The sequence below is a fragment of the Homo sapiens genome, chromosome 5 (assembly GCF_000001405.40).
Source record: "Homo sapiens chromosome 5, GRCh38.p14 Primary Assembly".
Classification (NCBI taxonomy): Eukaryota; Metazoa; Chordata; class Mammalia; order Primates; family Hominidae; genus Homo; species Homo sapiens.
Window position 1 is genome coordinate 38,201,598 of NC_000005.10, and position 487,452 is coordinate 38,689,049.

Below are 487,452 nucleotides of genomic sequence, written 5' to 3' on the forward strand. Positions count from 1 at the left end.
CTGCCCATCAGGGGTGCTCCAGTGCTGCGGTTCCAAGACAGTGCTCTGTGGTTCCAGGAGTGTCCCCAGTGGCAGCCCCTCTTTGGCAGTCCCAAATAGCTGGGTGGCATTCCTGGAAGTGCCACGGAATGAGCTCCTGGCTGTGGATGGAACCACCTTATCTTTGTTTCTGCATTTGTAGGGATGGGAATATCTTCCTTCAGATACTCATCTCTGGGTTAGGCAACCCAGAGCCCTTCAGGTTTTGCTTTCTTTGCCCAGTCATTGTTTTTGTAACTAATTCCTGGAATTAAATCCTTCATGTTAGAAGTATTTAGCTTGTTTTCTTGATTGAATCCTGAACAATGCATGACCCTTTCCTTTAAAGCACATCCCTAATGCCTTTTCCTCCATGAAGTCTTATCCGAGCTCCCATCTAGAGGTAATCTATTAACTATTTACAATTATTTGACATTTTTAGAGTTTTTTGGCATTTGTAACTCCATTTTGTATGAAATTCACTTATTTTGTCCTGCCCAACTTCCATTACATTATGAACACATTGAAAGCAGTCACTGCATCTTCATAATGGTTGTGTTTTCTTCAGCAACTAGCTCAGTCCCAAAAACTCAGTTGATATTCTCAGCACATGTGGGTTGATTTGAATTGACGTTTCAAATGGAAACCCACAGTCTTAACAATGTCTTCAGCTTTCAAAAATTCTGTTTGTTTTCTATGCTGTAATAGATTAAATCAGAAGTAAAACAAAAATAACTGTGGGTGAATTGCAGAAAATGTTTTATTCAATGATTTCCCAAAGAGCAATGAAAATATTTGCACATCCTATTTCCCACACTCACTCATTCATCCACTTAAAATGATGCTTTCCAATTTAATAAAGCATTTTCACAAACATTATCTTATTTAAACCTCACATTGAGAATGTAAAATAGAAATGAATGCCCTCACTTCACACAGTCTTAAATGGCAGAGCTGGGTTCCTACCCCAGACCTTCTAACTCAAAAGTCCAGCACTCACCTTACCTTTTGCTTGAAGCTGGGGTTCTGGTCAGCCAAGAATTATAATTCACTAATTCTTTTCTCACTGCTAATAAATGCCATTAGACATGCAGACTTCCCTGTTTTGTACAAAAGTCCAAAATCACAGATTATCTCTGATTCCTTTTTCATATGAAATAAAGGGGAAAATGACCATTTTATTCCCTTGGCTTAGAGAATATGGGCAGTCATGTTTTCAATTTCACAGTTCATTGCACGTACATTTATTAGATTAGTGCTGGTTTAGAAACGCACCATGGAACCTCCCAATAACTTGGCAGTCACTTTTTGATGGCTTCTCGGAATTGTACTGTCTTTTTCTCCCAAGACTCTGACCAAGGTTTAGTGACTCAAAACTGAAACGCTGCAGGCATAAATTGAATCCAGCCCCAGCAAGGCTCAAGTTATTACTTTTCTCCACCTGATTATTATTCTGGTTTTCACTGGTGTCAGTTCTTGTCTCAGGGGCTGATGTTGTAGAAGCAGATGTCCTTTCCAGGCTAGGAGACTAACAGCGACATGTGTGCCCTGGTTTAGAGGGGAGCCTTATTCTATCACTCTTCTGCATTGGACCCCAAACACCTGAAAATATAGCCCCAGCAAGCTCATCTTACATTTGGGTAGAAAAAAGAATTGTTCCATGGCCAGCTATACGAGGTGTTATTTGAAGGGTACTGGAAAGGTCCAGGCATAAATGTCATTCCCTGCACCATACCACTTACCTTGCACTGCAGTTGATGTCTAAATTCCACCAGCAATAAGTTATTTTTTTCATTTCCATTTGGTTTTTAAATCACATATTCCTGAGTTTAACACAATTGATTTGCTTATCTAATTTTATCTGATCTAATTTTCTGATCAGTTTTGGCTCCAGAACTTTAACCACTCTTAACCACTCCCTTATTTTGTTTCTTTAATGTTGGGCAAAATACTTACAATACTGGTTGGTGCATAATAAATCCTTAACCATTGGTAGTTTTACTGTTGTTATTGTTATTTAATTTGTTTTACTAGCCTAATGAGTTAATAATAATGGCTAATATTTCTTGAACACATGTTATGCTAAAGATTGTTCTAGGCCCTTAGTTTGTTAGTTATTTAATTATTGCAACCATCCCATGAAGTAGGTACTATTTTCTGCCTCATTTTAAGGATGAGGAAATGGAATCAGAGAGGTAAAGCAACTTTCCCAACATCAAAGAGCTACACAGTGATAACACCAATATTCAACAGTGATCACCAATAGTGGAGAAATTGAAGGGAGAGGAGGAAGGAGGATTCCAACAAAACCAGCCACCTACCCTAGTGATGACTGAAAGATAAGACTGATCTCAAAAACATCTAACTGAATTTGTCTAGACAAAATAAAGAATTTAAAGACTTGTACCATTGAGGAATAGCATGGGCTCTCTTTCTTCTAGGAACTTTCAGAGTTGGGTACATGGGTACATAGTATCTGGAAGGTACTGAACTTAGTTTGCCTAGGGGCAGAAGATACATTACAAATAAGATGCTCACCCTTTTTTTGTTCATATCAGATTTATATGGTAGGTGATCCCCGTAGGGTGTGCTCAGGTTTGTTTGTGCATGACTCCCAGCCTTGACCTGTTTGTCTCTCCTTCGCTCCTTCACTCGGGGAAGCATATTGAAAATTAAAAGAATGAAAGTGATGTCTCTGGGCCACACAACTTTGATGAGCATTATTCTAGTGCCATGAATGGGCTATCTCCAAGGGAAAACCCATGGAGAGGGCTTTGAGGCAATCTGTTACCCTGACCTTCCCATGCCCTTACAGGATGTCTGTGGGTACAGTCATGCCTAGGGTTTCAGAGCTGGAGACTTCTTGACAGAAAAATAGGAGTGAGTAAAAGGACAGAGGTAGGATAGGCAAACCAAGATCTTGCAAACAAGGTTCAGACATGATAGAGAAAAAGATGGTCATGCCATCTAGCCAGCTCTCTGTAAACCCATGGAAAGCTCCCAGACTCACCTGCAGAAGGAAGTCCAGCCCAACCATGGGTCTGGGACACTGGGTTGGGGGTGTACTGAACCTGGATTGGCAACTAGGAGAGCAAGGCAGCTGGTGGGACAGCATCATTCCCTAACTCTCTTGTGACTGCCCTGGCCCCTCTTTCTCCTGCTTTCTGCTTTCCCTCTTCTCCCATCCTACCGTTCCTATTCTCATCACCTTTCATCTCAGTAGTCACTTTTCAGTATCACCAGTGTTGGCAGTGGGGAAGCAGTGAGTAGGAGCCCATACTCCTCATGTTATAACCTGCCAAGTCCCAACATAACATCCCAAGGTGGGCAATTATAACTGTTTGAAGTGTACTGCAACACGAAATACAAGAGGTCTTCAAAAAGTTCATGGAAAAATTTAAAATTATGCATGGATTTAATTTTTTTTTTGCACCAAAATAAGCTTCCAGTAACTTGTCATAACATGTCTAAAGGGGATCTAGTTTGAGGTACTAAGAAGCATAAGACACCAATTTGAAAAGACTCTCTATCAGAGCCACATGATTCCTGCTAAAATAAAGCAAGAAGAAACATTACACTTGTGCTGGAACTTGGGTGAAAGAATAATGAAATAACTGATACTGTGTGAAAAGTTTGTGGGAATAATTCCCCAAAGAAACTAGCAGTTCACAAGTGGATAACTTGCTGTAAGAAGGGACAAGATGATATTGAAGATGAAGCCCACAGCACCAGACCATTCACATCAATTCACAAGGAAAAAATTCATTGTGTTTATGCTCTAATTGAAGAGGACTGGCAGTGTTGACAACACAAACAATAGCCAACACCATGGACATGTCAGTTGGTTCAGCTTACACAAGTCTGTCTAAAAAATTAAAGTTGAGCTAACTTTCCACTTGATTGGTGTCAAAACCACATACCCAGATCAGATCAGCTGCAGACAAGAGCAGAGCTTTTAATGTAAAGCTTAAGTGAGTGGCATCAAGGTCCCGAAGCATTTCTTTGAAGAATTGTAACAGGAGATGAAACACAGCTTCAGCAGTATGGTCCTGAAGACAAAGCACAATCAAAGCAGTGGATTCCAACAGGTGGAAGGGGTCCAGTCAAAGAAAAAGCATCAAAGAGCAAAGATCATGCCAACAGATTTTGGGGATGCTCAAGGTAGTTTGCTTGTTGACTTTCTGGAGGGCCAAAGAGAAGTAACATCTGCCTATTATAAGAGTGTTTTGATCCCAGCACTTTGGGAGGCCGAGGTGGGCAGATCAGGAGGTCAGGAAATCATCTGGCCAACATGATGAAACCCTGTCTCTACTAGAATACAAAAAATTAGTCTGGCATGGTGGCGCATGCCTGTAGTCCCAGCTACTCGGGATGCTGAGGCAGGGGAATCACTTGAACCTAGGAGGTGAAGGTTGCAGTGAGCCGAGATTGTGCCACTGCATTCCAGCCTGGTGACAGAGCAAGACTTTGTCTAAAAAAAAAAAAGGTGTTTTGAGAAAGTAGTTAGCCAAAGCTTTAGCGGAAAAATACCTATGAAAACTTCACCAGAGAGTCCTTCTCCACGATGACAATGCTCCTGCTCTCCCCTCTTGTCAATAAGGGCAACTTTGCAAGAGTTTCAATGGGAAATCCTTAGGCATCCACCTTGCATTTCTGATTTACCTCCTTCTAACTTCTTTCTGTTTCCTAGTCCTGAAAAACCTTTAAAGGCCACCTACTTTTCTTGAGTTTTTAACATAAAAAAAAATTGCATTGATATGGTTAAGTCCCAAGGACTCTCAGTCCCAAGGACTCTTGGGGATGGACTAAATGGCTGGTATCATTGCTTACAAAAGTGTCTTGACCTTGATGGAGCTTATGTTGGGAAATAAAGCTTATCTTTTTAATTTTTATCTTTTCATCCCATTTTCTACAAACTTTTTGAAGAACCCTCATATAGAAGTACATGAAATCAGCTACATAAATTGTGAAATACAGTTTAGAAATTTAGTTTTTATGTTATATATGCATCTTGTTTGCCTAACAGATATGTGTATGGGTGATGTACATGTGTGTGCTTGTGTGTGTCCATGGAGTGGAGAGAAGTCTCTACCCACCATCATTCTCCCCATTCCAACTCCCTGGATTTTCCATGAGAACTCTCGGCCTCTTTCCCTTTCTGCCATGGCTTCCTTTACCCTTTTCTTATTTTCCCTCCCAGTAGCATCCACCCTCTTCCCCATCTCCTCTCTCTTCTTTTTCCCCTAGATTTCTTCCTTTTCCTCATACTCTCACTTTTCTGCTCCTCTTTGTCTCATTCGTCTTTTACAGCTACTGTATGATGGAAAATAAAAATGACAAACCAAAACTCTGAGTAACAATTAATCTCTCCCTTCTAACATTTTTTGTCAGAGATTTAGAACATGCATGCAAAATTTTTCTCTTCTTACAAGGCTTGTGAATTTTTTGTTGGAAATGGTGACATGCCATCACAAAGCTTTGATAAGCAGAAGCTATTAACTGAGTCCTCAATTATCTACAACTTTTGTGGTGCTCTATTTTTAGGAGGAAGTTAAATGACAAGAGAGCAAGCATAATGAGTTTTGAAAGGATACCCCCGAATAGTAAGCTATTGCCATAAAAATGCTCTATGACGAATAACCTCAAAACTCAGTCGCATAAATAAACTTTTTTTTTTCCCACACAGTGGCAGGTCAGCCAAGGGGTGGCTGATCCAGGCTGGACTGGGCTGGACTCTAAGCTGCTGGTTGATTCCAGGTCTGTCCCATGAGTCTATCTCCCCTCATCCTTGGATTAGTAGGATTCTAGGAGCATCTTCTTCTCATAGAGAGGATAAAAGTTGAACCCTGCAGGTGCAATTCAGGCCTTTGATTGCATCACACCTTCTAACATTTCACTGGGCAAAGCAAGTCACATGGCCAAGCCCAAAGTCAAAGAGTGGAGTACACTTTGCTTCCAGCAGGAGAAACTGCAAAGTTACCTAACAAAGGATGTGACTATGGGGCAGGATGAAGCATTGGGATCATTAAATTTAAATTGCCACATCCCCAGTCCTGGGACAGGAACTGCTGCATTTAAAGCCACTAATAGCCAGCACCCTTGGATAAAACCTTCACTTTAATAAACTGATGGTATAAGGGTCCCTTTCTTGAGGCTGAGACAGTGAGGTAGAAAGGAAAGCAGGCATGGGAGTGGCTCATGGTAATGGGGCACCAAGATAATACTCTTTACTTCTCACAGGGGAGCACTTCCCAGGGCATGATCTGTCTCTTTTCATAACCTTGAGGCTGCCGCTTGTCTACTTTGAGCCTCTTTCCCACCTGTAGAAGGAACACATTGGAAATGGACTGTAGGACCTCAGAAGATTTCTTTCAGACTTTGAAGGGGTTTAAGATGTTGACATACACACCATAGAACATTATTATTAATACCTCCCTTGGCCTCCTTTCCCACCTGTAGAAGGGGCGCACTGGAAATGGACTGACTGTAGGACCTCAGAAGATTTCTTTCAGACTTTGAAGGGGTTTAAGATGTTGACATACACACCATAGAACATTATTATTAATACCTCCCTTGGCCCTTCCTCCCAAAATTGTATTCACCTAGCAAGACCTGACAGGAGCATTCATGGCTCAGACCACTTGCAAAGTTCATGTAACACAAGCAAGAAGTAAATCTTTGTGTGGTGTATGCCACTGAAGTATTGGGGTGACTTGTTACTGCGCATAGCCTAGTGAAAGCCGACTTACATAACTTTCCTTTTAGCTTATCAGACTAACGCATACAATGAAGACGACCTTGTAATTAAGGTTCCACTGTCTCAAGTAGAAAGACCTATATTTGACATCTAGATCTGACACTGGATTTATTACCTTGGATAAATCACTTGACTTCTAGATCTTATTTTCCTTGTTTTAAAAAGGAAATAATAAAATATTATGTTTTTTCTAATAATTGTTATTTTTCTACTACAACCATTAATAATCATTGCTACCACTTTTTCTCCCTTCCTTTTGAGCTCGTATCAGTCACTGGGGCTAAGCATCTTCCACGGGTGGGATATTCACCACAATTTCATGAGGTAGTTTAATTACTCCCATTTTACGGATTTAGTACTCAAGATCTTGCAACATCAAGCAATCTGCCCATGGCCACACAGCAGACAAGAGTAGACATACAATGTTGGCTAAAGCAAAGTGTGTTGAATTTAGCAAGGGTCTCAACTATACAATTTAGATATGTAATATTTTTATTGTTCTTAATTACAGTACCTAACACAACATCATGCATAGGTGAGAACCTTTGATTGTTTCTGGATTTTAAAAATTTTTGTTGCTTCTTGCCACAAGATGGCACCCAAAGCCAACAAGCTCTAACAAGCTACTGGGTCCTGCCCTGAGTCAGTTCCCAGCACGGCTTTGTCAGATAGGTTTGCAAACAGGCCTCACACCTTGCTCAGACCAGGGGGCCCAACCTGGCAGAATTTATCAGTGTCTATTTGGGTTCCAAACATCTGGACACCTCAGCCAACACTGGAAACACATTTGGAATCTTTCCCCATATATTTCACATTTTTCCAAATCAAATAACTTTACCTTGGAAACTTCCACCAAATCTTCTTCTTTTTAGAAATTCCAGAGGTCCTCTTCCAGAAATGATATATCTGCCCACCTCTGGCCTAGTTGTATTATTATAAATGTTGCCATTTAATGCAATAAAATAGATATTTAATGTAACTAAAGCTTTTGAGCTTACTGTTACATTAAAAATCCCACTATACTACCCAACTATGGCCCATGGGACTGTATTGTAGGCCAAACCTGGGAGCTTATTAGAAACACAGAATTTTAGGATCTGCTCCTGGCCCACCGGATCAAAATCCGCACTTAAATAAGATTCCACTGGTGGTTCATATCACATTAGAGTTTGAGAAGATACACAAGAGCCACTGGCCCACAGGTGATTTTCCTATAAATTAAAAAAAGTGCTTCCTGGATTTACATCAATGAAGTATCTAAAATAATCAATTCTATAGAATCAGAGAATGGAATGGTGGGGCTGTGGGAGAGGGGAGAGGGGGACAACTGGTGTAGGTTTCAGTCAAGCAAGATGAACATGCTCTAAAGATCTGCTGCATGATATTGTACCTGTAATCAACACTCATGCATGATATGCTTACATGTTTATTAACAGGATGTATCTCACGTTAAGTGTTCCCATCACAATTTTTTTAAAGTCCTTTCCTATGGACAGATGCTGCCACAAACTGGTGAGCACAGCAGGATTTCAGGTCATATTGTGCATATCCTCTCCCTCTTTCTCCCTCTCCCTCCTTCTCCCTTTCTCTTTCCCTCCCACCTTCCATTTCCCCCTCTCTCTATGGTATATATACCCACAGATTCACCATCATATACACATATATTTGTTTAATTAAAACACAACAGCTTATCTTGCAAATACGTCTGCAAAAATCACTGTTTAATATTCAGCTACTTGGGATATTTGTGTCACATCCATTAGTCCTGGTAATCAAAAATTTGTTATTCTCTGAATCCTGGGATAAACATACACCCACTCACAAACTCACACTGCAAAAAGCGTAAAAAGAATTGATTATGTATGCATATCTCTCTGACTACATTCACACCAACCCAATACAACTTGCATATGTCTTTAAATGTTTTAGGATCTTTTTAAAATGTAATAACAAAATATTCTTGATGATTTTTGCTTTAATTCTCATCTTGTTCTCCCTAAGCCTTTTCTGTCTGATGCCCAGTGTCTGAGGAATTAAGTTAAATCCTTCTGGAAAGCCCTGAGCTGGGCCAAGCTTCCCCTTCCATTATTCCCAGGGACAGTGACGTCCTTGGTTTCAGGTGCTGCCAACAGAGCTATGTGTCACCCAAAAGAAGAAGGATTACAAAATGGCAAAAAGAGGATCTTGCAGGAGCACAGAGCAGGAGGCAGAGATGTAGAAAGAGAGGAGGAAAGGGGGAGGAGTGAGAAAGGAGTAGGAAGGTGGAAAAGTGAAGAATCAGTGAGCAAAAGAAAAAAGAGCACTGATGGCACAGAATAATAATTATTATTATAGTAAATGATACGAATAATGTTTCTCAACTCATGCAGAATTAGATCCAAAGTCCCTGCCAAGGCACATCCCTGTCCTCTTCAGATTCTTTTCAACTCTCCACTTTATCTTCCTCAGGAATCACTTCCTCCACCCTGCGCTGCTGGGACCACACCCGCCTCACCCCAGGATCTGCCTGCAGGCTCTGGCCTCAGGGACTTTGCACGTGTGCTGCAACATGCTTCCCCACACCTGCATAACTGTCTTCCTCCCTTCGTGAAGTCTTCAGCTCAAAATCTCTTCCCTGACCCACCCTACATAAAACTTCCTAAACTCATCTCCCCTAGCCAACCTTTAACCCTGCATGATTTTCCTTTTCAGCCCTTATCACCTCCTGATAGCTTACATGTCTATTTGTTTCTTTGTCTGACTTGCTGGATCAGTATATCAGTTCCAGGAGAGCAGGAGCTTTGTTCTGTTTGCAATTGAACCTCCAGCACCTAGGACAGTGGCTGACGCTCAGTGAGGGGAAATCACCATTCATGGAGGTGACTGGGGGGCTTACCAGGTGCCGGGCACTCCTCTAAGTGCATTGCATGTATCAGCTTGTTCAATCTTCACCATCACCCTACAAGGTGGGCTTTTGACTCTAGAGGAAACCGGGGCACACTAAGGTTTCTTTGTTTCCCTTCTTCTTAGACTTTCCCTTAAGTAGTGTTTCCCCACTGGAGGATGCTCGAGAACAGAGGCTGGCAAACAGCTCGCTGGCCAAATCCATTCTGCTGTGTGTTTTTGTAAAGAACGTTGTAGTGGAACACAGTTGTGCCTATTTGTTTAGATATTATCTGTAGCTGTTTTTGTGCTGCAACGGCATAGTTGATTAGTCGTGACAGAAACCATATGGTCTGCAAAGCCAAAAATATTTACTGTCTGATCCTTTACAGAAAGAGTTTGCTGAACACTGCTCTAGAAGATAACCCAACATGAAAACAAAGCAAAACGTTTGTGGCCCTATATTGAAGGCAGTGGTTTGACTATGTCTTTTCACAATCCAATGGGTTTGATTATGTCTTTCCTATGCATTGGGATGAGTTGAGAGAAAAATACTCCCATCTTGGATTCAATAAATGTGTGTTCTCATCTTCACTGTGTTCCTAATTAGCTGTGTGTTCTTAGGTAATCATTTCATACCCCTCGATGTCTTTTCCCACTTATCACAATAATAATTCTGTAGTAATAGCAATAATTATAATAGTAATAGTAATAATGACTCTTGTTAAATGCCAGGTTTTGCTCTTGGCATTTTACTGTGAAATAATAGTGTGTGGTACTCTAAATTCACAAACCTGCTGGATTGTGAAAAGACATAGTCAAACCACCACCTTCACTATAGGACCACAAGAGTTTTGCTTTGTTTTCATGTTGGGTTATCTTCTAGATACTCTAAATTATAATTACTTGGGCTTTTCATAAATATTCTGATTCTGTTCTTACAGGCATGTGGTTGAATTTTGTGTCCAAATCCACTTGTAGGTAAATGTGGCCATGGGGCTTGCTTTGGGGAATAAAGTTTTAGAGGAAGTGATACATGTAACTTCTGACCAAACTTTAATGGCCAGGATGCACACATCCCCCATTCTCTTTACTCATCTTTCCTTCCACTATGGCAACCAGAAATGTTCCAGAAAGTGGGAGCTCTGTCAGCTGGGTCTCAGAGTATGAGCAATGCAGAGCAGAACTCCCAATTGAAACCTCATGGTGCATAAACATTAAACATACCTTTTTTAAAAAGCCAGTAAGATTTGGGGCTATTTGTTACTGAAGCACCAGCTAGCCTATCCTGACTAATAAGATATCCACTGAGATTCTGGTACTGTTCAAATTCTAGAGTTTTAAGAATACAAAGACCTCTTCTTCCTCAAAGGTGGGAACCTATTTGTTTTTGTCATGGGAAGATGTTACCCCATGATGTGCAGAGGAAGAAGTGATAGGTGACCCTGTTAGTCATATCTAGCATATTTAATTAGGATACAGAGGAGAGGTGAGGAGATGGACAAGGCTTTTTTTGAGTGAAGACAGTAACAATCCAGTTTAACCTGTTGTTATTTCAGTTATAGTTTTAGGCAATCTTATTCCCAAATATCTGCACTTGTGGCTATTTTAACATTTCATCCCTGCTGATTCCTTTGGGTTAAGGTTCTAATGGATCTTATTTAAATGTCTATGAATGCACTTGCATGCAGGTGTATGATTTTAGGAAGGGTAGTACATTAAGTTATTAGTAATCATAAATAAAAACCAATGCATCAGGTATTATTTATTGGAAGGTAAATGAATAGGGCCTAAGAAAGATACATTTTGGAAAGGAAAAGTCTCATAGACCGAGATTTCCTGGAAGTGAAGAACCCAAAACAGCTGGGGTTCAAGGTTCCAGGGGTTATTTAAAGACATGAGCAAATACCTTTCAAAAGAAGACATACGTGTGGCCAAAAAGCATATGAAAAAAAGTTCAACGTCACTGATCATTACAGAAATGGAAATCAAAACCACAATGAGATACCATCTCACACCAGTTTTCAGAATGGCTGTTATTAAAAAGTCAAAAAATAACCCAGCAATCTCATTACTGGGTGTATACCCAAAGTAATATAAATCATTCTGTTATAAAGACACATGCACACAAATGTTCACTGCAGCACTATTCACAAAAACAAATACACGGAATCAACCCAAATGCCCATCAATGATAGACTGGATAAAGAAAATATGGTACATACATACCATGGACTACTATGCAGCCATAAAAATGAATGAGATAATGTCCTTTGCAGGGACATGGATTTAGCTGAAGGCCATGATTCTTAGCAAACTAATGCAAGAACAGAAAACCAGATACTGCATGTTCTGTCTTATAAGTGGGAGCTAAATAATGAGAATACATGGATACATAAAGGGGAAAAACACACACTGAGGCCTATCAGCGCGTGTAGGGTGGGAAGGGGGAGGAGGATGAGGAAAAGTAGCTAATGGATACTAGGCTTAATACCTAGGTGATGAAATAATTGGTACAACAAACCTGTGTGACACACGTTTACCTGTGTAACAAACCTACACATCCTGCACATGTACCCCTGAACCGGAAATAAAAGTTTAAAAAAAAATAAAGACAAGGTGCCTAGGGTCAAGGGAGGACTGATAGAGAAAAGAGAATGAGGAGGGAGCAGAAAGAAATGTTAATCACTTTAACACAACTTTAAATGTCAGTCATACCTAGGATTGGTGTGAGTTTTTAGTTTAAAAAACTAAAAGAAAGAGGTTGGGCATATCATCATTTTTTGTCCAGTCAATAGTAAAAAAATCAACTTGGCACAAATAAAGGGGCAATAGGAATTATTTTAATAATAAGCATGAGGAGTACATAAGCCATGTACTTTTATCCCTTTGCATTTTTCATCAGAATACTTTCAGACTGCATGCTTCAATTTAAGTGCAGGACATCTGATGTGTAACATGGTCCTCTGGCTCAGATTGACACTTTCACTACATGTAGGCATTGGCTGGAATTATTTTGCAAGTTGGAGATTATTTCACATCGTTCCAGAATGGGCAATTAGGGTCTGTTTTAAGATGAGCTGTGGGTCAAGCTAAGGTATGAGTGGCCTTTTGCATGACCAGCAAAGACAAAGCTGAGTGTCAGCCACCACGGAAGAGGGTCTGCATCTGAGCAGGAAATGTGGCACGTGACTGTGTGAGGTGTGGCCCCTGCTACCAACAGCAACAGCAAGCCTGAGTGAGCACTCTGCCAGGCCCACGCAATCCTTCTCTGAGAATGCTGGCCACCAGGCTGCCATGTTGCCCAGCTCCTAAGGTACCATCCACTCCTGTTGTGACTGCGAGGGCTTTCCTCATATAAATACAGCATGAATGTGCTTCTGGGAGTTGTAAAAAGTGGTGGCCTTCTTGGTCCCTAAACTTTTGTGAGCATGTCACCTCTGATGCCATGGAGATTGACTAAGTTTTACAAGGCATGGGCCAAGTTTCCAAAGCTAAATCGTCTGAGGTCAAGCCGGGGGATGTGGGGACTCCCAAGAAGCTAATGGGTGACAGGAGATGGAGTATGGCTTTGAGCTCATGTCGTGTATTGGAGCCAAAGAAGGCTCTGGTGCTAGAATAGGATAAGGAGTTTTGAAAAGTGTCAGAACCCCTTGCTTTGTTGGGCAGAGCCAGATGAGAAGCGGTCCTCCTGGGACAAGCCTCAAGAGTCAGGACGGTATATTTCCAGGTGCCCAAAGGAATGGGACACACCGTTTACACATCACAGGAGTTTAGAGGAGAGAAGGTTAGGTGGGCTAAGTGATGTCATTTCTCCCAGTGTGCTTTTCTTTATTTTCTTTGACTTTGAGCATATATTTATTTTACAATCACTGTCTTAGACAGTTCAGAATGCTATAACAAATTGTCATAGACTACTGGGTGAGTTAAACAATAGAAACTTATTTCTCACAGTTCTAGAGGTTGGAATTCCAAAAGCAGGACACCAGCCTGATTGGGTTCTTTGTGAAGGCCATGTTCTTGTTGCCTCTCCAGAGGCTGGAGAGCAGGGATAGAAAAAGAATCCTCTCCTGACCCTTCTTACAAGGACACAAATCCCATTCATGACGGCTCCACTCTCATGACCTAATTACCTCTGAAAGGACCCAGCTCCCGAGACCATCACATTGGGTGGTTAGGATTTTTATATGAATTTTGGGAGGACACAAATATTCAGTTGATAATAATAAAAGAAAATAATATCTGTTTCTTTTTTAGCAAACTTAGCTCAAGCATGTTGATAAAAGAGGTGGCAACTCTATAAATACACACCATGAATTTACTATTTATTATCTACATTAAGTCACAATAATGACAATAAATTACATACATACAATTATGTTATAATTATAATTTAAAATAATTTATTTACACAAATTATTCATGATCCTAAGGATTCGTGAGTATCAGCAACAGCATAAACTTGGTCATCTCTCTCTGGACGGATGTCTAAGGACAGAGGACATTTCCAGCATCCAGACCATCAAGACATGTGAGCTTCTTGTGCCCAAAATTTTGGCATGTCATCTTAACACCTGTGCTTGGTTTATCTAATTCCTTAGTAATTATTAACTGTATTGAAAATTCTCATATCCAGTACACCTCTGGTTTGAGGCAAGGTTTTTATTACAGAAATTCATTTCCCTGACCCACCAGTATTACTTTGATGTGTTCTGGTTTGAGAGTTAGAAACCTAAATGCTATCCGTGTTTCTAAGCTTAAAATTTTTGGAACAGCCACTATATCCATTTGAAAATGTGGACATTCAAATTAATCGGTTTTTGCCTCAGTTGTTTGAACTCAAAATACATTCAATAGCAAAGAGAAGTCACATCACATCTGAAGCCCTAGGCAGGTGGGATTTTTAGCCCACATTATTCTCTAGTGGGAGGAGGATTTCTTTATACCAATATGCGTATGAAAAATGTGAAAAAAATTCACATTTTCTATCTTTTCTTCCTTGTATGTTTCTCAACATCCTTTCTCCCCTGTTTCTATGATTCTTTAATTGTATTACTTACAGAAGCTCTGTAAAGGGCTTAGAGGCATGGTTTATAGGAAAGATGTCATGTAAGATGATGGTGTCGTGTACACAGCTGTACTATGTCAATGTGAAGCATTTTGGGGCATGAGGAACACAGAATTCTCAGCAGCAAATGAAAATGAAATGAACAAAACATTTTTCAATTCATTGGAAAGTGATTTCCTGTAGTACCCATGAGTTCAGAAAACACATTTAGTTTCCTCTACGAGATGAATCAGAAATGCAAAAATAAATATTAGGTCTAAAATGGTAGTAACTTCTAAACTTGGACCTAAAAGAAAACTTGAATTCATTAAACTTATTTATAGGTGAGAATATTGATACCTAGATAAATTAAAAGGCTTGCGGAAGATCTCCCAGGCAGCAGAAGAGCCCATCTTAGAACCCTGGTACCTTATCTCCCAGTGAAGTGTCCGTTTCTGTAGGCCTCGGGTGTTCATTCTTTTAACTTACCCGGGCCACATTGGAAGAAGAATTGTCTTGGGCCACATATAAAATACGCTAACACGAATGATAGCCGATGAGCTTTAAAAAAAAATTGCACTCTCATAATGTTTTAAGAAAGTTTCTCAATTTGTGTTGGGCTGCATTCAAAGCCGTCCTGGGTCACATGCAGCCTGTGGGATGGACAAGCTTGCTGTAGACTATATTGTCTTGCTCTTTCTCCAGCAAAGGGTTGACTTTATATGACCTCTGTCTTCCAGTCAGATGTGCTTCATTATAGCATCAGAATTTGGGTGCCATCTGGACACAAACCTTAACAGTCTTCCTCCCAATCACTATACATGATATAAGGAGCACTGGAAAAAGAAGCACAATTCTGCTGGCTAAACCCCCTTGAAAAAAAAAATGAGCAACAATTATGACAAAATTAAGACACTGGATTTTAAAAAGCACTGATATGAAAGCTTTGATTCATGCTCATGAGCAGTTCTAAGCAAATTTTTCATTCCCAATTCTACCTCTTCAGAAACTGAAATGTTCACCAGTTGGAGTTCATTTCAAAGTGAAAATTCCAATTCAGTGAAGTTGAGATGAAGATCTGAGTTGACTCTTGTTTTATGATGACCGAAGTTTCTTATCCTTGCCAACTTTTCCTTTTTTCTTTTTTGTATATTAATGATGCCTCTTTTTCTTCCTCTAAGTTTTAGCTCCATAAAACACCATATTTAACTGTTCTACTTGCCACAGTCTAAACAATTCTCCAATCAAATAGTTCTGCCTAGCACAATACCTCCTCTCAGAAAGCCAAAAACATAGATATGGAGCGAACAAAGTGCAACTGTGTTAAAGTTGTTTAATAGCCCGCCAGTGAGCAGCCCACCAATAAGGGGGGCACAGGAGAGGGGGTGGGGATGGAGGGGAAAGCATAGACATCCAAATCAAAAGCACAAATTTTGTCTTCAGAAACAAAGTTAAAGGATACCTTTTTTAAAAGGATCCTTGGGATAAGAATGCAAAGTGTGACCTAATAATATAGACTCCAGCGTCAGCACTTCTCAGGGAGAGAAAGCTGTCTTATCCGGAAAAGTTAGATAGATGGATGGCTGTTGCCACGGGGGTTTTTAGCTGCCCACAGAGAAGCTCTCTGAGAGTCACTGTGACATTTTGGGGTGCCCATTAGACAGATAAGGACATCTCACCAGTCCAGTGAGATCAAAGGAGTCCCATTGGTGTGGCCAGAGAGTCTTAACATCCTTGAAATGGTTGCTCATCTTCAAGTTGCTCCTTATTCTTTAGTGGTCAGGAAAAACAAAGGAATTTTGGTTGGGGGCAGGGGAATATGGAGGCGTCTGGAAAAAAGGGACTGAAGCTAAGGAAGAGAGTTTAACAATAAGCCATTGATGATGAAGAATGTCAGAGATGAGGCAGAGAAGATATTAACGGAAATCATGGATGGATTTGAGGCAAAGCAGAATGGGATCAGATCAAGGGGACCCAATAGAAACAGCGTTCTGGCTTTTCATCTTTAGGCTTCTATGGGAATGTGTGCACCCCGACGGTTGCACGTGCAAATCAGCTTAATGTCACAGAAAGAGATGTGTTCCCTTTTCTATTGAGTTATATGAAGCACTAGATGGAGGGATGTTTTGAAGTAAAACTACGACTTTTCATTTGGTAAGATTCATTTATCGAAAATGACAATGACATAGCCTGTAATACATTGCTGAATAGTGTGTCAAGGGTAAAAATGGAAGTCTTGGAGATTTAATTAGTTGTTTCTAAATTATGCTCTTATTTGGAGGGAAATTTAGACCTTCATTTTTCATTCATTGTTAGAGTATCTTTCTACTGTATTTGATGAGCTCTGTCCAGGTGACATGCAGATATTTGTGACCCTTCTGCTGGTTTCATATTTCTCATCCAGACCTAACTTTACAAACCAGAGTTAGTTTCATTGTCCCTTTGGGTAATTTTCAAATATTGGAGTACATAGGTATGCAGTGAAAGCCTGTTAATTTATGTACTCTTAAACCCTTCTCCCAGAGATTCTGATTAAGAATATGTGGGATTCAGGAACCTGCATTTGTGACCAATGCTCTAGGTGATTCTGACTCTGATGTAGTTGGCCCACCAGAGGCACTTTGAGAAAGGCTGTCTTGCCTCATCCCCTTGCAGTCTCTGTTTACTACTGCTTATCCTGCACTCCCTTTAATTCCCATTGACAGACAGGACTCTTCAGGGTCCAAAAAGGGAAAACCTAAGTGCTTCAAACTTTCTCAGAGTCCATGCCATATGCCAACAGCACCCAACAACATGCCCAATGATTCCAACTCCAACTCTTCCATTCTTTGGAATCAATTTCTAATTCCATCTGCTCTAGAATGTCTTCCTGATCAGGCAAAGTGAGAGAGAGCTTGGCAATAGCTTTTCTTTAGGCAAATCACAATCACCTCTTTAGCCCTTTGCTCCATCAACTACAAAACTAGACAGATGGACAAGATCAATGGTTCTCAGATCTGTTGGGGAAGCAGAGTACCTACAAGTCTTTGTGAAATGCTGTAGAATATAGAACCATTTACTGACTTCTAGGATATGAATCAGAATCAATTTTACTAAAATAAAGCTTTGGACCTGGCGTGGTGGCTCACACCTGTAATCCCAGCACTTTGGGAGGCCGAGGCAGGTGAATCACGAGATCAGGAGTTTGAGACAAGCCTGATCTCAATACGGTGAAACCCCGTCTCTACTAAAAATACAAACATTAGCCGGCGTGGTTGCACAACTATAATCCCAGCTACTTGGGAGGCTGAGGCAGGAGAATTGCTTGAACCCGGAGGTGGAGGTTGCAGTGAGGTGAGATGGCACCACTGCACTCCAGCCTAGGTGACAGAGGGACACTCCATGTCAAAAAAAAAAAAAGAGAAAATTTGGCCATGCAATATAAAATCACAGCCATGACTATCTGAATGGCAGATTGTCTTTCTCAAAGATGGCATACCCACCTGTATATCCTATCTCACATCTCCATCTTATAATGTGACTGACATTCCTTTTACTGAGAGGTGGGCTTTATATTCCCACTCCTGTAATCTCAACAGGAGCTTGTAACTGCCCTGATCCACAGAGTATAGTGAAAATGATCATTTGTGACCTCCAAGGCTAGGTCACAAAAAGAATACAGCTTCCATCTCTCCCACCAGCACTGCCTGCTTCTCCTATGGGAAGTTACTGGAGACATTTTAGAGAAAAGGCATGACATTATTTGTTTTTAAAAAATAACTTTGACAGGTTAGTGAAGAATGCCTTGTATAGACAAACATGGGATCTGGGAGGCCTGCAGGAGTTATTTTAGGAAAGAAATTGTAAAGATTTTGACAAAAGTATTATAGTAATATTAGATATAAATATAAGTGGATAGACTTGGAATATGCCTTAAAGTAAGAGTTGACAGGATTTGCCAGTGGATTTGTTGTGGGAGGAGGTGGTGAGAAAGAGGATTCTCTTAGCTTTTTGACTTGATCACCTGGTTGGAAAACAGAATCATTTACTGAGGTCGTTATGGTAAAGGAAGGAGTAACTTTGGATTGGGAAAATAGTTCTGTTTTGAGATCCTACTCATCGTCCAAGCAGATACATCAAATCCAAGGAAAAGTGCACAAGTCTACAGTAGAGGAGATAGGTCAAGGCTAGACATGTATATATAGCATCATCAGCATATTGGTGCTATTTAAAGCCAGGGACTGGATGAGATCAAGGAGAGAATTGGAGTTAGGAAAGAGAAGTGGGTAGAGGCAAAGCCCTGGACAATCCCTGCTTGGAGAATTGGTAGAGAAGGTGTAAAGGAGTAAAAGTAAAGGATTAAAGCAGAAGGAATATATTTTCCTTACCAATTGCCAGGGTCTTGGCTGACGCTCCTATAACAAAAGATAGATTAACAAGAGAAAAGCATAATAAATTTATTTAACCCAAGTTTTACATGACACAAGAGCCTGGAGTAATGAAGACCCCCAAACCCAGGGAAAACTCTATTTTTATGCTTAGATTTGATGAAGAATGGACCACCCTGTAGAAGTATGATTGGACAAAAAGGGTCTGATTTAGTGGGAACAAACTGAGGAAGAACCTAGCAAGGCTTATCTGTTCAGATGGATCTGTGGCTTCCAGGTATAGGGCAGGATGCCTTATGCCCTATTTTTAGGTACGATAGGTCATGGAATTCCTTCATGGCCAGCTGTTACACAGAAAAGCAGAGAGTGACCTTTCTGCTTTTGCTGTTTTCTCAATTTCCAAGGTGCCACATTTTGGGGTTGAGTGCTCTGAACTCCAACACCAGCAAAGGAGGCCAAGAAAGACATCGTTGATGTCACAGAACCAGGAGAGCTGGCATGTTTATATGCTGATAAGAATAAATGAATATAGAGAAGCAAGGCTGCAGAGGAAAGAAAGAACCACAGAAACACAGTCCTTAAGAAGGTGAGGGAGGAGAGAGTCAGAGTGGAAATGGAGGGCTGATCTTTCAGAGGACGGAAGACCATCTGTGTAACCAGAGGAGAGACAAACCATACGTGTGTAGAGGCTGCAGTTGGTAGACCTGACGTGGGAAGATGAGAGAGTTTGGATGAGTCCTTTGCTCTAAACCCACTTGTGTGTCCTTATGTCCTTATGGAAAACCTGTTTATCAACTCAGCTGGTCCTTGGAGAGTTCCATTTGGCAACAATTGAAGGTGTGTCTGGATTGCAGAGTTAAGGAACTCAGAGCTAAGACTGTCACTGGGTAAATGGCAAGATAGATAATGTTTATCTTTAAAAATGCCCCCTCCCCCACTCTTTTACCTCCTCATCTCTTTGTTCAATGTTCTCAATGTCCTTTGGTAATTCAAGTCAAAAAAGAAATAATTAGAAAGTCTTCTCAATACCAAGCTGTGAGGACAAAGTGTCACCCTTCCCAGCATTGTTTGCCTTTTTAAAGAGAGTTCTGGGAAAAGAGAAGACAGTTCCTAATGCAAGTCCCCAGTGGAAGAAATTCAGGCTTGAGGAAGATTTGGAGGGAGTGGCTTTCCAACTTCCAATCCCGTAGGGACAAGAAGAAATGGATAAATTCCTCGACACATACACCCTCCCACGACTAAACCAGGAAGAAGTTTGAATCTCTGAATAGACCAATAACAGGCTCTGAAATTGAGGGAATAATTAACAGCTTACCAGCCAAAAAAAGTCCAGGACCAGATGGATTCACAGCTGAATTCTACCAGAGGTACAAGGAGGAGCTGGTACCATTTCTTCTGAAACTATTCCAATCAATAGAAAAAAAGGGAATCCTCCCTAACTCATTTTATGAGGCCAGCATTATCCTAATACCAAAGCCTGGCAGAGACACAACAAAAAAAGAGAATTTTAGGCCAATATCCCTGACGAACATTGATGCAAAAATCCTCAATAACATACTGGCAAAACAAATCCAGCAGCACATCAAAAAGCTTATCCACCATGATTAAGTGGGCTTCATCCCTGGGATGCAAGGTTGGTTCAACATATGCAAATCAATAAACGTAATCCAGCATATAAACAGAACCAAAGACAAAAACCACATGATTATCTCAGTAGATGCAGAAAAGGCCTTTGACAAAATTCAACAACGCTTCACGCTAAAAACTCTCAATAAATTGGGTATTGATGGGACATATCTCAAAATAATAAGAGCTATTTATGACAAACCCACAGCCAATATCATACTGAATGGGCAAAAACTGGAAGCATTCCCTTTGAAAACTGCCACAAGACAGGGATGCCCTCTCTCACCACTCCTATTCAATATAGTGTTGGAAGTTCTGTCCAGGGCAATCAGGCAGGAGAAGGAAATTAAGGGTATTCAATTAGGAAAAGAGGAAGTCAAATTGTCCCTGTTTGCAGACGACATGATTGTATATCTAGAAAACCCCATCGTCTCAGCCCAAAATCTCCTTAAGCTGATAGGCAACTTCAGCAAAGTCTTAGGATACAAAATCAATGTGCAAAAATCACAAGCATTCTTATACACCAATAACAGACAAACAGAGAGCCAAATCATGAATGAACTCCCATTCACAATTGCTTCAAAGAGAATAAAATACCTAGGAATCCAACTTACAAGGGATGTGAAGGACCTCTTCAAGGAGAACTACAAACCACTGCTCAATGAAATAAAAGAGGATACAAACAAATGGAAGAACATTCCATGCTCATGGGTAGGAAGAATCAATATCATGAAAATGGCCATACTGCCCAAGGTAATTTATAGATTCAATGCCATCCCCATCAAGCTACCAATGACTTTCTTCACAGAATTGGAAAAACTACTTTAAAGTTCATATGGAACCAAAAAAGAGCCTGCATTATCAAGTCAACCCTAAGCCAAAAGAACAAAGCTGGAGGCATCACGCTACCTGACTTCAAACTATAGTACAAGGCTACAGTAACCAAAACAGCATGGTACTGGTACCAAAACAGATATATAGACCAGTGGAACAGAACAGAGCCCTCAGAAATAATGCCGCATATCTACGGCAAAGATCTATCTGATCTTTGACAAACCTGACAAAAACAAGAAATGGTGGGCTGGGCACAGTGGGTCACGCCTGTAATCCCAGCATTCTGGGAGGCCAAGGCAGGCGGATCATGAGGTCAGGAGATCGAGACCATCCTGGCTAACACAGTGAAACCCCATCTCTACTAAAAATAAAGAAAATTAGCCAGATGTGGTGGCAGGCACCTGTAGTCCCAGCTACTCAGGAGGCTGAGGCAGGAGAATGGCGTGAACCCGGAGGCGGAGATTGCAGTGAGCCAAGATCACGCCACTGCACTCCAGCCTGGACAACAGAGCGAGACTCCACCTCAAAAAAAAAAAAAAAAAAGAAATGGGGAAAGGATTCCCTATTTAATAAATGGTGCTGGGAAAACTGGCTAGCCATATGTAGAAAGCTAAATCTGGATCCCTTCCTTACACCTTATACAAAAATTAATTCAAGATGGATTAAAGACTTACATGTTAGACCTAAAACCATAAAAACCCTAGAAGAAAACCTAGGCAATACCATTCAGGACATAGGCATGGGCAAGGACTTCATGTATGAAACACCAAAAGCAATGGCAACAAAAGCCAAAATTGACAAATGGGATCTAATTAAACTAAAGAGCTTCTGCACAGCAAAAGAAACTACCATCAGAGTGAACAGGCAACCTACAGAATGGGAGAAAATTTTTGCCAACTACTCATCTGACAAAAGGCTAATATCCAGAATCTACAAAGAACTCAAAACAAATTTACAAGAAAAAAACAAACAACCCCATCAAAAAGTGGGCAAAGCATATGAACAAACACTTCTCAAAAGAAGACATTTATGCAGCCAAAAGACACGTGAAAAAATGCTCATGATCACTGGCCATCAGAGACATGCAAATCAAAACCACAATGAGATATCATCTCACACCAGTTAGAATGGTGATCATTAAAAAGTCAGGAAACAACAGGTGCTGGAGAGGATGTGGAGAAATAGGAACACTTTTACACTGTTGGTGGGACTGTAAACAAATTCAACCATTGTGGAAGTCAGTGTGGTGATTCCTCAAGGATCTAGAACTAGAAATACCATTTGACCCAGCAATCCCGTTACTGGGTATATACCCAAAGGATTATAAAACATGCTGCTATAAAGACACATGCACACGTATGTTTATTGTGGCACTATTCACAATAGCAAAGATTTGGAACCAACCCAAATGTCCAACAATGATAGACTGGATTAAGAAAATGTGGCACATATACACCATGGAATACTATGCAGTCATAAAAAATGATGAGTTCATGGCCTTTGTAGGGACATGGATGAAGCTGGAAACCATCATTGTCAGCAAACTATCACAAGGACAAAAAACCAAACACCACATGTTCTCACTCATAGGTGGGAATTGAACAATGAGAACACTTAGACACAGGATGGGGAACATCACACACCGGGGCCTGTTGTGGGGTGGGGGGGAGGAGGGAGGGATAGCATTAAGAGATATACCTAATGTTAAATGAAGAGTTAATGGGTGCAGCACACCAACATGGCACATGTATACATATGTAACTAACCTGCACGTTGTGCACAAGTACCCTACAACTTAAAGTATAATAAAAAAATAATCAAAGACTTACAGGATTAAGAAACAAAACATCAACCAATCTACTGTATACAAAACTGATTGCTATGCACAGATGCCTTCTGTTTTATCTTTCAAGGATTTAACTTTGACATTCTGTGACCCATCATGAAAGAGGAGAAGGAGAAAGGAGGAGGGAGAAGGAAGAAAGGGAGGACAGGAAATGTTAGCATAGTTGATTGACTCTAGCTAGCTATGTCATAATACATCTCTAAGAGTCAATTTATATATTTAGTGGTAACTCTGGTGGGAGTATTCAAACATTGTAATTATAATGTATTCTAGATCAGAATGGACTTGATATAAAGGTTGGTTTGGTTGTCTCCACTAGTCATTGCACTTGTCTTGATTAATAAGGTATACAATTCCACATAAAGCGTTTATGTGTGTTGTATCAGAGGCAAAGTAAAAAAATATAACTTGCCTATTTTATAATAGGGAGAAAAGCAGAATAATTCTAACAATAACAATAATAATGATGACAATAATAGTAGCTCTCATATTGAGGACCTACTACATGCTTTGTACACTGTTAGGTAATTAATATTATCCCATTTATGTATTTATTTTGAGACGGAGTTTCACTCTTGTCGCCCAGGCTGGAGTGCAAGAGTGTGATCTCGGCTCACTGTAACCTCTGCCTCCCAGGTTCAAGCAATTCTCCTGACTCAGCCTTCCGAGTAGCTGAGACTACAAGTGTGCGCTGCTACACTCAGCTACTTTTATATTTGGTCAGGCTGGTCTCAAACTCCTGACCTCAGGTGATCCACCCACCTCGGCCTCCCAAAGTGCTAGGTTTATAGGCATGAGCCACCATGCCCAGCCTATATTATCTCATTTAATTATTCTCATTTCACTTGTAGATATTTTTTTAAAAGTCCATGATTTCATAAAATAAGTACTCATAAAGACTGGTCAGAAATAATGTGGCCCTCCAAACTTGCAAAGGCCAAAGGACAGTGATGTTTAACAGCAGTGTTGGTCAAGTGCAAAGTATGTGTGTTCACCGTGTTGATTTCTGCAACAACTGTCCCTTCTCCACTCAAGCCAAATGAAACAACATACTTACCCTCTGCATTTGCGCTTTTTTTTTTTTTTAAGCCAGGGTCTTGATCTGTTGTCTAAGCTAGAGTTCAGTGGGTGAGCCATGATCAAACTTCTGGGCAGCCTCAAACTTCTGGGCTCAAGTGATTTTCCTGCTTCAGCCTCACAGGTAGCTGGGACTACCACCATGCCTGGTTAATTTGTTTTTTCATTATTTGTAGAGACGGGGTCTTACTATGTTGCCCAAGCTGGTCTCAAGCTCCTGGCCTCAAGTGAACCTCCGGCTTTAGCCTTCCAAAGCTCTGGGATTATAGACGTGAGTCATCGCCCCGGCCTTGCCTTTTTGTCTCAGTTCTGAATCTTTGAATTTTTCCCAGACTCTTCACTGATGGTGAATGCTATGGACTGGAAATAGTGTGTAGGTCAAACTACCTTTACGGCAGAGCGTGCTCACCCAACATAAACCTGCAGCTGGCCTCTTACTATTAACCAGCAACCAACACTGAAGAATATTTTATTTTAGCATCTTTGATGCACAGAAGCCAATAGCATCTGAGCCACAAAACCTGAGTTTGGATCTCACTTTTGTTATTTATTAGTTGTGTAGCTTTGTGCAAGTTCCTTAGCCTCTCTGATGCTCAATTTCCTTATTAGTAAATTAGGGGAATTCTGACGTTCTTGTGAGAATCAAATCAGAGAATGTACATGAGCACCATACTTTATAATTGAAAGAGACAATGAATTTGCTGGGTTTTAGTACCTTTCTGATTTGGAAGGAGGAGACAGAGAAAGGGATGGAGGGAGAAGGAGGGAGAAGCGATGGAGAAAGAAAAGTGTTTTGAAGACTGGGAAATGTTTTGCACATATGAGAAATGTTTGATTACTAGTTATAATGATGAATCAGTTTCAATTAAAATAATCACAATAAATAGCTAACCGTTTTTCTCTTCCCTCACTCCCAATAATTTCCAATATCTGCCCCACCAACACTTGTGTAAGGAAGTAAGATTACAGATTACAGTATCACCTTCCCGGGGTAAATCTTAATGAGGAGGAAAAAGAAAACAACATGGAGTTTTGGGATGATTCAAAAACTGAACAGCCAGCCTCTGAATAACTGAGAGCTGGCTCCTTCTGCAGTGTTAGCGAGCTGGCTGGTGGAGAGTACACACGGGCATGATGCACCCAACACCCTCACCCAGCGCCAAACACAGGCACGGGTACTTGACCATGACTTCTTAAAATCTAAGTTCCACCAGGTCCAGAACAGTCTGCTCTGCATTTGGTGCAGTATACTCCGGGTATGCTCATTGTGTATGCTTCATACATGTTTAAAATATAGGTCTGCCACGCTTTCTAATGACTAAAGGGAAAGTGAGGCTACTTGTCTGCAAACAACACTTAGTTGATGCAGAATTAAGGAAATATTTCTACTAGAATTTCTGAAAAAGTGTCCGTGGGATGATATTTAGGCTATGAGTTTAGAAACAAGCAATAATATAATTAATAAGTGAAATATATTTGCGTTTTGCTGGGGTTTGTTTTGCCACTTTGAATTCTGAATAAACTGGTGTTTGAACTCCCAGAAGAACCAGTAAAAATAAATAAATAAATAACAGAGCTTTCATTTGTGTATTGTTCTGGATGCTACTGCAATGGAATAAATAATGCTATCAATCAATGCTTGTGATATAAAGGCTGTGATTTCTTTTACTCTCCAGCAGGAACCACACGCCTGAGGGCTCATTAGTACAGGGCAGATGCCGATACCATTTGAGAAGAATGTGGCATGGAGAATTAAATGCTTTCTGAGAATGAATGAGATCAGCAGCCATCACATACATTTACAGCTTGGCCTTTCTCTTCAGTCTGCAAATGGATTGAGGTGGTTTTCCCAGAGGCCACTCTGTCACCTTCATCACACAGGAGGTGAGAACTCGGCCCTCAGCCAGGCATCAATGTAGGAGTGGGCACCTTGAATTGCTTCAAATATTGGTGTGAGGCTGCAGGCTGAAGATTCCTGTGAACTCAGCCCACATCCATTGCTGGGCTCTGTCACCCCATTGCACCTGGCTAATTCTTTTCTTTTATAATTTGTCAGGTTATGGGGGTGCATCACCTTTGGAAATAGCAAAATGAATGTTTGGATCGATTTGCTGAAGTCTGTCTTCAGGCACGCATGAGTGCAGGGGGGACAGTGGGGGGATAAGGATGGGGCAGGACACAGGGTCTGGCTGTTTGAAATGGAGCCAGTGTGCTTGCTGTAGAAGGACGTCTCTGTTGTTTTGATTCAGAGTTAATTGGGGGCTGAAATCCTAATGCCCAGAGCAGATGCCTGTTCCTAGGGTCATGACCCTGCTTTATCCACATATATTCCTGAGAGCAGAATCATGCTGTCTCCATGAATTAGCCTAGAGGGAATTGCTAAACATTCAGAATGTAAAAGACTCAATGACCAAAAGCACACATGTTCCCTCACTGTGAGAACATGAAGGGAAAGCCTTCAGGTTTCATCTTCGAAACAGCTCAACACCCTGGCCCACTCTGCCCAGTGACCCATCATGTGTTATTTCTTTTAGGTCATCAGGTTCTGCCAAAGTGCAGGGCAGGACAGGAGAATCAAAGGAAGACTCAGCAGCAGTGGGGGTGAGGATGGGACTGGGGAAGGCGAGTTAAGAACAGCCCAGAATGAGTAGTGCAAGGCTGAACCTTTCTCCTGGGGCTCAGAATTTTAAAAATGGTCTCTTGGTATTGAAATGACTGCATTGAGGGTGAATTCTTCTTTTTTATCCCCCTAAAGTTCATTCATGTAAAATTATTTCCCTACAATCAAAGTGTCTAGAAAAGAGGCTTGTTGTTGTTAGAGGAATGTTTCCTCTCTGAATGTTCAGTAAGCACCATTTCACTACTCTCTTCAGCCATGAAGTCTTCTAGGTTAGAGACTGTGTAATTGTTCACCAAACCATTTCCCATTTTCTCCTGGACACACACTAGACTGCACTTCCCATCTTCCTTTGCAGGGAGGTACAACCATAAAACTGAGTTCTGGTCAATGGAATGTGGGCAGGAACAATGTTCACCACCACTGCCACCACCACGATCGCCACCAGACCTGGCCCATAAAACCTCCTTTGCAGTCCTCCGGATTCCTTTGTTGCTGGCTGGGAGCAGAGGAGCCAGGGGATAATGTGGGAGGGAGCTGAGGGAAGGTCGAACCTGAGTCCCAGATCTGTGGATAGAATTCAGGGATCTAAGACTTTGAATGGGGAAAAAAAATGCATCTTTCGGCTGGGCACAGTGGCTCACGCCTGTAATCCCAGCACTTTGGGAGGCCAAGGCAGGCAGATCACGAGGTCAGGAGATCGAGACCATCTTGGCTAACACGGTGAAACCCCGTCTCTACTAAAAATACAAAAAATTAGCCAGGCGTGGTGGCGGGCGCCTGTAGTCCCAGCTACTGGGGAGGTTGAGGCAGGAGAATCACTTGAATCAGGGAGGCGGAGCTTACAGTGAGCCGAGATTGGGCCACTGCACTCCAGCCTGGGCAAAAGAGTGAGACTGTGTCTCAAAAAAAAAAAAAAAAAAAAATGCATCTTTCCCTGGTAAACTGAAATCTAGTATATTTTTTTCTATTACAAATGAAAGCAACAAACCACAGAAAAATTAATAGTACCTGTCACCTATAGACTTTGGCACCAATAGAAATAACAGGTACTTTCATATCATATTACAGTTATTGATAAGATCACAATATGCTGTGTGATCATCACTACTGGGACACTGTGGTTATTACTTACACTTGCCTCTGGATCTTATTCTAATAAGGAAGCACCTATATCACAATTTCTTAAATATTTAGATAACAATATTTGAATATTATTGGTTTTGTAGTGCCAAGTAATTCATGTTATACATTTAAATATACTATTCTGAGGGAGGTCCTTAAGCTTCATCAGGCTGTTAAATAGGTCCATAGTACAAAAAAGTTTGACTCCGTGTCTTGGATATGGTGGGGCCACAAGACAGAGGAATCCTGGATCCTTGAATGACTGCTTAGAGCAGGCTCCTTTCCCTCCCTTTCCCACTCTCCCACCAATCTGCGTTAAACTCAGACATGAGTGAGAAATAACCAGACATTTGCAACGGCTTATTCCAGCAGTTAGTCTATGACTGACACAATCCTAGAGGAAGAGGAGTAGGGAAGAAGTTAACATTCTGAATGTTGATGTGAGCATTTTGAAACTCAGTTTTCTAGCTCTAACTTTCACACATTTGGCTGCTGGGCCTTCACCTTTGTGTCCTCAGTGATGAGTCCTTTATGGTTCAGCAGAATGAAAGCAACTTATTCTCCAACAGCCTTATATCAAGCACTCTTACAGCTGCATCAAAGTTCAGCTTGAGAAGGGACACACAATCGAGCTGGTGTGGTTCAAGGACAGGATTTTAATTGCTCATAAAACTGGCATGCAGTAGTATCTGACTATGTACACCACAGTTGCATAAAAAGACAGCTAACCAGCTCTGCCAGAGCATACTAAAGAGCACTCTAGCGTTTTCCATTTAAAATTAATGTTTCTTTCAATGCAGAAGCCATGACATCTAAAACATGCAAATTTATTTTTACAATTGACTTTAACACTAAAAAGACATTTGGTAATTAAATGAGTTAGGAGAGTGTGATTAGCAATGGCTGAGCATGTGCCTCTTGTTATAAGTTTAGAGGGAAATTGCTTTTTCATTCCTTTTCTTTTCCTGATTTAACAGAACATTTTCCCATAGTTCTATTTTAATGAGCTCCTAATGATGTTCTAAGTATTCCCTTTTACATTGTTATAGAGCAATGGGTTTATAAACCTAATTAGGTTTGATGATTATAAAAATTCAAATCAATATCACATCTATAACATGCAATTTATTTTTAACTTCAGTCTATCTGTTGGTAGCTAATGCATTGATATTGTTTAACTTTTAGCTTTTTACTTAGGTGTATGGGCAAACAAAATACTGTAAGTAGCACTCTTAGGTTCCCGACACTTAAATTTCAAGGAATCATCTAACACTTAAAATTGGCTTTGTTCTTGAGCAGCCTAAATATCTTAAGAGCATCTTATCATTCAATTTTCTAAATAATTTTTTGTATAATTAGATAATACAATGCATATACTATCCAAACAAAATAAAAGAACATCCAATAAAAAAGCAAGTCCCCTTTCTCCCTTGACTTCTAGAAACCTAGTTTTCTTCTCTGGAATCTACCACTGTTAACAATTTATTTTATATCTTCTCAAAGTATTCTGTGTATATATAAATAAACATGTATATATTTCAAGTTTCCATACAAATATATTAAACTATAAATATTCTCTAGAACTCTTCTTTTTAAACTTAACAATAACTTCTATAAGATCTTTCCATACACATATATAAAGAACTTCCTCCCTTTTCCATATAGTATTCCAGTTTATGGATGTGCCATGCGCTGTATTTAGGTTGTTTCCAACCTCTTGCCGTAACAGTGTTTTAATGAGTAGCTTTGCCCAATAATGTCATTTTGCACATATGAGCATGCATATCTATTATCAAATACCAATGAGCACAGGATATAAGCATTTTTAATGTGATAGATATCATAAATGATTATTATTATATAATAAATTCTTTGCAACAACTGATGTTGGACTCCTCCACTAGGGAGGAATTCTCCCAAAGAATTCCAGTGACGCAAGGTCCCAGCGATTTGTTTGGCCTCCCTGGTCCTGCAGAAGGGCTAAGTAAATAAAATAGCCTAGACCTAAAGATGCTGAACAGAAACAAATTTGTAAGACACCGAAGCGTTTGGGCTTGGGGTAGGGAGGTGAGAGAGGAGTGAGAGAGGTTGGGCGGGGTGAGAAAACAACAATTGAGAATTAAGACCAGCCAGGCTGAAGATGCCAGGAAATGCACACGTAAGAGAAGGGGGGTGGTACCTGGAAAAGTTCATTGTGCAACTGTGGCAAGAGACAGAGAGAGAGAACATGGGACCTGGAATTAGAAAACCTGCGTTCTAATTCTGCCTCCATCACTTAACTACAGCTGTGTGATCTTGGATGAATTAGGATAGCAATACTTACTTTGCAAGGTTGTCATAAGGAATAAAGAGACAATGCACGTGAAAATGCCAGGTAACCCAAGTGAACTTGACGAATGTTAGTGGAATCTAAATAAATGTAACTTTCAACATGTGTAAGTACAAAGGAATCCTAAATACTGAAAGTTCACCAGAACATCAACTCCATAAGAGCCAGGGCTATGTTTAGCTGCTTTACTGCTATATCCCCTGTGCAAAGAGTTGACATTGAATAGATGTCCCATGAATATCTATGAAAAGAGTGAAGTTTGGACCAACTCTGCAAAACTGGAGAAGGAAATGAAAATGCAAGGAGAAAGGCTGGTTAAGGATGGAGATAGAGCTTTGGGAATTCTGTGCTTCTAATGATCATCTTAATCATTATGAGGAAAACCTAATCATGTATCTTATTAAAATGTGTTGATTGGATAAACATGTGAATGAATAAACTCTTTAAGGTGCTTTCCAAAATTATTTCATGAAGTGAGTAAGCTCCCCAAACCCTAGAGGAGGAAAGGGAAAGGGTATTTGTATTTGAAATATTTGTATTACAGTGATTTGAACTGTTGACAAAGTTGTTCTGTATTTTATTTTTCTATAGCTTTAAACATTTTTTGACTCATGTTTTGGTTGGAATAAAGCATTCTGGTTGCCTATTATTGGCTACATGATTCTAAAGTCTGCTGTATTAATGTTGCTTCTGTCTCCATATGGAAATGTATAGATAAGAAGATAAGTCCTCAAGCTTTCTCAGTGATCAGGCAGAGATGAGGGAATTAAATGAGAGAAGTTAGGTCAGATGATCTTGAAGGTCCTTTTCTGCCCTAAAATTGTAGAATTTCATGAATAAAAGCACAATGGGAAGAGCAGGGGTTAATTAAAAAAACAAACAAACCTGGATCCTTATGAGAGAGAAGCCACATTACGTGTAGAAGATTATAACAAACGCCTCACATTTATAGAGTGTTTACAAAGGGGCAGGCTCTACATAACTGTTTCACTTAATCCTTACAATCCCTGTAAAAGAATTGTTGGAAATTTTGTCTGGTATCAAGCAGCTGGAAAGGAGGCGATCTTTCTAAGCACATACCATAGTTTAAAGCAGCAAAGTTGCCAACAATAACTGGCTTTGTAAAAATAATTGCTGCCCCAAATCAAAGAACTGTCTTCCACTGAGTTGAAAGGGCTATTAATCTGGGGGTGGTCTTCCAGGCACAGAAACATGCAGAGATAATGTCATCTTTGACTCGGAAGGACAGAGTTCTGTGTGACATGGAAGCCTGAGTGGTTATGACTTCATGGGACAGGGCTTCTTTGCTTGGCTTTTTCCCCTATCTAGAATGAGTTATATCCTCAATTGGTGACAATCTTTCTCTTTTTTTTTTCTACTTCTATTGTGAGCTGGCCTAAGCAATTTAGCAGCACAGAGTTCCTAGGTTCCCTTTATTAATATTGGATATACACCAATAGTCAGTGGTAGGTGAGGAACATAGCTCTCCAAGCCCATGACCACACTACAGGCAATAAAAACAAGATGCAGAAAAACTCTGCAACCACACATTTATTGACAAGAAAGCATAAAAGTATACAACTCAATAGCTCCAGGTATTTGCCCTTTTAGATGATCTGATCACTCCCTGTTTGAATGGCACATTTGGGGCACATGCAATAATATCCTAGAGGCAGGGTTCAGCTAGGCTTATGGTTGCCAACAGGTAAGCAGAATTATCCAAACCAGCGGTAGAGTACTATTTTGGAAACCATGTGATATGGTTTGGCTATGTCCCCACCCAAATCTCATCTTGAATTATAGTACCTATAGTCCCCACGTGTCATGGGAGGGACCTGGTGGGAGGTAGTTTAATCATGGGGCGGTTACTCTTATGCTGCTCATGCTGTTCTCATGATAGTGAATGAGTTCTTACAAGATCTGATGGTTTTGTAAGAGGCTTCCCCCTTCACTCTGTTCTCATTCTTCTCACTCCTGCTTCCATGTGAAGGACATGTTTGCTTCCCCTTCTGCCATGATTGTAAGTTTCCTGGGGCCTCCCCAGCCATGCAGAACTATAAGTCAATTAAACCTCTTTCATTTATAAGTTACCTAGCTTCAGATATTTCTTCATAGCAAGATGAAAACAAATTAATACGGTAAACTGGTACTGGGTAGTGGGAAGCTGCTGTAAAAATATCCAAAAATGTGGAAGCGACTTTGGAACTGAGTAACAGACAGAAGTTGGAAAGTTAGGAGGACTCAGAAGAAGGCAGGAAGATGTGCGAAAGTTTGGAACTTCCTAGAGACTTGTGGAATGGTTTGACCAAAATGCTGATAGTGATATGGACAATGAAGTCCAGGCTGAGGTGGTCTCAGATGGAGATGAGGAACTTGTTGGGAACTGGAATAAAGGTGACTTTTGTTATGCTTTAGCAAAGAGACTGGTCGCATTTTGCCCCTGCCCTAGATATCTGTGAAACTTTGAACTTGAAAGAGATGATTTAGGGTAATTGGTGGAAGAAATTTCTAAGCAGCAAAGCATTCAAGATATGACTTGGGTGCTGTTGAAACAATCAGTTTTATGTATTCACAAAGATATGGTCTGAAATTGGAACTTATGTTTAAAAGGGAAGCAGAGCATGAAAGTTTGGAAAATTTGCAGCCTGACAATGCAATAGAAAAGAAAAACCCAATTTTCTGGGGAGAAATTCAAGCCCGCTGCAGAAATTTGCAGAAGTAACAAGGAGCCAAATATTAATCACCAAGACAATGGGGAAAATGTCTCCATGACATGTCAGAAGTCTTCATGGTAGCCCGTCCCATCACAAGCCTAGAGGCCTAGGAGGAATAAATGGTTTCCTGGGCTGGGCCCAGTGCCTTACTGCTTTGTGCAGTCTCAGAACTTGGTGCCCTGTGTCCCAACCGTGGCTAAAAGGGGCCAAAAAACAGCTCAGCTGTTGCTTCAGAGGGTGCAAGCCCCAAGCCTTTGAAGCTTACACCTGGTATTGGGCCCGCTGGTGCACAGAAATCAAGAATTGTGGTTAGGGAACCTCCTCCTAGATTTCAGAGGATGTATGGAAATGCCTGGATGTCCAGGCAGAAGTTTGCTGCAGGGGTAGAGCCCTCATGGAGAACTTCTGCTAGTGTACTGCAGGAGGGAAATGTGGGGTTGAAGCCCCCAGACAGAGTCCCCACTGGGGCACTGCCTAGTGGAGCTGTGAGAAGAGGTCCACCATCCTCCAGACTCCAGAATACTAGATCCACCAACGGCTTGCACTGTGAATCTGGAAAAGCCTTGGGCACTCAACGTCAGCCTATGAAAGCAGCCAGGAGGGTGGCTGTACCCTGCAAAGCCACAGGGGTGGAGCTTCCCAAGGCTGTGGGAGCTCACCTCTTGCATCAGTGTGACCTGGATCTGAGACATGGAATCAAAGGAGATTATTTTGGAGCTTTAAGATTTAATTGCTGCCTTGTTGGATTTTGGACTTGCATGGGGTCTGTAGCCCCTTTGTTTTGGCCTATTTCTCTCATTTGGAATATGTGTATTTACCAAACGCTTGTACTCCCATTCTATCTAGGAAGTAACTAACTTGCTTTTGATTTTACAGGCTCATAGGTGGAAGGGACTTGTCTTGTCTCAGATGAGACTTTGGACTTGGACTTTTGAATTAATGCTGGAATGAGTTAAGACTTTGGGGGAGTGTTAGAAGGGTATGATTATGTTTTGAAATGTGAGGTCATAAGATTTTGGAGAGGCCTAGGGGGGAATGATATTGTTTGGCTGTGCCCCACCCAAATCTCATCTTGAATTGTAGTTCCTATAGTCCCCACGTGTCATTGGAGAGACCTGGTTGGAGGTAATTTAATCATGGAGGCAGTTACCCTCATGCTGCTCACGCTGTTCTTGTGATAGTGAATGAGTTCTCATGACATCTGACGGTTTTACAAGGAGATTCCCCCTTCATTCTGCTCTCATTCTTCTCACTCCTGCCACCGTGTGAAGAAGGACATGTGTGTTTCCCCTTCCACCATGATTGTAAATTTCCTGAGGCCTCCCCAGCCATGTGGAACTGTAAGTCAATTAAACATCTTTCCTTTATAAATTACCCAGCCTTGGGTATTTCTTCATAGCAGTGTGAAAATGAAATAATACATCAACCTTGGGAACTATCTTCATGTGTGAAGAGATTTATATTCTTAAACCCTATTCATTCAAGGACAGACAGGGTTTCTAGGCTACTCTAGGCCAAGGAGTCGCAAACTATGGTGCATGGGCTAAATGTAGCCTGTGTCTGTTTTTGTAAATAAAGTTTTATTGGAACACAGCCATGCCAGTTTATTTACATATATCTATGACTGATTTTATACTACAATGACAGAGTGAGTGGTCATGATAGAAACCTTAAGGCTCACAAAGCCAGAAATACTATCTGGTCCTTTATGGAAAGAGTTTGCCAACTGCTGCACTAGCCAATCCACATATATTAAGCACTATTATTTACACCAATGAAAACCCATTTCTAGCATTCATTATGCTAATTAGAAAAACCTGTAGTGTGGATCATAAAGATAGCCAAAGTGCTTACAGTAGTTACCTCTGCAGTGTTGTCTTCTGATTAAATGCCAGATGACATCCCTGGAATGCACATGTCCTATTAGGACAGTAATAGCCTTAGAGTATTATTAAAACTAACACACATTTGTAGAATATTGTTTATTTTAATTTTTTTTTTTTGAGACAGGGTTTCTCTCTGTCACCCAAGCTGGGGTGCAATGGCACAATCACATCTCACTAACCTAGAACTCCTGGGCTCAAGTGTTCCTCTCATCTCAGCCTCCCAAGTAGCTAGCACTACAGGCATGCACCACCAGGCCAAAGTGATTTTTTTTTAAAGAGACAGAGTCTCACTCTGTTGCTCAGGCCAGTCTTGAACCCCTGACTTCAAGCAATCCTCCCACCTCGGCATCCCAAAGTGCTGGGATTACAGGTGTGAGCCACTGCACCTGGACAATTTTGAATATTTTTAAGAGTCAATTGTAGGCATCATAACATTTCCCTTTATTGCTTCTCACAACCCATTTTCCTTCATGATTAGGGTTAAACTTTTGGGCACGCTCATATCAGTAACAATATCAAACCCAGAGTTTGAAGAGTATAACATCCAATTAGATCTCAATGCAATAGCTAAGATAGAGCAAGTTTATTAGTATCCTTATTTTGCAAGATAGAAAAAGCTAATGCTTGAAAGTATCCCTAATCTTCAAGTTGCAGAACTGGTGAGTGATAGAGTGAGACTTGAATCTGAAGCTTTTCATTTTCTGAGTACTAGAGTCTTTCCTCTACACGGTAGTAACTTCCCAGTAACAATGACTCATTGATCAGGGTTTTTTTTTTTTTTTTTTTTTTTTTTGACAAAGCTTAGCAGAGTTTAACTTCCATCAACAGAAATAATTCTCTTTTCAGAAAAAAAATAGCCTTCTTATAGCCTTCTTGACAATTTTGCAAAGGAACTTTATCTCCTTTCTTTACATTTTTTATTCTTAAAGTTGAAGAGTCACCACTAAGTAGTGAAATTGATTACTAGAGGTGGGAGAAATTTCCCAGAGGAATAAAAACAATGAAGGTAAGTGCTTAAAAATGGGTCTGTTTCATCAATTACAGAATAAAAGGAGTGTCTGAAGGATCAGCAGACTTAGATGTGTCTAGCTTGTACAGAGCGTTACAGGCTCTAGTGCTGGTCATAGAATCAATCATACATGTTAGAACAGGAAGCGGGTCATTATTAAGTCAACAAGTTCACTCCACTTGACCTTTGCAATGCTGGGTTGTTCTCTCTGCTATGTCTCTTTCAATATGAATAGTTCATTTATTGTGGATTGGCCAGGGATTATTGGAGCTGTGTGGTGTTTCTAGTCCCTTCTCAACCACTTTCCCCAGTGACTCAGATCCTCAGCTTTCCACAATCTATTCCTCCTCATCCTTTGGCATTATCTTGGCCAGATTTTAGCCCATAATTGTGGCTGATACATTTTGCTTCTTCCATCTTCAGGTTCTGACTTGGAGATAGAAGAGACCTTCCTCCAAGATGGTCCCTTCATATGCCATAGGCTCCAGTGGGCCTCTGAGGAAGAAGGAAAAAGGGAAGATACTATATTCATGAGAAAGAACGTTAGGATATGAGCCTGAGAAGGAAGTTAGGGGTCATCTCTGCAGATCCCAGAGTGATTGTTTATCAGTGAATTAGATCACAGGTCATAACCATGCAGATTCTAATAGCGATGGAGTCCTCTATTGGAGACTTTAAAAATTTTTAAACAATCTTAAAGCAACAACTCAACAGCATAAAGAGACAACTTAAAATGAGTTCAAGTGTGAGTCAACTGGTAGATGTTACAACGCTGTCATGTTAGAAGAACTCCCACTGCGTGTCTTGAGAAGACCTGAGTCTGTTAAAGGTAGCTACTCATTTCTGAACATCGGGAAATGTTCCATGTGATTCTTCTAGTTGACATTTTATGATGCATGAAAATAACATTATCAATGTTGGGAGAAAAACAAGACTTTCGAGAGCTTGAGTTTAAAATTAAATATTTATGATCTAGCCTTAGTAGAAAAGAGAAAAGATCAATGAGCTCTTGAATGCAATTTTGGGGGAGAAAACTTATTCCTCTTTTAAAGATAATTTACTTTTCTTTTCACAGAATATAACTTTAGGGTTCTATAGTGAGTCATTTAGGATGGGTTAGATTATCCTGTGGTAACACACAACCTCAAAATCTCAGAGGCTTAAAACAACCAGTCTATTTGTTATCTACATTACATATCCATTGTGAGTGTTGTCCTCACTCTGGGATCCAGGATTATAGAGTTTCCACTCTCTGGAACATTGTTGATCCCTGTGGCAGAGAACGAGAGTTTTGAAACAGCTTGAAGTAGCAACTGATGGCTCCAGCTCCAAAGTAACATTTGTTCACAACTCATTTGGCCAGCACAGGTCACATGCCCCTACTCAATCACAAGGGGCTAGGAAATGTAATCCTACCAAGTGCCTGGAAAGCAGAGAGCTGGGAATATTTGGAAAATAGTGCTGAAGACTTCCATATGTCATTACATTTGAAAGGACAAAATTATTCTGGTGTGTGTTCAAAATCAGGCATGTCCCATGCTGCCTATAATGTTGGTAAGTTGACTTTTTTAGAGTGAATAATCAAAATAGCAAAAGCCTCTACCCATCGGTTCTGTGCATTGGAGAGTGACCTTTGGAATCTCCTGGGAAGCTTAAAAAACACCGATGCCTGGGTCCCACTCTAGGGATTGTAATTTAATTAGTCTGAGGTGCAGTTTAGACATCATAATTTTTTTCAAGCTCCCTAAAGTGATGCTAGTGCACAACCAGAGCAGAAAGTCACTGGTCTATTCTAAGGGTCCGGGTTTTAGGGTGATTTTCTTTCTTTTTTTTTTTAAATTTTATTTATTTATTTATTTATTTATTTATTTATTTATTTTTTTGAGAAGAAGCTTTACTCTGTTGCCCAGGCTAGAGTGCAGTGGCCCAATCTCGGCTCACTGCCACCTCCATCTCCCAGGTTCAAGAGATTCTCCTGCCTCAGCCTCCAGATCTGCTGGTATTAAAGGCACCCACCACCACGCCCGGCTAATTTTTGTATTTTTAGTAGAGACAAGGTTTCACCATGTTAGCCAGGCTGGTCTCAAACTCCTGACCTCAAGTGATGCTCCCGCTTTGGTCTCCCAAAGTGCTGGGATTACAAGGCGTGAGCCACAGCGCCCAGACTTTAGGGTGATTTTCAGCTCCAACAACATCTCTCTATCTGCGTGGTCTTCAACAAATCAATTTACCTCTCTGGGCCTCAGTTTTATCATCTGTAAAATTAGGGGTGGGATATATTTTTTTCCACCAATCCTTCCAGCCTTAAAAATCTCTCAAAGGCCACTGACTCCTATTTAGAAAATATTTCAGAGCTCAGGTTAATGTGTAAGTGCAGCCAAGTGACTTTGTAAGTTAATCTGCTCAAACTCTTGTAAAGGCAATAATTGGAAAGAGCCTTTACCAAGTAAGTAGTTGTCTCTTTTCCCTAAACTGGGAAGCAGGCCGGACTTGGGGGAAAAGTCACAAAAAAGATAGTGACAAAGAAAGATAAAAAGTTAACTTGATCTCTTGGTTCTATGTGAACTTCCTAGCCTAAAATGAAAAAGATGTATTACTTAAGGCCATTCAGATAAAAATAAATTTTGAAAAGCCACTTCCCTCAATTCTTGCTGAAAATGAAAAAGTTAAAGGTTTCACAATTTCTTCACCATGTAATCCTATCTCAGTGCTGTCAGTGTCTTAATAGTGTATTGATTGGCTCACACTCCTGCTATCTTTAAAGAAGCATTATTGCTCTGTTGGGCCAAACATGAAAAACTATGTTTAAAGACATTTTTAAGGTTTTTTGATTTTCCAAAAGCTTCTTGGGGCCTTATCGAGTTTCTCTGGCAGCTAGAATTAACTCTACAATGCTCTTTCTCTATTTCTGAGACAGTGAATTCATCTGAAGCCAGCAAGTTATCAATGACTCACAAGACAGGGAAGATAAGGGGGCTCTCAAGATAAATTAATGTGGTAATTAGTTACCTGGACACCTGTAAGTTTAGATTAGTGAGAGCATTTTTGCTGCCATTGCATTGGAAATTCATGATAATTTTCAATAGTCATTTAAATATGTGAGGCTGACTCCGGTGTCAAGGAGTAGGGAGTAAGAAGGAAAGAAGATAGATTGCAAAAATTAAAACTTTTATTACAAAAAATAGCATTATACTGTTGTTCAATTATCGAAATGCCTGGCAAGCTGAAATATGACCAAAATCTTCATTTATAGCCCCACTGTATGGTATTTATTTGATATCTATAATTGTTTTCTCAATTATTATAAAAAAGCATCAGAATAACTTTTATTGAATGCTTAGAAAAATATCTGATGATCATACACTAAAATGTTATGACTTTGAGTGATGGTTTGTGCTTGGGTCTTTTATCTCCCTTTTTGGATTTTTTGTGTGTTTCACCAGTTTTCTCTACTGAACATGTATTCTTTTGGACCCAGATTTCATTCCTCACTGTGCTCTTGGGAAAATTACTTAACCATCCTGAGCCTCATTCTGCCATCTCAAAGTGAAGATAATAATAGTATCTACCTCAAAGGGTCATGGTAACTGTTAGATTAAATCACCCGAAATGGCTGATATTTGACTGCCTTTTGACCTATAAAGATGTTAATATGAAACGGCTCAACATAATATTAAGTAAGTATTTAACATTGCATCTGACAAATCCTAAGCACTCAGGAAATATTAGCTATAGAAGTACATTAAGGAAATAGAGAACTAGTTCAGAAATGGAGAAGATATCATATGCAGTTTTTAAAGTCAGATTTATTGAAGATAAGTTACATTTAGTATATAGTTCTATAAATTTTGACAAACACATACAACTGGGTAACCACAGTCAAACTACAGAATGATTCAATCCCCCCACCAAAATCTACTGCACCCCCTTGTAGTCAGCTCCTCCCCTCCCCTCCCCTCTATCAACCACTGATCTTTTCTCTGTCCCTATAGTATTGCCTTTAACAACGATTTTTCCACCTTACTTTAATTATCCAGATGTGTTCATTTACCTTTTTCCTGTGTGGAAAGGCACCTACTCCTACAGAGGCGGAAGAGAAACCCCATCCCTCTGGTCAACCACTAATTCAGTTACTTCCCAGAAAGCATGGTTTAATTAGCACTGGGGAATGAAGGATGCTGGGCTCCAGGGTGCGTAGCAAGCAGGGGAAAACATTTGCTGAGTGTTTATTTTATTCAGAGTTCACAACTCCACGTGAATGGAGGTGAGAGTGTGATCAGGTCGACCTTTTGGGCTACTTTACCCATTATCAAACAAGGTTTTAGACTCTATGATTTTGCTGTTGTTTAAAACATACACACCTGGCCGGGCACGGTGGCTCAGGCCTGTAATCCCAGCACTTAGAGATACAAAGGCGGGCAGATTGCCTAAACTCAGGAGTTTGAGACCAGCCTGGGCAACATAGTGAAACCCCATCTCTACTAAAATTAGAAAAAATTAGCTGGGTGTGGTTGAGCGCACCTGTAATCCCAGCTACTCCGGAGGCTGAGGCATGAGAATTGCTTGAACCCAGGAGGCAGAGGTTGCAGTGAGCAGAGATTGCACCACTGCACTCCAGCCTGGGGGACAGAGCGAGACTCTGTCTCAAAACAAACAAACAAATAAACAAACAAACAAAAAACATACACACCTGCTTGTCAGAGGGCTCATTAGCTAAAGATCAATTTAAATTCCAGATCTCCAAATAGCATTTAACAAAGATCTGTTCTTGGTCCAGCTCTCCTTTTAGAAAAATGCCCAACCTATGCATGTAGGCAAAGACCTCCTTTCTTGGAGGCCAGGCATGCCTAGCAGGATCTTGTTCGTGTTTCATGCTCTTTGATTTACATGTTTCCTGCCTCTTGTCACCTTTTCATCATGGTATTACTTTGCATGAATATAATTTGCTACAACATCCAAATGACTGATCTTTATAATCTTGAAATCCAAATGTCTCTCCCTGTTACAAGCCTTCAGTTCTGCATTGTTTACAGGATGAAATCTGCACTCCTTTGCCTTTCAAATAAGCCCTTTATCAAATAAGCCCTTTATCTGATCCCATCTAGATTTGCACAATTCAGATAATAAGTTTGGTTTATTTGATGCAAATTGAAACCAGTACCCACCAAGTAGAGAACCTGGAAGATTTACAAACATAGGTCACTTATTAGCCATAAAACAAATTTCAACAAATCTCAAAGTGTTGGTATCACAGACAGAGGCTGTTTCACACAGTGGAAAAGTTCATAGACTTAGGAACCCACTTGCCTTTCTTTGGCTCCCGACCACTCCTGGTAGCACCTCTGTAACCTTGGTCCGTTTCCTTAACTTCTCTGTGTCTCTGTTTCCTCTTTTGTGACGCTCAAAGGCTTTGGTGAGGAAAACTGTCCTTCCTCCATCATAACACACTCTCCCAGGCTTCTCCGCCTTTGCACTTGCTGTTTCTGCAACTGGACATGCCTTCTCCATGCTGAGTTCATCTGGAAACTCCCATCATTCTTGGAGTTTCAGAATCAAATCCCTGACTTCCTTAGGTAGCCTCTGGGCTCCCTAGGCCTTTTTGAACAGCCAGGAAATCCATTTAGTAGATTTATTATATGAAAGTTGCTCGGATCTCTGTCCCCTGAAGTAGAAATAGCATCTAATACTTAATGAGTAGTGAGTGCTTATTGCAAGCAAGGCACCGTTCTACACTTTTTCATATATCAATTCATTTATCTCTAGAACAACTCTGTGAGCTGGCTGCTATTATTTTCCCTACTTTACAAATGAGGAGACTGAGGCACAGAAAGCTGTGTAATTTGCCTAAATTCACCCAGCTAGGGAGTGGTTAAGATGGAATTCAAACCTAAGAAATCTAGCTCCAGCATCCACATTTTTAATCATTATGCTGTATCAAGAGTATGATTAACTAAGTGAAAGCTATAGGTCAATGCCTGTCAATCTAATTGTGCATAGGAATCACCTGGGGACCCTGTGAAAATGCAGATTCTGACTCGGTATATCTGAGGTAGCACTAAGATTCTGCCTTTTTAACAGACTCCCAGACAATGCTACTGGTCCACGGACCACACTTTCAGAAGCAAGGCCCTAGACCAGTGGTTCAAAGCTTTGTTTTCTTTTGTCTCAAGACCTTTTTACATTCTTAAATATTATTGAGGATGGCAAAAAGCTTTTGCATACATATGTTATATCTGCCAATATTTACCATAATAAAAATTAAAACTAAGAAATTTTAAATTATTTAAAATAGTTAACTAAGCCCATTACATGTTAATGTAAAAAGGATAGTTCTTCAGTTAATCCTTTGTGTATAGCATGACGTGGAGTCTCTGGAAAACTCCACAGTATAATCATGAGAGAATTTGAGCCAAAAAGGTAGATGACATCTTATTATTATTATAAGAAAACTGTAACCATACAGAGCCCCTGAAAAGGTCTTAGAGGGGCCACCAACTGTCCCCAGACCATACTTTGAGAACCACTGCTTTAGATTACTCAAGAATCCTAGAGTATTGTGAAAGTTGTAGCATTCATTGTGGAATTAAGCTTTAGTGCTTTGTAAAATGTCTGACTTGCAAAATTCTATAAGAATATTCTAACTCTAGATTCTGTCTCTTTTTCTAGTTGCGAGTTACACCCTCATCTTCATCTTATTTATTTATTTTTTATTTATTTATTTATTTATTTTGGACACAGAGTTCTGCTCTTGTTGCCCAGGCTGGAGTGCAATGACGCGATCTCAGCTCACCGCAACCTCCGCCTCCTGAGTTCAAGCGATTCTCCTGCCTCCAAGCGATTATCCTGCCTCAGCCTCCCGAGTAGCTGGGATTACAGGCATACACCACCATGCCCGGCTAATTTTTTGTATTTTTACAAACGGGGTTTCTCCATGTTGGTCAGGCTGGTCTCAAACTCCCGACCTCAGGTGATCCGCCTGCCTTGGCCTCCCAAAGTGCTGGGATTACAGGCATGAGCCACCGTGCCCGGCCTCATCTTCATCTGATAGTGGTGCATAACAATGGGCTCAGCGGAGTTAAGAGTCTCTTCTGAAAACCAACAGCCCAAAATTGTTACCCCACCCCCAGACAGAATATTTGATATAGAAGATCATTAAAAGGAAAAACACATATTTTATCAAGACCCTAAAAGATTTTTAAAATTGCTTTAGAATAAATCATCCCAATGTAACACATTGACTTCAAGCTACTATGATTTTCCTTTGTATGCATTTACTACATTTATGTTTAAAGTTTTTGTCCAAATATGGTTCCGCAATTTAAAATATATAAAATGTAGAGAGTTTGAAATCATTTGATATGTTTAAATATCACACACTCCCTTCTCTTTCCTACCTTTTTAGACCTTACTCTTATGACTGGATTTCTAAGCTTACACCAACTCTACGCAGGAGCACATTTGAATAGGCTCATTGGTTCCTTGATCTGAACTTCCCTTTGAGCTCTGAATTGTTTCCTTAAAACATCTGCTTCTCTGTTAGGTGTGCATCAATCTGAGTCCTCAACTGTACGTAGGGAGTTATACTCCTTGCCAAACTTGTTTATTGTCTTGTCAGGGCTCGACAGATATCATACTGCAAATTCAAGCCTCCAGGTTCCCTCTCTGGAAACCTGTGTCCCCAAGCCTGATGCTTTCAATTCAGAGAATCATAGAACCTCAGGATTGGAAAGGATCTTTGAGGTCCTCTAGACCCTTGCCACTCAAATGCGGGCTTCAGATCAGCAGCACGGGCATCATCGGGGAGCTTGCTAGCAATGCAGAATCTCAGGAGCACCCCGACTGCTGAATCAGAATCTGCGTTTTAACAAGATCACAAGAGATGAGTGTATACATGAAAGTTGCAGAAGGGCTGCTCCAGACCAGCCTCCCACCTGAGGCAGAAGTCTTGTCTGCAGCATCCTCCTCCCAGCTACCCAAAAGTGCTCATCAACCTTCACCTTCCAGCTTCAGGACATCACTCTAGATGTCCTTTCATTCTAGAACAATGGTTCCCAACTTTGATTGCACATTAAAATCACTTGGGGAGATTTGAAAAATCCCAGCGCTGAGGCCTCATCCCTGACTGATATAACCGGAATCTCTGCAGATGGAACTAAGGCATTGGTATTTTATGAAGTTCCCCCAAGTGATTCGAATGTGCAGCCAAGCTTTGAACTACTGATCCAGAGCCATTCATTTGCATCTTAGGCTATCTACTTTTTTCCTTGCTTTGATTTCCTGTGAAAATGCAAATATCCCCTCAGAAAGGCAAAACTGTTATCTCCCATTTATACTTTTCTTGGAAATAGGGTTTATTTTTTTATCAGCATAAATAATTTATTGCTAACTCTCTAATATCCTATACTAGAGGCTTGGCAATTGACACAGTATTCTGGGATGGGAAAGCCAGAAGTTAGGAAATGAGATGAGAGGGGAGGATGTGAAGACAGTTGCTAAGGGGCAGACTTCATGCCTTCTGGTGACCAGTTATTGGTCAATCAAGCTACCTTGGGCAAGAAGGAACTGGGCCAGGCCAAGAACTCGAAGCTCTCCTGTGGCCAACCCACTGCAGGTTTCCAGCACATTCTCTTGCTTCCTTATTCATGGTGCTGTGGGGTGAGGGAAGTGTGGGGAGGTAAGACACTCTACAGCTGCTGCGGTTGTGGGCTCTGTCAGCTGAGTGTGGGGTCCCCAGTCTAGTCCTTGGCCTGATAGATCTAAAAGAAATTTTGTTAATGTTATGATCTTGCCGGCCACAAAACTACTGGCTGTTTTCCTAAACTCAATAATACTCTTGAGTAATAAGCCCTTTCGTTTGTGACATTACTGCTTAACAAACTGAAATCTGGATTTTTTGCAAGATTTAAAAGAGTATAATTTTGTGAACACATTATTAGCTTTTAAATTAGCTAGCTTTATTTAGGTAGTGCTGCATTAGAATAATTGTTGTTTGGGAATATATGCATAATGTTAACAAGTAATTCTGAAGAGACTAAACACATAATCAGCCAAAAATTTAGGGAGAAGGAGAAAGTATTATTTTAAAAGGAAAATTAATAGTACATAGTTATATATTAATGTGCTCTTAATAAAAATATAACACAAAATAAATCCCTAATAATACATAAATTTGGAAGCTTTAACATTTTAGATTCTAATGAGTATCATTCACATATTAAAATTTAGAAAATGTATAGCTTGGGACTGGGTGCGGTGGCTCACTATAATCCCAGCACTTTGGGAGGCTGAGGCGGGCGGATCCCGAGGTCAGGAGTTTGAGACCAGCCTGGCCAATATGGTGAAACCCCATCTCTACTAAATATGCAAAAATTAGCCGGGCGTGGTGACACACACCTGTAGTCCCAGCTACTCGGGAGGCTGAGGCAGAAGAATCACTTGAACCTGGGAGGCAGAGGTTGCAGTGAACCGAGATCACGCCACTGTACTCCAGCCTGGGCAACAGAGCAAGACTCCATCTCAAAAAAAAAAAAAGAAAAAAGAAAAGAAAAAAAGAAAATGTATACCTTACAAACTCTCCCTCATACATATTTATTTTTGCAAACTAAATAATTTTTCAAAATAAATAAATCTAATTAATTTAGATTTTGAGGATAAAATCCTATCACATCTTCTGCCTCCCATTTCCTGTTAGCTAACCTTCAAATCTGGATAAACACATTCGATTGTTGTTTAAGAATGAATCAGATACATGCGACAGATTTATAGACGCTTTAGGGATTTGAAAAGTTGACTATCAGTTCTTTAAATTACCCAACATGTAATTTTTAGAGATAATGTGCTATTAAACTTTACTCTTTAGACTAAGCAAGTATTGTAGACAGAAGGAATTGTGTTTTGGGTGCCTGAAGAGCTGAAAAGAGGCTCAGAATATTTATTTTCTTTTTCTTTTATGTAAACATTAACTTTCTGATTGTAGTAAGAACACATGTGATCTTAACAGAGTTTTAAATGTACAGCACAGTATTGTCATTTATAGACACAACATTGCACAGCAGATCTCTAGAACGTATTTATCTTGCTTAACTGAAGCTTTATACTCATTGATGAGCAACTCTCTATTTCCTCTTCCCCTCATCCCCTGGCAACCACCATTCCATTCTCTGCTTCTAAGAGTTGGCTATTTTAGATACCTCATATAAGAGGAATTATGCAGTATTTGTCCTGCTGTGATTGGTTTATTTCATTTAGCAGAACGTCCTCCAGGTTTAGCCATGTCTCACAGACTGCAGGATTCCCTTCTAAGGCTGAATTATTAATAATATTCCAGTGTATGTACATATATACCACATTTTCCTTATCCATTCATTTGCTGAGGGATGTTTAGGCTGCTTCCACCTCCTGGCTATTGTGAGCAGCGCTGCCATGAACATGGGTGTGCTCATAGAGTATTTCTGCTCTCCATCGCTGAACCCGCAGCTTGGCTTCCCGAGAAAATGTGAGAAGATGAAGAGCATTTTAAGAGGGCTTTTTTTCTAAGTATGATCGTTTTCTTTCAATAATATAATATTTGTCTTTTTAATTAAATCTCAATTTTGGTACATATATTCTACTTTTTTTTACCAGCTTATATTTTCATTTCAATAATGCTTTATCTTTCTATTTGAAGATATAGAAATTGAAATTAAAACTAACATTTTAGCTTAAGGGTCTATTCTACTCTCAAGTCAAAAACACTTGGAAAATTGCCCTGTAGTGATTACTTTCCTAAAATTTTAAAAAAATTATTTTAAAATCCCAATCATTTCCCAAATGAATCTTTTATACAAAATCAGATTTCTTAAAGAAGGGCACACCTAGAAGGAGCCACCAGTTTGGACTGGCAGCTTTGCTTATCTACTTGACTTGTCATTAAAATGCTAAACAGTTAAAATTTGAGACCAATCTATCAAACTGGTGAGCTAATTCTGTGAACTTTCTGGAATATAGGCGACAATGTTCTTCCTGCTATCCACATCTTCCATTTTTGTTCCTTTCTCCACTTCGAATCTGTTTTCTTTTTTCATTTTTTAATGGGAGATCTGGATTTTATTATTACTCAAATCAGCCTCCTCAAGCATTTGGGGATCAGAGTTTTTAGGGATAATTTGGTGGGTGGAGGGCCAGTGAGTCGGGAGAGCTGCTAATCTTTTTCTTGACTTCAGGGACAGTTCCTTGTCCTCATTTCCCTCCATATAGTCCTATACTGCTTGGGAAAGCCCAGGTGTGCACAAGCATACTAGCATGGGTGCACACATACATGTACATACACAGGGGTACACATACATATACCAATACTTTCATTTGCATTAGAAATGAAAGTCATTATTTTTCCACTGTCTGCTTTTTACCCTGAAGAAAGTAGATAGCTTGAATTGTGTTGTTGTTGTTTTTTTTTCAATGAAACCCCATGATTATGAAAGAGCGTAGGACCAGAGAATGATTAAAGCCATACTTCTCTTCATCAAACAAATACTTACAGGCTTGCCTACTACATACAGGCCAACATTTCCACAGTCTGAGTTTTCTTCATGGGTTCATCTGGACTCAGCGATCATGTTAGTGTATTCCTTCAACTCTGACATCAGAGTTTTAATGTTAATAGCATTTCTCAAGGATAAGTAGTTGGGACCTGGGCACAACTGAGAAGGATGTGTCTGGAGCTGCCATGCCCAAACACAGACACAAGGATGTCTGGGCTGAGAAGGATCCTGTGCTCTACCAGTTAAGCCCAGGAAACTCATGTCAGATAGGCAATGTGACTCATCTAAAGACATATAACAAGTAATAAACAAAGATTAGAAACAGGGAACATGAAAAACAGGCATACTGGATAAATTAAGAGGCACTAAAGCTAAAGGAAAATACGAATGGGCTAGCTGTTCCCAGGAGCAGCCAGGACTTAATGGTGACTCCTACCAGTTGTGGGTGTATCCTGTGTGCATTTTCCTTTCCTTAGATGGCTCGGCTGTGATTCCTATCCCAGAGAATCCCCTTCTGGTAGTTCATTATCTTTTGGGGGAGATCATTCATTGTTCCAAAATACAATCCTTGATTTTCCATTATTTCCAGTTCCTGTACAAAGTGTCTGGATCAAAGCTTCATCTTTGGCCTTAAGTCTCATGTGCCATCCAAGTAATAATCTACTAGTGCTTCTGGAGTTTAACTCTGGAGAGGACTTAGCTTGTCTCTGTGATAGATGTGACTGATGGAATGATAAAGCCAAACCACATTCAGTGACGCTCAAGGGTGTGGCATGAGCAGTCCCTTGGATTATCCTATCTGATGGGCACACCCTTTAAAGTAGATGTTACGTTTCATTGCAGGGGGGAGGAAATCAAAGCTGTTTCCTCCTTCTTAACTGTTGATCTTTGTTCATATTGTCAATTAATTTTAAAATAGGAATCTAAGCCATTCCCTCCTACTTTTTTGGATAAGGAATTTCCTTTGAAATTATTCTGTTCTTATTTCCTGGCACGAGCACTGCCATCCTGACATGCCACCCACCTTCTCCTCTGGCTTGAACCCTTCTCTCTCACACCCTTCCTTCCCTGGGACTGGGTACCAACCTAACCATAGCTAGCTAACCATAACATAGCTAACCCTAACTCAGCTACTTGTCACCTTCTTGACACCTTCTACTTGGCGACACTCACTGATCAGACTGTACTTACAAATCCTTCCATCCCCTTTGTCCTACTTCCCTCTTTAAGAAAAACGCATGGACATACATACGGGAACAGACACTGGGAACTAATAGAAGGGGCGGGGAGGCAGGAGGGTGTGGGCTGAAAAACTACCTATTGGGTACTATGTTCAGTACTGGGGTAATCATCCATACCTCAGCCGTACCTCAAACCTTAGCATCACACAAAGTACCCATTTAACAAACCGGCACACGTACCCCCGAATCTAAAATAAAAGCTGAATTTCTTTTTAAAGAAAAACACATAAAAATATCAAACTCAGACTGAAAAACTGGCCTTTTGCTTCTTTTTACAGGTTTTTTCTTGGCATCAGAAAATCTGCATTTGTTTGTACCATTGCAGAAGAAGCCAGAAACGAAGCCAGCATTTCTCTGCTTCCTACGCTCACCTCCCCACAGGAGTCTTCCCTTCCCTCCCTTCTCATGCCTGCCATTTCCGCTCTCTGGATGGACTAAATAGGGCTGGCTTGGAAACCGTGAGTCAGCTTCCTACAACCATCTCAGAGGCAAGGCATTGCTTTTGTCCTGCCATCTTTGTGTGTGTGTGTGTGTTGTGTGTTGTGTGTGTGTTGTGTGTGTGTGTTGTGTGTGTGTATTAAATGCTGCATTTTATTTTGTTTTGTTTTCATTTTCCTTTTTTGGCTAGAGACTTGCTTTCCAACCTCAAAGTTTTTCCTGATAAAAAAATTTATAAGACTCTTTTGTGTTTAACAAGTGACATCTGCCTGTCCTGGGAAAAGGAAAGCAGCTCTGTCATGAGAGTGGAGATCGTGAGCCCTGGGACAGACTGAGGCGGCATTTTATCTGACATCTTCAATTCCCAGAGGAGAAGAATAAGGGATAGAGTGGTTGATGGAATTGCTAAAGTCCCACGGACAATAGTGACAGAGATGGAACGAGAGTGCAGATCTCCTGACCTCTACTCTGTGGAGATCTCCTTGCTGCCATGTCATTTCACAAACTAGCCCTGAGTTTGAAATTGTGTGTGAGTCTCCAAAGAGATGCCTGTTAGTATGGTACGCAGTTGCATTTGGCCACTTTGGGGCTCTCTCGTTTTGTTGTGTCCTGTGTGGTTCATGGTTAGGTGGAGGTCACAGGACCCTGGAGGATCCCTGACATCTTCAAGACATGCACACGACAGGGGGTCTCCCTGTATTTTCAGGAAGACGATGGCTTCTCCATATTCCTGAAAATACAGGGAGAGACCCTGGCGTGTGCATGTCTATTTTTCTTGCTCATCCAATCTGGCAGCTCTAGACAGAACCATATAACTTGTGAGGTCTGCTTTTCATGCCCACCTCCCCCTTGGGAGTGCCAGTTTCCAGCTCTTCATCCTCTCTTTCTCCTAAGGTGTTCAGGATCTATATCTTGTCTCTTGGTTTCTCAGATTCCATCTTTCTTCCTGTCCCACCAAGCACTCCACCTAGACTGCCCTATATTCTTTTAAAATTAATTCATATTTTCTTTTGAACCCAAATAGACTTTCCTATGATTAAAAACATAAGCAGTGAAAAATAACACAATGCTAATTTTCCCCCATTCACCTCAGACACTCCAGCGCTCTTCCCACACTCATTAACACATTTGCACTGCCTAAATTTGCTGGATTCACTTTTCTCCTTGTAGCACATGAAGCTCTAAGCCCTTTTTTTTTTTTTATTTTTGAGATAGAGTTTTGCTCTATTGACTAGGCTGGAGTGCATTGGCATGATTTTGGCTTGCTGCAACCTCTGTCTCCCAGATTCAGGTGATTCTCCTGCCTCAGGCTCCCAAATAGCTGGGACTACAGGCACCTGCCACCATGCCCGACTAATTTTTATATTTTTAGTAGCGATGGAGTTTCAACATGTTGGCCAGGCTGGTCTCGAATTCCTGACCTCAAGTGATCTGCCCGCTGGGCCTCCCAAAGTGCTGGGATTACAGGCGTAAGTCACCCACTGCATCCAGCCAAAGCCCACTTTTTTTTTTAAACAGATGTAGAGTGATTTATTGCATTCCACAATTTATTTTACCAGTCTCTTCTCCAATGATGGCTACCTTTATTGCTTTCAGGGGTTTGCTATTACTAACAATCTATATCCTAGATTCTGAAAATTTTTCCTTCCCAAATTACTATTAAACTCATGTATTATTCTACTTGCTGTAGACCCTGGAGCTGCTGTCCTAAGTGACAGCTAAATGAGCTAATAAATGAGTCCCCACTGTGTTAACAGGCACAGTATTCATGAGCCCTTCCTTCCCCTTCAGGAAACATATGTCTATTTTAAGAGGGACCACCTGGATAAAAGTTCTTAAAACATTTCTCCCCCATGATTTTTGGAATAGAAGGGCTATAAGTCATAAATGAGTCATAGTTTTAACCCATGGGAGTATTTCAAACGACAGAAATTTCATGAAGATATTTGTAAAATACTTCATTAAGTGTGATATTTGGGGGCAGATTGGCTTTGTTGTAAACACATAGAGCTTCATCCAAAACACATAATGCAGGGTGGCAATCTAGAGGGCTTATCCCAGGTGAGATGTGTAGTCCTAGCTTTAGCCCTGAGCCTCAGCTTGGCTGACGCTGGCAGAGAAGATACAGCACAGAAGCCACATCCTGCAAACCACATCTCCTCCCTGTGGAGATGCAGCTGCCCATATCAAAATCAGGAGGGAGCATCAAGTTAAAAAGGCTGTGAGCACTACCTCGCATCATACATAAAAATCTATTGCAGATCTAAATGTAGAAGGTAAGCAATAAAGCTTTTCAAAGAAAAAATGGAATAATGTCTTTGTGACCTGGGGCAAGTTGCTAGCCATAAATGAAAAAAATCGATCAATCATACTACATTAAAACTAGGGTTTCTGTTCATTAAAAGTCGTCAGGAGAGTTAAAAGCCAAGACAGAGTGAAGAAAATATTACCAATATATTCAACTACAACAGAAAAACTCCTCTAAATTGTATCCTGAATATATGAAGAATTTCCACAAATCAATGAGAAATAAGTAGAAAACCCAATAGAAAAATGGGCAAAAGACATGAATAGGCACTTCACAAAATAGGATATACAACAACCAATAAAGAAGTGAAAAGGTGCTTGACTTGTTTTCAAGGAAACACAAGTTAAAACCACAATGTGGTATTATTAACATGCAACAAAATGGCTAAAATGAAAAGGACAAACAACATCAAGTGTTGGTATGATTTTTGAATGACTAGAACTCTCATATACTTTGATGGGAGTGTATATGAATATAGCCACTTTGGAAAACTGTTTGACAATACCTTCCAAACCTAAACATATGCCTATCATATAACCTCATAATTCTGCTCACAGGTATACACAGCAGATACACATACATATGTCTGCCACAGACACATACAAGAATGATCACAGCAACATCTTCGGTTGTAGTTCCAAACTAGAAACAACCCAAATGTCTATCAGGAGTAAAATGGATAAACAAATTATGATACATTTCTATAATGGAATACTACACAGCAATGAACATGAATAACCACACAACTTGGATGAATTTTTTCAAACATAATGTTGAGTAAAAGAGGAATAAGTGATTACATTACTGCATGATTCCATCTATATAAAGTTCAAAACCAGGCCAAAATAATCTAGGTGCTAGAAATCAGGAAAATGGTTACCTATTTGGTTGTAGGGTAGGTTACAGTTAGTGGGAAGAATGAAAGGCTTTTGGGGTGCTGGTATTGTTTTATTTCTTGATCTGGGGGTTTATTACACGTTTGCTTTGTCAGTGCAGTCCATTGATTACATACTTAATTATAATCAAGTATAAGCAAGGAGGACATAATGCATAGCAGATGGCTATGCATTATACAGTATCTTATTATATATGTTATCATTTGTAATACAGGGTCTTTGTCACTCAACCCAATAGCACATTATTTGCACTCTTATTTAGGGCTTCCTTTGTTCTGCTTTATGGAACAATTGACAGTGCAACTGTCTTCGTCTCCCAACAAATTTGTAGTCTTCTTGAGTGCAAAAAATATTGTTGCATTTTCTCTAATATATTATTTCTGTTCTTAGCACAGAGACTTACACATAATGGGATTCAGTCTCAATGTTTGTTTTACATTGGTGTAGGGAGAGTGTTTACTTATTTTTACTGATCTACTTTTATTTGTGTGTTTTAATTAAAGGTAAATGGGAGGTTAGAATTCTCATCCCTCATCCTTCTTCAAAAATACACACTTCTAGAGAGGAAGCATGAAGAGGGCTTTGTGGGGGTGCTGGTCATATCCTATTCCTTGATCTGGGCAGTAGTTAATAAAGTTATACAAGTGTGCTCACTTTGCTATAATTCATCAATTGGTACACTTACTATTTGATACTTTTGTATGTTGCATCTTGATTAAAATGTAACATATAAATATATGTATATTTATATTTCTAGTTTGATAAGACACTACGTTGGTGAGAGTTCACGGAATTAGTTAGGCACATATACTGCTTATTGGGGAGTAAAATAGTACAACCTCCTTGGGAGGAAATGTAGCCAAATTATCAAAATTGAAAAGGCATTTACTGTTTGACCGAGCATGGTTAGTCTAGAAATGAACCCTACAGTCTACTATAACATGTGCAACTTATTACATATTCAGTGTCATTCATGCCTGCTGTTTATAATAATTGGAAACAACAGAAGAAAGAACAAATAAATTACATATCACATGTAGAATATTATTCAGCAGTTAGTAAGAAGGAGGCAGATCTGTATCTGCTGATTTGGAAGGATCATCAGGTTAAGAAGTACGTAGAAGATGCTCTTGGTTGCGTTAAATATATGTGTATATAATTAGCTTGTCCATTCATAGACCATCTCTAGAAGGATATCCAAGAAACTGGTGATGGTAGAAGGAAGAAAAGGAAACTTATTTTTCACTATACACTCTGCCTGATCTGCATTTCAAATTTTACATGTAGATATAACCAATTTAGAAAAATAAATCAAAAGATGATTCTTGGCTGCTGCCTCTTTGTCACTCTCATTTAGAGTCTTAATAAACATTCTATAATTGATAAGTTTGCCTTTACTTTCTTCTACCAGCCTCCAAATCTATTCCATGCAGCAAAGGTCAGATTCCTCTTCCATGATAATGAGCAAAGTAGGCAGGTCACTCTTCTGCTGGTGACCTTATTAATTGAGTTTAGACCTCCAGTGAATTTGAACAGATTTTTTTTTTTTTAATGAAACATTCAAAGCCTCTTGGCCCCTCTTTAGTTCCCCTCCTCTCAGAAAGCAGGAAGAGAGTGAAAGGCAAGTGTTCTATTTGTCTTTAGTCAGATTTACAAATGCCATAGTTGGTTTTCAAACTGGAAGGAGAGGGAATCTTCCAGTTCCCTTGGAGGATGCGATTTGAACTGCAAAGGAAGGGAATAAGTTTAATGTAACATGTGCTCTAGATTTGAAGCAGATTTTGTGAAATAAGGTCTTATCTCAATGGCCTGATGATCCAGAGTGTTTGCAGGCCCTCAGAGGTAAAAATACAACAGTATAATCTAATGTTGTTTTTCCCCAAGGAAAAAACAAGAGGGGTCTCTGAAGAAACCAAGCCTATTTCCCAAATCGCCTATGGTCATCTGCAAAAAAATGGAAGGGAGGCCCAGGGCCAGGGATGCCGAGGTGGTGTGGGCACATGAGGAGGACATTGGCAAGAAGGCTGCCCAGGCTTGCGAAATTTGCAGTGGACAATTTGCACAGGGTCTGTTAAAAGGCACATGCAGAGTAAAGGTAGCTTAGATTAGATGATGCTGTTTTATCAGCTATTAAAGAGAAAGCAAAACCTGGAATTTACTGATTGTTTCGTCCAGCCCATTCATTTTTACCAAGGCACACTATACGCAGAGCCTAGGATTAAACACCCACATCTCCCGATCCTCTCAGTCCACTGCTGTGTTTACTTTCCACATTGTTCTCTCAAAAGCCTGAAAGCTGGAATCAGACCCCTTGGATTCAAGCGCTGCATGGGAGCTGCATGACCTTGGGCAAGTTTCTTAACCTTCCCATGCTTCAGGTTCCTCACCTGTAAAAGGCGAGAATAGTAATGACAGTATCTTCCTGGTATGGTTGTTATTGGGATTAAAATGCACTTCAAAGAAGGTCTGGTACATAGGAGACCTTAAATAAATGGTAGCCATAATATCAACGATTATTATTACTTCCAGTTTCAGCATCACAGAGAATCATTTTTAAGTAGGAAAGCCTGCATGGGAGGCATCTGCATTGCAACACTCGCTTGGTTCTGGGTGCCACATTAAGTCCGAGATAAGAAATCACTTTCGCATAAAGAAAGGCCTCTAACAACTTCTCAGCTGGCGCTGGAGGAGCTCTCTCACACAGGTGGAGTTCAAAGGGAGGTGGCACGACCCGACACCAATGCTGAAAGCAGACTCCTGCGTGGAGTGGAGGCATGGCCTAGATGACCTTTAAAATGCTAAAAAGTCTATGATTTTGAGACCTTTGAGACTAGCAGCCTTGGGGGCAGTCACTTTGCTTAGCTTAGTGGCCGGCTTTATGGTCACCTTGGACGTGAAGAGCATAGTTCTGTCTGAACTTTGCTCCAGTTCTATGTAAGAGGACAAGCTCTGGTGTCACAGCTAAAACTTCCAAATACTCAAGTTGGAGGGGACTTTGAATTTATTTGTGAACAGACAATTGCACACTTGAAAATGCCAACACATAAGGGAACACACTCAGCTTTGCTAACTAACAAGATTGAGCTCATTACAAACTCTCCAGCCAGGGGATATTTCATTCTTAAAAGAGGAGTAGAAATCCTGTGTGTGTGTGTTTGGGGGGCTGGGGAGGGGAGAAGAATATATCAGTCAACATTGTTTCCTCCCGCGCTCCCAAACATAGGCTAACTGTGAAGAGCCAGGACGCCCACCGAGTCCTGGCAGCGTTGCAAGGTGGGGAGGGGGCGGGCGCGGTCCTGTCGCTAGTGACTGCAGATTTCCTCTGCGGGGCACTTCCTACGGCCTTTGATCTTTCCCCAGGAACTGCCGAGGGCCGCGTTTGCCTCTAAGTTTATTCCCTCTTGGTTTATTTATTGTATCTGCTTTCTCTTCTCGCTGGTTTGGAGGTCAGAACGCCAGTATGCAACGGGACTTGTGTCCCAGGCAGGGTCTCCCCTCTCCAGGCACTACCGCGAAATCTGGCAAAAGGTACATTTTACTGAGTCCTAGGGCAGCAAATTCAGCGGCGGAGAAAGAGTCTTTCTCCATTCAGGAGACAACCCAGGAAGCCCGATCCCGGGATCAGAGGCCAGGACCCCGCCCCGGCCCCCTGCCCCAGGCCCAGCTGGGCGCCGCCCAGGGGCTTTTCTCGGTCCGCCTGGGGGCTCGAGCTCGCGTCCCTCCCTAAGACGCCAGGCTTAACTTGGAGTTTCATCTCCTCCCCAGGAGGGTCTCAAGTTGCCTTCCTCTGCCGGGAAGGGCCCCCACTCCCCCGCTCCAGGCCCTAATCTCCACCCGGCGTCCCAGTCTGAGCGGCCTGGCCTCAGCTCTCCATCTGCGAGCCTTAAATCCCATTTATCTTCTTAGCGCCTCAGACCCGGACGGTCCCGCCTCTCTTCCTCTCACCCCCACCCCACTTGCAAATCACAGACCCCCGTCTACCCCTCGCATCCCCCAAGTGCGCTGGACCAACTACAGCAACCTTTGAGGTGTTAGAAAAAGTCGCCTAGAGGGGCGCGGCAGGAGGAGGGCCCAGGTGGGGTGGAGGGGGGGCGCCCCAAGATTTCAGGGTGAGGACCGCGGAGGGTCCTGGACCCGCAGTCGCCTAACTCCTGCCCTGCGTCTCCAGTGCTTGAAGTCGGTCCCTCCCAGGTCCCCAATCTAGGTCACCAGCGGGGAAGGGCTGCGCTGGGGGTCGCTAGAGAGGGTGAGGGGCGGGCTGTCTGCTTCCGAGGTGGGCGAGGAGTGAAGGTTTCAGGGCCTGTCCCTCTCACTTCCACTCGATTGTAATTTCATCCCCGGGCCGGTCGAGCCTCCCTCCCTCCCGCGGCCAGCCCTTCCCTCCCAGTCGGCCTCCTTCGTCGCCCCCGCCCCCGCGAAAAGCCCTGCAGCTTGCAGCCGGCTTCACTCGCGCACGCCGACCTCCCGGCTGCAGTCCTACCTCTTGGAACTACCCGTGTTTCCGGGCCCAGCCCTCGCAGCCCCCCACCTCCTCGCCCCGGCCCGGGGATCCGTTGGGGCCGCGTCCCCCACGCGCCCCCGGAGACGCCCTTTCCGTGTGCGCCCGGGACTTGGTGAAACTTTGCAGGCGCCGGCTGCGAAATGGATTTAATCCGAGGCGTCTTGCTCCGGCTCCTGCTCCTGGCTTCCAGCCTCGGACCCGGCGCGGTGTCGCTCCGAGCGGCCATCCGAAAACCAGGTAATGCGCTCCTCCGCCCAGAGCCACCACGCCCCGAGCGCCCCTGCTGGGCTCCGGGGCGAGGACACAGAGCGGGCAGCGCACCGCCTCCCTCTCCCCGACCAACGTCTGCTTAACTCGCTTCAGCTCTGCCAGGAGCTGAGAAAAGACGCAAACCTCGCCCTCCCCCGAGCCCGGGCGGCGCTAGGGATATTTATTTATTAAAAGAATGATCAATTTTCCAGACATAGTAGATAGAGGTGGTGGTCCCCGTGTTTGACCGCAGAGAGCTGACAGTTGGGACAGCGATCGTGCTGTCTCAATTACAGAGGATGGCAACCATGCAGAGGAGTCAAACCAGCCCCTCCTGCGTCTCCAAACATTTTACTCAATTCATATTGTCCAGAGCCCAGCCATTTCCTGTTAAGTGTCTGAAGGGTTGCCTGGAGCCCCCTCTGCCCATCTCGGGTCCTGCCCACGCGTTGTGCAGGGATGTGGACTCTGCTCTTAGCATCCTCTTCCACTCTGGGGCCATTTGTTCAGAAGGAAGCACCCAGTGGGTTAATTTTACCGTGTTTTGAACTCCTGTCTTTGCTTTGGCATTTAAACAAAGAAATGTACGTTGTAACCTGTTATAAGGGACTGGGAATTGGGGGAGAACTTGAAACCATAATAACGTGTGTTTCCTCTAGCTGCATATAGGTAAAAAGTCTTCGTTTATTTTGGTCTACTTTGATTTGGCCTATGCTGTGAGATTATTCAAAGTAGAACATTCTGAACAATGAAGTTCTAAACATTGTTTCCCAAATAACGATTTTTATTACTTTTTGCTGGGACCATATTTAGAATTCTGAAAAATCTGTTTTGTCTTAACTTACTTTGTAAGGGAGGTTGTCTTATGGGATTAATTATATCTTATGAACAATGGAAAACAATATTACTTTTATTTGAATGCAGTCTGCAAAACCTCACAGAAAGTGCAGTTTGTCTTCACAAACGTTTCTGTAAGAAAGAGGCAAAGCTAGGAAAATTTATCAGAGGGCAGAGAAAATCGTCTTAGCGGGATCCCATGTGAATGCTTAAATATTTTCGCATTGAAACTCTCTATCTGGAAATATGACTTGTTGCATTTCGGCTCTGGAAGCGTCCTCAGTCTTTGCACTGTGTCTCTTATTACCAGCACTTGTTACCTGCCTTGAAATCTAAGGTCATTATCATAATCTACACCATATTTAAATTATGAGCCACTCCATTTATGAGCTCTTCAATTCATTTTGGAGATAATAGCTTCAGTCCAAGGTAATATCACATTAAATTGTTTCTCTTCCTGCACGCACACATACATATACCTTCAAGGATTTCAGTGAAGGGCTTCTTTCTAACTTTCCTCCTTAAGATAACCACATCACGATCAATTGCATTTTGCAGATTTATTCACATGAAATCATCTATTAATTGTCACAATTTTTAAACAAAGCATAGTTATATCTATAGTTTTAAAGCATGAACAGTGTATGCAATGCTTTTTAAAGGATATATTTTAATCCATTTAAGGGGAATTTTTAAAAAGCATTTTATAAAAACCTGTTGTATAAAACTGCTCATGTGGGTCATCATATTTTCCTTCTTATTTTTTGGAGTTCTTCTCCTAAAAAGATTTTCTACCTGGTTCATTCAGGGTCTCATTCTGATATTCATGCCAGGAATATGCCATGCTGGCCTCTTTGGTTTTATTTGAAGCATAGATAGGGTTTTGATAGTGGAAACACCACCTCTTAAATACTTTGGCATATTAATTACATCAAATTTGAGATAGAAGTGTTTAGACTAGGTTCAACCTAGAAGAGTTTTATTTTTATTACTTTATAATTTTATCCAGACACTAGCTTTCAGGTTGGAAAGCTTCTCAGATTAAAATGACAGCTACTTCATAACTTCAGGGGAAATTTCCCTCCTGGGCTCATTTACATCCCTTGGAAAGACTAGTTTTTGATCCGGAAAATTGGTCCAGATTAAAAAACTGAATGTGCCCTGCTTGGCTCTGATGTGAGCAGCAACTAGCTAATTTATAATCTTCCCCAGACACTAGCAAATCCTGCTAGTATCCATATGGGAGTTTCTTTGTACCTTGTTTCCTCAACAGAAATTGGTACATAGACAGTACTTTGAAGGTATCGTGGCCACGGTGCAGGCATACTGGAGCGGTTCTGTCTTATTTGGATGACCCTCCCTATCTCCTCATACTCCTAAATCTACTTTTGATAAGTATAGCATTGTTGGAGAAGTCTTGGATTCAAAATCAACCTGGAAATTCCCCATCCGCACCTACCTCTGGTGAGAAAAAACTGAGTAGCAGCTTCAAGTCTGAGTCTAGTTTGGGTTCAACACAAGCAACCTTTCTCTTCACCCCAAGATAGCTCATCTTTTGACATTGAACATTAATAAAGAAACCTCTGCATTTGCCAAGACTTACAAGAAATGACAGTTTTCAAATTAAGTGAAATTAAATCATAATAACTAACACTAAGTGCTTGCTACACTGTTCTAAGAACTGGATGCACAGTGATTTATTTAATCAACCCAATAGCCCTGGGAGATGGGGACTATTATTATCACTGTTTTACTGAAGGAGAAATTGTGGCTTAGAGAGGTTAAATATCTCATCCAAGGTCACACAACTAGTAAGCGGTGGAATGGAAATTTAAACTCTGATATTCAGGACCAGAAACTGAGCTCAGAACACTGTGTTTGCAGAGGTGTGTAGCATGTCTTGTAGGGTGTCTTCCTGGAGGCTGAAGAGTGGAGCTCCCGTGGGTCAGATATTGGAGCCTAGGTGGAGGCTGCTGTTTTGTGTGGGGATCCTGCGTTGCTCTTAAACATTTGTAAATGGGATCTGCCCATGCCTGCTAAGACAACAGAGTGCATATGATACTGAAAGAATTTTGGAAGCTACTGTCTACTGGCCTCATTTATAAGAATCACAGGGTGTGGCCTTATGGGGTGATGATGAACCACTTGCTTCTCTTGTTGAACTCCTGGGGATTAAGGCTGGTGAGGGTCAGAGGGCCCACTACAGTACCTGAGGGTAGAAAAAGGGGCCTCTGAAGAATGGGAGGGTTTAGGGCCCTGTCCTTTCCCCAGACCTTCACGGTGTGGACACACCACTCATTGGATAGCCTTCATTCCTTTTCAGACTACAAATTAGAATCATAGGCCTGGAAAGAAGTGAAAAGTCCTCATTTTGCAATGAGGTTGAGGGTGACTCAGTAACTTGCCCCAGTTAACATCAGAAGCTGAACTGGAACTGGCACCTGGACCTCCCACCCTCCTGAGTGGTCTCTAGCCTAGTGCTGGTCCCATCACCTGAGTCTCACCAGAAAGTGCGGGAGGACTGCCGTGCTTCTGTGGTGGGGCAGGAAGAAGGGAGGGGAAATCCAGACAACTGCGGGAACCAGCATGCAACAAGTCACTTAATTCCCGCAGGCATATTGCTAACTCTTGTCCTTATTATCATTTTAAAGTCAGATTTATTGAGGTATAATTTATATGCAATAAATTTCATCAAGTCTACAGTTTGATGAGCCCTAACAAACATACACAGTAATGTAATCACCGCCGGAATAGAAATATATAGAACATTTCCATCATCCTTAAATATTACCTTGTGTCCCTTTGTAGAAAAATGACTCCCTCCCAGCCCCTGGTAATCACTGATCTAACTTCTATCCCTGTAGTTTTGCCTCTTCCAGAATGTCATATTTTGTGTCCACCCTCTGTCGCATAATGCTTTTAAGATCCATCCATGTTTTTGCATATATTGGAAGTTTGTTCCTTTCTTATTGTTGAGTAGTGGTGCGTTGGATGGACCATGGAATTCCAGTTTGTTTAACCATTTGCTAGTTGGTGGACTTTTAAGTTGTTTTCAGTTTTAGGCTATTATGAATAAAGTTCCTAGACACGTGCACGTAGAAGTCTTTGGAAGATATATGTTTCCATTTCTCTTGATAAACAGAAGGAGTGGGATCACTGCATCACATGGCAGGTATATGTTGAGCTGGATAAGAAATCACCAAACTGTTTTCCAAAGTGGCTGTACCATCTTACATTCATACAATGTACGAATGTTCTAGCTGCTCCTAATCCTCTACAACACTTGGTAGAGTTTTTTTTTGGTTTTGTTTTAGTGATTCTATTCTAATAAGCATGTAATAGTATGTCATCACAGTTTTAGTTTGCATTTCTCTAATGACTAATTATATTGAACATTTAAAAAATTTATTTATTTGCCATCTTTTCTTTGGTGAAATCTTTGTTTAAATGTTTGGCTGATTTTTAAAACTTGGGATGTTTGCCGGGCATGGTGGCCCATGCCTGTAATCCCAGCACTTTGGAAGGCCAAGGTGGGCAGATCACTTGAAGCCAGGCGTTTGAGACCAGCCTGGCCAACATGGCAAAACCCCAGCTCTACAAAAAATACAAAAATTAGCCGGGCTTGGTGGCGCGTGCCTGTAGTCTCAGCTACTTGGGAGGCTGAGGCACGAGAATCACTTTACCCTCAGAGAGGGAGGTTACCATGAGCCAAGATCGCACCACTGCACTCCACCCTGGGTGACAGAGGAAGACTCTGTCTCAAAAAAAAGAAACAAAAAACATTGGGATGTTTATTTTCTTATGATTGAATTTTGAGTGTTTTTTGTATGTTCTGGATGCAAGTCCTTTATGAGATCTGTGTTTTGTAAATCTCGGCTTCTAGTATGTGGCTTGTCTTTTTATTTTCTTAATGGTGTCTTTCAAAATGTAGAAGATTTACATTTTGATAAAGTCTAATTTATCATTTTCTTAAATGGCTCGTGCTGTTTTTTTGAAAGCTTAACCCGTGGCTGCAAAGATGTTTCCCTATGTTTTATTGCAGAAGTTTTTTAGGTTTTACATTTAGGTCTATAATTCATTTTGAGTTAATTTTGTATGAGGTGTGAGATATAAGTCAAGGTTTATTTGCTTTTGTATGGATATCTTGGCTTTATTTTCTAAGCACTCTTATGCTTGGTGGTGGGAGGTGGTACATCAGAGGCAAAGGGATCTCCAGCTTGGAAGGCTTGCTGTAGCTCTCAAGCTACAGTGGCTGTGCCATTAAGACCTCCTCATTCCTATGCAGTAGATAGGGTATAGATCGTTTGTCTCTCTACAAGGTTCTGTCAGTGAAGTCAGACTTAGGGCTGACAGCCGTGGCATGTCTGGGAAGGATTCCTGGGGTTAAAGACCGGTGCTCCCAGGCTTAGAGCCTGGGGTTGCTCTTTGTTTATTTAGACAAGTCTCCTGACATTTATTAACTCTCTGGCACTAGGGGGGCTGGAGAACTGCACATGGGTCCTGCCTTTCCTCCTGCCTGTCCAGTTTGCCTGAGGTCCCAGGGTCAGTCGAAGAAGGTCAAGTCAGCGTTCAGAGTTCAAGGTTTTCCCTGGAGTATCTGGGTGTCCATAATCATCCTTAGCACGATGCAGCTCTCTCATCTTTTTCTTTCCACTTTGTCAGTATTTCTCTAGTGGTATAATCAAACTAAAATAAAGATGTAAGGAAAGTCAGGAAGCAAAAACAAAAGGCTGGAAGAGAAGGGTTAGCTTGTGGGCAATACATCTTGTTGGTTGCTGGTAGAGATACATGCACCTCTAGAGGCATTCTGCTGCTGCTAGTGTGAGGCTGAATGGCTAAGGGGCAGTGGCCAGGGATCAGGGGTCATCCTGGTCTACTTCCCCAGTGCCACCTTGATCTACCTGGAATTCACAAGAGACTGGTTAGTTCCTCACTTATAGCTCTCATCCAAGCCCTCTTCCCAAAGCATGGCAATTGGGGGAGATCTCTCATCTGTATGTTCCTTCCTGTCCCCTTTCCAGTCCACTGTACTCCATATCCCAGTGCTGATTCAGGCTGTCTCATTTATCAGGGAAATCTTTAGCTCACAAAAGCCGTGGGGCACTAGAAGCTAGGTGCTAGGGACCTAGCACACTCATCCCCAGCACCCAACTCCTAGCGCCCCACGCAATTCAGGCAGACAGAAATGTTTTCCTCTGATTCTTCACTCCATCACTGTGCTTCCCCTCCTATTGGTTTCAACATCTTATCTAATCTTCATAAGGAAGCACTTCTCTCTTTGACTCCATCTCTCTTTGTTAGTCTCACTCTTTCCATTAATTCTCTGTGAGAGGTAAAGAGACAGAGGAGTCAAGGTCAGGAGTAAGTGTAGTTTAATGTGAGGCAAGACTTGTTTTTCCGAATTCTTTCTCAGGGAAGAGTGGCTTGGCCAGAAAGGAGCTGAGTGGTGCTTTTTGTTCTTCTTACCCAGAGCCGAGGGCTTTAATAACCTTAGCATTCTTTGGGGAATAGTAGTCCATCTGTTTATGGCTTACTACAGCCCAAAAGTGGTCTAGTAATTTTGGCTAGATTTCTGGAAGACTGAGACTCAGCATCCGAGGCTGAGGTGGGACTCCAGCTTGCCCAGGGCTATCCTGTGGCTACCTCGTGTTCTCCTGCCTCACACCCTGGCAGGCCGGACTGTAGTGTTTCCCAGCTGACTGAATGATGTGATGTCTTGATTGCAGCAGAAAATCTTTTGAGTTGCTCAAGGCCCGTGTGCCTTGCCTTTGTTTTTGCATGTCAAGCTGCACATCTTAGAGATGCACCTGCTATTTCAGTTATCGAAAAAGGGAAAAGGTGAGGAGATATGGCAGCCTTTAGAGGAAATCCCCCAAACTCATCTTTGATTTCACTGATTGTGGACCTCGCCTTCGAGGAAGGACCCCAGGGTGTAGCTTCAGCCTCCTGAAATGAGCGGGGGTACTTTTGCTTCCTTGCAGAACCCCTCATGGGTTCTCATGCAGTGGCTTAGATGAGTCAAATAAAATTTCTGCCAGCAGAGGGCGCACATTCCAGAGCTGGCTCTGCGCGGGTCTCCGCCCTCAGCAGTAATTCCTGCACTAAGTGGATCTGAATTTTTAGAGTGCAATCCAGGCACCTGCCTTTTTAAACAAGAACCTCAGATGACTTGATGCACACTTTGAGACATGCCAAAAGAGAGTTTGGACTCTCCCACTGCCTCCCTCTCCCTGGTACCTCGACCCAGGTACTCTGTGTTATGCTGATCTTCACTGCTTCATACCTCCACGCCCAGCTGTGACTGCTGACGACAACATGTTGCTCTGGGCATCTGTATTTAACCAGAACAACCCTGTCCTTAGACTCTAAGCTGACCGGTGAAAGAGGGAAACCTTGCAATGGCGTTAACAAAAAGCCACGCTGTTCTCTATATAACCAACATTTTCCCCCCTTACCTCCCTCACCCCCAATCCCAAGCTTATTCTTTCAGCCTTCAAGGCTGGTTTCTCCTGGTGGAGCAGGAAGGCTTGGGTAAGAGCACATATTTTGATATTCCACACATTGGGGTTCAAGTTCTGACACTTTACAGCTACATGGTGACAGTGGGTCAGTTATATATGCTCCATAATCCTCAGTTTACTGATCTGTAAAAATAGGATAAAGAAAGACCCTACCATAAAATGTTCCAGGGAAGATCCAATACAGTAATGCATGTAGCAGGGCATTAAAAAGGATTAAAGACTGACATGTGAAGGCAATATTTAAGAAATTGGGATTGTTTAATCTGGACAAGGAAGAAAAACCTGAAAGAATTTCTATATTTCCAGGCATCAGAAGTAATAAACATAGACATTTATGATTTTATGTACTTTTATTCTTTTCTATAGGTATTAAGGTATGGTTACATGTGATGTAACTTGTATTGAATTGTAACATTTTTCAGACAAATGAATTAACAAATTAGAAAGACTCCCTGGTCAACCACATGCCTTGATTTTTGGTTTGGAAAATGAGGATGATTTTTGCCTGGTAATTGTCTTGGGGGAAGTTTTGCAGGATGTGGTAGGGCAGCAGCTGTTCCTAAAACAGAATTATCCAAACTGATATGTTACTGGGAGTCAGTGAAAGTCTCCATAAAGCCAGAGAGCTCAGAAATGGTCCAGGTTTTGCTCACTGATAAGTTGATTGGAGTAAATCAGGAATCACTGCTAGGGACATGGAAAAATAGACCGGGCTCACTCAGTCCATTTCCTATTGATGTTTCCTCAGCTGGAAAGAGCCCCCACTTATCCAAAGCAGGCTAGTGCTTTGAAAGAGCTGAAGTGCTACCTAAGGAGAGGATATGATCTAACAATAGTCATAGTAATTATTATTACTTTCACCAACCACACCGAGCAAGGATATACATCCCAGTGCTTTGATCTCATTTCCAGTATCCCCCTTATCTAAAGACACTTGACAATTCTTTCTTGTCTGACTCTGCAAGTCTTGAGCAATTTAAATTTTAACACTTGTGTTTGCTGACAGGGCACCCAAAATCCCAAATCAGATTTAATGCAATGTTAATGCTATTTATTTTTCTTGCTGCAATAAGTTTATATTAGCCATTTAGTGGCTTACATTGTGCAAAACGAGTTGTATCAGCAGGCACTTTTCTGTAACATCTGGGCACTTGGAAACATAATACTTAAATACAACCTGAGTTTAAAGCCTTCCACAGACAGATGGCTAATTTGATTGATCTAATCTTTCAGTTAGGAATAGATCCCATGATCCTTTGCTTGTAATTCTTGAGTGAGCAGATAAATAAAAAAATGGGTGATGGCTGTGAATTAGGCACCTGTTATATTGTCTGTAATTTATTTTTTAAGTACTTCAATATAAACAGTGACTCTACGAATTACTTTAATCTCTACCCTGGGGGAGCTTAGTTAACACTTGAAGTAATCCAGGCTAGAAGGCACCGCTCTGGCATAAGAATTTACAGCTATTTTCATCTCTTGGTGATTGTGCCATGCCAGTGGTTAGATATTTGGAACTTCACCTCTGTCTTAGGCAGGAATCCAGACTGATTAGTGATTATTTGAAGAACTTTACTATGACGTTCCAAGTGGCAGCAAATATACTTAGAATGATGTTATCAGATATTCACGCTAGAGGGTTCATTAATTAGCATAAATGATGTTAGATGCAATGTTTTTATTGGTGAAAATATGTGATTAACTAGAAAGATTATTCATGTCCCTCTATTTTTACGTGGACAAAGAGTAAGAATCCAGCAACTCCAGAAATCAAGCTACTTTCGAGTGGCTGAATACAGCTAGAGCTCCATTCATTTCTGTGTTTCCCTCACACAACAGTAGACTCATTTGCCTGGCCCCACCCGGCAAGATGGTTTGTTGATTTTTCCATTAGAATATTGATGTATCTCTCTCAGCAGATACAAGCAGTTGCTTGTATTAATTAGGGTAATTAGCATTACCTATTGTAATAAATCCAAATCTGGGTGGCTTGACACAAAATTTATTTTTTGGACTTAGTCTAAGTCCAAAGTGGATGTTCCTTTCTAGGAAGCCCACCTCAGCTGTCTTCCTCCAAAGGGTGACTTGAAGACTCAAGTCATTCTGTCTTTAATCCCACCATCTTATAATACCACCATCTTTAAAATGGACCTCCAGGGTGGGAGGTAAAGAAAAAGAAGTCTTGTGAGAGATTTTTCTGTGCCAAATCAGAATATGGTCATGTTGCCCTAACCCAACTATACGGTTTCTGGGAAATGTCGTTCAGTAGTGTGCACAGGAAGAAAAATAACTAGATGTGGTAGATTGTCTCTGATGCAGTGCTTTGGAGTTCCTGAAATGACAAGAGGAAACATCACCAAATTTACAGCAGCAGGTTGTATGATAATTTTCGTGGCTTCTTTCCCATGGATATTTTATACGTGGCAGAATTTGACTTGGAATTTGCTTTTGTTGTAGTGTACAACCTGGTTGAAAAGCAAATAGTTACCATCTACTTTTACTTGCTGGAGGCCACCACAATTTTAAAAAGGAATCTAAAAACTAAACAGTCAAATTGATTTAGGCCAGTTTGCAGTAAGGTTCAAAAATATGTATATGGGTAAGTGCATATGTGCTATATGTTACTATATATATTTCCTACATTTTACAAAAGGTAAAATTAATCCCTTTAAAAAAAGTTGGCCAGGCTCAGTGTCTCACACCTGTAATTGGGAGGCTGAGGTGGTGGGTGGATCGCTTCAGCCCAGGAGTTTGAGACCAGCCTGGGCAACATGGCGAAACCGCATCTCTACTAAAATACAAAAAATTAGCCAGTTGTGGTGATGTGCACACTTACAGTCCCAGCTACTCAGGAGGCTGAGGTGGGAGGATCACCTGAGCTCAGGAAGTTGAGGCTGCAGTGCAACATGATCCTGCCACTGCACTCCAGCCTGGGCGATGGGAGTGAGACCCTGCATCAACAGCAACAACAACAACAACAAAAACAACCAAAAATTCACTACCCAGTGGATTAAATAGAGTGAGTTTCTAAGGCATATCAACTAGAACTCTAGTCCCTCCCACCCCTAGTTTACTAGAAACTCCTTCTGTTTGTGTCCCATAACAAAAAGGACTGACTAGTCATGGTAGAATATTCAGTAAGGGTTGCTTCTTAAATTATAAAAAAATCTTTTTTTTAGACACCACAGCCTTCTTTGATGAAGATGAAGATGCTGTGGGCTGATCTCAACAAAAACAAATTGATACAGTTGGTTGAACCACTTTTCTTTTCTTTTTTTTTTTTTTTTAGACGGAGTCTTGCTCTGTTGCCCAGGCTGGAGTGCAGTGGCGCAATCTCGGCTCACTGCAAGCTCCGCCTCGCAGGTTCACGCCATTCTCCTGCCTCAGCCTCCCGAGTAGCTGGGACTACAGGTGCGCGCCACCATGCCCAGCTAATTTTTTATATTTTTAGTAGAGACGGGGTTTCACTGTGTTAGCCAGGATAGTCTCGATCTCCTGACCTCATGATCCGCCCGCCTCGGCCTCCCAAAGTGCTGGGATTACAGGCCTGAGCCACTGCGCCTGGCCTGAAACACTGCACTTTTCAAAGCACTTCTAAAAATGATCTCATTTGATCTTTGCAATCCTTGCCCTACCAGGAAGTCAGGGCTGATGACTTAACAAAAAGGAAATAGCCAGGACATGAACCTAGGTCATCCAGCCTCTAGCCCTTGTTGCTTCCCATCAACCCAGCGGTGTTTCTGCAGCTAATGGATAAGAGCATGATCATTGCTATGTGCTTGAGTCTAGCTCTGCAGCCAGGAGGGACCTAGTCAAGAAGACACGCTCTTCAACCAGGCTTCACTTAGAAAGACTCCATGCGTGTCATGGGACACTCTGTAGAGTAACCTGGGACAGCTTTCAGTCATGCTCCTCACTGGTTGGTATGTGGGGAAAGTGGCTTATTTTACAAAATACTGGATGACTACAGGTCAGTTTGCAACTGAGAAGCAGCTGTTGCAGCTGGAGGATATCCCCAAAATCTTTTCAGATGTCTTCTATGGAAAACCCTTTTGGGATCTCAAGGACCACCCAGATGACACTCTGAAGCTTTCCATCCCTCCACAATTTAGCCATCCTTTTTAGTAGCAAATGATATTTGTTAGACCTTCAATGTGGCATATTTCAAGGTTTATCATTCCAGTCTCAGGATTTCTGTTAGTTTCTCAAACATCTCTTTGATGTTCTGGGAATTCCCAATTGGTGTAGTTAAATAAACCATTAGTTTGGAAAAAAAAAAACAACAAGCATTCATTTGATAGTTGTTTTTAAGTAATTGACAAGCTTAGCCACAACCTACACCCATAATACACATCCCTTCAGCTTGAAGGAATTGTAGTAAGACTCCAGTCAGACAGACCTGGGTTTGAATTCTAGCTTTAAAATTTATTTATTGCTGTCTGATTCCAGATAGAGTAGTTTCTTTATGCCTTATATATTTCATCTGAAATTTAAGGTTCATAATACCTACTACAAAGGTTTTGTGTGATAAATAAATGAGAAACTATGATGACGGAAGATATACCTGCAAAAGTACCTAAACATTTGGTACATAATGGGCATTCCAATGTTAATGCATATTAATTAGATTCATTGTGGTCTATAGAGTTTATAGAGTGGTAGAGATGTTAACTTTTCTATATTTATTGTAACCCCAAATATTGACAACATTGACATAAATGTATAATTGAGCTTAGGCATCCATGAAAGTGGAAATGAGAACAATTTCATTTCCTTAATTTCATATTATGAATTATTAGAGTTTATTTCCTCAAATGAGGACTTTTGGTGTTTATATTAGTCATAAAGTTATTGATATTGATGAAAGAGTTGGAGTCAGTTTTGAGTTTAATAAAAACACCCAACCTTTGTTTTGGACTTTGTACAAAATCAAGAAGAAAGGATCAGGCCACTATAGTAGTAATAGATTTTTCAGGCATCAGCTGCATGGCTCCCTACCTTGAAAGACATCATTTGCAGTTAGAATATCAAAATTTCTTTAGCTACTTTTTTACTGTGATATTAAGAGAATAAATGTAAAAGATGCTATTTCTATGATGTGTTCTCCGCCTTCATTTTGCTTCAACCGTACTCTCTACCAGAATAGTCTTCCCAAAATGAAGTTCTAATCCTATCACTGTTGCATTTAATATTCTTTTCTGGCTCACTACTGCTTTCCAAACTCTAAAGCTGGGCCTCTGAAATCTGTCACAATATAGCCCCAACTCACTTTCCTGTCTTCACTGAATACATGCCTGTATTCCAGCCAGGATAGATTATTTGCTATTCCATAGACCTCCTCTTCACTTTCCCAATGCTGAATGTTATCCACATGTTGATCTGACCCCTTGGAATATCCTTCCGTTATCTCTACCCAAGGAAACACAAGCTTCAAAGCATGTCCCAGTTACCTCCAGTTCTATGAAGTCTTCGTGTACTCTTCCAGCCAGAAGCCATTCCTCTCTTCTCCCTTTCTACTTTATATTATGTTATCTGTCTACTTGACTCATGTCTTCTGTTAGATTTGTAACTTGTTCAAGAAAAGCACCATGACTTCTCTACTTTTGTATCCCCTGCATTGCCTAATGGATTATCTTACACATGGTTGGCCCTTCACAGCCAGTTATGGAATGGAAAACAATGGCTTCCTTTGGGGCAAATACATTTTCACATTGTGTGATTAATTTGATCCTATTCCAAGCTTCTGAATTCATTTCATACAGAAAAAGTGTCACTTCCATGTGCCAACATTTTTGCACAACATATGCAGACATTTGAAAACCCACATTTCAGTATGATTCAGAGAAGTGAATGCCCCAGGGAGTCACTTTGAAGCAATATATAATTTAAATCCCACCTACATGCTGCCAAAGGCTATTGGAATAGTGGGGTTTTAAGGAGACTCTAATTGAGTCTGTGCTGTGAAATATGTCATGTTCAATACCTAGAGAACAGGTAGAGCTTGAAGTAATGCATGGGGCTGCCTCAGACTTGCTTTATAATGTCTTTGGAGGCTAAGAAGCAAAGGCAATACCATTTACTCATACACTGAAAAGTAGTAGGTGGGGAGGGGTTAAAATAGTCCAGTGTCCAACAATCCTCCTTCCCCCATTTGTCTTTAAAACCAAAGGAAAGAGAGGCTTGTGTGGGAATGGCATCGGAGGTATGATTGAAAAGGTCAAGTTGCGGGAAAAGGATAAAGCTAGACCAGTCTGCCATAATGAGAACTAACTGTGAGATCATAAGTAAAACAGTACTCCAATTCTTCAACATTCTTCTTCAATTTTATTGTACTGACCCTGGCTTGCTTATGAAGATCAATTCTGTATTCCCTTGAAAGCAAAGCAGCCAAAAGCTAGAGTGTTTGCAAAGGATTTTTCATTCTTTGTTTTTTAAGAACCAACATGCCTGATAAAAATGAATACTCCTGGTAAGTCCTATTGAAAGCAACCAGTTGACTGAAACATTCATCAGTTGACTTTTTGAGAGGTGTGTGTATGTGTGTGTGTGTGTGTGTCTGTGTCTGTGTCTGTGTGTAACCTAAAAGTAACCTGCATTATAATAGCAGTTAAAAATGAACTAAATTGTTTTGAAGTGGTGAAGTATTAGTGATACATGTACCAATGTCTGAAATTTACTTTGAAACACATTTAAAAAAATAAGATTTAGAAGAGGAGGATGGTATAAGATGGTGGAATAGGACTCTCCAGCAATCATTCCCCTGCATAAACATCTATTTGAATAACTATCCATGCATGAAAATACTTCACAAGAGCTAGAGAAACCAGGTTAGAGACCACTGTATCTAGTTATAGCATAACAATAAGAAAAGACACATTGAAGAAGGTAGGAAGGATAGTTATACATTACCCATGTCACCCCTTCCCCAGCAATAGGCAGCACAGCATGGAGAGACACACCATACACTTGAGGGAAAGAAAGAGAAATAAGCAAAGGAGTTTGCTTTGCACTCTAATTCTGGGCTCACCACAGTAAAACCCAGCACTGGGAAGTCCTACACAGCCCGATGACAGGCTGATACCCACAGACATAGCCCCTAGACCTATCCCTACACCAGATGGGAACACATAGCCCCTGCAAGATGGACTCAAGTTCTGGCCTGCATCACTGCTGGCCAACTACAGAGGCTTTGGACTCCACATAATCCCTAGTGACAGGAAGGCCTCAGAAGGTGTGACTTTTGGGCATGCCCCAGTGCTGTACTAGCTTCAGTGGCCATGGGCTTTGATTACACATCAGCACTGCAGCAGCCTTAGCAGCCGTGAGATTCTAGCCCGTGCTGTGACAGCTTTAGCAGCCATGGGACTTCAGTTTGGCACTGTGCTGGCTGTGACAGACCTGGGCTTAGAGGGCCCCCACGCACTGCAATGTGTGCAGTAATTGCAGTCTTGGGGACCACACCCTGACAACCTGCCCAAAATCTCTAGATAGGCTTACTATTGAAGGACATTCCTAGACAGAGCTAGACTGTGAACACTGGAATAAGTATCTGCTTCATCAATGTGCAGACATTGACACATGACCAAAATGATCAAGAACAATTTGGGAAACATGACATCATCAGATGAACAAAATAAGGTGCCAGTGACTAGCCCTGAAGAGATGGAGCGCTATGAACTTCCTGACAAAAAATTCAAAGTAGCTGTTTTAAGGAAGTTCAATGAACTTCAATAAAATGCGTAGAAACAGTTAAATGAAATGAAGAAAAGAATAAGTGACCAGAATGATAAATTTAACAGAGAAATATTAAAAAATCAAATATTATAACTGAAAAATACAATGAACAAAATGAAAAATATATCAACAGCAAAGTTTATTAAACAGAAGAAACAATCTGTGAACCTGAAGATATTTGAAAATATACAGCGAGGATTAAAAAGAAAAAATGAAAAAAGAATGAAGAAAGCTTACAGTATTTATGGGATAGCGTCGAAACAGCAAATGTTTGAGTCATTGGCATTCAAGAGGGAGTAGATGAAAAACAAAGGGGTAGAAAGCTTATTTAAAGAAATCATAGCAGAAAACTTTTCAAACCAGGAGAAAGATATAAATATCAAATTATAGGAATGCCAAAGGTCTCTAATCAGATTAAATCCAAATAAGGCTGTCTCAGGACATATTATAATCGAACTGTCAAAGATCAAAGACAAAGAGAGGATCCTGAAAGCAGCAAGAGAAAAGGAGCAAATAACATATAAGGGATTTCCAATATGCCTAACAGCAGACTTCTCAGGAAAACACTTACAGGCCAAGAGAGGGTGGGATGATATACTCAGTTTTGAAGGAGAAAAAACTGCCAACCAAGAATACTGTACCCAGAAAAGCTGTCCTTCAGAAATGAAGGATAGATAAAGACTTTCCCAGACAAACAAAAGCTGAGGAAATTTATCACCACCAGACCTGTCTTACAAGAAATGCTAAAGGGAGTTCCTCAGGCTGAAAGAAAAGGGTGCCAATGAGTAATAAAAAAAATCTGAAAGTATAAAACTGAATGGTAAAAGTAAGTACACAGTCAAATTCAGAACACTCTAATACTGTAAGGTGGTGTATAAATCACTTACATCCTTAGTATTAAGGTTAAAAGACCAACTGTTTAATGATAACTACAATCATTTGTTAAGGGATATGAAACATAAAAATGTAAATTGTGACATCAAACATTCAAAATGTGGAGGGGTAGTGAAGTTAAAGTGTAGAGATTTTTTTTTCCAATCAAAGTTAAGTTGTTATTAGCTTAAAATAATCTGTTATAACTATAAGATGTTTTCTGTAAGACTCGTGGTAACCACAGAGCAAAACCTATAATATACACACTAAAAACAAAAGGAAAGGAATCAAAAATACTACCAGGGAAAACTACTTAACCAGAAAGAAATATGGTAAGAAAAGATGGAAAGATCTCCTAGAAAACAATTTTAAAATGGTGGTAATAAGTGTGTACCTATCAATAATTACTTTGAATATAAATTGATCAAATTCTCCAATTAAAAGACATAAAGTGGCTTGAAAAACAAGACCCATCTATGCACTGCTTATAAGAGGCTCACTTCACCTGTAAAGACACATATAGGCTGAAAGTGAATGGATGCAAAAAGATATTCTGTGCAAATGGAAACCAAAAGAGAACAGTAGTAACTATGCTTATATCAGATAAAATAGACTTTAAGTCAAAAACTATAAAAAGAGACAAAAAAGGTCGGTATATAATGATAAAGGAGTCAGTTCAGCAAGCGGATATAACAGTTGTAAATATATGTATACCCAACATCAGAGTACATAAATATAGAAAGCAAATATTAATAGAACTGAAGGGAGAGATAGATTGCAATACAGCAATGTGAATAGTAAGGGACTTCAATATCCCACTTTCATCAATGGGCAGACAGAAAATCAGCAAAGAAACACTGGATTTAAACTGCATTCCAGAACAACTGAACCTAACAAACACATATAGAACATTCTATCTAACAGTTGCAGAATACACAATTTTCTTAACTGCACATGGAACATTCTTCAGGATACATTATATATTAGGCCACAAAACAAGTCTTAACAAATTTAAGGAGATTGAAATTATGTTAAGTATCTTTTCAGACCACAATGGCATAAAACTAGACATAAATAACAGGAGGAACATTGGGAAAATCGCAAATACATGGAAATTAAACAACTTGCTCCTGAACCACCAATGGGTCAATGAAAAAATTAAAAGATAATTTATTAGTCCATTTTCTTGCTGCTGATAAAGACATACCTGAGACTGGGAAGCAAAAGATTTAATGGACTTACAGTTCCACATGGCTGGGGAAGCCTCATAATCATGGGGGAAGGCAAGGAGGAGCAAGTCATGTATTATATGGATGGCGGCAGTCAAAAAGAGCTTGTGCAGGGAAACTCCACTTTTTAAAACCATCAGATCTTATGAGACTTACTCACTATCACGAGAACAACACGGGAAGGACCTGTCCCCATGATTCAATTATCTCCCACTGGGCCCCTCCCACAACACATGGGAATTATGGGAGCAACAAGATGAGATTTGGGTAGGGATGCAGGGCCAAACCAATCAGATAAATTGAACTATTTCTTGAGAAAAATGAAAATAGAATTACAACATATCAAAGCCTATATGATAAAGCAAAAGCAGTTCTAATAGGGAATATTTTAGCAATAAATGCCTAATAAAAAAGGAAGAAAGATATCAATTAAATAATCTAAAATTGTACCTCAAGAAACTAGAAGAACAAGAAAATAAACTAAACTCAAAATTAGTGGAAGAGAATAATAAAGACTAGATCAGAAATAAATGAAATATAAACCAGGAAAACAATAAAAAGATCAACAAAACAAAGAGTTGGTTTTTTTAAAAAAGATAAATAGAATTGACAAACTTTTAGCTAGACTAGAAAAAAAAGAGAAGAGTAAATAAATAAAAATCAGGATGAAAAAGGATGTATTACCGTGATACCACAGAAACACAAAGATCACAAGAGACTCCTATAAATAATTATACACCAACAAATTGGACAATCTAGAAAAAATGGATAAATGGCCACATACAACCTATCAAGACTAAATTATGAAGAAATAGAAAATCTGAACATACCAATAATGAGTAAGGAGATTGAGTCAGTAATCAAAAGTCTCCCATCAAAGAAAAGCACAGAACCTGATGGTGTCACTAGTGAATTCTACCATACATTTAAAGAAGAACTAATACCTATTTTTCTCAAACTCCTCTAAAAGAATTTAAGAGGAGGGAATACTTCCAAACTCATTCTACAAGGCTAGCAGTACCCTGATACCAAAAATCAGATAAGGATATAACAAGAAAGAAAACTACAGGCCAATATCCCCAGCAAACTTGAATACAGAAATATTCAGCAAAAAATTAACAAACCAAATTCAACAGTGTATTAAAAAATCATTCACCGTGATCATGTAGGATTCATCCCTGGGATGCAAGCATGGTTCAACATATACAAATCAATAAATGTGATACCTCACATTAACAGAATGAAGGACAAATACTGTATGATCATCTCAACAAATGCAGAAAAGGCATTTGATGAAATTCAACATTCCTTCACCATAAAAAGTCTCAACAAATTAGGCATAGATGGAATGTACCTCAACATAATAAAGTCTGTATATGACAAACCCACAGCCAATACACTGAACAAGGAAAAGTTGAAAGCTTTTTTTCTAAGATCTGGAATGAGATAAGGATGTCCATTTTCCCTACTCTTATTAAACATTGTACTAGAAGTTCTAGCCAGAGAAATTAGGCAAGATAAAGAAATAAAAAGCTCTAAATGGGAAAGAAGAAGTGAAACTGTCCCTCTTTGCAGATGACATGATCTTATGTATAGAGAAGACCGTAGATGCCACTAAAAAACTGTTAGAACTGATAAAAATCAGTAAAGTTGCAGGATACAAAATTAACATGCAAAATCAGTAGCATTTCTAGCAAACTGTCTGAAAAAGTCAAAAAAAATCTTGTGTATAATAGATACAAAAATTGAAATACTGAGGAATACATTTAAGCAAAGAGGTGACAGATCTCTACACTGAAAAACTATAAAATATTTACGAAAGAAATTGAAGAAGACACAAATAAATGGAAAGATATCCAATATGCACAGATTAGAAGAAAGAATATTGTTAAAATGTCCATAATACCCAAAGCAATCTACAGATTCATTGCAATCCCTATCAATATACCAATGACATTCTTCACAGAAATAGAAAAAAAAAATCCTAAAATTTGTATGGAACCACAAAAGGCCCCAAATAACCAAAGCAATCTTGAACAAAAAGAACAAAGCTGGAGGCATCATGCTACCTGACTTCAAAATACACTAAAAAGCTATAGTAATGAAAACAGCATGGTAGTAGCATAAAAACAGACACATAGACCAGTGGAACAGAATAGAGAGTCCAAAAGTAAATCCACACATTTATAGCCAGCTGATTTTTGACACAAGTGGTAAGAACACTCATTAGGGAAAGGATAGTGTATTCAGTAAATATGCCAGGAAAAAAAACTGGACATCCACATGCAGAAGAATGAAATTAAACCCTTATCTCTTATGATATACAAAAATCAACTCAAACTGGATTAAAGACTTAAATCTAAGACCCAAAACTATTAAATTACCAGAAGAAAACATAGGCAAAGAGCTCTATAACATTGATCTGGTCAATGATTTTTTTTTTTTTTTCTGAGACAAGTCTTGCTCTGTCACTCAGGCTGGAGTGCAGTGGCACGAATTCAGCTCACTGCAACCTCCGCCTCCTGGGTTCAAGCAATTCTCCTGCCTCAGCCTCCCGAGTAGCTGGGATTACAGGTGCATACCACCACACCTGGCTAATTTTTGTACTTTTAGTAGAGATGGGGTTTCACCATGTTGGCTAGGCTGGTCTTGAACTCCTGACCTAAAATGATCCACCTGGCTTGGCCTCCCAAAGTGCTAGGATTACAGGCATGAGCCACCGTGCCTGGCCTCTGGTCAATGATTTTTTTTTTTTGATGTAATTTTTGGGATAAAGCACAGCCAACAAAAGGAAAAAGACAAATGGGATCCATCAAACTAAAAGTTTCTGCACATCAAAGGGAACAAACATTCAACAGAGTGAACAGACAAAATACAGAATGGGAGAAAATATTTGCAAACTATATATCTGATAAGGGGCTAATATCCAAAATATATAAGGAACTAAAACAATTCAATAGTGAGAAAACAAATAACACAATTAAAAAGTAGGCAAAAGATCTGAATAGACATTTCTCAAAAGAAGACATACAAATGGCCAACAGGAATATGAAAAAATGCTCAATAATATCACTAATCATCAGAGAAACGCAAATCAAAATTACAATGAGATATCATCTTACCCCAGCTAGAATGGCTGTTATCAAAAAGGCAAAAGATAACAAGTGTTTGTGAGGATGTGGAGAAAAGGGAATTTTTATTTACTATTGGTGGGAATGTAAATTAGTATAGCCATTATGGAAAGCAGTATGGAGCTTTATCTAAAAATTAATAGAACTACCATATGAACCAGCAATCCCACTAGTGGGCATATATCAAAAGGAAATGAAATCAGTACCTTGAAGAGATATCTGCACTCCCATGTTTATTACAGCACTAGTCTCACTAGCCAAGATATGGCATCAACCTAAGAGTTCATCAACAGATGAACAGATAAAGAAAATGTGGCGCATATCCACAATGATATATTATTCACCATAATAAAAAGAAGGAAGTCATATCATTTGCAACAACATGGATGAACCTGGAAGGCATTATGTTAAGTGAAATAAGCCTGGCACAGAAAAACAAATACCACATGGTCTCACTCATATGTGGAGTCTAAAAAAGTTGATCTCATAGCACTAGAGATTAGAATGGTGGTAACCAGAGGCTGGGTGGTTAGTGGGGAAGGGAGTTAGGGTAATGCTGGCTAAAGGATACGTAACTACAATTAGATAGGAATAAGCTCAAGAGATCTATTGTACAGCATGCTGAGTATAGTTAATGATGATATATTGTATTATTGAAAAATGCTAAGAGTAGATGTTAAGTGGGCCTAACATAGTGATAACTATGTGAGGTAATGCATTTGTTAACTAGCTAGATTTAACCGTTCCACAATGTATATATACTTTAAAACATTATGTTGTGCATAATAAATACACACAATTTGATCTTTCAACTAACAAAAATTTTAAAGAAGCTAAAAAAACAAGGTATACTGATGATGAAGAGAGGGACAGATTGTTGGATAGATATATAATAAAGCCAGTATAGATTTTGCTAGTTGGTGCATATACACATAGTCACTCAAAAATTCTTTTACTTTTCTGTATGCTTGAATATTTTTATAATAAAGTGATGATGGAAAAATATGAACTACCAACAAAAGAAACTACCAGTTTGAAAACATAAATGACTACAAATCTTTACCCATAGTGAGTTTCCGGCATGTTCTGCCGTGCACTCACGTACTGGTGGGTTTGCTACGATTGTCCTGCTCTTCACTCCACAGTTACTGTCAGCTCTTCTCTGCCCTGCTCAGTGTTCTATGGGGCCTGACCTCACTAGCTGTATCACCTACTCCTTTGCCCCCTGGCTTCTTTGGGTTTAGCCAATGGGAGGCACCTAAAGGAGATCAAATGAGAGCAGGGGAGAGAATTTGTTTCTTTTCCCCACTTCCCCCCGATTCCTCTCTCCTTTAGTACAGCTTCACTGGCCACAGCTGTGTCTCTCTACAACTACATACAGCCCCTGGCCCACCATGGCTTCCAACTCTGGCTGGCTCCGTGACACCACTCTCCAGTTGCACTCTTGGCCCTGGGTAGTAACAATGTCTTATTGGTTCTGGTCTCTGGGTGCATCAGTGTCCCTAGTTGTTCCTTAAAGCTGCTCACACCTCTGTAAGTAGTTTTCTAATTGAAATCTTTCTTTGATTAGGTAAATTCCTCTTCCTGCTGGGATCCTAATTGATACCTTTGGTACTACTGCTTTGTAATACATGCCTATTTATATGTTCCTCCTTAGGCATAAGCATAAGGTTTTGATTTGTGTTTAGTTTGCATTCAGAACTCTCTGAGAATTAGGTCTGATCTAGCTGAAGGATGCCTGCTGTAAATTCATGCAGTAACTATAGTGTAAGAGAAACCATGATCTTTGAGGATGAGCTACCCCTGGGCCCAAATCTGACCACTTGGATAAGGGGATGTTAAGACTGACATAGGGATAGCTGTGTGGTGTTGAGAAATGATTGCAGTGGTTTCCAGGACTCAATAGAAGTTCTATGAATAAGTTCTAGAGATCCCTTATACAGCCTTGTGCCTAGAGTCAACAACATTGTATTTTACACTTAATCTGTTAAGAGGGCAGATCTTCTTAGGTTCTTTTACCACAAATATTTTTAAAAACAGTCCTGTTACACATATTATGCTAAGTTTTGATTAAAGTATGAACTAAATAAAGAGATAAGCTAAGCACCATATCTAGTGTTGCCAGATAAAATAGAGGATGCCCAGCTGAATTTGAATTTCAGATAAACAACAAATAATTTTATAAAAAAAAATCATTGGATCAAACAAATAATTTTTAATGTAGAGCTATCCAAAATATTGCATGGGACATATTTATACGAAAAAAGAAATCATTGTTTATCTGAAGTTCAAATTTAACTGGACATTCTGTGTTTCTGTTTGCTAAATCTGAGAACTCTAATCATATAATAATTATAGTAATGTGTCATATTATGTTTTCTCAGTCTCAATGCCTCTTGTACCTGATGGTAATAGCCATATGTCTTTTGTGGAAGTGGCACGGGGAAATTGAGTATGACATTTGGAAGGGGACTGATAGGTATTTGAATCTGGACTCTATCTTTACTAGCTAGGTGAAATGGGGCCAGAAAATTAACCTTCCACATGATTTACCACCTTCTCCCAATAAAATGGGTTTACTACACAAGACTTGCAGATTCTGTAAGATTGGCCAACAATAAATTGACTGTGCTTGATACACTGTAGCTGCTAAAGAAGATAAAGTTATTTTATTGTTCTACTTATTCTAATAAAAATAATTTAACTGGAAAAATAATTCTAAGAATCTAAAGGTTTCTGGACACAAATGAAATAAAGGGAAGATAATTCTTCATCTCTTGAGAGTCATCATGAACCCAAACTAACCTCATATTACTTTAGTGAGTTTTACCTAAAGGGAAAGATCACTGTAAGCTTAGATTCTTTCCCACTTCTGTTTAGGTTTAGCTTTTTGCTGATATTTATGGTCTCAATATGTTTTAGACTCTTCTGATTTCTTGGCTGTATCTTATACTTCCTATTTTACTGATTAGTAGAGTTGAAAATGATTATTAGTCAAACTAAAAATTTAGAATTAATTAGGTCACCTCCATTGTCTTAGTTTGGATTTCCCAGAAACAGAACTTAAGACAAAGATTTGAATGAAAATAGTTTATTTGAAAGGTGCAAACAAAACAAATAAGGGGAGGGGAAGTGAGACAAGGAGTCAATGAAGGTTTCTTATCAAGCAATTTACATGTGGATGATTAGAACCTAAACTCATGGGAGAAACTCTAGAACATGGTATAGAACAAGCAGCTCAGTTATCCCACCTGAGGGGTGAAGCTTGGGTATCGTTATCAATGCTATCAGTCACTGTGGGGAGGGCTGTGGGAAGGTAGGTGTTAATTCCCTGGCACTTCAAGGCTTATAGGCAGAACAGTTTCTGTGTCTTCTGAGAAAACCCTCAGGCAAAAAGTTGCAGATCCTGGTAGCTGGAAATGGTGAGGCCCCAGAGGTTATGGCAAGCACCCACATTTGGCCATACCCATAATTGCTAACTTTATTTAGAAACTTAAGACTGAATGCCATTTACCATTTTGATAGACAACTGTTCCTTCCTCATACTAGGTTTATACACTGTATATATCATGGGAAGAAGGCAAAATATATTAGGAAACTCCAAATCCTGAATCCCAGTTCTCATTCCCAACCTGCATTGAGTTTTTTGTTTGTTTGCTTGTTTGTTTTTTTCTGAGACAAGGTCTTCTTCTGTCACCCAGGCTGGAGTTCAGTGGTGCAATCAGGGCTCACTGCAGCCTTGGCCTCTCAGACTCAAGTGATCCTCCCACCTCAGCCCCCAGCCCCCTGAATAGCTGGGACTACAGGCATGTGCCACCACACCAGGCTAATTGTTTTTGAATTTTTAGTAGAGACGAGGTCTCATTGTATTGCTCAGAGCTCAAGTGATCTGCCCACCTAGGCCTCCCAAAGTGCTGGGATTATAAGTGTTAGCCACCATGCCTGGCCTGGGATTTTCAGTGGGGAAGAAAAAAATTTACATCACAGTACAGTCTACAGTCTTTTGATTGAATGACCCGTTCTCCAATTGCAGATATTCTGGAAGGGCTTGGGATTTGGATCCAAGAACCACCTCCAACAATTACTGGAGGGGGAGGGGGGAAAAGCTTTATTCATTTGTGCTGAGAAGAAGACCGGTAGGAATTACAGTCTTCATTGCTTATGATTATACCCTGTTGTTATAATTTGCTTCTAGATCATTCATTGTTATAATGGGGAAGAATCCACGTTTACATATAAAGGCATGCATTGTGCCTTTACATAATAATAATGATAATTAACATTTATATAGTGCCTGCTATGTGCCAGGCACTGGTAGTAACAGCATAGCCTCCTAAGGCTGGCAGGGTACAATCTTAGAATTTTAGCATTAGAAGGGACTTTGGGGCTAACTGTCCAACCCTGCCTGGTCTAGGGCAGACAAGTCACTTGTCTGAGGTCATGCAGCTAGTTAGTGGTAGAATCAGGATGAGGACCCAAGTCTTCTGACCCCTGGTCTACAGCTGTCTCTGCTAGATCCACCACCTCTCTGACTCCATGGGATAGGCAGAAGAAACACGTATGTAGTGGAGTTTCTGTTTTCATTAAGTAGTTCTTGCCTTTTGAATTTAGTCTTTGCTTCTACATTTAGAGGCAATGAACCCTCAGCCCAGGTTTGTAAGACGGTTCCATGCCTGGAGAAAGGAATGACCTGTGGAGAGGTTGTTCCTGCTCTCTAGTCACAGCCAAACCTACCTTCTCAGCTCTTCATTAGCTCCAAACTACAGGGTCTGTGGGAGGCACCAGCTTGTAAGCCACAGACACCTGCAGGTAGAAAGGCAGGGGTGTCAGCGTAGATGTGAAGACAGTGCATTTGTACAGTGTCAAAACTCCCGTCTGGAATGATCTTCTCAGCCGACTCCAAAGTGAGGCACTACTGAAGGGGAGATAGAGGAGAAATTTGTGTCATAGGACAGTGTCAGTGGCTTAGTTAATCACTTGGCTTGCCTCTCATTGTTGGGGATAACCTTGAGGAATTAATCTACTGTGGCAAGGTTCCAGAACACTTTTTTAAAACACAGTTACAGTCATACCTCATAATAGAGCTCTGCCTTGTATAGAATGGATTCTTTAGAGCCAGGGTTAACAAACTTTTTTTTGTAACAGGTCAGACAATACATATTTTGTTCACTTTTATTTCTATTTACGGGGTCTTTCTTGCAACTACTCAGCTCCACCATTGTAGAGCAAAAGCAGCCACAGGCTATATGTGAATAAATGTGCATGATTGCTTTTCAATAAAACTTTATTTATGGATACAAGGTGAGGGCCAAATGTGGTCCATGGGCTGTGGTTTGCTGAACCTGCTTTAGAGTGCTGGAAACCCAAGCCTTCAGATAGGGAGCTCCAGCAGGCCTGCTGCTTTCTTTTGTTTGCCTGCTCTATGGTCTCCTCATTCATCACTGACATTGTGAACATTCTCTTTTCCTGCTGAAATTCTCTTGTTTCCTGGCAAATAGCTTGATTCAATTCTCAAGCACCAGCAAAGACTGGGTTGTTGTAATGGTTGAAATGTATGCTGCCACTAGAGAAAGTGCAGTGGAGTTAGCTTCAGTAGTTGCTGGAGTCACTCTAATTGTAAATAATCTTGAGAAGATAAAGACATCACCAAATAAACTCTCCATTTTGATGTAGATAATAGGCAATAATAACTATGTATATTCAAAATACATAAACAGAAAGCTTTATAGACCTGATCCATACCCCATTCTGCTCATATTTTAAAGTAGTGACAATAGCTCTGTTATAAAGAAAAAACAAGACTCAATTGTTATCAAGAGCAACTATTTTCATATAATTACAGTAGAAACTCTCTTGTCGAGTCCAATTTGGATTTGTTAGTTGATTGTAGAAGTTAAGGGGATGATATTCACGTAGATTTTATTATATATTTTTTCACTTCAAAATAGCAATGGGAACTTTTTTAAAAAAATGAGAGCCCACCAATTGGAGTTCTTGGTAATCCTTCAAGCACAAACTGCAGCCCCAGTGCATGATCAAAGTGCAGAATGCTTCTAGATTTCCCCATCTTTTAGAGTTGCAGCAATTGTTTTTCAGAATGACCTTTATGGAGTTATTCTAAAGCAATCACCTTAGTTTTTACAGAAACTTTTTCTTGTTGTACTTGTATTTCATTCATCTACAAAATAAAAAATCATGTGATCAAAACAGTGACCAGGACTGTCACAACGGCCTCATTGTAACTGTGCACTCTACACACACTCCACATTAGCAGGGAGGGTGGAAGTGGGTGGGGGAGGTGATGCACCAGGGCCATACAGAGAGTGCATCCCCAGCCAGCCCAAGCTACCTTCAGGGTCAGTGTCGTATGTTTGACAGAGGGAATGGAGGCCATTGGTCTACTCAGGAAGTAACTTAGTGTATTAGTCCATTCTCACACTGCTATAAAGAACTGCCAGAGACTAAGTAATTTATAAAGAAAAGAGTTTTAATTGACTCACAGTTCTGCATGGCTGGGGAGGCCTCAGGAAACACAATCATGGCAGAAGGCGAAGCAGGCACCTGCTTCACAAGGCAGCAGGAGAGAGAAGAGAAAGTGAAGGGGGAAGAGCCCCTTATAAAATCATCAGTTCTCTTGGGGACTCACTCATTATCACCAGAACAGCATTGGGGCACCTGCCCCCATGATTCAATCACCTCCGTCCCACAACTTGTGGGAATTACAATTCGAGATGAGATCTGGATGTGGACACAGAGCCAAACCATATCACTTAGGTAGACTTTCTTTTGCTCACCATGATTTAGTTCCAACTGATGAAATTCTTTCCAGCGAATGACCCTCCAGTCATCGCTAAAGCCTGAATCTTCTGTAATGACACACATATGTAAAAATTAGAGTGATCAGTAAACTCAGCATTTCAAAAAAAAAAAGTAAATATTTGCATAGCTTAATTATATGCCAGCTGCATTTCAAGCACTTAGAAACAAGAACACTTTTACTCCTCTTAACATCCGTTTGAAGTAGGTATTCCACATGATCATCTTGCAGTGCTCAAGTTTCTTGACTGAGCCAGAAAGAGGTTAAGTAACAGTCAGGGTTAGAACCAAGGCAGGCTGGGCTGGAGTCTTTTTCTTGGCCGCATCTCATTTCTGCTTTTCCAGGCTGAAGTTGCTCTACAGAAGGAGGGTTGGAGACATGACCCAAGTGAATACTCTGACACACAAATCTTTTACATCTTATAGTCGATTCCAATGAGCACACATGATAGGTTCTCAGCAAAATGTATCAGGAGGTATCAGCCTAGGGGAAGTAAGATGTGAGCACACCTTCCCAAATTATCCAGCTCCTCAAGGAAAAAAATGCTTGACTTAGTGGTCATGGTGGACTTCCTGCCAGGAATGAGGTTTTGTCAGGGCATGGAAAGCCCTAGGTAGGAGTTTACCAAGCCTATGTCATCCTTAGCCATGTCACTTTGAAACTCCAGTAAATTTACCTTTTGTAGATATATTGCCATTATGAAGCTATATCTCTGGATTGAATATCTGAGTTTGGGATACTTTGCCATCGGCACCATCTTGCTATAGTTTACACAGATTATAAAATAGTGAGTAGACATCACTCCTGAATAGCGACTTTGCGTCTATGAGATGGTGACCAATGTGTGAATATACGCAGGCAGTCATGTCCAATCTAAACAGACTGAGAGGGGATTGAACACAGCAGGCCTGGCCAGAGCCTACCACAGGGCCCTGACAAAATAAAGTACTTGACTGATATATTAAATGGTATTCATCAACTTCAGACAAGAGGGCCTATGAGGGCAATGATAGAAACACAGGAAATTGACAGATTATGATAACAATAGCTTTGTATTTGTATGGCACTTTGGTTTACAAAATTCTTGTCTCCCAAGATCACTGTTGCTAACAATGTGATTAGTTCTAGGTAATAGATCTTGAAGCCAGGTAGATGTACTTTACAATCCTACCTCCTAGATTTGTGACCTTGGTCAGTTTCCATAATCTTCCTGAGCTTCAGTTTTTTTCTTTCATGTGTAAAATGGGGATAAATCATTTACCTTTTGGGGTTTTATGGTTTATGGCATATAATGCTACTATGAGTTAAGGCGTATATGTGCCTAGCACAGAGCCTAGTTGGCAGTAGGTTCAATGCAGCCCTCCTTTTTTTTTCGTTTGTTTTTGAGATGAGGTCTCACTCTGTTGCCCAACCTGGAGGGCAGTGGCACAATCTTGGCTCACTGCAACCTCTGCCTCCTGGACTCAAGCAGTCCTTCTGCCTCAGCCTCCTGAGTAGCTGGGACCACAGGTGTGCACCACCATGCCTAGCCAAGTTTTGTATTTTTTGTACAGATTGGGCTTCGCCATGTTTCTCAGGCTGGTCTCAAACTCCTGGCCTCTAGTGATCTGCCCACCTCGGCCTCCCAAAGTGCTGGGATTACAGGTGTGAGCCACTGCTCCTGGCCAAGACAAGCATATTTCTATTTAATGACTGGTAAGGCAGAGGCATCATCTAGTTGGAATGAACTCCCAACCAGTCAGAAGGAAATTGATCCATGTTCTAAGCTGAGATGTGGAAATGAGTATCTTTTATGCCCTAAGTGGGGCAATGACAAATCAACGTGATTTTGCTAATCAGTCATTAATGTTTACATATCTGTGTATTCATTTAGCAATTGTTTATTTAATTACCATATGCCAGGTATTGTGCTAACTTCTGGGAACACAGTGAGTGAGAAATATAATAATTTCTCTGAAACCCATTAACGCTTTGGAAAATTCCAAAGATATAATGATTCCTGTTGGAAATAGAAATTACTTAGTTTGTAATTTAACTATATTAGATTTAAATCATCTGATTACAGATTACAGAACTAATTATAAAGCTGAAAGGTACATTATGAACTGCTTTTTCAGTGTAATTTCTTAATATAGATTTTTATTAATGTAGTTTTATATAAATGAAAATTCACTGCACAGGTTAGATGGTCTGCAGATTTAAAAAAACTGTTAAAGATAAAAGGGCTTTAATATGTGGTAAGGCTGTTTTATTGTATTATCCAATTTTCATGACATCTTCTAGGACTTTCAATATAATTAGTAAAATAGCTGTAACTTTTGGGGTTATGAAAGAAAGGTGGTCAGTTTCAAAACTGGAAAATGGAAAAAACATATTGCCAGGAAAGATAGGGTCTCCACTGTGATATAATCTATTATGCATATTATTATTCTAGCCATCTGATCAAATAGAAGGCCCTCCTTTCACAATTGTACTTTAACTAGAAAAACTAAATGATTTCATAAAACTTTATAATAGCCAAGAGTTTGACTGAATAGTTCACATTTAAGATTTGAGAGTGGAGTTTTGAGCTCCTAACGCTTTGGTTCATGAGCTGAGAAAATATAGGTCTCTTACCAATTATTGGAGAGAAGTGGTATTGTTCAGTTACATAATGAAGCTTAGGACAGACTAAATGCTAATTTTCTTGTGGTAAAAGACTCTCAGACTATAAGAAAGGAGATAACAAATATTTGTTTTTTCTTTAACAAGTTACATATTTCAGTTGTCTAGACAATATTAAATTAACCAAATTGTTGAGCAACTGCTTCTCTGGCTCTGTAGACCAGACATGTGTTGTTTCTTCAATATTGGGGTGGTTTTGAGTGGTAGGGAAAGCACTGTGTTATAAGGTAGAAGCAAGCCCCAAGTAGAAGCTACCCCACCCTCATGTCCTATAATTGGGTCTGTGATCACCACATGCTTTTATGAGGGTAACCTTAGAGAAACCCTCTGTGGCTCATCTCCTTATTAATCCAATTCCTGCCCTTATGGGGGAGTGGGAATAGGAAGTCTTCCTTTGGTGGTACAAAGCAGAACCTCTTTAAACTCAGGTCTCATAGCAAACCAGCCTCCCTGACACCCCTCTTCCTCTACTCTTGCCTCTTTCTTTTATGATATCATCTTCCTTTCAGTTTGCTAAGCTTGTATCCTGGAGTCATCTTTAATTCCTTTCCTCTCCTTCTCTACCTGCTAATTCTTCTTCCTTGGCAATTACTCTTTCTTTCCCCGCCCCCACATTTCAGTTTCCAGGTCTTATTTCAGATTCTTTTTACTTGAAACCTGTAATAGGCTCCTAACTAGCTTACTTTCAGTGTTTCTGATTCATACCCATCTGTATTAGTCGGAGTAAGCTAGATAATGCTGCAGCAACAAGCAGCCACAAACCTCAATGGCTTGAAACAAATGTGGTTCATGCTACACTGCCATGGTAGATTATAAGAGACTGATCTCTGAAGCATCTTTACTGAGTGACCCAAGCTCCACTACTTAGAATTTTGTCAGTTTCTGATAGAGGAGGAAAGTGGACAGAAGGATCTCACACTGACAAATGTTCTGTTCAAGAAATGACACTAACTTCCACTCACAACCATTGGCCAGAACGAGTCACATGGCAGAAACATGTAAACCTCTCATGGGCTTGGAACGCATGGAGAAATGGATATCGGATATCCTACACTGAAGGCAAGAATTCTATAATGAAGACTAGGGATATACAAGGAAGGCCAGGGTCCTGCATTCAAGACTAAGTTTCTCCAAAGAAGGCCAAGGTCCTCTAAGGAAGGCCACGGTAGTCTCCTCAAAGCACTCCATTACTTAAAGTCTTTTGGCAGTTCCCACTATCAAACAGCCCAGAATGTAAGGATCTCTAACATTTAATGAATAGCCAATATTTGTGAAGCACTTACTCTGTCAGGCACTTTGCTAGGTTCTTTATACCCATTATCTTAGCTCACAACAGTTATTCAGGTGGACATTATTACCCACATTTGACAGATGAGCAAACTGAGCATTAAAGAGTGTCTTAGTTTGGATTTTTCCAAAATCAGACCACAGAGATGAAGACTTGGGTGCCAGGAAGCCCAAGGAAGGGTCGGGGTAGAGGGTCAGTAATGTGATGAGTGAGTCACCACTGTGAGCAGCTGGGGCTCAGCACAGCTGCAGACCCTCTGAGAGCCTGTAGAACAGCGCTCCGCACTGTGGGCTAAGGAGCTGGACTAGTTTTCCACCGATTCCTATCCCTCCTTGGTTGAGACTTGTTCTTGAGATGTTAACTCCCCAGCAAGTCCACCTGCCCTGCCACAGTAGCCAAGCACAAGCTGTCAGCCAGGATATACCCATAAGCAGAGGCGAGGAAGCTTCAGTTTTCTGGAACTGTGCCGATAACCCCGACAGGATATGAGCATTGACAGCACATGTTACAGAACAGTGCAGTGAGCAAGATTTAAACCCAGTCTTGTTCCAAAACCCACTATCTGTTCACCCTGACCTCTTACTACTTGCTACTACTGGAGATAGCTCTGTGCTCTAACCAAAAAAAAAATGGATTACTGACCTCTCTCCAAACCATCTTGTCCTTTTCCTTCTCAATCCCTTTTTTCATGCCGTTTCTTCTTCCACTTGGAGTTCCCTTTGCCTCTGGCCTCCAATTCAAATTCCGTCTGTGCTCTGCCCAGCTCAGTTGCTTTCTCCATGAATGAAGCCCTTTTTGCCCTCTGGGATGCTGCCTCTCTCCTTTAAAACCCTACAGGGGTCGGCCGGGCGCGGTGGCTCACGCCTGTAATCCCAGCACTTTGGGAGGCCGAGGAGGGCAGATCACGAGGTCAGGAGATCAAGACCATGCTGGCTAACGCGGTGAAACCCGTCTCTACTAAAAATACTTAAAAAATTAGCCGGGCGTGGTGGCGGCAGTCGCCTGTAATCCCAGCTACTCGGGGAGGCTGAGGCAGGAGAATGGCGTGAACCCGGGAGGCGGAGCTTGCAGTGAGCCGAGATAGCGCCACTGCACTTCAGCCTGACAGAGCGAGACTCCGTCTCCAAAAAAAACAAAACAAAACCCTGCAGGGGTCAGTTATGCTCCTGCCACACTCACTCTGTGGTGTCTCGCATAGCAGGGATACACTTAGAGATCTTTTTCTGGATTAGACTGTAGACTCCTTGGGGGCATGGACTGTATTTTATTAAGTTGCTTCAAATATTTGGTGGAATAAGGCAGGTAAATATGACTGTAAATGTGCACACAATATCCATATGCATATTCATTTCATTTTCGGCCCATGTTGGCTGACCTTCCCAAAGGTCACACTGAAGTCTGGATTTGGGGAGGAGAAGGTTTTCTGTTTCTCTGCTTCCTGCACCACTACCAGCTTCTCTACTCACCCAACCTCTGGCATCTGTGTGGCCACTTGCAGTTTCCACTCCTGAGTAGGAACAGAAGAGGGAGCTGACTCATGAGGGCAGGGTGGTTTCCAGCAATTTGCAGCAGGTTCCTCTCCACGTGTCTCCACGTGTCTTATCTGGAAATGTGTACCTGTCATTATTCCCATTAGAAATAGAAGTGGAATGAAAATGGTTTGCTCAATTCTGATGACATGACAAAGAGAATGCAATTAACCTTAAGGAAAATTGCCCAGAAACCTGACACTCTCAGCCATATGCCAAGGATTGCTAATGATTAGGAGGTGACAAAAACCTTTGGCTTTGTTTGGTTCAGGGCTAGAAAAAGGAAGCAACTCTTCAGGGCTGTCACCTGGTATTCAGAGTTGCACTTTTCATAGTCTAAGAAAAATGGCATGGACCGAAGAGGGAAATTCCACCTGGCTCTTCCTCGCTTACATGTTTCTGAAGAATGGCTTTTAGATTTCTATTGCACTGCAGAGCTCTGCGTCAAGAAGTAACAGCACAATCAATGGCCCCAGCCTCGTCCATGGAGTCACTTTCTGGGTTTTGCAACCTGTGAAGTTTTCTAACATGGTAACCCCAACCCCTGCTTGTTAATATTGACCTTCAGTTTGAAATGCTGAGCCCAAGACAGAAACTTCTGGCCACAGATGGTGATTCACTCTAACCAAAGATAAGTGGCCTTTCTCATTTTCCCCCCAGATGTGCAGAAACAGAATATTCCTAATCAAATCCTTAACAATGTCTTATCACATTACTTGCTTCAATAATTTCCTGCACAGCAAATTTATAAGTTAATTATACAGTAGACAAAAAAAAGCATTTTCTTTTATCTGTGTTAAATGAGTTGCCTTCTGATTTCATTGTCCACTCCTTTGTTCTTACATGGCTAAGAGTTTGTTTGAGGAATGGCTTTGTCGTGTTTCATGTGTTTGTCACTGCTGCTTAAATGAAAAGTTTAAAAGGAAAACATTGAAAAAGTTGGCTGCCCAGTGGCGGTCTCTTGCAAGTACAGGTAACCTAAAAGTTTGCTTTCATCTTCCAGGTTTTGAAATCATCCCATTTGTTAATCACATGTGTTCCCCAGTTCGCTGCTGAATGCTAACTGAACACCCAGGTCTTGAGTTGATATTATTCCTGTATCAAAATTGCACAACTATTCCAGGTATACTAAAGGGATAGTACCCACCTGTACACATAGAGGCAATTTAAGTATACTATGCAAAAGTATGTGTTCCTATCATGAAAATTTTGTATAAATAGCTGTAAGAAGATTGATCAGGGCTGGGGGTTGGGTGGCATGTGTGATTAATCAAGGAGAACTTTCTGGAGGAGTTAAATTTTGTGGCAATGTTGGAAGGAAAAGACAGCATAAAGAGCCATGTGAACAACTATAATTATTACACTAGATGAGGTAAGTCAGAGTTTCTATGGGGAACCATTAATCATCACAAAAAATTTCCTGCTCTGTCTATTTTCTTCCCCATGGAACATAAAACAGAGTTATCCTGGTGAAAAGCAGCTTCACTGGAAATGTCTTTTCCTGTTTTCTGTTTGTTTGTTTTTAGGTTGCAGCTTTTATTTCTGCCATTGAGACTCTGACTCCATATGTTTTTCATTTCCACTTGGAGGAGTTTGAAATGCTATTGCCTGAGAACTCTAGTCTAATAAGGGTTTTTACTTTTAACCTTTTAATTCATCTGGTGCTTCAAACTATGAAGACCCTTGACTTTCTAATCTGGGCAGTATAGCAGTTGTTTTTGTATGAAAGAACATAGGATTTGAATCAGAAAACATGGGCTTGAGTTCCAGTTCCTATGCCAGTCTCAGCTGTGTCATCAAGATGGAATCTTCAACCTTTCTGAACTTTGGTTTTCTTGTTTGTAAAGTAAATTAAATAAGGATAACAATACTTATTGCCCACAGAATTACAGTGAGGATTAAATTTAGTCATGTGCATTGTATAAATTTTAAGTGGCTTTAAAACAATGATCAATGCTATTATTGTACTGGCACAGTATGGAGACTTGGCTGACAAGAATTCCTCCTTTAAGGACTTCTTCCATTCCTGAAATACTTTAATCATAAACAGTTATCCACACACACAAAATGTGAAAACATATTTTTTCCTTAGCTGTTTTCCTTTACTAGTTCCCCAAAGTATATGGTTCTTCAAGATACAAATGGTGGAGTTGCAGGTTTTATAGGGTTATATATAGGGTTATATATTGCATTATATAAAAATTATGTAATAAATCAACATTACTCTTGAAAATCTTTATTATGATTATTCATATAGCGTATGTGATTTGGTGTCTACACATATGACTTTCATGTTGGGAGCCTGGGAGCCATTTGTAGGAAAAATATGTCCCTTTAAACACCAAAATCTCACTCAGGATTTGAATGTCACACTGGCAGATGCACATAGGAATTAAGACCTATTAAGGAACAGTAAATTCAGGACTCCTGGCTCATACTCACTCCAGGTGCTCACTCATTAAGCACCCTCTATATTACTGTTTCTTTCTTTTTAAAATTACTCTACTAACCAGCTATTGCTTTATGGAAAACCACACCAAAACTCAATGATTTGTAAGAGTTATCATCTATTCTCACTCATGTCTCTGCAGATTGGTGGGGGTCAGGCTGATCTAGGCTGGACTCAACAAGGCAGTGGTGTTTCAAGCTGCAGGTTCTCATGGGCTTGGACTCCTTGTTATAGGTTAAACTCCGGTCTATTCCACATATGTCTATTCTGGGACCCAGGCCAAGGGGGCATCAGTTTCTCATGGCAATGACAGAGGCAAAAGAGGGAAGCCCAAGTGTGCAAGAACACTTCAAGCATCAAACCTGCTAACATCTCATTGGTCAAATCAGGTAATATCTCTAAATTTAAACATAAGGAGTGGGGACATATATATACCTTGCTTACTATGAAGCCAAAGCAAATAATATGGCCATCCCCAGTGTGAAAGAGGCTGAGAAGTATGCTCCTTCCATTTTGGGGCAGGAGATTAAATACTTTTTATCAGTAATCTAACCTACCCCTATAGCCAAGTGCATATAGTTGAGTTTCTATAAGTAAATACACAGGTGTTGTATAATTTTATAGTATAAGCATAGAAGGTCCAATACCCCTCTCCAATGCTGAAATGACATTGCAGATGATGGTCACAGGGTGATGCTCCCATACATCATCATTTTCATTGTTAAAAAAAAAATTAGAAAGGCTATAGGTTTTACAGGTTTACCTTGGTTCTAGCTATAAATTTACCATTCATCTCCCTTTCCAGAAAGTATATAATAATTTGAATCCAAATGATATTAATTAAGGTTTAACTTAAAATCTACCTTGATTTATTTTAAAAAGCAACTCATTCTTTTTTTTGGTGGAGGGGACAATGTTTTGCTCTTGTTGCCCAGGCTGGAGTGCAATGGCGCAGTCTCGGCTCACCACAACCTCTGCCTCCTGGGTTCAAGCGATTCTCCTGCCTCAGCCTCCCGAGTAGCTGGGATTACAGGCATACATGCCACGAGTCCTAGCTAATTTTGTATTTTTAGTGAAGACGGGGTTTCTCCATGTTGGTCAGGCTGGTCTCGAACTCCTGACCTCAGGTGATCTACCCACCTTGGCCTCCCAACGTGCTGGGAATACAGGCATGAGTCACTGCGCCTGGCCGCAACTCATTCTTAAACTTTGGTACTTTTGGTACAATTAGTAATAACATGCTTGTAATGAAGCTCATGCTGATGGCAACACATCATGGCTAAGAAGCACAGCTAGATCCTGCTAACCGCTGTATCTGAACAACTGACTATAATACAAAGTTTATTGAATATTGCAGTGACCAGGGCTTTTTAATTCACTTTTTATTAGTTTGACTTGGAAAGGAAAGCATATTTGCAGTAGTAGTCAAGACAGAGAGAGGTCGTTTGAATAAATGGATGTTTTTACATAATATATTTAAAAAAGTTTTTAAAAATATGGCTTGTGAATAAAGTTTAGATTGAAAAACTGCTGAACAGGGAATGACCAAACAGAACACCCCTTTTCCTTGCTTCAGATGTAGGTTAGAAGACTCTCATTATTTCATTATTTTACTACATGGGAAAGTCTAGAATATAATTGATTAAAAATAGAAGTCTGACTTACTTTTAAAATTTTAAACTAGAATGGATAGGTAGACCTTGATGTGAAATTTACCCCTTTTAACTTCCCCTATCCTCAAAATGTAATAACAATAAAGTAAGATTATGGTTATTAGGCAACTAGTAAAACCTGTCTTCCTTCCACACTTGTGGTAGGAAAAAATGCTTGTGTAAAGCAGAATGTATTTCATGTTTAAGCAAACCTCCTTTTTCAATTGATAGTGGGTTAAAAGACCTTAACTCTATATTGTGAAGGCAAATATCACAGTGTAAGTAGTACAATTTGCAATTCTGAAATGTGGGGGAGTACTTGTTATATAGTTAGGATTAGTGCTATTTAAATTGCAAAACACAATCAGAGACAAACCTCAAAATAATTGTGAAGCACTTTGGTGGTTGGGTGGGGGACGGGTTGCCATGTCTGTTGATTCCTGGTTACACCCAACTGTGCTGGCTAGGAAATGTTTTAGAAATGTTGCGGATGCTCAACATGGGGATTTGGGGTGGGGGTAAGAAATGATGTACAGGAAAAAGAAAAAGAAAAGGAAAATAGGGTCCATAGGGTATTGATGGGTTCAGGTTAGGAAGAAGAGTTGTCTCCATCTTTGTGGGAGGAGCCAAGGCGGAAAGAAAGTCTTCTGACTTTTATTGCTGTTAGCTATTCTAAACCAAGCTAAAGAGTTGTTTTATAGCAGGTAAGCATTAATCTGATGATGATGATGGTGATGATGATAGAATCAACTTACTGAATATGCAGCCCCGTAAGTTGAATAGTCTGGATTCTCACAGAAGCCAGTTTGACTCTGAAGTCCATGCTGTTTCATCTAAATTCAGCTGCTTCACAGTATACTCAGCTGCCTCTCACTTAAAGAGAATGGCATTTTCTTTACAGTAGAATTCCAACTAATAAACATCAAAGGAATAAGGGAAATAGAAAATCACCATTAGGCAAACACTGCAATAATAACTGAGGCAGGCAAGATCTACCAGTGGATGACAACATTAGTGGGCAAAAGTTTGAGAGAAATAGGATAATTCATAATACCACAGTAGTCTGCACCCAAATATATTTATTAATTATAAAATATAATTTTTATAATTATATTTGTAATATATGCATTTTTACATACATATGTATGTAATTTTGTAATTATATATGTAAATATAATTTTCCACTTGCCAGTGGAGTGGGCAGACATCACTTTATTCCAGTGACTAGGATTAACATCACCAGTAATAAGACATATTGACACTGTGTACCCCTTGATATAATTTACTGAGAAGGGCAAGGCACTTCTGTGGTATTCCTGTGCAAAATTTATAACCGCAATCTAATTGTGAAAAAAAATTACAAACCCAAATTGAGGGATATTTTACAAAACAACCGACCAGTACTCTTCAAAAAACAAAAAAATGTGTGAAAGTCATGAACGACAACGAAAAATTTAGGAATTGTTACAGATCGGGGGAGATTAAGAATCATAACAGCTAAATGTAATATGAGATCCTGATTGGATCCTGAAACAGAAAAAGGACATTAGTGGAAAACTGGCAAAATTTGTATGAATGTTAATTTTTTTGGATTTTTACCATTGTATTATGGTTATGTAAGATTTAACATTAGAGGCAGCTGGGTGAAGGATATAAAGGAACTCTATACTATTTTTGCAACTTTTCTGTAAGTATAAACTTATTTCAAAATAAAAAGCTTAAAAAATTAAAGATAATGGTGTAGTTAAATTGAGAGAGGTCAGGGATCTTATTGTATCCTTAGAGAGTCATCTTTGGGCCAAATAAAGGCCATTGTTTTCCGTTATTTACTTATCCAGAAACATAGATATTCCTAGAATTTTAAAAATATCTAATCTCTTGGCAATGAATTTCAAATCACACAATTTTGGTTTAGCATTAAACTGGCAGTTGGATATTTTATTACTTTGGATTCTGCACTGTGGATTTTGGAATTTTTCTAAAGCCTAGGTTATATGAAGACTAAATCACATCTGAAATGGAAAGAAGCTTTTAAGAACGCTAAACTTGCTTGACCCTGAGCCTGTCCTCGGCAGCAATTACCTGGTCTTTAAAGTCACACTTCTCAGGCAAAAAGCTAGCAAGAGTCATTCTTTAGTAAGTGTGATTAGCGCCAAAGGATCATGCTTATTGTCCCTGGGCTCACTATCCAAATTACAGCAGTAGGAGCTGTACCAGTAATTTCTCAGCTCTGAAAACCTCTCACCAAAGATTCAGAGCTATTTCTGGGCACCCACAGGTCCTAAATCATTTTGTAAAGAGAAGTGGCCAAAGAGGAGATGGCTTGCAGCTGGGATCCACTCCCCATTACTGTCGTAAGGACAATGTTGCTCCAGGGCATTTCAGTCAGGATCCAGTGTCCTTGAGCCAAAATTCACACAGCACGTAAAGAACATCCTGGGAAGAGCGGCTTGGAGAAAACTGAAGACTTCAAGGGCTTGTGAAGACTCCGGAAACATCTCCAAGCTTGACAACGTAGATAAGAGGGGATCTGTTGTCTGCTCAGAGCAGGGGGGAGATGGTTTTCTGACATGCTAAGGCTGGGAACATTTACTAGCAATGAGTCTTTCTTTGACGTTTTCTTCTTTCCCGCCTGTACAGCAACTGGCATTGTTAAAGGCTTTGGCTTTAATAGACTATAATTCCAGCTGAATTTGAGCAATGTCAGAGTCATCATTAGAGATAATTTTTAGGTACTGTCTTCCAGGGTTCTCTGATTAGGAAAGATGTAAAACATCTCAGCTCCTTGTACCTTCTCTGCCTCTCCCTAGGGGCATGGTGCTGTACAAATAGCTCCCTCACTCAGTCCTATTGAGCTCACACTTCCACAAGCCCCAATTCGTTGGATCATCTCTGGGCCTTTAAATCATTTGTAGAAACTCCTGTGTTGGGGTTTTGAGATGGTATTAATACTCTATTATACAGCCCTATCTGAATGCCTGTGAACAATAAAGGTAAACCTCCCACTAAATCACCAAAATAAATATCAATACAATATGTAAATATATTGACAAACATTAGCTAAGATTGTGGAATGTTTATTATATATTAAGCATGGTTTTAAGTTTCTTATCTTTTTTATTTTTTTTCTTGAGACAGGGTCTCACTCTATCACCCAGGCTGGAGTGCAGTGGTGTAATCATGGCTCACTGTAGTGTCAACCTCCTGGGCTCAGGTGATCCTCCCACCTCCACCTCCTGGGTTGCTGGGACCACAGGCGCACACCACCATGCCCAGCTAATTTTTGTATTCTTTATAGAGACAGGGTTTTACCATGTTGCCCAGGCTGGTCTCGAACTCCACCTGCCTCAGCCTCCCAAAGTGCCACATTTCTTACCTTGTATTAGCTAACTTAATCCTAAACTGCACATCTTTAAAACAATATTGGATATGGGCACAATGATTTCTTCCTATGTAACAGTTGAGAAAGCTGGGGCACAGAAAGATAAGGAAATGACCCCTGGGAATTATAACTAGTGAGTGGTAGAGGCAGGTTGTGAACCCAGGTTCTGTGGTCCAGAGACTTTTCTCTTGGTCACTACCATGTGCTGCCCCTCGGCTATGGCTTTTATTGTGTAACACACAAGGAAGAATGAGAACAGACAAGACTGTGCCTACTCAGGTGCTCATTACTGTGGAAAAATACAACTTTTTTTGCCTACTTGTTCTCATTTACCTAAAAGTATCCATGTATTATGTGGCTTACATATAGAAGCCACAGCCCAGTGAGAATTTAGAATTCAGGACACTGTGGCAAGACAGTGAGCCAAGGTGAGGCTTGGCTATGGCGTGTGTCATTGTGTGGATGTTTGTTCCCTGCAAATCTCATGTTGAAATGTAATCCCCAATGTCAGAGGTGGGCCCTGGCAGGAGGTGTTTGGGTCATGGGGGCGGATCCCTCTTGAATGGCTTAGCACCATTGCCTTGGTGATGAGTGAGTTCTTGCTCTGAGATTGTTGGATCATCTCTGGGCCTTTAAATCATTAGTAGAAACTCCTGTGTTGGGGTTTTGAGATGGTATTAAATACTCTATCATTTACCAGAGGTCATCTCACTCTGAGTTCATGCAAGATCTGGTTGCTTAAAAGAGCATGACGTCTCCCCCACTCTCTCTTGCTCCTGCCCTCACTAGATAATATGCTGGTTCTTCATTTGCCTTCTGCAATGATTGAAAGCTGCAAATTCTGATAGCCAGCCTCCCAGAAAGGTGTTAGGATTCACTTGACATGTATTTATTGAGCATGTATTATGTGCTGGGCAGTGTTTTTAGGTGTTTGGGATGCCTTAATGAACAAAAACAGACTCTGTTTTCTGCTGCCATAGAACTTATACTCAAGCAGAAAAAATAAACAATCTGAAAATAAATACATCAATGTATATGTGTAGTACTATAGAAAAGTAAGAAGTGTTGCCAAGTAAGGAGGATAAGGAATGCTAGGCAAAGAAAGAGAAGGGTTGCAGTTTTAAATGGAGTGGTCAGATTGGTCTCACTGAGAAGGTTAAACAGTTAAAGGAAGTGAGGTAGTCAGCAATATGAAGAACAACCAGTGAAAAGTCCCGAGGTGGGGGTGTGGCTGGCCTGTTCCAGGAACATAAAGGCCTGGGTGGCTGCACCACCGGGTCAAATCATGCACAGTCCCAAGGGGCACATTTACACTGAGTCAAATGAGGAGCCACTGCTGGTTTTGAGCAGAGGAATAACCCTGTTGTATTCTTCCCTTCTCTTCTCTTCTTCTCTATCTCTCTCTCTTTTTTTTTTTTTTTTGAGATGGAGTCTCACTCTGTTCAGCCCAGGCTGGAGTGCAGTGACGCAATCTCGGCTAACTGCAACCTTCGCCTTCTGGGTTCAAGTGCTTCTCCTGCCTCAGCCTCCTGAGCAGCTGGGACTACAGGCACATGCCACCATGCCCAACTAATTTTTGTACTTTTAGTACAGACGAGCTTTCACCATGTTGGCCAGGCTGGTCTCGAACTACTGATATAAAGTGATCACCCACCTTGGCTTCCCAAAATGCTGGGATTACAGGCATGAGCCATCGCGCCCGGCCATATTTTTCATTTTGAAGTAAAGCTCTGGCTGTTGTGTTGAGAATAAAAATAGAAACAGAGAAATCTGTTAGGAGGTAATTGCAGTAATCCAGGAGAAAGAAGATGGTGGCTTAGTTCAGGGTTGTAGCAAGCAGCAGAGGTGGTGAGAAGTGATTAAATTGGGGCAATACTTTGAAGATAAAACTAACAGAATTTCCTGACCCTGTGGATGAGTTATGCGTAAAAGAGGAAGGAGCAGAGAATAATGCTGAGATTTTTAGCCTGAGCAACTAGAAGGAAGGACTTTATGTCAAGTCAGATGAGAGAGACTGAGTGAAGCAGATTTGGTGGTGGTTGGGAGATCAGGAGTTCTGTCTTGGAGGTGTTGTTACATGGGAGTTGCTTGTTAGACATCCATGTGTCAGGATGGCTGTTGAATATACAAGTCTGGAGTTCAGAGGAGAAACTGTGGTCAGAACAATGGTACTGAAAGCCAAGTGTGTTGAGGTCACCAGGTGCTAAAAATGAAGAAGCCAGAGAGATAAGGAAGAACCCACAAGAGATTCTCAGGGGGAATGAAGTAAAACCAGGAGGAAACCAGGAGAGGGTTTCCCAAGGAAACCTGGAACCCAAGTGAAGACTGTCAGGAGGAGCAAGTGATCACCTTGCAAATGCTGTTGAGAGGTCAAGTACGGTGAGAACAGAGAACTGGCCGTGGGGTTTAAGCAAAGGCAGAGGACACCGGTGCCTTTGAAGAAAGGTATTTTAGCAGCATAGTGAGGGTGAAAACTGACTGAGGGGAGTTTAAAGGAAAATGGGAGGGGAGGAATCGGAGACAGTGGGTATAGATGACTCTTGGTTGCTGGAAAGAGGATAAAAGAAATGGGTGGTAGTTGCCTGGAGAAACAGGGTCAGGAGAATTTTTTGAGATGGGAAAAACAATAGTAGGTTTAAGTGATGTATAGTTCAGGTTCTTTAAATAGCATTATGACATCTTTCTGTGCTAGGGTTAACATAGAAATCCAAAGAATTATGCTTGGGTCATGGAGCTTGAAGGGGGGTAGGGTGGGAATGAGATGAAAATAATAATGGGAAGAAAAAGAGCTACGTTAAGGTTGAAACTTGTTACATTCTGAGAGTTTGGGAAGAGCTGGTTACCAGTCATGTCTAAATCAACCCAAGCATCTTATTGCCAGGCAAGTTTGTTGTCCAGTGCCTGGTATGAAGTTGGCATCAATTTCCAATATCTCCCTCCCCTGACAGCCTCAAAGGTCCTGCTTAATCTTGTGACAGGAGGAGATCAGGCCAGGGGCGGTGGCTCACACCTGTAATCCCAGCACTTTGGGAGGCCAAGGTGGGTGGATCACATGAGGTCAGGAGTTTGAGACCAGCCTGGCCAACGTAGCGAAACCCCGTCTCTACTAAATACAAAATTAGCTGGGCATGGTGACGGGCACCTGTAATCTCAGCCACTCAGGAGGTTGAGGCAGGAGATTCATTTGAACTCAGGAGGTAGAGATTGCAGTGAGCCGAGATAGTGCCATTGCACTCCGGCCTGGGTGACAGAGTGAAAGTCCATCTCAAAAAAAAAAAAAAAAAATCAGTCTCAATCACATGTATAGATTTTGTAACGTAGACTGGTTATTTAAAGTCAGAGTTCCTTGAGGATAATAATGACAAACATGGCGTAGACGTGGGAATCAGACAAGCTTGCATTCACATTTCAGCTGGGCCATCCTCCTGCTCCATGACCTTGGGCAAGTCTCTGAGCCTCCATTTTCTTAACTGCATTATGGGGTCAATAATAATGACTACCTCATAAGATCATTATAAGAATTCAAAGATAGAATAAATGTAAATATAAATTTTGACATGAAACAAATGGTCAGTAAATTAGCAAGAGGAGAAGGGTTTCCTTTCTAAAATATAATTAACTTTATCTCCATTTCTTGGGTTCATTTTCCCCCAACAGTTCAGAAGCACTTCCGCACACAGACTCTTGACATTTCAGACTCTGTTTCTTTAAGAGATTTATTTATAAGTTGTCTGAGAATCAAAAAAAAAAAAAAAAAAGAACATGGAAAACAAGCCTTTTCTCCCTTGTTTAAGTAGCTGTAAAGTAGACCATATAGATTTTTCTAAAGCTTCCCTGACACCTGGTAAGAGACAAACCTTAGTTATCTCAGCTTCTGAGTATTTTTTCCAAACAGGCCATAAGAGTCTGAGTGAGGATTTCATGAGAAACCTCCATCCTCACTACTCCTGGCTATCCTCATGCCTTAACAGCCCAGATTCAATAATGAGCTCATTCTGGATTCTTAGAATACCCGGGTTTAGCAGGTGTCATTTAACTCAGTTTGTGCAGCTGCTTGTGAGGAAAGATAGGGAAGGGTTGCCATTCCCATTTCATAGAGAAGAAAAGCATGTAGTAGTTGTGGAAGAGCAGAAATATACCCATTGTCCTTGGGATTTACCCAGCACACTCTTTAAAGGACTTCATTAAAGAGAAAAACATTCCCCAAATCTGAGTTGTCTCCCCAAGTCTACTATAGTATTCATCACTCTTCAATCAGTGAAAAATTTAGGGGAGAGGCAGCTGAGCAGTCGCCTGAAGAATGCTAAAATATCACAAGGAAGTAAAAATTTCACTGGAAATATAAGATGAAGACAATGGTAATTACAAGAACACCTCTTACAGACAGTAATTTACGACTGGAAGATAAATATTATAAAGATGCTTGGGGATGGAGTGAATGGGGTAAAACCTTCAAGGGGAATTCTTGTTAACAAAGAGTCTATAAAATGCTGTGTAGGGGAGATGAGTCCAGTTATCTATAGGGCTTCTGAGTTTTGCTGAGAGAGCTAGGCAAGTCTGGGGCCAGAGCTGAATTGCTAGGCAATAAAACTGAAGCTGTGGATCACTCACTCTTCTTTGTCTTCCCTAAAGTAGTGAGCAGCCTAGCTTTCTAAATAAGTATTGCTTGTATATGTCAAAAATATTTTTTTGGGTTTCTGCTCAAATGTTGAAGGCAACGAGTGTAGGTTAAACACACAGCTACTGTTGCCCCTACTCAAAGCTCCACTAAAATTACTATAAATGCTTTTTTTCCAAAAAAATGGTAACAGTCACAAAATTTCAAAACGGAAGGTAGATGGAAAAGTGATAAACAACTTAACAGACATAAGAAAACAGAATATAGCCTTGGCATGGTGGCTCATGCCTGTAACCTCAGCACTTTGGGAGGCTGAGGCAGGTGGATCACCTGAGGTCAGCAGTTCAAGACCAGCCTGGCCAATATGGTGAAACCTTGTCTCTACTAAAAAGTAAAAAAAATTAGCCAGGTGTGGCCTGTAATCCCAGCTACTCAGGAGGCGGAGGCAGGAGAATCGCTTGAACCTGGGAGGCGAAGGTTGTAGTGAGCCAAGGTCACGCCATTGCGCTCCAGCCTGGGCAACAAGAACAAAACTCCATTAAAAAAAAAAAAAAGAAAGAAAGAAAACAGAATCTAAAGCTAGCATTAAGGAACACTGAGAACCTTCAGATTTACCCTTTGGAATTCCCATAAATTCTCAGAGTTTGGTACCAAGTACTTCTGGAAGTAGAAGATAAAAGAGAAGATAAAGAAGACTGATTGAAAGTATGATTGAGAAGTGTCAGCATTCCATATCTCTTTCCAATGTCTGCATAGCCAGGCAATCCCCTCCCTCTTCCCAAAAGACTAGTTAAAAGCAAAAGGTCTGTGAACAGGGGGCATCCATCACAATTGGAGATATGGGTACCATACTGAAAAGTATATATACATGGGATGCGGAGACCTCAGTCTTCTTCCCTGCTCAGTTCCCCTATTTAGGTCAGACTTGTTCCTTTAGGTAGGATATTGAAAGATCTTCCCTGGGATGTGACCAGCCTAAGAAGAAAAACATAATGATATTGATATTGAAAACTCTCAAAACAGCTACAGTAAAGTTCACAGTCAAGAATCCCCACTCACACACACAAAGTTTACAATGAGTTTTTTATTCATGAACACTTAAATATGAGCAGATAATCAAGGATTCCTAAGCATCTAAACAGTGCCTCTAACATGAAAGATAAAAGCCAACACCAGAAAGTCGAAATATCTTGGAGGAAATAGAGACCATGAAGAAAAATGTAACAGAAACACACCAAAAAAACAGTATTCACTTAGATCCCTAGACAGATAAAATACTACAACTGTAAACATGAGCAGGATAGTATATAAAAGTAAATGAATAATAACAAAAGGGCAAAAAGAGCCTTGGGATTTTAATAATATGATATCAGAAATGGAAAACTCACTTAAGGATTAAAAGGAAATTTGGAGAAATCTTTTGGAAAGTAGAACAAAAAAATAAAGAGATGGCAAAAAGGAGAGAAAAGAAAATTAGTGCCTCAATTCAGGACATAAACTGTACAAATAACAGGCATTCTACAAAGGAAGAAAAGAGAAAAAACCAAGGAGATATTACCAATAAAATAGTTCAGAGATACAAAAAGATGAAAATAGACCAAAGCCAGGAAATGAAAAGAAAATGCTACAAAATTCCAGAAAGTAAAAACAAAAACAAGAAAAGTCAAGAATCAAAATGGCTTTGGACTTACCATCAATACTGGCAGCAAGAAGATTGCAGGGCAATTACTTCAAAATTCTGAAGGAAAATTATTTCTAACCTAGAATTCCATACCCAGCCAAACTATCAATGAAGGATGATAGAAGACTCTTACTACATTTACCTCCTTTACATCTTTTCTCAGGAAGGTGTTGGAGGATGACTGTCACGAAAACTTGGACAGAACCATGACGCAGGACCAAAGCTGCAGGAAACAGAAGATCCAATCCAGGAGAGGGATATAAGAAGTCCCCAGAATAATAGTGGGAAGGAGATGCTAGAATGACAAATATTTACTAGATAGAAAAGGCAACCAGTCCAACTGGAACAGGTCAGTAGGCTCTGGATGAAACTTATTCCCCAAAATAATGTTGATAAAACATCTGACATGTCTGAATGTCTTGAGAAGAGATTTAAAAGACTGGCAAAAGTACAAATTTTATATTATTCCAGGGAATCCAAACTAGGAAGATTAGAACACTGGAGTGAATTTATTATGTAGGTTCTGCATGTCACCCTCTCGCTGTGACCCCAGAAATGTTCAGAGGACTTGTCCTTCACCAAGGCAGTAGGACAGACATTCATTAGGTGTGTCCTGGCATCCTTAAGGAACTTGGTAGAGGCTTCTTCTGTGTAAGCCAGAATTGAGAGTGTAAATGGCTGCATCAAAGTGGGCTCCCTAAATTCAGTGGGGATGATGGGATACTGGGTTATGTGAGCCAAGAGGTAGCACTTAATCACCAGAGACTGAGTGGGTGACCATGGTTATGATAATTGGCAGTAGAGCCAAGCAGTAATCAGAATGGCCTGACCTACAGAGCTCTTTGGTGTTGGCTAATTCATCATGGTGTCATTATGACTGAAATAGATGAGCAGTCTAATAAATGATTCCTTGATTATAAAAGTGGAAAAGTTCTAGGCCTAATGAATAGAAATCTTACCTGAATTACTGTGATTTTTTTAAAAAGAGAGAGCATCACTTTGAAGGGGCACCAAATTGTTAGCCAACTCACATATCAAGTTCAACATTTGATCACTTGGTAGTATCTCTTCTAAGACAATGGGCCCCAGAAGAAGCATGTGTTTTCCACCAGATGGCTGCGTGGCTAGGCTGAAGTCCTGGTTGCTGGTGGCCTGGCCTGGCCTGGCCTCTGGGCTCACAGGAAAGCTACCGTTCCTCCCCCATGATGGCTATTATAGTTCGATATCTCATGTTCAGGGCCATTTTACTGAATTGCAGTGGCAGCTATTGGTGCTATTCTATGATTTATGTTCTTTTTGCTTTCATGTAACCCTAATTTATTGTATTTATATATACATTGTAGTTACATGCGGAATATACAATTTTCCTCAGACTAGTGAGAAAGATCACTCTTTGTCTATTACATTAGTGATTCCCCAATGTATGATGCCTCCTGTGGGTATCCACACACTTCTGTAGTACCCTCTCCTTGGACAGGGGCAGCCCTGTGATTTGCTTTAATCAATAGGATGCAGAAGATGTGATATTTAGTCAATTTCAGGCCTCAGCCTTACAAAGTCCTAACAGTTTCTGCACATAGGAAATCTAAGTACCCTAAGAGAATTATACTGTGGGGAAGCTCAGTGTAACTACTATATGAAGAGTCCTCACACAGGAGAATCAATAAACCCGGCTGGCAGCAAGAACCAAGAACCAAGGCCCTGGATCGCTAGCCCCGGCTGAGCTTCTAGCCAACTGCACTAGTGCCTAGTCCCCAGTGTGGGTAAGTCATCTTGGAAGTGGATCCTCCAGTCATAGTCAGGCCAACCCACTGATGCTGTGTGGAGCTGAGACAAATTGTTTTCACCAAGCTCAGCCCAAATAGAAGAATTGTGAATAAATAAATAATATCATTATTTTAAGCCATTAAGTTTTGGGGTTGTTTTTCAGTAACAGATAACATATTCCTATTTTTATTTGTCTATCTGTTGCACCTGGTATCTTGATATGGTTTGATTCTGTGTCCCCACCCAAATCTCATCTTGAATTGTAGTTCCCATAATCCCCATATGTCATGGGAGGGACCCAGTGGGAGGGAATTGAATCATGGGGATGGTATCCCTCATGCTGTTCTCATGATAATGAGTGAATTCTCACAAGATCTGATGGTTTTATGGGGGGCTCCCCTTCACTCAGCCCTTTTTCTTCCTGCCACCATGTGAAGAAGGACATGTTTCCTTCACCTTCTGCCATGATTGTAAGTTTCCTGAGGCCTTTCAGGCCTGCGGAACTGTGAGTCAATTAAACCTCTTTCCTTTATAAATTACCCAGTCTCAGGCAGCTCTCTATAGAAGCATGAGAATGGACTAATCCATACCTGGTGTAGCCCTAAATCTCTGCTGAGCTCCACTTTGTCACACAGCTCTGAAAAAATTGCTGCTGTTTTTCCTATTACTCTTTGCATATTATTCTCTTGCCAGTGATCTTTCTCTTTGCATGTCAGTCCAACTAAAGAAATACTGGAAACTGCTTAGACATGCAGGGGACCATATGCCTAAGGATCTACAAATTCACTGGGTAGGATTTTCCAACATTTTTGACCCCAGAGTTACAGTGACCTGTGGCCTTGCTGCCCAGTCCAGCCTGAGGGGTGGGCATGGCTTTCTTGGCTTTGACTGCTGTCTTGATGTTTCTCTGGTATGCTCTGACTCTTGGGTCTCAGTTTGTTTCAGTTTGTTTCCTTTCCAGCTTCTGGGGAAGGCCTGGTTATTCCATCACCATACTGTTGTGTGGGAAAGAATAGTTTCCCAGAAAAATATGTTGTTGGAAAGATGTCCCCTTAGGAATAAACAGACTTCTTCCTCTACGTGCTTTTTAAATAGTCCCTTTCAAAACCTCTCCCCTCTCACAATTGCTAAATAAAAGACAAAAGGGTAGCCTTTACTACACCAAAGTGGCACAGCCACAGAGTTCTTGTTAACATTTTAAAATCAGCCAGGCCTACTCTTGTCCCTTTTGTTACCTCCTTCACAGGGCTGTGGGGCCCTGCCTGCCAATGGGGCCACTTGTCAATGTCCTTATTGCTCTTTCTCTTTTCCCTTGGTGAAGCTCTGACTGGGTGACTTCTGCTCATGAGACCCTCCGCATGCTGAAGGCTGGGATGTACCAAGGGAAAGAAGCTTGGCAACTTGGTGTCATTGGAAGAACACCAATTTTGGAACCAGACAGATCTGGATCAGAAGCCTGGCTTTGGCATTTTTTTTCCTAGCTGCATGACCTTAAGCAAGTTACTTAAACTTTCTTGGGTTTCCTCATCCAAAAACTAGGATATTTAATGCTTACTTTTAGGGTCACCCCAAGGTTTAAAAGTAAATTATGTTAAGAACTCAGAACTAGAATAGATGCTCAAAAAAAAGGTAGCAATAAGGAAGATGAGGATGATGATTGACTCTAGGGAAAGAGATAGAGGTCAGAGAGCTCTTAAATGCTCCTTTCTATCAGGCCCATCTCACCAAGGTAGTCAGACAGAAGAGCACTGTGGGAGAAGAAAGAATCCGGAATGAAGAACCAAGATACGCCCTGGTTTGCATATCACCTACAAGGTTGCTGTGTTGAGTTGAACAGGTTGTGCACTGCATTGCCCAACTGTACAACAATATGTGGGCTCTGACTAGCTAGGAATCTGAAATGTTGTGTTGGTAGCTGTATAGAATTAGGAACACTGGTGTACTAGAGACAGCTCCTACAGACTCACAAGAGCCAATTGTTAAATTTTCAGGGATTTTGCAAACCAGCTGCCAACATAGCCATTATTAAAAATTAAATTATGTTATATGAATTTATCATCAAATGCTCAAAACTCATCACTTACTAATTATTTTACTACATTTTTGTGTTGTCTGTATTCTTGAAGTTATTTACATCTACTATTTGTACCATGGAAGTACATACTACATAATAATGTGCTACTGCACATCTCTTCCCAAAGTCATGTTCATTGATACTACAATGGTAACTTAAAATTGGCCATGGTATGAGTATTTACACCACAGAAATTGGTATGCTCTACAAATTGGGTCTTTCGGAAAAACTTTTACCAGCACACCACTGAGTATAGGCAAGGTTGAGACATGCAAACAGTAATGAAAACATTTCACTCTTCTCTTGCCCACTGCATGTTGATTATATTTAAGCCCATCACTAGCACTAGTAGGGAAAAGAAACTGAGGGAGTGAAAGGCAGTGAGATTTTGCCTCACCCCATTAGCCTGTGGTGTGAATTGCTCTGCCCTCTCTCTCCTTTTCTGTTTTTTGAGCCCAATGTACCCCATACTGAGAAGCCCACAACCATCAGCTGTGTGTACTCATTGTAAGCAAAGGAACACTTGGACAATGTGACCTAAAGCCTTGAGTCAAGAACACTGTGTTTGTACCGTAAAGCATACATGAAGGTTGCAGCTCCCCGTGTGGCTGGTGTCTGAGAATGCTTATATTTCAGCCTAGCACTTGCTTCTTTTGTTTAATTGTCCCTCTCACTCCGGTACAACATCCAAAGGGGACAGCCAGTCCACTTCAGGACAGTAAATTTAGCTCTTTAGGGGACAGGCAAAATCCAACTTGCCTACACCTTAATAAATGACAGTGACCCAATATTGCACAGTAACACCAAATGCCACTGCTAGTGTAATGCCAGACGATGGCATCAGCCATGACAGCGATGGCTCAAGTAGGCCATGATGGGGAATTCCAAGTTGCTAGCACCATTCAGGACCTCAAGGATTGCCGAGTGTTTGAGGAACACACAGAGAAGCATTGACACTAGATGCTATTTCATCCCTAGAGCAACAGTCAAGTCTTATCTTTTAAAGTGGCTAAACAGATTGGGATGACCTTTCACATATGTTTTTCTAGCTGGTAATCCTCCAAATCCCCAAACAGTATAATCTTTCCTCCTCTTCATTTATTTATTGTAAGCCACTGTTTTGCTCTGAGGTTGCTTTCTTCAGATTAGGAAAGTGGTTGAGAGCTGTGGGCTCCAGGGTGAGAGAGTTGGAGTCCAAATCCATGCTCTCTCACTTACTATCTGTACACTTTGTACCAGAGTTTCCTCATCTGTGTACTGGGAATAATATAACAACCTACTACATGAGGTGACTATGAAGATTAAATGAGTTCTACATATGCACTTGTCAGACCCTGTGTGACACAGGGAGGGCTCAAAAACTGTTAAAATTATTCTTTAGCTATTTTCATATGAAGCTATTCTACCCATGCCTTCTGTACAATTTCCTTTCTTCCCTCCTACCTTCTTCATTCTTTTACCTCCTTCTCTAGGAATCTCTCTGATTGAGTGTTATGATTTAACTCCCAAAAAGAAAAAAAAAATCAATTTTTTTCCCTAATGCCTTAACATAAATATTAAGGCCATTATCCATATGTACCCTTGTGGCTTGAATTTGCAGGCGATTTTTGAACATAACACAAGGTGGCAGATGTAGTGATATAGATCTTTCTAAAGATTCTTGTTTCGCAGGCACTTGACCTGACACGCCACTATTTAAGCCAGTTTGGCCAATAAACTCTTTCCTTGTCACAAAGAGTTGTTCACGTGTGAGAACTACTGAAAAATGATCATCTGAGGGTGACACTTTGGCTATGCCACAGAGCCTTGTGATGGGGACAGCCCTAGAGAGATGCAGGGGTCAGCACCTACCCCGTCCTTAATCTCCCACTGCCCTGCGACCCTTCCTCTGCTTGGATCCTTGCCATTCCTTCTCCCACTTGGAACCATGGGTTGGTCGCATTTCCTATACAGCAGCCACCTGTCTATTTTTCAAATGTTTAAAAATTGACAAAGATTATATTTATTTATGGTGTACAACATGGTGTTATGAAATATGCAGCCATTGTGGAATGGCTAATGGAAGTCTATCAACACACATACTTATCATTTATTTGTGGTGAGAACATTTCAAATCTATTCTTTTAGCAGTTTTCAAGTATCCATTATTATTAACTGCAGTCATCATGTTGTACAATAGACCTCTTGAACTTACTCCTCTTGTCTAACTGAAATTTTGTATCCTTTGACCAGCATCTCCCCAGTCCCCCAGCCCCTGCCTGGTAACCGCCATTCTACTCTGTTTCTGTGAGTTCGACTTTTTAAGATCCTATATGTAAGTGAGATCATGCGATCTTTGTCCTTCTGTGCCTGGCTTATTTCACTTAATGTAGTGTTCTTCAGTTTCATCCATGCTGTTGCAAATAACAAGATTTCCTTCTTTTTTAAAAGGCTAAATAGTATCCCATTGTGTGTGTACATTTTCTTTGTTCGTCCATTGATGGACAAACCTGCCTGTTTTTTGCATTTTTTTCGTTTCTTCTGTTTTTGGCAATAATGACAGCAAGAATGGAAATAAAGACATCTATAAAACATTGAAAAGCCCTTACACTTCCCTCCCTACCAAGATATTTAACAAATCACAAACTTGAAGTGAAGTTGGCAATCCTAGAGTTGCTGACAATGAGAAGGGGATGCAAAAAAGGCAAAGAAACAGAAGGAAGGAATGGTTACAGGAGGTCCTTGGACAAACGACAAACTGAGCAATGAGGCTCTATTCCCTTAACCAAGAAAAAGGGAGCAGCAGAGGAAAAAAGAGAGAAGTATGGGACTTATATATATATTGTTTATTTCACAAGGCAATTTAATCCAGTGGTTTGGAAGGGGAGGGGATTCTGGGGTATGAGTCCATTCTTGCTAGCCCTGTAACCATCGTCATTTAATTCTCAAAGCCTGTTTTCTCATTTATAATGCGGTATAATAATAGTTACTTTATTCCCAGGGGTGTTGTGATGATTAAATGCAATAATCTCTGTATGGTGTGGTTACAAGTGCTGGCTTTGGAGCCAATCTGTCTTGGTTCAAATCGTGGTTCCATCACATGCTCACCAGCTGTGTGGTTTTGCAAAAGTTACTCTATCTCTCTGTATCTCAGATTTTTTTTTTTTTTTTGAGACAGAGTCTCGCTCTGTCGCCCAGGCTGGAGTGCAGTGGTGCAATCTCGGCTCACTGCAAGCTCCACCTCCTAGGTTCATGCCATTTTCCTGCCTCAGCCTCCGGAGTAGCTGGGTCTACAGGCGCCTGCCACCTCGCCTGGCTAATTTTTTGTATTTTTAGAGAGACGGGGTTTCACCATGTTAGCCAGGATGGTCTTGATCTGCTGACCTCGTGATCCGCCCGCCTCGGCCTCCCAAAGTCCTGGGATTACAGGCGTGAGCCACCGCGCCTGGCCACCTCAGATTCTTATATGTAAAACAGGGATGATAATAACACCTACAGGATAAATATATGGGATCAGTTAAAATATATCTGGCATCTAAAATGTGTTAGATGTTATTCTTCTGCCTTTGGTTGTAGGTACTTGTCCTGATTTTGTAAAGTGCCCAAAGCTTGGCACCTGACACAGTCAAAACTCAATTATTACTATCAATTATGAAGATGCTTATTTTTCTGTCATAAAAGTAATGCACGATCTTTAGAGAAAAGTTAAAGTATGCGGGCTGGGTGCAGTGGCTCACACCTGTAATCCCAGCACTTTGGGAGGTGGAGGTGGGTGGATCACCTGAGGTCAGCAGTTCAAGACCAGCCTGCCCAACATGGTAAAAACCCCTCTGTAGTAAAAATACAAAAATTAGCTGGGCGTGGTGGTGTGCACCTGTAATCCCAGCTACTCGTGAGTCTGAGGCAGGAGAATTGCTTGAACCCCGGAGGTGGAGGTTGCAGTGAACTGAGATGGTGCCACTGTATGCCAGCCTGGGTGATGGATGGAGCAAGACTCTGTCTCAAAAAAAATAAAATAAAATAAGTAAATAAAATATACAGAAAAGTAGACATAATAATTAATGGTTTTGAGCCAAACACAATTAATCTTTTCTGATTTTTTTATCTCATGATTTTGCTCTGCATAATTTTTTTAGCTCAGACAGATACAAAGGGAGGCTCTACATAATTTTATATTGTACATGCATTCATTTCATAGACTGCCTTGTTTACATGCATCATAACAAAAACGTTTCCATGTGTTATCTTAAATTCTTGGCAAGCATCATTTCAGTAATAGGCCATCAAGTACAAATATGTTATCATAATTTGCTTTAACATCTTACCTGAATTCATGCTGTTTTAAATTTTAAGTATTACAAATATATTGAGATGAACATGCTCGTGCATAAAATATTTTTTCCATATCTGAGATTATCTCATTAGGATACATTGTGAGAAGTATTAATACTAGGGCATATTAGTATATTTTAAAGAGTCATCATACATCGCCTAATTACTTTCTAAAAGAGTTTTACCAAGTAAAATAACTAATCAAAACATATAAAAACACTCCCTTTATAGAACTGGATTCTACCATTTAAAAAAACTTGTCTCGATTTATTAGCAATGGCCCTCAGGGTTGCAATAAGTTGTACTTCTTTAATTACTCATGTAATATTTGAATTACTCATGTAAAATATTTGAATGTTTTTCTGTGTTTTTAAATTTTACCTTTTCTAATAACTTGTCTATGTAAGCGTTTTGTCCATTTTTCTCTATGCACCATAAAATGTTTTTGTCGTATTTTGTATTCGTTCTTTATATGTTAAACGATATTAATCTTTGTCTGTCTGTAGATATTTGTCCCCAGGCTGCATTTTAACTTTGGTTGTTGTTTCGACAGAAAGAAACGTTTTAAAAAAATGTGTTGTATAATGTTTGTTTTGTGTATGATTTATTCTATTAAGAAAAACTTAAAAGTAATTATGCTGGGGTGAATGGGTGTGAATGAGGAGAATCTTCTTGTTTTATGGCTTTACCAATATATACTTTTCTAATTCTTTAATCCATTTGGAGTTAAAGTTATGTTGGTGTGTAGTATGAATTAAGCTAGAAATTGATTTTCTCTTCTAATTTGCTAACCAACTGTCCTAATGTTATCTGTTGAATAATTCATCCATTCCCCATTTATCCAAGATGTCTTTTTTATCATAAATTAAGTTTTTATACATTCCAAGGCTATCTGTTCTGTTCTATTGATCTTCCTGTCCATTCCTATGCCAATACCATGGTGTTTTAATTACAGTTAAAGGGTATTTAAGTCCACTATTTCAAGAGAGGGTCCGGCAGAGCCAGAACCATTATGTGAATGTGAGGATGTGGGCAGTAGACGTATGCAAATGCCTGATAGTTTTGTTCTCCTTGCCTGTCTTTGGACCCTGAACAGATCACAGAGTGATTGCTATGTTGAAAAGAGATCCTCAGGGATGTACATGTGACCCTAGAAGGGCTCCCAGGCATTGGGTCCCCTGGACAGGGCCTAGGTGAGCACTGCCATATTTTTCCTCTCTGACTTAGATTTTTCTGTATTCCATATGAAGCCTTACCGCCCACCCAAAAGACATGGTGTTTCTTCACACCTTGGCAGAATGCTATTGTTAATCCATAGTGGTGACTTGTTGAACTCAGGTGGGACCATATGACTGTCTCTGGTCAATGAAAGGTGAGTGGTAGTCACTTGTGTCACTACTGGGAAGGAGCTTGAACAGTAAGCACATGCTTCACCATGCTCCAGATAGAGGCTATTCCATTAGCATGGGCCCCACAGTGGGGACAGTATGGAGCGGAGCTGCAGCTGAGCTTCGATGACTTTCTAGAATGCATGACAAAAAAATCCTTGTCATAAGCCACAATATTTGGGGGTCATTTGCTATAATAGCCAACCTAGGCTATCCTGACTAATAGCAGGAGGCTAGTCAAAATACTTAACAGTTGGTATAACATGAGCATTGACTAAAATCAACATAGATACCAGCTAGGACACCAAGAAGGTGCATCCAGGATGATTTAGCTTTGCACTTTTTTCAAGTCTTATTATCCTATCTCTTTAAGGTGACTTTGCATATCTCAAATCTCATTTACTAGGTATTGATTTTCTAACTTAGATTTTATAGTCCCTAGTGATTCCAGCCTCTATGGTTCCCCTCTTCTCTACTCCCTGTGACATGATTTGCTTGTGCCAGAAAATAGACAATTCATCACGCTTTATTGTGTCAGTCATGCATATGTTTTCTCCTTATTGATATCATAAGTCCTGATAGGCACCATCCATGTTATGAAACTTCTGTCCCTTCACAAGCTATACCACCATTCATCGCACAATATATAAGTGCATTTTGTGTTTAAAAAGTTTATGTGTGACATGCTGCTGTTATACTTTCTCAATTCATCATAAGATCTTATTGCTCCCAACTGAACAGACCTTATATAGATGTTCTGAAATTAGAAGCTTGAGAGGAAATTGGTGTCCTCCCCAACAAGAGAGAGCACTAAAGAGCCAGTGAGTGAGAGGCTGGTTTCTGACCTGGATTCCTAGCTGTCACCTATGAGGTGTGTGACTGGGGGAAGTTATTTAATCTCTCTCTCGGCTTCAGTTTCCTCATCTGTACAATGGGCTTCTTGTGAAGTTTAAATGAGAATATATGTTTAAAATGCCTAAGCACAGGCCGGGCATGGTGGCTCATGTCTGTAATTTTAGCACTTTGGGAAGCCGAGGCAGGTGGACCACCTGAGGTCAGGAGTTCGAGACCAGCCTGTCCAACATGGTGAAACTCTGTCTCTACTAAAAATACAAAAAATTAGCTGGGTGTGGTGGCAGGCACTGGCAATCCCAGCTACTCAGGAGGTTGAGGCAGGATAATTGCTTGAACCCGGCATGCGGAGGTTGCAATGAGCTCAGATCGCGCCACTGCACCCCAGCCTGGGCAACAGAGCAAGACTCTGTCCCAAAAAAAAAAAAAAAATCCTAAGCACAGAATCTGGTCCTTAAAGCAGTTATTGATATTTTTATTTAATTTTATTACTAGTATAGCCCATGGGGTGCCTCCTGTTCTTTGGTTGGTTGGTTGCTTGGTTTGCTTGGACCCCTATTTCAGGGCTCAGAGCAACCCCAGGCTCTCTCTAGGATTCTGATTGAACATTTTACCTCTTTGGAGTGTGATTCTTCACCAGCTCCAGTCCCCATGACTGTGTCATTTCCATCCTAACCAGATGCAAACATGAAGCTCCATGTGTTACTCCCCAAGGGCCCCAGGCTCTGGAGTGGTCCTGGCTCATGGTCTGTCTGGATTACCTTGGAATAGCTACTTAACTTCTCTGTTTCTCAGATTCCTCACTCCTAAAATAGGACAATAATAGTGCCTGCCTAGTAGAGTTGTTGTGAGGATTGATGAGTTAACATATCCAAAGCTCCAAGAACTGCTACTGACATTAGTGAATACATTTTAGCTATGATGATTCTTCATTCCCCCATTTTTGTGATTTTGGCAATTTTTGTTAAAGATTCTGCATCTCTTCCATACTATGGGCTCAATTCCATGACACTCCACTGCCTTCCAAAGCCCATGTGCTCACAGCATGCCCCTCAGTGCACCCTGAACACCCCTGGGACACGAGTTCCAACTCAGCTGTTTCCACTACTTCTCTTCTGGAGAATAACCTTGCCAGGCCAGTCTGCTCCTCAACCTCAAATCTGAGGAAATAAAATTTCTCAGTTTTCCTGTCACTTTTTTGAGTTCTTACCAAGAAAAAATGATAGCAAGAGACTTGCTGCTTTGGGCCAAGGACAGAATGAGCAGGATGAGTGGTTGATGTGACTTCTGCCAGCAATTACTGCCCCATGTGGTAGTCTGCTTGCTTCCGGCAATGTTCCGGTGTCCATTCTATCACGTGATCCTGGAAGTAATTGGAAACATCTGTTGTGAAGTCAGAGAGACCCACGGTCAAATCCTGACTTCTTGCACACGGATGCAGCAAGATCACTTTCTATGATCTTGAACATGTCAAAAAAATATCTGTTTTCTGTTTCCTCATTTGAAAAATGGATTTACTGATACCTACCTTGCAGAGCTCTTGAAAGAATTAAAAAGAGTAACTTATATAATGTTGCATGCAGCTGAGAAGGCAGAGATCCGCAATTCAGCTGGGTATCATCTTGTTAAGCCATGAGATGTTGAGACCGAAACTGCCCAGGAGGGAGTAGGGCAGGGAAAGGGTGAAGATGGGATGGAGGGTTGGAAGCAGGTTACATCCTCTCACCATGCCTTGTGCCTGGCCTTGGAGTCTATGTCTGCCAGGAAGGGGAATCTTTTTTTCTGTTTTCCAAATTGTGCCCTGTAGGTCTGGGGGCAGCGGACTGTCTTTGTAAAATGCCAAAGAATGCCAAGCTTAGAGATGGTGGCCAATAAATTATAGCTGTTATCATCCCTAGCAAGTTCATATCCCAGAACCATGAGTCTAAGTTTCCAGCTTTTTGGGAAAAGGGATGTGGTTGGTTTGTTTTCCATTTAAAAATGATTATTGATCTCTATTCTTTGAAAGACAGGAAATGTCAACCCTTTTGTACTACATACAAAGTTGTGTGGCTTATTAAATTATTAAACCCCATCTTCTTCTAACCCAATGGCTTTACAGGTAGGACCCACAGGTGAAGACTTGGCAAAATGTTTCAAGCTTCGATCAGGAGAATTGCAGAGGCCAGATTCTGGCCCAGTATGAGGGTAAGGGGGAAGTTGCTTCCTAAGGCAGGTGTAGATTAGACAGCTCCTCACCAGATGTGCTGCCTTATGTGCTGGAGGCCAGTGTTGGCAGGAGGAAACCGGAGAGAAACCTGATCCTGAGAATGAGAGAAAGAAGGAAAGGTGTTCTCACCCATGAGTTAATGCAGTTGTTCAATGGCTGTGAGCGGGCACTTGGGGAAGATACCAGGTTTCTGTTATTGATTTTCAGGACTTGGGACAGTTCTGCTCCCCTCGCCTGGGTAAATGGGCCCTGCCTCATGGAAGAGAGTCTCCTGCTGGGATTGTGGTGATGAAAGAAAGAGGACCCTCATTTTTTTCAGTTGTTTTATTTTGGATTAATTTTAGACTTATTAATTTTAGACTTAAAGGAGAGTTATGGTGATAGTATAGTATACTATAGTATACTATCTAACTATAGTATACTGTACTAACTATAGATAGAATAATATATTATACTATCTGACTATAGTATACTAACTGTAGATAGTATACTATACTAACTATATAGTGTAGTTATATACTATATATATAACTAGATAGCTAGATAGTATAGTATATGCTATATATACTATAGTATACTAGTATAGTATCTAACTAGTTAGCTATATAGTATACTATACTCTCTATACTATCTAGTATACTATACTATAGTAACTCTCCTATAAGTCTAAAATTATTCAAACACCAGAGGCTGGGTACAGTGGCTCATGCCTGTAATCCCTTCCACCTCCCAGGTTCAAGCGATTCACCTGCCTCAGCCTCCCGAGTAGCTGGGATTACAGGCACCCACCATGCCTGGCTAATTTTTGTGTTTTTAGTAAAGACGGCATTTCACCATATTGGCCAGGCTGGCTCGAACTCCTGACCTCAGGTGATCTACCCGCATCGGCCTCCCAAAGTGTCAGGATTACAGGCATGAGCCACCATGCTTGCCCTCTGGTGTTTTAATGTGATTCTCTCTTTCCTCAGGAAAGACCCTCAGCGTGGTCACAATAACTCGAAAAAGCCACTCATCTAGCAGTGAGCCAGAGGAATTCTAGAAAGGGCTGCTTTCTGAGAGAATAAACCATGGTTCCTGAGGTTATCTGAGAGAACTTTCTAGAAGGCTGGTTGGAGATGTTATAGTCCATAGTCCTCACTAGGCGTTCCTATGTGGTCATGCTCCAGGCTCATGAGATGGTGAGAATTCATATTAGGGGTAAATATCACCTTGGCTTTTCCCCAGTTGTTCCTCCACACCTTCTTTGGAAAGGTGACCTTGTTCCAGTGCCCTGTCTCCTTCAGCAGACCCCCAACTCCCAGGGTTCTCTGGAGTGAGACATTCTCTTTAGACCTTCAGACTGGGGATGACTGGAACCTGAGCCTGGTCCCAACCAAGACAGGGGTCTGATGTGGAGAGATGACCCCATGCTTGACCCCCTGATTTCTTTTCCCTAGTGGTCTTTGTACCTAGAAGAGAAAATTCAGGTTGAGAGATGCCAGCACAGGTTGATGGGAGGCTGGATACAGTCACAGCAGTAGGGCTAGAAGGAGGACAGGGATTTATTCAGTCAGCCATTTAGTCAATCAGGCAGCAAATACTTATGGAATGCTTATTCAGGGTCGGAAACTGTTGTAGGTGCCAGGAATAAAGAGCGAACACAAAAGTCCCTGCCCTCATGGAGTTGACATTCTACGGGCTATTGGGGGCAACATGGAGAGTCATATCTGGAACACAGAGAGAGGAGGTGTGAACAACACTCCCGGATTTCAGGAGTATGGGGAATGTGGGAGGAGATGGAGATCTGAATGGGGAAGATGATGGGTTCCATCTGGAATGCTTGGCATTTGGGGTGTTTGTTAGCCATCAAGGCTGAAGTATCCAGTTAGATATGCAGAGCATACTTGAAAAGACACATTTAGCAGGTGCCTGGGAACACTATACAAATGGGTGAGATCACCTGGCAGAAAGGGACTCACAGTGGGGCTCAGGCAGGAGCAGGGGCATGTCAGGGCCACCTCAGGAGCTTCTTTAAACTCCATGAAACAGTGCTCTTGACTCAGACATTTAGAGATTGGAAACACTGCCTAGGGGCATCCTCTCCAATTAGGAATTACTGCCATTGAGGTGTCTCCTAAGAGGCTGTCTATGTTGAAGCAACAAGACTTGGGGGTTACTGTATGGATGGAGAACAGGGCCCAGTTAAAATTGGAAGCCATCATGGCAGCGTAAAATTTGGAAGAACATGCTAGGTGGTAGAAAGCACCTGGCTAGGGACTCAATAAATCGAGGTCTTCATTCCAGTTCCTCCCTAACTACTGTTGCCTCACACAAGACACTAGCTTCTCTGAGTTTTAATTTTCCCATCATTAAAATCTGATATTAGACTACACCACTGGTTCAAGAGGCAGCAGTATCAGCATCTCCTCAGAACTTTTTAGAAATGCAAATTCTTGGGACCTCTTCCTGACTTAGTGAAATTAGAAACAGGGTGGGGTCCAGCAGGCAGTTAGTACAAGTCTTTCAGGTGATTCTGATGCTTCCAAAAGAAGCTTGAGAACCACTGGCTTAGATGAATTTGAAACTCCCTGCTAGCATTAAAGCTTCTACACCATAATCTTGTTCAGATGCTTTTGTCAGGTTTCATAGTCTGTGCTTCTTTGTCCTCCTCCAATTGTTAAATGATTGTAAGTCAGTTTCTCCTTGAGGTGGGAGGATGTGTGTGTTGTGCGTATGCCTGTGTATATGTGTGTCTGCATGTGTGCATATGCTTACGTGTGTGTGTGTATATGTGTGGTGATGGGAGGTTGGTGGGTGGAGATGCATAGCTTTCCTGCTTGCCTTCTTAGATGATGTAAGACAGCGGTCCCCAACCTGGGACCCCTCTGGGAGTTGGGGGTCTGCTAAAGGAGACAGGGCTCTGGAGCAAGGTCACCTTTCCAAACAAGGTGTGGAGGAACCACCGGGGAAAGGCCAAGGTGATATTTACCCCTAATATGAATTCTTACCATCTCATGGGCCTGGAGCATGACCACATAGGAACTCCTAGTAAGGACTGTGGACTATAACATCTGCAACAACCCTTCTAGAAAGTTCCCCGACCTTTTTGACACCAGGGGCTGGTTTCCTGGAAGACAGTTTTTTTCCATGGATGAGGGTGGGAGGTGGGATGATTCCAGCATGTTGCAATTATTATGTACTTTATTTCTATTATTATTACATTGTAATATATAATGAAGTAATTATTTCTTATACAACTTACCATAGTGTAGAATCAGTGGGAGCCCTGAGTTTGTTTTCCTACAACTAGACAGTCCCATCTGGGGGTGATGGGAGAAAGTGACAGATCATCAGGCATTAGATTCTCATAAGGAGTGCACAACCTAGATTCCTTACATGCACAGTTCACAATAGGGTTCGTGCTCCTATGAGAATCTAATGCTGCTGATCTGACAGGAGGCGGAACTCAGGCAGTAATGCTAGTAATGGGGACTGACTGTAAATACAGACGAAGCTTGGCTCACTCACCCACCACTCAACTCCTGCTGTGTGTTGCCCGGTTCCTAAAAGGCCACAGAACAGTACTGATCCATGGCCCCTGTGATGTAAGAAGTGAGCTTGAGTTGGTGACAGAAACAGGTCACACTGTGCAGGCTCCCACACAGAGTAGGTACTTGGAAGTGGTTTTGCGCCTTTACCTTCTCTAACATAACTGCATTGACTGACTCTAGTAGGTTGTCAACTCTTTGGTGCTGCCACTGTCTCCAGCGGCTCTTGATCTGTGGCATCTGTGCTCCCCTGGGATTTCCAACTGAGTCTAAACAGGAACCACTGCTAGAGGCTTTCAGCATGGATTGCTCTCTGCCAGAAGTCAACACTTGGGCCAGAAGAATCCGTCGTGAGATCCATTTACAACCCAGCTGAGCCCAGTTTGTGAAGCAGCGTGACACTCAGAGGTGCAGACCTACCCCTGACACTGGTGCATGGAGCACAAGAGTTCCCATAGAAGCCCACGTACATTTGTCTTAAAAACCTACAAGTCGTTAAATAGGCTAACAAATTATTAGACACAATATTTTCTCTCCTTCTAACCTGACAAATATATAGTACACTTTCATAATGACCAGAAAGAGCAGGTTCAAATTCCAATTTCTCAGACTCCTTGAATATCCACTTCAAGAGGAGGCAACTTCTATTTCTACTTGAAGAGAACTGCCCCGCCGAGCCCTGGTCTGCCCCAGGCCTCACCCTGTCCCTCCCTGAAGGATGTTCATATGCACACGCATGGACACCTGCCCATAACCCTAGCTAGTGCTGTCCACTGCCCGTCCTGGAGCACAGCAACCCGTTGGCCACCCTTTTGCCTGAGGGCCCACATGGCTAGCAGCACAGTTCACCCTCAGAAGGACACGCCCAGGGACAAGGCCACTGAGGACCAGGAAAAGGGCTCGGGACTCTCTGGGCAGGGAATTCCAGGGTCATGAGTACCCAAGGAGTGGATGGAGCACAGGCTTTCCATAGGAATGTCCTTTTGGCTTGGGACTCCACACTCCGCTCATGGGGAGAGGTGTGGCTAGAGGAGGATCCAAACTGGTCCTTCTAAAACAGGGCCCACGTTTGCCTGGGTCTGAGGGAGCACTGCCCTGAGGAGCTGTTCCAAGTGGCTGTCTTTCCTGCTCACTGCTAGTACTCTGCAGATACTTCCCCATGAAGTATTTAGGGAGGAACTCTAATTTATGATCATCTAATCCAGTGCATTGACTAGGACATGAGGAAACCGAAGCACTCCACAAAGGTAGATTACTCCCTGGAATTACACTTGGGAATGATGGATTACTCCCTGGAATTACACTCGGGAATGATGGATTACTCTCTGGAGTGGCAAACTACTCTTTGGAATTGCACTCTGGCATGATGAATTTCAAAGGGAAGCATGATTGTGATGTGTAGGGTAACTGCTCCACAGAGAAAAGCCAGCAGGGATCTGGAAAACTCTTCCTGCTGCTCCTTAGTGACTGGCAACTTCTTTAATCCACAGGTAACTAGAACAAACACTGTTCTGTGTCTTAAACCCACATTTTCACTGCTGCCTTGAGGGCATCACCTTGGAAGTAGCTCCAGTGGCCACTTTTTTTTGGGTTACACATTCATAGTGCTGCTTTAATAATAATAGTTGGAACAAGTTTCAAACAGATGGAAATATGGTTTTTGTTTTCCTATTCGGAATTTTCTGACTATTTTTAGTTAGTCTGGGCATTCTCTATTGCATCAGTGAATGTAACTTGGTTCTTTCTGTGAAAATCAAATAACTAAAAAGCTAGCAATGTATTTCTGTCACAGATGATATTTTTGTTTGCATTTTGAAGTGTTTTTATGAATTGGATTACAAAACTAATTGAATCAGAGATGAATTTCGCTCAGAATTTGAAGTATTTTATGAAATAAAATTTCTATAAGAAATTGACCTAATTATTCAGAAGTTTCTAATGCAACAGCCTAATACAGTTTTGAAAGTCCTCCAGAGAAAAAAGCTCAAGCATACTCTCCCTCATAGCAAAGAAGCACCCTTTTTATTTACTTATCTCTTAAGCAGTATAGCTTCTAGTTTACAGGAACACAGCTTCAGGGCATATTGTATAGATGCATTATTTTAGTTTCAAATGCTATGTTTCTTCAAAACTAGTTTTCTATTATGTACCATATTTTTCCATCATTTGTAACCGTTATTGGTGAAACAAGTGTTATTTTTATATTTAACTGCTTAATATTGCTTGTCTCACACATAAGTGGCCTACTACTTAGATTTTTTTTAATATTGAGGAAGCACTAGCATGTTTCTATGTAACAGATAAGATCCCACAAGACTTCAGAATTATAACCATTATAAAAAAAAAATTTGTTTCATTAAGAGTTTTTTCGGCCAGGCACAGTGGCTCATGTCTGTAATCGTAGCACTTTGGGAGGCCAAGGTGGGCGGATCACTTGAGGTCAGGAGTTTGAGATCAGCCTGGCCAATATGGTGAAACGTCATCTCTAGTAAAAAGTTAAGCTGGCGTGGTGGTGCATGCCTGTAATCCCAGCTATTCTGGAGCCTGAGGCAGGAGAATCACTTGAACCCAGGAGGCGGAGGTTGCAGTGAACTGAGATCGTGCCACTACTCTAGCGTGCATGACAGAATGAAACTCCATCTCAAACAAAAAAAAAAAAAAAAAAAAGCTTTACTTGCCCTAGCCAAAGCTTTCCCTGATGATTCAGACATTGCAGAGATGTGAGGAAAGCCTTGGGTGGTTTCCCTCTTATGTTTCTCTCTGGTGGCTGGAAGAGATTTAGAGAATTACTTTGATCTGCTCATTGCAGTTGGGACTATGTCCTAATGTCTCCACGTCTCTTATGGTGATACCAGACCATGTGCTGTGACTTTGCCTGATGGTTTCTCTGGCCTTTCTGGGTTCACCACCTTTCTGTACCTAAAACTTATCTCTAGCCCATAGGCGGTCCCACTGGAGGCTTACTCCTCCCTTTATCCTGCCCCCCTCCACACATACCCCAATAATACAATGTCTATATAATCAGTATGCTTCCTCTGTAAATACAGCTTCAGATGGGCCTGGACTGGGTCCTGCCCTGCCCTCAAGGACACTTCAAACAAATACACAAATAGAAAAATGCTGTCCTCAAAATGCAAATGTCACTTGAGAAAGCCTCTGGTACTTCCTTCTCTCTGCCATTTATAAGCCCTTCTCCACACAGGTTTTAGAGGTTCCAATCCAATGGCCCCAGCCTTTGTGCTGCACTCAACTGCTTTACAGGAAAAAAAAAAAAGTTTCATTTACAAACACACATTCTCCAAAAGAGGCTGCAGAAGCTGTGGAAAGGGAAACCGTATCTCTTAGGCTCGGGGGAAGGCAGTGGGTTCCACTGCATGCACAGCTCTGAACAGTTAATAGTGCTGCTCCAGGTCCAGGGTTGAGCAGGATTCTGAAGCTTCCCTGAAGAAGAGAGGATGGAGACAGTGTGATCAACTTGACGCTGAGGGTGACTTGCAGGTTTCTGGAAGTCATGGTGGATGGTGATGCCACCTACCAGGGTTACAGGAGGGGCTCGGGTCAAAAAGAAAGATGATGAATTCAGTTCTGTTATGTGGAATTTGAGAGGCCCAGTGTCACCTGGGTCCACCTGGCAGTTGGGTACATAGGCCTGCTCCTCTGAAGGGAAGGGCTGGGCTGGAGAAATGGGTGCGGGAGCCACAGGATATATGTGGCAATGACTGGCAGGGAAGAGGGTATAGTGGGAGCTGAGAACAGGGAATCTGGGCAGAGTCACCAGGAACATCAATGTGAAGGGGAGGGGAGAGGAAGAAATTCTCTACCTGGCTCCTCACTGTCCCATTGACAAGATCCTCATTCAACAGACTCTAGACCTCAGTTTCTTCATCTGTAAAGTGGGAATAATATCTTCCTCCACTACCTCTGGCAAACATGGTATGTTGAAGACACATACTTACTACTGGTCCCTTCAGTCCCCACTAAAATGCTTGTAAATTGGGGAGAAGAGTAGTAACCAGCAGGACAAAGGAAACAGACAAAGATGGCAGCAATAACATTTGAGAAACCGAAATGTGCATGGACAAGTGGCGACAGATTTAGCAACCAAAGAAAGATGATTTCTAGGCCAGGAGTGAGGCAAAGATCAGAAGTAGACTAAGGTTTGAGCATTGCTTTAAGATTTACAAAGGCACCTCCCTCTCTCTGTCCTCTCAAATAGATCTTTCTCTTTTTAAAGAAATACAAAATACTCTTTTTAAATAAATTCAAGTGGTAAAGATACTGGCGCACTATATGGGTAAACCATAATTTATCCATCTCTTTACTGATGAGCAGTTAGGTTATTCCAGGAAAAATAAACATGCAGATAAAAGTACATACTTCATGAGGATAAAATCCAGTAACATCAGAATGGTTGTTATCTCTGGAAGAGAGGAAGGAAGAGGAAAGAGATTCAGTATGAAATTTTAGCTGTATTTTATTTACCTTTATTTTCTTTTAAAAAAATACCTGAAAATTAAAATTATAATAATTATAGAACTACATAAATATTATGTTTACGTATATATTAATATGTTTATTTATATAAATATTACAAATATTTATTTGAGGAAGAGAAAAAACTCTTCCACTCAGTTTGTGGTGACAGGTGAGTGTGTGTGAAGACAGCCTGCTGGGAGCACTGGGCTTCCCACAGCTCCGCTCAGAACCTTCATGAGGGCTAGAGCCCTGGTCTTGGGCCTCTCTCCCCTCTCCCAGACACTGTGAGACCTGGCCCACCTTCCTGTGAGGGCCAGTGGTTGTGCCCCTCTGGCTTCCACTGCTATGATGGGGGCCCAAAGGGACATGATGGTGAGACATCATTCAGAATCAGAACTGTCCTCGAGAATCCAGGACATAGAGAGCAAAACATTTTGAAAAATCCTGTTCTAGCTGATGAGCAGCAACCGAAGTAGAGAGGAGCGAATGGCCGCCTGTTCTGTGCTCTTTATAATCAGGTCCTCCCTGATGGCACTTTGGTCACTGTCCACTGACAATTCCCTGTGTCCTTGTTCACAGCACTAACAACCTCCTTCCTGGGCACCTTCGTTTTACTGTGTCTGTTGATAAGGGTTTTTTTTTTTAAGACGGAGTCTCACTCTGTCACCCAGGCTGGAGTGCAGTGGTGCAATCTCAGCTCACTGCAAGCTCTGCCTCCCAGGTTCATGCCATTCTCCTGCCTCCTGAGTATCTGGGACTACAGGCACCTGCCACCACGCCTGGCGTTTTTTTGTATTTTTTAGTAGAGATGGGGTTTCACCATGTTAGCCAGGATGGTCTCGATCTCCTGACCTCCTGATCTGCCCAACTTGGCCTCCCAAAGTGCTGGGATTACAGGCGTGAGCCACCGCGCCTGGCCCGTAAGGGTATTTTTTTTTTTTTTTGAGACAGAGTTTTGCTCTGTCACCCAGGCTGGCGTTCAATGGCGCAATCTCGGCTCACAGCAACCTCCGCCTCCCAGGTTCAAGCGATTCTCCTGCCTCAGCCTCCCAAGTAGCTGGGATTACAGACATGCGACACCACGCCTGGCTAATTTTGTATTTTTAGTAGAGACGGGGTTTTACCATGTTGGCCAGGCTGGTTTCAAACCCCTGACCTCAGGTGATCCACCCACCTCAGCCTCCCAAACTGTTGGGATTACAGGTGTGAGCCACCGCACCTGGCCAATAAGGGTATTTTACGCGGGTATATTACCTTTTGTTATTGACAGCTAAAAGATCTGCATCATTCATCACAAACTATTTTTAGCCTTACCCTGAAATGCAGAGAAACAGACTGCAAACATGAGACAGCACCATTTGCTCCAACCCAACTGGTGCAAACTTCACGAAGCAGTGTTATTTCGCAGATTTCCTTTAGTAACCAAGGAGTGTGGTTATACCCACACCCACATGTCTTTTGATCTTTGGATGTAAAAATATTTTTGAAAGTGAACTTTTAAAATTGGGAAAACAATATAACATTCTGGAAAGCTTGCCAAATAGAAGAATATGGGAGAAAAATTGTCCTTCATCTCTGCCACCCTAATGTATCAATTAGCTTTCTTCTCTTGCCTTCAAGTTATTTTTCAAATGAACATATTAAATAACTGTAATAATAGTATTGGTGGCAATTGAGTATGCTTTTCTGTTTAATACTACATCATAATTTGCCACAGTGTCATACAAGCCTCTTTTTTTAATAGATTTTTTATTTTGAAATACATTTAGATTTATAGAAGGGTTGGGTAGTCACTAGAGAGAATGCCTATCCACCTTATACCAATTTCTCCTCATGTTAACATCTTACATAACCATGGCACATTTGTCAAATCTAAACAATGAATTAGTGATAGTACTAACTAGTGATAGTACAGTGCTGTCAACTGAACCACAGACTTTATTTAATTTTACTGGTTTTCCCACTACTGTTCTTTTTCTGCTCCAGGGTCCAATTCAAGATACCACAAGTACATATTGTGTTTATTGTGTGTATACCAGTAGATTCAGGTGATACACCATACTTGGCCTAACTACTGCCCTTTCTAAATATTTAGATTGCTTATAGTTTTTCCGTATCACACGTAGTACTGTGAAGAACATCTGCATGTGGGTAGTTGTATTAGTCCGTTCTCGCACTGCTGTAAAGATACACTCGAGATTGGGTAATTTAGAAATAGAGAAGTTTAATTGGCTCATGGTTCTGCAGGCTGTGCAAGAAGCATGGCTGGGGAGGCTCGGGAATTTCAATCATGGCAGAAGGCAAAGGGGAAAGCAGGCAATGTCTTACGTGGCCAGAGCAGGAGGAACACAGGGGGAAGTGCCTTACACTTTTATTAAAGAACCAGATCTTACGAGAACTCGCTCACTATCACGAGAACAACAAGGGAGAAATCCTTCCCCATGATCCAGTCACCTTCCACCAGGCCCTTCCTCCAACACTGGGGATTGCAATTCGACATGCGGGGACACAGATCCAAACCATATTAGTAGCCTTCTCTTCTTTTAAGATTCCTTCCTTATGGCTGCCTATAATCAGATTTCTGGAGGCCCAAGGATAAGAACGGATTTATGGCCCTGGATATCATTGCATATTGCCGCCAAAGTGTCTTCCACAATGTCTGAATACTCATTTATACTGTCACAAGCAATTTTTCGAGAGTAGTGCATTCATGTACCCTTGTCAGTGTTACTCTCGTTTTAATATTTTCGTTAATTTAATAGGTGAAAACATCTCAATTTTTGAAATGTGTATTTCTTCGGTAACTAGCAAATTTGAATATTTCCCCATGTGTGTTTACTAGCTATACTTGTTTTTTTTTTTTTTTTTTTTTGCAAATTGTCTCTTCATATTTTATTTATTAGGGTCTGAATTTTCTTATTAATATGCATAAGTTTTATAATAAAGATATCCTTTGGCCTCTCATTTTGCTGCAATTTTTTACCCCTCCATCTGTTGTTTGAATTTTTTCTTTTGTAATTTTCAAAGAGCATGATGGAAGTTTTATGATGTAGATTCCATTATTTTTTAAAAATTTATATATTTTTAGTCTCTTTTAAGCTTAGAAAGGTTCTTCCTCTAAGTCTGGTTTTAAGATCGGGCACAGTGGCTCATGCCGTAATCCCACACTTTTAGGGTCAAGGCGGGAGGATTGATTGAGCCCAGGATTTTAAGACCAGCCTGGGTAACATAGTGAGACCCTGTTTCTACAATAATAAGGAGAAGTAGTTAGCTAGATGTGGTGGCACGTGACTGTAGTCCCAGCTACTCAGTTGGCTGAGGTGAGAGGATCAACTGAGCCTGGGAGATGGAAGCTGCAGTGAGCTGAGATCACACCACTGCACTCCAGCCTGGGTGACAGAGGGAGACCCTATCTCAAAGATAAATAAATAAATAAATAAATAAATAAATAAATAAATAAATAAATTTTAAAAGTCTGATTTTTAAAATTCAATTATTTTCTATAATTTGAGATCCCATATTTAACTGATGCATCTGGAATATTTTTGTTATTGGGTCCAAGTGTCTGACTGGGCCACCTCTCACTCACCAGCTGCCGGCAACCACACCTCCAACTTCGTGGGTGGTCAAGCTGAGTCACTTCCAGCTGAGTGACTGGCATCCTCCTTCTCTGTGTTGCCCAAGCTAGAATCCTTGGAGTCACCTGATTTCCACTTTTGTTCTGTCTTTCACTACCCCCATCCACCCAGCCATGGAGTCCCAGTAGTTGTATATTCGTGGTTCGTCCCCCAGTTCTTTGGGGAAGAGTATATGCTGCTCTCTCTGCCTGGGACCCTTTTCCCATTCCCACTCTGTCTGCCTCGTTCCTATGGGTCTATTGCACAGAGCCTGGTATGTCCTTGCTATGGGCCACTAAAGTGCTCCAACTTTCCAACCCTAATTATCACACCCAATTGTAATATCCTGCTAATTTGTGTCCCTATGTCTCTCTTCATCATTAACGTAGAGACTGACAGTGCCTGGTATGTATAGGGTGCTCAATATGTTAGGTGTGTGAAAGAGCAAATAAATGAGTGAAAATGCCAATAAAATAGGAGTCATACCTAACCAGGTCCCAGCAGGGTCCGATTTAAATACTTTCCTACAGAATATGAAGGTAAAGGGGATAGCACATTACAATTCACGCTTTTTATGGGTGCCAAGAGGTCATGGATACCTTAGATTGGCTTGTTCACCTTCTGGTGACTGTTTTACCCTCCTTCTAGATGCCATTACTATAATGCAAAGGCTGGAAAAATAAAAACTACATTTTCCAGACTATCTTGTAGCCAATATTCTGGATGTCAATATTCTGGATGTCAATTAGGTCTCACCAATTGGATATACTCTTGAGAGACAGGGAAGGCCGGAGTGAGGTGGAGGCCATTTTCCTGCTGCTATTTCTCCAGCCAAGCAAGGCCATCAAAACATGAGAACTCATCATTCCAGGACCCATCGCCAGTCTTGCGGGTGTCTGGAAGCAGTTGTGGCAGCAGTAATGCCAGTAGTGGGGGTGAAGGCAGAGGCTTCCTGGTTCTGAATCATCACTATAGCATTCTCTCATTCATTCTCTCTCTCCCTGTCTCTCTCTAATAGAGCCATTGGAGACTCCTGAATTAATTTCTTCAGTCTTTCTACCAATTTCCATAACCCCATCTTCCTGTTTAAAATACCTAGAGCGTTTCTATTTTCTGTACTGAACCACTGCAGATACACAAGGGATACAAGAACTGGTTCCCCTGTTAGTGACCCAAGGAGCCTGCCTTGATCACTTGCAATTTTTCCCAGAGCAAAGGAAGCAAGAAATATTCCTAAGACTATGGGTGAGGCTGTGCTTACTGGTTATTTTATGGTTCTACAAGGGACTGATAAATCATTTCCATTATCTTTCTCCCCCACTTTTCAGCCACCTTTAAGACTATGTTAGAATAGGCCTCTTCGCTTAGCAATAAATGTGGCCAGTACTGGATAATTACACAGGGGGAAGCAAACATAAAACTACCTAGAGAAAATATAGGTGAATAATTCAGATCTTTCACAAATTAAGGGTACTTACAGATCAGTGAGAAAAAAACTAAAACCCGATTAAATATGTGCAAAATACTTGAAAATAGGAAGAAAAATAGCCAAAAAAAGATGCTAAAATATTTAACCTATTTTTTATCAAATTTGCCAAGGTTTTAAAAGACTATTTAGAGTTTCAAATTCATAGTAAAATTAAGAGGAAGGTAGAGAGATTTCCCATATACTCCCTGTCCCCATGCATGCATAGACTCCCCCGTCATCAGCATCCCCTATCAGAGTGGTACATTTGTTGGTGAACCTACATTGACACATCATTCTCACCCAAAGGCCATAGTTTACATTAGGGTTCACTTTTTCTGTTGTACATTCTATGGGTTTAAACAAATGTATGACATGTATCTACCATTATGGTATCATATAGAATAGTTTCACTGCCCTAAGAACCCTCTGAACTCTGCCTATTCATCCCTTGCTCTCTCCTAATACCTGGCAACCACTGGTCTTTTTTACTGTTTCCTTTTCCAGAATGTCATAGAGTTAGAATCATACAGTATGTAGCCTCTTCAGATTGGCTTCTTTCACTTAGGAATACCCACTGAAGTTTCCTCGATGTGGAAACTTTGAGGATTGAGACTATGGATGAGGCTGTGCTTACTGGTTATTTTATGGTTCTATTTTATGGGACTGATATATCATTTCCATTATCTCTATTTCCACTTTTCAGCCACCTTTAAGACTATGTTAGAATAGGCCTCTTCACTTAGCCTATTCTAAGGCTAAGTGAAGGAAAAAGGAAAAGCTTCCTTTTCGTGGCTTGATAGCTCATTTCTTTTTAGCACTGAATAATACTCTGTTGTCTGGAAGTACCACAATTTATTTATCCATTCACCTACTATAGAACTTCTTGTTTACTTCCAAGTTTTGGCAATTATGAATAAAGCTGCTGTATATATCCATGTGCAGTTTTTTGTGTGGACGTAAGTTTTTGACTCCTTTGGGTAAATACTAACGAGTGCACATGCCAGTGGTATGATGAGCATGTTTGATTTTGTAAGAAACTGCCAAACTGCCTTCCAAAGGGGCTGTACCATTTTGCATTCCCACCAGTGATGAATGAGAGTCCTGTTGCTCCACATCCTTGCCAAAATTTTGTGTTGTCAGTGCTCTGGATTTTGGCCATTCTAACAGGCATACAGGGATGGTATCTCATTGGTGTTATAATTTGCATTTCCCTGATGACGTATGATGTGGAGCATGTTTTCATATGCTTACTTGCCATTGTGGTATCTTTTTTGGTGAGATGTCTGTTAAGGTCTTGGTCCATCTTTCTTTTTTGGTTTGTTTTCTTTTTTTATTTTTATTTTAGGTTTGGGGGTACATGTGAAGGTTTGTTACATAGGTAAATACATGCCATGGGAGTTTGTTGTACATATTATTACCTGACCCAGGTATTAAGCCCAGTACCCAGAAAAGTTATATTTTTACTCATCTCCCTCCACCCACTCTCCCCCATCAAGTAGACCCCAGTGCCGAGACCAGCTTGGTTGGGGAGACCCTAACCCAGCAGCGCTAGATGAATTAAATACACGCACACAGAAGTATAGCGTGTGGAGTGGGAAATCAGGGGACTCACAGCCTTCAGAGCTGAAAGCCCCAAACAGAGATTTACCCACATATTTACTGACAGCAAGCCAGTGATAAGCATTATTTCTATAGATTATAGATTAACTGAAAGTGTTCCTTATGGGAAACAAAGGGATGGGCCAAAATAAAGGGATGGGTTGGGCTAGTTATCTGCAGCAGGAGCATGTCCTTAAGACACAGATCACTCATGCTATTGTTTGTGGTTCAGGAGTGCCTTTAAGCGGTTTTCCACCCTGGGTGGGCCAGGTGTTCCTTGCCCTCATTCCGGTAAACCCACAACCTTCAGTGTGCGCGTCATAGCCATCATGAACATGTCACAGTGCTACAGAGATTTTGTTTATGGCCGGTTTTGGGGCCAGTTTATGGCCAGATTTGGAGGCCTGTTCCCAACACCCCAGCGTCTGTTGTTTCCTTCTTTGTGTTCATAAGTTCTTATTATTCAGCTCCCACTTATAAGTGAGAACATAGGGTAGTTGGTTTTCTGTTCCTGCATTAGTTTGCTCAGGATGATATCCTCCAGCTCCATTCATGTTCCCACAAAAGACATGATCTCTTTCTTTCTATGGCTGCATAATATTCCATGGTGTATAGGTACCACATTTTCTTTATCCAGTCTGTCATTGATGGGCATTTAGGTTGATTCCACATCTTTGCTATTGCCAACAGTGCTGCAATGAACATTCACATGCATGTGTCTTTATGGTAGAATGCTTTATATTCCTCTGGGTGTATATCCAGTAATGGGATTGCTGGGTCGAATGGTACTTCTGCTTTTAGCTCTTCGAGGAATTGCCATACTGCTTTTCACAATGATTAAGCTAATTTATACTCCCACCAACAGCGTATAAGAGTTCCCTTTTCTCCACAATCTTGAAAGCATCTGTTATTTTTTGACTTTTTAATAATAGCCATTCTGACTGGTGTGAGACGGTATCTCATTATGGTTTTGATTTGCATTTTTCTAATGATCAGTGATGTTGAGCTTTTTTTCATATGCTTGTTGGTCGCATGTGTGTTTTCTTTTGAGATGTGTGTTCGTGTCCTTTGCCCACTTTTTAATAGGGTTGTTTATTTTTCTCTTGTAAATTTGTTTAAGTTCCCTACAAATGCTGGATGTTAGACCTTTGTCAGATGCATAGACTGCAAATATTTTCTCCCACTCTGTAGGTTGTCTGTTTACTCTGTTGATAGTTTCTTTTGCTGTGCAGAAGCTCTTAAGTTTAATGAGATTCCATTTGTCAATTTTTGCTTTTGTTGTGATTGCTTTTGGTGTCTTTGTCATGAAATCTTTTGGTCCACTTTTCACTCATTGTCTGTTTATTTTTATTGTTGAGGGTTTTTTTTTTTTTTTTTTTTTTTTGAGATGGAGTTTTGCTCTTTTCACCTAGGCTGGAATGCAGTGGTGAGATCTCATCTCATTGCAACCTCCGCCTCCTGGGTTCAAGCGATTCTCCTGCTTCAGCCTCCCAAGTAGCTGGGATTACAGACTCCTGCCACCACGCCCAGCTAATTTTTGTATCTTTAGTAGAGATGGGGTTTTGCCATGTTGGCCAGGCTAGTCTCGAACTCCTGACCTCAGGTGATCCACCTGCCTTGACCTCCCAAAGTGCTGGGATTACAGGCGTGAGCCACCATGCCCGGCCTGTTGAGTTTTAAGAGTTCTTTGTTATCTTAGTTTGTTTGGCTGCTATATCAAAATACTATAGATTGGGTGGCTTATAAACAAGAGAAATCTATTTTTCACAGTTCTGGAGGCAGACAAGTCTAAGACCAAGGCACCAACAGATTTGGTGTCTGGTGAAGGCTCACTTTCTGGCCCATAGACAGCTGTCTTCTTGCTGTGTCTTCACATAGCAGAAGGGGAGGGGGAGCTCTCTAGGATATCTTTTGGGGAACTAATCCTGTTCATGAGGGCTCTACCCTCATGACTTAATCACCTCCCAAAGGCCACATCTACAAATATGATTACATTAGGAATTAGAGTTTAACATATGAATTTTGGAAGGACACAAATGTTTTCTCTATAGCATTTGCATATTTTGGATAACAGACCTTTATCAGATATTTCTTTTGCAAATATTTTCTCCTAGTCTGTGGCTTTTTAAACAAATTTTTTCATTCTCTGAGCAAAAATTCTTTAAAAAGTGGTAGTAGTAAGAGCTGGTGGGGCTGTGTTACTTTATACTGTTACTTATACATCTCATGTACACCACTATAAACTTCTAAATTGGTTAATTTTCTAAATGTAAGTTTGATGATATTTATTAGAAATCTTTAAAATATTCATTCCCTTAAATCAACGGTTCTCAACGGGGAGCAGTTTTGCCCCTTGGGGAGCATTTGGTAATGTGTGGACATGTTACTAGTTTTCACGACGGGTTGGGGAGTACTACTGTCATTTAGTGGGTAGAGACCAGGGATGCTGCTCAACATCCTGTAATGCAAAAGGGCAGCCCCCACAAAAACTAGGCAGCCCCAAATGTCAATAGTGTCAAGGTCGAGATACCATCTTGGACACAAGAGCTCTGTTTTAAGAATTTACCCAAATAAATAATTGAATGCACCTAAAGATTTATGCATTTACTCTTTTGGGGAGAGCAATAAGTCATCAGTAGTAAAAATGAAAATGTATGTACTCGATAAATTTTATAGGTATCCATCCTAGAAACACTGGCACATGTGTGCAAAAAGGCACAGATATAGATGTTCTTTTCAGCATTATTTTTACCAGCGATATTTTGATAATAACTGCAATGTCAATCAATGGAGTAATAGTTAATGTACATGCGTGCTCTGAAAAGCAGAGTTTTGGCCATCCAACTTCCCACTACTCTTTTCTATGATCCTATCCTCCTGTGGGGTTCCTTCTTTACTGTGGATGGGCTTGGTGGAAGAACAATTCCCAGAACTCGTCTCATCCTGTGATTTCCCAGTTTAGAAACCAGAAAGGACTGATCCTTCCTCTACTGCCTCTTGGTTGAGCCAAGAGGAAGCCACATGGCCTAAGTCTAGCCAATCAGATGAGACATTAAATCTGGAACAGATTTAATGGCAGAGTCAGAGAGATCATTAAGAATTAAATCTCTGAGTGGTGACAATCGTAGGTGTATATGGGGCAGAGGGGAGCTGACTTTTGACCTCATGGTTCCTGCTGACAGCACTGGGCTTCTATCACTTGATCCACTAGAAAAACTTTGGGTTCTGTTATTAAAAACATTGATGACAAGCCCTAGAAGCAGTCCATTAAATAGATACATTAGATCTCTGTGAGTTGCAAAGTATCCTAACTGATATGCTGGAGAATTACATGCAATAGTTAAAAAGAAATCTCACCAGGACATATTAGTAAGTGGAAAATCAAGTTGCAGAATGTTCATTCACTTAAGGAATGTTTATTGTGCTTTTACCATTACTCGTTTCTGTACTCTGAACAAGATAGACCTGGTCCCTGCCCTCATGGAGCATTACTTAAGATAGCAAAATATTGGGAATAAATTGCCTAGCAATAGCGGGATGACAAATGCTGTTTATTATGGCACATGTGTTATATGGAAAAATTTACAGCCGTTAAAAATAATGATTTTAATGATTGTAAATATGCTATTTGTACTATATATATACTAAGTGAAATAAGACTTAAAATTATTAACATGTATGTATATATACATAATCACTATATATAACAAAACAATTTAAAAATTACATACACATGGCTGGGTGCGGTGGCTCACGCCTGTAATCCCAGCACTTTGGGAGGCCAAGGCGGGCAGGTCACAAGGTCAGGAGATCGAGACCATCTTGGCTAACACAGTGAAACCCCGTCTCTACTAGAAAATACAAAAGATTAGCCGGGCATGGTGGCGAGCTCCTGTAGTCCCAGCTACTCCGGAGGCTGAGGCAGGAGAATGGCGTGAACCCGGGAGGCGGGGCTTGCAGTGAGCCGAGATGGCGCCTCTGTACTCCAGCCTGGGCGACAGAGTGAGACTCCGTACACACACACACACACACACACACACACAGACACACAGACACACACAAAGCTGAGCTTCCCAAATCCAAAAATCTGAAACCCTAAATGCTCCAGAATCCAACTTTTTGAGCACCAATATGACGCTCAAGGGAACTGCCCATTGAAGCATTTTGGATTTGAGATGCTCAACAGCTAAGTATATTGCAAATATTCCAAAATCCAAAAAAATCTGAAATTTCAGATAAGGGATGTCAACTGTATAGAAACACACACACGTACACACACACACAAACACTTTTTTTTAAATTGCATGTGACCAACAAGAGATATACCACAATGCTAACAAGACTCATTTCTGAATGTTAGAATTAGAGATAATTTTTTATGTTTTCTAAATTGTGGCAACCTGTATATATTATTTGATGATTATAAATCTTATCATCTGTAACTATGAAGTTACTTAAGATAGATAGTAAAGCATTTGAAATTTTTAAACTTCATTTTATACATAACTATATTTTTTAAATGTCCCACAATAGGAATATCCTAGCTATATAAGCAAACACATCTATGTAATGTATACATAAAACATATATGCTATTGAGTAAATACAAATGTGCCTGTCATCTTACTTTAATACATTTAAAACTTTTAGAGTCAAGTCAGAAGTGTTTGTGGTCTATGCTACCCTGAATCTCCCTTTGCTGGTCCCTGACCTATTAGAAGTTACCCGAGAGAATAAGGGCAATAGTTGGACTGATTTATCTACTGATGCCAGGTTGGGAAGGGATAGCAAAGTGAGTGAGGTCAGCTGAGATAGGTGTGGTGTATCAGAAATTGACTGCATTTCTGGAATTATCTTTAAGTATGCTTTTCATCTGTTAGATAATGCACTCTTAAATCTTGTGTAAGTATACTCAAGGTGGGATGTGTGGAGCCTCTAACACAATCTCTTTTGTTTGGGGGCAGGCAAGGTAGGGCCTCCTCTTGACATCAAGCTGGGCGCATTGAACTGTACGGCTTTCAGCATCCAGTGGAAAATGCCAAGGCATCCTGGAAGTCCCATCCTTGGGTACACTGTGAGTACACGGGCATGGGAGTTTCCTCGGTGGGTGTGTCGTGTGACTGTATGTCTTTCTCATCCTTGCTTTTTCTAGATATCTGTCCTTCCATATCAATAACTGCCCCATTCTCCCTCCATAAAGCTAGAAGAAATGTCCCGCTTTGGAGGGTATTTGTAAATGCCCTGAATGTCACATCACATCTGCATTACTCACTTAGGATCTATCCAGTCCTTCCTCTGTTCAGCTGTGGGAAAATATAAACTAAAAGGACATGGTTTTTGCTATTCAGTTGCCTATAGTCAAATCTGGAGAATAAAGTAGGAACACGGGAAACAGGAAATCACTGTGGAATGTTGTCAACAAGTACAAAATAATGTAAAGTAAGAAGGTGGGGAGGCAAAATGGAGGAAGCACCAGAGAATGCATTCTTATCTATCAGAGGCTGCAAGTTGGGCTGATATCATTTCACCAAAATGTTTTCTTTGAATAGTGTTTTTAGAAATGAGTCAACTTTGAGAAGTCAAGACATTTCACATAATTGTTTGGAGTTGTGCACTCTCTGGGATATGGGGAGAGCTGGCCACACGGGGTCCACATTCCTCTCCACCTGCTGGAACTGAGCTGCTTATTTTAGCTGAAATGTAAGACCCCGGTACCACCCCAATCCCACCACCTGCTACTGTCTCCATTTCACCAAGGGACAGTAGCCGTTGATCATGGCCCTCATCCTATTGTTTTCTGAAAGTAGAGGAATATATCTCTGGGCTCATGTCTTATCAAAAGTGAGAAAATGAAAGATTACCCAGGAGGCTCATGCATTTTGGGAAAAATAACACGAGCCATGTGCAGACCTCTGCATTTCACTTCATTGATATGTGTCTTCCTCCTGGACTCCTCAGGCTTCTGAGTTTGCAACACCCCCCACCCAACCCAAGTAGGTCTGATGTGTGTTCCCGCAGAACTAGTGCACGTGATGTTAGGCAACGCACCTCAGAGCCTGCTGCCACTGTGAGTGCAATTACAACCTTTGATCTTACACAAGCACGGGCTCTGCTCTCACCAGGGTGTCTGCATCTTTTCAAGGTCTTTTACTCTGAGGTTGGCGCAGATAAATCCCTGCAGGAGCAGTTGCACAGCGTGCCTCTCAGCCGGGACATCCCGACCACGGTGAGTCTTTCCATCCTGGCAGCCCACTCAAAAGCATGTGGGCACTATTCGGGCGGATTGCTGATTTGGTGTGTGTGCTACTGTACATGTAATAATAATAACTAATGCTTGTAATAGTCCTTTAGGATTTCCAAATGTCATTCATGTACATTTCCTCTGAACCATGCCATCTACATCTCTGGAAAACAGGCATCTGACGAAAGAGTCCTGGCGTAAACGCTTCCATCCTGGACTCAACCCCATTTTATCATGCAAGAAAACTGCCACCTTACAGCTGGTTTTTCCCCTTCTTTTCTTCATAAAGTTCAGTTCTGTTTTTTTTAATCCCAATAAAAGCTTTATAAATAAATGTGATACATTTGTATCTTCCCAGCTGCCTGAAGACACAATGCAGAAGAAGAAGATGTAATTTGAAATGTATATTTAAAAGGTCCAAATTGTTTATTTTTTTTTCAAGCCCAGTGCCCCATCCTTCCACTAACCGATTGTTGGGTCCTCATCTATTTTCTTTTCTGTTTCTCATCAAGGTCTCTTGAGTGAATTTTTGGCCTTAGGCATCTTGAATTTTCTTTTCTTTCACTCCCCTCCTCCTTCCTAATTCTGCCACTACTCCAGGCTAGAGCCTTTTGAATTGCTCTACAAGGAGTTAGCACCAGTGCTCATAACACTATTATAATGGTGGTGGTGGTGCTAACTCCTGTTTGATCCGTGCCTTCTGGCAGCAGCACCTGAGAGAAACCTGTTTGTCATCCATGATAAGGAACTATCACTTATTGAGCATCTGTTACCTGGCAGCCACCACCCTCTGTTTTACATTTGCTTTGCCACTTAATCTTCACAACTATCCTATGACCTCATTTTACTGACAAGGATGCTGAGACTCGGAGAGGTGAAGTAACTTTTTTCAAGTCATACATTAGCGAGTAACAGCATCAACTGTAAACTCAGAGCTGACTGACCTCTGAGCCCCTGCCCTTGCTGGTTCTACCAAAGCTCTCATGACTCAGAAGGAATAGATGCACATTTCCAGCTTGCTTTTATTTTGTATGACATGCTTTTAAGCTCAAAATAGACTTTTGCTTCGGCACCCAGCATTGGCCGCAGAAGCTGTCAACCCCAGCCTCTGTAGTTTACTCTCTCAAGAAAGGGTGATGTGTTGGGTTGGAACTTTCAATAAGCTCATTGAACTCACCAAGGAGTCTGATTGTCCCTAGTAGTATCCCCAGCCACCCCAGCCTGGTGTCCTGCAGGGCTCACTGCTTGGCCTGGAACCCAGTCCAGGTATCAAGAGTGATACATGCCTTTGAGTCTAGACAGTGCCTCTGAAATTGATATCCTGCCCATCACAGAACCTGGGCTGAATATTGGCATCTCTCTGAAGGTCACTGCTGTATATACCTAAACAAGGCTGGGAGGGAGACCAGCATTCTGGACTTTTAGGCCTGTTTCTTCCATTTACAGGTTGGGTAATGTTGGTCAGAGTCACTTAACCTGTCTAAACCTCAACTTTTTTTCCTTGAAAGGGGTGTAATAATTATTCTCTTGTGAGGATCAAATAAAAGCCATGTGGATGGTAGTTATCATTCCCAATGATTTATTTGTTAAATATATTCTCTCCATTATCAACATCTAGGCATTAGAGTATGCTATCAAATTCTGCATTTGATCATCTTGCCAATTTTGACAAACTTGCATAGGGGCTACTCTATGCCCAACACAAGACAACACACAGTCCCTGTTTGGAGGCAGCTTTCAGTCTTCTGAAAACCACATCCACACAGATAAAACAATTAGGGAGCAAAGTAAGATCAGATGTCGTTATTAACATGCTGCTTAGTAGACAGGGTTTGAAGAGGGATAGGTAGGTGAGTGTGAGAACAAATGGTCAAGAGGTGAAAGTTGGGACTGAGGACCAAAGCAGGAACTTTCTGCAAAGGCAGACTCAAGGGAGGGACATCCCAGTTGGAATGGTTTGAGCCCAGGGAATGAATGAGCATGAATGTGTCCACACATGCCTCTCTCTCTCTCAATCTCTGTGTGTGTGTGTGTTTGTATGTGTGTGTTTGGGGGGGTGGGGGGTGGGGGGTGGGGAGAGTTGCAGAATAAAGAGAATGAAAAGAGGAAATCAAGACTAGACATAAAGGCAGTGATTCAGCAATGCAATGGGAGGAGTCTGATATAGCAGAATGGGTCCTGGATTCTGATGACTTGTGTTCAGATTTCTGCATTTCAACAAAACAGCTGCTTAACCTTACTAGGTCTCAGTTTCCTCAGTGACATATATCATAGTGTGTCTTTGATTCCCAAACTGTGTGCCAGGGTGCTCCAGGGCTCTGCAGCAGGCTCACATGGGCACAGTAGAATAGTTAACATTTTTTAGGAAAACAGCAACATCTGTGTGAACTACTGTATTAGTCCGTTCTCACGCTGCTAATAAAGGCATACTTGGCACTGGGTAATTTATAAAGAAAAGAGGTTTAAATGACTCACAGTTCTGCATGGCTGGGGAGGCCTCAGGAGACGTACAACCATGGCGGAAGGCACCTCTTCACAGGGCAGCAGGAGAGGGAATGAGTGCTGAGTGAAGGGGGAAGCCCCTTATAAAATCATCAGCTCTTGTGAGAACTCACTCACTATCACGAGAACAGCATGGGATAAACCACTTCCATGATTCAATTACCTCCAGCTGGTCCCACCCTTGACACATGGGGATTATTACAATTCAAGGTGAGATTTGGGTGGAGACATAGAGCCAAACCATATCAACTATTATTACCAAGTTGTTTGGATATAACTACTTAATAAATGGAACAGTTAGACATTTCTTTTGGCATAGAGATGCTATAAATATTACTGACACACTAAGGGTGGAAAGAACAGAGAAAGTTTTAGGAACTCTACTATATCATATCATTCTATAGATAAAGATGTGAGTTATTATATCGTATCATTCTGTAAATGAAGATGTGAGTTATAAGGTAATGATTGTAGAAACTTCAGCACGATACCTGGCAGAGAATGAGAGCTTAGTAAGTGGTTAGTATGATTCGTATTGCAAAGATGTGTGTTTGCTGCCCTTGGCTGTGCATGGCAAAAGGGCAGGTGCTGTACAGATTTATTTTACTCATGCAAGTTTTTTTTTTTTTTTACTCTTCATGTTGCCTCTGTTTTTTCCTCTCTCCAGGGACAACCTGATCATCAGGCAATTTTTGTAAGCATGTTTTAGAAAAGTTAAACCCCTGTCCCAATCCAGGATTCAAGGGATCTCTTTTCATCAAAATGTTGATTCTCCTGCATCTCCCTCTTGCTGATTAAGGCTCAGTGAAGAGTGCCTAGTTCTAGTGTAAGCACAGACAGCTGAATCTACAAGGTGAATTTTTAATCGTTTAGAGGAAGCCACTTTTATCCCTGCATGTACTCCTTCATCTCACATGGCAGAGTAGGGTTAAGGGGAACCTCTCTGAAGGTTGAAGTAATTTAAGCTCTGGTTCAAGAGTAGGTAAAACAGATTGAAAAGGAGAGAAAATATTTAACATGTGAGCACCTCTGTGGAGGTAGCTCCCCCTCCTTTTACCTCCTCTTTTATCAATCCCTTATTTCCCCTAACAATTACAGATTGTGTTTTCAGTAAGATAGGACCGATTACCTTAAAAGGTAGATTTGGTTTTCTGGATTGAATGCTAAACCGGGGAGTGGGTTGACAAATGGTTAATCTGATTTAACTGATAAAATGACCAAAATACCCTGGCTGATAATGTGGAGTTGGGCTGCATTGTTTGATAATCTGCCTTATAGTAGCTTTCAATTTGGCAGCATTTCAAGCCCACCTTATCTTTTTCTTAAAATAATACCCTCCAGATTTCCTCCTGGAAAACAGAATAGTAAAACAAATCAGGGCAATTTGGTAAATTTTTTAGAGTTAGAAATAGAAAAGAATGTTTAGGGTGGTGGTCTTTACACTTTTTGATCATGCATGCCATCAGTTAAAAAATATTTGAACATGCACCAGTATACGAATATTTATGTATTTATAAATTATACATATGCTACGGTACTAATATATTATGTACATTATAAAATCTCACAGAATTTTAAAGGAGGAGATAAAACAGAAATAGAGTTCATGTGTTTTCTTCTGGCATCTCAGTGGATTGTCTTGCTGTCCCCGGCGATGCACCACCACCCTGCTTTAGAGTCCACTGGTTGACCCAGAACTTAGAGAGAGAAAACTTACAGGAATCAGAAGACGTGTTCCTGCTCTCTCATCAGAGCAAGGGTGACCAGGGGCGAAGTCACTGATCTTTTCTGAATTTCTCTTCAACTATAAAATGAAGGGATGGGGCCAGGCACAGTGGCTCAAGCCTGTAATCCCAGCACTTTGGGAGGCTGAGGCGGGTGGATCAACTGAGGTCAGGAGTTCGAGACCAGCCTGGCCAACATAGTGAAACCCCATCTCTACTAAAACTACAAAAAAATTAGCCAGGTTTGGTGGTAGGCGCCTGTAATCCCAGCTACTTGGGAGTCTGAGGCAGGAGAATTGCTTGAACCCTGGAGGCGGAGGTTACAGTGAGCCGAGATCGCGCCATTGCACTCTAGCCTGGGCAACAAGAGTGAAACTCCATCTCAAAAAAAAAAAAAAAAAAAATGAGGGGATGGACTAGCAATGGTTCTCAACTGGGGGTACCTTTGTCCCCTCCTGGGCGTTTTGGTAGACAAGCATCAGGTATGCTAACTTTCCTGCAGTACGCAGGACAGATCCACATAAGGAAGATTTGTCCAGCCTCCAAAGCCAATGCTGCCCCTGTAACAAAACTCTGGAAAATAACTTCCTGTGACCAGGGAATAGAAATCCTTACAACTCCTCCCTCCACCCTGCTCTGCACAGCCGTCCTCAGTGCATTGGAGGAAGGATGCTTGGAAGATAGCACTTTTCTGTTTCTCTGGTGCCTTCCACTGGACAATGCTAGGTGGTCCCAACTGCCACTAAGGCAACTGAGGCCCAGCCTTGACTTGTGCGGTCAACTGTGAGGTTGAATCCAAGTTTACTAGCTATTAATGAAGGTTGTTTTAGAAGAATCATAGACTTTCAGTGTTGAATCTTTGGCCCAGAGAAGCTAAGTGGCATCCCCAAGACCACACAGCTAGGTTAGCAGCAGAACCTGGCTCTCCTGGCTCACAGTCAAGTGCTCTATTCAATTCATGCCTCCTCTCAGCTGTGCTCATCTGAACTAGTGAATAGGACAGCCTCTAGCCTTATTTCTGAAGCCAAATGATCTGTATTTCTAGCAGTAGGAGGAGAAAGAACAGCATCATGTAAGGAGGTAAAGGCAAGGTCTGAAATCAGAGTCAGAGACTTCAGTTCGGAACAATTCAACATGATTTTGTCAATGCAGAGTGAAAAGTATGCAGTAAAGAATAGTCTTGCTGGGCACGGTGGCCCACGCCTGTAATCCCAGCACTTTGGGAGGCTGAGGTGGGCAGATCACCTGAGGTCAGGAGTTTGAGACCAGCCTGGCCAATGTGGTGAAACCCCATCTCTACTAAAAATACAAAAATTAGCCAGGCATGGTGGTGCACGCTTGTAATCCCAGCTACTCAGGAGGCTGAGGCAAGAGAATCACTTGAACCTGGGAGGCAGTTGCAGTGAGCTGGGATCGCATCATTGCACTCCAGCCTGGGCAACAAGAGTGAAACTCTGTTTCAAAAAAAAAAAAAAAAAGAAGAGTCTCATCTTTTCTTGGGCTCTTCTTACATGGTAACCCAGGTTGCTTTTGTATATTGTGTCATGTATTTGATAGATATAAGTCTAACAGGCCAGAAACTCAAATTAACAGTGTTTCTAATGAGATGTGCATTTACATTCCTCCCATGGAACTGTCTGGATGTCACCTTCTGTTGGCTTCACTTGATCAGAGGGCCAGGCTCCTTCCAACCCATTGTTCTGCCAACCCCTTGTGTCCTCCTGCCCATGGTCCAGAATGGCTTAAGCTGCCACATCCACACTCTAGCCAATAGATGAGGAAAAGAGGAAAGGAAACACACTCCTTCCTTTTAAGGGATATCTCAAAAGTTGGCCTCAGCATTCTCACTCACAACCTATTGGACAGAATCTAGCCATAGGACCACACTTGGAAAGGAGGCTGAGAATGTAGTCTTTGAGTGGCCCAACTGAAATATGGGGATTCTATTATGAGAAAGGAGAGAATGGATACTGAGAGACGAGTCATCCAGGTGACAGACTGTGAATGGAGGGAATGGAAAAGGCAGTTGAACATCTGAAAAACCAGGTGCTCATTTCAGAACTAGTTAGTGATGCTGTGTCTACGAGTCAGATAATTAGAACCGTATAAAGTCATGGTGTGTTTCATGAGGGAAATCAGACCAACTGTTGCCCACAAGGGCAGTTACAGAAACTCTCTGAATCCAGTCTCATTGTCTGTAAAATGGAGATAATAGGACTGACCTCTTAGAGTTGTTGTGAAGATTAAAGGAAATGATGGCGTACAGAGATTTTATAAATTCCAAAATGCTATATAAATGAAAACTATAATGATGATACCAATTGTAAGATGAAAGTTTATTGTTCTGGCAATCTGTGAAGAAGGCAAGAGTCCTGAAAGTCGCCTGAGCTTTCTCACCGGGCTCAGTGACCAGCCTTGATTTTCTCTTCTATAGATGTGAATTCACTGCTCGCATAAAGCCACCAGCGGTGTTGAGCAGACAAAGGGGTTTTACATTCCAGAAAGAACCAGGCAAACACCAAGTAGGGGGTATTTTGCAGCAAAGCACTCAGCTTCACCCAAAAAATGGTGGAGGAAGGGCCTAGGGGAGACTGTTGAGGTCACTCTGGCCTCTACTCCAAGAAAGCAATTCCCACGACTCTGTTTCTCACTAACTTGTGTAGAAATGAAGTGCAGGAGAGATAAACATCTTGACTTGTCTTCAGACTTCCACAAGGCAACAAAACAAAGCAAAAGACTGTTTCTCTACTTTGAAAAGAGCATGTTCAGCATCTGCCCTAGTTTGATGCCAGGCTGAAGTGGTGATGGTAAGACCTTTAAGGACAGAAATACAAAGATTTATGCTGTGTGGTATTTTACTACAAATTGCAAGGGTTATCACAAGTTACAATACATTGAGGATTCCATTTGAGAGGAGAGATGTCAGGGGAGGAAGTGAAGGTGAAATCACTGAATTCAACACGTTTCTGTGGCCCTGACCACTCAGCCCCCTTGATTTTTACCATTATGCCACTTTCCGGAGTGTCAGTGCAGGAAAAGAGACAGACGGGAAACAGCCAGCTTCAGGGAAGGTCACCCTCTACCCCTCAGAATGCACCCAAGCTGAAGGTAGCACTAATCTTCCATATCCAGTAAAGAGTTCCAGAATTTTTTGATCTATATATGGAACTACAAATACGATTTTGCTTGGTTTTCAGTGGTAACATTTAAATTTCTAATACGTTAACTTCCATGGTCGTAAAGTAATAATAATCTAGTTTCCAGTGATTATGGTAAATATTGTTTGTTGTTGATTTAAACATTATTTAATATTTTTTGTACATGTACTGGCCAATTAGAACTTGGGCATTGGTGTCAAACGGAGAAAGGCTCAAATCCCTATTTTGCCACTGACTAAATCTTGAGCAAATTGTGAACTTTTCAGGGCTTAGGTTTTCTCCTCTGTAAATGAAAATAAGAGTGATACCTACCTCACGGAACTGAAGGAAGAATTAAATAAAGCTATACATAGCCTTCTTTCCCTTTGTTCATGAAACAGAGGAAACACCCATCACTGGTAATTAATGGTAGCTGTGTTTGGTATTAAGTGATATCTACAATACTGTCTGAATCCATATCACCACCTATACTTCATCCAGCATCATGACTTCCCAGGAGTAAAGGATCCTAAAGCAAAACTGGGAGAGTGCTGTGTTGGTTTGAAAGTGTTTCTGCTTCCTTGAGGAAAGCCTGGAGTGTTAGTCGGGAGAGGAGTGAGAACAGAGGGTTGGATCCACCTGTTGCCTCCAGTCTCTTAACCACCAAACTTGACGTGAAACCTGGAGACAGAAGGTGAAGCTCAGGAGCACAGATGTGAGGAAGTAGAGCTGGAGAGGGGATCTGAAGGCAGGTCCACATGTGCAGCAAAGGCCCCTTGTGAAGCCACATGTAGGGTGGAGTGGAGGTGGGTGGGAGGGAGGGGCAGACTGAAGACCCAGGCAAAGAGTCAAAGGGGCCGTAACTTGGGCACCAAGGTGGAAATGGGATGAGGGAACAGGTCTGAAAGGCATGGTGGGGTGGCTGGAGGGAGGTGGGCAGGAGAGTCAGTCCTGTCCCTGGAGGTGCTAATCCAAGGCCTGGGGCAGGAGTACTGATGCTGTGAGTCAAGATGCAGGGCTCAGTAGTATCGGCTGGCTTCTTGATGAGGTCATCTGTTTACATGAGACATCTTGGCTTGATTTCTTTCTTTAATCATTCATTAGTTCATTTATTCATTCATCAAGAAGCATTGCTTGAGCATTTGCTAGATGTCTGGTAATACTATGCTAAGCTTTGGGATGCCAGGGGAATAAGAACTTGCTTACTGGCTTCAAGTGGGTGGGGACAAGGTGACAAATCAACTGATAATTAAAATACAAGGTGAGCATTGCTCAGATTGGGGTGCACCAAGGACACCAGGGCAGCCTAGAGGAGGGGCACCTAACCAGACTGGGGCGGGGCCAGAGAAATGAGGTAACGTCTCAGCTGATCTGAGTCATGAAGAATGAGTAGGGGTGAGCCAGGCAGGAGTAGGGAGAAGGACATTTCATGTAGAGGGAGCAGCAGGTTCAAAGGCCCAGAGGCATTGAATGGCATAAATTTGAGCCCTGCCAAGTTCTTAAGTATGACTGGAATGTAGAATGTAAGGAGGGGACACGGTACGGGATGATGCTGGAAGGATAAACAGGGGGACAAAAACACGCTCTTCTAAGGGGTTTTAAAGTGTGAAGTACGTGATCAGATTGCATATTTAGAAAGATAAGTAGTATAGCACTGTGGAGTCCAGACTGGAGGTACAGGCAGTGCAGCATTGGTGGCAGGGGAATCAGAGCCCATTGTCATATTTATGAGGACTTGGTCTTCAAGGGCTGTAAGGATGAAATGACAGAAACACATTCAAGTGATATGAAAGAGGTGGAATCTGCTGCATAGGTAACTGATGAGATGGTGGTGAGGGGTGTAGAGTGAACTCATAGAGGAAAGCATCAAGAATTCTGGCCTTGGGTAATGAGAGAGAGAGAGAGAGAGAGAAGGCAAGCAGTGAAGCTATGTTTTGGTTTGGTTTTGGCAGTAGGAGGAGGAATGATTCATTGAGCTTTGGTTATGTTACACTTGGGGTGCTTGGTAGTCACTGGGTAGATGTTCAAGAGGCCCTCACAAATCCATGCCTGGAGACCAGGAGGCAGGCCAGAGCTAGAGGTGCAGAGTCACGAGGTGTCACCCTGAAGGTGGTGCCAGAAGCTAAGGGAGTGGGAGATGAGTTTACCCAAGCAAGACTACGAGGGAGAAGAGAAGATGGTGACAGGGCGAAATCCTGGGAAAGACCAATCCTTAGACGTAGCAGAGAAAGGGGGGTGGATGGAGGGTATTGGAAAGGAGGAACACGAGAAGTAGAAGGTGACCATGGAAGAGCAGAGTCATGATTTTCAACGGAGCCAAGAGATTGAAGAAGCAAGGGTGGACAATGGTATTGAAAGCTGCAGAGAGTCATTAAAGACTGAGATGCACTCACTGGATTCATTACAAAGTTGTTACGGTGCCTTGGTAAGAACATCTCAATAGGTTTGTAGTGAGAGTGGCCAGGTGGGCGTAAGTTCAGGAGTAAATAGGAGGTGAGGCAGCAAAGAGAACTTCAAGGAGGTTGCCTCTAAGGAGAGGAGCTAGGGGTGCAGGTATGGTAGGGAATTACTGTTTTTAAGGTGTGTGAGTCTTGAGCATAGTAAATACAGAAGGATCTGGTAGATACTGGATCTAGGGGGATCAGGACAATGAGAGGAGGGGGAACAGATGGGGCAGTTCAGGGCCTGAGAGATGAGCCAAGCTCTGGAACAGCAGTTCACAAACCTGGCTGCACATTAGAATCACCTGGAGGGCTTTAAACAAATAGACTCCTGGTTCTGTCCCCTGTAGATTCTGATTTAAGTGGTCTGGAGTGGAGTTCGGGCCTCAGTCGTTTAGATCACCGAGTGATTCTAATGTGTAATCAGGGTTTGAGAACTACTGTATTAAGTATTCATTAATTATTTGTTGAATGCTTTAAAAAATTGTAGGGATGCCCTTAATTCTTCTTAGAAACAATGGACGTTCAAACATCTGCAAAAGAGCTTGTGAAGAAAGTATAAGACATGGTCCCTGCTTTCAAGTTGCTTATAATCCCATAAGAGAAATAGTAACAGTTTTTAATAAATACAATGTAAATGTGTTAAAGTAGTGGCACAATTTTCATTAGGGTAAGATCACCAGACCTGCATGGTCAGGGAAGGTGTCAAAGGGAGGGCTTGGCCTTTGGAGTAGTCAGGGAGCCTAGGTAAGCAGAGAAGAGGAAGGTTCCCACATGCCCAAGACAATATCATGACCACTCATTTCCTGAGCACATCTTCCATACTGGCTGCTTTACACACAGTATCTCAAATGTTACAATCATGCAAGATGGTTATATGTCATGCCTGTTTTACAGAGGAAGAAACTGAGGCTTAATGAATTTAATATCAGCGACACAGCTAACAATAAGTGGCAGAATCAGGATTCAAGCCCAGGGCTGGTTGACTACAATGCCAGTGCCCTTTCCACTACAATGGGCTGCTGCTTCCCACCGATCAGACCCAGGCTCCCAATTACTATTTAGTGCTGTAGCTTTGGGGACACACCACTTTTGCCAAAGCTCAAGGTGGAGAAAGCCCTCTTCCGCTGGGGCTTCCTGCTCAGGGCCCTTTGTGCAGGGGAAGTACACACGCACACACACACACACACACACACACACACACACACACTTTTAAGAAAGTCTTCCTGGTGATTCTGATACTGTTTAAAATTTGAGAACTAAAATTTCAGTCCCTACTTTGTAGGTACAAATCAAGACCTCAGTTTCTTCAGCTGGGGCTTCCTGCTCAGGGCCGTTTGTGCAGGGGAAGTACACACACACACACACACACACACACACACACACAGACAGACACACAGACATACTTTTAAGAAAGTCTTCCTGGTAGTTCTAATGCTGTTTAAAATTTGAGAACTAAAATTCCAGTCCCTACTTTCTAGGTACAAATCAAGACCTCAGTGTGCAGCTGCAGCTATTCTCTGAGCATCTGAAATCTGCAAATGGAAAGAAGGAACTGGGGAATTACAGCCTTAGAAAGAATCATTACCTGCCTTCCAGCAACGTAGTACTTTGATCAAAGAGTTCTGATGTTCACAGTAACATTTGCTAGTGTGAATGTATCTAGTTCTAGGACCATGGATAGATTTCAATAAAGGGCCATCCTCCAGTCTTGGAAAATATGTCATGGCTATTTTTTTCTTGGCAAAGTTTAAAACTGGGCCAGTCCTAGACAAAGCAAAACATTCTCTGTGCCAAGCAGTTTCACAGGGGCCTCGAGATATAAACCTCATGGAAATTGTACAATTTGCCCAAACAGATGTACTGATTGTTAGCATCTTTCTTGTTTGGTCATTGACAGGAGGAAGTGATTGGAGATTTGAAACCAGGCACTGAATATCGTGTGAGCATAGCAGCTTACAGCCAGGCTGGCAAAGGGCGGCTGAGCTCTCCTCGGCATGTCACCACTTTGTCCCAAGGTAAAGTAGGTTCAAATTCATTAATAGGTGGCAGGCTGCTATCCATGCATCCTTCATTCAGCAAATATCAATAGGGACTTACTATGTGCCAAGCACTGTGCTAGGCTCTGGGAATTCAGTAGAGAACAAAAGTAAGCACAGCTCCCGCCCTCTCAGAACTTAGTGGGGTGAGTCTAGACATTCCCTCATTAGTGTGTAGTTGCAGAGTGTGATAGATGCTCCAGCACTGTAGGAATGTACAACACAGGGGTAAGGGAAGAATTCCCTGAAGAGATGACAACTAGTGGAGATCCTACAGGTAAGTAGGAATTAAGAAGGTGAGGAAGGGGAGTGGGAGAAGAGATTTATAGGCAAAGAGAATGCAACTAATGTTTATTGAGGTGACACCAAGTGGACAGTAGGCTACAAAGTTGGGTTGATGCTGGTCACTGCTGGCAAGGAGCTTTTTGTGGAAGGAGAAGCCAATGACAAATGAGTGACAGCAGCACTTCTTTTTTTTTTTTTTTTTGAGACAGAGTCTCACTCTGTCACCCAGGCTGGAGTGTAGTGGCGCGACCTTGGCTCACTGCAACCTCCACCTCCTGGGTTCAAGCGATTCTTCTGCCTCAGCCTCCCGAGTAGCTGGAACTATAGTCACATGCCATCACACCTGGCTAATTTTTGCATTTTTAGTAGAGATGGGGTTTCACCATATTGGCCAGGCTGGTCTCGAACTCCTGACCTCGTGATCCACCTGCCTCTGCCTCCCAAAGTACTGGGATTACAGGCGTAAGCCACCGCGCCTGGTGACAGCAGCACTTCTAAGGACTGCACCGGAAGCTGTGGAGCACACAGGAGGGCGCACTTCCTCTGCCCCAGCCTCGGAGGCTTTCAGAAAAGTCCTACCTTTGGCCCGAGTTACAAAAAATGCATAGGATTTTGCTAGGAAGAAAAGACAGGAAAGGTCTCCCAGGCAGATGGAGTAGTGTGAACAAAGGCTGGGAGATGTGTGTGTCTGGAGGTGATCAGAAACAGCGGTCACTTGAAGTGATGGGATCATGGGTGACTCCTGCATCTTTACATAGAAGGGCATTTCCCAAATGACCTACCATTACTATGTATTCTGATTGTCAGGGGCAAAACACACAGAGAAAAGAATGATTGGCAGTGATCCTAAGCATTCAATTTTCCTTGAAGGTAAATATCAGTTCTGACAATGCAAACAGATGGAATGCTATTAGGAGTTGAGAATGTGACAGAAGGTTTTCCAGGGAACTTACCACTGTGTGTCCCAGGATCAGTGGCTGGGACATAATTAATTGGATTTGCAGTCAGGGGTGCAACGGGGAGAAGGGGAGACCAGCTCTCATTGACTCGAACCTCACATGGTGATCAAGTTGTGATTATGTTTTTATATTTGTTTGGTTTGGGTTTTGAGGCTGTTCTGAACAGAGATATTTTGGGTATAGGAAGCACTCGAGCTGTTTATGTATTATATTAAACGTCTCCAATGGCTGAGACCACCAGCCTAGCCCATTAAACCTCTCCAACGGCTGAGACCACCAGCCTAGTCTAGTTGTGTTTGTCATCCCACCTAGATTCCTGCCTGCCTCCTGCAGCTCCCCAGCAGCCACATGTCATTGTGGTTTCGGATTCTGAGGTGGCCCTGTCTTGGAAACCTGGAGCGAGTGAAGGAAGCGCCCCTATTCAGTACTATTCTGTGGAATTCATCAGGTAAGTCTGTATGTCACATTCAAAAGCCAAATGTGTGCTGGGCGCGGTGGCTCACACCTGTAATCCCAGCACTTTGGCAGGCTGAGGCGGGCAGATCACAAGGTCAGGAGTTCGAGACCAGCCTGACCAACATGGTGAAACCCCGTCTCTACTAAAAATACAAAAATTAGCTGGGCGTGATGGCACGTGCCTGTAGTCTCAGCTACTCAGGAGGCTGAGGCAGGAGAAATGCTTGAACCCAGGAGGTGGAGGTTGCAGTGAGCCGAGATCATGCCATTGCACTCCAGCCTGGGTGACAGAGCAAGACTCCATCCCAAAAAAAAAAAAAAAGCCAAATGTGTAGATGTCAGAATTCCAAGCCTGACGTAAGACAATGAGGAGAGTCACCTCCAGGTCTCTACCATATATATATTTAAGAGCGAACAGAGGCTTGGAAGCCCATGTATATACTTAGGCCAGTAATGATCTCCACACATCTTTGTTGGTGGGTCATCTGGTAAACCTATCTGTATCACATACCTCTTCCTCATTTCCCTGGCACAATCAGAGACTATTCTAGGCTCTGAAAACTCCTGAGGTACCATTTCTGATAAGCCTGCCTACATTTCAAGCATGAGCCTTGCCCTCCTGGCTTTGAAATATTATATATGAAAGTAAATATTTGATGATGCTGTTTCTTAGGAGCAGGGGAAAAATCTTTTAACAACAAGGACAACCCATTGTTTCTTTCACGTCCGTATTGCCTTGGGACAAGTGTCTTGGTTTGGCCTCAATGTTTTTCTTTCATCTACCTCTCCATTTCTTATTATTCAGCTTAGCAGAGGGTAGAGAGTGATTGGAAATTCTTTACAGATATTAAAGCATTGATTCTCAATTGAGTGCTGCTATGTAATTTTAAAGAAAGAGAGAAAGGAAAACAAAGGTCAACAAAAAGAATTCCCAATCTAAGATATTTCCTCTGGACTCTAGTTGCTGTTTGATTTTGAATGGAAGCGGTGGCTGGTGAGTGAGTCTGAAAACAATGTTTGTGGAGTTGGGATTCTCCACGTTAAAGGTGATGGGGCTTGTCTGAGGCCTGCTGCTTTCTGCATTCATAAAGAGACTGGTTCGGGACCTCATTCCTAAGGCTCTCTGAAGCTGGGACAAAGGATTCTCCCAAGATTTGATTAGCTCTGCTTCTGTGTCTTGACTTCCTAGCCTATTCCTTGGTAATGGAAAGCAGATATGTGTTTCTTCAGAGGTGAGGTACTGCACAGAATCTCTTTAATGCTTCAGTACAGAGTGTTTCACACAGGACTTGGTAAATTGCAAGTGTCAGAAGTGTGAAAGGAGAAGATGAGGCAGTAATGCATCAGCTCCTGTAACTGAAAAGTCCAGCAGCAAATCTAAATTCAGGGGAGGCTAGATCCGTGTCAATTCAGCAGTCTGACTCCATGCGCCTCTCTGTTTTAGTGGCTTCATTTTAGATGGGCTTTTCCCATAGGGTGGCAAAATGGCCAGCAGGCAGTCAAGACCTACAGTGACCAGCCTAGCTCCCTAGGAAAGAGAGTGGCTTTCTCCATGGACCCAGCAAAATCTCAATATTTATTCTCATTGGCCAAGCTGAAGTCTCTTTCCATCCTTTGCACAAGTCACTGTGACCCGAGTGGGAGAATTCATTGATTGGTCAGGCACTGGTCATATTCCAAGCTCTGGAATTAACAACTGGTTGTTCACTCAAACCTGGTGTATGTGGATTGAGTATTCAAGAGGATTGGACCCTCAAAGGAAAATTGTGGTACAATTACTGGAAAAGAGGGGAACAGAGTCTAAGATTTTTTTTTATAATGCCCACTGCAAAGCCCCAGAACAATGCTTTGCATTGAAGATAATCTACGCCCCTGCCATTGAACAGATTTTGTAGGCAAAACCTGGAATATCCCTAAAAAAAAAAGATTCTAATCCTGGTTCCAATACTGGTAAAATGTGCTACACTGAAAATCCTAAAACTTCAGCTTTCTCATCTGTAAAACTTGGGGCAAAACTTAACATTTATAATTTACTTCCACAGATACATTAGACAACACCAGCAAAGCAAGATGTAATACTTTAAAATTTTGAAAAATGCACACTTCTGGCCAGGCGCGGTGGCTCACGCCTGTAATCCCAGCACTTTGGGAGGTCAAGGCAGGCAGGTCACCTGAGGTCAGGAGTTCGAGACCAGCCTGACCAACATGGTGAAACCCCATCTCTACTAAAAATATAAAAAATTAGCTGGGCATGGTGGCGGGTACCTGTAATCCCACCTACTCAGGAGGCTGAGGCGTGAGAATTGCTTGAACCTGGGAGGCAGAGGTTGCAGTGAGCCGAGATTACACCACTGCACTCTAGCCTGGAGGACAGAGCGAGATTCTGTCTCCCAAAAAAAAATCCCAGTTTTTTATGTTTTTATGGTAGCCTGGCAGATAATCTGTGTAACCCTGAGCAAAGGTAAGCATTATTTACTATTAATTTTTTGTTCAAACACATATTTTAAAATTTTCTCTATATCTATGTAAGGTAGAAATGGCAGTTTCTTAACCTTGTGTGCACACCTGAAAGTAGAAGATGAAAGAGTCACTGGATTCAGACAGAAGAACTGGGAGAGAGTGCTGCCTTCTCTATTGGCAGCCGTGTGGCCCAGTGCAGGTTACTTCCCCTACTGAGCCTTGATGCCTCTCATAGTGTGGGGTCCCCTCAAAAGAGAGCCGGAGATAAGGACTTGGGTGCAAATAGTTTATTTGGAAGTGGGAATGAGAGAGTGGGGAGAATGAGACAGGAAAGGAGGATATATATATAAGGGTGTGTTAGTGAAGTCACTGCTGTAGGCAACCGGGTCTTCACTGGGGTCTTGATTCCATTGAGATCTCTCTGAAACCCACAGAATTCTTCTCACATTGCCCATGAAAAAGACAGGAGACATGGATCCACTGGCTTCTTCCTCCTCTGTCCTTTCAACATTGCTCCTGAGGGTATAACTCCTCCACATTTTATGATGAAGGGGGGAGTCTGGAGAGGTGAGAAGTGACAGGAGCACAGCATGTGTCTGAGGTCACATGCTGGTTGCAAGAGGTGAGTGAGCCCTCCAAGAACTGTCCATGCCACAGCTGCTGCTGAAATCAGGGGACAAGGGGAGGTGAAATGGCCCCAGAGGCATCGGCTACAATCTCCTTGTCTGTAAAACGTGGGCGATGACTTCTTCCAGCCTTATAGTGTATGGTTAGGAGGATCAAGTGATATTCTTGAAAATATGGGAAAGAGAAGAGCTTTGAGTAAGAAAAAGCTGTGTTGATGTTAAAAACCTACAAAAGTATAAGGTATATGTGGGTATTATGTACAAGTACAATTCCAATTAAAATGCGTTTTAACATTTAGAGCTGTCTAATATCTAAGGGGCTCAAGGTCTCAAATTCATATGTATATATTTTGAGGCAGAGTTTCACTCTTGTTGCCCAGGCTGGAGTGCAACAGCATGATCTCAGCTCACTGCAACCTCTGCCTCCCAAGTTCAAGTGATTCTCCTGTCTCAGCCTCCCGAGTAGCTGGGGTTACAGGCACCCACCACGATGCCTGGCTAATTTATGTATTTTTAGTAAGATGGGGTTTCACCGTGTTGGTCAGGCTGGTCTCAAACTCCTGACCTCAAGTGATCCACCTGCCTCAGCCTCCCAAAGTGCTGGGATTACAGGCATGAGCCACTGCGCCTGGCTTCTTATGTATATTTTAAAATTATATGCCATTCCAACCAACTGCTAATATATATTTATCTCTTTACCTTGACAAAATACCTTCACAGTGTCTGGAAGGTTAGTTTCAAATTTAGAATTCTTATAGTCGTTGAATTCCAAATGGAACATGGGAATATGGGAAGGCCCAGTCACTTGTTACATCCCCTGTGCTAGGAATTCTGCCTCTATCTCTTCCAGAATATGTGACTTCAGTCAAGTTATCCTTTCTCAGAACCCCTATTTCCTCTTCTGTAATATCGAGCAAATGCAACCCTCATTGCAGAGCTCTTGCTCATACTCCTCATAAAGTATCTATACACGTAGACACTCAGCGTGTATCTGTTTCCATCCTACAGTACCACCATTTCCCTTTCACAAAAGTAGAAATTGAGACTCCATTGCATAAGTTACTTTGCCAAGATAAAATGACTGGTTGGGGACAGAATAAAATTAGAACCGAATTCTCCTGACTTCCGGCCCGGTGCTCTTTTTATGAATCCCCATGTCCTTTCATGTTTGTGACCCACCTTCAGAGATGGAAGCTTAGACCCAGCCTGCCCAGAGCCCTGCTGGCTGAGGAAATGAGAAACCTCATCTTAGGCTGCTGTTTGATGTATTCCTGAAAGAAAGCCTCCACAGCTTGTTGCAGCATTTAATGTTTGGCTGCAAAATCAATCCATTTGTAAACATCTCAGAGCCTATCCCATTATAGGTGAGTGAATGTATGTTCAGAGAGAGCTTTCCTGGGCTCTAATGCTGAAACTGCAGTTTGTGTGTGCTACGTATGGTCTCAATGTTTATGTCCTCCACAAAACTCATACGTTAAATTCGAACACCCAAGGCGATGGTATTAGGATGAGGTCTTTGGAACGTGGTTAGGTCATGAGGGCAGAGCCCTCAGGAATAAGATTAGTGCCATTATAAAAAAAGCCCAGGAGGTCTCTCACCCCTTTCACCATGTAAGAACACAGTGATAAGATGCCATCTATGAACCAGAAAGGAGACCCTCAGCCTGGGCAACATAAAAAAATTAGCTAGGTGTGATATTGCACACTGTAGTTCCAGCTGCTCAGGTGGCTGAGGCAGGAGGATCACTTGAGCTTGGGAGATCAAGGCTGCAGTGAGCCATGATCATGTCACTACACTCTAGCCTGGGCATCACAGTGAGACCCTGTCTCATAAAGAAAAGAAGGCAGACCCTCACCAGGCAATGGACCCTCACCAGGCAATGGACCCTCATCACACACTGAATCTGCTGGCACTTTGATCTTGGACTTCCTGGCCTCCAGAACTGTGAGCAATCAATTTTTGTTGTTTATAAGTTACCTAGTTTATGGTATTCATTATAACAGCCCAAAGAGACTAAGACAGTAAGAAAGGATGAAAGGCTTTGGGTGGGGGAGGGGGTTGTCTGCAGTTATTTTATTTTCCCCAGAGAGGTCCATTTAATGTTTAATAGTGAATTCCTTTTTCTACTTCCTGTGTACAGAAGCACACGTGACAGGTTTCTGTGTGAGCCAAAAGGTCCTTATTATTATACATCTAAGGGGCAGGACTCTGGCAGGCCAAGGCTAGGAAATTGTAGAAATTGGTTTATCCCCAGAAGTGATCCTCAGATTCAGATATCTTAATGTGAAGTTCTTGTCTACATTCTGTCACTGGAAGGTAAGGTTCCAGTTCTCTCTCTGTCCTCATGGGCACTTCTGCATCATTTACTCTTCTTATTTGCTATTCAATGGAGATAAAGATTTCAAAGGCATTGTTAGGAGATAGTCTAACAAATTTTCTTTTTTTTTTTTTTTTGATATTGAGTCTTGCTCTGTCACCCAGGCTGGAGTGTAGTGGCACGATCTTGGCTCACTGCAACCTCTGCCTCACGGGTTAAGTGAATTTTTTTTTTTTTTTTTTTTTAATATTTAGCTAAGCCAGGAATGGTAGCTCACATTTGAAATCCCAGCTACTCAGGAGGCTGAGGCAGGAAGACCACTTGAGCCCAAGAGTTCTAGGCTACAATGAGCTATAATTGTGCCACTGTATTCCAGCTCAGGCAACAAAGTGAGACCTCTGGTTAAAAAAAGATTAACCTGGCCGGGCGTGGTGGCTCATGCCTGTAATCCCAGCACTTTGGGAGGCCGAGGTGGGTGGATCACGAGGTCAGGAGATCAAGACCAGCCTGGCTAACACGATGAAACCCCGTCTCTACTAAAAAATTCAAAAAAGTTGGCCGGGCGAGGTGGCGGGCACCTGTAGTCCCAGCTACTCGGGAGGCTGAGGCAGAAGAATTGTGTGAACCCGGGAGGCGGAGCTTGCAGTGAGCCCAGATCGCGCCACTGCACTCCAGCCTGGGCGACAGAGCAAGACTCCGTCTCAAAAAAAAAAAAAAAAAAAAAAGATTAACCTGAAAAATTGTGAGACCAGGGTATGCTGACTACTTATTTGCTAGTTTTGATGATATTTCAAGTAGACGTTATGCATAATATGATGATGTCTTGAGTCAGGGGCTTAGGACCAAGCAAATTTTTGTTCTTCATCCAACTTCTATTACCCCCAAAATAGAGGACACCTCTAGTGTGAGCACTCTGAAGGCGCTCTCAGTAACTGCATCAGAGAAGAGCTTGGTCTCAGGACCAGGCAGAATAAAAGCTTTTAGGTGGCAGGAATCTTCATGATCCCCCCCAAAGTTGGTCTGGAGGCTATTTGTTAGCTTTCTTTATAGCCATAGATTTTTATTTTTTAAGCAGTGTAGAAAAGATCTGAAGAGGCAAGTTCTGAGTAAGCCTTCAGGCTGTAACATATTTTGCAGTGTTTTAAACACTTTTACTTGCTTTTTTAAAACACAAAAGCCATGTGTTTGAGGTGAGGGAGAATATTTCTTTTCTAAAGTGACACTAAAAATTTCTTTGGGGGCAGCAATTCTTAGTGTTTATTAAAATAAGAACCAAGCATAAATATAGCTACCTATGTTTTGAAATATCTTGGCTATAAATATCTGAGAAACCTTCCCCCTTCTGCCTAAGAATTTCCCCAGGGTAAGTGCCTTTCTCATAAGCAAATAATATATAGTATGGTGGCAATGAAAACCAAAAGCCTGGAAAAACGTTCCTCATCACTGAAGTTCCAATCGGGGTGCCATGCCTGTCGTATGCTGTCTATCGAGTTGGATAAACATGAAAAATAGTTTTCATTTAACTTACCTAGAGTTTTTCTAAAGGTGTCACCTTATTGGCTAAAACTGCTTCAGAGCTTTGCATTGTCACCTTCTGGAAGGGGCAGGCTAAAGCTCAGCAATGGCTGTTTTTAGTTAAAAGTCCACCATTGGCCGCGCGCAGTGGCTCACGCCTGTAATCCTAGTAATCCCAGTCCCAAAGAGGCAGATAACTTGAGGCCAGGAGTTTGAGACCAGCCTTGCCAACATGGTGAAACCCTATCTCTGCTAAAAATACAAAAATTAGCCGGGTGTGGTGGCACACACCTGTAATCCCAGCTACTTGGGAGGTTGAGGCACAAGAATTACTTGAACCCAGGAGGTGGAGTTTGCAGTGAACCTAGATCATGCCACTGCGCTCCAGTCTGGGCGACAGAGTGAGACTCTCTCAAACACACACACACAAAGTCTACTATTGGCTTATTTTGGGTACATGTGAAAGTTCAGAATATGTCTGTGTATGTTTTAGGGACTCGGGTCAAGAAACGTTCTCTAAATCTCAACGTAAGATATTTATATTAATAAGTGAGAAGGAGCAAAGCTTCCCATCTTCTTCCTTTCTGACTTTTCTGCCTAAATATTCCTCTAGTCCCTGGCAGATGCCTTCCATAATAAGACTTGAAGAATTCATCTTCACACGGGGCTGCTTCTAGGTGGACTGCAGTACCTACATATTGGTTTCATTTGAGACTTTCAAGGTCATGCAACCTGGGTGGGTTTTTTAAAGTATTACTCGCAAATTGATATTTTTGTCAAAAGTCATCTCTCCTTCCATCTCATCATAGACTTCCATATTCTGTAAGTAACAAAGGAACTTAATTAGTTTCCTCACAGGAAGTGACCCTGCAAAGGCTGTTACTGAAATGAAGATCAAGTCTGGGATTCAGAATGGAAGCTGAACAGAGGATGGATTTTCTTTGAACTGTTCTAAGAGATGATGTGATTTGACTCATGGTCAAGGTCAAAAGCTGTGAAGGTTAAAGGCATTTCTCATTCAGAATTGAGGCTTATACCCTGATTCATAGTATCATCTCTTGAGGTTTAAGTGTGTCCAAATGTGGAATCAGGAGAGATGGTTCTGAACCAGCCTCTAAGCCTGGTGAAGTTGCTTGATTCCAGTCCTCAGTTTCTTTCTCTGCAAATTAAGGCATGCTGGATACGTGACATCTAAAATCCTGTGACTCTGCTCGTCTAGTATCAAGACGTAGGGGAGGCAGTATCGATGGATTGCGTAACACACAGGCTCTGGGCTGGACTCCCTAGTGCAAACCTTGTCTCTACCACTTCTAAGCTGTGTGATCTTTGGTGGGTTATTTAACTTCTCTGGCCTCAGACAACAGAATGGGGATAATAATTTACTTGCTTCATGGGGTTATTATGAAATTACATGAGTTGACACACATAAAATGCCTAGAACAGCGCCTAGCCCTTAGTAAGTGCTCAATCAATGCAAACTATTCCTACATGGCTTACTCGATGGGTCTTTTCTGCTTTCCTACATAGCCTGCTTCTTCCTGGCTACAAGTGTGTTTTGAAATTATTTATTTATTTATTTATTTATTTATTTATTTATTTATTTATTTTTGAGATAGAATCTAGTCTTGCTCTGTCACTTAGGCCGGAGTGCAGTGGTGTGATCTTGGCTCACTGCAACCTCCACTTCCCAGGTTCAAGCAATCCTCCTACCTCAGCCTCCCGAGTAGCTAGGATTACAGGCATGTGCCACCACGCCCAGCTAATTTTTTTTTTTTTTTTGTATTTTTAGTAGACACGGGGTTTCACCATGTTAGCCAGGCTGGTCTTGAACTCCTGACCTCAAGTGATCCACCCACCTCAGCCTCCCAAACTGCTGGGATTGTAGGCATGAGCCACCGCACCCTCCCTGGCCACAAGTCTTTATGCTTGCTATCCTGTCAGGACAGCTATTCTACCTCCTTACTTAGCTTACTCTTGTTCATCCTTCAGGACTCCTCTTTAAGTGTCACTTCCTCCAGGAAGCCCTGCCTGACTACGTTCCTCTACTCCCAGATTAGGTTAGCTATACCTCCAACATTTACTTGCAATACTCAGCACACTTGTAGTTAATTACTTCTTCAAGGTCTGTCTTCCTCTTGGAACATGAATGCAACGTCTACCTTGCTCCTTTGTGTGGAATATAGGACATAGCACTGTGAACACACCACATGTCAAATAGGTGCTGGTAAGCATTTGGACACAGGCAGTCATGGGATTGATCTAGAGCAGGGGTGTCCAATTTTTTGGCTTCCCTGGGCCACATTGGAAGAGGAAGAATTGTCTTGGGCCACACGTAAAACACACTAACGATAGCTGATGAACTTAAAAAAAAAAAATCACCTCATAGTGTGTGAAGAAAGTTTACAAATTTATTTTGGGCCACATTCAAAGCTGTCCTAGGCCGCATGTGGCCCTCAAACAGTGAGTTGGACAAGCTTGATCTAGAGGATGCCAGCAACTAGCTGGATCCCTGAGCAAGCTGCTTAGTCCTGCTAAGCCTTACTTTCCTCTGCTGTAAAATACGGATGGTAATAGTGGCTACCTCAGAAGAGTTGCAGAGATGAACAGGTCTGTACAGCACTTAGAAGAATGGCTCATGGAGGATTTTTGATTTTTTTTTTTTTAACTTGAGCCACATGCAAATATATTTTCACACTAGCGGTTACTTATTTTTGAGTAAATAATGTAAAAAGCATTACCCACAAGTAATTCAATGAATCCTTTACCACCAATATCAGAGGCCACAACAGTAACCAACATCTGACCTCACCCACTACAGAAATAAAAACCATACAAAAGCCAACGAGGATCTGCACATATGCATCCCCCGACCCCCGCAATGCCCCACTTCAATCCCAACTGAAAGTTTATTTATTGCTATCGTTTTCTCATCATAAAAGTAATCTCAAGATGTGGTAAAGCTTCAAATAATACCTAAATGGATATGACTAACTTGAAAGTTCCTACTGTGATTTTATTTCATGTGGAATGCAAATTCATGTCTTAGAGCTCGTCATCATAACTAAGTGAACTGCCACCGTTCTTCAGAGCATTTTACTGGAATATATAGCAAAACTTGGACATATGACTGCAATATTTAAGAGTGATGTAGTCTGGTGTTGGCTTGCTAGCCCCCAAAAGTTAGAATTGAAAATATTTAAAGAATTATTCTTAAACAGTTAATTTTGGGAGGAAATGGGAAAAAACAACCCTCCCTAATCTCCCTTTCTTTTCAAAAAAAAGTGTTAGAAGTTTTGCTATTTAAGTATGAGCTTTCATTACCATCAGCAATAGAATTAGATATAAGCAAGAATGAGCTTGCTTGGATGTCAGCTGGGATTTCATATGACAGGCGACAAGTGCTGCTTCACAAAGAATTCTTTTCCTTACCTTTAGTTTTGAAACTGAAAATCTCAGAGCCACCTACTAGACTAGCACCTGGTCCTAGAAATTCCAGAAGCTGTCAAGTCCCTTTGCTCAGGCCCTAATGGAAGGGCTACTCTAAAGGATTTAAAGAAGTCCGACCTGTAGTTCGGCAAATTGATCCCGTAAAGCTTCAATTCCTCCTACCCTAAACATTCCTGATATAATTCCTGCTTAGACTGATGGCAATTGACATACATTGAATTATGAAACAGCTTTGGGAGCCATTTGTAAACTGTAAATGAAGTGTGCTCTCCTATTGCCCCACCTGGGACAAATTGCCAGGTGAGTTTATCATAACACCATTGTATCCATGTGTTTGTCATTTGGTTAGGTTAAACCAATTTGTAAATAAAGAAAGAAGGCTGAAAGCTGAAGGTCAAATACTACATCTTTTTTTTTTCCATCTTTGACTACTGAGTGGTTTTGGACCTTTCTCTGCAATTCATTTAGTGTAGAGCAAATCCTGCATAAAACCAGTATGTAAAATTGACTGATTCGGAGGCTCTTCTGAGCATGAGGTTTCCTCTCACCCCTGTTGTGTTTGCCCTGGGTAATGTATGGGATCACATCTCTTCTCTTAGAGCAGGGTGTTTAACTGGCAGTCCATAGATCCCCAAGGGTTTCCTGGATAGAATTCAGGAAATATAATTCAAGGGGTCCCTGGACTTGGATTGGAAAAAAAATTATATCCCTAGTTTTACCAATGGAAATTTAGCATTTTCTTCAAAAATGAATGTAGACAACAAATCACAATGGTATTAACAATTCTTGTGACCCTGTCAACATTAGAATCACAAGTATTTTCTTATCTGGTTACAATGGTTGCACATATCTCAAAATACCAGTTATGTTTATCACTACTTTGAAATTAGCATAGTTACTGAATCCATTGCTAGGTTTTTTATTTAATGTATTAATAAAGTATATTATTTCATGATTTTTATTATTTTGATGATCCTTTTCAATATAATTGATTTCCTTTGTGAACCTATATATTTGATGCCTTTAAAAACATCATTCCGAGAAGGCGTTCATAGGCTTCATTGGACTGTCAAAGTGGCACAAGCCAAGTTAAACCATGCTGTTGTCTTAGATCAGGGGTTGCTAAACTTTTTCTCACAGGATCAGATAGTAAATATTCTGTGCTTTGCCAGCTGTATGAACTCTGTCTCAACTGCTCAACTCTGCCACTGTGGTAGGAAAGCAGCCATAAACAGTACCTAAATGGGTGAGGTTAAACAGTACCTAAATGGGTGTCGTTGTGTTCCAGTAAAACTTTATTTACTAAGACTGGCAGCTGGCTGAAATTTGCCAACCCTGATTTAAGGCATCATGCTATTTCTAAGTTGAATTCTGAAGATATTTTAATTCAGCTCAATCACCCTTTATTGGATACCTCCTATGAGCATATGTTCATACAAACATGTATGTATGGAGTATCTCATGTGAAAAACATGCAAGAGATTTAGGGATGAATAAATAAGCTGTAGACTCCACCCTTGGACAGTCTACTGGGGAATGCAGATGGACAGAGTTCAGAGGAGTAGTGAGTGTTGTAGGCAGGCATGGCGATCAGGAACCTGGAGAAACATAAGCTTGATCTGACCTAGTTTTGAAGGAAAGAAGGCTTCTTATGGGAGCAAAGAAGGACACATCAGAGATTACCAGGCAAAAGGGGAGGGAGGAAGCAACATGAAAAGCTTAGACTGAGGAAGCCACTTAAGCAGTGGCTTGGAGGCAAGAAGAAAATGTTCCTGGAATTGCTTAGAAAGCCTGGAGCTCTGTGGGGTGAGAGATGGGTCGGTGAGGGTCACACCAAAAAAAGGCCTTATAAAGGTGCCCATCTATATCCTGAAGGGAATAGGGAGCTATGGAAAGTTGTAAGCAGGAAAGAGACTGGTAGCATTCCCGTCTTTGAAAGATCGTGCAGACATCTCAAGGAACACGTAGATGAAGAAGACAAAGTCACCATGCTTAATGAGCTCCCAGCCCAGGAGGAAAGACAGAAGTCTAAAATTATACTGGAAGGTGATCTAATCAGTGTGATAGTAGAATCAGATTCAAGGCATGGGATTGTCTGGAGGAAAGTATTTTTAATTCTGTTTATGAGATGATGTTTAGAAGGAATAATGTGAGAGAAAATACTTAGGGAGGGAGCCATCAAGTAACCCAGCGTCCTCCAGAAAGCATCCCATTGTGGGTTGGTAGGTTTGATGTGGAAAGAAGGAGGCCACAGGTGTCTGTCTGTGCTGTAATTAGGCTTCTGGTCCCCTCCCTCTAAGGCCAGTAGAGTGGCCTCTATGGTCAAGGCTATTCTGGATGTTCTGTTGTATCCCCTAGAGGACAGTTGGCTGCTCCAACAAATTCCACTCTCAAAAGTATTTTCCTAGCAGGATTTAACCAGTTTTAGCCATTTCCTAGTTAACGTCCATGACATGCTTTAGCTTCACTCTTCATCTCAGCTCTGTCTTTCTGGAACAGGAGTTCTCAAACTGAGAGGTGAAATAGAATAGAAAAGAGAATACCACAGGCTCTCACGCATAGTAAAAAGGAGAATCGGTTTGTGAAACTTGTTTCAGGTGTATGTATGTGTGTGTGGTGTTTACTGGGTCACAATGTCCAGTGTATATCTTACCGTGGATCATTCAAAAACACAGCTCTGATATGTGATGAATCCAGAGCATATTTGAGGTTGAACAGGCTTCATTTGCCATGTGTTGGTGTTGAATTCAAGTTCAAGAAACAGATTCCTCTCAGGGGCTAATGACACCTGCTTTATTTTTGAAATTGTAGAATTGGAAATGCCATCTAAGGTATTCTAGGGGGAAAAGTTCAGTGCAGTGTGTTTCAAATTATGGGCCACAGCACTTCAGTGAGTGGCAAGATCAATTTAATGGTCTTTTACCAGCATTTTGTTTTTTAAAAGGAGAAGTAGAAAAGAAAGGAAAAGGAGAGAAAGAAAGGAGAAACATGAATAAGGTAGTAAAGCTAAGTATTTTTTCTTGAAACTTTTTTCAGCTTTGTATTCATATATAATATACATATTTATGTGCATAGGTATATTTACTATGGAAAAATGTTTACTTACTGTGAGTCAAGGTCAGAGATACTGAATTAAGTAGCTCCCACCCTGATCAGGAAGTCACTTGTTACATTATGGTCCCTGATTGAGGACCACCCAGTTTTGCTTTAATATAGTCAACGAGGCCCAGTTCATCCCTTCCAAGGCAGTCAGCTTCATTGTCTGTCATTCCTAATTGACATCAAAAGGTTTTCCTGCCATTGGCTTCTCTGTAAGAAACCACTGGGCCTCTTAGTCCAACATGGAAAACACAGAAGCTTTCCACACCATCTTTATTTGTCTGTCTCTTATGTAAAGACACCACCCTATCCTCACTAAGTTTCCTCCACCTAAGCCAGCAGTACCCACTCTTTGGATCCTGCATCAAGCGGAGATGGGTCTAGAGCAACTTCTGCCCAGTGATCAACATAGAGAACCATGTCTTCCTAGGATATGGATTCTGGGACTTAGACTTTCCTCAGGATTCTAGTTCACAGTGACCTATTCAAATACAGTTCTTGAAATGTGCTATTTTGCGCTGGCTTCCTACTGGTCCTTAGAGGTGCTGTTTCTGCACTGATGCTCAGATGTATTTTATCCCCAGCTTATTAGGTTATAAACTCCCTGAAAATGGAACTGTGCTTACACTTCCGTGGAGCCTCCTGGAATATAACTTTTGTGATGGATGCCTGGTTGATAATCATTCATCATTTGCCAATGGACTAGCCCATGGCAGCCACCTATGGGGTTTGATAGTATCAAGAAAAGTGATTGTTCACTAAGATTGAGATTGGCAATGGGCAAGGTAGTCAAAACACCACAAGAAAGAATTAAAACAGAAAGGTATACCACCCAGTGGTTCTGTGACTTTGGGTAAATTATTTTCCTTCAGTGACCATGTAGGTAGAATGAGAGACTGGATCAGATCAGTGACTCTCAAAGCTTTTGGGATCATTATTTTATCTTTGAGAATCTAATAAAAGTGAAGGACCCTTTACTTAGAAAAATGAAATGTGTTCATGTATAAAATCCTGCATACAATTTCTGAGAGTCCTCAGACACTTGGACCAAATGATCTCTAAGATTTCACCCAGCCCTGATAGCCAGGCTGGATTCTAACAATGCCAATGGTAAGTGGCAAAATGAACCAGTTAGTGAGCCCTGATTAAGTGAATTGATGAATTGGGTTTTGATTACCCACTGCTGGCCGCATTCTCTATTCCCCACCTGAATTCACCTGCCCAGCAACCTTCCAAAGCTGAGCCACTGATCTCCTGAGGTATAGGGTGCCTGGCCCAACCCTATCTCACTACTTGGCAAAATGCTTGCAGTGTATGCCCTGCTGGTGGCTGCCCATGTTTTTGTTGTTGTTGTTGTTTTTGAGACAGGGTCTCATTTTGTCACTAGGCTGGAGTACATTGGTGCAATCATAGCTCGCAGCAGCCTCAACCTCCCAAGCTCAAGCAATCCTCCCACCCCAGACTTTTTTTTTTTTTTTTAAGTTTTTTGCAGAGACAAGGTCTTACTATGTTGCCCAGGCTGGTCTTGAACTACTGGGCTCAAGCAATCCACCCACCTCAGCCTCCTTAGTAGCTGAGATTATAGGCATGCACAACCATGCTGGCTAATTTTTTTTTTATTAAACATAGTGAGACGAGGTCTCACTATGTTGCCCAGGCTGGTCTTGAACCCCTGGGCTCAAGCTATCCTCCCACCTCGGCCTTCCAAAGTGCTGGGATTACAGGCTTGAGCCACCCCACCAGATGGCCAGATGTTCTTCTGTTCCTGTGGGGTGGCAGCCCATTCTCAGTCAACTTCTCACCCTCTGGCCTTTTCATTGTTGAATACATTGCCAAGATAGCGTTGCTATGGTGATCTGACCAACAACTTTGTAGTTAGGATAAAGTGATTTTCTTCAGTCAAAAAAAAGATACAGGTGTTTTGGAGGATGATTTAAGACAATACTTTTGCCTGGTCATCTCTTTCTCAGCCTCACCTTTGTACTTTTGTACCTGAAGAGACTCTAAAAACACTCAAATAAAAAACTCATGACAAAATCAGAGGCAAAATGTTAAAGGTTTTGAACAGGCATTCAATCTGCATGAGCTTGTCTCTCTCACTCTATAGAATAAAAATAAATGCTAATGATTTAATCTCTTGTTTGCTGGAAATAAGAGTTTTTCTTTTCTGCATTAAATGGACAACATGTACAAAATCATCTTTTTGTTTTGCTGTAGTTTTTACATAAAGATTGTTGCAGGTCTTTGCAGGTAGTCCTCGGTAAATAACAGCAGACTGTGAGAATAGATATGGGTTATTTCCTCTATAAATATCACAAGGGAAGCTTAGCAAACGATAGCAGAGAGTTTTATCTAAAGATCACATCTTTTCTGACTTTACTTTTAGGTATCCCCTGTGGTTTTCCTCTGCGAAGTGATTTTGTTCTAATTTGAGTTTGTAAATGTGTTTCCTTCCACTCACCGAGGTTTTCTCTTCGATGATAAAGTTAGTTTACATGAGAATTCCATCTTTGGGAAAAGAATATCAGGAAAGAGAAACCAGCCCTGCTTCCTCCATGGGCATACCCTGTGAACTGTGCTTTTCCAAACACGTTAACACACTACCCCCAGCTTGGTGAGCTTGAGGAAGCATCATTTATTGGGCATAAGGACTCCATCTGGCTTTCAATCATTCCTGCTAATGAAAAACTGGGCGAGCTCACATTAAGGAAATCCGCTGTTCACCCCGGCATCTTCTTTTAGCAAAATGACTCTCTATTTCCTTGCCTGGTAAGTTGCTCCTCAAAGACAAACAGAACTTTTTTGTTTCCTGCCTTCCTCTAAATATCTGTGAGCAGAGGTGTTTAACAACAGAACACCTGAGAGGTGGCCAGGGAGCAAGCAAAGGGATGGGGAATCGTCTGCCGCCCACCGTCACTCCCCCTTTTCATCCAGTATTAAGGGTCTTGTAAATCTAACCTCATCCTACCAATCCAAGTGGGCCTCACCATTTATCAGCTATGTGACCTTGGGCAAGTTACTTACCTGTTCAGTGCCTTAGTTCCCTTCTCTGTCAAAGAAAAAAAAAAGGTGGAGTGTTTAATATTAGTACCTACTGCATAGGGCATTTTTGAGAAGTAAATGAGTTAAGGTATTAGAATGGTGCTTGGTAGATGGAAAGCCCTTGACGTTATTAGCCATTAACACAAAGCCTCTCCTCCCCTTAGGCCATTCACACTGTCTGCAGGCCATGCACAATTATTTCCAACTTTTATCTTGTAGTTCTTATTACCTGGAATGTTCTTTTTTTCTCCCCTCCAGCTAGGATGTCCACATAGAGCAGTGCTATCCAGTAGAAATACAACGCCAGCCTATTTGAAAGTTTACGTTTTCTAAGAGTGGCATTTAAAGGGCAAGAAGAAAGAAATGAAATTAATTTCAATAATATATTTTAACCCACTGTATCCAAAATATACTCGTTTGAACATATAACCCATATAAAAACTATTGAGATATTTCACATTCTTTTTTATTTTTCTTTAAAATCCAGTGTACATTTTACACAATAGCACATCTCAATTCAGACACATTTGAAGTGATGACTGACTACCACATAGGGTAGTGGTACCATATTGGATCATGCAGGTATAGAGTAAGCAGGCAGCTATAAGTTACTAGTTCTGTGAAGAAGTCCCTTGAATAATGTCTGGTACCTGCTGAGTGTTTACAATTTGATGCCAGGTACTAGGCTGGAGATATATATCTTATTTAATCTTTATGGCAGTCCTCTTAGGTAGATCCTTTTATTATTCTCATTTTACAGATGGGAAAACTGAGTCTTAAAGGAATTAAGTAGCAGCTAGTAAGTAGGAGAGTCAGGATTTGAACTCCAGAGCTCATCCTCCCGCCTTCTGTGTATTACCTCCCAGATGGGAGCTCTAAGCAAAGGTCTGCCTTCTCTGAAGGGCCCTCCAAAGGACATGTAAAAATTCAGCACATTGGCGTAGCTGTATAATTAAGACTAAGAATGTCCGTGAACAGATTCTTCTTGGGTTTTCCCATGACAATTCATGCAATTAGTCACCCTATAAAACTTATATTTATTTTGTGAACAGATTGTGAATAGACGGAATCTGTGTTCTTCTGACCTCTGGGGATGGGGACTGCCAAAGGGAGGATTGTTTGTGAACATCTGGAAGGCAGAGTCCTTGAAAGCGAATTCCTATGTGAAGATCTTTTCATCATAGTGAGGGCCTTGCAAGGAAAAACGGATTGTCTTTAAGTAGTGTTTACAACTGACCCTAAAAATAATCTACTTGTTTTTATCGGCAGGGACTTGCAAATGATGACTTGTGATTTCAAATCAGGATTACTTTCAGATAGGAAATGTTAACTTACTTTTACAAGTATTGCTTCCAGAGTTCAAATGCTATTAGTTTACATAGCCAGCTAGCTTCCCTTCCCTCTGGTATTTCTGAACTACTGCTTCTTCTGTTTTTCTAATCAATAAAGGCCAGATTTCGACAAGAAGTGGACCTCAATCCATGAGCGGATCCAGATGGACTCCATGGTTATCAAGGGCCTCGATCCAGATACCAACTACCAGTTTGCCGTGAGGGCAATGAATTCCCATGGCCCCAGCCCCCGCAGCTGGCCCAGTGACATCATCCGGACCCTCTGTGAGTACCAGGGTCCTTCTGAGGGACCAAGGGAGCTGCATATCTGGGCTTGCCTCATGAAGACTCACTTGACCTGGATGCCGTGCAGAAGGACAGCCTGGAAAAGGGCTAACCCCAGGCTTTCCTCCTGTGGTTTTCCCAGCCCTTTGGAAGTTAGAGGCTGTCAACAGGGACACGGGCTGTTTCTATGTCCTGGAGGTCAGCAGAGGATTTATTTTTGCATCATCCTTGGGAAGTTTGAGGTCAGTTTTCTTTCACAGTCACACAACAGACCACATAGCAAAATGATATGCAGCCTTCCCCCTCCTTTTCATATTTTGAGAAAATGAGTTAATCTTAGAACCATAGGAGAAAAAACTAAGGCCCCTGGAGGCTTCAGCGTTCGTGTTCGCCTGAAAATAAAGGATATTCAAACAACATCAACTCCTCTGAATGATGGTCGAGGAGTATCAAAGAAGTTGAGCGCTGACATGGAGCTGGGGCTGTAGCCAATGGTGTATGTTCTCATAGTGCCTAGGAACACTTGGGCCAGTGTTCATCAAATCACCTGGGGGTTTTGTTAAAGTCAGATTCTGTTTTTGGTGTGGGTTTTAACAAAATCCCCCACAATGCCAAGAACCATTCTTGGATTGGCAAAAGCTTAGAACACTTTGTCAAGTCCAGCCCATTTTAGACGTTTTTTGTATTTGGGGAGTGGAGGGTATATTTCTGTAAACTCAGAACCCTGTGTAGCAGGGAGAGTTGAGAATGAAAATGTTGGCACTTTTTTGTTTGAAGATTCTGATCTTTTCAGTATTGCCAATACATTCCTCCGGTAGAGCCCGGCTGCTCCTTTGGGTCCTCTTTACCCAGAAAATGTGCTGTCAGAAAGGAAGCAGCACTGGTAACTGGCTTAACCAGCCAACATGAAGCCCTGTTTTTATTGGTTAGCAGAGCTGAATAATCTCCTCTCCTCACAAAGCACCCACACAGCTGACATCCAAGGCCACTGCTGTGTTCAGGGGTAGAGATTCAGGAGGTTCCCCAAATCTGAGGAATTTTGGCTCCTTTGAAAACAACCTCTACCCTAACCTTGAATGTCGGGTCGCCTTTTGTCAAATTAAATTGTTGGGTTATATAGGGAGGCTATACTCCAAAACACACACATGCGCACACACACATACACACACACACACGCACACACATATGCACATGCTCGTGCACCCTATAAGTACTATTGATCACCCAGGAAAAAAAAATGTTTTCACTCTTCTTCTTTAGAATTTAGAAGCTTAAACTTCCCAGACACATTCCAAAGGCTGACGGCATTCTTCCTAGAAGAAATGTTGATGATTCGATTTAAAGGAAGGCCTTGTTTGATTACTCTTTGGCTGAACTTTATGGAATAGCAGGAGCTAGGGGCCGACAGTACTTTGAAACACTGAGTTCGTCTTTTTGCACTACAAAGTGAGCAGCCACTTGGTGCTGTGTCCCCATCCACCCTCCCCATGGAACTCCTGCTCCCATTTCGTGAGCTGCTCCAGGCTCACCTCTTTCAGTCTGTCCCTTAGCTTTCCCTTCTCCGTAGAGTCAAGAATGTAGAATAAAGATGAGATATAACAAGCACATGCTGATTTAGATGTGCGCATAGAGACTGGAGTCAGGGAAGGATGGGTGGGTTGGGGCACCTCTCATACTGCTCCTTTTTTTTTTTTTCTTGACTCAGAGACTCACTCTGTCACCCAGGTTGGAGTGCAATGGCGCGATCTCGGCTCACTGCAACCTCCGCCTCCCAGGTTCAAGCAATTCTCCTGCCTCGGCCTTCCGAGTAGCTGGTATTGCAGGTGCCCACCACCATGCCTGGCTAATTTTTGTATTTTTAGTAGAGACGGGGTTTCACCACGTTGGCCAGGCTGGTCTCTTTGGCCAGGATGGTCTCGAACTCCTGACCTTGTGATCCACCCTCCTTGGCCTCCCAAAGTGCTGGGATTACAGGCATGAGCCATGACGCCCGGCCTCATACTGCTTCTTTTTTAACGGAAACACTGATCTGGTCTTAGAGTTTCTGATTATAATTTCCCCATTGCTGGATCCTGCTTTTCTGGATTGAGTGGATAAGTTATATGAAAGTGTTTTACAGATCTGTGAGATTTTATTATAATTGGCCTGTTATGTGAAGTAAAATTTTAAAATTTCAAAGTAATTGTGGGTAGGGAAGGTGGACAAAACCATGCTAAGTCAATGAAAATTCTCAGTTATGAAACATTCTTAAATAGACATAATTTTACACTTCTAGGTATACACAGTTACTCAGATCAGAATAACAAAATTTATTAGATGACCTGTTTCATGAATACAAAAGCATGTGCTATAATTAGTATTTCAATCGTGGTTTTTCTCCTTGATCACTTCTGACATTTTGGAAAACCCTTTATTCTAGGATACATTTATATTTTTTATTTTGGTATTGGTTTAGACTATTATTTTGCTTCCAAAACATGATTTTCCCATACATAAAATTACCTAATTATCAAATAGCACTATCTGAATTAAATTAAAACTGTTAAATTTTAATTTAACAAATTAACAAATTACTTCAAATTAATAAATTTCAAATAATACAAAATACTTCAAATTAATACATTTGAAGTATCAGAGCTACCATTGGGAAGATGTACTATGAGCCAGGCAATGTGCTGGGCACTTTACCTACAAAACCCATTTAATCCTCACAGAAACACTGTGCTGGAGGAATAGTGTCCCCTTTTTACAGATTAAAAAAAATGAGTTTTTAAAAGGTAATGTATTTTTGGCAAGGTTGATCATTGTAAAGACAGGATTTGAACGTGGGTTTGGCTGACTGTGAAGCTGCTTCCCTGAGTGAGATGTATGTGGCTTCTAGTGTACCCATCACCCAAATAGTGACCATTGTACCTAAGAAGTAATTTTTCAGCCCCCACCTCCCTCCCAACCTCCCCGCTGCCTTTTGGAGTCCCCATTGTCTCTCATTTCCATCTTTATGTCCCCATGTACCAATTGGTTAGTTCCCACTTGTAAGTGAGAGCATGCAGTATTTGATTTTCTGTTTGTGAGTTATTTCACTTAGGATAATGACCTCCAGTTTCATTCATGTTGCTTAAAAGACGTGGGTTTGTTCTTTGTTATGGCTGCATAATATTCTGTAGTGTATATATACCACATTTTCTTTATTCAGTCAACTTTTGATAGATACTTAGGTTGATTCTGTGACTTTGCTATTGTGAATAGTGCTTCATAAACATGCGAGTGCAGGAGTCTTTTTCATATAATGATTTCTTTTCTTTTGGGTAGATGCCCAGTAGTGGGATTGCTGGCTCAGTGGTAGTTATATTTTTAGTTCTTTGAGAAGTCTCCATAGTGTTTTCCACAGAGGTTGTACTAATTTGCATTCCCATGAACAGCGTATAAGCCTACCCTTTTCTCCACAGTCATGCCGACATCTGGTAGCAAAGTTGGCATCAAATCAAGTAAACATTCATGTAGATGGTGGGAAGTGGGAGGACTGAGGATGGGATAAGCCCAGCGTGTAGAAATACCATACTGGCCTCACAAATTTATTCAGAGTAGGGTTTTTTTGACTAGTCATTCTGATTGGTGTAAGACATCTCATTGTGGTTTTAATTTGCATTTCTCTGATGATTAGTGATGCTGACTATTTTTTCTTGAGTTTTTGGCCACTTGTATATCATTTTTTGAGAAATGTCTGTTCATGCTGTAACCACCCAACAGTTCACCTTACCCGCTGCCTAGACAGAGCCTATTTATCAAGACAGGGGAATTGCAATGGAGAAAGAATCGTTCACACAAAGCCAGCTATGCAGGAGATCAGATTTTATTACTGCTCAATCAGTCTCCCTGAGCATTCGGGGATCAGAATTTTTAAAGATAATTTGTTGGGCAGGGGCTTGGGAAATGTGGAGTGCTGATTGGTCAGGTTGGAGATGGACTCCTAGGGGGTCGAAGTGAGGTTTTCTTGCTGTCTTCTGTTCCTGGATGGGATCACAGAACTGGTTGAGCCAGATTACCGGTCTGGGTGGTGTCAGCCTATCCATCCAGTAAAAGGTCTGCAAAATATCTCAAGCACTGATTTTAGGTATTACAATAGTGATGTTATCCCCAGGAGCAATTTGGGGAGGCTCAGACTCTTAGAGCCAGAGGCTGCATGATTCCTAAACCGTAATTTCTAATCCTGTAGCTAGTTTGTTAGTCCTACAAAGGCTGACTGGTCCCCAGTCAAGAAGGGGATCTTTATGGGAAAAGGCTGTTAGTTTTGTTTCAGAGTCAAACCATAAACTGAATTCCTTCCCAAGGTTAGTTCGGCCTACGCCCAGGAATGAATAAAGACAGCTTAAAGGTTAAAAGCAAGATGGAGTCAGTTAAGTCTGATCTCTTTCACTGTCATAATTTCCTCTGTCATAATTTTTGCAAAGGTGGTTTCATTGTCCTTTGCCCACTTTTTAATGGGGTTGTTTCTTGCTTGAGTTGACTTCCTTGTAGATTCTGGATATTAGTTCTTTTTCAGAGGCGTGATTTGAAAATATTTCTCCCATTTGGTAGATTGTCTGTTTACTCTGTTGTTGTTTTTTTTTTTTTTTTTTGGCTGTGCAGAAACTTTTTAGTTTAAGTCCCATTTGTCTATTTTTGTTCTTGTTGCATTTGCTTTTGGTTTTAAAACTCGTAAGGCATATTGCACATACAGAAATGTGGGTAAAACATATATGTGCACTGAAAGTCAACCCGTATATTTCGGTATAGCCCTAGTATTTTACAGCTGGCAGCCCCTTAGATTAGTTAGACCCAAACCAAGACACAGAAATGTTTTGAACACTACTCTCCACTTGTGAGGTCAGAATTTCCACATGTCGGGCTTACCCCATTCTCGTCCCTCTCACTCCTCTCTGTCTCCATGAATATTGGCTTGATTTAATGCCCACTTTGCTCCTTGAACAGCCACCTTCACAACACAATGTTCAAGGAGATCCTTGAGGCTAAGTGCCCAGTGGGAACCTTGAGATCCCACCAAGGACACAGGCCACTCCCTGGGGTCCTCTGTGGCCTGTTTATCTTAGGGCTAAACTCTTTTGTAAGAAAAGATAACACTTCAGCCCTACTAACTGGGGAAGCTTTCACTTCCCACTGGGCCTATTAATGCCAGACACTATTAGCAACTTAATTGCTTAATGGGGCAATTGGAAGATCTTAGTTGCTCTTGTGCTGGTAGTTAATGAAAGCCAGGCCCAGTGTTTTCATTAACTGGCACTTAGCTGAAGTGAGAAAGGAGGATGGTGTTGGTGGTTCCACTGCAATGTTGAGAAGTTCGTGCAGTGTCCACATCTAATTCCAGCTCCACAACATTATAAGTAGAACAGGAAGAAAAAAAAATGACTTTAGTGTCTAGGTCCTCTAATGAGAGCTAGGATCATTTTGGTGACCTTGAATAATAATGGTGCATCTACATGTACTTCTGTCTTCTCCTGGGAGGCGTTCCACACAAATCAGCACCTGTTTTGTTTCCAAGAGGAAATTCAAAGAAGACCCAAATCATGATCTCTCATTCTTTATCCCCATCCTGCTGTATTTTTTTTTTCCCTGCAAGAAAGAAACACCAGCAGCATTATAGTTTCCTTTTGACCTGGTAAATCAGGCAGTTGGAGTGCAGAACTGGGGGCTTTGTAAAAAATGTATTCACTGCCTCCACTGGCCACCAACTACTGAGCTTGAAGCTTAATGAGTACATTCTTTCATCAAGTAGAATGAAAGCCAGTAAAAAGGACATGAATGGTAAATAATAGAAATGGCAGAAGTAAAAAAGTCACTTGCCTTTCTTCTTTTTTCCAAAAACGGGAATTTAATTAAAAATAAGTTACATGTGTAATCAACTCTAGGGTTATATAACTTCCCCTAGGAATAGAACTTGGTCTTAACCACCAAAACCACTTAATTTCTAGGATACTATCCTCATGATATGAGCAGAGAAAGAACAAATACATTCTTCACTGAAGTGAATTGGTGTCCTTAGATCAGTTCCTAGTAGATGGTACTGTTTCTGTTCCTAGCAAAAGCCGTTTTGCTCTTTTCTGCTTCAGAACTTTAGCACCTGCTGTTTCCTGGGCTTTGAACTCTCTTCCCTCAGATCTTTCTATGATCATGCCACCAGCCTCCTCCCTTTCTCCTTTCAGATCCTAGCTCAAATGTCACTTTCTCAGATAGGCTTCTGGTTTTCTTGAGACAGGGTCTTGGAGTGCAGTGCCATGATCTCAGTTCACTGCAACCTCCACCTCCCGGGCTCAAGTGATCCTCCCACCTCAGCCTCCTGAGTAGCTGGGACTATAGGCACATACCATCACGCCTGACTAATTTTTGTATTTTTTGTAGAGACAAGGTTTCACCATGTTGCCCAGGCTGGTCTCGAATTCTTGGGCTCAAGTGATCTGCCTGCCTTGGCTCCCAAAGTGCTGGGATTACAGTCCTGAGCCACTGTGCTCGACCCCAGGCTTCTGTGGTCTCAGCCTAATGCCCTGCTTTATTTTCTCCATAGCACTTTCACTGCCTGAATCTATATTATGCATCATATTGTCTGTCTGTATCTCCTCTCTAGGATAAGGTCCATATTGGAGCTGGAATAACTTGTTCAACGTTGTGTTCTCTTTTTTTTTTTTGAGACAGAGTCTCGCTCTGTCACCCAGGCTGGAGTGCAGTCGTGCGATCTCAGTTCACTGCAACCTCAGTTCACTGCAACCTCCGCCCCCCAGGTTCAAGCGCTTCTCCTGCCTCAGCCTCCCGAGTAGCTGGGATTACAAGCACCTGCCACCATGCCCTGCTAATTTTTTTATTATGATTTTTAGTAGAGATGAGGTTTCACCATGTTGGCCAGGGTGGTCTGGAGCTCCTGACCTCAGGTGATCCTCCTGCCTCCGCCTCCCAAAGTGCTGGGATTACAGGCGTGAGCCACCACTCCCAGCCATCAAATGTTGTGTTCTCAACACCCTATGCAAGGTCTGCGCTCAATAAGTATTTATTGAGTATGTAAATGAGTGAATGTGACTTAACAAGCTAAGAGTCTGTGACTACTTTGGTGATTGGATAACTCCCTACTGCTACTGTATGGGAACTTCAAAGACAAGATGAAAGGAAACAGTTGTTCTAGAAACCCACATAGGCCAAAAGTGAATTTCCCATTGGCAAGGTTCGCAGGCAAAAGTGAACTCCCAGAATTGCAATGTGGTATAAATAAGGAAAAGGTAAACAAATAGAGTAAAAGAGGGAGGAAGGAAAGAAGGAAGGAAGAGAGCAAACCCAGTGAATTTAAATTCAAGGCTGTAAGGATGAGATTCTAATGCTAAAAAGAGTACAGTTTGCTGATAGCGGGTTGGTGAAAGGAGAGACATTTTCTAACTCTCTTTCAAACCAAGCCCTCATTTTACCCCTGGGTTCTTACTTGATCATTATAATAAGCATTAACATTTCTAGACTACCTTTTCCTCCTTTTCCTAATAAGGCTAATTATGGTCTCAGATCCTCAGGGATTACATAGAGAAGTATGAGAGATGTTTTGTTTTGGTTTGATTTTTGCCATACTGTTCTCTCCATAAACTGTTTTCTTCCACAGTTTCAGAAACATACTCTTCCACTGAGCTGAGACAAACTCCCTCTGGCTCAAATCAGATTTCTACAATAAATCTGATTCCATGCTGTTCCCCAGCACCCTCTCATCTCACCCCTCTTTTCTTCTCTACACCTTCCTGCTTGCTTAGTACAGCTGTCGTTGGTTGTGTAAACCTGTTGTCCCATAAGTGTCTGTGTGTGAGTCTGGCTTTTGCCCAGTTTTGCTCTGAGATTTGGGCCGCTGTGTTTTTCATTGCCCATCTGCCTGGAGACCAGTTACAGCATGCGAGGATCCCGGGGTACATGTTGTCATAGAGCCACAGAATAGATTTCCCTTATCCCTGTTCGCAAGTGAGGACTCTTCTTTGGCGGCAATGCCCCTGAATAGGCTGCAGCAGTGAGCAGAGAGGAAGCAATGGAGACAGAAGGTAGTGGCATGTTCTGGGGATGGCTACAAAGCAATCAGGAAGTGCTCCAAAGTCCCTGTGACTTATTAGCACTCTCTAGCAGCTTCCTTACAGCTGCAGCCTCTTTCAATCCATGCCTATGAAAGTTCTTGCCAACCTTTACACTATTCACTGCCCCCAAGCATCTGTACCTTTGAACAGAGCAGAATCTGGCCGGCAAGTCTGGGTCTGAGGTCCAGGAAAACTGTCCTCTTACTACCTTGCTGTGGGACCTCCTCAGAAAAGACACTTAGTATCTCTGGGTCTCAGCTTCCTCATCTCTAAGATGGGTACAGTAATCCTGAGACAGGTGATATTTTCTACTTCTCAGGGTTATTTTAAGAAAACACAAGTGGAACAGAGGTTAAGGTATCTGACCACTCTTCAAGATGAAGGAGATGTTAATAGATGTTCCCTCCATGCCTAGTTACTAAAGGATGGTGTAGCTGACAGGGGCAGCCACTGGGGGTTCTGTAGCTTTTTCATTAGACTCCAGGCTCTGAGCTCTGTTCTGGGAATGGGAAGACATCAGAATGCCAGAATTCAGAAACAGAAGTACAAGAACAAAAAGTTTCCTCTCTGGGAAGTGGAAGAATGGAGGAAGCCCTCTGAGTGAGGTCCACCGGAATCATTAGGATGGGACTTGGTTGTGTCGGGGAGGGAAGACTTTCCCTTTACCCACAGAGGGGTTAATAACTGAGTGTATGAAATAAACGGACAGCAGGCAGATTAAGAGGAGAAAAGGTACACACATTTTGTATATGCACAGGGGGCATCCAAGGAAAAAAAGTGAATACCCCCAAACCCAGTGGGATCTAGAAGCTTATAGACAGGGGAGGAAGGACGCAGAGAACACAGGAGAGAGTAAATGATGCATGGAACCTCCAAAGAATAGGTGACAGATAGCCCATGACAGTCTGTCTCGGTGTGGCGTTAACCCCCAGTCTCCCCTCCTGAGATAGGAGTTAATCTTCCCTGGTAATGAGATTCCGGGGAGGGGATCCGTTGGCAGTTGCATTCCTTTTGGAGGATCAGTCTTCAGGCAGATAAGAGAAGTTCAGAGAAAGCCCCTCCCTGAATGTGCTGCTCCCCGGGTGCCCTCAGTGTGAAGCAATCAGCCACAGCAAAGCGGCTTGTGTTGGGGGGACATTTCCTGAACTCCTTCAGTTGGCTGCTTAGATTTAAAAGACTGCAGTGATCAGATGTCAGAGAATTAAAACTGCAAGTCACAAGCTCTGATAACAATAAAATTTCATGTCTCTTACCACTTAAGCACATTCTAGACTCAGGCAAAAGGAAAAAAAAAAAAAAGAAGAAAAGCTCTAGAGTTACAGTATCATGCTGCTAGCTTTGTTTGCTTTTAGTCTTCCCAAAAATAACCATTTACTGAGACAATGGTCAGCAAATTTTTCTATAAAGGGCAAGATAGTAAATATTTTAGGATTTTTAGGCCAACTTTGTTGTCATAGCAGGAAAGCAGTCATACAGTAAATAATTATACATGGCTGTATTCCAATAAAACTATTTATGCACACTGAGATTTGAATTTAAGTTTTATGTGTCACAAGAAATTATTATTCTTAAACTTTTTCCCCAGCCCCTAAAAATGTAAAAACCATTGTTACAGCAGGCTGGATTTGGCCCACGGGCCACAGTTTGCTGACCTCTGTACTATACTGTTTGGGCATTTTTCCTTAAATTTTCAAGAAATTTGTCAGGAAATTTGGTAAATCCCCTTTTAGATAGCAATTTTGTCAAGCTTTTAAGGAATCAATTAGCACATACTAATGAACTTGTTCCCTTGATAGAGCTGTCTGTGATTTAATTTTCACATACATGTTCTTAAAGAAGAGACCTGGAGAGCCTGCAATCCAACTGCTTTGGAACAGGTTTGTGCTGGTGACATTGGAGAAAGACAAAAAGCAAACTGAGGAAGAGGTTCCTTTGCTAGGCATTATTCCAGGAGCATGGGAAAGGCCAATGAGTCAGTGAGCTTCATGGATTTGTAAATCTTTAGAACGTGAGATGAAAAAGGGAACAGTAGGAGCGATAAATAATTTGTTTTACTCATAGCCTAGACAAACCTGCATTTTCAGTTTGCATTTGAGCGTGAATATAACTTCAGATGTAATTTTACATTCAGGGTGTCCTCCATGGCAATCGCTCTATTGATTTGCTGATGACTCCATGCATGTAAATCTGAGCAACATTCATTTGCACAACTTTATTGGCTCTACAGGGAATGATTCACTTTGCTGTTTAAATACCTATTAATTGCTCTTCTGAGGCCTTTGTGCATCTTACATTATCATACATTTACTAATAATCAGGACACCAATATTTTACCCCCTCTGGCTAGGTAGAGAAGAGAGACTAAAGCAAATGATAAGGAAATATAAATTTTCAAAGGAAAGGAACTCACGATGCTCTGATTTCAACTGGAGCATCTGCTCAGTCGGTCGGCTGATATTTCATGGCCTCAGAATGTGCAACTATATACTGTTTATTCCACTCAATGGATTTTTAAACATTAATATATTGAGGTGATATCCACATACATATCCACACACAATTATCTTACCCATTTTCACTTTGTTTCCTTTTATTTACTTAATTATCCATTTTGTTCTCTTTCCTTCACATTCATCATAATGTCATGGCTAATCTTTTCTGTTCTTTCCTTTGGAGCATTTCTTGCTTTTATATAGTTCTTCATTGGGATCATTTCTTAGCATCTAAATTCTTGAATCGTTTCAGTTCTTTGATGGGAGTAGGGCCACAGTTGTTGTTCAGCACAAAGAGAGGAGGTCTGTGAAATCAGCTTAACACAGACACATAGGAGGGACGCGGTGCATGCTGGCTGAGTTTGATGGATCTCATCTGATAATGCAACCGAATACGAAACACTTATGTACAAATATAAATGAGAAGCAACTGCAGGAGAAAAGATGACTTTTCTAGGGATCTCAGTAGTCATCAGGCTCCTGGCACGAAATAGAGGCATAAGTACTTGGATGATTTGAAACAAGTTTAATGAGGGGACTGTTTGCAACAGCTTAGTCATGTGCTAATTGGGACCAGTATCCAGATGGAAAGGGAGGGCCATCCAGCAAGAGCTATGACCTTCAGACATGTGTCCCATGATAACCTCATAGGGTAAAATTTAGGGGAACACTCTGACTCTTTTTCCTCTCTCTTCTTTCTTGTTGGTGCTTCCTAATGGGCAGCACACAAGTGGAAGCCAGGCAGGTCAGCTTCCCAGGGCACAGGGCAGGGTGGAGAAGGACAGAGGAATTTAGGAATCAAGTCTGAAAAGGTAATCGCCAAACTGGGTTTTGGTCCAGGATCTGCCACTTGATTCCTAAAATTAGTGAGATTCCTTTTGTCTAAAGATTCGATTCCTCAAGCGTGTTCAGAGAAGAACAAGAAGGTCAGTGTAGCTGGAGAAGGGAGTTCTGGGGCAGAAAAGTCGAAGGAGATGACGTTAGAGAAACCATTGCAGTAATTGCAAAACAGAAATAGTATTTGTGTTATCGCCAAATAGAAAAGAATATTGTGCTCTATAATGCTTATTGTTAGTGAAAAAAATTCAGGCAACATAAAAAATATTAAAAGGTCAAAATGAAAATTATCTCTAAACTCAGCATCTAGGTATAGCCACTATTAATATTTTGGCAGATAATATCTTCCAGAATTTTTTTTAATCCAATGATGAAATCATAGTACATACACTTTTTCTGTACAACAAAATACTTTATACATATATAAATGCAAATGAATGTAGGTATACATCACAAAATTTAATAACAATGTATTCCATTATAAAGGTGTGCCACATTTATTGAACTAATTCCTCATTGATGGACATTTGGATTGCTTCACTGGTGTAAACAAAGCTGGGCCTCTTGATGGTAACCTTACTTGTCTTTTGGTTGTCCAAGTTCATCTTCCCTTCTGGTATCTTTTTGAAGCAGAGTGGGCCAGCACCATTATTTCTCCATTAGTTTCTAGTTGGATAGACTGACATGCACAGCTGATCAGCAAGTGGATGGTATTCTGAACCCAAGTCTCTTATCTGCTATTTCACAAATTTAACCAATAGCCTATGTTGCACTAATCTCTTATTAACACATAATATTCATATATACCTTTTGAGATAAAAATGTTTTTTCAAAAGGAAAAATAAGTCAGCTGCTGTAAGGATCTATCTCTAAATCTGAGCCCCAATTGGAAATTTTTGGTGGTACCAGCTTCTTATTCCCACTGATATGAGGAGCCAAGAGGCCTGTCTTAGAACATAGATTAGTGCTGCTTTTGAACTCTAATCCCAGCATCTACCATATTTTAAAATGTGATTGTGTCTCCATTTTGGCCCAGTGGAATGTATCTCCCATCACTGATGTTGATCACAGGATCCTTAGGGAGTGCAGGGGCATGCCAGCCACAGCTGCTCAGGAGGAAGTATCAACAGTCATCCAGCAGATGGCAGTAGTTCCCACACTTACAGAGCCGGACGAGCCCTTGCGACTCAGTCTGGAGTCACCTGAAGTGGTTGACCTTGAGAGCAGCTCCATTAGATTGCGTCAGATAGAGGGCACCTTCTATGGTTCAAAGTCCCAACCAACATGGGAGAAGGCAACTAATTTTAGATTTTTTTCTGGTGCAACCAAACGTCCACAAACAAAAACAGATATTTCTTCAGCGTTCTTTGGCGTTTATAACATTTTATTTACAATGCTGTGTCAAAATGATGCAAACAACTGGTACATACATTTCTTTCCAAAATAAAATGAAATAAAAAGCTGGCAAATTCAGAAAGAATTACAACAATGAAAATTAGAGGAGTGGGTGATGAGAAAGGCTACAAACAAATTTGTCAGGCCTTTTTTTTTTTTTTTAACATTACCCCTGAAAACTGTTTGGGTGATGTTCAAGAAAGTAAAGAACCTAATTTCTGACTCTACATTGATTATTTTGCTTGTTTAAGCACTTATTCACACAGTTTCCAAAATGTGTATTTGATGTCTGTTTATGCCCAGGTAATTTCTGGATGCTGGGGTTTTAGCAGTAAACAAGATCAATAGTGTCTCCGCCCTCATGAGGTATATCTGTGGGAGAGTCTGTGAAATAAGTCTGTATCACATTATATTACATAAATAATATCATCAGTAATGATAAGTGTCAAGAGGAAAAGTGAAGGGCTAAGAGGGTGTAGAGGATGGTGGGAGCTGCTGCTTGGGATAGGCTATCAGGGAAGGCTTCTCTCAAAGAGAGATTTGAGCAGAATCCCTCCACGTGGAGGGAGTGACAAATGCAGAGGTCCTGGGGTGACAGCCCACAGGACACTGGAAGCTCACAGAAAGAGGCCCACGTGGTGGGAATGTGGTGAGTGAGAAAAATGATAGGAAGTGAGGTCAGAAAGTTTGCCAGGGGTCAGAGCGTGTCAAATCTTATAGGTCCTGATGAAGACTTTGAATCTTATTCAAAGTTAAAGGCCAAGATATTGAAATTTTGAGCAGCAAAATGACATGGCCTGACTTATATTTTAAGCAGGATTGCTGTGGCTGCAGTGGTGGAGCTCACTGGAGAGGAAGGAGAAGGAATAAGGAGGCAATTTTATATTGCTTTAAGGAGAACAGACATGAAAAGAAAAAAGAGGTAGAGTGCCAAATGGAAATCATAGAATTTTGAAACTGGCGAGTCATTGAAGAACCTAGCCAGACTTCCACAATTTTCGGATAAGGAACTGACACCACCAGATTATGTGACTCTCTGAAGGTCTTACAGTCATCTGGGACTCTCTAGCCAGTGATCCTTGCGCTTCCTGTCCTCTTCTCTGTTGCAGAGACCCCACTTACATGCGTGGTTACACCGCTCCATTCTCACCCATATTCTGTTGGTTCCTCTTGAGAGCAGTGTGAGTGTTGCTCCCATGCTCCCAAGTGGGGAGTTTCTACATCAGTTCCCTGAGCTATTTCCTTATATAAGCCAGAAGTACTGGGATGCCTTTGCCTTTCTTAGTGTCTCAGGAACACTTTCTGACCGGGAACACCTGCTGTGTCCTGCTGCATGTCCCAGCCACATGTGGGAAAATCCTGCGGTTAGACTGAAGGCAGTCTGTGCAGTGACAGAGTGGCCCATAGGGACCTGGCTGTAAACCCAACAGAGGTTAAGAAAGTTTGGGGATCTGTATCCCAGGCTCATTCTACTGCACTTGGCTCCCACAGGCTCTTTGCTTCATGTCTGTTACTACTCTATTGTGCCCCCAAATGCTCAAAAGTATTTGGGGGCACAATAGAGTGGTAGATTTCAACTGGGGGTGATTTTGGTCCCCAAAGAATATTTGGCAATGCCTGGAGACATTTTTGGCTGTCACAACTGGGGGGAAAGTGCTACTGGCATTTAGTCAGTAGAGACTAGAGATGTTGCTAAATATGAATACCTTGCAATGCACAGAACAGCCCCCTACAATGGAGAATTATCTAGCTCTAAATGTCAATAGTACTGAAGTTGAGGAACCCTGCTATAGAACAAAATCAAAGTTAAAAACCTAACCCCTGTTCAAAGTAAAGTGGCAATCAGCTGGGAAATTAACTGACATTTAAAAAAACAACTATTTATCAAACTTTTTTGGACTACCACTTATAATAAGTGTATGCAATTTACATTGCAACCTAGTACACACAAACATAAACAGTCATTTCTCTGTATTCATGGAGAATTGATTCAAGGACTGTTTCCCACCCACCCCCCCCCCCCGCCCCCGCCACCGCCAACAAACACCAACATCCAAAGATGCTCAAGTCTCTTATATAAAATAGAGTAGTATTTTCATATAACCTGTGTACACTCTCCTGTATCCTTTAAATATTTATCTCTAGATTACTTATAATACCTAATACAATGCAAATGCTATGTAAATCATTTATATACTGTATTGTTTAGGGAATAATGACAATAAAATAAAGCCTGTACATGTTTAGTATAGACATAACCATCCATATTTTTTTCCAAATATTTTGGATGTGGGTTAGTTGAATCTGCAGCTGCAGAACCCACTGATACTGATGTGGAGGGTCAATTGTATAGAAGTACATGTGCATATGTGCAAATGTGTCACAGACACTCACAGTACTCACCATTGCTAAATGCAGGACTTTGTATTTTCTCATACCCTTCAGTTCCAATTTTTAAAGTGTGGTCATGTCCCATTGAATTATTTTTATAATTCACTAATGGGCTTAAAATCTGTAATACTGAACTAAATACAGTAATGCGTTGCTTAACAACAGGGATACATTCTGAGAAATGCACCATTAGGTGATTTCCTTGTTGTGCGAACATCCTAGAGTTGTACTTAGACAAACCTAGACGGTATAGCCTACAGCACGCCTAGGATCTATGGTATAGCTTATTGCTCCTGGGCTACAAACCTGAACAGAATGTTATAGTACTGAATACCACAAGCAAATGTAAGCAGTGGTAAGTGTTTGTACAATTACACATGGAAAAGGTACAGTCAAACTATGGTATTATAATCTTACGGGCCTACCATTGTACATGGGTTCCATCATTGACCAGAATGTCACTATGTGATGCATGACTATATGTAAGGATACTGAATAAAGTAAGGGTGTATTAGGTATGCAAGTTACCAAAAGGATCAGCCATTCATTTCACAAATACTTTGTTGTTGTTGTTGTTGCCCAGGCTGGAGTGCAATGGCGCCATCTTGGCTCACTGCAACCTCCACCTCCCGAGTTCAAGCAATGTCTCCTGCCTCTCCCAAGTAGCTGGGATTACAGGTGCACACCACCACGCCTGGCTAATTTTGTATTTTTAGTAGAAACAGAGTTTCACCATGTTGGTCAGACTAGTCTCGAACTCCTGACCTCATGTGACCCACCCGCTTTGACCTCACAAAGTGCTGAGATTACAGGCGTGAGCCACTGCGCCCAGCCCACAAATACTTATTTTTTTTATTTTTATTTTTTAAGAAGGAGTCTCGCTCTGTTGCCAGGCTGGAGTGCAGTGGCACAGTCTTGGCTCACTGCAACCTCTGCTTCCTGGGCTCAAGTGATTGTCCTGCCTCAGCCTCCCAAGTAGCTGGGACTACAGGCATGTACCACCACTCCCAGCTAATTTTTGTATTTTTAGTAGAGACGGGGTTTCACCGTGTTGGCCAGGATGGTCTGGATCTCTTGACCTTGTGATCTGCCCGCCTCGGCCTCTCAAAGGTCTGGGATTACAGGAGTGAGCCACTGTGCCCAGCCCGAGTACTTATTTTTGCCAAACCCTTTTTGAAAAGAGCTGAGACAGCCCTTGCCCTCCAGGGGTCATAATCCAGTCCAGTGCATAGACACACATACACAGTTACCCATATGGTGACGCACAGATATCAAGAAAATGCTCTGCAGCACGGAGGAGGGGTAATGCTGGTTTTGTGGGTCAGGGAACTGGGAGGTAGCGTGGCCAAGTTTTCACATCACGGTGACTTTGGGGATCACTGGTAAAAGTTAAGTGGAATTTCTCCAAAGGGGCAGGCGATGAGAAACAAGAGAATTGGGCAGAAGGTTTTCTGGGCTGAGTGTGGAGGGAGGTGTTGGAGAATAGCCACAGATATTGTCCAGACACCAAAAGGCATAGGGGCATAGAGGCAGAAAGTAGAAACCCATCCTGCAGCTCACTGTTGGGCTAATATAAAACCACCTCCACTGGCTTGTTGCTCTCCTGCTCCTCCTTGCTCAGGATAAAGGCCGTATGATGGCCTGACATTCCCAATCTTTCACAATCCACTCCCTGCCAACCCCTTGATTTATTGCTCCTGGCTTCATAGCATGAGCCCTCCATGCCAGCAGATGGTATACCAGCTATCCCAACTGTCTCCAGGAGCCTTTTTGGCTATTCCATCTCCTCATCTTTTCTCTGATCAGTAAGTTCCAGGTAGTTGGTGTTTTCTCAAGGTGTAGGTTTCAAATCACTGCAGAAACTCTTCCATTGGAAAGCAACCCGTGGTGAGCTCACCCACCACACAATTCTGTTTGTTATTCTGACAGTGAATTCTCAGTCTTAGCATTTCATGATTCCCTCTCTGATGGAGAATGACTTTGCGATGCTTCAATGCTTGGAAGCCCTGAGCTGCGCTCCTGGTTCCTCCTCTTTCTTTGTCTTGCTTTAGTCAATATGCCAATACCAATTTGAAAATGAGAACCAGTTACTCTTGCTTGTATTTATTTCGAAAACGTTTCTTGGACACAGATTAATTGTATGACCTAGAGAGAGGCTGTCTTGCTCCTGTCACAGGCTGTCTATGAGGTTTTCTTCTAATGTCGCGAATGGTTATGGGTCAGTGAAGACTCAAGCCAGGCTTCTTTCCCTGATTTAAGACTGACTGTCTTTGCCTGACCTTATATACAAAGTAAGGGAGGTTTTCTTTACTGTGGGACACTGATGGGACCCTCCCCAGCTTAGTTACCACTGATTTTCTCTGCCCACAATGAAGCCTGTCTACCAGAGCCAGGCTTTTGGAATGTGAGTTTACTCAAGAGATTTGAATATATTTTTAAATCATGGATATTCATTTCCAGTCATGTACAAACATGATTTGAGACAGTTCCACCTGACACACCTTTTTAATTAAAAGAAGTATGATAACATAATCAGAAATTAAATAGAGATAGCAGACGTGATTATATCAAGACTAGAGATGAGATAGTTACTTAAGCCCTTGAAGTCACTCAACTTTGAGCTTCCCAGAAATCAAGGTCTTACAGAACTCTTAATGTCCGATCAAAAAATGCAAACCAGGCCAGGTGTGGTGGCTCACACCTGCAATCCCAGCATGCTGGGAGGCCAAGGTGAGAGGATTGCTTGAGCCCGGAAATTCAAGACCAGCCTGGGCAATGTGGTGAAACCCTGTCTGTCTCTACAAAAAACAAAAAGTTAGCTGGTGCCTGTAATCCTACACTTTGGAAGGCCAAGGCAGGTGGATCACTTGAGGTCAGGGGTTTGAGACCAGCCTGGCCAACATGGTGAAAGCCCATCTCTACTAAAAAAATATATATATATGTATATATAAATTAGCCCGGCATGGTGGCACATGCCTGTAATCCCAGCTACTTGGGAGTCTGAGGCAGGAGAATTGCTTGAACCTAGGAGGGAGAGGTTGCAGGGAGCCGAGATTGGGCCACTACCCTCCAGCCTGGGCAACAGAGTGAGACTCTGTCACAAAAAAAAAAAAAAAAAAGTTAGCTGGGCTCAGTGGTGCACACCTGTAGTCCCAGCTACTCAGGAGGATCATTTGAGCCTGGGAGGTCGAGGCTGCCGTGAGCCCTGGTTGTGCCCCTGGACTCCAGTGTGGGTGACAGAGCAAGACCCTGTCTCAAGAAAAAAAAAAAAAAACAAAAAAAAATGCAAATGAGTTTTTCAGTGAAAATAATTTTTTTTCTGGATACATAAGAAGAAATTACCAAATGAATCATTGTATAAAGAATATTGAGTGTTATGATGAATAGTGACTTTCAAAGCAGTTTTATAGTAGATGAGAAAATATTTTTTGCATGGCTAGATTTTTACTGATCCTCATTAAAAATTAAGGGTGTTAATTTGAATTGTAGTTGAGTGAATGGCATTTCTACAGGGATGATCGAACTTGACAGAAGGAAAACCCTTAGAAAATTAGAAGCATTGATGATTTACATGCCCTTTATAATTATTCAGCAACTTCTCATGTATAGTTTAGAGTCCATCACCTAATATACATTCTTCTGTTGAATACCAGAGTTTTTCTTTTAAACCACAGCTCAACGTGATTTTTCTAAAGCATCTTAATTATTTTTAGTTCAGACACTCTCTCTGAAGGTAGTAAAACTTCCTTTTCCTTTCTAATTTGTCTAGACTGTCAGATACAATCTAGATAAATCACCTCTTGGATTTTGTATTTCAGTATCAAGTATTCGTTTATTTGCCTAATTGCTTGTCTATGTAGAAATCACCATGTTGAGTCCTAAAGTTTTTTCTTTATACTATAAAAATTTTGTCAGTTTATATGTAGGGGTAGGTCTCTAAGCTGAAACATTAGTCCTTCCAAACTATTCTCAAGGTTTTGTTATGGCTGTTTTTTGTTTCCCCAGCCTGGATAAGTTTTATTTTTATGTTTTTCATTCATATTTTTGTTTCCATTATTCTGGTAAATATCAAAGAAACACTCATAATCTCTTAGTTTGGATTTTGTTTTCTATATTCACATCCATACACATAATTTTCCCTCCTATTTTTATCTCTTTGACATTTTACTTAGCATTCTGACAGAACTTCTCAAGTTCATCCACTACATCACTGATTCAAGTTTCTACAGTATTCATTTTGTTTCTTATTATTGTAGGTATGGATTTTTATTCTCCTAATAAAATTTAGGCTTTGTTACATTGTTTTGTATTGTGAGTTATTTTAAGTGTGGTGAAAAATATCAGGAACAACTGTATATTCATGACCCAGGTTTATAAAATCTTAATAGGTGCCACATTTTTTTCAGTGGTAGAGAAAAAAATTACAGGTACAGGGGCAGCCCCTGAGTACTTCCCAACACTATTCCCTTCCCGCTTCCTGAGGGGTTCTTGAATCTGGTATTTATGATTCCCCCCATCACTTTTAATTCTTGTACCAACATGCATATATTTATTTGCAAACTTTATGATACTGTTTAGAATGTTTTAGCATTTTTTATAAATGCTATGACATGGCAAGTATCCTTTTGCAAGTAATTTTTCTCTACAATCTTATGTTTTTGACTTTTATGCACGTTGAATTATAACATTCTAGTGGATTCAGTGTTAGTGTTGTATAACATTCTACTATATGAGTATACTGTAGTTGGACATTTAAGTTGCTTCAAATTTTTTTCATTAGAAACCATATTACAATGAACAGTCTTGTGTATGTTTCCTTGTATGTGTGTACAAGAGCTTTCTTCAGCATGTGCTTTGAAGTGCAACTGCTATATTGTAGTGCATGCATATCTTCAGCTCTACTACCTATTATAAAATTCTTCCTCAGTTTCACTGCTATCTTCACTCCTGCTGACAGTATATTCGAAGTTCTTACTCCACATCCTTGTCAACACTTGGTATTATCAGACTTTGAAATACCAATCTGATGAATGTAAAATGATATATCATTATTATTTTGAATTGTACTTCTCCATTTCTAATGAAGTTAAGCATAACTTTATAATCTTATTAGTCATCCTATGAATGGACTGTTTATATGCTTTGTCCATTTTATTGGTATAAATACCCATGTATATCAATTATATATTTAGCATATAATTTTATATATGTAGTAAATATTAAATATATGTTTAAATACTAATCCTTAGCCAATCATGTGTTGCAGGTATCTCCTGTAAGTCTGTGACTTATCTTTCATTTCAGTTATGGTATCCATTAGGAAGAAGTGTTTTAATTCAATGTAATTAAACATCTTAAGTTTTTTCTTTTTGATTTATGCTTTCTGGCTAAAAACAACTTCTTTTTTCCAAGGTCATTAGGCAATATCTTATATTTTATTCTAAAAGTTTAAAAATTTTGCTTTTCATATTTAGGGTGTTAATCCACCTAGAATTCACTTTTATATGGAGAGCCTACTTTAATAATTTTTTTCCCCATATAGATAACCAGTTTCCCCAGCACCAAGTATTAAATGATTCAGCCTTTCCCCTATTAATTCGTAATGACATCTTTCTGGTATATCAGGTCTTCATACATTTCTGGATCTGTTTCTGAGTTCTATATGCTGTCAGTTTCTTTATCCCTACTTTAATACCACAGTGTTTTAATTTCTTTTTTCTTTTCTTTGTGTGTGTGTGTGTGTGTGTGTGTGTGTGTGTGATGGAGTCTCACTCTGTCACCCAGGCTGGAGTACAGTGGCCTGATCTCGGCTCATTGCAACCTCAAACCTCCTGGGTTCAAGTGATTCTCCTGCCTCAGCCTCCCGAGTAGCTGGGATTACAGGCGCCTACTACCACGTCTGGCTGATTTTTATATTTTTAGTAGAGATGGGGTTTCACCATGTTGGCCAGGCTGGTCTCGAACTCGACTTCAAGTGATCCGCCCACCTCGGCCTCCCAAAGTGCTAGGATTACAGGCATGAGCCACTGCGCCCGGCCTTACACAGTGTTTTAATTTCTACCACTTTATGAAGTCATGATATCTGGTAGATGATTTCAGTCCTCATTGTCCTTCACAATGCCTTTTCTTTTTTTTGCAGACACAGTTTTACTCTGCCGCCCAGGCTGGACTGCAGTGGCGCAACCTTGGCTCACTGCAAACTCTACCTCCCAGGTTCAAGTGATTCTTGTCCCTCAGCCTCCCGAGTAGCTGGGATTACAGGCGCCCACCACCACACTCGGCTAATTTTTTTTTCTTTTTTAACTTTTATTTTAGGTTCAGAGGTACATGTGAAGGTTTGTTACACAGATAAACCCATGTCATGGGAATTTGTTGTACAGATTATTCAATCACCCAGGTATGAAGTCCAGTACCCAATAGTTATCTTTTCTGCTCCTCTCCCTATTCCCACCCTCCATCCTCAGGTAGACCCCAGTGTCTATTGTTTTTCTTCTTCGTGTTCATAAGTTCTCATCATTTAGCTTCCACTTATAAGTGAGAACATGAAGTATTTGGTTTTCTGTTTCTACATTAGTTTACTAGGGATAATGGCCTCCAGCTCCATCCACATTTCTGCAAAAGACATGATCTTATTCTTTTTTAGGACTGCATAGTATTCCATGATGTATATGTACCAGATTTTCTTTATCCACTCTGTCATTGATGGGCATTCGGGTTGATTCCATATCTTTGCTATTGTGAACAGTGCTGCAATGAACATCCGCATGTATGTGTCTTTATGGTAGAATGATTTATATTCCTCTGGGTCTATACCCACTAATGGCATTGCTGGGTTGAATGGTAGTTCTACTTTTAGCTCTTTGAGGAATGTCATAAAGATTTCCAGAATGGTTGAACTAATATACACTCCCACCAACAGTGTATGTGTTCCCTTTTCTCCACAACCTCACCAGAATCTATTCTTTTTTTTTGGGGGGGCGGTTCTCACTGGGATTTAATATCATGGTTTAGTGTTCATCATCTTCATTTTTTTAAAAAATTATACTTTAAGTTCTAGGGTACATGTGCACAACGTGCAGGTTTGTTACATATGTATACATGTGCCATGTTGGTGTGCTGCACCCATTAACTCATCATTTACATTAGGTATATCTCTTAGTGCTATCCCTCCCTGCTCCCCCTACCCCACGACAGGCCCCGGTGTGTGATGTTCCCCATCCTGTGTCCAAGTGTTCTCATTATTCAATTCCTGGCTAATTTTTGTATTTTAGTAGAGACCATGTTGGCCAGGCTGGTCTCAAACTCCTGACCTCAAGTGATCTGCCCACCTCAGCCTCCCAATGTGCTGGGATTACAAGCGTGAGCCACCGCACCTGGCCCACAATGCCTTTTCTTTTCTTGATTTTTTGCTTTTCAATAGAAATTTTAGAATCAGTTTTTCAATTCCATGAAAAATTCTGTTGGATTTTAAAAATGAAAATATATTGAATTTTAAAAATGAAAATTAGATTGTATTTATAAACTAATTTTGGAAGAACTGACATCTTTATGATATAGAATCATTGATTTAATCACCACCTTATATCTCATCTAGATTTTCTTCAGAGTCTTTTAGTGTACTTTAGTAATTTTTCTCCATTATGGAGAAAATTCTGAAACTTGAACAGTCTAAAATTCATCAAATCTATTACCCTCCTCTCAAACAATAATAACACAATAGTGATGAGACAGGTTAGTTCCCTCAACCCCTTTCATGGTAGGGAACTGGAGTGGTTCGTTTTACTCAGCCCATCACTGGCCACTCCTCATGGCAGGAAGAGTGCAGGCACCAGAAGTTCTTTATAGCTTTTGTTAGATTTATTCCCTCTAAAGTTCATCACAATCTATTACCCTCCTCTCAAACAATAATAAAACAGTAATGATGAGACAGATTCGTTCCCTTGACCCCCTTCGTGGGCTGGAACTGGAGTGGCTGGTTTCACTCAGCCCACCGCTGGCCAGTCCTTGCGGGAGGAAGAGTTGGGGAACCAGAGCGAACGAATGCTGGCACTGGCTGGTCACTCCTCTCTGGCGGAGCAGGCTCTGTGAGGGGCCCCGCAGCAGCGTCCAAGCATGTTACCACCAATGCTCTTTCAGCTGTGCCATCCAGGGACAGCCAATAGCCAACCAGCTTAGTAGAGGGTCAGGGTGGCGGCCCCGGCCCTCTCGGCACCCGGGTTCTTGTCCGGTGTCCAGGAAGAATCAGGTCACACAAACTGTTTGAAAGGTGATGAATACAGAAGACTTCATTGAGCGGTGGGTGGCTCTCAGCGGAAAGGGAGGCTGGAAAGGAGATGGGAAGGTGATCTTTCCCTGAAGCCCAGCCATCTCCGGCTAGGCCCATCTCCGAAGCCGCACCGTCTGAAGTTAGCCATCTATCTATCCATCTATTTGTAGTCTCCAGCACTCAGTTGCTTCTCTGCTCACCGTTCAGCTGCTTGTATCCTCGCTGCTCAGCCACTCGTGTTGCTCTGCCAGCTGAAGTTTATGGGCACAGGACAGGGGTGAGGCAAGCCAAAAAGGCAACATTTGGTTGGAAAAACGGGGTCAGCTGTTTTCACTTAGGGCTGTGGTTCCAGGCCTAAGGGTACGGTTTAGCCAGGAGCCTAGCCCTTCTGTATCAATAGGGCCTTGGCAGCTTCAGTCCAAATCAATTCCTTCTTGTGTTACGTGTTACTTTTTGGTATTTTTGTTCTATCTTGTTTAGTAACCACATTTTTTTTTTTTAATGAGACGGAGTCCCGCTCTGTCTCCCAGGCTGGAGTGCAGTGGCACGATCTCGGCTCACTGCAAGCTGCGCCTCCCGGGTTCACGCCATTCTCCTGCCTCAGCCTCCCGAGTAGCTGGGACTACAGGCACCCGCCACCACGCCCGGCTAATTTTTTGTATTTTTAGTAGAGACGGGGTTTCACCGTGTTAGCCAGGATGGTCTCGATCTCCTGACCTCGTGATCCACCCGCCTCGGCCTCCCAAAGTGCTGGGATTACAGGCGTGAGCCACCGCGCCGGGCCCACTTTTTTTTTTTTTTTTTTTTAACTCTAATGCTTGTTTAGATTTATTTACAGATTTACCACTTTCTGTGCCCACAACTCTTCGCATCTTACTCTTTCCTTCTTTTTCTTGAAATATACTTTTGAATAAATGTTTAAAGATCTGTTAGTGATAAACTGTCTCAGGCTTTATGATCATGTCTTTGTTTCACTGTTACTGTTGAACAACCATTTAATTGAATATAGGGTTTTTTTAATTTTTATTTTTTTGAGACAGAGTTTTGCTCTTGTTGCCCAGGTGGGAGTGCAGTGGCACGATCTCGGCTCACTACAACCTTCGCCTCCCGGATTCAAGCGATTTTCCTGTCTCAGCCTCCTGAGTAGCTGGGATTACAGGTCTGTGCCACCATGCCCAGCCAATTTTGTATATTTAGTAGAGGCGGGATTTTTCCATGTTGGTCAGGCTGGTCTTGAACTCCCAACCTTAGGCAATCTGCCCGCCTTGGCCTCCCAAAGTGCTGGGATTATAGGTGTGAGCCACCATGCCTAGCCTTTTTTTTTTTTTTTTTTTTTAGAGACTGGGTCTCGGTCTGTCACCCAGGCTGGAGGGCAGTGGTGCAATCATAGATCACTACAGCCTGGAACTCCTGAGCTAATGGGATTCTCCTGCCTCAGCTCCCCCACCAAGTAGCTGGGACTACAAGTGTGAGCTACTGTGCCTGACTAATTAAAAATTTTTTTTTCTGAGAGACAGGGTCTTACCATCTTGCCCAGGCTAGATATAGGATTTTGTCTGGACGATTATTATCTCCTAGCACTTTGTCTTTAAAGAGTGAGAAGAGAGGGTCTAAGTGTCTCTGGTTTGAACAACTTGCCCATCTGAATACCTAAAGGAGAATTGAACCATGGTTGGTACTCAAATGTGAAGCCACTTTAAGGAACAGAGAAGCTACACAGACTCAGGTGCTCACATCTTAGCTTCAGCCCTCTTGCTGTGCAGCTGTAGGCGTGTAAGTCTCCCTCCCCACTGGACTGTGAGCCACCGACAAGCTACATCTGCTCTCTTTGCCATCTCACTCTCCCTGATGTAGCTCCTGATTTCTCAGTGCAAGATGTGAATTGAGCCCCCTTTTTCAGGGAGCCAACTGGAGACCATACTATGTATGTCAATTTTCGGTTAGTTACCCTGTCTCTCCAAATGATTTATCTTTTCATCTTTGCTTTTCTAGCAGATCATCCCCATAAGGACACAAACGTGTGTTCTCTACTCATAGAAAAGCCTCTCCTTATGCTCACAACCCACCACCTACCACTCCATCTCCCTGCTTTCCTTCAAGCTAGAGTTGTTGTGTTCACATTCACTGTACCCACTCTTTAAAAGCCTCCTATTCATTCTTCAACCCATCCCAACCTGCTCCCACCCCCAACTACTCATATGAAAACACCAATGATCCACATTTTTTCTGAACATAATGTTGTCCCATAAACATATCACATGCCATTAAATTTCTTTTCAAAAAGTGTAAATGATAAGGAATGTGATATGTACTGCCAGATTATCCCACAGAAGGAGAGAGAGAGAGAGAGAGAGAACCCACCAAAGTGCAAGCTTCCTTTCAAAAGCCATATCCTTCTGATGCTATGGGTAATAGTTTTCTCCCATTAACAGTCAGTTTACAATTGCTACCAAACTACCAAACTTCCAGTGAAAATGACTGACTAGATACATAGATCGTATCAGATTATAACTGGGGTCTTTCAACTAACATTTATTTTGCATTTACCATGTGCAGAGCACCCTGCAAGATTTGGCTCGTATAGAAAACATTCACTCACTCATTTACTCACTCACTCATCTAACAAATACGTATTGGGTGCCTGCTGTGTACATAGCACTGAATTTTAATGTCAGCCACCATTTCAGATGTTTAGAAATGTTTTAATCACCTGTCTGAATTTTACACTGCGCACCCCACCTCCAGTCCTGAAGTATTGCCACAGAAGGTTGCCAGGAAATTATTATTCATTATTCTCTAAACTTACAGAGGCTCCAAGCCTGAAATTTCTCACACACCATGATGGAAAGATGGCCTTGGGTTTTCCTGCTGTGTTCACAGCCGCTTCTCCCATTATGCTTTGCCTATGTATCTCCTCCATCAGCAGGTGGCAGAGAAGCAGGTGCATAACACCTTGGTCTCTGGCCATCTGCTTGACTTTCCACGGCCCCGTTATCTTTAGAAAGGGAGACTCCGAGAGAGAAAGACACAGTGGCATGTGTTTGGTTGACTGGCTTATGTACTTCAAAAGGCAACACCCCACAGGGGTTATGCACCATTTGCGCTTCTGCTGTGTGGATGTGCATAAAGATAAAGGCATCTGAGAAGCTTTGAGGTGAGGCCTCTGGAAGTCACTGGATGCCTGAGGTGCCATTCTTAAGCTGTGGTCAAATAAGAGTTTCATGAAACGTGCTGAGCATAAAAGAACAACATATCTGCCTATGGCCAGTACTTAGAGCTACTTTTCCCCACCAGTCAAACCACTGCATTCATTAGACTCATTCAGATTTGAAGGGACTGGTTCCAGCAGATTATTTGGGGGAAAGGGAGAGCAAGAGAAGCCATCCACATCTTTGCAGTCCCTGAGTTCCTGTGCTGGCTGGTGTTGAGCAGGCCTTCTTCATGCAGAACCCAGCTACTAGGTAAGTCACCCAGTCGCTCTTGTGACTCACTCACACAGCAAGTACTCAGTTGCAATTTTTTTTAATTAAAATTTTTATCTTTATTTTTATAGAGATGAAGTGTTGCTATGTTGCCCAGGCTGGTCTTGAACTCCAGGGCTCAAGCAATCTTCCCACCTCAACTTCCCAAAGTGCTGGGATCACAGGTGTAAGCTACCACGTCCAGCATCAGATTCAATATTTTCTAAGATAGGGTCTACCTGAGCTGTTTGCTCACCATGTTTCAATTAGGAATGCATTAGCTGCTGCAGCTCCAGCTATCACAAGCACCTTCACTGCCTAAGCAAATGTAGAAAGCTGGGAGGTTCCAACAGGTGTCCACATGCATCTTAGTGACCCAAACTGTCATTTGACTCTCCCTACCCCCACCCCATGAGCAAAGGGGACTTAAAAATCCAGTATTTAGCTTCTGTAATATCTACAGCAGAAGCAGGTGAGAGAGGAGGGAGCTGAGGTTAAAATATCTACCTTATCTTCCAATGTGAAGCACAGATTGTCACATCAAGGACCCTCAGAGATGGCTGGTCGGAATGTGGTCATTATAAGATCAGGCATAGATCCTGGTTCAGTCATTTTTTTGGCCAGGGTAGCAGGACTGACTTTACTTAAAGCGTATAACCCAAGCCAAAGTGACTTAATGCAGAAGAGCCACTGGGAACATCAACTCCAGAGGGGCTCTGGGTGTGGATTGTTTTCCAGGAACACTCTGCAGAATGACATCCTTAAGATCCTGGAAAGGTGTGGCTCCCCTTGGGCCTGAACTTTTGCTGTTAAGAACCTAGATGAATGCTGCTGTCATATATTTTTATTATGGCTAAACTACTCCAAAAGTTCACTGTTTCTATTTTCCATACATTCTGTAAGTTTCTAAAATGTGTCAGGACTGAGTGAGGTTTGGGTGGTACAACAGAAACCAAAATAGATAGTGTTGATTTCCTCAAGGATTTTACAGTCTGGTGGGAGAATTACATTTATGAAATCATCACATAAATAAGCATAAAATTACAAACTCATAATGCCACTAAAGAGGAGAGCTATGAGAACATACCTTGTCTGGGATACAGGGAAGACATCCCTAAGAAAGTGATTTTGCACAGAAATATAAAAGAATTAAAAAGGTAAAGGGATGGGCAGTGAGGGATAAGATTTCTAAGCATAGAGAACAGCATTTGCAAAGGCCTTGAGTCAGAGGAAAGGATGGTTCATCCAAAACATTGAAAGAAGAGCCAGCACAGCTGGAGCACGGTGAGAAGGAATACATTGGTGAGAGATGAGGCTCAAGCTTGCAGGGCCAAGTCACTTAGGATCTTGGGAAGACTTTGAAGGGACTCAAGTCACAGGTCTGACCTGACATTATTCCGTCTAACCAACCAATTCTTGAACATTTGCACTGAAAGAGATGACCCAGTTTCTGTCTGTGGCTTACAGCCTCATGGAGAGAACCATTCTTATTCTGGTGGGTATTAGGGTTTTGAAGAGACACAATTAATAGCACTTTTTTTGGCCCACTTTTGAAATCAATTGAAAAATAAAACAACACAGTCAGCAGAGGAAGATGATAAGGATGAAGATGAAGCAGATGAATCAAATGCCATTCTTATTTCTAAAAAGGCTGGGTCAGAAGACGTAGCTCATTCTAAGAGCCAAAGTGAGCTTGCAAACTCCCTTCTGTCCAGTCCAGACTATGGGAGAGCCCACTTGAGGGAAAGTTTGGGTTTGCACAGGAGTCACACCTACCCAGGCTACTGTTTTCCACTATGCTAGGTGGAGAGGGAAGGTAGGAAGAACTGAATTAATTCATTCCAAATCGAATTCCTCCTCCCTCCCCAGGTTCTTTTTTATTTTTGTTTTCGTTTTTTTTTTTTTTTTTTGAGATGGAGTCTTACTCTGTCACCCAGGCTGGAGTGCAGAGGCACTGTCCCAGCTCACTGCAACCTCCGCCTCCCAGGCTCAAGCGATCCTGCCATCTCAGCCTCCTGAGTAGGTGGGATCACAGACACATGCCACTATGCCTGGCTAATTTTTGTATTTTTGTTAGATATGGGTTTTCGCTATGTTGTGCAAGCTGGTCTCAAATTCCTGAGCTCAAGCGATCCACCCACTTTGGCCTCCCAAAGTGCTAGGGTTACAGGTGTGAGCCACTGCACCCGGCCCCCAAGGTCCTTTGATAGATTAGCTTCCCTCCTTCAGAAATGTGGACCTACTGCTTCCACTTAGCAGCCAAGTCACTGTCCCCACCTCTGTAGGCAGGGAAAGCGGTTGGACAAGAATCCAGCAGTACTTCGGGAGACTCTATTCTCATGACTGGAACTTCAAGAGTAGGGAATAAGTGTTCCTCCCTTGTTGTTGCTAAAAGACATTAAGAGAAGGGACTCAAAATACAACCTGCTCCTTTTGAGTGAAGATGGATTCCGATAAATGACAATGGATCACCTCCTACAGGAGAACACAATGCTACAATCCCAAAGCATGTGACTTCCATGCTGGACTAACTTCTGTTTGCTTTTTCATCCACATAAGTAAAATTCTCCAGTTGTTTCTTCTTCAAACCTTGCTTGATGTGACAGATACCTGCAATATGTCTAAATTAAAAGGGTGACTTTTAGGATCACAGAATGTTAGTGCTGGAAAGGTTTTCAAGGTCATCAAGTCTAATCCTACTCCTTATTTTATTGGAAAACACAAGACCCAGAGAGATGAAGTGGCCTGCTCAAGGTCACCCAAGCCATTTATGTCCTTCTCCCAATTATTTGGATTGTATGACTACCGATATTTCCAACTACATCATGTTGATATAGCTGAGAAACTCATTATTTATAGAAAACCTGTGATGCCTTTATTAAAACAAAGCACAGGTTTTTTTATAAAATAAAAGTCACCCTTTTATCTATTAACAAAAATTTGTGTTTTGTTTATTAACTTTTTTTAATAACCCCTGAACTAGTGGTTTGATTATTCTGGTTCTAATAAATGTCTCCTTTTTAATGTTCTCTTTTCCTAATTAACAAAGTACCAAGTAGAAAGAGATAAGTTATGCACTTTAATTACAATAACCCCAGGCTACAGGGAGAATTCTTATCACTGGCTTGGACCGTACATTCTGTGCTCACTTAGAAATAACATTGGTAAAAACTTCCTGTAAGCTGTGGATTTGGGATCTGAGGTGGCGGGGCAGTCAGGAAAGAGAAGTAGTGAGGCTTTAGTTCCAGGTTTCTTCCATCATGCTGTGACTGGTTCTCTCTGTGCTCATTTCCTTCTTATTAAAAATGGGAAATGACTATTATCCTGGATTATTATGAGAGAGGGAGTTTGGGATGCTGCAAAGAGGACTGGGTTGCAGCAGCAGGAGCCCAGAATTCTAGATCAACTCTGCCACTAATGAGCTGCTTCTCTGGGCGAGTCTCATGGATTCTTTGAGCCTTAGTTGACTCCTCTGTAAAATGGGCTTGTTGTGTTAGCTGATCCCTGCGGTCTCTCTATGAAAGTTAAAATTACTTTGACTCTAAATCCTTGTGATTCCATATTCCTTTTCCCCTTCTTCTTCCGTACCCTATGTTTCCCCAAACTGAGTGAACTCAGGTTTCAAAGAAATAGGTTACAAAAAGTGTCAAAACGGAAACAATTTTTACAGAGACCAAAGAACATTATCCATTGAAAAATATGTGCCTTATTTTACTTGTCGAAATGAGCAGAGAATCCAGGATTATTTCCATTCTCATTATGGTATCATTTTGTAGCAGCAGCAATTTGCTTGTGGTCCTTTTCTCTGAGGAGTTCCCTTCAAGAAACAGAATTTCCTAGAGCAGATGGAGGGGCAGTAAGAGATCTCAGCCACCTACACTCTAACCCTTGGCTTCTCTAGGTTCCAGGTTCTTCTGACTGAACTATCTTTAGATACTTGATGCCAAAAAAAATTGTGCAATAGAGTCTTATGGACATTGAACTAGAGTCATATTATCTGATTCTAGAGTTAGAGCTTCCTCTAATGGGATGCATGATCTTGATTTTAAGTCAATTCTTTTCTGTGGCCTCGGTTTCCATGCTTGTGAAATGACAAGATTGGGCTGGATGGTGTTTAGATCTCTTTCCATTCTTACTTCTAGCTTCATTTGGGGGAAAAGGACAGGATTGGTGGCAGTTTTCGGGGTCTTTGGATTGGGAGGCAGAGTCCCACCATGTTGAGCAAGGGCAGGACATAGTTCAGCACTGTGGGAGTGTCTCCTGTCACTCCTCTCAAAGGTGTTGACCTTTGTTGAGTACATGAAGTGTTAGTGACATGGAGGAAGGGAAAGGATATGAAGAAATCTAAAATATGGTTTCTGCCCTCAAAGGATTTACAATCGAGTTGGTAAACACAAGGGCAAGAGTCTAAGGCCAGGAGCCCAGAAGATCTACATACCATCTTACACGTGTGTTGACTTTATCAAGCAATGGGCATTTATGCTGATTGGAGGCATATATCCATGGCTGGGTTGCCCCATCCAGGAGAAGATGAAGGAATGTCCTACAAGTCTTGGTGGCTTCTTACTTTGTGGAGTCACCATTTTTCCCAGAAGAGTCTGTTTTCTTTTTAAAATGTCGCTTGATTTTGGTCTTCTGATGGCACACATTCAGCTCTGTCTCCATAGAATGCATGCCCTCTGGGAGAATAGGTAGGCTGTGTGTAAGGAGATAGGAGTGGGAAAAAGATGACAATGGGAAAAAGCATTAACCAAAATCCTAGGGTAAGAAAATACAAGATGCATTCAGGAGACAACTGGCAGGCCAGTTTGGCTATTATATAGCTTTTAAAGAGTATTTTTTAAAAAACAACAAAAACCTGAAAACATAATTAGGATTCAGATTAAGTAGCATGATGTAGTCAAAAGAGAGACCAAGGATAAAATCTAGCCCTGCCATTCCCCATCTGTCTGCCTTGAGCAAGTTATTTAATCTCTCTGTGTCTATATCTCCACTTGGTAAAATGGAAGTAATAACACCAATTTTATAGTATTTTGTGAGGATTAACTTAAGCGATGTATGAAAAGCTCCTGGCACACTAAGAATGATCAACATATGGTAATTTTCTCAAATTCTAGGATCTTTCTACCTCCACAGTGGCTTCTTCTGCAATAGGCGATTAGGAGAGCAGTCACCAGACAGACCTTGGATTTGAGTTTAGCTCAGCCAGTTATAAAGTCTTCAATTTTAGGTAAATTACTTAACTACTCTTAACTCAGTTTTCTTATGTATAAAATGGATTAGTCATACTTACCTTGTAAGATTATTGAAAAGTTTAGAAATATATCATGTTAAGCACCCAATAGTACCTGATAAGAAGAGGAGATGGAGTAGAATTCAATAAATCATGGTGATGGGGGAAGAAGGAGGAAAAAAGGAGCTGTTTTAATTGAGAACCTTGAATTCTTGACCAAGAAGCCTAGAATTTATGTTGTAGGCAGTGGAGAGTCACTGAAGGTGATTTTTCAGATAGGAAATCATAGGATAAAGATGAAGAGAATCTTAACCTTGTTGAGAATGTGTTAATAAGGTGCACAGGGCAAGGAAGAACAGCCTGGAAGGAGAGAGACCAAACTACTGAAGACAAAAGCCAGCTTGCTTTATGTATGTGCTGTATAATTCTTTTACTACCAAATGGATTTCTTCTTCTGGAATCTAACAATTCTGAATATGTGAGAGAGGCAGAGATAGAAATGAAGAGTGAGGGAAAGGACAGAGGGGAGAAAGAGAAAGAGAGAGAGGGGCCGAGAGAGATAGATACAGTAGTTCCCTCTCCGCAGGGGATGTGTTCCAAGATTCCCAGTGGATACCTGAAACTGCAGATAATACTGAACCCTATATATGCAGCAGAACTAGCATAAATTTCATTTTCCTTCTTCACAGTTTCACAGATAGAAGATTCATTCTTGCCATAGATCTTAGCAACCTCAGCATATGATTTTTTTCTTTCCTTAATTCAGTTGAGAACTTTCACCTTTTAATTTAAAAGATGCACTTCATGGCTTCTCTTTGGCATATCTGAATCCCAGAATCACTGCTCTTGCACTGTGGGGCCATTATGAAGTCAGATAATGGTTACTGGAACATAAGCACTTCGATACCATGACAGTGAATCTGACAACTGAGACGGCTGCAGACCATGGGGCAGGGAGCATATGGAGCACGGATATGCCAGACAGAGGGATGATTCATATCCCAGGCAGGATGGAGCAGGGCAGTGTGCTATTTCATCGTGCTACTCAGAACTTATGAATTGTTTATTTCTGGAATTTCCCATTTAATATTTTTGGACTGTGGTTGATCGAGGGTAAATGAAATTGCAGAAAGCAAAAATACAGATAAGGGGGACTGCTTGCTGTACAAAGATAGAGACAAGAGGAAGGAGCTGTCCTCAAGGGCCTTTTGTGTGAAGACATCTGGCACACAGATACGCTGCATGCAGGTGGCTTGAGAGAACATGCATCCAGGTATAAATCTGGCATCGACAGGTTGAATTTTCAGTTGACAGGTGGACTACTTTAAATAAAACTGGGGAATTGGTGTGGAAGGGATGAGAACACCGCCTCCCCTTTGTTATCCCACCTCCACCAAGAAGTGCCCGAACCCCTGAGAACAGCTCACTCCACCCTGTCTCTGGGTCATCTGCATCATCTGCTGACTGCACTTCTCTCGTCTGGTCTGGGAGGAGATTGATTTCTGGTCAACAGCACGCCCCCTGACAAAAATGACTTTCTGCCATTTCCTTCCACTCCATTTTCAATCTGATTGCTATTCTGTTTGGAGGAGTGCTATGGTCGGAATGTTTATGTCTCCCTCAAATTCATATGTTGAAATCCTAACCCCCAAGGAGGGGCCTTTGGGAGGTACTTAGATCATAAGGGTGGAGTCCTTGTGAATGGGATCAGTGCCCTTATTAAAGAGGCCCAAAGGGGCTGGTTTGCCCTTTCCACCATGTGAAGATGCAGTGAGAAGGCACCATCTGTGCCCTCATCAGATACTGCCAGCCCTTTGATCTGGGACTTCACAGCCTGCAGAACTGTGAAAAATAAATGTTTGTGGTTTACAAGCCATCAGTTTATGGTACTTTTGTTGTAGCAGCCTGGACAGACAATGTAGGAGGGTGAGTTTGTCTTCCTGAGAATGGTGCATGACTTAGCTTATTCTGAAAGCAAAATGTCTTTAAGTTTAGTTTATGTTTTTTATGCTTTTTATGTTATTTTTCCTTTTTCTTTTCCACTAGGCATCCAAACACTGGATGTCTAATAACTAATGAGTGGCAGCATCCTACCAAAGCCAGTTTCTGTTGCCAAAGTTGTTACTGCCCTAAAGGCTGGTGCCTGGCTTTTTCAGTTGAGAGAGGGCAGCAAGTTAATACCTGTGCTGGCCCAAATCCACTGTGAGGACATGCAGGTGCCCTGGAGCCGCTCTTTAAAAGGCTGCCACCTCCTGGTGGAGTGTTTCCCATGTGCAACCTAAATCAGAGCGCTGTGGATCAGTGGATTCTGCGGATGACAGTTGAATAAAAATGCCAACTGAATGTTCCCCAAAAGATGATGCTCTGTATTGACGTCTGAGAGGTTTTCTCACCCACCTTTCAGTTCTGAAAGATTTAGTTGTCCTGCTAAGATGGATGAAATGGATGACCCCCAAGATACCTTATAGGGCCCCCTTTTTTTGGTTGTGGGAGTGTTTACTATAATCTCCCTTTTTTGTTTTAAAGACCTTTTAGTGAAATACTTTGTACTTCAAAAGTATATATATGTATATATACAACATATAAAAAATATGAATATTTACAGGTACCCAGCACTTACCTTAAGAAACAGAATATGATGGAATACTCTCAAAGGCCCCTGTGAATCACACCTCATTCACATCCCTTTTCTATCTTCCCTTGGGTATTTATGTGTTTGTCCTGCTTTTTTAAAGAGTTTAAATTACATATATATGTATCCCTAAGTAATATATTGTTTTGTTTGCTGTTGTCTTTTATATTAATGTCATCAAACTAGATGCATTCTTTTGCAACTTGCATTTTTTTTGTATGAAGTCATGTGAGATTAAGCCATGTTGATATATTAAATGATGATTCATTCCTTTCCCCTACTATATGGTACTCCATTCTATAGATATACTATAAATAATTTAGTCATTCTTTGTTGATGGACATTTGGGATGTTGTTTGTTCTTATAAATAGCATATTTGGAGTATTTTTTACTATTACAAATTCTGATGCTATGAACCTGTTTTGAACACGCCTTTTGGTACACAGGTACAGGAGTTTCTCCAGCTTTTGTAAGTTGGGATGGGATTGCTAGGTATGAACAAACATCTACTTTATGAAATATTTCCAAGTATTTCACAAAGTGACTGGACCAGTTTATACAAGTACCATATGAGTCCTCATTGATCCCGTCCTTAGTAATATTTTTATTATCTGATTGACATTTTTGCCAGTCTTGTCAGTATAAAATGGAAGCTCTTTCTGGTTTCAGTTGGAAATTCCTTAGTAACTTATGAGAGGAAACTTTTTTTATATCTTTTGGTCATTGACGCTTCCTTTTCTGTGTTGAATTCATTGTTATGTTTCCAATACACTGCGTTCCATTCGGTACAGCTCTGCCTGTGGCTGAGTTAGGCTAGACAATAGTGCAAAGAAGGCCTGTGCTGATGAAGGGTGTGCTGCTTTTCTTTGTGAAGGCCCTGAGGAGGCGGGAAGTGGCCGCTATGGACCCCGTTATATCACCGACATGGGAGCTGGTGAGGATGATGAAGGATTTGAAGACGACTTAGATTTGGATATTTCCTTTGAGGAGGTAACAATAATCTCTGCTCTTAAAACCCAGGGTGTTTGTGTTTTCTTGCCGAACAAGACAATTTAGCCAATGGACCATAAACATTTTACTTAAAACTTAAATGTGCCCATTTGCTTTTAACACTGATTTGTTTTGTCTGATGATCAGTCTCCAGGTGCTGATAAATCAGTAGTAGGGAAGTACTAGCCATCCTGATGTTCCATAGGCAGCTCCTGCCTGCGGACTTCACAATCTGGCAAAAACATATTTCTATTTCCCACCAAGGGAAATTTCAGAAAATCAAGTATTATAAGGAAATGAACAATTCCTTGACAAAGTCATGCATCTTCATCATATTGTAATAAGAATAAATAATGTAATATCAGTTTTACTGCTGATTTTCTGAGTAATACAAGGAAAAGCACTATAAGTCCCTGACCATCAAGCTCTTTGTCCATAAATTAGAGTCAGTGCTGTCTTCCCCATCTCCATCCTAGGGTTTTTGGAAGTGACCATGTTTTCAAGTACTAGGCAACAACTATAAATAAAACAGTCCAATTGCCATGCTCTGTGTTCATCTTGAACCCCTTTCCTTCTCTGGCTTTAGGTTAAACCACTTCCTGCTACCAAAGGAGGGAATAAGAAATTTTTGGTGGAAAGCAAGAAGATGTCTATATCTAACCCAAAGACCATTTCTAGGCTCATCCCCCCTACCTCAGCATCTCTCCCTGTGACCACGGTGGCTCCCCAGCCCATTCCCATACAGAGAAAGGGGAAGAATGGTGTGGCCATAATGTCAAGGCTCTTTGACATGCCTTGTGATGAAACTCTCTGCTCTGCTGACAGCTTCTGTGTCAATGACTACACCTGGGGGGGCTCGCGATGCCAGTGCACCCTGGGCAAAGGTGGTGAGAGCTGCTCAGAAGGTAGGCCCTTGGGGGAGAGGAAGAAGTGGTGATGAATTGGCACCATTGACAGCCAGAGGGCAGTTTTGTGGTCCAAACATAGTTCCTTCTAGTCCCTTCTCCAAGATAAGTACCTTCGTCCACATATTGGTCATTAAATTAACTATACAAGGCAAATTGTGAGGCAACTTTCATTGCTTCTAAGTAGACAGCAGCCCTATTTCTATGTGTGCCAAATGTGTAGTCCCTTTAAAGCAATCAATAAATCATCCTGATACTATCTTAGAGAGGTAGGTTTTACTATAATCACATCTCTACCAAAATACGCAGTTAAAGCTTATGCATGAGGGTTAAGAAGGATAACAACTGGGCCAACTTATATTACACAAAGGCCTGTATAGCTGAGGGCAAGTGACAGTGGCCCTAATGCCATTGGTTTCTTCTTAGGAAAGCCAGTGCCGGTCTCCAAAAATGCAGCTTCTTCCTAAGAATTTCAGAAGCTCAAAGTCTCCAAGAATGAGAGTTGTAGGTATAAAAAGTATAGAAAAGAAGATAGCGAAGTTGAATAGATTAGTGAGGGTTCTCACTTAATGATATTCAGGCAACGTTGTATATTGATTTTTGCTTTTGAAGAAGTGAGGAAATAGCATTCTTTTGTGTTGTCTTTTTTCTTCTTCAGATATTGTTATCCAGTATCCTCAGTTCTTTGGCCACTCCTATGTAACGTTTGAACCTCTGAAGAATTCTTATCAGGCATTTCAAATTACTCTTGAATTTAGGGTAAGAGGGATGTGTTGTTTGATGAGTGCTTTTTGGACACTTTAACACAGCAATGTGCTACATTCAAAGGCTGGGGGAGAGGAAGCGGGGCAGCAGGGAGAGCGACGAAAGGTAAATATGACACAGAGCCTGTCTCTAAACCAGCTCATGAGACAATAGGAATGAAGAGTACATTCACAACATTCAAGTGTGACAGTGAGGAGACGGTGGGTTTGTATATTACTGAACTATAGAGTAGCTGGCATGAAGATTGCAAGTGAGAATGTTGGGGTCCGAGCAATGTTGTTCACAATAGTGATTTCTCCCAGGCCAGGATTGAGAAGAAACAATGCATTCCCCGTTCCAAAATTGTTTAAAAAGAGAGCCCAATTCTCTGTCTTCATTGTGATAGCTGTCACTGAACAAATAGAAAACTTTTCTTTACGCAAGCCTTGCTTCGTGAGGGCCCAGTGGAGGTTCTCTGATTTGAATCAACTGCAGATAAGAATTCAGTCAGTGACCTCAGCTTAAACTGATTCTTTTGGGTATCTCCAATGATACAAAAAGGTCTGGAGGTCTGGAAAGAAGTCTCATTTGAAGTCATGGCCACAGTGTTGAGTCTTCAAGAAATGACCTGTCTTAGTCTAAGACCACCAGCACAGCTTTTGGCTGAGCTATTCTTACCATCCTGTTCTCCTGATAGAAGGAAAGAAGCAAATGTGCATGCCTCCCCAGGGGGAGGGAAATAGAAAGAACAAAGTGAAAATAGAATTGGATGTACACCAGCAATGTCCTCACTGTGACCGTGGTCTTTGTACATTTGGTTTTCTGAGGCTCTGCAGGTGCATCCACAAAGGACAAGTAAAGAGCGGGTCAAAGATGGGGTCACCTTGCTCTCGCCTCACTGCTACCCCTCAGTTTATATCACTGCCATTTGTTTATTGAAAATGAACTGGGACCAGGTATCTGGGAGTGAATTGGAGCCCACATGCTTGACCCTTTGTAGATAGGATCGTGGAGGAGAAAATGCTCAAGTTTCACATTTGTGTCTTTCCAGGTGGTGCCTTAAGGAAGGGGAGGTGCTTACTGTTCATGTGGCTTTTGTTTGTATAATCACAGGCGGAGGCAGAGGATGGCTTACTGCTCTACTGTGGGGAGAACGAACACGGGAGGGGGGATTTCATGTCCCTGGCTATCATCCGACGCTCCCTGCAGTTCAGGTAATTCCTGCCAAAAGCCTCACACTCTTTTTTTGTTACATTATCTTACATTATATTTGCCTTTTTATAGTATGAAAAAATATATACAGGATAGGTTCTAGTAGATGAAAGAATGGTTTGTATAAAATGAGTATGAACCAGTTTACCAAATACTGGTGTACTGGGATTGCAGGATAACCTATAAAACTTGGGTTTTGGAAATCATTCATTCATTCAGCAGCACCTACAGTGTAACTGGCTCTGGAGGTGTTGTAGAGTGTACCTGGTCCTGGGGATGCTGTTGAACATACCTGATGCTGCAGGTGCTGTTGAATGTACCTGGCACTGCAGGTGCTGTTGAATGTACCTGGCTCTGGAGGTGCTGTTGAATGTACCTGGCACTGGAGGTGCTGTTGAATGTACCTGGTGCTGGAGGTACTGTTGGATGTAACTGGTGCTGTAGGTGCTGCTGAATGTTTCTTGAGGAGGGTACCTGGCACTCCTGTCAATCCTGAGGATGCAGAGTGAGCCAAAGGAATACAGTTTCTTTTCTCTGGAGCTCTAGTGGATGTGATGGGAAGAAGGCTGGGGCCTTCTCATCTCCCTTTGGCAAATGTGGCTGACAGGTGTGGACTGAGAGGAGCCTCCAACCTCCTATGGGCTTACCATCCTCATCTTCCTCTGGGCTGTGCTGGGAACTCTTTGGCTTGCCTCCACTGCCCTCATCGTTTCTCCCCCAACACACTTTGGAAGCCACCTTTAGCTTATGTGTGGTCTTCCTGGGGGGCAGAGTTTTGTCGAAGGGTGAAGATTTTAATGAGTCTTGTGGAGGTGTGCACTGCACCTCTTTGTGAACAACCAACGGGCACCAGCCTTGTCCTTCTCCGTGGCGCACTGGCTGACATCCTAATGGCACCAACCCCCTGCTGCCTGACCTTCAGCATGTGGCGCAACCTCTCCAAGCCTGCCTTTCCTCATGGGGCTGTTGTGAGGGTTAAATGAGTTAATTCATAAAAGCGCTTAGAGCAGCGTCTGACCCAGAGCAAGTACTCAATAAGCATCAGCCATTATTGTCTTCTTAAATTACCTTCAGCATAAAAGTGTTTTTGGTTAAGTTGAAGAAGGCTTCTGAGCATCCCACTTGGGCTAGAAAATGGGCCCCCATGCTTTACTAAATGATTTGATTCACAGAAGTTTGGTGTTAGCCACCAGGATCTTGGGCGGTGGTTTTCACCTTGTAGGGTCCTAGCACTTGGAGGATCGGATAGACTCTCAGTAGCACTGGCAGTTGTTAGCTGGTAGCAGCTCTCCAACTATGTAACTCCTGCTGAGTGAATCTGCTATCCTCTTCAGGGTAAGCCTGTTTTGCAATGCCTCTTGACTGCATCTCACTTCACTGAGGATCTCGAGACAAAGGGAGGGCCTGAGAAGTGGCTGCAGTTAATGCAAATCCTAGTAAGGAAAATGCCGGCTACGACTCCTTCCCCACCGGCAGTCTCAGGATCCATGTGGAAGAGGCATGGTGGCTATTTGGAAGTGGACCAGAAAGGTCCAAGATTCCACCTGTTAGGCATAGTGACCATGGGCACTCCTGGGCCATAGGGAGGTTGGGATAAAAACAAGAATAATGCAGCCATCTGAGGACACCCCTCCTCTGTCTCACCTCACTGCTGAGCCTCCTGTGGACCTCGCCTGTATTGAGGTACAGCTAAGCACAGATGGCAGGGCTGGCCAGCTTGCCAAAATGAGCCTGAAGACCTGGATTTTTATATTTTATGAATATCACTGAGCTTTATTATTTGAGAGTTTGGAAAGTCCCCAGAGAAATCCCTGGAAACACAGTGACTTGCATTCTATTCACTGTAGCTTGAATTCACTGTAAGCATTTGGCAATTGCTGAAAACAAGAAGGAGGTCCTTAGTTGCCCATCATTTTCTTTTCTTTTTCTCTTTCTTATGATTTTTCCTTTACTTTTCTTATGGGTCCTGTCCTTTTCAGAAACAAAGAAGGCTAAATTGCTTCCGAGCAGAAGTGATCATGTACTTCCAGTCAAAAGAAAATGGGAGCTGGTTGCAGTGGCTCACACCTGTAATCCCAGGATTTTGGGAGGCCAAGGTGGGCGGATCACGAGGTCAGGAGATCGAGACCATCCTGGCCAACATGGCGAAACCACGTCTCTACTAAAAATACAAAAATTAGCCGGGTGTGGTGGCATGCGCCTGTAGTCCCAGCTACTCAGGAGGCTGAGGTGGGAGAATCGCTTGAACCTGGGAGGCGGAGGTTGCAGTGAGCAGAGATCACACCACTGGACTCCAGCCTGGGCAACAGAGCGAGACTCTTTCTCAAAAGAAAAGAAAAGAAAACGGGAATGCGGATTAGCTACTACCTTTCATTAATTTCTTTTTTTTTTTTTTTTTTTTTGAGACAGAGTCTCTGTTGCCAAGGCTGGAGTGCAGTGGTGCAATCTGGGCTCACTTCAACCTCCACCTCCTGGGTTCAAGTGATTCTCCTGCCTCATCCTCCTGAGTAGCTAGGATTACAAGCATCTGCCATCGTGCTCAGTTAACTTTTGTATTTTTAGTAGAGACAGGGTTTCACCATGTTGGCCAGGATGGTATCGAACTCCTGAGCTCAAGTGATCCACCTGCCTCGGCCTCCCAAAGTGCTGGGATTACAGATGTGAGCCACTGTGCCCAGCTTTTTAAAATTTAAACTTTTATTTTTTTATTTTTATTTATTTTTGAGACAGAGTTTCACTCTGTTGCCCAGGCAGTGGCTTGATCTTGGCTCACTGTAACCTCCACCTCCTGGGTTCAAACAATTCTGCTGCCTCAGCCTCTGGAGCAGCTGTGACTATAGGCACCCACCACCATGTGCAGCTAATCTTTGTGTTTTTAGTAGAAACGGGGTTTCACCATGTTGGTCAGGCTGGTCTCGAACTCCTAACCTCAGGTGATCCGCCCGCCTTCGCCTTCCAAAGTGCTGGGATTACAGACGTAACTCACCATGCCTGGCCTAATGTCAACTTTGATTTTAAATACAGGGGGTACATGTGCAGATTTGCTATGTGGGAATAGTGAATGATGCTGAGGCTTGGGGTACAGATCCCGTCATGCAGGTAGCGAGCACAGTACCCAAATGCCCATGATTTTCTAAGTTGCAGAAAAAATCAGGTTAACAAAGGCCCTGCATGGAAAGGTCCTATGGGCAGATGAAAGATAACTAGACGGAGATCGTCCCCAGGAAGAGGTGCCTAGTTCTTCCCTGTATTGATTTCAACAGCACTTGATATTCATAAACATGACTCTGAACAGACTGACTCTGAAGGGAGCTGTTGACCTGGAAGTGACGTCCACGGAATCTGAAAACATAATGGCCTGGTTCGTCAAGAAATCTTCTTTTCCTTTTCCTCCCCAACAGGTTTAATTGTGGAACTGGGGTTGCCATCATCGTAAGTGAGACCAAAATCAAACTAGGGGGTTGGCACACGGTTATGCTCTACAGAGATGGGCTGAACGGGCTGCTGCAGCTGAACAATGGCACCCCAGTGACAGGCCAGTCTCAGGTATGTATGAGCCCCACACCCTGCCCACCCCACATACCACCCACCATAAGTCTCCTGAGAAGGGCTTACTGCAGAGAGCCGTGGCAGAGTCTGCAGGATTCAAGTTCTGGATGGGCTTGGTAAGGCCTATTTCTCATGGTGAACCCATGCAACAGACCTTTGATGTGCTACTGAGTGGTCTTGCACTCCAGGTGAGCTTTCAGGGCACACATCCACCGCACATCTACCAAAGAGAAGAATTAAACTTGCAAGCATCATTGCTGTTGGTGCATAGGTCCATGTTGCAGGACTGTGCCCAAGGACATGTTCTCTTTCCCTAAGTACATCAAAGCCAGCAGTAGAAGAAGGCCCATATTAGAAAAATAGAACCCATTATTACTATTATTACTTGGAGGCAGGGTCTCACTCTGTCCCCCAGGCTGGAGTACAGTGGCATAATCATGGCTCACTGCAGCCTCTACCTCCCTGGTTCAAACCATCCCGCCTCAGGCTCCCAAGTAGCTGGAACTACAGGCATGTGCCACCATGCCTGGCTAATTTTTTTTTTTTTTTTTTTTTTTTGTAGAGTTAGAGTTTCACTGTGTTGCCCAGGCTGGTCATGAACTCCTGGATGCAAGCGATTCTCCCACCTTGGCCTCCCAAAGTGCTGGGGTTACGGGGATGAGCCACCACACCCAGCCTAGAAGCCATTATTAGTGTCAAACACAAAGCTTGCTTTTAGGGCAGGAGTGTTGCAATCCTGTGCTTTAGAAGACAGTCTTGAAAGGTTCACTTGGTTCAAAATGCAGGAATAAGCTGTTCATCTACCTTTGAGGGGGGCCGTAATTGTAGGAAATGGTTAAAAAAAAAAAGTTGGACTGTTGGGCTACTCAGCAAATCACCTAGTATTCACATATTTGTTATGGTCTGGGCAATTTTAGGACTATGTTCAGAATAAACAGTTTGGATTAGCAGCCTGCCAGGGAACTGAGCCTATAATTATAATCAGGCAGGTGTCTGTATTCTCCAAGGAAAAATGTAGCAAGAAAGCCTTTGTTTATATGTCTAGAGCTTCCTCCCTGCCTGGGCTCCTCTCTACTCTTTGCCAGCAAGACACATTATATAAAGCAGTGGTCCCCAACCTTTTTGGCACGAGGGACCAGTTTTGTGGAAGTCAATTTTTCCACGGACCAAAGTTGGGGGATGGTTTCGGGATAAACTGTTCCATCTCAGACCATCAGGCATGGTTAGAGTCTCAGAAGGAGCGTGTAACCTGGATCCCTCGCATGCGCAGTTCACAACAGGGTTCGTGCTCCTGTAAGAATCTAATGGCACAGCTGATCTGACAGAAGACGGAGCTCAGGCGGAGATGCTCGCTCACCCCGCCACTCACCTTCTGCTGCGCACCCTGCTTCCTAACAGGCCACAGACTGGTATGGGTCCATGGCCCAGGGGTTGGGGACCCCTGATATAAAGGGCTATGCCTTGCTGACACCCTGCCTTCCAAAATATAGAAGAAAATATCTCATTAGTTTGGATCCCAGTGATTCCAAAGGATTAAGAATTCAAATTTAGTAAATGTGAATCCAGGGAGATTGTTTATGCTCAGATGGCTAGGTAAGAAAAAGACAGGGTCAGCGAACTGCATCAGTGCCAGGACTATAGGTCTAACATGATAAAAGTTAGTTTGATAGGAATAAAGAAACTTCTAGCTTGGGTCCAAAATACTAACATGAAGACAGAATGGGGAAGCTACAATAGAAGCCTGTGAAAATGTCTAATCGCTTAAAGTGGGGGAAGTTCCATAGCTGTTAACAAACAGGGTCATGTGGTAACAAGAAGCTAAAGAATTATAGGCTGTGTTAACGGAGTCATAGCATCTAAAAAAGGGAGGTGATGATCTTATTCTATTCTGGTGACTATGTGATAGCTTCTAGTGACTCAGATGGTGACTCTAATCCTCCGAGAGGATTACATTCACATCTGGATCACATTCTAAGAAGGCTGCAGACAAATTGGAGCAGTTCCGGGGTAGTCACCCAAACTGGAAGATGACTTGAAATCCCTTCAATGATTGATTGAAGGAGCAATGTTTAGTTTGGAGAAGAGAAGATGAAGGCATGCAAGGTGGCTTTTCATTATAGAGTCAAAGGGAGAGTCTTGGGAAAGAAAGATTTACTCCATGGACCCCCCCTCAAGGCCAGAGCTGAATGGAGTGAGCCTCAGGAGGTCGATTTTAGCTTCACCTAATCATACAAAGGGACAGAAGTGCAACAGACTATCTCAGGAGAGGGGGGCATCCTTGGGAGGTGTTCAAGGCATAACTTATCTAAACTTCTTGTTAGGGATGTACCAGGAATCCAACAGCCAGTGAAAGCTTGAATTATAAGAGTTTTTATATTTTTTGTTAATCTCAAGATTCTATGATTTTAATGAATATAAGAATTAATTGAGCCAGGCACAGTGGCTCATGCCTCCAATACCATTACTTTGGGAGGCTGAGGTGGGTGGATCACTTGAAGTCAGGAGTTCGAGACCAGCCTGGCCAACATGTGAAACCTTGTCTCTACTAAAAATATAAAAAAATTAGCCAGGCGTGGTGGTGGGCGCCTGTAATCCTAGCTACTCAGGAGGCTGAGGCAGGAAAATTGCCTGAACCTGGGAGGCAGAGGTTGCAGTGAGCTTAGATTGCGCTACTGCACTCCATCCTGGGCTGCAGAGCAAGACTCCATCTCAAAAAAAAAAAAAGAAAAGAATTAAGAATTAATTTGATTGCCAGGCACAGTGGCTCACGCCTATAATTCCCACACTTTGGGAAGCCAAGGCAGGAGGATCACTTGAACTCAGCCTAGCCTAGGCAACATGGTGAAGCCCCATCTCTACCAAAAACAGAAAAATTAGCCAGGTGTGGTGGCATATGCCTGTAGTCCCAGCTACTTGGGAGGCTGAGGAGGGAGGATCACTTGAGCCCAGGAGGTGAAGCCTGCAGTGAGCCATGTTTGAGCCTATGAATAGCCCTGCACTTCAGCCTGGGTAACATAGCCAGACCCCATTTGTATTAGTCCGTTCTCATACTGCTATGAAGAAACACCTGAGACTGGGTAATTTATGAAGAAAAGAGGTTTAATTGACTTACAGTTCTGCATGGCTGGGAAGGCCTCAGGAAACTTACAATCATGGTGGAAGGGGAAGCAAACACGTCCTTCTTTATGTGGCAGCAGCAAGGAGAAGTGCTGGGCAAACGGGGAAAAGCCCTTTATAAAACTATCAGATCTCATGAGAACTCACTACCACGAGAACAGCATGGGGGTAACCACCCCCATGATTCAATTACCTCCCACTGAGTCCCTCCCACGACCCGTGGGGATTATAGGAGCTACAATTCAAGATGATATTTGGGTGGAGACACAGCCAAGCCATATCATCATGTTTTTTTTTTAAAAAAATAAGTAATTGCAAGAAGCATGTAGCTTTATGGATACTCAGGCTGTAGATTGCCTCCATACTAATGAGACTTGCTAAGCAAGTTGTAAAGCAGGACCACAGATGTGGCTGTTTAATAAGCTTTCTGAGAGACACTGATTCTATCTGAAGTGGGATTCCCCAGCAACAGACCTGAGATGTGGAGTCCTGTGCAAGTGATGTATTAAGAAAGTGCTCCCAGGAGAAACTGCTAAGAGAGAGGAGACGGACAGGGAAGAAGAGGATATCAGCAAGAGTGAGATCTCAGGCCAAGTTTTTCAGGGTATGGCTTCTGCCTGATCCAGTAGAGGAGCTCTGGAGTACAAATTATACCTCAGACTCATCCGAAACTGTTAAGGGCTGTCCTGGGAGAATGTGAATTCCAGGGCACTTCCATTTCTCTGTACAGGCAGGCAAAGCAAGCTCCAGGGATCAGAAGGCAACCCTCATCTGAAATGTAAAAGCCAGGTTTGAAGACTGTTGCCCGGGATCTTGCGAAGGGCACAGCAAAATAGCTACCCACCCCTACAAGGCACTTTATGCTCTAGAAAAGGATTGAGCTGTCAGGCCTTCTGCTGTGGTCCCAGATCATGGAACAAAACTGGAAGGGCCAGGATGGGATCCAGAAGAAGTGAATTCTGAGAATCTTGGTGAAAGAAGCCAAGAGGACATTTAACTCATCTAATGAAAGCAGCATGCTCAGTGGCTGGCAAACAGCGTAACCTGACCCTGAAAACCCACTTCCTAGCTTGTGTTGAGTCTACTATTTACAAATGATTCTTATCTCTTCATCAGAAAAGATAAAACAATCATTAGATTTTCCACTTGCTGGTAACAGAAGTTTAAAGTATCAAGATTATGTTTCAGAGTCTTACACTCTGAACATTTTATAAGTTCTGGCAGCGTGCCTTTCCCTGACACCCTTCCTTACCCTGTAATGCAGATAAATGAGATATTTTGGTCATAAAAAAAAGAATGACCAGGCCGGGCGTGGTAGCTCATGCCAGTAATCCCAGCACTTTGGGAGACTGAGGCAGGTAGATCACGAGGTCAGGAGTTTGAGACCAGCCTGACCAACGTGGTGAAACCTCGTTTCTAAAAATACAAAATTAGCTAGGCGTGGTGACACATGCCTGTAATCCCAGCTACTCAGGAGGCTGAGACAGGAGAATTGCTTGAACCTGGGAGGCGGAGGTTACGGTGAGCCAGGATGGTGCCTTTGCACTCCAGCCTGGGAGACAGAGCGAGACTCTGTCTCAAAAAAAAAAAAAAAAAAAAAACAAAAAAAAAAGGCCAAGGGTGACTTAATTTTGTCCCATCTAATCTTCAGCTCTGTATTTTGTAACCTTTAAACCTGCAATCCAGATTGTGGTTTGGTCTAAGATGGGAAGTTTCCCTACCTCACTGTAAAAAAAAGAAGTCATATTCATAAGCAAATTTCAAAACACTTTGCATCATAATCTGTTTGGTAATTCCCCTCCACCCCCCGTCCACCCCAACAATGTTTCTCTCAGGATATAGTATAAAGGTGACTAGGACAGTGAAAAGGTAATTGTTAGCCACTGTATACAAAATTAGTATTATCACCTTTGGAGGCACAGAATAGCCCCCTAAGATCCTTCCAAAGTACACAGTCAACTGGTGTCAAGACTGGAAAGAGAACGTTTTTGTTGGATGCCTAGCATGGTTCACTGCCTGGTGGGTGAGGCGTGTCTCTGACCTCCCTTCCCTTCCCTTCTAGACATTCCAAAATCCTCCCTTCTGGAAGCACAGCCCTCTGAGAAACTCACTGAGCTCCCTACGGTAATCGTGGGTTTAATTTTCCAGTAAGGCAAGGTCTTAAAGATAAATACAGATGGAAGAAAATGCTGGGGCTGTCACTGACGTCTTAACCATGTCCCTCATAAAAATCTGGTGTGTTTTGGCTTTTGATTTTGTTTAGTGAGAGTATTCATGAGTGGTCATCTTTCTTAAAGGGCCAATACAGTAAAATTACTTTCCGGACACCTCTCTATCTTGGTGGCGCTCCCAGCGCTTACTGGTTGGTTAGAGCAACAGGGACAAACCGAGGCTTTCAAGGCTGTGTGCAGTCGCTCGCTGTGAATGGGAGGAGAATTGACATGAGGCCCTGGCCCCTGGGAAAAGCACTCAGTGGGGCTGATGTGGGTAAGTGGCTGCCTGGTGGGTTGGGGTACTCTTATGGGACTTATGTCTTATGGGACTGCCTTTCTGGCTTGGGCCATGGAGGGAGCAGCAACATTAGGTGCTACCCTGGGAAGCTGGTACCTTCAGAACATCAGGAGGGAGGTGGGCCTCAGGGGTGAGGCTGGTGCTCTGCAGACATGCTGCTGACCCCGCATCTGAACACCAAGATATGGTAACAGTATGGTGCACCAAACCCTGGTTCTGTCCTGCTAGCAATTTGGGCCTCATCATGAAATATGGCATGGTCTTACTGGACAAAGCAACAAGCGATCCAGCCCTTTTACCTTACCTCACCCAGTCCAGTGGAAGAACCAACACAGTAATGTAAGAAGAGCTTTCATACACTCTCTGTTTCTTAAAGAAGTGGTCACATTCTAATTTGTGATCGCTGTGCCAAACATCTTCTCATATGCTCTCTCATTTACTTTCACACTAACGCTAAGAGGTAGAAGTTATTATCATGCCCATTTTACAGATGAGGAAACTGGGGCTTGCAGAAGTTAAATAACTTATTGAAAGTAGCAGGCAGAGCTAGGCTTATTTTTAAAGCAATAAGGACATTTATTCTATCACTGAAGGCAGCAGGTAGATAATTCCCAGGTTGGTTAATTCAGGGACTGTCTACTAGAGCTGCCATAACAAAATACTGCAGACTGGGCAAGTTAAACATCAGAAATTAATTTTCTCACAGTTCTGGAGGCTGGAAGTCCCAGATCAAGGTGCCAGCCAATTTGGTTCCTGGAGAGGCCTCTCTCCTTGGCTTGCAGATGGCCACCTTCTCGCTGTGTGCTCGTGGGATCTTTCCTCCATGTGTGCACACCCCTGGTATGTCTGTATGTCCAAATATCATCCTATAAGGACACCAATCGGACTGGATTAGGTCCCCACTCTTATGACCTCAATTAACCTTAAATACCTCCTTAAAGATACTATCTCCAAATACAGGGAATTAGGACTTCAACTGTGAATTTTGGGGGAAAAGCTGTTCAGTTCATAACAGGGTCTCTATGATATCAGGACTCTGGGTCGATATCCCTATGATACTCTCCTTTTCACTCACTACTCTAAGCGTCACATCCTCATGACTTTGTCCTTGGCAAGAAATGGCAAGTCTCCTCCTTGAATCTCTTTTCCCTCCATCTCTAAGATGCTATTTTGAAAGAATGCACAGTGAACAGCATAGTCTCACTGCCTAGATTCTACCGTTAACATTTTGCTGCATTTTCTTGACCACATATCAATTCATCCCTTTCTCCATTCCTCAGTCAGAGGTAGGATTCGATCCTCATGACTCCTAGAACAGTTTTTTGTTTTGTTTGTTTTTCTTGTAGCTAATATTATTAGTTGAGCACCTACTTTAAGTAGGCACCATTCTAAATTACTTTGATCTTTCCAAGGTTATTGTGAAGTAGGTGCTATCATTAGCCTTACTTTACAGATAAGAACCAATGGGGCTGGGCACAGTGCTCATGCCTGTAATCTCAGCACTTTGGGAGGCTGAGGCAGGCAGATCACGTGAGGTCAGGAGTTGGAGACCAGCCTGGCCAACATGGTGAAACTCTGTCTCTACTAAAATACAAAAATTAGCCGGGCTTAGTGGCACACCCATGTAATCCCAGCTACCCAGAAGACTGAGGCAGGAGAATTGCTTGAACCTGGGAGGCAGAGGTTGCAGTGAGCCAGGATTGTGCCACTGCACTCCAGCTTGGACAACAGAGTGAGACTGTCTTAAAAAACAAAAAACAAAAAACAAAACAAAACAAAACAAAAAACCAATGGTACAGAACAGTTAAGTAACTTGCCCAAGGTCACACAGCTAGTAAGTGGTAGAGTCTAATGTGACCTCAGCCATTCTGGCACAAGTGACTACCCTCTTACCAAAATCAGCTACATCAATGGCTACCAAATTGTTTCCCTCCACCTTGTTCACTCCTATAGGTGATGCCATTGTTATAACTATAAAAGATGAAGTTTACTTAACAAAAATAGTTTACCATCCATTGATTACTTGGTCAAAGTAAACAGTAAGCAGCAATGACTGAAACAATTATTAAAGCTGTCACTATGGTAGGACAATGTCTCCAAAATCCATCTTCTTTCTGTGATGATTCAGAACATAAGAACCAGCCATTCCATCAGGAGTCACATGCCTTGCTTATGAGCCTGGACTCTGAAGGCAGATTGCCTGGATTTGAAAAATTTTTGCAACTCAGTCTCCCCATCTAGAAATAGTAGCTGCCTCATAAGATTATTTTGTTTAAATGAGTTGTGGTGTGTAAAAAGCACTTAGAATAGGGCTTTGCACATCGCAAACATTTCGTAAATGTTTCCTGTTATTAATATTGTTATTCATATTCTAACCCTCCCATCAAATCAGCTATAATCTGTTTCTTCAGGGGAACAGCCCTGAATAAACCTGGTAGTCCTGAAATGGCATGGCAACCTCTGACAGGTAGTTCAGAGGTTGTAAAGTTGGGCAAGAACTGATTTCTGCCAGCTTTGTTAATTCTGACACAGTGCGATACCCACTTTTCCAGCAGGTGGCACCAAAAGGACCTCTCTTGTGGGCTTCAGCTCCCTGGATACAGCTATTGGATTACTGTATAGACTTCCCTCTGTGAATATTAATGGCATGTGTCAGCCATGTTGGTGTTTTACATTTCTTCGCATTTCATTTCCCCCGGGGTTATAAGAGTGGGGCTGATTATCCTTCCTCAGCTTCCATGTTTGCTGTCCTTTGGGTTAGTCCTCCTGAAATTCAAGTTTTTGTAAGTCAAACGCAGCCTCACCAGGGAGGTCATGGTTCTCCATCTGATATCTCTAACTTGTCATTGCCATCTTCAACTGTGACTTTTTCTCTGCCTTCCCACTAAACCCGTTTTTATTCCCCAGAGGGGCTTGCATTACTCAGTTCCTTCCACTTCATATCCTGTCTTTCGTTAGACTGTTCCCAGCTCCTGTGCTCTCTGCAAGTCACATTCTAGAATAGTTGGTCAGAAATCTCAGCAAATTTTGCATTCTCTGGTCCAGCTCTTGATTATTTCCATTCAGATTCTCAAACCTATATTTCCACCACTCATTTATGCCAATCCCATCTTGGATATCCCCACTCTGCTGGAGCAGTCACAGAGCCACTTCCCAGGGTATTTGAGATTCAGGGGGTCTGCGGTGACCATGGGTCTCACTATGGCTTACGAGCTCTTTTCCTCATTTCACTCAATAAATACTTCACTGAGCACCTGCTTAGTGCTTGTCACAGTGCTGGGTGCTGGAGATCAAGTAATGAACAAGACAGGATCCAGCTCAGTCCTCATATAGTTGCCATGTGGAGAGACCAAATTAATATAGTAATCACACAGTGAAGGTGAAGTTACACCTGGGGTAAGTGTTATGGAGGAGAAGTGGTGCTGCAGTGGTGATGTTTAATAGGGAGGTTGTAGGGTCTGGGGGCCAGGGAAAGAGTTTCTCAGAAGAGGAAGTTAATATGAAGCAAGAGTAGGAGTGAAAATGTGGAGAAGGGAAAGAAGGACATTCCAGGCAGAGGGAAGGGCTTGTTCCAGGGGAAGAGGAAGGGGGAGATGGGTGCCATGATCTAGTTTGTGATTTGAGAAGATCTTCTGACAGCTCATTAGACGGGGCTTTCAGGGATACATGTAGACCAGCTGAGGTCTATTGCAGTAGGTCACATGACAAATAACGGTGTGATCCAGGTGGTGGTGGTGGTAGAAACAGAGACGGATCTGACAGATCATTAGGGGAAAAATAGGTGGGCCTCGGTTACGGACTAGGGGTTGGGGACAGGGAAGTTTCTCCTTGTTCATGGTCTCTTTAAGGAACTCCACCCCATGATGTTCCACATTCTTTCCCCTCCTTAGGAGTCTTATTTCTCTTCTACCTCTCGCTTTCTTATCTAGCAGAAACCTACACAACAACTGGCCTATGGTAGGCGCTGGTGAAAGTGACTTTACATATTGATAATGAGGTCTGTGTATACATGACCTTGCCACACCCACCTCTCCTCCCCATCACTCTTGAGTTAAGAGTTTTCCCCCTAAAATGAACCTATTCAGCTACACTCTGCACTCACCCTTCCTGGCTGCCCTGGGCCCTCGCCGCCAGGTTCTCTCTTCTCAGTAGCCCAGGGATTCTTAACCTTTTTGGCACTGCAGCCCCCTTTGGTGGTCTGGGGAAGCCCATGGACCTCTTCTCATAATGATGTTCTTAAATGGAGAAAAATAATATATGTAATATTATAAGGGGAAACAATTATATTGAAACCCAGCTCTATCACATATTTTTAAAGTTTTGCTTTTACAATAATATATGTGCTCCTTTATAAAGCATATTAAGAACAGAATTATTTAATGGTGGGTGAAATAACTCCCATGACTTCAAAGTAGCAACAAGTATGAATGATACTTCAAAAAATGTGCAATAAATGGAAGGTGACAACAGCTGTGAGGTCTATTGGTCACAACTCACAAGAACTACTAACACTAGAAGTATCTTGCCTGTATTGAAAGTTGATGGAAATACATACCCAGCTCCAGGCAGAGGCTAGGGAAGATACAGATGCAATATATTTTCCTTCTCGGTTCACAGAGCCCCTGCTGTGGCTTACTCACCCATGCTCAGGTTCTCTCCAGCTCACACAGGTGCCATGCCTTGTGTGACCTTGTACCCACACTGGTTTGGAAACTCTGGGAACCTCTCTCCTTTCTTTCAAGGCCTGATACCAGCACTGGGTATTTCCACAGTCACCTTAGACTTAAATCCAACCAAAGCAACCTCTCCCTTTGCTTTGCAGAAGCCAGGTCCTGTTCACAGCCACTCTCATTTCTTCCCTCCTGCACCATTATTTTAGTCTTTCAAGCTACAAACCTTGAGATTGTGCTGGAGGAGTGTTCTTGCCTTTCAGCCTCTAGAATGAATCTCTCATTTCTTACTTCCTTGGATGTCTGATCCTTCACAGTCTCTCCATTTTCTTTGTGGCCATCCTGTTCACTCCCTATAGGAGTTTTTTCATCTCCTCCACTCCTATCACTCACCAGTCTGTTTTGCATGCCATTCCCAGAGTAATCTTGTTGAAATGCTGCTTTCACCAAGTCAGCAACTCCATCTGGCTTTCATGACCTCCCCTCCCCTACCCCCACCTCTTAAAAAATGGTTAAAATGCATAAGACTTGTAATGTAATCCTTTTCTGTACATCTAAAATAACATACAAGGATCCCGCTTCTTCCTGTGGATCCAGCCAAGCTCTGGGAAGGAATCACAACCCACAGAAATTGGCGGGGCTCAGGGACCTTTGAGAGTTTGGCTCTTTAAGATCAAAGTCAGCCAGCATCTCTGTGGAGGCTGTGAATGCTGGGGGTGACATTCTTAGGGCTGTGGCTGGAGACCACTGGTCATGTCTGCCTGAACATTCAGTAGCCACCAGCTGGAATTCACAGAGGCTAGCCACCCCCAGCTGGGGAGGCAAGCCATCTGCACGGGCTTTAATCAAATTCTGTTAGCAGTCCCTGAAGTCAGTCTCCTCTCCTGGGTCTAACCTGGGTGCCTGGCCTTTACCCCTCCTCCCAGTGAGTCTTTATGAAAAGACTGGACCAATTCAAGGAGGGAAGGGTGAGAGATTCATCCTGCCGAGATGACACACTCAGGCCAAGGAGGGCTCCTGCCCTCACAGGGTGGGCTACCAGCTCATGCAGAGGGCAGCCTTGAAGACTGGGAGAGAGCACAGCTGGACCCTTCACTTCCAGAGGCACGCCCTTCTACCTCCACCCCCAGAAAAAGTGTTTTGTACTCCCTCATGTGGTTCTGGGCCAGATGGTGGTCCATCTGTCTAACTGATTTCTTACACACAAAGAGAAAACACAAAGAAGCAGAAGAAAAACAGCCCATGAAAAGTCCATTTGTTTTCCTCTGATGACCTGCACTTGAAAATGACAAAGGATACCCTTTCTGGATCTCTCTGATCTGTTTGGTGAAGAGAACTCACTCATCAGATGTTGAGCCTTTCAGCCTTCTTACCACAGGCCACCTTTCTGTCCCTCATCAGGGTGTAACTTTGGAAGTAGAAATAGGGATTCTGAAACCCATGTGCCAATGTATTATGGGGCCCTCCCTCCCTGCTCCCTACCCCAGACAGAGAAGTTGACAATCCAGGTGAGTTAATCAGCTTAGACGTGGCTGGGTAACTCCTTCTGTGCCTACCTTGCTTGTCTCAACTTTGAACCAACAAGGCAGCAGCACTTAAGCTAATTGGGGTCATGCAATTTAGAATGCTTTTAACATAAACACCCTGTTGACATTGGAGGGATTGAAATATGCTCTGTTGGGAGCAAGAGAGAGATGAATTAAAGCAGAAACAGCTTAGTCATCCCAGTTAGTGGTCATAAAATTGCCCAGAAATGTATTATTTGATTTATTGTGTCCATCATGTTTTTTAAAGTCTCTATGGCTCTTCATACAGGACAAACCAAAATCAAATTAAAATGAAGAGCAGGTTCCACTTATCCTGAAAGCCCATTTGCAGTTGTGCAGAGCTGCAAATCAACAGGAGTAAGAACTGAAATGTATTTATTCAGAACCATGAGCTGCTGGTGGGGTCAGCGCCACTGTGTTGGACTGGCACACATGGAGGATTGGCTTTGTAATTCCCATTCTGTATTTAGGGGAATGCAGCAGTGGAATCTGTGATGAGGCCTCGTGCATCCATGGTGGCACCTGCACAGCAATCAAAGCCGACTCCTACATTTGCCTCTGTCCCCTTGGGTTTAAAGGTCGACACTGTGAAGATGGTGAGAAAGAAGCAAGTTGAAGGCGGTTTCTATCTGCATGTTAATTTGTGTAGATGTACTTTATCATCAATATAGTTTCTTTGTTAATTTGTTTGTTTGTTTTTGAGACAAAGGCTCCCTCTCTTACCCAGGCCGGAGTGCAGTGGCGCATCTCGGCTCACTGCAACCTCTGCCTCCCGGGTTCAAGTGATTCTCTTCTGCCTCAGCTCCCGAGTAGCTGGAACTACAGGCGCCCAGCTAATTTTTGTATTTTTAGTAGAGATGGGATTTCACCATGTTGCCCAGGCTGCTCTCAAACTCTTGACCTCAAGTGATCCACCCGCCTCGGCCTCCCAAAGTGCTGGGATTACAGGCGTGAGCCACCACGCCAGGCCTCATCAATGTACTTTTAACAAATCTAACAAAGCCCCATACATTTTTATGGGATCAACATTGCTTTGTTGGGAGAGATGGGGGAAACTTTTTAAACAAGGTTGGAGTGTCTCTGAGTGCCAAAATTTGTTTGGTAATGAGAACTCACTCATCTGATGTTGAGCCTTTCAGCACTTCTTACTGCAGGGCACCTCCGTCCCTCAGCCAAACATATGTTCATTTCAAGATGCTAAGAATCAGTGGGCTCCTCTTGGCCCTTGAATAACTTTTAAAAAGCCTGTATTGGTATGGTTTGTATCAGACTGAATTCAAAGCCTTTAAAGCTCAGGCTCATGCTCTTTAGAATTTCTGTCAATTTCTGATAAAAGATTGGGAAGATGAGGCCAGGCGCAGTGGCTCACGCCTATAATCCCAGCACTCTGGGAGGCCGAGGTGGGCGGATCACGAGGCCAACGTGGTGAAACTCCGTTTCTACTAAAAATACAAAAATTAGCTGGGTGTGGTGGTGCACAGCTGTAATCCCAGCTACTCGGGAGGCTGAGGCAGGAGAATTGCTTGAACCCAGGAGGCGGAGGTTGCAGTGAGCCGAGATAGCACCACTGTACTCCAATCTGGGTGACAGAGCGAGACTCCATCTTGGGAAAAAAAAAAAAGATAGGGAAGGTAGACACAGAAACGTTAACAATGTGATGGGACAAAAGTAACCTTTTTTTGTACTGTTCTACTAAATTATGCCACATTTTAATACTGTATATACAGAGAGTATGTAAATATATATACATGCACACACATGTGTATATAAACATGGAAACACATGCACACAAATACACATATGTGCGCTCACACAGGCAAATAATAACAGAAAATTTCAAAGATTTTGGAAAATCATGGAGGGTTCCAAAAGTGATTTTGGAAAATCATTTTTGCAGAATTCTGAAATTAAAATAAAAAGAAAATAAAACTGAGGCTAAGATCACAAAACTAGTCAAATTCTTCCCTAATTCAGATTTGGACCTAAGATACCATATTGGGGAAAACTTTTGTGATCTCAAATCTCATGTCACCTAAAAGAGGGCATGTGAGTCAGGGTAAGCCAATGCTGTTACATACCAGCTCATATTTCAGTAGCCTTACATAATCAAGGCTGGTTCTTGCTCATATTACAAAATCACTGCAGGTCAAAGATGGTGGTGAGAGAGGGGGTTCTGCTCCACACAGTTATACAGGGACACAGTTTCCTTCCATCTAATGGCTCTTCTAGGGCCTTAGAGTCCTCCACTGATACTTGCATCCTGCCAGCACGTGAGAGGAGAGAAAGAGCATGGAGGATGGAGGGAAGTTTTAGGGGCCAGACTTAGGGTGCTCTATGATTCTTCCACCCATGTTCTACTGGCCAGAATTCAGTCACACCACCAACCTAACTGCAGGGCTGCTGGGAATTGTAGTTTAGGTCTGTACCCAGGAGGGAAAGAACACAGCTATGGGTGCACATCTGGCCAGTTTCTGCCACAGAGGGATTTCTAACACCATGCTTGTTTTTTCAGCTTTCACCTTGACCATTCCTCAGTTCAGAGAGTCTCTGAGATCTTACGCTGCAACTCCCTGGCCACTGGAGCCCCAGCATTACCTTTCCTTCATGGAATTTGAGATCACATTTCGGCCAGACTCAGGAGATGGTGTCCTCCTGTACAGCTATGACACAGGCAGCAAAGACTTCCTGTCCATCAACTTGGCAGGGGGCCACGTGGAGTTCCGCTTTGACTGTGGCTCTGGGACCGGTGTCCTCAGGTGAGGGCTGAAAACTTCTGGGACTCTTTCCCTTAAAAAGGCAAATAGTAACTGCTTCAGAAAAAAACCAAATCGCCATTCAACAGCTCACACTCATCCTGTCTTCTCTACATGCTTATCTTCTGAAACTTGTCCTGACTTGTCCTGCTTCAGGCAGATGACAGGCTTCCTATAGAGAGTGCTCTCCTGCCCACAAGGCTTCCTTTTCTCAAATAACTACCCAACAGGTAGCAATTGTATGCTTCAAACTATGGAAAATGGACTTGCTTCAGGTGGAGGTAAACTGCCTCCATTTCCACCTAAAGTTATGTCATGTCATCCGCAGAAACTTGATGAACTGTAACTAGTCAGCATCTCATACAGAGCATCACATGATGGGCACCCAGCAAATACATGTCAACTAGTAAAAAAGTATTAACAAATATTTTTGAACAAAAATATCCTTGATGACCTCACTCTAAATATTCACTTTCCTCTTGAACTATTTCTTTAATGGAAATTGACAGTGAATCATCAGCAATGCAGAGACCCGTTCCCTAAGCAATATGCTCAAGAAAGATGTGTGATGAGTGGTTTCAATAGCATAGCAGGAAATGGGTGCTTCTGCAGTACTTGCTGGTATTTGCAGAATTGGTGTAAGTAGTCAAAACTTTCCTACTGTTATCTAGTTTGTACTATTAAATTACTTAGCAGGTCGATTGTTCCTTGGAGCCTGTAGTTGGTAGATGCAGACGCTTTTATTTGTTTATGTCTCCCATCTTTTTATTGTGTTGATGGTAGTTTTAACCTTCAAGCCAGAGGGGCCACTAATCGCATGCAGACATGCTTCTTGTTCCTACATTTGTCTAATTCGTCTTTTTTGAAACTCACTAGGATGTTTTGCTCCATGGTGCCCTGTAACAGGGTATCAGTTAGTCTGTTGTTTCAAAGAATATTGCAAACTGTTTTCAATCTTTATCCATATTGCTAGACTGTCATGTTTAAAAAGAGTATGTAGGTGAGATGCTACAACCATGCATTGCCCTTAACTACTGATCATTTTTCCTGGCTGATAGAAAATGCTCACTGCATTAGGTTTTAACAGTTCTTAAAAAGGATGGTTTGTTTTTGTCCTTGTGGCTGAATTCCTGCACATCAGTGACACCTTCCCCTCTAGGGGAACGGACAAATATTGTTGTACCTCTGGTTATGCAAAAACATCCTATATTTCAAGACAACTTTGGTGGGGATTTAATTGATTCAATTTACATATGATTATGCAAAATAGCCTAAGCAATTCACTTAGAACTGTATGTCAAGTTGACAAAGGAAGACACCTTGAATATCACCTTGCACTTTTAAATGGTTTTCTTCCTGGATAGGGAATGACCAGAAAGATCCAGGAGAGGTTCTGGGCTCATCAGCCCTCCTCCTGGACAGACTACCCCCTCCACACTGCCTCTCTGCAGTGGCAGCTCCAGCTGTGGGGTCACAAGCACATGGAACCCTTAGAAGTCCAGCATTTCTCTCTTTCATAACTCTGTGCTTATTTTTGACACGAGGTGCTTTTAATTTTTTTTTGTAAATTTACTAAGTTATTGTTTCACTGCCTGTCAGCAAAGGCAACTGGAAAAAGAATTTTTAAGAATTAGGTGATGAAAATGAGGCAAGAGTTTCTGAGGGACAAACCACCATCTGCCCCCTTATCCTATCCCCTCCTGAGCGTAAGCTAACAACAGTGATTACTCTTGGTGTTTCAGATGCCCCATTGGAAGCTGTTTATTTTGAAAACCATTTCAAAGACTTCTTGCTCAATTAAGACAATGCAGTGAAAACTCAAACTACAGGAAGTTGTGGAATTGGCCAGATCATTTTAACTTTAGGAATAGGATAAGATGGGCAAATTCATTATGAACTTGATTAAAAAATCACGACAATTGGAATGAGTTCTTGATGGCTGTGATCGATAAAAGGATGTTGAGGAAGGTGGCATATTGACAGCAAATGACCTCTGCAGTACAAAAACATGAAATGGCTCTGTTATGGAGATAGACCACTTAAAAAGGGCTGCTTATTTCTTTATTGCATATTGATTTAGCCAAGGTGATTAAATTCTAATTGCTAAGAACAGATCACAAAATCATTTGCCAAAGCAAAAATCAAGTGAGGGGGTGGTGACCTTTCAATAATTGTGCCCATTGGTATTCCTCATGGTTTTCTAAAGATGATCCAGGACCACAAGATAATTGGGAAGTTCAGCGAGGGCCAGGAACTAGACATTGCTAGAAATACAAATGCAATAATGAGTCTCTTTCTGCACACCTCACTATAAAACGTAATGAGTAAAACTTGCATAAATATCATTAAACTTTAAGCACTTCCACTTTGAATGAATAATTGAACTTTTAATGTAATTTTAATCATTTTTACAATATCAGAAAATATGGAATCTATTTCCCTCCCAATATTTTATTATGAAAAATTTCAAACATATAGAAAAATTGGAAGAATTGTACAGTAAGCATCCTGATACCGAGCACCTATAGTCTGTAATTAACGTTTTGCTATATTTGCCTCATCACATATCTAGCCATTATTATATCTGTCCATCCATCCTTCTTAATTTTTAAAAAAAAATTTTAATGACCAAAACAAAGTATCTAAAACTGCAGCTTCTCAAAGAACCACTTGTTCTTGCCCATCTGTTCCTCTCTTCAAACTTGACCTTGGCCTCCCATTGGGCCTTGTGGTTAAGAGCAGGGTCTCTGAAGACATCTTTATTGATAACAGTTTTGTCCAAGGGGATATCCGGTGGCTGTAGGGGCAATCTGACGTGCCATCATCAATGTTCTTCACGATGACAGCTTTGCGTCGGAGTAGCATCTGGCCAGGACCACCACCAGTTTCCCAGGTTTCAGGAACTTGCCCTTTTCAACAGCAACCACTCAGGCCTATAGCAGAAAGGTCCTTCTTATTTTTTATGCGTTTCAAAGTATGTTACAGACATTGGTATGCCAAATAATTTGTTTTTTACATCATAGCTCTTACAATTTTTCTCTTCTTCCAAGCTTGTGTGCAATTATGACCATATTTTATCTTCATGCCACCTCTCATCTAGAAAACCCATTTCACCAGACTCACTGAACCCCATTTCAGGCTCATTGTAAGGAATAAATAAAACAATAAATGCAATGTTCCTACTGTATGAAGGCATCCAATAAATAGTAGGTAATCCTGCTGTTGTTACTAAGCAGTAATTAGTGTTTTCTTTTTACTGAATGGATTGGTGTGCCTAAGGTTAGCATTAGTTTCCTCATGGCTAGATTGACAAAAATGATCCATAACATGCTAACCCATGCTTGGTTTCCTTCTATGTTCATCAGGGTTCTCCAGGGAAACAGAACCAATAGGCTATAAATAGACATGTAGAGAGATTTATCATGAGGCATTGGCTTGCATGATTATGGAGGCTGAGAAGTCCCCTGGCCTGCCATCTGCAAGCTGGCAGCCCAGGAAATTTAGTGGTGTATTTCCAGTCCAAGCCTGAAGGCCTGAGAACCAGAGAGCCCATGATGTCCGTTCCAGTCCAAGTCAAAGGCCCAAGTACCAGGAAGCTGATGATGTAAGTCTTGGTCCAAGTCTGAAGACCAAAGAACCAGGAGCACTGATGTTCAAGGCTAGAGAAGGTGGATGTCCCAACTCAAGAAGAGAGAGCACTTCCCCCCTCCTCTTCCTTTTTGTTCAGTTCAGAGCCTCCGCAGATTCCATGATGCCTGCCCAGGTTGGTGAGGGCAGATCTTTACTAAGTTTACTGATTCAGATGCTCATCTCTACCAGAAACACACTCACAGACACACCCAGAAATAATGTTGTACCAGCTATCTGGGCATTCCTTATCCTAATCAACTCGATACATAAAAATAATATCACATCTTCCTTCCACAGGAGTGAAGATCCCCTCACCCTGGGCAACTGGCACGAGCTTCGTGTATCTCGCACAGCAAAGAATGGAATCTTACAGGTGGATAAGCAGAAGATAGTGGAGGGAATGGCAGAGGTAAGAACAGTACACCTTTTCTCTTGATGGTTAGTGTGAGCCAGATTACTGTTTTCTGCCTGTCTTGGTAGAAAAGCAGCAGAGTGTTCTGGTTAACTACATGGACTTCAGTGCCTGTGTGGAAATCCCAGCTCCCCACTGGGCAAATTACTTAACTTTTCTATTGCTTAGCTACAAATGGGGATAATAATAGTATGGGCCTCATAGAGTTGTGAGGATTAAATGAGTTGATACCCAATACATTTAGCACTTACAAAATTGCCTTTCACCTCTTCGCCTCCCAACTCCACCTTTGTTCTTATCAGCTACAGCAAGTAGTAGGTAAGAACATGGACTCTGGGGTAGGGCCTGTGGTGCATGGGGGAGGCCTGACAAGAACAGGCTGTAAGTCCAGACTCCTGGGGCTCAAAATCTGGCTCAATTACTTACCAGTGGTGTGAGCTCATACTGGTTACTTGACCTACCAAGATTGTTCTTGTCTCAGCATTATCCTCTTATCAATGGGGATAATGGTGATGATAATAGTGCCTACTTCACAGAGTTGTTGTGAGAATTAAAAGAATTGTACATGTAAAACACAACAGTACCTGATGCCAGGTCAGCACTAAATAGCTTTACATAGTAGCAGTAGTGGTGGTGGTGGTCGTGGTGAATAGTGTATGGTTATGGACTCAAGAGGATAGGATTTCTACTTAAGTTTATAACTTTCCTCCATGATTTTAATTCCAAGGTTATGTTCAAAGAAAAATAACATTTTTAAGAGGAAGTCAGGGAGATTTGCTTTAAACTATAGCCTGCTAGGATTCTGCGAACACACACACAATTTATAGTTCCTTAAAAATAGAGGGGACTTTAGATTTGCCAATATCTTAGTTCCCACCAGTTTTCATTCTGTGTAAAGGAAGATTTGCAAAGGACATTGATAAATTTGGGTATATTAATAAGCAAATAGACTAGTAGAAAAAAGAAAAGGAAAGAAAAGAGACTTTCGCTGGGGAAAGAGGTACTTGACTGGAGAGAGAAGAAAAAGGGACACATGTGTCCAGAAGCCAGCCTGAGGGGCTGCAGTGGTGGGAGGACGAATTGGAACCAAGGGCCTCCTTGGGAATGAGGGGAATCCCAAATTGGGTTCTGTTTCAAGAGGTGGGCACCCTTCACACCTAGAAAATGCTCTATATATATCTGTGGAAGGGAGGAAGGGTGGGGGCAGGGAAGGGGGGAGGGAAGAAAGGAGGGGATGAATGGAAATTGATTTTAAATGGAGAACCAGAGTCACTTCTGGTGCAATCCAGAACATTCTAACAGCCGACTTTAGTCCAGGACAGAATTAGAAGCTCACGAGAATACACCTCGCTGTCTGTTGGCTTAATGATATAAATCCAATTGTATCTCTATAGATCTTAGTTGCAAACATCTGTAAAACAGGAACAAAAGCTGAGGATGGGAACATTTGTCAAAAGTAGGGGCAAGGTCCATGATTATAAATAAGTTACTCTTCAGGACACAGTATTTACTATTAGGATCTAAGAGACAACACATAGGTGAAAACCACACCTGAGAGTTTCTATCACTGCACATCAGCAAAAGAGCATGAAACCAATACGGTGACACCTACACTCTCCCTTTTGGCTTTTTTACCTCTGGCGACATGTGGGTGAATGGAGCTGACTGGAGTTTTAAAGAAAAAGGAACCCACAGGAAGGTGTGGCTTTGGTGTGTGCATTGGAGGGACATTCTGCTGAGTCCACTGTGAACCAGGAGTGGGAAGGCCAATGCCTGATCTCCATATGCTAAACCTTCATCAAGTCTTTTCCACAAGGAATTCTGCTCCCCAGCTGTCCATATCATGTTCGAAGTGTGGCTGACAGGGCAGTGGTCTTAGAGCTCAGAGACAGGTAGGGCAGGGGTTAGAGTACACTTTGAGGGGCTAACCCAGGACCTAAGCACCTAAGAGCCTGTGTGCAGACTAAACCTGACCACCAGGCTGCTCAGCTGGCAGCTCTGAGAAACAGCAGAAGCCTGGGCTTGAGTCCGACTATGCAAGACACGTGGAAGAGCAGTGCTTCTGAGGCTTTCAGGAAACTCCAGCCTGGAAGTTTGCTCAGCTTTGCAAACTGCTTCCAGCCAAGCCAAAGTATAGGATCCAGACACAAAACCCCTCACTGCAGAGCAGGCCTGGCTTTGGTGGGATATGTTTTCTTCTCTCCTGCGGTCCCCCTTGGGCATGGCAGCTGCAGCCCTTCCACTTGTCAGCAGGAGGGTGCTGCATGACGATTTTGATGAGCAGCCAAAAGGAACTGCTCCTCACTCCACGAGGCCCCGCTGCTGGACACAGCCATAATGCAATTTTTTTTCCTAGCAGCCAGCTGCTCTGAAACCTCCTTGACCCTGCATCCTTCCTCCTTTCCTCTTTCCATCTTATTTTAGCTTTTGTGTAAGAGCAATGACAAGAGAAAGATGCCTGTGGGTTTGTGGTGACAGTTCCTGACTGGTTCAGTATTCTGCTGGGCCACAAGAATTCCTGAAAGCCTTTATACTTCTTTGTTAACCTCCTAGTTAAGGAAGAACCCTCAAAGCTGCCGGAAGGCTATTGACAGAAGGCATTTTGGTCTATTAATCTAATTGAAATTTCCCTGGGCTACCTGGCTGGACCCAGCCATGGGGGCACTCCCTAAGATAAACAGAGCTTCTTCCTCCATGACTCGCCTGTCTTGTCTTCTCTACCCTTGACATGACCCCAGATTCATTCTCCTCCCTCTGGCCAATGATCTTCCAAAGCACAGACCTCTCTCTCCTGCTTAAGTCTCATTGCTTTTTGGGTAAAATTCATGCTCGTAATGTGGTGTGTAAGGCTCTGCATGCTCTGGCCCCCTCTCGCCTGTGCCTTATACTCACATTCCCTCTAAGCCCCAACGTCTTCCAGTTTCTACAATGTTAACTCTTCCTTGACCACCTCCCCTACTCCCTGTGTCTAGGGTAGGATATGAGACTCCCGTGTCCGGCACCCAGGTGCACCCATAGCCACCTGTACAGTTCTTCCCAGTGCTGATATCACCTGCTCTTTTACTTGTCTGTATTCCCTGCTCGCATAAACCCCTGCAGGGCAGGACTGGGTCTTTCTTATTTTCTGCTGTTTGTCCAGCACTTAACATAGTGGCTGGGGCATATTGTAGTATGTGCCTAATAATATTTGTTAAATCAATGATCAAAGCTGCTACTATTTGTATTTATTTTATCGTAAATCAAAGAAAATAATAACTTAACATTACCTAAAGTGTGTTCATTCCCAGAGCTCTCAAATGTAAGGATTTCTCACTCATGATACATATCCACCAATGGTTAGCTGCAGCTGTAATCTGAGATCTGGGCTGAAGGAACAGAGGGAAGGAGAAAAGGGCATGGTGAACTACTCTCTGGCTCTGAAAGCTTCTGCCCAGAAGTGATTCTTTTCTCTTCTGCTCATGTTTTATTGGCTATAAGAAGTCACACAAGCTCATCTGAGCCGACAGGTTGGAGGCAATCTTCCTGTGGGGAGGGGTACCTGTGAACGGTAGTGCAGTCTGCCACAGTCATCATGACATAGCTATGAGGTAGATACAATGACTCCCATTTTGCAGACAATGAAATGAAGTCTCAGAGACTTTAAGACGTTCACCAACATTCAGGCAGGTGGTAAGGAGCAATGAGAAACACTGTGAAAGTGAAGCCCTTGTGTAGACAGATTGTCATGATGGGTCTCTAGGCTCTGTCTACCATTTTGTTCCCCAACAGGGAACTGAAGACACATTTGATCATTTTGAACATCTGTTTTAAAGTCATACAATGCTTTGTTTTTAATCTTTTGGCAGGGAGGCTTCACACAGATTAAGTGCAACACAGACATTTTCATTGGCGGAGTCCCCAATTATGATGATGTGAAGAAGAACTCGGGTGTCCTGAAGCCTTTCAGCGGGAGCATCCAGAAGGTACAGGCATCTCTTCCTCATGTTTACTGGGCCACCCAGACTGTAGACAAAGAAAGTGAGGATTATGATCAGTGTCATCTGCTGCACCCAAGAAAGACACTTTGAGAAAGTTTTAACATTTTTAAAAATTTCTATTTTAATGCCCACAGCATGGCTTTCCAACCTCACTTTCTTAGAACATCTGCTCCTGGGTCTATGCCCGGCAGACATTCCATGAATGCTACTTGGTGATGATGAATTTTTATGGCAAATCTACCAAACTATATTAGGACTGCTGAGGGAGTGAAATGGCATCATGTGTCTGCAGATACTTCCACAGTAGGGAAGGAGGTGGACGGAGGTGAATAGCAACCTTGGCTCTGCGCTTCTCTTTTGCGGTACTTTGCAGTTTGCTCAACATTAGAGCCAGTGCTCATCCCCACCCCTACACTTTAGCAGTTGGTGTTCATTGATCATGTAACCAAGCTCTTAAGAGCATAGATTAAAGAGTTCTTCCCTAGAAGGTTCAGGAAAAAAACATTCAGTGAAAGATACTGACTCCCCCGGCTCTCTCTTTTTTTTTTTTTTTTTTTTTTTTTTTTTGAGATTGAGTCTCGCTCTGTCGCCCAGGCTGTAGCGCAGTGGCGTGATCTCGGCTCACTGCAACCTCCACCTCCTGGGTTCAAGCGATTCTCCTGCCTTAGCCTCCCGAATAGCTGGGATTACAGGTGCCTGCCACCACGTCCAGCTAATTTTTGTATTTTTAGTAGAGACAGGGTTTCACCATGTTGGCCAGGCTGGTCTCGAACTCCTGACCTTGTGATCTGCCCACCTTGGCCTCCCAAAGTGCTGAGATTACAGGCATGAGCCACTGCTTCTGGCCTGCTCTCTTTTATTCCTTCTCTTGGGGCTGCCCATGATCTCTGTGGTTATGAAGTCATGCTCTGTCTGCAACAGACCTGCAGCTTGACTCCCCAGCCCAGGTGGGCAGAACCACCAAACACTGGGAGAACAAGGATCTGAAGAAAAGCATGTTTAGTTCCTGGGTGTTAGCTTCATCCTGTTTTCCTTTAGTGACCAATGGTGGCTAAAGGATCCTTTTTGGACCTGAGATGGAGCATGAGGGAGGCTAAGGTGAAGGAGGAATGATGAAAGAAGTCCCTCCTTTCACTGAAAAGGGCCCCTGGTACTGTGACCATTTTATCTCGCATCGCAGTGTCAGGCCCAGTCAACATTTGCTGACAGTCACGTGTTTCCCTTTGTTACTGAAGTTCGAGGTCTGTGATACCTCAGTTCAGACCATTCTCCCCTATGAGTGGGATTGGCCATGCTTAACCAGGTGTTTCAAATTCTCACCTAGGAAACAAGCTGGGATGCTAAGACGTTTCCCATCCTCTGCCCGCTCTTCTCAGGCTGTGCCCTCCCCTTCACGCAGCACACACAACCCTCTCCCTATCTCCTGCTAGAAAGACCACCCTCTCTTGCCTGATTCACGGGCTGGGCCATGTCCTGTAGTGAACAGTGCCATTCCTGGCTTGTCTCAGCACATATTACGCAGTTTCATGGTCCTTCACTTGCAGCCTGAAAGGGGGAGATTGTAGAAGGATCCTGGCTACTTTCTAGCAGCTTCTCAGATTCAGGACTGGGGAAAAGTTTTCTCTCAACTCTCCCAGTGCTCTCCAAGGGCCAGGCAAGCCTTTGGAAGCTTAGATTCGTGGCAGGAAGTGCCATTGCTAACCTCTTATAACCCCTGGGCAGTGGGGGTTCCCCTGGGAGGTGTTCTTACTGTCTCGAAGTTCTGCAAAGCCAGCAACAGTTCAAAGTAAATCCATATTCTGAATCAAGGGCTGGTAAAGTTGGATCCATTTATTTGGGGCTAGGGAACCCAGTAGCCCCTCCTCATAATTTATCAGTTTCACTAGAGTCACATTGCAGGGCAGAAGGTGCAAGGGAGCTCTTGAGCACCAGTAAATCCATGCACAGTGGGGTAAAGAATGCGACCTGTGTTTCACTTTTGTTTCTTAAGTGGGGAAGGGAATGTGCAGAGGGAGGGGATTCAGGAACGTCAGGGAAGGAGGATAGCAGGAGTGAGTGGGACAATCGGGGAGGTCCAGCTGATGGAATTTTAGGAGACTGCTTGAGAACATTAGTTGGAAACATAAAGGAGTACACTAGGAAGTGTCTCTGGATTCCACAGCCACCGGGAGCCAGGGTGCCCTGTTTGACTTCCGCCTCCGTAACACTGTGTTTTGCACTCTCCCCACTCTGCTTTATATACCAGTGTCTCCCAGCCTGGGCTGCATCTTCTGAGGTGACTCTCAAAAACTTTTTAAAGTTACTGACGACTTGGTCTCACCTTCAGAGATTCTGGTTCAATGGGTCTGGGCGGGTCTGGGCATTAGTATTTCTTAAGAGCCCGCCAGGTGGTTCTAATGTGCAGCTGGGTTGAAATCCGAACTTTGTAGTTCTTGGGACTTCTTTACAACCTAACCGAGTGGCCAGTCTTCCGGAACCAGAGGAGCGCGTCACTCCGCAGATTCTCCCAAGTGGATCAACTTGGGATCACTTCAGCTCCTGCATAGATGACAAGACTATGAAAGTAGAAACTAGGCCTGGCGCGGTGGCTCACGCCTGTAATCCCAGCACTTTGGGAGGCTGAAGTGGGCGGATCACCTGAGGTCAGGAGTTCGAGACCAGCCTGGCCAACATGGTGAAACCCCATCTCTACTAAAAACAAAAATTAGCCGGGCGTAGTGGCGGGTGCCTGTAATTCCAGCTACTTGGGAGGCTGAGGCAGGAGAATTGCTTGAACCCAGGAGGCAGAAGTTGCAGTGAGCCAAGATTGCACTACTGCACTCCAGCCTGGGCAACACAGAAAGACTCCATCTCCAAAAAAAAAAAAAAAAAAGTGGAAACTGGACTTAAAAAAATTTTTTTTCAATCTCCCTATGTGTAGCTCAGGTTAATTTGCCAAGGGAAGCTTTAGAAGACTACAAAGATGTTTCTTAATTCCTGAATTTCTTTATGTTTTTCTCTCTCAAGATCATCCTGAATGACCGAACCATCCATGTGAAGCATGACTTCACCTCCGGAGTGAATGTGGAGAATGCGGCCCACCCCTGTGTGAGAGCCCCTTGTGCCCATGGGGGCAGCTGCCGGCCCAGGAAGGAGGGCTATGACTGTGACTGCCCCTTGGGCTTTGAGGGGCTTCACTGCCAGAAAGGTACGCTCAGGGGTCTGAGGCACAGCTCCCTGGAGGGAGTGGAAGGAACGGACAGCCAATTGGGGGACCACAACTCTTAATGGAAGAGTTGTAACAGTGGTACAACCATAGTGGTTATTTTGATCAATTATTTCAATAACTTATTAGATGATTATTTATAAACTACCATAATTCCTTAATAAGAGTTAAATGCTGAAATACTTCTGCTAACAGTGAGTAAATAGGTTCCCCACCCTCTGCCCTGGCTCCTTCCTTGAGAATCACCTCATAGTCTAGCAACCCAAGAGTTAACCCATAACAGAGTAGGGGTTTCCAGGACTTTTGCATCTGAGCCACTCCCAGAGCCTATCCTGATAGATGAATGCCTATGCTTTGTAGACTGATAAATATTTTAACCCCTGTCTGTGCATGCTGTATAAGAGAAACCTTGCCCAAATATGCAAAAACACAAATTATACATTAGTTGCTCCAAACTAAAGTATGCATAACCTTCTGTATAGTGCTATTTTTTAGGCTATCAAATTGCTGTGCCTCAGTTGTCTCAACTGTAAAATGGGAATAATAATAGCAGTATTATTGTGTGTCTAACACAGAGGGTTATAGTATTGACTAAATGAGACAATGGATCCAGAACATTTAGAAGAGGGCCTGGTAAGTACTCAAGCAACCAACAAATACTGGTCATTATTATTCGTGGGGAGAAAAATAAAATCCATTAGCAGGTGCTGTGGGCTACTCAGTTTCCATCTTACCCTAGACTGAAAGCCAAGGCAGGTCATAGACCATGAGACCCTGCTGGACTTGCTTTCTGTACCTGCTTATGGGAAGCTGAGGACACGGCCCTGGTATCTAGAATAGGCTTCCCACATATATCCATCATGTTGGGCCTTCATTTTTCAGTTTCAGTGTGGCCTTTCCTGCCCAGGAACTTAAAAAAAAAAAAAAACAAGCCTGGAAGAAATAAAGCAATGAGCCTCTGAAGGAATGTGCACTGTCTTTCTTATTTCCAGGTTGTTGATTTTTATCAGAATTAGGGCTTAGAGGAAAACTATAAATTACAGGTAGGTATGTTGGTATATGGAATGGTAGGAGAAGTCATTTTGTCATTTTGCAGCAGTCTTGGAAAATATGAAAGATGCCAATTTGCCAGTTGGAAGCCTTAGTAGTATTTCTTATGTTTAAATGAATTTGAAATCTACATGGCAAATCTTCCTTGTATTTTTAACAAGGGAGGGTAATTGATTCATTTGTGAATTATCCTGATTAGAATCCTAACAAGCAAATTGCTGTTTAGCTAATAGGTTGTACTTACAGAGATTTAGCTGAAGAGTGGCTCATTCATTCAGAAAATTGGGTTTGGATTTCACACATCAATGTTTGAATTTACTAAGTCTCCAATTTTACCACAGGAGCATCCAATTTGTGCTTGCCGTATATCTAACATTAATGGTCAATATGTAAATCCCGGACTTAGATGAACATTTAGCACTGGAAATTAAAGGGAGAAAGAAAGGATAATGTGTGATCTTGTTAGCCCTCATTTCCTGCTGCAGAACATTAGTCGTAACAGGGATAAAGTGCTCACATTTATAGCTTTGTAACTATAGGTTCAGGTTCAATGAGAAGCAAATCTTACCAGAATGTTGGGGCAGATCCCAGTGAGCACCTGGATCTGGCAAGATCTGTGGGAATGGATGACGGCAGAGGGAACTGCAGGACATTGGGGACTCTTTTCCTGCAAAGCAGTCTAGAACCAAGATTGGAACCCAGATGAGCCAGCAGCCACCCTCCATGTTGAATTAGTATCAGATTGTGTTTTGAAATCAAGATACTGCTTCTGGGAAGATGGCAACCTTTCCAAATCCTGGGAAGGTTCATATATCAGAGGTATGGCCCCTATCCCATAATTTCCTTTCCATCATAATGACTGGAGAGGATTAATGGGGCTCTGCAACAATTTTTCCAGCTCCAGCAGGTACCAATTGTGGGCAGTTGCCATGCCGACTGCTCTAATATTGGGGAAAACATTTAGTCCCATTGTAAAGATTGGAAAGAAAAGGAAAAGAGATGGGCGATTATGTTGTTCCATAGAGATGCAAGAGAATACATAGAAAGTTTGCGTAAATCCTTGGTTTGAAAGACCAAGAATGGTGAGAAGCCATCCTTGGTTGTCAGAAAGAATCCTGTCTCATCCAGCAAGGTGATTTTTAGCCTCATATATTTAAAAGTTGGGGTTTTTTTCTGCCTCATAATCAAACCATGTTTCAAAACAAGAGCCTGTTCCCAGTATTCCTACAGAAGTTAAACCAGTCCTTTTACATGAAGCAAAATGGTATAGAAATAACCAGCACCAGGGCTCATCCAATCCATACCAAAGGGCACCTTCTTTATGAGGAATTTTGTTTTCTGGATCGTCAGTGAGTCTGGGTCTTTTTCAGCCTCATCAGAGAGTGTGGCAAGTGAGTTCCACAAGGGCCGTAGTTGGACAATTTGACACTTGTTCCCACCTCTTGGTAACCCAGGAGAGCAGGGGCCAGAAACTCAGACAAATCCTGGAGCAGTTCCAGGCACTTGGACTACATGGTGGTTTCAGGGCCCCCGCTTTTCCCTGTGGGGTTGGGGGCAGGAGCAAGAGAGCCTGACCCAGACCAAGGGGTGCACTGAGCTCCCACTGAGCATCTGAGATGCTCTTGGGATGCCACAGGCTTCCTGTAGCAGTGGCCACTGCAGAAACTCAAACCTGTCTGTCCCACCTGCAAGACCCACCAGGACAGGAGAAGCCAGAGGTTCTTCTTACTCCCAGCTGTGACTTCAGGTGCCAAGAAAAAAACATAAGGTTTGACCTTGGGGGTCCCCTTGCCTTCCATTTGGTGGTTTCAGTTTCAGGCATCTTCTCCACCCCATGCACTACCCCAATACCTAGGCCCCCTTTTTTCTCAACAAGGCCTTCCCCATCAAAAATTACTTCCATACTTAGAGATTTCTTTCCTTTTTTCTTTACTTGCATCCAGTGGACCCATCCTGTGTCCCAGTTCCTCAGAGCTTGTGTATCTAAGTAAGTTACTAAAATGTTCTAGAAGAATTTCACAAAGCTCATGTAAAAAACTAAGTTCTGAGGAATATGAATCGCTGCTTTGTACACACACACACACACACACACACACACACGCATTCACGTACACGAAATGGGAGGAGGCTTCTATGGTGAAATACATTTGGATAATCCTGAGTAAACAGACAATTCTCTCTCTTCTGCAGAATTTCTCAGAGCCTTTGCTATGCTCTGAGCGTCTAAGAGGTGAGTACAGGACACAGATGTTTTCTCTGGGTTCTCCCAGTCTATAGTGGACAAGTCACCTGGGAAACTAAGCTTTGGCCCTTGCTTCCCTTCCCTGTGTTTCTAGAACAGCTTCAATTCAGACTGTGCAGGATTCCACAGGCCACTAGATGGCGGTGTTTCTCTGTAGCAGGTGGCCCCGCATAAGACAGAGCCAATAGCTGTTGAGACAAAGCTAGGCCTAGCGCCTGTACTCATCAGGGGCGCACAGTCCTCAAGTAACCAGTGCTGCCTGATTAATACTGACCTACCACACATGCAACATTTAGGGCATTTATGTTGTGTTTACTTGAGTCACATCATGTTCCAGGGTCTGATTTGGGTGATTTTGTTTGTTTGTTTTAGGTCCCAGTGTATATATATAAAAAAAGCTTCTGTAAATATAAGAAAACTCTGTATATAAAACCACAAATTAATAAAACACATAAATTATGCATGCTAAAGGGAATTTCTCTTTAATATAATTTAATATATTAAATGTTATGTCATTTATTATATTAAAAATTAATATACTAAATTTTTATATTTAATATCAATATATTATTTGATTTAAAATATTAAATTATATTAACATAATATGTTAATATTTAATACTAAATATGAAATTTTAATATATTAATTATTTTAATATTTTTAATTTAATATATTAAAATATGTTTAATATATTAAAAATAAGTCATTTCAAATTAATTGGAAAAGAGAGGTTATTTAATTATTGTTACACAAGTAATTCGGTTGTTATATAGGAAAAAAATTTCAATTGCGTTTATCTTACAGATGAATTAAAGAGTGAAACATGCAAACATACACATTAAACAAATACCCAGACTCTTTTCGCTGCAGTCCTTCAGCTAATGACCATGTTGGCTGTTCCCAGTCCCTCATTCTGGTCATTTTCTCTTTTAGTAATTGGAACTTGTAATAGCACAATTCTAAGATGGTTGCCAAGATTCCTGCACCTTTGTTAGGGAACCAGGAGCATAGGAGAGCCAGGGTGACAACATTAAAAAAAAAATCAACTCCATCTTAAAACTAGCAAGGTACATTCCTTGTCAGTCACATGGTCATATAAGATGTCTATGGCTAAAGAAGCAGCTTAGTAATGTCTGCAAAGACAAACCCTAGGACAACCAAACATTCAGACGCCCTGATATCGCATAACAATATATACTTTTAAGATGATTAGAGTCAGGCCAGGCGCAGTGGCTCATGCCTGTAATCCCAGCCCTTTGGGAGGCTGAGGCGGGCGGATGACCTCAAGTCAGGAGTTTGGGACTAGCCTGGGCAACATGGTGAAACCCCATCTCTACTAAAAATGCAAAAATTAGCCAGGTGTGGTGGTGCATGCCTGTAATCCCAGCTACTTGGGAGGCTGAGGCAGGAGAATCACTTAAACCCGGGAGGCAGAATTTGCAGTAAGCCGAGATCGTGCCACTGCACTCCAGCCTGGGTGACAGAGCGAGACTCTGTCTCAAAAAATAAAAAATATAAGATGATTAGAGTCATGCTTTGATGTATTTATGCACTAAAATGCGAAGGATAACTTCCTTTAGAAAACATTTAAACCAACTACATGAGCCAAATTCAAGGGGATTTCTTTTCTGTGGATGGTATATCATTAAACACCCCCAGAATGGGAGATCTGGGGGTGTTTAGTATAGATGTTGCTCTTTAGATAGTTGAAGGGCTGCTAGTTTAGGGAAAGGTTTTGTTTGTTTTTCCTTTGTGGCTACCGTCAGCATACTATAATAAAGATCTCTGTACCTAGTAGAATGGTCCAGCACGGGAGCGTGCCACCTTGTGGAAGAGTGAGCTGCTCATTGTGGGAAGTGTTTGCTCCGGCAGGATGGGCATCCATCAAGGATGCTGCTGAGAGGAGCCCTGGTTGTTGGGGAAGTTAGCCTTCCATGCCCACAGGGCCCTTTGCTTTGCTAAGGTCCCGTGAACGTGGGAAAGAAACCGTGGTCCCTTCAACTCTTTTTTTTTTTTTTTTTTGAGATGGAGTCTAACTCTGTCACCCCAGGCTGGAGTGCAGTGGCGTGATCTTGGCTCACTGCAGCCTCCGCCTCCCAGGTTCAAACTATTCTTCTGCCTCAGCCTCATGAGTAGCTGAGATTACAGGCATGCCCTACCATGCCTGGCTAATTTTTGTATTTTTAGTAGAGACAGGGTTTCCCCATGTTGGCCAGGCTGGTCTTGAACTCCTGACCTCAGGTGATCCACCCGCCTGGACCTCCCAAAGGGCTGGGATTACAGGTGTGAACCACCACACCTGACCAACTCTTTATAGTCTATTGGGAATTCCAAGCTCCTCAAATGGAAAATTTGCTTTGCCTGGACTGCAGGGCTTCTGGCTTGGAGGCTGCTGTCCACTGGGGTGTTTTTCTGTGTGTGTCACCATATGGCACAAGCTTTTAGATATAAATGTAAGAAAATGAAAAAAACACATTTCAACTAATCAGTGAGGCCATTGCCACAGAAAAAAGGCAATGTAGAAAAAATTAGGTATACTGGAAATGGTAGAGAGAAGTGGGGAATAGGAAGAGATTTGTTAAAGGATACAAAATTACAGGGAGATAGGAGAAATAAATTCTGGTGTTCCACAGCACTATAGGATGACTATAGTTAACAATAATATATAGTTTCAAATAACTGGCAGGAGGACATTTGACTGTTCCCAGCACAAAGAAATGATACATTTTGAGATGGGATGGATATGCTAATTACCCTGATCTGATTACTATATATGTATCAAAACATCACTATGTACCCCATAAATATGTAAAATTATTATGTGTCAATTAAATTTTTTTCAATAAAATAAAAGCAAAAAAATTAGGTATAGGGTTAGGTTAAAATATAATCATGTTGGCCAGGCGCAGTGGCTCACACCTGTAATCCAGGCGCTTTGGGAGGCCCAGGCAGGTGGATCACCTGAGGTCAGGAGGTCGAGACCAGCCTGGCCAACATGGCGAAACCCCAACTCTACTAAAAATACAAAAATTAGCCAGGCATGATGGCACATGCCTATAGTCCCAGCTACTCAGGAGGCTGAGGCAGGAGAATCGCTAGAACCCTGGAGGCAGAGGTTGCAGTGAGCCGAGATCGCGCCACTGCACTCCAGCCTGGGCAACAGAGCAAGACTCTGTCTCAAAAAATAATAATAATAGTAATGTTTACAACATTTAAACCAACTACAAAGAGCCAGAAAGGGCTCAGTGGTCACTTCAAGCTCTGATGATTTTGGATGTGATTATTTGTCCCTATATATACTCACTTAAATGAAGCATAGTTTGACTATTTTTTATTCAGTGGTGTTATTTCTCGAGGGTGCCTCTGCCTTTGTTAATCAGAAAATAACCAGGGGTCTGGAATCTTGCAATGGGGGGTGGCGTGGGAATGAGGGCGATATTTTCCACTAGGGAGAGAGAAGAGGCAGCTAGCTGGCTTATCATTCCTTTTTCACATGCAGCCTACAGCCAAGAAAAGTAATAATCATTGACAAGGTAAGTAACTCTTGAGCAAGGAGCTGTTTCTCTAGATTTAAAAGAAATGCAGATTGTCAGTTGAAGGTGAGGGAGCCTCAGAAGTGTCAGACAGCTGATTCTAAACATCTTCTTGGTCCACCGCCACGCCCACCTTCAATAAGCCGAGAAGAGGTGAGGAGGCGGGTGGCTGGGTGCCAATCATGCTGAGGAGAGATTTCCAGTGGTTCCCCGCGGGGCTCATATTCACATTCCCTAAGAGGACGTTCTGGACTCTCGGGCAGAGCTTTGTGAGAGAAACAAGGCTGGCTTCAAGTGATCTGCAACCAGAGTAATTGGGATTTGACAAGGACTGTGAAAGGCTGACTCTCCCTGTTCTCTTTCATGCTGGCACCGGGCAGAGTGTGGGAACTACTGCCTCAATAGTAAGTACAGTAAGTCCTGTGAGAAACTGCGAGAGCGCTCTGGGCTGGGGCAGGCCAACCGCATGCAGGGGGACCCGGGGTGAGTGGTGTGGGAGCTGGGACATGCCTACGCGTGGTGGGAAGCCTCCCCGCCGGCCAGCCAGAGGACACTTCTCTCCTGAGCTGGGGGCTGAGCCGGCAGCTGCTGGGGGCGCCCACAGACCCCCTCGGAAGCTCATGTGCAGAGCCGATGTGTGGCAGGCACGTCCCAACCCTTGCAAGGAGTTCAGGGGAAAGATGGCTGTTGGCCACAGGCCCACCGCCACGGGCCAACAACAGCAGGGACAGGCCCTGGCGGTACCTCTCCCCCGTGGGGGTGAGCCAAACCCACCAGGGACTCCTTGGTTCCGTTTAGCTCCGGGAAGGCCTCCCCCACCGCTCAGCTTGGATCTTCTCTCCTCCTTCTCCCTTCCCAGCCATGGTGTCCTGAAACGAGGGGCCGGCTGCCCCGGCTGAGAGCTTCCTTCCACCTCCTCCATTTTTGCAGTTCCCTGCCGCTGTATCCTCCTTCTCCCTGGCCTTTCTGTCTATTCCTCTGGGTCTATTCCCTCCCCTCCTTTTCCGGCGCCGCCTTCTTTCCTTTTCTGTTTCCCGTCCTTCCTTGCCCGGTGGCTGCCTTCTCTCCCGGTTGTCTTCCTCGGCACTTTCTTTCCTCCTCTTCTTGCTGCAGCGTCCCTTCTTTCTCATTCATGCCACCCGTTTTCCTACTCGGCTCCTTTCCCGTCCTCTTGCCATTTTGCCCCCCAACTCTTTTTTCCTCCCTGTTTCCCTTCCTCGTCTCCTCTTCCTCCTACCTCCCTTAGTCAGAAGGGAGTGGCTGGGGGTGCAGCCCCAAACTAAGTGACAAGAGCCTTCATCTCCGGCCCTGCTAGGTCCTTGCAGCCTCAGGCCCTCTTCCAGGGCTGTGCTGCTTCAGAGAACCACAGAGCAATTTCTTGGGTAGTTACCTCCAAAATTGTCTTTTAAATTTTCTGTTTCGTCCTTTGCTTTTCTTGTTTTCTTTCCTCTCTTCCTTTCTTTTTTAGTTTTTATGAAAGGCTCTGGGAAGCTGCCAACATAGGGACTTGTACTTGGGGGCCCATTGTCATAGGCTTTGCTGTTTCCGCTCTTTTTTTATGTTTGAAGGTTAATCTGTACGAATTTTCATAGTATCAAATAATTCTACATTTCCTCTCTGGGGTGGAGAGTCCTTCGTTCAGTGTCTTCTTTGCACCAACCATGTATTTTCGTGAAGCTATAACGTGTTTTATAAACCTTCTTATTCTCCCTCATTTTGTACATTTCTTTGAATTTGAGATTTATTCTACCTTAATTTCTTTAAACCACCATTTCTGTATCTTTCCAAAGAGGAAAGAGATATTGCTGTTATTTCTCCAGCAGAAATCCCCTAGCCTCATCCCCCGTTCATGACATCACACACAGCTACTTAAACTCTTCTTTTGCTAACTATGTGTAAAAGGGTAATTCCTCAGGAAAACAAAGTGATGAGAGTTTGGGAGGAAGAAAATGCATTTCTAAAATATTGGAAAGTTGAGAGGGGGCCAGAAGCCAGAATTAAGAAGAGCTGGTCAGTTTCAAGGCCTAGTGCTCTCTTAACTACGTGATCTCAGGCAAATCCTCCATGCTTTCTACTCCTCACTTTCTTCTTCCATAAAATGAGAATAACCAACCCTTCCCTTCCCCCATACTACCTGCTACTTCATGAGATTGTAGTGAAGATCTTGTGAAATAGACCAGGCACAGTGGCTCATGCCTGTAATTCCCAGCACTTTAGGAGGCCGAGGCGGGTGGATCACCTAAGGTCAGGAGTTCGAGACCAGCCTGGCCAATGTGGTGAAACCCCATCTCTACTAAAAATACAAAAATTAGCCAGGCTTGGTGGCAGGTGCCTGTAATCCCAGCTACTTGAGAGGCTGATGCAGGAGGATTGCTTGAACTCAGGAGGTGGAAGTTGCAGTGAGCCAAGATCGCGCCATTTCACTCCAGCATGGGCAACCAGAGCGAAACTTTGTTTCAAAAAAAAAAAAAAAAAAAGATCTTGTGAAATACACTGGAAAGTGATCAGAAATGCGGGAGTCCAAGCCTCATTCATAGTGCTTTAGAGTCTCTCGAAGTCCTAGCTTAAAAGGTTCTGCAGCAAATTAGCTTTCAAGAATCCTAGTGGGCCTTATTTAGGGATTTGTTTTCTCTGCCTCCCTAGGAGAACATCTGGGGTTATCCCCAGCTGCTCCCCACATGGCCCAAGAGCTGCTCTTTGGCTTCCAAGAATAATTGGGAACAGTTCAAGTTTCAGCACATTGTGAGGCCTTCTCAGCAGCGCTGAGGCCAGAGGCAGGGACAATACTTCCCCAGGAGGGAAAAATGGGGGAGAAGCCAACCCCAGGCCATGGGGTTGGGCAACTGTGAACCTGGCCAAATATGCGTGCAGCCGAAGGGAAGGGGCTGATGAATTGTTAAACATCCTATTTCCAGGAGCTGGGTGTTTTCCTGCCATGTGTGTGAGTGCAGGGGTCAAGAGAACCACATACTATGTAACCTCCTTTTTCTGTTCTGTCCCAGCGATCATAGAAGCCATTGAGATCCCGCAGTTTATCGGCCGCAGTTACCTGACGTATGACAACCCAGATATCTTGAAGAGGTAATAAGCTTCAACAGGCACCTTCCTCAGCTTTCTGGGGGTAAATTTCTCTATATCTTTCTCAGGGCTTTTTCTTATATTTCATGCCAGAAGATAATTCTCAAAGAAGACCATTCAGCCATGGCCTCAGGGGAAAAACACACACAACAAGAAATAAACATAGAAACTAGAGCAAAATAAAACAAAAAACAAACTAAACTTGAGAAATTGACCTTTCAGATAACCCTGTTACAAAAGATCCAGTATCTTTCTGGTCAAAGGGCCTGGAGAGAGAGACACGACTGGTCCCAGAGTTTCCAGTATTCAGGCTTCGAGAAACAGTGAGAATGTGATGTTCCTGAAGCCTGAGTGATGACTATGATTCTGTGAGCAGGGCAGTTCCGTGCTGTGCCGTGGCCAGAGTGTGCAGCTCTGACCTGGGCCAGCAGCAGAAGGACAGACAGATCCAAGCCCATTCCCTGCTGAGTCCATACCTACCCTGCGTCTTCATCAGCAAAGGTCTCTTGTCCTCTTCAGGCTCTGGCCAGTTCAGTGAGAGGCTTCTCAGCTCTCTTCATGTGGATACAGGGAAATGCCCAAGTCACAGCCATGGCATCTCACCCCTGGTGGCAGAAGTCCCAGCCCTGGCCTGGAGTCCTCGCTCTTGGTTTGGAATAGCCTTTGACATGGCAAAATCCTCAACTCGGTCAAGCTTGTCTTTGGCACTTTCAGTTTGCCCCTTATCTCTTTCTTTCCCTTCCCCAGTTCTTTGTGGTTTCTAGTGTGCTATTCCCCTTTCTGCTCCCCACACAATCATTCTGGGATTTTCCTTCCTCTTCAGATTGACTGCATCTTAACACACAAGGGCAAATCTTTAAGCGAAAGGCATCCAGTTCTTAGGGTGGAGTTTGGTGGCTTTTCAGGGAACAAAATGTGGTTGGGAGGAATTCTCCTAGGGCATTGGATGTCCCTGGTAACGCCCAACACACACCAGGCAGACACTGCTTCACTTCTCTAATCCCAGGTTGTATTAATCTACGTTGTCTTGGCATGGGGACTTAGGTAAAATGGATTCCCAGCCAAGAGAGACCGTCCTCCTTCTTCAGCCCTTTCTCTCCAAAGATGGAAGGTCATTCAGTCCCTAGAAAGCAGTGACAGCGTGAAAGGGGCCCAAGCCTTCAGTCTCTGGGGGTTAGTGAGAGACCACTAGGTGGTTTGGGGGAGTAGAGGGGCTTGATGAGAGCAGGAGACATGAGGCCCAAAACCACAGCTACCTCAAGGGCCATAGTGTGTGTGTATGTGTGTGTGCGCATGCATGTGTGTGTGTGTGTGTGTATGTATATGAAAGTATAAATGCATGTGTGTGAGGCTGCAGGTAAAAGTCAAGTTCAGGGTCTATTTCAGTCAGATATCTTTGGTGCCAAGTAACAGAAAGTTCAGCTTAAAATGCCTTACCCATGAGGGATATTTACTATTTCATATCACAAGGAGTCCAGACTTACACTGGATCTTGGGTTGATTAATTAAGAGAAGCAGCTGTACCCTCAAATATTCCAATCTCATCCCTATTTCTTGCTTGCTGTCCTCAGCGTCTTCTCCAGAGGCCACTCCCCAGCTGCCCATAAGCTGCACATAAGATGACTCTGACTACATCCAGTGGAAGTCCAAAAGACTTTTTTTCTCATATGACTCTTTTTAAAAGAGAAGGAATTCTTCCCAGAATTGTATCTCATTGGACAAAAGGGATATGATTGTGTCTCTTCTGTGCTGCCACATGCCTGCCCCTAAACCAATCACTGGCAAGAGAAATGAGAACCTCTTGATTGGCTTGTAACCAATCAATATACCCAAGGCAAATGGGAGAGGGAAGGAACCTGAGCGAAAATCTGGGCAAAGCAGGTCTCTAGGGAATGGGTCAGTGCTAGATTGTGCTGAACCTGGCCTGGGGGGCCTCGCTCTTCCCTCACTGTTCTGAGGCCCTGCATGGGAAATGCAAACTTGGTCTCTTCCTGACGAGCTCAGGCTCTGGGAAGCCTAGATAATAGTTCCCTCCACTGTTCACGATTGAGGACACTGCAGACACAGACCCAGGTGTGTGAGACAGACAGAGGGATGGCTCAAGTGACTAGAGAATGGACAAAGAAACTTTTCCAATGACATTATGCTAGTAGCAATGTTAAATTATGTTTCCTCCTATCTCACCCTTGATTCAAGGACCTCAGCCTTCCTCTTTTCTCTGTGCAAGATGAAACACTGATCACACTAATAAGAATGAATTTCTGAACTAGTCTATTCCCAAGCATTGCTAAGAGCATGTCAGCCTGTGAACCTATTCCCAGCCGTGGCTATAGAGCATGGAGCTGGCCTAGCCTGAGCACCCCTCCTTTCCTCGAAGCTTCCTGTTCTTCTCCACCCTGGCTCTGCCTCAACACCACTCCAGACCATTCACTATCAGGCCTTGTTCCTTTGTCTGAGACGCCATCGCTTGGGTATTTTCCCTGTCTAGACCTTGTCCCCAAGGACAGTCACCGGCCAGAGCTGGCCATCCACAGCCGTGGTCCTAGCCCAGAGTGGCTGCCAATTTGAACCTCTTGGTAATTAGGAAACACACTTTCTGTTGGGGAATGGGGCCCCTGAGTAGTAAAACAGGAAAGAGAAAAGAATGAGGTGTGTATGGGGGTGCAGCCTAAGCTGTGACATTGGCCATAGTCTTGCTAATCTGTCACTCAGCAAATGCTCTCTGGTGGGGTTCACAGTGCTTGGGGAGAGAGACTGCTGCTGAGTGAGCAGTCCAGACCTTTAGACCCGTGGTGCGACTCGTGGTAATGAAGTAAGTGTCAGAAAGTGCCAGACTATCCTTACATCTGGTTCCTCAGGGCTGGCAGACAAAACTGGAATTACTCGGAAACAGATGTTGGTGGTTGATTTGGTGGACTTATTTGTGTATTTCCTCCAGGGTGTCAGGATCAAGATCAAATGTGTTCATGAGGTTTAAAACAACTGCCAAGGATGGCCTTTTGCTGTGGAGGGGAGACAGCCCCATGAGACCCAACAGCGACTTCATTTCCTTGGGCCTTCGGGATGGAGCCCTCGTGTTCAGGTAACCCCCTCTCCATCTGCCTTCAGCAGCACCTTGCGATTTTCTCAGACATTGCAGATCATGCCAGAGTGATTCAGAAGGGAGCCAGAACACAGTCTGCTGGAATTGGCTGAAGCCTGAAGCTTCAAGGCTTATTGGAAGCTCCTGGTCTTTCTTTCCAACATTCATCTTATAGAGCAGCAGTCAGCAAACTATGGCCTGCAGGCCAAATCTGACCCACCACTCTTTTTTGTAAATAAAGTCTTGCTGGGGCCGGGCACAGTGGCTCACGCCTGTAATCCTAGCACTTCGGGAGGCCGAGGTGGGCAGATCATTTAAGATCAGGAGTTTGAGACCAGCCTGAGCAACATGGAGAAACCCCATCTCTACTAAAAAATACAAAAATTAGCCGGGTGTGGTGGCAGGCACCTGTAATCCCAGCTACTAGGGAGGCTGAGGCAGGAAAATGGCTTGAACCCATGAGGCAGATGTTGCAGTGAGCTGAGATCGCGCTACTGCACTCCAGCCTGGGTGACAGAGCAAGACTCCATCTCAAAAAAAAAAAAAAAAAAAAGAGTACAGCAGTATTCCAACAGGACTTTTTTTTTTTTTTTTTGAGACAGGGTCTTGCTGTTGTCGCCCAGGCCAGAGTGCAGTGGCGCAATCTCGGCTCACTGCAACCTCTGCCTTCTGGGTTCAAGTGATTCTCTTACCTCTGCCTCCCTAGTAGCTGGGATTATAGCACGTGCCACCATGTCTGGCTTTTTGTATTTTTTGTACAGACGGGGTTTCACCATGTTGGCCAGGCTGGTCTCAAACCCTGACCTCAGGTGATCCACCCGCTTCGGCCTCCCAAAGTGCTGGGATTACAGGCATGAATCACTGTGCCTGGCTTGTACTCTCTCATTTATATATTGCCTGTGGCCATGTTCATGCTACAATGGCACACTTGAGTAGCTTCAATAGGAACTGCATGGCAGAGCCTTAGGAATTGACCGTCTAGCCCTGTGAGGAACAATTCTGTGCCCTTGTTCTAGTGTGTTACTGCTGCATGTTCCCTACTCATAAATTAGGAAGGGGCAGAAAGAAGACTTGGATACTGCCAAGCACAAAGGCCAAGCATAGAAGTGAGTACTCAGCCTAAGACTCAGCAGCTCAGGGAGGTCTAAAACCCTAAGCTCCAGGAGCCCTGACTTTAAATTCTGACTCTGCTCCCTGTTAGCTGTGTAGCTGTGGGAAGGAGAATCCCTGCTTTCAAGTCTCCTGCTGCCAGAGGAACAAAGCACAGATTCATGTCTCAATAGATCCACCCAACATGAGAGTTTTGTAAATACTTCTTGGGTGTTACCGATAACGCAGTGCCAGAAGTTCTTCCCTCTTTTAAGTGAATTTAGACTGTTTCCAAATTTGTCAAATGCATAGCTATGAAGTGGTTAAAGAATTACCTGAATGAGTTCTCCCCACTCTTCTTACCAGATTGGGTGAAAGCTGAGCTTCCAAGGGGCAGGGCCTGTCTCGTGTAATATCAAAACACTTCTCTAGAGATTGTCATGGCACATCCTCACATGAGGTTAGACATCGCTCATCTAGACAGTGGCTTTCCAAGTGTGGTCCCCAGACCAGCAGCCCCAGCATCACCTGGGAACTTGTTAGAAATCCACGTTCTCAGGCCCCAACCTGATCTACTGAACCAGAAACACTCTAGGGGTGGGGTCCAGCAATCCGTGTGGTAACCGCTTCCCCAGACGATTCTGATACCCTCAAAGCTTTGAGTTCCATGGGGGAACTCATTTCTTGGACTTCTACTTCTTAATTCACCCTCTGATGACTAGCTCAAGTGTTTGCTAAATGATATGAAAGTAATTGAATTGAAATAGACAAAGCAGGGATCACTAAACAGTGGAGAAGCTGAAGACTTAATTCTGGGGCTTCTGTTGGTCCTGTGCTAAGATTACTGACAGCCCAAGTAGGATAACAGAAATCTTTCTGTTTGAATAAAAGGCATTTTGAGAGGAAATGTCACTTGTCCAATGTTATGCTATTCCCTAAATAGCAGAGCATGCTAAGTGACTCCATCTTATGATTGTTGGGGACTTTGGAGACTCATATGTAGTTGAGGCTGGATGCTGGCAGGTGAGAGGCAGCTTCTCACCATCTCTGCCTTCCTGTCCTCCGTAGCCTCCCACCCATTGCTAGCCCAGAGGTTGAACACGGAGCTCTTCACACCCTATTTCAGGCTGGCTGCCTTGAAGCCATTTTCTTATGGTTTTCCTGTGGTTAACCTCATCAAGGCCTCAAGTACTTGATTGTGCCCAGAAAAGAGAACCGAAACAGAAGCTCAGCTGTGGGTGGGATGGTCCAACTTCCCCCTAAACTGCCAGCTGAATCTATTCACCACCCATTCTACTCCAGTAGGGAAACAGCTCCCACCAGCTCCCATGCCCAGCCCTGGAGAGCCCCCTCCCCTCTCCCACCTGCTTAGGATCCTTCAAAGAGCTCTGCTTTATCCTGAACATACTTCTTGTTACCATTTCTTTCTCAGGATTCTGAAAATTGGCCCTCTGTTTTTCTTCCAATCCTGGAGTTCTGATTGTGATCTGTGTAAGACACACTGCTGAACCCAGGCCGAGGTCGACTTCTGTGCCTGCTCTGGTCCTGGAGCCGCCCCATTGCTGCCACTCTGTTCTTCCTCCATCTGGGCTGTTATCCCACCACATCAATGTCCCCGATGCTGATGTAGGGAAGCGTACCGGCGGGCTGGGGACAGAGAGGAATTCCAGTGTAGGCCAGTGGTTTGAAGATGTCAGCGGTGTGGTGGGCACCGGGTCTGATTAGAAACAAGCACCCGGGTGTTTCCGGGACCCATGCCCTGAGAAACAGGGTCTGAAGTGGCTTTGGAATCACACATGCCTGATCCCCCACGTGGGCTCATGAGTTACCTAAATCTCAGCCTCTGTCCCCTCCTTGCAAAACGACAGGGTTCGCTGTAAAGATTAAATGAATGAATTCATGTAAGGGGTTCAGTGTGGGGTCAGGTGTAGCTAATTAATGATAATGATAAGAAAAATTATGATCCTTGCTCAAGCATTTTCTGAGTCTTAGAAGCCTTTACCTCAGAGAGAGAACACGTAGTTATTATTAAAATGTAGTTCTTATTTTTATTATTGTTATTGTTATTTTTAATAAGTCACGGGCCCTGCGCCCAAGGGGCACAGATCTGTGCAGTCTGGAGAGTGAATTGTTCTACAGAGCAGACAAATCGTTCTTGAGGTTTCAGTGTTTGATCCAGGCTCAAAGCAGATGGAAGAGGAACCCTAAGATAATAAAATATAGTCCCAACTTTCATGACTTTCTTTACCTAAAAGCTGGTTCTTTGGCTAATTTAGTGCTCAAAGGCTTTCTGCCAGAGAATAGGGAAAAACAATGGGATTCTAAAAATGTATATATGTATATATATTTATAGTTTTGGTGCAAGATTTAGCAGAAAAAATAAGGAAATCAAAGTGCTCAGTGAAAATGAGTGTGTTTTTCTGTTTTCTGTTTTGTTTTTGTTTTGTTTCATTTTGTTTTGTGATTGTATGTGGGGCATAAAACCTACCACCGGTGGGGTTTGTGAACATTGCTTGACTGTTCACAGTGAACACTGCCCGCTTAGTTTCACCTCATCACATCTTCATGCAACGAAGAGGGGGAAGAGACTTGACATTAGCAAAGTGCCTTGTGCTACAATTTAAAGGGGGCATGATTAAAAGTGCCACCACAGGAAAGCAGGAAGGTGGCCGAGTGGTTTCCAAAAGGCCTCACCTGAAGGTATTTCCGGGTGGCCCACCTTGGTGCTCTGGCTCACAGCCTCTAGTGCACACCAAGCTGAGTGGCTCAGAATAACCCATCATGGCAACCAGGTTCCCAAGACGTGGGTAGAGAAGTTAGACATACATTCTTATATCTGTTTGTTTCTACATTTTTATACTGAGGCATACCTTCCATGCCATGCACACCTGTTCAGTGTAGAGCTTGATACATTTAGAATATGTAAACACTGAATCACTGTCACCCAGAACAAGATATAGAACATGTCCACCACCCAAAAATGCTCCCTCATTCTTCTCCCAGTGAAGGTAACCACTCTTCTTGGTCATTTATGATTATATACACGAGGGAGCTTTTCCAGGGTGAGTATCAGCACGTCAGAGGAAGCGGGAGGTTCTTTGGAGGGTCTGAAATCAGATGGAATTGAAGGGTTGGGGAATCGGGCCATGGAGAAGCCAACTGAGTTGCCCCCTCCCACAGTGATGGCTGGATTCCTGTCTGCCAGGTTCACGGTTGACTCCCTAGAGCACATTCTAGCTCTTGGCCTGAACAGGAGAGTTGTCGGGCTGCAGAACAGAAGGAAGGGCACCCTTTGTCTAGATGGGCTCTTAGACAACTGAAAAGGTTTTCATTCACTGCACCACAATCATGTTCCAATCCAGCCTCCCTTCACGTACACAGCCAGATCACCTTGATTCTGAGATCTGGGTGTTCCGGACTGCTTTGGTTATATATTGACAGCTTGTTGGCTTACTTTCACACATGGCTAGTCTTCAGAAGAGGTGTGACATATTCAAGCCTTGGTGGCAACTTTCTCCTTCCTACCAGTCCCTTGGGGTGCATTGTCAACCCCGTATCCAAGCTGCACTAAGTGCTGCCTCTGTTGGGAGTGGTGGGATTTTTCATTTGGCTCCTACGATGTGCAGTGCTTCCTACATATGTCATGTTACTTAGCATTCCCTAGGATTCTTCAGGGAAGGGATTATTATCCCCGTTTGACAGATGAGAATATGAAGCAAGTTGCCCAAGGTCACAGAGCTGTTAACTAGCGAGTCTGGGGATCAAGGCAGGTCCGTTGAATCTGAGTGTCCGTGCTCTTTCTATCACCCCACGCTGCCTCTCAGAACGGCCATAGATAGTAATTCAGCTAAGTTTCTGCCCACCAGCAACTCGCCCTACTTCCTATTCATTCAAGAAGTATTTAGCCACCAAATCATGAAATCTCAAAATTCCGCCACCAGGCTGCTTTATACAAGGAGGTACTTGATGTGGGAAAACTCATTAGAAAACAGTGGACTTTTCAGGGTCAGAGTGGCAGCTTTGTCCCAGGGTTTGTCAAGTCACCCCAAGTCCTATTCTTGGTTAAATGTCAATGGGCTGTGTGAGTTCTTCGAGCCTCCATTATTAAAGGAATGATCTATGGTGCTTTCTCTGGAGAAAGCCAAGCACTTTCTATTCTTGCTGTTTTCTCAGAATGAGTACATGCCAGTGCTTGTTAACTCATCCAGATTTTCTCTCGACATCCCTCTCTCTTGGGCAATGAGGTGAAGGAGAGATATGTCCTCTTACAAAATGAGGAGGGAGTCATCCCAGGTGGAACATACTTCCCTTCAAAAGCTTGATGGCCTAGGCTTTATTGTATTATCCAGGGAAAGTCTGGGCAGTTGGCCCAGTGCCCGGGCTAGAGTAGTCACTCACTAAATATTTGTCGAATTAAATTTAATTAGAATAATTGAATGAACACTGGATTAAGGGGGATATTTCTCTCTGGTAACAACATGTTCATGTTTTCTGAAACCCTTATGGTATCGGGGTATCTGGGAACTGAAATAGAAAATAGGAAGCCACTAGAGAAACCTGATAGCAGAGTTAAATGGATAAGGGCAGAGGATACACCAAGTTCAAGTTCTACATTAGGTTTGTGATTTTAGGCAAATTCCCTTAATCTCTCTGGGGCTCACCCTACTCTGCAATGTTCATTTTTTTTTAAAAAGTGAAAACAGATGCATTCATTTCTTAGGGCTCTGATAATACATGACCACAAATTAGGTGGCTTAAAACAATAGAAGTGGGCTCTCTCACAGTTCTGAAGGCTAGAAATCCACCATGCAGTGCAAGGGTTGGCTTCTTCTGGAGGGTCTCAGGGAGAATCGGCTCCATGCCTGTCCCCCAGGTTCTGGTGGTGGCTGGCAGCCCTTGGCATTCCTTGGCTTGGAGATGCCCCATTCCAGTCCCTGCCTCCAGTTTCCCATGGCTTTCCCTGTCTCTGTGTGTCTCTGGCTCCATGTCCAAATCTCTTCTCATAAAGATACCAGTTATATTGGATCCATGGCTGCCCTAATCCAGTATGACTTCATTTTAACTAATGAATCTGCAAAGACCCTATTTTCAAATAAGTAACATTCTGAGGCTCTGGGTAGACATGAATTTGGCGGGTGGAGGGAGGGGGCAGACCATCATCGTAACATAGTATAAAACATTACACATGATAAAGCCCTTCTTGTTATTCCTGATACTTTAGTACTGATGTTGCCTTACATGAGGGCATTAAAAAACAATCTTGATAACATTATGCTAAGTGAAGTAAGCCAGTCACAGTCACAAAAAAGACAAATACTCTATGATGCCACTCATATGAGGTATGTAGAAGAATCAAATCCACAGAGTCAGAAGGTAGAAGGCTGGTTGTCAGGGGCTGGGGGGAGGGAAGAATGAGGGGTTATTATTTAATGCAATGCTTTTGTTTTGTAAGATGAGTTTTGGAAATTGCCAGCCCAACAATATGAATATGTACTTAATGCTGCGGCACTGTATGCTTAAAAATGGTTACGATGGCCATGGTTATGTTACATATATTTTACCATAATTTAAAAGTTTAATAATTTTTAATTTCATGAACCAGCCTAGAAACCCAACAACTTTTATAACACTCTTGTTTTTTGTTAAGGAAACTGCACTCTGAGTTGCAAAGAACTTTTGCCCTGAGAATCGTCTGTGAACCGTGTCTGCTTATGCCTCAGTGTTTTATTCTGTTCTCTGTCTTCTTCTTCTCCAATGCCTTAGCTATAACCTGGGCAGTGGTGTGGCATCCATCATGGTGAATGGCTCCTTCAACGATGGTCGGTGGCACCGAGTTAAGGCCGTTAGGTGAGTCCCTCCCGCAGCATGAGGCAGAGCCAGAGCTGAGCAGTGGTGGGATGTGGTGTCCAGTTCCCTTGTAGTCCCACTGTCCTGTTCCCCAACTTTGCCTGGCATCCTAGTTACCCCTGATCCAGGGCATTCAGGGAATTTTCTACCAATTCCCGCTGTGCCCTACATTGACACTATCAGGCCAGGGAAACTGAACCCCCAAACCTTCATTAAGCAGTAACCTTCTGGAGAAGAAACCTTTTGATGGCTGATCTGGAAGAACCTTGAGAGTTCAGTGTATGTGGACTTTAAAGAATGTTTGGGCCGGGCATGGTGGCTGACACCTGGAATACCAGCACTTGGGGAGGCCGAGGTGGGTGGATCACCTGAGCTCAGGAGTTTGAAACCAGCCTGAGTTACATGGCGAAACCCTGTCTCTACAAAAAATACAAAAATTGGCTGGATGTGGTGGCACACGCCTGTAATCCTAACTACTCGGGAGGCTGAGGTGGGAGGACCGCTTAAGCCTGGGAGGTGGAGGTAGCAGGATCATGCCATTGCACTCCAGCCTGGGTGACAGAGTGAGACCCCATCTCAAAAAAAAAAAAAGACTTTCAAATCTCATTGTACAGGCAATCCTCCCCCCTCCCTCTGGCTTTTTTTTGTTTGTTTTGTTTTGAGACAGGTTCTCGCTCTGTCACCTAGGCTGGAGTACAGTGGTGTCATCATGGCTCAGTGCAGCCTCGCTTGACCTCCCAGGCTCAGGCAGTCCTCCCACTTCAGCCTCTTGAGTAGCTGGGACCACAGGTGTGCACCATCTGCCTTGCTATGTTGCCAGGGCTGGTCTCAACCTCCTGGCCTCAAGTGATTCTCCCACCTTGGCCTCCCAAAGTGTTGGGATTACAGGCATGAGCCACTGCACCTGGCCACTTTTTTTTTTTTTACACATTACCTAAACCTTAGAACCTGACTGTATTTCACTCAGCCCCAATTACATATCTCCCCCATCACAGAGGTAATCACCATCCTGACTTCTGATTAACTTTGGATGAATCATTCCTTTGCTCTTCTTTATATAATAGTTTTACTATTAATACCTTTGTCCATATTTCTAACAACATATTTTCAGAAACGAAATAGCAGGCTGAAACTTAGAAATGTCAATCTCGCAAGTTAGATGAAGGTCCCAGGAGAAGATAAGCTGAAATGAAGGTCTGGTTGGGGTTCCCTGAGAATTTATCATAACCCTTTCTGGGGAAGCCAGTGGGTAAAGTCATGAGTGAGGCCTGGGAAACATGGCGCCCACCATGGCTACTTTCCTACTCAGCTCCCATATAGGCTGCAATGGGGAGAGACTTGCTGGGCCCCCAACCCCTGGCTGCTGGGCCCCCAACCCCTGGCTGCTGGGCCCCCAACCCTGGCTGTTGGGCCTGCCTTTGAAACCCTAGAGGAAATGGGGATACAGAGGCAGATCTGTGCCTCTCAGCTTCCCAGATGGTCTAGAAAGCCCTTGAGACAGAGGTTGATTTTGATGAAGTCTCAACTCTAACTTTCTGAAAAAAGAAATGTTGTCCCATCATGAATATCCACATGCTTGGATTTCAAATAGTTTCTAGACTACAAGTTAAAAATTCAGAGCCCAGCCTAACTCCAAAATACTCCAAACTCTATGGCTTCTAACTTCTTCATTTCTGCCTCTTACCCATCTTTAAAGGGGCTTGGCCAGAGACATCCAAAGGAATATGAAATGCTTGAGCTCTTTACCTCTAACCACACTTGATCCCTACAAATCCCCACCCTGGGAACATCAGGGAACAACACCCTTCTCCCAGTTTCCTTGGGTGGAGATCATTGGTAGAATACTCACACATTGTGGAATAATTTTTAAGCCTTCCCAGTTGTTGTTGGGGTTTGATTATGTGTATCAAGATACACTCTGGTGAGGATACCAGGCACTTCCTAGACATCTAAGGAAACTGATGTTAAATGATCTTCCCCTAGACTATACAACTGTTTGTGGGAAAAGCCAAGATTAGAATCCCAGCTCAAAGCCCTTTCCATCCTACCCCATGATGAAACCCACCCAAAGCTAGGATTTCAGATGTTTGGGAGGGATAAGGCAGTGGAATGTTCTACAGGAAGAATTTCACATGTCAGAGTGTCAAGCTGGGCACCATGCAGATGGCTTAGCAGACTTGGCTTTTCCTGTTGGCATCATGGATACCTCTGCTGGTGGGTCTTAGGTTGCAATGAGGGCTGAACAGAAGGAGTCGAGCCCAGGAACTAGATGAATGGGAGGATTCCAGCAGATACTGTGAGTTGTGAGCAGACAGGCCTAGAAGGGAAGAGTTCTCAGGGGGAACTGGGTCAAGGCCATGGATATCAATTATGGCAAGAAGGATTGAGCAGATACCTTAATTCTCTGTAGCAGGCTCCAGGGTTAGAGATAGGAGTGTCAATGAAAAGGAGATTGCCCAGGGGGCCTTGCTTTGGACAGTGTCTTGCTCTGGGGCATCCTGCTCTTGCAGGCATTAATCCCAGCAGAAAAGAGAAAATAAATTCCAGTTTATTAAACATCTCCAGTTGCCAGGTACTTTTCATACTTTGTCTCAATATTCACAGCAACTTAGGTTTTATAATCTTCATTTTATGGATAAAAATGATAATGATATTGATAACAATAACAACACACTCCTCTACCAGTCTTTATAGAGCAAGATGTGTATCAGGTATCATGCCCTGTGCTTTGTACGCATAACATCTGATCTCCACAATAATCTCGGGAGATGGGCATAGCTATTCCCATCTTAGGTGAGGATGCTGAAGCTCCACAGATTCACTGTTCATTCATCATCTGGGATGAGCCTTATATCATTCCAGACACAGGAGATACCTCATTGAAGAAAATTAACATCCTTGCCTTGATGGTCTTGCATTCTAATGGGAAGCAACAGACAATAAGTAATAAACATGATAAAGAAGCATGTTATTATGCTAGAAGGTGATGCCACATTTTTTCAAATCTAAGATGCCATTGATTATAAGGTATATCTTCATTTTAGATATAAAAAATGAAAAACTCTTAGACTTTATGAACTAGAGTAAGTAGAAAAAAATGGAATATTTTAGAGTAATTAATTTTTTTTTTTAAAGGCAGGGCAAGCAAGGCAAGCTGTTGCGGGTTCTGCCTGTCACAGCATTCAGATACAGGATTCTAAGAAAGCACTTCCCAAATGGGAAGTTTGTGGTCTCAAAGATGGGGACAGAACAAGAGAAAGTTCTGTAAATCTCTAGAAGAGTTGCTATCAAGAAGTGAAGCCTGAGTGAGTCCACCCCCTAGTGCTATAGAAGCAAATGTATTTGCTTGAACAAGGCTCATGGGGCTGGATAGGTTTGAAAAATAGCTTTGAAAACTACAAAGCCCTTGCCACCAATGAACACCTCCCTCTTCCTGTCGTCAGAGTCACTTTAGGGCTCTGTGGGTCCTTTAGAAACTTCTGAGCCACTGGCCGGGTGCAGTGGCTCACGCCTGTAATCCCAGCACTTTGGGAGGCCGAGGAGGGCGGATCACTAGGTCAGGAGATCGAGACCATCCTGGCTAACGTGGTGAAACCCCGTCTCTACTAAAAAAAATACAAAAAATTAGCCGGGCGAGGTGGCGGGCGCCTGTAGTCCCAGCTACTCGGGAGGCTGAGGCAGGAGAATGGCGTGAACCCCGGGGGGCGGAGCCTGCAGTGAGCCGAGATCGCGCCACTGCACTCCAGCCTGGGCGACAGCGGGACTCCGTCTCAAAAAATAAAATAAAATAAAATAAACAGAAACTTCTGAGCCAGTCTTCCCATCGAATGATCTTATACCTACAAAAACTGCTTCATTGGCTTCTCATTGTACTTAGAATCCCAGCTCCCCATGGCTTCCCATGCCTCGCCACAAGCTCTCCTCCCCTGGGCTTCACCTGAAATTTCTTCCCTGGCCCGCTGTCACCTTCAGGATAAATTCTCAACTCCTTACAAGCGGTTGACCGTTTGCTTGGGGCTTCACCTTTCCCAGCCCCAGTGTTCTGTGAGTTCCATCTGTGCTAACCCCTGCTCTTTCTCTTTGCTGTTGTTGCTTTCTCTGTTTGCATAGCCTTCTCCTTCACTTGACTTACCTACCCAGCCTACAAGACTCATTTTGGACAGAATCTCCTCTGAGCAGCTTTTTCTGACCATCTCTCTAATAACTGTCCTCTCTCTAGTCTAAGTTAGGCGCTGCTCCTCTGGTGTAATTCCACAGCACCCTTGTGGTCTTCGCCGTGGAGTGCTGGCACTGTGTTGTCATTCACAGTTTGACTTTTTGTCTTCCTCAGTAGACCACAGGCTCCTGAGGGCCACACATTTGCTTTTTGCTTTGATTTCTGCAGCCCCATCATTTAGCACAGTACCTGGCACATAGTGTGTCCTTTAATACATTTGTATTGAAATGAATGAATGATTGAATGAACTCCAAAAATGCCAGGCTTTTTGTTCTTTTTTGTTTTGGTGTTTTGCAGGGATGGCCAGTCAGGAAAGATAACCGTGGATGACTATGGAGCCAGAACAGGCAAATCCCCAGGCATGATGCGGCAGCTTAACATCAATGGAGCTCTGTATGTGGGTAAGTGACCGACCCTCGACCAAAGCAAAATTAGGCCAGTGCTTTTCTTGTTAGTCTTCCATTTGCTGTGCCGAGGCTATGTACTTTGCTGGATCAAATACCTGTAAATCAGGAAGCCCTCCAGATATTCCATTCCTTCATTTTCTGAACTGCTGACTCATGGCTGAGGGGGCAGGAAGGGCTCCCTTCGATGCTTTTATGCTTTGGACAGATCCACCAGGAAAACCAGGCTTTTCTTGTTTATAGAACAGGAACCTGCTAAATATAGCTCCATGAGTTCTCTCTGACAAAACGGGACCTGTCTTTCTTTCCCCTTGCAGAATAGAATGACTAGTATTTCTGTAAATGGCTTATTATAATTAATTCACTAGTGCAGACACATAAAAATGAAAAGCTATTTTTATCTATATGATATTTTCTATTGAAAGCATTCGACATCAGTGCATTTGTTTTGGTTTAAGATGACATCACTTCTAACTACACACTGCATTCTGTTGACATTATACCACACTTCAAAATTTACTAGACACTATTTGGTCTCAAGGTGGTCAGTTGGGCCAGAAATCACACATGAGGAATGAATTTATAGCTTTTGATTGTGTAAAAACTGATCCAAGTCAATCTGTTCCTTCAAGGATAATTATAAAATTGAGAGAGGTGAGGTACTGAGCAGCTCAAGGGGCCCACAGCCCTCACATGTCCCATGAATCAAGGGATGCCTTGGCCAGCAGCCATTCAAGTGCCCCAAACTGGAACCCCGACCTTGCCCTGCGGACACCTGTCCTTTGGCTCACCTCATCTCCCTCTTGCTTCCTGGCAGGTGGAATGAAGGAAATTGCTCTGCACACTAACAGGCAATATATGAGAGGGCTCGTGGGCTGTATCTCTCACTTCACCCTGTCCACCGATTACCACATTTCCCTCGTGGAAGATGCCGTGGATGGGAAAAACATCAACACTTGTGGAGCCAAGTAACACCAGCTGGCCTTGTCCAAGGGACAGAGCCTTCTATTCTGAGAATCCCAGGGGCCCTCAGACCCTGCCTGATGCTATATGCAGAGGCCCAGGGACCAGGTGTGTTTCCTCTCACCAAGAAGAAAGTACACACTGATGAGAAACTGAGAACCAAGACAGGCATCCCTGGGTGGCCTTTCCTGCTGACACTCCACGAGCTGACCCAGCAGAATTCTCTGTGTAGGAAGCATCGGACTTTGTCCATTGAATATGTAGCGGCTGCCAGAGATCACACATCAATGCAAATTCCAGAGCCTGTCTGCTATAGCTCAGTGACTGTGTTGTGATTCATAGTACATTAAAAAGAGAGAGAGAGAGAAAGAATCCCACAGGGCACTATTAAAATACTTCTCTCCTTCCCTGACTCATGACACTCTTCCTGACAGCAGAATGACTGTGTGACCTTGAACTTCACATTTCCCACATTGGCCCTTGGATTGTTCGGATTAACCCCTTCCACTCCTCACTGGCTGGTTCACTGTGTTCTGACTAGTCCATAAAAATAAAGATGGAAGGAGATCAAACACAGAATCATAATCATAATGCGGCCCCCTTCCCCAGAGCTTACCTCGAATGTGAAATCCCTACTTCTTATAATGCAGAGTTAAGGAGCTGAGCCCCCATGATTTTGTAGCTGTACTTTTGTATGTGTATATTTTTATAGCTGCAGATTGTCCACACAGTATACTTTTGGAAGTTTGGGTGGATGACTCTGAATTCTTGCACACCTTTCCTAAAAATTTCTCCCAAGAGAGACTTGTTTGGGCCTTTTGTGGTGTCAGTGGAATGGATAGGTAACTTGGGTGGGCAACTTGGGGAGCTGACCATTCTCTTTTGGTAAATGTTGACGGCTCAAGAGGATGAATATGAAGCTTTCCAAGATAAGCAGATTAAAAGGAACATGTGTTACCGAGGTAGGTCACTGTCATTTTTGTTTTAAGAGTTGGGGGGAGTATCTATAGTAAACTTGAATAAAGGGGACAAAGCTAGAACTTATTCATTCATTCATTCACTTATGGAGTTGTTACTGATTTTGCGGAGGTCAGGTTCATACCAATGGACACTAATACAATCAGTGTTCCCAAGGCTGTGCAGGGGTGGGGGGACATGCTGTCAGGATGGTCTGAGCATCTGGGTGAGAACCAGAGAAACAGGACTTCTTCCTTCTGTACCATGAGCTGTGTCCCTTTACTATGCAAGCACATGACCCCAGAGACAGCTGGTTCACTGGCAGATCCCCATGATGGACTTACTAAGGGAAAGGTGAGATGAACACTGCCCCCAAGGAGGGGGTGAAATATGATCTAACTTATGCAAGAGCCTATAATTAGTCCCAGTCTCGACTCTACATTTGTTTGTGCAGCATTCATTCAGCAAAGACTTTTGGGGTTTGTGCAAGGCACAGTTTTAAGCACATAATGTAATTCTAAAAGATGAATAAACTAGAGAGGTTCACTTTGTGCCCCAATCTCCTGTCTTTGGGAAGCTTTGATGGCCAGGATCCTTTCTCCCAGAGGAATCATGGTTATCATCATCATCATCATCATCATCCACTCCTAGACACATAATCTTATATGAGTGCAGTCCGGAGAAAGGCCACATGGTAGAAAGTGGGTCCTCCACTTCCCAGACACCCTTGCCTCAACACCTCTTCCTTTGATACTGCTGGGGCCAGTGCTTCCCAAGATGTCATGGAGTTGCTTTTACAGGCCATTTTGATGGATTCCCTCCAGCCATACATATCATTGTGATCTTAGGCCATTCAGCTGAATTGAAGCTAGAAGAGCTGTTGCTAATGAGTTGTTGTTCCACGAAAGTGTTATCCAGAGAAAAATGCAATGACCCAGGGATGCAGGCCTGGGAGTAGAACCATTTGCCTCTGGGTGGGAAGCAGATGAGGCTAAGGGGAGAAGAGTGACGTGATGACAGGGTCAGGGGAGTAGGGATCTGACAGGTGAGAGAGCAGCAGAGTGGAGGGACCCAGGAGGAGCTGGTGACCTGGGAGGCTCAGGGTCAGAGGACAGGGTAAGAGACAGTGTATCCCATGTGGGCTCCTGGGTGTCCTGTTGTCTCTCTATGTGTATCTGCTGTCATGGCCACAATAATGCTGCATAACAAAAATCACAAAACTGCAATGGCATGCAGCAACGAGTGTTTATTCCTCATGCGCCTTAAGTGGTCAGCTTGGCAGCTCTGCCAGTCTTGGTTGGGCTTGACTAGGTGGATCTTCCGGTGTCCGTTGGACTTGCTCACACGTGTCAGGGTTGCTAATTCAGGACAGCCTTGGCTGGGTTGGTGAGGTGGCTTGTGTCTGCTCCGTGTGTTTCTTGTCCTCCTCCTGGGCTAATGGGCTGGCCTGAGCATGCCCTTCTCCTAACAATGGGGGAGGGCACGAGCACGAGAGTAAAGGTGGAAGGCCTTTCACAGCCTCGGCTTGGCACTGCCACACCCCAGTCATCTGTGGATTCAAGAGAGGAAGAAACGGGCCGGCCCCCACGTGACATATGGGCTCTTCTCCAGCATGAGAGAACTACCAAGCTGCCCGGTGGAGGGCATGGACTCAGGAGCAGTGGAAAAGCGTCACTGCTGATGCAATCGGTCTACCCCAGCAAGTCCTACGTCATTCACAGCAGGGTGCAGTAGGGAGGCCGTGACCCCCTGGCCATAGGTCTTCTCCGACCTTCTTTAACCCTTGGGGCTGGAGGCGAGGTCCATGATGTTCTCAGTGCCCAGCCAGGCCAGGCCTGATGCGAGCAGCACCCGCCCTCCCCCATCGCAATGCGGTGCCCTCTCTTCCCCTTGCCCTCCTTCCACATGCTCCCTGACACTTGGCAGCTGGCCCCGTTGCTGTTCTGAGGAGGAGGGACTGGACCGGCTGGAAGATGGGATCTGTGCCTGGCTTTTGGGTAGCCGCTGTGGGGAGAGCATGTTGAAGGCTGGCCAGGCTCTTGGCTGAAGAGAAAGGTTTGGGGTGTCGCCAGGGAGCTCAGAGGCTAACAGCAGTCCCTGTCCTAGGGAGGAAGGATGGAGTGGGGCACGGGATCCTGAAAAGCTTTTCTCCCACAATCAGGGTCTGAGGAAATTCCCCGGAACCTCCCACATGTTCGAAGCAAGGGTGACCGGGTGTGGGGTGAGGATGTCCTTGCTTTTCCTATTAAGATGGCCTCCCATAACCCTGCATGTTCCTGGAGGCCCCACCTCAGGATTTCTCTCAGGAAGGTCTGTGGGGGTCTTCTGTGTCCCCCTTCTGCGGCTGCCCAGGCAGCTGCCCCGGCCTGCCCGCCGCTCTGAAGGCCGTGCCACTCTCCCACCCTGGTATTTGTCTTTCATTTCCTGACCCAGTCCTGCTCCCTTCTCCCGGCCCTCCAACACAAACAGGCCGGCTGGTGTCCACACACAGACTGCCCTGCTGGCACGGGCACTGGCGCTTTCCTGCTGCTGCCCCCTCTCCTTCCTCCCTGCCCACCTCCTCCCCTGGCCCTGCAGGAGCTGCTACCCCCTCCCTGCGTGGGAGGAAGGAGCTCGGAAAAGCGCCCGGAGTTGGAGCTGGCAGGCCCAGGGCTTTCCACTTGGAGGAAACGCTGCATTTTTCACCTTTAACCCAGAAAAATATGGTTCTCAGAAAGCTTGTTTTTAGCACTGTGAGTTCCCAAAGGAGGAAGAATAGGCAGTAGGGGGGCCCCCAGCCTCTCTGAGCTCCGACAGCAACCCCCACCCCAGAAGGCCGTTCTTCCTGGGAGGGAATGACCGAGGGGCAGCCTGCAGAGGCCCAGCTCCGAGAAAATAAAGGCAGAGAATTCCAGCTCCAAGCGGAAAGACAATACTTTAGGAGAGGAGCCTGGACAAGGCATGAGCCGCTTCCCACCTCCTCCCTGCCTCTTCCAGCTCCTGCCCAGTCCAGGAACGCATAGTAGTTGCCCTTGGAGCTGGGGGTCAGTCCGGGCGTGCCCACCACCGCCCAGACCCTTAGCTGAGAAGGGGGTAAGATTAGCTTATCAAAGGCGGGAACGACGTTCTCCAGCACTTTCTCCCTGCAGTGGGGAGAGAGCTGCCAGCATGGAATCAAAATTAGAATCTGAAATCAGGGGTCGTACAGCTTTAGCCCACTCCCACGTTATTTGTCAACATGGAGATGTGGGTCGTCCGACGGTATCCGAACTAGGGACTTATCCGGCACACGCTAAACAGAGAAGGGAAATGTAAGCAGCCCTACCTCAACCATTGTGAGGCCAGAAGTCCCAGGGCTGCCGGCATTTAAGCTGGTGGGTCCCGTGGAAGTGACAGGCTGCCGTAAGGAAGTTCCAGCTTACAGGTGGCTATGTTCGGGCCAGCAAAATGACTAATCCAATGCAACAGCATCAGCTGGCTTCTGGGCTAGGCCCTGTGAGTAACCGCACCGCAACCTCACAGTCAAAGAATGTTCACATATTTGATCTTCATAACAGTCCTCCTCCTATGATGGCTGGAGCAGATGGGCATGGCCTATTTGACTTAGGAAGACAGACACTGGCCACAAAGACTGGGTGACTTGCCCATGGTCCCATCACGAGGACGCAGCCACGATGCTGTCCCGTGGAGCTTTTCTGCCCTCACCCTGACCTCTGGTCAGGTGCAGTCTGCCCAGGGACACCCGCATTGTTGAGGGACATTCTGAGGCTCCCTTGGGTTAGCTGTCGTCTGCAGTATAGTCGTGTAAGTGAGGGAGATTCGGACAAAGGCCATGTCCCAAGAGTCTGCTTGCCAACGCATGCCAGTTTCTCATCACAGCCCTGAATCTGCCTTCTTTCAAAGGCCTTCTGTTGCAGGGACTCTGGGTTGAGCAAATCTGAAAGCAGAAACTAAAGAGCTAGTCCAGCAGGGTGGGATTCAGGCCCCTCTACGGGCAACTGGGTGTAGGTTAAATTCTTTTCCCTTCCCTCCTTTGCTTTCATCTCCACAAATAACCTCCATAACCCTGGGGAGTGGTTGCAAGCTATTTCTGCCCAGCAGCGTGTTCCCCTGGGCCCCTGCCTCGCCCCAGCCAAGCCACGAGCTGAAAGAACAGGGAAGGCAGCTGGGAAAGGCCTCCCCTGCCGCTCCTCTTCTTCCCGCTTGCTCTTGCTGAGGCATCTTTGTCCTAGAAAGTTCGTAGCTCCCAGGAGCACTTGCCATTTCCTGGAAAGACGGGAGAGAGAACATTATGTCTCAGCCCCTGGGAGGATGTCTCTTCTTTTCTATTTATCCATCTTGTCTTTCAGTTTTGCTCAAGATGCAAATGGTGTCCAGAGGCATAGAAATTTCCCAGCATGTGGCATGGCCTCCCCCGATGTCCCAGCTGCTCACCTACAAGCCAGGGCCCAGCCCGGGGCTATGACCTCCCCGAACAGCCTGCTGCCAAGGGGCTGCAGTTCTGACTTGGCTAGGAGAGGACTTGAGTTGGAATGTCTCTTCGAAGGAAGGCCAGGGAGGCTCAAGAAATTTGCCGTTTATACTCACTTAATAACAAAAGTAAGAGGCACCAGGCCAGGGGCTTAGCTAAGGAAAGCCCTGTTAGGAAATTGGCCAAAAGAAAGCGGAGGCAGAGAAAATGGACTATGAGGCAGAGAGAGCTGTGGGAGGAGAGGGGTATGGGGCCGCAGGGGTCGCAAGGCTCAGTGCGTGGTGACTTCCGGCCCTGCCGGTAGCATTCCATGTTCTCACTGAACGTGGGGTTCAGAGAGCAACTGTGGGGGTTCAGAATGAAATGGGGGGCCCTGTCTAATACAGTGGAAAGTGGAACACAAGCCGATTGCTTGTCCAGGTCACATTCACACCACCTCAGAAATGAAAGAAGCCTGGGCGATCTCTGTTCCAGCTCCACACGGGGCTAGAGAGGTAAGAGGATGTGCCCAAGGCTGGGGGCCTTATCCATGTGACTGCCTCTGGCCTGGAAGCTGGGAGCCCTTGGGAGTGGGTTGGGAGGCTTTGGGGGTGGGGAATGGAGGGTGAGGAGCGGATGGCCTGCGGGCCCTCGCAAGGATTACTGTAGTTGCCCCCTCCAGGCACTCGCCCACACAAGGTCGGTTGACATTTCATTGACACTCACTGAGGACGAGCTATTCACAAACCAGCCCCTGGCCAAAGTGCCAGTGAGGATATAAAGGATAGAGAGGACTCAGCTCCCCCTGTCAAGGTGTCGCCTGGGCTGTGGTCTCACCTGAGGCTCACTTGCTCTTTGTTTCTTCAAAGCCAGGGGAGACTTTCTTTAGGCAGGGCCCAGTCCCTCTCATAAGAGGTCTCCTCAATAGGTCGCCCACCCAGGATCATCGCCTATTAACTCCAAGTCAACTGATAAGTAGCCTAATTATGGGAGTGACAACACACCATTTCCACAGTTCCATGCAAGCATCTCGGGGGCCTTCGTAGAGTCCTGCCTACCACAACCCTGATCAACTCTAACTTTCAGTCTCTCCCACCTCCAGATGATACCTCCCCAAAAACCAAGTTCATTTTCCTAAAATGCACCCTCTGTCCTGTGCCATCCCAACTAAAGGCTATGCCACGGTCAGCTGTGTCCCTAAACAATGAGTCAAACACTCATAAGATAAGGGGAGTTCTGTTCTCAGAGAGCATAACCGTACTTAAAAATTCCTATTTATAGTTCCTGAAAATCCTGTGTTCCTGGGGTCCAGGGACCCTTTGCCATGACTAAGGACCTAGGCTGGGGTACAGTTGATGGTGTGGGTGCCCAGGGGGATTGAGGAAATTGTCAGGCAGCTGCCCTTTCCAGTGGCCACTCAGCATGACCCCAAGCAGCCCACAACTTAGAGGAAATAGCAGGGAATCCATGGAACTCTGCATCAGCATCTTTGGTAGCCAGTTACTTATAAAAGACAGTATTTTATGACACAGAAAAGTTGGTTTGGGTGTTTTTGTGTATAAGGTGCCAATGGCTTTTAGTATGAAATTCAGATGTCAAACTAATGCCAAACACTTTTGCTTGACTTTCAAAGTTATCCATTATTTAATGAAAAGTATGAATATAGAAAAATGTCCAGAATACAGAATAGTTCATCCATACATTGGGATTTCATATATCCATGAAAGAGTACCATATATGAAAAGATTTTCAAAATATGTGAAATAAAAATTCAAGTTCCAAAACAGAATCTACAATTCTTTTATATATGCACACATATACATATATATGAATAGACATGTACATATATACACACACATATTCACATAGGAAAATATTTCCGAAAGGATAAAAAGTAAAATGTTGAAAAGACCTAATGCTGCATAAAAAGATTGCGTGGGCCCAGCATGGTGGCTCACCCCTGTAATTCCAGCACTTTGGGACGCTGAGGCAGGCAGATCACGAGGTCAGGAGTTCGAGACCAGCCTGGCCAACATGGTGACACCCCGTCTCTACTAAAAATACAAAAAATTAGCCGGGTTTGGTGGCATCAGTCTGTAGTCCCAGCTACTGGGGAGGCCAAGGCAGGAGAATCGCTTGAACTCCGGGAGGCGGAGGTTGCAGTGAGCCGAGATCACACCACTGCACCCCAGCCTGGGTGACACAGCGAGACTCTGTCTTGGAAAAAAAAAAAAAAGATTGTGTGATTTCTTTTTCTTTTCCATTGATTTTCTAGTTTTTCTTCAGTGAGTATTTTTTGTTCTGTCTACTCAGGATATCACCTCTTTTGGAGGGACTCATCTTTCTCCAACTCTTGTGAAAATGTCCTTTGAATAGAACCTATGTCCAGCCACAGGACTGAACCAGGAATGAGCACATGACAAGCCAGGCCAGAGTGCTCGCCAGATCACTGTGAGGACTCCCCTGATGGCAAGGCCATAAGCTTGGAGGAGCCTGGACCATGGGCCCAGCTGCTTGAGGAGGTCTTGCTTGAGGGAAGAAAGTTTTGTGTGTAAGGAGATACGTGTTATTTCCGGGTGGAATAGGAGACTACAGTGGTGTGGCCTGAGGAACATGCCAGGGCTTACCTGCCCACAAACTAGATGCCTGAAATATCAAAGCCAAGACTATCTTCCAGAGAAGCAGATATGCAGTTTGGGGAAGAGGGACGGGGGCCAGAATGGATCACTTGGTCATGCAAGTTGTCCATACAAGTTGGAAGGATATGGAGAACCTAACCCACAGAAAATGAAAACAAGGTTCAAATTGGGGAGGAGATGGCAGAGGGTGGAGGTGACAGACAATGTGTAGAAGGACTCTAACCTGTTGTCACTTCGGATAAAGGCCATTTATCTCCCATCTGCTGTTGTCAAAGAGGTAAGAAGGTAAGAGTAAATTTCTGTCTAGGGAGAATAAGGTAATTGCATTCAACACATCTTAAGCATCTACTTACTACAAGGCAAGATGGCCCAAATCTGGGGAAGGAGCTGCTTTGAGCTACTACAGGGAGCCTCCCATCCTTGTCCTTAACCAGGGTTCCCTTGTCTTGCACAGTCTGAGACTATCCCGCAAGGGATCACCCTCTGTAAAATAACATATTTCTAATAACCAGGGAAACACATTAAACCACGTTTTTCTCAAGGCGCATTTAAAGAATATTAATCAAGCACCTGAGATGTGGCAGATCCTGCACTAAGCTTCATGGATGTAAGAGCCCGAGACATTGTTCAATTCCCATTCCCAAATCAAGCGTTAGGATCGTGCTTGGTGCCGTGGGGACACACAGGCCTGGGAAGGCACAGGACTGAGGGCCTGGCGATGCTGGAAAAGGCTTCTCTGAGCCAGCAAGGCCTAAACTGGGCCCTGCAGATGGAAGAAGTCATCTAAGTGAAGCCCTTGTGTTCACTTTGTGGGGACAGATGCCATGGCTCCCCTGCAGGTCCTGTGCTGTGCAGCTTCTCTCTGTGTAAATGGGAGAGATGACCTAAGGAGCAGCTAAACAAGTGCGGAGGCATTTATACCTTTAAGGCCTTAGGTGTTCCTGTAGTTTCTGAAGAGGCATGGGTAACAAACATCCACTGCTGGGAACATGATGTACTCTGTCTAATCCTCCCCAGTCCTGCAAAGGTGGGCATGAAGAGCCACGTTTCAGAGACGAGGAAACGGGGAGAGGCTGAATAACTCTCCAAAGCTTATCCTGATAGTGAGTTGTGAAGCTGGGATGGGAGCCAGGCCTGTGAAGCCTCCCGCAAGGCAGCGGCTGACTCGGAAAAGGTGTGAACCCAGCCTCAGCCAACACAGGAAAGGAAAGGAGCGACAATGGTAATTGAGGAAATTAGAGTCTAGGTTCCATTCTGAAGGTGTCATGTTGCCTGCACTGGTAATTGGGCAATTTAGGACTAGGAGGGTCCATCTGTTCTCAACACTCTGCTTCCTCAAGGCTTTCAGTCCCTGGCTCGCATCAACTCCAAGGATGGTGTAGGTGAGGGGAGTATGCAAGTGCCTCTAGAGCTGGAAGAGGCTCAGCCTCGAGCAGAGTTACGGCAGGCTGAGGGCAGGAAGGGGAATAAAGATTTGTTTGAGCTGAGGCTTGACATTCTTTCATAACTTTGGAAGGTTTGGAGACAGAGGTTCATACACTGGGATTGCATTCATTTTAATGCTGTTTCCACTTAAAAGGTTTTTTATTTTTTTATTTTTATTTTTATTTTTTTTTGGAGATGGAGTTCTGCTCTTGTTGCCCAGACTGGAGTGCAGTGGTGTGATCTCGGCTCACTGCAACCTGTACCTCCCAGATTCAAGCGATTCTCCTGCCTCAGCCTCCCGAGTAGCTGGGATTACATGCACGCACCAGCACGTCCGGCTAAGTTTTTGTATTTTTAGAGATGGGGTTTCACCACGTTGGCCAAGCTGGTCTCGAACTCCTGACCTCGTGATCCACCCGCCTTGGCCTCCAAAAGTGCTAGGATTACAGGCGTGAGCCACTGCACCTGGCCATCACTTAACAGTCTTTCTCAAGGTCATCCTCAAAAGCTTTTCTTGTCTCTAATCTGAAACTAATCACCCAGGGATAAAATCATCTCCAATTTAAGCACAAATCAGTTCAAGGCATCTCTTGTTATTTCATCTTCCCTGGGACCAGCACAACGAATATTTTCAATTCAGTTTTATTGTTGATCACTCCAGGAGAAAGCTAGTAAGATCAAATTTATAAGCCACTAATAACAAGCTATTATTATAGTTCTTTTGTGAAGAACTTATTTGTAAGCTAACATTTTAGTTGACATTGAATACCTTTAAACATTTTTTTCATACATGTCTATTTTTTCTCCCAATAATCTCATCATTCTTCTCTGATTCTTTTTAAAAGTTCCCGGGGTTGAGGGTGCTATACATCTTGACTCAAGAACTCACCATCTGGGAAACAAGTTATGCATTGAGAATCCCCAAAGAACAGGCTATATGTATGAACTTCCTAGCACTTAAATACTAACATGCTTTTTACAATTGAGTTGGTCTGCAGTTTCTTCTGGTTAAATCCAGGCCCATTCATGTTTCAATCTGGCTAAGTCTAGGCTATACATATGACTAAGGACTTAATTTCTCCATTTAAGAACATCTATTTAAGATCACTTTATACTTTAAAATTACTGGTTTTGCTAAATCTGTGACTGTATTTCCTAATAGGGTGAAATAAAATTTTGATACATTCTCAGAATCTTCAGGAATTTTAAGCTATTTTCAGAGGACATAAACTAAAAACCATTACTTTAAAGACCAGTATTTATTATTTATTTGCTAATGTTGGATTCCCACTATTTGATTATTTTGATGCTAACTTCTCAGGTAAACAATAATGACTTAATGGACAGATGGATGTTACACCAATGGCACAGCAATGTACTCAAATGTTAAAAATACATCCATAGCGCTATGTGATTGCTTTACAACCACTGTATTTCTTACGGGATAGAACAAAAAAATACAACAACAAAGCAGAGCCACTTCTCCTAAGTGTGTAACATGGGGAAAAACCCAATAATGCCCAAGTCTGTCAGTGTAAGATGTAAGAAAATATATTTATTTTTTCCATGACAATACTATGATAAAATTGTTAAATACATGCATGTTTTAAAAACAGACATAAGTAACATCTTTAGAGTTAACAGCCAAGCATACTAGTTTTACATTTATGGTGTTTTAGTAATAGATTATTTTCTATGTTTTTGCTATAATCATGTTTTCCAAAAGATACAGAAACTAAATTCTGAAATTATACAATGATATAAAGTGTCCAAATTTCCCATTCTAACAGCAATTTAAAATCCAAATTTTCACAAGGCAGGAAATGCTTCAGTTATCATCTAAGTGGAGTTGTTTTATTCCATATTACTCTCAGAATTCTGTGAATCAGACTGAATCACACACATGTACTTCATCTATAGTTTTCTTCCTGTATAAGTGTATTGAAATGTTTCCTTATACGATTAAACATGATTTTAGGTACAGCACATCACAACTGTTTATTCACCTTAAAAAAATGTCTGTAGTGGTAACATTTCAAGAAATGAAAAAGGGAACAGTTTGGGATCCGCAGTTTCTCCCTATCTTCTTTCAGCTACATTTACAAGCATTTGACCAAACAAAAATTAGTAAACAGTTACTAGTATTTATAAAAAACTTAAAATATTTAACATATAATACTCACTTTAAAAAAACATTCATTCTACAAACCTTATAAAAGACAGAAACTTATATCTGTTCACAGTATGTGTATTTTGTAAACAGTAATTCACTATAATGCAATTTTGAAAGTAAAAAAAGGTAATTTCCTAGTGTTATAAGGACCTTGACTTATGGCCAGCTAATGAAAGAGAAGAAAACCTAACATCCTTATTAGGAAAGTTAAGTATTTTGAAATGATTTATTTTACCTTTCAACATACTTTTAAGATGGTACTATCTTAAATCTAGGATGTCTATCTATCCAGGCCAATCTTTTGCAAGCAATTCTGAATTTAAATGTATTTAAGAAAAAGCCGTGCTCTTTTTTGAGAAAATAACAGGATAAAACAAACGCCAGGAAGGGCATCAATCACATAACACCTACCCCTCCACAACAATGAAAGGTTTCTTTTTCGTGTTGTCTCCCGCTACTCACAATGTTATTCATATTTTTCCTAAATATTGTGTTGGAAGGAAAAATTAAATACAAGGAAACACTAGCTTATGATATATTAGACAATTTGGGGAAAAGCATTTGGAATCAAACTGGGAGAAGAATGTTTTACAAAAATTGTATGAAAACCATTATTCAGTGTTCTTTTCTATGAGCAATTGCAAAAACACTAATACTAATGTTAAACCTAACAGTTAACTTTTCCACGTTATAAATGAAAATTGTACTACCACCTAGAGATATTTTGATCTTTTATAATACACAACTGGAATGTTTAGGAAAATAGTTCGGAAGCTGAAAGTTACCCATTTAAAATGGAATAATTCTTAACGGAAGTACACTTTAAATGTATAAGGAAATTCAACAACTTAAGTGAGCCATTCAATCACGTGTGCAAAGTATTTTAGTCTTAAGGGCAACACATAGGATCTATGTTGTTAGCTTTTTTTTTTTTAAAGTTCTGATTGGCTACTGTAAAGGCAATCTTAGAAGATGCATGTAAATATAATATAAATCAACTTTCTTATCAATTAGACATTTTCCCCACTCACATCTCTTAGTTTTTAGGGTATTCAGTCCCAGCAACCAAAAAAAAAAATGTAAATCATATTTTGTTTCTGGCTAATGTTCAATCAGTTTTTCTTTTATAAGAGCTTTTGATGTACTGTTTCTACGGTTCTTTAGGCACTTACACATAAAAACATTCAGAGGGTTTTCCCCTTAACACACAACTTTTAATTCTCATGAAAATGTTGCACAGTTAGAATTTGTCTTGCATAGGTAAATTCTGTTTATAACATGGACTCTGATAATCCAAATATTAACATTCCTAATATAGGGAAAAATAAGCACCATTCATAGCTAAAAATAATAGAATCCTGTCATAACCCAATATCATAATTACAAGGATCTGGATATATTCTAGACCAAATCACACTCCCTGAAACATTACCATGTACAATAAAGCCTGAAATAGCCAACTAATTGAATGTTATTCTTAATCCTTTACACTGGCACTAAAAATAGTTCATCTGTAATAAGCATGAATACGACCATGTAATAATTAATAGCACTAATTGAAAAGGAATAAAAAAATCTAACCACCATAGCAAAATAAGGGGTTTAAGTATTATTAATAGCCCTGGTACATAATCCATAAAGATAAAAACGAACCAAATTCAAGCCAAGTAATTTCCAATGATATTCTAAGGCTAAGTCTAAAAGATGAATGTTCTGTAACTTTGGCCATAAATCATTTTCTTCTATGAAAATTTTCTTCTAGAATAAATAAGATGGGCATGACAGCATGAAACTTCATTTCAGCAGGAAATAAAGACTTAAAATAAATGCTTTCAAGAAATAGTTTATCAAGAGAATGAGTTCTGAATCAGTTAACCTCACACACGGACACACTGTTGGGCAGAACACATGCTGGCTGGTACAAACATGCCCCAGTTGCACACCCATCAAAGAAGAAGAAATTATGAACACTTAAAATTATGGAGAAATAAGATATCTAGTGATATACAGGCATGAGTCCTTCCTCAGTTTTCACTCAAACCGTGGAGTCACTTCCGAAGTAGATTTGAATCTTTGAGTCAATAGTCTCAGATCCACACAAGCTAGATTTTGGTGTGTATCACCCTTCAGGAAAATTCTGTTGAATCTGTGACACTCTGGGATAGGACTCAGTCAAGAAAATTAGTTACTGAGCTTTCACGATGTGCCTAGTCTTTGTAGCTAATAATCCCACATTTTACTCTGAGATGCCCAATTTTACACTTTCAAAATAAGAAAAAAGGCATTTCATAAAATGCACACAAATTTTAACATAATTCAAAATAGAGAATAGCAAAAATAACCTTAGAGCAAACAAAAAATTTTATTAGATTATATACCTGAGCAATAGAAAACTTCGAGATAACATTTTAAAAATATTGACACGTTAAGGAGTATTTTACTTTCAAAATACCATAAAATTGATTTTAAATTCCCTTTGGAAGAAAACATCCCCTAGTCTCCTTCACTAAATTACAAATAATTACCCAAATATAAAAAGGACTTGCAATGTTTGTTAAATATGGACGGCATGAAGACAATTAAGAAACTATAGGACTTATTTCCAACAAGAATACAATATGCATGAAGTTTTGAAAATGTGACTTTTTACCACAGTTTCTGAGAGTGTAATAGTACTAAATGTTCTAAATGTAATCTTTCAGATCCACGAGCGGTGAAAGTAATGCTGGTTTGGAAAATGAGGTTGATACTTCCTCTCTTAAGCTTCTCAGTGAATGGCTGCTTCTGTTTCTAAGCTGCAGGAACAAAGCACCTCTATCATATAAGCACATAAACACACAACTCAACTATCCAGATACTCAGGGCCACAATCTCAAATCTAGGGCTGTATAAATTCAACAAATTGATGACCTAGATTGCATACATGTGCTAATCTATGCAATATATGATTCACAAGGTTCATCTAATGTTAAAAGTCTAGCTAAGTCTTTAATAATTTAATATTAAATAAAATATTAATTATTTAAAATGGTCACTCATAAAAGAAATGTAGTCATAATAAGCCCCATAATGATCTCCATTCCTCGCAAGGGAAGCTTGATTTGAAACTGGCTTGTAAGTGAATTGACTTGTAAGAGAGGTAAAAATGTGTCTTACATGAATTACTATCCCACAGATATGATGGAACATAATGCTAGTTTGACAATTAGATTTTTCTAACCAATGACTGGGCTTTCACTGAGGAAAAGAGGGATTTCTCAATTATTTTCCCAGTTAGTAAGGGCTGGAGAGAACACATCTAGCCTCTGCTTCTAACTAGTCCTTAATTGTAGCTTCCAAGGGAGAAGCCACGAATCTAACTGGACAGAGCACAATCAGTATGAGACCACCTTGTAAATGCAGGCATGCAACCTTCATTGACAAACAGCGCACATTTACCAGTATCTCAGACAACTGAACATGTGACCAATCTCCTTCCAACTTCCCTCCCCTCTTCCCGTGTTGTTACTCTCCCTACACACACAGGTTGGGGGGAGTAGAGGTAATATCCTGGGATCTACACAAGGGTCTAGCTGTCTTGAATTCAATGAGGGAAAAGAAGGAAAACTGCTTTGGCCCCAGACATAAATCACATTCTTTTAAGCACACAGCAACTTATAAGGAGCTTGCCCAGACTTAATAGCGTTACTCTGCTTCTCATTAAGCTAGTGATCCTCGTGTAGGGGATCCAAAAGTAGGGGAAAGGTGAGTGATATTCTGCACTTTTTTCATACAGAAAAAAACAATGAAGTCTTGGATAGAACGAAAGGACTTAAGAGCCCCAGTGATATTCATCATTAACCAAACAAATGAGTCGTTATATAGGTTAGAAAGGGCCCTGGATCCAGATGGTCACAGTTGAAATGCATATATATTGACAGACAGAGATCAAACAATCTCTTCTGGCCTTTTCTCATTATCTCAGGTTAGCGCCGTTTAGAGCAATAAACTTTTACTGTAGCCACACTTATCCTTGTCCTGGAGAGATAAAGTACGGGATTGATACATTTCAACAGGGAACAAGGCAGGAGTTGAGGGCAAGCAGACAATGCTAACAGCAAGCTTTGGCAGGGAGAGAAGGCAGCCCCAGGTCTGATGTCTGGGGTGGAAGCTAAGGGAAGGAGCCAAAGAGGATACAAAGGAAGACAAGAGAACACTCTTTAGGGATGGCTCTGATTGGATATATTTTTCATTACTGAACATTTCTATGAACTATTATATAGTTTTAATATACTATGTATGTACAAAATGAATTGCATTTCATTCCAAATTTCCACAGATCATAAAGCTCAGAAATTTAGCTGAATCCTAGCAGTTAAAATCAGGATTCATACACAGAGAACCTAAATAGATTTTGTCACTTGTCACTCTGGCTTTTTTCCACAACATGGTTTTTAAAAAGATACAATATGAGCTTCAAAAAAAATTAATTGATCCATTATTTGCAAATACATTACAGAATCTCAGATGATAAAAAACAAACAAACAACCAAAAAAAACAAACAAAAAAGACATATCTTATTCGGACACTTAAAATTTTCAAGTACTTTTGCCTTAAATATGAAAAGGTAAAATACATAGGCAACCTGAGGGCAGGGAAAATACAAGATACACTTTTTAGTTTTTCCTTCTGCTTTTCCAAGAACCACAATCACTCCAGACATCGCTTATGAGAAACAAGGGTGGGCAGAGGATGCTGTGCTGAAGGCAATCAATTCTGCACAGCTCACCAAGCAATTGCTGCACCTGCAACACAGGTATGCCCATGGATTCAGATCAGTTTATGACAGTTACTAAGAAACAGCCCTTGGGTAACTGTTCCTGTAAGAAGCATTCTCTCTTTAGTTTTATATTTAAAAATGTGAGGACTGGATCAGATAATGTGGCATGATGAAAAGACTCATGAGTGGGAGGAACATCCACCAGAAGGTGTCAAAGATCACCACTGCCTGGGTAGCCAAGCTCAACGGCATGGTCTCCTCAGGAGGAACGAAATCCAATCAGAACTATATGGACAGCTAACGCTGCTAGATATTGCTTAGTAGTCATCTCACATAGTAAGTCACTGGAATTACATGCTTATGAATAATATTGAATTTGCTCATATAAAGCTGTCACTGTATCACAAAATAAAATGATTTTTAAAAAATGTGGGTCTCTAGTCTTAGAAGTGTAAATTTTAAATATTAGGGCAACCAACTGAAATAATGGAAGCAAGCATAAAAGCTAAAAAATAATGAAAAGGCTTGCAAAACCTATCACAGCAAGAAAACATGATTATGATTTGGGCTGGTCAGTGTCACACTTGTTTTCAAAGTTTGTACCCCTGAGACAACTGTTTGATAACCATTATACAGTAGGCACAGAAATAAGCATACTTTATCAAACAAAACACTAAATCGCTGTCACTACATTAAAAATTATATTAATTTTTGTGAATGCTGTGGATAGAGGAGAATAATCTTAGAAGTTTTAAAATCTGTGCTTGGTTTTCATCTAGAAAGGAGTAAACGTCAGGCAAATAAACTTCACCTGTTACTTGGACATTTTCTCCCTGGCCTGCAAATCCACTTACAATTCCACCAAGTATACACATGAGAAAACCACAAACAACAGAACAGAAAACAGTTGCGGCGGGATTTGTTTTACATGTACGTACAAGTAGGTATTAGCCTTGAAATGCTTCTTGAAGGTAGAGTACATGAGAATTCTTTGGCTTGATCACAAAGAGCTCCCAATCTTGAGTTTTGTGGATTGAGGATTCTGAGTCACTATACTTTGGCTTTTAGACTACATTAAAAGCACATGAACACTTTCAGTGTAACTTAACATGTAGTGAAGTTCACCTCCTAACAATACTTCACAGGATCCCTCCAAGAATGCCCAGTGCTGATGTAGCAACACTAGCAGTAAGAGCTTATTGAGATGGCTGACTGAAGTGACACGGTGACACTGTTAATCGTTTGGTTTGTTCTGAAAAAAGTTTGTAAAGGACCACCCTCCTCCATTAGATTTAGGAGAGTCTTCATCTTTAGGAGGAATCAAAAATTGTCGGGAATTAATGGAGCATGGACTTCCAAATGAGACAATCTCACTGTTGCTGTCTATGGATCTAGGAGAGTCTGGAGACACTAAATTCCATGTATTTACATTGGCCTGAGGTCTGTAACCCGCAGTTTTATCTAAGTCCTCTTCTGCAGCTATATCTTCCACAGTAGAATTAATGGGGAGGTGCATCTGTGGCTTATAGCCTGCCCCTCCTACAGGGTCATTTTCTTGTTCTTCTTCTGGTTTTGCTTGAGGCTGATACATCGACTGAACATCAATGTAAATAACCTGTGCAGTCCCTCCAGCTTCATCTGCGGCTGGGTTTGGTATTTCTTCCTCAATGATGGGTGGACAATAGGACACAACCACATGGTTTTCAGGCTCTGCATCAGAGCGATCTTCAGGACGCTCAGCTACTGGGGAAATTATTTCTGTATCTTCTATTTTAGGAAATGCTGATCGAGTTTCCAGAACCTCAACATTATTTGGGGTACAAGGATTCATTTCCAATGTTTTAAGAGCACTGCTTCCCTAGAAATAAATTTAAACACAGTGATTAAAAATAGCACTAAATGCCATTGCAATGCTCCTCCTATAAAAAGGGACACATTTTTCCCCAATCTGCTTGTAAACAGGTGTCTCTACTACTCTGTATTTCACACAACAGCACAGCCACTTTTTTCTTCCGTATCAGTATTTTCCTTGTTATTAATACTTGTGGGAGAAAAAAGAGCACTGTATAATTTAAAATTAATAATTTTAGAAACTGAGATGTTTTAAAGTATATAATTTTCCCAATACTTTTTAATTAAAATGACATTTGCATGTTAAAAACTTTTCACAAAAGATTAAAAAAAGAAGCCAGCACATCAAAGATAAATATAAGAAAATAAAAGATTACCTCACAGACACTCTTTTGAAACTGTAATGCTTTACAGTTTTCTGGATTTGGAATATCAGGGTAGAAGGTTTCTTTAATCCTTTAAATAAAAAATTATTACAGTAAATTTAATAGTTTTAAGATTATTAGATAATAAATTAATAAATCATTAGGCTTATTTTGAAGTATTTATGAATCCTTTAATGCACATCTGAGATTAAAATGGAAGATCTTTAGTGTGATCATTCACTACAGCTGTCTATACAATGCACTGAGAGGTTCCAACTTGAAAACCATAAACAGAATTCCATTTCTGGAACTATAATACCCATGTATCTCATGAAAATGGAAAGCAAGTAATTAAAATTGTGGCTGTGCCATCTAGTCCAAAGGATCTGGACTATGTAAGAACAGCTGTGATCCCATGGCACTGCTTTACTGAGGTGGTTAAAAAGGTGGTCATAAAGGTGATAACTACATGTCATGAGTACACTGCAGGCTGTGCTAAGAAAAAGGCTATTAATCTTGACCAAAAACTAAATGCAGCCAAAAATGAGATTTGCCTTTACCGAGGTGGTCATAAAAGTGATAGCCACGTGTCACGAGTACACTGCAGGCTGTGCTAAGAAAAAGGCTATTAATCTTGACCGAAAACTAAACGCAACCAAAAATGAGATTTGCTCAGTGTCCTATCATATTTTTATATTTATAGCTACTAAAAAGAACTGTATTACTTGAAATTCCTACAGAAAAAATAACTTTGTTAATGTGAGTTTGAAACGCTGTAACTTCTAAACTCCCTTCTTATTTTGTCTTTTTTTTCTTTTTTTGGTACTTTAATAGTTGGGTTTTTTTTGTTTTTTTGGTTTTTTTGAGACAGAGTCTTGCACTGTTGCTAGGGTGGGGTGCAGTGGTGCAATCTTGACTCACTGCAACCTCCAACTCCCTGGTTCAAGTGATTCTCCTGCCTCAGCCTCCTAGCCTCCTAAGTAGCTGGGATTACAGGCACGTGCCACTATGCTCAGCTAATTTTTTGTATTTTTAGTAGAGACAGGGTTTCACCATGTTGGCCAGGATGGTCTCGATCTCCTGACCTTGTGATCTGCCTGCCTTGGCCTCCCAGAGTGTTGGGATTACAGGCGTGAGCCACTGCACCCGGCCTAATAGTTGTTTTAAAAATGTGAATTTTGGTAATGAGAATATGGTTACCAAAATAGACTATTCTATAGTTCTACAACTATTACTATTTTGATTTATAAGCCAGGATTGCTAAAATATGTTCTCTTGTCATAAATGATGGCATTTTTAAGGTCGGTGAGGACTGGTCTAAGCATGAATGCAGCCACTGGCTCCATACCCAGCCAGGACAGCTCTTGCCAGGTGACCATGCACATGGCCCTCTCTCCCACGGAGCTCCCGCTGACCTCACCTCATGTCACTCATTCCTGTTTCACCAGGCACACAGCTCCTCCCACTTTCTCTGAAGGTTTGACTCTTTCCAATTTCAGGGCCCTCAAAGAAATAATTATCTGTCTGTAACATTCTTTTCCCTCTCCTTACCCTTTGGAACTGTACCGCAGACCAGCCGTGACGGGCCATGGCCGACCAGCTCGCAGGACGTAGCCCCCTGCTGGTCTCCTCAGGGTACCTGGTTCAGTCTTCCTAGCACCCACTCACACTCTGCAAGCACACACTTGCTGGATGCCTATGGTTTACTGTCCCTCTTCCCACACTGTGCTCCAAGTCTATAAGAGCCATGGCTTGTTTTGTGCACCACGATATGATATCCCCCTTCACATGGAAGAGGTCATTCATATTTGTTGAATAAATGAGCAAATGATTAAAATGACCAGATTTTCTAAATAGGTCACCAGGGCAAGTGAGATCTTAATCATTAAATTATGCTTAATCTTGTAGATAGCTATTGCCATATTTCAGCCTATAAATATTTTTTATAATAGTAACTGCTATGACTTTAAATTATTAGGAAAAATAGTAGAAAAAATTTACACATTGACTCTATTAAGACCTTTAAATAATATGTCATGTTCTTAATATTAAATCCAACATTAATTCTAATTAAAACATTTTTTAACTAACTTATTACAACAAAAAAGATACACTTATTTAATACATAAACTAATCTTACAAATCTTATAATCATGCCTTTAAGAAGAAAACAGCAAGAGTAAATGCAGAACTATTACCATTCTCGTTTCCGATAGCAAAGGATACTTGTCACCACTCCAACAATGACAGCCACTGCCACTGGGATGAGAATGGCAATAATTAATCCCACAGCTGAAACGAGAGTATTGCAAATATTAAAATCGCCATTTTTAGTGTGAAGTACAGAATAGATGTATGTTAGAAGGTATTTAGGTTGGTAAATTATTTAGGAAAAAAACAAAATTAACTGCTGCAGGGACACTGAAAAACTATTAAAATCAAACTTTCAGGTATTGTGATAATTTTTATACAAATACTTAAACTCTTCCAAGTAGGGTTTCTCAATCTTGATACTTGTGACATTTTAGGCCAGACAGATCTTCACTAGAGGATCAGGGGAGACAGTCCTTGCACTACTGGAAGTTTAACAGCATCCATGGCCTCTCACCGCTAGATACCAGCAGTATCCCCCAGTTATGACAACCAAAAATGACACGAGACAGTGCCAAGTATCTCTTAGGTGACAAAATCACTCTCCGTTGAGAATCACTGCTTTATAGAACCATATCCTCATGGCTCTTTATATAAGAGCTGTGTGTGAACTCCAACTCAGGGGTAGAGGATAAGCCTATGATCGAAGTGAAGTTCTTTACCGCAGAAAGATAGTCAAGGCCATCACTCTTCTCTCAAATTTGAGTGTTGTGCTTTACAAAAAATTTTTTTAAGAATATCTCCTTCACTTTTCCCTAGATATGTTAGAAATCACATAACAGCTGGAGCAAAATATTTTTAAATGTTGACCGTTAGATAAATTCAATATGACTTTAGACCTCTAGACTTCAGATGTATCCCAAATTCATTAATTTCTTAGGTACTCATTTGGAAATAACTTCAAATAACTGACAAGAATAAACATGAAGTAATCTTACAGCTTTTTAACCCTTCCCTCTACCAGCCAAAAACTGCAACAAAATGTGAATGTTTTTTAGAAAGGGCGGGGAGGGGTTCCTACATAAACCAAGAATCACTAGAACACTACGCATGCAGGATGGAAAGCACCTCAACAGCAACCTGAAACTTACAATTTTCCTTTGTCACCACATACATACTCTTCTCCGGGCCCACTCCACCATCTGTATAGGCTCGCAAGACCAGGTGGTAACTTGTTTTACCTTGAAGATCAGCAATTCTCAGTGTCTTCTGGGATATGTCAGTAATATTCTTAACTTTTATGTCAGAACGACCTATTTTTAAAATGAAGTATGTTAGCACTAATCTCTAACCCGTTTCAAATGCATGGTTACCCACACCTGTCTCACCAACTGCCCTTCTAAGTGGGTCTAGCTGAGGCCATCCCAGCCAAGGACTCTGGAGCTGCCACTACCTTGTTCAAGCTCTACCCCCACGCCAGTCATTAGCTGTGTCGTATGGGCCCCTTATTTAAACCACTCTCAAGTGGAGTTTTTCTACTGATGAAATAGAATATCATGACTTAAGCTGTTTGAAGTTTTCACACACATTCTGTAGCATAATGCCTGGCACACAGCAGGCAATCAATAATAGTCCCATTTCTGCTACTAAAAGCATGAAAACCACCACAACCAAAAGCCACTTAGGCTGAGCCTTCCCATGAGTGAGAGTGAAAGATGGGATGAAGCAAACCTGCAGATCAATAGAGATGACTCCAAACCACTTAGAAAAAGGATCAGTGTGATGGGGACTCTCAAATAAGACTAATGAGAAATCCTTTGGGTTATAACTTCAAAAGGAAGAGTGAGGAATCATTTGAACTACTATTTTATTTTTAAAAATTTAACCAGAATAATGCAGGATAACAGGTTAAAAAATTAAATAGTACTAAATGGTTACTAACAAAAAGTGACAGTTCTCTACCAGCTCCTCCCCTCGCCCCCTACAACCACTGTAAAAGCCATGTAATCAAGTTTCTTTGGGTATTTATCTCTATATTCCAAAGTAGCAAACTTAGAGAGATGTGACTTTTAACTATTAGACCTTATCTACACATACTTTATAAGGGCAGATAAAGATAGAGCTCTTTTACGCTACCATCACCCTTTCCCCCACCACATCATTCGTATAGAAACATCGGAACTTTTGATGAATTCAGTGTTTGGATTACTATGATTATATAAATATGAGTTACTGCTAAGACACATTGCTTGGTGTCATCATGTTTCCTATCTTGTTTTCCCATTGTTATAACTGCTTTTTCCCTCATTTGCTTGATTTTCTACATACCAGTCAATAATTCTTCCCATATCCTCCAATGTACACTCAGATTTTCCACGTGGTCAAACACAACAAAATCCCAGGTCCACATCTTCTCTGCCCTCCCCTCCACCCATCCCTTGCCTCCTGCACTAGACTGGATGCCTTCAGGGCTGAGGCCCTCCTGGAGCTCCCTGCTCTCTCTCCCCTGTGGCTTCCTGGACCGGCCTCACTTCATTTCCTCATTAGGATGCACTCTTCTAGTAGCTTCTTGAGAAAAGCAACATGGGGAAAGTAAATGTTTGCAGCCTCGCATGTACAAAATATCTGCATTTCTCTCTCACGTTGGTTGACAGACTGGTGGAGTATCGAATTTTAGGTTGAAAATAATTTTCATTCAGTATTTTGAAGAGACTTCTAGTATCTGGAGTGTTGCTGGGCTGTCTATTGCCATTATTATTCCTGATTGCTTGCACATGACCTGCTTGTCTCTGATCATTTCTTTCACATTAGCTGCTTGGAAAATTCATAATGACATACCTTGGCATAGATCTTTTTTCTATTTATTTTGCTGTGTATTTAATGAATTCTTTGGCTCTATATACAGTAGTCCGCCCATTTTCCTCAGAGAATAATTATAACAATATACTGTAATAAAAATTACGTAAATATGGTCTCTCTCTTTCTTAAAGTATCTTATTGTACTGAACTCATCTATTTTCAGACTGCTTTTTGCCAGGGGTAACTGAAATGGCAGAAAGCGAAACCATGGTAAGTGAAACAGCGGAGAAGGGGATCTGCTTGTAGTTAGGCCCTTCAGTTCTAAGGAACGTTCTTCAATCGACCCCTCCGTTCAGACCAGATTGATCCTCACCACTCAGCCTCCAAGGCCTGGTCTGGCAGGTACTGGAGAAGTTCCTTCTCAACAATGCCTGACTGCCCACACAGATTTCACAATCTTCCACTCATTTAAGTCATTTGCCCCACTTCCACCCACAAATTTCTGAATCTTCTTTTTCAGTGTTGTTTTGCCTCTTCTGTTCTCTCCTTGTGGCTTTATTAGAGTTTGGGGGTGTTTCCCCTTCTTTATGCTAACTTTAGTGACCCATCTACCATGTCTCACTGGAAATCCAGATGCTAGAATTTTAACTGGTTCAAGTGTAAAATTTCCAAGCATGTGAGGCAAGTCACACTAGGCTCTGGATGTTTGTGGAATTTGATATTCAGGATGTCCCTCATTCACCAGCAATCATGAAGGTTCAGGAAATGCAGAACTTGGGGACCGAAGGGGAGGCACACACTTTCTGCAGGTGTTCTAGGGAGTGACTGAGACAGTGCTCGGCCAGCACTGCCATACCGTGGTGGAGTTCTCTATTTCTCAGACAGGCATTAAATAATTAAAATGATTTCTTTCTGAGGCGAGGTCATCCAGGGACATGAAAGCTCTCAAACTGAAAAGATGATATGCTTGTGTTATGCAGCTATGAATAAGAAATATCTGATTCTCAGCAGAAACATAATGAAAGGAAAAGCCAGAAATCTGTACAATTTTGTATTTGTAAATCTGAGAATTCTCTAAAGTCTTTGGATGTACACTTGCCGATTTCCAAGGATTGTCTGTACTTTTTAATACATCCCCAATCAAGTCAATTAAGTTTTCCAGCTTATCAAGGGCATGGCTAAGACGCTAATAGGCCAATGGTTTTTTGTCAAATTACAACTGAGGATCTGAAGCTAACTCTTTGGATTCCTGAGTTTTTCTCCTCCACTGCTGTAAGTAAAAGATTTCTTTTTGGAAGTAAACTTCATGAGATGCCTTGTTATGGATTATGTACAGCTCTAATAAGAGATGGTTTCTGTCCTATGAGGCTTATAATCAACGGCTTCAGAATAAATGATTTAAATGATTTCTGAAAGACTATACATGTCATTATTGCACACTAAAATCTTAAAACTCTTATATTCATAGAATTACTGCCTTTTCATTTCTCTATCTTTCAGATAGTTTTGAAAACCAGTACTAAACTACTGAGCAGGACTTTCCTTTTTTTTCTGTTGTGGTTAATGAGAAACTTCTAAGAAACACTTTCCTTGTGCTATCAATTTACTCACCTGATTCTAAAACCCTCATCTTAGATGTGTCTCTTTCTCCTTTTCCAAAGTAAAACAAATATCCTCTTAAAAAGCCTCTAAGTTCTTCCACAGGAATGTCTTCCCATTTTACTAATATCGAATCTGCAGAAGTATCCTCAACAGTAAAATTTGGTGCAACAATGGGAGCTGTAAAAGGAAAAAGTCAATTGCTAAAGGGGAGTGTATGAATACAGAGTAATACAGTAATGTTTCCTGAGCTTTCTAGCCTCAAAAATAATTCAACTTGGAATTAAAACTTTATTTAATCATAAACTTTCAGAGAGAGATGATCACAAACGCTTTTTTTGTGAAGCTTACATACTAATAACCATAGACAAAAATATTTTTAGGAACAAAGGTAGAACTTACAATATCCCTTTTAGACAAACACATATCTAGGGAAGCAATCTATGCAAAATCTTTCAGTGGCTATTCAGATAGACTTCATTTGTATTTCACATCTTTATTGATAGTCCTGAAGAAGTTAATAGTTTTTTAAACTTGTAAAAGTACTAATTAAATATTTTTGACATCCAAGTTCAGATTTAATTTTCCTGAGGACGAGTAAAATTGTGAAATGTAAACATTCAACAAATGATTTCAGAGTAAGCAGGCCCAGTGCAGTGGCTGATGCCTGTAATCCCAGCACTTTAGGAGGCTGAGGTGGGAGGATCGTTTGAGCCCAGGAATTTTGAGACCAGCCTGGGCAACATAATGAAACCTCATCTCTACAAAAAAAAAAAAAAATTAGCTGAGCATGGTGGCATGCACCTGTAGTCCCAGCTACCCAGGAGGCTGAGGTGGGAGGATCACCTGAGCCCAGGAGGTTGAGGCTGAAGAGAGCCATGATCTCACCACTGCACTCCAGCCTGGGTGACAGAGTAAGACCCTCTCTCAAAAAAAAAAAAAAAAAAAAAAAAAAAGAGGAGGAGGAGAAAAAAGTAGTAATCAAATACTTTTTAATTTATCAAATTATTTTACCTTCCTTCAATTATACATCTTATTTTTAGAATTCAATCATACCATTGTTGCCAATTTATAATTTCTCATGTTGCCTTGAGCTCTTATAAATAAGTACCCATTTAACTTACCCAATTCTTCTATATATCCAATCATGGAGCGTAATAATTGATATCCTTGATTTCTGCATCCATACAGGAAAAAATTATATCTTATACCTGGTCGAAACTCATCTATAGGATGAACATATCAGCAAACTTTCATAAATATATTACTATGAATATCTATTTTAGAAACATCAAGTTCATAACATACTCTAAAATTTCCAAAGCTAATTTTAAAGATGTTTTCTTATTAAAAAATACATATATATTTTAAAGACTAGTAAATATTCAAAAGAAAATTGACTAAACAAAAATTAAATTTACTTCTATTTTAACAAAAAGTTTAGTAATATAAGATGGGATTGCATTGAAGAGAACAACGATGATTTAAGGCTTACATTTTGTTCCTTTTTCCAGGAAGAAATCATCATTGCTTGATTTTTTTTTTTTTTTCTTTGACGGAGTCTTGCTTTGTCGCCCAGGCTGGAGTGCAGGGTCATGATCTTAGCTCACTGCAACTTCCGCCTCCCGGGTTCAAGTGATTCTCCTGCCTCAGCCTCCCAAGTAGCTGGGATTACAGGTGCCCGCCACCGCACCTGGCTAATTTTTGTATTTTTAGTAGAGAAAGGGTTTCACCATCTTGGCCAGGTTGGTCTCAAACTCCTGACCTCGTGACCCACCCACCTTGGCCTCCCAAAGTGCTGGCAACTGCTTGATTTTAATGAACAAAATGTAAGTCTACATCAACTTCCTGGGTCAGTTCACTAAGCCATTCATTCGAGGTCCACATCATGCCTCTATAAATCCCTTCCTTACCTAGTGTTATTTCTGAGTTGGAAAAAGCAAACAAACCCACTGCTCTCTCCTCTTGTTCCAAGAAGCAGAATTAAAAGTTGCACTCTGCCTTGAAGCTTCAGTGTTAAAGGAATTAGGTCTTAGAGTTTATTCCTCTTTATAACATCACCATTAAGTGTCCTTGGGTGAGTTAACTCCACAAGATATAGAAATACTTTGAATTAACTCCACAGGACATAGAGGTACTTCCAATTGAAGTACCTTAACTTAAATTCAAAAGGCTGCTTTTAAATGTCTCCTGAATACAATGCAATGTGTACAATGTGAGCAACACAGACATGCACAAAACGTCAAGCATGGAGACACTTGCAGAGTGGTGGGGAAGACAGACGAACAAGGGTAACCATAACAGTGTGTTATATTAGAGGTATGTATCAGATGCCATGGAATCTTAAGTGAGGGGCCAAATGAGTCTAAAAAGATCAGAAACAGCTACAATAAGGGCCATCTGAATAAGGCCTTGAAGGGCAATTAGATGCTCATCAGTGGTGGTCGAGAAAGAAGATAATGCCGGGGGACACGCAGGGGGGATTGGCAGCATATGGCATTGCATTTAATTTGCAGAATGCAATTATTCTGGTGTGGTTAAAGCATTAGTTCTCCAATCAAGTGCCTATAAAACACCAGTGGCCTACAGGCTCCAATTTGAGACAGTAGTCAACTTCTAACATCATACAACCCAAGAAAAACTGAATCAACTTGTCTAAAATATTAACTTTTCTTCTTGTAATCACTTTCCTTAAACGTTTGTTATGTGCTGGCACGTCCTAAGTATGCAGTAATGCAACTCAAGCTCAGCCAACTGTGTTTAGTTTTGTAACATTTTTCTTTGGAGAAAGGTATGCTTGAGGTTATCATTTTATACTGCATGTACATCTGTAAATCTGTACCTCTTTTTATGTTAAAATTATTTATTAACAATATTTTATAGGGCTCTGACACTTTAAAAAAAGAGGCTGAGAAGGTTAGAGCATTAGGAATGTGCTAAGGTCAAAAAAGAGAGTGGACAGCTTAATGAGTAGAGAACAGGATGAGAGAGGAATAAAAGGTGTGCCTACTATGTGCCACTTGCTGTTCCAGAAGCTCAGCAGTAAATAAAAGACAATATTCCCAGCCTCTTGAAGCTCTGAATAACTCTGAATTTGAACCTGGGTTCTATCACATACTAATTTTGTGACCTTGGAAAAGGCACCTAACTTCTCTGAGTTTTTGTTTTCTCAAGCTTTGTGTCTTTGTTCAATTGAGTTGGCACAGAAAGTTCTCTTCCCACAATCATCGCGGGGCAGCTTCCCCATATCCTGCAGGTCTCAGCTAAAACTTAAATGGGTAGATACTCCATTTATATCCACTCCAGCCTATCCCAGTCCATCCTGATTATTCTAAAAGCTCAGGTGAGAAAGGACAGACTGGAATCGTGTAAGGCTCATTCAGCAACATGGGAGGGGATGGAAGGGAAGGTGCAGGAAAAGAAGGGTAGCATGTGGCTGGGTCCTTGATAAGTACAGTGCACTGTAAGGAAGGATAAAGGGAACAACTCAGGAAGATCATTACCACTTCAGCCAATTATACATGTGGAGGAGTTTGGCTGTATTCCAAGTAGAACTGGAAAATAATCTGAACTCATACATGATAATCCAATGAATGGGACCCATCCTCATCATCTGAGAGAGAAACAGTAAGCAAGTAGAAAGTGTTCCCTGAGAGAGAGGTAAGGAGCAGGCTGCTTGCTCTTCTGCACTTCCCTAACACGCGAGGGAGGCAGGAGACAGGAATGATCACGAAGCATCACTACTGACAAGCTACAGGGTCCAGAAATCCCATGGGGACAGGCAGGATACACTCCCATTGTGCCAGGAAAACAACGATGATATTGCAGAGAGGGCTCTAATTCCTAAGGACAAGGCTGGATTAGCCTGTAGGTTATTAAACACTCCTCTGTGGAAAAACTTCTCAGGCTGCATCCCATAGAGGGACACTCACCGGCAGCTCACAAGCTCCTGAGCATCAGGCTCATGGAACGCAAGGCCTCCCACCCACACTGCGCTCAGTCCAGCCGATGCCCCCTTGCCCTGCATCAGGGTTAAGTGGTAAGGGGTTCACGGTCTTTGTGCTCAGTCTCTCCCTAACCTTGGTAACCTGGACCCTGGGCAAACAAGGCAAAGGCCCTTGTGTGAGACCAGGCTACAGTTCCGTAGTTTTTTTTTTTCATGAACATTTATTTAATTTTCCACATAATTTTTAATGTTACTTAACATTCCATTTTATAGGTGTACCATCATTTACTCATTCCCTTATTTGCTATTTGGGTTTTTAATTTTTCACAATTATCAATAATACTGTCATGAACATTCTTAGATTAAATCTGTGTTGTTCTCTGATTATTTCTAAGAATAAATTTCTAGACCAGTAATTACCAGATCAAAGGGTTTGGATCCTTCCATGTGCTGCCACAACTACCCTCCCAGGAAAGTCAAACCTATTTATACCCATCCAGCAGTAAAGAGAATCACTTCACTGCACCCAGTCTTACGTGTTGCCTTTTAAAAATATTTTGTAGAACTTAATTGAGAGACACTAATTCATCTTACCAGATTCTATTACAGTTTCAGTGCTGTTTGAGGGAACTTTTCTCCAGTCCATAAGGCATGGTTCCGACCGAGACGAGTTACACCACTTAATGACGTAGTCGCAAGTCATGTTGGGGTCGTAATGCCAGGTGAGGAGAATCCCCTTTCCCATCCCAACAACTTGTTCTATTTTGAGATCATCTTCAATAAGAAAGGAGGATATTTTACTGGCATTAAAAACAATAATATAAGGCAAATCTCATAAAAATGGACATGAGTTAGAAAAATCACTTCATTGTGAAGAAATTATAAAATAGTGCTCAAACTAGATAAACCTAGAGCAAAGATTAGAAGTGTTGCTCTGTTATTTTCATTTTAACAACTGTAGCACTTACCTGTATACATAGATTAACACAGCAGCTCAAAGAAAGTCGTTTTTAAAAAGCGCCTAGGATCAGGTAGTGACATACTGGGACTAGGACATCAAGATCAAGGCACAGGAAGGACGCAGCTAAGGACACTGGCTGGGACAGGGTGGGAGAGGGAGACTGGGGAGGGGACAGTGGACAGTCTGAAGCCCTCCTCTCATCACTCACTATGAATGCGTGCAGAGAACAAGCGGGGCCCAGTACAATGTGCAGAGTAGGCACACAACAAACTTGTGGAAACAGCAGAAGAACTAGCCCCCTCTTTCTTTCAACGAAGACTGCAGCCCAAGAGCTGGGCTGAAGGGGTTGTCTGGCTGACCAGGGGTAGGGTGGGGGCAAGGGAGAAAGCTGTGGAGACACCCAGAGGCGATGAGGTGGGATGGCCAGTGTGGACACTGAGAAGGAGAAGTCTGCACAGCGTCCTAGGAGACACCAAGGGGCAAGGGGCAAGGGGCAAGGGGCAAAGGCTGAGGGCAGAAGACAGGCGCAGAGGCCCTGGCAAGGTTTTGTTTCCCTGTCTTGCCAGATCTTGGCCTAGGTAAGAAGTGGAACCCCAGGCTGGGGGTGAAGAATTGGGGTAGAAGATAGGGCAGTGTGGTCAAAAGGGAGAAGAAAATTTCCCACCGTAACAGGAGAAAAGAGGTAGATTTTATAACTGATTTGTATTTAAGGGTTCAGTAAAAACAAACATAGAAAGGTTTCTAAGAATAAATTTTTAGACGAGTAATTGTCGCAGGAGCCAGATGCTCAGGAGCCTGCAAACTGCAGGTGAGCGGCCCTTGACGGGATGCAGCCATGGGAGAGTACTTAATCACCCACAGGCTACAGAGAGCGTTCAGTAAAACCAACACAGACATTACCCACTGTAACAGGAGAAAGTAACTAATAGCTATAACTGATTTATATTTAAGGGTTCAGTAAAAATAAACACAGACAAGTTTTTTGAACAAAATGTACATTCATAAAGCAACTACTACTAAACGCAAGACAACAATTTGGCTGAGAATAGAGAACACTTCGGACATAACAGCTTTTTTTGCTCAACGTGATTAAAAAGCCACAGTGTAAACCTGAGTTGAGGCTGCAGAGCCTCCCTCCACTCGGGAAATCCTCAAGGAATGAGGATTTGTTCTGGGGTTTCAGAAAGTGTCTGGAAGCTGATGACAGAATTGCTAGTTCTGTAAATTACCATTTTCTAAGGGATACACAGAAAAGGTAGGATTATGTTTCCTGAATTAAAAGACAACATAGCTATTGCCTAGCATTGTGAGTGCAATGAAACATATAATCTAAATCAGTATGTTATCTTCTTATGGATGTTCACATCTCTGTCTCCTTCATTTTTTATTTTGTTATTTTTGCCAGGCCAAAATGAAGAAGCCATTATTAAGCCCCTCCTCCCAGCACCTGCCACAACCCCTGTGCATCTCCAGCAGCACTGCTGCCTGGGGTTTGTATCTCTGAAATGCACTTTGTTTTCCCCCTTCCTTCCTCCTAATTCTCCTATGACTGACTCAAAGAGAACAAAGATGCAGTCAAGTAACAATAAGAAACAGCCTCAAACTGGAGTTGGAAAGCTACTTAGAGGACCCTAACTGGACCAATTTTTCTTCCTCTAGGAGCTGTGGTTACAGAAAGGTGCTCCCATATCGGGGCAAGAGAGCAAAGGTGGGTAGGCAGAAAATGACTGGAGCACAGAGGTCTGTGGAAGAAGAGGTGGAAGTGGCCGTTTAAAGCTCATAACTCTCAAAGTTGTCAAGGCAGAAGCTGGGAAGAATGTATTAATCACTGGACATCTGTAAAATTTAAAGAAAGGCACTAAATTTTAAAAACTACACCACAGTTGTTTTTCTAAGGCCTATATTGAAGATCTAATTTATACCTTAAGAAGACTTTTTTTAATCAATAAAGAATTTCTATTAATAAGGAATTTCTTATCAAAAAAGGTGCTAATTAAAATAAGCGTTTTTTTTTTTTCCTGCCCAACAATTTGCAAAACAGCCTAGCTGACCTAAAATAAACTTTCCTAGTCTTGGGGAAGTGTCTTGGAGAAGCGTCTGAATATCATTTGAATAAACTCTTAAAATATTTCTTCCTAAAAGTACTATCCACCACTGTAACTCTCCAATATTATCCACTATAGTTACTGAGTACAGTAATGATTGTATCCATCAGTGCACATGCTTCAAGTCAATACTAATGACTTCTTTCTCAATGAACTGTAGACATCAATCTGCTCATTCTGCCTTCTAGGTCAGCAGCAACAAGGTATACGAGAAGAAGGCTGACATGACAAAAGAGCAAGTAACATCAGACATTTCTCACTTTAGTTTCCCGTTCTTATATACTAAATCATCTCAAGCACTCACCATTTGGAATTTCCATACTCGCTATTTTGGAAGGTGGTGATGAGCCCACAGAATTTTTAGCCACTACGCTGATGATGTAGTCATTCTTATCAAGTCGTATCTCTGCTTTGTGCTGAGGATCAGGGATTTCAGAAAGGGACTGTGTTTCCTCATCTGATGAACACGATACATTGTAGGAAAGTATTTTTCCATTAGCTTCATTAATGGGTAAAGGCTATGAAAAACAGACAAATTGTTATAAAACCCTGCAAAACGTGACTGTGACTAGGCAAGGTAATTGGGTTTAAACTGGACACTATATTAACAATAACAAGGTTGGCCAGGCGTGGTGACTCACGCTTATAATTCCAGCACTTAGGCCGAGGCAGGTGGATCACTTGAAGTCAGGAGTTCGAGACCAGCCTGGCCAACATGGTGAAACCCAGTCTCTCCCAAAAATACTAAAATTAACCAGGTGTGGTGGTGAGCGCCTGTAATCCCAGCTACTTGGGAGGCTGAGGCAGGACAATCACTTGAAGCCAGGAGGTGAAGGTTGCAGTGAGCCAAGATCATGCCACTGTACTCCAGTCTGAGCAACAGAGCGAGACTCCATCTCAAAAACAAAAAACAACCAGTTACAAGGTAGTATCAGAAAAGATGAAGCTGGCCAAGTGCGCCTATAATCCCAGCACTTTGGGAGGCCGAGGCAGGCGGATCATGAGGTCAGCAGTTCGAGACCAGCCTGCCAAACATGACAAACATGAAACCCTGTCTCTACTAAAAATACAAAAATTAGCCAGGCATGGTGGCACCTCAGGAGGCTGAGGCGGGAGAATCACTTGAACCTGGCAGGTGGAGGTCACAGTGAGCTGAGTTTGTGCCACTGCACTCCAGACTGGTTCAAAGAGCGAGACTCTGTCTCAACAACAACAACAGCAAAAATGAATCTCTCAACAGTGTAAAACACAGATTTAAAATCCACTGGGAGCAGGGTAAATCAGGAAAGAGACACTGAAGAAAAACTATACTTGCTATAAGCAGTAAGAGTACACAAAAATTTAAAAATTAAGTGAATAAAAAACAATATTTATCTCCACATTTTTCAGGAGCAAAACTTTTAAAACTATCCAGAAGCACTGCTCTACTTAGCAACAAACAAAACATTTTAAAAAATAGCATCATGGGTTTTTTTCTAAACATTTGTTTTCTCATTTTAAAGTATTACATGCCCACTACAGAAAATTTGGAAAATATATAGAAGTTGAAACAAGTAAAAATCTCCCATATTCCCACCTCTTAAGTATTCTTTCATTTTGATATTTCTTTCAAGTTGTTTTTCTAGGTATAGATTTTTTTACTAACATTGTTTTAATCATATTACACCATTTTACTTTTTACTTTTCCATAATATATGCTAATATACGCTTGTCCATAATACAGTTATATACATTTTCATGGTTTTATGTCTTATGTAGCATTTTTACCAGTGTACTTGAATATCCCTTAAATAAATGAAATTTAAGTTGTTTCTAATTTTTCACAATACTAAAACAAATATTTTGGTGAACTTTTTTGTGCCACTTTTTTTCTTTTTCATAGAAATTTTTAATATGAATTTCTAAAAGTGAACTTACTGTATAAAAACAAATGAACATTCAAACCTCTTCATTTATACTGAACTGCTTTTCATAACAACTGCCTTAATTTATACACCAATGTATGGGGCTCTCTGGTCAAGACTGAGGATGATCTAACACTGCGAAACACTCTGCTCCAGCAGAGGTCTCTGTGATGCTCCAAATGGCCTGCTCTAAGGGGCAGGCTTTAGTCCTAAGACTTATGGGCTTCTTGGGATACTCCAGACCACACACTGTTTGAAATGTCCTCCTCCCCCAGCTTCTCTAATTCTATTTTCTTCGTTGTTCCTGCCCCTCTAAACCTTCCCCATCTCCTCTGCTGGTTCCTCCTCCTCTGCTGGTTCTATGCATGCTGCTGTCACCTGGGCTCCATCCCTGGCCCACTTTTCACCTTGCATCTCCAAGTGATCCCATTTATATGCTACTCAAAGCTGTTTTCAGTGCCAACCTCTCCCCTGAGCTCCAGAGCCTTACATATATCAAACCGCCTACTGAACTCTACTCATGATATCCCAGTGGCATACCTTTTGAAAACTCACTATGACCAAAACTACATAATTTCTACCCGAACACACTCTGACTTGGCAAATGGCGGCACCATCAGCATAGATAATGAAGCTAGAATCTAAATCATTTCAATGTTTTTAGTCTTAAGTTTTCGTCTAGTTTGAACAATATTTCAAACTTTCGTATATTGAAGTAAATTGTATAATCGTTGCTATATTATCATGAAATCTGACAGGCAACTGAGAGTAGCTGGGGGATTTTCTAATCAAGAGTGGATGTAACAGTCAAATACAATCTCAAAGCAATGGAACTCACATTGAACCTGCATGTACACTTCACTTTACTCAAAGCTGTATCGACGTCAAAAGTTTTTTTAAATAAAATTATGTTTTACTTTCCATAACAAAATTCACTATTTAAAGGAATCCTATTATGACTGCTTGTGTAAAATCTAATATAGAAAACAATTGTTCATGTTTTTGATATTCATAAAATACTTAAAAATATGGCAACAAAAAATGTTCCAGCAGAGAAAAATTAGTAAAATATGCAATTCATATTTCATCTAAATACTTTACAAAATCATACAAAACTTTATAACTGGCATGTTATAATGCAATTTATTGAAGGGAAATAAATTACACATGAAGTATATAAAAATTTACTTTCCTATTAATAGAAAAAAATATAACAAACACTTAGGATTCTAACCTACAGATTTTGACTGAAGTGAGGGAGATGGAATTCATGAAATCTTCAGGTCCTTTACAGGCCTTATAAGATCAAACTCGAGAAGGCTCAGATCTGACACAGGAGATCCTCAAATGACTGTGGGGAGTTAGGAGTGACGAGGAATTTGGGGGGTTTAGGAACCAGGTTAGATTCTCACCAATATTGCAACAAAAGCCAGTCTGGGAAGTTTCAGCTCCTTGATAACCCAAGTACCATGCGTAAGTTAAGCAGTTTAGCAAAGTAATGTAAATGTTCACAGAAAAATTAGATATTTACCTTCCAATAGATTATTAAATTTTTTCCATCAGAACTCCACTCTCTCCAAGTATCAGGCCCCTTTGAAGGACCTAAAAAGGAGATTTTAAAGTTAATATCTGAAGACACATACTATATGTATATGGTGCTTGGCATTTTTTTTCTAGGATGTTTGGAATTCTCAATAAAACGTGAAGCAGTTCAGTGGCTTCCACTTAGAAAATGAAGCAATGGAAAATCTAAGCTCTCAACAACTTTTGCAAAACACACGGCCCCCTCGAATGGGTGAAAATCTACCTGCAGGCCAGCTGTACTGATTCCCTGGGTTCCCCTCTGCCTCACATCCTCTCACTCCCTCCTTTCTTGGCCACACACTGGCTTCCTGGCTGTCCCTCAGATATGCCAAAGACACAACTGCCTCAGGCTCTCTGCATCTTCTGTGCCCTCTCTTCCTCTGCCTACAACTCTCTTCTCCTAGATAAAAACAATATGGCATGCTTCCTGATCTTTGTATCTCAGCTTGAGTATTACCTTATTAGTGAGGTCTTTTCTAACTACCCTATTTAAAACTGCCATTCCCTTCACCCCCTCCTTATCCCTCAGCCTCTATTCCTATCACTTCCTCTCCTCTGTGGCATTTGTCACCAGCTGATAAACTGATGTGTCTGTGTCTTTGTGTTTGTGTGTGTACATACATACATATAGATGTGTATATATATAAATTTATTTCTAGTCCTGGATCCTACAAACTCCATAGGCCGAGATCTCTGTTTTATCTGCTGCTATATCACTGCTAACTAGAACAATTCCAGACACATACAGGTTGAGTATCCCTCATCCGAAATGCTTGGGAGCAAAAGTGTTTCAGATTTTGGATTTTTTCTAATTGTAGAATATCTGCATATACATAATGAAATATCTTGGAGGATGGGATCCAAGAACACATAAAATTCATTTATGTTTCACATACACCTTATACACACAGCCTGAAGGTAATTTCATACAATATTTTAAATAATTCTGTGCATGAAACAAATTTGTGTTAAGTACTTAAGTGTGGAATTTTCCATTTGTGGCATCCTGGTGGTGCTCAAAAAGTTTTGGATCTTGGAGCATTTCAGGTTTTCAGATTACGTATGTTCAATCTGTAATGCATACTCAGTAAATATTTGTTGAGTAAATTGATGCCTTCATCTTAATGAGGTGCAAATAAGATGTTTCCTCTTGGAGACAACAGCTCATTAACTGAAGGCAAAAACTACAGTGGCTAGTCTCCAAAATGACCAATAATCCCCATGTGCGTGGTGCCCTCCCACATTGCATCAGGGTTGGCCTGTGTGACCAACAGTGTGCAGTAGACATAATGGTATGTTACTTCCGATTTTAGAGCATAAAAGATACTGTTCAGTCACCGGCTCTGGGAGGAACTGGCTGCCATGTCATGAGCACACTTAAGCAGGCCTAGAGAGAGGCCCACAAGGTGAGGAACTGAGGCCTCCTGCCTTTAGCCACATGAGTGAACCATCTTGAAAGTGGATCCTCTAGCCCCAGTGAAGCCTGCAGTCCCCACCCACATTCCTGACTGCAGCCTCATGAAAGACTCCAAGTCAGAGAGATCCAGCTAAGCTGCTCCTGGATTTTTAACCCATAGAAATGGGAAGATCATAAACATCTGCTGTGTTAAGCCACTGAATTTTAGGGTAATTTGTTGCACAGCAATAGATAACTCATATCCTCCCTCTCTGTACTCATGCATAGCTTTCACTTTTGATGATACAAGTAATTCTTACACATGTCGCAAAATGCCCTCATCTCTATTCTTCACATGTCTTCATGTGGAGAGGCAAAAATCTAGATTAACATCTATCATTTATTTGCTTTGCTATTTCTTAAATTTTTGGAGGAAGTATTATACTGCATAATATAAATAAAGCTTTTGCTATCTTTTGTTAAATGATTCCTAAAAATTAAACCTATTTCGGCCGGGCACAGTGGCTCACGCCTGTAATCCCAGTACTTTGGGAGGCCAAGGCAGGCACATCACAAGGTCAGGAGTTCGAGACCAGCCTGACCAACACGGTGAAACCCCATCTCTACTAAAAATACAAAAATTAGCCGGGCGTGGTGGTGGGGCCCCTACTTGGGAGGCTGAGGCAGGAGAATCACTTGAACCCGGGAGGCGGACATTGCAGTGAGCCGAGATCGCGCCATTGCACTCCAGCCTAGGTGACAAAGTGAGACTCTGTCTCAAAAAAATAAAAAATTAAACCTATTTCTGAGTTTTTTTTTTTTTACACCTGACATCTGGTTATTCGAAGATAGAATATCATTCTGTCTTTGGAAATTATCATATTTAGAAAACCAGTTACCTGATTTTATACCTAACTTGACCTGGGTATACTACAGAAACTGAAGTTCAAGACCTTTTAGCCACATTTCTCAGGTCTAGGTCACAAATAAAAACTAACAAATTCTCTTTTTTAGTAATTGTTTTTTTTTTTTAAAAAAAAGGCCAATGAGTTAAAAGCATAATTAAAATTCCAAGCAGAAAAGAATGGGAGAAAAATCATTCTATGCATTATCGTAATATGGTGGCAATCATAGTATAGATAGAGGAGCCCTGGCTTTCTCATAATTTATGCCAATCATTTTTCTATACTATGACAAAACTTCAAAACTATCATTTAAAATATCTGTGATATTTTATTAGCAGGTATTACATAATTTATCTAAACATTCCCCCACCTTTAAGGACTCTAATAGCATTTTTTTTTTCTTATTTAGAGACGGAGTTTCACTCTTGTTGCCCAGGCTGGAGTGCAATGGCGCAATCTTGGCTCACTGCAACCTCCGCCTCCCAGATTCAAACGATTCACTCCTGCCTCAGCCTCCCAAATAGCTGGGGTTACAGGCATGCACCACCATGCCCAGCTAATTTTGTATTTTTAGTAGAGATGGGGTTTCTCCATATTGGTCAGGCTGGTCTCAAACTCCCAACCTCAGGTAATCTGCCCACCTCGGCCTCCCAAAGTGCTGGGATTACAGGTGTGACCCACTGCACCCGGCCAACATCTTCTTTTTAAAGAAGTTGTAAAACTTCAGAATACACAGTAATTATTAGCCATACATCACTTAGTTAACTTACTGGCTTCTGTTGTTAAATGTTGTTTTTTATTGCTCCATTTGCTCCATTTCCAGAAAGTTTCAGTAGAACAACGAATCCGAAAAGTATATAGAGTGTATGGATTTAACTTGTCCAGAGCAACAAGATAACTTGAATTTTCTACTCCTTTGATTGTGACATTCCGCTATTGGAAAACAAATAAATATATATATATGTATATATTATGTGTATGAATACATATATATATACATACACATACATACACTTTTTTTTGGTAAGAAAGCCTTCACATTTGTAACACAAACCAACGGAATGTCAATGAGTTTGTATATGTAACACCCAAAGCAGTTTATCCACTGTAATATTTTAATTCTTATATACCTGCCAAGCCAATGAAATTATGCCCTGTAATAGTAATAAAAAATTGGGTTATCTTTTTAATCCAAATACTGGCTCTAAGTAATAATGGTCAATTAAATTATCTAAAGGATTATATAATTTTGATAATCAAAGGGCTAATGGTGATGCAATAAACCTTAATGTGATTTATAATTTGAGATGACTGTGAGGAATAAATGTATTATTTGGATGATATTTGGAAGTTTCTTGGAGGCAGGCATTACCTTTTGTGCATCTTTGTTAATATGACACTTAGAACTTCTAGTATGATGCTAAACATGTAGCAAATATTCAACAAATACTTCCTTAAACTAAGTAAATATAGTTAAAATGAAACATTTCTAAACAAATTTGAATATCTGCCTGTTTCACAAAAGCCTCTGAGCTCCCCAAAACATTACAAAGAAGGTTTTCAGGTTATATTTTACAGTTGTGACTGATTTTCTAGACATCAGTAAATTTCCAAATGAATAGTTAAGTACACCTCATTTATTTCAGACTTACCACAAATTACAAGATAGTATAATATAAAAGTCAACCTAAATATTTAAAATGTATTAAAAAGTCATGTTGTGACTTTTAAGTACCAATTACAGCTTGTTCCCACTGCCACACTTCACAGTTTTAAAAAATCACTTCTGCTGTCTAGTGCCAATTCATCCATTAATGATGCTAAAAGTTACAGCAAAAACTACTCATTCATTCACAAATTTACGGAGCACCAGCTATGTGCCAGGTACTATAGTGCATCTGGGAACATTCTGAGGAGTAAAAGTCATATTTACAATTGTTTTTCAAATGATACAATGCTGTTATTACATGGATAGTAATGTCTTTCTTGGTTCTTAGTAAATCTCTATAATAAATAATCTGAGAGCTTAAGCATATCAATTTGCTTAATTCTTTTTGAGAACTATTTTATCCAAAATAATCACAAAGGAAGTCTTTAAGAGAATCTTACCTGCTCTTGTACTGAATTAGATTTCTTAATTTCAATTTCACATAAAAAATTAATCTTTGCAAAGTTGCCTGGTAAATGCCAAGAAAGTTTAACAGCTGTTGAATTAATATCCTTCACTTTGAATGAAGTAGGAGTATGGGGATAAACTGCAAATATAATTTTTAAAGATTAAACACTTATTTAAAGGGAAAAACTATCTTCTAATATGACAAATGAGAAGAAAACATAAAAAACAACGAGGCATCATTAGTGCTGACCAACAACATCCTACCCAGTATTTGTGGAATTGACAAACCTAATTTCTACTACTGACATCTTGCCAACATTTTTAAACAATCGATCATGCTCAAAGCTCTTAAATTAGTGTCAGGAATACTCAAAGGTAGTTAAGATCACAGTATCTACCTTTAAGGAACTTCTAATTTACTTAGGGAATGACCAAAAAAAAAAAAGAAAAGAAAAAAGAAAGAAAGGTAATTAATAAGAATATAAATGCCAAGTTCTAAATGAATGATACAGATATTAACCACTATGTAAATGTAAGCATGGTAAGGTAAGTCTTACAGTGAAGATGGAACTTAAGATGAGCTATGCAGGAAGAATCAGACAAAAATTAGCCAAAAAAAATGCAGAAAAGCATTTTAGGCAGAGATGCCAATAATGAAGGTACAGCGAGGCAAACTGCATATTACACTGGTGATAGTGTGTATGCCCAGTTGAGTGGCGGGAAAGAATCACATGGGAAATAAGGCTGAAATGGCAGAGGGCAGACAAATACATACAAATACTACCATGCAAGGATAAAATGTAGCCATGGTGACACTAGGAAAAATCCAGAAATCGCAAAGACGACAGGAAAGAACAACTGATAAAAGTGACTTATGCTTACAAATAAGGCAACAGGATCATCTACTAATCAGCTGTGAGACTGTATGAGACATGCCTTCGGTTTAGGCCCTTTCTCCCCTGCCTGAGTCTCTAAGAGAAGGTCTAGGCCGTTGCTCAGTGTGCTGTGAGCCTGACATGGAGTGTTAATGCACATGGACCATGGGAATGAATACCAAAAAGACCAAGCACATTTTATTTTTATTTGGAGCTATATATTAATACGATTGGTAAAAATGCAATCAGTAATAAAAGGGACGAACTATTAATACATACAACAACATGGATGGCTCTCCAGGACATCCTTAAAAAAAAAAATGCCAAACTGCATACTGTATGATTTTACTTATGTAACAATCTCAAACTGATAAAACAGAGATGAAGAATAGATTCGTTGTTGTCAAGGCACAGGGATGTGACTGTATGTACAGGGGATGCTGGAAGGGCAACATGAGCAAGTTCCTTTGTAGTGACAGGGCAGTTCTGTATCTTGCATGTGGTGGTGGTTACCTGAATCTATACCTATAAATTGCATAGAACTACACACACACACACACACACACACACACACACACACACACACACGAGTACAAATGAATGCACATAAAAACTGAGCAAGGTCAGTAGTCTAGTTAACAGTGTTTTAAGAGTGTCAATTCCCTGGTTCTGATATTGTACTAGAATTATATAAGATGACACCACTGGGAATAGCCAGGGGATGGGTTCACAAGGCTCTTATTATTGTAACTACCAGTGAGTCAACAATTACTTCAAAATAAAAGTTTTTAAAAATTGGGCAGAAGATATTTCAGAAATCAAAAATTATCAGAAAGAGTAAATTACTAATTCAAGTATTTAAATTCAATAAAATAGTAAAACTTGAAATTATACATTTAAAGTTTTTATAAATAAAATTTATGAAATTAATATTAAGTAACTATAAAGAAAATAATCAGCAAAAAGTAATCCCTATAAGCATTTTTCATTAAAGCATTTCACCACTTTTAAAGTTATTTTTAAGACATTAGTTTATGTACAGCTTACCTTTTTCAGTTATATTAACTAAAATTGTTGATTGTGATCGACCCAGCGGATTGTGAGCATTCAAAGTAAAATTATATATTTCTTGATTTGGAAGCATTTGAAATAATAATTGATAGCTTTCGTTTGTAGGTGCTTCAGCTCTTTTAAGTCTAACATATTTTCCTGAAAAACTGTTAATTAACAGAAAAATAATTTCAAAATGGCAAGAGATAAATATTGCAGGAAAAAACGGGCAAATTCGTAATACTTAATTTGTATAAAAAGTTTAAATTTCTAATTAGAAGCATATTACATACTCAGAGAAGAAAATGTATGTGATACAGAAAATAGAAGAAATTAATCAGCCATAAGTTTACTACCGAGAAACAGTCTCTGTTCATGTTCAAGTGTTCTTCATTCTAAGCTTCTTAAAAGAGGAGACATAAAATTGAGTGTACATGTGGCTGAACTGCAGTGCTTATAAGTGTAATTTTATACAGCATATTTGGTTTTATATCTTGTTTGTAACATAAATGATCTAGTGCAGTTCCCTATGTCATTTAACATGCACTTCCAACGTACTCCTTGCCATCTGACATCTTTTCCCAGTTATCATTACCTTTCAACTAAAGTGTAGCTTGTAGCACGTGGGCCCACCAACGCTGTCACCCTTCCTGGATTCCAACTACATATAATTTCTTTTAAATCATGTGTCTCACAATTCAGTTGTTGAGGAGTATCTGGTGGATCTAACAGAAAAAAAATGCAGGTACTTATGATTACATATATTTTCCCTGAAAACATAATATTTTATAAACGTCAATGTTTTCCACAATTTCCTAAAAAATGAAATAATTTACTATTTACATTTTACTTTTGAATAATGCAGGAATTATTCTCTCTGTAGCATGTCTTGTCAGAGTTCATATTACATTAGAATTGACAGATTAAAATATACTGAAAAATGACTCTTAGCTCATCTGGAAACTCCCTGTAGCAACTTGAAATATCAGTTGTCACTTTTTTTCCCTTAATCCTATTTCAGAGGCTACCAAATCTCTCAAAGAAACCTGAGTCTAATATGTTGTCAGAGAAATCTACAGGTTAAAAGTATTATCATCTATCATCAATATACTGTGATTCGAAAAGAAATACCAAATCATATTGAAAATCAGTAAGTCATGTTACATGTTTCAGAGTTCTAAAATACATTATAAGTACTGTTGTTTAGAAAACTCTTGGTAAAATTCTGCATCTCAGTATATACAAACTGACTGCGGCTCTTTTGTTGTTTTTCTCTTTATCAAAACTGCTCTCCCCAGCTTTAAGGCAGGACTAGAAAAATTAAAAGAAATTTTTTTTTTTTTTTTAAGACGAGACCTTCAAAGTGATAAATGAGCCCAGGTGCAGTGGCTCACATCTGTAATCCCAGCACTCTGGGAGGCCAAGGTGGGCAAATCACCTGAAGTCAGGAGTTTGAGACCAGCCTGGCCAACATGGTGAAACCCCGTCTCCACTAAAAATACAAAAATTAGCCGGGTGTGGTGGAGGGTGCCTGAAGTCTCAGCTATTCGGGAGGCTGAGGCAGGAGAACCGCTTGAACCTGGGAGGTGGAGGCTGCACTGAACCCAGATTGTGCCACTGGAATCTGGTCTGGGCGACAGAGCGATACTCCGTCTCAAAAAAAAAAAAAAAAAAAGTGATAAATTAAAAGTCTGCAGTCTGACACTGCTTATTGTAGAAATTCATATTTCTGTAATCATGTTTAACCATACACATATAGAAACTGGTATTTCCTCTCTCATATTTATCCAAACTATCTTTCACTTTAGGTAAAAGTTCTTTTTTAAAAAAACTACTTGTTTAAAAATTCTGTAAAATTTTTTTTTCACAAATCTGAATTAAAAAAAAAATACTCCTTAGTTTATCAACCAAAACTTGGAAAATTTCATACCTTCCCCAGAGATAAGGATAACATCCTTCAATGATATTTCAGGTAACATTAAGAGGATTAATGAGTGTTTATATGAGAGTTTAACAATTAGATAAGTAAACAAACATTGACATATTTATTCTGAAAATTGTTTTAAATCTAAGGCCAAATATTCAGTCACTCTATTAAAACCACATACCAAAAATATGGAATATATTTAAAATGCTGGTTATTTTAGGATTTGGTAGATATTAAGTTGAAATATTAAAATCTAAATAACAAGAGCAAATAAGAGATAAATAGAAGGACAGACAGAAGGGGAAAAATTTGAGAGGACAGTATTTGAAATGTACTAATTTTCTTTTCAAAGAAATTAACTTATAAAATAATCAACTGAAGCTACTAGGTTAAAAGCTAGGTATACATCAACTACATTTTTATATACCAGTCAATAGAAAATGCAATTTAAAAAACAAAGTCATTTTTAATAATATCAGAAAACACCTAGCACTAGGAAAAAATTTACCAAAAGACATAAAGACCTCATATTAAGATGAATTAAAGAAGACTCAAGTAAATGTAGGGATATACCATGTTCATAGTTTGGGAGATACAAATATTGTAAGAATGAAAATTCTCCTAAATTGATCCACGGATTTAATGTAATCCCAATCAAAACGCCAGCAGGTTTTGATTGGGTAGGTGTGTGTGCACGCAGACGTGTGTGTAGGGAAAAACTAACAAGCCGATTATAAATTTCTTTTTCTTTTTTTTTTTTGAGACGGAGTCTCGCTCTGTCACCCAGGCTGGAGTGCAGTGGTGCGATCTCAGCTCACTGCAAGCTCCGCCTCCTGGGTTCATGCCACTCTCCTGCCTCAGCTTCCCGAGTAGCTGAGACCACAGGCGCCTGCCACCATGCCCAGCTAATTTTTTTGTATTTTCTTTTTTTAATAGAGACAGGGTTTCACCGTGTTAGCCAGGATGGTCTCGATCTCCTGACCTCGTGATCCGCCCGCCTCAGCCTCCCAAAGCGCTGGGATTACAGGCGTAAGCCACCACACCCGGCCTAAATTTCTTTTCAGTCTTTTCCGTAAATGGTGGCTTAACAGGATATCCATAAAGAAAGGAAATAAATGAATCCTGATACCTAACTCACGAAATAACCTGCTCTTATAAATTTCCTAAAAGTTCTCTCTGAAGGGAGATGTTACTGCTGCTCAACAAATATTGTACAATATTTCAACCTCCAAACGTTATAAATGAAGGTTAAACTATAAATTAGCTTGTTCTATTACTATGATAAAAGATTACAACACTGTCTGAAATAACACAAATGGAAACAGTGCACAGTCTCATTTTTTAAGTTTTAATTTCTTCTTTCATACTTTTAAGTAATAGCTCACTTTTGGTACTGCTCACGAAGCAACTTCACTACATATACCACTGGGTCTCAACTTAGACTCCAGGACTATTTGTGAGAAATGTTGCAAGTAATTTCCTAACATTCCATTAAGAAGGATAATATGATTTCCAGGATTTAAATTTGAACATAACCTCACTTTCACTTGAATTCCAAATGCATTACTGAGCAGACAAAAAGAGAGTCAGATTACAGCCATCAAGCTGAGACGAGCACCTAAACCCGGCTATTCCTTTGGGAATACATCAGTATCTGAATGAAATTCATCACGAAGTACTGTATGAGTAAACGAGAGAGCTGCTGATCTAGACCACAGCTGAGAATCATAAAAAGAAAGAAAGAAAAAGCACTAAGGAATCAAAAGAAATATCATAAAATCTAGTCAATCTATCTTATACACATTATTCAGGCGACCTTTAGACCAAAATCCCAGACTTCTAATTCAGCATAAAGGGAGGAAGGGACTCACTGATAAAGATGAAGCTGTCAGTGACACCAAAACATTACAGTTGCTACAAGGAAGGGAGGCAGAAAAACTAAAATTGAGACCTAAAAATTCTACATATTTATCTGTGGACATTCAACACAAGCCACATGGGCAGGGCAGCCCACAACAAACTACTTTTGGAAATACCATGGAATTTTAGACTGTGGGGTGATCATGTTAATAGACACCTTGAATGACAGAGCATACAACATATATAGAACGCAGTGGGAGAGTATGTTTCCCCTCACCCATGTCCTCCTGCCAGCCTGTTCTCCTCAAATATAATAGTTAAAAGATGGAGAAGATATGTTATGCTACTGAAAGATTTTGTGTAAAATTGCTATAATTTCTTTAATTTAGATACTTTAAAAAAGGTATACTTTAACTGGAAAATGAATTCACATAATTTCTAAACAATGCAGGGTTAAGAAATATTATATCCTATCCTTAACAAAGCTGTTAACTAAGAATTTAAACTAAACATTAGAAGCTAGATGTTTCAAATCTGATTACAAAACCAACAAATTACACAGATACAGGTTATGTGGAAAACAAGCTTGCAATTCATTTTAAAACAAGCAAATATTCTAGTGCCTTTGTATAGCCTTTATATTAAAGAACAAAGAAATGAGAAAGAAACAGAATCACTCCTCCCACCCCCCCACTCCAGAAGAATTAAGGCTTTCAAGGAAGACCAAAACAGGTTAATAGGAATTCTCTCTTTAAAATCATATACTTACATCCAGCAAAAATAACGGTTCCAAATATGTTATCTTCGGTTGTAAAAACTACATTTGTTCCACTACTTGCAGAAACAGAAATATTACGAATCTTGATTGCAACATTTTCCCCATCAAGATGGATCAAGGGGCAGTTTGTATGGCCAATCAGTGCTGATAACACTTTTTCTTGACTCACACAACAAAATGTTATGTCTGAGCCTACAAGTATCACTTTATCTTGAGGAAAAACCTTAGTCTGAGAATCAGGTATCCCTAGAAAGAAAAAGAGGAATTATAAACATTTTATATAGAAGTATTTTACATAAACTTTTCTGCATTTTAAGACTTTCTTTTCATAAGATGACTTTTAAAATAGCCCAGTATATACACTACAAACTGTTAGGTGCTTTGTAATGATAATGGTCCAAAGATAAGGTGTGTTCCACAGGTTTTGTAGGAGCAAGATATATACGATAAATTTTTTAAAAGTGTATGTGGTTTTATTTACTTATGAAGGGATAATGGTGAGGAAGCAGAAGCAGATTACAGGTCAGTGTCTAAAGTTAATGCCACAGGTTTATGTCTAAGAAGTCTAAGGGTTGAAATTCAGTGGGTTTATATATACATGTGAACAATCCACACCCCCCAAAAATCACTAATTAAATAATTCCATTCCTTTTATTCAATGTATTTAGGGCATATGTCTTACTTTCCATCAGCCTAAATATATGCCCAAGTACTCCACACCCTAAAAAACAACTTACTTTAATCTAGTCCCCTTCCTTCCTCTAATCCTTTTATCCATAGAGTGATCTATCTCTACAATGACTACCAGCCTTTCAGGATTTCATTTTATGGTCAACAATTTTCCAGGCCCCCTATTCGAAACTGCCAACATTCTCCCTGTATATGAGTTTTACTTAATGTACGGATGCTTTTTGGTATGCTTGCAGATCCCCGTGTTCCTGGCAATAACTATGCAGCCTCTAGGGGTCTGCTCTGTGAGCCAGAAATTGGGAACTGTTTTGTTTTTTTTTTTTAAACATAGATTTCATCTCAGTATCATCTACACACAATTTTTAATGCTCTTCAATTCCTATGACAGTGATTTTCAAACCTGGATGTTTATCCAACCACTCAGAAAGTTCTTTCAAAATACAGATTCCTGAAGCCTATCTCAGACTTTTTGATCAAAATCTCCAGGGATGGTGGGCTTAGACGCTCCCAGGTAATCCTCATGCAGCTGAATGAGGTTATGAGAAGTGAAAGCTCAAACTAAATCTTACTCTTAAGTGAGACTAATTTAATTCATCTGAAACAAACATTCTTTAAATATAAGCTTACAAGAAATGTTCTTCACAGGGCTCCAGTCACTCCACTCTTCGAGACCAGAAAAATGAAGATTGTCAATGTAGCATCTAATTTCCACAAAATGAATGGCACATTCCAAGGGCATATCTGAGGCCCAACTCCAGTGATGAAGTGTATCTTTGCCATTCAGAGTTGTGTTGTGGGTCACCTAAAAATGAACACAAACACAAAACTGTATTTCCAAGTAGCAATATGTTTTGCTTTCCTTTAGAATTAAAAGACACAATAGATTCCATACAATCATCAGCTAAGTTTATGTTTTGTCCTTTAATACAACTCAGTTTTGTGTAAGGTATAATAGCAGAGTAACAATAATCATGATTCATTTGTTTACTTCTTCAACTTTAGGCCCTAATGTATTATATAAGATGTTGCTATTCATTGAAACATTCAATTTGGTATGCAAGAAAATGCAGGTTGAGTATCCCTTGGGACCACAAGTGTGTTGGATTTTGCACCTTTTCAGATTGCATTATATACTTCTCAGATGAGCATCTCTAATCTAAAAATCTAAAATCTGCCTGGACAGTGGCTCACACCTGTAATTTACCCAGCACTTTGGGAGGCTGAGACAGGCAGATCCCTTGAGCCCAGGAGTACAAGACCAGCCTGGACAATACGGCGAAACCCCATCTCTACAAAAAAATAAAAAAATAAAAAATAAAAAAATAAAATTAGCCAGGCATGCTGGCTTGTGCCTGTAGTCCCAGCAACTCAGGAGGCTGAGGTGGGAGGGTCTATTGAGCCTGGAAAGTCAAGGCTGCAGTGAGCTGAGATCATGCAACTGCACTCCAGCCTGGGTGGCAGAATGATATCCTGTCTAAAAACAACAAAAAATAAATAAATAAAATAACAAAAATCCCAAGTCTGAAATGCTCCAGTGAGCATTTCCTTTGAGCATCATGGTGGTGCTCAAAAAGTTTTGAATTTTAAAACATTTTGAGTTTTGGATTTTCAGATTAGGGATGCTCAACCTGTATACCACTGCCTAATGATCTAAATTTTTCATAGAGTAGAAGTAATTAATGGGGTTGCACTTTCAAAAGCTTAAGTCAAGGAGAGGGGCAGCATTTCAATAAAATAGTTTTAGACTAGATTTGTTTTTTATATAAGTATTCTATATAGTTGCTTTTATTTTTAAATAGAAGATTAAATATGTAAGTTATACTAATACAAATTATTATTAATTGTGAGAAATGAGCAAGATTTCAATAAAATATTGAGGTGCTATAAAAGATAACTTGGGACTTCTAGGCAAACACAATAGATTAAACAACTATTTCCTTCTCCCTTACCTCCTGAAATCACTCCAAAGAGTAAACAGATTTTTTTTAAAGGTGTGAATGGACAAAGACAAAATATAGAAATAAAGCAACATCACTAAAATCTGGAAGCTGGAAAGCAGATGGATAATGGTAACTGATGTAGAAGACCTGAGAAAACAAAATCTTAAGCATCCAATGGGAAATACAGGAAAACAGCTTGTTTCTATCACAGAAATGCCAAAGGGCTCAGTGAGTGGCTATCCCAGGCTCCCCTGGAAATAAAGAGCTCAAAACAGCAGGACTGCTTGAAAGTTGTTTGAAGATATGTTGGCTACCCAGATCCCTTCCCACACTCCACACTACCGAAGGACTACCTTTGTTTACCTTGGCAGAAGAATAAAGATTTATGTTCTGGAAAAGTAAAACAGAATATCTTTGGATTGAAGAATTTTAGGAAGAGATGAGAATGGGGACTATCATTCCAAAAACAGGGGGATTGCTAACCTATGCCTTCTTCCTCTGCTCAGCTCCCAGGATACTGGTTTGCCAGACTAATCCTCACCAGGTAATAGTCTAAATGAACTTTTCTGAGTCACATAAACATGTCAAAATGAAATACCTAAAATAATATTTGGCGTTTGCCACCTGCATAGCCCATCCTCATCACTCTAGAGGGAAGGCCCCCATCAACAAGTCCTATCCAGAGAAACCAAAGTTCCAATTAGATTAAAAAAAAATTTTTAACAGCCCCTCGCTTAACTGTGAGCAGCAACCAGGATGACCAGAAAGTGTACAAGAAATTCTAATACGAAAGTCAATAATTGAAAAGAAAAGAAAAAGAAAAAATGTGAGGAAACAGGGCATGTAGAAAAAAACTTTAAATCATTACTATCCTCAGAGATAAGACATTGCATCATGAAACAAAAACTGGATACATTAAAAAAATAACATAAATCCTTTCAAAGAAAGGATCTTCTATAAATTAATAAACATATGAATAGAAATTCAATAGCAGGATGCAAAATCCAGTTTAGAAAAAATTTCTGAGAAAATAGAAAATACATAGAAAACAAGAAAGATAAAAACAATTAGAGGATTGTTGTGGAAGGTTCATGAAGAACAGAAGTTCTCAAAAAAAAGGAGAAGACAGAGAAGGACAAATCAAAGAAATAAAACAAGAAATTCCCAAGCTGACACACATGTGTTTTTAGACTGACAGGGGCCCAATGAGTGTCCAGAAGAACAGATAAAGATTGATCCACACTAAGAAACAATGGAATCATACCTTCAAAATCTTGACAAAATTTCCCAACCTGTAATTCTACACCCAGTTAAACTAGTAATCACGCACGAGTGCAGAATAGACATTTTCATAAATGTGGTATCTCCATGTATTCCTTTGGTAAGCATTTTACACTCTGCCCAGTAACGTATGAAAGTTCCAGTTCCTCTACAACTTCTCAGTAATAGTAATTGACAAGCTTTTAAATTTTTAAATAATTAAATTAAAAGAACAAATTATATTTGCAAGCTAGCTATTATAGATAGCAGAGAATATCTACAATAGCAAATAACTACTGACAGTTGGCTCCCTCTATTCATCGCTCCACATCTGTGAGGTCAACCAACTATGGATCAAAAATACTTGGAAAAAAATTTGCATCTGTGCTAAACATGTGCAGACACTTCTTGTCCTTATTCCTTAGACAATACAGTATAACTACTATTTACACAACACTTACATTGTATTAGGTGTTACAAATAATCTAAAGAGGGTTTAAAATATACAGGAGGATGCCCGTAGGTTGTATGCTAACGCTACCGAGCATCTTTGAATTCTGGTATCTAAGGGAGGTCCTGGAAGCAATCCCCCAAAAGATACCAAGGGACAAGTGCAAATGCTTCCACAAAAATGAGGAAATAAGAGAACGACTGGAGATTTGGCAAAAAGAAGATCCATCATAAGACAAAGTTGTAGGAAATACCCTAGATGATGGAGATCCCTTGGACCACAGCTTCCTAAGAAATGTGCTGAAAGACACTGAAGTCTATCTTGAGTGAGTTATAAATATATCTAGGTATTAATCCATTCAAACCTAGAACTGCTTGGTAGGGGTTGGGGCTACTGGAGCCTCTGTGATGCCTCTGGCCACAAGCGGTCTCGGCTATTTACCACACTCTGTGCTATACAAATATTATCAGTGTCTATGTGAGCCTTCTGTGAATAAGGTTGGGAAGCCAGCCAGAAAGCCCTCAGAGATTTATTCGCAAAGATAAAATTGATAAAGTACTTAGTATATTTGAAAATTCCAAGGAGATCTACACAGCCTGCAAAGAATTTAGGATTAAAGTAATGAAGCAGAGAAATAAACACAAAAAAACAAGATAATATAAGGAGTGTACAAAAAATTGTGGATTTTTTTATAGACCATAATACAAATGATGAATACTGTTCTACCAAAAATTATCATAGACTCTATTGGAAAAAGCTAGGAAAATGGCAGGCTGCGGGGAGAAGGAGGGAGAGGGAGGAGCAGAGAGAAATGAGGCGGTGGGGGGAGAGGAGGAAAGGGAGGGGGTTGCTATCAAGAAATAGCAACATAAGCATGTTATTTGGAGAAATGAAGATAAATAATGAAAGAGATCAGTTAAAAGAGTTGAAACAGGTCGTTTCCAGGGAAAGTCAAGGAGGAGTATTTGTGTGTGGGGGAGCAGTGCCTGGTGAGCTCTTCCCAGTGTGTGCAGCACACAGCTCCCACTGCTGGACACAGAGACCACAGACAGACAAGTGCCTCACAAATGAAACATGAATGCAAAGTGTTCTTGATTTTTAAATTATTATAAAATAATAGCATTAGTGCAAAATAATAGGATATCATAAAATGACTGATCACAAGCAATTTTGTCTTAAATACTGACATTAATAACGTACTATTAATAAAAATGCCCTGAGGCATTTTCCCTTACTTTACAGTTCTAAAGAAATGTGTTCTTTCTCATTGCTTCTTGCTATTATTTTCCCAAATTTTTTCCCAAAAGTAAGGAATTACTGCCTTGTCATTGGCTGACTTACACATGTTGTAGAATGAGCTATATGGTTTTAGCCTAACAGTCCCTTCATTTAAGTTTGATTTCACTCACATTTCAGAGTGTCCCTCTTTAATTCTAGTATTCTCTAGTTAGTTCCTCCTCAAGTTACATTAAAAATTAAAAAAGCCTCGTCCCTATCCATCTGACAAAGGGCTAATATCCAGAATCTACAAGGAACTTAAACAAATTTACAAGAAAAAAATCAAACAACCCCATCAAAAAAGCGGGCAAACGATATGCACAGACACTTCTCAAAAGAAGACATTTATGTGGCCAAGAACAAAAAGGTCATCATCACTGGTCATTAGAGAAATGCAAATCAAAACCACAATGAGATACCATCTCATGCCAGTTAGAATGGCGATCATTAAAAAGACAGGAAACAACAGATGTTGGAGAGGATGTGGAGAAATAGGAATGCTTTTACACTGTTGGTGGGAGTGTGAATTAGTTCAACCACTGTGGAGGACAGTGTGGCAATTCCTCAAGGATTTAGAAGCAGAAATACCATTTGACCCAGCCATCCCATTACTGGCTATATACCCAAAGGATTATAAATCATTCTACTATAAAGACACATGCACACATAGGTTTACTGCAGCACTATTCACAACAGCAAAGACTTGGAACCCACCCAAACACCCATCAATGATAGACTGGATGAAGAAAATGTGGCACATACACACCATGGAGTACTATGCAGCCATAAAAAAGGATGAGTTCATGTCCTTTGCAGGGACATGAATGAAGTTGGAAGCCATCATTCTCAGCAAACTAACACAGGAACAGAAAACCAAACACCGCATGTTCTCACTTATAAGTGGGAGTTGAACAATGAGAACACACGGACACAGGGAGGGGGACATCACACATCGGGGCCTGTCAGGGATGGGGGGCTAGGGAAAGGATAGCATTAGGAGAAATACCGAATGTAGATGATGGATTGATGAGTGCAGCAAACCACCATGGCACGTATACACCTATGTAACAAACCTTCAGGTTTGTACATGTATCCCAGAATTTAAAGTGTAATAAAAAATTATAAAATTTAATAAATAAAAAAATAAAAAGCCTTGTCCCTAAAGGGAGTAGTGACAAATAATATTTGTTTAGCAGCTTTACAGATATACTATTTACTTTGCAGACCCCAGAGCAAATATTGCCACTTTACAAAAGATACAAACTAGGTTTGAGGAGTTATCCTAAGCCTGTAAGTGGTAACCCAGAATGCAAAATGTTAGGCCATAATGACAAGTTAAGCAATATAATTTAAATAAATAATACCTTTAAGACAGCACCTGCAGAACTGTATCAAAGCTAGCTGCAAATTAGATTAACAGACAAGACTTGCCATTAGAATCAAGAAAAGTGAGAGTCTGCAGGCTGAATTAAGATGGGCTTTAAGGCTGGGCGCGGTGGCTCATGCCTGTAATCCCAGCACTTTGGGAGGCCGAGGTGGCCAGATTACAAGGTCAAGAGATCGAGACCATCCTGGCTAACACGGTGAAACCCCATCTCCACTAAAAATACAAAAAGTTAGTCGGGCGTGGTGGCATGTGCCTGTAGTCCCAGCTACTGGGGAGGCTGAAGCAAGAGAATAGCTTGAACCCGGGATTTGGAGGTTGCAGTGAGCCGAGATCATGCCACTGCACTCCAGCATGTGCAACAGAGCAAGACACTGTCTCAAAAAAAAAAAAAAAAAAAAAAAAAGGATGGGCTTTAAAATAAGAAGTAGGCAGATGGGGCAAAAAAGTGAGACCCCATCTCTATGAAAAAAAAAAAAACAAACAAAAAAAAACAGCTGGGCACAGCAGCATGCACCTGTAGCCCCAGCTACTCAGGACACTGAGGCAAAAGTATCCCTTAGGAGTTTGAGGCTGCAGTCAGCTATATGATCATGCCACTGTACTCCAGCCAAGTTGACAGAGCAGAACCCTATCTCTAAAAACAAATGAATAAAATAAAATAAAATAAGGAGTAGGATTTGACCTGGGTCTTGAAATGCAGGTTCGAGTAGGATACGTGAGAAGGGGAGGACATTTTAAATTAAAATATATATATTTCTTATAAAATATAAATTGTAGCAGTTAAGAGCAGACTCTGAAACCAAGCTGCCTGGGTTGGAATCCTGACTCCACCACTTAAAGTCTTCCTGTGACTCTGTATCATCTGTAAAATGGGAATAATAATAGTATCACCCTCCTGGGACTGTTGTGAGGATAAAAAGAATCAAGGTATACAGTAATGTGCTATATAACAATACTTCAGTCAATGTGGGACCACATATACCATGGTGATCCTATAAGATTATAATGGAGCTGAAAAATTCCTATTACCAAGTGACATCATAGCCAACATAATGTCATAGTGCAACGTATTACTCATGTGTCTGTGGTGATGCTGGAATAACAAACATACTGTGCTGCTGGTATAAGAGTATAACACATATAATTGTGCTCTGTACATAATACTTGATAATGATAATAAATGACTATGTTACTGGTGTATGTATTTAGTGTACTACACTTTCTATCATTATTTTTGAGGGTACTCCTTCTACATGTTTTTAAAAGTTAACTGTAAAACAGCCTCAGGCAGGTCCTTCAGGAGGTATTCCAGAAGAAGGCATGGTTACCAGAGGAGATGACAGCTCCATGCATGTTACTGCCCCGAAGACCTTCCAGTGGGACAAGATGTGGAGGTGGCAGACTGTTATACTGATGATCCTGGCCCTGCGTAGGCCTAGGCTAACGTGTGTGTTTTTGTCCTTGTTTTTAACAAAAAAGTTTACAAAGTTAAAGAAAAATAATTTTTAAAAATACAAAAAAGCTTGTAGAGTAAGGATATAAAAATATTTTTGTACAGCTGTACTATGTGTTTGTTTTAAGCTAAGTGTTAATACAAAAGAGTCAAAATATTTTTTAAAAATTAAAAGTTCTGAAGTAAAAAAGTTACAGTAAGCTAAGGTTAATTTATTACCAAAGAAAGATAAAAAGTTTTATAAGTTTAGTGTGGTCTAATTGTACCATGTAGACTACAGTGGTGAATAGTCATGTCCTAGGCCCTCAATTCACTCACTGACTCACCCAGAGAAACTTTTAGTCCTGCAAGCTCCATTCACGGTAAGTGCCTTATACAGGTGTACCATTTTTTATCTCTTTAAACATTTTATTGATACATAGTATTTATGGGATACATGTGAGTATTGGTTACATGCACAGAATGTGTAATGATCAAGTCAGGGTATTTGGGGTATCCATTATCTCATGAGTATTATCATTTCTGTGTTGGGAACATTTCAAGTCTTCTAGCTACCTTGAAATATATAATACATGGATGCTAACTACAGTCACCCTACTTGACTATCTAACACAGAACTTATATCTTCTATCTAACTGTACATTTGTACCCATTCACCAACCTCTCTTCCTGCCCCGTCCCACCAACACACCCTTCTCAGTCTCTAGTATCTATCATTCTGTTACTAATAATATCTTTACCTCCATGAGATCAGCTTTTTTAGTCTCCATGAGTGAGTGAGAACATACTATATTTATCTTTCTGTGCCTGGCTTATTTCGCTTAGCGTAGTGGCCTCCAGTTCCATCCTGGTTGCTGAAGATGACATGATTTCATTCTTTTTTATGGCCAAACAGAATTCCATTGTGTGTATATATCACATTTTCTTTATCCACTCATCTACTGGACACTTAGGTTGATTCCACATATTTTCTATTGTGAATAGTGGCATGATAAACATGTGAATTCAGGTAACCCTTTAATACACTGATTTATTTTCCTTTGGACAGATACCCAGAAGTGGGACTGCTGGATCCTATAGGAGTTCTCTTTTTAGTTTTTTGAGAAATCTCCATACCGATTTCCATAGTAGTTGTACTAATTTACATTCCCAGTCGCATTGTATAAGAGCTTCCCATGCTCCACATCCTCACCAATATATAAGTTTTTTTTGTCTTTTTAATAATAGCCATTCTAATAGAGGTGAGCTGATTTGATTGTGGTTTTAATTTGTATTTCCCTGGTAAGTAGTGATATTGAGCATTTTTTCATACACCTGTTGTCCATATGTCTTCTTTTGAGAAATGTCTATTCATGTCCTTTGCCCACATTACAATGGGAGTATTAATTTTTTAATTGTTGAGTTGTTTTAGTTCACGGTAGGTTCTGGATATTCGTCCTTTGTTGGATGAATAGTTTGGAAATGTTTTCTCCCATTCAACCGTCTCTTCACTCCACTGTTTCCACTGTTGTGCAGAAGCTTTTTAGTTTAATATAATCTATTTTTGCTTCTGCTGTCTGTGCTTTTGCAGTTTTAGCCATAAAATCTTTACCTGGACCAATGTCCTATAGTATTTTCCCCATGTTTTATAGTTTCAGTCTTATGTTTAAGTCTTTCATCTATCTTGAGTTGATTTTTGTATATGAGAGACAGAGATCCAGTTTCATTCTTCTGCATATGAATATCCAATTTTCCCAGTACCATTTATTGAAGATGATATCCTTTCCCCAACTATGTATGTTCTTGGTACCTTTGTCAAAGATAAGTTTGCTATAAAAACATAGTTATTTCTGGATTCTCTACTCTGTTCCACTGGTCTATGTATCTGTTTTTATACAAGTAACATGCTGTTTTGATTACTATAGATAACCTTTTAATATATTTTGAAGTTGAGTAGTGTGATGTCTCCAAGTTTGTTCTTTTACTCAGGACTGCTTCAGCTATTTGGGTTTCTTTTGACTTCATACAAATTTTAGGATTGTTTTTTCTATTTCTGTGGAAAATGACATTGGCATTTTTGTAGGGAATGCATTGAATCTAAATGTGCAGATTGCTTTGGGCAGTTTGGTCCTGTTAATGATATTAATTCTTCCAATCTGTAAGCATGGAATGTCTTTGTGTCCTCTTCAATTTCTTTCATCAGTTTTGTAGTTTTCCTTATAGAGATCTTCCAACTACTTGGTTAAATTTATTCCTAGGTACTTTATTTTTCTGTAGCTATTGTAAATGGGATGGCTTTCTTGATTTTTCAGCCAGTTCATTATTAGCATATAGAAACACTTCTCATTTTTCTATATTGATTTTACCTCCTGCAACTTTACTAACTTTATTTACAGATCTAAGTTTTTTGGGGGAGTCTTTACACTTTTCTAGATACAAGATTATATCACCAGCAAAGAGGGACAATTTGACTCTCTCTTTCCCAATTTGGATCCCTTTTATTTTCTCTCTTGCCCGACTGCTCTGGCTAGGACTTCCAGTACTATTGTTGAATAAGAGTGGCGTAAGTGGTCCAGTCTTTGGGTCCCGGCAGTGGAAGTGGTAAGCCGAGTATGCCTGTCTTTGGACCCCAGGATGGCATTCACTGGCCCCATTGTTAGTGGGTCCAAGGGGGCCAATTCTTGAGCGTCCAGGTGGCTTGCTTGGATGCTGGTATTGAGAGTGGTGGGCTGGGTACGTTCTCAGGCCCCTGGCCAGCAGGTGTGGTGTGGGTGATGGCAGTAGCAGTGGTAGGATAACCCTCTGGGTCTTGAGCAGTGCACTCTGGTGCTGACAGTAGATACAATGTGCTGAGTGGGCCAGTCTTCAGGCCCGCAGGTAGCATGTGCAGTAGGTGCCAGCTGTGGTGGTAGCAGCAGGGTGTGTGGGCCTAATCTCAGGCCCCTAGAAGAGGTGCTCAGGTGCTGATGGTGGTAGACTAGGCTAGGTGATTCCTAGGTCCATAGGCTGTAAGTTCTGGCACCAGGGCAAGGGAACAAAGCTGGGTGGGCTTGTCCTCAGGCCCTCTCGTAGTACATGTAGACACTAGCTGTGGTAGGCAGGCATGCGGTGTTCCCCATGCTCCCTCCAGAATGCTCAGGTGGACAGCAGCAGTGGCTGTGCTGCGGCCCTGCTACTGAGGAGGAAGAGATTGCTTTCAATGGTAGCCATAGGCATGCAAGTGGGGAACGCACAATTTGCATTCTAGTCTCAGTAGCTGTAGTCTGCGCTTCACTCACGCTTCAGCCTTAGTGGTGGCACATCACGCCCCACTTGTGCTTCAGCAGTTGCAGGCAGGGGACTCTGGGCACATGGAATGCACTTTAGCAGTGGAGCCACTGCTGGTGTTCTGCTGGCTGCCTCACTTTCCTCTTCCTTCCCTGCTTTAGGTGCTTCCTGTCACTTCTCTTGAATCCCGATGCTCTCTCTAGGATGATCTATTTGAAGTGTGAAGATCTACTATTCCCTATCTTGGTTCTTCTTTGTAGAGAAGTTGAGTACGAGGTGCCTCTAGTCAGCCATCTTGAAGTCCCTCCTCCATTTAAAGTCTTCTATACCATATTTTTACATATCTTTTCTATATTTAGATACAGAAATACTTACCAATATATTACAATTGCCTCCATTATTCAGTACAGTAACATGCCATGCAGGTTTGTATGTGGCCTAGAAGCAATAGGCTATTGTCCCATATAGGCTAGGTGCTAGCTGACTATTGTTATTTTAGGAATGAAATACATGGGTTGTCAAAGAGAAACAATAAGAAAGTATGAAATATAGAATAATCTTTTTTATTATCTTTACTATTTTATCTATGTACTTGAGCAACTTGAACAAATAAACTGTAAAATCATGAGATGGTCTTCTAATTCTTAAACCTGTAACTAAGCAAACTCCAAATCTATCAAGAAAAAGAGTAAAAGGCTGAAAGGGAGCATTTCCAGGTAACAGCTGTCAAACTTTTCATAAATGTTGTTCATTACTCCTTAGAGGCCATTCATAAACAGGAATGAAAAAACGAGAGAGGGAAAAAGCATGTACTGATAAATTCAAGCTTATAGATTTATAAAAAAAAATTCTCTATGGCTAAGTTCTGGCTAAACATGCTTCAAAACATTAGACAAAGGTAAAATAATACACTAAATTAAATGTGCACTTTCATTTACATAAAAACATGCATATAAACAAGTCCAGACAGGAATACACAAAAACAGTACTTACTATTTTCAAGTGGTAGAATCACGGCTTATTTCTCCCCTAATTTCCTATGCTATCTGTAATGGTTACACATCATTTAATAATTAACAAGTGATTTTTAAATCATGCATGATGTTTTTAATGAACCCTGAAAGGTATCTGATTTACTTCCTAAATAATCCAAAAGTTCACTGATACCACCTTAAGGCTTCTTAAAAAAAATTATTCAGTTTCTTTAATGTCATAGGAAGAAAATCTATGTTCAAACTTACTAATTTTACGAGCTCCATACTCTCTTTACGTAGAACTTTAATTTCCCAGATAACATTTGAGCGGTGTGGAAAAACTGAACCCCTGTCGTTCCACTTTAGGTATAATGTAGAGGTTGAGAAATCAGCAGACAAATTCAAGATCTCTGGAGTATCTGGAATTAAGGCTTTAAAAAGAGGAAACAAAAGAGAAAACTTAGTAAAATAAGTAATGATTTTTCATACTGTAACTCCACTAATCAACTACTTATAAACTCTATTCCTTCTTGATCAAAAAATCAATAATCAAGATTTAAAAGGAAACTCTAGAACCCAGTAATAAGGACATGGACTGAGATGCCATATATGGAAAAGATAAAATGTCATGGATATTTCAAAGAAATGACTGGATCAAAGAAATGAAGGGTTGGTTCTAATGAGAAAGGGAAACGACTAATATTCTCTCAAATTTCTGAAAAAGGGGAACATATATATTATTTATTTGTAGAGGCAGCTCCCAATGCTTCATCAGCCAAATTTAAGAAAATTATTTATTAGCTGGCTGTTTCAAATCCACAGCACATTTTCTAATACAAACAGCAACTAGGTTTCCACAGTACTCTAGTGTCATTTAGTCAGGAACCTACAGGTAGGCAACATCAGAGAGAAGAAAACGAGTTTCCTCTGTATGGCTGTAGGGCAGCCCTAAGAAAATAACAAAATATAGAAAGCTTCCTTTGGTAAAGGCTTCTCTCTGTTTTCTCTGCAGCTGTCTCAGGCATCTCCTGGTGTCAAGAGTCTCTCGTGCTGGGGGATGTCACCCACTTGAGAAATGCTATGGGCATTACTGATTTTCAATACCATTAAACAGTAGCAGGATTGTCTCAGTGACTAAGGCATTGAGTTAAGAAGCCAGTGGTTACTGTGCAGAAGTAGCAGGATATAAGAAGTGTGTCAGAAAGGTTCCTTTATCAGTAGTATGCAACACAGACTGCGGGGGATTGAGACAGGGGATAAGGTGACCAATTAGGAGACCACTGGAGCAATCCTGGCTAGAGTGACAAGGATATAAACTAAGATGCCATCTATGGAAAAGATGTCATGGATATTTCAAAGAAATGACTACATCAAAGAAATAAACGGTTGGTTCTAATGAAAAAGGGAAACAACCAATATTCTCTCAAGTTTCTAGCTCAGAAAGCAGCAAGAGGAGCAAAAGGAATCGGGAATCACTGTGAAGAGACACAGAAGCCTGGCTATGGATGAGTAAGGGTCAGGGGAAGAAGACACCATGGAGTCAGAACGTGGATGCAGACTTAAAAGGAACTGATTGAGTGTAGTGGTAGAAAAGAGCATGAACACAAAGACATAAACCAGCCAAAGCTCCTTTTAGGGGCTGCCAATAGACAATTACATCTTCAAGGAGCCAAAAACACCAACATGAATCCAGAGAGGGAATCCTAGAAGCAGAAGGAAACCAGAGAAAATCCAGGATCATCGAAATAAAAACAAATAGTTGTTACCTGTGCCAAATAAAACAGTTTATAGAGGAAGACTGTGGAAAAACCACTGGCGAGGCTACTGTTAATATCTGAGAAAGAAGTTTAGGAGAACAGTGGGCTCTGAAGCTGCATTACAAAAGGTAAAAGAGAAAAAAATCCATGCTCAAAGGTTTGGGCATCTCCTAGGGAGAATCCAGGACACTAAAAAAGGTAGCAGGAAGAGTAATGTATCCTTGAAAATCATTAACTCTCCCTAAGGGCGGATAAATCATGGAAAATTTTGGACCAATGGAAAACAAAGAAGGTATGAGCATGTTCCATTCTATGAAATGTAGACTTTCTGGTTTGAGAATCAGAGAGACTTGGACTTTCTTCCATGTTTCCTCCTCAAATAACAGTAAAGTAAAGGTGAGTTAGAAGAAATCCATAGACTCACCCTTTCTTGCCTCATTTCTATCCTAGAAGCTCAAGGACCAATTACATATAGTCATGGTAAGCCCAAAACTGCAGGACAGTGCAGGGCTAGGGTAGCTGAATATGCTAAATAACAAAAAGGGCAGAACAAACCAATACACATTAATCTCGGAACTTAAAAATAGTTATTAAAAATAGGTTTAACTAAAATTTGGCCAATACAGTGTTCAACACTGGATTTATGTAAAGTGTTTAGGGCTGTACAGGACACAGAACATGTGGATTTACAGTCTAAACTACAGAGCAAAGTCAACAGTTACACAGCTGTATAAGGACAGTGGAGGATGCTTTAAAAAGAAGTTTTAAGTGGGCAGCTCCTTGTGGAAAAGGAAAAATGCAGACAAACGAGAGGCAAGAAGTTGATTTAGTGCCAGGACAGGGAAAGCTCAGGGTGCCAGTGTGACCAGAAAAGAGCAAGAGGCTTCCAAGAACACAGCTATTCTTTCAAATGATTCAGGATGTCACATGATGTAGTAACTTACAATTTATGAAACACGGGAGTATTTTACTAAGACAACGCTCATCTTTAAAATGCTTCCCTCCCTGAAAAGTCCACATAATTTACATTTTATTTAAATAGCAGTGGGCTACTCTTAAAAATACAAGTAATATCCAACATTTCAAGCTAAAGACAGTAATGGCCATAATTACAAGTACAAGGATTTTAAAAAGCCACTGCTCCCTTTCTTTTCTTTATAGCATATAGGGAAGTTTCCCCTAAGCTCCCATTAACTGCCATCTGCATTTCTTTGTGCTAAACAGACATGTGAGGACAATGTTAACTTGCTTTCTAGAAACTCAGATAGGGAAGAAATTTAATGAAAATCTTTTTTATTTTCTTCTAATGCTAATTCAGCTTTACCCATAATCTACGTGCTCCTGCTTCCTTAGGACATAAGAAGATAAGAGTATTCCCAGCTTTTTTTTACAGGACCCACATTCTGCTTCAGAATGACCCAAATTTTCAGGTGATTTTAAGAAATGCAGAAATTAAAAATCTTATGAAGAATTTTTCATGCTTACACATGGTAAGTACAAACTTTACTGTGTGTGTGTGTGTGTGTGTGTGTGTATATATATATATATAAAATCTTGTTTGCTTTATATAATTTAGAAAGCATCTTTAGATCCACAGACACTTAATTTTCATACTTTTATTTAGTAGCAAATTGTCAAGAGATCCAGATCCTCTAAAGGACAGCTATACATGCATTGCAGAGCTTCTCTTGCACACAGTAGGTGCTCAAAGATTTGCTGATGTATCCATCTCCTCCGTTCCTTACACTCACCTAATTTGCTTTTCAATTTTCTTATCCCAATACTGTTATTCTAATCATGATCAGGACCATTATTATTTATAATGCTACCAATACATTACATGATATGTAAAACACAATGAACTATTAATCGACTGAGTCTCCTACAGTCTGTCTTGATTTGCCTTTCTGATTCTAATACTGTCATTTTTCAGTAGCTTCCCAGATAAGACTACACCCTAGAGCAAGGGGCATCTGAGAAATTCTGGAAGGTACGCAGGAGTCAAGGGGGCTAAAGAAAGAGTATGGAACTGAGGGAAGGAGCCTGAATTCTGGGCTATTTTGACTGGCCAGAAGAAAAGTTTGCTTCCTTCTGATCTTGGCTACCATCTACAATTCATAGGGAGGTTGCTGAGTGAATTAAAAGTAATAGCATAACACATGAAATTCAAAAAACTAGAAAGCACCACAATACTAACAAGTGACACTTGACTTACTTTAAAATTGAGTTTGTTTTCAAATACTTACAAACGTTTTGTTCATTTAGTGTGAATTTACTTGTAGAACTTCCAAAATCATGTAGAGAATTTATTGTTATTTCATAATCACCATGTGAAAGAGCTGGAATTTTAATACTGGTTTTCTCCAACTGATAACAAGAACGGGACCTGTAATAAGAAATTGAATTTTAATTAGCAAATAAAATTAATAGTATAATTTTCATAAAAATTTGGTTAACACAAAATACAATGGAAAATACTTTATGCCCTCTTTGTTGCAAAAACATGATAGGTTGTACCGCATTTTAAGACTGAAAAAACAGATTGATAGTAACTTTACCAATGTGGGGGTAGGAAAAACAACCTCATTGTACCAAAAGTAGAATAAGCATAGATGACTCCAAACAGCTGGAGTTTTTGCATGCCTTTCAAAATCCCACCTCAACCTTCCCTTTGTAGGCTGACTTCCACTACTCACACTCCACCCCTTCACTGAGGGACCAGTGCATCACAGCGCTCCTCATGCTAGGATGATGTTCAACGGATGCTGATGAAGGAAATGAAACTGGCAACTCCCCTGCTCCTCTGCCTTGGCTCATGGTTTCTTCTTAACAGAACTTCCTCTTCAGTTCTGTTTTCAAAATGCTTCCAGTTCCCCTGGTATCTCTTAGGCAAAATGATATTTTCCTCTCTTGTTCCACAGCCCTTGATATCTCTCCAGAGCATGCTTATATTCCTTATACTGTTGTTCATATATGTTTCAAACTTCTTATACAAATGTTTACTTTACTGAAAGGACTTTCCATGCCTCTTGCATTCCTGCCCCCACCAACTACCCAGCCCCAGCCTTAGGGCTGGGTGCTTAGGACTCTGGACTTGAATGGGTCCAGCTCATCTCCTTCTAAACCTCTCACATGGTGAGGCTTCTTTAGGCATCAGCAATGCAAAAACACCTGAATTCTCCAAATCACGCCATCTCATACATTCAAGCCATTGTACTCAATATTCTTTCAGGGTAGAATGTCCTCCTATTCCTTTTCTGCTGAGAAAACTGACTGTGCCTACTCCAGAATTACACCTCCTCTGACAGCCTTTCTAGACATTCATACTCCTAGTGTCCACTCCCTTGCACAAAAACCACAGCCTTGCTACTATTTGTTTATTGTGACCTCCCAGGGGAGCAGGGGGCCAGAACTAACTTCCTCTCTGTTTGGCCTGTGGTGGGCATGTGTGCTCTTCAGCAAACTTTTCAGGCTCCCCCTTCTGGACTCACACTAAGACCGTCCTTCCCTGCCTCTCTGAAGCAAGGTATGGCCATGTGGCTTTATTTGGTGGCAGAAATCTGAGTGACAGTCTTATCTACCAGATCTGCACTGAAAGCCACTGCAGACTCTGTCCCCTCTTCTCACCTTGCCATCACACCTCATAATGCTTGGTGCCCTACAGGAGAAAAATGAGGCAGAGGTCACGGCAGACTCTGCTGGACACAGAACACAAGCAGGAAATAACCCTTTAGTTTCACAAGCAATAAGGTAAGAACTGAGGGTCGTTTCTGCAATTCAACCTAGCTCATTGTGAATTAAAGTAAATTAAAATTACCTGTTTTCAATGCAAACTTCATAATCAGTACCACGGCCTGTTCCAGAGGGTGCTTTCCAAGAACAGTTCCACACTTGCAAATTGTTAGTTACACACTTCAAATCATGAGGAGCCCCTGGAGGAGACACACACACACACACACACACACACACAGACACACATAAACACAGAATATGCTGAATAAGTCAACTGCACTCTAAAAAGTCAACCATTTTCAGTTGTAAGCACAAGCATGTGTGTCTGCAGAGAGCCCATGTTTTTTTTTTTTTCAAAGAGATGATCCTGCAAGTCATGGGAGTGGACTGGTTTTCTATTTCTTTTTGCAGCTTTGGTTAAAAAAAAACAACTAAAGGGTAAACTGATGAAAGTGGGCCAGCTACTAGACCATTTTGGGGTTAGGCTGCTATCAAAAATTCCACTTCCAAGCAACTAAGACAAATTAAGGGAGTGAGTGGCTAGTCATGTAGATTCAATAATGGGACCAAGAGAGGGCTTGAGGGGATTCTAGCACCTCTTGAATCTTCAATAGCCCCACTTAAGGAAAAAACAAAAAACAAAAACAAAGAAGTCTTAAGTAAAAATGATGTGCCTTCCAAGTTTTTAAACAAAACTTTGAAACTCCTAGTCACCCCCACCTCATTGCTTGCTACCAGACTGCCCCCTTGGTAGAACTCCCATAACTAATCTTTAGGTTATTATGAAGTATATTAAATTTAAACAGTAATAAACTCATGAGTTCATTTGAGAAATATATTTTTGGTGTGGGCCTAAACAATTGAAAGTAACAATTCAGAAGATTACAATCCTACTAGTACTTACTCACATCTATAAAATAACATTACACCATGGAATATGTAAGCACTATGCAATGAAAAAAGTCACCCCGAAAAGAAAATGAGTAAAAAGAAGGGGGGTATAAGAGAGAGGGAAAGAGGGAAGAAAGGAGGGAAACAAGGGGAAAAGGCAACTATAGAATAAAAAAGGTAGTCCATCTCAGATTCTATAAATGTTTATGAAAAATGTTTTTGTTTTTGTACATGGTTGGTACGATATTCACTGTAGCAATAAATTATACGGCTATTTATATGACAGAAAAACAAATATTACATTAAAAGTACTCACATTATAAAGCAGCACTAATCATAATAATAAAGTAATTTAATGAATGACCTTGGAGAAAAGAGATCTATTTAAATATGGAAATAATATAAAAACTAAACCAACGGGCAGGAGGATGATAATTTCTTTATATAAATAAGCTATAAAATATCTACATAAACATTCTTAATATATTTAAGATGTAACATAATACATTTAAAAATATTTGGATTTCATTGATATGACATTCTAAAAAGGTAACATTATAGAGACAGAAAACAGTGTCTATGGAGACAAGGCAGTGCTGGCAGGGGATGGGCCTGGGAGGGCTGACTACAGAGGAGCCAGGAAGCTTTTGCAGTGCCGGGGCTGTTCCCTATCTTGATTGTGCTGGTGGTTACATAACTACATTCATTGTCAAAACTCACAGAACTGAATCTTAAAAAGGCAAATTTTATTGTATGTAAATTATATTTTAATTTTTCATGGTAAAATAATATTTTGATCTATCATTAAGGATCTTTTTAAAAGAAACTAAAAGTACATAGAAAAAAGATGACAAAAAAAATGAATTTTAACCAACAAAATCCTAAAGGGGTCAATAAAGCAACAAAATTGCTTCGTCATCAAAATGGAAATAAAACTGCAATCTGTTCATTCTCTGGAAGGCTGATGCACTTACCCTTTTTCTGGCTATTTACTTGATTCATTAGATATAGAAGAATAAATGTTGATAACAGCCACTGGAAATTTGAAGCAGTCCTCATTCTTTTATTGTCCACCATCCAGGATGGTCGTTTCAAACATACGTAAATATCCATCATCTGTGCAATGCAGTCAGTCCTAGGTTAGGAGAGGAATTCCAGATGGTGTTCAGATTGTTCTGAAGGCTCACCTTATACTGTGCACACAAACACTCAAATAGATTCTGACAGATTCTGAAACACTGTACATTTAGAGACTTTGGAGATACTCAAACTCAAGCTTCCCTGGCTTGTGGAGACATCAATAATTGGACACAGCTGTTGCTTTAGGTATCTACTACGAGGCCAATTTTCAAATGATGGGCTTCAAGTTAAAGATCATAACTATAATTATAAAATTACAACAAAATTATAAGCACATGGCTATCAACTCTACTCCAACTCTACTAAAATGTAGAAAAGCAGTGCATGAGACTGAATTTTTGACAATTTTAAGTGATACCTGGATTGATATTTTTATGTATTTTATTAGTACGTTAACTTGTGTTTAGTCATTTATGACAAGTTATATTAGTTTTGTCTCCCATTTACATGGTGTTGGAAAGTTTCTATTTCATACAAATTTAATAATTTAAAAAGAAAAAACTAGGGTAACAGTATGGAGATGTTGCACATTGGACATTTAGGGATCCCCCAGAGTAATGAAATTCCCATCCACCCTTCATCCTTTCTTCCTAGAGGGACACCACCAGCCAACAAGATCCTTATGATACACTGAAAACTCTTGTGTCAGACCTAAAATTGCCTCATTTATTACAACATTGGCACAGGGCACCAAAGATCACAAAACATATAAGCAAAGGCTAAAATATTAAAGAGAAATTTAGGATAACCAAAAGGAAAATAAAAAGTACTTCCAGAGAAAATGGGGATGATATAGGAAACAAGAAAACTTAAAAGAAAAAAAAAGAACCTAAAAAACTCTAAATAGTGTCCTCTGAGCAAACATGGCATAACTATAAAAAACTAGAGGATGCAATGAAAAAGGAATAACAGGAAATAAAAATAGCTCTTAGAAGTTAAACATATTGTCTGATATTAAAATTAAAATAAGAAAAAGATTGAGTAATCTTTCAGAACAAAATACAAAAAAAAATTGAAAATGTGGGAAAAGAGATAAGAAATGAAGACTTGATAAAGGAAAGGAGATCCAACACCTAAATAACTGGAGCCCATTGAGAGAATTCGAAAAAATATTTTTCTTAGTGAAAGCAGATGGCAAGATCTCTTCTCGGCTACTGTCAAGTACTGTCAAAAACCCAGGAAATGAATCCCAAATAGCTTAATTATAACCATAACATGCAAAAGGCGTGAGCACACATTTCAAAAGTGTTCTATTATTTTCTGGATGAATGAATAACTTCCTAGTCAATTCCAGGGTCATTGAGTTTACTTAGTAGAATGAAAATGTATTCACAAAATATCTAAAATGCCAGTTGCTGAATTTATAGAATTATACAACTGTACAAGAATAACTGAGTAATGGAGCCAAACATGACCCTAAAACTCAAACTCTGACTAAAATAATCATAAACCATATTCACTGACTGGCTAAACATTATCTTGAAATGAAACAGTCCCTCACTACAAGTTTCGATTATTCTAAAAAGAGACACAGGCCCTACAGCCATGCCAGGAAGAAGTGCAAGAAGGGGCGGAGGGAGGCAGCTGAGAAAGAGCTCTGGACCAGGTGCTTCCAGATTTAGATGCTAATCTTGGCTCCATTACTAATTAGTGGTATGGCTGAGGGTAAATCACTTAATCCCTCCCTGCTTCAGCCTCAACCATTGGAGCAGAGAGGCATGCTCTCTATTCAGGATCCACATAAGAGACTTCCCAAAGCGAAGCTGTAATATTCCATTCCTGCTGGCAGGGAACAGGCACGCAGACAGTAGCGAGCTCGCACAAAGCCTATGCCAGCAACAGCCACGGATCAAAGACTCTGCTGAGGAGGTCAGTAAGCAGGAGGAAGGCGATGCCCAGGGACAGAAGGATCAACGGCAGTGTCACTGAAGCCTGCTTAACTTAAGCAGGATAATAAAGAAGACTTTCTGGTGTGATACATTTACACAGAGAATTCTGGGCAAGTCTATTTGGGCAATACAATATTGTGCTTATAACACATCAGACTTCCCCACCAAGCAAAACTTTCAAATGGACTTACTGTGGGCCAGAACAATACATGAACAGAGCCTTCCGAAGTACTTTCAGAAAAAAAGTGATGCTTGTGAAGCTTTTCTCTGCTCACTCCTGATAGAAACATTGTCAGAATTCACTTTTTTCCCCTGTCAATGCCTTATTCCTTAGAGGAGCACAAATTTTTATACGATTTCAGGAGCTAACTTTCAAAATTAGGATGCAGCAACAGGGTGCAAATGCAAATATGCAGGGGCAAAGCAAGTAACAAACGTGTTCACAGCAGGTGCAAACTGCAGCCCCTCTGCCTAGCATAAAAGTGGCAGCCACCAGCCTCATTTTGCCAAATATGCTGATTTTTCCAGATGAGGTAGAAATCTGGCATTTTAAATGAAACACCAAAGTTTGTAAATGTGAGAAAATAATGCATATGTTTTACACATTCTAAAGGCCAGACAAAATATGCTCATGGGCAGTATCCTTCCTGCCCAAGGGTGACCAGTTTGTTTCCTATACTAATTATTTTAAAGGACTTAAAAAGTCAATAAACCCTTCTGCTAAAGAAAAGTAATCATGCAGAATAAATCTGTAAGACTGTTGAATGGAAAGAAAAATATCTGGTTCTATTTCTTTACACATATGCTGACTTCAATCTTAGACCATCATAAAGCACAGGCAGAACTTGAGCCTGGGGCCCCACATGGCAAAGTTCAGTCCTGTCAACACGGGCCCCTGAGCTTTTAAAGGCCTTGTTTGTGAAGATGAGTGTTCACACATGTACTTTGACTTGTATTTTTCTCAACCTTGAGAATTCTGGTTCCAGTGTACATGAGGTTTAGGGCTTTTCTGCCGAAGAAAATTAGAAAAAAAGAGTTGAGAAAAGTAAAGCTAAATACCAGAAACTAGTCCCAACACATTTTGTTGCTTATTTTGTCTCTGTTCCCCTGTCCCCCAACCCCTCTCTATATACATAAATATGGTGGCGGTGGTGGGGACAGGTAGGTAGAGACAGATCAGGAAACGTGACAGAGAGTGAGTTAGCATGTCCTGCTGGCACGAACCTAGCCTGGTGGCACTGAGGCCTCCAGCCTTGTGTGCAGAAGGAGGCCTCAGGCAACACCTGCACAGTCAGGGTGAAAGGAATCAAGACAGCCCAAAGCATCTTTTATCTCAAGAATCTATCTTTTTGCCATACAATAAGATGACTCCCTTGTCATTAATTCTCAAAAGAAATTAAATACTAAGCTGGAACACTCGAGGGAGAAAAGACTCTGAACTACTGTAAAGGTAAATAAGCCTACGAGTGGGTCACCCATCCACAGGAGTGGAGATGCTGGGAGTTGAGCAAAACAAGTGCAATCACACAGGCAGTAAACAGTACCCGCACTGCTCATTTGTATTCTTCCTAGTGTCCCTTTCTTTACTGTTTCCTAGGAGGAAACATCAACATTGTTTAAAAACTTTGACCAGCAACTATTTTCCTTATCCCATTTCCCTCCCACAAGATCTTAAATTCCTCCAGCATTAGCTCCCAGTGAAGAAGGCTTTTCAGGATCATAAACTCTGCAGTTTGGTAGACTCCATTGTGTTATTGAAGTGAAGTGTAGGGGCTCTTCAAGTTAAAAGAAAGAAATACTTACGAAAAACATACACTTGGCCAGACTGAGAAGTTCTATCTGGGAAGACTAGACTGCACAGGAAGGCATGAATAGCTTTTCAGAAAGAGGGAAGCTGGAACAAAGTGATGTTTCAAGGAGATTAACTAGGACATAGCTGCAGTAACAAAGATGTATGCAAAATTTATCAGTATATAGGTCTAGTCCTAGCAAAAATCTAGTCCTCAAAGAGCCCACATAACCCAGCACAAGGAATCTGAAAAGACTGATACCAAGATGCATCACTGAGAATATCAAAATATCTGTATCAAAGATGTTACAAGTTTCCAGGGAGTGGAGGCCATACACAAGGGCTCAGGAATAAGAACAACATCAGAATAAATTAGTCAAGTCAGGCCTCTGTGACTTGCGGTGTGAGTGTGGACAAACCCCCATTGTAACACAGGGATGGTGACAGCACCACCTCCAGAGCAGGTTACGGGTGTACATGAGACACTGGGTGTGTGACCCATAAATATTCTTGAGAAGGGGAGGAACACACCAGACTTTTTAGCAATAAAAGCTAAAAAGAACACCTTCCAAAATACAAGTGAAAATTATTTTCACACTTGAATTCTATACTCAAACTGTTGAGTGGATAACATATATTTTACAAAGACATGCAAAATGTCAAAAGATGTATCACCTTCCGTGTACCCATTCTCTGGAAGCTACTGCAGGACATGACTGACCAAAATGAGGTACAAAACAAAAAAGAACAAGAGAGAAAATATACAATCCATACAACTGGAGTCAGAACCTAGAAAGAGGCCTTGCACACTGCCTCTGCTGTGTGTCCGGGCCACACTAAAATGGCTGCCATTCCACAGCTGCCAGACCCTTCAGGACTCCTTAGGCCAGCACCCTTTTTCCCTTCTTGCTAATTTCATCTGCACCCTCCTCAAGTCAGCAGTGATGCTCCTAGCAGGAGGTATGTTTGTCATTGCCTCTGAGAGTCCACAGGTTAGATGCCATCTGCTGCTGCTTCCACAACACTTTAATTATATTTATGTCATGGGGTTGCACAATTCATGTTCCATAGGCCAAATCTTACCCGCCTCTTGATTTTGTAAATCTTCCTAGAACACAGCCACGCCCACTAGTTTAAGTATAACCTATGACTACTTTCCCATGACAATGTTAGAGCTGAGTGGCTAGGATAGAGATTGAATGGTCCACAAAGCCTAAAATATTTACTGCCTGGCCCTTTACAGAAAGAGTTTGCTGACTTCTGCTCTACTGCTTCACTTCCTAATCTTATAATTCTCCCTACAGACCGTCAGATCCTTGAGAGCAAACACATCCGAGTTCACTGTAACCCTCAGTGTCCAAGCAGTACCTGGCACAAAGCAGACACCAAAAACTCTAAGCCAGCTGGCTGAATGAATACCAAGGCACAAATTATTATATGCCCACACAGTATACTTTCATTGTTAGGCTGCATGCTAACCCAGGTACTGCCAACACTAGGAACCCAAGTTAAAGCTCTGGCTCCCAAACTGCACTGAGGCACCCCAAGACACCAAAGCAAACTGACAGAGCTATCACAGAATATCTAAGTTTTTGAAGGAAATAAAGTGACATCTGTCCAACACTCTGAAAACCGTTAGTTCAAGGTAGTCCACAGTTTCAATATTTGCTCATGCTACATTTTTTTGTGTGACATCGTATCTTTATCTTTGGTGAAGAGAGGGAGGGACTAGTAATTGCTGGGATAAAACACAAGTACTACCCAAACAAATCAATGTAGAAATGGAAATGAGGGTGCTGGTTTCCAAGATTTGGGAAGCTATGCAGTACTCAATAGCTTCACACATCTCATCAGTAATTAAGGTTTTTTAAGAATGAAATAAAAATACTACCATAGACCCTTCATATCCCAGGGTTCTGCAACCACAGATTCAACCAACCTTGGATTGAAAATATTCAGAAAACAAAACCAATAAAAGACAACAGTACAACAATAAAAAAACAGTAAAAAAAAAAGTACCGTTTAACAACTGCTTACATAGCATTAACACTGTATTAGGGATGATTTAAAGTAATCTAGAGATGATTTAAATCATATGAGAGGATAAGCACAGGTTATATACAAATACCACACCATTTTATATTAGGGACTTGGCATCCAAAGATTTTCACATCTGTGAAGGTCTTGGAACGTGCCCCCACAGAGATAGAGGGACAATTATATTTTTCCTTTTAAGTGGATACACGTTATTTCTTCAAACTGCTACTAAAGTGCTTGATCATAAATACTCATTAAATTGTTTGGACCCAGCTATTTCATAAAGAGAACTGTTAGGTAATTCTTTTGACTACAAGCATCATAAAAAACATTAACAAAACACGACGGGCACTGTGAACTATGACAGTCTGGGGACCTGAGTTAGAGGATAGCTTGGCTGCTTAGGGATTCCACTGTATCATACTTCAATATGCGTTCTGCATGTAGGAAAATAATATTGAAATTTAACATTTGCTACATTATAAAGACAAATCTATCACTGTGCATAATGCAGGATATTCATTCCCCAAAATAACTTTTTGGTCTATTATTCAAATAGAATAATCTTGTCAATTTTTTTTTCTTAATTCCTTTGCATTTCCTGGGAACTTTTAAAAATAGACTGTCTTCCAAAGTTTTTCTTTTTCAGGATCCTCCATGTCAGTTTTAGTAATCTCCATTGCAGTGTGGACTTCCCTGTTAATTCAAGAGCCAGTCCATTATGAACCTCAGCATGTCAAAACAAGTTTGAATACATCACTTCCATGCTTAAAATCCTCCAAAGGCTCTCCACTGTTTCAACACACAGTTCCAGTTCCATACTGTGGGCACAGCCCTTCGAGACGGCCATGAACCCCTTCCTCTCCATACCGCAGCAGCTCCCCAAACACTCCACATTCCCTTTGGTCTCAAGGCCTCTCCCAAAACCACTGCCTCCAATGGAGTGCCCCCTGCAATGTCTCCTATATTTCCCATTCTTCCATCTTTCGGGACTCACGCTATCATACTTTAGAGTAACATCTGACTACTCATATCCCACTTCAACTACGCTATAAGAGTGACTGGTATGTAACAGTCTTCAATAAATATAAAAGTCTACCAAACGAATGAACTTGTTTCTTCCCTTTTAACGATGAAGTGCTCTATTATTAAACAACCTGAAGAACATTCCTCCAATAAATCTTTAACATGCAGGAAAACATGACGAAAACTTATCTCTAAAAAGAAACAGGAACATCTCCATTTCCCAGTACTTCTCACTAATACCAAGGATTGTCTTTAAAAAAAAAAATTATTCTGTTGGGCCATAAATGGCATTTCTTTTTATTGCGTAATTAAAATATCCTTTCATATGTTTATTGATAATTTGCAATGCTTTATTTATAAGCTGTTTATTCTCTTTTGCTCCTTTTTCTAATTGGGCATTAATCATTTCCTTAATGATTGCTAAGAAAAAAAATCTTAATATGCATATTAACTCTGTTACATACATAGCAAATAGATTCCCCAATCGCTTTTACTTTCCAGTGAGTCTTTTGTTTAACTCTTACTAGATCAGATTTCTCTATTTTGTCCTTTGTGGTTTCTAACCATAAAGGTTTTTCTCATGCCGGGACTATGCAAATTGTCCTGATGTTGCCTTCAAGTACATTTAAGGTGTTTCACATTTTAAGCTTCATGCCATATAAAATTAATTTCAGTGTACAGTTGAGTCAAGGACCCACCTTTTCTGTTTCCCTCTAAGTGGTTACCACTTATCCCAACACCACTTATTAGGTAATCCATTCCTTCTCTCACTGACTTGAGATGCCATTCAGATTCTATTCCTACTTAGCTTCCTTGGTGGGACTCCTTAGCCTACTGCTCCTTCTATCCTTCACTTCCTGACTGAACAGTATTATCTGTGCTTGTGGCTATAACATCACTTGTATGCTAATTACTTCCAAATCCGTGTTCCCAGGATTGGCCTCTTCCCAGTTACAGATTAACCATTCACTAGACAATTTCTTGCTTACTTAGACAAATCCACTCAAGTAAGGTTCCTTCAGGCATGACAAAATATTCTGATGCTTCATATCCACTTGGATATTTCAGATTCCTCAAAAACTCCAGATGTACTGAATTAAGCTCACTTTCCCCTCCAAACCTGCTCTCTTGTAGCCCCGTCTTAGCCCATGGCACCAGTGTCTTCTGAGTAACCCTGACTCTTCCTTCTTCCTCACACCTCCCACCTGACTTGCCACTTTTACCTAAAACATGCCTTGACTCTTTCCCCATCCTCTCCCTCCAGTCCATTTCTACTGCTCTGGAGGCTGAGGCCCTCCTCACTCTCTGGCATACGTAATTTACAACCCTCTGGCAAGGGCCTCACACAATCCATCTTCCATAGTGAGTTGCAAAGCTTTAAATAGCATCTATATCACTAACCCTATCATTCTTTGAAGCTCCAGGCCAAATATCAGAAGGCTGGCCCACCAACAGCTCAGACAACCGTCCACACTAAAATTCACACGTCTATTCCGCAATCTTCTTCCACCTCCTCTACTCCTTTCCTAGGGGCATCTCTTCCTCTTGGTTCTCTCTTTTTTTTTTGAGACGGAGTCTCGCTCTGTCACCCAGGCTGGAGTGCAGTGGCGCGATCTCGGCTCACTGCAAGCTCTGCCTCCCGTGTTCACGCCATTCTCCTGCCTCAGCCTCCCGAGTAGCTGGGACTACAGGCGCCTGCCACTGTGCCTGGCTAATTTTTTGTATTTTTTAGGAGAGACGGGGTTTCACCGTGGTCTCGATCTCCTGACCTAGTGATCCGCCTGCCTCGGCCTCCCAAAGTGCTGGGATTACAGGTGTGAGCCACCGCGCCCGGCCTTCCTCTTGGTTCTCATGCTGACCACTATGTCCAACCAGACACAGTGCTCTGTTTATGCTCCCACTGGACATCAATTTCCCCTTTAGGCATTGTTCTTATCATACCAGGTATTATGGAAATCATTCTCTCCCTTCCTTCCACCCTCTTTTCCACTATAAGCTAAGATCAGAGCCTTATCTTTGTAAAATCCATAGTCTAGGAGTGCTTTATATCCACCACACGTACAAGATTTATTTGGTGACTGAAGCAAATCCATTCAAATAGAGTCCTCGGTGAGGACTTAAAATATTTTCATACCATTCAGTTATTTGTCTACATTCTGAAGAGTAAGCTGACAAACTTTATGCTTTTCAATGAACCTGTTTGCTATACAAAAATTCATTAATAAAAAGAATACTGGCTCAAATTGAAGTTTTTTTGGTTTTTTGGGGGGGGTAATACATAGAGTAAAACTATCCCTAAAGGCCTTTCTAAATTCTAGGAGGGGGAAAAATACTAATTACACAATAATTCTATCTAGGTAACAAGCTGGTTTTAGCTAACTCTACCATGTAAAATATAATTTATACATATATTTCAGATATTATGCATTATTTAAATACTGTTTATTAAGGAGCAGCCACTTTTCTAAGTTCTTTCAATGAAAAATTGGATTTAATTTTCATATCAATCCTATAAGGTCGGTATTATTCATATTATTTCCCTCTTTTTATAATAAGAAAACTGAGGCACAGAAAGGTCATACAGCTAGTAAGGAGCAAAGTGGGATCTGTAGCCAACTCTGACTGCAAATCTCAGCTCCAGGCCATTATACTAAACTGTAAAATGAGCAACTAAGCTGGAGTCAGGAGTCCTGGACTCCAGTCCCTATTCTACCACTGAATAGGTGACAGGTAGGGGCTCGCAGATAAATCACCTAACATCTCAGGTCTTAGCTCTCAAATTACACAACTAAGACCCAGCACCTGCTTTCCCTACTTTAAGTATCATAAGAAACTTACGGTTGTTTTGTTTTCAGAAAACCTTGTTTGTCACCTGCAGGAACAAACTGGTAGATGTACAATGTGATTAGAAATTCAGCTCTCCCCCGACCTGTCCGGTGAATACTGTTGCTGGGGGAAACACCACCTGCTCTACCAAGCACTTCCACTAATCACATTATAACAAAGATCAGACAGTCTATGTTCAGAGAACAAATGGAAAATAACTGCCATCTTACTGTTCTCCTTCCAACTCTAAGTACACTTTTAATTGGTTAAGCTCTCAACTCAGCAGGTGCAAACTCAAACATACTCCAAGAGCCAGCCAGATGAAATGACTGGAGCCATTCACATGACACAGGCTGGCGGGCAGCCCCTCGCCAGCTCCTTGTGTCTGTATTACACCACAGAGGACGAGCGGCCAGTACAGCCACAGATCTTCCAGTTTTTCCAAAAGGGCAGGAAATCCAGGTTGTTGCTTTTTTAGTTTTTTTTATTATTATTATTATGAAATATCCTTATTTTTAAATGCTGGCAATTAATTCCAATTAAAAAAAAAACACTATGTGGGCCAAACAAAATACATTTGCAAGCCAAATATAGTTCTTAGGGAGCCAGTTAACCTGTCACAAAATGTACTGGCATTAAAAAATTCTTGTCTTGCTGCTGAAATAATCTTAAAATATAAACTGTTTTAAGACCTAGATTTCAATGCACAGATGTTGACCAAAATGTGCCTGAATGCTTTCTTAACATTCTTTAGGGTCAGAATCTGAAGCTTTCCACTCCAAAATAATTCAAAATTTTTTTCTTTATGACATTATTTAACCCCAGATATCAAAATCTTAAGCATCATCTTAGATTATGCTTCTCAAAACAACAACTAAAATAAAGCCTTTAGCTCTGGCTTCAGACCACGGTCTACAACATCTAAGCAGGTGAAACATCTTCTATGTAAGAGTGGAACAGCATATGAAAAACATAACAGCACCTAAAATAACTGATATTTGGCAAAGCTATTTCAGAAAGGGGCATTCTTGTTAAGAAATAAAATCCTACAGACACAGAGGCCTGTGAGCTTGATAACTGATCCTGGATAAGATGATCAACAGTACTAAGAAAGGAATCCTAGAAAACCTCAGACCCATGCACGTCAGCCCATCCTTAGCCTCGACTTGATAAGCTGTTGTACTGGGAAAAGCAAGGATCAGAAACAACAAAATGTATCTCTGTTTGAACAAAATCTTTTCTAATACATGAAAGATGAGTATTAGCAAGGTAAAGAAATTCAAGCTGTGTAAACAGAGTGAAGAGGCTGCTTTTATCACATGATCAACCTTACTCAGAGTGCTAATTCATAGGATGATGTCAACCTGGACAAAAGTGATATAGACAGATATCAAAAACTTCTGTTTTTCTTGGTATCTTCATTAATGAGTTGCATGAAGATATAGGAATCATATCCAACTTATCTGTGGATGGAAAAAAATGGGCAAAATAGCAAATATACAGGGTGTAATAATAGGATTCTAATAAATAAATCCAATAAAATAAATTCAGCATGGATGTCAGGGTCCAAAATGAAATGATAATGTTGATAACAATAACACACAGAAAATGAACAAATACAGATGGGAGGAGATATGATTTAGCAGCAACACACGGGAAAACCACAAAAAAAGGTTAATAAGCTGGGCCAATATTGTAAGATGGCCATAAAAATATTAAGAAGGACTACTTTTTTGTCTTCTCACTTTATCAGACACATAATGTCTAAAATCGTGTCCTCCAGTGGTATTAAAATTGGAGGATTCATTTTAGTTTGAAAAATAAGTAGATAATCTAATATCAAAGTATTAACATGAAACATAAATTATGATTGTTGGTTTTATTACTGCCCAAGTCATCATAAATTCTTGCTCAATGTAAATCTTACTCTAGTAAATCCCATCTCACCATAAGTGCCAGCTACTACCTATTTCATAGAAGAAGTACCCACATGTGGGGACACTTGAACGTTTAGCAACTTGAGGGTAAGGCATCAATAAATCTGTGTTTGAGAGCTTTAAATAACAAATCCTTTTTTATTATGTAAGTTTAATCAGAAGCTTTATAAAAAGGACATGATAGAAGACGGTAGAGGCAGCATGATGCCTCTAGTTATGACTACCACTTGTGCCACTCCCTCAACTTTACCAGGTAAATAAGGACAAACCTCCAGAGTCGGGCCTAGTTGGGGCCTCTTTCCCTCAGCCTGCACAAAGGCAATGCTTCTAACCGGTCTCAGGACTTCTGATCCTCCCATAGCACAAATTCAGTTTTGTATGCCTAGAATCCTCCATGGCTCTCCCTGGCCTACAGGGAAAGGTCCCAAGTTGAACAGGGCATGAGGCTCTAGCTTTTTCATGCCAGCCTAAGTCCCCAGTGCCATCTCTGTGCACCTCCTCACAGTGGCCCCGTGCTTAAGTTCCACCAAATGTGTAAACATGTCAGGCTCTGTGGTGCCTCAGTGTTCCCGCACAGACAGATCATCTACCTGGAATGTCCTTCCCACTCCACTCTTCCTTGTCCCTTTAACAAATATCAACTCGTCCTTCAAATTTCAGTGCACACTGTTCCAAATCCAACCTTCCCCAGTGTTCTCAGGTCGTAATGCATATGCTTACATTACTACATATAATATTATATAGCAATGATTTATAAAACCATCTTTCTCACCAAACTGAGCACAATGAAGATTTTTTCCCTGGGAAAAAATATGTGCAACAAATATGACAAGTGTCACTATACTTAGGATATACAAATGGCTAAAAAAGATGCTAAAGCAAGATGAATACCTTCAATAGAAATAAAAATATGCAACTCACATACTAAGAAATATAAATAGGCAATAAACATGAAAATGACGTGAAACCATATTTCTACTGATTGGAAAAGGTTAATAAGAATGATACTAGATACTACCCTGGACAATGTGGAGAAATTGGAACCCAACCTGTAGTTGTGTAAAGCCACAGGCCACATGCTCCAGGGAGGCCCAAGCACTTAACCTGTACTCTCTCAACCCTCCAAAGAGGTTTGGTATTTTTCACATGGCATGCATGAGGAAATAGATTAAGTGACTTATCCAAAGTATTGTGGCTCGTAAGGAGCAAAGCCAGAATTTGAACCTAGACTTGCAATTATGACTCTAGAGTCTGAATTGTGAGCCATTATGTTGTCTTTCCAATTGAAAGCCTTTCACTCAATAACAGTAAGAATGATGAAGATAAACCAAGGCTACAAATATTTATCAAGAGCTCACTATGTGGTAGGCTCCATTCAAGCACTTCACATGCAACTTATGATCTACTTCTAGGAAATTCTCCTCAGGAGATATCAGACAAGATTTCAAAGGTGTGTTCACTAAATGCACTTATAATTTAAATGAAATAACCTGAATGTTCATCAATTTGGGATTGAGTAAAGAAGATGACATCTCTGCATGCATTCCAGCCCACTTCTCTCTTTCTGTACTCTTAATAATTTCTCAATCATGTTAATTAAAATCTATATGTGGTAATTTAAAAATTTATCTTACCCTTCCTTCCTCCCAGATTTATATGCCACTTTCTACCTGACTTTTCTCCAGATATACGTACAACTTGTCACCTGGAAGTCTCATAGGTGTCTTGAACTATGTCCAAAACTGATTGATTCATAACCCTCCTAAATTTGTTCTTCCCCTAACCTACACCCTCTCAAAATATAGCTAATTTATTCAAGCAAAAAAACCTAGCAGTCACCCTTGAGTCATTCCTTTCCTTCCCTATCGGCCTCTACCCACTCCCCATGTACTACCAGCTGCTACACCTTCAAATGCATGCCGAAGGAAAAAACACCCATCATCCTCATTGCCACCCCCAAATTAAGCGCACCAACCTCTTTTGCCTGAACTGCTATAAGAGCCTCTGAAGTGGTCCTCTTGTTTCCAGTCTTGCTCCCCACCAATCCACTCCGCACAAAGCAGAACCTTTCAAAAACAGCCATCAGATCATGTCACTCCCCAGTTTAAAACCGTCTAGTGGATTCTCCTTATAAGCACACCCCACTCTCTGTCCTGCATCCCCTTCCACACTCTTCACATACACGTCTCTCCTTTGGTCACCGGCTTCCAGTCTCCTCCAGGGCCTTCTTCCATTCCTCACATGCACCAAGCTTGATCCACCAAGGGCCCTGGCACTTGTCATTCCTATCATGGGGAATCACCTTCCCCTGACTCTTCTCATCATTCAAATTAACACTCACTTCCTCAGGAAGGCCTCTACTCATCACCTAGAAAGGGGGACAATTCCCTGCTTGCCTCCCTCCCCCAAATCCCGCACCACAACCACACACTGCTCACTCTTCCTTGTGGTATCCTATTTTATATCCTTCAGCGTACACATCAATACCTAGAGGTATCTATGCATACATAATTCCTGACTTATTGTCCCTCCCTCCCCACCTAGATGCTGAGCTCTATGAGTATCCAGTACTGAATATCCAGCATGACCTGAGAGTTCAGCATAGGTGGGGAGGAAGAGACAGAGAGCAGGCTCCTGTTCAGCACTCCTCTTCAGCGCTATAGCCCCCAAGAGCTAGAAAAACTGCCTGGCACACAAAAAGTGTGCAGTAAATATTTGTTAAGTAAACTGAATAATGGATGAATAAACTGAATCTAGTGTGCAGTTATGCACCATGGAAGATTATTAATATAAGTTAAAAAACTTAAATCATGGCCAGGCACAGTGGCTCATGCCTATAATCCCAGCACTTTGGGAGGCTGAAGCCTGTGGATCACCTGAGGTCAGGAGTTCAAGGCCAGCCTGGCCAATATGGTGAAATCCCATCTCTACTAAAAACACACAAATTAGCCGGGCGTGGTGGCGGACGCCTGTAGTCTCAGCCACTCAGGAGGCTGAGACAGGAGACTCACTTGAACCCGGGAGGCGGAGCTTGCAGTGAGCCAAGATCACGCCATTGCACTCCAGCCTGGGTGACAGACCAAGACTCCGTCTCAAAAAAAAAAAAAATTAAATCATGTTACAAGACAGAATGTACATACGGTTTAACATATTTGGAGATGTAGACATAAATATATGTGTGTGTGTGTGTATGTGTGTGTGTGTATACACATATATATATGCACAGAAATTAATCTAGAAGGATATGTAACAATGTTGCCTGGGGTTATCTCTGAATGGTGAAACTAAAATTTTTTTTTGTATTTTTACTTATATTCCCTGAGCTTCCTTAATTTTTATAAAATGAGCATTTTTACTTTTATAATTTTTAAAAAGCTACTTATGTTTAAAAAAATAACAATCCAGGGCAGGGCACGGTGGCTCACGCCTGTAATCCCAGCACTTTGGGAGGCCGAGGTGGGCGGATCACGAGGTCAGGAAATCAAGACCATCCTGGCTAACACAGTGAAACCCTGTGTCTACTAAAAATTCAAAAAATTCGCGGGGCATGGTGGCGGGCGCCTGTAGTCCCAGCTATGTGGGAGGCTGAGGCAGGAGAATGGCGTGAACCCGGGAGGTGGACCTTGCAGTGAGCCGAGATCACGCCACTGCACTCTAGCCTGGGTGACAGAGCGAGACTCCATCTCAAAAAAAAAGAAAAAAAAAAAAAAAAGAAAAAATCCAATGTAAAATCAAATAATGGATAAATCACAAAATAAAACCAGCTAATAAAATGAACAAATATTTTATTTCCTAGTATTCAAATAAATGTGGAGAAAATTCAACTGTATCAAAAGTCTTAAAGATATTTAGTTGTTTTGACTCAATAAACCAATTTTAAGGGAAGAATGTGAAATTTATTGGAGAAGGGGAAAAATCCAGCTTTATGCTTAAATATATTTACTGTAACTTTAATTACGAACTGGAAAAATTTAAAACAATGTAAATGCTCAAGTTATGGTTCATCCAGAGAATAAAATGTTACACAGTCATCAATACATACTAAAGAATTTTTAGCAACATGAAGAAACATATATACGCCATTACATGAAAAGATAAGGAACAAAACTGAATATCCAGTATGACCTGAACTATATGAAAAAAGTGAAGGAAAAGATGGGCAAAGAAATGTTACCTACCATAGTTTAAAACTGGCAGGCTTTGCCTTTAGATGTGTTTTGTTTGAACCATATACATAAAAAAAACAAAATTTAAAAACCCTTGAATTATTTGTCAATATTGCAAAATGGAGTGTTTAAAAATCAAAATTAAGAAGCTCTGGAAATACTCATTCCACATCTCACAGGATAACAATCAACTCCAGGTAAGAGCAGTTACTCCTTCCTAAGAACATGTGTTCTGGAGTTTTTCATAGTTCTCACCTTTCCTTACTGGTCTTCAAAACTGAGACAAGTTCCAGTTGCCATTTACCATCTAGATTGTCAATGTTGTCTATCTTGCAGTAGAGTTAAAGAGAAAGTGATATATTTCTGATTGTCTCTATATCAAAAGCATAAAGACAAAAGGCAGGACAGGCCCACTTCTGCCATTTATGTAACGTCCACTGTCCCTGTAAGCATTTGAGTTTTTGATCCCAGCAATGCAGCCTGTGGAATGTACTGAGTTCAGCACTCACAGCTTTGACTATTTGTGAGCTGAAAAAGTTTCAAAACAGTCATCTGTAATTTTATTGAAGCTGGCCTTCAGGAAAGGGTGAGTTGGCAAAGTCCTAAGTCTAGCCAGCGACCCAATGTCTACATGTCAACACAGCTTGGTTGCTCTCCAGTCACCATTACATACTCAGTGCAGCTCATACAGTGTTTCTTTGTGAAAAGTAAATCCCCAACACCCCCAAAAGAAAGCTAACTGCCAGTTCCAGTGGGGGCAAGGGGAGTAAAGTCCATGTAAGGCAATGGTATGGGGTAGAACAATGTGAGATAGAAGTAATATGTATCTATATGTACAATTTGTCACCTGCAAGTCTTGTCACCTCCAGTGTGACGAGATAGATAGAATACATATCTATATGCACAACTTGTCACCTGCAAGTCTCACACGTATCTTAAACTGTGTCCAAAAATGATTCTTGATTCATAACTCTCCTAAATTTGTTCTTCCCCTAACTTACACCCTCTCAAAATATGGCTAATTTATTAAAGCAAAAAAAGAAGTAAAATGGTGACTTTGCTGTTGGTTACACAACCTGTGATGTAACTTATCCTACCATGAATTCTACACAGGAACATGAAAACATGACTCAAGAAATTTTCTTTTTTTTATTTGGCCGTATGAGGAAAATAAAATGCAAGCTCAGTATTTGTCATAGATTCCAAGACGTATCTTTCACGACTACTGAGGGTCTACATGTTATCAAAATATTTAGAACAGTTGCCAACTTTAAAAAAAAAGTCCCTACATAAAACTAATTACAAAACTAATGTAGTTTTACACACTGTCAAATGGAGACATTATTTTTAAATATAGTCACGTGTGCTTAATGACAAGGATACAGTTCTGAGAGACGTGCTAGGCAATTTTGTTGTTGTGTGAACATCATAGAGTGTACTTACACAAACCTACATGGTATAGTCTACTAGACACCTAGGCTATATGGTATAATAGCCTATTGCTCCTAAGGCTATAAATCTGTGCACCGTTACTGTACTGAATACTGAAGGCAACTGTAACAGAACGGAAGTATTTGGGTATCTAAACATAAAAAAGGTACAGTAAAAATATAGTATCATAATCTAATGAGACCACCATCATATATATGGTCTGTTACTGACCTAAACATCTTTCTATGGTACACGACTATAAATGCTTTATTGCCACTCTCTCTCAGTAAGATCATGTGCTAGAATTTCTCAAGTGGGATAGCCATAAATTCCATGCATCCTAGATTTGCTAGGAGGAGCTCATTTTCAATAATTTTACAAAAGATAATCTCAAAAAGGCATGAGGTCATACTTAAGATAATGAAAGATTATCCTTCACAGAAGATATATAGTAGCAATTTTAAGCCTATTAACCTAGGATATTCTCACACTTGTGTAATGTAAGTCATCACTAAATCATTCATGAATGTCAACGAAGTGAAATAACCTAGTATGTTCCTCATATACAGTAGTTTGTTGAATAAGCAGGAGGCAATGTTTGTGTTCAGTAAGATGTAACATCACAACAAAATTCCTTTTAAAATCAGAGGAGAGAAAATGAGAACTACTTGATACTTAACTGCAGTAACTATCTATTTATTGAGTGGGCCTCCTGGCTTTGAACCACATTGGTCACTTCCATATGTCATTCACAGGGCAGAGACATGTGGGTCCAGGACACTGCTGCAAATCTGATGCCTACCTAGTGCCTGTTAAAGAAAAGGCACTCAACAGTGACTTGAATGACTCACATCCCACTCTAACACCTCTATAAAAGGAAAGAAAGATCAGACCCTGACCTTCAAAAATTTATACAGGACTATTCAAGACAACAACAGAAAAAGAAGAAAAATGCCTTCAATTCAAAATAAAATGTATTGGCAATGGAAGGCATTTCAGTTTTAAAGTAAATAAAACTCGACAAAGTATTTCCCAGTGACCAGAAGCAACAAAATAGTTTGTCAGAATGCCCTGAAATGCTTTCCGTAACAGTTTGATAAAACTTACATAACACAATTATTCTGCTTGGAAATTCTGTATTAAGAATAGAATACTGGCTTTAATCACCATATCAGATCAGTGAGATCAAGGTAACGTTTATTAAATACTACATGTGGGCACCGTGAGCTGGATATTATTATCCCCATTTCACAGATAAGGAAATACAAAACTTGCCCAAGTTCACACAACCAGTAGTAGCAAATGGGAAATGGGATCTGATCCAAGACTCTTCACCACACGGCATGCTTTATGTGTGGGAAATCCAGGAAAGTAAAAAGAATAACAGTCAATTGTAATTTCCACACATGAAAGACAGTATCACCTAACATTCGGCCTATAGTCTTCCTGGCATTTTACTACATAATATGTAGAAAATTGTACACACACACACACACACACACACACACACACACACTCCATAAGCAAAAACAAGGATCAACGTACCCATATGTTTTACAATCTGCTTTTTCAGTTTACAAATATTGAGTATCTTTCCACATCTATAAATATTCCCCTACATCACTGTTAAAGAAAGGGTATTCTATCACATGTATGCACCACAATTCATTTAATGAGTCCCCCTATTATTGAGCATTTAAGGTGTTTCTAGTTTATAACTATTATAAACAAACTTACAGGCTGGTTACAGTGGCTAACGCCTGTAATCCCAGCACTTTGGGAGGCCGAGGCAGGCGGATCACGAGGTCAGGAGATCGAGACCATCCTGGCTAACACGGTGAAACGCATCTCTACTAAAAATACAAAAAATTAGCCGGGCGTGGTAGCGGGTGCCCATAATCCCAGCTACTTGGGAGGCTGAGGCAGGAGAATGGTGTGAACCCAGGAGGCGGAGCTTGCAGTGAGCTGAGACTGCGCCACTGCACGCCAGCCAGGGCAACACAGCGAGACTCCGTTTCCACACACAAAAAAAAACTTACAAAAATTATTTTTGCAAATTAGAGGAGGGTTTTTTTAAATGTATTTTTTTTGTGGTGGTCACTAGAATCTGGAAGTGAGTTTTTTCCAAATTTCAGAGGACCTCCCTCCAGATTTTGGTACATCCCAGTAAGTAGGCTTCTTAAGAATCACTGCGAGGAGAAAGGTATCGACAGGAGTATGGTGCACAAATGCACTATAACCACTGCTAAAGACTGGTCACTGTACACATACTTTATCGTTTCTCCTTTGTTTACATTGCTAGCGGTGAACATGCCTGACTAAGGGACGGGGCACATTTTTGAGGCTTCTGATGAGTAATACAAAATTGCCCTCCTGTAAAGTTATAACAATTGAAACACCCACCAACAGCATTTGAAAGTGACAATTTCCAAAATCCTCCAGTTGATTAGATTTGGTTTTAAACAATCATATCCCCATATGGCCATAAATTTTTAAAATAGCTGAGCTATTGATAAAGCACAACTGAAAAAAAAACAGGGAAAAATTCAAACAATAAATGCTAGATTTTAAAGCATCTGTTTTCAAATACAAAATATAAAACTTAATGATACCAGATACCAGTAGGCTGAACTTAACAGAATGGCTTTAGAAAATCCAGTGATAACAGACTTTGAAAGGTACCAAGCTAAGATGTAAAACACTGCACCTTCGTTTGCCTGTCTGGCTTAAGAGTTTGGGTTTTAATAGCAACATGCTCTATTTTTCTAACAAGAAACTCATAAAACTGTATATTCTTTCAGATTGTATAAGTACTGTCTTATAGCTAACATGGCAATCTGAAGTTCTTAAAATTCCTTTAGATAATCACTTATTCAACAAATATGTGAACGTCTACTATAGACTAGGCACTGTTCTAATGCTAGGGACACGGTGGTAAATCTCGCAAAAGTTCCTGCCCTTGAGGAGCTGTTGGTTCTAGAGAGGAGTTGAGAACCCTGCACTTAAAGAGTCCGAAGATCATGGTTACACTGCCAATCAGGACTCCTGGATTCTTCGGCAAATTATAACACCACCTCTGGGTCTAAGTTTCTTTATCTTAAGAAGCTGACCAGATGGATCTGAAGGGCCTTCCAGCTTTCAATCAAGTTATCTACTTTACTTGATTTTTGTTTAAGTGCTTAATTTTCTATTATTCATAAGAGCTATGCATTTTAAGCTCTAAATAGTTTTTCCACAAAATCAGACTCTCCCAAAAGAACAATTTTACATTTACAGTAAAATTGTGGTGATCCAGGCAACTTCAAGGAATAAATGTAGTCATGATGAAGTTCCAGCAAGAAGAAAATGTATGCTCCTAACTTTAACTGTTTCTATGGAGATGTTTTTGCAATGGTCTTGCCTCCTTCACCTTTGTACTGCATTATAAACACTAAGGCATGAAGCATGGCAGGGCTATGGGTCTCCAGGCCCGTTGCATGGAAACAGTTGGCATCCTGTCCCCATGCAGCAGGCGCCTTAGTGCTTACTGTGGCACTCGGGTGTCCTCAGGGGCTGCAGCCTAAAGTCCTGGTGGCGATTCTCATCTCTCTCCCACTCACCTTACCTCCAACTCGACAGGTACAACAATTCTGCCTGAAGTCTACATCTCACTGCCCCATTAGCATTTCTGTCACCTCTTGCTATTTTCCACCAGATGTTCCACAATTCAACAGTCCTCGGATTCAAGGTGTCTTTGGAGAAGCCCACTTTGGGGAGAAGTTAAAAGAAGGTATTGCAAGAGGCCTCAGTATTCCAAGGCATTCTCTGGAAGAGCACCACACATACACTTTAGGTAGTGATATCACCGCCTTGTGGCCTCTAAGGATACTGCCGCTTAGTAATATAGCATATAAACAATGATTCCAATTCTTTCTCTGTATCTGCCTTACAAACCAGAAGAATGATTGGAAGCCAAGATTTTCACCTCTGTGCAAAAGTATAGAAAAAATCCACCTACCAGAAGTTTTTCCTCAACTTCCAACATGAAAGCATAGAATAGTATCTCCCAAACACATATCTTTGCTCACCTGAGCAGTACCAGCAGCAACATCCTATAAGAATGCATGTGTTGTCATTTTAGACAACGTAAGACAAATTTGCAATTCCCATATTTCACAAAAGGAAAGGTAAAGGAATTGGTAAAAGTACTTTAACTCGGGCATCTAAGCCTCTAAATTTACCCCAACTGGTAGGTGTTTCTACTCTTTTACTGAAGAGCTTTTACTATATCAGGACAAAAGGACACAGGCTTCTTTACTGAAGACTGAGGACCTAAAGAACCCTCCTTTACATATAATTTGCACAGAACTTAAGAGAAACAGTTGGAAATAAAATTGTCTTAAGTAGAAACTGCTTATTATGCTAAGTTATTAATTGATTAAGATAGGAAATAAAAAAGTTAAAAACCATCATTCTGGAAGATCACAACACTTCTAATATGGAACAGGAGTCCAAAAGTCACAGGAGAAAGATGTAGATTCTTATTAGACATCTATAACAATTGCTTGGCATAAAACTCATTTCCCAAGTTTTCAATTAATATTTAGAATGACAGATTAGAAGTTGGGAAAAGGAAATGCCACAAATTATTGATATTCCCTATAGGGCAGGCACACATTCCTCCTGTGAGAATAAAAGTACCTACATATATTTTATCTACTCATTAGTCTGTCATCTGGCCCAAAGAATTAAAACATTCAATACACACACCCACACACAAAAGGCATCTTTGAACTCTTACACTTATACAAATGGCTATTCCACGGAAATAAAAGATAAAAATGCTCACCTTTCTGAAAATCTCTCATAAATCACTATAATTTACTGAAAAGGTTTGTTTTTAAGGTTTTACACTTGAATTTCATGGAAGAGCAGTCAAGTGTAATTGACTTAAAGCAACAGTTTGACAAAAGTGATAATTTGAAAGAAAAGTGATAACAGTATAACCGATTGGCTGATGTCAAAGGCCAGAGCCAAGCTGGAAAACTAAAAGACTCCCGAATCTAAGTATTTTGACCAAAAGCAGGTAAGATTATTTCGTAAATTCTCTAATTATTCATTTACTCAATAACTATTCATAGCCCACTATGTGATGAAGGTGGTTCCTGGTGCTGCAAATGCAATGGGTAACAAGCAGATGTGTTGCTAGCCCCCTGGAGCTTCCAGCCTATAGAGGAACTCCACCACTCACATCTTTCCCACGTCTGTAAACATTTCTTGACATGCAACACATATGGGCACCAACCCCAGCCCACTCTTCTTCTGCCTGCAGCTCTCTCCTTTCCTTTCACCAACTCCAGCCACAGAGGTGGTCCTCTGTCCCTCAGGTATGCAAGGCTCAGTCCTGCTCCAGGGCCTTTGCACTTGCCCTTCCCTCTGCCTAAGCCACTCTTCTTTCAGATCTCCAAAATCATAGGCTTCTTCCCCCTCATTCAACTCTCAGCTCAGACCCCTCCACCCCAGAGAGGCTTCTCAGGCCACTTGATGTAAAACAGCAGCCCACATCCTGTCCCATTCTGCCATGCAACCCTGATTGCTTTCTTTCACAGCACTTAGCACTATCTAGTCACCATCACTTATTGTATCTTTGCTTCTTATCCATCTCCTTCGCTGAGATTATAGCAGGGTCTGTCTGTCCTGTGCAGTGCCATAATTTAGTCCCTAGAAAGTTGTCTGGAATATTAACAGATGCCCAATAAACACCTATTTCAGAAAAAATACAGACAACGTTAGCAGTTTTGTATCACAACAGTACCAAATAAAAGGCAAGAGAATGCCTTAAATTCTAAGAGGAGTTTGGACCATTTAAACTATATATATATATATATATATATATATATATATATATATATATATATATATTATATGTATGTATATATTTTAAAAGATTATGATAGCTTACACTAGTCCTAAAAGCCCTCAAAAATAAGCATAATGAAAATACTGAAGCTCAACATTGGCTAATGTTCAAGCTTTATAATGTATTAGGCTCAATTTCTAGCATTAGCATTACTTTTACAATTTATTCTTTTTCAAGAGCATGCTGACGAGACCCCAATTTTTTTGTTTTAAAGAAAAGCAAGAGCTAAGTATGTTTTAAAAGCATCCATCCCCTTAAAAGTTATTAACCCCATCATAAACTGTAAAATCTGTAACCATATTATACTAACATTAAAATATAAGATACTGGTGATAATCTACAGAAGGCAGGGATTTGAGTGCCTAATGGCAACCGAATTTTATGAAACATAAACTACCCTCATCTTCAATTTAATCAAAGGTACAAGCTGCCTCTCTACGTTCAAAAATATTTAAACACTTAAGAATTTTTCCTCAGATTATTCTTTAAAATGTGTATCTGTTCCTTCTTTTCTTTTGTTAAAACAAAGAGCCAAGTTGTTACCCAAGGAATAATGACTTTAGTTACTGACCATCATGGCTCCCACTTCACAGCAAAGATGCCAAAGACTCTTATGGATTACTGTGAAGTTATATAGAAGCAAACAGTGTATGCTGGGGAGAAGGCACACTTATTTCCTGGAAGGTGATATAAAGAAACAAATGACTACTGCCTTTAGGCCTTTGGGAATAACCAAATCCACTTAAAAACCTCAAAAACTAATGCTTTACAATTTCATAGCAAATTATTAGAAACAACCTACATATATCACAATGAAGAGATTAAATAAATTATGGTCCATCCCTAATGGAGTACTCAGCAGCTGTTAGAGAATGAGGCAGATTCTCTTAGATACCAATGGAGACTGCCATGATTTAGTACTCTGGGGAGGGAAGCGGGGCAGGGGGAGCTGGTGCACAGTATACAATGGGTCCTCATCTTTAGGAATACAAACAAAAAGAACACGTACAGAATGTTTACATGAGCATAGGCTATGTCTGGAAAGACATACACAAGGAGCCAGTAGCTGTGGAACATGATGGGAGAGAGGTATACTCCGTATCTTTTATATCTATTGAATCTTCTCCAGTGTGAATAGATTACCTGCTGCACAATTAATGTAAGAAAAATGCACACTATTACCAACATATTTGTCAAGGATGACCATTCAGAAGCAAATTTTTCAAAAATCACAAAAGTTTTGCTCCTTCAACAGCAGAGTCCCTGATTCTCATTCCCCAGAAGAGAATACAAGTCTCCACTAATCAAGAGGCTTGCTAGTGATCTCACTCACCTATTACAAAGCAAAGAAGTCTCAATTCAATTCTTGAAGAGGAAATAGCTGCTCCGATCACCTTGGGAACACATCATATATTTAAATTGAGCTTGCAACTAACTCCCTAATGAAGTTTCCAAATGAACAGTTGCCCCCGACTATAAAGCATAAAGTCAACGTAGAAGACAACTAAAAGAATGGTCTCGTGTTTTTAAAAAACACATTATACTTAGGCTTCCTTTTCTCTGCCAGGCTTAGACAAGAAACTCTCTGGTAACAGTGAAATGTAATTTCAGATCTGTGACAAAATAATCATGTAAGGGGAAGGGCAAGTAGCATTCGCGCTGAAAAAACTCCTTGGTTTTTCCACTTGTGAAAAGGAAAGGTTTGCCTTAAATTTAATTTCTGTACCATTTCTGGACCCCTGCCTAAACGATACTACTATATCACATTAATCTTACTTCAAGCAAATACTTTTTAAAATTAAAAACTAATCTGAAACTGAACAGGAATCGGAAGACAAACTTTAAACTGAAACTTTTCTGTTGAAAGAATGTATCTTTTAAAGACACATAAAAAGAAATGCAAAGAACCGATTTCCATATAAATGCCACTCAATAACAATACAGGTTATAACAATATTTGACTGCATTAAACATTCAAAAAGGAACACAAAGATACCCAACTGCAAATAAAAGACCTCATATATTTTTGGTAGCGGAATGTGGGGGGTGGGGGGCAAAAATCACATTAATTCAGATTAATCATGTAAATTCAGAACACGTGATGTGCAGTTTTGTGTCGCTCAGAACTCCTGAATCCAGCTTTGTGCTTTTACACAACATAACAGAAATGGCATCTTTCACAAAGCCTAACTTTGACCTCCAACACTTTAACTTTGGGTTTAACCAGTACACCACCTTCGGAAGTTAGCACATAAAAATACAGGTAAGTCAAATGCACTACGGATACAGAAAGGACGAGGAACAGGTTTAAAGGGGAGTTGAAGCAGAGGGGCACGAAATCACCTGGCAGGTCACCTCTCCGAAGGAAAAACATTTCAAGCTCCCTCCCATCCCCCAGGTAACCTCTGGCCTCAGAACTCACTGCCCTGCGTGGGGCAGAAGTTCTGGGCGCTGGAGTCCGCGTCCCCCAGGACACGAGGGTGACCCAAGGGCGCGCGGAGAGCGGCGGGACCCGGAGCGGCGCTCTCCGGGGTCACTCCCCTAGGACGCTCCGCAGAGCTGGGAGCGCTGCCCCACCCCGCCCGGGCCGCCCCTGGGGACCCCGCTCGGGGCTCCGCGGCTCCCCTGCTCCGCGCCGCGCCCACCCGCCCCCAGGACTCACGGTACGCTCCCGCGCCGCTATCTTGCCATCCCCTGCCGCCGGCTCTGTAGCCTCGGCCGCCGCCCCGGGGCTGCCCAGATCCCACAGCCGCCCGGGGGCAGGAGCCGCCAAGGAGGGGGCCGGGCACAATGCGCCGCCGCCTCCGCAGCCGCCGTCTCGCCTCCCCTGTGTCGGCGCGAGGCTGCTTGAGGCGGCCACGGGCGAAGGGCGGCCCGCTGCGCTCCGCGAACCCCGCGGGCCGCCGCCGCCGCCAGAGCCTCCCAGAGGCAACGGTAACGGCCACCGCCACGGCCGAGTCGCTCCAGCCGGGACTGCGGCGCGCGGGGGCGGCGCCTGCACGCCGCTCGGCTGGGGGCGCAGCGGGCCCGGCCCCGCCCCTGACCCGCCCCTGCCCCCGGCCCCGGCCCCGCCCCAACCCGCGCGCCCCCGCCGATCCCCGGCCGCGCGCCCGCGCGCGCGGGTGCTCCAAGGAGTCGGAGGAACGCGGCCGCGCGACGGGCCCCGGACGCCGAGGGTGGTGCTTCCTCCGAGCCTCCGGTGGTGAGGCCGCTCTCAGAAGGTCATGGAAGCGCAGGGGAGAGCGAGGCGGCCGAGCCCAGGCAAATCCTCGAGAAAGGCCGAGTGCGCGACGGCTCTGCGGGGAGGACCGCGCCTCCCCGAATGCGGCCGCTGCTGCCGCTGCAAACAGTGCCTTGAGGAGAGGAAAGCGGGGAACCGTGTTTTCGCCGCCTCTGTAACCACTGCACACAAGAAAACCAGCTTCTGGGAGAGGGGGATGATTGTTGGGACTTTGCGAATTACCTAAACAGCCCAGGGCCGAGGCGCCGCCGCTCGCGTCCTGGTCCTCCTGCCGGGTGTGGGGCTCCCCTGCCCGAGATGGCCAGCGGGCGCGCCGAGAGTATCCTGGAGCCATCTAGTCTTGCCTCGGAGGCGGGGTGGGCTTATTTGTGCGGAGAAGAAACGGATCTCTTAATGGGGTGAGATTTTTCCTCCGTACATTGTTCCCATTTCCGCAGTTTCACTTGGCCTCGGTTTTCTAGCAGAGTAATCACCAAATGAAATTAGCTGGAGAGCGTTTGATGGCGCAGAATCACGGTCTGAAGATGTTTACGCTGTATGCCGGACGCGTTTGATGGTGTTCTCTTCGGCACAATTAATTTTGCAAAGTTCAGAAATGTGCCAGACAGAGCCCCTGGCACGCAGTCAGGACTCTACAGACACACCTTGAGTAGGAAACAGGCTTGTTTGTTTCATCTGTGATTTATGTGATGCACCAGCACCAAGGCCAACGTGTTTTTTAAAGACCTTTCGATGAAACTCCAAAGCAATTTATAAATTGGCAAAATGAAGCTTGTTTTGTAAAATAACTCTTCCTTGTTGATCATGTAATTAAATGGGCAACAAAACACCTGAAAGGACATTTACTGAAAAGTAGACTCCCAAAACAAAAATATGTATTTCACAGCTAGATACGGTCGCTATTAGCGTCCTAATGGCCAACTCCATCCATGTGCGTATTTTGAACACTAAAAACGCCTCCTGTTACCCCTAAGACCTTGTTTGGATAACATTTTTCTATTATAAGTACTCGAAACCAACCCCATTTAAGATGTTTACCCTTATTCTTGAGTCCTTGATGGTTTGGGAAATTTATCATTATTCATATTGCACAATCCTGTCACTGTCTTTTCCATTAGGCACAGTGCCTAAGGTCCACAATATTTTTAGAGGCCCACAAAAAATATTTTAATTTCTTTTCAAATCAGAAGGAAAAAAAATTTAGGTTTAAGAAAGTATTTTAATATATATTAATATATTTGTTTTTGTGCTAATACAATCTTAAAATGTATGTATATATGTGTGTGTGTATATGTATATATATTTTAATGGAGTAAGGGGCTCAACGAAGGCAAAAAGGCCTAGAGCCCAAGAAAAACATGATGTGGCCCTGTTGCCTGGGGTTGAAAAATCCCATTCCATGAGAAGAATTTAGTTTTAAGAATATTACATAAAATGCTCATTTCTGTGGCCTTGCTATAATAGAAAGATGGAGATTCAGAGTAGTGATAATGGCTAACATCCACCTGATACACACCATGTGTCCATTACCTCTTAATCCTCACAGCACACCTGTGAAATAGGTACTATTCTCACACTTAGGGGGTAATGCAGGTTTTGTGGGGCCTGCAATTTATGCAATTTGGGTGGTCCTCTTAAAGAAAAAGCAAATACTGTGTATTAGTCCGTTCTCACACTGCTATAAAGAACTGCGCGAGACTGGGTAATTTATAAAGGAAAGAGGTTTAATTGACTCACAGTTCCACATGGCTGGGGAGACCTCAGGAAACTTAACAATCGTGGTGGAAGGAGAAGCAAGTACCTTCTTCACAAGGAAGCGGAAAGAATTGTGAGCGGAGGAACTTGCCAAACACAAAACCGTCAGATCGCGTGAGAATTCAGTTACTATCACGAGAACAACACGGGAAAACTGTCCCCATAATCAAGTCATTTCTCTCCCTAACAAGTGAGGATTACAATTCAAGATGAGGTTTGGGTAGGAACACAAAGCCTGACCCTATCCCACAGCATGTCCAGGCTGCCCTAGCACCACCCAATAGAAGGGAAAATGGCAGAGGGAAAGTCCTAGTGGAAAGAGACCTCAGTCTCAGCTAATTGTGGTGACAATATATTGCTTTTGCAAATTGTACATAAACATATGACCAGGTGAATGTATCGCCAAGGCTCCTGCCAAGGCCTGGGATGGAGGCCTAGAGAAGATGCCCGAAAGTTTATGCTGTGTGAGCTTCACAGAAGACCTGCCTTCCATGTATACCCATTTTACAGGTAAGAAATTTAGGGATTTGCCACAGCTTCTAAGGAACACCACATTCCTTACACCATACTGAGGTACAATTTGAAGAGTTGCGGTATACGCACTGTTTCGTGAGGAAAAACGGAGTTTCTGTAACAAAGCAAGAGCTTTAAAAATATGTTAGCAATATTTGACCAGGCCATAACCCAGCTTGGGGCACCTGACTGCTGTCTGTGCTGTCAAGAATAAATTTTTCTTATCTGTTGTATAAAAATCTGAATTAATCCATATGGACTCCTGAAGGAATTTCAGCTCAATTTCAAGTCTCATGGATTGAGACTATTTTTACTTACTTTGTCATAGACCAGTCTGTGTTGTAAATTCTAATTTATATAATATTTACTTTTTGCAATTTCATGAAGTGTTGCAAAATAAGTATCAGAACAAGAACGTACTTTGTTTGATGCTTATATTGCATAATACAACGAGCCTTATCTCCATAAGTGTTTGTTGAATAAATAAAATAATGAAACAGAGTAAGTCACAAAACTGAAGTAAAAGTGTAGGTTTTGTCACAAGCTAAAATTGAATGGGACTGAAGTAGCAAAATGTTGAGCTGTAAGTACTTGCTGGATAAGCAGAATTGACTTCTTAGTTAATTATTTTGTGCTAAACGTCTGTGATCTTCTTCCCAGCTACTGGCTCTTCTTTCTGTTTTTGTTTTGATAATTTATTTTCTTTTTTGTAAATGCTATTGCATTTGAAATGCATCATTATATAATAATGTTTAAATGAAACAAAAATCATAGTCACACCTGTAATGAAAGTTCTGGAAATGAAACGCTTTGTTTTTTGAACAGATCAATTACTCACAGAAACAGCAACCTTGAGTTGATGGTGGTTTTTTCATTAAATCACCTACATCTTGACCCTTAAACAGGCTTCTCTATGTGTGATCTAATATATATAGTGTTTATCAGTCAGCAGGAGAAGATATGGCTGTGTTCCTGGAATAAATTTTGGAAGCAAAAAAAAAAACATTCTACAAATTAAGCATAGTTTATTAACCGGTGAATAATTGAAATGAGTGAAACTTTTTTTCATTTTAAGCCTGACTGATAAATGTAGACTTAAATTGGTTTATTTTTGAGCACAGTGTTGGACAAGATTCAAAACTTTAATTATATCCCTGTAACATGAAGACATTTGAGAGTAATCAGATAATTTTCTCTAGATTTTATGTTCTTTACCCAAAGTGGTTTGGAATGCTATTTGAGAGACATGAAAAATATGACAAAGACCATCAAAAATAGTATCTGCTCAAAATTCTGTTTAGGATATTCTCTTTTAGATGCAATGATTTCAGGGTGCTATGTCAAGTAATTTGATAAATTATATCTCTAGCTTGGCCCCAACAGGATTGCATTTTGTTTTGTTTTGTTTTGTTTTGTTTTTTGTTTTTTTTTTTTTAGGCAGAGTCTTGCTCTGTCGTCCAGGCTGGAGTGCAGTGGTGCAATCTCGGCTCACTGCAACCTCCGCCTCCCAGGTGCAAGCAATTATCTGCCTCAGCCTCCTGAGTAGCTGGGATTACAGGTGTCCGCCACCACGTCTGGCTAATTTTTTTGTATTTTTAGTAGAGACAGGGTTTCACCATCTTGGCCAGGCTGGTCTTGAACTCCTGACCTCATAATCCACCCACCTCGGCCTCCCAAAGTGTTGGGATTACATGCATGAGCCACCACGCCCAGCCTGTCTTTTGTTTATTTATACCGTGCCTTCTTCCAAAAGGGACTTAAGGTGGTTTATTTACAATGAAAGACAAATATTTTTTAAAAAAGAAAAGTTGAAATTCTGGCTGAGACAAACAATAGTATTTGAGCATAAAACTGAGCCCAAGCTTCCTCATAGCAGTGAAATAGGGGAAATGAAGGTTTGCATAGCTCTCATTGTCAAGTGGAAGGAGTCCTACAGTTTCATCAGGAGAAAGCCTTTCCTGACCCAGTCTCTGGGAAGAATTTGTCTTAAGGGTACTTACCTGAGCGATACTCACATATCCAAGTTAAGAGGGACACTACACAACAATTTTGGCTATCTTTTGGTGGCATACAGAGCTAATTTTTTTTCTGGTGATTAACTTGAACATTGCTATTGTTGAAAGTAAGTAGTGAGACTCTTACTGTGGTTGTTTCGTTTTTGTTTTTGTTTTCCCTAGCCTTTGAAGTGAAGCCAATGATGTAAAATCAAGTCTTGGTTTTCCTAGTTTCCTTCTCTATAAAAAGGGCTTATTAAAAGTACCTACCTCGTAGGGTTGTAGAGATGACAAAATGAGTTAATTCCTATCAAACCACTTATTGCTATATCAAATTTACTGTAGCTTTCCTCAGCCAAGGTATATATATCTATTTTTTCCTCCCCTCTTAGAAGTTGTCTTATTGTAGACCATCTGAAATCCCTTTTGGAAGGATGCATGTGTATGTGCCTGACACAAAGTAAGCAATAAATATTTGCTGTGAATGTTATCGTTATTATAATTTCTACTACCACTCCTAAGTCTATCAAAGCTTTGGGAGTAGGAGTGATGGTGAGGCAGTTCTAGCCTCCAATTGTCCTTGCAAAGTAAAGCTTAGAGAATTATGAGGAGTAAATTGGTATCACTGAGATACCCATAAAGCAGTCATTTTCCCTTTGGTTCCATTGTATTGTTTACCATCACCTCCTGTCCTCTATGACTTCACTTCATTGTTTAATTTGAAGAACATGAAGTAAGAACACTTTCCCCCGATACACTAACATTTGCTTAACTCCCTGGGTCTTGGAGACCTCTTATACTCTTGGGAGGCTAAATGGCACAGCTGTTAAAGCCAACTCCCTGAGCCAAAAGCCTAGTGTTGGGGATCGTGGGAGCACCGCAAATGTGAAGACAGCCAGTGACAGGAGGGAGGGAGACAGCCCTACCAAACCCTCTCTTTCCCGAGTGAACTCTGTCCATCCCCTCTGCTCTGCCCCTCTCCATATGGTTGGTCCCAATTAACTTCCATCTGATTGGAATCTTCGTTTCAGATTCTTACTCTTCCTCTCCTTAAGGAATCTTATTGTTTCCCTTCTTGCCTCTCCCATCTTCTTTTCCGCCTCCGTCTTCACGTATACCTCACTTCTTAGCCATTGAGCCTCCATCCCTTTACCTCTTCCTTTTGACTTCCTGAGCATTCTCCTCTGTCCCTGCTTTTCTTTCTGTCCCCTTATTCTTATATTCTTATTCTTAGCTGTTGACCAGAGTCATTTAGGGAGGCAAAGCAAAACATTTAAATTGATGCTACCTTCTTTCTTATAGCCCATCGTACATCCAGAATACTGAGCTAATATTCTCAATTAAGCTAATGGATCCCACAAAAAAGCAATTTACTCCCTTTTGAGTGGTGATATTAAGCCCATTATTGAATGTATTCCTATGCTACTGCACTCAGTGCGTTGCCAGAGGCATCTTGTGCAGATGGAGAAAGAAGCCAAAAGATTAAGGGATTGAGCTGAGGTCCAGCCAGGGGTGGTGGAGTGGTTCAAAATTGAACTCAAATTCCTTAAATCCTTGAATATATTATTCTAAATATTGCACTTAATCCACCACCTTCAATATTATGTACAAAACCAAAAAACCTAAAACTGCAGGGGTGAATTTTTCTTTCCAGTTTCTGACTGTGAAGAATTTTCAGTGGTTACACATTTGCCAATAGGCATAATTCAAGGTCTCTGAAACACTGGGTAGCTGAAAAATAACTAGTCAGTTAAATAATTAATTTAAATAACAGTAATATCCCCAGGGTTTTCTTCGGGTACCTAATCTGGAACACTGCCTGGGTCTCATATTGGGAAAACAAAAGTGGCCATCACTATGGCAGCTCTGGCAAACAGGGACATTTCTGTGGATGGTGTTTCTACTGGAATTTAAGGTAACTGAGGACGCCACTCTCAAAGGGAAAGTCTGCAGCTTGGAATTTTTTTTCTGTGACACGCCCAAGAAATCTTGTGTTTCAGGCTATTTTGTTCCCAGGGTCTTGGACTTGAAGGGCTGACAGAAACCTTTCCACTACCCTAATCAATGTAGTATCCCACTCAAATGTGAGTTCACATAGAATTCCATTCTACCTACCCAAGTAGTCTTGACCTGGACTATACCAATTAGTCTAACCTTACTGGGTTTTTTCTTAACTCTAGAAAAGAGAAACATAGCTGTGCAGGTGACTCTCAGGTTGGGAGATTAATATTAATTGGTTATTAACATAAAGAGTCCCCATGCTAGGCACTTTCTCTGTGTTTTATATATGTAGATATTAGTCTCACTTTACAGGTGAAGAGACCAAAGCTCAAAGGAGTAAAATAACAAAGATATGAATGCACCAGTCTGTTTAATTCCAAAGTCATCATAATTTATAATGATTTAGAAGATGTTGGCTAAAAGTGGGGCTCAGAATTCATAATCACTAGAAAACATTGAACATTTATTAAGCACTTACGGCATGCCAGGTACTGTGTACCAACTCAGCCCATCCTCCCTACAATCCTGCAAGTTACAGGGAGGGCTGTCATCTCCATTTACAAATCAGGCAAAGAGGTTCACTAACTTGCCAAAGGCCACACGGTTACTGACAACAGTGTGATTCAAACCATGGCAGTCTGGCTCCAAAGCCCACACTCCTCATTCCTGAACGCTATGTTCCACTTCAGTGCTGGCCACTGAACCTTCTCCTGCCACTTCTAGTTTCAGGAGCTTCACTAGGATCTCACCTACACCGTAGTGCCGCTGTGAGTGAGGCTTTGACAAAGTTGGGTTTTGACTGAGTGCTGTCAAAGGCTCTTCTCAACCCAAAGGACATGCTCTGAATTCTGTCTCTCTTTAGTCCAAATGGCTCCTGTCCTTTGTCTCTGTAGGGTTGAATCTAACTCTTTCTCTCCTGCATTCCTGTTTCAGATTGTATTGCTAGTTGAGATAGAGACTTGCTCTTTCCTTCGGGTGTTGTTTGAGTGCAGAATTGTGTCTCTGTAGGATCAGCCCATCCCCCTTCCCCACACTACTCTTCTGCTTTGAGACCCCATGATTGGATTTTTTTTTTTTTAGACTACTGCCCAGGCTAGAGTGCAGTGGCACCATCACAGCTCACTGCAGCCTTGACCTCCTGGGTTCAGGTGATCCTCCCACCTCAGCCTCCCAAGTAGCTGGGACTACAGACACACCACCATGCCTGGCTAATTTTATTTTTTGTAGAGACAGGGTCTCATTATGTTGCCAGGCTTGTCTCAAACTCCTGGGCTCAAAGGATCCTCCCATCTCAGCCTCCCAAAGTGTTGGGATTACAGGTGTGAGCCACCACACCCAGTCCCCCATGACTGGATTCTCATACTGCTATTCATCTCTGGTGGGTTACTCCTTTCTTCAACCTGAAAGTGATGTTATATTCAAAACCACCAACAGCCGGGAGCATCCCTAGACACTTCCATTGGCTTTAGAGAGTGTTATTTTTGTCTCCATTGGATTTAGAGAGTGTTATACATATGCATATGTATATATATACACACAATATATATATACACACACACTACACACACACACACACACACACACACACACACACACACACACATATATTTTTTTTTTGAGTCAGAGTCTCACTTGTCACCCAGGCTGGAGTGCAGTGGTGCAATCTCGGCTCACTGCAACCTACACCTTCTAGGTTCAAGTGATTCTCCTGCCTCAGCCTGCCGAGTAGCTGGGATTACAGGCGCCTGCCACCATGCCTGGCTAATTTTTTGTATTTTTAGTAGAGACAGGGTTTCGCCACATTGGCCAACTGATCTCAAACTCCTGGCCTCAAGCAATCCATCCACCTTGGCCTCCCAAAGTGCTGGGATTACAGGTGTGAGCTTTCATCTTTATTTTGCACAGCAGTTTAGTAAGGAATTTGTTGAAATTATACTAGACTTATATTCAGTATTGAGCCTTGGATGTTTAATACTTTATCTTTAGAAAATAAAAATTTTCAGTTGAAGAACAAAGCATATCAGTATTCCATTAATATAGTTTTCAGTATAACAGATATAACAGTGAAAATTGTTCAATGAAGATTCCTTTCCTGCAAGTGGTAGAAATACAGCCCTCACTAATTTAGGCAAACAAGGAAGGGGGAAATATCATGAAAAAGAATATTAAGTCCCAAATGGCAGCATAGCTATTGCCTAACTAATTTAGGCAAAAAGGGAAGGGAGAAAGGCCACGTAAAAGAATATAAAGTCCCGGATGGTGACATAGCTATTGGGGGAAGGTAAATTCCTACATGAAGGAAGGTGGGAAGGGCAGACAGTGCCTTCATATGTCCACAAAACATATGAAATGAGATGATGTATATGAGAAAGCATCAAGTGGATAAAATATACCTCTGTCATGATTGTTGATTTTTTTTTTTTTTTTTTTAGACGGAGTTTCGCTCTTGTTGCCCAGGCTGGAGTACAATGGCGCAGTCTCGGCTCACTGCAGCCCCCACCTCCCGGGTTCAAGTGATTCTCCTGCCTCAGCCTCCCAAGTAGCTGGGACTTCAGGCATGCACTGCCATGCCTGGCTAATTTTGTATTTTTAGTAGAGACAGGGTTTCTCCATGTTAGGCTGGTCTCGAACTCCAGACCTCAGGTGATCCCCCACACCTCGGCATCCCAAAGTGCTGGGATTACAGGCGTGAGCCACTGCTCCCAGCCCCATTGTTGATTTTTAAAACTTAGTGTTCAACAAATATTTATTGAGTACTTAATACATATGCATGCTAAGGAAACAACAGTGAGTGAGACAAAGCCCTTTGTCTTATGAAGACTCTGATGAAGCTTACGTATTAAGACTCTCAAAACATGGTCAGAATGTCCTTGATTAGCCTGAGTTGCCAAAAAAGAAAAGAAAAAAAGAAACTATTTTAAAATTAATTTTTATTGCTTTCTGTCTTTCATTTTTTCTTCCTATCATAGCACTAGATGAAGTTTTAGATATAAGCTTAAAAGCCTGAGTATTTGATTTCTCAATGACCGAAGGTTAATTACAGCTCATAAAAATATTAGAATTAACATATAATATTCAGCCTAAAAGATATAGGAAATATATTGTTCCTTTGATTTTAAATCCCTTTCAGTGGCTCAAAGTTAAAATAAAGTTTGCAGACGTATCAGTTGGTTTAAAATCAATATTTTCTTCATTTTAGGCATTTTCTATTTGCCATTCAAGGGAGAGGAAAACATTAAGAATCTTTTTTCCCCCAGCCACTAACACAGCAATAGATCTACATATAAATTGTTAGTTCCCTTCTTTTGTATTAATATCTCTATACTCTTGTTCACTATTTTCCAAAGGCATTGAGAAGTTAATCAGAAGTTTATGAAAAAGGAGACTTTCTAATCACAGAAGGTTGGATAACACTGAGTTAAACAGCTTTATAAGTCACAGGCCTTTTTAGAACCCTTAGTTCATTGTGGATCCTCAATTATAACATAATGTAATGTAATAATATAATATATGGGAGGACGCTTCCCAACAGTCATCCCTTTTCCTGGTAACAATATCTTGATTGTCCTTTAGGGAACCTATTCCTCATTCTTAGTCCCTGAGTTCTGGTGAATCTGTCCCCCATTCCTGGCTTTAGAAATGTTCATATGACAAGTGATTCATTGGTAAGTGTTAAAAACCAATTCTAAAAAAAAAGAAGAAAATCCTTGATTTGTAGCATTTGACATTTTCCATGGTGTAAATACTTTTACCATGGCCAACTTTAAGCTACCAAGGTGAAATCACTAAACATGGAGTTGGGAAGAGAGGCACATCATCAGCTCCTGGGAACCTGCAGCGCACAGTGTCAGAGATGACCCAGTCTAAGTGAATCAGACCATTTATCCCTCTGGGCCTAGGACTCAAGCCAGACCAGCTCCTTAGGTCCAATTCCTTTGATTTTTTTAAAGAACTGTTGTGGAAGAGGCACCATCTTTCACTGCGTTCGTTGAAAGGAAGGAATTGGAACCAATTCTGGTGATCTACTTTCCATGTGGTCTGTTTGGAAAGAGCCTGGCTGAGAATGCAGACCCTCAGAGAAGTGACTAGCAGAGCTGAGAGATGGAGACAGACCAAATTCTGGGATCACTGTTGGAGTCCTTGGATCTTGTCCAGCCTGAACCTCTGGACATTGCTGTTACATGAGCCAATAAATCCCCTTCGTTTCTCTGTCTCTCATTCTGTTTCTCTTCATCTCCCTCTTATCCATTATTTGTTTATTAATTTTTCTTTTATTAAAGCTGTTTGGTTTTTATTTCATTGAAGGAATATGACCATTCTGTATTTATTTATTTATTTATTTATTTATTTATTTATTTATTTATTTATTTTGAAGACTGAGTCTCACTCTGTTGCCCAGGCTGGAGTGCAGTGGCATGATCTGGCTCACTGGAACCTCCGCCTCTTGGGTTCAAGCAATTCTCCTACCTCAGCCTCCCAAATAGCTGGGACTACAGGGGCATGCCACCATGCCCAGCTAATTTTTGTATTTTTAGTAGAGCCGAGGTTTTGCCATGTTGGCCAGGCTGGTCTCGAACTCCTGACCACAGGTGATCTGCCCACCTCAACCTCCCAAAGTGCTGGGATTATAGGCATGAGCCACCACCTGGCCCAACCATTCTGTATTTCAAAGAGCCTGCCATGAGGTTAATATTCCCCCAGAGCAACTTAGGAACTGCCATTCTAGCTCATTCTCTCCCTACACCTCACAGAGACTGGGTACTATGAGTAACTGTCTTCTAAACATCTGATCTGACTGCTTTGTTGTAAAGGCTGTTCAGATTCAACCTATTCAAAATTGAACTGATATTTTCTGCTGAAAACACACTTCTCCTATGACTCTCATTTTCATTAACTTATGTACAAATTATGTGCCTGACCAGGGATATAACAGTGAAGATGATAAAGTTCTTGCCTTCATGGAGCTCTCATTCTAGAGAGAGAAAGAGACCATGCATAAACACATAGGTAAATAATGTACCAATGGCAACTTGAAATAAGTGCTTTGGAAAAAAATTAAGTGGGTTTAAACGGATAGAGAATGACAGGGGTTTCTATGCTAAATGGAGTAGTTGGAGGAGGCCTTCTTGAGAAGGAATTTTTGAGCAGAGAGGGCTAAATGAAATGAGACAAGGGCCTATGGGAGTTTCTGGGGGACCAACAGGCACATGGTTGGCATGTTCCAGAACTGCAAGGAGGTCAGTGTGGCTGGAGTCCAGAAGCATGGGGAGGTTGGAGAGGTATCTGGGGGGCCAATTAGGTGGGATGTTGTAGGCAGGATAAAGGACTCTTGAATTTCTTCTGCACATGATGGCAAGATTTGGAGCATGAATCCCTCTGCCACATGTGTGAGGAGTAGATTATAGGGGTCAAGAAGAGACACTGCACTGAGGGGCTGAGTAGGGAGTGACCATGCTGGCTAAGACCACCCTCCTAGCTATGCTGGTTGGGCATCATCTATGACTTTTTCTTCTCCTTCATTTGCTACATTCGTGCATACATGCCCAACTGGGGGTTTTGTTTTTATAATGCACCTTACAGCCATCAGAAGCAGGTTGAGCGTCCCAGGATACAGACTCTAGGACAGAGATTAGTGTGGGAGAGGTTTATTGGGAGTGCTCTTGAGACAGTAGTTTGTCAAAGAGAAGGAAAGAAAGCACAACTGGGCAGAGAAAGAAGTTCAACTACAATGTGGTGAGTTCTGAGGCTGAGATGGCCCTTCAGAGCTGTCCTGAGCTGTGGTGAGAGGTAGGGGCCTTTATATCCCCAGTGATGATCAGTCATTGATGCCACCATCCCAGGAAGAGGTCATGACCTTGGCCGAAGGCCCTCTTTTGGCAGCATTCCCAGTGACTTGGATAATCTGATCATTATTACTGAAGGGGAGGTCTGGGCACCATATCGCAACACCCTGGTACCACATCACCCATTTTTACACTTGTTACTGAAACTGCCTTGATTTAATTTCTCATTCTTCTTGCTCAGATTATAGCCCACCATTCTATCTCGAGTTATACTCCAAAGTAAAAGTCAAATTAGTCTTTATTGCCTACACAATGACATTTAGACTCAGCACAGCATTGAGACTCTTCAAGAGCCAGATGTCATCCCCTACTGCAGGGTTCACTGGACTGTGGCCTGTTAGGAACCCTGCTCAGCAGGAGGTGAGAAGCAGGAGGCTGCTCAGCAGGAGGTGAGAAGCAGGCAAGCGAGCATTACCACCTGAGCTCCACCTCCTGTCAGATCAGCAGCAGCATTAGATTATCATAGCAGTGTGAACCCTATTATGAACTGCACATGTAAGGGATCTAGGTTGCATACTCCTTATGAGAATCTAATGCCCGATGTGATCTGAGGTGGAACAGTTTCATCCTGAAACCATCATCTCCACAACCCCAGTCCGTGGAGACATTTTCTCCCATGGAAACTGGTCCCTGGTGCCAGAAAGTTTGGGGACCGCTGCCCTACTGTGTGTCTTACAATCTGGGCAGACAAGCCTAATTGGCACACCCTAAAATCGCACTGTTGCTTGAATCTGAAATGTTGTCTTTCCACTCTATCTATTAAAATCCTATTCTTCAAGGCTATATCAAATTCTACCTCCTCTTTCCGAAGAATCTTTATTCTAATATTCATTTCATTCTGCCTAGAGTATGTTGCTTATTTGTTAGCTGGGTAAGTGCAGTAATGAGGCCCTCATCATTTTATTCCCCCTTAGTTCTTTACAGCATTTAATATGGTGGACTCCCGATAAGTGTTAGTTGACTTAGTTTGTTTCAGCCTTCGTCAATAGCTAGATGATATCCTGAGTGGCAGTATAGCAGAGGGGTTACCAGCAGAGATTCTGGACCCATACTATCTTGATTCCTCACCATTTAATAGGTCCATAACAGTTAGATAATTAAGCATGCTATACCTTAACTTGCCCGTCTGTAAAATGAAGATAATAATCCCACCCAGTTCTTAGGGCTATGGTTAGGATTAAATGAATTTGTCTAAGTAGAGCATTTAGAACAGTGGCTGCTATTTAATAAGTACATGTAAGTGTTGGCTTATAATGGTACCTAAAGATTATTAGGGGACCTGCCCAAGTCACCAGTTCCCAAGGTAGCCCATGTTCATCAAGATTGTCCCAGAAGAGAGTGTTGTTCTTGCTGAGATTCTGTGGAGAGGACTTCATACAGTTCTTCTGTAGGAAAATATAATAGAGTTCTTGTTTTCCTCTTATGAGCATACCTTTAATGAGTGAGGATTTTCTTGCAAAACATGTTGGAATTCTGTGCTTTCCTGAGGCTTTTTCGGTCTGGACTTAGACTGGGTTTTAGAATGAACATTATGCACTTTCCCGGTGTTGCAAGAAAAAAAAAGTACAAAGCATCATATTTATAAGTGAATAGATTCATGGACACTTTAGAACTTAGAGTTCACCTATCGCAGGAGACAAGAAAACAAAGAGATTCAGTGACTTGCCTAATTAAAGGACAAAGTTACTTAATAACGTTAGCCAATTTGTGTCTGAAGATGCCATTTTTTCAGCATGTATAATTCAGACAAAAGTAGATCTAACTTGCTAAATCTCCACAGAACAAAAAAAGAACTCTTGTTTAATTTTAAGGCTATTGTGTTATTTAAAATTTATCCTAGATTTGGCACAATACTTACTCTTCTTATAATTAATTACCTTTTCTCATGAGCAAAAATAGTTACCATAATTATTCATTCGTTTGTGTATTCATTCATTACTCAAAAGCCATTTGTGAGCCTCTTTTATGTACGAAGCACTGAACTAAAAATTGGAAACTTTGAAAATGAATAAGCCCTAGTGTTCTGTGACTGGCTCACATCTGTAGAATCTGTGTGTCTCCTGAGTAGTCCAAATTTAAGCAACTTCAAAATGTGGGTGTAGGCTGCAACTTGATCTTCATCAGCCAAAGGTTAAATATTGTTAGCCACAACGTCAGTGATCAGATTCAGAGCCAAGGTGCTGCTATATACAACCAGTTATCATTAAGTGAGCATCTTTCACTAGAAACGAACAAATAGTATGCACTAGTCGGCTGGGCACAGTGGCTCATGCCTGTAAGCCCAGCACTTTGGGAGGCTGAGGCGGGCGGATCACTTGAAGTCAGGAGTTCGAGACCAGCCTGGCCAATATGGTGAAACCCTGTCTCTACTAAAAATACAAAAACAATTAGTTGGGGGTCGTGGTGGGTGTCTGTAGTCCCAGCTACTTAAGAGGCTGGGGCAGGAGAGTCACCTGAATCCGGGAAGCAGAGGTTGCAGTGAGCCAAGATTGTGCCACTGCATTCCAGCTCAAAAAAAAAAAAAAAAAAAAAAGCACTAGCCTCCTTCTCCTCCTCTCCTTTGCTCCTACTGATTGAGCTGTACAAAAGCCAGAAGAAAAAAGATGACATGACATTACCAATTTTGTAGCACAATGTCTTGTTATCATAATGCAATATTAATGCAGGCATTATGTTTCTATGAGATGTTAAGCATAAAGTGAAAAAATATCCCATGGTCAATGAATTTGGAAACTTCTGGTTAAACAACCTTAAAAATGTGTCTTTTAGTGTGCTTCCCTTTCTGAACTTTTAGCATGCTAATATGCATCATGAACCTCTAAGAGAGGCCTAAAACATTTGACCTAAGTCAAACTAACTTGCCTGTGGAATCTTTTGTTTGCAGGGAGGGCATTACCCATGAGTACTTTCAAACCGAAGGTCAATTTTGTAAGTTTCTGTGGTTCATCATCCATTAGGTATTGCTTTTTTCTAATAAATAGGATTGTTTTTACTATAGCTTAAGCCCACTTTATCTTTGAATATTATTATGGAGAAAAACGATTCAAAATCGTCTGTATAAGAATCTTGTCTTTACTTGTATATTAGTCTGTTCTCACATTACTATAAAGAAATACCTGAGACTGGGTAATTTATAAAGAAAAGAGGCTTAATTGGCTCACAATTCTGCAGGCTATACAGGAAGCATAGCAGCTTCTGCTTTTGGGGTGACCTTAGGAAGCTTCCAAACATGCAGAAGGCAAAGAAGGAGCAGGTGTCTTACATGGCAGGAGCAGGAACAAGATATATAGAGTGAGGGGAAGGTGCTACACACTTTTTAAACAACCAGATCTTGCAAGAACTCACTCACTGTCATGAGAACAGCACCAAGGGGAGAGTGTTAAATCATTCATGAGAAACCTACTCCCATGATTCATTCATATCCCACCAGGCCCCACTGCAACATTAGGGATTATAATTCAACATGAGGTTTGGGTGGGGGCACAGATCCAAACTATTGATTTGAAAATCCTTATAAAGCACCCCTCAACATTTGTGCTACCACCTGTTTATCCAGAGCTTATGACAGACATCTCCAGTCTATCCTAGTGCTCCTTCTGTGCGGGCCTGAAGGGGGGTCAGAATATCTTTCCAACGCTATGCTTCAGGCAGTCATTTCCAATCCATGAAATGTAACCTGCTGGATTGAAATGAATTTGCCATGGTTGTTAACAATAGCTACCCCTTAATAGCACACCTACTACATGCCAAGCACTTTGTGCAGCCTTTTACTTAGAATCTGTTATTTCATCTCCATTTTAACTACCATCATAGTCATCTAAGTCACCATCATCTCTCACCCAAACTGTTGTGATCACATCCTAACCAATCATACTCCTTCCCTACACACTACGAAACAGTTCAAACTGTGTGCATGGTCTATATAACCTGCAAGATGTGGCCGCTGCAACTTTCCCCATCTTTGTTTCTGTCACTCTCCTGTGTTCTAACCATTGATCCACAGCTGGATTGCAGGTTTGGAAATTCAGCCTTATTAGTTCACTAGAAGGGAGCAAAACCCTAGAGAGTCAAGTCACACTAATCAGCTCACAAGAGCTTAATGTGTAATGCACAATACCAATTTACTAATTTAAAATGAGAAATGCAACAATTAAACCAACCAGATATTTGTGTTGCTTGTCTGTGACTTCTTTCTGGAAGCTAGAAGTAGCCATTAGGAGCTTTTGAGCTGGAATCAGACTGCCTGAGTGCAAATCTTGACTCTCTGCTTACTAACTAGGTGATCTCAGGCCAGTGGGTCAGTGTGCCTTTCGATGTCTACTTCACCATCAGTAAAGCAGGGGATAATAATGAATCCTACCTGTCTGCGTTGTTGTGGTTAGGAGTGAATGAGAAAACATACCTGTTACATATTACCATATTACTTAGAACAGAAGTTGATGCATAGTAAGCATTCAACAAATATTAGCGACTGTTCCTAGAATGAAAATCTACTGAAAGAACTAACTTAATATCAGAGCAAATGAAATTAAATAATTTTAAACAGAATTTCTTTTGCCAGCGTGTTGACCTTGTAAGTTACTGTTTATGCATTCATCCCATTCAGTAGTTATTGACACCCAAATAATTTCAGACATGATCAGATGCACTTGGTAGTCCCTCATCGCATAAATATAAATGAATGACTGGATGAATACTGAAATGTAAATTTACAAATCAGCATATATTTTTGCACTTTCCTGATTTTGTCACCACTCCCACCCTATTTCCCAGTCCTCTTTTTGCCTTCAGTTTAAAAGGCTTAAAAAGCAATCAAGGGGCTGGGTGCGGTGGCTCACACCTGTAATCTCAGCATTTTGGGAGCCTGAGGGGTATAGATCACTTGAGGCTGAGGCAGACCAGCCTGGCCAACATGGTGAAACCCCGTCTCTACTAAAAATACAAAAATTAGTCGAGCATGGTGGCATATGCCTGTAGTCCCAAATTACTTGGGAGGCTGAGGCAGGAGAATTGCTTGAACCTGGGAGGCAGAGGTTGCAGTGAGCCGAGATGGCACCACTGCTTTCCAGCCTGGGCAACAGAGTGAGACTCCATCTCAAAAAAACACAACAAAACAAAAAAAAAGCAATCAAGGTAAGCCAACCACTTAAAAGCCCGGCCTGCCACTGCATCTGGTCTTCACTCTCCCCTCTGCTTACTCCTGTCAGCCACACTCACTGTCTCTTTTCCTTACACATGCCAGGCTCCTTCCCTCTATAGACTTCCCTCATGCTATTTCATCTGCCTGAAATTTGTCACCCCAATTCTTGGCCTGGCTCATGTCTACTTGCCTCAGACACTCCTCCCAGACCCCCCGGACTGGTTAGATTCCGTGATTGCAATTTTCATAATTGTCATTACATGGCCATTGTTTACCATGGGTATTCCTTCCCAGTAAAATCAATGAGGACAAGGACACTTTTTTGTTTCCTGCTGGATCTCCAGTCTTCAGCACATGGGTAGGTAGTCAATCAATCATTGTTGAATGAATGAATTTAATCTTCTCAACAATTTTCTGTAAGGGAAAGTCAAGGCTTTGAGCTGTCAAGTGACACACCTCAGTTACACAGTCAAACTGAGAGCAAGTTCGAACTCAGGTCTTTCAACGAAAGCCCTTTACTACCCAGCACTGCTGCCACTTGGTTTCTGCAAGTTACCTAACTATCTACACACACCATCATTTTCCTTAGCTTAGACTATACTCTACTTTGCATGCTGACGGTCACAGTCTTTTCCTAAGCTCTGGACTTTTGCTTTCATTCTTGAGCCTATCCAAACCTTCCCTGTAATATCTATACACATTGTTTTACCTCTATAGCTAGAATATGTTATATTTCATCCTATCAAGACATCTTTTGTTCCCCTGCAACCCTGCAATTCCACACCTACGTATATACTCAACAGGAACTTGTGCATGTTTTCACCAAAAGGCATGCACTGAAATTGTCACAGCATACTATTCATAATAACTCCAAACTGGAAACTATCCACATGCCCATCCAAGCAGAACAGATCAACTGTTTTGTATTCATATGTCATATTATATAACAGCAAAAATAAATGGTCTAAACTTAACAACACAGATGAATCTCACAAATGTGATGTTGGAGGAAATAAGTCAAGAACATTCTATTTGATTCCACTTAGAAAAAGTTCAAAAACTGGCAAAACTAATTTACAGTATTAAAAGTCAGGAATGGCAGCTACTCTTGGAAGAGTAGTGATTGGAAGGGGATGGTGGGGGCCCCAGGGTACTGATAATGTTCTTAGTGTTTAGCTTATAAAAATTCACCAATATATACATTTATGATATATGCACTTATATTTATGTATATTATACTTTAAGAGGTTTTATAAAACAACTTTGTATCTGTTTGTTTCTGATTACTTCAATTTACGGAGACAAGTTTGCAATCTGATGCCGTTGTCTGATGTGCTGGTTACCCACCGTTTGCCCAGAGAGAGCTTCCTATACATGAAAAGAGACCACTCTGAATTGTTTAAAGTCTAAATTGTGACAATTGTGAAGAACACAGGGCTGCCTGCCATAGACTGTCAGAAATCCACTAATGGCTGTGCTGAGTCCATGGGCAGCTGTGGTTTGGGGCACAAATTAACAAACACACATTACACAGTCCGCTGATCCAGAAAATGTGCTGGACTGGTTTCCCACCTCTCATATCTCTTCTCCATCCTCTGTAGGACCCAGAGGCCCCCCACCTATAGGCTCATCCCTGCTCTGGGTTCTGGGACCAATCTTGTCCTTAGGGGGAAATTTAAAGAGACAGATTTGGGTAACTGAGGTGACCCGGGCTCAAGTCGGTTTAGCTCAGATACTTGGAATGGTAGGCCTGGAAAGGAACCTTGTGAAGATTGCTCTTTCTAGGATTTATTCCTGTGTCACTGGTTTTGCATTTTGTTTGAGAAAGAGATACAGAGGAAGGTGATGGGGGAAGGGCATCATAATGCTGTGGAAAGACCATGGCTTTGAAATCAGACTGCTGGGCCCACATACTAATGCCGTGGTTTAATCAGCCACGTGGCCTGGTTATATTCCTCCCTGAGCCTCTGTTTCCTCATCTCTATGGTAGGGATAAAAGAACCAAATTTAAAGTTGTGAACCTCAAAAACCACCTTGCTGGTCTAAGTCACTATCATCTCTTGTCTGTTATTGCAATAATCTGCTAACAGTCCTCTCTGCTTCCTGCTTGCTCCACTGCCATCTGTGGTCAACATCATATCCAGAACAATCCTGTTTAAAAATGTAACTTGGATGATTCTTCCTTTTGCTTAAAACCTGATCATGCCTTTCAATTTCTTACAGGTAAGAGCCAGAGTTCCTATGATTATCTAAAACAGGCATAACCTTGCTCAACCTTGGCACTCTTGACATCCAGAGCCAGATAATTTTTGGTTAAAGAGGGTTGTCCTGTGCATTATAGGCCTAGCTTTCCATGACAGACTTGCCAGCATTTTCTTGGTTCCACTTGACTATAATGCGAGCCAGCGCTGGGACTCATAGAAACGTGACACCATCCGATAAGCAAACAACTACAAATGCCAAGAGTGAAAGAAGGCTTAGAGGCTTGGCTGGTTGTCATTTTTAATGTGTTAACGTGACATTAGACAGTTTCTTTGGCAGGTATCACAATAGTGTCAGCAGGGAATCATCTGGTTACAGTAGTTAGTTGCCTGTGATAAAGGATCAAGTAATCAAGTACGTATTATTTCTATCTCAGATTTTCTTCATGCCTGTTATAGGGAGGGATTCGGGGCAATATTCAGACACATTCAAAGCACAGAGTTGTGAAAATTAGTCAAGCAACACTGAAACTAAATTTTTAAGTAGAAATGGATCGGACACAATCCTAAAGTGCTCACATAAGCAAAACCATTGATTGAACCATACTGCATTTGTCTGAGATAAAATTGGAAATCATTTATCAAGCTGTCAGTGGAATCGATTTGAACTGACACTGATGACACAAACAGATATTGAAGGTTATAAGAATTTCTTGAAAAGCTTAAGACATTCAAAGACACCAGTTAAAAAGATTTTTATGATTTGGTTTCTAAACATCTGGTCATGGTATTCAGCCAACTCATTCTCCTCCCTCTCCTTTCTTCTCATCCTGACTTAATGTCTGAGTATGAAGCTAACAATGGAGGAGGATGTAGTGCTGATTGATGGAAAGAAGCAGATATTTGAAGCTACGTTTTGAGTATCTAGATCTAATTGTAAATGGAGCCCTGATTTCAGCTGACTGACACCTCTCGCTCTGCCTACCCACCTACTCCTTCCTTTCTGATTATTCCCTACCCAGCTCTCAGGACTTCCATTTACCACACCTGGGCAAATCTCCCCGGTGCCAGTCATCTGCCTAGACTGCCCCTTCACCTTTTCCCACACTGTCCAGATAGTGCCTTGCCTGCCTAGTCTTCCTCCCACAAGAACCTGCACACCCTCCTCTTCCTGCCCACTGACTGATAGCATCCCCACCTCCCAGACACCTTCCCAGAGTGCTTCTCTCCAGTTTTGACATGTCCTGCCCTGTCAACCAAGAACTTCATCCTCTCAAAAACCATGGACGTTTTAGCTCTGTAACCAATGTTTGTTTTGCTTAACACAGTTTGAATTAAGTTTCTGTCACTTGCAACTGAAATAGCCCTTGATCTTCATTGGTAACAGAACTTAATCTTTTTAAAGCAGATTGGTTTTGGTTTTATTTTTTTGAAAGAGCTAAGGGTCACTTAGAATCAGGCTTTTTGAACAACATAGGCATTTAAGCATGAAAGTATCATTTGTGCATAAAATATTTTGCACTAAAATGTAATGAATATAAACTCAAATGTGATAAAACTGATTTCATACATGCTTCCAGGAATTCCAAGGAGGACCCTCCATGGTGCCTTCTTAAATTGAAATGACATTTATTTAAATGCATGTTATCACATGACTGTTAATCAAACAGTGGCTTTAGAGTGGCATTTTTCCAAGGTGTGGTTAACAGACAAGCTGCATTGGTAACATCTAGTTTAAAATTCAGATTCCTAGGACCCATCCAAGGCCCATTAAATCAGAATCTCTGAGAATTGAGCCTGAGAATATTCTTTTATTTTCCTTTTTCTTTTCTTTTCTTTTTCTTTTTCTTTTTTTTTTTTTTTTGAGACAGAGTTTTGCTCTTGTTGCCCAGGCTGGAGTGCAATGGTGTGATCTCGGCTCACCGCAACGTCTGCCTCCCGGTTTCAAGTGATTCCCCTGCCTCAGCCTCCTGAGTAGCTGGTATTACAGGCATGGACCACCACACCCAGCTAATTTTGTATTTTTAGTAGAGACGGGGTTTCTCCATGTTGGTCAGGCTGGTCTCGAACTCCCAACTTCAGGTGACCCGCCTGCCTTGGCCTCCCGAAGTGCTCAGATTATAGGCATGAGACACCACGCCCAACCAAGACTACTCATTTTTGATAAAATTCCAGGTAACTACTAGACACTATTTCTTTTTTTTTTAGACAGTCTCACTCTGTCGCCCAGGCTGTAGTGTGTAGTGTAGTGGTGCGATCCTGGCTCACTGCAAACTCTGCCTCCCGGGTTCAAGTGATTCTCATGTCTCAGCCTCCTGAGTAGCTGAGATTACAGGTGTCCACCACCACACCCAGCTAACTTTTTAAAAATATTTTTAGTAGAGACAGGGTTTCACCATGTTGGATAGGCTGGTCTCAAACTCCTGACCTCTGATGATCTGCCTGCCTCAGCCTCCCAAAGTGCTGGGATTACAGGCGTGAGCCACCACGCGCAGCCTAGACACCATTTCTTTAAGACACGTTTCATATATATTTTTTTTAGTTCACCTTCAAGTGTACTGTCCTAACCTAAAGAATAATTCCAAGAACACTTCCTCATTTAGACAATCAATACAGAATGAGTACACCTGTGAAAAGTGGTAAAGGTTCAGATAATTTAGAAATACTTAGAAGTAGAAGGCATTAGTCACCTTAGGCTCAGTTGGCTGTGGTAACAAATGATGCAAAATATTAATGGCTTACAATTTCAAAGACTTATGTTTTATGCATTTACATTTCCATTCTAGGACTCTCCAGAACTCTAAGATGTCAGAACAAACTTTGGGACATAGCTGGTCTTGTAGCAAAGGATACAAAGAATAGATGAACTACACCTGGCTCTTCGAGTGTCTGATAGAAGAAACACACCTTACCCACAGCCATGTTACATTGGCCAAAACAGGTCACGTGGCCACACTTGGGGCCAGTGAAGTAGAGAAGGATAATATTTCTACAGAAAAGGGATACCACAGGGAGGAGCAGCCAACATTTTGAACAGAAATATAATCTGCTATATAGGACATTTCATAAAGTAGGTCAAATATTTTTGGAAAAAAAAAAGAGGGGAGTCTATGTATGGTCAGTTAAGTTTAGGAACTCCTACATAATACCCATCTCTAGAGCTATGCAATGTAAACCAGCACACCGAAGGCTCTCAGAAGTCCTGCAATAGAAAAATAAAATCAAGATTGTTTAACCCCAAGTTTCCAAGCTTTGTTTCCATGGAACATTTTCCAAACACCATCTCAACATACCTCAATAATTTGAGGTATACTCACCAAGAAAGTCAATTATGTTATAGACAAAATACTGCAACACTTTCTTCTACTATAAAGCATTCATTTGAGCTATTCCTAATAGAATGTTGCATAATAAACTCTGTGTAGCTTTGAGCTATTCGTGTGTTTTTAAAAATGTGATATTCTACTAGGTCATCCAAAAACCTGGGGAATTCTATGCAAATATCTTAATATTCAACAGTTACAGGCTGTTGAAATTTAATAGTGTTAATGGAGAACACATAAGAGGTGACTCTAATAAGCTAGCTCTTCCAGGTAGAAGAGTGTTCCCAAAAGGATTTTAATTTTAAATCCTTCTCATTACTATGTTTGGAATTAGGCAATTCCTGTAAATTGAAGCAATGCACTTTTTTCCCCATTTATGGGAATCTGTCATTTTAGAAGTTCATAAATAAGTTCTGCAGTTATAAATTAGTATAAAAGTACTTAATTCTATGAGAGTCATCATCAGGGAAGCTCATTTTCTACTTTTTCTCCACCTCCACCCAAATGCATCCTTGTACCTCCTCCACTGGGATACTCATAAGGTGCAATGTGATTTATGCTGCTGTGGAAGTGGAGGTTCTTGTTTCTCAAAGTCACTATGGCTGGAGTGTGCCACAAACAGAGGTGGCTGTGGTTGCCTCCTAATTCCTCCAGTTTTAAGTCATTGTGGTGATCATCATTTTGAAAACCCATCCTCTCTTCTCTCCCTGCCACCTTCCTTTCCCTTATCACTGCCTCCCAGTCAAAGTTTCTCTGGCTCTTCCTCCTAGATCTACTCCTTAAATCATGGGGTTCCTCCAAATTCTTCCCTTGACACTCTTTTCAAGTCACTTTCTACATCTGCCAGGGTGAATTAATCTGCTACCTGGCCTTCTGCCCCACCTAGATCTGTCTCCACCCCACATTGCTCCTAGCTTCGGTCCCGTATTCTAACTGCCAGTAGGTCATCTCCACCTAACCTCACATCTGCCTCAAAATTAATGTATCCCAAGCAAAACTCGTCATTTTCCTTTCCTAAACCTGCTCTTTTTTTCCCTCGTTCCAATTCATTGCTTCAGCACCAATTGAGCCTCTTCAGTAAAGAATGAGGCATTATCTGTGGCTCCTCCATCTCTGTCACCCCTAAGCTTCACCTCATGCCCACCTTCAGCCTCTGCAGCCCCATAAATATGAGACTCGAGATGTTCTTCTCTATCTCCGTGTGCTTCAGATGCTTATTACCACTTTCTAGGCTTCTGAGAGTGGGATATGGATTCTGGCACCCAGACTGCTTGGGATGGAACTCTAATGCTACAATGTCTTTGGAGTGACTTAGCCAAGTTATTCAACCTCTCTGTGCCTCAGTTTCCTCATCTATAAAAAAAGGATCATTACAATGTCTACCCCAGGGGGTGGTTGTATTACTTTGGTAAATAGGTGCAAAATGCCTCACACATGGTATGTGCACAATAAATAGTGGTGGTTAGGATTATAAAAACGCTTTAGCTGATTTCCCTGGTACTAGCATCATTCCCCTCCTATTAGAATCATCTTTCTAAGAAAAAAAAAAACTTATCAGGTCACTCCTTAGCTTCTGCTGGCTTTCTACTATTTAAAGACTAAAACTCAACTTTCCTAGCAGGACGTTTAAGACCCTTTGAAAATCTGTTCCCAGGCTACCTTTCTGGAGTATTTCTGGCTGTCTTTCTCTAAACGCGGAGTCTACACTCTCAGCCAATCTGAACTTCTCACCATTCCGCAACCACTCCATGCCCTTTCATAGTCCTGTGCCTTTTCAGTGACTATTTTTGTGTTAATCAGCTTTCCTAAGGTACGCTGCTGTAACCAGCATCCCATGTCTTGGAGGTTTTCAACAGCAAGGTCTATTTCTTGCTTGTATATTACACATTGGCTGCAGGTTGGCCTCAGCTTTATTCCAAGAGTCTTCTTTTTTCTGGGACTGAAGTGAAATGAGCAGGTCCTTTCTGGAAATGGTTTTCTCACATGTCAGAGGGAGAAGAGTAATACTGGAATGTCACGATGAATTTTGCTCATAAGTGACACAAATCACTTCTGTTCACATTTTATTGAGCTGAGCAAGTCACATGGCCAAAATTGACCTTAAATGGGGCAGGGAAATATAAACCTGTCACAGGGAGATGGAACAAGTAATTGGAAACAATAATGTGATCTCGCACAGTATCCTATATTTGAAATGCCACCACACATTCCTCCTTTTCCCCATTCTTCAAACCTTCAAAGCTGCATTATCACTTCCTTTGTGAAGCGTTTCTTTTGCCACCAGGTAGAGTTAGCTCACTTCTCCGCATTCTTGCAAGCCTCACTTCTAAGAATGTGCTTATTACACTGGACAAATGACCACTTCTTTTTTTTTCCTTTTTTTTTTTTCTTTTTTTAGAGATGGTGTCCTCTCTGTTGCCCAGGCTGAAGTGCAGTCTCATGATCATAGATCACTGCAGCCTCGAACTCCTGGGCTCAAGTGATCCCTGCTCCTCAGCCTCCCAAGTAGCACGTGACACCATGCCTGGCTACAGCCTTTTCTTGATTTCTCTGTCTCCAGTTCCAAGCATCTCAGAACATACTGACAGAATGAATAAATCAGGCAGTTTGTTGCTTGGCAATTTATTAGACAGGATTGGGAACTAATATGCAGAGGTAGGTGACCAAGTAAATCCTTCAATCAGGCAGAAAGGAGTTGGAAGGATCAGTGAGACTCAGTTTGGTTTTTTCTCCATGTTCACTAAATACTTACATCGTTTTCTTATTTTGCCCTCAGTCTGTTGCTATGCAAGAACAAATACCTTAGAGATATGCTATTTATGCAAACAGCCTTGGGCATTTATATATATATAATATTCAAATTAAAATAAATTATGCACATATAGTGTTTGTTAAAACTTTGCTTCACATCAAGTGATCTATTAAAAAGACAAGGCCAGCAAAATTATCTCCATGAACCACCAGTAAGCTTCATCTTTAGTAACCTTTTTGGACAATACTAAATCAAATTGCTAGGTTTTCAGTGTTACCTCCAAAGTACTGCAGATTCATCCCCTGCCAGCATTTCACTGGCACTGTCTTAGTTTCGGTTCTCATCACTGTTAATCTGCACTTTTATCACAATGCTTACTTGGTTTCCTTCTGCCCAGGGAATTCCCTGCTGCCACTTCCTCAGCACCCTTCAATCAAGAAGCTATTCATCAGGCATTGCCTTCCTTCTGAAACCTCTCTGACGCCCTATCTTCACCGTCCTCCAACAGAGTTAAATCCGGTCTCTGTGTAACTTTTTATCATTGTGTTTGATCGCATTGCATTGTAATTATTTGTTTATTTGTCTGTTTCCTCTTGATGGAATAAGAGTCGTTTGAGAACAGGCACTGCAGTATGCTAATTCCTCCCTATACTCAGAGCAGAGTGCCTTGCACATACGTAACGTGTTCAATTGATGCTTGCTTGTTACGTAGAGCTGCTGTTGAACTGAAGGCCAAAATTATGAGTTATAAATTTCATGATCAGTAATATGGTACAACTTATAACACTTTTTTGATCTTGCATTCTAACATATGCTAATATTTTCATGATACATGGAGAATGGAGTGTTTCTAGTATTAATCATATGCTTTATGTTAAGTAATGTAGATTTTCACTTTCATATATAAGCACCATGCAAGGCTTTTTGGAAACGAACCAATTCTCATGAGAACTTATTAGTGTATTAAGAAAACACTGACACCAAAAGTTCAGGCTAAAAAAGCAAAAATAAATAAATGAGACTACAACAAACTATAAAGCTTCTGCACTGCAAAGGAAACAGTCAACAAAAAGAAAAGGCAACCTACAGACTGGGAAAAAGTACTTGCAAAACACGTATCTGATAAGGGGTTAATACCCAAAATTTATAAAGAACATTTATAACTCAATAGCAGAAAAATAAATAACCTGATTTAAAAAGGGGTAAAGAAGCTAAACAGACATTTCTCCAGAGAAGACATAAAATGATCAACAGGTATATGAAAAGGGTACTCAACATCACTAAACACCATTGATATGGTTTGACTGTGTCCCCACCCAAATCTCATCTTGAATTGTGACTCCCATAATTCCTATGTGTTGTGGGAGGGATCCAGTGGGAGATAATTGAATCATGGGGTTGGTTTCCCCCATATTGTTCTCATGGTAGTGAATAAGTCTCATGACATCTGATGGCTTTATAAGGGGTTTCCCTTTTCCATTGGCTCTCATTCTGTCTTGCCTGCTGCCATGTAAGATGTAACTTTTGCCTTTCACCATGTGAGGCCTCCCCAGCCATGTGGAACTGTGAGTCCATTAAATCTCTCTCTTTTTTTTTTAATTAATTACCCAGTCTCGGGTATGTCTTTATCAGCAGCATGAAAATGGATTAATACAACCATGGAGATGCAAATTAAAGCCACTGTGAGACACCATCTCATACTCATTAGATACCATTTCACACCCTTTTGATAATAGGACTATTATTGAAAAGTCAAGAAATAACAAATATTGGTGAGATGGTAGAGAAAAGAGAATGCTTGTACAATGTTGGTGGGAATTTAGATTGATACAGCCATGAGGGAAAACAGTATGGAGGCTCCTAAAGAAATTTAAAAATGGAACTACCATATGACCCAGCAATCCCTCTTCTGGGTATACACACAAAGATGAAATCACCCACTCATAAAGATACCTGCACTCTCATGTTCATTGTGGTACTGTTCCATAGCCAAGACATGGAAACAACCTAAGTGTCAACAAATGAATGGATAAAGAAAATGTGGTATATATGCATATACACACATACACAAACACACACACTGGAATATTATTTAGCCTTAAAAAAGAAAGAGATCCTAATGCTTGCCACAACATAAATGGACCTGTACACTATGCTCCGTGAGTAAGCCAGACACAGAAAAAAAAAATAGTGCAAGACCTAACTTATATGTGGAATCTTAAAACAGAAAATCAAATAGACAAGGAGAATGAAACAGTGGTTATGGGTCAGTGGGGAGAAAATAGGGAGATGTAGGTCAAAGGATAAAAAGTAGCAGATAAGTAGGATGAACACACCTAGAGATCTCATGTAAAAAATGGGGACTATAGGTAGTAAAATTGTATTGCATTAGGGATTTTTGTTAAATAAGTAGAGTTCAGCAGCTTTTGTCACACACACACACAAAAGTGACTATGTGAGAGGATAGATGCGTGAATTTGCTTCATTATAGCAACCGTTTTACTATCTATTAATACATGCATCTCATCACATCATGTTGTAAGCCTCAAATATACACAGTAAAATTTACTTTTTAAAAAAGAAGAAAATGCTTTCCAAAGAAATATTCTTCATAGGATATTGTATGATGGCTAAAGAAAAATTAGATGATGCCATAAGTGTTTTTATTATCTTTGTAATAGAATACAAAAGCTAAAGTTTTACTTAAATCAAAAATTAAAGAAATAAAGAGAATTTAAGTTGCGTGCTTTAGAAAAACAGTACAACATACTGACTTAACCAGCTCTTCTAAAAGAAAAGAAGTCAAGTACAAATTACATCCATTTAATTAGCTCAAAGATGAAAATTTCAGTTTTAGTAACTGTAATACATGTTATGTAAGAGACCATGAGGAACAGATCAAAAGGGGTTGTAATTAAAGTGAATCTTCCCAGAACCTTGGGTTACATCAGGAACCTGGCCAGAACAAGCAAGGCTACTGACTTTTGCCAGGGTCATGTTTGGAGGTCGCTTTAACATAGCTCTTTGCTTAAAAAACATAATTTGGGCATAAAAGGGCTCCCAACGTTCAATGATCTCCATGTGCTTCCCATTAGGGTTAGAAGAAGAAATGCTGTGGTAGTTTCTTCAAATAAAATGGAATGGGATTTTCAGAACTCTTTCCAACTTGGCAAAACAGGATGTGTGTCAACCTGGACATCAGGAAGGCCCAGATATTTCTAAAATAGAGGGACACACAGTCATTCAGAGTCACATATGAACCATTGTAAATGGTAACCTAGTTGCTCATTTTTTTTTTCATGGAGGAAAGCATCTAGGTCAGCTCATATGGCTATCTACTTTACTCTAAATAACATAATAATTTTAAAAAATATAAGTCAATGGCAAAATATTGTCCGTAAGTTCCCTTGCTAGCTAGGCTATTATAGACTTGGAAGTTGCCAGAAATGACCTGTCACATCTTCTCTTCTTCATCCACTCCCCACCAAGAGAGCATGATTGATGACCCAGAGCAGTCAATCCCCTTCTGTTTCCCATCTGCAACTGGGCTAATAGGAAGCAACTAAGCCGAGTGTAGCATCACTTTTGGTTACTTATCCGGTATCCGCTTCCCCTTTTCCCCACTTCCCCAGCCACTGAGACATAAGTAGATATTTGCCTGGGGTTCTGGTAAAAGCTTTTGGTTTCCTTTTTTCTTTTCTTTCTTTTTGTTGAGACAGAGTTTCACTCTTGTCACCCGGGTGTCAATGAAAAGCCCCCATTTTAAAACATCGGCTCTGACCCATGACATAGCAACATTATGGCCTCGTTCCTTTAACTCACAGTTTCTTCCAGTGCTAAGAATTATGACAAACTGTCCTACCTATGTTAAATTTTCAGCAAAGTTTATAACTTAAGAGACCTGGTCAGTTGGAAATAAAAGAAGTCTCACACTTATAATGTTTAAATAAAAGAAGATACAAGTCTGTTACACCAAGCTGTACATAACATGGTCCTCATTATGAAAATCCTACCTCAGAATTCTAACTGTAGTTAGAGTGTTCACCTTTCATTATTCATGTAGAAGCCTCAGATGTAAGACTTTCATGTGGATTCCATAATTATCTTTTGCAAATTTTGTTTTTATGTGATACTCACTGTAGTCATTTTCCAAGTGCTAACATGTAGATTCCTATAGGCACCACTCATATTTCTGTTTAAAAAACAACAGAAACGTTCAAACTGGTAACATCTGATTGATAGACTGGGTTAGGGATGCTTACACCTGGAGTGTAGCCAGACCCGAGGCCCTTGCAAACACACAATTATACTAGATCCATCACATCAAAGCCATTTTCTGTGTTGCTTCCAATTTTAGGTCTGGCACATTGTTTCAACTCGTTCTGCTTTAAAACTCTCAAATAGTTTTCAGATGAATGGGTGCAAAATGGCAGCTTGCATATCTTCCTTTAACTCTCCTTTTTGGAAAAGTGTCCACCAAAGAATTTAGAAATGAAAGAAATCCATCAATTAAGCATTTGTGTTATTAATAATAGCCACCATTGACTGAGACACTGTGTGCCAAGAATTGTGCTGATCTACATTACCCTTCACCAGTCTATAAGGTAGACTGATGTTGGTCTCTCGATATTAAATCCTTCACTCATCCATTTGGAGAGTTTTATGAACAGCCACAGGACTACACCCTGGGAATACAGTACTGAAAAAAGTAGACCTCCTGCCCCTTACCCCTCCCCACCCCAGCCCTCTACAAACACACAAACATCCCATGGAGTCTAATGGGGAACAGACATCCCAATGCAGTGAGTGTCAAGAAAGAGGGAAACTGAGGAGCATATACCAGGGGTCCTAACCTAGACAGGGATGGGAAGAAAAACCTCACGGATAAAAAAGATGTTTAAGCCTGGACATTAAAAGTTATTCCGGCAAACAGGGAGGCGTTACTGGTGCTGGAGGTGAAAATCACTCCAGGCAGATGAGACAAGATGCTGTTGGACAAGACGGCCCAGGAGCAAGAAAGAGTCAGGTAGCACTTCCGAAGGACTGAAAAAAAAAAAAAGGCCACTATTGCTTGAGCTAACAGAACTAGCAAGAGAAGACTGGTGAGATAGGCAGGGACCAGATGCTGTGGGCCACATTTGGAACTTTATCCTAAAGGCAGTGAAAAGCTATTAAAGATGGTGGTGGTGGTGGTTGTTACTGTTTTAAAAGAGTGTACGGGATGGGGGACAAATAGGGAGAAGAATGATCAGATTTAAACCCAGAATCTGAGAAATAACATTGCCCAAAGTCACTTTAAAGCTGGAGTTTGAACCCAGCGGGCTAGATTCCCACCTTTTGCTCCTAACCCATGAATCTCTATTGCCTTCTAGTTTTACCAGCTTCATTCTAGTCGGGGCAACTTATCAAAATCCATCAAAAGACCCTTCAAAAGCACATGTATCTAGTGCTTACCATGTGCCTGGGCCTACATTAGGTGTAGGGATTCAAAGGCCCTGGCCTGGAGATATGCCCTGCCTTCTGTTCCTTCTCAGTTGCTACTGTAGAATTTGGAATCTGTATTTCTGACTCTATCCATTAATACATATCACAAGGCCTGTTTTATTTTTGACCTAGAGCAACATTATATCAAAGCATAAGTTAGCTGCAATTGGAGGTTGTGAGGGAAACCATTCTCTCATTAGCAAAATCCCCAATATTCAATATAATGCCAACATTAACATGTGACATGGATACCCAGTTGCAGATGAGTAGACTGAGGTTCTGAAGGTTAAGCCACTAGCCCAAGGTCACACAGGTGGAAAGTTCTAGGTTGAGAGGCCTAGAACTGTCCTCTGGGAAACCAAACTCTCAGGGCTACACAGTCAAGCAGGTTTTCTCTGATCAGGTGCTCAGTCTGAAAAGGAAGGAAGGGGAGAAGAAAGGGCTTGAGGAAGAATTTTAATATGAAGGACACTGTATGCAGGATGATGAGACTGTCTAATCATTCCCCGTGGCTTTAAATACTTTTATTGACCTCATTGTTAAAAATCCTCACAGAAGTCAGTATTACAGAGAAAAGAAATTAATTTTCAATTTTAACTAAACCTCATTTTTCTTCCCTACTTGTTTTTTAAGTTAAATGTTACATGTGGTTGGAGTTGCTAGTAAGTTATGCAATTTTGCTCAGACAAATAAGTAAAGAATAAAATATTTATAAAAATCAGAAGGTATATTTGCTTAGGTCTTTGAATGTCTTTTTCAAAAGGCCTTAAATCCCTATGGATTAATCAAGCACATCTCAGATATTGTCCTTACAATGCTCAGGAAAGAAATGACCCCTAATAGGATAAAAGGCACATTACGATCTGAACTTGAGAATTTGCCTGGAAATTTTTCTTTAGAACTGGAATTACTCTAGAAAGTGTATGAAACACTCTGAGCTTTTCATTATTTCCCCAAATCATCTATCTATAGGTTAGCAATGCATTTATACATTTTACCCATAAAAATAAAGTAGATCCAATTATGCATATGTTTATTGGTATTTATTGTACTTCTACTTTGAAGAGCTCTATGTTATTTCTTTTTTTTTTTTTTTTGAGATGGAGTCTCACTCTGTTGCCGAGGCTGAAGTGCAGTGGCGCGATCTTGGCTCACTGCTAGCTTGGCCTCCTGGGTTCATGCCATTCTCCTGCCTCAGCCTCCCAACTAGCTGGGACTACAGGCTCCTGCCACCACGCCCAGCTAATTTTTATTTTTTTTTTGTATTTTTAGTAGAGATGGTGTTTCACTGTGTTAGCCAGGATGAAGAGCTCTATGTTACTGATCTCATTTTAAAAATCATATTCTTTGGGATACTGCCTCCTTTAAGTGTAGGGCTAACTCCTTTCCCCATGTTTTTTTACAACTTAGCTACTGATCATGTTTAAACAAGAAATAGTAATGCTTATGTTATACTTTAGAGGACTATGAATATCAAAGTGAATGTTCCTTAACTATTAAAAAAATAAAATGGATGAAAGTAATTTTGCTTATTAAAAATAATTCAACTTTACAACAGCTAGTTCTCAAGTGAAATTGAATCCCAAATTAATCCCAAGTGATTCTTGAAAATGCTATAAAATTCAAATCTAGTACCATCAAATTTAAAAAAATGGGAAAAGGGTTAAGGATAAGATTTGATAACCTTATTCCATTAAATAATAGTATATGGAAAGTACGGAAATGGGATTTTAGAATTATTAAAATTTAATTCCCAAATTAGAGTTGCAATAGCAAAGGGTCAGAAGGCAGAGAAGAAAATGTGTGTGTGTGTGTGTGTGTGTGTGTGTGTGTCCTCCCTCCTTCTTTGTCCTCGAGCAGAAAGTAGCTCCACCACTTGTAAAGGGAGTCCCTAGAGAAAGGAAAAGCCCTTAGCTACATTTCCCAGATTTGGAAACCTGGAAATGCTAGAATTGTGAGGGCAGGGTGTGGCAAAATTTCTACTTTTCACTGTTTAGAAACTCTCTTATCTAATTGGAACCAAACCATCTATGTAGTTAACTCATTTAATTCTTACAAACCCGGGACACGGATCCCATTTTGATTATTCCTACCAAACCAATGGTTTTTCTAAGACATAATTTACCAAGTAATTTATCAGAGGTGACTTAGTAAATGCAGGACCTAGAGTTAGCCTCAAGTCTTTTCTATTATTTTCTCTTCCTCTCCTGAATACAGAAATATAGGCTTTGATCATTTACATTCTCTGAACAAATTATTTCCACATGAGAACAGATTACATCCTTTGACTATGATGAGTAGAGACAGATCCTCTGGGGAGGCTGATTTGCAAGCTGGGTACTTGAAAATCCCCAGGGAGGACTGGTCAAAAAGCCAGAAGACCATACAAGCATGGGGGGAAGGGACTGGGAAGTAAGAGGGAGATGAAAGTAGGGAGGTGGGAAAATACTTGGTAACTTTTCCTTGGACCCTAGAGACCCGTGTACCATTGTAAACATCATTTGGGTATCTCCTTTGACACTGCCTCTGTTGTCTGTGCCTGGCATAACATGGAAAGGTAAAGCAGTGGTCCTGTGATATTTTAGGTAACTAAGGACCACCTATGACTGATAATCAAGAGGCAAATACTGTTTCAATGATGACCGTGAATAACAATTAGAAGAAGAGCTATTATTTATGAAGAGCTTATTGCATGTCCACCGCCACCATCATCATCATCAAAATTCATTAGCATGTATTGAGTCCTCACTATGTACCAGACACTGTTCCAAGCTCTTTGCAAGTATTATCCCACTAAATTTGTACAACTATTCAGTCAAGTAGATACCATTATTATCTCCCCTTTATAGAAAGCAGGAACTAAGACAAAGGCAGAAACATTACTTGTCCAAGCACACAGCATTCAAACCCGGGGATCTGACACCAGTGACTGCAAATGACTTACACATTTCATTCAAAAGATTGTTGTTGACTCCCTTTTATATGCCAGGTTCTATGAGGAGGTGGTGAAGCAATGTTGAGAAAAAGTTGACATAAATCCTGTCCTTATGGAATGTACAGTCAGCTGAGGGACAGTAGTCAAATGATGATATAAATAAATGTAGAACTGTAATGGTGCCAAGGATTCTGAAGGAAGGGCTTGCAGCACTGTAATAGTATCTGTCCAGAAGACCTGCCCTAGTTTCATTTAATCTTCACAACAACCCTATCCCTATTTTGTACATTGGAACTGCAGAAGCAAGGTTTAGGGAGAGACAGGAAAGCCCTCTAGGCACTTGCCTAAGGGCAATCTAGTCAAACCTTCCCAAGTTATGAATCAATTTTTTCACTCTGGGCCATGTCACATTTTAGTTGCCATTAGCAAATCATTTCGCTTAGAAGCCTAAGTGGTAATTATGTGCACATTAAGGGATCCAGAATACTGATTTTACTTTAGTACAACTCACACTTTTTTGTATGCAAAGATTTCCCACTGCTCATATAACAGACACCAGGCATTTAACTGACTGCTCACATGGGCATGCAGGCAAGAGGTATTCAGCTGAGGACTCCACACTAATGTTTTGGACTTAACGTTATGCTTTAACTTTTCATCTGTTTTGTAGAATGTAGAATTTGGCTTAATGACTATGTTTATTTCTGTTCAAAGCACTGGAAATAAAAGGTTTGTGCAGATGTTTGAAGGACACCATATAGACTATTCACAAACTTTTGTGGTCAGTTTAGCCACCATGGTCAGGCCCAGTGACTCACTCTAAACTGAGTTTTGTTGTTTCTTAAAATATTGTTTTGCTCTTGTCCTCAGGAAAGTTGGTGTATTCGTCACAAACATTGCTAGGTGGGAGAAGGGGGTGACAGGAGGTGGGATAATGTGAAACAGTCTGTGTGACGAAAGTTTGTTTCAACTTTCCTAGTTATTCCTAAGACTGTGTTTGACCTAAAGAGCATTTTGATCTAGAAGACACCTTAAATTGGAGGGTCTAGTGAAAACCTGCATGCTGTGAAGCAGAGAGCTGAGTCTCTGAGAGATTCAGTGATATCACCAATGCCCTGGACTGGTTGGTGGCACAGACATGCTTACCACTAACTCCAGCCTCCCAAGAACCACAATCCATAGTTCCTTAACTCCACTCCATGCTGACTCTTGGACTTAAACTCTTAATTTCTTTTGGTGTTATTATTTCTTCCCTTCTCTCCTTTTCATGCCTTAAAGGTGGTGCCACAATCATCTGAACTGACATATATTAGCCCACTAACTATGGCCTTGTAGTTTTTGCCAAATAAAGCATTAGTTATGTAACTCTACTCTGTTTTCTGGGAGTATAGAGTTTTAAACAGAAAATTTTAAAGAAATTGGAAATTTCTTTAAGAAAAAAAAAGAGGAAAGAATTAAAAGGTATAGACAAGCAACATCAACTAGCTTCATAAATTAAAGAAATTTTAAGTACATTATGTAAGGCTGGGCACAGTGGCTCACGCCTGTAATCCTAGCACTTTGGGAGCCTGAGGTGGGCAGATCAGCTGAGGCCAGGAGTTTGAGACCAGCCTGGCCAACATGACAAAACCCTGTCTCTACTAAAAACAAAAAATTAGCCAGGTGTGGTGGCACATGCCTGTAATCTCAGCTACTCAGGAGGCTGAGGCACAAGAAATGCTTGAACCTGGGAGGTGGAGATTGCAGCGAGCTGAGATTGCGCCACTGCGCTCCAGCCTGGGCGACAGAGCGAGACTCCGTCTCAAAAAAAAAAAAAAAAAAAGTTACGTGAGACGGCACCATATGTGCACATTTTTTCTATTTTTTTAGAAAAAACTAATAGTTTAATTAAATTAAACTAATACTTTTAAAACTATTTTTAGTTTGTATGGATATATAATGGTTGTACATATATTTGCAAATTTAATGGTAATAAATGTGACGGACATAGTAGCTGACTATTTCAGCAATGGGGTCAGGAACAATTGTATCTTTCCTGATTAGCCAGGAAAGAATCAAGGAGAAGGAGCAGCTGGGCGTGGTGGCTCACGCCTGTAATCCCAGCACTTTGGGAGACCGAGGCGGATAGATCACGAGGCCAGGAGTTCAAGACCAGCCTGACCAACATGGTCAAACCCTGTCTCTACTAAAATTACAAAAATTAGCCAGGCATGGTGGTGCACGCCTGTAATCCCAGCTACTCAGGAGGCTGAGGCGGGAGAATCCCTTGAACCCAGGAGGCGGAGGTTGCGGTGAGCCGAGGTCGAGCCACTGCACTCCAGCCTGGGTGACAGAGCTAGACTCTGTCTCAAAACCAAAAAACAAAACAAAACAAAACAAACAAACAAAAAACATAAAAAAGGCAGGGGAGGGGAAGATGTCCAGTATGAAACTGGGGGGGATGTTAATGAATTCTGTTAGAATGGGGAATCTGGCATAGGTAAAAACTTAAACCTATGCTGTCTAATACAATTGTTGCTTGCCACATGGAGTTAAGTTTAAATTATTCAAATGAAATGTAACTTAAAAATTCAGTTCTGTCACATGAGACACATTTCAAGTGCTCAATAGCCACATGCAGCTAGTGGCTATTATATTGGACCACACAGGTGTAGAATATTCTCATCATTGCAGAAAATGCTTTCAGACAGGGCTGACATAGAAGATGCATCAGAGAAGAGGAGGGGGATAGACGGGTGGGTAGATGAGAGGGGCACATAAGGTAATTGCAACAGAATGAATGTTTATGTCTCCCCCAAATTCATATGTTAAAATCCTAACCCTTAATGTGATGGCATTAGCAGGTGGGGCCTTGGGGAAGTGATTAGATTGTGAGGGTAGAGGCCTCATGAGTGAGATTAGTGCCCTTATAAAAGGGACCCCAGACAGCTCCCTTGTCCCTTTTGCTATGTGAAGACATGATAAGAAAACGGTCCTCTAAGAACGAGGAAGTGGGTGCTCACCAGGCTCTGATTCTGCCTGGTGCCTTGATCTGGGAATTACCAGCCTACAGATCTGTGAGAAATAAATGATTTTTGTTTAAGCTACCCAGACTATCGTATTTTTGTTACAGCAGCCTAAACAGAAAAAAATAGAAACGTTTACCAGGAAAAGTATATGCTAGATGGATAAGGGGAAACAAGAGAGACAGGACACACGGACGTGATCCAGGGAAAGGTCTTGAATTGGGTTAGAGCTTGGATTCAAGGCATTGGCTGGCTGCGATAAAACCTTTGCGCATGTTTTTTTAAATGGTGTTCCTCTGGGCAGAAGCATCCTGTGGTTTTGGCTAGTAGACAGTTCTTTGTGCAAAGAAAAAAGTGTACTTTCCTCAAAACGATGGAGATGGTTAAAAGATCAGTGGTTGTCAGGGCCTGGAGAAGGCAGGGAAGAAAAGAAGGATGAACAGATGGAGCACAGCAGAGTTTTAGCAATAGCAATGAAGCTATTGTAAGATACTATAACGGTGCATATATGTCATCACACGTTTGTCAAAACCCATAGAATGCACAACACGAAGAGTATACATAGTATACATAGTAATGTATACCATGAACTTTGGTTCATACTAATCTATTAATATTGATTCATCAATTGCAACAAATGTACCACACTAACATAAGATGTTACTAACAGGGGAGACTGGGAGTGGGGTGGACAGGGTGGGCAGGGGTATATGAAGCTCTCTGTACTTTGTGCTCTGGCTTTTTATAAACCTAAAACTGCTCTAAGAAATAAGGTCTAGTAATGAAAAATAAAAAGGGAAGCTATTTAACTATTTCTCATAAAATATTTTCAGGCACTCTAAAAGTCTTCATGTTCACATACACAATGACATGACAATAAAACACACTAATCTGGTTTTAGCTGATAATCTAATGTAGTTATATGTGATTCTATCAATATCTGACATGGAAAAAAAGCGAAACAATGTACCTTCCTCTAGGTTTCCACAGAGCAGCTTCAGGCATTCATCTTGGTGAGCAGTGTGCAAGCTGGATTTTCCTAACCACTTGCTCTCTTCCTCAGGTGTCTGTGCGGTGCAGAAACTGTACAACTGTATACAGTGACCATTTCTACTCTGGGTCTCTAAACAAGGGCTGGTATCGTTACAGAGACTGAAGACTGAGGAAGACCATCTCTGTAGGATGCCAAGGATTGACTGGAGAAAGTCTGGGTAAGTACAGGTCACAGGAAACCACACAAGAAATACACTTTTGTAGGACAAAGAGGTAAGGTCAGAGCCCTGAGAGACCCTCACAACTGGTATTAAAGCAGAGTGAAAAGAAATCTAAAGGGGGGACAGGTCTAAGGGGACATGGGACACAAAGCCAGGAAGGAAGGAAGCAAACCCCAGCAGTGCTGTACCTGGAGGGCGATGAATGAGTCGCAGAGGCTCCCTTTCTGAGCTGGGATTAGGAGTTGATAATGGTCTTGCAAGTGCAGTTCTGCAGAGCGAAAGGGCCCGGTGCCTTGCAGCAGAGACACGTTCTGGGAGAGAGGGTTAGGATTTGAGTAAGTTCACACTAGGAGGCTATATATACATGTGTGGCATTGCCCAGGGACTGGAGGGAAAGAGGAGAAGGAAATGCATCACAACAATGACTGGAATGCATCAGCAGTGCAAAACAAAACTCTTGGGAAAACCAAATTGTGTCTTGGATTGTGGTTCAAGGAACTAGTAATGGGATAAAAAGCTTTTGCCTCCAGGCCAGCAGCATGAGTCCAACCCAGGTTAGGAGTCAGCAGTGTGTTTCAGATGTCAGTGTGAAAGGAATCCATGGGGCCAATCTAACCTTCTAGTATTAGAGTAATCCTGAAAACCACAATAGGTCTTTTTTTTTTTTTTTTTTTTTTTGAAACAGAGTCTCGCTCTGTCTCCCAAGCTGGAGTGCAGCGGCTCGATCTCGGCTCACTGCAAGCTCCGCCTCCCGGGTTCCTGCCATTCTCCTGCCTCAGCCTCCCGAGTAGCTGGGACTACAAGGCGCCCGCCACCGCGCCCGGCTAATTTTTTTGCATTTTTTCAGTAGAGACGGGGTTTCACCGTGTTAGCCAGGATGGTCTCGATCTCCTGACCTCGTGATCCACCTGCCTCGGCCTCCCAAAGTGCTGGGATGACAGGCGTGAGCCACCGCGCCCGGCCCACAATAGGTAATCTTAGCAGCCTGCTTCATGAGATGACTGGGAAGGGAAGATGAATTGTGATACTGGCTCATTCTTAGCCACGGAGGGAGCCTCTTTAGAATAAGACTGGAGCAATATGGACAATTTGTACCACTCCTTTATATATAGGCCAATGCTCCTCGAAGCTTGATTCATGGACCAGTTGCACCCAAATCACCCTGGGCTGCTTATTAGCAATGCAAACTTTCCTGGGTCCACTCTAGACCAAGTGAATCTGCATCGTTAGGTATGGGATCTGGGAATCTGCATTTTAGCTTCTTATGTGATTCTTGTGTACACCGAAGTTTGAAGATTATTGGGGCAGATCAGAGGTTCTCAAACTTTAGCAAGCATGAGAATCACATCACTTAAAGGGCTTGTGAGCTTACAGGTGCCTGGGCCCCACCTCCAGAGTTTCCAATTCACTATCTGGGATGGGGCTTGAGAAGTTACATTTCTAAAACATTTCCAGGTCATGCTGCTGGACTAGAGACCACACTTTGAGAACCATTGCTGTAAATAGAGCTCTTTACCTGGCTCGGACAGTGTAAAATCGCCCTTACCATTCATCCACATAATTCAGCTAGCTTCTACCATCCTGTCATATAGATGACTAACACCCATGACCTCTTTTTCACCTTGTTAGATAACTTCCAGTTTTAAATTGACAATATGAAAAACGATCACACCTGGTCAACCCTAATCTTGTATATTGTTCTGGTTCCAAATGTTTATATTATTATCAACACTGTCCTTTCCTCATTTTTGGCGGTGACCTGTTCAACTTTGTGTTACCTTGGGCTTCAAAATGCAAAATCAGCTCCTTTCTTTGCTTGCCATAAGAAATGGCATGCAAGAAAAAAAAAAAATGCTTCCAAAATAGAGGAACCTGAAAATATTCTGAAATTCAGAAGGTGTTATTTTGGGGAGCCTTTCTGGGACAGGATGTCCCCATCATCAGCTAGAGGAAGCCCAGCTTCTGATAAACAAAGTTGTGCCTTGCACAGATCAAAGGGAGCCATTTATTGAAGGAAGGGATGGAAGTATTTGATGAGGCCCTTCTGCAGACTCCCTGTAAACAGGATAAACCCTATCAATGAAAGCTTATACTCAGCCAGGCCACAGTCCCCAGGAACAATGGAGCAACAAGAACATTGGGTGGTGAGGAAAGAGCCTTGGTCCAGACAAGATTGTTCTGCCAAGAGAATGGCCGTAAACAGGATTAGTTGTAATGAGATTATGAACTTAGGACCTGGAGGCCTGAGCTGGAGAGTTCAGTGTTACATAAAGAAAAGACACAGAAGTAGCTCGTGGGGTGAGAGGATGCCAAAAGGACAAGGACTTTTCCTTCCTAGCATCCCTCTAGCCCAGGGGTGCCATCTCTCTGGGGAGGAAAAATTAGTCACTGTAATTGCACATATTGCTTGTGGGAGTAGACAAACTAGGGACTAAAGCACCAAAGTAGTGGGCCTCAATTAGGGGATGCTGGCAATGTCTGAAGACATTTTTGGTTGTCACAACTGGGTGAGGTAGTGCTACTAGCATCCAAAGGCAGAGGCCAGGGATGCTGCTCAGTATCCTACAATGCACAGGACAGCCTTGCACAACTAAGAAATATCCAGCCCCAAATGCAGAGGTTGAGAACCCCTGTGCTGGAGTGACGGAGAGGGAATCCAGCTAGGATGCTGGTAGATGACCAGCTGGAGACGGAGCGTGGCAGTGGTGGGGAGGGAAGGGGCAAGTATTTCATGGGCTTAGTCTAGAGGGACTTCACATTAGCAGTCCTCAGAAGGTGAAAGTTGGTTGTTGAGTGGGGGTGCATGGAGCAAGAAAGTTATTTATTTTATGCATAAAGCACATACAGTGCATAAGGACATAGACAGCATTTCTGGGGTATTCAAGTTTCATGGGGATTGGTGGGGTGCTTGGGAAAATAATGTCTAAAAAGGCTCCTTAGGAGGTGATAATAAGAAAAAAAAAGGTTGAGAAACACTGATTAGACTCTAGAAATTCACCCACTTTCCCCAGCTGCATCCAGGATTCACATGGTGGGATCTTTCTAAGAAACAAATCTATGGCAGTGACTCCATGGCTATGACTGGTTTCTTATTGCCTTCAGGATAAAATAGAAATATCCTTGTATTTTAAGGCACCTCTTTTTTTTTTTTTTTTTTTTTATTTATTTATTTATTTTTTTTTTTTTTCTTTTTAGAGGGAGTCTCGCTGTGTCGCCCAGGCTGGAGTACAATGGTGCAATCTCGGTGCTCTGCAACCTCCCCCTCCCGAGTTGAAGCATTTCTCCCACCTCAGCCTCCAAAGTAGCTGGAATTACAGGCATGCACCACCATGCCTGGCTAATTTTTGTATTTTTGTAGAGATGACGTTTCACCATGTTGGTCAGGCTGGTCTTAAACTCCTGACCTTAGGTGATCCGCCTGCCTCGGCCTCCCAAAAGGCACACTTTCAATCTGGCTCCTGCCACATTCTACCTAACATTCCTAGTGTCAGCCATAGTGAATCACTGATAGCTGTTCCCAACCCACTGAGCTTTTTCTCTGCAGGCCTGCATCACCCGCTCCTGCCCCTTCCCCTGACACCCCTCAAGTGGCTAACTGCTACTCCTTCTCAGCTCCTCCACGAGGTCTGCCCTAACTTCCTCAACACTGGGCTGCTTACCCCTTTTCTGCACTTCCCCTAGCATAGGATGTATCTTACTCCTATTGTAGCATTGTTCCCACTTTGCTATAATAATTTACTTCCTTGTCCGTAAGGAACTCTTAGGCAGGCTTCTATGCCTAGCACAATGCCTGGTGCATACTGAAACCTCAATAAATATTGGTTAAAACCATAAGATAATTTGCACTCATTATCTCCTTTCATCCACTTAACCTCCTTTGAGATAGCTATGATTATCCTTATCTTGTAGAAAAGTGCATGGATTTCTCAGTTGAGGAATGGGTATAACCTTCTTCTATGCCCTCTTCTGGGTCCTAAACCTTATCTAGACCTATGGCCAGAAAAGAGAATGAGCAGGCTTCCCCCAGGAGCTGTTACCAGTAGAAAGAGCATAACTTAGAAATGAGTCACAGAAAAAACAAAGAGTAAAGACAGAAAGTGAGTCAGGGATAAGGGTTTTATAAATACAAGTGTTTCCCATTCTGACATCTATAGGATAAACCAAAGGCAGCACCTAGCTCTCCAGGAAACAGTTTGAAACCCATTGCCTTAAAGTCCTAGAGCTAAGATATGCATTTTCAATAGAGTGACCCCAAACTGGACTTTCTGGCACCATTACTGAAAGGGTCACTGGCTCAGTTACAGAATCCACAGGGTATGATAATAGTTGAGATGGAAGTCCTCAGGGTGCAGTTTGAAGCATAGACCTTGAGAACCTGGAGATCAGCGGGAAGGTCAGGACCCAAGGCACAGTTCAGGAGTCATCATTAGTACATAGGGCCTATGTTACAGGTGGTCTTTGAAGCTGTGAGAGTGAATGAAATTAGAGAGGGATAAAAGTGTGGAGTGGAAACACGGCTGAGTATGGAAAGTGCCAAATAATCTCCCACTGTCTTGCATTTTCAGTTACTTTTTTAATCTATAGCTTATCTTCTCAATTAGTTTACAGACTCCTTGGTGTTGGGGACAGCTTTAGGTACTTTAAAAAATTTTAAAGATGCTTAAGAATTTAATTAACAAATTAATTAAACCTTTTCCCTCCATCATTAAACTTCTGGAAATAGCTGTAAACCAAAAATAAAATTCTAAACCTTCTGACCATGTGAATGGCCTCATCCTCTCAGTAAGGGCATTCCAAAGTTAACCTGAAAAACTAGTTCAGGCCATGATGGGAAGGGAGGGTCAGACATGCCTCATTGTACCTTCCTCCCTTTTAGAAATACTGATAGAACAGACTCTTTAAGTCTGATAAGAAACATTTTTACAATCTATTCTCTCTGAAGCTTGCTACCTGGGGGCTTCATCTGTATGATAAAACCTTGGTCTCCACAATCCCTTATCTTAACCCAGACATTCCTAAGTCTTTAGACAATAACTTAACTCTTTCAACCAATTGCCAATCAGAAAATCTTCTAATCTACCTATGACCTGGAAACCCCCTGCTTCCAGTTGTCCCACCTTTCCAGACTGAACCAGTGTACATCTTACATGTGTTTGATTGATGTTTCATGCTTCCCTAAAATGTATGAAACCAAGCTGTACCCCAAGCACCTTGGACACATATTCTCAGGATCTTCTGAGGGCTGTATCTTGGGCCATTGGTCACTCATATTTGGCTCAGAATAAATCTCTTCAAATACTCTACAGAGTTTGACTCTTTGTCACCACAGCTTTCCTTTTGTCTTTACTTCCTTTAGTTTTAACTATTTGGGTTCTGCCAGCATCACAGGACTGAAATGTCTCTTTGGCAAGTTGCCTATAACTTCTGCATTGCCAAATCTACTGGCCTGTTCTCAAGTCACCTTCCGCAATCTCTGTAGCAATCAGCACTACTAGTTCCTCTCATTCACTGAACAGTTGCCATCCCTGTCTTTCATATCACTGTGTTCTCTTGGTTCTTTCTCAGACTTCTTTGCTGAATATTACTTTCAGCCTCCCTTCCTGGCTCCTTTTCCTCTCTTGGTCCCCTAAAAGAAGATTATTGTTCAAATTTCTCCTTGTCCCTCTCCTCTATTTTTTCAGGTTCTACCTTGACAGTCTCATCCATGGTCTCAGCTGTGGCTTCTAGGATGATGACTCAAGCCCTGATGTCTTTCCTGATCATTTTGGGCCTGATTCTCTGGAACTGCGGGAGGAAGCTGAATGCTGGTCCACCTTTTAACAATGTGGCCAGCAGCCCTGGGTTGATACTGGAAGCAAACATTAGTCTGGTAAACTACACAAGGACAAAGGTAGAACAGGACACACAGGGGTAACACTGACCTTAGAGGGGTGTTATGGACTGAATATTTGTGTTCTGCTCAAAATTCGTATGTTGAAACATATGTCTATCTCATGATTTCGCTCCCCTCTAATGTAATGGTAGTAGAAAGTGGGGTCTTTGGAAGGTATTTAGGATTAGACGAGGTTACAAGATGGAGCCTTCATGCATGGGATTAGTGTCCTTAAAGAGAGTCCTGAGAGAGCTTGCTTCCTCTTTCTGCCACGTGAGGACACAGGGAGAATACTGCTGTCTATGAACCAGAAAATAAGCCCTCTCTAGACACCTTATCTGCTGACACCTTGATCTTGGCCTTCCCAGCCTCTAGAACTGTGAGAAATAAAATGTCTGTTGCTTAAGCCACCCAGTCTGTGGTGTCTGGTTATAGCAGCCTGAGCTGACTACAACAAGGGACAGTCAGCCAGGACACAAACTTGAAGGACTGGAGCAAAGATGGGAAGAGAAAGAGATGCCAGGTGCAGGTGGGTCTGCTGTCAGTTCAGGATTTCTCTCCTGGACCCTGAGTTCCCGCCATGGCATAGCTCTTACCTGGATTTGTGTACTACTTATAGGGTCACGAACAGTACATCTGTACTGATTTCCAGACCACATTTCCATGAGGCCTTGCCAGATCCTTCCACTGGGACCTCCTGGCTCCTTCCTCCAAGCTCACTTGACTTTTGTTCTCCAGGGTTCTGCACTTGGCTCACATCTTTGCGTTTCCTTTTTCACTTTGCTGGGTGATCTCATCCACTCCCATGGCTTGAGATACTATTTTTAGGCTGGCAACTCCCAAATATGTATCTCTAGCCTAAACTCCAGACCTGTAAGTCTACCTATAAATTAAATAAGAACCTAAAAATCAATATACCCCCAACTGAAGCTATTCTCTTCTCCCCAAGCTGACTCTGTTCTGTCTCCTGTGTTCTCACTGCTGGATAATAACACCAATGTCCATCCAAGCTAGAAACCACCGCATCATCCTTGACTCATCAACCTTTCTCCGTGTGTGAGTCAATTTGCCTCTTAATCATCTGTCAATTTATTCACACTTTTCCTTCTCCATTGCCAATTTCTTGGCGGCTCTTTATCATTTTTCACCTGGATATTCCAGTCGTTTATCAACCAGTCACTTGTGTCCAGTTTCACAACCTCCCAATCAGTCCTCCAATGCCATTATACAATTTTCTTTAGAGTAGGAAGCTGATGATGTTACTCCATAGTTCAGTGACTTCTCATTGTCTCCTACCAGATAAAATCTAGACACAATTCTTGACATATACTCCTCTTTCTCTATGTAGGCTTATTTACAGACATTTTCCTAGTAGTACTTCATACCTTTGGTACAAATAGTGTTAGTCTCCATAATTGACCATGCTGTTTCACAATTCCACACCCTTGCACATGTGTGCTCACTACCTGGAATGCCCCTTCCCTTTATTCTGGTGGATTAAGTCGTTCAAGCCCCAGTCCCTCCATCATCTTCTCTTTGAGGCCTTCTCTTTTCTTTTTTTTTTCTCCATCTCTTCTTCTTTTACATCCATTGTATATACCTGTTTTCCAGCATTAGCGGGCTAAATTCTAATTCCTTGTTTAGGTTTTTATCTTGCCGTCTAAATTCTGAGTTCTTCAAGGACAGGGGCCTTATCTCATGATTTCACTCCCCTCTGCAGCTAGCACAATGCTTCTAAAACTGTATTCCTTGGATTGCTAGTCTTATTGTTACAGGTAGTTAGACAGGCAAGAGTGGAGCAGGAAAAGGATCTTCTTCCCCCACCCACTAGGAATGTCAGATGATGGTTCGACAATTATCACACTGACTCTCTCAGGAAGAGACAAGCTCCTGCTGATCCACAGCTGTTAACATTACAGTGTTAATTGCATGCAGACACCTGGGAAAAACAACTTCCTGGGAATACGCATTAAAAGACAAAATGGAGTATGACCTTCCAGGGGCACACCACTGGAGAAGGGAAGAGAGCCTCAGACGTGCATGCTTACAACTTCCTAAACATACTGCGCACGCTTAATTCCCAAGGGTAAGGCAGGCACTGTGCACGCGGGCCGCCCACCCGAAGGAAAGAATCACCCTAAGGGAAAAGGGTACAAGATGGCAGCCTATAAAGTCCCAGGGTCAAGGTTAAACACTGCACTTGTTCTCCAAGGCACCCACTGGATCTCTTCCACGTGTTCTTTCCTTTCTTTCCTCTTCTAAAGCATTTTTAATAAACTTCCACTTCTACTTTGAAACTTGCCTTGGTCTCTTTTCTTGCCTTATGCCCCTCAGTTGAATTCTTTCTTCTGAAGAGGCAAGAATTGAGGTTGCTGTAGACCTGTACGGATTTGCCGCTGGTAACTGAGATACCTTCCACCAGTCACACTATGAGTTATTTTAAAAGGTATTCTTGAAATGAGAATCTGTGGTCAAATAAATTTTGGAAAAACTGCATATTCACATTACCTGTGAGCTCAGAGAAGTCTTTCAGCAGAAACCTGTTTAATCTGGTTTAACTCTGTCCCTTCCAAACCCAAGGTCAGGGAAAGACCCTTAAGCAGATCCTTACAACGTATGTGCAAGAAGCAAAGGTAGAGATGCGCCCAGACAAAGGGTGATGTGGGAAAACAGAGAAGGGGCTGCCCCAGGGTCCAGGGGTTCTGGAAGCATTTTTGGAAAAAAATGATCTCCATCACTCACAAGAAGATAATGGCCAATTTAACCCTCAGAAAGAAAACTTCCTAGTTTTCTAATGTCTCCAGGGACTAAACTTCAGGATTGAATGTAACTATCCAAGGGTTTTATTACCCAGGAAGGTCAAGTCTTCAGGATGTTTTCTTCTCTTATTCATTCCTGTGGTCAGACTCAACTTTGAACTGGTCTACTCCACAGATGAACCACATCCTTCAACTCACTTAACAGCATCTATTATCCTATTGTTGCTTATATTTTTCTGGTTATGTCCTAATGATCTCCAGCCACAATACCGGAGGGCAGCCACTGGTCATTTACGCTGTCATCTCATGGACTCTAAGAGGCCCAAGCACATAGTGAGACTCAACAAATGTTTATTAAATGCAGTGAACACGAGCATAATCTAATTCTTCCTATTTGCCTTGAGGTGGCAGAGATGCAAATGTGGTGACCCAGAGCCTGAACTTGGGCACTTGGAGCTCATGTGGAGCATTTTCTGCAGTGGCTGAGGCTGAGCTGGGCAGAACTTTTCTTCGCTGCCTCTATCTAGAAGAAAGGAAATTAACTAGTCCTACTGAACTCCCAGACCTGTGGAGAGGAGAAAGGGGCAAGGCAGCAGAAAGGGGCAAGGCAGCGTCTCTGACTTGGATATCCAGCACATTCCCCCAGAGACAGCCATTTGTTTTGTAAACCAAAGGGTGTCTGAGACAAGTCTCAATCAATTTAGAAAGCTTATTTTGCCAAGGCTGGGAGTGGTGGATCACACCTGTAATCCCAACATTTTGGAAAGCTGAGTTGGGCGGATCACCTGAGGTCAGGAGTTTGAGACCAGCCTGGCCAACATAGTGAAACCCCATCTCTACTAAAAATACAAAAATTAGCTGGTGGTGGGCACCTGTAATCTCAGCTACCCGGGAGGCTGAAGCAGGAGAATTCCTTGAACCTGGGAGGCGGAGGTTGCAGTGAGCCGAGATTGCGCCGTTGCACTCCAGCCTGGGCGACAGGGCAAGACTCTGTCTCAAAAAAAAAAACAAAACAAAAAACAAGTTTATTTTGCTAAGATGAAGGACACCCCATGGCACAGCCCCAGGAGGTGCTGACAACATGTGCGTAAGGTGGTCGGTGTACAGCTTGCTTTTATACATTTTAGGGAGACAGGAGACATCACTCAATACATGTAAGATTTACATTGCTTTGATCTGGAAGGGCAAGACAACTCAAAGGGAGAGGGGCAGCTTCCAGGTCATAGGTAAATTTAAGCGTATTCTGACTGGTGATTGGTTGAAAGAGTTACTCTCAGTATTATTATCAGTAGAAAGGAATGTCTGGGTTATGATAAGGGGTTGTGGAGACCAAGGTTTTATCATGCAGATGAAGCCTTCAAGTAACAGGCCTCCGAGAGAATAGACTATAAAGGTTTCTTGTCAGACTTCAGGTTTGTGTTGATACTAATACTGGAGGGGTACAATGAGGCACGTCTGGCCTCCACTTTACATCATGGCCTGAACTTGTCTTTCAGCTTAAATTTTAGAGGGCCCTGAGGGGTGAGTTTTATTTTTGGTTTGCAGTTTTACGGACACTGGGCTATATTTCCCATTTTGCATAGAGGCAGGCACCACATAGAGACTAAGAGCAAGCACTGTGTTCAATGTACGGACTGGAATCCTTGCTTCACTACTTGCTCGCTTTGTGATTCTAGGCAAATTTCTTGACCTCTCTGTGCCTAAGTTTTCTCATCTGTAAAATGGGGGGTGATAATCACAGTACCCCTTCCTCCTAGGATTCTTATGAAAATTAAATGAGTTGCTATTCATGTAGAATTTAGAAGCAAGTGCTATTTAAGTGTGTGAAAGGAAAATAAATTTTGGGACCCCCAAATCACAAAGCCAAAGGGAAAAGCCAAGCTGGGAACTGCTTAGAGCAAACCTGCCTCTCGTTCTATTCCTAAAAAAAGATACCTGCTAAGATAAAAAAAGCTACATACCTTCCTCACAGGGAAATTCCCTGTGGACAAAGGACAGACAGAACTCAAAGTCACCCCTCTGCTCATGGAGGTAAATGCATAGCTGATTGTTTCCTTTGGAAAGGCTAATCAGAAATTCCAAAGATTGCAACCATTTGTCTCTTACCAACCCATGACCTGGAATCCCTCTCCTCGCTTGGAGTTGTCCCGCCTTTCCAGACAGAACCAATGTACATGTTACGTATATTGATTGATGTCTCATGTCTTCCTAAAATGTATAAAACCCAGATGTGCCCCGACCACCTCGTCGTCAGGACCTCCTGAGGAAGTGTCATGGGTATGTGTCCTTAATTCTGGCAAAATAAACTTCCTAAATTGACTGAGACCTGTCTCAGATAGTTGGGGTTCACAAGTGTTTGTGAAATCACTCAATCAATGTTAGTTGCTATGTTGGGGCAGATCTAGAATAAGACCATGGATAATGTGTGAGGCCGTTCTTGCATTGCTATGAAGAAATGCCTGTGATGGGAATTTATAAGAAGAGAGGTTTAATTGGCTCACCATAGCTCTGCAGGCTGTACAGAAAACAGTGTCAGCATTTGCTCGGCTTCAGGAGGCCTCAGGGAGCTTTTACTCATGGCAGAAGATGAAACAGGGGCAGGCCTATCACATGGAGAAAGCAGGACAGAGAGAAAGAGAGAGAGTGAGAAAGAGAGAGACAGAGAGACGGTTCCACACACTTTTAAATTACCAGATCTAGCCAGGAACCCATCACAAAGACAGCACCAAGCCATGACCCAAACACCTCCCACCAGGCCCCACCTCCAGCATTAGGGATTATAATTCAACAGGAGATTTGGATGGGGTCAAATATTCAAACTCTGTCAGATAATTACCTGCGAGCACAAATTATCTATATTGCCGGCACCTACTGTTTAAAAATAGTAATAAGAGCTGCTGCTTTCACATCTGATTCCATCCTAAACATTAACTAGAAGGTGGGCATTATTTCCATGTTTTATTGAGTAAACAGGCTCAGAGGTTAACATGCTCAGTGCTGCACAGTTGCATATTAGGTGGCAGAGCCAGGTTCCAAATTCATGCCTGTCCCACTGCCAAGCCCAATACCTTTCCATCAAGGACACTTTCTTTTTTTTCCCCCATGGGGAAAGTTTGGTTTAGAGGCAACCCAGTACATCCCCATGACTTACTTGTTGGCAAGTGGTTCATAAACCACTTACATCACACAATTCATATCATATCCAACCTGTGTGTTCAGAATTAATTAGTATTTATTATAAAAGTTAAACTGATATGCAACATTTGTTTTTAAACAAAAAAAAATTAATAGCAAGTCTCTTTCCTTCTTCACCTTTTCCATCCCCACTAGTTCCTAAAGTCTTAGGGAACATCAAAAATCATCTGTTCATTTGTAAACATATTTTTTAAAAATAGTATTTAGAAATGAGATTATACACTGTTTGGTATCTTCTTTGGATTATTTAACATTTATCTAAGCTATTTTAAATCCAAGCACTCATTCTTAGAATCGTCTTATATTTGTTGGGATGTTTTGGTTGAAAGTCTACTGATGGCACTTACAGCTCAGGGTCACAGCCTGTATGTATAACCAGAGCCTGTGGGCTCATTGTGCCTCGCATTTTCATCTAAGAAAGGTCCTTATCATATTCTATGTGCATCAGATACCTCCTCAGATCAGAGCAGGGGTCTGTGGCTAGAATTATAAAATCTTTTTTGTCTATCTGGGCTTTTTCAAAACAAAGCCTTCAATATTCAACATAGCTCTCAAACTCCCATCTTCACTCCCAGCCTTCTGTTTTGCTCTCTCTCTCACTCTCTCTCATATGCACTCTCTCTCTCTCTCTCTCTCTCTGTCATTCACAAGCTTTCCTTTCTCGAACCCTATTGAAAATTACCATGCATTCCTCCTTCTAGCAGAATAGAACGTCTTGCACAAGAGGAGTGGAACAGCGGTCAGAGCATTACAGCTGACTCATCTTGACCAGAGAAGGTTACAGCTGGAGGCCCCAGAGATTGCCCACTTCCCCCCTCCATTTGACAGCAAGGGAAACAATGGCCAGAGAGGATCTGGAACTTTCTCTCAATTTCAGTGAAGGCCAGAGGTAAAATCAGGATTGTCTGAAGACAAGTAAGGTCAGGTGCATAGGGTTATATGTAGGAGTATAGTTAACAGGTGTCAGAAACTTGGATTTAATTTAGAGGTGGTTAGGACATGCATAATATTTTTCAACTATGCGTGAAATCTGGGATTCTGCATTTATTTAAAATATAGGATTGTCCATTAATTCTTTCTCTTGAGAGGGCGCTTCTTTCAGAAATGATCTAGGCACTTACAAACATTTTAAAAATATATACACGTGAGATCATACTTTCATAGTGATATAAGCATCATTGCTCATATCCCTAATGAACAGATGGGGAAAAGGAGGTAGAGACAGAGAGAGAGACAGAGAGTCAGCAACTCACCACAAGAATCTCCTGGTTGCCTGTCTGGGCTTCTGTCAGCTCCATTTAGTTGAATTTCTATTCAATATTATTACTGAGGTCTTATACTTAAGAACATGTTCTTTGGGTTTCCTGCTTATCTCCAAGCTGAAGAATTTATTTTCTTCTATTTGCTTTTCCAATCTTCAGCTTCCATGACCTTAAAAAAAAAAGTACACAAACTGAGCTGGTCTAAGAGCAGCCTGTTTGCAACCTGATATGAGACCTGGAATGCAACCAGATAAACCTTGGTGTAGGGTTCTCTAAACACATTCAACATTTTTTCCAAGAGGCAATCGGTTTATTTCCTTTGAAATGCTTGATGATGAATTAACAGTACATTTTCGAAACTATTGAAAGAGCAGAGGTAAAATGGTAGTTATACATGTCGGAATGGGAAATAGAGAACTATGGAATTTATCTTACTTTGAAGCTTAAACCCCTTTTAATATTCCTTGTATTTAGCCACATGTATTTTTAAGGTGGAAATTAGTTAATGGAATATTCTCATAGTCCATACTTTTTATTAAGGTTGATGTTTGATGAACCAGATAATGTCTACTCACTTTCTGCTTTAAAGTTTATAATTCTTGATAAAAGGAAAAGTGGTGAATTATGTGAGCCAACCCTGGAAAGTATTTCCGTATTGAGTTTTGTTTGTTTCAAAGAACCTACTGTACATATGCAAAAAAATATGTCTTATCAATTGTTTTACCAAAGCCATGAGTCCCCTTGTCAGTGTAGACAGAATCAGTTGTCTTTCTGTATGAGAATATCATGGAAAAGCACAGATGTAACAAGCGTTCCTTCCAAACCTAAGTGGTAGAATTATGTGACTTAAACTGTGGAGTCAGGACTAATCTCACAGGCTTTCAAAATTGCTCCCTCTTATCTCTTTAACCTCCCTTTCCTCTTTTATCTAAGGAGGGAGAGTGAAATAAGTAAATAATCCTGGATTTGTGAGAGTGGAAGGAAAGGTATTATGACTTTTAAGGTCCTATTTTAATACCTTTGACTAATGAGACATTAATTACAGTGTTGAATAAATCTTGAGATGATTTCAAAGCAAAGCCTGCTCTTTTTTCCTTCCACTGATTTAATATCTAGGGAGTTCCATCCTATGAAGGGCAGTTTCTTCTCATTAGCTATCTTCAACAGTCCGGGCCAAATAGGACATTTGAGTCCTTTTAAAGCGGCCTTCAAGTCCCCTCTCAGCCCTTTTAAATGCTGCCTTGTCAGTTCATGTCCAGCAGCCCTAAGCAGAGTTCAGTCAACATCTTCCCTCTCCTCCAAGTCTTTGCAAATGCTCTTCTCCTCCTGGCTGCCTGGCATTGCTGCTTAACCCAGAGACTTAAAGTCTCTCCCACTGCCCGCTTGCTGAGCCACAGTCACAATCATGACCTTCAGAGTTTCTCTTGCTGCCTGGGCCCAAACTGCCATCTCCACCAATGTCTTCACCAGCACCACCATCCTTGCCGCCTGTTGCCAATACTCACAAAAGCCACAGCCTAACAGTCACCACTAAATTCTTCATCAGAGCTTCTGCTGTTAGCTCTAGGACAACGGTTCTCACCCAGGGGCCATTTTCTACCCACTCCCCTCAGTCCCAGGGAACATTTGGCAACGTCTGTACACATTTTTTCGTTGTCACAACTTGGGGAGGTGAATGCCACTGGCATCCAGTGTGTCAAAGGCAAGAAAGCTGCTTAAGAATTTACAATACACAGGAGGACCTCCATAACAAAGGCTTACCCAGCCCCAGATGTCAACAGTGCTGAGGTGGAAAACCTTGCTCTAGGAGTTAGTGGAGGCCTTTATTCTCTTTCTGTACCTTTGGCAAAAAAACAAAGATAGAAGAAAACAAAACACAATCTGTCCTCCAGGCACACAGCTAGAACCCTCTGTTCTCTTCCCTACTTCTCAGTTTAGGATTGGAGAGAAAACAAGTGGGATTTTGTAGAACCTGCCTTTTCATTTATGGCGTGGGTCCTCCCTCATCTGGGCAGAGGCTGGGACAGACAGGCTCTGTCTGAACAGAAGAACCCATTTACGCCAGAGGTTCTCAACACTGGCTGCACATTAGATTCATAACATCTAACATTTTAAAAATACTGAAAATACAGATATTCAGAATTCAAATGGAATTGGCCTGTGATGAGGCCTGGGTGATACCTTTTAAAAACTCTCTGGGCTGGGCACAGTGGCTCACCCCTGTCATCCCTGCCCTTTGGGAGGCTGAGTGGGGCGGATCACTAGAGGCCAGGAGTTTGAGACCAACCTGGCCACCATGGTGAAACCCTGTCTCTCCTAATAATACAAAAATTAGCCGGGCATGGTGGCATGCTCTTCTAGTCCCAGCTACTTGGAAGGCTGAGGCACAAGAATTGCTTGAACCCGGAAGGTGGAGGTTGCAGTGAGCCAAGATTGTGCCACTGCACTCTAGCCTGGGCAACAGAGTCAAAATGTGTCTCAAACAAAACAAAACACTCTCTAGATCATACTGACACGCAGCCAGAGCTAATAACCCCTTGGACCGGTCACCCACGCAGCGGGGAAGAGAACAGATACCCCTGAAGAACTGAATGAAGTTATTCTTCCAGGATCTTTTTAGTGCTAAAAAACATCTCATCTTCCAGTAGGAGGGAAGTCATTTAACTGTGTGGTCAGCATGGGTCATCTGGGCAGATACAGATTATTTCAGATTATTTGATGTTCTTAACTGGAGTCTTTCTATGGCTTGAATTGAAGCTTATTTTTAATAATAAAAAAGTTTTAATATTTATCAAAATCAGGAAAAGAGGGTAAATTAGATTAAAAGCCATCCTCATAATTAAGCACTCTATGCTAGCTATTTATTTGTCTTAGAAAAAAATGATTCTTTCCTCTTTTAGAAAGATACAATAATTCTAAATTAAAGCTTCGAGATAAATTATGACTTATGAAGAATAATGGGATAGTATCATAAATAAAAAACATTGTCTGCATGAAATATGACCACTCTAATTCTGTACATTTCCTCCCCATTTCAATACAATGAAGTTTTTACAAGGCAAATTAATCTAGCATTAACCTTGAAATGATTACCCTACCTTACTGATGAAACTGATAAAACAAAAATACTTTTAATGCTAAAGAATCTTGTTAAATTCTCTATAACTTAAGCAAACTATATCTAATTTCTCTTTTTTTTCCCCCATTCTTTAGCCACACACTTAGCATTCTGTAGCAAAATAATCACTGGACCCCAAGTGAGAAGCCTGAGTTCTGGTTCAGGCCATAGAACTGCTTTATAAAGTCAATTAACTTTGCTGGGCTGCTTCTTCATCAGTAAAGTAAAGGCATCACCAGGTGATATATAAGATCGCCTCCATGTTTAGGAATTAGTAGGAAGGCAGATTATTGGTTTGACAACCCTCAATCAAATGAAATGCCTGGTTTTCTGTCCTGGCATATAGTGTAGGAACACGTTATATGTAAAATATGGTATATATGCACATATATAACATACACACACACATATGTATATATAAAAATTAACATATATGTTATGTATATATAAATTAACATATATGTGTTTATATAATATATAACAACATATATAATATATATGATATATATATAAATTAACATTTACTGAGCACTCTGCTAAAGAAATAAGGTAGTGCTATGGAGAATTCAAAGAATTAGCAATTATATCCCTAAGGTTTTACTATAAAAATTATAATTTAGGCCGGGCACGGTGGCTCATGCCTGTAATCCCAGCACTTCGGGAGGCTGAGGTGGGCGGATCACTTGAGGTCAGGAGTTCGAGACCAGTCTGACCAACATGGTGAAACTCCATCTCTACTAAAAAAATACAAAATTAGCCCAGCGTGGTGGTGCCCTCCTGTAATCCCAGCTACTCAGGAGGCTGAGGCAGGAGAACTGCTTGAACCCAGGAGGTGGAGGTTGCAGTGAGCCGGGATCGTACCATTGCACTCCAGTGTGGGCAACAAGAGTGAAACTCTCTCAGAAAAAAAAAAAAAAAAAAAAAAAAAAAATATATATATATATATATATATATATAATTTAGTTGGGGATATAAACAGTCACATCAGATAAAAGTATTCAGAATTTCCAGTTGATATTTAATAAAATCAATCAACATTTATTGGATACCTACTGAATGATACCTACCTGATAAGTATCACAAATAACAGTGCTGATTTGTTTAGAATAAAGCTGGGACTTTTTCCTTCCTTTAAGTAAACTATGGTAACACATTACATTAAAACTTCAGTTAATGGTATATTTGTAATGTTATACTTCTAAAGAAGGCCTCTAAATTACATAGGCTCCGGCCTCACAAAACCTGGTTTTGCTCCTGATGGGGCAAACTAGGGAATAGAGCATGGAAGCAAAACCCACCAATGGCCTGGTGTCCCTAAGTTTGCATTTTGGCTGCTGTTGGGATCACTATACTATATCTGTGTTGGGTCAAGTGGGCAGTCATATTCTTTTCAGAAAAGCTTTCATTGTTCAAAGCTACATCTTGACCAATACACATGCACCTTAACCAGAAGCATGGTGAAACCCTGGGCAGTACATGGATAACATCGAGGTCAAGGCTAGGAACATGGAGTTTTGCCATGGGCACCACTCTGACCAGCAGAACACCTTGTGGGCAACGGGCTGAATGACCTAGCCAACCAAGAGAACATCTGGTAGACCCAAAAAGTTTGAAAAAGGGGAGAAAGAGTAAAAAAAGAGAGGCAGAACAGCTGCATAATTTGGAGGGTCCACTACAAAATAAAAATGTGGACCTATTGTTGAAAAAAATGTTAAGAATTTTTGGTAATGACAGCAGAGCATAAAGCCATGAGTGAGACCCTGGGAAGCATGAAACCCTGTTGAGTCACACATCTGTGAAGTCAGCCCTGAAGACAGCAAAAATCTTAGAAGGGTGCTCACATTATTGGGCATGTACTATATGCTGGACACAGTGCAAAAACACATTCACAATTCATGTTATTTTCAAAACAACTATGGGAGAGAAATATCAACATTTCATGGATGAGCAGAACTCTCAAAAAGGTTAAGCTATTTGCACAAAGACATATAGGTAGTATGTTTGTGTGCACTGAAGTGGAGGAGGAAGAGGACAGAGAGGGAAGGGACCCAAAGTCATTGCCCAAGTAATGGTTAGAACCAGGAACATTTGGGCGTCTGTCATTAAGATCATTTAACAGAGCCAAGATGTCAACATGGTTTGATTGCCGTTGTGAACGACAATTGAGGCAGTGAATAGGAAATTAAAAACACCATTGTCTTTTACTATTTCTTTGAACCATTTATCCCTGTGCTGCTGCAGGGAGGTTGTCATTCCAACAAAAGCAGACACATTTGGAAGCTTCTAGATGCTCAGCTTTTATATTTAGTTACTCTGGTTGGCTCAGGGTTAAATGACTACTGCTTTATTTGCAACTTATTTATATTAAAGGTGAAATGTCAGGTTCACACAGGGTAAAATAAAGGACTCTCTATAAACATGCAAACAAATGCAAGTGTTCGCTGCCAAAAATATCCAAACAAACCAAACCAGAGAAGAGAAATGTCGCCTCAGCCCAAATTGTAGCGCTCTTCCACATGACCTCTTCAGTAGATGAAAGGAAATCCTGAAATTCAAGACCAAGCTCAATCAAATGCTAATTTAATGTTGTTCCCTAGTAGATACCAAGTCAAGGGAGATTTGCCACTTATCTGGCTAATTTGAGCTCTGGGACACCCAGGGTAGAAACCGAGGCAAAATAAATCTAATAAGGGATTGGAATATTTTGGTACTTTGCCAACCGTCTTCAGAGTCACTTGGACACTGTCATCTTTTTCACTCATGCTTGTTTGTTTACATGCATCTATAAAGCATAATTAAGGATCCTTTGATATAAAAGTAAATTTATTTATTTAAGTACTGACATATCCACACATGCTCATAAATGAGCTTCAGTATAGAGGTGTTCTTAATCTGTGCGATGTTTTAGGAAAGAGGGTGGCAGTAGGACCTGCACACTCCTGGATCCTAGAGATGACAGATATGTGACTTTTAAAGAACATGTGGACTTGGCATTATTGATTGTCACTAAGGAGACCTGATCTTATATCAAGACAAGGAACTGGAGTTAAGCCCATAATGCACCTGTGCCAACTCAGTGGCCCTTGAAACTGGCGGAACGGGTTTGGTGCCTACTTTGATCTATGCACATGAAACTCAGAGCTCCCATTGAGAAGAGAGTTTATAGGATCATGGTTCTGGTATCTTTCCTGAGAAGGGAGGAGAGGGAAACTGTCATCTTTTCTTTCACCCATTCCACTCTATATAAAAGTAGACAGCAAGCCTGCAAATTATATTGCTCTATAGTTGGTCCTTCTATGGTAAGAGGGACCTGGTCAGCCTCTTTATCCCCTTGGCAAATTATTCCCAGCTTTTGAATGGCCAGGCTCCTTGGAGGCTGGTGACTGCTGTTTCCTGCTTAGCACTCCTCTGGGAAGGGGAGTGGGGAAATAAAGACCGAGCTCAAAAAGAAAAAGAAATAAAGACTGAGCTCAAAAAGAAAAAGAAAAGAAAGAAACAGCCCCCCATCAGTATGGAAACAGCATGCATGAGATGCTTAGTGGACACAGAGGTCTGGTTCTAAACCAGGGGTCTAGGTTATATCACAGCCTGATCAGTAACTTTGATGAGCTTTGATTTCCTCTATGACCAAGAGATAGTTAAAATCTTGTTCTTAATTCTAGGAGTAAGGAAAACCCTGCATTTCTTAAGCAAATGGCACAATATGTGAACAAAGCCCAATGCTTATTCCGGTAAATCTTAAATCAATTTATTAAAAAAATATATATATAGAATAAAGGTCAATTTGCTGACTTACTTAGAGGAAAGAAATCACTAGAAGACCATTTTTTTTGTAATCTTGCAGAAGAGGAAGTCAGAATATTGTTCTCATATCTGTTTATGTGGAATGTCACTACTGATAAGAGTGACACAACAGGGACATCACACTCAGAGCCCCTGACTCCTGCTTAGTGATAAAGTGCACAGAGCCTGGAGCCAGCTGGCTGGTTTCAAATCTCATCTCTGTTCCTTTCTAATTATGCTAATGTCTCTGAATCAGTCTTCTTATCTTTAAAATGGGGATGTTAATATCATCTGAAGGTGCTGCTAGTTTCTTACCCGGTAGCTATGCTATTTTCCTTCCTTTCTAATGATTTTGTCCAGTTCAGTGGTATTTCCAGTTAGAAACACTCATTTCCCAGACTCCAGTAGGGGTCTGTTTTACCCGGTTCTGGCAAATGAACTATAGGCAGGTGTCATTGGATGGGGCTATTCCCATGGAGATTGACTCAACTGACCATGTTTTTGCTCTTCAGGGTCCCTCTACCTGGGATGTGATTCAGTACCCAATGGTGGAGCGGTCGTTGAGGAATGAAGACACATACAAAGGGTAAAGGAGCAGGTAGGATTGGGAAACATCGCTCCTTGAGCAGCTGCAGGCATAATGAACTGCCCATTCCTCTATTCCTTGTTATATGAGAAAAGCAAAAAAAAAAAAAAAAAAAAAAAACCTTATTAAGTTAAGCCACATACAGCCAAATGCCACCGTAACTGATATACTACCTAACAAGATCAGCGTGAAGAATTTATGACAGTCAAAGTGTTTAGTACACAGCCTGGCACTGAGTATTTAGTAATAGGCATTTACACTGACTTTTACCTATGGGAAAGAACAGTCAGCAGAGTAAGAATGGGGGCTGTCCCTATCCATAGAGATGTGATTTCCTGCTTATGGGGATTGGGGTATGGGTATCTCTCCTCTGCCTGACTGCTGTGAACCAGCTGGCACAGCCTGTTGGTTCTATTTTCTTGTAGCATTTCCCCTCCCATGGCCTCAGGGAGACCCAAGGAGCTCTGATCCTCAGATCTCTTCAGCGCCTCAGATCTCCTGTAGTTTATCTTCCCCCCTTGCTGCCTCCAGGAGTGGTGCCACATTCAATATCACGCCAAGACTCCTGAACCCAATATGATTTTGAATCTCATTAAAATTCTTTTCTGTTTTAACTTCACCTCATAGGGGACACTAATGAAACTCTTAAAAGAACCAGATGTGGTATCTGGCACCAGTTCATAGCCCAAGAATTGAGCTAAAAATGGAATGTACTGACGAATGTTCCCCCTAATAACTTCCACACTCAAAGAGTCAGAAGTCTTCCTAGCATAGATAGATTCTTCTGACACTAGCAGTACTAAAATATGCAAGAGTTGTATCTCAAAGACACCACAAATGTAACATATGTGATAAACCTGATATGGCTTCCTTCTTCCCAGTTTCCCCACAGTTTCAAGATGCCTAAGAAGAATTTACAATCTGAATTAAACTTGCCCTGCCATCCAGATGCATTAATTTGGTTCACAATATTATTTTATCTCTTTAAAGATGTAGACCTATTTGTCTACATCTGAATTTGATCTCCTTTTAAACAGCTATCTTGAGGTATAATTGACATACAGTAAACTACTGGTTTAAGGTATATAATTTGGTAAATTGCAACGTGTGTGTGTGTGTGTGTGTGTCTCTCTCTCTATATATATATATAGATATATAGTCATAAAACTGTCACTGCAATCAATATAATGAACACTTACGCATTACACCCAAGAGTTTTCTTGTGCCTTTGGTAATCCTTTCCTCTGCCCCTTCCCACTGCCCACCAACTCCCATCCGTGTATCTACTTTCTATCACTACTTTGCATTTTCTATAATTTTAATCAATAAAATAATATAGTACATACTCATTTTGTCTGGTTTCTTTCAATCAACAAATTATTTTGAAATTCATTTATGTTTGCCTCTATCAATAGTCATTTCTTCTTATTGCTGTGTAGTATTCCATTGTATGAATATGCTATAGTTTGTTTATCCATTCTATGGTTGAAGGATATTTGAGTTGTTTCTACCTTTTTCCTATGACAGGTAAAGCTGCTATGAGCATTTATGTACAAGTTATTGTATGGACCTATGCTTATACTTCTCTTTGGTAAATATGTAGTGGTGGAATTGTTGAATTATCTGGTAGGTGCATGTTTATCTCTTTAAGAAACTGCCAGATTGTTTTCCAAAGTGGTACCATTTTTCATTCCTAGGAGCAGTGTATGGGAGTTCCATCTCTTCAGTTCATTTTCTAGTCTGTTCCATTGATCTATTTGTCTACTTTTACACCAATATTACATTGTCTTGATTACTGTGGCTTTATAATACGTCTGGAAATCAGTTAGTTCTCCAACAGTTCTTTTTCAAAGTTAGTCTGACTGTGAATTAACTTGCTCTTGTTTTTCTGTTTTTTTCAAAGTGAAAGCTGAGATTATGGGTTTGAGACTTTTCTTCTTTTCCAATACAGGTGTTTTTGTGTTATAAAAATTCCTCTAAGTACTGCTTTAGCAATATGTCTCACATTTGGTATGCTCTTTTTATATTCTTATTTACTTCCAAATACTTCCCAATACTTTCGATTTCTTTTTTGACCTATGTGTCATATAAATGTGTGTTATATCACATCCAAAAATTTGGGGGAATTTTCAACAGATGTTCTGTCATTAATATTTAATTTTAATTTGATTCATTAAGGTCATAGACTGTACAATTTATTGAGACTTGTTTGATGACCCAGAATGTAGTTTAACTTAGGTAAATATTCTGTATGAACTTGAAAAAATGTGTATTCTTCTGTTGTTAGGCAGAATGTATATAAATGTCATTTAGGTCAGGTTGGTTAATAGTGTTAAAGTCTTCTTAAAGTCGTCTGGCTACTTGTTCTATTAATTATTGAGAGAGAGATGCTGAAATCTCTAGCTATTTATGGGATTGTCTATTTTTTCTTGTACTTCTGCAATTTTTGCTTCATGTGTTTTGAAGCTCGCTTATTAGGTGCCTAGAAGTTTATGATGGTTATATCTTCCTGGTGAATTGACCCCTTCATCATTATGAAATAAACCTCTTTGTCCCAGGTAATATTCTTTGCTCCAAATCTACATTGTCTGATATTAATATAGCCAGTCCAGCTTTCTTTCGATTAGTATTAGCATGGTATATCTTTCCATTCTTTTACTTTTAATCAATTTGGGTCTTTCTAGTTAGACTGGGTTTCTTGTAGGCAACATATCATTGAATCTTACTTTTTTATACAGTCTGACAATTTCTGCCTCTTAATTGAGATGTTCATACCATTTATATTTTATTTCATTACTAATGTGGTTAAGTTTAAATCATTCATCTTACTATTTGTTTTCTATTTTTCCCATTTTTTGTTTGCTCCCCCTGCACCCCCTTGTTCTGCCTTCTTTTAGATTATTTTTTATGAGCATTTATTGCCTTCATTGGCCAATTAGCAAAACTCTTTGCTTTGTTATTTTAATAATCACTTTAGGGTTAATAATCTGCATCTTTAACTTATCTAATCCACATTAAAGATATAATGCCCCTTCATGAATAGTATAGAAATCTTACATTAGTCCAATTCTCCTCTTCCGTCCTTCGTGCTATTGTTGTCATACATTTTACTTTTGCATGTTACAAACCTTATACTACACTGTTAGGTTATGTTGTTGTTGTTGTTGTTTAAATCATCAATTATCTTTCAAAATGATTTAACCACTAAAAATAACTTACATATTTGTCTATGTAGTAACCATTTGCAGTTTTCTTCATCTCCTTATGTTAATGCATATTTCCAGCTGGTATTATTTTTCTTCTACCTGAACGGCTTTTATTGATGCTTCTTGGGTCAAATTTTGATCTGCTGTTGATGCATTCTTCCACTTTTCCATGACTGAAAAAAATCTTCATTTCACCTTCATTTTAGAAAAATAATTTTGCTATTGACATTTTTTATCTTTCAGAACTTTGAGGTGTTGTTCCACTGTCTTCTTGCTTACATTTTTTTCTAACAAGAAATATGCTGACATTCTTATGTTTGTTAATGTGTCTTTTTTCACTGTCTGCTTTTAAGATTTTCTTTTTGTCATTGGTTTAGAGTAAATTGATTATGATGTGTCTTAATGCGGTTTTCATTATTATTATTATTATGCTTGGAGTTCATTGATTTTCTTAGATCTGTGGGTTTACAGTTTTCATGAAATTTGGAAACTTTCTGGCCATTTTTCTTCATATTTTTATTAGTGATTTATTGCTGTGTAACGAATTATTCCAAAATGTAGCAACTGAAAACAATACACATGTATTATGTCTCTTTTTTTTTTTTTTTTTTTTTTTTTTTTGACAGAGTCTCTTGCTTTGTTGCCCAGGCTGGAGTATAGTGGCAAAATCTCAGCTCACTGCAACCTCTGCCTTCTGGGTTCAAGCAATTCTACTGCCTCATCCTCCTAAGTAGCTGGGATTACAGATGCACACCACCATGCCTGGTTAATTTTTGTATTTTTAGCAGAGATGGGGCTTCGCCATGTTGGCCAGTCTGGTCTTGAACTCCTGACTTCAGGTAATCCACCCACCTTGGCCTCCCAAAGTGCTGGGATTATAGGGATGAGCCACTGCACTTGGCCTATTATTTCACACTTTCTGTGGGTCAGAAATCTGAATATAACTTTGCTGGGTGCCTCTGGCTTTGGGTCTCTCATGAGGCTACAACCTAGGTGTTGGCCAGAGATGTAGTATCTCAAGGTTTGAATGGGGCAAGATCCATTTACAAACTCACTTTTGTAGCTTCTGGCAGACCTCAGAAGATCCATTTCAAAGCTCACCCACATGCTTGTTGGCAGCCTCAGTTCTTCACCACATGGACCCCTCCATGCGACTGCCTCACAATATGGCATCTAGCTTCCTCCAAAAAAACGGATTCAAAGAAAATGAGAGAGAAAGCCCCCAGATGGAAACCAGAGTCTTTTTGTAATATATTGTATAATACAAGTTATATAACATCACCTTTGCCGTATTTTCTTCATTAGAATTGAGTCAATAAATTCAGCCCGCACTCAAAAGGCAGGAACTAAAGAATAATATGAATACTAGGAGGCCAAGATCACTAGGAGGTAATCTTAGAGTCTGCCTACTACTTTGGGAACCCCTTCTTTGCAAATTGCAATTACACACATATTAGGCCACTTGAAATTTTCACAGCCCACAGATCATAAGTTCCCCTTTTTTTAAAAAAATTGCTCTTCTCTTTGAACTTCATTTTGGGTAATTTCTCTTGCTATGTCTTCAAGTTCATAATTCTTTTCTTCTAAAATATCTAAGTTAAATATCTTTTAATCCAATCCAATGCATTTTTTATTAATCTCAGACATTTGACTTTTCATCTCTAAAGTTCAAGTTGGGTCTCAGTTATAGCTTCCATCTTGCTACTTAAATTTTTGAACCTATGAAATAAAGTTATAATAACTGTTTTAATGTCCTTTGCTGTTGATTCTTCTGCCTGAAAAATCCTGAGTCATTTGACTGATTTTTCTGCTCATATTTTTCTGATTCTTAGTACTTTTTTATTGGATGACAGACATTGTGAATTTTACCTTGTTGGATGCTGGGTATTTTTGTATTCCTATAAAGATAATTTTTAGGACATTTTCCTAATTTAGGAACTTAATTTAGGACATTTTCTGGGACTAAATTAAGTAATTTGGAGAGAGTTTGATCCTTTTGAATATGCTTTTAAGATGTATTAGGTTAAATGTCCAACAACGATAGACTGGATTAAGAAAATGTGGCACATGTACACCATGGAATACTATGCACCCATAAAAAATGATGAGTTCATGTCCTTTGTAGGGACATGGATGAAACTGGAAACCATCATTCTCAGCAAACTATTGCAAGGACAAAAAACCAAACACCGCATGTTCTCACTCATAGGTGGGAACTGAACAATGAGAACACATGGACACAGGAAGGGGAACATCACACACCGGAGACTGTTGTGGGGTGGGGGGAGGGGGGAGGGATAGCATTAGGAGATATATCTAATGCTAAATGATGAGTTAATGGGTGCAGCACACCAACATGGTACATGTATACATATGTAACAAACCTGCACGTTGTGCACATGTACCCTAAAACTTAAAGTACAATAATAATAAAATTTAAAAAAAAAACGATTTGTTAGGTTAGAAGTCAACAGTATTCAAGGTTCAATAATTAGGGCTAATTATTTCCCAGTTCTGAGGGAAGACCTATCTGTATATTCTACCCAATTCCCTATGAATCATGGGGATTTTCAGTCTATATTGTGAGAATAGGCATTATTTCTGGCCTTGTGTGAAAGCTGAACACTATCACCTCTTATCTTTTTGGGTGGTTCTTTCCCTGGCCTCCAGCAGTTTCTCACATGTCTGCACTTATCAGCTGAATATTTACTCAAAGGGGTATTCTTTCTGGAGATTTTTTTCATTGGTTATCTCTCCTCTCTAGTAGTCTAACCACCTTGGCCTTCCTCATATCTCAGCTCCATCTCCTCAACTCAGGGGTTCCTCTGGGTTTCCCTTTTTTGCACCATGGCTTGTAATTTGTCTCAAAGCAGGTGAGCTGGGACAATTATAGGGCTCACCTCGTTTCTTTCCTGTCTTGCAAAGATCATTATTTTTTGCCACTTGATGTTCAGCGTCTTGAGCACCTTTTCTTAGGTATTGGGTTGTTTCAAGAGTGAAAATAATCCTGGTCGTTGTTACTCCATGTTGGCTGGAAGCAGAAGTCTGATCTCCAGGAAAATATTTTGAATGGACAACAGCAACATTGCTGAAATAGCATGTCAAATGTTTATTCTTCCCTTTTTTTTTATAGTGAATAGGGATAAAGGAGGAACCCTGGTGTGTATGGACACAGATTAGGGAAGGAGGAGAATAATTATGGGTTTTTTTTCCAAGCTCAGAACATGATTTTCACAGCCTCACCCAGATATGATTTCCCTAAAAATCCTCCTTCATGCTGTCATTGGATTTCTGCCATAAGTTAGCCGCCCATGGCTTTGAGGTCCCACAGATGCTCAAATCTTTTCCTTAGAACCTATAGCTGAGTTGAGGCCAGACTCTGGCTACAAGTGTCTCAGATGAGAATCTTTTTTGGCTCATGTGCATGAGGTTAAATGAAGAGGCTGATTCATTTCTAGTAGTTAAATCAAACCATTTGGTACTGTTCACTAGTGGCCATTTATATGTCAGTGGCGCCTCTGTATAAATCCTATCTTCTAGCTGTAAAAAGAATACTGATTAGTGACTGTAGCAGAATCCAATTAGCTTTCCCTCTTCTTATCTAATTTTTAATGTAATCATATTAATGTGAATTTTAATAGTGATTTATGGTAATAGCATTTCTTTACCTTCTCATGAAACTAGGTAACTTCTTTTTGAACTCAAAGTGCAGCAAGAGCTGCCTTGCCCGTAATTCTCATTTTTTCCATTTCCTGTCATAATATTTTTAATCCTCTACTTTTAATCATATTTAACTGCGCCCCATTCTTGGGCTGACTTAGTGTACTCTTAATGTCAGACTTCACAAAGCACATGTTTCCTGGAAAGGCTGTCCTTCATTAGTTAGGAAGGAGAGAAAATGTTCATGTCAGCGCTCTGTGAACCATCATCTCCTATGGACAGAGCGAGAGCGTTCACACCAAGTTATGTAACCAAGAAGGTTCCTCAAATGTTTCAGGCAGGGCAGGGGAATAGTATCAGCTTAAAAACAGCTTGGACATTTCTGAAGCAAGGAAAGAGCTTTGATAAGCATATCTGATTAAATATTTTTTTCTGCCCTGGAATTTGTTATGAACACTGACATTTGTCTTAGTAATACACTGCTTTTACAGTCCATACAGATAAGAACTCAAAAATTACCAGAAAAATAATGCCATAGTGTGGGAAATGTCACTCCCAATCAGAAAGGGCCAATGTGCATTCTCAGGCCTTGGCTGGAGGAGAGAAGAAGATGCAGGGAGAGGCAGATATAACAGTCTAGAAGCAAGAGGAGGCATCCTGGAATTGCAAGAATTTAAGGCAGTCAATATTGCTGTGGTTAAGAACCCAAGTTCTGGATCCTGACTGCCTAGGTTCAAACCTCAATTCTGCTCTTTCTAGCTGTATGAACTTGGGCAAATTACTCAACCTCTCTGTGCCCTGATTTTTGCTCTCATAAAGTGGAGGAAAAATAGTATATAGTTCATAGATACTATTTATGTTACAGGATTGTTGTCCTGTAACAACTAAATTAAAATGAGCTAATACATGGGAATGCTTAGACCAATGACTGACGTATACGGACATTAGCTGCTGTTATTCCTGAGAGATCTAATCAGGGTTAGATCTGTGCTGTCCAGTATAGTACCACTGGGCACATGTAGCTATAAAGTATGTGTCAAGTATGGCTAATGTGACTGAATGATTGAATTTTTAGTTTTATTTTATTTTAATTAAAAATAATACTTGATTCAGTTATTGCTATAATTTTAAATTTGTTTGGAACAGTTTAGAAATGTGGATTTATTTTTTCAGTTATAAATTTTATGAAATCTACAGATTCAGTATTTCTAATAAAAATTTAGCATCCAGATTTTGATAATGAAGTACAAGAAAAAAAGGCTGTAAAATATCTCATAAATTTTTAAAAAATATTGATTGCATCTTGAAATGACAATATTTTGAATACATTTGGCTAAATAAAATATATTAAAATTAATTTACCCTGCTTGTTTTTACTTTTTAAATATGGATACTAGAAAATTTAAGACCAGATATGAAGCTCAAATTGTATTGAACAGTACTGGGCTAGATTATGAGGGACTTTATTTACTATGCTAAAATGTTTGACTTTTTTCCTAAAAGCCATGGGAAGATACAGTGGAAGAAACAAGACCCAATTTACATATTTTTAATTTATATATCAGAAAATTTATGCTGGCAGCTGTGTGGGAAACGAATTTGAGGGGAAAAAGACCAGAGTTAGGGAGATCAAATTAGTTGCAAAAATGTAGGCAAGAGAAAATCATGGTCTGAATGTGAATGGCCGCGTGCATGGGGGAAGCAGACATATTGAAGAGGTAGATTTCCTCAGCAAGACAGGATAAAGTGAGTCCACACTGATTCCCAGGCATGTAGCTTGAGGAACTGAGTAGATTTTCTGAAAAGGTGCCTAGAGGATAAGGGATAAAATGTAATTTAAGTATTAAACTAAGTCCCTTTAACAAAACCACCCCTGATTCCTTTAGCTCAGTTAATCAGATTGCAGAGGCTCCCACACTTGGGAGCCTCTTGGCTGGTCTACTTTTTTTTTTTTTTTTTTTTTTTTTTTTGAGACGGAGTCTCCCTCTGATTGCAGTTGCAGTGGCATGATCTCGGCTCACTGCAACCTCCGCTTCCCGAGTTCAAGCAATTCTCCTGCCTCGGCCTCGCAAGTAGCTGGGATTACAGGCACCTGCCATGACGTCCAGCTAATTTTTGTATTTTTAGTGGAGGCTGGGTTTCACCATGTTGGCCAGGCTGGTCTCAAACTCCTGACCTCAAGTGATCCGTCTGCCTCGGCCTCCCAAAGTGCTGGGATTGCAGGCGTGAGCCACCGCGCCCGGCGGCTGGTCTATTCTTGTCCAGACCTGCTCCTCAATTAAGAAACACTAAATGAAGTCTAGAAATTCTCTCTATCTCTACTTTTAAAAACAACAACAAACAAACCAGACATATTCCAATATTGTTACTACCATCTGGTAAACACAGTTAAGTCTTCCTTACTTTGTACTCAAAAGGCTTCTAGAATTCAAAAGGATTATTTTTGAAATGAGGATGACAGAGAAGGTCCTTTGGAGAAGTTCTTTATTAAGAAAGCAATGCAGCCGTGTGGAAAGAACACAGGCTTAAAATCCAGACACATCTAACCCTGGATCCTGGTTCTACCACTTTCTGATTCTAAGTCCTAATACGTGAAAGACTCACAGTCAATATTTGCTAAACACAGGAAGTTTACTTACCTCCTCTGAGCCTCAGTTTCCTGATCTGTGTAAATGAGGTGATTATTTCCACTGTGAAAAGTTGTTATGTGGATGAGATAATCCTGTACATAAAGTGCCTGACACTTAATTAATACTCATTAAATGATAGCATTGATGATTACACTTTAGAATAAAGTAAAAACAGGGCAAAACTATTTGTGGCACTTAGTCCATCTTGTATTACTATCAAGGAATACCTGAGGCTGAGTAATTTATGAAGAAAAAAGGGTTATTTGGCCCACAATTCTGATGGTTGGAAAGGTCAAGATTAGGCATCTGCATTGGTGACGACCTCAGGCTGCTTCCACTCATGGCAGAAGGTGAAGGGGAGCTAGCGTGTGTAGAGATCCCATGGCCAGAGAGGGAGCAAGAGGGAAAGGGAAATGGCCAGGCTTTTTTTTTTTTTTTTTTTTTAGCATATATATATTTTTTTATTATTATACTTTAAGTTTTAGGGTACATGTGCACAATGTGCAGGTTAGTTACATATGTATACATGTGCCATGCTGGTGTGCTGCACCCATTAACTCGTCATTTAGCATTAGGTATATCTCCTAATGCTATCCCTCCCCCCTCCCCCCTCCCCCCACCCCACAACAGTCGCCAGAGTGTGATGTTCCCCTTCCTGTGTCCATGTGTTCTCATTGTTCAATTCTCATCTATGAGTGAGAACATGCGGTGTTTGTTTTTTTGTCCTTGCAATAGATTACTGAGAATGATGATTTCCAATTTCCATCCATGTCCCTACAAAGGACATGAACTCATCATTTTTTACAGCTGCATAGTATTCCATGGTGTATACGTGCCACATTTTCTTAATCCAGTCTATCATTGTTGGACATTTGGGTTGGTTCCAAGTCTTTGCTATTGTGAATAGTGCCACAATAAACATACGTGTGCATGTGTCTTTATAGCAGCATGATTTATAGTCCTTTGGGTATATACCCAGTAATGGGATGGCTGGGTCAAATGGTATTTCTAGTTCTAGATCCCTGAGGAATCGCCACACTGACTTCCACAATGGTTGAACTAGTTTACAGTCCCACCAACAGTGTAAAAGTGTTCCTATTTCTCCACATCCTCTCCAGCACCTGTTGTTTCCTGACTTTTTAATGATCGCCATCCTAACTGGTGTGAGATGGTATCTCATTGTGGTTTTGATTTGCATTTCTCTGATGGCCAGTGATGATGAGCATTTTTTCATGTGTCTTTTGGCTGCATAAATATCTTCTTTTGAGAAGTGTCTGTTCATATCCTTTGCCCACTTTTGTTTGTTTTTTTCTTGTAAATTTGTTTGAATTTATTGTAGATTCTGGATATTAGCCCTTTGTCAGATGAGTAGGTTGTGAAAATTTTCTCCCATGTTGTAGGTTGCCTGTTCACTCTGATGGTAGTTTCTTTTGCTGTGCAGAAGCTCTTTAGTTTAATTAGATCTCATTTGTCAATTTTGGCTTTTGTTGCCATTGCTTTTGGTGTTTTAGACATGAAGTCCTTGCCCATGCCTATGTCTTGAATGATAATGCCTAGATTTTCTTCTAGGGTTTTTATGGTTTTAGGTCTAACGATTAAGTCTTTAATCCATCTTGAATTAATTTTTGTATAAGGTGTAAGGAAGGGATCCAGTTTCAGCTTTCTACATATGGCTAGCCAGTTTTCCCAGCACCATTTATTAAATAGGGAATCCTTTCCCCATTGCTTGTTTTTCTCAGGTTTGTCAAAGATCAGATAGTTGTAGATATGCGGCATAATTTCTGAGGGCTCTGTTCTGTTCCATTGATCTATATCTCTGTTTTGGTACCAGTACCATGCTGTTTTGGTTACTGTAGCCTTGTAGTATAGTTTGAAGTCAGGTAGTGTGATGCCTCCAGCTTTGTTCTTTTGGCTTAGGGTTGACTTGGCGATGCAGGCTCTTTTTTGGTTCCATATGAACTTTAAAGTAGTTTTTCCAATTCTGTGAAGAAAGTCATTGGTAGCTTGATGGGGATGGCATTGAATCTATAAATTACCTTGGGCAGTATGACCATTTTCACGATATTGATTCTTCCTACCCATGAGCATGGAATGTTCTTCCATTTGTTTGTATCCTCTTTTATTTCATTGAGCAGTGGTTTGTAGTTCTCCTTGAAGAGGTCCTTTATGACCCTTGTAAGTTGGATTCCTAGGTATTTTATTCTCTTTGAAGCAATTGTGAATGGGAGTTCACTCATGATTTGGCTCTCTGTTTGTCTGTTATGGGTGTACAAGAATGCTTGTGATTTTTGTACATTGATTTTGTATCCTGAGACTTTGCTGAAGTTGCTTATCAGCTTAAGGAGATTTTGGGCTGAGACAATGGGGTTTTCTAGATATACAATCATGTCGTCTGCAAACAGGGACAATTTGACTTCCTCTTTTCCTAATTGAATACCCTTTATTTCCTTCTCCTGCCTAATTGCCCTGGCCAGAACTTCCAACACTATGTTGAATAGGAGTGGTGAGAGAGGACATCCCTGTCTTGTGCCAGTTTTCAAAGGGAATGCTTCCAGTTTTTGCCCATTCAGTATGATATTGGCTGTGGGTTTGTCATAGATAGCTCTTACTATTTTGAGATACGTCCCATCAATACCTAATTTATTGAGAGTTTTTAGCATGAAGTGTTGTTGAATTTTGTCAAAGGCCTTTTCTGCATCTATGAGATAATCATGTGGTTTTTGTCTTTGGTTCTGTTTATATGCTGCATTACATTTATTGATTTGTATATATTGAACCAGCCTTCCATCCCAGGAATGAAGCCCACTTGATCATGGTGGATAAGCTTTTTGATGTGCTGCTGGATTCGGTTTGCCAGTATTTTATTGAGGATTTTTGCACCAATGTTTATCAAGGATATTGGTCTAAAATTCTCTTTTTTGGTTGTGTCTCTGCCCGGCTTTGGTATCAGGATGATGCTGGCCTCATAAAATGAGTTAGGGAGGATTCCCTCTTTTTCTATTGATTGGAATAGTTTCAGAAGGAATGGTACCAGTTCCTCCTTGTACCTCTGGTAGAATTTGGCTGTGAATCCATCTGGTCCTGGACTCTTTTTGGTTGGTAAGCTATTGATTATTGCCACAATTTCAGCTCCTGTTATTGGTCTATTCAGAGATTCAACTTCTTCCTGGTTTAGTCTTGGGAGAGTATGTGTCGAGGAATTTATCCATTTCTTCTAGATTTTCTAGTTTATTTGTGTAGAGGTGTTTGTAGTATTCTCTGATGGTAGTTTGTATTTCTGTGGGATCAGTGGTGATATCCCCTTTATCATTTTTTATTGCATCTATTTGATTCTTCTCTCTTTTTTTCTTTATTAGTCTTGCTAGCAGTCTATCAATTTTGTTGATCCTTTCAAAAAACCAGCTCCTGGATTCATTAATTTTTTGAAGGGTTTTTTTGTGTCTCTGTGTCCTTCAGTTCTGCTCTGATCTTAGTTATTTCTTGCCTTCTGCTAGTTTTGAATGTGTTTGCTCTTGTTTTTCTAGTTCTTTTAATTGTGATGTTAGGGTGTCAGTTTTGGATCTTTCCTGCTTTCTCTTGTGGGCATTTAGTGCTATAAATTTCCCTCTACACACTGCTTTGAATGTGTCCCAGAGTTTCTGGTACATTGTGTCTTTGTTCTCGTTGGTTTTAAAGGACATCTTTATTTCTGCCTTCATTTCACTATGTACCCAGTAGTCATTCAGGAGCAGGTTTGTTCAGTTTCCATGTAGTTGAGCGGTTTTCAGTGAGTTTCTTAATCCTGAGTTCTAGTTTGATTGCAGTGTGGTCTGAGAGACAGTTTGTTATAATTTCTGTTCTTTTACATTTGCTGAGGAGAGCTTTACTTCCCAGTATGTGGTCAATTTTGGAATAGGTGTGGTGTGGTGCTGAAAAAATGTATATTCTGTTGATTTGGGGTGGAGAGTTCTGTAGATGTCTATTAGGTCCGCTTGGTGCAGAGCTGAGTTCAATTCCTGGGTATCCTTGTTAACTTTCTGTCTCGTTGATCTGTCTAATGTTGACAGTGGGGTGTTAAAGTCTCCCATTATTATTGTGTGGGAGTCTAAGTCTCTTTGTAGGTCACTCAGGACTTGCTTTATGAATCTGGGTGCTCCTGTATTGGGTGCATATATATTTAGGATAGTTAGCTCTTCTTGTTGAATTGATCCCTTTACCATTATCTAATGGCCTTCTTTGTCTCTTTTGATCTTTGTTGGTTTAAAGTCTGTTTTATGAGAGACTAGGATTGCAACCCCTGCCTTTTTTTGTTTTCCATTAGCTTGGTAGATCTTCCTCCATCCTTTTATTTTGAGCCTATGTGTGTCTCTGCACGTGAGATGGGTTTCCTGAATACAGCACACTGATGGGTCTTGACTCTATCCAATTTGCCAGTCTGTGTCTTTTAATTGGAGCATTTAGTCCATTTACATTTAAAGTTAATATTGTTATGTGTGAATTTGATCCTGTCATTATGATGTTAGCTGGTTATTTTGCTCGTTAGTTGATGCAGTTTCTTCCTAGTCTCGATGGTCTTTACATTTTGGCACGATTTTGCAGCGGCTGGTACCGGTTGTTTCTTTCCATGTTTAGTGCTTCCTTCAGGAGCTCTTTTAGGGCAGGCCTGGTGGTGACAAAATCTCTCAGCATTTGCTTGTCTGTAAAGTATTTTATTTCTCCTTCACTTATGAAGCTTAGTTTGGCTGGTTATGAAATTCTAGGTTGAAAATTCTTTCCTTTATGAATGTTGAATATTGGCCCCCACTCTCTTCTGGCTTGTAGAGTTTCTGCTGAGAGATCAGCTGTTAGTCTGATGGGCTTCCCTTTGTGGGTAACCCGACCTTTCTCTCTGGCTGCCCTTAACATTTTTTCCTTCATTTCAACTGTGGTGAATCTGACAGTTATGTGTCTTGGAGTTGCTCTTCTCGAGGAGTATCTTTGTGGCGTTCTCTGTATTTCCTGAATCTGAATGTTAGCCTGCCTTGCTAGATTGGGGAAGTTCTCCTGGATAATATCCTGCAGAGTGTTTTCCAACTTGGTTCCATTCTCCCTGTCACTTTCAAGTACACCAATCAGACGCAGATTTCGTCTTTTCACATAGTCCCATATTTCTTGGAGGCTTTGTTCGTTTCTTTTTATTCTTTTTTCTCTAAACTTCCCTTCTTGCTTTATTTCATTCATTTCATCTTCCATCACTGATACCCTTTCTTCCAGTTGATCGCATCGGCTCCTGAGGCTTCTGCATTCTTCACATAGTCCTCGAGCCTTGGCTTTCAGTTCCATCAGCTCCTTTAAGCACTTCTCTGTGTTGGTTATTCTAGTTACACATTCGTCTAAATTTTTTTCAAAGTTTTCAACTTCTTTGTCTTTGGTTTGAATTTCCTCCTGTAGTTTGGAGTAGTTTGATCGTCTGAAGCCTTCTTCTCTCAACTCGTCAAAGTCATTCTCTGTCCAGCTTTGTTCCATTGCTGGTGAGGAACTGCGTTCCTTTGGAGGAGGAGAGGCGCTCTGCTTTTTAGAGTTTCCAGTTTTTCTGCTCTGTTTTTCCCCCATCTTTGTGGTTTTATCTACTTTTGGTCTTTGATAATGGTGATGTACAGATGGGTTTTTGGTGTGGATGTCCTTTCTGTTTGTTAGTTTTCCTTCTAACAGACAGGACCCTCAGCTGCAGGTCTGTTGGAGTTTGCTAGAGGTCCACTCCAGACCCTGTTTGTCTGGGTATCAGCAGCGGTGTCTGCATAACCACGGATTTTTGTGATCCACGAATGCTGCTGTCTGATGGTTCCTCTGGAAGTTTTGCCTCAGAGGAGTACCCTGCCGTGTGAGGTGTCAGTCTGCCCCTACTGGGGGATGCCTCCCAGTTAGGCTGCTCGGGGGTCAGGGGTCAGGGACCCACTTGAGGAGGCAGTCTGCCCATTCTCAGATCTCCAGCTGCACACTGGGAGAACCACTGCTCTCCTCAAAGCTGTGAGACAGGGACATGTAAGTCTGCAGAGGTTACTGCTGTCTTTTTGTTTGTCTGTGCCCCGCCCCCAGAGGTGGAGCCTACAGAGGCATGCAGGCCTCCTTGAGCTGTGGTGGGCTCCACCCAGTTTGAGCTTCCCGGCTGCTTTGTTTACCTAAGCGAGCCTGGGCAATGGCGGGCGCCCCTCCCCCAGCCTCACTGCCGCCTTGCAGTTTGATCTCAGACTGCTGTGCTAGCAATCAGGGAGACTCCGTGGGCGTAGGACCGTCTGAGCCAGGTGCGGGATAGAATCTCCTGGTGCGCCGTTTCCTAAGCCCGTCGGAAAAGCGCAGTATTCGGGTGGGAGTGGCCCGATTTTCCAGGTGCTGTCTGTCACCCCTTTCCTTGACCAGGAAAGGGAACTCCCTGACCCCTTGCACTTCCCGAGTGAGGCAATGCGTCGCCCTGCTTCGGCTGGCGCACGGTGCACTGCACCCACTGTCCTGTGCTCACTGTCTGGCACTCCCTAGTGAGATGAACCCGGTACCTCAGATGGAAATGCAGAAATCACCCGTCTTCTATGCCGCTCACGCTGGGAGCTGTAGACCGGAGCTGTTCCTATTCGGCCATCTTGGCTCCTCCACAGCCTGGATCGGCCAGGCTCTTTTTAACAACCAGATCTATGAATACTAATACAGTGAGAGCTCACTCATCCCAGAGGGAGGGTGTGGTGTTTTACACACACACACACACACACACACATATATATATATACACACATTGATTTTCATCCATGGTTCCCGCCTCATAACTCCCATAGTCCTTGTTACAGTCTTTTGTTATAATGTTGGCTGTGTTAAGTCTTTGGAAACAGAATCTTCTCTCTCTTGTCCTCCTTTCCCCTGCCCCAAGACAGGACTCTAATATTCCTTCACCTTTCTGATTGTGTGACTTAAGACCCTCCTCTGAGAGGGTCCCACCCCAAATCCTGGGGGAAGAATTGCTGACATCATGAAGTTCCTATAAAAATCCAAGAGGACTAGGTTCGGGGAGCTTCTGGATAGCTGAACACATGGAACCTCCATTCCCTTGGAGGGTAGCACATCCTTGGAAGGGATGGGAGCTTATGCCCCCCACACATACCTTGGCCCACCTAGCTCTTCATCTGTATTCTTTGCAATATCCTTTATAATAAACAACTAATTATTTTTCCCTGACTTCTGTGAGCTGCTGCAGCAAACTAATTGAGCCCAAAGAGGGGTTTGTGGGAACCCCAACTTGAAGCTGGTTGATCAGCAGTTCTGGAGACTGGACTTGTGACTGGTGTCAGGGGGCAGGGAGCAGTCCTGGGGAGTGACCCCTCAACCTGTGGAATCTGACACTATCTCCAGGTAGATCATGTTGGAGTTGCATTGTCTCCCCAGGACAATGCAGGGAGTTGCTGCATTGTATTGGGGAGAAACTCCCACATCTTTATTCACAGAAGTCTTCTTCTGTGTTGCTGATTGTTGTGGTAATGTGAGAGCAGAGGGAAAATGTGGCTTGAGAGAGTTTTTCCTGAGACAATTGGTGTCAGAAGTGGGATTTGCCACTCATTCTGACTAACAGAAACATGTGGTTTGGGAAGAGAAAGGATAAAAGGGCAGGGGATGAAGAATTTTTGAGTCCTGGGTGGCTACGTGGTCACCTATGGTATGAAGCCAAAGCTGTGGGATCAGTTACTAAAGGTAAACATTACCAGTGGAATTTAAAGATGGATCTAACTCCCATGGGGTTGGTTCACTGGATGCATAAGGAAATGCAAACTCATATGAAAAAATAAATAGTTCCTTGGTTATTGTTACCTATAATAGCCAAAATAAAAGTGAAAGAGAGTGCTGGGTCAGGCTTTGAGGCTGGATCAAGCTCAGATGTGGGTCTGTCTGAGCTCAGCCCACTAGTCTCAAAGTCATCAACAAAGGAGAAAATTTTATGCAGGGACAATACAAAGTACCACTGACACCCGTGGTTACCAAGAAGGTAGTCAATGTGGAGGAAGGACAAAACCAGGTAACTACTGAAACCAAAGAGAATAAGTGAAGGAATTGCTTCATTTTGTAGATCAGTATCATCAGCTTCCAGAGAACCCTTTACTAAAATAGATTCTGAAAGTGACTAATTTGGGCACAGTATCTTTGGTTTTAAATGCTGCAGAGTAGAACAGCATGCTCAGGTTGATGGAAGACGCACAGCTTACTATTGAACAATCACAGATGGGTATATATATGATCCAGACACACAGGAGGTTATTCATGAGGTAATAGCCAGCTTGGTGGACCCGATAAAAGCTACTGTAAGATTGCTTTACCCTGAGAAGGGATACTGTCCAACTCTACCTGTAAATGCCAAGTGGAGCACCCCAGATAAAGAAGCTGAAATGCTTCATATGCAAGCCATGTGGGACTGGTTTTATGATGGCAGCAGTATTCATCTGATGAATATGTCCATAACCCAGGTCATGGTAAATGCCGTGGTTAAGGGGACCCCTTCTACATTGGCACGCCATGTGACATTACTCCTTCAAAATCAAACAGCGTTTTGAGAAGCTGTACCAAATTTGCTGTCTCAGCTTTCCCTTATGGGTCATACAGATGCTAATAAAAATATTAGGTTAGTTAATGTTTTTATTAATTAACCTAATGAGACCAGGGAAAGACAAAAAGCAGAAGCAGAATCAAAGGGCTCATCCCAAGAAGGTGGAAATTCTTTTTTTTTTTTTTCTTTTTTTTTTTTTTGAGACGGAGTCACTCTGTCACCCAGGCTGGAGTGCAGTGGTGCAATTTTGGCTCACTGCAAGCTCCACCTCCAGGGTTCACATCATTCTCCCGCCTCAGCAGCTCCAGTAGCTGGAATTACAGGCACCCACCACCACGCCCAGCTAATTTTATTTTTGTATTTTTAGCAGAGACGGGGTTTCACTGTGTTAGCCAGGATGGTCTCAATCTCCTGACCTCATGATCCACCTGCCTCGGCCTCCCAAAGTGCTGGGATTACAGGCATGAGCCAAGAAGGTGGAAATTCTTAAAAGGTTATTTAAAAATGAGGTGAATAAAAAAATATTGATAGGGGTGAAAATAAGAAGAAAAAGAAAGGAGAGTCATAGAACTTGTCCAAACAGGAAGGAAATCTTTAGATGGTTATTAAAAAACAGAATGAATAAAATGGAAATCGATGAAGTTAAAACAAAGGAAATCAATGGGGTCAATACAACAGTATCAAAGGTTGAGTGGACCAAAGGGAGCCTCTGCTAATTCCCCAATATTAAAGGGCTTCAACCCAGTTTGCTCTATTTCCCCCAGTTTAGAGAAATTGTAAAAGCCAGAAGGCAGAGATTCTAATGAGAAATCTAATCAGACTTTGAGAAACTGTCTGGTACAATAGACAGGCAGGTTAATCAAAATAAAGATTGAAGAAAGACCAAGGTCCTTTGGCTCAGCCCTTGGCTGGAGACCCAAAACCTTTTGCACAAAAGAGGATAAAATGGTCTGGGGGTGGAGAAGAGAAGTTCCTAAAACTAGAACATAAAAATGTAAGGACTGATAGGATTATGAAAGTTGATATTTATTTGAACACACTTCATGTGAAGTTGTTGCATCTCTTTTACCTAATTGTAACCTGGGAAATGACATTGTGTCTGATTGGGAAATATTTCCCCTACCTTGTACTGTAAAACAGAAGGCATGTAAATCTGCCCTTCAAGGAATATTACTTTTACGTACTAAATGGGAACCAGTAAGCTTGCCCGAGCCCACACAGTGCAGAGGAGAAGCTAGAGCACCTGATAAAGATAAATTCTCCATTTGACAGCACTCTGTGGCGCATTTCCTGGGGCTTATAGCAAAATCCTGTGAGCATTTCCTGCAATGACTACAGAAACTTTGGACTAAAGAATTTCCAGTTGAGGGGCATTTACTACCTTGCTAAGGGAAGTTAACTGAAGCTAATCCTATGACTGAAGGACATAAAATGATGTTGACACCTGAAATACCAATGCTATCTGTGATGACGTCAGGGAAATACTCTAATGAAGATAGTAATGCCAGAAGAATTCCATAACAAAATGGAAATGGTTTATTCAGGATTATGCTATCTGGGAAATGCAAGGAGATACTCACAAGCAGGTAGCCTTTTTACCCCCAGTACTGACTCTGGAACTGTGTGAGGTGCTGCTGACTCTATCAACACTTGGACAGTACACTATGAACAGTTCTTGATTGACCAAAAAGGAGCTGCTTGGTTTACAGATGGCAGTTTCAAAGTGAATGGACAACATCCTGTTTGGAAGTCAACTACTTTTTTTTTTTTTTTTTTTTTGAGACGCAGTCTTGCTGTCGCCCAGGCTGGAGTGCAGTGGCGCGATGTCGGCTCACTGCAGGCTCCGCCCCCCGGGGTTCACGCCATTCTCCTGCCTCAGCCTCCGAGTAGCTGGGACTACAGGCGGCCGCCACCTCGCCCGGCTAATTTTTTGTATTTTTAGTAGAGACGGGGTTTCACCGTGTTAGCCAGCATGGTCTCGATCTCCTGACCTAATGATCCGCCCGCCTCGGCCTCCCAAAGTGCTGAGATTACAGGCGTGAGCCACCGTGCCCGGCCTGGAAGTCAGCTACTTTAATCAAAGAAGATAAAAATGGATCAGCTTGGTGGGCTGACTTGCATGCTGTTTTTCTAACAGTGATGGAAAAATTGAACAGTGGTGGAAGCCCCTGTGTTTGGGTTTTTACTGACTCATGGGTGGTGACAAATGGCCTGGCCACATGGTCAGGCAGAAGGGCAACGGAAACCTGGCCTATTAAAGAAATGCCCACATGGGGTATGGCCCTATGGAAATTTGAGGGGTGTGTTAAAGTAGAACAAATGCCCATCAGAAGAATTCCCTTCCAGGTCTGGAAGGTGACTGGAATCAACAAGTAGGTATCCCTGTGTGCTCCCTGGAGGTGGCCACCTGGGTCCATGAAATGAGGGGACATAGGTCACTGCAGCGGGCAGAGATGGGCTGAATTGAGGCATGCTACCTTTGCACCCTCTCTGGCACATAATGCAAGTAAGAATTACTCTGCTTGTTACCAACAGAGACAGAAATTGTGGATAGCTATGAGACAGGTTTCCTGATGGAAAGGCCCTCACTGATAAGCCTTCACGAGTGTGTGCTCACCCCGAACATGAACGGGGCTAGTGTCCCCACTAGATTTTTTCTGTTTTTCTGATTGATGTGGGGAAGAGCAGGTAGGGAGGATGGATGCTGCTATGGCTATGCCATCTTGCCAAGGGAGGAGTACCCTGGTATAACAACTATACATATATATTAGAAACCCTGTCTCTACTAAAACAACTATATAGATAGATAGATGATAGATAGATGATAGATAGATAGATAGATAGATAGATAGATAGATAGTTGTTATATCAGGGTAATAGTTATGTAACTATAACTATAAAACTATATATATATTTTTTCTTCCCAAAATCACCTCAAAAAATTTTTCTTTTTCTCCCCTATCTGATGCAGTGGTCCTAGGACCAAGGCTACAAAACTCAGAATTCCTGAGGGCCTGATGGAGGTGGGCTGTGCCTTCCTCCCATCTAGCAACATTGGGGTTAAGAGCGAAGCAGCCATATTTCCTGGTGGTAAAAATAGCTCACTAGCTCTGTACCTGTGTAACCTTACACTATCTGAGTGGGAGTGGACTGAGGAGGAGGTACTTGCTAGACCTGTATTGCTGCCTGCAATCTAGGCCAGCGCAGTGGCGATTCTAATGTCCCTTCACAAGGTGAAAAGGTTTGGGTATTCCTGGAGAGAAGGAGAAATGTCGCTGAGTGTAAAGAAATGAATAAATAGGTTATTAATTGAGGGAAATTCAATATTACATTAACAACTCAAAGGAGTCCCAGAACAAGAGATGACATTGTCTCTTAGCTCAATTATTCCAGATGCCTGAAAGGGTGTATATGTTTTACCAAGATCACTCCTGCTTTTGGAACCTAACAAAATTGAAAGGAAATCTTCAAACCTGTGTGGTCTCACTCTGAGAGACATTCACATATGATGGACTGGACTAATTATTTATGATTATGTATTTTTTTTTGATGTAAGGGGTCCATGGTCAAAAATCAGAGTGTGGGCCGGGCATGGTGGTTCACGCCTGTAATCCTAGAACTTTGGGAAGCCGAGGTGGGTGGATCGCCTGAGGTCAGGAGTTCCAGATCAGCCTGGCCAACATGGTGAAACCCTGTCTCTACTAAAAACACAAAAAATTAGCTGGGCATGGTGGTGCATGTCTGTAATTCCAGCTACTTTGGGAGGCTGAGGCAGGAGAATTGCTTGAACCCGGGAGGGGGAGGCTGCAGTGAGCCAAGATCATGCCACTGCACTCCCACCTGGGCGACAGAGCCAGACTCCGTCTCTAAAGAAACAAACAAAAACCAAGGGTGTGGCCTGTGGTGTTTTTATACATATATATTTATATAGGTATATATAATATATACTGGCTTTCATCCATGGTCCCTGGCTCATAACTCACATAGCCCTTTTTATAATCTTTTGTTAAAATGTTGGGTGTGTTCAGAAACAGCATCTGTCTCTTACCCTCTTTTCACTGCCCCAGGACAGGACTCTAATATTCCTCACCTTTCTGACTGTGGGACTTAAGACCCTCCCCTGAGATAGTCCCACCTTACACCCGCAGGGAAGAAATGCTGATGTCATAAAGCTTCCCTAAAAACCCAAGACCACTGGGTTCAGAGGGCTTTCGGACAGCTGAACGCGTGAAGATTCCTGGAGGCTGGCATACCTCTGGAGGGCATGGGAACCCGTGCCTCTTCCCGCATACCTTGCCCTACCCAGCTCTTCGTCTGTATCCTGTGCAATATCTTTCACAATAAACCACTAATTGTGTTTCCCTGAGTGCTGTGAGCTGCTCCAGCAATTAATTGAACCCAAAATGGGAATTGCAACTTGAAGCCAGTCAGTCAGAAGTTGTGGAGGCCTGGTCTTGTGACTGGTGTGTGGTGGAGTGGGCAGCAGTCCTGGGGACTGAGCCCTCAACCTATGGGATCTGATACTATCTCCAGGTAGATCGTGTTGGACTTGACACCCAACTGGTGTTCACTGCTTTGTGGTGGGGAGAAACTCCCACACCTTTGGTCACAGAAGTCTTCAGTGTGTTGATTGTTGTGGTGGTGTGAGAGTGTTAGGGGTGGCGAATATCTGGGTTATTGATGGGAAATACGTACAGGTCTGCAGCAACCTCAATTCTTGCCTTCCCAGAAGAAAGAGTTCAACTGAGGGGCATAAGGCAGAGAAAGAGACTGAGGCAAGTTTCAGAGCAGGAGAGGACGTTTATTAAAAAGCTTTAGAGCAGGAAAGAAAGGAAAGTACACTTGGAAGAGACTCAAGTGGGTGCTGTGGAGGTCAAATGGGACATTTGACCTTTTGACTTGGGGTTTTATAGGTTGGCATACTCCCGGGGTCTTGTGTCCTTTTTCCCATGATTATTCCCTTAGGGTGGGCCACCCGCATGCACAGTGGCCTGCTAATACTTGAGAGGTGAGCATGCTCAGCGTGTTTACTGGAGTTGTTCAAATTCTTGACTGTGGCATTCTTCTCTTTTCCAGTGGAATGCTCCCAGAAGGTCATACTCCACCATTTTGTCTCTTAATGCGCATGCCTGAGCCTACTCACCCAATTCCTGAGCTGCTGGTTACCAATTTCAAATGTTTTCATCTGTTGTGAAATTGCCTCTCCCTTGCACCTGCAACCAATTATCATTTTTAGAGAGGTAGTGTGACAACTGCCGGACCATCACCTGATGGTCATCTGACATTCCTGGTGGGTCAGGAGGAGCCCTCTTCTGCCTGCTCATGCCTGGCTAGCTAGCTACCATAACAAAATCAGAGGAAAAATGCAGTTTCGGAGAGTTTTTCCTGAAACAAACGGTATTAATCTGTTCTTGGGAAATCTGCCCGAATGACCCAAACACCTCCCATTGAGAATCACCTGCAACATTGGGAATCCAATTTCAACATGAGGTTTGGAGGGGACAAATATTCATACCACAGCAGGCGTGTTTCAATGACTGCACATGGCCCATTTTGCCTTCAGACTAACATTCTGTGCATTTCCCAGTCAGTAGGGGTATGGCTGACATAGATCTAAATCTTGAGGTGATCCTAAACCCAGAACTTTTGTTATGAGCATCGACTTTCACCTTCACTCCACCAAGTCTCTAGCAGGGCTGGGTTACCAACAACATTGTCTTTGTTCACTGTCTTCTTTTCTCAATCCTCTTGCCTCTCCTTCATCCCTCCTGGGGAAGAAATCTTAGAAACACAAAATGCTAAAAAGAGAGAACAGGTGGGACCTCAGCCAGAACAAACGTCCTGGATTGCCCATATACTGATTAACTAATGTTGGCTCTTCTGGAGGTGGCAGCTGAATCTATTGCATATTAGCTGAATTGATCACCCTTAGACTGGCCCTCATTTGCACTCTGAGTTTATAGCAGCACTTTCCAAGTTTGGCTTTTTATCACAGCTTAAACAAATATTTCATGTGTAAAGTACAGAAAAGTGGGCCAATTGCTCTTCTCTGCCTTCTAAGAACAATGAAACTCCTCTCAAACATTTTGCAAGAAACTAACATAATCTCCCCGACTGTGCTGGAAACAGAACACTGAAGAGCCATTTAAGAGTATGAGGCAGCCTGTGTGGTGGCACTGATGAAATGGCCAAGGAACAAAACGCTTGCCCAGATGAGGACTCTTGGTGATAATGTTCCCAGAGAAACAAGGTTCTGAACCGAACCTTTCATCCATTAAACCAGTGTTTGCAAAGTGGCTCCACTGTATCTCCCCATGTCTGATCCTACTGGAACATATGATCCTTCTCCTAAGAGCCTTATCCTTTACCAAGCAAGACAAACACACCCTTGAAACAAATAGAAATCGACTAAGTACTTAACTGAATGATATTGACTCTAAGTGAAGGAGAGTTTCCAGGAAGGGGAATCAACGTGGGCTGAGATGCTGAAAAGGTCTACATGAAGAAGACAGAGGTTAAGCTAAGCTGTGAAGCATGAGTCAGCTTTCAGTAAAGGGAGGAATGAGGAAAGGGCATTGGAGAGGGAGAGAGAGAGAGAGAGTGTGTGTGTGTGTGTGTAAGGAGCAAAGAAGATTCTAAGACAAGGAAGTGCTAATAAGTATGATATACACAATTCACTCAAAATCTTGAACTTCTCCTTGTATTTCATGCAGTTCTCTGCTCCAATTCCTTCTTCTCTCAAGCCCCACCCAACAATTCTATTTTGCTAACTAAATTTTTTTTTACTGTATCTTGTATCCACCAGCCTTATTAATATATGAACTTCAAGTCATTTCTAATGTTTCACATGCAAAAAGAGAGAAGATTCTTCTGTCTTCCAAAAAGAGAGAAGAATCTTCTGCTTTCCAAAAAGAGTGAAGATTCTTCTCTCTTCCAAGAAAGAGAGAAGATTCTTGTGAGTTCCCAGTACAAGGCTGATCACGTGCTCACTAAATACCACCCAGTGGCTGAAATTGAATTTATTTCCCTCAATTGCACATCTCTGAGAGGACCAAGGAGTTTCATGACTGCTATCCTAGCATTTTAAAGAGCAGATGTGAGGGACCAAAATGTTGGTAACAACTATAGAAGAATTTCTGTGAGAGACTAAAGCTCTGAAACTGTAGGGTACATTCAATAACTGGCATTGAAAAGAATGATTTTGTCTTTCTTTCCCTCTCTCTGTCTCTCTCCTTTTCTTTATTTCCAGAATTTTCCACAAATGAGTTCATTTATAAAGAGAAAGGCAAGCTTTGATGACAACACCTTCACAAAATGGAGGCCTTTGAAAACATTGGTCTGGATTGAGGAGTATGTTCCCCTGCCCGGATCTTTCAGTTCCTCCCTACAGTGTATTCAGCTTGATTCCAGCCTGAGTGTCCAGGCAGTTGGTACCCACAGCCCCTTCTGGGCCCCAGGGGAAGGCATCCTTCCCCTCCCTCCTCCCTGAGGCTCTGAGGTGGCTGGCCTCCTGCCTGGCTGTGCCAGAAAGCAGCATGACCACCAGCACTACTGTGGTTAGGACAAGAAGAAAATCTCGGGCATTCACAGCTAAACTATGGTTTGAGAAATGCTGGCGACTAAGGGTTGGCTGGGTAAAGGAATAAGAATAGCAGCTGCAATGCACTCTTTGACTCTGCCTCTCCCAAAACAGTCCCTAAAAGGACCATAGAAAGGATCACAATGTTCACGGCTGGGCTTGGCATAGTCTTAGTCCTGGGGTGAGGGCTGGTGAGAAACCCACAAGGGTTTCTTTTGGGGTCTTTCTGAGGGTACTAAAGGGAGTCTCATGGCCCATCCTACTTCTAAGTAGCACTCTTTTGGCCCTAAGAAAGACCTGCTGGAAGTCAGGATTTTTTTTCAGTCCAGTTTAAAATCCCAGATGAAATTAGCCGAGTGTGGTGGCATGCGCCTGTAATCCCAGCTACTTTGGAGGCTGAGGCAGGAGAGTCGCTTGAACCCAGGAGGCAGAGGTTGCAGTGAGCTGAGATGGCGTCACTGCACTCCAGCCTGCGTGACAGAGTGAGACTCTATCTCAAAAAAATAAAATAAAATAAAATCCCAGATGTCTCTTCCATTGAAGACAACGAGGAAGCATTGTCCCCTTTATTTCAGCCCTTGAGTCACATCAGCATGTGCTGGTGGGACCTTAGGGTCCGCATCACCAAGTCGAGTAAGGAATCCGTCCATGTTAGTTAGGTTTTTTCTTTCCATTGGTTCTTTTCACAGTAGAACCAAAGTAGAACATGCTTCTGCCACTAGTACACATGTCTGGCTTCTAGATAAGGAAACTAACTTTTTCTGTCCTAACTCACAGCTGTATTTAGGCTCTAAGGATCTGGGAAACAGAGATGTGACAGGTCCCCTTTTTCTGCTTCATCTTCTCTTTAAAACAAATAGGACTGGACGTGGGCAAACATATCTGTAGCAAAAGATTGAACACTGAATCAGGGTCATGTGCTCCATGCTCCTTAGTTATTTTTATTCATTTAAGGGAATGAGAAAAAGCAAAGGAGGCCCTCAGGACATGAAAATTAAATGTGGCAGCTGAAATTGGCATCTGCAGGCGCAGCTCAAGCAGGCTGGCGTCCGCTAAGCAAGGCGTTTAAAAGGAGTTGAGGCTGCTCTAACCAAACTGAAGAAAACCTGGGCAGGGGCTGTTTAAAGGAAACAAGTTCCCTCTCTTCTTAGGACTAAGCTTGCGTACTGTCTTCCAGCTAAGGAGAATAAGGGGGGCTTGTTTAAAGGGCATTCAATGTCAGTGACTGTTTTTTCTCCATAAAGACTGACAGTTTAAAGAGAATCTGTTGGCAGGCTGATTGCAATCTTGTTTGTACCAGAGCAATAGGAATCTTGGTTATAAATATGCAAAGCATCATGAAAAGATTAAGGCTCAGTGGCTGGGGTGCAAATTGGTCTGGGCTGTTTACTGCATGAGGAATGCCTTCCCTCCGTCCTCCTCTCCCAGTGCAATCCCACACACAGAGACAAATACCTTGCCATGTCCCACTCTCCTGCTTCCCAGGGCTTATTCTGGTGTGGGCCTGGCTCTGGGGAAAGATTCACACCTGGGCAGGAAGGACAAGGTGGAGAGAGGGCAGAGAAGGAAATGAGCTCCCTGACCCAGGACCTGGCCTGCTATAATTTTTGGCTCAAATAGAGTGGGTTGTTATTGGACTAACCACGAATTTGGGCCTGCTTCAGTGATTTCTGAGAGATGAGAGGAAGTAGTGAAAACTCAGTGTTCACTCCAGCCTGGACAGGTATCCTTAGGGCCAGGCCAAATTCTGTTTTAGAAAAGGGAGATTAACTATGTGAGGAAGTCCCAGGGTTGGCATCCTGGTTCTGTCATTTAGGGGGCCCTGGGTCCTTGGGCAAGTAGCTCGGCTCGTCTCCTCACACCACCTTTCTGTGTCCTGCCAAGGTTGTTGTGTGTGAGGATGAAAGGAGACAATGAGTATAATGCATCATGCCTGGGACATGGGAGGCACCCAGTCAATGGAAGCTATGACTAGAAGGTCTGAACAAGGAGTGGCAGCGAATGGTAGGAATTGTAGGACTTTCTCCTCAGTTCAGCTAAAAACTGGGTCCTTGTCACATGACCAGTTAGGCACGCAGACACTTCGAAGGGTGATGGGGTTATGAAATTTATTGGGCGAAAAGGAAAAAGACTCTCAGCAAAGTGAGAGGGGTTCCTGTTAACAGGCCCCCATCTCACAGATTGAATTCCAGGTTACCACACAGGAACAGGAGGGCCAGGCTCCTCCTTCCTGCAAACGGGGTCAATTTCCATGCCTCCATTCTGTTTTCCCAGTGCGCAGACCGATTGGAGATGCGATTCTCCGGGGACCGTTTATACTTGGCTGTCTCAGAATGGTCATTCACTGCACTGTCCATCTGTCCTGTGGCTTCCCAGGAGTTTAAGGAGTTTACTTAAAACCCTTTTCCTGGCTTTGCTCTGTTCTGCTGTTCAGTCTCCCATCAGCCTGGGCCTGCTTCTGCCTGCTGCCATTCTTATGCCAAGTCTTAATGTGCACTCGCTCCCTTCACGAGCACCTTTGAATTTCTAATCCTTTTGTCCCCACATCTCCTGCCTTGTCACTTTCCTCAAGGAAACAGGTTATAAAGCACTGGAATGGGGTGGAGACATTGTCTCCTTCATTCAGTTCAAAGTTCTTTTAAATCTTTGAGTGCCAGATCCCAGGAATTTCTTAGCCTACATTGGTGAAGGGATTGGCTCATGGATGCTTCGCTTGTTTCTGTAAGAAGCGAGTCTAGAATTTAGTCTCCTAAATGTGAAAGAGACAGCAAGAAGAATCATTCTATCAGGGCAGAGTGTAGGGAAACCCTAAGGCATAGTGCAGTAACCTGGAGCAAGTGGTCGCTGAAGATAGTTAGCACCCCTAAGCCAAGAGGGGCCGGGGAGGGACTGCCTGGCAGGGGGTGTGGTCTGCCATGGAGGGAGGCTGACAGCCTGGGTCCACCTTACTAGAGAGGAAAGAGGGGAAAAAATACCCTAGCCTCACTCTCCCCACTCCTCAGATCTGCCTGTGTTCCCTATGGGCTGAATCCCACAGGAGTTAGAGGGAATGGACCCCTGTGGCAATCCCTATGATCAGCCTTCCTCTCAGGTTGGAGAAGAATGAAGTGCACATCAACCAAACAGAAGAGAAGCAATTTGGAGGAGGAAAAAATCAGTTCTTCATGAAAGGATCACATTGATCTTGGTAAGTGTAAACTCTAGATGCCCATATGGTTTGGCTGTGTCCCCACCCAAATCTCATCTTGAATTGTAGTTCCCATAATCTCCATGTGTTTTGGGAGGGGCCCCATGGGAGGTAATTGAATCCTGGGGGCAGTTATTCCCATGCTGCTGTTATCATGATAGTGAGTGAGTTATCATGAGATCTGATGGTTTTATAAGGAGCTTTTCCCCACTTGCTTGGCACTTCTCCTTGCTGCTGTCATGTGAAGAAGGACATGTTTGCTTCTCCTTCTGCCATGATTGTAAGTTTCCTGAGGCCTCACCATCCCTGCAGAACTGTGAGTCAATTAAACCTCTTTCCTTTATAAATTACCCAGTCTAGGGTATGTCCTTATAGCAACGTAAGAACAGACTAATACACCATGTCAGTGAGCCCTCACCCTCTGAACATACAATCTACTAATTCCTACTAATTTCTTTTGCAGAGTCTCTCCAGCAAAATATCAAATTTCCATTGTACAATTTCTTGTTTAAAGAGACTGTCAGTTGTTTATGACTATATTCAGAAATTTACAAATAAATAAACTAGAGTTATTACAACAAACAAAACACTGTTTGGCAAGTATATCAGTAAAGATTGCAACAATGAAATGACCAAAGTCACCTACCTAGTGAGCAAAGAGCCTTACTATGATATTTTTCCATGTGGCTTACCTCCCTCAGAAAAGCTGAGGTATATCAAGCACACCTACCCCTGATACCCTATTCTTTGTAACACCTCCATCCATGAATAAAGTGGACATAGAGTTCCCAGTCACTTCCTTTCCTGACATGCTCCCTTTTTCTTCGCAACCACTGTCAGGTCAACCAAAGCTTGCAATTTCTAGTTTTCCCATCTACTGGATTAACAATGAAGAGCATAGACTTTTCTCTGGCAGCATTTTTTCGCTGTGCTGATTGAAGGTTAAAAATCCTTGTATGGAAGCTTTTTGTAGGTTGGGTTTCCTGGAGACAGACCCTGAGACAGAGAGTTGCATGCAGAAGGTTTACTGGGGGAGTGTTGGGAGAAACAATGTCAGGAGCTGAGGAAGGCAGGATTGGACAAAGACAGAAGCTGATCCACAACATAGCTGCAATAGGAGTCTCAGCCCTTCCTGTGGGAAGCTTGGGAGCTGGGATGGCCTTTCAGAGATGTCCTAACTGAAGCAAATGTGCCAGCCTTTGTTTCTTCACATCAGTCAGTTTCCTCACAGTCAGATGGCCACTGGCCATCTCTGGGAGAGAGTGCAACCTTAAGTGAAGGAGTTCTCTGTAGCCAAGGGCAATTCCCAGTGAGCCATGTAGTCATGAATTGTCAGCAGCTGAGAGTCCCAGCAGCTGGAACATGAGTGCATTGCCTCTTAAGAGAGAACCCTGATAGAGCCCCATAGCATCCCCTCATCCCACATAGATCCTCTCAGGTTCCAGTGAGTCTTGTTCCTTATGAAAACTTGGACACTCCAGTGGGATGAGCTCTAGCCTTGCTGCTGCAGCTGCCTTCACATTCGTAATGGAAGCTCATTGTCTTTATCCTCTACCACTCATTCTGGGTTTGTCTCACCCTCAGCCAGCACTTCCGTTGGTCTAGGTGGCTAGTCTGGGGGAGTGCCTAGACCCTCAGCCCTGGGGAATCTAAGGCCCTGGTTATCAGGTCCTTTTCAGGCTATGGCTGCTTTACCTGAATGTATACGCTAAATGTAGGCAGGGAAGAGCCACAAGACAGCACAGCCAAGGCCTTATGGGCAGGAAAGGCAAGCCCATGCCTAGGATAAGTATCAATCCTAGTCAAGATGAATTGTTCCTCCATCTAGGATTGAAAAGATTCAAACGGATTGATTTGGTACCAAAAGACTGGTTGCTTTCATTGAGTGAGGGTGCCATATTGGGAACCCATTACCCTTTGTTGCTGGCAGGTTGGATGGACACTCAGCAGCATCCATAGTTAAATCAGCTTTTGTGAGTGTGCTGTTGGGGCTATGCATGAGCCTTCATTTCTGCCATCATGGCTACTCTGCTCATGAATCCACTGTGTAAGCACTGGGGTGGAAAAGAAAAGAGGCTGCCTGATGTCTACTAGCCAAGTCAGTTTGTTATTTAGCGCCTCTTCTGCAGTATATGCTATCTGGTGGGCATTAACAAAATCTTCACAATTTGTGTGCACCCCCATAGGTTCATCCCAGTGCCTCCTCTGCAGACAATCTTGTCCTCAGTCTTTCAATTGTTTTCTTCCCATGCCCTGACAAGCGAACCAGGTAATTGGCTGCATACCCTGTCTCCAAGGACCATACCAACTCTCTTAGGTTTGGTAGCATGGAAACCAGACTCTGAGACAGAGAGTTGTAGGCAGAGGTTTATTTTGGATAGCACTCATGAGATACAACTTTAGGGAATTGAGGGAAGCAGGATTGGAAAGGGGACAAATTGAATGGGGTTTGACTTCTTTATCCTCATGTCAGTCATCGGCCCCAGGCTGCCCCAGGCAGGAGCTCATAATCTTGAATAAGACATAGCTTCAGCTTAGATGGCAATTTCTAGTAAGGGACATAGCTATGTATTGTCAACAAACAATATTTTCAATAGCTGGGAAATGGTTGTGTCAGCCCTGAAGAAGTGATCTAGGTAGTATACCACAGTATCCACTATAATGTTATATTATCAATTTTTTTTTTCCAATTCTGGTTCAGGTTTTATCTATCGCTGTGTAAGAAACTACCCAAAATTTAGTGACTTGAAACAATAATAAACAATTATTATTTTGCACTTTTTGTAGATCAGGAATTTAGGAGCAGCTTACCTAATGGCACCTGGTTACCTAATGGCACCCTCAACAGCTTACCTAATGGCACCCTCACTTGGTTCTGGCTCCGGGCCTCTCACAAGATTGTACACATGATGATGGCCAAGTTTGCAGTCATCTGAAGTCTTGACTGGAGCTGGAGACTACATTTCCAAGATGGCTCACTCATATTGCTAGTAAGTTGGTGGTGTCTGTTGGCAAGAAACCCCAATTCCTGGTCATATGAATCTTTCCATAGGGCTGTGATGAGAGTCCTCATAACAGGGCAGCTGGTTTACCCCTAAGCAAATAATCCAAGAGAGAGAAACGCAGAAGCCACAATGTCTTTTGTGACCCAACCTTGGGAGCCACATACCATCATTTCTACAATGTCCTGTTGCTTATGCATGTTGGCACTATTCATTGTGGGAAGAGACTACACAAGGACATGGATACCGGAAGGAAGCGACCACTGGGGTCATCTTGGAGACTGGCTACCACAAGATGTTTGACAGATCTAGAAGTCTTGAACCAAAGGTCGTTTTGTCAAATGCTCTTGTCATTTTGATAATAAACTCAGTGTCTTAGAGGTGCTAACAAAAAGGTTATATGTACCCAGAAATTGAAAGCGGCTGGAATTCAACTTCTTGAGTGCCATCATGTTTTTTTCCTGCTACATGGTTTAATAAAGTACATATAACTGTGTTTCTATAAAGCCGTCCATCACTGCAGTAATCTCCCATTACAGCAGATTTTGCCACAAATTTAAAAGATATTATTTCTTACCCTAGAAATAGTTTGCAAAATCATGTCATTGTGCTCAAGGAGCTTGTACCATGAAATTGCAACCTTTCTGATTTCTCACATTTTCCAGGATTCTATAGAGAAGCTTACATGTCACCATCTGGGAGATCTTTATGATTACTTTACCCTTTTATTCAGGATGAGTTATCTAAGTTTATGATTGGTAATTATACTTATGAGCAGTGATTAAGCTCTGCCAGCCAGCTGAACTTTGCCTGAAGGGCACTGCAAAGAAAGAAAAATACATAGGTCTTGCTCTTAAAGACATTAGTATCTTGTGAAAGCAAAAGCACAAATCCATTGTGAGCCCATAAGAACTATGCAGATGGCTTGGTGTGGTGACTCATGCCTGTAATCCCAGTACTTTGGGAGGCCGAGGCTGGTGGATCACCTGAAATCAGGAGTTCGAGACCAACCTGGCCAACATGGTGGAACCTCATCTCTACTAAAAACACAAAAAATAGCTGGGGGTGGTGGCAGGCACCTGTAATCCCAGCTACTCAGAAGGCTGAGGCAGGAGAATCACTTTGAACCCGGCAGGCAGAAGTTGCAGTGAGCCAAGACCACGCCATTGCACTCCAGCCTGGGCAACAAAAGCTAATTCCGTCTCAAAAGAAAAAAAAAAGAACTACGCAGCTGTAGCAACTAAATGGGAAGCTTCCATGGGAATGAAATCTTAGCAAAGCTCTCCTGGCCTCTATCTCTCAGCAAAAGCAACCCGATTTGAAAATAGAAGAGCAAATCTCTCAGCTAGCTTCATGTCAGGGATGGACTGGAGGAGAGGAGAGGAGGGGCCAGTCTTTGCTGCTTGTCACCTTAGTGGCCTGGAGGAGTCAACATCAGCTATAAATAGAATGCTGCCTCCATGACGCCCTCTCTACCCACCAGATCACACCACATCCCCTTGACTGAGGGATGCCCTTTTGCCCAAGGCTGTAATTCATTTCCATGACTACCAGGAAGGTCAGAACAAACACATTTCTAACAACAGGAGCCACATTTATTTTGAAGATAGAAAATCAATATCCTTATTATGTGGAGGTATGTACATTGCTTTAGAAGCATTGTACTCAGGTCTGATAGAAAAAGTCTACGTGACTTGAACTTAGTTTACATGCTGAGCTTGGAATTGAAAGGGATGGTATCTTCCATTTATCCACTTAGTCATTCAACAAATTTATTGCTCATGATGGAACTGTGTTAGGCACAAAGAATCACCCAGAGCTTAACAGGATAAATAAATAGGGTGCCTGTCTTAAGGAACTCAAACAGGTGGGTAAACAGATAAATACAATACAAATTGATACATCCCATGATAGAAATATGCACTGAGCTTTGGGGGAAAATCTTGAATTCGATAGGCAAACAAGGGGAAGAAAGTGTGCTCTGAGCAAAGGCAGCAGCATTTTCTAAGACACAGAAACCAGAAAGAACGTGATTTGTTCAGTTAATTACTATGGCTAGAATTTCAAGAATTTATGGGGAAGGGATACTAGATGGGCTTGACATGGGTCTGTCAGGACAGGTGTAGGAAGCCCTACTTAAGAGGTGAGATTTACTCTGAAGGTAACTGAGAACTTCTGGAGAACCTTATGGAGAGTGTAATGATTAGGTTTGTGCGCCCCCCCATCCCCCCATCCCCCCCCCAGAAAACACTCTGGAAATGCAAAAAGTACAAGAATGGATGAGAATAAATCCCTAGGGAACTCCTGCATTTATGGGGAAACAGAGCCAAGAAGAGGACTTAGAAGTGGAAGCCACAGAAGTAAGAAGAAACCCGAGAGGGTAGTTTTATGGATTCAAGAAATAGGAAGAGACAAGAGTGCCCAAGGCCACAGAGCCCAAGAAAGGAAAGGATTGGGCTGGGTGCGGTTGCTCACACCTGTAATCCCAGCACTTTGGGAGGCCAAGGCGGGCGGGTCACCTGAAGTCAGGAGTTCAAGACCAGCCTGGCCAACATGGCGAAACCTCATCTCTACTAAAAATACAAAAATTATCCGGGCCTGGTGGCTTGTGCCTATAATCCCAGCTACTCGGGAGGCTGAGGCAGGAGAATTGCTTGAACCCAGGAGGCGGAGGTTGCAGTGAGCCGAGATCCTGCCACTGCACTCCAGCCTGGGCAACAGAGCAAGACTCCATCTCAAAAAAAAGGAAAAAAAAAAAAAAAGAAAGGCAAGAATTGAAGTGTGTTCATTGGATGAGCAACGAGGAAGGAATAAGAGCCTCAGGGGGAAAACTTTCTGTGAAGCAGGAGAGGCAAATGCAGGTAAGGAAGAAATGAGGAAGAGGAAGAGGAGACAGCAAGTGCCACCTTTTCTAAGATCCTGACTCTGAAGAAAAGAAAGTCTCTCTTTAGATGAAAATATGTACTTGAGAGGTTTTGTTTTCATTTTTTTTTAAAGATGGAGATTTGAGAACATTCCTGTGTGAGTGGAAGATACAGGAAAGAGTGTGGGTGATTACAGGAGCAAATTTCCAGAGATGTGGAAAGGAAGAGATCTAAAGCATGGGTGGAGAGCCTTGCCTGAGACTGGAGGAAGGACCCCTCTTCCGTTGCCCAATGAGAGCCGCCGGGCTTGGGGGAGGGGGAGGGGGAGGGGGAACGAATGCAGGTGAGGGAACAGGCTGCGTGGTGCTGCAGTGGGGGTGCTTTTGTTCTCACATCGTTGTCTGTAAGGTAGGGGGTAAAGTCCTCCCCTGGGTGTGCAAGGAAGTTGTGGATGAGCTTGAAGACATTGAGACAGGTAGGAAAGTTTGAAACAGACACTGTGGAGAATGAAAGAAGCTGTCCAGGAAAACCTGGAAGAATTCTCGTCTTAAGATGAGGTCTCCTTTCTTCAAATACAAGAAGGAAAGAGAAAGTTTGATTCCTTTAGATTCTGTGATGTTAGGCAATGTAGGTAACTTCCCAGGCTTTCTTCTTCCTTGTACGAATTGTTTCAACTTTCAGTTCTGTTTCTTTTCTACTCCTTAATAAAAAGAAAAAAAGAACTATACATCAGCTAACCGGCAGTGTGTCACGACCGAGGAGAGATGGCACTTCCTCTCTACGTGCCTGTAAAAACAAAGTGACTCAGCTTCTGGTATATTAATTAGAGACCAGTTTACTTCCATGGAAATAGAGTCTATTGTACCATCTTTATATATTTAAACCTTTAGTGACAACAACTTTTGGAATGCATCCAGAGCAAAACGCTGGAGAGGCTCTTAATGTACAACTCTTGTTTTCCAAAGTAGACAGTTCCATTCAACTCAATCAGCTGTTCGTGAAGCACCATCTATGCGCCTATAAGGATCTTGTATTATAAAATCTAGATTGAATGCTCCAGTTTTGTTTAGGGCACAAATAACAACTTTATGCCATTTTGTGCCTCATTTGTGGAAAATATTATGATCACAGTCATGGCATAATTCTTAAAAATTTAACTTTGATCATTCTTCCTTTTAGAATTCTTCCATGATTAAAACAAAACAAAACAAACCTCAAACCCTCCTCTAGCTGACACTGCTCTCTTCGACCAGTGCTCCCAAGAGTGAAATGAGGAGAGGCTTAAACACGAAATCAGTGCATGAGAATGGAGAAGAAAATAATAAACTTAAATCCCCAAACCAATTATTTCTCAGAAACAAAGCCTGTGTCTCTTTTGCTTGCTTTTATTTCTGAGAACACAGAATCCCTGGGCTTGTTGCAAGGGCCATTCCCACTGAGCTCTCAGGAAACTACCACAGCCATTACTGGTTCATGTGGGGAGCCTGACTCCCCGGCATGGTGGAGTACAAAATCCCAGTACTTAGAATAGTGCCTGGCACAAGGAGGGGCTCAATAAGTATTTTCTGAATTAATTAAATAATTCAATATAGAGGTCTCGTGTTGATTCTCTTTTCACAATCATGCATTCCCAGAATATCAGGATGGGTAGCGGCCCGGATTCCTGAACATCTGAAAACCACAAAGTTCCCAGCTCAGATGGTGGAATGATGCTTTCTCTTTCGTTAGACTCATGGCTAAGAGTGTGACATTTGTTATTATTCCTGCCTGTTCCAAATGAGGCTGAAGAGACCTTGGAGGGGTTGTTGTCCCTTTCATTCTCATGAGATGAACAGTTGTTTTCGGTAATGTCAATGGTGTCGCAGAATCATGTATTTGCAGGCTAAAAGATCATCTGCTTAAGCCAATTTCACAATAATAGAATCTTTTGAGCCACTTTTAAACAGAGTGTAACCTGTCGAATCCATATATATTTCCAAAATCAAATCATGCTAGCTCTTATTAGAATAATCATATGCCTTATTTTTCAAATGGGATACTCAGATACTGAAAGGGAAAGCTGTTGATAATTACACAAGACAAAATGCATAAATTGAGACTATCCTAGGAAAACCAGAGTGAATATATGATTATTCATAAGCAATTGATTTACAGGATATTTAAAAACATGAGGTCCACGGAGAGAGAAATAATTGACAAGGGTGAGAAGCTTTTAAGGAGTTTTTCTTCTTTAGCTATTGGACAAAGTTTTTCATAAAGTATCTCTTGTTGGAAAGACCAGTCCTCAATCACTGTTGGGAACCTATTTTGACTTCAACAAACTCCTCGATATTGACATTCACATATTCTTACCACATCCAGCCTGCATGCTACATGTGAAGACTTACAGATGCCAGCAATCATCAATTCAGAACAACCTTTGTTTTTTCCTGAGCTAAATAAGTCCAAGACCTTTATACCACCTTCCTTTTTTTCTTATTTTTTAATCTTTTAATCAGACTTTTTAGTCTTCTTTGTGCCTTTTGTAAGTTCTCTCTGGGTCCCACTAATATTTGATATCCAGAATCACACCTAACATTATAGGAAGGATCTGGTTGGTGCTATTTCTACTCTACCATAGCTGTGAAAATTACCTTGCAAAGAGAATGCAGCACTTGATACTCTAACAACAATTATAGGTCAATATCAGGCCATGAACATTCTGTTAAGAACTGAAAACATCTTAGAAGCACCTGTTAAGCTTCTATCTCACTATTGTCTTTTAGAAGCAATTACAGCTCACTGCAGCCTTGACCTCCCAGGCTCAAGCAAGCCTCCTGCCTCAGCCTCCCAAGTAGTTGGGACTACAGGTATGTGCCACTACACCTAGCTAATTATTTTTTATTTTTGGCAGAGATGGGGGTCTCACCATGTTGCTCAGGCTGGTCTTGAGCTCCTGGCCTCAGGCAATCCTCCTGCCTCAGCCTCCTAAAGTGTTGGGATTACAGATGTGAGCCACCATGCCTGGCTTAACTGCTTATTATTAAACTTTTAAGTTACCATTCTTATCATTTGTGGTAAGGAGTTACCACAATGACCTCCAGTTTATCTTGTCTAAGGATTAGATATAAATGAGTTTTCTAATTTTGTGATTGTAGAGTGCTCCTTTCATAAGCGTTTGGTATGAAGAAAGCAGTTAGCAGACATTTGAATGTCACAAGGTTGAGAATGTGGGGATTGCATTGTGCTGGGGACAAACAGTGCCCAAAAGGCACACTTGCCAAGAAGAACACACTGATCTTTGAATGCGTGCATTGTACCCTCCTTGATTCTTGCTTGGCTGACCCAGGTACACAAACTCCAAGACTGGCAGGGCCTAAAGGGCCCCTCATTGGCAAATGAAATCCCCCCTTGTTCCAGGTGACAGGACTAGGCAGCAGTTTCTTCCAGTCCAGACAAACCTTCCTGAAAATGGAACATTGTGTCTCTACACATCATTTTGGTTTTAGTGAAGTCTGTGCCTCTCATCTGGTATGATTCCTTCCAAAAAGCAAGCACTATTCCTGTCTTCCAGATCTTTTTCAATGCAGAAGCTTAAAGAAGACACTAAAAAATGTGTTTAAGATCTCTTTAAACTGAAGTCTTCTGAACAAGTGAAGCAGGTATGTCACATTTTAATTCAAGCTGAAACAAGCCATTGAAGATTGAATCTTACCTCCTTTTACAAAGTAGATGGGTTCCAAAAACATTTGGGAGAGTTGAACTACCATATAAGGCCAAGGAATTTGTCATTTAAATGACCCTGTAGATGTCTTTTAGTAAAAGGAAGAATTTCTCTTTCTACTTTTACCTCATCCCCTTTCCTTTCTTTGATGTTTTGTATATCATATTTTCCAATATTGGGCTATGCAAAGTGAAAAATATTTTTAATGTTCCTAAGTCTGCAATTTATACTAAAGATAATTACTGTTATGCAAAAGGATGTGGAGGTATTTATGTCTTTTACACAGACCCTCCTTAGAAGACATTTATCTTCTTCCCTACCTGCCATCCTTTCTTCCCACACTCAATTCAAATGGAAGGTTGACCTTTTCAGGAGGCAAGATCATTATTCCAAAATCAGTGAAGTAATCATCATTTTCCTGGTGTGCCTTCTCTGCCATTCTTAGCTTTTGTGAGCAGAGCCCTGAAAACCAGGCTTTGCTTTGTCAGTCACACAGACAGAAAGTACATTTAGTCCTTTCATAGACCTATAGCTTATTGCAGACAGCAGGAACGACCCCAGATCTTGTTGGAAACAGCAACATAGAAATAGAAATCTATGGGATATGGCTTCCCTCTGTAGAGTTTTAAAATGAAGCCAAGAAGAAACAAGGTTCATATTTAAGGAGAATATTACCTCAAGGAACTCAACCCCACCTTAAAAAAATATCTAGTATTCATTTGACAAGAAATTAGCAGTTACAAGGAAGATCTAGCAAATGATGGTGGCTTTTCATTGTACATTCTTTCTTTTTCTTTTCTTTTCTTTTATTTTTTATTTTATTTTTTTTTTGAGGTGGAGTTTTGCTCTTGTTGCCCAGGCTGGAGTCCAATAGCATGATCTTGGTTCACCGCAACCTCCGCCTCCTGGGTTCAAGCGATTCTCCTGCCTCAGCCCCCCAAGTAGCTGGGATTACAGGCATGCACCACCACGCCCAGCTAATTTTGTATTTTTAGGAGAGATGGGGTTTCCCCACGTTGGTCAGGCTGGTCTCAAACTCCCAACCTCAGGTGATCCGCCCGCCTTGGCCTCCCAAAGTGCTGGGATTACAGGCATGAGCCACCACACCCAGCCCTTCATTGTACATTGTTAATACTATATTCACAGACCTGGTCCAGGGAGTCTCCCCAGCCTGAGTGAGCCAGAGCCACAGGCACTTCTGTGTTTGCCTGGAAAACGCACTGCTTTTTTTTTTTTCCTTTTATTCATTTCCTCCCTTCCTCCCTTCCTCCCTTCCTCCCTTCCTTCCTTCCCTCCCTCCCTCTCTCCTTCCCCATTCCTTCCCTCCCTTCTTTCCCTTTCTTCTTTCCATCTCTCCTTCTTCACATTTTTTTTGAAGAGAAAATTGTGGTGATAGGCAGTGAACAGAAGGGAGCTACCATCCCTGTAAAAACTTCTACTGATGTGGCCCACTGAAAGCTTGCCAAACTCTGTGGAGGCCAGCCAATGCCAAAGTTATAGATTGGTTCCTTTTATTTTCTCTAAAATAAAAATACCTAAAAGCCAGCAAACAAATCCCTTATATATGAGATGCAATGTTTTGCAGATCATGGGAGGTGGATAAAATTGGCTGAAGATTTATAGCATCTGTTGTTCACTTGTCAAGCTCCCATGTGCCCATATGACCTTCCCAATTTTGGTTTGGGAATCCATATAGTTCCAGAGAAGCTAGACTGAGTTAATCAGTTGATCCATACTTCTTTCTATGGAATGGTTACGGCTGAACGTGTGACCTTAACTAGTTCAAGCAAGTGATTCTCAGGACCTTTGCTGGGGATGCTGGGACAATGATACCCCTTAGTCTAGGTGTGAATGATGATGCACGTATTGTCCCAAGAGCTGCTAGCAGCCATCCGTGACCAACGGAATTACGAGATTAAGCCAATTTCATGGCAAGTAAAGCAGAGAGACAGAAAGAAATCAGGTCTTTGAGCCACTGGATTGAGCTTCACTGGAAACCACATCTACAAATAGATTTTTCAGTTGTGTTGAGTCAGTAATTCCTTTTATTGTTTAAGCTGAGTTGAGTTGGAGTTTCTGGTATATACAACCCAAAGATTATTAATTTGGATAAGCCACGTCTTTGACTAAAAGAGCCAATATGCGTGTGTTTGGCAGGCAGGGTGGGGGGATGACATACACACACAGAAAGAGCTCTTAATCTATTCACGATCCATTATACCTTTCTTTGGAGGACATACAGTGTATAAGATGTACTCTTGGTTGCAAGTGAAACTATTAGAAAATAATATGTTAGAACATATATAATATATATTAGAAAATAATCTATAAATTACATTCAGTGGTTAAAAGAAATAAGTTTTCAAATAAGAAGAAATCAATTAAAAAGGATGAGAGGCTTCATGGAGGAGGTGAGATTTAGGCAAGAACACGTAGGAGGTAGCTGGATGAAGGAGATCATCAAGCGAGCAACATGAGCCAAAAGGCTCTGGACTCTAAGACATCTTTAAAGTATTGTGACCCTCAAAGCCGCAACCCCCGTCACTTTGACTTTATATAGTATTCAGCATAGCTTCTGGTGATGAGATAATAATAAGCTGAAAGTGACCCTCTTTACTAAGAAAACCAATATAAGTCTCTTTGGCCATGCTTTATCACTTTCCCATATGCAAAAGTCTGGGTGAAATTCAACGGTCTAGTTGCTTTGCTCTCAGTTCCCTGCATAATTTCTGCCTCTGAGTTACAGGAAATTTCTGAAAAGCCATTTAGAGACAGATTGTAATATAATGCTCTTGAACATTTCACTCTAACAATCGATAAAGGCAGCACTCACTGCAGAAATAATCAAACACAGGATGGAATCTAATATGCACAAAGCTGATATTTTAACTAGACCCAAGAAGCCTTATGATTCTTTGCTCAAAGCTGTGGGCTGGTTAGTTTTCCTGCCTTTGTCTTATATTTTTATATACTTTCAAGAGCCAAGCTTTTTGAAGTAGCGTATAGGGATCTTATTCTATTTTAGTTGTTCAAGGTTGCAGTGAAGGTCAAATCTACATAAAAATAAGCATGCTGGCAACCTGCAAAGAATATCATATTCTAGGAAGAAATAAAATGACCATCATGACCCTGTATCCCCTGCCACTCCCTCCTCACTCTCCCCTTTTGACTCCTTAAGGAAAAAGGCTGAATGCTCATGGCCAGTATGTGCCAAGCAAATCAGGACTGCTTTCTTGAGAAGATAAGCTTTTCCAGTGAAAAGACATCCTGTAACTGTACTAAATCACAATAGGGTGGGGCATGGGGGAGATAGTGTGGAAACATTATTTTCATTCTATAATCTGGATTAAGAGCAAGATGAAAAGCGGCGTTTCCCATTCTTTCTCTTCTCACCATGATTATGTTCATCTTCTCTTTCTGGAACTATTGTCTCTGGATATGTCTCATGATCATCAGATCAACACCATCTATGAAGGATGCTTAATGTATCTTAAGTAATATTGAGTCATAAACAAAACATCCTTTGCATAAGATATCAAAAAAAGCATTCTCTCTATCATAATTGTTTTAATCTTTTGAAAATGTAAAAGAACTTATAGTAGCTAAAGAAATAGGATTGGCTGGGTGTGGTGACTCCTGCCTGTAATCTTAGCACTTTGGGAGGCTGAGGTGGGAGGATAGTTTGAGACCAGGAGTTTGAAACCAGCCTGGGCAACACAACAAGACCTCGTCTCTATACCAAATCAGAAAAATTAGCTAAGCATGGCGGTGCATGCCTTTAGTCCCAGCTACTTGGGAGGTTGAGGCAAGAGAATCTCTTGAGCTCAGGAGTTTGAGGGTGCAATGAGCCATAAATGGTGCTACTGCATTCTAGACTGGGCTGGGTGACAAAGAGAGACTCTGTCTCAGAAAAACAAAAAGAAAGAAAAGAAATAGGATACTTCAACTATTCTATAGCACTAGAAGCACTCAGAGGATTGGTGGGTAAAGGGATCTGGGTGTTGCCTTTAAGAAAAAGTTGGTGTTACGATGACTTATTAAATGAATGTCATTCTTTCCCTGACGCTACTCATTCCCACCATCTACCTACTCATATAATTATAACATTGGAAGAGAATAGTGAATTCAGATCTCTATGTATCTGAACTGGGATCAGGAAAGCTCAAAAGAGTATGATAGTGCAAAGACTTATTCCTTTGGGAGTGGGTTTTAAAGAAGTGTGATTTGCCCTAGTATATTAAAAGACCAGTGGCTCATCAGAAGTATTGAAGACATTAAAGGCTCAAGAATGGTCCAGGTAAGAGACCTTTTGTAAATCCTTACCACAGTTAATCAGAAATAGAATGCAAAGAATTACTACTCAACAAAAAAAGGAAATGAACTATTGATACTCAGTATAACATTGACAAATGTCAAAATAATTATGCTCAATGAAGCCAGACAAGAGTATATATCGCATAATTCCATGTATATAAATTTCTTGAAAATGCAAACTAATGTATAGTGACAGAATTTAGATCAATTGTTGTCTGGGGTAGGGAGCAAGTGTAGAGTCGGGAGGGAGAGATTACAATGAAGCAGGAGAAGACTTTTGGGGTTGAATCATATGTTCATTATATTAATTGTGGTGATCACTTCATAAGTATATTCAAATGTCAAAACCTATCAAATTGTATACCTTAACTTTATGCATTTTACTGTATGTCAATTTTACTGTATGTCAATCAACAGCTTAATAAAGAAGCTGTTTTTAAAATTCAGGAATTAAAAATAAATTATTAATAGATAACAGGGTGTGGGGAATTGACCAGGAGAGAAAAAAAGGCAACTAATTGACTGTTTTTCCCAGGGTCAGTCCAGACAATTTTACGAGTGTACATTCTTTTTCGGTTTCAATTTAGTGCCTCAAAAATGAGTTATTGTCCAGGTACTTTACTTTGTATCTCTAGAAAAGTGCTACACTTAAACCAAAACAAGTGGTTTATATTATAACCCTTTTTACTAATCTATTTTAAAATCTAAAGACATTCTTTTATTTTTACATGTATCATCATCACCTATGCCTCATCTACATATTAAGAATAGCTTATTTCTTAATACTTAATGCTTTCTATTTATTGCTAGGATTTTGGTGGAAGAGATTTTCCAACTCTTCATCCTCAAATAATACACATATAATAACAGTGGGTAACAGTGGAAAAATAAATGAGCACTAGGACTATTGATCGGGTTTTTTTTTTTTTTTTTTGAGACGGAGTCTTGTTCTGTTGCCCAGGCTGGAGTTGCAAGCTCTGCCTCCCGGGTTCACGCCATTCTCTTGCCTCAGCCTCCCAGGTGCCCGCCACCACGCCCGGCTAATTTTTTTGTATTTTTAGTAGAGACGGGGTTTCACCGTGTTAACCAGGATGGTCTCAATCTCCTGACCTCATGATCCACCTGCCTCGGCCTCCCAAAGTGCTGGGATTACAGGCATAAGCCATCGCGCCCGGCCCAATTGATCTGGTTTCTTAAAGAAATACTTGACAGGGAAGGAAAAGAATAGAAACAGACAGAAGAGGCCAGGAACAGTGGCTCACTCCTGTAATCCCAGCACTTTGGGAAGCCGAGGCAGGCAGATCATCTGAGGTCAGGAGTTCGAGACTAGCCTGGCCAACATAGTAAAACCCTGTCTCTACTAAAAATAAAAATTTAGCGGGCATGGTGGCATGCGCCTGTAGTCCCAGCTACTAGGGAGGCTGAGGCAGGAGAATCGCTTGAACCCGAGAAGCAGAGGTTGCCATGAGCCCAGATCGTGCCACTGCACTCCAATCTGGGCAACCCAGTGTGGGCGACAGAGGGGGGGAAAAAAAACAGACAGAAGATATATTACACGCAAATGTAATGAAAGGAGCCTGATGGGATTCTTGTTCAATCAAATCAATGGCAAGCTGACTTTTTTTTTAGGGGCATTTAGATACAAGTGTGTGGGAGATAATATTAACGATTTTTGTGAGTGGGAAATGGCATATGATTACACATGAAAATATCTACAATGCTTAGGTATGTCTACCAAGAAGTATGAGGCCAGATATGACTGAGGTCTGGGCTAAAACAGGAGCTAAAAATAAATTATTTAGGCAGTTAGGGTAAGAGAGTCTTCAGTAAGGTTTCCCTTTTAACAAAAAGCAGCCCCCAAATCATTTCTTTTCTAACAAAGAGCAGCCTGTAAAATCGAGCTGCAGGCATAGGTAAGCAAGCTAGAAGCTTGCACGGGTGAATGCCGGCAGCTGTGCCAATAGGAAAAGACTACCTGGGGGCCAGACATGTTCAACATGGAGGTTCCTTCTTCCGTTTTCCTTGTCAACCACGACTACAGTAAAGGAACAGGCAACATGGCGCAGGCAGCGTAGAGAACCTGTCTGCATAATAAAAGATCAGGGTGGGGTGGCCAGCTTCCTCATGTGCTATGTAAATGATACACCTGGTCCAACCAATGTTTGGGCCCTATGTAAATCAGACACCGCCTCCTCAAGCTCGTCTATAAAATCCCGGGCATTTCACTATGAAACCGGAACACCCGCCCAGGAGTCCCTCTCTCTCTCTCTCCTCCTGCCAGAGAGAGAGTTCTTTTCTCTTTCCTCTTGCCTATTAAGCCTCTGCCCTTAAACTCACTTCTTGTGTTTTGGAGCCCTCGATTTCTTTGGCGTGAGATGACGAACCTCGGTCATTTACCCCAGACAAGATGCCACTTCATTTCTACTTTTGTATATATTTGAATTTTTGCATAATTAAAAAAATTTAAAGGCTTTGTTAAACTACTAGTCACATTTTAAAAGGGGGATAGACAATCTTTATTTGTCAGATATTTTTAAATAAAGAAAAGGAAAAGGGGAGAGGATAAGTATGCGAGGTGTTAGATGTGTTAATTAGCTTGATTTAATACTTTGCAATGTATACATATATTAAAACATCACATCGTACACCATATATACAGTTTGTCAATTATATCTTAATAAAGCTGGAGGAAAATATGAAAAATTAAATTTAAAAAAGAGGAGAGGAGGAAATCAGTGATCACAGCAAAAAGGAAAGAATTGACCTGCAAATTAGAAGCCAGGTCGGGGAGGGGTGGAGCAGGGGGTGGGGGTGGGGTATGTGTATGGTACTGCCTCAGATCTATTTCCAGAATTGACCTAACCTGACTGAGTGACCTTGGAGAAAGTCCCTTACTCATTTTAAAGTGGGGGAAAATGCCTGGCTTCCCAGGTGTGTATGAGAGTTAATTGCCTTTTCTGCAGTCCCAGTGGATGGATGGGTGGAGTTATTCAAGGGCCTCCTATCCTCCTAAGTGTCTTTAGGAGACCTGATGGTTTTATTCCCTCTGAGCTGCCACTGGATCAGATGACAGGCGGGTGGGCAGCCTCCACATTCTGCTCCTGTCCCCAGTGAGGTTTACTTTCCAGGAGCCATTTAATCTCAGAAACACTGCCATCTTTCCAGCTTTTGAGGCTGGAAATCCATCTCTCTGTGTTGAAGCTCTTTATTCCTTGTGGTCCCACTCCCTGGAGCACTGCAGACAAGAACCTAGGTGACAAGAAAAAAATGGAATGACCCCAATTTAACAAGCTCCCCTCTACATTTACAGGGCAAACCGTGACTTTTCTCAAGGCCCACAAATTATAGGGAGGCAAAGGGTGGAAAAATCCAGGAAAAAAAAAAAAAAACAACCATACCACCCATACAAACATACCAGATGGAAGGAAAAGATGCCTATAATTCTCGTGGCTTTCAAAGGTATTTATTTAGTTCAGATATTTATGAAACAAACCCTAGAAATTCCAGGTATCTCTCCTAAACAAAAGAACCACGAATGTTTGCTTCTGGTCAGCATGAAAAATTGGTGAAAAACTAGATGTTAGACATAGGTTCATAAGGTAGATCTTTACAGCTCAGATACAGAGCACTGCAGGCACGTTTTCTTACCTAGTTGTCCAAGTCAGCATCAAACTCAGAGTCACCAATGACTCTGACAATGTTCAGGAGATGCTTTTCCTACTGATGTCAAGGGCAAGCTTCCTCCACAACAGCCATACACAAAAAAAGAAGTAAAGATAATTATTCAAATCATGGCACTGCTAAGATTTTCTAACTGATCTGAGCCCCCCAAAGAAATCCTGATTCGGACTATCTGGATTTTACAATGTTATCAGTCGTCAACAGACTTTGCCTTCCTTGAAAGTGCTTCCAATTGTTTCAGTGGCTAAAGGGACCTAAATCAACACTGGCTATAGCAAAGAAAACAAACCACTTATAAACTTTCCCATACCTGCCAAAACTGGAAAGCTATAAATAGGGGGTAGCAAACACTGTTCAAAAATATTTCTCAGGGAGCAAACAGGCGGAAAGGAGTGAATAATTTTCAAAGAAGTAAAGGATTTTTTTTTTTAAAGTTCATTTTGCAACTTGGAATTTCTGCGGCCACAAGGAAGTGAGGAAAACATAACTCAACCGTGATAATATGATTCCTAATGTTATAAGAAGCTAAAATGTTGTGTATGATTTAAGCAATTCCATTGCACACTATATTGATATAGTGTTTCATTATTCTTTGTTATTCCTCTTATTGCTTCTGGGAGAGGCAGGGCTTTTTCAGGATCATTAGCCCTTTCGTACCTTCCTGAAGATAGGCTCATTTTTCCCAAGAGAAAGTTCAGTTTGTCAAGGTTATTTAACATCTGAGCCAGAGCTGAGATTCAAATCCAAAGTTCCATTTCTGTATTCATTTGCACAATAATTTCTTTAATCATGGACTTTGTTATTAAAGCATTTAACTCTACTGTTAAGTGCTCACTGTTGTTCTAAGGAACAGAAAGAAATCTTTGGAGCTGAACAATCTTAAGTTTGAATCTTGTTTCTGCCCTTGCTCATGGTGTGACCTAGAACAAGGGCTTACACTCTCCCTGCCTTGGTTATTCTGGAAGTGGCGCATGCAGCTCCCTTCTTAGAACCTTATGATTAGTTGGTCTGGCAACTGATTCAATGATTAAAAATAAATCAAGTTAGAAAAAAATTCTGAGGGGATAAAATTGTGTCTTTAGTTTACAGAATCCTACCACAGCACGTAATTTCCTCTTTTATAAGTTGAAAATTAAATGAAAGTGTATGTGAAGTGCTTAACATAATGTTTGGCAATAGCAAGTAAGTATTTAATAAATGCTGTAGCTATTTTCAATAATAATAAACACCCTCTGATTAGAATGACAGATAAATCATTTCCTAGATTAAAATGACTTCATTTATATGTGCATATATGAATATCAAATGATAATAAATGGTATACATATGCAAATGAGATCATTCTTCTGATGGACTATTTGATCCAAGAATGTTCGTGAAGCCATGAACTTCATCTTCCTCTTCCATGGCACAGCCTTGGCAACCCCACTTCAAAATAGATGCTTTGTTCATTCCCTCAGCTAGTTTCCTTCCTTCTGTTTGTAATATGAAACATTGCTTTTTGGCTTCTGACCCTGTGAAGGAGGAGAAGACCACAAAGCCAAGAGTATTTGCAGCCTGGAATTAAATGCTGAGGTGGCCCTGGCCTTACATGTGCAACACCTGGGCCTTGCTGAGGTAACCAAAGGACTTGTCACTATTTAAGATGCCCTTCAAAGTCCAAAAGAAATTTAGCAGGACAAAGGACTGACAAACCCCAGCATGTTGTTGAGTTGTTTCCTTACTTTTGAAGGGCATTTTTGGAAACATGTTGTGGTGGCTCACGCCTGTAATCCCAGCACTTTGGGAGGCCGAGGCAGGCGGATCATGAGGTCAAGAGATCGAGACCATCCTGGCCAACATGGTGAAACCCCGTCTCTACTAAAAATACAAAAATTAGCTGGGAATGGTGGCGCGCCTGAAATCCCAGCTACTTGGGAGGCTGAGGCAGGAGAATCGCTTGAACTGGAGAGGCAGAGGTTGCAGTGAGCCAAGATCATGCCACTGCACTACAGCCTGGCTACAGAGCAAGACTCCATCTCAAAAAAAAAAAAAAATGTATTGTGTATGGTCCACTTATATGTACGTTCACTAGATATGGGTGGTTTGTTGTTTGTTTTGAGATGGAGTTTCACTCTTGTCACCCAGGCTGGAGTGCAATGGCACCATCTCCACTCGCTGCAACCTCTGCCTCCTGGGTTCAAGCGATTCTCCAGCCTCAGCCTCCCAAGTAGGTGGGATTACAGGCGCCCGCCATCATGCCCAGCTAATTTTTGTATTTTTAGTAGAAATGAGGTTTCACCATGTTGGCCAGGCTGGTCTCGAACTCCTGACCTCAGGAGATTTGCCCACCTCAGCCTCCCAAAGTGCTGGGATTATAGGTGTCAGCCACTGCACCCAGCCAATATGGGTGGTTTGAATGTTGTTTTTTTCATCCTTTCTTGTCTCAAGATCTGTAAGTCCCAGAAAAGCATGGCTGGAAGGTCTTGCTGTTATTGGAGGTGCTGCTCTCTAAAGGAGATGGGTAAGAAGTTGTGTTAATTTGGGACCTCTAAGAAGCAGATCCTAAAATGAGATTAAACATGCAAGGACTGAATAGGCTGGGAGAGCCATCGACTGCAATGCAAGCTTAGCAGGGAAAGAAGATTGTTGGAAGCTCCTGAGATGGCCTTGAAGCCTATAAAGACTCACTCAGACCATCAGGCAGTCCTTGAGTAAAAGTCAGCTGTCAGAAGAGGCCTATGTCAGCCAGGAACAGGCAAGCCTACCTTGTCATCCCTGCCAAGTAGAGTCATTGGTGTGAATAGCTTAGAGAAAGTGTGAGCTTAGTGCAAACAATGAGCTGAATCTCAGATGGCATCAGCTAGAGTCAGTTTTGCTCGCTGTAGTTGATGGTTTGTGAAGTGGATTCCGATGACTACTCCAGGAGATGGTCACTAATTGCCTCAGAATGTCCTATGGGGATCTCAGGCAGCTGCTGTGGAAGTGAGAGGGCTGTCTGTGGAACACAGAGATGGAACCCTTCCCAGGTCCCCTAGACACACACATGCTATGGACATATACACACAGTTCATGCACATTCACACTATGGGCACATGTACCTTGAGTGCGTGCGCACACACACACACACACACACACTATGGGAGACTACATATTCTGAAAGGCACAGGCAGACACCTTTCTACAAAATAACATGCATTAGAGAAAGTCCCCCACTTCTATGGGTATGTACTGGGACCACACTGTCATGTTGACCTGGTTATTCACAGCTGGTTTCTATGCAGAGGGTTTGGTTTACATTTTCCCTGGCCAGGAAAAATGTTTAAGCGGTGGGGTCAGTTAAGGAATTAAGGAGGAGAAAGGAGAGGAGGAGAAGGAGAGAAGGGCAGAGTGAGAGGGCGCTAAGAGTTTCTGATACCCATTACACAGCTGAGATCTGCCTCCTGCCTAAAGCAGAAAGAGACCAGCAGGGCTCTGGTTGGCACAGCCTAATTACCCACACAGAGGCAGCATTGGCAGTTTGGCGGCAGGAACTTCCTATAGTAGTGACAGTACTTAAGTCTGTGGTATGGCCCTGGGGAGCTTGGTGTGGTCTTAGTGGAGTACTTCTGTGTTGGCCCTTTTGGCTCTGGAGCCCACCCTAGTGGTTTCGCCCTTCAGGGTAGTCACAGAGTGGAGTGGAAGAACACACTTTCCCCAGGGCTGGATGCTGGCTAAACCAGGGAGCCAGGCTGAGCTGGCAAAGATCAGCCCAGAGTGGAAGTAACACCACAGGGATATGTCCTGCTCTGTACATGTTTGAGGAAAACCTTGCAATTCATTCAACACATGTTCACAGATACACTACCAATCTTCCTGCCGGGTTCTGCAAACACAAATCATTTTGAGCAAAAATAGAGGTCATTCTTGCCTAGATGGGGATACATTTTTAGTTGGAGAGATAAGCATTAATAAATAATCCACCTAAATGACAACAAATGACAACTACGGCATGTGCTCTGAATGGGGGGAAACCCATGTTTGTCATGGAAAAATGTAGTGGGGGAGGTTTTGTCTCTTCCAGAAAGTCAGAAAGGGGCCCCTGAGGAAGTCCTCCTAGCTGAGATGTAAGCCTTCAACCTCCACAGAGAGGAGCAACATAGAGAAAGCACACATGCACTGGCCCTTTGGTGGGAGAAAAAACAGTACCTGCGGGACCAGAATACAAAGGGTTGGAGGCCAATAGAAGTGCCGCCCAAAGAGAGGTGCAGATGCATGAAGGGCTGGATGAAGATCTAGTGGATTATTTTAGGCTTTTCATTTTTCTCCCAGGAGCAATAGGAGGCTACTGAAGGGCTTTAAAGAAGAAAGATGATGAGATTTGCATTCTGGAAAAAAATAATTGTTGTAGCTGCAGAATGGGGCTGAATTGGAGGCAGGATGAGAAAGAATTCAGGCAGAATAGGTAGGGAAAGAGATGACTGTGGCACAGACCAGGGTAGTAGAGGAGGGGATGGAGGGGAGTGGAGGGATTCAAGAGAGGATTTGGGGACCAAATAGAAATGACTTGGAAATGACTTCGATGTGGATTGAGATAGGCCTGACTCCTAGGTTTCCAGCTTGCACATTTGTCTGGATGGGAATGTCTTCACTGACAATGGAAACACTATAGAAGGATCAGGCTTGGGGCAGAAGTGGGACAGGGTCCTTTGGGACATTGAAGAAGAAATATCAAGTAGGCAATTGTACACATGGCTCTAGTTTCTGACCACTAAGGTGAGAAGGTAGCCTCTGTTGTATTGTATTGCACCATCTTTTGGATGAGTTTTTGGGGTTGGAGAGGCAGCCTGGAGAGGAGAGTCAGTGGGGCCTGGGCCAGGAGGGTATTTGCCACTCCTGGCCACTCTCTCCAGAGCAACTATAGCAGCTTTCTAGCCCAGGTACTTGAGTTCGGCTGCTTAAGAATTTTTGACACTGAATAAACAGGGCTTGAAAGAACCTAGTTAACAAAAGATCAGATGGGACCTAGCAGAAGGCTCATGAGTCCTTGACAAAAGAAAGTTCTGAGGCCTAATATTTGTTCTTCCTACCCAAAGTTGAGTTATAAACAGTGTACCACTATTGACCTTCACTGGGATTTGCTTTCCTGGGATCTGGAGAAGCACAGCGTGTTCCTGTGCATGAACATACTGTTATCTTTGGCTTGGTCTGAGGCTGTAGAACAGTCCAGATGGTGCTCCTGCCACCTGGAGGACAGAAGCGGAGGTGGAGGCTGGTCTCCTGCTATCTCCCCCACACTTTGGGGGCACAGAGAATCCATGGGAGGAAAACAAGGAACTGGTTTCTCCAAGAAGTTGTACAAACCAATGTCAACAGGTCAAGCCAGGGCTTTGGGAAGTCAGACATGGGCACTGATACATTTCTTAAAAGCCTGGGGGACAAGCGGATCACCTTCTCCCATAGAACACCCCGGGGGTTACTATCAGAAGGGGAATAATGGGTGGATGGACCATGGGACCTTCTGCTTTGTCTGTTTGCACATATCCTTCTTGTTGTTGGCAGGTGACTCACTCTTCCACCATGGAACAAGGACAGACCTAACCCCTGAATGAGATAAGCAACTGAGCATGGTGCCTCAGCTCCTACCTCTCCTCTTTAGGGGTCTGTCCACTTGCAAAAAGCATGTGTTTTCATCTGCTCAAGAGGTTAGCAGTAAAGACTCTGCCCCCGTGGGCAAGACCTGTGTTTTCCTGCTTTGCCTGTGACTGAGTGGATACATTTTATTCTGCAGCACAATTTTAGTAAGCTCATTTAGCATTCCTACTAAACCTTGCTGTCTAATATCAGCTTTAAATATTAAATGTGATTTTTCAATCTCCCAATATAGGGAGATTGAAAGGAACAGGAGTGTCACTCATTGGGCTTCCGAAAATCCCAACAAATAGAGAAAACTGTCTGGAATGCAGAGCCTTGAAGATCTTTGTATGGCTTTAAAATGTGACATATCCTCCCAGGTAGTTAAGAAAATTCAGCTGCTTAGAGAATTGAACTGGACCTTCTGATTGCCATATCTAATCTGGGTACAAGTATGTAGTAGATAACTTTCTCCCATCAATAAGTGTGAATTCATCACGTAGCCATTCCAATACAGGACAAACCAAGGCAAAACAAAGAAAAAGAAAACTGTATTTGTGCCTTTCCCGGGACTCACAGAGTTGCCACGCAAGGTTATTTTTGATTTGCCCCTCCAAATCCATTTCCAGCTTTTTTAGCTCTGCCTTGAGCTGCAGGAGACTGCCGGTATGGACTGTATCAATGGGCTTCTGGTGGTTCAGCCAGAGGGAGGCACTAGTAAGCGGTCAGAAGGTGGGAAAGAGAGATGTCAGTGTTTTTGACTCCCCTCTTCACTAGGGTATGGTGGTCCTGTTCCTCTACTGATGAGCAAACTCCCATCAAAGGCCTCCTCTCCCACATTACAGCTCTTACTGGGTTCTGGCACCTGCCAGTTCTCCCCTTGACCCTTCAAACCTGGGGGTGTAATGGCTGCCCACTTTCATCAGTCCCCTGGTGCCTCAGAGTCCCTTCTGATCCCATTTAGTCCTCTACAGATAGTCTTTTCTTTAATGTTCTTTGTACCATCCTGAATGCACTCTGTTTTCTGTTGAGACTTGAGTCAGAAATATTCACTACCAATAGTGAATTAAAAGCCTTCTGAATTTCAGTCCGAATTCTTGGCTATGTTCACACTTCCCTGCACTGGTAACTGGTGTACAGCGACCAGGTACTGTCTAGAAAAATGCATCTTTGGGATACTCTGATCCCTACATGCATCTCTCCATGAACAGACGTAGTTCATTGGTTGGCTCCCTTGAGTCAATGGGCAGGGAGAGCATTTCAGCATTGTGAGAATCGGTGCATTAGAAACACTTGCAGCTCCCCATGACTCAGAACCCATGGCATTCTAGAAATCTTTAATGCCTATTATATTCAGAGTTTTAAAAAGTTATTAATGTACTTTGGGAGGCTGAGGCGGGCGGATCACAAGTTCAGGAGTTCAAGACCAGCCTGGCCAATATGGTGAAACCCAGTCTCTACTAAAAATACAAAAATCAGCCAGGCATGGTGGCAGGCACCTGTAGTCCCAGCTACTTGGGAGGCTGAGGCAGGAGAATCACTTGAACCCGGGAGGCGGAGGTTGCAGTGAGCCGAGATCATACCACTGTGCTCCAGCTGGGGGGACAGAATGAGATTCTGTGTCAAAAAAAGAAAAGAAAAAGAATTGAGGAAGAATAACATGGAGTATGCTGAACATTTCTTTAGCAAGAATGTTAAAAAAGTAATGTTTTTATCCCCTTTTGAACCTGGCACTATATGCTATGAATCCAATTTTAGGATTCTTTACTTGATTAGAAACCATTTTACTCTTTGCTGAGTGCAAAAATGAATGAAATGTTTGAGTCAGATATGGTGTATCATTATTAGTCTTTGTCCATGGGGCACCTGATTTGCTTTCATAGTATTTGTTGAGCCTCTTAGAGCTAGGCAGGAGTGAGAACTAAAGGATCATTGTTTTTATTGGACATCTCCCTGTTAGCCCACAATGCAAAGGAGTTTGGCCTTGCTGATTCTGGGAAATTAAGAATAATGCACCTAAATACATAATGCACATATTATGCACCTAAATACATAATGCACATATTATGAGGCAGATGCTGTACTAGGCATTTTACATATATAACCTCCCAGTATTCCACAGTGCTGCAAAAGATTATTATCATCATCATTTTACAAATGAAGAAACAGAGGATTCGGGAGGTGAAGGGATTTCCCCAAGGAGCTAGAGCTAGTGAGTTTTGGTCAGGATTTGGCCCCAGGCTAAATACCTCGAAGCCTCTAAAACACTTATTGAATCTGCCATTTTGGCCCCTTTTTTTCTGAGCAAAGGTATTTGAACTTTGTCACAAAGTGGTTATGTGATGTTGGACAATTTTTTCTACCTCTCTGGCTTCAGTTTACTCCTTTGTAAAATAAAGAGGCAGGGCTGAAAGAAATATAAGCTCTATGATTATTTGATATTAAGGTTTATGTAAAAACATTCCCTGACAATAGACTGTATCCGTCAGGATTTAGAAGTCTCCCAAGTTATTTCAGCAGAAATAAATTTAATGCAGGGTTGCTTACAAAGGTAATGGGAAGGGCTGGGGGGGCAAGTGCTAGGGCATCTTCCAGGAGTGACTTCCAGAACAACCCTGCAGTTAGCAGACTGGAGTATAGGATCCCTAGACTACAGGCAGTGTGTTAAAGCAGAACGATTAAGATCTTGAAGTCAAACAGACCTTGAGAACAGCTCCAACTTACCCACTGATAAGTTGGGCAATGTATATAACCTCTCTGGATCTTAATATTTTAGCTATAAAATAACAAATGTGAAAATATTTATGATAGTGCTTAACAGTAGTAGGTAATCAACAGTAGTAGGTAAGTTTTGTCCTCTCCCCTCCCCCAGAGACAGAGGTATGTTTATTTGAGAATAGATGAAAAAATATACAGACAGGAACAATGGGAAATAATAATAATGAAGAAGTAAGATGGGACCAGACAATAGAGGGTTTTCCTTAAAAAAGAAAAAAGAGGCACGTAAACATCTTGAATTCTATAGGCAATGGGGGTTGATGGCAGTTTTTGGATAGGGAAATAACATGAGAAACTTGGCTCTTTGGCAAGATAAATATTGCAGCCACATTCAACAAGCAAGTTGTTCTTACGATGGTTAATATGAGATGAATGCCTTTGCCAGCCTCTTTAAAAGAATGTTCCCTTCCAATTTCATGGAAAATGCCCTTTGGGAAACCGCTGGAGGAGACTGTAGTCCTTATTTAGTGGGAAATATTTAATTGAAACAATGCCGCTCACTGTTAAGCTTAGAAGTAGATTTTATCCTCCTAGGTGCAGTATGGTGGGCCTGGGACATGATCCTCATGAGTCACTGGCAGAGGGCTGGGAAATAGAGGGGTTATGGTAAGACTCCCTCACTCCAATGACGTTGTGTCCCCAACAGGTACATGCCTGGGAAGACAGCCAGGGAACAGGCAGCTACATCAACCAAGAAGGCTGACAACATGTTCCATCCCACAACTATGTGGTAATTGCAAAGATGAGAAAATAGCAGAGATCCTCCAGTCAGCCCTGGAATGAGTTTAGGGGAGAGAAATCATGCAATCTCTTAGTAACATGGCATCTGTAAATTCACTTAAAGACCTCAAATGATTATAATTCAAGTGACCTCAGACACAGAAAAACAGTTTGTAATACCTTCCAACATCAAGACATTTTAGAACTAAAATTGACTATGAAGGGTAGTACTTGCTGAAAGTAGATGCTTAATATGTTTTGAGGGAATGGGTCTTTTTTTTTTTTTTGGGAGACAGAGTCTCGCTCTTTCACCAGGCTGGTGTGCAATGGTGCGATCTTGGCTCACTGCAACCTCCGCCTCCCGGGTTCAAGCGATTCTCCTACTTCAGCCTACCGAGTAGCTGGGACTACAGGCACACGCCACCATGCCCAGCTAATTTTTTTTGTATCTTTAGTAGAGACAGGGTTTCACCATGTTGGCCAGGATGATCTCAATCTCTTGACCTCATGATCTGCTTGCCTCAGCCTCCCAAAGGGCTGGGATTACAGGTGTGAGCCACAACACCCGGCTTGGAATAGGTCTTTTACACCAAAGCCCTCATGTTTTAATGAGGTAATTAAAGCCTAGAGGGCTATGTAATTGGCCCAGTCACCAACTAGATAGTGGCAGAGGTAGAACCAGAACTCAAGTCTCCTCACTTTCAATGTAACATTTTCTCTCTTACTCCATGTGGCATCAGGCTCCTGTTTCTGAAGGAAATCGATGTACATGTATTGTGGTGCTGTATATGGAGAAATGTTTAGCCAGTCTTTTTTCTGAGATCAAAACCAGGCCATGATAGCCATCTTCCTGGGTCTCTGTGAGGTTCTTGGGACCCAGAGTTCTCTATGATAACATCCTGGAGGGGAACTGACTCCTACAATGCACGAAAGAGATCTATACCAAGAACATGGCTCTCACAGACGAGCCAGAGGCCAAGAGCTAGGGAGGGGTTAGCTCAGTGTGCGTGAATTTCTTCTGAATTTTAATGGTTTTGGAAAATATTAAACATTTCTTCCACCGACTTCCTTTGGTTTCAAAACATGAACACTAGAGAGGCAAAGTGGAGTCATGAAATCCAATTGGTGGTGAAATCCCCCACAAGGGGGACCAAGAAAGTGAGAAAGAAAGAGAGAAGAGGAGGAAGAAAGGGAGAGAAGATACAAAATAAAGATAAGAGAAGGGAAAGAGTAAATAGATGCACACGTCCCCACAGCCGTCTTTTCCTGGCCACACTCTTCACAGGAATCTGAAAGCTGGGCTCTAATTCAGGAGCTCTGAAGCTGTTTTGAGTTTCTTTCCATAGTTTCTAGGCATCTAATCCATACCAAGGATTCCCATGGGGAAACTGTTATCTCTCAACTCAGTGAGGGCTATTGACAAAGACCAGTGCTCTTTCTTCTCTGTAGGTAAACAGTGACTCATGCAAGCCTGAGGGAGAAAATACAGTATATCTAAGAGTTAAGACCTCCCAGCTTCACATTCTGTTATAGCAGCTGCTTCATGCCAGTGGCAGCATCTTGCCAGAGTTCATTCCCATAGTGCTTCACTAAGGGTGGCCTTTGGCTATAGTACCAGAAGGAGGGACTCCTCTCACAGAGAGTAGAAGTTCCTCCTGTGAATCATGGAGACAACTGTTTGCACTTACTTATGACCCTATCTCTTTTAGGTGTCAGGGTCTCTCAGATCTTCCAGTATTTTCTGTTTTATTCAGCGGGAGGAAGACCACATAGGACTCTCAGCACCACCACGGAGGTCAACTCCCAGCAAGTCTCTGGAACTCTTTGATCAGCAATTCCACATATTTTTATATACCCTAGAGAAAAATCTCTTATGTATTCACAAAGAGGCCTGGGAGGCTATTCATTGAAGCATTGTTTTAATGGAAGAAACTTGAAAACAATGTAAATGTTCATCCATAGGGGATGAAATGAATAAATGTTCTTGTAGTGATACAATGGAATACACATGGTAGACAAAATTAATTAAACACAGCTCAAGGTAGCAATCTAGATGACTTTAAAAAACATAATAATAAAAAAGAAAAGCAACGTACAGCAATATCCCATTAAAATAAAGTTTGTAAGGATGCAAAATAATATCACTTATTATCTTTTGAGGGAGTGAGGAGAGATCTGCAGAAAGTGAGAAAATACACCATGGAGATATTTGGGGGAAGAGGGCTCAAGGTAGAGGAAAAAGCAAGAGCTTAAGGCCTGAGTTGAAAACCTGTTTGATGTGTTTGAGTGAGAACAAGCAGGTTGCTGTGACTGGAGAGTGGAGTATTTGGGGCATAGGAAGGATAGAAAATCAGGCCAGAGAGGTAACCAGTTTTTAGACCATGAAGAACCTTGTAGTTGCCACTGGAAAGTTTTGACCAGGGAATCTGTGGTGTAAGGTTTGAAATTAAGCCCCAGTATTATGTGCTGCCTCAACATTTGGGAAAAGTAGGGCCTCAGATGGCCTAATTACAAATTACCCTCCCAAATGTCCTCCCCATGCATACAACACTCTTATCAAATGGACCAGGTGCGGTTACCGCTTCTCTCTGAGAAGTGGGTTTCAGTTCCTTGCTAGCTTATGGAATTATTCAGCCAACAAATCACATCCTCCTGTGGGAACCAGGGGGCACTACACCCTCTTGCTACTGCAGAGCCTGCCTTCTACAGCACCTGATGGTCTACTCTGTTCTCAAGTGCAACCCCTGTGTGGCCAGGCGTGGCATGCAGTGTTCTCCTCTCCTAGACTGTGAGTAGAAATGACTAATCAATTGTGTCAACCTCATCTGTCCAGTGTTGGATGCCATGTGTATACCATTAGCCATGCCCATAACCCTAAAGCCGGAATCTCTCCCTCACCAAGGAAATGAATAGGAGGCAACATGAGTCACGTCACCTGATTCGTGCTTTAAATTGGGACTACATTAGTATGTACTATTTGTGCTTTACTATTGAGAATAAACTATGAGGAGCTAAAACCAAAAACAGGAAATCTAGGTATGAAGTCATGGAATCATTCAGATATGATGGTGGCTTAGATGAGGGTGGAAGTAGTGGTAGAGAGATGTACTTGGCTGGATTTGAGAAGTATTGTGAAGGCAGAGACAGTGGGCTTTGCTCAGAAATAGAATATGAATGGGGAAAAGAGGAGTCAATTTTTTTTTGCCTGATAGCTGGTTGCCATTTATTCATGTGGGGGAAAGAGAGAGAATGGCTGTTTTTATAATGCTTCTCCCTGTCTTACACAAATTGTTGCACTAATTAAAAATAAAAAGGAGAAAGTATACCTCATTTTGTGAGGCTTGTATGGTCTTGATACCAAATCCAGTACAAGAAGAAAAAATTGTTCATTGATCATTTTCACTTACCATGAAAGTGAAAATCCTAAGTGGTAGAAATGATCTAACACAATCATCAAATTTAATTTTAAGATTTTAGATGCAATTTCCTTTATAGTTAGGAATAAGACATGTATAGCTTGGTGTCATTGCCACACCAACAAAATACAGAAAGCCCTGATCAATGCATTAAAAAGAGGAGAGAAGAAAACCAAATTGTTATTATTTATAGCTACAATACCAGATGGAGATCAGATGCATGGGAAACCTGAGAATATCAGTAAAATATTAAAATTAATAAGGGAGTTCAGCAAATTTGTTAGATTTTAAAACAATATACAAAACTCTGTGTTCCCATAAAAAACAATAATTTAATATAAAATACAATACAAGATATCATTCACAGTAGCAACAAAAACTATAAAGTATGTAGAGATTAACCAAAGAAAACACAGGATGTTTACAGAGAAAAAATTTAAAATTATGAAAGCACATACCAGAAAACCTAAATAAACGGAACTCTAAATACCATATTAACAGCTTGCTTTAACCTTGTAATTAATTTTTCTTAATCTCTAAATTCAATGTAATTACAATTAAAATCCCAGAAGGATTTTTAACATGGAAAACTGATTCTGAAATTTATGTGGAAAAAAGAAATATTTTCAAAGAGTTAAAGCAAAACCAAAAAAGAAGATATATTAGATATTAGGATATATTACAAATGAAGGAAATTTTTATCAATAAAACAGAAATGGCAGACTAAAAGAAGCTATTGCCAACTACAGCAGAAAAATAATTGTTTTAAAATTTATATCTATATAAAGTATATAGTTAAAATATAAGAAACGTTTGTTAATGCAGTTAAGTCAATATTGAAAGTGAAGTTCAAAGCAGGAATTTGGGGAGAAAAATTCACCCTATGAGGTAATCAGGCAAATTAGAAAGTCATAATTCTGCAAACCAGCAAAGTTAGGAAACAGCAAGAATAAAAAAACGGGCAAAGGTATGGCTAGGCCAATCAAAGGAAGAAAACCACATGGCTAAAAATTATATGAAGAATGTTCTACTTCACTGGCAACCAGATAAATACAAATGAAATAAAAAATGATACACCATTTAAAATGTAGAGATTGGTAAAAATTAGAAAGTCAGACCATAACAAGTGCTAGTGAGGATACAGGGAGTTGTAAACCTCATACATGACTAGGGGAAGCTTAAAGAGGTGCAGCTTTTCTAGAAAGCAACCTGGCAAAACTTGGTGAAATTATGACTGCATACACACTGTGAGCCAACAATCCAATTCCTGGGCATACAATTCAAATAAATTGAATATCAGCGGGTACAAAGACATATTAGAAGATGCACATCCCAGACTGTTTGTGGTAACAACGATCTGAAGGCAATCTACATGTCTGTTGATGAGGGAAATTGATAAGGAAAATATGTGATATGACGTATGGAATACTATGAGTTCATCACACATAATGAACAAGATTTATTTACACAGAGCAACACGGATGGGATCTCAAAATACACTGTTGAGTGCAAAAAGAAAAAAAGGATGAGATTAGAAGCTTCATAGCATTTATGTAAATGAAAACCACTGACACTAAATAACATTATTTTTCAAGGGCATATTTGTCTAAATAAACACGGGGAAAGTGGATTGCAAAGACATAGAGTAAATACACTATAGTGAATGCACATAGCAGGAGGGTTGTGATACAGGAGATGAAGAGGAAAAATGTGAAAATAATATGAGGGGCTTTACATAGACGAGTGTCGATAATGAGTCATGAAAAGAAGAGTTGACTCAATTCTGCCCACCTGAGGGCTAAGAAAGATAAAGCAAAGTAAGGAAAAGAAACAAAATGTGTGTTGAGAAACCCTTCCAGCTGATCTCTGTCTCTGTTCTGAAACCTCTGTTCCACTTCTTCAGAAATGAATTAGCCCATTCATTAGGATCCAGTCAAAGAGAAGGTGTCTTCCTTAGGATAGTTGCTTAACTTGTTAAGCCTTAGTTTCTTTACTGGTAAATAATGCCCTCACCTTCCAGATCTGATGGGTAAATTAAAAGGGTGACCTTTGTAGGTCCCCACAAAGTCTCTGGTTCAGATAGGTGCTCAGTATCCAGCAGCCATTATTACATGTAAACAAAGAATGCTAGACCCTGACAAAATCTGAGAGGTGAACGAGTTAATTCTTATTCCATGAATGCGGGGCAGGATGACAGGATGGAGTCTGGGACTTGCCTACAGTCCACAGATGGGGGGTTGGGGATTGAAACAAGACCACAGCTCAACTCACTCCTCATCCAGCTTTTTCCACTACCCCTCATCACCTCCTCGGGCTCTAGAAGATATATACAAACTCATTTTTCTGGGACTAAAAGGAATTTTTATTCATGACATGTTTAAATCCATGTAAATGTCAACATTTCTGGCCAATGGAGTGTTGTGAAAGGAATAAACAATACAGGAAATAGAAAAGGTTATTTATCCACATCCGCTCTTTTTAAAGGCTATAATGCTGTTTCCAAATCATGCCAGTGCTTGTCAGAGATTATAAGGAAAAGTGCCTACAGAGTTGGGAAGAGGAAATCACAATGCAGATGATTATGGATCAGGGTATATGTGATGGTTAATTTTGTTTGTCAACTTGATTGGGTCAAAGATACCCAAATAGGTGGTTAACCATTATTTCTGGGTGCATCTGTGAGGGAGTTTCTGGAAGAGATTCACATTTAAGTTGGTGGACCGAGTAAAGCAGATGGTCCTTTCTAATTTGGGGCAAGGGATGGGTGGCGGGCATCATCCAATGCAGTGAGTATGGAACAAAAAGACAGAAGAAGATTAAATTTGGTATCTGCTTGACTGTATGAGCTGGGATATCGATCTTCTCTGGCCCCCAGCCCTCTTGGATCTCCGTCCTTCAGATGCAGGCTGGAAGCTACACCATTAACTGTCAGGCTTTCAGGCTTTTGAACTACACCACCGGCTCTCCTAGGTCTCCAGCTTGCAGACAGCAGATCACGGAATTTTTCAGCCTCCATAATTTTGTTCCAATAACTTCCAGTGAATCTCTTTGTATATTGGTTCTATTGAATCTGTTTTCTCTGCAGAACCCTGATTCATTCAGCTTACTAAACCAGTCAGCAGGCTATGGATGGCACTTTGAAGGCCATAATTTTGAGACCCTGCAAAGCAGGTGAAGGAGAGAAATTTATAACTAAGGCTCTTCACCCATTCTCCAGAAGAATGCCTTTATTTCTTTGTCTCCAAAATCTAATGTAGAAGCCAGCAAGCTGCTGCCAACAGCAGGGAGCCTGACATGAGATGGAACACTGCTGTCCCTGTAAAGGAGTCAACACCATGAACCGTTTTGAATACATGAGAACAGCCAACAGCCACCAAGGCCATACAATATCTGGCGACCCAGTCAGGATGAGAATATTGGCTTTAGCCATGATAAAGATAGTGACAGTTTATATGAGGGTTAGCATCAAAACAGGACAGTTTATAAGAACCCCAAAGCTGAAAATCTTTTAAAAACCCTAAGCCAAAATCTCGATGATGTGCTGGTACAAGGGGCGTTATTATTTAACTAAATATTAATAGATTCCTGTCCTTTTGGCTTACTTCTCTGCTCCCTCTCTCCTTCAGCTATTTTCTATTATTTTTTCCATACACACAAATGCAGAGCTTTTTGGTACTTGCTTTGTAATCCAGTGCATAGAGATGTTGATTCCCATCTCTAGGGGCAAACAATTGTACTATGTTTTGTTTTTTTCCCTATTGTATGCCAAAAGAAAACAAACCTATTCTGTTCTCTGTTTATAGAACTGTCTTTGTCTAGCTGTCTGTCTACTTATCTATCTATATCTATCTATCTGTCTATCTATACCTACCTATTTTATACATATTTTTTATTTCAATAGCCTTCGGGGGTACACATGGGTTTTGGTAACATGGATGAATTGTATAGTGATGAAGCCTCAGACTTTAGTGCACTCCTCAACTGAATACTGTACATTGTACCCAATATGTAGTGTTTTTTGTTTGTTTGTTTGTTTTTAGACCGAGTCTCGTTCTGTCACCAGGCTGGAGTGTAGTGGTGCCATCTCGGCTTACTGCAACCTCCGACTCTCTGGTTCAAGCAATTCTCCTGCCTCAGCCTCCTGAGTAGCTGCGATTACAGGCATGCGCCACCATGCCCAGCTAATTTTTGTATTTGTAGTAGAGACGTAGTTTCACCATGTTGGCCAAGATGGTTTTGATCTCCTGACCTCGCGATCCACCTGCCTTGGCCTCCCAAAGTGCTGAGATTATAGGCATGAGCCACCGCGCCCAGCCCAATAAGTAGTTTTTTTATTCCTAGCCCTCTTTCCACCCTCCCTCTTTCTGAGTGACCAGTGTCCATTCAGCACTGTCTTTCTAATCACAATTCTTCCTGTGAACTCTGACTTCTGTTGGCTATCTGTTTTAGCCCTTTCAACAGAAATGAAAATACAGAAAGATGTTCAATTGGTGGGAGAATTGCCTGAGCCTGGGAGGTGGAGGTTGCAATGAGCCGAGATCACGCCACTGCACTCCAGCCTGGGTGACACAGTGAGATCCTGTCTTAAAAAAAAAAAAAAAAAAAAAAGATGTTCAATCTTTTTAGGGTGACAGAGCAAATCTGTAACTCTACTTACAGTCAAATACCAGGTACTGATGTCCCAAAATTTCTTCTTGGAAAGAAGGAACCATTTTATTTTCATTGGCACCAATCATAGGATGTTTTCTTCACTATTTAATTTTGAATAACACAGTTCTTTTCAGGGAAGACACATTATCCTGAAACACCCTGAATTAATGCTAGATTTGAATGTCTATAAGTAGGATTTGTGAACTTTGATAAATATTTAATCATTCTTTCATTTGGGTGAATGGCCTTACATTTTCAAGAATGGGTGTTAATGTGAGTGAGCCTTTTAAATATCACTTTTTTGAAGTATTACAGTAAGTGATTGCATAGTAAACATTCAGAATATGCAACTTCAGGAAGAATGAGAGAAAACTGTCCTAATACTATGCTGTGGCTTGGGATAAAATTGAGATATGATGGAGGAAAAATATGTCAATTACCAGATATCTTTATGTGAAATATAAGATAATATATAAAATGGGACTGGGCATGGGGGCTCATGCCTGTAATGCCAGCACTTTGGGAGGCCAAGGTGGGTAGTTCTCTCGAGCCCAGGAGTTTGAGACCAGTCTGGGCAACATGGTGAGACTCCATCTCAACAAAAAAATATACAAATTAGCTGAGCATGGTGGTGTGCACCTATAGTCCCAGCTATGTGGGAGGCTAAGGTGGGAGGATCACTTGAGCCTGGGGTGGCTGAGGCTACTGTGAGCCATGATCATGTCTCACATGATCATGGCAGTGGCACTTTAGCCTGGGTGACAGAGTGAGACCCTGTCTCAAAAAAATAAAAAGTTAATATGCTTATATAAAACGATATTAACACATCAATTTTATAAGTATATATAAAATGATTTATAATATGTGTATAACTAAATTAATACATTAACTATTTTTAAGCAGATGATTCATGATTTTTAGCTATGTTCCTAGAATTTTTGGTGACGGGAAGGGGAGCATTTACTTGGGCAATGGGAGTGTCTCATATTTGACATTGCCTTATATTAGGGCATATACTGTAGATGCATAAACAATGGTTGAATCCTAACCAAGCTTGGGGTGGGGGGAGGAAGAACAATGAAGACATTCACAACAAATTATTTTCTTTTCTCTGTGTTATCAAGAAAATGTGTTTACCAGTCTTTATCTTGATTCCAGATCCACAGCAAATGATGACTCTTCTCTATGTATGACGATGATGGTTTGTGAACCAAACTCTGGATCATATAAAAATGAGTGTTTGAAATACTACTTCAAAAGTAGCCACTTCTGAAGATTCTATACATTTATTCAGAGAATGACAGTCATGGGCCAAACTGCTTGGGAACGCCTCTTGGAGGACTGCCTTCAAATCATCACTTCACAGGCTGGACGACAGGGCCAGGCTCCACACTTTATAGACAGTCTTTTTGTTTTCTTTTTTTTTTTTAACCCCAAATGGTTATACTCATGCCATTGACCAGCTTGGCCTCTGGATGACTTTTGGCTCTTTCCAGAAATCATTAAATTCACTGTCTTCCACTGACTCCCATCCCCCATCCCACCCCAAAGGAAGAAGACTTGGCACAGAGTAGGACTTTCAGAAAAATGCTCTGCAGGCTCTGAAGACAATTCTGCGAGAGGAGTTCCAAATGTTTAGAGGAAAAACAAGACAACTAGAGTCAGTATATGACCTCCCAACGAGAATGTGCTGAAAAGAGACAAAATTCCTTAGGGTTTCTAAGTTCTAGAAGATTACTTTTTAAATATCATTTTATGTTCCTATGCCACATTTAAAATGTACAAACCTTGCATGCCATACCAGGTAGCCAGATTGAGCAAATATCTTCACGTGTTTTCTACTTCAATCAAAATAGAAAACCTTAAGCTTTTTTGCTTTTGAGACTAAGCCTATAAACAAAAGTACAATTTATAAACCTGCTATGCACATTGGCAGGAACCTATGACATAAAATGAATATTTAAACTTGGGTTATTTGGCAAAATGGTGGTACCATCCTCCCAGTAACAATGCTAAACATCAGAACACAAGCAAGCTCATGATGCAATCAGCACAGGGGTGCGGGATCATTATCTTCAGTTGTTCACTTGCAGAGGGACTGAAAGCTCAAGTTATATAGACTTGCCTCATCTGTAGGCCTGGTGAATACATCTTCCATTTTACATTTTGGCTCCAGGATATGACATTCTCTCCATATATCATCTGCTGGTTTTCTTCTTTGTTGGACAGTTATTTTGTTAGGAATTCATAACTCTTTATGTTTTGACACAAGCTCCCAGCACATAAGCTATTCCCTGATTGGAAATGAAGCTGTTTAGAAACTTGTTTTAACTCTTTCAATTCATTAGGGTGTTATTTAGTAAGTTCACTGAAGCAGTAATTTCCCAAGTAGAATTAGCTGGCCCTTTATATGTTGTCAAATAGCCAACTTTCGAGCTGGAACAATCCAACAAATGCAGTTATAACGCAACCAAAACCAGTTAAGAAATAAGTGACTTTGGGGATTTAAAAAGAGAAAGTGAGTCCAGGGAAATTTGCTAATTCTTTTGGAAAGAACTTAAAAATTAGGGAATGAAGGAAAACAAATTGGACTTCACATATTTGGATTTCAGAACAACATTTGATTTAGAATAGTAATTCTATGGTTAGATTAATTCAAGCCATATTAATTATTTGAAGATTGTAATGCATGATTCTAATATGATGCTCATTCGATTCACATTTCCCATTACCTCTGAAGAGTACATATCTCCAAACGGAGTTATTTGGAATAAGTCTTTTACTGTGCACAAGTTTAGAAAAAATTTCCAGGAATTTATCCCAAAGGAAAACCCAATAGAAACAAAAACAATTTGTATTTGCCCACACTAGTGCATTTCTCTGCCTTCTGCCAGACATTTTTTAGATATTCTCAAATCAAGTTCTCATTTCTGCCTCTGGCATCTCACTGCAACAGTACCAGACATTGATATAGTCTCGATAACTTTCAAAAGCTTTCTTTGTACATCGTCGGGTCGGATCTGTGCAATTATTTTGTGGGTTTAAAAATGCTTCTCTACCTAAATGTAAGCTCCTAGAGGGAAGAACTTTGTCTATCTTGCCTACTTTTGTATCTTCAGAATTCAGAAACGTGTCTGGTACGTAGAAAATGTCATTAACCATTTGTTGAATTCTGTAGATGAGGAAACTCAGGGCCTACAAAAGAGTAATAATGATGCTTTTGTTTAGCTCCATAAAGTCTTCAGACTGCTATCTTATTTATTCTGTTATTGTAGAGTTCCATATTTTATGAGGACACTGCCTTCCTTTTTTGTCACAATTGCACATTATACACAAACACACACACACAAACACACGTACATCTATAGCTGTTCCATGATTTTTACTTACGCCTCTTTTTGAGCAATTATATCTATAAAATCATGAGTTTTATGTGCTAGTTATATTTTTTCCTAATACACATAAGAACAAATAAATCATTTTATATAGAATTAAAAAGTAGATAAAAACTGGATTGTGCAAAATCATCTCACATCATACAAATTGCTATCCCTACTACATTTGGAGCAAGTCTGTTATGTTGGATCCTTTTAGTAAGCCCATGAGAGAGGCCACAGGAGGTAAGCAAAGCAGGCTTTGTTAGCTCCAATTTACCAGGGAATAAACTGAGGTGAGTGCGCACAGGGTCACACAACTACTAAGTGTGGATCTAGGACTCTGGCCCCCAAGTCTCCTCACTGCCTGTTTAACATCTTCTACTATCTTCTACCCCTCCTCCAGCATTCCTGGGGAAATCTACAGCTAAGCTGATATTTGCTCTCTCTGTAGATGGCTCTCTGTTCTGAGAGTCTAGCTTAGAGCTATTTGGAAACAATCTTATGAGGATGAACTAGGGACAAAGAGGTCACCTTAGGCAGGTCTTAATTTGTAATTTTATTCAAGGGAGGAAGTACATGCTAAGAAATTGTTGCTGAAAACTGTGTCTAATTGGTAATAATGAGAAAAGGGTGGGAAAGGATGGAGAGTTGGATGATAAGGGAAAAAATAAAAATTGGCTTAGAGAAACATGCTCCCTGGAAGCTCATTTGCATGTACTATAAAACCATGTAAGGCTTGTTTTGTGCAATGATATAATCATAGTTAAAGTCGATGAGCATACCTACTACAAACCAGGTGTGTCACCTGCATTATCTCATGTATCCTCATGGCAGGTAAGTTTCTTGCTTAGAGAGTAACCTGCTTAGGATCACACACCTGAGAGGGGGCAGAACCAAACTTTGGACAGAGTCCCTCTGTTTCTTAGAGTGCATTTTCTTTCCTTTTCGTCTGCATGACTGTGTTGATACTAGCTCAATTGTGATGAAGGGCTCACATTAATTTTCAGTATATGCCTACATTTTGGCCAGATGATAAATTCAAATAATGCTGTACATTACAGAATAAAAGCCTACACGTGTCCTTTAGGCCAGTTGAGATGGGCAGCTGTGAGGTGTGGTCATGGTCTTGTAGTCCATATTCATCCGAGATCTGGCTTAAGACTTGGATCACTATGGGGCAACTATAGGATCTTTTTTTTCCCACCACCCTACCTGGAGTGGACCTAGGGGTCCTTACTGAACTGTGCAGTAAAGATCTGAAGTTGGCTAAGGTGCCCATGAAATCTTTAGGACTGGTCTAGATGAATAGAGTAATCAAATGTCAGGGGGCTAAAGTCCAAAATAAGGTCTTCCAAGGCTGCCATAATCTTGGTCCATATTTTTTAAAGTGACTTGGAATAATCTTGACATTGGGTTCAAGAAAAGATGACAAGGAGAAGTGCAAAATCTGTCCTCCCAGCAGTTGTTCTTCTGGCTGATAGCTCCTTGTACTTTATGCAGCTCTGAGCTCTCCTGTGCCATTTAGCATTGCATTCTGATGGACTGTAGATGTTAGAGAATAGACAGTCTAAGGAGCAAGAGAAATATTTTTTCCTAACTCATCCCCTGTCTTTAACCTTCAAGCAGGGTATGTATGAGAAGATGTTATAAACCTACATTGTAAAAAGCACTTAATATCTTAAAGCAAAAAGAACAGCAAAATGTTTTTGGCGATGCATCCCAGTTCATATACCTCAGGGTCAGGAAGTCTTGAAAAAAGACTAAACAAAACCTTTTCTGCAATATCAGTCCATTGATCTATCATCAAAAGAAAGTAAAGAGCAAGCTCTCCCAATGGGAAACTGCTATGGTTTGAGTTTGTCTCCACTGAAACTCATGTTGAAATTTGATCTTCAATATGGTGGTGCTGGGAGATGAGACCTAGTAGGAGGTGTTTGGGTCATGGGGCAGATCCCTCATGAATGGCTTGGAGCCATTCTGGTGGTAGTAAATTCTCCCTCTTGTGAGACTGAATGAGCTCTTGTGGGAATGTTTCCAAGATATCGGGTTGTCATAAAGCCAAGGTGCCCCTTGGGTTTTGCCTCTTGGCATTTGTCGGCTTCTCCTTTGGCCTTCCACCATATTTTGATCCAACACAAAAACCCTCACCAGAAGTTAAGGAGATACTGGTGTCATCCTTCTTGTATTTCCCCACCTGCAGAACTAGGAGCTAAGTACACCTCTTTTCTTCATAAATTATCCAACCTTGGGTATTCTGTTATAGAAACATTAAATGGATAAACACAGGAAAAATCTCACATTTTGAAAGGTCAGAGAAGTTTCAATTGACTACTTATGGAAGAAGTGGAGGAAAGTGAGGATCTCCAGAACTTACAAAAGGCTAGTGGCTCTGTATGGCAAGGAAGAACCACCACCAAACAGTTTGATGTACAGAGTTGGAGATGAACAAATTTTGTACTGAGAGAAGGATGGAGATAGTGTATATAAAAGAAATACAAGGCCTCCCTTTGTCTGTTCAGACAAGCTTGGCTTGGAAAAGCTAAACTCATAAATAGATGCTTATTTATTAAATTCTCTTACAATTATGTATTGCCTCAGAGTGTGCCTTAATGGTTATTTAGCTATTTTTTTAAAAACTTCTCTTATCTAGTTTTTTTTTTTTAATTAACTTAAGTTTTTAAAAAGCCAACTGTTCTCATGAGAAGTCTAGTGGTTCTTTTTTGGGGGGGATGGAGTCTTGCTCTGTGGCCTAGGCTGGAGTGCAGTGGTGCAATCTCGGCTCACTGCAACCTCCATCTCCCGGGTTCAAGTGATTCTCGTGCCTCAGCTTCCTGAGTAGTTGGGATTAGAAACAGGTATCAGCATGCCTGGCTAATTTTTTAAATTTTTTAGTAGAGATGGGGTTTTACTCTGTTGGCAAGGTTGGTCTCGAACTCCTGGCCTCAAGTGATCTACCCGTCTCAGCCTCCCGAAGTGCCAGGATTACAGGCATGAACCACCACTCCCAGCCTAGTGGTTCGAATTCAGAGATTATTGGTCCAAGACACCACTGTTCACCTGATTGCAGCCTACCTATCCTCTTTGTGGACAAAGTACCTAGAAGGAAAAATGAATCTTGATCTTCTAACTTAGGCTAGAAAATGGGATCCAAAATCATAACCTTCTATCAAAGAATTAGTGACTAAAATGTACTCCAAAACCCCCTCGGCCACGCAGCTTGTGAGAGAATATTCAGGGAAAACAAGTACCAGTCAGTATCAGTAGCTCTTCTTGTTTGCTTTCACATAAGGGGTTCTAACCGCCATGTTCCCTAAGTCTCTCCTTTCCCTTGGGATGCCAACATTGTTCTTGAATTCTCTATGGTGGTTTTTAAGTTCCCCGGCTATAAGCCACCTTTGGTTATCCCAACTCCAACTCCTGGTGGCTTACCTTAGTTGCTGCAGCTGCTGTTACTTCAGTTTGACGCTGGAGTTAGATCTTGTTGCCATTTTTGTGTCAATATCATTCCCTCCATTTCTGTGGGGTCCTTTACCACTCTCTCCTTCGTGTTGGTACAGGATAGCTCCTTTGCCATAACTGTGCTGTTTCACGAAGATGCAGCAAGGAGAAGGGACAGGAAAGGAGGGAAGAATGAGGAGAGATCGAGTTTTTACCCATCGGTGTCGCAATTCTTGCTAGGCTCCTCAAAGTTGGTTTTAACTCTCCCAGCTTCTTACTGTGGCTATACGGATCACTAGACTCTATTCTTTCATAAAACACTGTTCTCTTGGGGAATTTTGAAAATGTTCCCTTGGACATTTGGGGCTTTCTACACAATGTCAAACTCCTAGGCTCTCTTCCCAACAAATAATCTGCGTGATGCCTTGGAACTTTTCCCCTTTCTACTCCAGGATGAGGTATTGCTCTTCATCTCTTCTCCTGAATTGTTGGTGGCAAGCCTATTGGATCTGTTATGGGGACCCACCTTCTCATCTTGGGGATGTTCTTTGCTGTAATGTGGGTTTACTCTCTTGACTTTCCTTTCTGAAACTGTATTGCTTTCAGCATTTTCTGAGCCTCTAGCTGGTGACTCCAATTTGCCTGCATAGGAACTGCTTCCTATCCTCCAGAAATTCCTCAATTCTGAATTCACCTCTGCCCTCTAGAGTCAATAGCAGACTGCTCTTTACAGTAGCCGTCTTCTAGGTTGAGGCTCTGCTGAAATGCAGACAGTCAAAACCTTCCTTTCCTAAATGTGTCAATCTGACCTCCATTGCTGGCTTCTCCTGTACTGCCCCTTTCTGCCGTCTCTCAGAAGACTGGGCCAGCACAGTCCATTTGGATTAACTGGACAAAAGCAATGCCAAAAATGACCACATTAAAGCACGTTCCCCCTGCCCTGTCCCCCCAACACACTACACACACATTCATGCACATACAAACCATGCTTCATTGTGTGACAGTAGCCAGCTGCAATACTTAACTTTTTTTTTTTTTTTTTTTGAGACATGGTCTCACTCTGTCACCCAGGCTGGAGTGCAGTGGCCCAATCTTAGCTCACTGAACCTCTGCCTCCCAGGTTCAAGTGATTCTCCTGCCTCAGCCTCCTGAGTAGCTGGGACTACAGGCACACACCATCACCCCTGGCTAATTTTTGTATTTTTTAGTAGAGATGGCGTTTCACCATATTGGCCAGGCTGGTCTCGAACTCCTGACCTCATGATCTGCCCGCCTCTGCTTCCCAAAGTGCTGGGATTACAGGCATGAGCCACCACGCCCAGCCAATACTTATCTTTTAAGAATTGGTGGAAGCTCTTTAATTAGGAACATTCAAAACCAGAAGAGATTCCACATCAAAAGGAAATAATAACAATTTTGAAATATTAACAATTTATGCTTCTACAAGTCCTTTCACAGCGCTCAAAGGACTTTATGGGCATGCTCACATTTATTCTTTGAATTTAAAAAATCTTTAATTATGGTAATTTTCAAACACAAAATACAGCAGTATCATGAATCCTTATGAACCTAACAACCAGTTTCAACAATTATCCATTCACAGTCAATCTCATTGACTGTCCTAGCCTCACTGAATTATTTTGAAGCAAATCTCAGCTATTATATCATTTCATCCACAAATATTTCAGTATATATCTTTAAAGGATAAGCATTCTAAAAAATTACATCAAAAAATTTGAAATAATTCTTTAATGTTACAAAATACACAAGTAATGCTCAAATTTTCCCCAATTATTTCATGAAATTGTTTCCATAGCTACTTTGTTGCAATCAGAACCCAAAAAGTTCACTCATTCCATTTTGTTGCTGTCTCAAGTCTAGTAATCTATAATTCCCTTCCTCTTTTCTTTTGTCTTTTCAATTTATGACTTGAAGACACCATGTTATTTATCCTGCAGAATTTCCCACTGTCTGGATTTTGCTAATCTCATTTCCATAATGTTGTATAAGTTGTTTCTCTGTCTCCTATTTCCTGTAAACTGAAGATGGATCTAGAGGTATGTATGATCTAATTCCAGTTCCATTTTTTGTTGTTGTTGTAAATACTTTGTAGACAGTGTTGATGGTGTTGTGTGTTTTCTTCAGGAGGCACATCATTGTTGTTTCTCTTTTTGTGATGTTGGTAGCCACTGTTTATTTTATTTATTTATTTTTTGAGACAGAGTCTCACTCTGTCACCCAGGCTGGAGTGCAGTGGTGCAATCTGGGCTCACTGCAACCTCCGCCTCCCGGGTTCAAGCAGTTCTCGTGCCTCAGCCTCCCGAGTAGCCGGGATTACAGGCATGCGCCACCTCCCCAGGCTGATTTTTGTATTTTTAGTAGCAACGGGGTTTCATCATGTTGGCCAGGCTGGTCTTCAACTCCTGGCCTCAAGTGATCCTCCCACTTCAGCCTCCCAAAGTGCTGGGAGTACAGGTGTGAGCCACCACATCCAGCCTATTGTTTATTCTTAAAAACTACATACACCCATTTTTTTTTCTGAGATGGCATTGTATGGATTTTAAAATATTTATTAAAAACACTTTCATGTTTATGTGGTCTTAGCTCATTTTCATTCCCATTGGTTATATAACATTCTTTCTTCTAAGCATCAGCTTCCCAAATTCCCATCAATTATGCTAGTGTACCATTTTCTCTACAATTAGATGGTTCCTCTTGCTCCATTCTTCCTTCCTCCACCTCCTGCCCAACCCCTACTTCCCCAAGGAAAGGAATATGAATATCTTTTATGTATTTCTTTTAGAGTATTGTCTTGTTTTTACAGAATTTCCCTCTACCTGTCTCATAGAGCCTTATTTTCCAGACCAGTAAATTTGCCTTTCTTTTCTTTCTTATTTTATTTTTTATTTCTCATTTTTATTTTTATTTTTTCCTGCCCCCAGCATTCATGATACATGTGTGTGCTTCACTTTTAGCTTCAGGTGTCTACTGTTTCACAGGCTAGAGGTCTTGACTCAGCCCTTTCTTTTGTTTGTCTCCAGCTTCTGGTGTAATCCAGACAATGTTGAC

The 487,452-nt window shown here is 41.4% G+C and overlaps 2 protein-coding genes, 8 long non-coding RNA genes, 1 other non-coding gene and 1 pseudogene across 27 annotated transcripts, besides 10 other annotated features; 3 read left to right on the forward strand and 9 right to left on the reverse strand.

Moving 5' to 3' along the window:
- LOC124900966 (uncharacterized) lies at nucleotides 55,500–57,069 on the reverse strand. The gene is made up of 2 exons (XR_007058739.1): nucleotides 56,997–57,069; nucleotides 55,500–56,034 (listed from the first exon to the last, which is right to left on the reverse strand). It is a non-coding gene; the product is annotated as an uncharacterized LOC124900966 (long non-coding RNA).
- Nucleotides 55,592–56,093: an enhancer, noted in NCBI's record as "NANOG hESC enhancer chr5:38257291-38257792 (GRCh37/hg19 assembly coordinates)". NCBI's record gives its function as "activates a minimal SCP1, AML or CMV promoter by ChIP-STARR-seq in primed H9 embryonic stem cells {active_cell/tissue: H9 hESC(primed)}" and the evidence as "EXISTENCE:reporter gene assay evidence [ECO:0000049][PMID:30033119]".
- EGFLAM (EGF like, fibronectin type III and laminin G domains) lies at nucleotides 56,962–263,883 on the forward strand. Of its 4 annotated transcripts, NM_001205301.2 has the most exons (23): nucleotides 56,962–57,254; nucleotides 135,923–136,032; nucleotides 137,101–137,184; nucleotides 148,904–149,021; nucleotides 150,599–150,734; nucleotides 168,699–168,865; nucleotides 204,529–204,644; nucleotides 205,231–205,549; nucleotides 206,208–206,308; nucleotides 207,407–207,507; nucleotides 210,907–211,051; nucleotides 216,469–216,658; nucleotides 223,370–223,495; nucleotides 225,412–225,655; nucleotides 229,580–229,691; nucleotides 233,540–233,656; nucleotides 236,678–236,858; nucleotides 244,082–244,105; nucleotides 246,704–246,782; nucleotides 249,718–249,861; nucleotides 256,714–256,797; nucleotides 261,311–261,414; nucleotides 262,235–263,883. In NM_001205301.2, the coding sequence occupies exons 1-23, from the start codon at nucleotides 57,158–57,160 to the stop codon at nucleotides 262,387–262,389; spliced, it is 3,054 nt and encodes a 1,017-aa protein (NP_001192230.1). In that variant the 5' UTR covers nucleotides 56,962–57,157; the 3' UTR covers nucleotides 262,390–263,883. The 4 variants fall into 4 exon arrangements, with proteins under 4 accessions (NP_001192230.1, NP_689616.2, NP_877950.1 ...); NM_152403.4 differs by lacking the exon at nucleotides 244,082–244,105; NM_182798.3 differs by lacking the exons at nucleotides 56,962–57,254; nucleotides 135,923–136,032; nucleotides 137,101–137,184; ... (2 more) ...; nucleotides 168,699–168,865; nucleotides 244,082–244,105 and adding an exon at nucleotides 201,944–202,294.
- EGFLAM-AS4 (EGFLAM antisense RNA 4) lies at nucleotides 80,672–89,389 on the reverse strand. Its single transcript, NR_046219.1, has 4 exons — nucleotides 89,003–89,389; nucleotides 84,092–84,764; nucleotides 82,326–82,506; nucleotides 80,672–81,004 (listed from the first exon to the last, which is right to left on the reverse strand). It is a non-coding gene; the product is annotated as an EGFLAM antisense RNA 4 (long non-coding RNA).
- Nucleotides 181,290–181,584: an enhancer, noted in NCBI's record as "tiled region #7458; HepG2 Activating DNase unmatched - State 12:CtcfO, and K562 Activating DNase unmatched - State 12:CtcfO". NCBI's record gives its function as "activates a minimal TATA promoter and a strong SV40 promoter by Sharpr-MPRA in HepG2 and K562 cells {active_cell/tissue: HepG2 | K562}" and the evidence as "EXISTENCE:reporter gene assay evidence [ECO:0000049][PMID:27701403]".
- EGFLAM-AS2 (EGFLAM antisense RNA 2) lies at nucleotides 198,217–201,874 on the reverse strand. 2 transcript variants are annotated; one of them, NR_102750.1, is made up of 3 exons: nucleotides 201,802–201,874; nucleotides 200,227–200,484; nucleotides 198,217–198,409 (listed from the first exon to the last, which is right to left on the reverse strand). It is a non-coding gene; the product is annotated as an EGFLAM antisense RNA 2 (long non-coding RNA). The 2 variants fall into 2 exon arrangements; NR_102749.1 differs by lacking the exon at nucleotides 198,217–198,409 and having other exon boundaries at nucleotides 198,854–200,484.
- Nucleotides 223,258–225,779, reverse strand: EGFLAM-AS1 (EGFLAM antisense RNA 1). Its single transcript, NR_046737.1, has 2 exons — nucleotides 225,495–225,779; nucleotides 223,258–223,484 (listed from the first exon to the last, which is right to left on the reverse strand). It is a non-coding gene; the product is annotated as an EGFLAM antisense RNA 1 (long non-coding RNA).
- Nucleotides 225,001–226,200: an enhancer, noted in NCBI's record as "MED14-independent group 3 enhancer chr5:38426700-38427899 (GRCh37/hg19 assembly coordinates)". NCBI's record gives its function as "activates an origin of replication core promoter dependent on BRD2, BRD4, P300/CBP and CDK7 cofactors, and independent of MED14, by STARR-seq in HCT116 cells {active_cell/tissue: HCT116}" and the evidence as "EXISTENCE:reporter gene assay evidence [ECO:0000049][PMID:35650434]".
- On the reverse strand, nucleotides 228,252–228,991 carry LOC124901186 (60S ribosomal protein L27-like; annotated as a pseudogene).
- EGFLAM-AS5 (EGFLAM antisense RNA 5) lies at nucleotides 232,904–266,769 on the reverse strand. Of its 6 annotated transcripts, none has more exons than NR_199675.1 (3): nucleotides 266,642–266,769; nucleotides 261,516–261,669; nucleotides 259,328–259,716 (listed from the first exon to the last, which is right to left on the reverse strand). It is a non-coding gene; the product is annotated as an EGFLAM antisense RNA 5 (long non-coding RNA). The 6 variants fall into 6 exon arrangements; NR_199674.1 differs by having other exon boundaries at nucleotides 261,516–261,672; NR_199676.1 differs by lacking the exons at nucleotides 259,328–259,716; nucleotides 261,516–261,669 and adding an exon at nucleotides 232,904–233,696.
- Nucleotides 240,406–240,455: a silencer, noted in NCBI's record as "silent region_15980". NCBI's record gives its function as "represses an Ori minimal core promoter by ATAC-STARR-seq in GM12878 lymphoblastoid cells {active_cell/tissue: GM12878}" and the evidence as "EXISTENCE:reporter gene assay evidence [ECO:0000049][PMID:35858748]".
- On the reverse strand, nucleotides 243,483–244,649 carry LOC124900965 (uncharacterized). The gene is made up of 2 exons (XR_007058738.1): nucleotides 244,476–244,649; nucleotides 243,483–244,000 (listed from the first exon to the last, which is right to left on the reverse strand). It is a non-coding gene; the product is annotated as an uncharacterized LOC124900965 (long non-coding RNA).
- Nucleotides 261,494–262,693: an enhancer, noted in NCBI's record as "BRD4-independent group 4 enhancer chr5:38463193-38464392 (GRCh37/hg19 assembly coordinates)". NCBI's record gives its function as "activates an origin of replication core promoter dependent on BRD2, P300/CBP, MED14 and CDK7 cofactors, and independent of BRD4, by STARR-seq in HCT116 cells {active_cell/tissue: HCT116}" and the evidence as "EXISTENCE:reporter gene assay evidence [ECO:0000049][PMID:35650434]".
- Nucleotides 264,669–265,868: an enhancer, noted in NCBI's record as "BRD4-independent group 4 enhancer chr5:38466368-38467567 (GRCh37/hg19 assembly coordinates)". NCBI's record gives its function as "activates an origin of replication core promoter dependent on BRD2, P300/CBP, MED14 and CDK7 cofactors, and independent of BRD4, by STARR-seq in HCT116 cells {active_cell/tissue: HCT116}" and the evidence as "EXISTENCE:reporter gene assay evidence [ECO:0000049][PMID:35650434]".
- Nucleotides 267,236–268,107: an enhancer, noted in NCBI's record as "H3K4me1 hESC enhancer chr5:38468935-38469806 (GRCh37/hg19 assembly coordinates)". NCBI's record gives its function as "activates a minimal SCP1, AML or CMV promoter by ChIP-STARR-seq in naive H9 embryonic stem cells {active_cell/tissue: H9 hESC(naive)}" and the evidence as "EXISTENCE:reporter gene assay evidence [ECO:0000049][PMID:30033119]".
- On the reverse strand, nucleotides 273,071–406,806 carry LIFR (LIF receptor subunit alpha). 7 transcript variants are annotated; one of them, XM_017009463.2, is made up of 22 exons: nucleotides 406,555–406,806; nucleotides 404,608–404,709; nucleotides 393,664–393,786; nucleotides 328,909–329,069; nucleotides 327,129–327,243; nucleotides 325,558–325,697; nucleotides 321,822–321,985; nucleotides 310,193–310,367; nucleotides 308,867–309,121; nucleotides 304,906–305,035; nucleotides 304,308–304,477; nucleotides 302,379–302,524; nucleotides 301,040–301,202; nucleotides 297,916–297,986; nucleotides 294,785–294,998; nucleotides 292,009–292,188; nucleotides 288,593–288,694; nucleotides 287,481–287,648; nucleotides 284,222–284,383; nucleotides 283,178–283,271; nucleotides 280,992–281,070; nucleotides 273,071–280,621 (listed from the first exon to the last, which is right to left on the reverse strand). In XM_017009463.2, the coding sequence occupies exons 4-22, from the start codon at nucleotides 329,048–329,050 to the stop codon at nucleotides 279,998–280,000; spliced, it is 3,294 nt and encodes a 1,097-aa protein (XP_016864952.1). In that variant the 5' UTR covers nucleotides 329,051–329,069; nucleotides 393,664–393,786; nucleotides 404,608–404,709; nucleotides 406,555–406,806; the 3' UTR covers nucleotides 273,071–279,997. The 7 variants fall into 7 exon arrangements, with proteins under 7 accessions (XP_016864952.1, XP_047273128.1, XP_011512344.1 ...); XM_047417172.1 differs by lacking the exons at nucleotides 404,608–404,709; nucleotides 406,555–406,806 and adding an exon at nucleotides 393,232–393,468 and having other exon boundaries at nucleotides 393,664–393,808; XM_011514042.4 differs by lacking the exons at nucleotides 393,664–393,786; nucleotides 404,608–404,709; nucleotides 406,555–406,806 and adding exons at nucleotides 353,408–353,468; nucleotides 354,737–355,049.
- LIFR-AS1 (LIFR antisense RNA 1) lies at nucleotides 355,189–469,619 on the forward strand. 2 transcript variants are annotated; one of them, NR_103554.1, is made up of 9 exons: nucleotides 355,189–357,580; nucleotides 393,325–393,472; nucleotides 439,332–439,432; nucleotides 442,753–442,848; nucleotides 445,035–445,117; nucleotides 445,636–445,838; nucleotides 451,480–451,563; nucleotides 452,268–452,355; nucleotides 469,429–469,619. It is a non-coding gene; the product is annotated as an LIFR antisense RNA 1 (long non-coding RNA). The 2 variants fall into 2 exon arrangements; NR_103553.1 differs by lacking the exons at nucleotides 439,332–439,432; nucleotides 442,753–442,848; nucleotides 445,035–445,117; ... (2 more) ...; nucleotides 452,268–452,355; nucleotides 469,429–469,619 and adding an exon at nucleotides 406,003–407,265.
- Nucleotides 355,190–355,973: an enhancer, noted in NCBI's record as "H3K27ac hESC enhancer chr5:38556889-38557672 (GRCh37/hg19 assembly coordinates)". NCBI's record gives its function as "activates a minimal SCP1, AML or CMV promoter by ChIP-STARR-seq in naive H9 embryonic stem cells {active_cell/tissue: H9 hESC(naive)}" and the evidence as "EXISTENCE:reporter gene assay evidence [ECO:0000049][PMID:30033119]".
- Nucleotides 355,326–355,435: an enhancer, noted in NCBI's record as "active region_22494". NCBI's record gives its function as "activates an Ori minimal core promoter by ATAC-STARR-seq in GM12878 lymphoblastoid cells {active_cell/tissue: GM12878}" and the evidence as "EXISTENCE:reporter gene assay evidence [ECO:0000049][PMID:35858748]".
- On the reverse strand, nucleotides 355,905–355,964 carry MIR3650 (microRNA 3650). The gene has a single exon (NR_037423.1). It is a non-coding gene; the product is annotated as a microRNA 3650 (primary transcript).
- On the forward strand, nucleotides 373,843–378,003 carry LOC105374735 (uncharacterized). Its single transcript, XR_925936.3, has 2 exons — nucleotides 373,843–374,784; nucleotides 377,549–378,003. It is a non-coding gene; the product is annotated as an uncharacterized LOC105374735 (long non-coding RNA).
- Nucleotides 458,710–459,004: an enhancer, noted in NCBI's record as "tiled region #9095; HepG2 Activating non-DNase unmatched - State 10:DNaseD, and K562 Activating DNase unmatched - State 1:Tss". NCBI's record gives its function as "activates a minimal TATA promoter and a strong SV40 promoter by Sharpr-MPRA in HepG2 and K562 cells {active_cell/tissue: HepG2 | K562}" and the evidence as "EXISTENCE:reporter gene assay evidence [ECO:0000049][PMID:27701403]".
- Nucleotides 469,620–487,452: the final 17,833 nt, after the last annotated feature.

Excerpts from the sequence above, each read along its gene's own strand:
- LIFR (XM_047417172.1), bottom strand. The coding sequence starts at position 393,266 with ATGCCTGAAGCTGCTCTGTGGAAACCTAGAGGAAG. Across the intron at positions 329,070-393,231 it reads CTGTGGAAACCTAGAGGAAG|GACTGACTGCATTGCACAGA; the intron begins GTACATTGTTTC and ends CTCCTAACCTAG. Across the intron at positions 321,986-325,557 it reads ACTAAATGAACAAAACGTTT|CCTTAATTCCAGATACTCCA; the intron begins GTAAGTATTTGA and ends CTCTTTTTAAAG.
- EGFLAM (NM_001205301.2), top strand. The coding sequence starts at position 57,158 with ATGGATTTAATCCGAGGCGTCTTGCTCCGGCTCCTGCTCCTGGCTTCC. Across the intron at positions 150,735-168,698 it reads TATTCTGTGGAATTCATCAG|GCCAGATTTCGACAAGAAGT; the intron begins GTAAGTCTGTAT and ends TAATCAATAAAG. Across the intron at positions 168,866-204,528 it reads TGACATCATCCGGACCCTCT|GCCCTGAGGAGGCGGGAAGT; the intron begins GTGAGTACCAGG and ends TTCTTTGTGAAG.